General features: G+C 40.1%; 1 long non-coding RNA gene and 1 other non-coding gene across 3 annotated transcripts; both read right to left on the reverse strand.

Moving 5' to 3' along the window:
• Window positions 1-37,287: 37,287 nt before the first annotated feature.
• LOC141584483 (uncharacterized) lies at window positions 37,288-276,278 on the reverse strand. 2 transcript variants are annotated; one of them, XR_012517555.1, is made up of 11 exons: window positions 276,196-276,278; window positions 275,736-275,823; window positions 219,360-219,457; window positions 218,524-218,648; window positions 217,640-217,823; window positions 157,738-157,877; window positions 157,080-157,178; window positions 152,665-152,758; window positions 43,785-43,895; window positions 41,803-41,976; window positions 37,288-38,018 (listed from the first exon to the last, which is right to left on the reverse strand). It is a non-coding gene; the product is annotated as an uncharacterized LOC141584483 (long non-coding RNA). The 2 variants fall into 2 exon arrangements; XR_012517556.1 differs by lacking the exon at window positions 219,360-219,457.
• LOC120368285 (U6 spliceosomal RNA) lies at window positions 248,520-248,626 on the reverse strand. The gene has a single exon (XR_005582470.1). It is a non-coding gene; the product is annotated as a U6 spliceosomal RNA (small nuclear RNA).
• Window positions 276,279-576,716: the final 300,438 nt, after the last annotated feature.

The raw sequence follows: 576,716 nt of genomic DNA on the forward strand, positions 1-576,716 counted from the left end.
AACTTAAAAATAGAGAAATTGAACTGACAATTTCTGAACTATTGATAAATATTAATATCATAAAAGAGAGACAAGATAATATATGACTATTAACGCAACAATGAGTAGGCAAGTATTTTTGACGAAAGAAAAATTAAACATGAATCTCACTAAGTCTCTGTTAAGGCTCAGTGTTTACAGAGGATAGAAGAACGTGCTATATGACACCATATGGCCAAATTCAGAAAGTGAGAAACACGACAGGAAAAGGACTTAGTTTTTTCAACAAATAAATGTTCAGGGATGGTGGGAAAACAAGTGAGGGAGTGAAAAAAATATTAAAAGAGAGAGAGAGAGACTGAGAGGGAAAATTTTGTAGATTAAAAGACACTCAAGAGACGTAGCAGTCACATGTAATATGTGAACATCTGTAGATACTGATTTACAAACCAAGAAAAGTAATTGGTGGCACAATTGATGTAATTTTTCACTGTATTTTCAATGTTGACATAAATGATTGATTTTTAAGTTGAAAACCAGAATTGTGATTAATTTTTTTAAGGTTTCTTTATCTCTGTTACTAGAATGCAAAATGGCTTTTTAAAATGCAGGCTTAGAATTATTAAGTTTATTAAATTCTTCTATGTATTCTTTGGATCCCCAAACTAACTAATGGGTCATGCAGGGAAGGTATTATAAGCCCTTCTTTTTCTTTTTTTTCCTTTTTTTTTTTTTTTTTTTTTGAGATGGAGTATCACTCTGTCACACAGGCTGGAGTGCAGCAGTGCAATCTCAGCTCACCATAACCTCCATTTCCCAATTTCAAGTGATTCTCCTGTTTCAACCTCCCAAGTAGCTGGGACTACAGGCATGGGCCACCACGGTAGGCTAATTTTTATATTTTTAGTAGAGACAGGGTATTGCCATGTTGGCCAGGCTGGTCTCAAACTCCTGACCTCAGGTGATCTGCCTGCCTCGGCCTCCCAAAGTGCTGAGATTACAGGCATGAGTCTCCATGCCTGGCCTAGCCCTTATTTTGCTAAAGACAAAAAGAGACTTAAAAAACATTTAAATGTCATACCTCAATACCGTCTAGAAAGTGGAAGAGCCAAGTCCTCTAGTGATAGGTATCATGCCCCCGTGGTTTACTATTTCAGGCTACCCAGGCTTTTACATTAGCAAAAAGCAGAAGAAAATAGTCACAGCTTAGGATTCTGCAAGCTCTTTTTTTAATCAAATGTGCACAATTTCATTTAACACTTTCAGACAAAACACAGACACACACACCAAATGCACACAAACACACATACACACACATACTGGGCGATGACATAATCCCATGTCCTCCCTTTCATTTAAACTATGCTTGATATCAAAAATTATCCCTTGCACATTTTCTGGACACAATTTAAGACAAAGAGTAAACACCAAATAACTCGATTGCTTAGCTACCTTGATTTTAACATTAACAAAGAGGTATTCAGTAATTCACCCAAATAATAAAGTGTTTAACATTAAGGTACTTGATGTTTTCTATTACACAGATTACACTGTCCCTATAATCTAATAAACAAATCAAATTTTACTAGCTCATCTTTGAATTCTGTATATTTTTTTCAAGTTTGCATGGTTCACTACCCATTTTTATGCAAACATAATCTTAAGGGTTAAATACTATTCCAATACAACCTCTAAATATTCTCTCAGTTGGCAAATATTTAAGTTATTTTCTATATTTTTGTATTTTGGATAAGCTTTGATCTACATTCATGCATATGAGCTTTTATGTGAATTGTGAGCTAATTCTTCAGGATTGCTTTCCAAAGTGGAATTAATGGATCAAAGGAGTTTTAAGGCTCTTGAAAATATTGCCAAAATGCTTTCCAAAAGTGTTGTACCAAGCTGCATGCCTGCTAGCAATGCACCTCTCCACACCCTCTGCAGCAGAGACCCTAGAGATTGCTAAACCTAAGTGGACTTGACTAACATCTCTTCTGGGCTTTCATCCTGAAATGGATCTGGTCTTGCATTGTGTGTCAAGCAAGAGTGAAAGGAGGGAATAGACTTGAGATATTTTTTCCCCTTGGACTGCTTTCCACAGTCCATTTCTGTGCAGTGGAATTGCCCAGAAATGGTTTCATTCAACACTATCCCTGTTTCGATGCATGAAGTCACTGAGTTCCTCTGCTTTTTAATCCCCTTAATTCTTTTGATTTGCTGGCTGGTTGAAAACAAAGGAATAAATAGCTCACACACAGAAAGCCATGCGAGTTTCAAATGAAGTTTCCTCTTTATAAAGCTGGGCGATTACAGGCTTGGCTCACCCTACCTTCATTCCAAATGGTCCCCTGCATGGCTGCAGTGGTGTCTGGTTCAATGACCACCTTGTCTGGGCTGCTGGTCAGAATCAAGCTTAGTTCTGAGCTGCTGTGCCAGGCATTATTTAGAAATGGATAATCAGAGAATTGAAACAATGTGCAAATAAAAAACCTCTTTCCTTTAGAAAGCCAAGAGTTAATTTGCATTTTCTCTTGCCTCTCTCCTGTATCTTTTTTTTTCTCCTTTTTTATTGCATCTTAGATTTTGGGGTACATGTGAAGAACATGCAAGATAGTTGCAAAGGTACACACATGGCAGTGTGATGTGCTGCCTTCCTCCCCATCACCTATATCTGGCATTTCTCCCCATGCCATCTCTCCCCAACTCCCCACCCCCTACTGTCCCTCCCCTATTTCCCCCCTACAGACTCCAGTGTGTGATGCTCCCCTCCCTGTGTCCATGTGTTCTCATTGTTCAACACCGACCTATGAGTAAGAACATGATTTAGAAAGTTGAAACATGCTCACTGCTTTGAAAAAGAGGCATGGGACTTGAAAACATAATGTAACCTGAAAGAAATATGATAGCAATGTATTTCAATCTCCCATATCCTTTTTCTAATTACTTTTACCTTTTGCTAAGAATCTTTGGGCCGGACGCGGTGGCTCACGCCTGTAATCCCAGCACTTTGGGAGGCCGAGGCGGGTGGATCACGAGGTCAAGAGATCGAGACCATCCTGGTCAACATGGTGAAACCCTGTCTCTACTAAAAATACAAAAAAAAAAACTAGCTGGACATGGTGGCACATGCCTGTAGTCCCAGCTACTTGGGAGGCTGAGGCAGGAGAATTGCCTGAACCCAGGAGGTGGAGGTTGCGGTGAGCCGAGATCGCGCCATTGCACTCCAGCCTGGGTAACAAGAGCGAAACTCCATCTCAAAAAAAAAAAAAAAAGAAAAAAAAAGAATCTTTGAAGACGTTACTAAAAATTTAAAGCACAGATACAAGACACAGAGCTTCCATTGAGGCTAGATCTACAGTAGTAATCAATAAACTTCAAGGCTTGGGTCATTCCAAGTATTCCTGCATCCAATCATTCATTCATTCATGCAGTAGGCATCTATTTTTCATTATATGCCATCACTATGCTAGTTATTAGTGATTCAAGACTATAAACAGTACAATTAGCGTTCCCAAAAATGTCAAATTCAAGGAAAAGACCGACACATTTATAATTAACTCTACTATAGAACCTTCCAGAAGGACAAATAGCTTTGACTCCTGCCACTTGTAAAATCATAATAAAAATCCAACAACATAAAATTGTCAAGCATATTACAAGCCATGATTAGCATCTTAGTTACATATTTGCAAAGCCAATTTTTGTGTATTTCATCAAAAATGGCCTTCAACTGTTATAAGACCACCAGGTTTGATGGCTTATAGCATGATAACATACCAATTCACTGAAACAGCAACAGTTGCAGCAGATAAATTGTTTAATAATCATAGGGCAACCTAAGAAAGGAACTGAAGGGAAACTCAAATCCGCTTCCCTGTGGGGTTTTGGACTGGGATATTTAAAAACATTTTGGTTAATAGCAGGCTAAGGAATTGTGACCACTGATTGGTTAGGGCATTGGAAATGAAATTATAAAAATGGAGAAGCTGTATTCTTGTGCTGAGTCCTAGGTGGGATGTTTAGCCCTACTGGCTTCAGTGGAACCACTGGCATGCAGAATCCAGAAGATTTCTCAAATGGAAAACTTAAGGTTTCTTAATGTTAAAGATGTTATCTGTAAAAGCAATTAAGGGAAGTTAAGACCTTGTGACAGACACTACGTGACTTTTAAGCAGTAGGCAGCTATAGAAAAAAGTGGGCTCACAGGGCAAGCTAGATAATGCTTAGCTATGATCCAATCAAAGCTCATGCTTTTGTTAAAAACCTAGCAATTTCTTGTTATTAATTTTAGGAGGACTATTTCACAATACATGGTAAATAATTTTTTAAATGAGTTTTCTTTCTTTCTTTTTTAATCTTCTAAGTTATTCCCAGGAACAGACTGTTAAAATTTTCTGGTAAATGTCCCCTTTTCTGGTAAATGTCACAAAAATATCTAATACAGCTTTATTATGATGACTCTGAACATCAGGACGTCATGACTCACAGATGGTGAAAGGTGTCATACCACTTTGACTTACTCAGTTTGGGCACGGTCATATAAATGCCTTGGCCTCATTTTTCTGTGTTAGAAATTGGGTTGTCAATTGTTGGCCTTGGAAACTGAGCAGCAGGAACATCTCCAGCCATGGAGATATTTCCTTCTGTGAGGGGTAGGGCTGGTATGGCCACAGTTCTGTCCTACCTACTGTTTTAGTGGCTAACAACATTTGAATAATATGAGTACCTTGTTAGGTCTTTGCTATGGCCCAAGAACTCTAGGAATATTTATGAAAAGAAAGGAGTTTCATTATCTATCTGTCTTTCAAAAATGATCCATGGTGCAGTTTAGACAGTTGTGATTGGAATGAGCTTCATCATGACCCTGACCATTTTATTCATCACAATATGTTCAAGACTTCACGGCATCTGGCAACCGATAGATATATAATCAGTGTTTTAAGAATGAGTAATACACTCCTCCCTGGTGCACCACTATGCCCAATTAATTTTTGTATCTTTAATAGATACAATGTTGGTTTTTCACCATGTTGGCCAGGATGGTCTCGATCTTTTGACCTCGTGATCCACCTGCCTCAGCCTCCTAAAGCAAAGATTTTTTTTTTGCTCTCAGAAAGCAAAGATTTGTTTTAATATCTCACTCTCTTTGACCAAGGCACTAATAAATACTTGGAATATCTCACTCTCCTTGATCAAGGCACTAATAAATATTTGGAATAATACATTCTCTTTTCACAGTGGCCTTTTGTTTTAGATAGTCCTGGTTTTTAGTGTCTTGGTAAAGATAAATTCTTTTTCTTTTTAAATGATAAATAAAAAGCAGAGTCATCTTGGAATAAACACTTCCAGGCACATTGATCTATCCGTATTTGAAAAACCCAAGCTCTTTCTTGACCTTGAGACTTACCTTTATATTTCCTTGCATTTGGAATATGTCCCTTTTTTATTAATGTGGTTAACTCCTGCTGTTCATGTAAGTCTCTTCTCAATTGTAACATCTTCCAAGAAAGTAACTATTTAATCAGGTATCCACTCAATGTACAGCCTAATCATTTCCTAAATCCGTATTTTTAATGTAAATTATTCATATAAATCACCTCTTTAATTTACTGCAAAATTCCCAGTCCCTGGCACAGTAACTGACAAACAGCAGAAAATAATAAATATTTAACAAATCAATTAATGAATGAATAATTCATTAAGATATACATTAAGATAATTCATTAAGATATACATTAAGTTATACACGAGATGACTTTAAATATCTCTTTCCACTTTTAGATTTCTTGACAACCTGGTGTGCCAGGTACTACAATTGGACTTTTCTACTTAAAAGAAGGCTGCTGCTTCAGTGTGTGAACATCAACACTTATGGACTTATGTGAAAGCCCAAAGTAGTGGTCTGTGATACTCAAAAGGAGCTTGCTTACTTATAGGCTGCGAACCAAAGAGGGAACACGAATTCATGCCCATTTTACCAAACCTGAGAAAGATGATTGTTGAAAAATTGCCCTCATTCAGAAGACTGCTCTGATCAGCAAGATTTACTGACTGCTGTTAGGAGTCTGAAGTGGAAATTCTTACAAACAATAACAGATTGATAATGAAATATTGATCGGAGGTGCACATTGCAGAGCAATTTTGTCCATTTCCTTATGGAAGCTCAACGCTTCTCAGGCTTCAGGGAGGGCCCCGACTGGCATCTTCAGCCCTAGAGCTTCCTTCTTTAAAGCTGATTATGATGCTTATTTTGGGCTGTCCAGAAGGTATGACTATTTCTAATTTTCTTGGGGCTTTTAGGACGTCTCTTTTTCCCCTCCACTTTCTCTCATCCTCTTTCTTATCTAGGCTTTGAAAATGAAATAGCGTGATTTAGAAAAAGCCTTGTGCAAAGCAAACTTCGAAATCAATCAATCAGGCTAGCCCAGTAGCAGTGGCTTTAGTTCAGGAATGACTCTGCCAGACAGCTCAGCCATTACTTACATCTGAGATAACTTCCTCTGCTTCCTCTCCCACTCCATGCCTATCTGATCATTGGACAGATGGAGCATGTTTGCACAATGTCAGATGGTACTGCCTTTTGGCTAGAGTGCTAATCAGAAAGCCCTGGTGTTGCAAATCCTGTTTCTTTTTTTTTTTTTTCTTCTGCATAGAACAGATAATTCACAGGCATCAGAAATATATGCTATTAACAACCATTTTCTTCACTTTTTTTTCAGTCTTTTACCTCTATTGACACCTGGAAAATCTGTCATCTAAGAATAGTGAGATGCATTCTCAGAAGCCAGTGTAAGACGGAATACAGTATACTGGTCTTAGAGTCATAAGATGTGCTATTGGAACCTGATTTTGTCTCCTGTCAACTTAAAAACTTCTCCTAGAATAATAGAAAGAGCAAGGATTGCGATACTATAGTCCTGGTTTTAAATAGTGGTTCTGGAACTTATTAACTGAGATAAATTTCCTATCTCTGAGACAATTTTCTAGACTTAAAAATAAAGTTATAATTTCCACATAGAAAGATTTCTTTAAAAAATTAAATGGAATATTATTTGAGGACTTTGACTATGTGTCAATTTTCTAATCTGTGAAAGGGGGAGCAGAGGTTGACTATGACCTTCCATGTCCTACCTAAAAGCAGAAGTCACTTTCCTCCTCCACAGAACCATCTGTTAGAACACTAGCCTGTGTTATGCCCTAAGAAGGTATACTCACACAAAGGACAATAATTGTCTTCCCCAAGTGGGTTTTAAAACTGAGAAATTAGCCATGATGTTTTAAGCTATTGTTTATGTAGACAAAAAGTATCAAACTGGTGAAATGAACCAGCTGTAGAAACAAAGTTGAACACCACCTATAAATTAAACTGGAGCTCCCTCTGAATTGGGAAAATCTGAATATATGACTCCTAGGGCTGCATCTCCACAAAGCTCAGAAAGGAATGGCTTTGGAGGCAAAGTGGATAATACAGAGGGAAGGGCTGAAAGGGAGATGGAATCTGAAAAGCTTAATGGGGATGAGGCTAGCTCACCAAAAATGTGTACTGGCACCCGTCATGAAATGAAAGTAGTGTTAAAGCTAAGCTAATCTAAAGATCCTTACTTGCTCTGTTTGAAAAATGCATTCTCCTAATTCCCTGAAGTCTACGGGATCATGTTATATGCATACTGCCATAATTATTCCTTATGTTCTTCCTAAGATTCCCAATCTTTAAAATTTCTGTCTAAAAATTACATTTTTAACGTATTTCAGTAAGATGCAATAGATCGCAACAGACCAATATTTCTACTGCAGTGATGAAGGGGAAAAAAGAGAAATTACAAAACATATTTCAAAATGCATCAAAGAGCTATTGAAGCCACAGAAACTAGATCAACTAAAATTCAAGAAACGGAAGAGCTCTATTTTGATAAGCAGATCACCAAATGTTTACTTCCCTAGGGTCATTTTCTGCTTCAGGGTATAAGCCAGATGAGGATAAACAAATGCTGCTGGGAGGAAAGAAACTGGTTGGAATCATGGTGGTTGTACAGCACTGGTTTAATGGATTGAAAGCGAGAAGAGTCCCAAAACATGGTCAGTGTTTCTTATGGGTAAGTCATTGAATTTTGGTGAAATGGGAGACTGAAAATGTCATCTGTCTTCTAAAGGACAGTATGAAATTACCCACATAATCAAAAAGGCTTACAATATTATGTCTCTAAAGATGAAGACGATATTGTAAGATTATGCCTGCCTAGATAAGTTACACAAATACATGTTCTCCCCAGCAAGACATTTGCTAATTTAACAACTGTGAGATACCAATCCAAATGGAAGAGCAGGAAAATAGACTCGATTTCTTGAGAAAAGAAACTTTGAAATTGCATTCCAAAGGATCTAATGCATGGAGGAATAGAAACTTGAGGTCATGTTTGCATTCAGTCTACCACAGACGAGCTTAACATCTGACTGGATACAATAGAAGACAGCATCAATGAACATGAAGGCAGATCAATTGAAAATATTAAAAGTGTAGTAGAGATAGAAGAAAACATCATTGAAATGCTTCAGAACACTGGTCTGGAAAAATATTTTATGAATAAAGCCTCAAAAGCACAGGTAACAAAAGCAAAAATAAACAAATGGGATCATATTAAACTACAAAGCTTCTATACAGTAACGGAGATCATCAACAGAATGAAAAGCTAACCTACAAAGCAGGATAAAATATTGGCGAACTACTCATCTGACAGAATGAATATGGAGTATACAACGCAAGGAACTCAAATATCCAAGCAGCAAGAAAACAAAGAATCTGATTTAAACATAGGCAAATGATCTGAACAGAAATTTCCCATAAAAGGACATATAAATGGCCAACAAATAGATGAAAAAAATTATCAGCATTACTAATCATTAGAGAAATGCAAATTAAATCCAGAATGAGGTATCATCTCATCCCAGTTAGGATGGCTATTATAAGAAAGATAAAAAATAACAAATACTGGCAAGGATTCAGGGAAAAGGAAACTCTTATTTAAATTATAATAAGAGGGATGTAAACTGAAAACTAAAACTAGAACAGCTACTGTGAAGAACATGATAGAAGTTCCTCAATAAAGTATTAATAAAACTACCACATAATCCATTATTGAGAATTTCTCCAAAGGAAAAAAAATCAGTATACCAATGAGACATCTGCACCCCTATGTTTAATGCAGCATTATTCATAATCGTCATAATTTGGAATCAAACTAAGTATACAACAGATGAATGAACTTTAAACTGTGGTATTTAAACGCGGTGGAATACTATTCAGCCTTAAAAAGAATGAAGCCCCATCATTTGCAGCAACATGAGTGAAACTGGAGGACATTAAGTGAGATAAACCAGGGACAGAAAGTTGAACACCACATGTTCTCATTCATATATGGGAGCTGAAAAAATGTTGATTTCATACAAGTAAAAAGTAGAACAGAGGATAGCAGAGGTTCGGAAGGGTAGGGGAAAGGGTGGGATAGGGACAGATATGTTTGAACCCAAGACTTAGTTACAAAAAGAGCTATCATCTGGGGCATGCAATACTATGTAGTGAACCATAGTGTACTAAAACCATTCTGTATAAAATTAGTTATTGTGATTATAAACTCCTACTAATCTCCTGGCATTGATGAGGTATATAGAGGGGCCACTTTGCATTTCTATTTCTATGAAATTTTAAGATTTTGTCATGGGATAAATACTGCTCCAATAATTACACCTAGAAGGGAATTGCTTCTTAATTGAGGACCCTTCTGATATTTTTTTCCTGAGCTCACAATTTATTGTAGTGAGGTCTGGTCTACTGGACAGCATACTAAGTTAAAAGTTTCTAGCTCAATAATTAATTTGATGCTTGGTGAGCAGCATATGGTTCACATTTCTCACTCCTCAGTGTCCACCCCTGTAAAATAGAAATAGTGACATCTACCTATTCACCCTTCAAGATTGATACAATGAGCAAACGTGATCATATATAGTAAAAGAATTTGAAAGAAAAATAAAGTGTGGTAAGAAAAAAGGATTAAAAAATAAGGAGCATAGAAGACAAATGTATGACACATTGAAAAGGTCTGAATATGTGTATTTTAAAGTCTCAGAAGGGGAAGAAAGAGAGCAGAATAATAGTTTAAAAAGACAATTACTAACTTTTTTTTTAAATTATGAAAGTTCATTTTTCTCAAAAAAAAATCAACAAATATCAAGCACAGTAAAGGTAAAGAACATCATACCGAATAATCTTATCGTCAAACTGCTGAACACCAAAGGCAAAGAGAAAGTGCCTTTGTATACATTAGCAATGAAATAGTTAGAACATATACATATTTTTAATTTTACTTTAAATTCTGAGACACATGCGTAGAACGTGCGGGTTTGTTACATAGGTAAACATGTGCCATTTGTTACATAGGTATACGTGCGGTTTGCTGCACCTATCAACCCATCATCTAGGTTTTAAGCTCCTCATGCATTAGGTATTTGTCCTAATGCTCTCCCTCCTTTTCTCCCCACGCCGAGAGCCCCCAGTGTGCGATGTTTCCCTTACATGTGTTATCACTGCTCAACTCCCCCTTATGAGTGAGAACATGTGGTGTTTAGTTTTCTGTAGAAGTTAACTATAGCTTCAAATTTTAAGTATCTAGAAGTAAATACAACAAAATATGGGCAAGATATTTAAATTAACACCTAAAAATATTGCCGTGATAAACTAAAAAGGCAAAGAGGTAAGTCGTTTTTATGGATTGAAAGCCTTAATATTGTTAAGATTTCTATTTTTCCCAAATAGATCTCTCAAATTAATATAATTCCAATCAATATCTCAGACCACATATGCACGGACGTGTATAAATTGACAAGGTAATTCTACAGGTCTGTAAAATATAAAAGACTTAGGACCAATGGACAATTGTAAAGAAGGAAACAGCTGGCAGACTGAGACTGTCAAATACTACTGAAATACTGTAACTATTAACACAGTGATGTATCAGTGCCAGTAAAGACAAATATCCCAATGGAACACAAAGTCTCGAAACAGAATCACACATATTCAGTCACCTAATTTGCTGTAGATGTACCAGTGCAATTTTGTGAATAAATGATGGTCTTTTCAATAAACAATAAGGAGAAACTGGATACTAATATTAAAAAAAATGAAACTTGACTGCTGCATTATACAATACATAAATTTTATAATCAACTGTTTAAGATAAATTGTAAATCTAAATATTGAAGAAAACATAGGATACTCTTTGTGTCTTAAGTAGAGAAAATTTTTTAAAACATAGCAGAAAAAGTGCTAATCTTAAGTCAATAATTGATTAATTGAACTTCAATAGTATCAGAACTTCAGATTATCCAAAGACATCATTAAATATGTAAAAAGACAAGCCGTAAACTGGGAGGGGATATTTCCAGTACATATATTCCAAAAAAGACTAGAATAAAGAATATAATAAAAACACAAAATGCCCAGTTAGAAAAACGGACAACAGAACAGAGGCCTCAGAGGAAATACAACATACCCACAACCATCTGATCTTCGACAAACCTGACAAAAACAAGCAATGGGGAAAGGACTCCCTGTTTAATAAATGGTGTTGGGAAAACTGGCTAGCCACGTGCAGAAAGCAGAAACAGGACCCCTTCCTGACACCTTACACCAAAATTAACTCCAGATGGATTAAAGACTTAAACATCAGACCTAATACCATAAAAACCTTAGAAGAAAATCTAGGCAAAACCATTCAGGACATAGGTGTAGGCAAGGACTTCATGACCAAAACGCCAAAAGCAATGGCAACAAAAGCCAACATAGACAAATGGGACCTAATCAAACTCCACAGCTTCTGCACGGCAAAAGAAACAGTCAGTAGAGTGAATAGGCAACCAACAAAATGGGAAAAAATGTTTGCAGCCTACCCATCTGACAAGGGGCTGATATCCAGAATTTACAAAGAACTAAAGCAGATCTACAAGAAAAAAACAAAGAAGCCCATTCAAAAATGGGCGAAGGATATGGACAGATACTTTACAAAAGAAGACATACAGGAGGCCAACAAACATATGAAAAAATGCTCATCATCACTGGTCATCAGAGAAATGCAAATCAAAACCACATTGAGATACCATCTCACACCAATTAGAATGGCGATCATTAAAAAATCAGGAAACAACAGATGCTGGAGAGGATGTGGAGAAATAGGAACACTTTTACACTGTTGGTGGGAATGTAAATTAATTCAACCATTGTGGAAGACAGTGTGGCGATTCCTCAAGGACCTAAAAATAGAAATCCCATTTGACCCAGCAATCCCATTACTGGGTATATATCCAAAGGATTATAAATCATTCTACTACAAGGACACGTGCACACGAATGTTCATTGCAGCACTGTTTACAATAGCAAAGACCTGGAACCAACCCAAATGCCCAACGATGATAGACTGGATAGGGAAAATGTGGTACATATACACCATGGAATATTATGCAGCCATCAAAAACGATGAGTTCATGTCCTTTGTAGGGACATGGATGAACCTGGAAGCCATCATTCTCAGCAAACTGACACAAGAGCAGAAAATCAAACACCGTATATTCTCACTCATAGGCGGGTGTTGAACAATGAGAACATATGGACACAGGGAGGGGAGCACTACACACTGGGGTCCGTTGGGGGGAAATGGAAATGGGGGAGGGGTGGGGGGTGGGGAGGTGGGAAGAGATAGCATGGGGAGAAATGACAGATACAGGTGAGGGGACGGAAGGCAGCAAACCACACTGCTATGTGTGTACCTATGCAACAATCTTGCATGTTCATCACATGTACCCCAAAACCTAAAATGCAATAAAAAAAAAGGACAAAATAATTTAATGGGCAATTAACAACAGAATATATTCAAACAGTCAACAAGCATATGTAGAAGAGTTCACACCATCAGTAATTAAGGAAATACAAATCAAAACTACATTGCAAGCTAGGCTTGGTGTCTCACACCAGCACTTTGAGAGGCTATGGTGGGAGGACGACTTAAGCCCAGGAGTTCAAAACCAGCCTGGGCAACATAGTGCGACCTTGTCTTTATATTAAAAAAAAATTTACCTGGGTATGTTGGTGCCTGCTTGTACTCCCTGCTACTCAGGAGGCTGATATGGGAGGATCACTTGAGCCCAGGTTGTCAAGGCTGTGGTGAGCTATGTTTATGGTGCTGTACTCCAGTCTGGGTGACTCAGAAAAAACAAACAAACAAACAAACAAAAACATTAAGACAAAACTACAATGCAGAAAGCTGGGCACCATGGTATGTACCTCTAGTTTCAGCTACTCTGGAGGTCTGGAGGCTGAGGCACAAGGATTGCTTGAGCCCAGTCTGTAGTGCATTATCAGCACAATGATCATACCTGTGAATAACACTGGCACTCCAGCCTGGGTAATATTAATAAGACCCAGTCTCTAATTTAATTTAATTTAATTTAATTTAATTTAATTTAATTTAATTTAAAGCCCTACAATGCAAAATGAAAATACATATTGAAAACGAGTGGAGCAACTGGAACCCATACATTATAAAATGGTTAAAATACTTTGGAAAACTGTTAGGCAGTATCTATTCAAGTCAAACAGTAACTTAAACTATGACTCATTAACTTTACTTTTAGGTTTATTCCCAAGAAACAACAACTGCATAAGCCCACCAAAACATACATTCAAGAATGTTCATAACAACTTTATTTATAATAGCCCAAAACTAGAAATGACTTACATGCCCATCTACAGGAAGATGGAAAAACAAATTATGTTTTAATCATTCAGTGGAATGTTACCTATTCAGCAATAATAAAAAGAGACAGTTTATTGATACATGCAACAGCATGGATGAATTTCACAGAGATAGTGATGAATCAAAACAGACAGACACAACACAGTACACATTGCATGATTCCATTAATCTGGTAACAGGCAAAATAAATGTATGATGATAGAAATTAAAAAAAATTGGTTACATCATAGCAGAGGGCAGTTACTGACTCTGAAGCAGCACTGAAAACCTTCTGGGTGCTGGGGATGATCTTATTTTTATCTGGGTTGTTGGTTACATAATTGCATTTATATGTAAACGTTTTATTGAGCTGTACAGTAAAATCCGTGAACTTTGCTGTTTGCATATTATACCTCAATAAAAATAATAACTAAATGCAATAATAGTGGCATTTTAAATTAGTTCAAACATGCATGATCCAAATTGGTCCTCAGGGTGTTCTTTATGATATCCCAAAGCAGCCAATGAGAATAGCCTAGGTAGCAGCATCAGTCTGTCCCTTTGCCTGGGACAGAATAAATCAAAGAAGCATATACAATGTGAAAAGAATGAACAAGAGAATGATTTTGGTAGCAGATCCTCTGAAAATGAGAGGATTGAACAAATTCATTCAGCAGCAGGATGAGTCTCAATCAATTACAATCAACATACTGTATGAATTCAGGTCTTTTCTAAGAAGCCAGTTTCAATTGTTCAAGGACAGTGTCTGTAGATTTGCAGTATGACATAAACTGTCATTGTTTATGGATTCTGTAGATAGCCAATTTTAATATTTTATGGAATACTGGAAAAGATTATTTTAAATTTTAATAAGTATTTTAAATACTGAAAAATAAACTTTTTAATATGTGGAATTAGCACTGATGTGGGTATATAAAGATCTATTGTCTAAATTCACTCTCACATTCAAGTCAACCTAATACATACATTATTAAGTATTTACAGTTTGTGTGAGCCTAAAACTGCTCTCCCATAAACTGCAGAAATAACTTTGTTCCTTCGTTTTTTATTTTCTAAAGAGAATAACTACTTTTTCCAAATGATTTCCTAATAAAATATAAATTAAGATCTGTTTTGGTTGATGCTTGAGTGGCATTACGGCCTGAGCATTGCCCTTCGGCCTCCAATTTTGTCTTTTGTGGTCCCCTAAGATCCAAGAAAAACATCTGGAAAACAACTGGAAGTTGATAATGCCCAGCTCTGGTGTTGAAAGATGAAAGGGAAATCTCAAAAGCATTGCCAAGATAGGCTCACTTATCACTTTGAATTTTAGTCAGTAATTCTGTTTCAGCCACTGTGCTCAGAAGAGGCAGTATTATTCTTTTTCATGTTCAGAGAGATTCCTGGTTGCCGTGTGCTCCCACCTTAGGTTTCACAGGAGACACTGCACAGAAAAAGAAAGCCAATAATAGAAGATGGAAATGAGTCTTAGAAGTCTTCCATTTTCCCACCCTTCCACTTCCTTATACCTTCTCCTCTAAAATTTTATACACGACTTCCTCACGGTTCCCTTAATCCCTCAATCACAGCTTTCACCATTGTCCATGCTCCCTCTCAACAGCCTAATGACTTGTCTGCTAAGAGGACTTTGCTAACAATATTGACACTGACACCAGCTGTAAGAAGTATAGTGGAAGAAACTGTGGAGGCAGGCATCCTGGGTCTTGACTTTGATACCTGGTCATGGCAAAACCAATAGGTTTTTCTGAGCCACCTTTTTTCTTTTTTTCATTTTTGAGATAGAGTCTTGCTCTGTTGCTCAGGCTGAAATACAGTGGCACAATCACTGCTGGACCTAGTGATCACTTCAGCTTTGATTTCCTGGGTCCAAACAATTCTTCTGGGCTCAAGCAAACCTCCTGCTTCAGCCTCCAAAGTACTGGCATTACAGGCATAAGTCACCATCCCCAGCCTTTAGAACCATTTTCATTCATTGTAAAATATGAATAATAAACTCCTTGAAAATATTTGTAGACTGCTTCATGGACTAAAGTCAATAAATACATGACATATTTAATATCATGCCTGGTATACAGCAAACGATATCCATAATAGATAGATTCACAGGTCTCAACGGATTGCAGTTGAGAAATATTCAGTTGCGCAGTTGGTTCATCTTAACCTTTCCATGGTACTTTGATATTAGAGTAAATAGTGAAACTTCCTGGTCATAGCTTTATATTTGTATAGTAAAATCATTTCATGGGGGCTGGGGATGTGCCAATAGACCCCTTAACCCTAAGAATATCTTAGTTTTGGGGGTTTTTTTAGGGGAGGCAAACTCATCAATACCAGATTGTCACCAGGCAGCTTTACCAAAAGCTGAGTGGAAAATATGACTATGGAGGTACCTCTTACCTCTGTGATTCCCCTCAATCTTTATTTCATTTTATTTTTCTGTAAGTTATTGGGGTACAGGTGGTATCTGGTTACATGTCTAAGTTCTTTAGTGGTGATTTGTGAGATTGTTGGTGCATCCATCACCCTAGAAGCATACACTGTACCATAAAACCCTTGCCCCCTCCCATTCTTCCCCTAAAATCCCCAAACTCCACTGTATCATTCTTCTGCCTTTGTATCCTCGTAATTTAGCTCCAACATATCAGTGAAAACATACAATGTTTGATTTTCCATTCCTGAATTACTTCACTTAAAATAATAGTCTTCAGTCTCAACCAGGTCACTGCAAATGCTGTTGATGCATTCCTTTTTATGGCTGAGTAGTATTCCATGGTATATACATACCACCGTTTCTTTATTCACTCATTGATTGATGAGCATTTGGGTTAGTTCCATAATTTTGCTATTGTGAACTGTGCTGCTACAAGCGTGTATGTGCAAGTATCCTTTTAGAATAATGACTTCTTTTCCTCTGGGTAGATACCCAGTAGTGGGATTGCTGGATCAGATGGCAGTTCTACTTTTAGTTCTTTAAGGTATCTCCGCACTGTTTTCCATAGCAGCTGTATTAGTTCACATTCCCACCAGCAGGGTAGAAGTGTTCCCTGTCCACTGCAACCATGCCAACATCTACTGTTTTGTTTTTGTTTTTAATGCCCATTCTCGCAGGATTAAGGTGGTATTGCATTGCGGTTTTAATTTGCATTTCCGTGATCATTAGTGATGCTGAGCATTTTTTTTGTATGTTTACTTCCATTTCTGTATCTTCCTCTGAATATTGTCTATTCATGTTCTTAGCCCACTTTTTGATAGGATTGTTCACTTTCTTCTTACTGATTGGTTTGAGTTTGTTGTAGATTCTCCCTTGTCAGATATATAGATTGTGAGAATTTTCTCCCCCTCTGTGGGTTGTCTGTTTACTCTGCTGGCTGTTCCCTTTTCTGTGCAAAAGCTCTTTTGTTTAATTTGGTCCCAGCTATTCACCTTTGGTTTTGTTGCATTTTCTTTTGGGCTCTTAGTCATAAAATCCAGACTGGTGGAATGGAATAAAGAATCCAGAAATAAACACAAATACAGCTGGCTGATCTTCGACAAAGCAAATGAAAACATAAAGTAGGAAAATGACACCCTTTTCGACAAACGGTTCTGGGATAATTGGCTAGCCACATGTAGAATGGAACCGGATCCTCATCTCTCACCTTATATAAAAATCAACTCAAGATGGATTACAGACTTAAACCTTAGATCTGAAACTATATAACACCGGAAAAATCATTCTAGTCATTGGCTTAGGTAAGGATTTCATGACCCTCAGTCTTTCCATTATTCCCCATTTATAGCATTCTGGAAACAGAGAAGCGCAGATTCCTCTTGGCTGCTCAATTTTTCTTCAGAGAATCTTAGAATCCATTACCAATTCCTGTTTTCTTTCTTCCTTCCTTCCTTTCTTCTTTCTTTTCTTTCTTTCCTTTCTTTCTTCCTTTTCTCCTTTCTTTTCTTTCCTTCTTTCTCTTTCTCTCCTTCTTTTTCTCTTTCTCTTCCTTCCTTCCTTCCTTTCTTGTTTCCCTCCTTCCCTCCTTCCTTCCCTCCTTGCTTGACAGAGTTTTGCTCTTGTTGCCCAGGCTGAAGTGCAATGGTGCAATCTTGGCTCACCACAACCTCATCTTTTCTCAGACATTAAGGTGAACTAAAGAAAGCAACATAATTTCATGTTTAGACACAACAGACAGTCAGGCAAGTGCTCTGCAGTGAGAAACTGGACAAGTTAACCAACCACAATTAGCCTGTTTCTATATGAAGATGATAATGTTTTTTGCTTTTTCCCTAGGGTTATTGTGAAAATTAAACGAATTAGTTACTCAGCACCTGGTAATAACTCATCAAATGCTAAACCTTATGAGAAAGAGAACTGGCCTAATATCTGGATGTATGGGAAATATTCTTGATTTTTTTTTCCCTAAGCTTTCTTAGACTTTTTCTTTTTTCTTTTTGGTTCGTCTACTAAGATCCTTTTTTATGTTGTTGTTATACTTTTAAGTTCTGAGATACATGTGCAGAATGTGCAGGTTTGTTAACATAGGTATACACGTGCCATGGTGCTTTGCTGCACTCGTCAACCCATCATCTACATTAGGTATTTCTCCTAATGCTATCCCTCCCCTAGCTCCCCACCCCACAACAGGCCCCAGTGTGTAATGTTCCCCTTCCTGTGTCCATGTGTTCTCATTGTTCAACTCCCATTTATGAGTGAGAACATTAAGTGTTTGGTTTTCTGTTCCCGTGTTAGTTTGCTGAGAATGATGATTTCCAGCTTCATCCAAGTCCCTGCAAAGGACATGAAATTAACCTTTTTAATGGCTGCATAGTATTTCATAGTGTAAATGTGCCACATTTTCTTTATTCAGTCTATCACTGCTGGGCATTGGGGTTGAGTCCAAGTAAATTCTAAGAGTGTAAGAGTCCCTCAAAACCAAAGAAGTTTCCATGTTATAGAATAACATTTTTTTTCAAGTTACATTTTAATTTGATGTCGACTTTTTTCAAAAACTATATTTTATTGCATTTTAGGTATCGAGGTACATGTGAAGCACATGCAAGACTGTTGTATAGGTACATACATAGCAATGTGGTTTGCTGCCTTCCTCCCCATCACCTATATCTGGCATTTCTCCCCATGTTATCCCTCCCCAATTCCCTAACCCCCGTTGGCCCTCCCCTAGTTCCCCCACACAGACCCCAGTGTGTGATGCTCCCCTCCCTGTGCCCATGTGTTCTCATCGTTCAACACCCGCCTATGAGTGAGAACATGTGGTGATTTTCTGTTCTTGCGTCAGTTTGCTGAGAATGATGGTTTCCAGCTTCATCCATGTCCCTACAAAGGACACAAACTCATCGTTTTTTATGGCTGCATAGCATTCCATGGTGTATATGTGCCACATTTTCCCTGTCCAGTCCATCATCGATGGGCATTTGGGTTGGTTCCAAGTCTTTGCTATTGTAAACAGTGCTGCAATGAACATTTGTGTGCATGTGCCCTTATAACAGAACGATTTATAATCCTTTGGATATATACCCAGTAATGGGATTGCTGGGTCAAATGGAATTTCTATTTCTAGGTCCTTGAGGAATCACCACACTGTCTTCCACAATGGATGAACTAATTTACACTCCCACCAACAGTGTAAAAGTGTTCCTATTTCTCCACATCCTCTCCAGCATCTGTTGTCTCCAGATTTTTTAATGATTGCCATTCCAACTGGTGTGAGATGGTATCTCAATGTAGTTTTGATTTGCATTTCTCTAATGACCAGTGATGATGAGCATTTTTTCATATGTTTGTTGGCCTCATATATGTCTTCTTTGGTAAAGTGTCTGTTCATATCCTTTGCCCACTTTTGAATGGGTTTGTTTGTTTGTTTTTCTTGTAAATGAAATCTGTAAATCTGTAAATCTGTTTTAGTTCTTTGTAGATTCTGTTTTAGTTCTTTGTAGATTCTGGATATTAGCCAGAATATCCAGAATCTGTTTTAGTTCTTTGTAGATTCTGGATATTAGCCGTTTGTCAGATGGGTAGATTGCAAAAATTTTTCCCTTTCTCTTGGTTGCCGATTCACTCTAATGACTGTTTCTTTCGCTGTGCTCTGGAGTTTGAGTAGATACCATTTGTCTATTTTGGCTTCTGTTGCCATTGCTTTTGGTGTTTTCGTCATGAAGTCTTTGCCTATGCCTATCTCCTGAGTGGTTTTGGCTAGGTTTTCTTCTAGGGTTTTTATGGTGTTAGGTCTTAAGTTTAAGTCTTTAATCCATCTGGAGTTAATTTTAGTGTAAGGGGTCCAGTTTCTGCTTTCTGCACATCGCTAGCCACTTTTCCCAATACCATTTATTAAACAGGGAATCTTTTCCCCATTGATTGTTTTTGTGAGGTTTGTCAAAGATCAGATGGTTGTAGATGTGTGGCATTGCCTCCGAGGCCTCTGTTCTGTTCCATTGGTCTGTATCTCCAGTTTGGTACCAGTACCATGCTGTTTTGATTACTGTAGACTTGTGGTATAGTTTGAAGTCAGGTAGTGTGATGCCTCCAGCTTTGTTCTTTTTGCTGAGAATTGACTTGGCTATGCGGGCTCTCTTTTGGTTCCATATGAAGTTTAAGGTGTTTTTTCCAGTTCTGTGAAGAGGGTCATTGTTAGCCTGATGGGGATAGCATTGAATCTATAAATTACTTTGGGCAGTATGGCTATTTTCATGATATTGATTCTTCCTAACCATGAGCATGGAATGTTTCTCCATCTGTTTGTGTCCTCCCTTACTTCGTTGAGCAGTGGTTTGTAGTTCTTCTTGAAGAGGTCCTTTACATTCTTTGTTAGTTGTGTTCCTAGGTATTTTATTCTCTTTGTAGCAATTGTGAATGGCAGTTAGTTCTTGATTTGGCTCTCTTAAGTCTGTTATTGGTGTATAGGAATGCTTGTGATTTTTGCACATTGATGTTGTATCCTGAGACTTTGCTGAAGTTGCTTACCAGTTTCAGGAGATTTTGGGATGAGATGATGGGGTCTTCTAAATATACAATCATGTCATCTGCAAATAGAGACAATTTGACTTCCTCCTTTCCTAATTGAATATCCTTCATTTCTTTTTCTTGCCTGTTTGCTCTGGCTAGAACTTCTAATACTATATTGAATACGAGTGGTAAGAGAGGACATCCTGCTTCCAGTTTTTGCCCATTCAGTATGATATTGGCCGTGGGTTTGTCACAAATAGCTTTTATTATTTAGAGATACGTTCTGCCAATACCTAGTTTATGGAGAGTTTTTAGCATAAAGGGCTGTTGAATTTTGTCAAAGGCCTTCTCTGCATCTATTGAGATAATCACGTGGTTTTTGTCTTTGGATCTGTTTATGTGGTGAATTACGTTTATAGACTTGCATATGTTGAACCAGCCTTGCGTCCCCGGGATGAAGCCTACTTGATCGTGGTAGATAAGCTTTTTGATGTGCTGTTACAATCGGTTTGCCAGTATTTTATTGAACATTTTTCTATCTATGTTCATTATGGACATTGGCCTGAAGTTTTCTTGCCCTGTACTTCTGGGTGGCAGAAGACCCCAGAATGTCCACACATTCGGCTTTCCCTGTTAGGTGATTCTTTAGGCCACTAGCACTGACTCCTCACATCCCATTCTCACCTCTTTGTTGAGGCAGGTCCTGGATCTCTTAGGTCCTTGGATCAGTTGGATGAGCCCTGTCTCTTCTGTTGTTCCATCAAAGACCTGTGCACAGATGAAGAACTACAAAGAGTGTTCACTAAAGACAAGAGGTTCCCACGCATGCCACTAACATTACCAGAACTTCTCGTATCACATAGTTGTTTCTGTCGTCCTAAAATGACCCTGCCCATAGCAATGAAGCTGTATGAACTGAGACAGTCCCTTAGCCTCCCTGTGACTCACAGTGACATCCTCAATGTCTTGTACTCTACAAATGTTAATTAAAAGAAATTTGATGAGCAAAACAAAAGTAATCCTAATGTCTCCATTTATTCATTTACCATTTTCCTGCATGTGCTAACTAAGCACCTTCTGTGTCCTAAGCAGTATTCTGCACAGGGATGCAGCAATGAACAGAACAGACAGGTTCTATCCCAGTGGAGGACGAGGGAAACAGTAAAGAAGTATACAAACAATAAGATAATTTTAAATACTATTATGAAAAAAAAATAGAGAGAGCATCAAGGACTTAGGACATCGTTTGGGCTGCAAGGTGAAGGCAGCATCATGGAGCACCATCAGGATCAGTCTCTTCTACTACATAGTGTTTGGGAACAACCTGGAGGACCAAGAAGAAACTGGACTTGCAAAGCTCTGCAGTGACTGCAGCTAGTGTACTTACTATAGAATCATGAGTGGCCACTGGTGGTTAATAATCCCAGAAACAGGGTTGCCGTAGGTAGGCATGTTGAGGTTAATGCAACCACAAACAGCAAGCAGAAGAGCAAAAAATACCCAGTAAGTCCCCTTTTGAGCAAGCCCAAGTAGGAAGTCATGGTTTGTGGCAGTCAACCCAGGATTGCACTCTCCGAATTGCCCTGACGGCTGCCAGCCTCCTAAGGGTCTCGGCTGTCATGCAGTGACCCTCTGGACTGCCCCTTCCTTCTGCCCATGCCCCTAGTCTCCAAGGTCTCTCCTCTTCCAGGACCAGCCGGCAAAGTCATCCTCTGCTCTGGGAAATACCACAGAGCATGATCAATCGTATTTGGGCAGAAAGCACCAGATGTGTGCACTGTGACAGTAATGGTTTCAGTTTTGACAGGAGGGCAAAGTTCCCAGGCGCTCTGGTTCCATCTCCTTGTATATTGGGAGACAAGGTCGTCTTTGAGAATACAGAAGAGAACAGATACTAATGCCTTATTTATCTGCCATCACACGCAAAGGATGTTTTCTACATAGGGGACAATTCCAGGTAACAGAAGTTTATCCCTCTCCTTCCTAACTAAAAAGCAGCAACAGCAAAAGACACACTGATTTTATTTGCTTACACTCCATAAAACTCAAGAGAGTGTGTGTATTAAATACACATACACACACACAACATATTTGTTTGGGATTAGTCTTGAGCATGTAGAATTAAAACATTTCTATGATGTGTGACAATCTATCTCCCTGAATTTTCTTAATCTTAATGAACTTAAATTAAACTGCTCTTAATGGCTTGGGGTTATCTGTAAGATTGGAGAACCTAACAAGGTTCACAGAATGGAACTAGGCTACTAGGTATTTAGAGACCAACTACCTTCTTTCAGTTTTGTTTTCTTCCCAACTTAAAAAAATTCTGCCCCCTGCTGTTACTTTCCCAGCCATCACTTTTCATGGTTACCACGAAGTCACTGCCATGCTATCATCACTCTATCCACCTTTTCCTTCTCCCATCCTCCACTCAATCCTAACCTGCTCTACGTTTAGCAACTGATTCGAAATGTGCACAGAATTATTATAGTCATATTAGGAACGAGAACTTGAGATAAATGTCTATGGGAAAAAAAGTTCCATGACTTTGAATGTGAACTCTTTGACACATATTGACAGATTTTTACCTCTGAGCCCGAGGCTGAAAACGCCCCAAATAAGTAGAAGGTGAAGTTTAGAAATATATTTCTAAATAACAAAAGAGATTTTATTATTATTGTAATTATGACTTTAGTGACCTCTGGTGGGGTCCTGCATTGAAATATTTAGGCTGGTAGGTATAACTCAGATATCGGAGCAGATATTAGTCCTTTGTATCACAGAAAGAACACTGGACTATAAGCCATGATAACCGGTCCGAGTCATTGCTTTGTTACTAGAGGCTTGTGTGAGGCTGTAATGCCACTTAACTTTCTGTGCTCACTTAGCTGAACTCTAAAATGGGTCACATCACAACAGTCAGTCCGCCTCACAAAGTTGCCTTGGAAATGAACTGAAGAAATGAGGGTGAAAAATTCCTTGAAAAATAAAAATACCATAAGCATGAATGTGTATTTACTGTGAATTATTCTTTCAGTCTCTGTCCTAATTTCTTTCATGGTAATGACTAGCGGAAACCAGAATATTAAAGGAAAGAGAGCCAAGTCAAAAACATAAATGCAGAGCAGTCGAATCAACGATAACAAATAGAAATCATCAGGAAAAAGAAAAACACTTTTCTTATAAACAAAGTGATTATTTGATTGTAAATGAGTAGTATGAAAATTGGCATAATTGTGCCATTTTTTTTTTCAACAAAATTTTAGATAATTTCAACTCTGTTTAAAACGCCACTGATTAGCACACTGGTCTAGAGGCTGGGAAAACTGGGTCTTTGCATTGACTTGTGAAATAAAGTGGCTGTGCATTCCTGGGCAGACTACTACTCCCCCTCTGTGGATCTGATTTTTCTGAAGAGGGAAGGCACTGCAACACCATTCTTAAACCCCCCCCCATTCTTGCTCCTTTCAGGATGTAAAATAAGAGGGTTAGCAAGATCCTCTTTGTCTGGGACATGCGCCATCTGTTGAAGGGAGACTGAGATCCTGGGGACCAGAGTGGATCACAATTTCACCATCTCTCTGCATGTGGGACAAGGACATCATCCACAGGTGACGAGGATGATGAGCTGCTGAAGGGCAGGTATGCACTGCGTCCTGTGTTGTTCAAGCAGCAATGACTGGACATTTTATCAACGGCTATCGTTAATCAATGCAACGATACCTTTATGGCTCTTTCTTCTACACTCTGATGGTCATAGTTCAATTAGGAGCACAGCAGGTAAAGAGCGGGAGGACCTAATTTAGTGTGCCCTCCATTGGGCATCCAGAATAGCTGGCACATGTGTACCCCAAGGTATGAGGGGGGCTGCTGCTACTGGTTTGTTAACTACTTTGGGAGTCATATTGCCACACATAAGAAGCATCCATGGCTGTCTTATTTTAGATACTCTGGAAGCCATGTGCAGAGCACTGCCTTAACCAGTCTCTAGCTAAAATTCTTCATTTAACTTCAATCTTTGTGTGTGTGTTTTATAATTCTGCATTAGAAAAATGCAAACACTCAAGGTTAATGTATTTAATCAATTTAAAGTGCATAGGTGATCAAATGGATCACCCCTAATTTACTGGGTAGTGCCAAGAGGTTGCCATGCCAACAGGTGCTTACTAATTTAAAGAACCATTTGGGCCTGTTCTTTGATCTCCAAATCTCCAGTTCAGATGGAAATCTCATATGTCCAGGTTATATCAAACACAATCTTTTCTTCTAGAAAAGGACTTGCCTCAATGCTTCTCAGCTAAATGGTGCTAGAGAAAATGCCCACCCATAGAGCAAGCTATGACCTTCAAAGGCCAAGATAATCAAACCAGTAGAGAAGTGATAACCATCTCAAACCACTGTCTCTTGCGTGACCAATGATCAGATCAGGCTGCTGCAGTTGTTTAATGCTGATTCAGAGACAGGGTTGGGTACAGTATAGAAATCCAGAGTTGTTGACAATGTTAATTGAGCCTAAGCAGATCATTTCATTTAATCCTGTTGAGCATTTCATTTAATCCTATAGTGTCTCTGCATGTATAATGAGGCCATTGTTTTAAAAAAGAAAGAATTATACACTTTTCTGCTACCCTGGACTCTAACATCTATGTCAGATATTGCTAACTGATGCCAGTACACGTTCATATCTCAGATTCCTTCCCAAGACAGTGCTCCAAGAAATTGCTTATCAGCCAAACGGAATGGACCTAGGAGACCTGTAATTGAGATCTTTGCTCAAGAGGAGGAGTTGCTTAGATGCAAACAGGTGGAGGCCACCAGTGGCATCGGTGTTATGGGAAATGTTTAGCAACCAGTTTTCCCGAAAAAGAAACACCAGGCAGAGCTGGCTTGGTAGCATTTGCCAATTTCCATTGTGTCAATATTCCTACTGTGGCCATTTCAAGCTAACGACACATCATTTGTCTTGCAAAATTCTTAACAATTTTACAAATGACTCCTGCAGTCCACTATAAGTCTGCTCCACCACACTTCTGGTAGTGACATCCTGGCTGAGATGTAGTGGCATCTGTAAACTCAATGAAATTCAGTGCAAAAGTTGAATATACTCGTCTAAATTTTTCTGTGTAGCTGGTCCATAATTTTCATCAGACATATCATGAGTTCATGGTCCAAAATGGGTTAAAAAACATAAGCTAGCTGATAATCTAAGGAAGATACTACAATTAATAGCCAATTCAATTCTCCTTGTAACTTGCCCCCTTGTAGTTAAGAAGGCCATGGAACTAATTCTGGGAGGTGATCCGTGAGCACAGGTGACATCTGTCACTCCCAAGGCAAAGCTTGGCATTTTGAGTATGTTTGCCTGGGTTTCTGGGTGACTACATGGAACAGAGGCCTGCTAATCCATAATAGGTAATAACATAGTAAGAAATAAATCTTAAGTCAGAACAGATGAATAACAAGCAGACTGAAGTAGTAATTTAAAAACCTTCGAACAAAGAAACACCCAGGACCAGATGGCTTTACAGCTGAATTCTATCAAACTTTCAAAAAATGATTAATATCAATACTTCTTAAACTCTTTCAGAAAATAAAGCTGTAAGAAATACTTTCTAATACATTTTGTGAGAAACAAATCACCTTGATATTTTAGGGCCAAAGGTACCAGAAGAAAAGAAAACTACAGGCTAATATCTCTTACGAACATTGTTGCAAAAGTTCTCAATAAAAAAATTAGCAAATTAAATTCAACAACACATTAAAAAAGATTACACATCATGATCAAGTAGAATGCAGCCCTTTCATGCAAGATTGACTTATACATAAATCAGTCACATTAATAGACTGAAAGACATAAATCAAATGATGATATCAAATTGATTTAGAAAAACATGTGACAAAGCTCCACTTACTTTCTTGGTGCAAACTCTTAACACGTTGGGTATAGATAGTTTCAGCTATAGTTTGGATGTTTTTCCCCCCAAACCTCATGCCGAATTTGACTCCAATGTTGGAGGTGGGGCCCTAATGAGAGGTGTTTTGGTCATTGGGGAAGATTCCTCAAAAACAGATTTATGTCCTCCTTTGGGGAGGGGGTAAATGAGTTCTCATTCTGTAAGTTCCCCTAGAGGTGGTTATTATAATAAAGAGCCTGGCATCTCCCCCTTCTCTCATTTCCTCTGTCTCCATGTGATCTGTGCATGCACTGGCTCCCTTTCCCCTTCTACCATGATTGGGAGCAGTTTGAGGCCCTCACCAGATGCAGATGCTGGCACCATGCTTCTTGTACAGCCTGCAGACCCATTAGACAAATAAACCTTGTTCTTCACAAATTACCCAGCCTTAGGTATTCCTTTACGGTGACACTAAATGGACCAATACAGTTTTTTAACATGATATAGACCATTTATGAAAAACTCACAGCTAACATGATAATCATGAAGAAAACTGAAAGCTTGTCCTACAAGGTGTGACACAAGACAAGAAGGTCCATTCTTGAACATGTATTCCACAGAGTACTGAAATACCATCAAGAGTAATTACACAAGAAAAAGAAATAAAAGGCATCCAAAATAGAAAGAAAGAGGTAAACTTATCTTTCTCAGATAGTATGACATGGTCCTATATCTAGAAAACCCCAAAGCCTCCACCAAAACACTGTCATGTTAGATCTGATAAATGAATTCAGTAAAGTTGCAGAATATAAAGTCAACATACAAAAATCCATGGTATTTCTATATACATATGACAATGTCATCAAAAAAATCAAGAAAACAATCTCATTTACAATAGCATCCAAAAAATAAAATACTTAGGAATAAATTTAACCAAGGAAGTGACTGAAAACTAGAAAATATTGATGAAATAAATTGAAGAGGACAAACATAAATGAAAATATATTCCATGCTTCTGTATTGGAAGAATATTATTAAAATGTCTGTAGCACCTGAAATAACATATTGATTCCATGCAATACCTATCAAAATTCCAATAGTCTTCACTGAAATAGAAAAAATAATTCTAAAATTCATATGAAATCACAAAAGATGGCTAATGAAATTCTGAAGGAAAAAAGAAACAAAGCAAAGTTTAAGACATCACACTTCCTAATTAAAATTATATCACAAAGCTATGGTAATCAAAACAGTAGTAAAAATACACATATAGCCCATGGAAGAGAACAGAGATCCCAGAAGTACATTTAAACATATGTGGCCAATTAATTTTTAATAAGGGCACAAAAAGACACAATGAGGAAAACATAGTCTTTTCAGGAAATGATGCTGGAAAAACTAGATTTTTACGTGCAAAGAAGTAAATGGAACCTTTCTCTTACACTATACATAAAACTCAACTCAAATTGAATAAAAGACTTAAACATAAAACCAGAATCCGTAAAACTCCTTGAAGAAAACATAAAGGAAAATCTCTTTGACATTGGCCCTGGCAATGACTTCCTGGATAACACACCAAAAGCTCCGGCTACAAAAGCAAAAATAAATACATGGGACTACATCAAACTGAAAAGCTTCTGCACAGAAAAGTAAAGAATGAAATGAAAAGGCAACCTATCTATTGGAAAACAATATTTTCAAATCTCATACAACTCAATATTAAGAAACCATATAACCTGATTAAAAAGTGGGCAATGAACTTGAACATATATTTCTCTAAAGACGCAGTAAAAATGGCCAATGTATACATGAAAAGGTTTTCAATAGCATTATCAGAGAAATGCAAGTCAAAACCACTATGAGCTACAATATCACATCTGTTAGAATGGCTATTATCAAAAAAAGAACAGCTAATGAATTCTGGCAAGGGTGTAGAGAAAAGGGAACCCTTGCACACTGTTGGAAATGTAGCTTGGTGTGGCCAACAGAAAACAGTGTGGAGATTTCTAAAAAAAATTAAGGGTAGAACTGCCTGCGTTCCAGCAATTCCTCTTCTGGGTACATATCCAAAAGAAATGAAATCACCATCTCATAAACTTATCCATACTGCACCAAAATTCACAATAGTCAAGACATGGAAACAAGCTAGTTGTCTATCAATTAATGAATGAATAAAGAAACTATGGTACAGATACACAATAGAATATTATTCAGCCTTAAAAAGAGTGGAGATCCTGACATTTGCCCCAATATGAACAGAACTGGAGGACATTGTGTTAACTTAAATAAGCAAATCACAGAAAGAAAAATATTGTATGACCTCACTTATATGTGATATCTGAAAAAAAAAAAAAAACGGGAAAAAAAGGTCAAATATATATAGATAGAGAATATAGAGATTCAAGACCAGGGCCACAGTTAGGGGAGAAAATTTGGGGATGCAGTTCAAGGGTGAGAGACAGCAAATATCTAGAATAAAAAAGCTGAAAAATCTAACTTTTAACATGAGGACTATAGTTAACAACAGCATATTGTGTTGGATTTTTGCTAAGTGCCTAGATTATTGCTGCTTTTGACATGGAGGGCAGTGATGGGTATATGTATGAGATAATGGACATATTAATTTTTTCCACTGTAGTATATGTGTAACTTAGCATGTCATATATTTTAAATATGAACAAAAATAACTTTATTTAAAGAAAAAACAGCTTATATTATTAAGTCACTTAGATTGGAGGGTGCATGTGATACCACAACAAAGTCTAGACAATTGTAAACAATATAATTAATAATGTGCTTTCTGGATCTTAAATTACATAAACTTGAATAAATTATCTGAGGTTTACAATTGGAATCCTAAATGAATTATTAGTCTATGAATAATTCTTTCTTAGAACAGCTCTGCCCTCAGCTGTCATCTGAGGCCCAGAGTCTAACCTTAGATTATTTTACTTTCCTTACCAGTCATAACCTTCTTCAAGTTTTTTTCCAAGCAGCCAAACTGGACAATGGGAACGCTGTGCACTACAAAGGGCATGGGTTATTATTTACGGAGAGCTCATATCACATGCCCTGTATTTTATCTATTTAAGAGACATTTGCAGCATATATCAGACCATATCACTAGCACCTTTGATGAGTGCTATATACCGCATGTTCAGAGGTTGAGCGACTGAGCAGACTTGGCCTTAGGTACAGACGAGAAAGACAGTTATTTGTGACTTAATTTGAGATACTGTGTGTATGGGCCCCTGACACAAACAACTTCCCAATGAGTTTATAACCCAGCCTGAAGTTCTCCCATTGAAATTGTATGTCTTTGCCCAATTTAAATATATAACATATAAATTACCCTGGGAAGGACATGAATCAATCACCAGTCACTCCCATCACTGAAGGAAAGTGATGCTTGAGAGAATTAGTTTCTTTAAGTTGGGTGAGGGCGATGTATTAAGAAAAATTGGAGCTTTTGTGATAGAAAAGGGTGAGAAAAAAAGAAGGGTCATTTGGGAGTAAGAACATGCCTGGAAAAGCCACTTTTAAATCCCTCAGAAATACATGAATTAGTAAAAGAAGTTACAATTATCACTGACATTTCACATGTGAGAAAAAGAATGGAAGTTAGAGAAGCTAAATGTCTTATGTAAACTGCTTATAAGTGATAAAGAATTGATTTAAACTCAGGGCGAATGTGACACTACTGTCGTTGCTGTCATTGCTTATTCCAAATACAGAATATTTTCCCTTTCCTGTATATCTCTAAAATATATAAACCATCTTCTTTTTCCAGATTTCATTTTACCTAGAATTCATAGACCATAAGGACTCTCAAAGAAAAGTCCGAAGCAACATGGCTTGATATGGCAGAGATCAAACTATACTGAGGACTTGCTTCTCATTCCTGTCTGAGGAAGGGGTGGGAGGGCTCAGAATTGCACAGAGAGAAGGTGTTCAATATTGCATAATGTTTGACCTGCAGCCATCTGTTCACCCAACTTATGCATTTACTTTTGTTTAAGCAACAAATATCTCTGGCCTTCCTAGGATGCCAGACATTCTCCTACATACAGAGGTGGAGAAAATAAACTCTGCCCTCATGGAGTTAACAGTGTGAAGGGAGAGAAACAACAAAGAATAAATGAATAAATAAAATGGATTTGTGGCAAATGCTACGAAAGGGAAAATAGTACCTTGCAAAATAAGGTTCTTTCATGAAATCTTCTAATGCAAGGATGGATGGTACCGGTACATAATCCCTAAAATGTGTTTGTTGTTGTTGTTTTGTTTTGTTTTTGGTTGAGAACAATATTTCCACCCTCTGGCTCAACAACAACCCTACCATTCTGAACCTCCAAAAAACCATGTAGAAACAAAAATAGAAAGAAGGAAAAATCAAATTTGTCACTGGGATATACACAGAAGTTTCATAGCAGGAATTTAAAACCCAGTTTCTCAGGAAACTGTCTTTATGTTCATTACCAGAGCACCTGATAGAACAAAACAAAGTAGATGACAACTATCAGGGATTTAGCAAAACTGGGATAGTGGTAGAGTCTGCACGTGTCAACAGAATAGACAAGAAAACTGGGCATCATTTTGACCACAAAAAAAGCTAAGAAGGGTGAATTACAAGGGATCAGAAAAGCAGGGTAATGGTGAACAAGGGCGCGTGTATATCATGTTTTCTTATGCCCTGGCAATTGTATGACATAGCTCTGTTTCAACCACAAATATAACAGAGGACCATGGGCTTATAATAGGTCAGGTGTTTTATTATGTTTTATTATATGCCACATTAAGTCCGTATTTGCGGCCAAAAACAAAATAGCACTGCTTTTAGACACAGCAAGATTATATACTCCTACAGCAAAAGAGCTTTGGAAAGGTCATCTCACCTTCTTTGTTTTCCAATTCGAAGCAGAGATGAATAACTTGAAAGCTTTCCATGTGGATGTCAATGAGGACATTTCTCCAGGACCTTTGCCTGAAGGTCTTACCCAGGATTCCTAAAGTTTTAATTATTCATTCTTAGTAATAGAGGGAAGCCTGAATAGAGAATCTGAAAACCAGAACAAGATTGGAAGGAAGTGTCACAGTATTGTAGCTAGCACAGTTGCCACAGTCAAACATAAGGCTTCAAATCTAAGCTCAACTCATTGCTCCGTGAACTTTGGCCAATGACTCAAGCACTGTGTTATTCAGGACCTAACTGGGATTCAGATGCCACATGAAATTTAAGCAGAATGAATTGAATGCATAATTTGCACAGGTGATGAACAAAGTTAGAAGCCTAATAGAAGGTAGTCAGCAATTCAGACATTAGCATAGCAGGAGTTAACACTCCCTTAGACCAGAGGGAATAGAGGGTGGGAGTGGTGATGCTACAGCTAGAAGACTAGGATTATCTTTCAGAAGCTGGCTCTACAGCAGGTCTCATTGTGAGAAGCTGAAACCAAAGAAAAGATGTCGACAATACAAGAGACGCAGACAGAAACAAGGGGGTGGAAATATTTGCCCTCCCTTCTATTGGCTACCCCAATCACTCTTCAGCATCTGCAAATGACCACATCAAGCCAGAATTTCAGTGACACAGAAGCCTGGAGAACACAGGCTGAAGGTGTCAGCTGTCCTGTAGTACAGAGCTCAGCTCAATGTGGGCAGGCGATCTTGAGACTGTCATTATTAAAACTGTCATTGTCAAGAAATATTTAAAATGTAGTCAGTGGTATGCTGGTAAATGTTTAACAACTGACTCTCTGTGGGGAGAGCCATGACTTGTAGCTGGTTTCTATGGTGTGGATAATTTCATCATGGCTAATTTCCAACTACCGATGTGAAGGCACTGAACCCAGCACTGAGAAGATTGGCTCATACAAGTGGGTATAACAAAAACTACTAAAATTTGGACTACATCCCCTTTTGAGTCCATATATTCCTCACAGTTGGGACCACATTCACTAGACATCTGGTAATTCTTTACGAATATTTTTTAGGAGCTCTGTATCACACAGGTAGTCAGCCTTGATAGTTCCTGTGTTTGCTATCCAGAGAGGAATCCTAAACCTCCATATTGTTTTGGAGATAGCTGATAATTCGGACTTCAACAAAATTACAAACTTATATTCTTCACAAGACACTGCTAAGAAAATGAAAGATAAGTTACAGAATGAGAAAAATATTTTCTAATTATGTATTTAACAAAAAGCTGGCATCTAGAATATGTAAAGAATTCCTACAACTTAATAATAAGAAATAAACAACCTAATGAATACATGAACAAAACATTTGAAAAGGTACGTCACCAAAAAGAAATGGCAGTAAATAAGTATGTGAAATACAATTCATCGTTAGGAAAATGCAAATGAAACACACAATATGATATCAATACGCCGCTATCAGAATAGCTAACATTTTAGAAAATGATTGACTATATCAGATGTTAACTTGGCAAGGCTGTGGAGGGACTAGAAATCTCATACGCTGCTGCTCAGAGTAAAGAATGGTACAACCACGCTGGAAAACAGTTTGGCAGCTCCTTAAAACGTCAAAAACAAAAGATGAGATCACACTGGAGTAGGGTGGGTCCCTAATCCAACATGACTGGTGTCTTTATAAAAAAGAAAACAGGTGGACACACCAGAGGGAGCAAGTCATGTGAAGATGAAGGTAGAAATGGGGGTGATTCTTCTACAGGCCAAAAAATGACAACAATTGCAAGCAAACTACAAGACAGGAAAGAGGCAAGAACTGATTCTCACTCATAGCCCTCAGAAGGAATCAATCCTCCTGACACTTTGATCTTTAAACTTTTAGCCCCCCAAACTGAGTCAATACATTTGTTTTTTAAGCCAGAATAAACAGTTGAATATTAATACATATACATCTACCGTATGATCCAGTAAATCCACTCCTAGGTGTTGAGTCAAGAGAAATGAAAGCATGTGTCCACGCAGAGACATGTAAATAAATGTTCCTAAGCAGCCTCATCTGTAATTTCCAAGAAGTGAAAGCAGCTGGGGAGTAGATTAATAAATAATAGGATATCCATACAAGAGAATACTATCAGCCATAAAAATGGTTGATACACTGATACACAAAACAACACAGATGAATCCAAAACTAATTATGCTGAGTGAAAGGAGCCAGACAAAGAAGGTGTGCAGATATATGATTTATATAAAACTCTAGGAAACTCAAACTAATCTATAGTGACAAGGAGCAGACCAGTGGTTTCTCGGTGTGGGGAAGGAGGACAGGCAGGAGGCAAGAATATGGAACAGGAGGAGACTTTTCAGGATAATTGGTAATGTTCACGCTCTGTGACGGTTTCACAGGGGTATACAGATGTCAAAACTTATCAAATTGTCTGTTTTAAATATGTGTGCTTGATTATAAATTATACCTCAATAAAGCTGTTCTCAAAGAGAGACACACACAGAGAGAAAGAGGACTGGATGGACTGCAAGTCAAGCTGTTTAGCTGAACATATGCTGCAGAAGAGAAAGAGCTGAAGGGGAATTGAGGCCAGGAAGTGAAAGTCCTTGCAAGCTGTGAAGAGAAGTTTGCACTTACTGCAAAAATTGCAAAAGAAGCATTGTAGCATTTAAAAGTATGTGCAAGTGTGTTTCTGCGATGTTAATTCATGCTTTTCATTTCAGTTAATTTTCACGTATTTTTTAGCAAAATTACCAGGTCAAACCAAACAATAATAAACAACTCCTTTGAAAATACTTATATTCTAAACACTCACCATAGTCTGCCTGAGTCTTCCTCATTTCAGACCTCAGATGCCCTGGTCTCATCAGAGCACACTGATGAAGATGGACATGCTCAATGGGTTCCCCCAACGATGAGAGTTATTTCTGTGGATATTCATGGAAGATGTTCTCTTCATAATCCATTTTCTACAGAGACAGCTAAATCGGTTTTGTTTTCCCTGGCCTGTTTTTACTTACCAGTGGAAAGACCTTTAACTTGTAAGAACTCAGTAGTGGTTTTAAAATCCTGAGCTCTGTCACTTTTGCATAACCGTGGGCTAACCAAAATCTCTTTTGGAACGCAGCTTTCTCCTATGTGAAAGGGGCTAATAACACAGCCTTGTAGTGTTGTAGTGAGTATTAAGCTTCCACATATGCAAAGCCCCCAGCAGAGAAGCTCAGGTATAGTTGAGGTTAATTCCATCTCTAGTTGGCTTCCATCTCTTACTATCTTCCTCTTTCTTGGAAATATTTCCACCAGATGATGAGATCGTAATGTCTTATTTTCTTCCTCAGTTACAAATTTAGTTTGTTGTAAATACATGAGCCATTCATAAGAAGTATTGTTTAAATTTAACAAAAATGCACACAACTGAGGGTGTCATTATGAGAAAGACAGATTCAAACCTGACCTGGGTAGAAGTTTTTGGTCTGCATTTTAAACAACACAACCAGTGTTTTCAAGACAAGGCCAAATTCTTGTGACACATAATGCAAAATGTATGAACTTATTGAAACTGATTTATATACTGATAAAGGACAATATAACCAGACAGAGCTGGTTGCAAAATAACCAGGGGGTAAAATGGAAGTTTTATTAAAATGACCTCAATCATTTTATTTCATACCTATGCTGGATAGTCACTTTAGTAGGATCTGTAAGCATGGGGTGCTCCCACCCCATGTTTCTTGTGCATGACATACCAGATTTAGAAGAAAATCATGTCAGGAAATGGGGTTCTTATCAAAATGAATTCAACAGACTTTTATTAAGTGTCTTCTCCATGCCAGGCTCTAGGACATATAGACATGAAAAACACATTCCCTATTAAGAGGCCTTCAGTTTAATGAAGACGGAAAAAACGTCAACAAAGAAAGGAGCTGAGGTATAGGAAACTGAGTGAGCATGAAGGTGTGGCCAATGGAAAAAAGTTAATGCTTACACTGCAACAATAAGGAAGTGTTCTGACCTCAAGATTCATTCATTCATTCATTCACTCATTCAATAAATACTGAATTTCTGCTGTACATCAGGCATAGTTCTGACCTTAAGATTCATTCATTAAATTCAGCAAATATTGAATTTCTTCTGTATACCAGGCTTAGTTCTGACCTTAAGATGCATTCATTCATTCATTCAGCAAATATTGAATTTCTGCTGTACAACAGGCATAGTTGTAGGCACTGAACAGTAGGAGCCTATTTTTTTTTTAATCGAGTTTACTCTTTCTATTCTCCTCAATTAAACAAAGTTTCTACGGGACAGAGACTCTCCTTTCCCAGCAATAAAATACTTATTTTTTATCGTTCAGTATTTACTGAAATTATATAAGATCAATTCTTACAAACTTTTTTTTGAAGAAAAAGAGAGAGAAACCATCACTCTTCAGGTGGTGATGGAAAATATTTTTCAAATTTTGCTGCAGGTGGTCCTTGAATCTTTCTGCCATCCTCTGTATGTAAGGTGGACACAGTCATCATTGCTAGTGCTGCAAGGAATATGACTTTTGTGTATCTTAAAAATGTAAGATTCTACCCAAAGACACTTCCAAATATATTAAGAGTCTACTATTGGAAATGGGGTGGGGTTTGGGTAGGATCTAGTGGTTTATTAGCAGTTGAAGACTAAATAGTAATATTCACACATATTTTAAATTCCCAGTTCAGAAATATTTCTGACACTGTAAATCTGGTCACACCAGTATCTCTGAACACATCTTGGCATCTGTCACAATAATAAAAAAAAAATCATGGGTGAGAAAGAGATCTTTGTTAGAAATCTCATTTAGGCTATGCCTTCTACTAGTGGTTTTATGTAGGTTACCCTATTCTGCCACAATAACCATCTGATGTGTGATTTTTTTCCCATGCTTTCAGATTAGAAAGTTGAAATTTAAAAAAAGACCCAGTAAATTGCTCAGGGTTCACAGTAGAAAAATTAGGGTCTCTGGCCAAGTCTGGTTTACTTCAGAGCCCATAAGCTTCCACTACCCCATACAAGGTTCAGAAAGATCTCACCCAGTCTACTTTGTAAAGGAAATCTGGACAGTTGGCCACCCAATTTCTGCTCAATCTCTTCCCTTATCTGAGTTGTTACAGGCCAAAGAAGAGGCTCTGCGGAGACCATAATGGAATAATTCTAATTCTGAGCTTCCCAAAGTCCAAGTATTTATATTCCGCCCTCATGATTATTCATTATGTAATATTTATTTGATATTTACATTCCTTTAACATTTATTTTTACTTAAACAACTTTTTTCCAAAAAGGCATTTTATATCATTGCCAGATATAATAATAATATAATAATATATTTATAATATAGTGATATATAATAATAGTGACTAGTAGTACATACTGGGTTCAAATCTCATTTCTATTACTTACTAGCTATGTGATTTCAGATAACTTACTTTGCCTCTCTATGCCTCAGTTTTCTCATCTGTAAAAGGAATAATAATAGCACCCAACTAAAAGGATTGCCATGAAGATTAGAGCCAAACATGATAAACACATTAGTGTCCTATAAATGATGAACATTCAAGAAATGTTACTTCTTGCTATCATTAGCACATCAGTGGAAAACCAAATTGCCTTCTTTAAATGAAAGGTAATCATATAGGTCAAGACTATAAAAGTATACACTATTATTAAATTCTGACCAGAAGGTGGTGATCTCAAAGGCTGCAGATCTCAAGCTTACTCTATTTCTGTTAAAAGGTAATTATTAGTCAGTGTCTGATGACATTCATGTCCAGCACCAAATTGCTTCCCTTTGTTAGTTAGAAGGATTAAAGACAGTTGAAAGGGAAGTAGTTAATTGTACATGTTCCATAGTGTTTAATTTCTCTCCTAGGCACCAGCTGAAAACTAAAGTACTGCCAGCTAGATGTAAACCACATGTTCAAAAAGAGGTAGTAGGAAGATCTTCAGTGTCTGCAAGCAAGGGGCCTTCTGCCTTAGTTCAGGCTGCTACAGAAAAAAAAAAATACCACAGACTATGTATCTTAAATAAGAGACATTTATTTCTCACAGTTTTGGAGGCTAGGAAGTCTAAGCTCCTGTTCCAGCATGGCTGGGTTCTGGTAAGAGCCCTCTTCCTGGGTTATAGACTTTCTTGTATCCTCACATGGTGGAAAGAGAGAGAAGAAGAAAGCTCTCTCTTGGCTCTTTTCTTATTAGGGCACAAATCTGATTTATGAGGACTCCACCTCATTACCTAATTACCTTCCCAACACACCATCTCCTGACATCATCACATTAGGCACTGGTATTTCAGCATATGAATTTTGGAAGACTCACCCATTTGGTCCATAACAGCCTCTTTGTCTCTTTGCTGGTCCAACTTTGGTTCCTGAGATAAAACTGTCATTGCCATGTATTCATCCTGAGAGATCTTGACAACCACTGGATATGTACTCGGCAGTGCACAACCTGGAAGGTAGGGATCACAACTTAGACACAGATTTATTCCACACTTGACCCAGATTCACAGAGCAGGTGGCCCTTATTATAGGTAAAATGAATCATTGGTATAAGGAGGGAAGAAGCCTTGCCTAAAGTGGGCCCACTCCAAAGGAAGTCAAACTGTTGAAATACACATGCAAACAGGGTCTAGTGTCCATTTTAAGGTACAATAATGGGTGTCAGGACACTAATATTTCCTGCCAGCACATGCTTCATCCAGGAACTCATGGAAGGAAGCACCAGCTAGAACTGGAAAGGCCACAGGCTGAGCAGGTCAGCAAGTCTGGAATCAACAACAGCTGACATTCCAAGGATCCACAGAGGGCTGAGGAAGAGTATGGAAAGAAATCTTAGCAATGACTGTGGGGGAAGAAGATGACCACTTTCATCTTCTCATTCACACCTCAAAAACAAAACAAAACAAAATAAGATGGTGAGCACCTACTATGTGGATAGTTCCCTGCTAATCACGGCACTAGACAGAAATGCTTATGTCTCTGAAGTCTAATGGTTCAAATTAGATTGTACAAATAACTGTACAAATAACTCGAGTCCAATACAGGAAATAGTAAAGTTAATAAAATTATATAAATCAGCTATAAAGGATATTTGCATAATGGAAACGTCATTTCTAACCATGGCACCTATGTGTTGAAGAATGGTAACACTCAGACTATAAAAGCTGGAAGAAAGGGCAGAATAGACAGAGGGGGATATGGAAATCCACACATGCAGGAAGCCCAGGCATGTTCTGGAAATGGTTAGTAGTCCAATAAGGCTAGAATCTGGCAGAGAGCTTGACAAAGTGAATGCAGTGGGTTGGAGCCAGTTAATGGAGAGGCTCTGAATGACAAGCGTATTGGGTACCAAAGGCAAAATGTCTCTTTTCCTAAACCTTGCTGAGCAGTATGGTCTGTGGGACAACAAGGACTCTTCTGGGCTGCCTGCTGCAACATGTCATGGCTTCTGTGGTCACCACCAGCTCTAGACACAAGCTTAATTCTAGGGCATTCATTGTACTGATTCATTGCCTGCACCCTTGCCACACTCAGGCATTTGGAGATTACATGTGTTTCTGCTGGAGCATTGGAAGCCATGCAAGAGAACAATGAGTTATATTTGTTTCTGCTGGAGAACTGGGCTCAAATGGTTCGGCTGGGTGAATCAAGCCACTCTTCCTAGTAGCCAAAGGTAGGGGCTTGCTGATAGGAGTAGAGGTTGTGAGTGACTTCTGAGTGCCTCTGAGATCTCTAGCCATTGCATGGCTGAGTTTCCCTGCTCTGCAGTGAAACACTGTTGTGCACGTTGCTTCTCCTCTTCTTTGCCCAGACTCATGAAAAACACTGGATGCCAAGCAATGAGGCAGTGGCAGCAGCTGTGGCCCTCTCATCAGCAAGGTAATGAGAATTCATTTCTATTTTATCACTTCTGGCACGGCTGCTTTTTCCCCTCTGCGTTATCTTATTATTACGGCTGAAATTGATTGTCACAACAGACCAGGCGTCTAAATCCTATCCCTTTACGCTCCCTCCCTCCAGCTCCTCTGAGCCCTCTCCTTTCAACCCTGTGTCTCTTAACATCTTTCCCCTGACCCCTTCCTCCTGCTGTGGTACATTAACAGGAAAGAAAAACTCATTTGAAACAATTTATGAGGTGACTCAGTACTCCGTGTGCTCCTAACTGCTGGGCAAGGCTGGAGCAGGAAAGCAGCTCCCCGTTTGGGTGCTCTATCATGAGGCAGAGACTCCTCATCCTGCCAGTCTATTTAGCTGCTTTCTGGAGTCCTTCCTGTTCCGGGAGAGGAGGGAGTGGAGGGAGGACCCTGAGAAGGTTCCCACACAGGGTCAATTAAGAAGGTGCCTGATCGGGCAAATCCCAGGTGGTTGGGGAAGGCAGGCAGAGAAGAGGAGGAAAAGTGGCAGGTGTTGTGTGGGACATTCTCTTGCTGTGTTTCATTGTCTGCGAGCGTGTGCTGGACAAATTGGCTTCTGGAGGTGCTGTGTAGTGTAAGACTTGGGATTCCCACTGAGCCTTGAAGCCCTGCTTCTCTGAGCTCTTTACAATTTCTTGAGCCTTGCCTTCAGGGATGCACCGTGAAATAGGAAAGGTCGGGTGGGGGTGGCTGGGGGAAGGAACCTATCACATATTCTGGCCAGGTTCAGTGGTTCACACCTGTAATCCTAGTACTTTGGGAGTCTGAGGCAGGTGAATTGCTTGAACCCAGAAGTTCAAGACCAGCCTGGGCAACATGACAAAACCCAACCTCTATAAAAAATATGAAAAATTAGCCAGGCATGGTGGTGTATGCCTATAGTCCCAAATACCCTTTAGGCTGAGGTGGGAGGATCACCTGAGCTTGGGGTGGTCGAGGCTGCAGTGAGCCATGATAGTGCCACTGCACTCCAGCCTGGGCAATAGAGTGAGACCCTGTCTCAAAAACAAACAACAAACAAACACAAAAATAAACATCCTCCTGGGAGAGAAAGATGGAGTGAAGAGGAAACCCAAAAGGAGGAGGAAGTTAAAGGAGGGAGACTTAAACTTAGTGGGTACCACCGTGGATCAGACATGATGGTACATACTTAATGCTTAGTGGTCCAGAGATTATTCCAACTCAGCTATCTCTGAGCACTGGACTTGTGGTCTTTCTATGTGACCAACACTGCTGGGACTCTTGCCAGATGCAGAAGCAGCCAATGCAATTAGCCTAATCTGAAGGGAAATGTACTTGCATTTATTTATAATTTGTATTAATTAGACAGGAGCTGTAAGTTTTGTGTAATTCCTAGAATATCGACAAATGTTTATTTGTAACCCACACACAGAAATGCTCCTAAGTTTTAAACCCTGGTTAAGACGAATAGGTGAAAAGTCATTCTCTCTGGCCTGGTAAAGTTAAAAAATAAACCTTCAAGGTTGAGGTTTGCTTTTAAATCTTTATGTTTTGCCACTTGCAAAAATGGACAGTCCGATTTTGACTTTTCAAAAGACAGCTGGTCCCAATGGGAAGTGTTTGAGTTCAGGATGCGTGAGTAGGCAGGATTTTTCAGCAGGGCTTACCTTGTGCAATATAAACCTGTTAATCTTTTTGATTCCTAGTACGGATTAGGCCAGACTTCACAAAACCCTGGTGCATTTTGTGTTGTGGATGTTGTGGGATGGTGTATCTGCATTTCACCACACAAGAGAACAATGAGTTTGCACTTACAGCGCTGCTCAAACTGGCTCACTGCTCCTTTATCTTCTCTTCCCCAAGTCTTTCAGGAGACTGTGCTCGCCTTTGCCTGTGAGAGCCGGTTTACATATGTACTGAGAATTGTGTGGGTCTTGGGCCAGAAATAGGCGAAGAATCCAGCCTTTGGGCTTCAGAAAGTCTCCAGCTCAGACTCTAGCTCCTTCTTGCCTCTACACCTGAAGCCTGTTATTGGCTTCTTGGTGCCCCCGCCCCAGTCATTGTATCTTATTTGCATTCATGATTCTCCTTCACTCTCCTTCCAGCTCCTGAATCTGCCCAACTGCCTGGATGGACTTGCCTTCCTATTGCCCACCTTCCCACTTCCTCAGCCTAAGCTCACGCCTCATCTGTCTTAGGATATTAGCCCCTGACCAGCTCTATGGAACTGCCAGGCTTGCAGTAGAATGGAGACTGGCTGCTTATAGCTCTGCCTTACTAACCTGCCAAAACAAATATTGGTTGAATGAATCAATATATGATTGAATGCATGCCCCCTCCTCTGATGATTCCCTTTACCTGCGCCTGCATGTCCAATTCCAGATTTCGCTTCGGGGCCTGGGAAACGTGCCGATTCAGAGCGAGGTGGATCCTGGATGACTGCTGAGTCTGCTCTCTCCATGTGGTGAGAACTTCGAAGCTTTGCTCGTCTGTGTTTCCTATATCTTGCAAGCATGAGCTTCCAAACGCAGCCTTGGAGAAATGAGAAACCACTTTGTTTTTTTGGTTGGCAGCAAGAAGACCTGCCTTCTCCCTGAACCCCAGGAAAAGAAGGATTTAATGTTTCTTAACTTCATAAATCTGGCCTTATTCTACTTGATTCACTGAAACCTGATTCAGAGGTAATTTGTGAAACTACTAAAGACTGCTACTCAGGCTCCCAAACCACATCAAGAGAGACACTCAGGGGCCCCTTCGGCAGGCTGGAGCTCTTGGAGAAGGGAAGAAAAGACAAGGTCTCCTGAAAGAGAGCCTGATGGGGCTGAGTAAGAGAAAGATACTGGTGCCCTGAGGGGCTGGATTCTAATCCTGGATCTGCCTTCTTTTAGCTATGTGAGAGTCTGGGTAAATTACCAAATCTTTTGGATCATCCGTTGTATCATCCAAGTTGTGAGGCAAATCCCTGCTTCTAACCTTGCTGAGGAAAGATGAAATGGCCTGGAAGATGGAAACATTTCTAGAATAATACCAGACCTTCAAGACAGGTTCATTCTCTCCTGATACCTCCCAGAACTGTTATATTTAGTTCTGCAGAGACTTCAACATATGTAAACTCTCTGGTCCAACACTTCAGATTTTGAGCTTTCGTTTCCCCCAGTTCCCTACAACCCATATGTCAGAATTATAGACTCCAGCTTCTTTTCTATTCCCTGCCCTCTTGGCACTGGCATCAGCATCTTCTGCCATTTCGATTGCCATATAACTCTCCAGTTAAAGAAGTGAATTTTAAAAATCCCAATGCATCCGACAAGTTCAAGTTTATTGCTCACAAGCCTTCAAAAAATCTGGCTTCAAGGAAGAGTTAATTTATACTTCAAGCTATGCTAGACCCTTACATCAAAAATAGCCTGATCCCAAATTTCATACTGGAATATATAATGACACCATACATCAAATTTAAGATTCCAGTTTCTACTGCCAAATTCCCTGACACACTGCAAATTTTCACAATTTCTCTGTTCCTAGAGAAGATTCCACCTACTGGAGGGCTCGGAGTTGGACCACGGTATATGGAATCAGATCTCATGACATGGTTCTGGTGAGATGTCACATCCATCCCCCATTTTAAGAACAGACTAAGTGGCTGTTACTGCCAAGACAACTTGCGAGGATCACTCACTTGGCTTTTCCCTGCACTTTGATGGGAGTCATGATTCTTATTCTTAACCTTGGATACCACCCCATTCCCATCTCTCCTCGACTCTGCAGTGCATTGCACCTATTAATGTGACTTCTCTTGTCATTGGTATCACATTTTCACAACTTGTTCTAGAAATTTCACTTAGCCCCATTTGCTTCCCACTTCACCTTAACTTGCATGATCCTTGACTTTTTTCTACCAACATCCCCTTTCTCAGATATGTTCGTCTCTATGAAGCCCTCCCTATATCCTCAAAATCCGTTTAAGTGAATTCATGGTATTCTTGCCCAGTCTGGGCAAACTACTTTATAATTTAGGAGTCTATATTTGTTTTTATCTACTACCTGTCTGGGAGATCTTCCATTGTTTTCTCAGCACTGGGGTGCATGGCTGGACACACAAGCTGAATGAGTGAATCAATAAACAGTGAAACTACCTGCTAATTTTATTATAATCTGTTCTCAGTTCAGCTGCCAGGATGATAGAATATATGCTTCGCTCAGAACCCATCCTCAAGTGAAAAGACTATGACATGCTTTATTCTATTCACTAGGTCAATGATTCCCAATTTTAAAAAAAAAATTTTATTGACACATAACAATTGCACATATTTATGGGATACAGTATAATGTTCCAATACCTTCATATAGTGTGTAGTGATCAAATCAGGGTAATTAGCATATCCATCACTTCAAACAATTCTCATTTCTTCTTCATGTTGGGAACATTTAAAATCCTCTCTTCTAGCTATCTGAAAACATATAATAGATTGTTAGTAACTCTAGTCAGCCTACAGTGCTGTGTAACACCAGAATATATTCCCCTTATTTAGCTATAATTTTGTACTCCTTAACCGATCTCTGTGCCTTCCTCACCCCTGAACCCTCGGTCCTCAAATTCTACCAAGTGTCAGAATCACCTGGTGGTCTTGTTAAAGAACAGATAGCTGGGCCCCAGCCCCAGAGTTTCTGATTAGGTAGTTCTAGGGTGGAGCCAGATAATTGGCTCTTCTAGAAAGTTCTATGGGAATGCTGATGCTGCTGGTCCTGGGACTACCTTGATACCCTCTGCTCTAAAATGGTTTAATTTACCTGTTTCATTAAAGAGAGATCTCTTTAGATCTGGAGCTTTCCAATAGTAGTGCACATTTATTCATTTTGATCCATTTATCCTGTCAATCTAGGGATTTCCTGACTGTCCTTGCAAGTACAAGCATATGTTTGTGTCATCTAAACAGACTACTAAAATCTTAGAGACATTAATCTAACATATTACTGGAATAAGGCAGGGCAATCTGCAGCCATCTCCATCTGGTCTTTAGCAAAACAAGGTGTATAAAGTTGCAATCCACAGCTCCCTACTCCCGCTGCATGGAGTGTATCTTCCCTGATAATGCCTTATCCACCTTATCATGCTCTCTGGTTTCCAAGGTCTTACACATCATTGCTCCATTCCGTTGATACAGTGACTACCATTTTAATGGAAATAGGAACTTGAAGACCACTGCTAGGTATTTACCCTAAACTTGGGAAAACCTTCCACTCATGTGCTTGAAGTAGAAAGGTTAAGAAAACACATACAACATGCCCTTGAGAATGGAACACGATAAAGAAAAGAAAAAGAAAGAGAGAGAGAGGAAGGAAAGAAAAAGGAAGGAAAGAAGGAAGGAAGAAAGGAAGGAAGGAAGGAAGGAGAAGGAAAGAAGATGGCCATAAGGAAAGAAAAGGAATGAAAGGAAGAAAGAAACCCTCTATCTAGATGGCAATTATGGCACAGTGCTTTTCCCACCTTCCCTTCAAAATCAATATGACAAAAAAATAAATCACAACATCCTCAGTTGCTAAGACAGTAATCAGAAAATTTTCACACTAAAGCAGAAGTTACTCCTGTTTACAGTACCAGAGCACACACTAATTCAAAAATTCCTGCTTATGCCCAGTCCATTTAAATCCACACCGCCAGTAACCCAAGAGGCGGCCATGGTTTGCACTTACTCTTCCTGGCACCCCAGTCTCAGATAACCTGGTATTTGTGCCAGCAAACAGCAGCCCTGGAAGTCACACCCCGACCACGTCCTCATCCTCCACATAAAGTTGTCATTACCATGTCTACCTCTATGTCCACTTGGTGTGAAAGACAGGGGGCGTGCGAGGGCATAGGCAAGGGCAGGTTGCCTGTTCCCTCACACACCCCCTGTCGTTCGTACCAAGTGGAACAGAGGAAAGGAGAGCAGCGGGAGTAGGGAGCTGTGGACTGTAACTTTATACAGCTTGTTTTGCAAAAGACCAGATGGAGATGGCTGCAGACTGCCCTGCCTTATTCCAGTAAAACTGTTAGATTAACGTCTTTAAGATTTTAGTAGTCTGTTTAGGTGACACACACATATGCTTGTACTTGCAAGGACTTGCAGGAAATCCTTAGATTGACAGGAGAAATGGATCAAAATGAATAAATGCACACTACTATTGGAAAGCTCCAGATCTAAAGAGATCTCTCTTTAATGAAAACAGGTAAATTGAGCCAAAATACAGTTTAGGCAAAGATTCCGTAACCTTAAAAGGGTAAATGTCCTGAAGAATATGGAGCAAAATCATATTTATAAAAGAAAAATTACTGAAAAATTTTTTAGAATTCACTTGTTGGTGCTTTCGATAAAGGCCAAAAATTATGACTTCTGTGATAGCAGCATGAAGATGGATTTGGTTGAGAAACAATTTGCAAGAAAAAAGAAGTTCACAGGAAGGTTTTAAATAGTAAGTGAAAAATTTTAAAATATAATTAAAAGATATATTGAAGTGTAGAACTGTACAGCACAAAATTAACACAATAGAAAATTATAGTAGTAATGAAGATGATAAAGTAGAAATTTAAGAATGAAGGGGAGAATAACAAAACCTTAAAAAGCATAAAAGAAAATAAATGGCTAAAGGACTAAACAGTATACATATTTATTTTTATTTCATTAATTTATTTTTGGCTTAGATTGCATATGCCGGAAGTTAGAAATCCTTTGGGCATTGTTCACTGTTGTTTCTTGGGCACCTAGTAGTGACTTACTTTTTTTTTTTAAAGAAATGTTAAGAATGACAGGTCATAAATACTCATGTATTAATACATGACATCCTCAGGAAAGATCCACAACAACTGAGCAAAGGTCATCACCAAAAAGCTAGCAGAAGAAAATATGACTAAGCCGAATAAAGAACTACTGTTTTGTGGTCTAAGATTACTGAAAAACAAAATAAGAAAATTTAAAGCATCAGTTAAAAAATATTGCAAGGATAAAGCAGTGAAATATTATTTTCAAAAAGCAAAAATAAAACTAGCATTTGACTTTTGTTTATAGCAGTGTCAGCTGATAATAAATATCTACTAAACTTCAAGTGAGAAATTGTTTTAAGAATTCTGTTCCCAGATAACATTTTATTTTCATGTGTGATTACAAGAAGCTATTTTCAAATATGTATGGATCCAGAAAATACTTCATATATTAAAAAAAAAATGCTGTAGGCCTCCATCAGCCAGCTGTGAGATGAATCAGAAATAAAAACAATGGTGAGTTTTGATTCCATTTCTTTTTTCTTAAATAAAACATTTACTATTATTTTCTTCTTCTAAATTACCAGTTTCTACTATTATCTTTAAGAATTTCTTAACTTTTTTATTATATTTTGATTTTTTTTTTACTTCTTTATGTGTGACATTCATTTAATTTTTGTCATGATTTTTGTAGTAATGAAAATCTTCGAGGCCACGAACTTATCGCTGTCTATATCTTTCAGAGAACTCCATAAATTTTAATATGTAATGATTTCATTATTGATATACTCTTAATATGCAAGAGTTGTAGGTCTTTATTGCCTGTGGAGATTCAAGAATAAGCTAAAAATTAGTTGAGCACATGATGTTGTTTAATAGCTTTAAAAAAACAACAGACTTTGTGTTGTTTCAGGTTGACACAACATGGAGCAGAAGATGCAGAGCTTTCCCATTGCCCCTCTGCCCTTCCACTAGCACCATCTCCCTCGTGACCCACATTTCCCACCACAGGGGTACATTCGTTACAACTGATGAAACCACATTAAATTTAAAAAAAAAAAAAAAAAAAAAAAAAAAAAAAGGGAAAAAAAAGAGGTCGGGCGCAGTGGCTCATGCCTGTAATTCCAGCAGTTTGGGAGGCTGAGGTGGGTGCATCATCTGAGGTCAGGAGTTCAAGACCAGCCTGGCCATCATGGAGAAACCCCATCTTTTAAAAATAAAAAATAAAAATAATAAAAAAAGGAAACCATACTGACTTTGCATTCTCACACAAAATCTGCAGTTTACATTAGGGTTCATTCTCATCATTGTACTCTGGCTTTCTTTTTAATTACCATTTTCTTTTATTGTGGTCTTGGATGATTATATATATGTGTGTGTGTGTGTGTGTATGTGTGTGCGTTTGTGTGTGTGTGCATGTGTGTGTGTGTATATATATGTATATGTATATATATATATATATATATATATATATGTATGTATGTATATGTGTGTGTATATATATATATATTTAACTTTAAGTCATCTTTGGGGCTGGGCACAGTGGCTCACCCCTGTAATTCCAGCACTTTGGGAGGCTGATGTGGACAGATCACCTGAGGTCAGGAGTTCAAGACCGGCCTGGCCAACATGGGGAAACCCCATCTCTACTAAAAATACAAAAATTAGCTAGGTGTGGTGGCAGGTGCCTGTAATCCCAGCTACTCAAGAGGCTGAGGCAGGAGAATCGCTTCAACACAGGAGGCAGAGTTTGCAGTGAGCTAAGATCGTGCCACTGCACTCCAACTTGGGTGACAGAGCAAGGCTCTGTCTCAAAATAATAATAATAATAATACTAAAGTCATCTTTATAACGTAATCTATGAAACTTTTAATAAAATTTAAAAGTTGTGCTTGATGGTCATGGCCATTTGAGGTTCACATCCTCATACATCCATGACCAGAAAGAAAAGGGTTGATGTGTGAAGAAAGCAAAGACAGAGAGAAATGATAAAATCTTCCTTGATTGTAGTGGCTCTATTTCTCATCATTGTCCACAGGAAATTATTTAAACACCTCTCAAATCATTCTGATTAGCCTCTCTGGAGGAAAACAGATGTAAGTGACAATAAAAATGTAGTAAGGGATCTAAGTATATTATCTCAGCACAGACTGTTTCTGCCCTCAATGGTCACTACAATACACCAGTAGATGAGGTCACCTGTTTTTTACCAAGTACGCTGGCTTTCTCCTTTTTCTCAATTTTATAGGTATTCTGTTTAATCTGATATTCACAGGTAAGTCACTTTATAAACATTCTTCTTAACAACCTATTTTTTAATGACTCCTGTATATTTTCATTCAGTTTTAAGTTTTCTGTTTCTATGGAATTCACCTGTGAAAATGGCAAAAGGTGGGGAAAACAGAGGGTGGCTACAGGGTTTGCTGCCCCTCCTAAAGTCTAAACACTCCTGTCTTGGAAAAGCTATGCCTCACACATGTCCCATAGTGACCCCCAGGTGAGTCTTTGCCAGAGACAGTTTCAAGTCAGCTTCATTGAAAAATGCACTCTTCCAAGACGTGGGTTATATGAAGTTCTCAGAACTGTACCACCCACCACCACTGCTATTCCAGGCCACCCTCCCCCCGCCCAACTTTTTTTTTTTTTTTTTGGCAGAGTTTGGGATTCTCACACATCTTCCCCTTGATAGTTTGACACTATCCGCTCCTTCCTCTAGCTGGGTGAGTGTGAACTCTACTAGTGATTGAGCCTGCCATTTTGGAACACGACTGCCTTATGCTGCTGAGCTAGTTTTGCTTTCACTGGAAGAACCCTGCCAGGATAAGTGCTTCCCATTCCCGTGCTGGGAACCACATAGGGTGTGAGAAGGGCTGAGGCTGCCCAAGAGATCCTACTACTACTTATACAGTCTACTTCTGCTCTGATTTCTTCCTTGCTAGACTTTTTGGGGAACAGAGAAGCTGAATCTCTCCTCTATCTCTCACTCTCTCCAAATTCCTTTCAACTTTAACTTATTTGAATTTGCTTCGCAAAATATAGATTGTTTTAGAAACTCAAGATCTTTCTAATAAGGTAAAGCAGAGTAAGCTTGCACAAATATCTGCCCAAACAGAAGGCTGCAGCATAGAGACTAAGCATGAATGTTAACTTCCAGAATGTGCTGGCCTGCCTTTCTGGCACATCAAAGCCTACAAAGGCTCCCTCTCATATTAACCTCATATGACACCTGCTGCCAACACCAGAGGCTTGGATAAAACTGATCTAGCAAGACCACTAGTTATTGGGAGGCAGACTGCATCCCACATTTGCAGAGTTATTAGAGCTGAAATGGGAGAATCCATATGTTTTAAGGAACAGGACTATAATCTGGTATGTTCTAGCAAGATTTCTTCCATAACATACAACCATATGCAGACATAAATAAAATGCTTTGGGTTTGAAGTAAGATGAAATACTTTAGAGGTAGCATAATATATAAAAAGTATTCATTAAGTCTGAATACTGGCTCTTCTACATAGGAACTGGGTGATCTTGGGCTATTTAGGTAATCTGTTTGGGGGTCACATTTTTCACCCTTACAGTATACATAAAAATAAGTGTTTGGTGGCTGTGAAGATTGGAAATACATGCATACATTATCTAGCACCAGAGGAGACTACTGTGCCATTGGCACCTGTCAGATGCCCAATAATGGTAGCTTATGTTGTGCCCAAATGAAAGGGAAGCCCTATGCATGTCAACAATATTCATGTTCAATCCTTGGTCTTATTGTGTCCCTTCCAGATCTAGCACTTATATTTACATAAGCACAGCTATACTTTAAAATTATGATTTTAAAATCTGTTTCAGTATAGAGATAGGTCTTGCAGATAAATGTCATGCTTTTTCTTTCTTCACTTTCAGTCTTGGGCCAAGAATATACTTCTTTTTAAGGCTACCTGGGGCTTTAAGAAGGTCTTAATCAAAAATATTTTTAAAAATAAGCATGTGTGATGGAGCACTGCTGTTTTGCTAAATCAGTGTCCATTCGTTCTTCTGTTAATAACAGTTCCCTGGTTTCCTTCAGGGAATTAATTTTCTCATCTTCTTATTCCAGGATGTCCATGTAGCAGGCGAGGGGTTGGCACATGTGACACTTCTGGCCAATTAAAGCCTTTCAGGTCCCTGGCATTTGTTCATGGATAAACTCATTAACTGGTTCAAACTGATGAGATTCAACACAGGACTTTGGTCGCAAGTGTTGGAAGTACCGTGAGGATGAGAAGAGTCTGTCACTGCTGGATTGAGCATGGAACTAACATAGAAGAGGGAAACGAAAGAAAGATAAGCGATTGAAAGAGTAAGACCGAGTTCTATTAATAATAGTGTGATTTGAGACACTAGGTCTAGCTGTGCTTGATTTTTCATACTTTTTTCTTTTGTCTGTATTGAGTTGGGTTTTTATCAACTTGCAACTGGTGGATCCTGAGTCTTATACAATTTAGGATGTGATTTTTAAGAAATGAGTACAAAATTATAAAAAAATTAGACAGAAATTATGAAGATTTTGAAAATAAATAACAAATATAAATTGTAAAGGACTGACAATCGTCACAGACCTTACAAAATCTAAAAATAGAAAATACTTTTATATTAATATTTTATATAATGCTTTTTTATTGGATATTCTTCATTTGACTTTTCATGACATACTGTTTTAGTATCATTTTATTCTAAAGACAGAATAGAATTGACATATCACTCGGTGTTGATCACAATTTGTTTTTGTTTTAAATTTTTTATGTCCAGAATTTTTTATTGAGACTTACAAACCACTACTGGTAAGGACATTATTGTTAAAATGTAGATTATTGTCAAACTTGAAAAAACTTGTGTTAGGATTCTGTCACATACAGACTATAAAATTTTAGGGAATTTCAAGTTTTCTTATATAATAAATCATCTAAAATATTTTTTCAATTGCTGCAAATCACTATCCATTTTGTCCTAATTATTTCTGACATCCTAATTATAATGGTGGGAATTTTATATTATTTTGTCCATGCCAGTATTTCACGTTTTATTAACAAGAAAATTATGTTTCTTTTCCAATGTGTTCAAATGATTATTTTTATTAATTGGATTATCAAGCAATCAAAAAACCTATTTCTGATGAGTTTATACATGTATATGCTCTACTATTAAGTATGTTCTTAACAAAAGGGAACTTCTGTTTTGACTAAATATGGAAAAGGACCTCATTTCAAACATGTTTTTACATAGATGATGATTGGAAAAATTTTCCATGGACTAGTTTCTGCTTCTCTATATATCTAACTGCTTCTCTTTCTTTACCATATATTTCTGTGTTAAACACTTTGGGATTATATTTTAATATGATCCTTGGCCCCACGACTTTCTTCCACAATATTGGGTGAGTCAAAATAGTGAAGAGGAGAGGGGTTCCCAGAAGCCATTCTTATTAGAAGCTGGCCAACAGTCAGCTGACTATAGACGTAACCACAAAGCACATAAATATATCTACTTAAACTCAAGCTAAACTTAGCTCCCAGCATACCTGCAGCCACTCCAGTGCTATGCGACAAGAGAGACAGTGTTATGGAGGCTGGCATAAGAGTAGAACTCTATGACAGTTCTAATTGATTGTGGTTAGACTGCTTAATTTTGCAAATTTTATAAAAATAAATAATCCAGTTAAAGCATCACAGGCCCCCGCCTAGGGTTTCGGAAGTAACTCATGCAGGTGAGGATGCCGACATTTGTTTTTCATTAACTTCACTTAAAATTTACCTTTGCTGACACAATATATAACTTGGGCGCTCTGGGAAACTATTTTCATTTTTGAGTCATGCTGACTCATGGTGATGAGAAACCAGAAAAACCTTTTGCTCTCTTAACCGGGAAAAATCTGGAAAAGTCTGAAGCAATGACACTGAATGTAAGGCATGGTCAGTGTCTCTCATGTCCTAATGGCCTCGTGACAGTTTAAACATTGACACAATTATTTTTTCACTTTTGTGAGGTCATAATGGAGGAAATGTCATCTTACTTCAAATCAAAGACTGCTTAATGCTGTTTCTTTGACAGCAGCCCTAAGAGTCATTTTTTGGGAAAGTAAGAGAATTTCCCCCTTGGTCAACTTAAAAAGAATAGGCTTCCTTGTCTAAATATCCCTGATATCCCATTATTGTCCTTCCAGACCCTGGACTGTGTTCTTAGGGACTGAGTGACTTACATCTGCCACCCTGAAAATTAATGAAAGACCTTGGATCATATAAGATCAAGGCTAATAATAGGGGATTTGAAAGAGCTTTTTCCTAGGTCAGAGTAGGTCACATGCCAAGAGAGATTTATGCTGGTTTAACCAGTGAGGAGAAATTGAGGATTCGATTTTCAATTTGAGAAGTCAAACGAAGCCTGGGGAATTTAATCGGTGATCCGACATGTGCTTTGCTGGTTACTAGAAATCTCTAGATCGGTCTGTTATGTGGAAATATGGAGAGGGAGTGAATCTTGATAATTCCCAAGTGGCCTAATCAGATTATCATCCTTGTCTGAACGCAAACTGACACGTGGAAGACAGACCTGTAACTGGAGTGCATTTAGTCGGGGCTCCAAGTCTTTCCACTGGCTTGTTCTCCAAATGGCTCTTTGGATAAGTTAATGAGCACAGAGCTGAAAGGCTGGAGGTTTACATATGGCAGGGCCTGGCATCCGCTTGGCATGGTTCTGTGGAGGAGTCAGTGCAATCACCTGTAGCAGAGGCACAGAAATCACCATCTGCCTAAGCCTCATTCAGTTCACTTGGGAAGATTAGAAGATATGACTTCTGGAGTCCCAGATGGATCCTTCAACGCTCAGGTGCAAAGCTGCTTCCAGAGAACCTGCAGGAGACACGGAGCAGATGGGCCCTGGACCTATCACCACAGTTTCCTGGCTTCAGCATTCTAATCGTTGCCTTGTTCTGCCTTGAGCTCAGACGAAGTTGGAACAAACTTTAGCATCAGATAGACCTAAGTTCAAATTTTCTAGTGATGAGAGCTTAGGCAAGTTACTTAATCACTATCAGCTTAATTTCCTCATGTGAAAAAATGGAGGATTACAAATATGCTCTTATTTGTATTGTTCTGAGGATTAAGTACGGTAAAGTGGATGAATGTGTCCTTTACCAGACTGGGCTTAGAATGGCATTGAGAAAATGTTTCTTTCTGGAATTATATTCCTCATATGCATTAGTACCTGGAGGACAGTAGGCCTGACTCATATTCTGAGCCTATTCATGACACACATCCTATAATTCACGGTAGCACTATGCTAAATATTTAAATATTTTCTTTTTTTTTTTTAAAGGGTGGACTTTAATGTTTATTTACAGGAGGCTGAAAGATATGAAATTTGTAAAGAATGCAAAGGCAGTCTTTGTAGGGGTCTGATTCAAAGTTCCATCTCCAATCAGTTTCGTAAGATGAGAATAAGAGATATCAGAGCCTCTCTCAAACCCAGCCGTGATGCAACATTGACTGACATGTCTAAGATTAGAATCATTTACAAAACTGGTAACATAAGGTTTCCAGTAGTTGTTGCTTGGGCAACTGATTTCAGGTATTCATAGCCCTAAACATGAGTCGCTGCACAATACCAGTAGAGAAACATGGAGCCAACTCCTTGCGCTGGGCACAAAACACCAGAGGAGTCTATGTAAGAGCCATCCCTTCTAGGAGAGCCCCAAGTATTATGCTATTTAGTTAGAAAACTCATTATTTGGAATGAAAGTAGTCCCTAAAGTGGGTTAAATCTGTCAATCATTTTACCTTTTTATCCCATTCTTTTAATTGGGATGATACCTTAAGATCTATTTACTCACAAAAGTCAAACTATGTTTGTTTCTTTTTTTTAATTGAGATGGAGTCTCACTCTGTTGCCCAGGCTGGAGTACAGTGGTGCAATCTCTGCTCACCACAACCTCTGTCTCCCAGGTTCAAATGATCCTCCTGCCTCAGCCTCTTGAGTTGCTGGGATCATAGGCACATACCACCACTCCTGGCTAATTTTTGTGTTTTTAGTACAGATAGGGTTTCACCATATTGGCCAGGCTGGTATTGACCTCCTGACCTCAGGTGATCTGCCTGCCTCAGTCTCCCAAAATGCTGGGATTACAGGCATGAGCCACCGCTCCCAGCCAAAAGTCAGAGTATTCTGACTTAGACTTCATACCTTTGCTCTTTCTACCTGAGTTTAATTTAAGTCAGTTACCCTGAACAAATATTTGCTAAGCACACACTGTATTCCAGACAATGTGCTAAGAAAGAATGGTAAAATGAAAACTAAGAATTTGGCCTTTTATTCAAGGGAATACCCATTTCATATCTAGTTTGTGACAGATAGAAATAATTAAGTGTGATACAATGAAGTGCCAGAGTAGAAGTATTTTAATAATAATTAATTTGGAATATTTTTAAAATCTGAGATTATTTAATGTTTCTCCATGATAGAGTCAGATAAACTTCTGGAAGAGACGGCCTTTGTGTCTCCCTGCAGCTGGAGGTCTAGGTCTCCCCTTCCCTGCTCTGTGTCGTCTCCTCCTAGAGGCCCAGCCACTGTGGCCTTGTGACCTGCAGAAATTGGGAGATCCGCAGCTAAGACGCCAGGACCCTCTGGAAGCCTAGAAATGCAACCATTGACATTTAGGGATATGGCCATAGAATGCTCTCTGGAGGAGTGGCAATGCCTGGACCCTGCACAGCAGAATTTATATAGGAATGTGATGTTAGAGAACTATAGAAACCTGGCCTTCCTGGGCAGATAAGCAACCTCATCAAGCAGCTCCCTGACACCACAGCCAGGTAAATCCACAAAGATGGGAAAAAACCAGCACAAAAAAGATGAAACTATCATCAAAGACCAGAACACCTCTTCTCCTTCAAGGCATCACAACTCCTCAACAGCACAGAATCACAACTTGACCGAGGAGTGCGACGAATTGACAGAAAAAGGCTTCAGAAGGTGGCTAGTGAGAAACATTTCTGAGCTAAAGGAACATGTTCTAACTCAAAGCAAAGCAACCAAAAACCTTGAAAAAAAGTTAGACAAAATGCTAACTGGAATAACCAGCATAGAGAAGAACATAGACGACTTGATGGAGTTGAAAAACACAGCACAAGAACTATGTGAAGTAAACACAAGTTCTAATAGCCAGATCGATCAAGGAGAAGAAAGGATATCAGAGATTGAAGATCAACTCAATGAAATAAAAAGAGAAGGCAAGACAAGAGAAAAAAGAGTGAAAAGAAATGAACAAAGCCTCCAAGTAATATGGGATTATGTGAAAAGACCTAATCTACGCTTGATCGGTATACCTGAATATGACGGGGAGAATGAATCCAAGCTGGAAAACATGTTCCAGGATATTATCCAGGAGAACTTCCCAAGTCTAGCAAGGCAGTCCAAATTTCAAATTCAAGAAATACAGAGAACTCCCCAAAGATACTCCTCAAGAAGAGCAACCCCAAGGCACATAATCGTCAGATTCACCAGGGTTGAAATGAAGGAAAAAATGCTAAGGGCAGCCAGAGAGAAAGGCCAGGTCACCCACAGAGGGAAGCCCATCAGACTCACAGCAGATCTCTCTGCAGAAACCCTACAAGCCAGAAGAGAGTGGAGACCAATATTCAACATCCTTAAAGAAAAGAACTTTCAACTCAGAATCTCATTTCCAGCCAAACTAAGCTTCGTAAGTGAAGGAGAAATAAAATCCTTTACGGACAAGGAATTACTGAGAGATTTTGTCACCACCAGACCTGCCCTACGAGAGCTCCTGAGAGAAACACTAAGCATGGAAAGAAGCAAGTACCAGTCACTGCAAAAGTAAACCAGTTGGCAAAGACCAAAAATGCAATGAAGAAAATGAGGCAACTAATGGGAAAGAAAACCAGTCAGTAACAGAATGGCAGAATCAAATCACATATAGCAATATTAACATTGAAAGTAAATGGCCTAAATGCTCCAATCAAAAGACACAGATAGGCAAACTGGATAAAAAGTCAGAACCCATTGGTGTGCTGTATTCAGGAAACCCATCTCACATACAAAGACACACATAGACTCGAAATAAAGGGATAGAAGAAGATTTACGAAGCAAATGGAGAACAAAAAAAAAGCAGGGGTTGTAATCCTAGTCTCTGATAAAATGGACTTCAACAAAGATCAAAAGAGACAAAGAAGGACACTACATTATGGTCAAAGAATCAATCCAACAGGAAGAGTTAAGTACCCTAAATACATATGTCCCCAACACAGGAGCACCCAGATACATGAAGCAAGTTCTTAATGACCTAAAACAAGATTTAGACTCCCACACAATAATAGTGGGAGACTTCAACACTCCACTGTCAATATTAGATAAATCAGCAGAAAATTAACAAGGATATCCAGGACTTGAATGCAGAGCTGGACCAAGTGGACCTAATACACATATATTAAAACACTCCACCCCAAATCCACAGAATATACATTTTTCTCAGCACCAAATTGCACATACTCTAAAATTGACCATATCATTGGAAGCAAATCACCCCTCAGCAAACATAAAAGAACAGAAATCATAACAAACAGTCTATCAGACCACAGAGCAGTCAGAATAGGACTCAGGATCAAGAAACACACATAAACCCGCACAACCACTTGGAAACTGAATAACCTGTTTCTGAGTGTCAACTGGAAACTGTCTCTAAAAAAAAAGAAATACTAGACTTCCATAGAATCAACCCAAACGCCCATAAATGATAGATTGGACAAAGAAAATGTGGTACATGTACACCATGGAATACTACGCAGCTATAAAAAGCAAGTTTGTGTCCTTTGTAGGGACTTGGATGAATCTGGAAACCATCATTCTCAGCGAACTAATATAAGAACAGAAAGCCAAACACCGTTATGTTCTCACTCATAGGTGGGTGATGAACAATGAGAACATGTGGACTCAGGGAGAGGAGCATCACACACTGGGGGCAGTTGAGGTGGGTAGGGAGAGACAGCAGGGGATGGGGAGGGAGGGGAGGATGGGGAGGGATAACATGGGGAGAAATGCCAGATATAGTATGCATCTAAAGTTAAGTAATTTTAAAAAATAAAAAATAAATTAATTAATTAATTTTAAAAACTTCTGGAAGAGACATGTTTTCTGTTTTTTGGTTGTTTGTTTGTTTGTTTGTTTTTTTAAAGTAAATAGAAGTTGCCTGTAATCCCAGTACTTTGGGAGGCCAAGGCAGGTGGATCACTTAAGGTCAGGTGTTCAAGACCAGCCTGGCCAACACGGCAAAACCCCATCACTACTAAAAATACAAAACTTAGCTGAGCATGGTGGCAGGTACCTGGAATCCCAGGTACTCAGGAGGCTGAAGCAGGAAAATTGCTTGAGCCTAGGAAGCAGAGGTTGCACTGAGCTGAGATTGCACCACTGCACTCCAGGCTGGGCAACAGAGTGAGACTCTGTCTCAAAATAAAAGATAAACAGACGTTAGAAGTCTGCAATGCTAGTAGAGGATGGTTATTAGCATGGATGTTGTGATTGATTATGATATTGCAGCAAAAGAGAAGAAACAAACCAAGTTTTTGTAAGTTTACCTGATTGATGAGGGTATAATAGGGATGAGAGTAGGAAAGCTGGGGATGCCATAGGAAAAATGGACAGAGAATGTGGAGCTGGACCGAGTGCTGGTTGGGTTGGACGTCAGCACAGGTATCAGGGCAAAAGACAGTTTTCCATGATCTGTAGTGATGTAATATTTCAAGCCAGGTGTTTTGCTTTGGAGCCAGACCACCCTGAATTTGAATTTTGAGTCCATTTTACAGAATACCAAGCTGCTTTAAAGCTCAGGCTAACTGTGAATCACAAAACCGCCCTCATGGTTTTTCTATGAGGGTGAAATAAGGTAGCAAACGCGAAGTGTGTTGCACCTTATCTAGCACATAGCAAAAACTTGTTACATCAAAGCCATCCTTCAACATAAGCTGGCAGAAGGAGACATATTGCAGGGTTCCCTGGATGGACTGCAGGGGGATCTATGAAATGCAATGTGTATTTGCACTTGTCTGAGGAGATGGAGGACCCCTTTTATTATATTCTCCAAAGTCTGTCACTCAAAGAAAAGATAAGTAGTAATTCCAAAGAGTGCAAAGAAAAGACAGCAAAGAATGAATGTTGAAGGATCTCAACATTAAAAAGCATTAAGAGGAGCAGGAAAGCTATGAGAACACGAGACAATTATCAGCGGAGTCAGTTCGGCTTTCATGTGACAGGTGTGTTCCCACAAATCACTGTGTGCAGGGCAGAAATCTGGCCCCCTAGACCTTCACCTCTGGTGATACAACACAAGGGGAGAATAGAGAGATTCAAAGCAAAATAAGGACTTCACATGTTGTTGCTGGATTTGATCATGAAGCTGGCCTGTGAGCCAAGGCATGTGGGTGGAGCCACCAAAAAAACCACCAAGGGAACAGGGAGGACGGCCTGAAATTATCCCACATCCTGAGGGACCCTGGAAGTGGATTCTCCTCCATTACCCTCTAGATAAGAGCCCTACTTGACCAATAGCCTAATTTTGGCTTTGTTAGAACTTAAGCAGAGAACCCAGCTGAATTCAGTCAAGTCACACTGTGAACGGACATTTGACTCACAGCAACTGTGGGAGAATATATATGATATATATTTTATATATATATATAATATATATAATATATCATATATATTATGTATTATATATATTATATATATATATATATATATATATATATATATATATATATATATGAGACAGTATCTGACTCTGTGCCCAGGCTGCAGTAAAGTGGCCCAATCATGGCTCACTGCAGACTTGACCTCCTGAGCTCAAACAATCCTGTTTCAGCCTCTTGAGCAGCTGGAACTACAGGTGCATGCCACCAGGCCAGACTAATTTATTTTTATTATTTTTTAGAAATGGGGGTCTCGCTAGGTTGCCCACGTGGGTCTCGAATTCCTGGTATCAAGCAATCCTCTCACCTGGACCGCCTCGATTGCCAGGATTACAGGTGTGAGCCACCATACCTAGCCAGTTTGTGTTGTTTTAAGCAGACACTTTTGAGGTTCATCAGTAACAGAAAACTGATAAACTCCAGCATGCTAAATTGTGCAAGAAAAACTGCAGGGACTAAGAGCAAAACACTCGAAAACTTGACACTGACATGTAAACAAAGATACAGAGAGAAAGCTAATAAAAATGGTAGCACAATTTTACATATGAGAAGTGGTTAAGAAATAGATAAATACAAGGTCAGGAGTTCGAGACAAAGCCTGGCCAATATGGTGAACCCTGTCTTTACTAAAGCCGGGCATAGTGGTGCGTGCCTGTAATCCCAGGTACTGGGGAGGCTGGGGCAGGAGAATGGCTTGAACCCAGGAGGTGGAGGTTGCAGTGAGCCGAGATCATGCCACTGCACTCCAGCCTGGGAAACCGAGCAAGACTCCATCTCAAAAAAAAAAAAAAAAAAAGTAAATATTGCAATAAATACAGCATTTTAACTCAAAAAAAGTTTTGACTTTTTTTGTGGAAGAGGGTGTCAGAAGGATTTCAGCTTATGAGTTACCATGAAGTGGTGGAAGGATGGTTATCTGACGTCAGGCAACAGCAGATGTGGATGAGTGTGGCTCGTGACGTGATGAACTGAGGTCAATGGTAGATGTTTAAGGTGCACGTGTGTGCGTGACTCAGTACAGTTTTCTGTGGTCACATAGTTTAGATGTAAACAAAATCATGCCTAAGCAAATGCAATATTTGAATTAGGCTCAAATTACTCTTTGATACATCAATTATATTGGAACTAATTCCTATTTTCAAAATAAATGTTATAGCAGAACTGACTCTGCATGGGAATAATGGCAATGAAAAACTATACAACTGGGTGGCAGCCCATGACAAACATATGTCAATCTTTGTGACAACTAGACTAGCTGGACTGCTGAAGGTATGAGGCGACAATGCAACTCTAAGCAAGACCCTGGGCAGTCACAGGCAACTCAGTAAGTCTGCTGTAGCAACGGGCTTCCTGAAAGTCAACAACAGCAAAATATTTAATCAGCGTATCTCAATTTCTCAAAAGGCAGACGATATGAAACTAAACCCTTCTGGGGATGTCTGCTTCAATACTGTGAGTCAATTTCTCATTTTGCAGTGGCCTGGCTGGTATAAATCTCTTTGCAAATCTTTTAAACAGAGTCTCACTCTGGTGTGTTTTTAGTGCTCAAATAATTAGTGTTTCTCCCTGGTTGTTTTTGTGCATGATTGCCTTTGCAGAGTCTAAAGCAGGCGTCCCCAAACTTTTTACATAGGGGGCCAGTTCACTGTCCCTCAGACTGTTGGAGGGCCGCCACACACTGTGCTCCTCTCACTGACCACCAATGAAAGAGGTGCCCCTTCCTGAAGTGCGGCGGGGGGCGGGGGCAGATAAAAGGCCTCAGGGGGCCGCATGCGAACCGCGGGCTGCAGTTTGGGGACGCCTGGTCTAAAGGAAGCTTGTCTTTGGGGGAATGCACCAGCTACTGCTCCCTGGCCAGGGGCAACGACAGGGAAAACAATAGCCCAAGAATATAGGTTAATGAGAAAGATACACACTAGTCTGAAGCATAAATTACAACACTGAGCTTTATTTTATAACCTCATAACCTTTATAATTTGGAAAATTCCTGTGACTTCAGTCCAAGCCATTCATGGAGGTACCTGAAGCCCAGCAAATGGGGTGCTTTGTCCAGGATCAAGTGGCAATTTGATGTTATTCTCTTAATATCTTTCAGTGGCAGTACCCATATACAATGTGCACATTTCTTATGAAACCCCAAGACCTTTTGCACAAGACAAAACACTTTGTTTCTTCTTTTCCTAGTTCTCCTTTAGAGCGGCCAAAAGAAAGAATGAAGGTCCCACACAGCTTTCATGAGAATGGCTTATGATTCATTAATTCCACGATGTTTTAATCATTCATTATTTTCTTCCTTATTTCTACCTGAAATAAACAAGAAGCTAGATGTACCCTCACTGTGGCTGATACAAAAGAGGCACAGACAAAGAGAAACAAGACAGAGAATGAGAAACAGGACAACCAAACTCTTATTTCAATTCTCTTTATTTACAAGGAGAATTTACCATTACCTTTTAACTGGAATCAAGTCACCCCCTCAAGGAAAGAGGTCCTGAAATACTTTATTTCCTTCTACTTCTACTTTGTTTCCAAGCACTGAACTCTTGTGTCATAAAGACCATAGAGGCATTGTTTATTTGAAAGAAAAGTGAACGTGTGGGTGTTATAAAACATAAACCTAAGAGACTGCCTCCTTGTCCTTTGTTTAGAAACTCAATTCTAGGCCCTGTGCTACCTCTGCCAGAAAAAGGATCAAGTGTCCTCCCAGTCTCAAGTTCTTTCCAGAAGATGTGCCATCATCTTCCATCGTCAAAAAGTAAGAGATTTCCATGGCAACCTCCTCCTCAAACCCATCAATTTTTCTGGCAAAGCCATTTCATTCTGTCCCAGGAACCGTATTAGTGTTAAAAATAATAATAATACAGCTCTCAAAAAATGAAGTTAGGAAAATATCAACAGGAAAAAATAAGATGAATGTGAGCCCAACAACGCTCTGAGCATACTAAGATTGAGAGAACAAAATTTCCCCAGTATACTGGGTTCAGGATGTTAATGAAGATTTGATGTAAAGAATCACAGTATAAAAGGGGACAGAAGGATGGAAACAGGGAAGAGCCAGCCGCAAAGAGTGGAGAGTGCACAGTGGTTTGGGGACAGCCAGTGCCTTCTCCTTGCTACCCTTTTCTTCTCCGATAAGCATACGGTCACTGGAATTGAAACAGAATTAAACTAAAGCAGAAATGAGGTTTCCACCGGAAAAGCTGTCTCTGTACAGAGTTCAGAGCGGAGCTGGGAGCAGTGCCAACGGCTCGTGAAGCAATTTTGGAAGGTTCTGCTGGAAAGGCAGGAATCCCTGTCCTTCCATCACTCTCCACCCTTTACAACAACTGGCCTATCAGGGTGTCAGGATCTTATGGTGCAAGTCAGAACGTGAAGTGGCTTGGGCAGGATCCATCTGGCTCATTCCACATGGTTACATTTGTGTACCATCTTAACTTTAGTCGGTGTTATTTATAATAAAAGCTATTTCTTCTCTCTCTCTCCCCCGCCATCCCTCCCCCTCCGTCTCTTTAATTTTGAGGTAGGGTCTCATTCTGTCACCCAGGCAGGAGTGCAGTGATGCCATCATGGCTCACTGCATCCTCAACTTTACCACTCAGAGCTTAAGTGATCCTCCCATCTCAGCCTCCTGAATATCTGGGACTACCAGCACGTGCCACACTCAGCTAGCTTTTCTGGTATTTTTTGTAAATAAGGTGTTTCACCACATTGCCCAGGCTGATCTTTAACTCCTGAGCTCCAGCGATCTGCCTACCTCAGCCTCCAAAAGTGCTGGGATTACAGTCATGAGCCATCACACCCAGCCCCATTTCTTCTCTAAAGCCTTGTCTAAGAAAAGATTAATTGCTCATGTTCTAAATCCCAATCCTAAATTAGTCAGTACTTTACCATTTCCTAATAATGGTTTTTTTTAATACTTGTGATTGCCAGTTTTAGCATGTTATAGAAACTCGTTGGAGGGAAGGAAGGAAGGTACTCCTCATGTCACCTACAGCATGTGCCATAACAGATAATTCTGTGGATTCCTAGGGACTGAGTTTGTGTGATCTGCACACATGTGTAGGAATAGGTTCTAGTGTTCAGATGAAGTTCCTGCCTGTCTTTAATCAATCCAGCAGTCACTGGTCATGAAGAGTAGTAGCAAAGAAACATGGACACAGGCAATTTGATCTCTGCCAGAAACTTGATTCCCTTGCTCTGAACTCAGGAATTGTAAAGAAAGAGGATCAGATTCCTGGAGTAGACTGTCTTCCTGTGGCATTGCCAGTAAAGAAAAGGTTAAATATTTAAATGAGGAGCTTTCTTAAATAAATAAAACACATTTCTCTCTAAAAGAGAAGAGAAAGACACAAAGGGCTGTGGAAGGAAGAAATTGAATCTACAGGGCACAACAGAAAGCATGTGTTGAGAATTTTGATAAACTATCCCCAGGATGGGGATAGGTCAGGATAGGTTCGATTCTGCTGTGTGGTAACGAACAACTCCAAAATGTTATGGGTAAAAACAACAACATTTATTTCCTATCATGCTCCATAACCCAACTGTGTTGGCTGGGGGCTCTGCTCAGCATCACCCTAACACAAGGTCAAGGCTGACAACACAGCCACTCTCTGGAACCCTGGAGGGTCACTGGGGCAGAGGGAAAAGAAAGCCCTGGAATATTGTACACTTGCAAAGAGATGCTCCAGCCCCAAAGGGTCACACTTTCCTTCAGCACACAGCTTATTTGCTGGAACAAATCACATGATCCCATATGAATCCAGTAACTCCAGGAAGAGCTTTCTTCCTCTGTGCTTGGTGGGTAGAGAACCGGGAATTTTTGGTGAATTACAGTAATGACTATTGCAAGGGTAAACCTTCACATTCACAGGGTTTTTATAGCTGGATTTTTCTTCAGAAGTAGCAGCTATAAGAAGAAAAACACCAGGAAAAACGTAGCTTTTTTTTTTTTTCTACCTTTCTCTGGCCGATTCCCACAACAGTGTTAACTAGTCCATGAGGCACATGAGGGAGCTGGAAGTTTCAGCACTTCTTCATTCATTTTTCAACACATGGGTACCGATCTCTGTGCGAAGCTCTGTGTAACACACTGATGATACATTTTTTAAAAGTGTATGAGAAAGTTCACCAGCTCATGATCCTTCCTGATCTGTGATTATCTCATCATTATAACCTGCTCTGTATTTCCAAGTAAAAGCTACTTGGTGTCAATTCTGGCCTGGACGAATAGAATTTGTAACTGTACTACGTGAGATGTTGAGCTACTGTGCCCTGTCTGGAAGGATCCGCCATCTTTATTCTGGCTAGTTTACGTCACTTGTACACCTCATTACCCATACTACTCTTACGTTGTTCTTATTTCCTCTCTGTGGAATACGGCCTACATCTACTTGAGTCAATTCCATCTGATTCTATTGCCTGTCTGACATCACTCTCTGAGGTGGCTGACCAGTCACAGTCAGAATGGGCCATTCTTGCCTCTTGTTTAGAGACAGAGTTTCGCTCTTGTCACCCGGGCTGGAATACAACGGCATGATGTCGGCTCACTGCAACCTCCACCTCCTGGGTTCAAGCAATGCTCTTCCCTCAGCCTCCCTAGTAGCTAGGATTTCAGGTGTGCACCACCACGCTCAGCTAATGTTTTTGTATTATTAGTAGAGGTGGGGTTTCACCTTTGAAGCTCTTTTTATAAGGGTTTATCCCCTGAATTCTTCCAAATACCTGTGAACCTAGTTCCTGAATCCTGATTTATGTGACATCTTAAATATTCAGAATCATAATTATGACAATTGTTTCTCTAGCCCTAATATATGTTACAGCTAAAAATAGAATGCTAACAACTAAAATATTTAAATGTTAAACTTCAAATTAAGAGATTAATATTTATTGAAGGAATATTTATTGTTTCCTTTTTATACATATATATATATGTATATATATATTGCACTTTAGGTACTGAGGTACATGTGAAGAACATGCAGGATTGTTGCATAGGTATATACATGGCATTGTGGTTTACTGCCTCCATCCTCATCACCTGTATCTGGCATTTCTCCCCACGTTATCCCTCCCCAACTCCCTACCCCCAACTTCCCCTCCCCTAGTCCCCCCTGCACAGACCTCAGTGTGTGATGTTCCCCTCCCTGTGTCCATGTGTCCTCATTGTTCAACACCCACCTATGAGTGAGAACATGCAGTGTTTGATTTCCTGATCTTGTGTCAGTTTGCTGAGAATTATGGTTTCCAGGTTCATCCATGTCCCTACAAAGGACACAAACTTATCGTTTTTTATGACTGCATAGTATTCCATGGTGCATGTATGCTACATTTTCCCTGTCCAGTCTATCTATTCTGTTTCTTAATCAGAAGTATTTCTGTAGGAAAGGTAGAATGATTTCACTTTCGTATGTAAGAACTGAGTCTTGACAAAATCAACCCACTCTGAAATGCAAATCTAATTCATTCACTAATAGTCTCTATAGAGTACGATCGAGGCACAGTTTGTTAAGTGCACTTAATAGGGACTCCAAGTCGCCTATTACAAATCTACTTTTTCTGTCCATGTTAAAAACAAGACTCCATATTTGAGGTGGAAACAATGAACCAAGATAAAAGACCACATTTCCTAACCACTTACAGCGAGGTATACCATATTTTAGCCAAAGTGGTCAGTGCCCTGCCTGTATTCCCCTGAACTCCTCAGTGTGCCCCAGCACCCAAAGATCCACACTTCTATGCTGGCAACATCTTTTCCCAGCACAGTTGAAGGCCACTGCCTGCATGTGACAAACTAGAGATTCTAGTTGACACAGTCAAGAGCAACCCTCAATTAATGACTCCCTGGAACTGGTGTCCAAACACTCAGCTGACTCACCCCCTTGGGTGGGAGAATTTAAAGCTGTATATTTTGCTCCACTGCCCAGAATTTATTTGCCAATTATGCTCCAGTTGTCCACTTCGATTGCTGGCAGAATAGTAAAGCATTTTTTTTTTGGCTACTTTCCGTTTACTGTACAATTCGTTATTTCCCCACCAGAGCTGCCTACACCTTCCACATGAATTACTTTGAAGCACTTGAATCCCTGTCTCAGGGTCTGAATCAGGGATAAATGTGGCTAAGACAGAAACATAAGAAGTACGTGAAACTTCCAACAGTTCTCATTAAAATGAATGGCTATGCCCGTTGTCATCCTGCTCTTCATCCTATGCTCTAGAACACAGATGTAACTTTTGGAACTCTATAAACATCTTGGGTCACATCTATGTAAGGAAAGAGCTGAGAAGTAGAAGAAGCCCCAAGCCAAGACAACCGTGGAACCTCTTTACTGGGTCTTGACTTCTCACCTCCAGAACCATTCATTCCATGTGAAAGACAGCTAAAAGTCTATCTTATTCAAATCACAATTATTTTATTTCTAAAATTAACCCAAACTTATATAGAGGAAAAAAAGCAGAAAAAAAAGGCTTGCTTTTTAGAGCTGTATTTGGGGAGTCTTTTATGAGTTTCAAAATAACCACTAGCATATGAAAGAATGGTTCATCCAAGGTCAGAATTTACCTGGCTGTGATCACAAAGACAGGCTCAGGCTTTATGAACTATAAGAATCTCAAAGGAGCCCCACGCCTGGGACAGAGCTCAGCTCTCCCTGCATACCCAACCTACCTAGATTCGAATCCTGCCTATCCCAGATACATCCATGGCCCTTTCAGGTAGAGGGCAATGGTCTAGGTTTGGTCTCCCGGTGGAATCCTCCATTCTGGCCTCTCCTCTTTATTTTATCTTTTCTCTGCTTATGCCTTAGCATAAAAATCAGTTAGTATTAGAAACATAATTATGGCACAAATATTTGTATTTTTCTTTGTGTGTCTTCAGGGCTGGGCCTGTTTCTACATTGTCAGTTTCTTAGGATCAGACCCTTGGGATAGAGATTGTGCTTTGCATTCGTACTAAAAACCAGTTGTAGGAGAGCAACCCCGTGAGAACAGTGCTCTGCTGGCGCCTGCACTACCTAGATTGGGGAAGAGAATCGGGCATTTGTGCACGCATCCTCTGCATGGGAAGGAAGAACCGTGGCTCCTAATATGTCACCTAGGTCTCCCAGCATGAGGCTTACACAGCTCCAAAGCTAACGACCCATGAAAAGCTATGCACTGCTTCTCCATTGGACCAAATGCTCATCAGATTATCTATCCCAGCTCTTCACCTCAGGGTCCTGGACACATACACAGAACAGGACATTCCTTCACAGGACACGGCAGAGGGAAAGGGTGTTGTCTCCGATCCATCTTCACCAGGGCTTCAGGAGAGATTATTATTATTATACTGTAGTTTTCCAGTTCTAGAAACAGGAAACTTCTAATTCCTGAAGGGCACAGAGGTTGCCTCCAGGTCAGAGAAACCTTCTGACCAACTGTAGTTCTGGAACTTTCTGATGCTTATCCTATAGGGAGTATAAATTTGTTTTTGAGAACCGTCAGGATATTACAAAAGAATGGGAAAAAATTGTAAAAACAATTAGATAAGGTTCTTACCAGATACCTTACATATACCAAGTATTAGCCTAATTACTTTATTTGTTATTTCATCTAATGGGTTCAAAGAGAGGTATATATTATTATCCTCACTTCCTAGTCAGGATAGACCATAACTGCCAAGTGGGAAGGCTAGGATTTGAACCAAGGTTTGCATGATCCAATACAGGCAATATATTTATCCCCACTATGAATTCTGGGTCCCTGATTTGAAACTGATGGGTACTAATTCTAATAAGAAGTGTCTGATACAAGGACCCATGGAATACTTCCTCATCCATTCTGGGATTGGACAAATAAAACAAGAACCACAAACAGGTAAAAGGTACTTATCCCAAGCAGCTGACTAGGTTACAAAAAGAGATGAGTTTTAGGGGCTGGGACTGAGCAACCAACCTAAGCCTTTCAGGAAAATGTCAAGTATTCAATCAATATTAAAGGGTTTACTTGGCTTTTAGGTTACAAGGCTGTGGAAACATTTGCTTCAGTATTTCAGCCCAGTTCCTGATCTTGCCAGCCAGCTCAATTACCCAACAACTCAATTAAGCCACGAGATGCACCTGCCCACTCCTGTCCTCGTCTGGCTTCGGTGAGAACTCGGCTCCTCACGTGCCGACTTAGGTTTGTCTCGATTCCTTACCTACCAGTGACAAACGTGAGCATAAGACCATTAAAATGTGTGATTCTGGGTATATATCCAAAGGATTATAAATCGTTCTACTATAAGGACATGTGCACATGAATGTTCATTGCAGCACTGTTTACAGTAGCAAAGACCTGGAACCAACCCAAATGCCCATCGATGATACACTGGATAGGGAAAATGTGGCACACATACACCATGGAATATTACACAGCCATGAAAAACGATAGTTTGTGTACTTTGTAAGGACATGAATGAACCTGGAAGCCATGATTCTCAGCAAACTGACACAGGAGCAGAAAATCAAACACTGCACGTTCTCACTCATAGGCGGGTGTTGAGCAATGAGAACACATGGACACAGGGAGGGGAGCACTACACACTGGGGTCTGTTGGGGGGAAACAGGGGAGGGACAGTGGGGGGTGGGGAGTTTGGGGGGGATGGCATGGGGAGAAATGCCAGATATAGGTGAGGGGGAGGAAGGCAGCAAATCACACTGCCACGTGTGTACCTATGCAACAATCTTGCATGTTCTTCACATGTACCCCAAAACCTAAAATGCAATTTAAAAAAATGTGTGACTCTGGACAAGCTATTCTGACAGACTGAGATATAGTATATAGGAGGGCAGTAAGTAAATTTGTCCCATGGATGTGAGGATCTTAAGGTCAAGTAATTACAGAGCCGTGGTTATAGAACGCAGACTTATGGTCAGAGCACCTGGAAGTAACCTCTGATTTTACTACGGGCAGTTCTGTAATCTTTCACAAGTCACATAGAGTTTACGATCATCTCTTAATAGATATAAAAAATGAGGATAGGACCAAACACAATGATTTTTTTTGTGTGTGAATTAGATGAGGTGATGTCTAGGGATGAGCTTTATATAGGTTGGAGCATGATATAACTAAATAATGTTATTTGTAAAATGACTAGGCATGGGTTGTCCAGTCAGTGGCAGTCTCAGAGGCCTGCATCTAGAATCCCTTCCCACTACCCTAGTTGGGGAAGCCATGGTTCTGGTACTGTTAGAGAGTGTGCCAAAAATGAGGTCAGAAAAATATTGCTAAAAGAGGGTCATGCAGTCAGGGTGTAATCTACCACAGGACCTGAACGTGTACCTAAGTCTAGAAGATACAAGGGCACTGAGAGCCAGAGACAAGGAATTATCATGTGATTCTAGGAAGAAAGCTGATTAGCAGAAGGAAACAACTGGGTTTTTGTCATTTCAGCAGAGTATCACATGCATGTGACCAACTGAAAGCGCAAGTTGGAGTCTATGCGTGGATTATTTCTACTTTGTATTGGAAAACTAAGCCCAAATCAATGTGAAGCCAGAAGGTGTAGGTTAATGTCCAAAATTATATAAAGAACAGGAAAAAGATAATCAGATAATGGCAACTTTAAGTACCAAACACAGCCCTGAGTGCTGTATGAACAAGAGAGTATGACAAAATCCTGCTGTTTCTGGAATGTACTGTTAGGGGAATATGACAAGTCTACAAATAATCACCATGCAAAACAAAGAACAAATGTCAGAAAAAAGATGCTAAGCGCTTTAAGGAGTAGGGTGAGAAAACACACTGGTGGTTTGAAGACTGATCAAGAAAGTGTCTATAAAGGAAACCACATTTGAAATGTGTTCAAATTGGACAGACAGAGCTAAGGGCAAAGTGGTGGGCCCTCGAGGAAGAGACAATGATCAGAACTCAGTACGAAAGCTGGGGGTCTGGAAGGAAGGAGCAGCCTGGCTGGTCTGGTTTCTATGGGGGAAGTGCAAGACAAGTCGTGAAAGATTACTCAGGATCGGAACTTCGAAGACCACGTTCTGAATGTGGCCTGCGATACGGCGAATACTTAGTCACTGAATGCTGAAGAGCCGGGACATCTTAAGATCACTTGTCTGCAAAAATGTGACTATTAACATTCTTGGTAATGTTACTTCTATTATTTAGATTACTTTTATTGGTCACAGTGGATGGCAGCCAACCTCTGAGATGGTCTCTGGTGATCTCTTACTCCTGGTATTTATGCTGTTGTGTGAACTCTCCCATACTGTATTGGGGTTGTGATGCATGGACAGCAGGATATGGCAGCAGTGATGGTGTATCACTTCTGAGGCCAGGTTACAAGACTTTGTATACATCTGTACACTTGTGTACATGTGTGTCTCCCCATTCTACTGTTTCTGTGTGTGTGTGTGTGTGTGCGCGCGTGCGTGCATGTGCATGTATACATGTGTCTTTCTCATCCTTTGCTTTAAAGGAAACCCTCTAAAGCCATGTTATGAGCTGCCCTATGGTAGAGCCTCTAGGTGATAAGGAACTGACGCCTCCCGCCAACAGCCAGAGAGAAACTCAGGCCTTGTGGCCACAGCGCATGAGTGATCTTGGGAGAAGGTACTTCAGGGCAGACCAGTATTCAGATGAGGTAACCCTTCTTGACTACAATTCATGAGAGACCTTGAGCCAGAACCAGCCAGTGGAGCAACTGCTGGATTCCTTACCCTCAGAAACTGTGGCAAATAAATGATTGTTGTTTTCAGCCACTACATTTTAGAATAATTTGATACACAGCAATAGATGACTAATATACTCCATCATTCAACAAATATTACTTATTCAGTGTCTACCTCCTGTCTCAAGAATTATGTAGTTAGTTGAATAATCATTACAACTCAAGGCTTCTTGTTTTCAGATAGGACTATATGGAACTCCTTTTATTGATTGATTGATTGATTGATTGATTGAGATGGAGTTTCACTCTTTTGCCCAGGCTGGAATGCAGTGGCACGATCTCGGCTCACTGTAACCTATGCCTCCTCAGTTCAAGCTATTCTCCTGCCTCAGCCTTCTAAGTAGCTGGGACTACAGGCGCGAGCCCCCACGCCTGGCTAATTTTTGTATTTTTAGTAGAGATGGAGTTTCACCATGTTGGCCAGGCTGGTCTCAAGCTCCTGACCTCAGGTGATCCATGCACCTTGGCCTCCAGAAGTGCTGGGATTACAGGCATGAGCCACTGCACCCAACCACTCCTTTTATTTTAAAACAAATTATTTTCCCAGTTTCCAGCCTTCCCATGTTTTTAGCCGTCTCTTATCTTGGAACATTTCCTTCCGCTATCTTATCCTGTTTCTGCTGGCTAACCTCAAAGTATCCAATGCTTAAATTTAATTTCTTTTTAGAGAACTTTCCTGACATCTACATTAGAAGAGAGACTCTCTGGAATGATCCCTTTTAGCACATACTGTATCAGATTCTCTTGTCTGATTATCATCTTCCCTGCTAGTTTATAAGCTCCATGACTGTGGTTGCCCTGTCCACTGAGATATACCTAGTATCCAGCATAGTGCCTGGCACAAGGTAATAATCCTCATACACATTTAAGTATCCACACAAACACAGAGAGAGACAGAGAGAGAGAGAGAGAGAGGGAGGGGGGGAGGGGGGGAGAGAGAGAGAGAGAGAGAGAGAGAGAGAGAGAGAGAGAAAAGAAAATTCAGCAACTGTAATCAACCTTGTATGTATGGTCACAAATTATCTGCAGTGAGCCTCACCTGGCCCAACCCTTCCAGCTATGCTTTAGAATAGAACACACCTCTCATGCAGGCCTCTGACACTCTGATCCATAGAAAGCCAATGATGTCTTGGTTACATAAAGGTTCACTTTAGTAGCCTCCTTGTGACATGGACGAAGACATTGTCAAGAATAGAATTCTTGACTACGAAGTATTGAAAGTAGTTTCAGAGCAAGAGATCCAACCTTAGAGGAAACAGGCAATCCATTGATTTCATCTGGTTTGCTTTTGTTGTTTTCAAGGGCAAGAGTTTCGCAAGAACGAAACTCTAGAGGAAATTTTCATAAACTCTTAAGATGGCTTTCGCCACTCAATAGCGTTTCATGAGTTTTTCAGGATTTCAACAAAAAAGGCAGGAGCTATACCCAGAGGGTCCTAGTTGACTGCAGACACATCTTTCCATGACTCTGAAGCTGCACTAGAATTTATATACCCAAAGCAAACAAACAAACAAAACTGCTCTTAATGGATTTTTATTCCCCGTCTTTAAGTTTTATTCTCCCTTGAGTACTAAAATAAGTGTGGTATTTTAGAGCAGTTTGTCCAGAAACAGAAAATTCTGTCGTTGTGCTGAGCAAGTGACATTTGTATGCTCGGGACTGTGTAGTCTGTGGTGGTGGTAAATAAACACAGACTCATTTGTATCCACTATGGCTTTAACCTGATGCAGAGGCTGAGGTGACCTCTGATTGTACTTCTTTCTTGAGGCTATGAGAGCAATGGAGGAAAAAGGGAGACAGACCCCGTATCTCAAGCCGGCATTCAGCCCTGAGTTATGCTAATTACCGTCTAGAGCCGCTGGTTAAGAAAAACACACATATTGTCAAGTTGGGGCTTTGAAAGAGAAAACAATGAGTATTTCTTCGGTCCTCTCCTCCTTTTGCCTTGACTAATTGGTCCATTTCTCGAATACAATCACTGGGAAGATAGATTTTTCTCCCCACTTTGTAGAATAAACTGAAATCTATTTTTCTTTATGTCCAATAGAGCCAGTGACTCCCTAATTGTGCCTATAAATGAGTAGACGGTTAAAACATTACTTTGGGAAAGAAGTTTGTTTGCTGTTTTTTTTTTTTTTTTCTCACAGCATTTTGTGGGGGACTTTTTCTCTCCTCTTTTCTTTCCCTTAGGAAATGAAGCACTATTTAGAACCTTTCACATTTCAAGTGAAAGCTTTCAAAATGAAAGGAAAAAAATATTTCAAACCTCGGCATTTAAAGTCCATATGGTCTCTATTCATAGTGAACAATTAGCGTGTAGTTGGCAACTGTGATATAGAAACAGACGTGCCCAGCTTCTACAAACGTGGGTGGATGTCTGATGGCAGATCTAACATTTACGGTCTTCGGTCCATCATTGCCAGAAAGGTGACATGAACAAGAGCTGAGCGTTGAAGGTGCTTAGATATTTTTAGCCAGTAAAACAGGTGGAGGTATACCTGAAACATACAGCTATGCAGTTGATATGTAAATTATGAGTATATATTAACATGTGCTGACTTAATCCCTATAGTCATGCTTTTGACTTTTTTTGAGTAATTATCAATGCAACAAGTTAGGCTTTTATTCTGAATAAAAACAATGATATTCCAACAGTAACTCTAATTCCAAGTTAACTCATTCACTTTAACACATAAAGTGAGAGTACCAAAAGCCAGCCTAAGCTACAGAGCCCCTGGAAATTCAACCAGACCTAAGCCAGCCTGGAACGTTTGTATGTTGACTCCACCAACAGTCTATTCACAGATAGAACTGGGCACTCACATGGTCATCACAACATAAAGGAAGAAAAAAATCCAAGGTACATAATATTTGCTGCAAAATAAATGAGAGTTTACGATGCACCAGGCATTGCTGGAAGACCTGAGGATATTGAAATAACTGATATTCTCCCTGGCCACCTGGAAGTCACTTAGTGTAGAAACATGTAGTTACTCTTCAGTGTCCTAAGGTCTCTGATGCAGAAAAACATGAGGTAGAAGGTGAATCCAGTCTCGTGGCGGGTTAGGTGGGATTATGCTGGAGGTTTTAAACAGAGCCCTGAATATGAGTGGATGTGGACAAGTAAATAGTAGGGGGAAGACGTCCCCGTAAGATCTGTTGTTGCTCTAGGTTATCCAGCCGTGGCTGGGCCTCATTCTCCATATAACGAGAACTCCATCACAGGCACAGACTGAGGCTCTGTTGTGCACAGTTATATGGGCTCCTGCAGACTGCTCTTGCCACCGGAAGGAGCAAATGGAGACTTGGGATTGTTTCTTCTCAGTCCTATGCCATAGGCTAACATGCCTAATTTTGCCCTCTATAGGGTGAAGCTCTGTAAGAAAGGAGTCAGCTGACACAGGGACACTCACAGAGGAAGCATCTTTGCTCAGTGCACCGGGAACCGTGGTTTGGCTGCAGTATGGGTGGTAATGTTCACAGCATTGCTCACATGGAAACCAGCCCTGCTTTTTAATAGCTTCCTCTTTGGATTTAAACCTGGTCTAGAACTTGGTATCCATTTCCAAGTGTTCACACCTGTTTTCACTCTTAGACAATGTCTTTATTCCTCCTTTATTCTGTAACCTACAAGTGAAGCCAGCCATCCCTGCTTTATCACATGTCCCACCTGGGTCGGAGACATTGGCTCTTGTATTATGTGGCTGTCCATGGCTGTCCTAACAAACTACCACATACTTAGCGGCTTAAAACAAGATGTGTTTATTATCTCACAATTGCATACATTAGAAATCAGGAAGAGGACACTCTGGGCTAAAATCAAGGGGTCAGCAGGGCTGCATTCCACTTCCAAAGTCATTTAGGTTGTTTGCAGAATTTAGTTCCATGTTGCAGAACTAAGGTCCCTGTTTCCTTGCTAGCCGTTGGCTCAGGGTCATTCTCACCTTCTAGAGTCTGCCTAATTCCCTGGATTGTGGCCCCATTCATCTTCTAAATCGGGACCAATCCTTCTGATGTGTCAAACATTTCTGATCTTTTCTTTATGCTTTTTTTCTTTCCTGATACTCTTCTGTTGTATCTCTCTGTTTGCAGCCAAAGAAGTTTCTATGCTTTCCAAGGTCCATGTGATTAGATTAAATTTACTCAGATGATACAGGATAATCTTCCTATTTTAAAGTCAGTAATACTGATTTTATCTGCAGAGAACTCTTTCTTTGTAAAGTAACCTATTTACAAGATCAAGAGATTAGGGCATGGACATCTTTGAGAGAGATTCTTATGCCTAACACAATCTCCAGTTTTGGAAATCAGACAGCTGGAATATCCAAGCTCCTAGGTCTTGCTGGAATTACTAAAAATGTCCTGAACAAAATGTGTATGACTTTTTCTCTGGTAATATTTCAAGTTTGCAACATGCTTTGGCAAACTATTATGAAGATGAGCAAGATATGTTTGAAAAGCCGCTAGCCTAGAGCCTGGCACAGAGTCAGTTCTCAGAATACATTAATTTCCTTTTCCCATTCTTGTACTTGGCATTCCCAGAGAGAGCACCATGGTGTGACTTTGAAGTTATAACACTGATCTACAAGCTGCATTCACAAATCAGCCTCAAGATTATTATAATGTGGAACAGAGAGAAGACTAGAACAACTTTAAGCTGAGCATCAAGATTCTATCAATCCTATTAGTTACTTGCCTGAAAGTAACGTTTTTCTCCTCAAGTTCTGAAAACCCATATATTATCTACCTATAAGATAACAAAATGTAAATAGTGACTTGATGGCCTCAAGGAACAAGGAAGACCCAAGTTAACTGGCTTCTTGACAAATAATACCGCCTTGTTTCTAAGTAACCCAGAAATCAGATATATTAAGGATGAGGAATAAATGTTTTCCTCATCCCTAATATACCTGTGTAAGCCTGGAATACCCCTTTCTTTCTTTTTGTCCTTTCTAAATCAGTCACATTGTTAACTCTCGGCCTATATTTTGGAAAAATAAAACACAACCACTCATACACATACAGCCCTTTCTTTGATAGATTCTGCATTAATTACCTTTTCTATAAACGCTCCTTTCCTATAGATACTACTTTTTATAGTTTACATCTCCATATCACGTTAGAGGTTCCAGAGTGACATTCAGGACTTCTCTCCTTCTTCATAATCTCTCCCCAAACCCAGCATACAATATATGCTCAATGAATTTCAGATGAATGGGCAAGATGGCATGGTTTGTTGCTGAAATTTTAGCCATGCATCATTTGAACCTCCTAAATGTATTGTAAAATTACAAATGTACATAGTGTTTTTCCTAATTAATTTTTATCTTAAACAGCTTAGATAAAACCAACATCAGGCACTCGTGTTACCATTTCTTCTTTCATTCGAAGAGCGGACATCATTCTTGACACAAATTCTACACACTACGCATATGACGCAGACACAGAGTCATCTGCAAAACAGCCCTCAAAGCAGATCTCCAATTCAACGGAACTGGCAATGCAGTGAAGCCTACTTGCCAAACCTTACCCAGCATGAACACCTAAGACTTTACAAGAAAGGTAAATATTTGTTAAAATGAATGAGTAAACTGTCAGGGCTAGGAAGAGCCTAAGAAAGCATGACTACTAAGTAGAATATGATATTCTAGACAGGATTTTGGAAGAGAAAGAAGGACACAGATAGCTTAGGAAATCCAAATAAAGCAGACTTCAGTAAATAATGATGTATCATTATAACCATAACAAATGTACCTACTACAATGGTAAACATAATAGAACACGTTGCTAATCAGAGGAGCTAGGTGTGGCTATATGGGAACCGTCTACTGTCTTCACAGTAATTCTCTAAGTCTGAAGCTCTTCAGAAATAAAAGGGTTATTTAGACAATTTAAAAGAAAAGAAAATATATTCTGAAAAAAATAGATGACTCAGTATGTATCTACAAGCCTTAATCAACTTTGTGACTGTGAAAGAAAAGCAAAACTGAAATTTTTACTAATGGTTTTCATTTTGGTAATTGCCTGTGAGTAGTTTCTCAACCTTCTTTTTTTTTTTTTAACAACAAAAGTTAAAACAATAAAAATACATTAAAATTTATTCATTATGAGAAGGGATTTGATTAGACAGTAGTAGTCTAAAGTTAAAGTTTAATGGTGAAAAACTATATTCGTATAGTTGTTTAAATTTATTTGTGCTTTCCTATAAGTTGTATTTTTTAGTATGTATGAGCCTATAATCAATAAATGGCTAATACTGCAATACAGAAAGCAAGGAACTGTATCACATATATTTTTACCCTGTTATTCTTTTTCCATTGATTCTAGAGGACCCATCATGTGTATGCCAAATATTCCTGTTGATGGGAATTCTTGTCCTTTAATTCAAGCACAGCTATTCCCTTAGCCAACAATAACTGAATTTTAAATATACAGGAAGAAATAAGCTCAAACCACTAGCAGAAAGAACCTGTCAATTTTGAATTTGTTTTTCAAAAAGAACCTAAAATGCAAAATGAAACGTGCTTAATTGTACAACCGAAGTCCAAACTGTGGAATCTGTCTCTTAAGGACCAAAGTAAGAAAGACACAGAAAAAAGACGTCACCCCATTAGTTAACCTCACTACAGATAGTGCTATCTTTCATTATCTGTTTAGCATCTTTGTCTGATCAGGGGATTCTAGACAGAGCCTCTCAAAAGGTCCCTGAAGCTAAATTGCACAGGGGCTTGTAGAAGGCATCTTCAAAAGCGGGTGTTAAGAAATTTTGGTGGGTAAGAGCCAAAACTCTAGGAAAAGGCTGTTCTTGCATTAGTCAGAGACAGTCGGAAATGCCTGAGAGCTTATGAGGAAAGTGATTCTCTTCACTTCTCTACATGCTAGAAGCTTGGATGGTTCACAGAAGATTCTGATAAGCATCCAGTCATCTGGCTTCAGATCCAAGCTAGACTTTTCTGAAGTTTCTGAGGTCCATTCATGCACGCTCATTATATTATAAACAAGTGTGGATAAAAGGCACTTACCAGACTGTTGTAAAAACATATGTTGGTGTTTATTGCTGGTCACTAATAAATCAACAGTGGCACTGCTTTTTTTGCATAAATGAGAGTGTTGCATCTGCTAGCTCAAGCCAGGAATCTGAAGTGATCCTCATTCTTTTTATTATAGAAAGAATAAAATGAGCCAAGAAATATAGCCAAGAAATGAGGCACCCATCCTTGAATTTGGGGACCTGACCACCAGATTTGAAATTCTCTCTCCTTCACGATGCATCTGCAATAAAACCATGCATGGGATTGAACTTGGGTTTTAACTTCTCTCTCACCTATGGGAGAGTACAACCTTGCCTCATTAGCACCATAAATCAGCCACAAATCCTGTCCCCATAGTCCTAAAATTAGGTTTACATCCGGGGACACAATCAGTGTTTTGTCGGTAGTCATAACAGAATACTAAGCAGAGACCTGGGGCTCCCGTAGGCAAACAGGACAAGGGGAGAGATACTGGCCTCTCGCCTACAAACACATGTGCAAATAGCATCACATGGGAGCAGCGCTGTCCTCTGGAGCTGATCACTAATTCATCTAAGGGTGACTGTAGTTGTCACTGAGAAAGAAAATGGATTTATTTTCCTCCCTTTCCTTCAGACATGATCCGTATTTGACATTTGTGATTGCCTGTGTTTTAATTTTTATAAGCTGCTTGGCACTAGCAGAAATGTTCATCCTTTAAAAAGAAAACTTTGGGCTTTTTCTTTCCAGCAACTTGAGTGAATAGTACTAAAACACCTTCTGAGCACAGACACTCAGTCCCAGCACTCCCACCTACCCTTGATTTTGACCTTCAGGGTTCACAATGCCACCGCAAAACGCCAGGGAAAAGGAGCTGGGGCAGAAGAATGGCAGAGAGGTGAGGAGATCACTGCTTTATATTCTTCCATTGAGAAAAGAACATCTAAGACAGAATCACATTTATTTATACATCTACGTGAGGCTCTGGAAACAGAAATTAATAAAGTATCATTAGGATCATCCAGGAATTCAGTCTAGTGAAAGGAAAAACAAACATGCAAACCAATGATCTCAACCTGCTTCTCAAAGTGCTGAGATGCCAGATAAATGCTGCAGATTTGCCTGAGGATCTCAGGACAGGTTTTCTGGAAGATGGCCAGGTGAAGCAGGAAAGCAGGGGCTGGAAAAGACTCTCAAGGACAAAGAAAGGCAAGACAAATAAACGCCAATGAGAAAATCACATATTCTCACTCATATGTGAGAGCTAAAAAAAAAAAAAAAAGTGAAAGTGGAGGTAGAGAGTAGAATGCTGATGGCCAGAGGCTGGGAAAAAAAAGCAGGGAGGGACTGATGGAGAGGAGTTGGTTCATGGGTACTAAAGTACAATTAAATAGACGGGATAAATTCTAGTATTTGATAGTATGGTAGGTAAATTATAGTAAACCATAACATGTTGTATGTTTAAAAATAGCTAGAAGAAAAGAATTACAATGTTCCCAACACAAAAGATGAATATTTAAGATAAAAGATATCCCCATTAATTTTAGTTTGATCATTAAACATTGTATATACGTATCAAAATATCATAGGTACCCCCAAAGCATGTACAACCATGATATATCAATAAAAATGCTTTGTTTTGTTTTGAGGTGGAGTCTCGCTCTGCGGCCCAGGTAGGAGTGAAGTGGTATGTGATCTCGGCTCACCGCAAATTCCACCTCCCAGGTTCAAACAATTCTCGTGCCTCAATGTCCTGAGTAGCTGGAATTATAGGTGCCTGCCACCACACCCAGCTAATTTTTGTATTTTCAGCAGGGATGGGGTTTCACCATGTTGGCCAGGCTGGTCTTGAACTCCTGACCTCAAGTGATCCACCTGCCTCCACCTCCCAAAGGGCTGAGATTACAGGTGTAAGCCAACACACCCAGCCAAAAATGTTTTTTTAAAAGAACAAAGAAAGGCGCAATAAACAGTACAGGAGTATTTATCAAGGCATAAAGCATTTGGGTGGAAGGGAGATAGGTTGCTGAAGTAGACCAGCTAATAAAGGCCTGACTTTTAGGAAGGTCTCACTGAAAATGAGTGCCTCACAATCTGCTTTATGGCTATGTGGAGAGGAGACTGGAGGGAGATGTAACATGACAGGGTGGAGCAGAAAGATAAGTAGATTCACCCACTGAGAAATTAGGCGGCTTCCTAGCTTGTGACAGTAATGGTGCTCCCCTCCAGCCCTCCATACAGACGCTGGTCCAGCCTCGTAGCTGGCATTCCTATTTACAGCATTCCTGAATATTATCTGAAAACTGTTAAAATTGACAACTCCTGGAACCTACTTGATTAGTACTGGGGACCCAGGAATTCATATTTCTAAAAGTTCTCCCATGATATTTTCATACCTGTAAAATCCCAAAAACCACTTCCCACAATACTATTTAAGTTACTGAATGTGGAAATTCACATTTTATTTGGAAGCACTGAATCCATCATTAAGCCTTCAACTGGTTAGAGTTACTGGTGACCAGCAGGCCAGTGGAGCCTCTTTAGAGGAGTGAGAGCTACTGAGTAACTTCAGCCACTCAGTTTTGCAAGGGGAGTCATATGAAAGGGATCTTATTCACAGAGCACCCACAGAGCGTTAAGAAGGGGCAGCACTGTAACAAAATTAATGAAGGAAAAAGAGGTGCTCTAAGAGGACAATATTCAAAGGCAAAATCATCTTATGACATTTCACAACGTATGACAATGTTCTCATGCCTCTTATACCCATTACAACTCCTAGTACCAGTAACCCAATGGCATGGCCATTACTATCCCTGTTTTACACGTGATGATGATAAAATGGGACATTTTAAATGACTTATGCAGGCCCTGCCCACCCTACAAAGAAAATATTTGCTAGCATGTCAGAATTCAGATGAGAATCTAGATTTTATTGTTTTTCTCCAAATCATGTCTATTATTTGTAACATCAATGGCCATTCTCTCTTTTATTCATTTTTATTTATAAATGACACACAGTAATTATATGTATTTATGGTACAGTGTGAGGTTTCAATGCATATATACACTATATAATGACCAAATCAAGGTTACTGCCATATTAATCACTTTAAACCCTATCATTTCTTTGTGGTAGTAACATTCAAAATCTTCCCTTCTGCATCATTATTTGCTATAATTACCCCATTGGTAATAGAACAGAAGAAGTCATTCCACCTGTTAAACCTGTTGACCATCCTCTTCAGGTTCCCCCTTCTCCCCACCCTCCCTCATCTCTGGTAACCACTACTCCATTCTCTACTTCTAAGAAATCAATGTTTTTAGATTCCATATGTGAGTGACATTATCTGGTGTTTGTCTTCCTGTCTGTGCCTGGCTTATTTCATTTAATATAATGCCCATCAGGTTCATCCCTGTTGACACAAAAGACAGGATTTTATTCTGTTTAATGGCTGAATAAATACACAGGAATATACATACATACATACATATGTGTGTGTGTGTGTGTGTGTGTGTGTGTGTGTGTGTGTGTGTGTGTGTATTTAGGTTGAATCCATTTAGGTTGGCAATTGTGAATGATGCTCCAGTAACCTTGGGAGTGCAGATATCTTTTTGACATTTTTTTTTCTTTACATATATACTTCGTGATGGGATTTCTAGATCATATGGTAGTTCTATTTTTCATTTTTTGAGGAATCTTCATATGGTTTCCACAATGGCTGTCATAATTTACATTCCCACAAATACTGCATAAGAGTTCCCCTTTCTCCACATCCTTGCCAGTATTCATTTTTGTTGTTGTTGTTATTTTTTGTGTGTGTGATAATCATTCTAACGGGGGTGAGGTGATATCTCATTGTGGTTTTAATTTGCATTTCACTGATGATTAGTAATGTTGAGCATTTTTATATATCTGTTAGATCAGTGGAAAATTTTCAGTGGACACTTTTTACTGATTTGTTTCTTTGTCCTAGAAATAGCTCTAACCATCTCAGTTTGAAGATGTTTGCTCTTTGTGTATTTCTATAATAATAATATTCATCATCATCATCACTGTAATAACAGCTACCATATATTGAGCAATTGAAATTATTCTACCTAGTCATAAAATGTTTTAAAATGCAGTATTTAATTCTCACAATAACCTTGTGTAGTAGGTGATATCCATATCTTGAAGACAAAGAAACAGAAGCTCAGAGAGTAAAAGTAACTTGTCCTGGGTTCATGGTTCTTTCCAGAGCAGCCACCACTGGAAAATAGGTGTGCCTGACCCGAAGGCCTATACCCATGGCAACAATGACATTTTCCCTTTTCCCATGTTAGTCTCCCTTCCAGTAAATAATGTCAATGACTAGGCTGCGTTCAAGGAAACAGATTTTTTTTTCCCAGTTTAGGCTGCAAAATATAAAATATGTTGTTAATGAGAATGGAGCAGTGCAGGATATAAATCATGAATAAATTACAAGCTAGTAGCTACCCGTAACAGTGTTGCAAACGGACACTTGTTCCTAACAACACATGAATTTTATGAAGCCTAGGAACATAGAGTGGAGACAACCTTGTTGTCGACTAGGGGCTGATCTATGGAGAGAAACAGGCAGTAAACCCCTTCCTGCGTACTGGTGCATATGCCCAGTCTGAAATGCCTCCACCAGCACTCACATCCCTGTTCACACACCATAAACGAGGTCCTTCTTTTTAAACTGATTGCCTGATAAGCAGGCACTGAGAACAGGTAGGAGGGAGAGTGCGGCTATGCCAACTGGCTGGGGAGTGGCTCATCGCTCTGGTTTGCTATGCTGGTGAATGGAAGAGAGGATTCATGCTGGTGAGGATGTCAGTCCGACTTCATTGAACTTGTTCATTCTGATTCCATCAAGAGAGAGTCAGGTGCAGCTGTGACTGGGGGCATAGCAGGAGGAGGGGAGAAGCAGACTTCAGGCTAGACCAGGGCTGGAGTGAGTTAGACAACCCATGTAATAGAGGAGACCACAAAATTGCTTTCTCTGAGGCTGCACCTGTGATTTATTGAAACTCGGGTTTTGAACCCCAAACATCTTTCCAGCATGTTGGCTCTTTGTGAGTTTCCTCTAGTAGCACCTCCATTTAACATTTGAATAGCATTTTTCATCCTTTGTCATCATGCCTAACGGGACACATGAACTTGACGGTACTGTAGCTGAGCTGAACCCATAGCTTTTCCCTTCCTTCCTTCCCTTTCTATTTTCCTTTTTGTTCTTTTATCTTTTTAAAAAATATATATATTTTATTGTGTTTTAGGTTTTGGGGTACGTGTGAAGAACATGCAAGATTGCTGCATAGCTACAAACATGGCAGTGTGGTTTGCTGCCTTCCTCCCCGTCACCTGTATCTGGCATTTCTCCCCATGTTATCCCTCCCCAAATCACCACCCCCCGCTGTCCCTCCCCTAATAAACTTCGATGGATACATGAGGAAACAGAAGTTCACAGACACCAACCCGCTAGCAAGAGAATAAGGATTACAATGCAGATCTCCACTTTGTGTCCCTTGACGCTGTGGGGACAGTTGCTCTATACACTATTTTTCTTTTTGGTGCTAAGTCTATTTTTGACTGAATCCCCATTGCATTTTGAGTGCACAGCTCATGTTAGTAACAGAAATGATGGAGACATTGAGAGCTGTCCTCTCTGAAGCCAGCATTGCAACCCACAATCCAGGAAGAGCAGAAACGTGGCCTGGAGAAGCAAGTCTTTGTCTCACAGTCGCAAGCACTCCTGTCTGAACCACTGTTGTTATTTTACAACCAACATTAACACGCTTGTGGAATATTCGGTTGCCTGGACACAGAAGCCTATCATTGAATTCATTAATATTCAGCCAGTATGCTTTTATGAGCCTTATTATATGAATTTTCTCCTTTGATCCTAATTAACTGGTAAATATCATCAAATGAAACATTTTCAAGAATTTATGGAGCTGAGTTTAAATTTTCAATTTTCTCTTTCTATTCCCAACTTCCCCGTGATTAGGTTACTTTCCCTGAATTCTTACGTTGATTAGGAAAGCAAATGACACAGAATGTGTTCCTTGAGAAGGAAAAGCAGCTCAGACAATGTTCCTTAATTTAGGGTGGAGGGGGTATGAATCTCCCAATTTAAGGAAGAGTTGTTAACACTTATTTCAACTCTATAGAAAGAAAAACCTAACATTTTGGCCAGAACTGAAGCTATAGTCTTGTAACTCTGAATTAAATTTATGGAAGTCACCAATGTTTTCCTACATGAATGGTTAAGGCAAGAAAATGCATCACGTAACAGCATGTAGGTAGAGAAGGTGCTAGCAACTCTTAGACAACGGCTCCTGGACATTTGGCCTTTCAGGACCACCTCAACACACATCATTTCCCATGCAATCTGGCTCACAAACCAGCAACTTAATCACCATAAGACAATACCTCCCTCATTGTATCAAAACTGCCTAATACAGTGCATGGCACATGTTAGGTACCTAATCGATGGCAGATATGATTACTTTGCTATTAATAACTGCAAGGATCACTTGGGCTGAGGGCAGCTCACCACACTCAACCAAGAACATCACAGATTAGATGAGGATCCCAGTTTTGACTTGGCTTCCCCTATTTCATTATACACTGGGCAAGCATGGTAGGTGTAGCCTGGCATGGCAATGCCGTTGAACCTTAATGCTCTTACCCTGGGGGGATTTGGAGGGGTTTCACGTTGTCTTTCTCTGCATGCATGCAAAACACAGAGGGACATAAAGACTGGCTTCTTGCCAAGGTCAGACATATGCCCTCCCGTTCTCCTTACTGTAAGTCAAGTTCATCGGTTGGCGTCATGATTAAAATAACTAAATGCCAGAGCTGAATCTGAGAAATGACCTGATCCGGAAAGAAAACTGGAACCCTGAGAAGCAAAGGGTCACTTTTGGAACACTTATCTTCCGATTATTTTAAGTGACCTCCTCTTTGAGTCTTGCTTGAAAAACCTGCCTCACTTTGTATTTTGCCTTGAAGCATTTTGCCATATGATGGATAGAGTATGCCATATGAAAATAAATTAGATGGTATTTCCTCCTATTATCTATGATTCCTTGATCTTCCAACAGAGTTTTTAATAAACATTTGAATTATTTACAGTAATCTACAAAGGCATTTTAATAGTGCATACGGTGGAGGGAAGAGAGTGAAAAATGTCTTTGTTTCATTCTGACGGGTCCGATGAACCATGACGCAAATGATTGCTTGCCTCGTTTGTAATTATTCATGGTAAAGATCTTCATTCAGTGGCAGAAATGTTCGGCTCTGGGTCTTAGCAATCAAGAAAGCATGAGCGTTATTTGCCACAATCTTACCAGAGGACAAACTGTACTATAGGCAAAGTTAGGGGAACGGACTTCAGAAAAGCAAAGGTAGATGTTGCCAACAGCTACTGCCTGTTAAGTTACTTTTAGCCAGTCTGAGAGAGAGAGAAGCATTTAGATTTTGCTTTTTCTAGCTTATAGAGAGACCATGGTGTGGCCACTCTGATTGCATTTTTTATATTTATCTTTGATTATGTTGAGACAAATTCAGCCAGCTGCTCTTATATTATATACCTCGTGTATGCAAATGGAGTCAAGTGTAGTTTAAGTCAATGCAGATTGACTGACCAAACCAGGTGCTTTTATGCAAACCCAGACTAGACACCGACATGTCAACATATTTCAGTCTTGGCTAATATCTAAGGTCCTATGTACTTCATTTTCCAACTAGCTTCCATTCTCCTTCTACTTTGTGTTTTGTTTTGTATCTTCTGTTCTCAGCTCTGTGTCGTCACTCTGGAGAGTTCTTTTAACGGACCATTTTCCTTTTTATAGCTAGATTTTCTGTTTTCTAAGAAGTTGGAGAATCTCCCATCCAGACTCTTCCTCTAAAGACCCTAGCTTCAGTGTCTTAGGAACAAACGGCCAGCAACAGCCCTAGGAGAGGCAATTCAAGAAGACAAATAATCCACCTAGGTGCCCATCAACAGCAGCCTGGATAAGGAAAATGTGGTATATATATACACCACAGAATTCTACAAAGCCATAAAAAGGAACAAAATAATTTCCTTTACAGTAACATAGGTACAGCTGGAGGCTATTAACCTAAGCATATTAATGCAATAACAGAAAATCAAATACCACATCTTCTTACTTATAAGTGGGAGCTAAATAATTAATGCACATAGAAGCAAAGACAGGAATAGACACGGGAGCTACCAGATGCAGGAGGGAGAGAAGAGGTGTTGGCTAAAAAACTACCTATTGGGTATCTTGCTCACCACCTGGGTGAGGAGACCATCCATATTCCAGTCCCCAGCATCCGGCAATGTACCCATGCAACAACCCTGCATGTGTGACTCCCCCCCAACCAATCCAAAATTTAAAGACAGAAGAAAGAAAAAAATAAATTTTAAGCCACCAAGAGTGTAGTGGAAGATAAAAGGCAGATAAATCAATGGATCTCTACTGTGAGGTACCTTAGACTACCTGAGATTTTTAGACAAATCAGGGCCAAGGTTCTAATCCAAACTAATAGAATTAGAATTTCTAGGGCTGAAGTCTGGGCACTGGTATTTCTTCAAGTTTCAGGAAGATTTTAATACTCTACTGGGGCTGAAAACCACAGATTTAGACAATCTGGGGTATCACCTCTGATTAGCAAAGAAGATATTAGCCAGCTGCCATTGATCCGTGTCTCACCAGAATGAAAGACTTGAAAATCGACAGTCAAAAATTATCGATCAAGCATTGCCCATGCATCAAGTCTTCCCAGAAGCCAGGACTCACCCTGATACAATTAAAGTATGTGGGCCAGTATGTCTTTTTGCTCAAGCCAGCTTGGTTGGGATTTTTGCCACCTAGGAGGTCTCCTTGATATTAAAGGAAATAAGGGAATGTGTGGGTGTAAGATGTGTGAGTGTGTGTGAGGGTATGTGTGCAAGTGAATGTGGATGTGAGGTGGTATGTGCACCAGAAAGATCATCTAAATGAGGAAAACACTATCACACCATCCAGATAAAAGGGCATTGAAACTATTACCTATTTAAGGTATTTTAATATATGATAATGTAGTCCTTTTTTTGTTTTGTTTTGTTTTTGAGATGGAGTTTCGCTCTCGTTACCCAGGCTGGAGTGCAATGGCACGATCTCGGCTCACCGCAACCTCCGCCTCCTGGGTTCAGGCAATTCTCCTGCCTCAGCCTCCTGAGTAGCTGGGATTACAGGCACGAGCCACCATGCCCAGCTAATTTTTTTGTATTTTTGGTAGAGACGGGGTTTCACCATGTTGACCAGGATGGTCTTGATCTCTTGACCTCATGATCCACCCGCCTCGGCCTCCCAAATTGCTGGGATTACAGGCTTGAGCCACCGCACCCGGCCAATAATGAAATCTTTAATCAAAGTGCCAAAACTTTGTGACCATGTTTAAAATGGCTGTTTTATCATCATGTGGATAATGTGTATGTATGGTGCAGAGTGGGGAAAAGGGGGAGATCGAGAGAGAAAGATGGGGGTGTAGGTGGGGAGGATATACAATGAAGCTTTTTTGTCACAAATTTTATTCCCTCAGAAGACTTTTTATTTCAAACAGCTATTACAGTATATAACAGGCTGTTGTGATTGGCTAAAGCATTTGAAATAAACACTGCACAACATTCAAATGTGCTGTTGGAGGTTTCCACTAGAGAGGAACGAAAGAGGTGTAAAAAAAAACCTTTTTGGAGGAATTGCAGCCCTGGACACAGGCACAGGGAAGGAAGATGTGTGTTGAAGTGGTGCTGAAAAGCCAAACGTACAGGAGCAGAATAGTACTTTATCGATTGCAGCTAGACACAAACACACAGTGAAAGGACTACATGAAAACCAGGATGAAAATTCAGAGGACTTGGGTTGCCATTCAAACTTGGGTGTTTTGATGCCTTCAGATTAAATTGACGATGTTGCGTCATTGCCTTTACAATTATAGAAAATGGAATTAGAAAAGAACCACAGGTTTTTTATTAGTACATTTAGGCTGCTAAATGATTTTTAGAAAGCATCAGTGTTTAAAATTTTCCTTAATTTAACGTGTGTTTTCATATGAGAAAAAGTGTTTACTTATTTATTTTACAAATCTTCCTCCTACTGCACACAGTACCCCATGTACTTTCTGTATATTTTCAAGTAAAATAGCATGTCATGTCTTACTGGAACAGCATGAGTAAAAGCACGTGAATATAAAGAAATAAAATTCATTTTAATTGGTAAAAAAAAAAAAAATCATTCAGAATCTTCCTATATGCAAAGTGCTGTACTAGGAACAAAATACGACATATGGAATAGAACCATTCCATCGAAAAGACTTATGGAACACCTACTGTATTCTAGCCTCTGTTGCATTCTATATACACAATTTAATTTGATCTTCCTAACAAGCCAATGAGGATGGTACATTACTTATTATAGATAGATAAAAAAAATTGAAGCATTCTTTTTCAGACTGTAAAACCCATGTGTTTTCAATTATGCTACATTTTGATAAGCACCTAAGATGTGCTAAGCACATTACGCATTATACATGCTCTCTCTCAATTACGTAAAATTCTCTGAGGATTACCATTTTACCAATGAAGAAAATGAGACTCAAATAGAATAAATAACTTTGCAGCCATAGAATCGCAATTTATTTACTTATTTACTTTTTACATATGATTATCCATTTATTATGAATCTTTACCTTGCTTTTAAAGCTGAAAACTAAGTTAATCTTTTTACTTGACAAATTTTAGAAGTGTTTTGGCACCTCCAAAGAGCAATGAACTATATCATATAGCTTAGGTAATTGAAGATAATCTTAATAGAGAAGCATATGTTATCTAAAAACATATCTAACATGAAATCAAACAAAATTTCTAAGTTTTCTAACTATAATAATTACAAATAACTATTATGTAAAGTTAGTAATATTAATTAATATCATCAATTTATTCTTAATCACCTTTTAAAAACTAATTTAACCTTTTATTTTAGATTTGGTGGGTACATGTGCATGTTTGTTACCTGGGCATACTGTGTGAAGCTGAGATTTGAGGTATTACTGATCTCATAACCCAGGCACTGAGGATCACACACGATGGTTTTTCAGTGCTCCCGCAACCCTCTAACAGTCCCTGGTATCTATTGTTGCATCTTTATGTCCCTGAGTAACCATTTTTAGCTCTCACTTTTAAGTGAGAAAATGTAGTATTTGACTTTCTGTTCCTGCCTTAATTCATTTAGGTTAATAACCCCTAGCTGCATCCCCCTTCCTGCCAAAGATAGCACATTTTCCTTTTCATGGCTGCATAGTATTCCATCGGTGTGTGTGTGTGTGTGTGTGTGTGTGTGTGTGTGTGTGTGTGTGTATCTATATGTATATACACCACATTTTTTAAAATTCAATCTATTGTTGATAACACTTAGGTTGATTCTTTCTACTGTGAAGGGTGCAGAACAACAATTTAAATCCAAGTCTGTCTGTCTTCAAACTGCATGCTTTTTTAAAATCGCAGGTTGACCACTTAGAATTAGGAAGAGGGAATCAGGGTAGAAAGGGGGGAAAAAAGAAAAAGGTTATAAGACACATATTAAAAATGAGAAGTTATATATTGACATTTATATTGCAGTCTTCCAAGTAGCATCCCTGGGTGTCTTTATGAAATTACTGGTAGCTCTTATTTTGAGAACCAACCTAAAGACCAATTCTAGGAAGTACCAGTCCCCAATCAATGAAATTAAAAACAAGTAGAAAATGAGAAAATGATGCGAAACATTTGCAAACAAAAGATCACAAGTGCTCTTCCTTCTTTAACTGTGTATTTTCTAATTATTATCTTGAAATTAGTGAGCATATATGGATTTGAAAATAAAAAGAAAAATGTTACTTGAAAGAATGGTACCAGTAGATGCAAATTAATCTTATTCCTTTATATTCATATTTTGACGCTGACCAAGTAGAGCAGTGTCTGGCCTGACACCCCATATTCACTAGACTTGGATTTGGGAGAGAAAAAAATATATATAAATCTAATCCTCAATAAAATCAGAGATTAATTATTGCCACCAGTATATAGCCTAGGGAATTTGATGGTAAGCCCTCAAAATCGAGTTCCTTGGGTGAAATAAGTGACAACAGCATCGTTTTTAGAAGTGCATGCTTTCCCGGGGAATTATGTTGAAGGGGCTAAGACTATCTTGCAGCTCTTGAGTTTGTTAAACATCTGTCACAGTTCATTACAGCCTCGCCCAGTTGTCTATGGACTCAACAGGAAGAAAGAAAGAGAATTAAAAAGCAAGTGGAAAAAACTGACAGATTGGAACTTTGAAACACCTGCTCCTATTGGTTCACTGGCCACTCCCTCTGGGTCTCAGTTAATGATGTCTCTTTCCTCACCTCTCAATATTTGAACTCCTTGTGCTTAATCACTCTTTAAGTGACATCATCTCATCATATGCCTAATAGTCAATCTATATTTGGACAGTTACCACATTTAAATCTCAACCTGGATTGCCCTGATATTCAGGCTCTGATATCCAACTGTCTACTTACTATCTCCACATACGTAACTATCACAGATTTAAAACTTACTAGGTCCAAAACCAAATTCCTAATCTTTCCTCCAATGATCGTCCTATAATTTTCTTCATCTTATTTAAGGACAACTTCATATTTCTATTTACTGAGACTAAAAACATTGCAAAGTAATCCTTGATTCCTTTCTCTATTTCTCACACCACACACCAAATCCACCATCAAATGCTGTTGGTTCGACCTTCAAAACGTAACCAGGAACTTGCGTGTGCCAGTACTTTTGCCACCACACCCCCGGTCAAACTGCCACCATCTCACACCTGGATAATAATGATATCCTCCTAAGTGGTTACTCTGGTTCAAATGTTGCTCACCTAGAATCAGTTCCAACCATAGCAGAGGCGTAATCATTTCAAAATGTAAGTAAAATTGTGTTCTACCTCTGATTAAGACTCATCAGTGCCTTTCCATTTTGCACAAAGTAAAGCAAAAATCTTTACAAAGATCTAACAGGTTGCTTAAAATCTAAACCCTCATTACTTCTGTGACTTCCTTACCTATAACTCATCCTCACTCACTCTGGTCTAGCCACCTGGTCTTTTTGCTGTACCGGAGCACTGAAGTCCCATTCCTACTTCAAGACCTTTGTACTTCCTGTTCTTTGAGCTAGAAATACTTTTTTTTTTTTTAACAGTGTAAAGAGTTTTTTTTTTTTAAATTGTGTATATGTAACATTAGCCAAAATTATTTAAAGTTAATAAATTTTTTATTCAAGCAATTCCATGTTGTGAATGCTTCCACTGTCCATCAAGGTCACTTTAGATCCTCTAAAGAGCTGGATTGAAAAGATTTATCTTCACGTTGGCGCTTTTTAATGAAACTGATTCTTTTTAAAATACAGTTGTCCTGTCAGCCCATATTTCTTTTATTTTGCCTTCTGTCATCTCCTTTTAATATGGTTACACTGATGAACACTTCAAAATTCACCAAGGATCTAATTTCTTCAACCAATTGACTTTAGGATCCTTTTTACTGCAGGTGGTGGGTCTGCCTGGTTCTCAATTTGATACCCTCTCTTAACATGAATGAGTTCAAATCCTATTCCTTCCTATAGAAAGACCCTTTTCCATATAACTGATGCTAGAGTTCCCTTCCTCATTTTAGAAACAAATTTAATTTACATTTTACAAACAAAATGCTCGTAAGAACTGCAATTGCCTTTGCACCAGCCTAATAAAGTGAAATAGACTTAGTAGCTAGCTAGTGATTTATTTTCTCACGAAAAGACACGATGAGTTAGGAGTTCAGTAAGACTGATTTGACAAAGACCCCCATTAATAAAACACGATGCCGTAAAGAAGCCAGCCAAAACCCACCAAAACCAAGATGGTGACAAAAGTGAGGTCTAGTCATCCTCACTGCTCATTAAATGGTAATTATGAGACATTAACATGCTAAAGGAAACTCCCACCTGTGCCATGACAGTTTACAAATGCCATGGCAATGTCCAGAAGTTACCTTACATGGTCTGAAAGGGGAAGGAACCCTCTGTTTTGGGAAACCTCAGCTTTTTTTCCAGAAAACTCATGAATTACTTACTTCTTGTTTAGTATATAATCAAGAAATAACCATAAAAATAGCCAGCAACTCTAAGGGCTGTTCTGCTTCTGGAGAAGCCACCTTTTCATTCCTTTACTTCCTTAAAGAACTTGCTTTCACTTTACTCTGTTGGCTTGCTCTTTAATTTTTTTGCAAATCCAAGAACCCACAAAGTATCCTGAGCTGAAGCCCAATTTTGGAGTTTGCTCTGTGACAATTCCATGAAAGTAGAGGTCTCTCTCAAACTCAATCAAAACCTGGCCCCTCCAATACCAGCCAGGTACCAGAAGAATAGCACGGAAATTAGAACCTGAGATAAGTCAGTATCTTCTACACCCATGGAATTGTTCTCAGGAAGGAGAACTCATGGCCTCAAAACACCTAACCCTAGGGACTCTAGAAATTACCTGTGTGAATTTTACCAGAAGAGCCCCTGAGCTCACTCATTTTAAATGGAAGCTCCAGTTTCCTTTTTGGTGCAATTTCACTGTTGCATATCACAAACCAAGCACGTGAAGTAGCTCTATTCTCACTTTTGAATGTGTTTCTTTTTATATCTCCTACCAGTGAGCATACTCAAATAACAAGAGAAATTGGTTTTGTAGGAAAGCAGAGAAATATATGAAGAACAGTTAATGTAAGGTCAAACCCTTAAAGAGTTAAAGACATTCTACATGTAAAATTGAAGTGATAATACCTACCTTTACGTAACACATGACGGTTAGACTCATTATATGCAAAGCACTGTAGAATCACCATTGATCCCATAAAGGAAGAACACAAGACTTTGGCCTCAAGGGGTTTATAAAGGAGCCGAAGAACATATGACTCTTAAAGGTAATTAATAGGGTGGCAAGTTCTATAATTAAGCTAAAAAGAGCTTTAGGCAGAAAAGGAAGCATGAGGGCAAATTTAATTTGAATAGATGTAAGGGAAATTTCATGAAGTGACATCCTTTTATGTGGGCTTTGAAGGACAAATTGAATCTCAATAAGTAAGAATGAAGAGGAGGCAGGAAAGCTGGTTTATACAGTTACTCATTCATTCGTCACAGTAAATACTTACTGAAAACCTTCCAAGTTTCTATGAGATTTTTTGGATGCAAAAGCGGTGAATGAGGATCTATAGAGGTGCAGAAGAAGTGTGAGAAAATTTAGCAAAACAAAATCAGGTGAGGAATTGGCAAGATGAAAGATGAAAGAGTGGTTAGTTGATAAAATAAGACTGGGGGGAGTGGGAAGCAGAGAAAATGGAAGTGGAATCTTGTTTCTGAAAGTATATGATTTTGCTGGAAAGCTCTATAGAAGTGTCAGTTACTATTACTGTAATCAATAGTCTTGAATGGTGTGCCGAAATGTTTTGAATTTGTTAATAGCAAGGTTCTTCTGAGCAGGAGAATGAGTCTCAGTACCCTTCTTAGGAAAAAAAAAAATGCTAATAAGCCCCAAAGAGCACTAGGATGATGGGGTTCCTCAGACACAAATCCCACAAATGCCTCCATGAACGAGTTCATTCTGTGTGTGCTCCAGGGCATTCTTAACCCACTTAGATATAAAATAAACCAGCGAAGCACAAGACAGCAAATCCGGTTACAAGGCAACTTGCTTTAAAGTGATTTTTTTCAAAACTATTAAATGCGTCCGATGTCCCAAACGCAACTGTTTTTGGACTTGAATTATGATTTTTTTAAGCAGTTATTTTGGGCGGATTGATACAGTGCTGACTGTTGGCCATTTCTCTTTAAAAGCTCTGAGGCCCCAGCAAATCTTTCTTTGCTACGACCATCTTAAACATTTTCATTTGCCCAGCACAGCATGCCTCACATTTCCAAGCTATACAACAAGCCATTATGATTAAATATATTCCAGGCTCTCTACTTCATCTTGTTCTATAGACACATTGGTCATCGGTGTTTGTATATTTAAATACGTATATTCAATTTATGCGGACTATAGTAATGTTACATGAAAGAAGTCCACCTGAGAGTGTTTATCTTCATCTCTAACCTGCTAATCTCTCTTTAAATCTGGATAGGGGTGATTGCCTGTCTGCCAAGATTAAAAAGTAGACAACTGTCCAGGCTTCATATATGGCACTATGTGTACAGAGTTCACCAACTGAAATAGAATTAGAATTTCACTCCCCTATTTAGTCAAGTATCACCCATCCTCACAGGGTTGCTTCAGTAAACTCCCATATGGCCATAAGGAGAAATTTTGGGGTATATCATACTTTGAAATTTACCAAACAATACAGCTTCTCCAGAAGCAAATCAGGCATTTAATTTGTCTCTGCAAACCTCCTGCCAGGTAATTTTATTGCATTCAAAGCTAATTTTTCCCTAAGTGGCTTTTGCGACATACATGTAAACTTGAGGCAGACTCTAGTTAGTGGACCTAAAAAAGCGGATGGTCAGGGCAGTGACCCCAGTGAATACACGTAGGGTCCCTTGCTACCAAAAAGGTGAGTGTTGACCTCTTTACACTAAAATAATAGTAATAATAATAAGGGTGTTCAAAAGGCAGGTTATAGGACAAAAATTGAGAAGAAAATAGATAAGAAATCAACAATTCAGACAAAGCACCAATGTTCTCCTTTTCTGTTTGTTTAGGTCTATGGATTGACGATTTGTGTGGTGTTGAGGGTTTTACTGTATCCAAGGGAGTGTACAGTCAAGCTAATGCCAGAAAAGGCAGAGTAACAGAGTCCCAAAAAAGACTGAAGTGGAGGATTTACCTCGAAATATTAACCTCCCTGGGACTCAGCCTTTAGCATCCTTCACTTCTTTCCACTGGGGTTTCCCAAACTCATATTTTCAGATTCAAACTCTCCCCTGAACTTTAAACTCAGTTTTCAACTACTAACTATCCCTGGATGTGCTGCAGACCCCTGGAAGCAAATATGTCCAAAACAAAATTCCCCGCAAGACTTTATCATCAAATTAAAACGTATCACCATTTACCCAGTTGATAAGTCCAAAAGTCCAGGCATGGGCATATTTACCAACTCCTTTTCTCTCTACTATCTCTTACACAGTCCATTTAGCAAGTCTTTGTTATTGCTATGTTAGCATTGTGTTATAAACTTGATGAATTCTTACAAATTCTACTACTAATGCATAAACTCAAGCCCAATTAATTCTCCCCCCCACCAACTATCACAAAAGACCTCTAACTGGGTCCCCTACTTCTGGACTCTCCATACACTGTCCCGTGCTCTTCATGGTAGCTTCTCCAGACACAGCATCCAGAAGGATGCTTCCAAATGAGAAAAACAGATCACATCACTTACCTGCTCAAAATGTTTCCACCAGGTTTCAAGTAAAATTAAAAATCTTTAGCAAGATTCAGAAGTTTCAAAGGGCAGGATGCTTTACATCAGGTAGGTTTCTGTTAAATTTTGACCTTCTAGACCATTCTATCTAAAATAATCTCCACCCTATCTCTGCCCTCTATACACTGTCCCAACTATACCCAACTACATTTTTCTTCTTAGTACTCACATCACTTGAAATTGCATTACCTTTTTGTTTGCTTAATACCTGTGACTTTCAAGAGAAAGTAATTTCCACATGCAGGCAAGACATTTTTATTCATTGCTGTTTTCTTAAAACTTCTACCAGCATATATACAAGGGATAAATAACAAGTAGTGAATAGGCTTTGATAACTGTAATGTGCTAGAGAAATATAAGAATTATCAAGAGTATTACCAGATAGAGGGATCTTGTTAGCTCCAGGCAGACTCTAGTCTCAATGAGTAGCATGGTTTAGACAATTTCCTTTGACTCAAGCAGAGGCTAGGTGCAAACAGAGCAAACAGATCTGGGAGCCAGGAGACTCAGATCCTTGTTCCAACACTGAAGTGACCTCGTTGAGTTTTCTCAGGTCTTTCTCATTCTGTCTCCAATCTTGATTTTATTATCCACGGAAAGAATAGTTCAAAGTTGTGAACTCTTAAAGACCTGGCAGCTCTAAATTCATGACTTTTCAAGTTTTTGGCACAATCATAGTATTTTGCTGCTAAATCTGTCAAAGTAAGTAGATGCTATATGCACTGCCTGTATTTCCTTCTATGACAGTAAACTAAAGGAAATGTCTTTAGAATAGAAGCGAGCCCAGGAGCCCAGGAGACTGAGGTCAGTCTCATAGATGGCACTCCAAAAATAGCTGGACTATGGTTTTAGTGACCAGTTGTGCTAGACCACGGAGGTGGACTATTGCCTGACACACCACTTTACCCCAAGGGGCAGAAACTGCATACTAGAAGTGAAACAGTAAGATTGGCCTATGATACTGCTTTTCTCCAACTTTACTGCACCATTATCAAATCTTTTGCTTTTAAGGTGTCATTGCTTTTCGTTGTTGCTGTTGTTTTGTTTGTTTTAATAAATCAATCCAATGAAATGCAAAGATCCAGTAAGGCAATACCAGTGTTCTTCGTCTTTATCTATATTACTATCGTCCTTCTATACCCACTGCTGTCATCTTTTAAGGAAAGGCTCTTCCTATGACAGACACAGAACTAACAGAACACACACCTCTTGCTTAAAAAATAAAGATATGCTTTCAACTTCAAAGGACAGTCAGAGGAAAAGTTTAAGCTTTTGCCGCATACTTAGGTTCAGTTCTTCTTACACGTCACAGACCTCTGGCTAGGGGTGAATCTCACTGAGAACAAACATACGAAGATTATCCCATTTAGCTTGCATGGAATTACAGAAGGTGCATTTTTAGTGCATCAAGACTAATATAGCCTCTCTACTAACTCACCTGTCTTAATCCTGACTGGTATTTTTTTTTCTTCTCCCATTAATTCAGGCTGGTTCACTTAAGCATACTAGTGAACTAAGCACACTAAGAGCATATTTATGAAGGTAACTAAGATAAAAATTCAGAAGGAGTGAAGGAAAGGAAGAAGAGGAGGAAGAGGAGAGAAGAAGAGGAACAGCAACAACGTAAGAAAGGGACAAGAAGAGAAGCAGAAAGCCCCCCCACTGTTGCATGCTGTTTGAAGGATCAAATGTTCCCAATTATTCAGTATCTATGACATTAGGCAACATGATGACTTAAGTTCTCAAAGTATAAAATTGGAGCTGGGGCAAAATCTTTACGGAATTTCTAAATTTTTCTTCATGGAATGTTCAACAAATGTCTGAAAATATTAAAATAATTTTAATTTTTTATCTATTCTATGTCTAATATAGGCTGGATACCATGCAGTATGTTTTACAGAAGATCTCTTTAAATCTTTACAGAAACCTTATCTCATTTTAAAGAGGAGGAACTGAAGATGAAGGAGATGCGAAATCCCGTGCCAAGGCAGCGCTGCTATTAACTTTGGAGGCGTCATTTAGAATACGACAAGTCAGAGTCTCACCTCTGTGTCCTCAACTATAATAGCAGATGGCTAAGCTACATCACGGCAACATCAATGAGTTCAAATTGGCTGGGTTTCTAATAATAAAGCATCCGTCATGCCATAGCCAAGTTTCTTGAACAGGCTCACCTCTGATTCAAGTATCCGTTGACTAATGAATGAATAAGCACAAAGTTTTATGTACATAAAATGGAATATTATTCAGGCTTTAAAAAGGAATTCTGACACTTACTACAACATGGATGGTCTTTGAGGACATTATGCTAAGTAAAATAAGCCAGACACAGAAAGACAAACACTCTTATTCCACTTCTATGAGCTACCTAGCGTAGCCACAGTTATACAGACATAAAGTAGATTAGTGGTGTTAGGTGCTGGGAGATGGGAGAAAAAGGGGAATTACTGTTTAATTGGTATAGTTTCAGTGTTGCAAGAATAAAGGAGTTCTTAATGTGGATGGTGGTGATGGTTGCACATCAATGTGAATGTACTGAATGCCAATGAACTGTACACTTAAAAATGGTTAAGATAGTAAATATTTTGTGTTATATGTATTTTACTATAATAAAAAAATGGGAAAAAATGATACATGAGGACTTGATTACAAAAGTCTCTTATTTTTCTCTATTAAAACACTTACTGCTGCAATAGTAAATCCTGTCCCAGAAAAAGGTTGCACTAACTCATCTATGTATGAATTTGCCTCTGCAAGTAGTCCTCGAACTCAAAAGACAGACACGATATTCACTCTCTCTTGGTATCCAACATACCTACCATGGGGTTGATATTCAGAAGGTATTCAATGGCTATTTTTTGAAACTGTGGACTATATGTCTATATTGTACTGTAGCTACAGAGGTAGGACACCATCACTAACATAAAGCCTACTTTCATTTGGTCTAAATTAAGAATCCTTTATTTAAAGAATGAGGAATTAATTGCAAGTCATTCATTATTAGTGTCTGTGACTGATACCATGTAGAAGACAAAGGAATTGAGAGGTGTGTGTAGCAAGGTGGGGGTGTTGTCTCTAGATTTCAGTTTTAAAACAATGAAGGAGAAGGGTTAGAAATAGAAGGACAAGGAGAAGAAAGAGAAGGAAGAGGAGGAGAAAAGGGAGACAAGAAAGAGGAGAGGGAGGAAGAATAAGAAATGAGGTAGAGAGAGGAGAAGAGAAAGGGAGGGAGAAAAGAGAGAGGGAGAAAAGAGGGAGAAGGCACAAGGAAACAGAGGAGTGGGAGAGAAGGAGAGAGAGAGACAGAATATGAACGCGAGAGGCTTTCTCAGCTGGAGAAAGTAGAAAAGATTAATATCAGGCATGTCTTCTGCACTGTAAGAATGCTTAGGCAATAGAATATGCCTGAGGGTCTGGTTTAGAAATCTAAGCATCAAATCTAGTTGTGCAGTTCTCAAGAAACCACACACCCACTTCCTAGTGGAGCTGAGTCCTGGCTTTTAACCTTCTGACTATTCAGAAGTAGGTACCCTCAGTTTGGAGTATAGGATTACCTTCTTCAACCACAGTATTAAAAGCCAAAGTCATGGATGTTCCAAAGAGCCATTAAGCATCCCTTTCTTAACTTTGTTTCCTTCCAAAGGAAGACCGTAACAATTAGTCTGTGTGTCATAATTTTGCTCACTTACTGCCCATTTATCAGAGAAATTGCTAGCACATTTGGCCGAAGGATGGAGAGAACATCCTTGCTGGTGGGATTATGCATGATCTCACATGCACCTAAATTATTTTTCTGAAGATCACAGATTATTGGAAATAGGGGAGAAAATAAATAAGCAATTGGTGTTATGCAAAGAAGAAACCGTGAACCTCCAGTACTTTGTAATTCTGAGAAAAGTTAATAGATTATTAAGTAGTAACAAATAGCTAAGAGATTACTAAAATTTCAATCATTACCCTAATGAGCACTTTTGCTCTCGTATGTGATAATGTGCATAGAAATGTGTGACTAATTTTTGAATTAAAAACATTATTTAATCTGGTGCCAAGATCCCTGAAATCAATAAAATGACCGTAGGTTCCTTTGAAAAAAAGTAAAAAAGCATCACTGCATTATTATTATTGAGCAAAACAGAAAACTCCGAATAAGGGTTTGTGTTTGAGGAAGTGAGCAAATCTTGTTTCAGTCAAGAAGGTTTATATAATCCTAAGCAGTCTAATCTAATAAACATTGGATTACGAATTTGAATTTTATTATCAAGGCCAACAGTCTTCACAGGGTGCAAAACAACCCACTGAGATGCAAAAAGAAATAATTACACTTCTGTTTATAATGCTAAGCTAAAATGTAAAGAAAATACGCTTTAATGGTATCACCGTATAAACTGTCACCAGACCCATTATTTGAGTCACATGGAAAATGGTCCTAAGTGTCATCTGGCATGCAGGTGTCCTGGGTGAAGGCCACAAGGGCCCGAAGCAAGGGTTGACCACTCTACCCCTTCTCATTTGCTCGCTTTCAGCACATTACAACATGCTGCAGTTTCTGCAGACAATGTTGAGTGGATTTGTGTATTAAATTATCTGGTTTTAATTAAACTATCATAAATGGACAAGCGGTTTAAAAAGATTTTTTTTCTAAGAGCTGCAGGCTGAAGATAATACTAATAATGTAAATACAAGTGAGCAACTCAAAAACGGCAAAACTGACCCTCTCTCTTCACCTTGTAGTAGCAGCTTTTTATCAGTCACGTGATGAAGAAAAACATCACCAACCATGTAATCATCTCTGACAAGGCATCAGCTACAATGCTTGAAATCATCAGGAAGGTCCTCTGAAATGTCTACATGCATTATTAAGAATGAACTTTGTTCTAAGTGTGTACTTTGTTATAAGCTATTGGCTAATAATAGTATAGACTCATTATGATTAGTAAGACATCATAAAATACTATTTATTTTCATACTATTCCCATGATTTTCTATGGCACATTATGCAATACAGTAATATGCTAATTATAGTTTAAAATTGTGATTTGTGGGCATGCTTCATCGATTTTCATATAAAATACAAATGTAATATATGAGGGATTCATATCCAATAATGTTAAGTAACGAGATGCTTGAAAACGAAATTGGAAACTTCTGTTTTTAAAAAAAAGTTTCCAGATAGAAGAATACCCTGAAATCGAGTTTTAGGAAGTTAAACTAAATGATTATGTTATAGAAGGTAGATATGAGGAAAGAATCCAAGCAGAGTTACCATCTAGTGTGACATTTTGATGTTGAAGACAAGAGTCACATAGATCTCAGAAAATCAAGTAGTTTTTAGTTTTGGCACCGAAAAACAGTCCTGAGTAGACATATTTGTCCACAGGGAATATTCTCTTAAAGAACTATTATAACTCAAAGGAAATACCATAACAAGGTAAAGAAAACAAGGCCAAGGGGAGAAAAAAAGCCTGCTACCAGGAAGACAGACCACCTCTCTTTTGACTGCTCAGAGCTAAAAACTAGGAAGGAAAAAATAAAAGTTCTCTCTTCCCTAGTAAAGTAATTAGATCAATATGAAAGATACTTGATTTTCTCTTTTCTTCGAAGGATCCTGTGATTTAAATTGGAAAGGATATACAAGGCCAGCCCTTTGTTTTCCTAAAAATACACTGTGCAGAGGAATCGCCTGAGGATCTAGTGAAAATGCAGATTCTGGTTCAGTAATTCAAACAGTCTCTTAGGTGAGGCTTGTTGCTGGTAGTTGGGTGGTTTCAGTTAGAGCGGCGAGGCTTTGGAGCAGCAATCTCGGAACTTACGTGAACTTGAATTATGCTTTAAAAAATCTAAGAGCATGTACCTCTGATATATGTAAGTGTATTAATGTGTAAGTGACGTATTTGCTGTTACTTGCTGTGAATATTAGGGATGTTGTAAAATGTAACCAAAAATTAAAAAGTTGTAAATAATTTCATTAAAAATAAATATAAATAGAAGTTCTAGTATCTACTTGACACACTTCCATACAGAGGAACATATTTGGTAACCTGGGAGCATGTATCCCATTCTGGAGGCTACAGGGCTAGAGAATGAGTATTAGCTCTTAATTCTTTTGTCTGAAATTTTATTGTTCACTCCAGGTGAATAATGGTACCTTAAGGTTTGGTTACGTAAGTCAGTGTTAAAGCTCTGAAAGGGGGGATTAACGGAGACTAGTGTATATTTCTAATATGCAATTTCTGTATGTTTAATGATTGTTGAAAGTAGCATGGTTATTTGTCACTAATTGTTAGTTCTTGAAAAACAGGTACAAGTAAAAAATAAATAGCAATTTTCAACTTAATCCAGATAACCTAGAACAAATCAAGTGCTTTTCTAGAGAAGTTGAATTGATGTAATACAATTTTCTACATAGTGAAACTCTTGCATATTATTTTGGCTATCTTTCACTTATATGCTGTATAATCAGGTATCTCAGTTTGCCTACATAGCTATAAACCATGGGCAAGAGATCCATTAAAGCCGAATTATTATCCTTCCCAACCTTCCAAAATGGCTCATAAGAGACATGGAGAAAATAAGATTCAGCCTTTTTCGTAGAATAATTATAAAACTCTATAGTTTTCTTGATAAGTATTTCTCTGTTAACAATTTACCAAACTTACTGAATTAGTACAAAATCTAAGCTACTTCTCAAAATCCAGTGTGCATAAGAACTTCCTGTGGAATTTGTTTAAAATACAGATTATTGAGTCTTATGGAGATCCTTTTTCATTAATATGAATAAAGTCAAAAGAAAATTAAAGAGCCTAAAAACAGACTTATAAAGGTATGAAACTATATATAATAGAAGAACACATTTTAATCAATAGGAGAATGATATTCAACAAATGGTATTAGAAAAAATTGGTTTTCCATGTGTAAAAATTAAAAGGGATTACTCTGGTCCAGCAGGAAATAAATGGCACATGCATACTAGCATACTTTGAAGAAGGTTTCATAAAAGGGCTGTTTAGGCCGGAGACAGTGGCTCATGCCTATAATCCCAGCACTTTGGGAGGCCAAGGAGGGTGGATCACAAGGTCAAGAGATCAAGACCAGCCTGACCAACATGGTGAAACCCCGTCTCTACTAAAAATACAAAAAATTAGCTGGGCATGGTGGTGCACGCCTGTAGTCCCAGCTACTCGGGAGGCTGAGGCAGAAGAATTGCTTGAACCCAGGAGGCGGAGGTTGCAGTGAGCTGACATCGCGCCATTGCACTCCAGCCTGAGTAACAAGAGTGAAACTCCATCTCAAAAATAAATAAATAAATACAAAATAAATAAAAGGGCTGTTTATGGAGGTAAAGGCAGGGTATATAGCCAATATATAGCCAAACCACAAGGTTGTCATATACCAGGACTAGACACAGCAGAACTTTTACTACTCATGGATTCAAGGAGGAGAAGGGTGATAGAGGGTTATGATAATTAAAAGTAGAGCTGTTTTCCAGGGAGGGTTTCTTTGACATTCAATGTCCCTTTTAACCAAGATATACAGCTAGCCGCAGGCAACACTTCCAAGAAGATACCCCAATATTACTTCCCTCTCTCCTTCCAATTTCCTTCAGTTACTTACTGTCTAAAGCAAAACAGAAGACAGAGATCAAGAAATATTTTTGTTGAACACCACAGAGATGAGTATTTCTGGTCAGAGAGTAGAGTGTAGAAAGGAAAACTGGTAGAGAGGGACAACTATAAGATATTCAACAAAGTTTACTAATGCACACAATACATAAAATCCATTCCAGGTGCACTAAATTCTTAATTGTAATATTCCTAAAATGTAATTCATATTGGTATATACTTATATAAAATAGTATACCTATTTTTAAGAGAATTTTATTACTGTCATTCAGGGACAAATTTCTTACCACAGGTTAAAATAAAATCACTCTTCTGCAGTTCAAGTTCTTACCAAGATGCTGAACTAGCAAAAGTTCTTGCACTCTCCCTCCAAAAACAACTCTAAAGAAAGTATAGGAGAACATCAAGATGAAATGGTAGAATTCTCTGACCACCTTGCAGGACATTTGACAAAAGTGTGGCTTGTCTGTGTGGTTGCCACTGCTGTTGAAACTCCTTATGGGTGGGTAAGCACTCAGACAGGTGCAGGAGCTCAAGTGGGCATGTGTTACAGAGTGCTCTTTAGACTTGTCGTCCATGGATGGTTTAAGTGTCAAGCTGGTTAGCACTTAACACTGCAAGGGCAGAAGGCCAGTATTACAGCTTTCTGCATCCTGAGTGCTTATGCAGCATCTCAGAAGAAGTGGGTCTCACACACAGACTTGAAGGATGATGAATGTGTTTTTACTGGGTGGTGGAGGTGGCTGTCAGTGGGATGGATGGGGAGCTGGACAGGGGATGGAGTGGAAAGATGATCTTCCCCTGGAGTTTGGCCATCCAGCGGCCAAATCTCCGACTGTCCCCAGTCAAAGTCCTCCTGACATTCCTTCTCTTCTCTCCTCTGCTGCACTGTTCTGCTGTTTGTCTGTTCATCTCATTTGTTGCCTCATCTGCTTCTGGAGCCTGGGGTTTGGGGTTTATACGGGTACAGGATAGTGGACGTGGTGGGCCAAAAGGCAACTTTTGGGCACAAAAACAGGAATGCCTTTCCTCATTTAGGGCTGCAGGTATCAAAGCTTAAGGGTGAGGCCTTTGACAGGGAACCACCCACTTCTACCCAGTATTTCCTTCTCTCCTGTCTGTATCAAACATACACCAAAAACTGAAAATCCCTAGGGTGCACAATTATTTGTGTAGTACAGCGGTTTTACTGGAGGATTAAAAAGCAAAACTTTTTTTGATTATCTTCAATCTTTGTTTTGGGATCAACTAACAGTTCTCAAAGTTTAGCCCCAGGCTGCTGTAATCCACATCACCTGGGAACTTGTGAGAAACTCAAATTATTGGGTCTTATCCCAGGTAAACTGAGCCAGAAACTGAAATAGGACAGAGCCCATAAATCTGTTTTAACAAGCCCTCCAGGAGATTCCAATATTCACTATCATTTGAGAACCACTGGGATAAACAATGCCTGTATCTACCCTAGTGTTGTCAGATTTAGCAAATAAAAATAACAGTATAGCAGTTAAATTTGAATTTCAAATAAACAACAAATTTTTCTTCCCTGTAAGTGTGCTACTAAAATTCAAATTTAACAGGATGCCCTGTATTTTATTGGGCAACCCTGATCTGTAATTAGTCAAAGCTCTGGTCCAGGTGTCTTTCAGAGTAAACTCAGGACAGCTCTGAAGCAGTGGTTGGGCTGGGAAAACAAGGTGGGACTAATTAAGTACTTCAGTACTGACAGCTGTCAACTATTAGCATCACTTGAGAGCTTGTAAAACATGCACATTCTCAGCTCCACCTCTGCATGACTAAATCAGAAACTCTGGGGATGTGGCCCAGGACTCCAGGGTTTACTAAGACCTCCAGGTGACTCTTACGCACCCTGAAGTTTGAGAAGCACTGAACTAATCTCAGGCAATGAATCTGACTTCTTTCTCTTTTAAATGCCCAAGACTAAGCAGAGTCTCCTCCGAAGGCTACTTCTCTCAGGGGAGCATAGAGTGAAGCTTTGGCCAGAGGGATTATTTTGTTGACATACAGCATTCCTGTGGAATTGCATTCACTAGAAGTGAGTAACCAAAAACAGCCCACAGTCAAGGGAAAACAAATTAAGCTCCACCTCATGAAGAAAGAATACTAAGAATTTGAAGATAACTGTTAAAAGCTTCAGCTGAATTAAATTTAAAGGAGTTTAATATAGCAATGAACAATTCACTCATTGGGCAGTCCCCCAGAATCACAGCAGATTCAGAGAGACTCCAGGGATGCCTTGTGGTCAGAATATATCTATAGACAAAAAAAGTCAATGACATACAGAAATCAGAAGTAAGGTATAGAAACAATTGGCTATGGCTTGGTGTTTGCCTTATTTGAGCACAGTCTGAATGCTCAGCAGCGTATCAGTGGTTGAACACGAATGCCGGGATTGGCCAAGACTCAGCTATGGTTACAGGTGCATACTCCTAAGTTAGGTTTTCCATCTTGTCTACCTATCAAGTTAGGTTGCAGTTCATCCACAAGGACTCAGATATAGAAGTATAATCTTTCTCAGGCCATACTTAGTCTGCTTTAACAATAAATATTTTTAAATCATCACAGACACAAAATGTTGAAATTTTAAAAGCATAGAAAAAATTAATATCAATCAAATTCTATGATAACCAAAGAGAAGCTGGCATGACTATATTAATATGAAATAAAATTAAAACAAACACAAAGAAACAATTTATTTGAGATTGATGGAGTCACAAATAGAAAAAAAAGAGTTCAACTCAGTAACCAAAATATAACAATTTAAAAGATGTTAACATTTAATAAAATTGCTTTACAACATGTAAAGCAAAACAGCAATCGAACTACAAAGAGAAACATAATTCCCCTACTTTAATAGGAAAATTCAAAACACCTCTCTTGATTGACAGGTCAGTAAGGACAGACAACTAGTAAGGACGTAGAAGACCTGGTAAACACAACACATTCAAATTAATGACATAGAACTCACGTAGAGTTCTATGCAACAATTGGATAATGCACTTATTTTCATTCACATATTCAAATATTGGTTATGTACAAAGCTATAAAGAAAGCCTCAAAAAACTTCAAGGAAAAAGATATTCTTCAGATCACAATCTCTGGTCAAAATATAATTAGGCTAAACTTTAATAACAAAAATATTTCTAAGCATTTTCACAGTAATTTTAAAATGCATGAATGTGCTAGAGAAATTATAATAAAAATTTAAACATACTTATAATTAAATCATGATGAAAAATAATATCCCATACTAATACCCATGAGAGTTAGCAAAAATTATGTACCATGGGATATTTATGGCCTTAAGTACCTACATAAGAAAAAGAGAATACTTAAAAATTAATGCATAAAAACCTATCCTAAGAAGTTAGCAATAGAAAATGATCATCATCATCATCATAAGCAGATAATAGAAGGATAAAATTCATAAAAAAAAATAAAAAATACAATGACAAAGGTAAAACAATGAGTTGGTTCTTTAAAAAAGTTAAAATAGATGCCACTGACAGAAATAAGAGATAAAGAAGACAAAACTAAATAAGATTATTTTTAAAAAACCATGACACTCATATATTCAGTATAAACTTACAAAACTTACAAAAAATAAAATAATATATGCCATCAATTATATTGTGATTTAATTAAAAACAAAATATGTCAAGTTGATTGGGCCGTGGGGTGCCCACATGTTTGGTTAAACATTATCCTGGGTGTTTCTACAAGGATGTTTCTGGATGAACATTTAAATCAATAGACTGAGTAAAGCAGATAGGTAGACCTTATTCAATCAGTTGAAGTCCTCAATAGAATAAAAAGGCTGATGACCCCAAACAAAAGGGAATTCCTTCTACCTGATTGCTATCAAAATGGAATATCAATCAGCTTTTTCCTGCCTTTGGATTTGAAGTGCAACATCAAGTCTTTATAGGTCTCAAGAATTAGACAGGACCTACACCATGGGCTCTTCTGTTTCTCAGGCCTTCAGATGTGGACTGTAACTATACCATCACCTTTCCTGGGTCTCCAGATTTCTGTCTTTCTTTGCAAAACTTAGGCCTTGTAAGCCTTCATTAATTATCACACACACATACACACACACACACACACACACACACACACACACACACACACCCTACTGGTTCTCTGTTTATGGTGAACCCTAATAGAGTAAGGTAGACAAATTCTTAAAATATATATATATACATATATATATATATATATATATATATATATATATATATAACATCAGAACTCAGTAAAAAAGAAATAAATAGCTTCATTAGTCCTATAACTATTAAGAATTTTAACAGTTAATGAATCACTAAGCCAAGATAGTTTAAAATGAATTCTTATCAATCTTCCAAGGCAAAGAAAAGAAGACAAACATTTATATCCACATCCAAATTGGGTCTGTTCTGGATAGGCAAAGATAATTTTACTTTTAAATCTTTATAAGGGAAGTTCACTGCATTATCAAATTGAAAGAAAAACACCATATGATAATTTCATTAAATGCCAAAACAAAACACATTTGATAAAAGTCAATACTTAGGATAAAATATACTGCTAAATAGAATTTTAAATGGGAAAAAATAAGAATCATTCTTTTCATACTAGAGATTGAGACGGGGGTCAGTTATCACCACTTCTAGTTCATATTTTAGTAGAAATACTAGGCAGGATGATAAGAATTAAGAAAAGAGAAGAAAAATAACAAAACTATAAATTTTGGAATGGAAAAAAGTAAAACTGTCATCATTTGAAGATGATGTGACTGTTTACATAGAATAACTAAAATAATACATGGAAATTATTTTAGAAATAATGGAAGAGTTTAGCAAACTATGTACATTAATATATAAAATCAGTTGCCTTACTGGACAGCAGACATCAACTTGAAAAGGCAATTAAAAAAGAAGACATGATTTTTAGTAATATCAGGGAAAATCCCATATTGACAAATAAACAAAAAATTTTAAAATTTTATAGAAAAAATATAAATTTATTAGACATAGCAAAGATGATAGAAATAAGAGAACAAAATGACGTGCCAAGTTAAGGCAGGGCTATCACAGAGATATTAATTCTCTCAAAATTCACCCCTAGGTTCAATGTAATCCCCTTAAAATTGTAACAAGAAAAATTATTTAACTTGGTATTTCTAATATTTATTTAGAGGAGTAGTGGGCCAAAAATAATAGCCAGAATACTTTTAATACGAGCAGAGAGGAGAAACTTGTCTTGCCAGGTATTGATACTCATCAATACTTATCCATTACTAATAAAGATAGCATGGTGTTGGTATAACAAAGACATGTTCACCTTGGAATTAGAAGCAGATCCATGCATTTATGACACATGGGCACATGATAGATGTATGACAATAGTATAAAAGGAAGACTTTTTGATGAAAAGAATTGGTACAAAAGAAAATCACATAAAAAATAAAGGTGTTTTCTAATCTCATAAAAGATTTAATAAAAATCAATTCCAGGTAGATGTTAAAAGATATAAAGCACTTAGCAGAAAATGTAGATAAATACAGTTAAGAAACTGAGGTAGGAAAAAAGATTCTTAAGATAGAAGTGAAAAGGAATAAAAACATCAATAAACTTGGTTATACTAAAATCAAGATTTTTTTAATTCATCACAAGAGTTCTTAAAGAATATGGAAAAACAAGTTTCAAACTGGGAAAGGATACCCGTATTACATAAAATGAAAAGATTAATTTCAAGGATTTCAAAAACTCATAAAAATTGGAAAAATACAAGCAAACCAATAAAGAACAAAAAGGGGGTGGTATGGGGAGTAAGAATAGCCATCTTACAAAGAAGTAAACCTGTGGCAAAATAGCCAACAAAATTAGTGATAAGAGAAATGCCAACAGTGACCGCGAACAGCTTAGATGATTTAATAGACAAAAATTAAAAGTCTGACATTATCAAGTATTGGAGAGAAATGCATTGATTGAATGTCTTATATATTGCTGGAGGGAGTATAAATTCAAGGAGTTACTTTGGAAAACGGTTTCGTATTCCCCTTTAGAGTCAGACATTCATCCATGTTTTGGCCTGGCAATTCTATGCCTCAAAATATACCCAAGAGAAACTGTTGCATGTGAACACAGGAGACATGATCTGGAATATTTATAGCAATACTGTTCACATTATTCAAAATTTGGAAACAGACCAAAGGCTCACCAGCAGGACAGTGGGTAGCTAAAATATGGTATATGCACACGATAAAATACCACAAGCAATGAGGATGAGTAACTACAGAAATGTGCAAAAAGAGGGATGAAATTTAGCAGTATAATATTTTTTTAAAATATATTTTTTATTTCATTTTAGGTTTTGGGGTATGTGTGAAGAACATGCAAGATTGTTGCATAGCTACATACATGGCAATGTGGTTTGCTGCCTTCCTCCCCATCACCTATATCTGGCATTTCTCCCCATGTTAACCCTCCCCAACTCCCCACCCCCTGCTGTCCCTCCCATAGTTCCCCCACAACATACCCCAGTGTGTGATGCTCCCCTCCCTGTGTCCATGCGTTCTCATTGTTCAACACCTGCCTATGAGTGAGAACATGTGGTGTTTGATTTTCTCTTCTTGTGTCAGTTTGCTGAGAATGATGGTTAGCAGTATAATATTAAGTAAAAAGTATTATGGAAGGATTATATGCAGTATGATATCCATTTTTATAAAATTAAATGTAAGGAAAAATAATATATGTAATACAAAATATTAGCAATTCCTACATATAAATAAATGTGTAAAAAGGAAATCAAGAGAAGGATGAACATGGAATTCAAGATGATCACCTTCTTGAATGAGGTGAAGGCTGGTAGAGGGATGAGAAAAGATACCACCATTGTCAAGATCCTAGTTTCTGTAACAGTTGATAAACTCATGGGTGGCTACAACATTATGAAAAATAACTAAAGTAAGCCATGCATGAATCAACGATGGAATGATTTTAACGGATACGATTTTGTTTCCCTGAGGTCTAAAGGCAGCAGTGAATTCACTGTCTCCCACAGGGGACCGGAATTCTGATGGCAGACGCCATGGCTGCAGTGAAGAGGTGGGTAGACATATACCCACAAGAGCTTTTCTCTTTTGTGGATCAGGGAGGTCTCTGTCCTCAAAAGAAGGTGTTTCTTATCCTTTGTTGTCACCAGGATCTACCTGGAACTGCTCTGCCTCCTTCTTTTGCTGCAGTAAGAAAACTCTATATGGAATGGCAAAATCCACAGTCAGCTCTTAGGACAAAGACTGGTCAGGATATGCTATGTCAGAGCCCTTTGGTTTCAATCGACAGGACTGATGATTTCCACGCAGCTCGCTCCCGCAGCCCACCCCCGCAGCCCACCCCTGCTGACTCTGATCTCAGGGAAACACCCCTTTTTGGAGCCCCTCTCTTGTTGGCATGTTGACATGCTCTTTTTAAAAAAAAAAAAAAAATGATGTCAATTAGAGGAATTTGTAGCATCCATAGCATAGGTTCTTACATGTCATGGTCTGCTCATGGACAGCTTCCTATGTTCCTAATGCCTCTGTGAATTTGTGCTTTTATTTTTTCCTTTCTCTGTCACTTCACTGGGCTTTAAGCAGGGAGGAGATATAACCTCATGTACTCTGGAAGTTCTTGGAAATTCATTTAGAATGAGGACAGGGAGGTGAGGCTGGTTTGGTCTCTTTGAAAAGAGAAAATGTTGATGATTTAGAAAGATGTGTTCTAGTGGTTTGAGTCAGGATTCTTCAATTATTTATCAGATTCAGGCTGAGTTACTAGAACTGAACGAATCAAACAGAATGAATCTAAAAGAAAACTGGGTTGCCAACAATGAGCCTTTAAACAGAAAGTCTACAACCGTCAGCCCAAGTGCTATAATCCTCAGACTACAGTGACTTTCAGACATGCTAAATATATGTACATGGTAAACACATTAGGCGTTGTCGAAATGATAACAAGCTGAACTTTCAATAATTTGTTAGAATCACTTCCCTTGTTTTCTCTCATTGGAAATGGTCACTTACATTCTGCAGGAATCATCTGAATTTTTAATTTAATTTTGTTTGCAAGACATTCTAACCTACTGATACGAGAGATGCACTGAAAAAGTGCATGTATTTGTTTGTTTGTTTTCATATCCCCTTTAGGAAATCTTCTGTTAGAGCCATTAAAAAGAGTAGTTTCATTAGGTTAAATACATAATATGCACCAAAATTTCCAGGAAGATGTAGAAAATAAAACAGTGAGAAACCCTGAGGTATAATATTACACTTTGTTTACTGGGACGTCTAAGATTGATCTTCAATGCTACGCAAGACCTCTCATGAATAAACTTGACCCTTTATTTTATTTTTTGCCCATTCACTCAACTTCTTTGGCTGTACCCCTGGTTTTCCATCACATCTAAAATCCAGATACTAGCCAATTTATGAATTCCGCAGTCTTGATTATGGCTTCTAATGACCTGGCCCTGCCCTGCTGTCTCCCTGTCTTCCTGGTTTAATCACATTGCCTTTAGTTGCTGAAACATGCCAAGATCCTTGCACTTGGGTTTTTCTTTTTGCTGCCTAGAGTATTCACACCCTTTCACCTCTTCTGACTAGCATTGATTGACTCTCTAATTCTCAGCTTAAATATCCCTTGTTCATGAGACTTTTCTGACCTCCCTATAACATCCTAGCAGCTTGAAGTTTTCCCTTAGAGCTATTATCAATATTGCAGGTTATACCTGTTTTATATTTCCCTTTGGTTCCTGTTTAATATGTCTTCAGTATGGCATTAGGACAGGTATAATATCCCTTGGTTCCTTGTATAAGAGCAATAAAGGTACAGTGGTTAAAACTTAGTGGGTTTCTAATACATATTTACTGAGCTCCACAAATTGAAGGTAGAGTTTTGGATAAATTAGGGCTGAAGTACACCCTTGAGGAATAACCAAGTCCAGGTTCATTTGGTTACATATTACACTTGTTAGATCTTGATCTTTCACCCCCGATGTGATGTAATTCACTCTTGATTCTAGGATGAAGTTTTACTATCAAAATAAAATTGGAGATCTTAATATATTCCCTGACCTTAATGTCTTTAGGCAAGTCATGAAACCTTTCTGAGCCATGGTTCTTTCACTTGAAGAATGAAGGCCAAAGGTTAGTCAGGGTGATTAAGTGAGATCATTTAAACCCAAACCTCAGTACTGACCCAAGAGCACACAGCCACACACAGATACCAGCTCCTTTCCCTCACTATTATACTTGTGTGTGAGTTCAGACCAAGTTTGAGAGCACACAGCCAACACAAGACCACTCTTACTTCTGACACCATTGTAACTTGAGCATGCTGGTTCCCAAAACGACCCTGAGATGCGATAATTTGCTAAAAAGACTCACAGAATTCACTGCAAGCCATTACACTCATGGTTACACATGGTTTCACAGTGGAAGAATGCAAATTAAAATCAGCCAAGGGAGGGACACATAGAACAGAGTCCAGGAGGCATCCAAAATGTGGAGTTTCAAGCCCCAACTGTGGAAAGGACAGTGTTACCTCTTCCTAGCTACAGTGTGGGACAGCATGGATGAAGTATTGTTGACGGGGCCACAGCATCCAGGGCATTGACTGGGGCTTCATTGCTTAGACGTGATTGACTGACTGATGGATTGATTGCCCACATAGTTGATCTTCATCTCCAAGTTGACTGAGATTGTGTGATCCAAAACTCCTACCCTAAGTCACATTGTTACCACCTGGCTTGGCCTAAAGGCCTCACCCTAAATCATACTGTTAGACGATCCAGTGTGACCCAAGGCCCTCACACAAACAGATACTCCTATTAGCCATGCCATTGTAATGACTGGAGATTACCTCTCAAACGTAATCTCTAAGGCAGAGGTCAGGCCTATTTTGGGGCAAGGTTAAATGAGTTATTATGTAGCTGGATACCACATGTTCACCTGTTGGCTCCCTATACAAATGCCATTTTCATACTTATCTTCCTCATCAATTCGAAGTTCCATCTTCCATGGAACATTGATTTCTCTCGGTCTCCTCTCCTTGCTCTGTGACATAGAGTCATCTTCAAGCTGAATGTGAGTAAGCTGAATGCTTATTAATGTATTTGCCTTAATCCACTTAGACTACGCTAACAAATACTATAATCCAGGTAGTTTATAAACAATAGACATTTATTTCTCACAGTTCTGGAGGCTGGGAAGTGTAAGATCAAGGTGCCAGAAGATTCAGTGTGGTGAAGGCCACTTTCTCATATACAGCACTTTTTTGCTGTGTCTTTACATGACAGAGAGGGCAAGGCACCTCTCTGGGACCTCTTTTTTAAGGGTGATAATGCCATTTATTAGGACTTCAAAATGTTATCACCCTTAAAAAAGAGGCTAGGGGTTCAAGACTAGTCTCGGCAACAGAGCAAGACCTTGTCTCTACAAAATATGAAAAAAAAATATCTGGGCATGTGGAGGCACTCACCTGTAGTCACAGCTACTTGGGAAACTGAGTTAGGAGGATTGCTTGAGCCCAGAAGACTAAAACTTCAGTGAGCCGTGATTGTGCCACTACACTCTAGCCTGGGGGACAGAGTGAGACCCTGTCTCAAAACAGAAAAAGAAAAAGGTAATATAGATATACATACTCAAGATTTTAAGCTCCTTGAAGGAAGGCAATGCAATCTTTTTATCTCTTTTTATAAGCCCTGCAACATTTTGAGTAGTGTGAAACATGGAATCGAAGTTCAGTAACTACCTAATGGAACATTCATGGTTATTAGGAAGAAAATGAAATTCTGAAGACAATAGCAATTATTTTACTGATATTCTATGAATTATATGAATGAGGTCTTTTATTCAACTAGTAACACTACATTCTCTAAAAGGTAAGTTGAGTTGCTTAAAAGGACAGCCTGACATTGCCCATGAGAAGTTATTAATATTTTGCTTGACTCTTTTAATGATAGCTACTGTCAAACACTTAATTTCCAGGATTCTTTACCTTATCTTTGAAATATCAAATTTTTTAAATCTCCCGGTATTCCCCCAATTTCCTATAATTACATTAGTCTAATTATTTTTAAATTTCCAATGGCACATCATTTGGTCAGATCAACAAAATCATTTTCATCTACTTGAATAGTCAAGTATTCTCTACCACTTCTTACAGAAAGGATTCTTTTGAAGGAGACAAAAGCTCAAAATTACCCACTAATTATCTCTACTATATCTCTTAAATTATAAATGGGTTAAAGTTATCATTTTCACCAGATCAGTGTACTCTGACATTTCTGGTTTCTTTTTTTCCCCCTCCCAAACTGGATCCCTTAGTCCCCTGGATGAGTCCCATCATCTCATTCCATGCTTTACTGAGAATCCTATCTAGTTTGCTGTTTGGACTCACTCAGCCTGTGCCTTTTTCCTTCTTGCTTCTTTTTGTAGAAGCAGAATTTCACAACTACACAGGGATCCCTTTATTGTGCTCTTTCTTCTATTACTGATTTCCACTTGGCCTGCAGACAAAGAAGCAGACTTTCATAAAGTCATGTTAGCTGTTTCTTGAGAGTATTACCCTTCATGGGTCTAGTTAAAGAGGGTATTTCAAAAGCTGGCAGGTTACTCAATAACTCTACTCATTTTTATAGAGTGAGCTACACAGAAGTGTTTATTGTGATTTACAGATGGGCTGCAGATAAAATGTGCATCGTGACCTCCTAGTGGCCCTGCTACCCTATGTCACCTTCCTTGCTTCTGTATCTCATTGCATCCCAAGAAACAGGTGAACATAGCTCAACATGTTTAGTATACAAACTGCTATTGCCTCAAGGAACAGCCTTCTAAACAAATGTGACTTCAAAGCTAGTACATTCTAAAATCTTAACTGGTTTTATAAAAGGTAAATTAGGGGTTTTGCCTTTTTTTTTTTTTTTCAATCTGTATTGATTTTGTGTCTTGAAGCAAAATAGTATCAGTTTCCAAACACTGCTGGAGCTGGGCTCTGCCTTTTATCTTTCTCTGTTTATATTAAGTGAAAGGGGAAGTGCTGAATAGGACACAAACTTTAATGTCATATGATCGAGAGAAAACGTTCCTCTTTGTGGTCCTAGAATGTCTACATCAGCCAACATATTCAAGTCATGAACGTGAACTCCCATAATCCATATCCAGCATTCGACTCATAAGTAAGTTCTTAGACCTCATTCAGCAGTTTACAGCAGTGCTGAGGGTTACCTATAAGGACAACTCTATCATTATTTCATGAGTTCCTGATGGGCACAAGCTACAGGAAAATAAACTAGAATTCAAGAATAAACAAGAATTCCAAGCCAAGAAACCTGAAATGCAAAATCTCCACTGATCCCATATACATTCTAGAGTATCGTTTCAATCACAATAGAAAGATAAAACACAAAACACTAAAGAACAGAAGACGGGGCTGGAGAGGTCTGTGCAAATAAAATGAATTTTTTAAAAATAGACTTTCTAAAGGAAACTTAAAAAATTTTGGCCAACAAAATATATTTAAAACTTCATGGATCTCTGGTGACCCACGCTAAGGATACCCAAATGGGGAGAACACTTACTAAACTTAAACAGGCATTGCTGCCTCACCTTAAAAAATAAAACAGGGTGGGGAGGGGAATCTTTAAGGTAACACAGTTGGATTTTTAAAACAAACTGAGAATGAACTTAGGTTCCATCTCTAATGATGTCTTATCATATTATTTTAGACAATGTAACCACTTTGATAGGTTAAATGTTTCTCACTTACTTGCCTGGGATATTGTCAAATGAATCAGTGAAAGACATTCTGCGAAGTATTTGTGATGTAATCACCTTCCTGGTTATTGGTCTAAAACTTAAAGAACTCTGAAGTTTTAAGTTAGCTGAGCCTAGCAGAGCAAGAACAAGTAGAGAGGAAACATTACAGGAACCTAATCCTTCAGAAAGAAATGAGTGCAATTACATTGGAACACTTCTCTCCTTCCCTTCCTTTTAATGGGACAAGTCTCTTGGCTTACCTCTAATTGAATTCATCTTTGATGAGCAGATTGTATGATGTACAACAATGTCCTTTTTTTTTTTTTTTTTTTTTTTTAACCAAACCTAGAACAGAAAACAGCAGGTTGGGCATGGTGGCTCATGCCTGTAATCCCAGCACTTCAGGAGGCCAAAGCCAGCGGAGTCAGGAGTTCAAGACTAGCCTAGCCAACATGGTGAAACTGAGGTTAGGAGTTCAAGACTAGCCTGGCCAACATGGTGAAACTCCATCTCTACAAAAATACAAAAATTAGTCAGGCATGATGGTGAGTGACTGTAATCCCAACTACTGGGAAAGCTGGGGCAGGAGAATCATTTGAACCTGGGAGGCGGAGGTTACAGTGAGCTGAGATCATACCATTGCACTCTAGCCTGGGTGACAGAGTGAGACTCTGTCTCAAAATAAATAAATAACAGAAAACAGCAGATGTGTAACTAAGATAATACCAAATTGTGAAAATTTTTTCTTTATTTGTATGTATGTATTTATTTATAGTCTGGATCTTGCTCTGTCAGCTGGACTGGACTGCAGTGGCACAATCATAGCTCACTGCAACCTCCAACTTCTGGACTCAAGTGATCCTCTCAATTCTGTCTCCTGAGTAGCTGGGACAATAGGCACAGGCCCCAGCTAATTTTTTTTTTTTTTTTTTAATTTTCTGGCTGGTCTCAAGCTCCTAGGCTCAAGCAACCTTCCTGCCTTGGCCCCTCAAAGTGCTAGATTTACAGGTCTGAGCCACCAGGCCCAGCGTTTTTTTTTTTTTTTTTTAAACTACATATATTTGTAACTATAAGAAAAAAAACACAGGAAAAAATCAGGCATGTACATTTATTCATCATAAAACTTCTTTCCATTCAAGTTTAATTCAGTTTGAAAGCCATTTCTGTGAAACCCAGTTGATATTAATCTTAATTCAATACTATTTTGACCTGAAGATAAGAGAGGAGCTTTGGAGTTGGAAACTGCTTTTTTCGAATTGTCTAAGATGAATAAAAGCACTTGAGCGAGTGTATTCTCTTTAAGATCAATGACCCTGGTAAGGCTAATTAACCCTCTCCCTCTAAATTTAAAGACACCTTGGTAACTGGAAGGACCATGTGATTAACTGGCTAAGAAGACTGACCATGATAAAGGGGGCTGGTGCTTCCAGGTCTCCCGCTCAGCTGCCTCTTTCTCACCTGGAGAATATACTGTATGTGCCTATGAGCAGCATCTCAAAGGGCTGGGAGATTCTTTCATGAAGATTGATAGCAGTGGTGCAGGGATAGGGACAGATAATTTAAGTCTTAATGAGAATGCACTTCCGGGGAAAACGTGGAATCCCAAAACATTGGGATTCTAGGGACTCCACCGTTATGGGCCAGTCCATAAGCCAAGTCTTAATGAGAATGCACTTCCGGGGAAAACGTGGAATCCCAAAACATTGGGATTCTAGGGACTCCGCCGTTATGGGCCAGTCCATAAGCCATTGTCCTCCTTTCTTTCAAACCACAGCCCAGATTTCCTGCTCCAGTCATCTTTGTCTTCCAAGTGGCATTCTCCATCTGAGACTTTTTATTAAAATGAAAATTAATGTTGATCAAAATCATAATTTTTTTACTTCTTCTCCTTGTATTTTATCTGTACCTAATTCTATAATCAGTTCGTGAATATTTTCTCATGCTATTAACATGAACCTCTCGTCATCATACGAGTCCTAGTCACATGCTGGTTTTTCTTCCATTTCTTTAATCCAATTGTTTCCCATCTCACAAGAGTAAATTTACTTACTGCTTGTGCTATAATAACAAACATACCACATAAAACCCAAACTTAATTTGTGTTTTGTTTAAATGAAGTTACATGATGTTTAACGAAAAATTCTGCTAGTACAAATATAAATGGGAACAACACTTCAGACCCATGAGATGGTTCACATACTTTGGGTCAGGAATAGCATTCCTGGGAATTCATCCTAAAGAAATAATTAAGCAAATGTGAAAACACAGTGTTTATAAAGTAACTACTGTCAATTATTTAAAAACTATGAAAAGCTATCCAAATGTCCAACTATAGGAAAATAGCTAAGTAGATGTTACACCATTGAACGGGACAGAAGAGTTCAGCAGATATTTAAAAATACGATTATTAAGGTGATAGAGAAAACCAAAATACTTTATAGTTTACTGTTAATTTTAAAAGCCTTATATAAAATAACAGGCTATGTTTTATCATTGTGATGTATAAAATCTAACTGCAGATTAGGAATAGATGATCAGGTACAAAAGTGGTAATAAATTTCTCTGTTAAGTGATGTTAGCAAAATTTTTTCTTCAGAACTCTGTATTATTATCATCTCATTTTTTGTTTAACATTTAATTTGCTGATGTTTTTAAAGTCATAAAGTGTGTTAATTTTCATATGTTAAATCTGTTTGTCTACCCTTCAGTACTTCTGACTAAAGATGGTAAATGTTGGCTGAAATCAAATTTAAAATTAAAATTTATTTTTTTAATTTACAAGACTTGTAAGTACAGAAGAAATTTAAATAATGCTTCAAATGATGTTGTCATAAGCTTGTAGCATTTATAATTCTGAAAATTTTTTAAGTTAATTCTGCACTAAAACTTTTGGTTTACTTTTCTATAAGTATGCACATATATACAATTTTACTTCAACTATCTGAGAGTAAATTAAAGATGGTTCGCCTAATAAAAATACTAGAAATATAGTATCATCTTATATAACCACAGTGCAATAAGTCAGAAAAATTGACATTATCTATCACTATCATTGAATCCATAATTTGAATTTAAATTATATCAAATTACCCAATGATTCTACAACTAGTTTTTTCCCCCCTGGTATTTAGGATGCAATCCAGGATCACATGGTGCATTTAGCTGTCGCAGTTCCTTCATCTTCAGTTGTAATCTTTCAATTGAATGTGTCTCCTCTTTTCTCATAACTAGACTCAAGTGAAGAGTTTCAGTACACACCACAGAACTGATGTAGTAACTTTGTCTCTTTCATTGTTAATAAAAATAGAAACACAAAAATTTTCTTAAATTGTTAATTATATGGAACTGCACTCACAAAACAGTTGTCAGAGAGATAACTCACAAAGTTTTCCTTTGAGAGATTACTCTGACAAGAGAATGCAAGTGCTAAATGCAGCTTCCTGAAAGACAAAAGCAAGGCAGACTGTTCAGGTGCCCAAGATCAGCAAGCGAGGCAAATCTTTCTACCACATGAGGGGTTTGGGTGGGTTCGGTTTCTGGAAGCACCATTACAAACCCCATCTCTTGGGCTCAGAGAGCAACAGTGAGGGGTACTCACATTTGAAATATAGTTTGGACCGGAAAGCACGGCCCATCAGAATGATGCGTTCTCCTACATACAAGATCATTCCCATCCCTCTCTGACTTGTAGACCTGCCCAGCCTCAGCTCATCATTCCTTCCCAAATAACCCAACCAGAGAACAGCTGCAGGACCAGGACCTCAAAGCAAAGCTCCAGTGGATGCACAACTCCAGCCCTGCCATTACCAGGGATGGCTCCAAAGACAAGAGAGTCCCAGCTGGGTGCTCAGATCACAAGTGGGGATCCGATCCTGGCAATTACAGAACGTACTGAGGAGTTATATGCTGAGAAAACGTGTTCTGCATGTCATGAAGCATAGATAAACAGAAAAACCCAGGATCTTGTGTTTTACAGACTACTTTGTGATTGGAATCAAACTCAAAATAACCCCTTTGCTTTCTGCAGTCACTTCTTCTGGGACATGGTACTACTTGGTATGTTTATTTAGGTTTCTTTGTGCATTATTTCAAATCAAATCTCTAAAGCAAGTTACACTTGAAGAGACATGGGCTGGGCGGATCTTTAAAAGAGAGAATTCACTTAATCCTCAAGAACTACATTGACTTTTCTGCCTATGCTTTTGCTTATTTACCCCATTTCCAATGCATGTTTGCTCAACAAAAGCAGCAGACAATCATCCTTACACATCCACATCTGTGACACACAGTCTGACTACTTCTAACCTTTGGGTTATGATTTTCATAAAATCCTAAGTGAATGGATATTATCTTTCCACTGCTCTTGCCACCATGATGCTTGAAGGCTTCTTGTTTATATTTCCAGCGAGCATCACCAAACAGAAACAGGCACGGGGGATTTACCTAATGCGAACCCTCTCAGCATCTTAAAAATAAGAAGAGATAAGCATGGAAAAATCATGGGAAAATACTAAGGTATAGCAAAGCTCCTTGGCATACATCGAAATAGACTAACTCTGCTTTTAAGGCAAAGAAAAGGAGTCAGGCTTCTCTCTTCTGCAAAACCATGTAAGAAGACTGTCCTGGGAAGATGTCAAATCCTCATCAAATCTTCATCAAATAATTTGAAAGGTAAGTAGGAGAGGTAAAGGGCATCCCAGGCATGGAGACAGCAGAAACACAGACCAAGAGAAGAAAAATAGAGACATTGTATAAGTTAGCTATTGCTAACTAACAAGCCATCCCAGAACTTAATGGCTTAAATTAATGTAGCATTTCTCACCAGGTATGAGCTAGCTGGGCAGTTCTGCTGATCTGATCTGGCTCAAGAGGGGGCTAACATATGCATCTGTGGTCAGTTGCCAGTAAGATTGGTGGTGTGGCTGACCTTGGATGGGCTCTGGTACAAAGGTAGAGCCTTAGCTAGAAGAGCTCGGCTGACATGGCTCTGTGCCATGGGTATCATACCGCAACAGCCTGGCCCACACAAAGCCTCATGACAAAGGTGGAGGAGCAATAGGGAAAGCCAAATTATGCAGTTTCTTGAAGTTTAGGTTCCCAACTGTCACACCATCACTTCCATTGCATTCTATTGAGTCCAGCAAGGCACAAGATAGTTAGATTTAAGGGAAGGCCTGCAAAGTTATATTGCAAAGGGCATAGATTCAGATATAGAATTGGGATCATTTTTTGCAATCCATCTACTACAGAAATGCCTAGAGAAGAGCTAATGGTCAAATATGGGTAAATATGGTAAGAGCTATGACTATCAACGAAGGGTAGTATTTGGAAATGAGGCTGGGATTGTGATTAAAGGCATAACTACGGTCAATGCATTTTCACCTCAGATTACCAGTGGGAGAATCTAAGCATAGAACTGGTAAGATCAGGAATGTTAACCTGGAAACACTGTGTAGAATTAATTGGAATAGGAAGAAACTGGAGCTCAGCCATGAGACTGTTGGAGGGCAGGGGTGGGGACTGATGCGAATCTGAGCCCTGGTCTCAGGGGTAGGGTAAAGAGAGGTCCACCTCTGGGCGCTCTGTGGTAGTGTCTCAGTTCCTGCCAATGGCAGGATTGTGGGGTTCTCAGTGGCTGAGGAGGGCACACATTACGTATCAGAAGCACACTTCCAGCTACAAAGGAAGGAGAGGCTCAAAGGGTCAAGCTGCGTGGGATAAAGTAACTTAAGGATGATCAGAATAGTGAAAACTTTACAGTAGTCTTCTGAATCTAAAACAAGGAGGACAAGAGGCTTTAATAAGAGTTGCCTGGGTCTAACAACTTGGACTCCCTAAAATTACTGAAAGAGAAAGAGTAAAAGTTCCAATTCTGTATTTAAGCTGTGCTTAGAATTTCTCTTTCTATGACAGTATTCTGAACTGAATGCTCACTTTGTATCCTGGGCCAGTCCTAGATAGTGTGGCTTTTGAAACGCAAGTATAAGTCACATTTTTTTCTATCCCTGGTCCATCCATTCATCTGAAGTTGCACTCCCTGTATTATATCCCCTGGGATCCAATTCCCACTACATACACGACAGATATAATGAAGTCGTGTTTTCTACATAGAGAACTTCTAGGGAAATTAAAATTACTAATTTGCTATTTAAAACAAATTATTACAGAATAGTTATTTGTTCACCTGATGGTTGTCTTCAGCCTCAGTTGAACTGGTTAGCTCTCCTTCCTAATTTCCTATTTTCCTATATAGAAACATGTGTCACTGATGAAAGGCAAGACATATACTTAGTAAAAAAGTCTGGTGAGGATGCCTTGCATGTGCTTCAAACCCTACTTGCCTCCTACCACAATTTCCTTCAGCCTTCCAAGTCATCCATATAAACATACTCTTTGAACAAAAAATTGTGCTTAATATGCAAACAGGACTTTGAGCACAACCTGTCGTCCTTGTTCCTGTGAAGACGGCTTCCCCAAGCCTTTTCTCCATGGAAACTCTCCAACTGCCATCAGCTGAGGCCTCAATGATTGGCTTCAATTTATACTAACATATTTATGTGTGTATGTGACAGCTAGATAGATAAAGACAAGAGATTAAATAGAAAGGTAGATAAATAGAAAGATAAGTAGATAGCTAGCTAGACAGAGAGAGAGAGAGATAAGATGATGGATGAATAGATAGATGATGGATGGATAGATGGATAGACAGATAGATAAATTTGGTCAAAACAGTTTCTGAAGAGACAAATGCTGTCTTCTTCTTGAACCTCACAGCTCACTATGCCCCCAAATTTATCATACCATCATATCATCTAGTCTATTAAACTTATCATGATCTGCCCTGGCTCTTTGACTTTCCATCTGCTGTACCTCTGACACTCATATTTTAAAATTTTGTTTAGTCATGGTTTTCTGTAGGGTAAGTAGTGTCCTCTTATGACATATCCCAACAGACTTTCTGGAAACATCTGCCCTATTGATTGGATAGGCTCTTGCCCTCACAGCTTGAAGGTACTTGTGGCATAAGACTATAAAAAGAAGTTCTGTTGACTAATCAAATACATGAAAATATGAAGTCAGTGAACTTGACATAAAGGCTGAATATATAGTACATTTGCTGATAGGAGGCAGCTTGGCATACAAGAGAAGATCTGGGTTTTGACTCTGACTTTCCCACTTACTTGTTAAGCAGGTTATCTAATCCTCTCAAACCCCTTTGCCTTTATCTGTAAGTTGATGGATAATAATGGATACCTCATAAGGCTGCTGTGAAAATTAAATAAGATAAAGAATAAAAAGTGTTGACCAACACACCTACCACATTTTGGTTATAGAGCAAGTGAACATTTCTTTCCTCTTAATGATGTGACTGTGTTACTTCATTGAATGTAAAATACTGAAGAAAAGATGTGGAGGAAGGAAGGGGACTCTCTAACGCAAGATACTCTTCAAATAAATTGTAGCTTGCAGTTTGCAGAGGTCTCCACCATTGATTGATCAAGAGTAGCATTTTCCACTTTGTTCCAATTGCCTGTTGCTGCACAACAAATGACCCTAAAATTTAGTGATTTCAAGTAACAACATCATTTATTTTGTTAACAAATCTATAATTTGGGCTAGGATCACTGGCACAACTCTACTCTGCTTTATTGAGCATCAGCGGAGTGGCTCAAAGACAGGGTCTATCACTTAGTGAAGGCTCAATCACTGGCATATCTGGCAGCTGTAGCTGGTCACTGACTGGGACTTCACACAGCCTTTCCACGTGCAGCTGGGTTCCCAGGGTGACTGTTTTAACAGAGCCAGGTGGAAGCTGTATCATCTTTACAATTCAGCTTCGGAAATCACACAGTGGAACTTCCACCATAGCCACAGCTCCATTGAGATTTAAGGGTACACCATATAGACCTCATGCCTCAAACATCACCCTGCAAGAAGAGCATGTGGCAGGGAAAATACTGGAATAACCACCCTTTGGAAAATACAACCTGTCCGATTCTACAACAAGAAATGGGCTCTGTGAGGAAGCCTTACTGCCATGTTCCTTTCTGAGGTCACTTTATGCTTTAAGCAGCAATCATATTGGGTTGACTGCATACTTTGGGTTATGTTCTTCCTAGTGTGGTACAAGAGGTTCAAAAATCTAGGAGATATTTCTTTAATCAAAACAAAATATCTTTTTGTTTATTTTATTATCAACACAACACATTCTTTTTTAATGGAAAAAAAGGAGAAAAGGAAGAAAGGAAAGGAGGGAGGAAGGAAGGAAGAAGATGGAAGACTGGAAGTACTTATCAATCTTCTAAACAGAATCACGTTGTACATCGCCCTGAAAAGCATGTTGTTTTAAAAAAGTTTAATCTGTACATGACTTGGTGGTTTACTTTATGAATGTATTAGAATTTATTTAACCAACTTCCCGTTGATGTATACCTCCACTGTCCTGCAATTTCTTACTACTATAAAAATACAAGACAATGCTTTTTTATCCAACATATTCCTGAACACTTATCTTAGCATTTTCTTAAGCCTTAAATTAAATTGTCTATGAATTTTAAATTAGTTTTCTTTATGAAGAAAAATGTAAGATTTCTGGCCCAACTGTGTCCTCGAGGACTCCCTTGGTAACACCCCCACTCCCCTAATTATTTCATGTCTCACTTATTTCCAGAAGCCTTGGTAAAAATGACAACTTGTATTTTGTTGCTATATAGCTGTACATAAATTTATATGAATATGGTTATATATAAACCAATTTGTTTAACTCTGTCAGGCATGATACTAGTGTTCTATGCAAATTATTTTACTTAATTCTCAAAACAACTGTATAAAGCAGGTATTAATATTCTCATCTTACTGATAATAAAACAGGCTCAGAGCAGTTCACTCTGAGTTTGAGTCTTACAGCAGAGTTTTAGCCAGCTCCCTTTCTGTTATACAACACTCTATTCACACTGAAATGTGTATAAAATATCAGGCAGAAACAAAATGAAATGGCGTATTTACATACAAAGCAGTGATACTTTCATGGAACTCATTACTCTTCTAAATTTTTGCAATGGCTTTGAAACAATGTATCACCCAATCAGTTGTAGACTCTTCATGTCTGCTTTCTCTTACTGCTCAGCTTCAAGGACATAGCAGATATATCTACCCGACCTTGGCTCTGACCTTGGCCCTGCGTCTCACTCACTTTCTCCTACCTTCAACCCTGTATCTCTTCATTTCCTCTTTGTTTACATTACAGATTCTCTTGTTTCCTCTTGCCCTCAGCCTTCCAGAAGCCAGACATTTCTCTCTGCCTTTTATTTCTTTAACACACATCCTGGGAGAGCTCATCCATTCTCATGGCTTTACACATCACTTCTATGCTAATAACTCCTAAATTTACATTTCCAGCCCCATCTTCAATCAAAACAACCCTTCATTAATCACTGAGCTCCTGTTCCCTGTCTCTAGTTACCTACTGGACATATTCGGCAGGAATATCTCACTGTTACCATACCCTTAAAACCAAAAACATTATCTACTCACCAAAATGGGGTCTTCTAAACTCCTTTTCAAGCCAATGGCACCATCCTTCCACTCCTCAGGTGACTCTTGCTGTCTTTACCTTAATTCTGGGAAGGCACTATGGACATGATGCTTCTGTTATTAATTTAATTGGTGTTATTATATGAAGTTAAAGGAAAAGGCCGGGCGCGGTGGCTCAAGCCTGTAATCCCAGCACTTTGGGAGGCTGAGGCGGGTGGAATACGAGGTCAAGACATCGAGATCATCCTGGTCAACATGGTGAAACCCCATCTCTACTAAAAATACAAAAAATTAGCTGGGCATGGTGGCACATGCCTGTAATCCCAGCTACTCAGGAGGCTGAGGCAGGAGAATTGCCTGAACCCAGGAGGCGGAGGTTGCGGTGAGCGAAGATCGCACCATTGCACTCCAGACTGGGTAACAAGAGCGAAACTCCGTCTCAAAAAAAAAAAAAAAAAAAAAAAAGGAAAAATATTTGATGCACGCTTTGAGATGTTTCTCTGATCTTTAGCTGAATTCCCAGGAAAAACACTGTTGAGCTTTTCCTCCTCTGAGGATGATGATGAGGAGGATGATAGTCAACATTTACTGACCTCTCTTGATGAAAAAGGTGCAGTTTTTAGCACTTGACACATGTCAGCACATGATGAATTCTACCGAACAGCCTGATGCGATCTCCATTATGCAGACTGCGTATCTAATGCCAGATCATAGCAGCATGATTTGACTTCATCACCTTTGCTCTCCTCCCGTATTAACCTCCTCATTCACTTTTCCTTTAGTTTTCTCAGAACTGGACAAAAAAGTAATCACTTTTAATTTATCAACCACCTTCACTCCGTTTTCTCTTCCACACATTTAGTTTCTTCTTCTTGTCATTACCAACATGGATGCCCTGACGTGCCAGGCTCACCAGTCTCCTGAATAGTTGCCTGTTCTGCTTGTCAAATGCCACCATCCTGATGCGAACCTTTGTCCTCTCCCCTGACCTCATATTCCCCCAGCTTTGACCTCCTTCTTCCATTGTCCCTTAGCCATAATCCAGCCTGCATGCTGTTTACCAGACAATTCTCCATACACACCCCGTTCACCTGAGAGTCCACTTCTGCTGGGACATAACAAACAGCTAACGTTTCCCAGCTTGCCCCCAAATCTACTCTCAAAAATCATACCACTGGTTATGAAAGTTTTTACCCCATCTACTTTTAATTTTTTTTAATCTGAGGCATTTAACAATCTATACATATGATACAATTTCATAGTACTGTATATGGATCATAAAAATAAGTGTATGTAAAAACTGGTGAAATCTGAGTAATTTCTATAGTTTAACTCATAGCTGATTGTACCAATGTCAGTTTCCTGGTTTTGATGATAATATACTCCAGCTCTGTGAAACATCATCACTGAGGGAAGCTAGGTAAAGGGTATGTGGGAACTCATTATAGTATTTCAGAAACATAATAGAAGGCTTATTTATTTCAAAATAAAAGTTTAAAATACCCGGAGGTGTTTTTATAGGAAGCTATATCCCAAGTTGTTATCATTGGGATGAACTGCAATGAAAGGAAAAGAAAGGTTTTTCCTTTTCACCCTACATAGTTCTGCACTGTCTGAACATTTTGCTAAATAAATCTATCTGTGTAGAAGTTGTATACGAATAAAATCAACAATTTCAGGGAAAAAATCAAAAGCATTTTCAGTGTAAATATTATGTTTGGTTTTAAAATTTCTAATTACTTATCTGCTTACTACCATTCAACATCCTTTTGTATGACTCACAAATATGGTCCCTTTGGTCTGATCAGGTAGATCATGTTAAAATTCTAGAGTGTATATCTTGTCCACCCCTGTTGACAACCTTGTGGATTTGGATTTGTCTATGCTCTCCAAGCAGATATGTCTCCCTGGCTCGCCCTTTTTTTTTTTTTTTGAGATAGAGTCTCACTGTCACCCAGGCTGGAGTGCAATGGCATGATCTCTGCTCACTGTAACTTCTGCCTTCCAGGTTCAAGGGATTCTCTTGTCTCAGTCTCCTGAGTTAGTTGGGGTTACAGGTGCACATCCCCATACCCAGCGAATTTTTCTATTTTTAGCTGATATGGGGTTGCACCATGTTGCCCAGGCTGGTCTTGAACCCCTGACCTCAAGTGATCCACCCACCTCGGCCTTTCAAAGTGCTGGGGTTACAGGCGTGAGCCACCAGGGCACTGGACTCCCCTGGCTCCCTTACCTCCCAGAGCTCTATTCCTAAATTTCAGATTTTTTTTTCTTCTGGAATCTCAAACTTAGTTTGTTAAAATATTGAGCTTCTCCTCCCTCCCATGCTATCTCTTCCTTCGGTGCTGTGCATATCATTGATATCATCGTCTTTAGAATCAGTCTGACTCAATTCACGTTGAAGTCACCTTTTGTTATTTTTCTCTCCTCCGTTTTTTCTTCCACCCTGTTAGTATCACGTTCCCTTTCCACAGACTTGGATGTCCTTCTAGCATGGCATTTAATGTCATGTAAAATCTGACTAAATGTATTTTCTTAGGTGTCTTATTATTGAACACCACACTTTCCACATGCTCATAGAAATAAAATTCGGGCCATTTTTCTCACAGGTCTATTTTCCACCTCCCTTCCCTACATAAGTAGATAATAGTGTCCTGGAAGGAAAGGAGTTTTATCTTTCTTATCTTTATATCACTTATCTGGCATTAGAGGCTCCATAGTCACTCAAAAACTATTTGTTGAAGTGAATTGATTTTCCTAATCAGATTGTAGTGATTAGAAAATAGACTCATACAGACACAAAAAATTCTGAACACATAGTAGGAGCTTAATAAATATTCATTGATTGATTAAAATTTGTTAGCCAGGTTTCATTATTCAGGCAAAATGAAATACAGAAAATAAACTCCCATCTCAGGCTAACTTCTCCTAGAAATAAAGTGGAGATGAATGATTCCATTGAGTTATATAGATGAGTATCTGGTCTGGCATCCATAGAGAAGAGTAAATTAGATTTTTTAAATAGTTCTGGGTTAATAATGTAAGATGTTATTAGTAACACAAGTAAGGAATCATTTTTAATGTAGTCTATGACCTTTATCTTGATATACCGGAATAAGAGATTTATGCATCAGAATGGGAAGAATTGTTCATTTTCAGCAAGGATTTGGAAACAAAGGGCAGAAGCTCAAATAGGTAGCATTCAAGTTTGACTAAGAACCAACTGTGAGAACGCACTGCAATTTCCCAAGCCCCACACAAGGCCTCAGAAACTGAATCAGTCCAGAGGGAGATGGTAGTTAAGAACAAGAAAGCTACTCCTTCCACATAAATACGTAAGTCATAATCATCAATAATTTAAGAAGGATAAAGGAAATTCAAAAACAGCCTAAGTTAGTTTAATGAGATTTGGGGAAAAAATATGATCTCCTTTTAAAGTTTGCTTCAATACAACAGGGCCTCTCTAACACATCTCTCATTGGATTTAATAGAGGTGAAACAGATTTAACTAATCTTAACTCAGCTTTATTCAATATTATGTAGATTCTATAAATTCACTAGAGGTTCAATACAAGTTCTTGTGAACTTGGTAAATCTTCACTGGTTCTTATTTGTACTTTCTATAATTTAATAAGTAGGCAGGTGTAACCAACACTAAGATATAATATAGAGTTTTATTGAAAAAAATAAACAATGCAAAGATGTATTCAATATGCTTAAGACTTAACAAATATTGTCTCAACTCGGGGAAACACAAATTAAATAAAAATAGCCCTAATTGCTTACTCTGAGACAAGTGTTCAATTTACCAATCATCTTTTATATATTTAATAAACAGATTATTAAATCAAGTGCAATGCTTATTAAAGATTATACCATTTGAAGGAACTCCTCTCAGTTATGATTTATTTACTTTAATGCCCCATTGATTAAATGTTCTTCAGATTTTAAAAGTCCACTTCAGGTTTAATAGGTATCAGGTCAATTTAGAAAAGCATGCAGAAAGCCACTCAGCAGGGGGAATGATACGTATACTTCATACTATATAGGTACCACAGTGGGAGGGATGTTGGAACATCGTGTCCTTAATAGGCTACTTAAAAGCATTTCCAAGAGAAAATACTGCAACTCTCTAAGCTTCTCAAGTGCCTTTAAGTGGAATGGATAGGAGCAAATAGTATAACCCAAGGAAGGGGTGGTAAATGGGAGAAATTCTCCGGAGTAGACCTAGGAATATGACTTTTGCTGGAACTGCCTAATGCCTACAGTGCCTTCTTGGGAAGTTATGTGAATTAGGGCTGTAACCATATCTCCGGGGTTCCAATCACATGTTTTATTTTTTCATATATCATGTCTCCAAGACATCTATAAAGAGTTACAACTTTGAAATTTGGAGTACATTCTTACTTAGCTGAATTCCACAGTGATGTACTATTGTGATTCCAATAATTGATGTCTGCTTGGTTTCAGTGCTTTTGTTATTATTTGATAGATAAATAATAGATTCTATGTGAAGCAATACCTTGGATAATGCAACCCAAGTTATTTGTGTGTTTATGGAAAGAAGATAACATGGTATTTTATACTTAATCATGAAGCCAAGAGTCCCTGGATACCACAGCAGGTGACTAGTGAGCTGTAACATAAGCCTTTCACTTGCCCTTTTAACACTAAAACAATAATACACTCACTCCCATTTATTTAGCAACTACAATAAACTGTATATACTGGACATTATTTCTTTTATTTATTGTAAATATTCTAAATGAAATTCTACACATCTTCATATTATAGATTAATACACTACGATTTTGAAATTACATAACTTGTCTCAATTCAAATAGCTAGTGAGTAGCAGAACCGAGATTTGAAATCAAAATTGTATCACTGCGAAGTATATGGATTTCTTTTATTATCTTACATTGCTTCTGTGGAATATCAGGACCATCAAATTTGATTAAAATCATAAATTGAGTAACTATCTTTTTTTCCTGTCACAGTGCTGAGTAATAAAGATGCACAGATAAAAAAGACAGACCTGTTTTCAAGTAAATCATTGTCTGTTTGGGGAGAAAGTCAAGTAAAGAGAAAATTAGCAAGTCGTAAAACAAATATTTTGATAGAGCCATTCACTGTGTCCAAAGAGTGCACCGTAAGGGAAAAATTAAGGAAGGTATCTAAGAGTACTAAGCTGTACTTTGGGTAGTAAACACAAAATAAGAAAAATAGCATTTTGGGCAGAAAACAGTTTATGTGCAAAGGCACAGTGATAAACCCATAATATTTTAGGTGTGTATGAAAGACCAGCAATATAATGTTCCAATACGAAGGAGGACGTATTCAGGTGCCAAGTTAAGTGAATGAGGTAAGGATATTATTTTCAAACAACGGTGGTGGAACAAATAGATTTTCAAATAAACAATATAATTATTGACCTGTAACTCATTCCAGACACAAAAATTAAGGTGAGAGGTTGCAGGGTCTGAAATGGGAAACCTGGAACCATGAAACTTCTAGAAGAAAATATAGGAAAAATGCCTTTTTAATCTTGGATCAGACAAATAAAAATCCCTAATCTTAAAAGACAAATAGAATTGATATGACTTCATCAAAATTAAAAAGATACACTCAACAAAAAGGACCATTAACAAAATAAACTGTCAAATTACCGACAAGAAGAAAGTTTTTCAGTATATAATATTTGACAAAGAAATTATATACAGAACACATGATATATTTATATTCCTATAAAGCAATAACAAAAAAATTCAATTTTAAATGGACAAAAGACTTAAACACATAATCACCAAAAAATGGATGAATAGACAATAGGCTCAAGATAAGGCACTCCGTTATTAGGTAATTGCTAGTTTAAGCCACAATAAAACACCATTTAAAATTTTCCAAGCCGCGCGCAGTGCCTCAGGCCTATAATCCCAGCACTTTGGGAGACGAGGCGGGTGGATCATGAGGTCAAGAAATCGAGACCATCCTAGTCAACATGGTGAAACCCTGTCTCTACTAAAAAATACAAAATTTAGCTGGGCATGGTGGCGCATGCCTGTAGTCCCAGCTACTCGGGAGGCTGAGGCAGGAAAATTGCTTGAACCCAGGAGGCAGAGGTTGCAGTGAGCCAAGATTGCACCACTGCACTCCAGCCTGGGTAACAAGAGCGAAAGTCCGTCTCAAAAAAAAATTAAAAAAAAAAAAAAATTTCCAATTGAGTTAAATAAAAAGACTGATAATACCAAATGTTTTGGAGGTAACGAAGTAGCTAAAGTTCTCACACACTGCTTGTAGAGACAGCTTTCAAAAACTCTGGCAATTTTTAAAATAAACTAAGCACAGATATAGCCTGTAACCCAACATTTTCAATTCCAGCTATGCACCCAAGAGAAATGAAAACATGAATGCATCCAAGACTTATGCAAGAAGTTTATAGAAGCCTTATTTTAAATAGCCCCAAACTGAAAACAGTGATCAGGAAGTATATGAATCAACAAACTGCAGCATATTCACACAATGAAATATTCCTTCACAACAAAAATGAATAACCTGTTGATACATATGACAATATGAATACATGTAAACAATATCAGACACTAAAGAATACATACATACCATCAGAAGGAATTGCCTCTGTGGGGTCTCGGATGACACTGAATGAAAAGTGACATGAAGAATCTTTCTGGGAAGTTAGAGCTGTTCTATGACGTGTTTGGGGTAGCAGTTATATTGGTATATGAAATAGTCAAAACTTATCAAGCTTCAAACTAATATTACAATTTTGAAAAGTACACCTTACTGTGAAAAGGTCTTCAGAAGCCACTGTAGGAACCCTCCTAAAACACTTCCACTCAGTTGCAGTGAACAATTCAGGAGAATGAAGAAGAAGGCCAATTTTAATTTCTTCATTCTAGAAGAGGATCATTACTGACAGGCTTTCAAGTTGGAGTGTAAAACATGTTCTATGCCTTACTCAATTTTTTAGTCCATTAGATAGCGAAGCCATGCATTTTCCTCTCCTAAAACAACTGTTAGAAGTTAGAGATCAAAATTCTCTAATGTGAAAAATGCAGATGAAGATTTAGAAGGCTTGGACATTCAAGTTCCAAGTCAGCAATGGTACAGGTGACTTTGGCAAGTCCATGAACCACCTGGAGCTCAGTTTTCCACAGTAGGTCGTGTGTGTGATGGGGGTGAGGAGACGGGGAGCTGTACCACCTAGTGATGGACAGAGATTTGTGATGGCAATATAATGAGACAGGGAAGTGGAAAGAGGAGAGTTTGAGCTTTTAAATGCCCAGAGAGACAGAAAGTATTTTCTTTTAATTCTATGATCTAGTATGGCACTAACTGGTTAAACAGCATCTTTAGGACTCCCTGAAATGAGTTATCTGGAATTAAATTTCCCACTGAGGGCTGAATGTATGGAACTGAGATTCTAGAGGCTGAAATATCAGAAGACACCTTCCAGTGGGAAAGTAAAAATAAACAAACAACCCCTCTAAATATCATGAATAACATCACTAGATAGCTGAAAATTTGGTCAAGCTGACAGATTTTGAAATGCTCATGTGCATATTTAGTGTGCATATACTCTACATTAGTGATACATATATCCATGCACACACTTCCTAAATATGAACTCTATTTTTGTAGTCTTATGTTAAAAGTGTTTGAAAATTGGAGTCAGAACAGGGCCAGTTTAGTATCCTAGATACTCATGGCTGTGTTTGACACAACAGGTCACACATGCAAGAAAAGCTCTTAAAAACAATGTGAAGGAATATTCTAAAGTACTAATTAGTGTGATTTGAATTTCACACCTATTAAAAGTATTTTCCTGGGTCTTCATCATAATTACTAGTATGTGTCTATTAAAAGATGGATATCAATACCATCTCTTTAACTTGTTTTAAGAACCTTTAAGTCTAAATAGCATTTTACTTAGAAAACATTCTTCACTGGGAAACTCAATGTTTTATTTTGAGTTTTATTTACTCAATGTATTATTTTGGATGTATTATTAGTTTTCTCAACCAAAAGGTTTTACTATTCTGTATTATGTATTAAGGGAAGTTTCTGAAGGCTATTGTAAGACTGACTCACATTCCACTGAGGGTCACAAGTTTATGAAGATCCTATCCCCACACCAGAAAGTATTCGCAATTTATTTCAGAATATTGAATAAGGTACCATGCTCAAGTATGGCTAAAGAAAGTGTAATACAAACCTTTATGTGCATGATGTTTCACAAAGACCTGATAACTATAGGCATGTATTAGAATCTCTCAATAATTTGTCAGATGATAAGGCAGGTATTATTGCACTCATCTGACAGATAAGGAAACTGAGGCTCAGAGGTTTGGTAATTTAACCAATTAAACCCAGTACTAATAGGCATGATAAAAACTTGACCTTGGTCTTCTGATATAGATAAGGACTTTTCACAGCCCTAAATGGCCTTTCTGACTTGGACTTTATATTTAGAATTGTATATACTTTTTGCTATAAAGTCCACAGAGCTTATCTTCCACGCGAAAAGTAACAATGACTCATGTCCTTAATTTCAAGCTGCTAACCTTTAGCAGGCTAGGAAAAGGGACTTCAGAACTTAAGACAAAGAGACCTGGAGGGGAAAGTAGACTCAATTCAAATAAGCCTAGTTATCCCGGCTAATACTCTTTTAAAATAGATCGGCCAAAGGGAACTCTGGGGGAAAAAAAAGAGAAACCATCACTCAAAGAGATAATCATCTTAATTGAAATCAGAAAGCCTTCAGATCTCCTTGTGTATAAATGTGTGTGCTGTAATGGTGAACATTTAAAATCCCTATGGCATTTAAAAAATTCTGGACAGTGTTTCATCTTTATTTTTCCTTGTTTCCTAATGGGAGGTGGATAGGGAGGAGGAAGTTCAGGAAAATCAGAATCACTCAACCATTCTCTGCTTCCTGAAAGTTCTTTCTATGGTGCTGCACTGGACTGTCTGAAATCCAGAATCTTGGAATAACAACGATGGGGCATTCTAAAGGAAAAGAGAAAATAAAGAAATAAGAACTTGGTCTTCTTAAGGAAGCATGCTGTAGTGGCAGGTATTCATGGGCTTCCTTGGAAGGTGGAAATGAAGTTGATTACAATTCTGCAGCTCAACACAATACAGAGAGAGACAGTCACACGAGAATGTGGAGCAGAGATGATTCTGCTATAATTCAGCTCACAACATCTTTTGAAGGAACAATTAAAATATACAAATAGAGTAGTGACATCCTACGATATTGTGATAGAAAAAGAAATACATACTTGGTTTCTGTCCTTGGTTCCTGGGCAGAAAACCCATAAAACCCTTGGAATTTCCTGACAGGGGTGAGAGAAGCATTGTTTTGCTCTGCATCATGGGCCCTGGTCAACCATACCTGAGTTTATGCTAATGAGGTGACTCGTACAGGATGGGACTGGTTGTCTGAGGAACCAACCACGCGATTAGAGGGTTGGAACATTCAGCCCTACCTCTTGACCTCTGGGAAGGAGCAGATAGGCTGTAGATTAGGTTTAATCACCAACAGCCAATGATTCTTATGTAATGAAGCCTCTATCAAAACTGTAGTGGCAAAGATGCAGAGAGCTTCTGGGTTGGCATACACATAGAGGTGCTTGAAAGAAGATGTGCTTGGAGAGCATGTGGAAGCTCCACAGTGCCCCTGTATGTTGCACTACGCACCTTCTCCATTTGGAAAAAATGTATTCTCAGTTGTGTCTTTTTATGACAAACAGGTAAATATAAGTAAGTATTTCCCTGAGTTATGTGAGCCATTCTAGCAAATTACTGCACCCAAGAAGGGAGTCATGGATATTCCTGACTTACAGCTGGTGAGTCGGAAGTATGAGAGAGGTCCAGACTTTCTATTGGCATCTGAAGGGGTCGGAGGGGAGGGGGTGGGGGGGGTTCGTTTTGCACCACTGAGCTCTTAGCCTGTGAAGTCTATACAAACTATGTGGAGTCGATGTCAGAATTGAGTTAAATTGTCCACCAAACACTGGACAATTGGTTGCTGTGGGAAAAACCACCAAATATTTGGCATCAGAAGGGTTTTGTGTGAATGTAGAGAAAAATTTATTTATTTTACATATAATTAAATACAGCCAATCCATGAAGACTCCCATTCTCTGTGTGCTTGAGCATCTTATTAAAAAGAAGCATCTTCAGGGCAAAACCAAGTCAAGAAAAGTTATTGGTATGACCCTCCAGCCACAGGAATAGAAGGCAAGCACAGTCGAGGTGAGAAACACATTGTCTCTGATTATTTTTTTTTAATTGTAGATCATCACTCACCACTCTGAACCACTCTAGAAGAGAGGCGCAGGATGCAGGGTCCTTGGCTCTTACAAAAAACAAAACAAAAACAGGGACTTCTAATTTTGGCTCTCATATATGAAGAACCTGGAAGTCATCAATTCCATTTTACAACAAAGAAAATCATGGTAAGTTAAAAACGAATGACTTTTATTAGACTCATCAGAGAAATAAGTTTTCAAGCCTAACATCCAGCCTGAAATCTGGAAAACCATATATATTCAGAGAGTTACAGGTGAAATCTGCTTATATAGAGCAGAAACCACTGAAGATAGAAACTGATAGAAACACCTAAATAATAATTTTGATGAACTGCTGGAGAGGGAGTGTGTACTAGTTTAAATGAAGCTCATACTTCAATCTAGGGCTATAGTCTTAGGGAGGCTCCCACACTTCTGTAGGATTTAACTCCAGCAAACATCCAGGAATCTTCACATGCTGAAGATTGGAGAAAGATACTTTCCTGGCACTAGTAGGAGGAGTTACAGGGTAATCCTTGTGAAATATGCCCAAAACCTTCCCTATAATAAAGGCCTATCCTTCAGGAAATAAGAGTTTACCGGAACCTTGTCCCAGAGCAATGAGGAAAAAACATTCCTTCAACTCTGGTCCCCTCCAGCCTGTATTTCGCACCATAAGTGTGAGGTTGGAAAGGTTGGCCCTAAAAGAAGAAATACTTCTGAAGATCACAGGTCATAGAAGTAAAGCCACTTAAAGGATAAGATTAGCTATTTCAGACAGCTTATTTTATTTAGCTATGTGGAATATTCATCTGTGTCTCCTATGGCTTAATAGTTTACTTATTTTTATCACTGAATACTAGTTCATTTTGTGTATGTACTATTTATTTAGATTTTCTCATAATTATTATCTGTGTTTTGTACTTCCCAGCATATAGAGTCTGTATACATTTAGTTAGATATTTACATGTAGGTACTGGAAATGCTATTGTAAATGACATTTAAAAAAATATTCAAATTCTGATTGTTCATTGCTGATATAAAAAAAAAAGTAACTGACAGTTATATATTAACCATGGGTCCTGCAACATTGCAACACTCTTATTAGTTTCAGGAATTGTTTTGTTGATTATTTTGAATTCTCTACATAGATAATCATATAATGTGTAAACAAAGAGTTTTATTATTTTTCTTTTAAAATTGCATTTTTAATCATATTGTACCAGCTAGAACTTTCAGTACAATACTAAATAGGCTGATGAGAGAGGATATCCTTGTTTCTGATACTGAGGAGAAAGTGTTCAGTACCTCACCATTAATGACGAGCTACAGTGCTTAAGAGAGATCTGAGAGTCAAGAACTGCATGGATCACAGAATAGAAAAGCTAACGGCAGCAAAAACAGATCAAAACAGGGGCAAAAAAAAATGGAGTGTCAGGAAATGCACTGTATACAAGAGAGAACAAGTTGTCAATTCGGAAGTAAAACTTGCAACAAAAACTATGAATCGAAGCCACGTCATAAAGAGCTATGGAATGTTGATCAAGTGGCTTCACCTCTCCGTCCCTTAGTTTTTTCCTCTGCAAAATGGGAAGAATGACTATACCTCACTAATAAGGCTGCTTTGAGGTGTAAATGGAACCATGTACATAAAGTACTTAGAAGATGGTCTGGCACTCAGCACATGCATGGTACATTGTAGTTCTTATTATATTTTATAGTTGTTAATTCTGCAGACCTGCTGGTGCATGGTATGAAGAGCTAATTAAATCAGAGAAAATGAGGAATGGGAAAGGACAATTTTAGGTTGGCTGAAAGAGGAGGGTTGAAACCACATTTTAATCCATATGTGTGCATAAACACGCACGTGAGAAACAGAGCACTCCATCCCAAAGCTCCTGAATTGCTTGTAGATTGCCAGCAGAATCATCATTTCTGTCTTCCCTAAGAGACCTTCCATGCACAGACGAGCATTGCTTCATTTATAGAATCCGGCATTAAGTTAGAACATTCAGAGAGCGAGAAAAAATTGTCTTCCCTTCCAAACAAAACTGTGCTAATAAACAGGTGCAGAGAGAGTATACACACTACTTTCCTCCAAGCAGTCTTTCATCTGCTCAAACTGTCCGCCCTTTCTGTATTTGTTTATGGTGTGTTAACTGTGACTTTGCTTGTTTCTCCCCAGATGTTTGGACATCCATTAATTAGCACATCCTCTACAACATATTTGTGGATGCTTTTCACCAAGTGAAAGGAAAAGCTGGATTCCAGCTGGAAAGAAACTGCAATTAAGAAAACACACACACTACATGCACACGCATAAAACAAGACTCTCTTTAGGGTAGCTTCAGAGTGAGATGGGAAGACAAGGGAAAAAATGTGAATACTGAGAAGCAGTGATCCAATGGGGCGCATGCCTAGCTTAAACATTTTTAAACTCACATCATCAACAAACATGTAGCTAGCCTGCAAGTCCAAGGTCAAATTAATGCAGAAAAAAAAAAAAAAAAAATCTTATCAGAGTTAAAAAAAAAAAGGGCTTTCCTCTCTAAAGTAAGATGCCTCAAAATTAATTCTTTTTCTGGACCTCACTTTTGCCATTTTATTCCTGGTTAAGGAGCCATCCAGGTAACTAGCAAATTCAGTGCAAAAAAAAAGGCAATGCTGATTTCTAAATAATCAAACAGACTATTTGGTTAAAAGCCTGTTAAGCTGCCTCAATTTTCTTCACACCTGTCTGAAAGGGCACAAGGTAAAAGGAGAAAGGAGTATTGTTTTCCTTTCTGTAGTGACATGCCCAGTCTCCAAACCCATCTCTCACATCTTCCCCGGAAAACTGTTGTGATGGTGGTCACATGTAGTCCTATTAAACACGATGTCACCAATTCTTTTATGAAACAATGCTGCCAGTCTCTCTTGTTTTCTGAAATCATACACAATTTTTATTTGTCACATTCCACTCACCTCTTGGAGCCTGCATTGTTTTCCTAAATTTTTTAACGTGAAGTACCCCTTCCTCTAGCCCATGGCACTGCTCTTTTTAAAGGCAACGATGCAAGAGCATGCAGAAAGACAACCAGTAGAATCAGGGAAATCTCTCATCTAGCCCAGGTATATATCTCTCTCTGAAAAATTAATAATCTCTATAAAATATCATTCTCAAATTCCATCAAGTAATTTTGAATTTTGAAATGGTCATTTCACATTTAGCCAAAGTCACAATGTAAGACTGTGATTGGCAAACATTTACTTCCGTTTTCATAGGAATTATTCATCCTCGTTTTAACATTTTACCTCTGGTTGTATTTCTTAGAAAGAAGCCAGCCAAATGCCCACTGAATCTTAATAAAATCCACTGTGTATTGAGAATCTACAAAGAACTGTAATCAAACAAACACCAGAAAAAGCTATTTTTTGTGATTGTTTGCAAGTAAAACAGGAACATGGGAGAAATAAGGAATGGTGCTAAGTATATTATCACTTTAAATCTCTGCAAGAATAGTGCAAATTTGGCATTATTATTTCCATGAAACAATAAGGAAGCTGAGATTCAGAGAGAATAAGTAACTTCCCCGGAGTCAGAGACTCAGGAATGATATTTGCAGAATTCTTAGCAGTAGTTAAAAACATAGGCTTGTAAATCCGAAAATGCTGGGACAAGTCTTGACCCACTAAAGAGCAATGGAAGATGGGAGACTAGGGCATTAGGCTAAGATGATAGCTCCATTGCACAGCATTATATTCAGACAGCAGAGCCCAATGGAGGTGGGTACATACAGAAGGAAGACGCATGCAGATGTGGTGACTTCAGAGGACCAACCAGACCTCAGGTTCAGAATCCAAGCAGAGAAAAATAATTATACAGAATTCAACTGTATCAAGCTTCAGCCCTGAAACTTAATCAATGTGGCTCAGCTGCCCCCATTGCTATGGGTATGGGATAAATACTAACTCAACAGCTTAAGATCCCAAGTTGGGAATCTGGCAAGATTGTGATATAAACTGGGAAAACTCAAAAATTCTATTAGGTAGATCAAAATGACCAATTGTCCATTTTACACACACATACACACACACACACACACACACACACACACACACTCATCTTAACACATATGTGCATGCACACAAACCCACCTTATAATGTAGGCATTATTTTCCCCATTTTATCAGCATGAAAGCAGACAAGCGTCAGTATAATTTGCTGCAGTTACAGACCTCAGGAGGCTCATGACTCAGATTTGAAACTAGACATGGCTGACTTCAAATCCCATATCCTGTAACATGCTGTTAATTAGAGATTATGGTCAATCAGACGATGATTCACTTGAGGCAAGTGTCAAGAATCAGAAGGAATGAATAGAAGCACAAACAAAAGATATAACAAAGAAAATAAAAAGAAACCCCATGGCCAAGAAGCTACAAAAATACAGTCAACCTTACTAATCACCAGGAAAGTAAAATTAAAGCATTAGTGAGACACTATTTCTCACAAAGTTGTCTAAAATTATAGATGTTTGATAACATCAGCTTTTGGTAAGAATATGAGAATGTGGATAATCTTATACACTGCTCATAGGAGTATCAATTTACACAGCTGTTTTGGTGGGCAATTTGGCAATATCCTTTAAAAGTTAAATAATCTTAATTTATCCATTTCACTTTTGGTATATACCCAAGAAGTATTTCACAAAGATGTACACATACATAAAGCAATGTTTATAAAAAGGACGTTGGCTGTAGCCTTGCTTGTAATCATAAACACACACACACACACGCGCGCAATCAAAATGTCCAAATAGAAAAAATAAGTAAATAAAAACTATGTTTTAGTACATTGCTACAGTTTAAAACTGAGTTAGATTAATGTGTACTGATGTGGGAAACATATATTGTTAAAAAGATAGATCATCCAATTAAAAAAACAATAAGCTCTACATGACACTATAATGCTAGACACATATAATAACATATTGTCCTATCCCACAGAACATAAAACACCAATGGGGAACCCTAATATAAACTATGTACTTTGGGTGATAACGATGCATCAGTGTAGATTATCTATTGTAATAATGTATTACTCTGGTGAGGGATGTTGATTACGGGGAAGCCATGCACACCGGAAGGCAGGGGACATATGAGAACTCTGTGTCTTTCTCTCATTCCTCATAGTACTAGAAGTCCTCACTAGAGCCATCAGGCAAGATAAAGAACTAAAAGGCAACCAGACAAGACAAGAGGAAGTCAAATTGTGCCTCTCTGCAGGTGACATGCTCTTACATTCAGAAAGATTAGAAGATCCCACCAAAAAACTCGTCGAGCTGATAAATTCAGATGCACGATTGAAAAATCAACAAATGAAATCAGTAGCATTTCAATACATTAATAAAATACTTGAAAAAGAAGTCAAGGAGGTATTCCCATTTCTAATGGCTACAAAAATACTAGGAATAAATTTCACTGAGGAGGTAAAAGATCTCTTCCAGGAAAACTACACAACACTGATGAAAGAAACTAAAGAGGACACAAACAAATGGAAAGACAGTTCATGCTCCCGAACAGAAGACTCAGTATTATTAAAATGACCGTACTGCCCAAAGCAACTACTACAAGGAATCATCTGAGAACCAAGACTAAAAGACAAGGAAGACAGCTAGCAGTCCACAACACCTTTCCCCAAGCCAAAGGTGTTCCTGATACCAGGTTGGAAACCTAACTGTGACAGAATTGTGCTTTTGGAACTATTTACCCATTTCATTCCTTTCTATTGCCCTGGTAGCAGTGGTAGCAATGGGGGCAGGGTGATCTTGACCTCAAAGGATACATCAAAGTTATTCTACAAAAGTGGATCGGTATCAGCAGAAAAGAACCATACATGAAGAGTCACATCACTCTTCAGAATTACCCCAGGACCCAAGAGACCAGACAAAAGGTCAAGCAGATGGCTCCAGGTTAGTCTCCTTGTAAAAAATACTTCAGGACTGGTACTGAGAAAGTGTTTGGATTAAGGAGAGCCCACAAACCATAGCTGCACAGTCCCTTGCAGTTATATTCTTGGGCATAGGGCATAGAATGCTGCTTTCGATTCTTGTTGGCATTATGACCAAGGGTAACCTATACACTGGCTCCTCCTTGGTTCCTGAAGAACCGAGGAACAGACTATGCAAGAGACAGACAGTCCTCACAAACAGCCAGCGAAAGAGGGTTGTCCCTAGAGGAGACAAGAGAAGGCATAGACCCTGCTTTCTGTCTTGTCTACTGTGCATGGAGGGACAAGGCTGCATGGTGAGGGGAGCGGCTCTAGAAAGACTCACTAATAAAATCAGAAACAAACAGTTCTGTTTCTCAGAAAAAGAAAACCACACACAAACAGATGGGACTGTGGATTTCTCCCTCTGATGATTCTGAGATGGGGGAATCCCCAGGTTAGCACAGAGTATGCCTCTAAAGCTCTCTGTGGTTAAACGTGCCAGCTGTAACTCGCCATGGAACAGAGAGTAGCACCCCACAGCACCCCCTCATAGACAAAACCAATTACCTCAAAATGATGGAAATGATTAGGTATGTGAATTAAAAATAATTTTCATTCACACTCCTAAAAAGGTCAGACTGTCAGCTGCATGGAAAATTGAGCCTTCATGCATTTTCATTTGATTTTATATTCAAAGTCTAATTAGTCACAATTTGTTGTTAAAAGTGATTTTTTAAAATAATGTAGTTGTTTTTGATCGTGTTTGCCTTCATTATCACGGCAGCATTATCCTTAATACTGTCACAGGGTGGTGTTTTTTACTCTTCTGAGCTAATGAAATAACAAGCTGATGCCTTCTCAAGCCCTGCTGATCAAATCCAGAAAGATCACAAGATGCTTGCAGTGGAATGGAAGAGACAACTGTTTCCACGTCTGGATTACATGCTTTTCATGTTAAAAGCAAGCAATCAAGCAAGCAAATGCTTAGACTACAGGGCAGAGAAACCTGTATTCAATTTAAGTTCCATCCCTGTGTAACCGTGGGTGACTCACCTTTCCTCTCAGATCCTAAGATTCCCCAATTTAAACACGGGGATGATAACACCATCTCACGTGTTGTTGGTAAAAATACACAAGAGTCAAATGCCTAGCAGAATGCCTGGCCTTCAGGAGGCTATCAACAGATGTTAGTGAAGAGAAGCTCATTTGTGAGATAATGAGTTTCTTTTCTCTTAACTTAGGTAGCATCCAAATGATACTATCAAAAATAGCCTATACTTAGTGCTTTAAAACACAGAGGAGCTTTAAAATACATAGGATTATTTTATATATTACACTACTTTTAAAAAGAGCTTTAAAACACACAGGATTATTTTATATATTATATTACTCAAAAGGAAATTTGAGGATTATATATTACATTACTCAAATTTCCTTTTGAGTAATGTAATACATAAAATAATCCGATGTGTTTCATAGCTGATGATACATATGTCATTCTGAAGAAATGAGGTGACTTGTTCAAAATTATACAAAGAGTGAATGATCAAGCCAGGCCACATATTCTGTTTGCGCTAAACTGTTTTTGGAAGAGATGTTAGTATTCTCTGCAACACACAAAGTTCTCTACAGTGTTGGTAGCCCATGGTCATGGGCCACAGGCAAAAAGCACAACCCAGTTTAGTAGTCACTGATGTTTTCTCTGTTCTGTTGGGAGATCTGCAACCAAACCTCTTTATTTTGGATGAGGGTTTGGAGAAAAGGCCTCATTGCCAAAACCCACCCACTATAACTGAAATAATCTGTAAGTCACGTTATATATCATCCAATCCTGGTCTTCACAGTTGTAGCAGGAATTTTATTATTACCTTTTAACTCTGAACTGTTCTCATCGGGATCTGAGAGAACAGGAGAAATGAATGGAATTCTGCATCTAACGTGAACATATTGTGGTGCATATGCCTGACACACACAGATGTGATTGATTATCTTAGCAAAGTGCATACATTGCCACTTAAAGCAAACTTAAAAAAAAAAAGGCAACATGTCTTAATAGTTCCTGTCAACAGAGAAAGTTCACTCAGTGATGCCAGTCAGAGGAAAAACCACTTAGGAAAGCAACTGCCTGGTGGATTAAAAAGCCTTTTTGTCAAATGTAAAGGTCACTGAGGCAGTAAACACCTTAAAAGGAAGACAACACATTTCACGCATGAGAAGCTCAGCTTAAAACAGGACACACTGACCATATGAATGGATAATCCTATCTAAGTGGAAATGGACTCAGAGACATCATTTGGAGACTTAATGGCATTTTTTTAAAAAGCCAACGTTGGCGAGAATGGGCAAGTTCATGACGGTCCTAGATGCCACTCACAGACAAATGTCCTTGGCAATCTCAGTAAGTTCAGTAAAATCTTCTGGATGACCTGATCTGAGGTCATGAACTAAACCTCGTGGTTTCTAGCTGCACATCATTCTGGTAAAAGGTCTAGGCCAAGAGCTTCCCTCAGCCATACCCAAAACCCATTCCCTACCCTTCTTTAATTGGAAATATCAATTCTGGGACAAGTCCTCCTTCAGGACGGGCTCATCTGCCCCTGTGGACCATGACCCCATTCGTGGACTTAAGCAGAATAGATTGCTGATACTCAGGGTTAACGAACGACCATCACTGAGTGTGTGCCATGCAGGTCAACACAATAATCTTTTGGAGAAACTTGTTTTTCCATCAATTTACTCTCCCAATGCATTCCCCAGGTGGCAAGCAATCAAGACCAACTGTGTATGGTAACCTCGTAGGTGGAGAAGGGAACAGAGCTTCAGCAGGAAAATCCACCAAAACTGCCATGTTGCTGATACAGGTTCCCCAGGCTGAATTTCCGTCTCCTGTGTTGTTACAACAGGATCATCACAATCTAACCTTGGGAGCTTCCTGCTCAGAGGAGTATGCTCCAAAACTCAGCTGAATTTTCCACTTCCAACTGGACCATATATTTTAGACCTACTCCCTTTGATGCCTTCTCTGGGCTGCCCACTCCAGTATCGACATCACTGAATTGGATCAAATCCAAGCTGGCTTCAATAATGGAGAGGACTTTCCAGCTGCTACATATGGCTGTGCAGATTGTACATGGCAAAGAAATGGTTGTGTGCTGTTTCAGTTCCCCAGCAAATATCCTTGGATGAAAAGATCAAGTCTTCTAGATTAAAGCAAGCTGAATTCTAGCATTTCACTGCCCTTCTCATGTGGTGAGCAGATTTGTCTTTGCTGGGGCACTTAAAGCTGGCATCTATAAGATAGTTATGTTAGCTGTTAAGGTTATTTGGTTGTAAGCAAAGGGGACAGTCTCTGGTTATAACTCATGACAAACAGAAACTTACTGGAATAGGAACAGGTAATTCTCAGAACTGAAAGCCTACTTAACCAGAAAGTAAAAAGGGACAGGAATCAAGGCAGGTCCAGGGTCAAGACAGAAGGAGCTACTTGATAAGTATTAAAAGAACTCTATTCTTTCTAACCAGTGGTTACTCTACTGAGTGAGAGCACCCAGTTAGCCTGGCTTACATCATGTATGTCTTCCTTGACTGGAGTTGGGCAGAGAACCCTGATTTTATGTCCCACCAAGACTACACACAAGAAGGAGAGAAAGTTCCCCGAAGAGATGAGAGTGAGCTGCCACCAAGCGAGAGGAGTGAAGGCTAAGCAGCCAAAAGCAGCAAGTGTCCACCATGACCCCAGGCCATTATTTCCAAAAAAAAGCATTTAGTACGTCGTAAGCATCTGCTACACACAGCTCAGTGTGAGGAGCAACGAGGAGACAAGTTCAGAACACTGTCTCTGACTCTGCAAAATATGTGCAAGGTGTACACCTCCACAAATGTATCCTGATTTATGAGAAAGTTTTTAAAAAGCATGGCAGAGTAAATCATTTTCACACTTTGATATTGAAAGTATAATTAGTAGTAAATTACTTGTGACATATCTTGTAAGTCCATGGCTATAGAGCTTTGACCTAGAGGATTTGTGGTCTTAAAAGTTATTTTTTCAAACTCCATTCTGTGCAGTCCCTCACTGGGGAGAGTGGACTAACAGCTTCCTAAAGCACAAGAGTGCTTTTATTCACTTGTCACTTTGAGGAAAGTTTTCAGTTGAATATAATATTTTCTGGCAAAACAAATGTATGAACCATCGCTCTTGAAGTTCGGAGTTAAGGGTCTCTGCGGCCGAGAGCTTCATAGAGAAAGGGACTTAGAGAGAAATGTGTTTGATTTAAATGAGGTTAGCGCCAAGGAGAGAGCTTTAGAAATGGGACAGTGCTATGCAAAGCAGCAGAGGCGAACACATGCATGACTCGTTACAGAATAGCAAGAAGCACAGACCTGAGAAGCAGGGGAGCAGAACTACATCCTCTACACATCTGGAAAAGACGGTAGCAAAAGCTATTTGCTCATGGGGTTGCTGTGAGGATTAAATGAGATCATGTTTATAATGCTCTTAGTGTGGGAACAGAGTGAATGGCACTTTAAAGAAAGGCTTCAATGAATGTCAGCTATGCCCTGACTACTTTAGGCTCTGGAACAGATGATGAACGGAGGGTTTGGGAAATGGAGGGCTGTATCACGGGCCACTGCAGGGCCAATGCGGCAGGCACTGGCCCTGTTGTACCTGGGAAGGTTACCTGCTTGGGAAGGCGACGTGCTTGGGAAGGCTACGTGCTTGGGAAGGCGACCTGCTTGGGAAGGTAATGTGCTTAGGAAGGCTATCTGCTTGGGAAGGCTACCTGCTAAGGGAAGGGTAGGTGCTTGGGAAGGCTACGTGCTTGGGAAGGCTACCTGCTTGGGAAGGCGACGTGCTTGGGAAGGTGACGTGCTTGGGAAGGCTATCTGCTTGGGAAGGTGACGTGCTTGGGAAGGTGACGTGCTTGGGAAGGCTACCTGCTTGGGAAGGCTATCTGCTTGGGAAGGCTATCTGCTTGGGAAGGTGACGTGCTTGGGAAGGCTATCTGCTTGGGAAGGCGACGTGCTTGGGAAGGCTATCTGCTTGGGAAGGTGACGTGCTTGGGAAGGCTATCTGCTTGGGAAGGCGACGTGCTTGGGAAGGCTATCTGCTTGGGAAGGCAACGTGCTTGGGAAGGCTATCTGCTTGGGAAGGCGACGTGCTTGGGAAGGCTATCTGCTTGGGAAGGCGACGTGCTTGGGAAGGCTATCTGCTTGGGAAGGCGACGTGCTTGGGAAGGCTATCTGCTTGGGAAGGCTACCTGCTAAGGGAAGGGTAGGTGCTTGGGAAGGCTACCCGCTTGGGAAGGCTATCTGCTTGGGAAGGCTACCTGCTTGGGAAGCCTACCTGCTTGGGAACAATACCTGCCATGGGACCTGCAATAAGGATATGACAGTAAATCAGTCAAAAACGAAAGGAACTTGATGACAACACGGTAGGTCAGAGTCTAACCTCAAAATAAAAACAGAAATTTGTATTTAAATGTAAGAGAACCACATGAAAGGAAATGTGTTATGTGGGTGATAGAAATATTTTGAAGCTAACATGGGACTTGAGAAAATCTAAAATCTAGTGACAGGCAGGTAGCAAGTGTCACCCCTGGCTGAAGAAAAAGGAAGAAGTTGTATTCCACAGCCCAGCAGCTGGATTCCAAGCCTGGAGCTTGTCTGGAGGAAAGTGAAGCCCCTGAGGAGTAGGAGAAGAGGTGGCCATTGCTAGGGGTGCTTTCCCCAGAGAGCAGGAACCACAACCCCTGGCTTCCTTCTTCCCTACTACAGGCTTCCAGAAGTCCCACCCCATGGCTAACTCAGCCTGAAAGGCCAAAATATGTGTAGAAGGAAGGTCAGGAAAAATGTAAGAATGGATCTCAGGGCAAACAGGCCAAGGACAGAACAGATTCTGAAGAAAGAATCCATTGAAATAGATGACTCTCTAGAACTGTTAAAAGATAAACTCAGGCACATAAAAATTTTAATGAGTTTCTTTGAGTGTTCATAGATTTCTCAATCAGGCAGGACTCCATTGTAGGCAGTTCAGCACTCCATGGGGGAATATGGGGTGGAGGGGCAGAGAGGAAACCTTTTATAAGGTATTTACAGAAGCAAGGGCAAGGCTAGTCTTTGATTGGTTAGAGTGGAAAGTCCCTTACTTAGAAGTAAGTTAGTGGTTTCTGACTGGCTAAACATAAGTTTCATGTAACTGTTTACAATAGGTTTCTGTTTGCTTATCCAAGACATTGGAGCCTCGGAGGCCCTAGGTCCTTTTTTGCTTGTTTGGTTATTTGTTTGTTTGTTTGTTTGTTTTGAGGCAGAGTCTTACTCGGTAGCCCAGACTGGACTGAAGTGAGGCAGTCTCAGCTCATCTCAACCTCCACCTCCCAGGGTGAAGCAATTCTCCTGCCTCAGCCTCCCAAGTAGCTGGGATTAAAGGTGCATGCCACTACCGCCCGGCTCATTTTTTGTATTTTTTAGTAGAGACAAGGTTGCACCATGTCAGCCAAGTTGGTCTCAAACTCCTGACCTCAAATGATCCACCCACCTCAGCCTCCCAAAATGCTGGGATGACAGGCATGAGCCACCACACCCAACCCCAATGTCCTCAATTAAATTTTTAAACAAAACAACTAGAAAGAGAAATAGGCAAGCCCAGCCTAACTCTTGTTTCAGACAAAGATGACTCAGGCCAGGTATTTTGCTCTGATGAGGAGGTGAAGGAGTTGTGGGTCCAAGGGAGATAAAAAGCTGGGGGTAAGGGTCTTTCCCAAGGCATGTTCCTTGTCCTGGCACTGTGATACCCTCTCCTAGGATCCTGCTGGGAGGTGCATGGGATATAACCCACCATGGGTCTCTATGGAGCTGTGTGTGTGTGTTTGAGTGTGTGTGCATGTGTATGTGTGTGAGTGTATATATGTGAATTTGATTTGCCTCAGTTGGCAGATTCTTTCTTTAAACATTAATGTCACTGGCTAGGCACAGTGCCTCACGCCTGTAATCTCAGCACTTTGGGAGGCAAAGGCCGGCAGATCACTTGAGGCTAGGAGTTTGACACTAACTCCTGACCAACATGGTGAAACTTAATTTCTACTAAAATTGCAATAATTAGCCAGGCATAGGGGTGCACACCTGTGATCCCAGCTGCTCAAGTGGCTGAGTCAGGAGAATCGCTTGAGCCTGGGAGGTGGAGGTTGCAGTATGCCCAGATCATGCCATTGCACTCCAGCCTAGATGACAGAGTGAGACTCCATCTCAAAAAAGCAAACAACACCCTGATGTCACTGATTAACCTGCTGCTAAGTGTTCTGTCTCGTACTTAACCTTGATCTTTTATAAGTCAAACACTGGAAGTGAGCTTGCCTTACTATGACTCTTGAGAACTCCATGCTACCTCATCGATTCCAACAGAAAATCTGAAAAAAGTAATCACTTTAGGGCAGAAAGATAATGAAGAGAAGATGGTTAGAACCACCACAAATTAATTTATTTTTCAGGTTTTTTTTTGTTTTTTTTTTTTTAGAGTAAGTCTTTAGAGGACTAGAAAAGATCATCATCCTCAGTTAGTGTAGAAAGAGCTGGCAGCAGGAGCACCATGGGCTGTCTCATTTCTCAGGTATGATGTATCTTTTCCAGCCTTATGACTTTCACAGCTTTGGGTGAATTATACATCTGTGTTCATATATCCTGTGATCACATTTCCTAACCCTAAGGAAATGTTGGCAGAGGATCCCCATCTCCTTCACACTTGTAGCTCGAGTTTACTAAAGAAAGAGCATGAACCCAAACAATAATTTATGAATAATACAGTGAGTAATTCAGCAGGGATAAGAGAAAAGCAATGTGTATAGAGGGGTCTGATTCATATTCAGGTATGTGTGTGTTCTTTTGTGGATCTATAAGGACAATCTGGGACAAGGATATCATTTCAACCTAAGAAGTAGTTTTCTATCCCAAGGGGAAAGGGCATGTGTTTCTCTAGCTCTGAGGTTGGGCTAAACAATGTTGTATGTTCATTTTAGCCACTTGATTACCTACAAATTATGATTGAGTATCTGTCTTCAAGCTGGCCTGAGTCCATGTTAATAATGGGAAAATTCTTCTCAACCTTCTCCAAACCACAGGTCTCAAAATTAGGCTACAGGTCTTTTCAGGAATGAATCCATCTCAATGATATTTACACGCATGTTTGTGTGTGGGTATTTGTGGGTATGATTGCATATATTCTCCAAAAGTATAAAATACCTTCAGCAATAACCTTAGGTTAGCTACATCTGCTTCAGTTAAAATTAGGGAATAGTATGTTCCAGAAAAAAGAAGCAAACTCACTCTCACTGCCAGTTTAACATTTAGATCATCTCCCAAGTCACCTTCTAACATCACAATGCTCAAAAGGCTTTATTTTCTGCTGCGTGGATTGTGTTGCTTCAAGCCTCTCTTATCTTGGTTACTGACACCTCCTTCTAGTTACTTTAACTCCACTTCCGATTGCAACCTGTAGAGCAGGAGAGCATCCAGATGCCCCTTCATTTCCCCTACTCAACAACAAGAAAACAACTTGCAACTGCATTAAGGAAGCAAAACAAAACCAACTCTGGCAGCCAGTAACTGGACCAAAGCAGCTCAATATTTCATCCTCATGTTGTTTGTTTGAAGAGTTTCATGAGACTTTTGTTTATAATCCCATTGAAAATGAAGTGCTCAAAAATACAAGCTGTTTCATTTCTTTGAGCTCACTGTCCTTTGTTCATGGTACACTAATGGAACAATTTTTAAATAATGACTTAATTTTTATTTTCCCTTACGAAAGAAGCTTTCTGTAATCAAAAGCAGGTTCTTTATTTTTGAGCCTGGCACTCACATTCATTAGGACTAGTTGCATCCAAGTAGTAGAGGCTTATTTGTTCAGCTGGAAATGGGACATTAACATTTTAAGAGGATGATGCATAAGCTTTTAGAGATAATATTCTCCCTGCGCTCCTTGTTGATGCTCCCTTAGAAAATGCAACGTATTTGTTTGCCCTAAGCAATGATGAGTTCATAGCAAACAGGTTATCACAAAAGACAAAATTTTTTGCAATCCTCCGTCATTTCAAAAAATCAAAACTTGGGTTACAAATAGAAAGTTTACAAATATGAGAGAAGGCACAAACTAAGCACCCATCAAGTCCAAATCAACAATGAATATCTCTCTCTGTGTAAACATCCACCACAGTCTATCATTAACGTCACAGTGTCTTAGCAGGCAGGCAACTGGAGTGGCCAAGTCTCACCCTTTCTCATTTTCTTTTTTCCTTTTTTTTCCCCTCCACTTACTGAAGGGATTTCCCTCTCCTCTGGCCTCAAAAATTTCCTCCTTCAATTTTCCCCACTCTCTCCTGCTTCATGACTTTCTTCTGGTCTGCCTTCTGGCTTACTCTCATCAGCAAACAAACGAGCTCCACTATCTCAGTGTAACTGACCTTCGGCTTCCCCATCCAAACTATTTCCTTCTATCACTCGATTTTAATAGGCAGACTTCTCTGGTGTTGTTTATGCATGCTGTCTCCAATTCCTCCTTTCCCATGCTCTTCAATCCACTCTCATCTGACTTCTGTCCCTACCACTCCATAAAACCTTTTCTGGCCAAGCTCACCAAAGATCTCTGTTTTGGCAAATCCTACAATTATTTCTCCTTTTTAAATTTTATTCCCTCTCTTAGCAGGACCCAACAAAACCAACCATTCTTTCCTTTTGGTGAAAAGGACAAAATCCCCCTCTTCTGGAAGGCAGAAGACAAAGGACTTTCTAACGATGTCCATTGTCTTGTTTTTCATCCAACCCTACCTGCTTTCAAGATCCGGACTGTAACACAGCAAATGTAGCCCTGTCTTCATCTGCACTCATATTTTTAAAAAGATAAGGAAAGATAATCATGTGGTTTTTGTCTTTGGTTATTTATGTTATGAATTACTTTTAGAGATTTGATATGTTGAACCAGCCTTGCATGCCCAGGGTGAAGCCTACTTGATCGTGTTGGAAAAGCTTTTTGATGTGCTGTTGCATCTGGTTTGCCAGTATTTTACTGAAGATTTTTGCATCAATGTTCATCATGGATATTGGCCTGAAGTTTTCTTTTTCAGTTGTTTCTCTGCTGTGTTTTGGTATCAGGATGAGGCCTTTGACAAAATTCAACAGCCCTTTACGCTAAAAACCTTCAATAAACTAGGTATCAATGGAACGTATCTCAAAATAATAAAAGCTATTTACCACAAACCCACAGCCAATATCATACTCAATGGGCAAAAACTGGAAGCATTCCCTTTGAAGAAATAATTCATTAGAGTGAACCAGCAACCAATAGAATGGGAAAAAATTTTTGCAATCTACCCACCTGACAAAGGGCTAATATCCAAAATCCACAAATAACTAAAGCAGATTTATAAGAAAAAACAAACAAACCCATTCAAAAGGGGGCAAAGGAGATAAATGAGACTTTTCAAAAGAAGACATATATGAGACTAACATATATATGAAAAAGATGCTCATCATCACTGGTCATTAGAGAAATGCAAATCAAAACCACACTGAGATGTCATCTCATGTCAGTTAGAATGGCGATCATCAAAAAATCTGGAGACAACACATGCTGGAGAGAATGTGGAGAAATAGGAATGCTTTTACACTGTTGGTGGGAGTGTAAATTAGTTCAACCATTGTGGAAGACAGTGTGGCGCTTCCTCAAGGATCTAGACATAGAAATTCCCTTTGATCCAGCAATTTCAATACTGAGTATATACCCAAAGGATTATAAATCATTCTATTATAAAGACACATGCACATATATGTTCACTGCTGCACTGTTTACAATAGCAAGGACCTGGAACCAACCCAAATGCCCGATGATAGAATGGACAAGCAAAATGTGGCACATATACACCATGAAATACTATGCAGCCACAAAAAACAACGATTCTGTGTCCTCTGTAGGGACAATGGATGAACCTGGAAACCATCATTCTCAGCAAACTGACACAGGAACAGAAAACCAAACACTGAGTGTTCTCACTCACAGGGGAATGTTGAACAATGAGAATGCATGGGCACAGGGAGGGGAACATCACACACTGGGGTACGTTGGGGGAGGGACAGTGGGGGACGGGGAGGCTGGGGAGGAATAACACTGGGAGAAATGCTTGACGTAGGTGAGGGGGGATGGAGATAGCAAACCACCATGGCATGCGTGTAGTTATGCAACAATCCTGCAAGATCTGCACATGTACCCCAGAACTTAAAGTACAATTGAAAAAAGAAAGGTAAGGAGAAACTTACCAGAGTTTATTCTGTTAGAATTTCCATTGGTAACTGCATCTCCCAGTTTAAAGGCGCCTTTGGGCCAGCACTGCATTGGAATCCTGGTAGTTACCTTTTGAGTGTCACAAGAAGAAACAATACAATCAACTTATCTTTTCTGTACACCTGGTCTTTTACTCATATTTCACGTACTGAAAACCAAATCAAAACTCAAAGCAAATTTTAACCTTGAAAAATACCTTTGATTTTTCGGTGTTTACCCCATAGAGGCTTTTCTGGAGGCTACTTCAGGAATGAATTCTGGTCACTTATCATGAGCCAGTTGCTCTGTTTCTTTACCAATTTTATGGATTTAAGTTAATTTGTTAACAAAACAGATGGGGACATGGGAGTTTGAAAGAACTTTGCATTTAGCTCTGAAGAATAAACGAATTCATCAACTCTTAGCAGGGAACCATCTGAGGACTTAATTGAGACTTGTCTTTAGAACTCAGAGCTGTTGTTTCGCGTTTTCATGGTGTGCTAATTGTCCTCTAGGGAATCTATTCTTGGTCACTTTTTTCTTTGCTGTCTGTCAGTGTTCTCCATCAGCTCTCCTCTCACTTACAGCTCAACAGTTTAGCCTGCCTGATATTTCCAGTTGTCATCTACCTGCTCACCCACCTGTGTATTTCTGTGCAGCAGAGCACCGGGAATTGCAGGCACTTTGACAACAGAGCCAAATCAGCATCAACAGTAACCACAGTGCACTGCAACTTCCTTGGAATCAGCCATTTGCTACCCTCAGAAGGAGTCCCAAGGAGGACCATCAAGCAGTCAATGGTATTGCCATGTCTCTCGAAACTAGGGTGTGGGGAGATCCTTGGAATTCTGACCCCAGGACATATATGAAAACTAGCACTTCATTGCAAGAAGAGTTTTAATTTTCCTGTGACCACTGCCTAAGGGATTTTTTTTAAGCACTGCCTGATACTGCAGACATCTGCTTCTGATGGATTGCCAGTAGCATTTCCCTCTCTAAAGGGTCCTCAGTACTACACAGCCAGCTGTGTAATCTACTTAACCACAGTGTGAAAACTTTCAGCCTTGAAACTACCAGCACGTAGGTCACTGGGTGCACAGCTTCTTTAGTCAATGCAACTTGGCATGAATTTATTCAGTGTCCATTGATGAGCATTAAGAAGGGCCTGGATACATGCAGTACTGCCCAGGGTCCCCAGACCTCCTCAGTTCCACCCACAAAGATCAGGGAAGAGTCTGTACACTGAGAGACTCCACCCTTCCCCACCAGCGATCAAGACAGATGTGCAACCTTACAGATGAATTCCACACTTTCTCCACCCCGGCCTCATTCCTCAGAGATCTAGAGGATATCCCAGCACACAAAATTGCCTGCCCCCTTTATGTACTTTAAGTCCACTAGGAATTAATCTCATGTTGCCCCTTATTCTGATTTATATGGCAAGAAACTCCCAAATTACAGGTCATTGTCAGCCCTCTTAGAGCAATCCCCCAAAGGCTTTGCAAGTCAAAATCCTCTATTGCCTGCTTCCACCAACCCCTGGCTTCTGAAACCTTTCACTTCAACCCCTAGGATTCTCAGCCCATTGGCAAGAGAGCCTCCCATATTCTAGAACTCCTGGGCTCAAGTGATCCTCTTACCTAGGACTCCCATATTGCTGGGGTTACAGGCATGAGCCACCGTGCCCAGTCCACCTCCTATATTCCCAAATTTTCTCTGAATTTCCCCTTCGACTTCTTATGCTCAGTGAAACCAGAGTCTCTCTGAGAGTTGTTTCCCTGCAGCCGTCTCCATTGGCAGCTGCGTTCCTCCCATAGCTCGCCCAGCAGTGGAGAGGGCATCTTCCTTGGTCTTTACTTCCCCTTCAGACTTTCCTCCCTCTGCATTTCCCTTTTAGCCCTAAAACCTCCAGCTTCGAATCACTTGACATCAGATTATATTAAGAGCATCTGCCTGTTTCAGTTGTTCTTAACTCCTCTGTGCTCCCTGTATTTTTCCCTCCAGCTTGCGTCCTGCTCTCCACACAACTCTCATTCATTGATTTTTTTTTTTCCCCCTTACACATGTAAAGACATTTCCGACACTCAGAATTCAATTCCTTGAGCTTTTTTCCTCAGTGGTTTTGTTCTTCACCCTACCTCAGCCTCCACTTTTAAGGTCATAATATAGATCCCATCACTGCCAAGAGCCACCGCCCCTCCACAGTCATAGCTCTACGCACCCCAATCTCTGACCACCACTGCTGTCTTTCCAGATAGTTATCTTTTTTTTTTTTTTTTTGAAGACAGAATCTCACTCTGTTGCCCAGGCTGGAGAGCAGTGGCATGATCTCGGCTCACTGCAACCTCCGCCTCCCATGTTCAATCAATATTCCTGCCTCAGCCTCTGAGTAGCTGGGATTACAGGCATGCACCACCAAGCCTGGCTAATTTTCGTATTTTCAATAGAGACAGGGTTCCACCATGTTGACCAGGCTGATCTCGAATTCCTGACCTCAGGCCAACAGCCCACTTCGGCCTCCCAAAGTGCTGGGCTTACAGGTGTGAGGCACCATGCCCGGCCATCCAATGAAATATTGACAACACCTTGGCACTTTCTCTTCCCAGTGGACTCCTCTCTTCTTCCCAATTTAAATTCCATTGTCCTTCATTATAATCACTCTTAAATATACCCTCATTTCCCTGGATCATCTTGACCTTCACAGCACACAATTGGCAAACCCAGAACCCTAATGAAATCCCGCTCTCAGCCTACTTCCGGCTTGCATCCAGGCTGTAGAACATGGCTGGAGAAAGACGTACAAATGCACTGAGCTCCGTCATTTGATGTAATCAGGAGATTCCAGTGGGCCCTTATAGTGTCCAGCAATCTCATGCCAAATCCTTGATCCAGTCATTCTCTCACTCTCCAGGAAGACATTTTTGTACTTTTTCCCTTTCCTTCCAATTTCTAACATCTTTTCCCTAACTTTTCCTTTCAGCTTATAATTAAACAGTCATAAAAGAACTTCTTCACCATTGTATTTGTTCTCGACCACCCCATCTCTTACAGCAAAATTATATAATAAGTTTAAGTAATTTAAATAATAAATAGCCACAAAATTCTTTGGAGGATTTGCCTGTACTCAGTGTCTAATTCCTGTCTTCCAATTACTTGTTAAGTGTCTTAAATTGAGCAATGTATATGCCCTTGTCAGTCCACCAAAACCGTATTTGTCAAGATTGTCAATTACCTCAACATTATTCAAACCAAAGGTCAATTCTCAACCCATCTGACTTGACCTGTCGTCGGCATTTAGGGCAGTTGATCACTCCCTTCCAATTCAAACACGTTTTTCCCCCTTTCGCTTTGCTTTCAGGACACTATGCTTTCTTGATTTTCTTCTCATTACACTGGTCCTTCCTCAGCAGCCTTGGCTAATTTCTCCCCCTTTCTCCAGTCCCTTAAGTTCGGGATGATGTTGTAGGGCTCCATTCTTGCTCCTCTTCCTTATCCCCCGTCACTCCCTTGGTGCTCCATACAGTCTTTTTACTTTAAACATGATGCAGATGTCCAGGACCCTGAAACTTATATTTCCAGTGTGAGCCTCTTGGATTTCAGACTCCTGTGGCCACCTTTCTATGTCTCCATTAAGATTTCCAAGACACACCTCAAACCTAACATGTGCTCCCCATCTTTTCTCAGTCTAACCCTGCTGGACCCCAATCTCCTCATCTCAGTTAGCCCTCTTTAGGCTGAAGTCCTTGCAGCCCTCTTTGATTATTTCTTTTCTCTCATAGTCAACATCCATGCTATTATTCAAACATGTTCTGCAAATTTCCACAGCCAAATAATGACTCTTCTGGTTCACTCTGCTTAGAAAGCATAGAAACATTCCTCCACTGCAAAGCATCACTTGCTTAGTCCCTGCTACAGACTGAGTGGCATCCCTTCTAACACTCACTGTGTCCTTCTCTGCTTTACTTTCCTCTCGATTTATTTATCAAGCGCATATATAGAATATACTCATATAAGTGCCATTACAATGTTAACTCATTTAAGTTTCATAACAATGCTATGAGATTATTGTCACGCCTACTCTACAGAGAAAAAAATGAAGCCACAGACAGGTTAAAATCTGCCCAAGGTCATACAGTTGGCAGATGGCAGAGCAGACATGAAATCAGGGAGTCTGGCTCCAGAATCTACACTTAGCTGCTACACCAGGCTGTCTTTCCAAAGTACTTCTGATCTCTGGCATTATATTTATATATTCTATATATAATATACATATAGGTTGGATATGGTGGCTCATGCCTGTAATCCCAGCACTTTGGGAGGCCAAGGCAGGTGGATCACCTGAGGTCAGAAGTTTGAGACCAGCCTGGCCAACATGGTAAAACCTCATCTTGATTAAAAATACAGAAATTACCTGGGCATGGGGACAGATCCCTGTAGTTCCAGCTGCTTGGGAGGCTGAGGCAGGAGAATCACTTGAACCCTGAAGGCAGAATTCAAACTGCAGTCCAGCCTAGGCGACAAGAGCGAGACACCATCTCAAAATAATAATAATATACATATACATTATACATATATGTGTAACCATTATACATTATATAACCATTACATATACAATTAGATTGCTCTCTGATGGTGTAGTTATTCATTCATGGAAGAAACATCTATTACGCTGACACTAGGTACTAGATGCTGTTCTGAGTTCTGGAAGTACAGCAGTGACAAAAACATTAAGGCATTCCTGTGCTAATGGAGCTAATGTTCTAGAGGAGGGAGAGAGACAATAAACAAATGAATGAGGAGATATATATATATGTTTGTATTCATAAGTATAAAATTTATTTTATAAATATATATTATATAAAAACTTTTATAAATGTATATATTATACAAAACATATTTTATATATTTAATCATAAAATATATAAACATAAAACTGTATAAAACACTTTGATAAAATATAAATATATATGTATATCTATAACATACATATACATATTTTTATATATGAACATAAAACTATATAAAATATATTTTTATACAATAAATTTATATTAAATGTTTACATTTACCTCTTAGGTGGTGCACACCCATAGTCCCAGCTACTTCGGAGGCTGAGGCAGCAGAGTCACATGAGCCCAGGGGTTTGAGGCTACAGTGAGCCATGATCAGCCCATTGTACTGCAGTCTGGGTAACAGAGAGACTCCAACTCTATAAATAAATAAATAAATAAATAAGTAGGTGGGTTCCCCCTGCAGGATGCCAGCTTGAGGAAGTGCATGATTTGCCCTCAGTTTGAAATCAAGAATTGAAAAGAATAAAACAGTTATTAACCACCTCCTATAAGATCTCAGTTGTGTTAAATGCAGCTCAAGATTAAGATAAGAACGTATAATGTTTGGACTTTGGAGTCAGATTGTTTGGCAGTGCCAGTGGGAAGCTGAGTGACTTCCCAAACCGATCATTCACCCTTACTTCCTCTGTTTGGAATTCTTACTTTCTTTGTCTGGAACATAAACATCATTGTACCTATCACATAGATTTGAAGAAAGTGTTACTTTAGGGGATGCAATAAAGCTATCAGAACAGTACCTGGGAAGTCACAAATACCCAACAAATCTGACCCATTAATATTCTTCACACACCTGGTACTTGAGTGAGGTAGACACTATTATCTCCTTTCTTCAAGTGAGAGAACTCAGCCTCAGAGAATTCAGGTAATTTGCTCACTTGGCCTGTGAGTGAAAGAGCTGGAATTCACATCTCAGTTGACCTGACTCCTTATCTACCATATTACACAGCTGTTCCTTGGTATACTTTCTAGAGAAGAATCTTAACGATATTAATAATGAGATCTCTCAAGTGTTTGGAGATGACATGTGCTAAGGCTTGTTCTGAAGGTTTTACATGTATTAGCTCATTTAAACTTCAAAGGAACTTCACAGTGAAGTACACCCTAACAACACCCTGCTTCTACAAATGGCGAAGCATAGGCACAGAGACAGCAATGCATGGCCAAAATGGCATAGCTAACACGGGGCAAAGCTGGGGGGGAACACAGGCAGTGTATCTCCAAACCCTCATCCCACAGCCCAAGGAACTACCACAAGGTAACTCCTCGATAAAGAACAATGATTCCAACTTCAAATTTTCCTGCTCCTGAAGTGGAGCAAGAATTAGACCTTGATTTTCCCATTTTTGAGTCCAGTTGTCATATAAGCTCTTCAGCTCCACAATCAGCAGTAATGATAGTAATAACAGGACAAGCCCTGTGCTGAAAAATCTGACACTGACTAAAGCAGCAAATCTAAATAACTGATATTAATTACATGAGGTTTTAGGAATAATCTGCCTGAACCAACTCTGAAATGTGGAGATTAAAAGGCAGAGACAATTCTCCGCAGCTGCTGGAAAGGCATTCTGCCGAGGTGTGACTGACACCAGCCTGCTGGCTCTGGGGCAAAGCATGCCTTGTCTTTAATTGCTTAGTCTTTTACATTTAGTAACCCAGACAGACCATTCGTTGATCAGTTTATGACTTATTTAGCCCTCAAGTCCCCCTTCATATTTCTAAACTATGGTCTCTTCATAACCTTAATATTTCTGCTTTACCGTCCTATAGCTGACATTAGTTTTATACTTACAGAAATATGGACCAAAAGTTCCTGGTAGAATTAGCTTCCTAGGGCTACTTTTAAAAAGCACTACAGCCTGGGTGGTTTAAAATAATGTGAATTTATTTTCTCACCATTTTTGCCCTCTCACAACTTCTGGTCTCTTGGTTTGGTTTGGTTCTTCCCTGAGGCCCCTTTCCTTGGCTGGTATATGCCTATCTTCTTTCAGTGTCTTAACAGGGCCTTCCCTTCCTGACCTCCTCTTCTTATAAAGACACTAGGATTGGAACCCACCCTAATCAAACTTTGGTTTAACTTGGTTACCTCTTTAAAGGCTCTGTCTCCAAATACAACCACTTGCTGAGCACTGGAGATTAGGACTTCCACATAGAAATGTGCAACAGAGACACAGTTTGGCCCATCAACTCCACTTCAGTATCCCTTCTCCTATCCAGAGAAGCCTTTAAGGCAGTGGGAACATCTGAGCTATCATTTAGCCACCCAAATTTCTGTTCCCACAAAGCTGGAAGCATTAGGCCACAGATCTCTCCTTCCATTTTCTGCAGTGTAACTTTCAGAAATGAAGAGAAAAGAACTCACTTAAGCCAAGGAGCACTGCAAGATTATATCTATAAATATATTTCATTTAAACTCTCAACAACCTTATGAAATGGGTATTATCTCAGTTGTAGAGATAAAAAGAACAGCCTCAGAGAGTTCAAAAATCTGGCCAAAAATTCCCATAATTAACAGAACTAAGAGGTTTTGATTCAACAAAGAAAAGAAAGAAAGAAAAGGGAAACCGAAAGGGAAAGGAAAGGAGAAGAGAGGAGAAAAGGAATGAAAAAGGAAGGGAGGGAGGAGAGGAGAGAGAAAGAAAAAAGAAAGAACAGAAAGAGAAAGAGAGAGAAAAAATAAAAAGGGAGGGAGGAGAGAAATAAGAAAGGGGGAGGAATGAGAGAAAGAAAAGAAAGAAAGAAAGAAAAGAAAGAAGGAAAGAAAGAAAGAAAAGAGAAAGAAGGAAGGAAGGAAAGAAAAAGAAAAGAAAGAAAGAAAGACAGGCAGAAAGAAAGAAAGAAAAGGAAGGAAGGAAGGGAGAGAGAGGGAGAGAGGGAGGGAGGGGGGAAAAGAAGGAGGGAGGGAGAAAGAAAAAAGAAAAGAAAAAAAAGAAAAGAAAGAAAGGAAGGAAGAAAGGGAGCAAGAGAGGGAAGAAAACGAGGGAGAAAGAAAGAAGAAAGAAAGAAAAAAGAAAAGCGAGAGAGAAAGAGAGAGAGAGAAAGAGCAATGTGAGGATTGAGGGTATAAGGGTAAAGCAGAGAGAGTGACTGAACTGTGTTAAAAACCTATAGGACAGGTGTCCCCAGACTTTTTACACAGGGGGCCAGTTCACTGTCCCTCAGACCGTTGGAGGGCCGCCACATACTGTGCTCCTCTCACTGACCACCAATGAAAGAGGTGCCCCTTCCTGAAGTGCGGCGGGGGGCCAGATAAATGGCCTCAGGGGGACGCATGCGGCCTGCGGGCCGTAGTTTGGGGACGCCTGCTATAGGACAACAGAGCAGAAAAATTTAAACTCCCATTTCTCCCTAAATGAGCCATTTTATAGCACAATAAAAGACAGCAGCATGTGATACAATCTAATACCACCCTTCTGTTCAATCATGATATCCCTACAGCCTCCCCAGACACCATCGCATGGGTCCCAAGACCCTTCACAGGTGCGACTGCAGGCCTCCCTTTCACGTCACACTTCCATGCAGCCATCTGTGAGAAGAGGTGGGCTCCCAGTTCCCCCCGGGGCCGGGCTGTAGTGCTTGTGCGCCTGAGACACAGCATCAACACTTTGGACCAATTAATTACGCTTAAAAACAGAGCCATAAGAACACACTAGGAGGAAGGAACTGGCAGGAGGAGAATAACAAGCATCAAGTGGTCTTGTGGTGTACAAAAGGTATTAGGGGAAGTTTCATGTTTGAGATCACAACTCTGCCAGCCTTCAGCAGACACAATTGGCGGGAGGCAGCCAATTTGGGGATTTCAACAAGTAGGCTGATTCTGGGATTCTCTTGAGTTTAGAAGCATCCCTGGTAGGAAAATACTGATCTAGCTGGTCCCCAGGTTTTCTGCTAATTTCAAAGCGACTAATGGATCCAATTTTTCCAAAAGCCTCTGCATCCTACCTGCTTGGCACAGATGGTAATGTGGATAGGAGACAGGTACCTGAGTATGAAGGGCAGGTTAATGAACAGTTCGAGCAATTTCTAAGAGCAAAGGTTATTTAAATATCGTTTCCTAACATTATGCTGAGCTCATATTAAGGGTCAACATTCAAAGGCCCCAGAGGGTTTATAAACAGGACAGATGAGCCAAAAATTGTGTCATAATAGGGGACAGATGTGGATCCCACAGGCAGTCCATAAGGACAGGTTCCCGTTCCAGAGAACAGCACCTGTCTGCCAAGCCAACTCCCACCTCCACCCCTAAAGAAAGAAAGGAGCTCCACTCTCCTGGAGCATCCAACCCCAACCAAAACCCTGGTTACTTTGGCTCTGTTTCTTATTTCTCTTTTGAGTGAGGGAAAAATGATAGAGAACAGCATTTGAAGTCACAATCTCTGAGAACATAAACTGGGACGTGTTTTGGCTGGCCCTAACTTTAATTTACAAACATAAAAATAGACATTTTTGGAGTCTCCTCCAGGTAATTACTTGGTAACCTCTACTTTGGGATTCTGGCCGATCTGTCTGTTATAATGCTGCTATGAACTTTATTTAATACCACACCAGGGAGGAGGAGAGAAATACTGAGAAGTCAGAGTACTCAGATGTTACATGGAATAACGGGGTCATAAAAATCAACGTAAAATTTAATGCAAAAGGGCTGTGGGCACCCAACCATTCAAGTTAGGAGATAAGGCAGATGGAAAGAAGGACTGAGCTCCCAGAAAGTAATATGGTGTATTTTCCCTAACTTTATTGAGAATTATACAATGGTACTTCTGTTTGCCAATCCATCTGCGAGTTAAACATGTTTTTAGCCATGTTTTGGAACCTATTTCCTATTTGGAAGAAATAACCATCATCATTATAAACCAAAAATAGCACTTATTAACTTGTTCTATGTGGCAGGCATTGTGCCAGGCAGTTATATTATCAGTAAATTCTCATAACAGTCCTGAATATCTTCCCTGTTCCCACTGCATATATGACAGCTGACAGAGGTAAGATCCTAGCCCCTGTCACACATTGGATTCATGGTTCTTCGGCTTGAAACGCCATGATCTTTCCCAACCACATATACACATTCAGTGTTCACATTCAGGGCACTGTGGTAGGCACTTCCATTCGTTGATTTAATGAATCCTACACAAAGGAATCATGGCTTCCTCTTTAAAATTCTGGAGTAAAACTTAGAATATTCGCTGTTTTATCACTTTCAATGGTTTCTCCTGTTTAATATGAAATGACTCACTTCAAGACCTAGGCTCCTCTGCATTTGAGAGTCACAAAGTGGGAAGAAAATACAACCAAATAAATTACTTTGAAAAATGGGTGAATTCTTCATTATTTAATAGAATCGAGAGTGGTGATCAATTGGGCAAACGCTAGAGGTGAATCATCTGGCTTTACAGCTTTATTTTTATCATTTTCTGGATTAGAGACCTTGAATAAGTTTCTTAATTTACATGGGCGACTTTTTTTCATTGCTCTCTTCTTTCAATAGTACCAAACTGGGCAAGATGGTTGTGAGAATTACATGAGACAATGCATACTTTAAATAATCCATGATGCATAGTAGGTTCTCAAAATTTACTATTCTTATTATCATTATTTCTCTTCTACCCTAACTCTCCAATTCAGTTGATACTTGAAAGATATAATTAAGTGAGCTAACTCGAGGCTGGCTATGTAACACATGGCTACGGGATATAGGCAGCTTTAGGGAGACTTGGTTTAACTACTGGTTCTATGTAACAGAGTTTTGTAACCAGTAGTTTCCTAGACTCTCAAAAGTTTCTATGTTAAAAATTAGACACAGAACATACTGCATTTATGATCAAGTGATTTTTGACAAGGGTAGCCAGAAGATTCAATAGGAGATAGAGTCATCTTTTCAACAAATGGTAACTAGAATAACTGGATATCACATGCAAAATATTAAAGCTCGACTTATATCTCACAGCACAGACAAAAAAAAAAAAAAAGTTCAAAATGGATCGTAGGCACCCAGGTAAGAGCTAAAACTACAAAACTCTTAGAAGAAGATATGTGAGCAGGTCCGGACAAGATGGCTGACTAGAAGCAGCCAGGAGGAGCTTCTCCCACTGAGAAAGACCAGACCATCAAGTAGACTGCCACACTCTAAGCCAATCTACAGGAAGAATGCATTGTGAGTGGACAGAGGGAGGCTATAAACCTTGGTCTGAAAGGGAAGGAAGCCGGGAATCATGCACAGGGTTGCTGAGCACTAGGACTTGTTCCTGGCCTCAAGGGGCTCCTAGGGAAGAGGTGAGTAAAATGGGCATACGGTAGCCCACTGTCACCATGAACCTCTAGGATTCTAGCTGTGAGAGACCCCATGATCCCCATGGACATCTGAATTGGCAAGAGGATCTGCCTGGAAAGTCGGCATATACAGACCTGCAGCTTGCATGGGGGCCAGCGTGTTTGGCACAAGAATGGCTGCAGTGGAGTACAGCGTGGGCACCCATCCCCCAAGGCTTGCCAGGCTTCTCTAGGAGACTTCAGCCTTGGTTAACTGTGGGGCCTGGACAGAGCAAGACTGTCTTGCCTGTGGGATGGGGTTCATCTTGTCTCAGAATTCCCCTGTCTGCTGGGATCTGGCAACATCTGCTTACAATGCAGACACAGTTTGGTAGTAACCAGTACCATAGTTCTTTCATTTGCAGACCCTGCGTATCTGTCAGAGTAATTTAGAAAGAACCATACCAGTGTACAGCCTAGCCACAGCCTCCTCTGCTGGAGTTCATTTGTCCACAGCCTTCCCTTGCTACCCTGCCATGGTGCACATACTTGGGAAGCTGCCACTGCACTGGCATGTGCATATGTGTGGACCTGCCACCACTCCACCAGAATGTGCATGAGGATCCCCACCAAGAGGCAAGTATTCATGCACACTTGGTCCCACCAATACCACACCAGCGTGCGTTTTCTGGCAGGCCCAGTGGCAGAGTTGTTGCCAGTACACTGGCAACAACTGGAGCCTTCCAGCACAGCTGGTGCTTAATCTTGAGGAGCCAGAGATCAAAGCTGCAGGCTGGGTCTCATCCCCCAGAGTTAGAGCACACAGTCGAGGATTGCTAACCTGAGCCTTGGCCTCCTGCAAGTATCCAGAAATGACGCCAATCGACTGAACACTCAAGGGCATCAAGTAATAATTTAAAAGTGAAAAGCCTCATCCAAAAGACAGCAACTTCAAAGGTTAAAGGAACATCAGTCTGCAAAGATGAGAAATAAGCAGTACAAGAACCCTGGCAACTCTAAAAGCCAGAATGTCTTCTTAACTTCCAAACGAATATGTTAGCTTCCCATCAAAAAAAAATTTTTTTTTTTTTGAGATGGAATCTCACTCTGTCACCAGGCTGGAGTGCAGTGGCACAATCTCGGCTCACTGCAACCTCTGCCTCCTGCATTCAAGCTATTCTCTTGCCTCAGCCTCCCGAGTAGCTGGGACTACAGTAGTGCACCACCGCGCCCAGCTAATACTTGTATTTTTAGTAGAGAGAGGGTTTCACATTGTTGGCCAGATGGTCTCAATCTCTTGACCTCATGATCCTCCCACCTCAGCCTCTCAAAGTGCTGGGATTACAGGCATGAGCCACTCGCCCAGCCCCCATCAATGGTTCTTAACCATACCGAAATGGTTGAAGTAAAAGATACTGAATTCAGAATCTGGATGGCAAGGAAGCACACTGAAATACAGAAGAAGGATGAAACACAATCAAAGAAAAGCAGTGAAGTGGTCACAGTGCCGGGAAACAACATTGACATTTTATGAAAAAACAATTCTGAACTTCTGGAAATGAAAACTTCACTATAGGAATTTCAGAATGCAACTGGAAGCGTTAATAACAGAATGACTAAGCTGAGGAAAGAATCTCAGAACTCAAAAGCCACTACTTCAAATCAATGCAGGCAGACAAAAATAAAAAAGAATTTTTAAAAATGGCCCAAACCTATGACTCACTGACATTCCTGGAAGTGTAGGAGAGAGAGAGCAAGAAACTTGGATAACATATTTGAGGATATTGCGCACAAAAATTCAGAGAATCCCTGTGAGATACTATAAAATTAATCACCATCCCTAAGACACATAATCATCAGATTCTCCAGAGTCAATTTGAAAGAAAAAAGTCTTAAATGCAGCTAAAGAGAAGGGGCAGGCCAATACAAAAGAAAACCCATCAGGCTAACAATGAAGCTTTCAACAGAAATCTCACAAGTTGGGTGAGATTGAGGGCCGACATTAAGCATCCTAAGAAAAATTCCAACGAAGAATTCCACATTCAGATAAACTAAGCTTCATAAACTAAGAGAAATAAAACATTTTCAGATGAGCAAATGCTAAGGGAATTCACCAACACCAGATTGCCTTACAAAGGGTCCTTAATGGAGCGCTAAACATGGAAATGCAAGATGATTACCTGCTACCACAAAAACGCCGTTAAGTATATAGCCCTGTAACTTTATAAAGCAATACAATCAAGTGTACATAAAAATCAGTTAATAACATAATGATAAGATCAAACTGAAACAAATCAGTATCAACTTTGAATGCAAAGAGGCTAAACACCCCACTTAAAAGATACAGAGTGACAAGTTGGATAAAGAAGCAAGATCCAACTGTATGCTGTCTTCAAGAGACATATTTCACATGCAGTGACACCCATAGGCTCGGAGTAAAGGAATGGAGAAAGATCTATCAAGCAAATAGAAAACAAAAGAGAGCAGGAGTTGCTATCCTTACTTCAGACAAAATAGACATTAAACCAAGAATCATCAGAAAGGACAGGGAAGGGCATTACATAATGATAAAGGGTTCAATTCAGAAAGAAGACTTCCCTATCCTAAATATGTATGCACCCAAGACTGAAGTGTAAAGATTTATAAAATAAGTTATTAGAAGCCTATGAAGAGACTTAGATAACTATACAATAATAGTGGGTGACTTCGCATTCCACAAACAATTTTAAACAGATCACAAGGCAGAAAACTAACAAAGAAATTCAGAACCTAAATTAACACTTGACCAAATAAACCTAAGAGAGATCTACAGAATACTCCACCTGGCAACAACAGAATACATATTATTCTTATCTGCACATGGCACATACTCTAAATCAACCACATGCTTGGCCAAAAAGCAATTCTCAACTAATTTAAAAAAATAAAATCATACCAACCACATTCTGAGACCACAGAAAAATCAAAACCATATAATTTTGCATAGGAATTAAGCAACCTGTTTCTGAATGACTTTTGGGTTAAACAAATTAAGGCAGTAATTTAAAAAAAAAAAAAAAAGATATTTGAAACTGATGAAAACAAAGATACAACTTTCCAGAATCCCTGAGTCACAGTTAAAGCAATATTCAGAGGAAAGGAATTTTTTATAATTACAGTTTTAAAAAACCTCAATAGTTGTGGAGGTATAGGTGAATTTTAGTTACACGGATGAGTTTTTTAGTAGCGAATTCTGAGATTTTTAGTGCATCTATCACCTGACCAGTGTATATTATATTCAATATGTTTTCTTTTGTCCCTCACCCTCCTCCCAACCTTCCTCCTCCAAGTCCCCACAGTCCATTATATCACTCTGAATGTTTTTGCATCCTCATAGCTTAGCTTTCGCTTATAAATGAGAACATATGTTATTTGGTTTTCCGTTACTGAATTACTTCACTTAGAATAACGGCCTCCAGTTCCAAACAAGTTGTTGTAAAAAACATTATTTTGTTTCTTTTTGTGGCTGAGTAGTAGTCCATGGTCTAAAATACCACATTTTCTTTAATCACTTGTTGGTCAATGGGCACTTAGGCTGGTTCCATATTCTTGCAGCTGTGAATTGTACAGCTGCAAAAATATGGAATACACTTGCATATGCATGTGTATTTTTCATATAATGACTTCTTTTCCTTTGGGTAGATACCAAGTAGTAGAGTGAATGGTAGATATACTTCTAGAAGTAATCTCCATACTGTTTGCCACAGTGATTATACTAATTTACATTCCCATCAGCATTGTAAAAGTGTTCTTTTTCAACCATATCCATGCCAACATCTATTGTTTTTTGACTATTTTATAATTGCCATTCTTGCAGGAGTAAGGCGATATCTCACTGTGGTTTTAATTTCCCTGATGATTCATGATGTTGAGCATTTATTCATCTTTGTTGGCTGTTTGTATACCTTCTTTTGAGAAATGTCTATTCATGTCCTTTGCCCACTTTTTGATGGGATTATTGCTTTCTTTAAAGAAAATGTGCTACATATACACCATGATATACTATGCAGCCATCACAAAGAATAAAATTATACCCTCAGCAGCAATGTGGATGCAGATGAAGACCACTAGCCTAAGCTAATTAATGGAGGAAAAGAAAATAAAGTACCAAGTTTGCACTTGCAAATGAGAGCTAAATATTGAGTACAGAAGCACAGAAAGAATGCAATAATAGACACTGGGAACTACTTGAGATGGTATCCCAGGAGGAGCATGAGGGTCAAAACCCTACCTATCAAGCACTATGCTCACTACCTGGGAGAAGAAATCATTTGTACATCAAACTCCAGTGACACACAATTGATCCATGTAACAAACATGCACATGAACCCTCCAAACTTAAAATAAAAATAAAAAATAAAAATAAAAAAATTTTTTTTCCTTATAAATCTGTTTTAGTTCTTTGTAGATTCTGGATATTAGCCCTTTGTCAGATGGGTAGATTGCAAAATTTTTTTCCCATTCTGTTGGTTGCTGGTTCACTCTAATGATTGTTTCTTTTGCTATACAGAAGCTCTGGAGTTTAAACAGGTCCCATTTGTCTATTTTGGCTCAAATAAACCCACCCAAAAGTGGTGAAGGATATGAACAGACACTTTACAAAAGAAGACATATATGAGGCCAACAAACATATGAAACAGATGCTCACCATCACTGATTATTAGAGAAATGCAAATCAAAACCACATTGAGATACCACCTCACGCCAGTTAGAATGGCAATCATTAAAAAATCTGGAGACAACAGATGCTGGAGAGGATGTGGAGAAATAGGAACACTTTTACACTGTTGGTGGGAGTGTAAATTAGTTCAACCATTGTGGAAGACAGTGTGGTGATTCCTCAAGGACCTAGATATAGAAATTCTGTTTGACCCAGCAATCCCATTATTGAGTATATACCTAAAGGATTATAAATCATTCTATTATAAAGACACATGCACACATGTTCATAGCAGCACTGTTTACAATAGCAAAGACCTGAAATCAACCCAAATGCCCAGTAATGATAGATTGGACAAGGAAAATGTGGCACATATACACAATGGAATACTATGCAGCCATAAAAAAGGATGAGTTCATGTCCTTTGTAGGGACATGGATGAATCTGGAAACCATCATTCTCAGCAAACTGACACAAGAACAGAAAATCAAACACCACATATTCTCCCTCATAGGTGGGTATTGAACAATGAGAACATGTGGACATGGGGAGGGGAGCATCACACCCTGGGTTCTGTTGGGGGTGCCAAGGGAGGGACAGCAGCGGTGGGGTGAGGAGGTCAGAGAGGGATAACATGGGGAGAAATGCCAAATGCAGGTGATGAGGGGATGGAGGCAGCAAACCACATTGCCATCTGTGTACCTATGCAACAACCCTGCGTAATCTGAACATGTACCCCAGAACCTAAAGTACAATTTAGAAAAATAAAATAAAAATAAAAACAAATAAAAACACATGAGTAAATTTTTGGGCCTAGAGTTAGGCAAAGCCTTTTTAGACATGATGCCAAATGGACAAGCAATGAAAGGAAAACAAGTAAATTTGAGTTCATCAGGTTTAAAAACTTTTGTTCTTTAAAAGACACCACAAAAAATAGACATACAAAGCAGAAAATGAAAGAAAATATGTGCAAAGCATTAATTGATACCTAGAATATAATTTTAAAACCCATATAATAATACAAAGATAAATCATTTAGTTTAAAAATGGACAAAGGTTGTAAATAGATGCTTTTCCAAGGAAGATACACAAATGAACAATAAGCAGATGAAAACATACTTAACAACATTAGCCACCAGGAAAATGCAAATAATAACCACCATGAAATACCACTTCACACCCATTATAATGACTATAATAAAGAAAAACACATATAATAACGTGTTGGTGAGGGTGTGGAGAAAGTGCAGCCCGCATGCAATGCTGATGGGAATGCAAAATATTGCATCTGCTTTGGAAACAGTATGCCAGTTCCTCAAAGGTTAAAAGTAGACTTATCAGCTGGGCGCAGTAATCACAGTACTTTGGGAGGCCGAGGCAGGTGGATCACCAGGTCAAGAGATCGAGACCGTCCTGGTCAACATGGTGAAACCCCATCTCTACTAAAAATACAAAAAATTAGCTGGGCATGGTGGCATGTGCCTGTAATCCCAGCTACTCAGGAGGCTGAGCCAGGAGAATCGCCTGAACCCAGGAGGTGGAGGTTGCGGTGAGCCAAGATCGCACCATTGCACTCCAGCCCAGGTAACAAGAGCGAAACTCCGTCTCAAAAAAAAAAAAAAAAAAAAAACAAAAAAAAAAAAACAGTAGAGTTATCATATGACCCCAAAATTCCACTTCTAAGTGTATGCTCAAAATAAAATTAAAACGCATGCACACACCAAAATTTGCACATAAATTTTGATAGCAATATTATTCACAATGGTCGAAAAGGGAAAACTATCAGTCTATTGACAAGTGAATAAGTAAAAGTTATATAGCAATGCAATGCATATTATTTAGCCAGAAGAAAAAAAGGAAGTACTGATACATGCTACAACACAAATGAACCTTGAAAACATCCCAAGTCAAAGACTTGGGTCGCAAAAGGCCTCATACCGTCTGATACTATTTGTATGAAATATTCAGACTAGGCAAATTTAAAGAGAGAGATATTGGATTAGTGGTTGCCTAGGGCTATAGGCATCAGGAGCAAGTGACTGCTAATTGGTATGAGGTTTCTTTTGGAAGTGACAAAACTTTCTAAAATTAATTATGGTGATGTTTACACACCTCTGTAAATGTGCTAAAAAAAAACCAGTGAATTGTCAAAAGAAAAATTGAAAATTGTGTCTTAAAAAAAAATAGCAGAACCAATGATACAGACAAAGTTACCTCATCATGAATGAGAGTCACAAGATATTAGTGAGATATTGGTACCGATGAGGAAAAAAATGACCTCAACATTAATAACCTGAGAAATAGGTGTGGTTTAGCTCATGTTTTAAATTATAAATAATATAGTCCCTAGATCTTTATAGAGAAATCCTGCCTGAGTCCTGTTTTTCTGGGTGGTATCATGTGGTAACGCCTATGGATAAAATAAACGCACTGTCACACAATGTTCACACCTGTGTTCACAGTTTATCCACACATCCATACAATGTAACACAACGTTCACAGTTTATCCCTACAAAAATAATAATATAACTACATATGCAAGGTAATCGAGTTATTGTCATCCCAAACTCTGAAATAAATCCTTGACATAAGTTCCAGACCTAAAAGACAGCCACGTTCTGTGACTTCATCAATAGTATTTCTTACATGTGCTTATTCTTACCACTATCAGCATCTCATTAACTCATACATGCACTGCTGCCATTGCTGCCCAAATACTCCTGCTATATGTGATTTACTTGTTTCTAATCCATTCAATTTGCTGCCGTCAAATAATCTGAAAACATGGCCTACATCATTAATTCAACTGTCCAGAAATATTTACACTGTCATTGTCTCTGGGAAAATAAGCTTAAGTGGCTTATTTGGGTATCAAGGATATCCGTTTCTATATACCAAATTATTTATCCAAAATTACCTTCTAATTTTCCTCCATAAGTACTCTCTTCTAATGAGACTGTACCTAAATAAAAAATCCAATAGTGTTTACCTTTGAACCATGCCTTTATCTCAGCATATCCAAATTCTACTAATCTTTAAAAATTTGGCTATCTATTTACTGCTAAGATCAATTTATAAATTAGATAAAACTTGACATTTACCAAGAAACATTCCCTGACTATTCCAGGCTACCATGATTTCTGGTATCACTTTTTTTTTTTTTCTTTGCTATCCATTGAGAATTCATCATATCCTGCTTTGTCTATCCAAATGGATTTTAGACATTTCAATATCAGAAACTTAGACTTTTTGAAAAAGTTTCTATGGATATAGTCAGTGCTCAATAAAAATTGAGCACTTGTTTATAAATAAACCAAGAGTATTATCACCAACAGAACCAATTCATAGAGTTAAAGAACAAAACTTTTTTGGGGAAGATTTTATAGATCATCTAGTCTAATCATTTTGTTGTATAATTGGCTAAGCTGAGGTCCACATACAGAAAGAGACAGGCATAAGGTCTAACATTTGGCTGATAGCAGAGCCAAGACTAGACTGTAGTATGTTATTCCCACCCATCGGAGACCCTACCCTCAACCTAGAAAGTGTTGCCTAAATCTCAGTGCTTCCCTTAACATGATATCATCTCAGAAATGACTGAATTGTACCAGTTTGTTCACAGGTGAGCATGTGGTCATAAAAAAGGGGCAGCCCATCCCTTATCCTGAAGTCTGGAGAAGAGGTTCAGGGGAGTGGGTATATAATCTAGTCTATTTCAGTAGTAGTTATGCAAGAAGCTTGCTCTATAATGACTGGAACAGGTGTCATCTGGACTACCTCAAAGGCCGAAACATTTTCGCCCAATAGTTTTAATAAATTCTGAATTTGGAGAGTATATGAACCCTGAACACTATTCCCCATAGATATTATTGTTCTTATTTCAAATTGTTAAATGCTGAATTATAGATGGCCAAGAATATCCAGGAGCAAAGGGCCAATCATCTGCTTGGGTAGCCCTTCTCTCATACCTCTTGCCTGTGAGCAAAGTGGAGACACTGCAGACAAAGGCACTCTCAGACCCATATGACATCTTTAAATCCAGATGCCTTCAGGGAGGCACTCTTCCCTGGAGAGAAAACTAGGCTCAGTGCTTCTCAGAGTATCTTCTGAGTAGGAGAGGGAACAACTGGTATTTACCATCATGCTACAAATGAAGGGATGGGAGGACACATTATTTAGGAAGGTAACAATGTGAGCCACTGTCTTTTATTATTATTGTTCTTACCCATTACAATGATATTTTAACTCTGAATCTGCTGTCAACTAACTGTGAGATCTTTGGCATCTATCTTAAGCTCTTTGAATCTTGGCTTTGTTATTTTTAAGAATTGAAGTATTGGAAAATATTAATAAATAAGGCTCCTTCTAATTGCCTGCTTTTAATACCTACCATTTGCACAGCACCACAGAGGGTATGAATTTATAAAAGCCTTTGCAGCATCTCAGGCCATTCTTACTACTTGGGAGCAGGAAGCACAGGTATCATTAGACCCATTTTACAGAAAAAAGTATAGAGAAGTGAATATCATAAACCAAATGGTAGTGTCTTAGTCCATTTGTGTTTCTATAAGGGAATACCTGAGGCCAGGTAACTTACATAGAAAAGAGGTATATTTGGCTATTGGTTCTGCAGGCTGTACAAGAAACATGGCACCAACATCTCTTTCTTGAGAGGGCCTCAAGAAGCTTCCACTCATGACAGAAGGTGCAGGAGAGCCAGCATCAAATGGCAAGAGTGGGAAGAAGAGAGAGAGGTGGGAGGGAGGTGCCAAGCTCTTTTTAGTAATCAGTTCCCTAAGGAACTAACAGAGCAAGAACTCATTCATAATCTCAAAAATGCCATCATGCTTTTCATGAGTGAGCCACCCCCATAACTCAAGTCCCTCCCAGCAGGCCCCACTTCCAACATTGGACATCAAATTTTCACATGAGATCTGGAGGAGACTAATATCCAAATTCTATGAGGTAGCAAAGCTGGAGCCCAAATCTTCTAGGGAATTAGCAAACTACAGCCCAAAGGCCAAAGCTGATTAGCTATCTATTTTTGTAAATAAAATTTCACTGGAACACAGACAGACTTGTTAGTTTACATATTGTCTTTGGTTGCTGTCATACACACACCAGTAGAGTTGAGTAGGTGCAGCAAAAACTGTATGACCTGCAAAGTAAAAAAATATTATCTCTTTGGCACCTTCCAGAAAAAAATAAAAAAAATCTGTCAACCTCTGTTCTAGCACATAGGTGTGTGATTTTCCACTATCTAGCTCCTAGCTCTCAAAGACCACTCTAATTTTTTTTCTCGCCATGATTGTAATCAAATCTTTACCCCTATTCTGTGGCATCTACCTTCCAAGTCTATTTTGGTTCAATAATCACTTGAGGAATGGAGTGCAAACGTTAAATTCATCTGATTCAGAAATCAGCATATACATTATATGTTTTTATTTTAAATACAGTAGTGGAAAGATCAAAAAAGAAAAAAACAGGAAGAAAACCTTTAATCACTTACACAACTGCACAAGAAAAGAGACATGCTGTTGCACAAAGATACTGATTTCATAATTATTATTGGGTTGTTGAGCACTAGCAGTGGTAAAACACATAAAGCCACAATCACTAGCCTAAAGCCCTTCAGCTGAAGCAAAGCCCACAGCTTAAAAACAGAAGCAAGCACTAGAAAAACTGGTGAAATCTCTGAGGTGTGACTGAGCTCTCAGATGTAAGCACTGAATAAGGATGTTCCCTCTGTATCACAAACCCCACAGCCGCAGAAATACGCAGTGACTGAGTATTATGGGGTTTTCGGATTCGGTGCACACATATGTGTGTGATATTTCAATTGTTACAACTCCATTGCTTTTGTAACTGTTTTTAATTACTCTTGAGACCATTGCTCAGTACGAGCTGAGCATATGGGCACTTTGCATTTTTAAAATCCTACTTTTGGAGTTATCCATGAGCCGAAAACTCCCAGCACTTTTTTTTTTCAAGGATAATCAAGGTATTTCAGAAGCCTTCACACCAGCAGCATGATGGAATCAGCTTACTGGGTCCTTCATTGGATCACTACCCTGAGAGTTCTCCCTTGGAGAACTTCATACACAATGGCATGTTTCTGGTTACTGAAAGCTATTCAGACATTTTTTTGACAGAGATTAATTGAAGAAATACTGTGAACACAACCCTGGATAAGGATAATAAAATGAAAGAAGATCCTTGTTTTAATAATATCTGGGTATTATATAAGGTAGACATTGAATTATTCATTCATTTCCAAATTGTTTACTGAGGACCTACATTTTTTTTAATTGCCTTTTAGGTTTTGGGGTACATGTGAAGAACATGCAAGATTGTTGCATAGGTACACACATGGCAGTGTGGTTTGCTGCCTTCCACTGAGGACCTACATTTTTAGCACCATGTCAAACACTTCAAATAGAATGGGATGCACACGTGTGCGTGTGTGCACACACACACACACACACACACACAATTATTTCTGCACTTCTTGAGCTTAAATAACTTTGGACTGTACTAAGACTTGACAAAGTATCTAAGCAACAAAGGATTCGGACTGAGAACATATAAAAACTTCCTGTAACTGAATTTTTTTTTAAAAAGACAGAAACCTCAATAGAAAAACTTGGCAAAATATGTGAATAGACCATATATGAAACAGACTAAATATTGAACCTCTCAGCCACCAGGGACTTGCAAATTAAAACTACAATGTAATATCACTAAATGCTTACTTTATGGCTAAAATGAAGAATTCAGATAATAGCGTGGTCAAGTGTGGCACAACTGAAACTCTTATTTACTGCTGATAGGGGTATGGATTGGTAGAGCCACCTTAGAAAACTGTTTTCCATTACCAACTAAATTAGAACATACCTATGATCTTATATTTTCTATCCCAGGAAATACATTCCTACATTCACCAAAACACACAAAGTAGAATGCTCACAGGAGCACTATTTGTAACAGCTCCAAACTGGAAACTATCCAAATACCTTCCAACAGTAGAATGAAATAGATTATGAAATATTCACCCAGTGGAATATTATATAGCAAGAGTCAATTATTTACACCTCTGTGTAACAATGTAGGTGACTCTTACAAATATAAGCTTGAACCAGAAAGACAACAGGCAGCAAAAAGTAATAACTGTGGGATTCAATTTATGCAGGTTTAAAAGTGATTTGTAGTTTTAGAAGTCAAGATGGTGGTTACTCTCAGTGTGGGCCTAAAGAAGTTTCAAACAGAGGGAGGTATATGGGGCATCCTGTCTTACTCCATCTGTGTACTGGTTACCTGGGTGCCTTTACCTTTTGAAAACCTATTGAGATGTACACATATGATCTGTTTTATTAAAAGTGCATATGAGGCAGTCCACAATCCAGAGTTAAACTCCAAGGTAAGTTCATAGGAGGGGACTATCCAGGAAACGGTCTCTAGCAGTAACACTGGTACTAAGCTCTAAAGAATGGAAATGGTTTTAATCCACAGAAAGGGGATAAGGCATTCCATGATCAGCAAAATGTTCTTTGCAGGAGAGTGGACATATGAAAATATGGAGCAGTTTGTGAAACATGAGATCTGTGGAAGAAGAATAAATCAAGCTGGAAAGGTAAGCCCTAGCCAGATGTGGAGAACCTTGAGAGGGGCCCTCGGCTTTTGTGAAATAGGCAGTGGGGAGACATTCAGGGGTTCCAAGCAGGGCAGAGATGATCAGAGCTGTATTCAGGAAAGATTAACTTGGCAGTTGTATTGCAGAGCGAATTAGAAAGTGGAGAAACACGGGGAAGGGAGACCAATTTGGATGTAATTGCAATTGTCTGAGTGGTATGTAATCAGGCCTAAATTAGGGTGGTAGTATGAGTGGAAATGAGGAGCTATATGGAAGAGGTGTTAGAGAAGGCAAAGCAACTTATTGGATGTTTTGTTGTTGTTGAGGGAGATGGAAGAGCCCAAGGAAGCCAGTCTGGGCGACTGGAAGATAAATCATGCCATTAACTGGAATAGATAAATCAAGATCTCTTCCTTGAGAGCAAGGGCTGAGCACTGGTGAGTTCTTGTTTCTTATATAGCAGAGCTGCCCCTGAACATAGCAGCTCAGTGTGGGGTCTTAAGCCCCTCGGGAAAAAAGACATGGTACTTTCCCAGCCACCTGTATATAAAATAGATTCTGATTTTCTTATAGAATGGAAGTTGCCCACTTAAAGCCTACATTTTCCAGCCTACTTTGTGGATGGGAGTGGCACTATGAGTGGGTTGTAAGGAAAGGTAAATTGTGTAACTTTAAGCTTGTACCCTTAAAGGGAGACAGAATGTTCTTCTCCTCTTCCCCCCATCCTACTGGCTGAAATGCAGATGTGATGGCAGTAGCTAAAGCAGCCCTCTAGGACCATGAGTGGAAGCTGCAGAACGAAAGCAGGATAGGGGCAGCCTGAGTCATTGATGATTGTAGAACACTTCATTGGCCCAGGTAGTCTCTTTGTATCTTTCTGTGACAGAGATATAATATTTGTTTATGTCACTGACAGTTTGCCTCTCTCTCTGTTAGTGTAACTAAATTGATATCTGAAATAATTCAGATCCCAGGCTTTGATCCCTGAGAGATTTTTCCTTATATTAAGCTATCATTTTCTTAGCTAGCAATTATTAGATACTTGACACTCTACCAGCTGCCAGTGCTTAAACAAATCATTAATGCTGAGCCTACTCCCCAAACACCAATGACCGTTCCTGAAAGTGTGTGGCAATATCTCCAACATGGCTAAACCATATCAAACATTGCCATTTATGGAACACTTTCAAAATGAGAGCACTGAGCTTATATAACAAGCCTAAGTCCATTATAAACTAGGTCCCATTTTTAGCCTCATTCTACAGGTGAGAAAACAGCCACCAAAATGTTACAAAATAGCCCTTAAGGTGATATTGCTAATGGCCAGAATTTTCTCTCTCCAGTGTCCACTCTTAATGATCTGACAGTACAAATTGCCTCACTGAAACAGCATGAATATAAATCAGTCTGAATTTATATCCAGCATTGGCAAAAAGAGTCTGAAGCCAAGTCATAGAAAAGAGCAGAGATTCCTGCTTCATAGATGCAGGCTTTTGTTCTGACTTCTTATGATGAAAATGGATGGTTACGACCCCGCTCTCTCTTGCACCACTAGACACAAAACATGGTACTTTGCTTCACTGTTGGGGAGGACAAGCTTAGTGAAGCAAGGAGAAAAGGGTAGAAAGAAATGGTAGAGAAGAATGTGAGCGAGAACAGCTTCAGGTGAAAATCAAAGTCATTTTTCCCCAGTTTAGCAAACTAATTTAGAAAAAAACATGAAAATTGGGACTTTAAGATATTCCTGGAAATACTGGGTGTTGCCAGGAGAAGAGTGCAGCCCACAAAAAAGACGAACTGGAAATCATTTTTATGCACAAATGCTGAAGGGTTTGCTCAAAAGAAACTGTAATAATCGTAAATCTTCCCAATTTCTAGTCAGTGTCTTCAGACATCCTATGCACATGATGAAAGAAAAGGAAGAAGTTAAACAGCTGGTATTTTTGGTCATGATCATAAGTCAAGGAGCCTACTGTGGCTGAGATTAAAGATAATTTTGATCATGTGATTGTGCAAGAGAAGTTTTGTGTGGCTTCTTTGAAATTCGGCCACCACCAAAGTAAAAGTGTTGATGCATTTGACATGGCCACCTAACCACAGATTGAGAAACGCAAGGCTGAGAGACTGGGAGCAGGACAGGTCCCCTGCAGTCTGTGAAAGCAGAGATGATGTTAGTTGCAAAAAAGTGCATAGGAAAAGGGAGAGGGGACAAAAGGGTTATCCCAGAAGACCAGAAAAGGCAATTCAAAGAAGATAAAAGTGCAACACACTTCATGTTTACAGTTGGCTTACTGTAGGATCCTGTGGGAGAAGCTAAGGCAGGTAGCACTCAAAGAAACCTCCACGGGTCTGTTGTATCCCCCAGACCTCCTATCCCAAAAAGCCCTCAAATGAGGCTAAAACCTCCTCCCCCATTCCCTGGCAGGTAAGCTCTTTTTGAAGAAAACCTTCTGAGCCTGGGGGATGTGTCCTTTCACTCTCTTGCTTGTCATCAGAGTAAAATACAAAGATAACAAGGGCATTTTTAGTGTAATTTGAAGCATTTTATTCAACCGCATAGAAATTAAAAATAATTCCCAGGTTATTAAACAAAGTGCTGGTCCTCATTTTTCTCATAAAATAATGAAGCAGATTTGGGCATGCTGCCCACTGGCCAGGAATATTATTCCAAGCTCTTATTGTATCCATGGAAAATCAAATTCAAATTACAGCATGCTTTCTTCTAATATAATTTGCCATAAATGTCTGTGTATCTGTATCTAAGTAATATTTGCAATCTAATCTAAGAAAAAATATACAAATCAATAGGACATGTAATTTCAAAAGGCTTATTACTTTATATCAGGAGTCCCCAAACTACAGCCCGCGGGCCGCATGCGGCCCCCTGAGGCCATTTATCCGCGCCCCCTCCCCCGCCACACTTCAGGAAGGGGCACCTCTTTCACTGGCAGTCAGTGAGAGGAGCACAGTATGTGGCGGCCCTCCAACAGTCTGAGGAACAGTGAACTGGCCCCCTGTGTAAAAAGTTTGGGGACGCCTGCTTTAGATGTTCTTCCTGGACTACTGAGAAATGATCAGAGAGGACACGACAGAGCCAAATCTTGCAAAAGTAAGTAGAAACAGTGCACTAAAACTTTCCCATCCCTCTGCACAGCAATATACAACCTCAGCAGCCAAAGAAGCCTTTCTCCATATACAAATGATATGACACACATCACCTAGGCAAATCACCACCCATACAATGTAGAAAACGGGGTAGGGTTAAGTGCGGTGAAAGCTGGAATATGAGCAGCATTCGATTATTGTAAAAATAATGCTGCCTCCTGTTTATATAGTGCCTTGATCCTGCTGAGCTCATGGTACACCTATATCTTATTGTGAATTCTATTAATACATTAGGTTCAAAGTCATCTTTCATGCATAGATCATTACTGCTGTTCTTTCTCACACAGCCCCTGGATGGGGTTACCTAAAATTAATCTCATTTCAGCAGCAGAGACCCTGGATATGAAATGTGACAGTCATGCAATGCCGCTATTCACCAGAGGAATAAAGGCAAGATCTCAGTTTTGTGTCATATCACAATCCTGCAATTCTCACATTGCATGCCCAGGATGAATGACTGATGTCCCCCCACCTCCACAGCTCTGATTCAAGGCTGTTAATGATTGTACCTGTCACCAGAAAACCCGTCTCACCTATTCACCAAGTGAGGAACCAGAAGGACAGAAAGGTCAGGTGGTTTTTACACACGAGTTGGGCATGTTTCTAGGCCTTTCTGAGCCATAGTTTATTCCTTTATAAAGAGAACACAGAAATTCCCATTCACAAGGTCACAGGATGGTGAGGGTCAGGTGGCTTCACGCATATTTTAATAACACAAACGAAAGAGAGACTTTGAAGAACAGTGAGAGGTACTTAAATTCTCTTCTTGCTGTTTAGAAGGAGATAGATTTAACCAAGGAAATGGCGGTAAATGGGAAGTCTTCTATCATCACAATTCAAGTTTTCAAGGTGTCTTAGACCATCTGTGCTGCTATAAAAGAATACCTGAGGCTGGGTAACTTATAAAGTAAAGAGGTTCATTTGGCTCATAGATCTGCTAGCTGTACAAGAAGCACAGGACCACCTTCTGCTTCTGGTGAGGTCCTCAGGCAGCTTCCACTCACGATGGAAGATGAAGAAAGCAGACAGGTGCAGAAATTACATGATGGGAAAAGAAGCAAGACAGAGAGCTGGGGATCACAGACTCTTTATATCAACTAGAGTAACAACCCACTCACCCCCAGGGGATTAATCTATTCATAAGAGATTCACTTCCATAACCCAAACACCTTCCACTGAGCCCCACCTCCAACACTGAGGATCCAATTTCAATATAGGATTTGGAGGGTTCAAACAAACAAAACATGCATAACACAAGAGGAACCCTTCAGCTTTATACTATCTTCCATTATTGGTTTATCTTCTCCATCAGAAAGCATACTTTCTAATTAAAAATAAACCAAACAAACAACTCCAGACCACAAATAACTTGAAATTTGGGATCATGGGTGACCTCTTTTTCTCACAGTCTCAGCTAAAGTCCACCCCAAATTTACTGCCTGCTCAGTGTAATTCTATTGCTTGTCCTCTTACTACAAAATGCTCTCTCATGCTTCTCAAAGTTGAAATACATTGTTGCCCCTTCATGAAATGTGCCCTCAGATCCATATTTACTAGAACTACTCAAACTAATCCTTCCTGACATAGCACTGTTGGGACTCAACACTGAAAACTAAGGTGGCAGAAAAAATATTACCTCTTGGCTTTTGTTATGAAAACCAAAGAAAAATTATGGAGAGAATAATCCTAGAAGGAAATGAATGAGGAGAAAATATTAGAGGAGGGTGAGGATCAAATACAGAGAGCAGAGGGGAAAAGAGTTTTCCAGTGACTGTGCTGCAGTCCTTGAAGGTGACCAAATAGCCCAAATAGCCGATGCCTGCCTTCCTTCCCAGGGAGAAGGTGCAAGCACAGAGGCTGTGCTATTTACCTGCAGACTAGCTGGGTACTGCCAGCTTCTGCAAGCATTCCCAGGAACTGGGAGCCTGCCCACCTGTCCTGGACCACAGGCACATCAGCACTGACCAATGAGACCTGAAGACCAGAAAGCCATTCTAGAAAGTTTTGCTGTGTTTAAGGAGGAACTTAAGGCTTGAGGTAAGGAGAGGGAGCCCCTTTGGAATTCCTTCATAAGTCAAAGAAAGCAGCTTAAGTCCAGATTCAATCTGATCTTTAAAAAAAGGATTACAGCATTTAGCACTCAACTGATTTTGTATACCTCTTAAAATGTTGTATCTCTAGTGCATCCTCAATAGTAAATATTAATTTAGTAAGTAAATTGGGATTCACTTATGTACAGTGACGCCACTAACTTCTTTGAAGGCCTAAGTCAGAGCGTACTACATAAATGTTCACAGTGTCTGCATATGTGGTTGTAATTAACATGATTAATCCAAGGAGGATGACAGAGGTAGGGCCACTCTTGGTCACCTCTGAAGAAGTCAGTCCTTGGGTGAAGGCTGCTTGCCCTTTAGTCTAAGACAGAGTCCTTGATACGTTCCCCTCTCTACATCCCACCCATTTAAGAACCTGAACTCCTCTTTCTAATAATCAAGCCTAATAATACCTCTCTCCTCTACTCTCTCCCTCAGCAATGAACACTTTGTCAGGAGGAAGGGCATGAAAGAAATAGCACCAGCAAGAGTGAGACTTTATTTTTTATTTATTTATTTATTTTTATTGCATTTTAGGTTTTGGGGTACAGGTGAAGAACATGCAAGATTGTTGCATAGATACACTCGTGGCAGTGTGATTTGCTGCCTTCCTCCCCATCACCCATATCTGGCATTTCTCCCCATGCTCTCTCTCCCCAACTCCCCACCCCCCACTGTCCCTCCCCTATTTCCCCAAGACAGACCCCAGTGTGTAGTGCTCCCCTCCCTGTGTCCATGTGTTCTCATTGTTCAACACCCCCCTATGAGTGAGAACATGCGGTGTTTGATTTTCTGCTCTTGTGTCAGCTTGCTGAGAATGATGGTTTCCAGGTTCATCCATGTCCCTTCAAAAGACACGAAGAGTGAGACATTAAACCAACTTCCTGCCTCCAACCTCAACATGGTGATTTTAAAGCCCCAATCTTACCAAATCTGTTCACGCTCTCCTCTCTATGTATTCACAGCATTGTTGGGAAAATTAAGAGCAATGTTTCAAAAGGGTGTGAGATCTGTGAGTTCTTCAAGTATAAGCTACAACTATATTAAGTATTAATGGTGAACTTGTTAAAGTCATTTATATTCCTTCTCTAATTTTTTATTCTTTTTCCTTTCTGTTATATGCACATGATTTTTTTTAAGGTGAGACATTACATTATTAAAAATGAGATGAAAGAGAAATAGTCTTTTATGCAAATGCTAAGGAATGCACAAGAGTAAATGAAAACAATTTATAATATGTAAAGTTCTAAATCAGCCGGTTTTTAATAAAAAGCAAAGTTTTGACAAATGCTCTCCATAAATCACTTCTGATTTTATATAGCATTCCTTTTGTTCGCAACACAAGAGCTTCTTAAGTTAAGTTTCGGCAATGACTTAGTCAAGTGTTGACAATGACTCCCCTATGTATTACACATGTCATCTCTTCTGACTTTAGTTTTGGTTTTTTGTTTTTTTTTTTCTGGATTTTATATTACTTCAACCAACCCAGACAGGGTTTTATGCCTGCATGTGTATGCGTGTGTGCACAGAAAACTAATTTTTTATATAAATAAATCTGTATCTATACTCTTGTAAAATAATTCTAGTTATCAGCCTATTACTCAGTGGTTGAGGTCCCAATCTTCAGAGAGCCCTGATTCTTTATTATTGTCACACTCAGACTCTTGTCCATGAATAAGCATAATGAGCACTCCCTTAAAATATAACCCCAATTCAATCATTTCTCATCACCACCATCTCTCCCACCCTGGTTTCTGTCAGCAACATCTCACTGCTAGCCTATTGCAAAATGGGCTCCCTCTGTTCACTCTGTTCCCTCTAGTATCTGAACCTCATGAGGCAGACTGAGTGATACGTATAAAACACAGACTAGAGAGGATCTTTTCTGCTTGTCTCTTAGTATGCATGTAATTATTTTTGTTAAGGCCGCACATTAAATTATGAAAAATGAGATGCAGCAGAAGAGTATAAGATGTGGACAGTGACAGAATGTGTCACTCCCACCTAACATCAAGAAATGTCAGATAGGCTACAAGATTACAACTTTGTCAGAGTATTTTAGATGGCTAAGGTCAGAGGGCAATCAAACAAACTGAAATCCATGGAAGAGTATCAGTCCACTCCCCCACCCAAGGAGGATGAGATGGCAAGCACAGAGGGGAGATGGGCCTGCCCTACAAGCTGGAAGAAGACTTGAGTTAAAACAGTGAGTTGTTAAAGGCCAAGTGTGGACTAGCACGTGAGCCTAGCACTCCTGGGAGCTGCAGACACAGGTGAAGTCTGCGTCAGCTCTGAAGCTCCGTCGTAATGCACCTGGTGAGGAAGCCCCTTTTGTGTCATCTTCACCAGGTACATGAAGAAACACTGGAGGCAAGAAAGGAAACTGAAGAAAACATTCCCAAATTGTACTGACCTAGAGGACAAGGGGAGGGGATAGGCTGCTGCTGCTGTTGCTGCTGGAAAAATATAACAAGCCTGATTCATAGCTCTGCTCGGACTTGTCCATCATATGGACCAAAACACATGAGCCAAAGAGAGATGAGCAACAGCGCTGTCACCCTCAGAGTATAGGTACAGAGCCATTGTTACTGGGGAAAATATGAAGAAAAACACACATGCCTCTGCAGGAAGAACACTAAACTGTTCTCAGCCCAGAAATGTACACCAGTACAGAAGTTTCCTACCACTAGGGTAGTGAGGGGAAACTCTCTCCCACATAAGACCTATTAAATTTAGGAGACAGAGTTTCCTACCTGGCATAGAAAAAATAGGGGAGATGTTAAGAAACTGTACCTCTAAAGTTCAGGAACATAGAGCCTATCTGGATAAGGAAGGACTAGATCCAAATAGATGCCCTTCAGTTGATTATGTGAGCCTAACAAACCAAGGCAATAAGCAAAAACAGTACATAGTTGGAGAAGGATAAAGGGGATCTCCCCACTCTGTGGTTCAGGCCTACAGTTGTGGCTAAAAGCTGAGAGTAGAGGACAAGCACAGAGAAAAATCTTCTGGCACCTCAGCTTCCACTATGAGAAAAAAGCATCAGGAGAAGAATTTGAAGACTCTGGTGCACTGAACAGGAATTCTAACAAAGAAAAAACAAACCTTGCCCAACTCCTAACCAAGCTGACTATGTCCCCTACATCAACTGCCCATGAAGAGGCGTGCACACTTACAGATGAAAATACCACCCACTTCAGTCTCTGCTATTCTATATGAGATATCTGTCACTCAATGAAATAGTATGGAATACCCAAATAGTTATGGGGGTCAGGGGGTGGGGGGGTTGGAACTACTTTAAAGAGACAAAGCAGTCAATACAATCAGACTTAAAAATTATACAGGTGTTGGAACTATCGGGCAGGGTCTTAAAATAGCTATAATTAGTATGTTAAAGGATCTAGTGTAAAACATGCACAATATGCATGAACAGATGGAAAATTTCAGCAGAGAGATGGAAACTATAAAAAATCAAGTGGAAATGCTAAAAATAATAATACTTAAAAAAACAACTATCATGTCAGAGATAAATTACTTGAGTGAGTTCATCAGTAGACTAAAGTCAACCAAGAAAAGAATCAATCAACTTGAGGATAAGTCAATAGGAATTACCCAATAAAAATAAAAAGAGGAAAATACATCAGAGAGCATCTAAGAGCTATATGAAAATATCAATTCACCTAAAATATATGCAACTATATTCCCAGAATTTGAACAAAACATGAGAATTAATAAACATATGTAGAGTTAAAAACCAAGAATTATACCAAAATAATAAAGGATATAAAAACTACAGATCCAAGAAATGCAGAAAACCTCCAAGAAGGAAAAATAAATATCAAACAAATGAAAACCAAGACAGGGTGTTTATTTTGCATATAAAGCCAACTGCCAAAAACCCACAATAAAGAGAAAAACTCAAAGGAAGCCAGTGGGGGAACAAAAAGCATTACATACAGAAGAACAAACACAAGATTACAACAAATTTCTCAGTAGAAACAATTCGAGTTAGAAGAAAATATAGTGACATCTTTAAGTTTCTGGAATAGAAAAAAAGAAACTGCCAACCTACATTTTTATATCTAGCAAAAATATATTTAAAAACTTAAGATGAAATAAGTACTTTTTCAGAAAATAAACAAAAACATGAAGACTACATTGCTAGCAGATCTGTGCTACAGAAAATATTAAAGAAAAGTTTTTACTCAGGAAAAATATAAATTCCCGACAGAAAATTGAATCTGTACTAAAATAAAATGAAGTCTGGGAATGTTCAAAATAAAGGTAAATATAAAGAGACAATTTTCTAATTTGTAATGGCTCTAAAAGATAATTGACTATGTAAAGGAAAAACAGTAACTATTTTTGGGTCTACAACATACATAAAAATATAACGTATAATAGGAATACCAAAGAAGGCAGTAAAGGAAGAATTCAAAATATATTATTCCAAGGTTCATCCACCTTACTTAAGGTGATACAATATTATAACTGAGTAATTATTTGTGATAACTGAATAATGTATATTGTAAATTCTACCAAAAATATTTAAATAAAATTAGGGAAATATATGGAAAATAAAAGAATGACAGAGATAAAATGGAATCAAAAATTCAAATGGTCCTTATTTTTCATTTTTCTGATATGCACAAATTTTAGTTATCATGTTTTAAACCCTAAATTTCAGTGCAGTGATTTTGTTGACCTCTCCAAAACATACCATATTTCAGTATTGTATAATAACTTCAAATAACTGCATATAGACTTTACTGCACGCTCTTCGGTTCACAAATTACTACATAAAAGAAAAAACAGACATGCACCATGACGGGTGGCCAATCATATTATCTCTTTCAAAATCTGTCAAGGATTGGTCCCTGTACTTTGTTCTTGTTCCTGCACAGACAGTATAGTGTATAGTTTTGTTGCTTTTGGGTCACTCAGTGATAACCTTACATGTTACAAAAAAGGTAATTGAAAGAGAGAATTGGAGACAAAGATAAAAATGCAGCCAAGAAACAAAAAGTGATGATGCTCTAAGTGAAATTCAACTTGAACATAACTGATCATGTGAGAAAAAGTAGCAGACCACGACCTGTACACTGCCATAGTCCAAGAGACGCAGACATGCATTCAGAGGACCTGAGTGAAGACAAAGGCACTGATGTTAATGAGTAAAGCTAGACCTGAGTGAAAACAAATGTACTGACACTAATGAGTAAAGGGGCTTTTGAGAAAAAAGAAAAAGCAAAGCTAAAAAAAACTTCAAATTAAAGAAACCCTCAAAACTACTGCATGACATTAAACGCACAAAAGAACAAATGTCAAACACAAATCCAAACTTATAAGAGTATGACAATTTTTCAAAACACAGAAAATGGGCTTACTCCATATTGTAAATTATACTATGAGAAGAATGCAATCACTCTCCAAACTACTCCTGATAAGTATTTTACAAAAATAACAAAATAAGCCTCACAATTCTCAATGTTTCTAATTATAGTATACTAAATGTTTTTAATTGCAGTATATTACAAAATCAGTGTTTTTAGTTTTAATTTTTCTGCACATTATAACAGTGATAAATATTTAAAATTTTTGAGAAAAAAATTAAAGGTCAATATAGATTATCCTATTGATTTTTAAGATTACTTTGTATGGTTTCAGCTTGCATAATTATTTTTATAGTACCACTCTACAACGCCATACAAGGAACACGTGTAATCTAATCCATCCCAAAGGAGGCTGAAAAATAGGCAAAAGGATGAAAAAGAAAACGGAAATTAAAAAAAAAATAGCTAGGTGATAGATTTTAAACCAACTATAGCAATCATTTTACCAAATGTAAGAATTCTAAATATCTCAATTAAAGATATCAATTAAAAATAGCAAGTCATTTTGCATTAAAAATCAAGGCCCTATTATATATTGTTTCTAAAAAAAAAAATTATACACGTGGTTAAGTAACAGGATGGGGAAATACATGTCATGAAAATGCTAATCAAAAGAAGCTGGAGTGACTACACTATTAAAGTAGATTTCAGAACAACAAGTATTACCAAGGGGGAAACATGGCATTATATACTCTTCAAGAAGTTGATTCACCAAAGAAAACCAATCATAGACTCATGTGCACCTACAGCAGGGCTTCAAAATAAATGAAGCAAAATCTAATAGTATGTGAATTCAAAAATCCTGCCTTAGCAAGTCAGAGAATATTAGTATGTATAGAAGACCTACATGGCAGTATCGCTCAATGTGAACAAATTAACATTTCATCAGATAAATATTGTTTTCAAGAATGTATCAAGCATACGTATTGTTTTTAAGTGCACACAAAATGTGCACAAGGATAAATTATATTTTGTGCCATAGAGCAAGCTTCAAATAATTCAAAACAATTTAAATCATAAACTATGCCATCTGACTATAAAGTATTAAACTATAACCAACTGCATTTCCTGGGCAAAATCTCATTCATTGTCTGTTTTATAAATAAAGTTTTATTGGGACTCAGCTACATGCATTTATTTACATATTTTCTATGGCTGTTTTCCACTACAAGAGAGATGAATAGTTGAAACAGAGATCAATGACCTGAATAAGCAAAAAAAAAAAATTACCATATAGCCCATAATACAAAAATATTGCCAAATTCTGTCCTCCTCTCATTCAAATGATAAAGAAAGAAAAAGAGAAAATAAATATATTCTTTATATCAGAAACTTTGAAATCAGGGATTTCACTACAGATTCTATAGACATTACATGATAATAAAATATAAAGTTTTCAAAAAACTTTATAGCAAATTAGGGAAAATAACTGGATAAATTAGGTGAAATAAATCATTTTATAGACTGACATTAAATGACAAAGCTCTATCCAAAAGAAAGGGAAAGCCTAAATAGTCATACATCTAATAAATACATTGAAATTTTAGCTAAAATTCTTCCCACAAAAAATATTCGGACCCAGATGGTTTCCCTGGGGAATTCTACTAAACATTTAAGGAGGAAACACCACCATTTCTGTGTGAACTTTTCTAAAAAATAGGAAATGAAGAAAAACTTCCCAATATGTTTTATAATGCAAGAATTGCCCTGAGATAAAGATAAAGGTATTACAAGAAATCTATAGAGCAATATCCCTTATTATCACAGGAAGAAAAATGCTCAAAAAATTAGAAAATATGTTAGTCTAGCAAGATACAAAAAGATAGCACATCATAACCAAGGGAGTTTATCCCTGGAATAGAAGTTTAGTTTAACATAGAAAATCAATCAGTGTAATTTTCTGTATTAATAGACTAAAGAAGAAAACCATTACAATCATCTCAATAAATGCAGAAAAAGCCTTTAGCAAAATCTGACGTTCATTCATGATAAATACCCTCAGCAAACTCAAGTGGAAGGGGACTTCCTTGTGGTGACAATGTTCATCTATAAAAACCTTCAGCAAATAGCACACTAAATAATTAAAGTCTGACTGTTTTCCTTCTAGACTAAGCAAATGGCAAATACTTTTGTTGTCACCAATCCTATTTAACATTATACTGGATGTCTTATCTACTGCAATAAAGGTGGGAGTCAAGGAGAGGGCATATATATAGGTTAAAAAGGAAAAAAAATAAAGCTATCTGTAATTACAGAGCAATAATTTTCCAAGTAGAAATTCCTGTATAAATGACAAATAAGATGCAAAGATTAATAAGTGAATTCAGCAAGGTCATGGGCTAAAAGGTTAACAATAAAAACAAATTTTATTTCAATATATTAGCAATGAATAATTAGAAATTAATTTCAAAATATCTTTTTATAACAGCATTAAAACATGAAATACTTGGGCATAAATAAAAAAAAATGTCTGTAAGATAATTATGCTGAAAAACACAAAACACAGAGAAGAGGAATTAAAGAAAGCCTAAGTAAATAAAAAGATATAATGTGTTCATTAGCAGGAAGACTCAATATTGTTAAAAGGTCAATTATTTCAAAACTGATACATCGATTCAAATAATTCCAATGAAAACTTTAATGTGTTATTTTGATGAAATGTGGAAGTTAATTTAAAAATTTACATTAAAATACAAAGCAAGCATAATAGCCAAAAACAATTATGAAGATAGAAACAAAACTGGAGTGCTCACACACTTGATTTTAAGACACACTATATAGCTTCCATGATCAGGACAGTGTAGTGTGGGTGAAAGGACAGACATATAAAACAGTAAAGCAAGAGAAGGAGTCCAGAAAATGAACCCAAGCAAATTTACTGGACTGATTTTTGGCAAAGATGTTAAGGCAAATCAAAGGAGAAAGAGTAGTATTTAATCAAAGGAGAAAGAATAGTATTTTCAAGAAATGGTGCTAGAACAGGTGTCCATGGAAAAGGCAAAAGGAAAGAAGGAAAGAAGGAAAGGAGGAAGGAGGAAGAAGGGAAGGGAAGAAGGGAAGGGAAGGGGAAGGGGAAGGGGAAGGGGAGGGGGAGGGGGAGGGGGGAGGGGGAGGGGGAGGGGAGGGGAGGGAAGGGAGGGGAAGGGAAGGGAAGGGAAGGGAAAGAAAGAAAAGAAAAGCAGGAAGAGAAGCAGGCAGGGAAGGGAGAAAGGGAGGCATGCAGGAAGGCAGGAAGGGAGGGAGGGAAAGAAAGAAAAAAAAGAAACTTTACCCAAAGTGAAACTATAATTAATGTTTCTATTAAAATACATTGTAGGAATTCTTTATAACCATGGATTTTAGAAAGATTTCTTAGATGTGGCACCCAAAGAATGAGCCATAACAGAAAACATTGATAAGTTAGACTTCATAAAAACTATATACCCTGTTCTTCAAAAGACACTGTTCGGAAAATGAAAAGATAAGACTCTAGCCCGAGAGAAAATTCTCATTTGCAAAACACACATTTGATAACAGGCTTGTATCCAGAATATATAAAGAACTCCCAAACCCAATCATAAGAAAGCACAACCACCTTATTTTTAAAAGTGAGCCAAAGACTTGAATAAAACCATCACTAAAAATGATATATGGATTGGATGGCAAATAAGTACATGAAAAGATTCTTGACATATTATTTACTGAGAAAATGCAAATTAAACCCCAAATGATATACTGCTGCACACCCATTAGAATGGATTTTTTTTTTTAAATTTTAAGTGCAGTGAAAAGCCACTGGAGCATCTAAAGCAGGGAGGTTGTAAGAGCTTATCAGCACTTGTTGAAAAGATCACGTGGTTGTTGGGCAGAGCAGGGAGATGACAAGGGAAGCCAGAGATCATTGAAGTGGCTGCTGCTATGGAAATGATGGTGCCTTGGACTAGGTGTGGATGGGAAGAGCAGTCATCTTTTGCAGTTGAGGTAGACCTGTCGGTGGCACACTTACAGTGGATTAAAAGTGTAGGGAGAAGAGAGGAAGAAAACCCAGGAATAAAAGGTGAAAGATTTACATGATATTACCTTGATTGTGGATACCATCGGCATTTGCATATGTCCAAAGCCATCAAATTGAACATATTAAATATGTGCAATACTTTGTCAATTATAGCTCAATAAATCAATTTTTAAAATAGGAAGAACCAGGGGTAACTTGTAGGTTTTAAGCCTTATCAGTCAGATGGTTCGTGGTGCTATTTACTAAGATGGAAAAACCCTGGGCTGAAGAAAGTTTAGAGCAGAAAAAGCAATAATTTAAAAGGATTGTAATATTAGCATCCCTCATCTTTTTTTTTTTTTTTGAGATGGAGTCTTGCTGTGTTGCCCAGGCTGGAGCGTAGCGGCACAATTTCAGATCACTGCAACCTCCACCTCCTGGGTTCAAGAGATTCTCTTGCCTCCGTCTTCCAAGTAGCTGGGACTATAGGCGTGCACCACCACACCCAGGTTTTTTTTTTTTTTTTTTTGGTAGAAATGGGATTTCACCTTGTTGGCCAAGCTGGTCTCGAACTCCAGACCTCAAGTGATCTGCCAGCCTCAGCCTCCCAAATTGGTGGGATTACAGACATTAGTCCCTGTGCCCGACTATATCCCTCATCTTTAAACACTCAAAATATACCTAACAGCAAAAAGGATGGAGTTGGAGAGCAAGTATTTTAGCTCATCAGATGTAAGTTTGACTTTCATCTGTTACTCTGAATATCAGAACAAAGAGATATGAACATTCGTTGTCCTTAAATCATCAAATTAAAAAAATCTACTGACACCTACCATGTACTGGGTTGGCATCATGACCAATCCAAAAATCATAAACTTCAATACTCGTTCCTAAGTAACTTACCAACTAATTAAGGGCATAAGATAGAAATTTATGAGTAGTGATCCAGCACTAAAAAACAAAGCGGATAAAAATCATTCATTTAGCACACTATCAACAATGTGCTTTGGCTATGTGTGCAGATTATCAAATATGAGGGGCAGACACAGAGCTGACATTAAAGGACAGCGTGATCTCTGTGTACTGTAGTGGTCCCGGAAGGTCTCTTGATGGAAGGACGGCTTGAACTTAATGTAAAATAAGAGAGAGACCATTCTAGAGGGGGATACATAATCTACAACAAAATGCAGTTCGTCCTCCTATCTCGGGAAAGTTAACCATTTTCTTTGAGAAACAGAGATGTGAGTACAAATAACTAAAAAAAGCTTTTTGGGCCGGGCGCTGTGGCTCAAGCCTGTAATCCCAGCACTTTGGGAGGCCGAGGCGGGTGGATCACGAGGTCGAGAGATCGAGACCATCCTGGTCAACATGGTGAAACCCCGTCTCTACTAAAAATACAAAAAATTAGCTGGGCATGGTGGCGCATGCCTGTAGTCCCAGCTACTCAGGAGGCTGAGGCAGGAGAATTGCCTGAGCCCAGGAGGCGGAGGTTGCTGTGAGCCGAGATCGTGCCATTGCACTCCAGCCTGGGTAACGAGAGCGAAACTCCGTCTCAAAAAAAAAAAAAAAAAAAAAAAAAAAGCTTTTTGGAATCAGTAAAGAGAGCCTATACAACAACTACAAAGGATTTTCCAGCCATCAACTCTTATCATTAAAAGTACAAAAATGAGTATTATCCAGTCCAGGCATTCTGCTCTCCTGGAAGCCCCTTTATGGGCAGAGATGAGAATTCACCATAGCCTTTGATTTTCTGATTTGTAAAGTCTACAAAGAATACGTAGAATGAATGACTAACATTTTAACAAACCATATCTTTTGTACTGAGATACAACTTTTTTACTAAACCTTGTCCTGGATAAACAACTTTTGGCCCATAAGCCAGGGTAGACAGAGATCAAAGTTATGTTCACCATGCATCCCTTTTCATTCAAAAATATTTTGGCTTGCACTATCACTCAGCTATACAGAACTGATCATTTTAATTCCCCGAAAGCAAATGGAAAAAGCTTTTTTAGATTAAAAGTGCCTATTTTCAAACAATGGCCTGCTGTGTTTGTCTAGACTTAAATAGACACCCAAGTGACCACCTTTGGATAAAAGGTCATGAAGTGTCAGGAAGCACCAGTTTCTCCTTGGGAGGGTGGTTGAGGTCAGTGCTCACTCTGAAGGGCTCAACAAATTTGGGTAATGCTTTCCAGGGTCAAATGTGACTAAACTGAAGGACGAAGCTCAACCTATTTGTGAGAAATGAAACCAAGTCTTACTGCGTTTCAGTCACCGCAGTGATGATAATGGTAGTGAAGTGATACTCCAGTGAGTAAGAAAAAGGCTGCAGGAGTGAGAACGTGAAATAACAATAATCAGGAAACACCAGTGTGTCTAAGACTCCTTTTCCTGGGGTGGGGGAGCTCTTTCCAACTCAGATGGGACCCAGCAGTTGGTCTCCTTGCCCAAATCAGCAATGGAGTAAATATCTCACCCTCGATTCTTCCTCAGCACAGCTGAATTCCACAAGGGAAAGATGACAAAGAGAAAGAGCAGGAGGGAGAGAAGGGCAGGGAGAGGGAGAGAGAGAGCAAGCTAGAGAGTGCAACCAGCTTTAAGACTACGTAAGACAAAGGAGAAGTCACTGGTTGGACAAAAAATATCAGATGGCAACCAAAGCCTTTGGAGAAACAGAACAGATAAAGGAATCTCAACTGGGATCTTTAGAAAGTTCAATTTAGGAACATTGTAGACAGGCTACCTGTGTCTAGGACCGCTGCACACAGCTACCAGCATCCAGGATTTAAAAATTCCACATTTTTTTTTTTTTGAGACAGGATCTCATTCTGTCACCCAAACTGGAGTGCAGTGGCACAAACATAGTTCACTGCAGCCTTGACCTCCTGGGCTCAAGCAGTCCTCCTGCCTTGGCCTCCTAAGTACCTGGGGCCAGAGATGCAGGCCATCATCCCCGGCTACATTTTAATATTTTGTAGAGATAGGGGTCTTGCTATGTTGCCCAGTCTGGTCTCAAACTTCTGGGCTCAAGCCATGCTCCTGCGTTGACCTCGCAAAGTGATGGGGTTATGGGCAGGAACCATCATACCCAGCCTGAAGTCAGTTCTTAAAGAGGATTTTGAAGGTTAGTATCAGAGGTCTGTCAAGTCATTTCTAGAGCTGACCAAACCTTCTCCTTCCTCAAGGCACGTGCGGTCTCCTCTGCCTGGAATGCTCACTCCTGGGTATAAACATGGCTGACCTCTTGACATTCTTCACATCTGATACCCAAGGGAACATCCTCTGTCACTCTCTGTATCATCAGAAGCAACGTCAGGAATCACCCTACACTGCAAATAGAGGGACTGAATACAGGAAATGGATGGCAAAAGCATTAGAAATGCTGAGAAGAAAAAACGAGGCGGTGAAGTAACTGACTTATTGGTGACTGTCAGAGCTGCTGCCATCCAGAGGACTTGGAGGACAAAGACAGGAGAAGTGAGGACCACCAGAAGAGCCCCTCCCCTACAGTAGCCTGCTCTGGCACCCGGAGGAGATGCCAGACAAATCCGTGGGGGTGACAAGTGCCAAGACCAGGCTCAGCAGTGAGCTTGCATACAGTTAAAAAAAACGGCAAGGGCTCAGCCAGGAGCTTGTCTTGGATAGGCAAATGAACCCTCTAGAGCCCAAACTCCTTTGTTTGGTCCCCACACATCCGGAGGCAATATTCCTTTGCCTCAATTACCCCAGAGCAAGGTACCAAGAAAGTAGGAACCACCCTAAGTCCCAAAGCCTGCCTAGATTATTCAAACTAGTCAGTCCTAAACTGGGCACCCTGTCCTGTGCCTTCGACTGGGAATCGCAATAAAGGCTCTGGCCTAGACATTCCCCTCACTTGTGCTTTCTGCCTTCAGGCCACCCTGAGGCTTGCCCATGGGGCCCCGTGTGGGAGCCGTGCCTCCTGTGTCCAGGACCTGTAAGAATCATCCGCTTTGCTTTCCTGAGCATCTGCTGCCTCTCCTCTTGCGGCCACACCTGACTGCCCGTCACATAACAGAGCATAGGACAGGCTGCAGGAATGAGGGAAAGACACTGGAGTCTATAGCTGCTGCTGAGAGAAGGCAAGCAGGAGTCTCCTCCTGCCTCTAAACCCTGGTAGAGATTCTCCCTGGCAGAGACCCTTAGGAAGCTTTCTGGGAAAAATGTTAGGAAATGTAGTTTGCCTGGTCCCACAGTCACACCCCTGAAATATAAGAAAGAGGCGAGAGAATAAAAGAGGAAGAGGGAAGAAGGAAGGGAGGGAGGGAGGGAGGAACAAAGAAAGGAAGGAGGGAAGGAAGGAGGGAGGGAAGGAGGAAGGGAGGGAGGGAGGGAGAGAAGGAAGGAAGGAAGGAGAGAGAGAATAAAAGAGGAAGAGGGAAGAAGGAACGGAGGGACGGAGGAACAAAGGAAGGAAGGAGAGAATAAAAGAAAGGAGAATGGAAGAGGGAAGAAGGGAGGGAGGGAGGGAAAGAAGAAGGAAGGAAGGAAGGAGGGAAGGAGGGAGGGAGGGAGGGAGGGAGGGAAGGAAGGAAAAGACTACAGCCATTGTTGTATGTAATTATTACTATTCAGACCAAGCGCTAATGAACTGATAAACATGTCAAGATTTTGGTGTTCAAGGAGAGCAGACCAGTTTATCCGTCTCTAATAGAGAAGGCTTTTCTGAATTTTTCCTAATGGGTGCCCCTCCCAATAGGTGTCTTCTCCTACAAGTCAAGGTACTCCCCCCATCTCTCCAGGCTGATCGCCTAAGACACCATTCTTTGCGGACTTTTTGAGAGTTCCAGCCTTATCCCAACATCAAGCTTTTCTACATGATGATCTTTCTGAGACACCCCACCTCCCTTCTCCATGAGACAAAGCAAGAACCCCTCTTACAGGCCTGCTAAGCCTATCCTCCAAGCATGGAAATAAAGGAACATTTTCAGTTTCTTCAGTGGAAATTCCAGGCACCTAGCTAGCCCTGAGAATTAAATGAGCAACTTCATAAGCAAGGAGGTAATCACAGCTTAAGACAATAGCCAAAGAAGTTAAGAGTCCTGAAGTGTTCTTTATAGAAACTAAAGATACCATATTAACATATGTCCTTGAGTTGTTTTTCAGGAACTCAGACCCTCATGAAATGGATCTGCTGGCATGCACATCTAGATAAGGGGAAATTCAGACTAACATCGACTACCATTTTTTATTTCAACGTTCTTCCTGAGGAGGCTAGAGGAAGTCACACCAATGTGATAGAGCTAACGTCCTTTTCCAATGACCCCAAATTTTTAGATAAAACTTTTGCCTCCTTAACCAATTGCAAATCAGAACATTTTTGAATCTACCTATAACTTGTACACCCCTGCTTTGAGATACCTCAGCTTTTAGGTCAAACCAATGTATAGCCTCCATGTATCGATGCATGACTTTCCCTGCAGCCTCTGCACCTGCTGCCTTTAAAAACCCTTACTTGCAAGCCATCAGGGAGGTCTGGCCTTAAGTCTGAGCTGCCCAATTTCCCTTGCTTGGTTCTCTGTAAATAAATGCCCTCCGTTCCTCCATTCTTCCACTGCAAACCACAGTGTGGATGTTTGGCCTTACTATTCCAGGAAAGCAGAACATAGTCTGGTTCTCTAACATCCAGTTGGCGAACACTTAAAAATGCCACAAGGTTAATGAGTCTTCTCTGAACCTCCTCACTGCCCCCTCTTCACTTCTCTGGAACTGTCTTCCATCTATACTATATGATGATGATTAGCTTATCTCTCAGACTCTCCCACCAGAATGTGAACACCTTGAGTCAAGAGAGCTTGTGTTTGCATCTAGTACAATGCCTAGCACAAAAGAAACAGCATACGAACACTGAATAAAGGAAGTGAAGGAGAGGAGAGTGAGGGGAAAGAAAGGAGAGAGGATGACTTTTCATCGTATTAAGAGTCACACAATCTCCCTTTGTGGATGTTGTTATAATTAAATCAGTCCACTGCAACCAGCAGAACATCAAATCATGTCTTCTCAAGGTGGAAATTTTGTTCAACCAAGAAACAAAGGAAATGTAAATGATCTACTTTCCTAGACAAACATATACCCATGTTATAGACATCTCAAATGTTTCCCTAGACAAATACTATTACATTGCAAATCCCTATTTCTTGCAATCACTGTTGCTTTCAAATAGCCTTTCTGAAGTTTCCTAATACATGGTGCCATACTCTCCTTTCTTTTCTACGTCAAACCTTATGATAACTGTCTTCCCTACCAAACCATTGTCAGGATCCTCTGGCCCTGCTGACCACAGGGCAGTTCTTGGAGGGGGTATGTAGGCTGTTCTGAAGTACAAAAGAAAGTCTGTGGTTCTGATGTGTAATGGAACTGGTCTGGTGTGGGGCACCACTCGGCTCAGGCTGCTGAGAAATCTCTCCCTGCCTGTCAAGGCAGTGCCTACAAAGCGGTCCTTGCTTTCCATTCTGAGCCTATGGTCCTCCTTCACAGAGAGAATTGTTCATCAGGTACCCGACTGCTGTCGATTTTCACCCAAGAGCAATGTCCATTAGTCAATATCTGCAATGCTTAGGATGTGACTTTCCTATCTGATTTTAAAGCTTAGAAATTTCACTTTTGCCTATCTTTAATTTTCTGATTGCCAAGAATCCTCAAAGATTATACATAGTCAGTCTGAGATTACATTTGCAAGTTACGTTAGTATCCCGGGATGAAGTCCTCTGGTTAAAAATTTAAACTTCCTTAGATAAGCACTCACTTCCTACTTCCGCATCTGTCTTGAGTAGTCATTGCACTTTTTCATGTTTTTCTTCTGTTTTTACCCACTTAAAACCTCGCTTAGCTGCTAAAGAATTCTACAGCAAAATGAGTTAGATATACATCTCTCTTCCTCCTACCACCTCTTAAAATCACATCACCACCCAGGGAATGAGCCTAAAAGCTGTTGCTACAGACAAAACTTTAAAGGCCGTTCGTGTTGTGTTTAGAATCGTTGTTATGTTTCAACCAATTCTAAGTTTTCCTCTTTGTCATATATAAGAACAAGGGTTCTGTTTCTCACTCTTATTTCTTTCTCCTTAGTTGTAGGTCTTTCTCAAAAAATGTGTTCCTTACCAGAAAATTAAATCTGTGTGGCAAAGAATTACTCATAGAGAATCATAAAGAAAAATTTTTTGATTAAAAAAGTAAGTAAAAAGTATGGTGGTAGATAATATACCTCTGTATGTGTTGCCTTATCAAGGAGTAAAGGGGAATAATTTCAGGATCTAAGTTTTCCTCCCATCTCTGTCTTCTCCACACTTAATTCCTTTCTTTGCAGGCAACCACTGGGGTGAGTTTCTTGGGTTAGGGCTGTCCTGTAACTAATCAGGCAACTCACCCAACCAGATGCAGTGGGCTTTGAAAACTTCATTTATCTTTTCAAAGAGAGAGAATATATAAAATTGCATTCCAACAAAATTTCAAACATCAACTATGTACACACTAAGAAAATTACAGAGGCAATTTTCTTACATTTCCTAATTAACTTCCCTTAGCTTAAAGAACTGATTAAGCTCTTCTCAGAACTCTCTATTTCTTATCCATTTCTGGCTTAAAATCCTTCAGGGGCTCCCCATCACTGACAAAATAAAATCTTTCCCCTTTACCATTCACCCTTTCTAAACACACACACACACACACACACACATTTTTCAGGCTTCCGAATCGAAATTTCCCAGTTTAAGCTGTATTCTCCAGCTCCCCATTGCTACTTCTCGTGTCTACGACTTTGCACAGGCTACAATCTGATACTAGACTGCCCTTAACCCTCCTTTACTTCTTAATAAAGAATTCTTTATCCTTAAAGACACGATGAAATCTTACGTCTTCTGGGGAGATTTCTTTTTCCCTCTTTCTCTCCCCAAAGCGAATTTCCTTTTCTCCTGTCACACCCATTTCTTGGTACTTATTATTGTACTTACAGCATTCCATTTTTTTTCTCACCATCAAAGAAAGCCTAGCTTATCTCCAATGTATGTGATTCATCAAACAGTTCTGTACTGTTGGTCATTCAAATCTGATCTTAGGCAGGCTTAAGGATGAAACTACCCCTTAAGTTCTCTGCTTTCCCTCTTGGTTATGGTATCCAGGGAAAGAAACGCCCTCTATGGTTCAATACTGCACGACCTACTTTTATTATTTCCCCCATGAGAATGCAGGCTGCTTGAGGGCAGGGACCCTGGCTTGGTATTAATCCTGCCTGTCATTTTTCTCAAGCTTCATTTCCCAATTCTGTGTCCAAGGCTCCCCTTTGCCCTTCACCATGTCCTCCTCCTTCTCTCCCCCTGCCTTTGCAAGCACTGTTCCTGATATCTGAAACTGCCCTTCTATTCCACTCCTTTTTAGCAAATTTACATCTAATTTATCATGATCCAGCATAATCTAGCCTAGACTGGCTATTCTTCCTCTGGGTCCTCTCCCATCCTGTGCTGTTCTTCATCTGACCGCCCATCACAATGTATTACCATTGCTTACTGACTCTGCCCCCACTCCTCCCCCACCACCATGCTTACAGTATCTGTAAGCTCCTGGAGAACAACAGCGCTTTCATCGATAATAGCGTGAGGTCTTAGTACTGAGAATGGTACAGGGAAGCCTTGGCAGGTGCTTGCCAAACGAAGTGGTTAATGGAGTTCTGCTTCCCTCCACCTGTCTGGCTCTACCTCCAGAGCTGATTCTTGGTAAGCTGGGGTAGAAAACTCTCCTTTACTGCCCAACCTTCTTTTCCACCTCTGCACACAGCAGAGTAACTTCAGCAAGTTTCCTTGGTCACAGGGGAGCCATTCTAGGTTAAAATGAATTACGTGCTGTCTGCTTGACCTCACTGATGAAGAACCTTTAACTTTGATTTCTCTCCTCTAGCTAGACATGAGAAATTCTTTTCTTAGAAATCTTTGTTCTCATTGCAGGTAGCTCCCAGTCTTCCATTTTTCAGTCTTCTTAACCCCAGCATCACTCAGAAGCCTCTTCTGGGTTACGTCTATTCCCTTTCATGGACTCTTGGTTCAGGTGCTTCCATGTCTCTGAGTTGCTGATTATTGCAGGCAGCAGTAGCAGACAACCATCACATCTGCATTTAGCTGTGCACCGGTACCCTTGACCACAGCCAGAATGGGGCTACTCCCAGAAACTCATGCTGACTGTAAGAACTGTTGTTTTACACAAGTCATCTAGCAATTATTAGGGGATTACTCATCCAATTTGGGGACACTCTAGCCCTCTTAATACTACATCAAAAGGCCAACTGTGGAATAACAAAGCTGCTGAAATTTAAGACCAATCACTTATGTTCTTTGCTAATAGGCACCCTCTGCCCCTCTGCTTCTCCCTTACATCTCCTGAAGCCTTGGAGATCCCCAGGTTTAGACCTAAGCTCTCAGCTTTTGTGCCTCTAAATCAATACTTTTCAAATACCCTTTTATAATAAGCTTTTTTATCCAAACAAATCTGATGTTTGGATTCTGAATATATATTTGAAAAAACGTACATGTTCACTATCTATGTATTTTAAACTCTGCATTATTGCAATTACTGAGTAAGTAATAAACTAATGAGAATGAGACAAATTTTAAGAAACTATAATGTTTACCAGATGAATCTGTTTGTTCTAGGGGGGTATCCGACATAACATTAAATTTATCTCTGGATATTGCAGTTGCATAGTATGTAAATAATGCTAATTCTCATGCATAAGTTGTTGCAAACAATTACAGTTTGGGTTTTTGTATTTTTAAACTGTTTTTTTCTGAGTATTAAGTGTACTTGAACATTTTGCTTTACAGCCGAATCCTTTACAATGTCATTCAAAGGCACCAAGATGCATTAGAAGTGCTTACAACTTAATACTGCTACTATGGTTTATATGATTGTATTTGCTCGTACTGGTTTCCATGACTGGACACACAAATACCTACATTTAGAAGAGGAAAGGATGTGCCCATGACTGCTATACAAAAAGACAAAATACATATCCAGAGATGAGAAAACCTTCCATATAATATCTGCACAAAATGAGTCGCACTGGCAACATAGTAGATGCATAGACATGCTCCAGTATGTTGAAATTTAATATAATGGGGTTTTTAATTTTTAACTTGATTTTTAACATTTTTTGAAAACAGTTAACATATTAAATTGTATATTGTTTAAAATACCTATTATTTATAGAGCTCCTGTATCTGAGGTTCATACACTGTTTGAAGACTATTCTACAAATCTGATTTTCTGATTTCCATCACTTCTATGGAGGGGACAAATGTATTTCCATGTCTAGGCCTGACCTCTTCTGTCCTTGGTCCTGCTGACATTTACCACATGATATCTGTGAATACCTCATATAACATGGATAAAACTTCCCTATCTTTCCCCTAAAATGAACTCCTCAACTGTTTGACAGGGTGTGGGATCTCTTTTGGCCTTATCTCCTATAACACTTATTCTCTAGAACACGAATTTTGGCAATTAATTAATTTCTCTTATGTAGGTTCTACGAGTAATTCAAGTTTGTAAATTTTATCTCTGAAACAATTTATAAAGCTTGAGGGCAGGAATCAGAACCTATCCTTCTGTTCCCTGTAGCCACAGCAGCAACACTAAGTTCAGAAGAGGCATTCAATGCATGCTTCGAATTAACATTGAATCAAACATGATTTTACAGTTGATCCGGGATCCTTATTCCCAATATGCACTCATTATAGTTTCTAATATAAAAGGCATCACAGTAACAATAGTAATTTTTCACTGGAATCTCTTCTTTTTACTCAGCTCATAGTATTTCTCCGGTTATATCAAAAACAGAACCTCCTGATACACTTGGGGTAGGAATCCTAACAGCTGCTACCTCAGAATTGTTTGCAATCTCTGTAATAGAAAATGCCTTTCACCCTGCAATGTTAATGGAAATAAGTAAAAGATAAAGATCCCTTCTAATGCAAAAAGAATAATATTCCCAAATATTCATCCGTCCCTCCACAAAGTCCCTTTAGGCTGCCTGTGGGGACTTGGTGATAGCAAAGCTCCTTTCATGCCTTTAGATTTCCATTGTTCTCACCAGGACAGGAGTAATGCCTGACTCTGGGTGATTCAATAACTTTATGCCCTTGGGCAAAGCACTAAACCAGAGTGGCTTTCCATTTCTTATCTGTGTTTTGAAATGAAAGCTAAAATAAATGGGCCACATTTTGCCAAATGAGAGGTAGCTGGACCCGGGAAACCCCAAACAAGTAATCTGCTGAAACAATCTCTCAAGGCTATGCAAAAAATAAAAGTGAGTAACAGTCATCAATTACTGAGCTCCTACTGTGTACTAGGCTATTGCCCATGTATTTCTAGTAAATTACTCACAAACATTCTGCAATATAGGTTAATTGGTACCAATTTTTTCTGATAAAGAGAGTAAACCCCTCTCCCTCAGGGAACACTAATATAAAATGTCAGTATTGGACATGACCCTTATCTATGCAAGTTTAAAGCATGCTTTTTTCCAGCTCTCTGTGCTACTCTATGACTACTGTACAGGAGGAAAAACAGCTTTCTATCTATTCTCCTGAGTTATCAACAGAGACCACTGTAACAAAAGATAGATTAACAGAAGTTTATTAACATGAAGCCAACAGAAGTTTAATAACATGTATATTTCATGCATACATGGGAGAAAACTCAGGGAAAGAGTAATTCTCTGAGGAGTGGCATAGAACTCTGACTTAGATGGTATCGTGAACAAAGACAAATGCATTTTTAAAGAAATGACAAGACAAAGGAAAAGGAGCTGGAGTTTCCAGGGGAGGAAAATTGTGGGGAGTCAAATGTGTAGGAAACTAATGGTAGGTAACAGCTTGTTAGGGAAGTTGGTTACATAGATTCCTCTGGTGCTGTCTCTAGGCTGACAAAGAGCTAAAGTCACCTTCGTTCTTCCTGGTGGAAAAGGAAGGAGGAACACCTTTGTAAACGAATGTCCTGCTTTTAGGTAAATGGGGTGGGGGTGGGGGTAGGGAGACAGAGCTGAGAGTTTTTTCTCATATCAGCTTCTTTTCAATTGCTTTTGGCTCAAAAGAATCCCAAAGTGCCATATTTTAGGATGGCACATTCTGCAACCCTTGACTACAGAAGATCCTGTTCATGAAAACGTTCCACCCTCCAAGGATAGTAAAATATTCTAGTCGACAGACTGAATGGTTCAGTAGAGCCCAGGTTCCAAGCTTTGCTGGTCAGACTGAATGGTTTGCTGGGTCTCTCAGATCCAGGAGGAAGTAGTTTGTGGGTTAGGACGGGCTTTTGTGAGGATGACTTACTCATCTGCTTTTGAGACAAATAGCTGGGAACATCGAGTTCTAATCACAAGAGCTTCACCTAATTTTAACATAATTTTGAATCTAGCCTTCAGTTTTCTAAGTGAAGAGTAGGGGAAGAATAATGTGTGCTTATACAGCAGAGCTCTCGAAAGTTACGGAGGAGGGAGGAAGGCTATTTCCTTACTGACAGGAGACTGCTCTGGCTTTATTAACTGTTTGTTTTTCCTCACAAAGTGGTCCTGTATTTGCTGTTTTGAAATGCAGACTCTTTTAATCTTCCGCTGTTTCATTTCATATGCATTTTAATGGATGTATTTAATTTGATTCTTGCCTCCTAATGGGAATTAATCCCAGAGGGCACATACTTTATTGAATATGAAAAATAATGAAATAAAATGGCTAACTGAAAAGCTAAGCTAGTCTTCTTTTAGGCTACTTAGCAATAACTGGCTCATTGAGAAAAACCTCTTTGCCTAGCATCAGGCATGAGTGCATGAGGTCTCAGATGGAAGTCTACCCCAGATGAAAAGAATGAGACACAAGTGTGGATTGTGTACACAAGCATTTTGTGTGATTTCATGAGATTAAAAAAAAAAATTTTATAGATCGGCAAAGCCTATATGGTTTCAAATGAAGTTTAAATTCAACTGTCAGCAATCAACTTAAATAACTGATATCAAATCCTAATTCATGTCTTGAAAGGGATCTAGAGATCACAGATAATATAAACTCCTCTTTTATGTGGATGAAAATCCTTCTCTATGGTCCTAGACAATTGAGTTAACAGAGAGAATTAAAATGTTAAAATTTGAGAGATAAATCACAGGTGATAAAGAGCTACAAACAAACACATCCCAGAGTACTCGCCTAGAGAAAAGATGATTGTTATTTAGTAGGAACCAAAGTGGTGAGAACTGTTAGGGCTCATCAGATACCCAGTTGTTCCTCTCCATTTCCCAGGGGGTCCATGTGAATGGCAGTGGTATATAAGTGAAGAGCCAAGCACCCCCCAAAGGACAGCTGCACTGACACCTTAGCCAGCACTTCCTGCCACAATGATTTTAGATACCACAGATTCAGAGCAGAATCACTCCAAGGTGGAAGAAGGTCACCTGATGTACATTAAACTTTGCTTATGGCAAGAAATTAACCTTTTTCTGTATTAAACCACTGAGATTGTGGGATCTGTCTGTGGCAGCAAAGAACATCAGCTTACCTTGATTAATACTATATTATTGGAATCTTTGAACACGATGAAGTTAGAGTGTAAAAGCCAGCATGAATATTGCTTTTCTGCTGTCACCGAAGAAGAATAAGACAAGATACCAAAGGAATAATTGAGATATTAGAAAAATTAAACCGACTCTTATAATTTTAAGATATGGAAATGATCTACTAATAGCCAACTCTGGAGTATTACCTTCTAAAGGCAATTAGTAAAAGATGGATAAATCTATTATTAATAAGTATATTACACTGCATGGTGCCATACATATTCAAAGCATTTTCTCAGGGCAGTTCAAATGAAGCCCTGCCAAGGGCCTGGAGGTGACCAGATTATGTCATGAGGTCATGAGGGTTTTTTTTCTGCCTCATGATTATATAATAAAAACTTGTTCCATCTATGCCCATCCGGCATTTTACCAACAAGAGATTTCTTTCCATCCTATCTTGACAGAAGAGCAGCATCTATAGCTGAAAATGAAACACACTGAACAGTGCTTGGATAATGGCCTTGGTTTATCTCATAGCATTTTGTTTCTGCCCCTCAGGCAAGCAATTCCTCATCACAATCTCACCAATGAATCACAGGTCTCACACATTGCTGCAAACCCTGCCTTTCAGCATGCCCAGATGGAACCATTACGCTTCAACCCAGTATGAAATAATCCCTATGAAACCAGCTGACCTGTCTGAGGGTACCCAGATAACACTGAAATACATAGCACTTAAATCAGTAGGGGATCCGTCAAAAACAATGAAGATTGGTGTAAAAACAAGCCACAAGTTATTGATCTGTTCTATTACAGTTGCTTTGAAAAGAACTGAATTTCACTTTTGCCCTTTAATTTCTCCATCTTAATCACATTCTGTCAAGACCAGGGCACACGTATTATGCATAAAAAGGTCAAGAATACCCTCGTGTGCTTCCTGACCCAACACTGAGATATGTCCCAGACACTGGCACACATGCATACAAAATTGCCCATACACAAACCTCTGGGAACTAGACTAGCCAGAAAAATACAGTTTGATGCAACAGGAGTCTCTAAGGTAAATTTACAGTACAAGGCATGAAAGAAGGCATTGATAGCAATACACCCGTTTTGACAACTTCCTTTTCAGTTAAATTAAACTCTAAATCTGAACTAGAGTGGGGTGCTCTCAGGAATCTTCTGAGGCTCCTGGACCCATTCCTGGCCAATCCAATTGGGCGAGGACACATACTTTCACTACCCTGATCACCAGACATTGGCCTAATTATAAAAGTTGCTTCCATCTATATGGGGCTTGGTAATATTCAGGAGTGAGTTATTCTTGAGTCTTGCTGTGTTCAGGGCTTAATGGTCTTTATCTCTAGCCAATGGAACACTGGGGCTTTTAAACTCTAAAGCTATACCTAGGAAGCTAGTTCCTTAGCCTTTTCTGACTTTTATACTCTCATTCAGGCACACTAACAAGAATTCTCTTGGAGAAAAATCATAGTAATTACTCTCTCTTCAAGGATCCAACACTAAGATTCTGACATGACCACAAAGACTATGATTATGTTTCAAAATGGCTATTTGGTGGGTCTCATCTAAAAGACACCTCTTTGCCTTATTTTCTCTTTGAAGGTACGTGCACACGTGTGTGCATACACACACACACACACACACACACACACAAATATGATTGTTATACAAGCAATATATTCCGTTAAAATACCCTCTTCCTAAAGATTTCACAAGCTTCTCTGATTGGCCTTTCCAACTCAAGTAATATCTACTTCTTCATTTGTTCAACATCTCTTACTAATGTAGAAATAAATGAAGACCAACCAAATGGGAAAAGCAAAGTCTATTTATTCTGAGCTTACCAGGGTAAGGAAGTTAGCCAATGACACTTGTGTTTTGGCAGAGACTCAAAGGCAGACAGAGAAGTAGGAAGCTCTGTGGCGGAAAAAATGGAAAGGCTTCAGCTATGCCCCGACTGGAGGCTGTTGGCACATGGAAGCTGTCGGCTAGCTAACTGGACACAGGATGCTACGTGCTTGGTTAGGGGCATATATTTGGCTTTCTCTAGTGGATCTTAAGTTGGAAGTCGGAACAGAAATGAGGGAAGCTTTCAGGGATTAATCAAGTCCTGTTCACTTTAGGCAAATTGTTACAGAAGTTGTTTAACTTCCTAGAATGTCACTGGAAATAGCAATGTAACTTCCAGGAAGCTGACTTATAGCAGGCTGACTTCCTGGGTTGCTTATTGTAGATAAGGGGTTGATTTCCTGGAAAGGTTGCTGCAGGTTGTGGGTCAAAGTTCTGTTTTTATATCTGATAAGGCCATTGTTCATGTGTACATTGAGTCTCTCACTGAGTATCTACTATGTGCCAGACATTGTTCTAGGTACTGGATGTACAGATGAAACCAAAGAGTCTTTACCTCCATGAAGCTTATGTTCCAATGGCGGGGGGTGGGGGGAGATATTTCCAAAAAAATAAGCAAAACAATGTATAATACAAGGTCAAGCTGGGTGAATTAGGTAATGGTGAAAGATGGGGTCAATTTTATTTTAGAGAGTGTGGCCAGAAAAGGCTCTTCTGAGTAGCTGGTATTTGAGAATTTGTTCTATCTGGCTTGTTCTTTGTTCACAGGCTGTGCTTGTTCCCAAAACACACTGTTGCTGCTAGTAATTTACAGACAATGCCTCATTCCCAGTCTCAAAACTCTCCATATGTCAGAGGAGTCACATGGTACTATGGAAGATCACAGGAACATAGTCTATTTGTCCATTTCAGATGGCTGTATGCCATTATACAAATAACTTCTATTCGCTTCAGTTTCTTCCATTTCCAAAATGGAAATAAAAAGACCTACCTCATTGGTCGGTTGTAAGAATTAAAAAATAATCAGTAATTCATCTGGCATACAGTATAGCATCTTATTAATGGAATATTCCACCTGACATATCTAATAAATTCCAATGACTTCTGAGTTCCAGTAACATGGTAAAAAGACTTCAGGATCTGAGGGAGACATTTAGTTTGGGGCCCATCATGTACCCTTTTTGTTAACTGCAATGTAAATGAATGTCCACCTTCTGGTGAGGGACAGGCCACTTGAATAGAATTCACGCCTTTAGGGAGAAAAAAAAATGAGGAGGCTGGTCAGGGAACTAGCCCTTCTAGATCTCCACTGCCTTGGGCATATGTCACAGCAGTGAAAACTGCAAGAGTCATTAACCCTTCTGGGAAGACTGGTAAAGAATCTTTACCAAGCGGGCACTTCCTGCCAGGGTTCAGGCGTTTAAGAAAGTGTATAGAGTCACAGTGGTTTATGGGCCACAAAGGCCATCTCAGGACTTCTTAAATACCACTTTGCTGAAGAAGCAGGATTGTTGACAAAGCCTGTAATTACCATCTCAAATGACCTTATAAATTCTGAATTGCATTTTTGGAATCATATTGGCTGCTGGAACACCCATGCTATGTCCAAAGGTTTTGTTTGCTTGTCTGGTGCCTCAAAAATGGGTCATTATAGAATCTATGCCCTAGAGAAGTGTTTCTCATTCCATATCATGCAAAAGAACTACCTGGAGAGCCTGTTAAAATACAGAGTCCAGAGCTGGGGCTGGAGAAGCAGCACTGTTAACCTACTGCCCGGTGACACAGCTGCCAGTAGGTGGACCACACTTTGAGTAGCGCTGTCTTACAGGACACTGTGCAGAACACTCACTCTCAAACCACAATACCCCATGTTTTTTTTTTTTGTTTTTTTTTTTTAAAGGCAACATGGAAGATATAGTTGGGTCCCTGAACATTAAATTTTCAGCATGTCACAGATTCATAGAAATGTTAATAACCTATTTTTGAAACTGGCACTGTCCTAGAAAATTCAGGATGTTTGTTACCCTGAACTACATGCCACTTTCCCAAATGGACTAATTCGTTCCAATTTGCAAAGATGTTCCAGAGAAATTATTCCTTCATTTCTTTTTTTTTTTTTTTTTTTTTTTTATCAGCATAGCAAAGTCTCAAAGAGAAAGGAAAAACAATACAAAATATCAGTGCAGATCACTTTCATTAACAGATGATAACATCTTCCCCTTGCCAAGTCCCGTCCCTGGTCCTGGCAGGGACTTTACAGGATCGTGGTGTATTGAAGAGGAAAGGAGGCTCCTGGCCCCATCCTGAACAAGGCTGCAATCTAAAGGAAATAAAGCCACTGGAAAAGAGGCAAGGGAGCTTGCCTTTGGTAATATAGTGCCTGCCCCTGAGACAGGCTCATAGTTTTTTGCATTAATATTTTTAAGGAAATAGAAAGATACTAAGTAATCCACACAGTCTGGCCAAATGGGAAATTTTTAAATGGTTACAGACAGCAGTTGAGGAGCCTGGTGTGATCCTGTTAGCTACAGTGTTTCCTTTGAGGAGTCAGGATTATCCCTTCATTTCTCTTAATTACTCAACACTTATATCAATCAATGAAATTAACACTATTCAAATTAGGGAGCCACTGTTGAGAGAAAATTAATAGATATGTTCATAACTGTTCTTTCTCCTGCATAGGTCTAATAAATGCCTAAAAAAAAAAAATCTTTCATTTTTTGTTTTGTTTTGTTTTGTTTCTCATGCCATTGCTGAAGTTGTTGGCGTCCCTACCCTGCAGGCAGCGTGTTGGGGGCTGGAATGTCAGTCATCATTTCTTGCCTCTGTTTTTGCCTCCTGGACAGCAGAGGGGTAATGTTGATTTCCTCTTGTTCCCCATTTCTGCCTTGTTAAGATTTTTCTTAGTGACGATGTTCTGCTTGAAGTTGTGAAAAACGAAAAGAAAGAAAATCAGAGAAAATAAAAGAAGAAAAAGAGAGAAAAAAAAAAGAAACAGAATAAAGTCCCTTACTTTTTGTGCTAGAAAGAATGGTAAATTGGAAGGTAGAACACCTGGATTTTCATCCCAATTCTTCAACTAACTGGGGCATGACCTTATACAATGTACTTGACTTCTGAGATGTTTTTCTAATTCATAAAAAGGAATACTGGCCCAGGCATGGCGGCTCATGCCTGTAATCCCAGCACTTTGGGAGGCTGAGGTAGGTGGATTACTTGAGTTTAAGAGTTCAAGATCAACATGGCCAAAATGGTGAAACCCTGTCTCTACTAAAAATACAAATATTATCTGGGTATGGTGGTACAAGCCTGTAATCCCAGCTACTCTGGAGGCTGAGGCAGGAGAATCACTTGAACCCAGGAGAAGGAGGTTGCAGTGAGCCAAGATCATGCCACTGTACTCCAGCCTGAGCAACAGAATGAGACTTCATCTCAAAAGAAAATAAAAAAGATGCTTGTTATCCTTCCGTTCTAAAAATGTTTGTTGGACATTTTTATTCAACTGGTGGGAAAGCAGACAACATTCATTAGATTTTCAATCTTTGTAGAAACTTTCTCTAGTGATCTGTATTCTCTCTAGGTGATACCCATCATCCTTTGTGATGAAGATAACTTTTCTTGTCTCTGAAGAAACGGTCTCATAAACTGTGTGCTGTATACAATCATGCATTCCTTCATTCACCTCACAAAGTCCAAGATGTCCTTCTCCCCGTGTTAGCTGTATGCTCACCCACATCCCATTTCTGATTTCCAAATTTCTCATGACACAGCTTCTTGACCTTATGGTTGAGATGCAATTAATAAATTAAAAATATGATAGGGTTTGACATTGCCCCACTACGGCTTGGCCCATTTTGGGTGAGCTCTGTCCTTTCTGCCCCTTGCTTGCTTTCACATATCTGTGTTGCTGAGAAACACATCGCCCACCTTCAGATTCACCCACTTGTTCTGGACTTTCACCTTCTTGCATAAATGCAGTGGTGCCTCCATAAACGTCAAAGAAAGTGGTTTAACGGATGGAAAGCTGGCTGAAAGTGATGAGTTGGAGATTTATGATGAGAATATCATCAATATAAACAGGTCAATGAAAACAGCTGTTTATTAAGGACACTTTAACTTCCATCTTAGAAAATTGTTAAACCCCACAGATCATCTTAGGGGGGAGTGAGCAAAGTAGCAAAGTGCTACTGGGTGATCATAAGTTATGCGCAGCGTGAAGACGGGCAACGCGTGTCTGCAATGTGCATCAGATAATACCAGCGACAGAACATTAATCTGTTGGAAAGACAGGATCTTTCCAAGTCTCCTGTTTATGATTTATGAGTGATGATTCAATAAAACCAAGGAACTTAGCTCAAGAGTAGAAAGATTTGGAAAGAATGAGATAACCTTGATAAAATATGTAAATGGCTCTCCTAGAGTAGGAAGATTTGAAGTGAAATAGGAAGAACGAATAAAAATTGGGCTTATTTTGTCTCAATGCAAAGAAAGAAATTTTCACCAATTAGAACTGTCCTCCAAAGAAATAAGCTACCATGTGAGGTAATAACTTTCTTGTCACTGGAGATCAAGACAAGACCATGTGTCAATTTAAAAAAGAGAAACATGGATAATTACAAAAAATTTGGTCCTGGATTATTTTTTATTTCTCTGAATCTTATCTTTTTATTAATTTAAAATTCAGTGACATTTTATTTTTTGGAAACTTTTCATTTCAACTCACTCTGCTTCTTTCCTTCACAGTCCTCAAACATCTTCTCAATACAGCTTTACCATTTCTGTTCTCCTTTTCCCCCATGGGCAGCAGTAATCACCTTCTTACGACTGTATCTAAATTTCGTTCAACAAAATTTATTTCCAGGAACATTGGCTGAGGTCCTATTGTACTTAAGTTCTGTGATGGGTATCACGGAGGATGCAAAGATGAATAATTTAGAGGCTGGGCTTCAGAGAATTTGCAAAATTCTAACAAAAGAAGACGACAAGCCCAAAAATAGCTTTTACGTAATACTGAAGATAACTACTGCAACTGTAAAACGTTTGTAGAGATTACATCTACTGGAATTGCTTTAGAGGGGAGACGCCATCTGAGAAGGATTTTAAAGATTATGGAAGACGGATCTTAACATTCAAAGATACAGAAAAATGAACATTTCTGACATAGTTAACAGTTTGAGTATAGACCTAGAAGCAGAAAAAGACTGGAAATATCTGAGACCAGCTAATAACACATTTGTCAAAGACGATGTCATCGGCATGATGAAATTAGAAAGTAGCTTCTGAATATCAAGTGAAAAACTTTGAAGTTCAAGGAAAGAAAATTTTATTTATTTTAATTCAAGAGCCACAGATCCTGGACCTTTTATATACCATATTAATTGCTGTGTGTGATTTCTTTTAAATATACATTTATAGTCATTGGTGAGATATTCACAATTACTTTTCCATGTCAAGAAATTCACTGTCATATACCATGCTTGTTTGGTTTGGGTTTGGGTTTGTTTCAGACACAGGGTCTAGCTCTGTCACCTAGGCTGGCGTGCAGTGGCACAATCATGGCTTACTGCAGTCTTCTTCTCCTGGGCTCAAGTAATCCTCTTGCCTCCACATACTGGACCTGTAGTCCCAGTAATTAGGACTACAGGTGCACGGCAACATGTGTGGCTATATATTTTTTTTAACTTTTGGTAGAATATGGGTCTTACTATGTTGCCCACGCTGGTACTGAACTCCTGTCCTCAAGTGACCCTCCTGCTTTCACCTCCCGTAGCCCTAGGATTACAGGTGTAAGCTACAGATCATGGACCTTTTATATATCACGTTAATAGCTGCAGAGTAGTCTATAAATACATGTATTATAAGTTATTGAATCCCTTCTTTTTGGGGGTCTTAAGGGATTTCTAAATTTTTGTATTATAATAGTACTCTATAAACATGTGAATATTCATTTTTGAATCATTTTCTGATTACTTCCTTAAAGGAATAAAAGGAGAATAGGTCAGAGGCTGCTGCTACACTGTATCAGTTGTTGTTCCTTGTTTTTCTTTGATTATTTGATCACTGGACTTTTACTGAGCACATAGATGCCTACATAAAGGCTACATTTTTTTCCAGCCACCTTTTCAACCAGAAGCTCTAGGCACTGAGCTGGAAGTAAAAGGGCAGTAAAGTACAACTTCTGAAAAGCGTTATTTAAAGGTAAAGTCTCCTTTTGGTCTTCCTCTGGCAGAATTCTAACAGGATGGTTGGAGCCAAAGAAGCCACCAAGGACACGAGAAGAAGCCTTTGCTGAGGCCATCGAGCTGCAGGACATGAAGTCTCTGGGTCCATGACACCTTCTGTGGAGTGCCAACCCAGCCCTGGACTGCCCACCTCCAGAGAGAAGGAGAAATACACTTTTATCTTATTCGAGTAATTTTAGAAGTTGGTTTTCTATCACATGCAGCTGAACTAATCCTACCTAAAACAATGGCTTTGAAAGCGCACATGTTTAAGGCTTTCTGCACACATCACCAAATTTCAGTCCAGAAAGTCTGTGCTGATGAATATTCCCACTAGTAATGTATAAATTAGAGTCCTATTCTTCATTTATCCTAGAAAATGCTGGGTATTATAATTCTTTTTAAGTCTTCACCAATTTGGTAGTTGATAAATAGTATCTCTTTGATTTAATTTTCATTTCCAGGCTCATTCTTCTGAATCTTTTCTCCATTCCCTTCCAGTCCTCTTGAGGCAACCCTCTCCTTGACTAGTAATTCATCTACGTAAAAAACATAGACCTTAGGATAAACCAGTTGGCTCTGCTACTCTTTCAGTAGCTGTCTTGCATTTCAGAAAGCAGAGATTCTTATCTAAAGACAATGCACCAGGTTCTTCCCTGGCCTTTCACTGATGATGTTCGTTCCTCGCCCACCTGATCTGCTCCAGCACGCCACCCTCAGCTGTGCCTTAAAAGTGCTAGTGCAAGAAGAACATGAAGGTCCAAGTATCAAGGAAATTGGGCAAATTACAAGCATACAGAAGAGTTTCAGCATTCATGGCCACGTTTATTTCTCCTCCCTGCCTTCTTACCTCTCCTTTCTCTTTCTCTCACCTGCTTAACTGACCAGTCCAAGACTTCTTTTTCTATATATCTTTAATCTTTGGGGAAGAAAGTTCTTTTCTAACTGGCTTAAGTATGTCCTTCAGTGATCAGTCAAAATTGTTCTCTTTGCATCCAAAGGAAGAAATGTTATTCTATAGCTTCCCTAGATATGTCTCTTAGATCCCCATCTGTAATAAACTCCTTTCTCATCCTATAAAAATCAATCCTATAAAAACCCTGCTTAAAAGACAACAACAAAACGCCAATAACAGTTTCCACAACAAATAATATTATACATTTCTTAATTACAATGAAAGTTTCAACTCAAACTTTAAAATATTCATAATATCTGTTAATCACCTGGTCTCACTTTTTTTTCTCCAACCTAGTCTTTCCCCAATATCTATTCTTATCAATGCTGCTTTCCTCTACAGTGTCATGTTAAAGTCACCAGCCATCCAGACAAGACTCCCCAATAAGCCACTTCTAAATGCACATCTGCACACTATGGTCACTTTTTGTTCTTGTATTACTATAACTATTTACATCCAGAAAATCCAGTTGGAGTTTGAATACCATTACCCTGACCAAAACGAACCTCTCTCAAATCTAGTCATGAGTTTAAGGAAGGGGGAGTACAGATGGTGGTATATTGTTTTCTCCATTCTCACACTCATTTCAGAATTAGGCCACTTAGGAATTCCTATTCCATCATTTCTCCTGCTGACTTTGAGTATGACTCCATCTTGAAACTTACATTCTACTACTCTGTGTATTACCTGGAGTCTTTATCCATCTGTCTGGCTTTGATATCCCTTAATATAAACCTTTATTGAGTATATACTACATTTCAATAACTTTCCATGCATCTTCTGATTTAATTCTCAAGATAACCTCATGAAGCAAGTGTGGTTATTAGCCCCAATTTAAAAGGGAAAACACTAAATCTCAAAGACCCAGCTAGTAAATGGTGGAGACAGAATTTCTAAAATTGATTCTAAAATTCATCCCATCAATGATACTCTGCTGTCTCCTCGTAAATCCTCCAGCTTTTTCTCTATTAGCCCATTTTTCTGCATTTTCATACAGCTCTTTGCCACTCTGACACCTCTGCCTGAAGGTCTTTCTGCATATCAGCTTGGTTTAGACTGAACTTTTGACTTGTCATGGTCTGTAAGTTTAATAATAACAAAATGGATACACCACAGACTCTTCGTTTTCGCCCTCTCATCCCTTAAGGCTGAGAAGGCTAAATAAAATTATAAACGGTATCAGTTGTGATGAAAGTTAAACTGTAGCTATCAGGTTCTCCACAGTCTGCTTTTATAATGACAATAGCTAACAATAAGTAAAGGTAAATAATTTATCAGACATTATGCTAAGCTTTCGCATTATATCATTTGATCCTTACATCAACCCTAAGAGGATGACATGCTTATTGTTCCCATTTTATTATACAAATAAGAAAACCAAGATTTGAAGCCTTCCAGTAAAGAAAGAGTCCACTTCATCCAGTGAACACCTGGCAGATCCATATTTTGAATCCATGTTGGCCCAAATTCAGAACCTCCTTTCTTAACCACTGTATTAGTCCATTCTTGCTTTGCTATGAAGAACTGGGACTGGGTTATTTGTAAAGAGAGGAGGTTTAATTGACTCACAGTTCCATAGACCGTACAGGAAGCATGATTAGGGAGGCCTCAGGAGACTTACAATCATGGCAGAGGCAAACGAGAAGCAGGCATATCTGCACATGGTGGAGCAGGAGAGAGACAGGGTGGAGGGGGAGTGCTACACACGTGTAAACGACCAGATCTCCTGAGAACTTACTCACCATCACAAGAACAGCAAGGGGGAAGTGCGCCCACATGATTGAGTCACCTCCCATCAGGGCCCTCCTCCAACACTGGGATAACAACTGGACATGAGACTTGAGTGGGGACACAGAGCCAAACCATATCAACCACTAAAGTACGATGTTTTGTTTTTAAAATAATATTGCTGATATCATAATACCAGAAACTCATGGGAAAAATAACATCCCCAAATTCAATACTTTCATTCATATTATGTAATACGTGACCATGTACATACTCAATTTTGTACAGAAAATATAATTTAAACTAAGTAACATTATGGATAGAATTATATATTTTCTATATTTTTTAACATTTCATCCAGCATGTAACTCTCTGGCAATAAATTTGAAAACCTGAACAAAACAGATGATTTCCTAGCAACATATCAATTACCAAAATTGACCTAATAAGAAGGGAACTTTTGAATAGGCTAATTATCATAGAAGGGATAACAAAAGGCACTAGGATTAGGTGGATTTCTAGCTGAGTTTATCCAGTCTTTAAGTGGTAGATAATTCCAATGTTATTTAAACTAGCCATTGATAATAAGATGGGCATTTATCTAATTCATTTATGTGTACAGTTTAGTGCCAAAACATAATAAAGATGCAACAGAAAGGAAAAATACTACACAATCTCAGCTCAAATGGAATATTAGAAAATTGATCCTGTACAGTTATTAGAAGAATAATACATTATGACCAAGTAAGGCTTATTCCAGGAAAAGCAGGGTGGTTAATATCAAGAAAGTTACCTACATAATACATTACATCAAGAAAATAAAGAAGAATAAAACACGTACAAATAATTCAATGCTGAAGTGATGTTAGATAAAATTTATTATTCTTTTAAATAAATTTTAAGTAAAAAATGAAGCAGGTAAATGAAATAAAATGACTAAAGATAACACAAAGTATTATCCTAAATGGGCAATATTTAACACTTAAAAAGTCAGATAGATAGCCTCAATAACGCTTATAATTTAAGTTGCAGGTTCTAAAAATGCAAATACTCAAGTACATAATTTGTAAAACAAGAGCTACAATTGTTTTATAATAATAAGATGACTTGCTCAAAAATTCCAGGACTGAAAAAAAATAGAATTTATAATAAGATTTATAAGTTAGGAATAACCACCTTTATATAGAAATAAGAAGAAAATATTTGTCCCCTGTCATGTCATCTCTGCACAGCCAACTTCCCTTTGCCTTCCTCCATGAGTGGAAGTAGACAGCGGCCCTCACCCAAAGCAGATTCTGGAGCCATGCTTCCTGCACGAACTGCGGGGCCATGAGCCAAATAAACCTTTTTCAAAATAAATTACCCAGCCTTCCCCAGGTATCCTTTATAGCAACAGATATAAACTAAGACATAACCATTTGTGGGGACAATATAGGAAATGGATAGAAATGGGAAACCCTGTAAACCAAATGAATGCTTTTGTATAGGGGAACAGTTGATTACTGTGCATCCACACCATGCAGCATTTAAAAAATAATAATAAATTCATGTTAGTCCAGTTAAGTAGAATTTTTTAAATTTTATTATTTAAGGAACTAAGGATTCAGAAAAGCAAATATAAAATATTGTTTAAGATAACAAAGGCCAAAAAACTCTATATATGTATATGACATTATAATCATAGAGAAATATACACGAATATTTCTAGAATGCTTTTAACAAGCACTGAGAGAGTATGTGAAGCAGGGAGTCTTACTGACTGAGGTGCAGAAAGAAAATATGTGAAAAAGATAATTAAAGACTGTACTAAAAATGGTACGTACGCCAAGTTCAGGATTTATGCTTTTATAAAAACTATGCCTATAGGCATATGTATAAAAATTTTTTTTAAAAAAATACTAAAATGTAAAATAAAGATTATTGTTGTTCTAAATAATTTTGCTATTATTTCCATGCAGTATATGTGTCTTAATCTCATTTCCTTTCTTCTTTTTAGATTTCTCCTCCTAAAAATGTTTAAAACATTGACAGCCTTGTGTGTATCTTCTTTACTCTTCTGTAACGACTGACTGTTACTTATGATAGTAAAAGTAGAAGAAAATAAAAACAATAATTTTACAGGTTATCGTCATTTACATTATGAAATTGCTCATGTCCTTGGGCTCATGTTAATTTAGGGCTATTACTCTTCTTGGCAATAGAAATTTTTCCTACTATAATCGCAAGGGTTGTTCTCAGTTTCCAGAGACGACACTATAACGTATGTGGATGAGCAATTAAAAACGAGTTACAAATCAGTATCGGAACTCGAAATCTGCCAGTCCTTAGTCCTGAGCTGACTCCTGCCTAACTAAAGAGGAGGGTTTTGTGTGGCCCACTGGGCCAATCCTGGAGTTGTGCCAAGACCAATTCTTTACACACCATCCTCCTTCTGAGCGGAAGGACATCAGACCCACAAAACAACTGTTGACCAGTGAGATGACCTGTGACAGGCCAGTGGTGGCACTAACATCCTGTCTTCTGAAAATGAAGCAAAGAGAGAGTAAACACACTGTGCTTCCCTTGGCATCGGCAACTGGGCTAAGCCCTTTACTTACATTTTTTCATTGAGTCCTCTGTCAGGTATGGATGATTTTTATCTGCATTTACAGATGAAGCATGAAGAGATTATTTCATCCTTCCCTGGATCGTGGGAATCATACGTCGCAGAGCTGAGCTTCAAATGGTCTTAAAACTTAGGTATCACTAACACTTAACCACTAACGCTTGCCGCTCCTCAATCTAAAGAAAGAAGGAAACCAAACAATTCCAGTTAAAAAGATACTGAATTTCAGATATGTGAACTTAATATCCAGCAGCAACATCACCTTAACAGTTAAACGCTGTGATGCAGACACCCATTTGCTTACCTGAGCAGATTCAGAATGATGAGAAATTTGCTTGATTTGAGGAAATGGAGGCTTTCTACAATTTTTGTTTGTTTTTGACACTCATACATTCCAAGTCACTTTCATTGTTTTCCCCCAGTCCTATATTTGCTGTGAGACTTATTTTATCAGTTGCAGTTCTGCCTGCTGCGGTGTTTCTTAAGATTTGGCTAGAGATTCCTGCACTGAGATTTCCCCAAAGTTAACGTGACAGCACTGATAGGGAAGGAAGTAATTCACTTGGCTGATGACAAACTGTGAGGGGCTCCAGAGGGGAGTGCTGGAAACTGAAGGGAGAAGTGAAGGTATACAACCCCCATCTGGTGAGGGTCCAGGAACAGAAATAGAACATAACCTTCTCCTGGGAAGTAGCCCTTGCGGTCATCACACATGACCCTCAGAAAAGCCCTTAGCACTTTTCTTCATTAAACAAAATGAAACTGAGTTTTCACTGAGGATTTAATAAGGGACATAGGATACCTAACACACAGCATTTTGCTTGTAAATAAATCACCCCTCCAACCTGTCTCCTCATTGCCAATTTATTCTCTTACCTGTTTCTGGGTCTCTCATGTGTCTGGGAACCTTCTCCCACTAGACAGCCTCCAGCCTCTTCCATCCTTCAGAAACTTGGCTCCACTGGGCTTCTCATCACTTTCACAGGGCCAACATTTCAGCTCTGAGGAAAATAAGTCATTACACAAAGGTTGGCTTTGAGCTCAATACAAAACAAAGGATTCCCACGCTATCCAATTCCATTCTCCTTAGAAAACGGCAGAGAAAAATCCAATTTTTCCCTGCTACAAACTTATTTATTGTCACATATTTTTATATCTAAGAACTATTCATTTATATATGCTCAATTAATTGAAAAACGAATTTTGTGTACAAGTCTTCCACTGTAAGTGAAATTTCTTTTAAAAAGCCCCGAGTTTTACAAAGTATAATTATCTCAACGATGGGCTTTAATGATGCCAGGGTCTTTGTGAGGTCTAGTCCTGATTACTAAACAAAAACTGTGTCTTACAGAAGTGCATCACATTTGGCACCACCAAGATAATCATAGTACAGGCATTCACTTTCCTTTTTCCTGGGAAAATTGACCTGATCAAAGAAGAGTTCTAGGGATGTTTTAAGTAATAACTACATTACTGGAATGAGTGTACAGCCTCAGGTAAATGTCTTGGCACACACAATGCAAATTTCGATGTACAGATACATTGTGTTTTTTAATAACACAATCAGTCCTTTTAAATTATGGTCAAGACGCATACATTGCACATTCCTTATGAGCAATGAAATTAAGAAAGGGTAAAATACATAGTCATTTGCTGTTAGGAATTTATAACAGAACAGAATAAAGAGTATAAAAGCATGCATAATTACTCACAGGAACAGAAAAAAAAAAATTCACAACCAATTAGAGGTCCAAATACATGCTAATTGCTGCCTGCTAGAGGTGTCCCAACAAGAATGGCAGGTTTGTCCCTGCGAATGGAAAAAGTGTGAATGAGAGAGAATGTTGGTTCTAAAGTAAAACAAATTCTTATCTCACAGGTTCAAATTCTCCAGGCTCATGAATATGACATATTAATATTCATCAAGTGGAACACATTATCATTTCAGAAGGAGATTACTGGGGACTCACTATTTTCATTCCTTCACCTTTTCCAATTAGAAGTCCCACTTTTGCAAATCATCAGCTTTCTGTTGCCAAGGGCTTTTCAGTCTCTTTCTGGCAAGGGGGTTGGGGGCTAAGTTCAACATTCATTTAAGAAACAGGAAAAATGTGAAGTACAATTATCTTTTTTAATGACAAGTTAATCTTGCTGCCATGAACCTGATCAGAGCAGAGCCAAATTCTAAAGGGAGAAGGCACAGAGTCCTTTTTGGGGAGGGAAACTCGGACAAGAAAGTTTGAGAAAGAGTTCACGGTTTTCTTGGTTGACTGCAGTTACTGAGAAATAAATGCACCTTGCAAAAGATCTTGAAACTGAGCAAGCTGAAGTGGCCACGTTAGGGAAAACCTCAGTAATGTAGAAATGAACACAATATGAAAGTAAACACAGGGGCAAGGTAGTAGCCATCGCTGAAGGCAGAGCAGAGAGAAAAATAATGAAAATATAGCTCCATTTCCTCTAGAAAACACTTTAGTTCTAGAGTCAGACATCGTTGCTGGGTGTGGGGCTCATACTTATAATCCCAGCACTTTGGAAGGCTGAGCTACAAGGATCACTTGAAGCCAGAAGTTTGAGATCAAACTTGGGTAGGGGAGGGGAGACGAGGGGAGGAGAGGGGAGGGAAGGGAAGGGCAAGGGAGGGGAAGAGAGGGGGAGGGGGAGGGGAGGGGAGGGGAAGGGAGGGGAAGGGAGCGGAGGGGAGGGAGAGGGGAGGGGAGGGGAAGAGAGCGGGAGGGGGAGGTAGGGAAAGGGGAGAGAGGGAGGAAGGAAGACAGCTCACAAAAAGAGGCCCTGGGTTCACGGGGTTGCTCTGGTGAATTCTACCTAAATTTTTAGAAAACTTAATATCAATTTTCCAAACTCTTTAAAAAATATTAGAAGAGAAGAAACACTTTACAACTATTTCTGATGTCAGTATTATAGTGATACTAAAATCAGGCAAAGACATTATAAGAAAGCTACAGACCAATATATATTATTAACATAAACATAAACATTCTCAAGAAAATATTAGCAAACCAAATCCATCAACATTAAAAAAATATTATATAGCATGTACAAGTGCAGTGTATCCCAGGACTGCAAGATTGGTTTAAAACCCAGAAATTAATTAATATAATATACAATAGCAATATAATAAAATATTTTTAAAACACATGATTAACTCTATAGATTCTGGGAAAAAAAATTCGCAAAATCCAATAGCCTTTCATAATAAAACACTCAGTAAACTAGAATAGAAGGGAACTTCCTCAGCCTGAGAAAGCGTATCTATGAAAATCCATAAATAAGATCATGCACAATGGTAAGAGAATGAATGTTTTCATTCTAAGATTAGGAAGAAGAAAAAGATATGTACTCTCACTCTTCTATCTAACATTATAGTAAAGGTTCTAGTCAGGCAACAAAGCAAGAAGATGAAATACTAGACATCTAAATTTGAAAGGAAAAAGTAACATCATTTCTACTTACACATAACATTCACTATTCATCTATCTAGATATTTTTCATAAAAAAAGTATGTGAAAACCCAATGAATCAACTAAAATCTATTAGAACTAATAAAGGATTTTGACAAGATGGTAGAATATAAAATCAATAAATCAAAATCAATTGTTTTTAACATACAATGAACAATCCTACAATTAAAATTAATGACTCTATTTGGAATTGCATGAAAAAACCTAAATACCTAGAAATAAACTTATTAAGGAAGTCTAAAGATTATACACTGACAAAATCAAACATTAACCAAACAAATTTAAAAGATGTAAATAAATGGAAAGACATTCAGGTTCATGAATCAGAAGACTTAATATTATTTAGATAGTAATATTTCCAATTAATGTGCATATTATACCCAACTTCTTTCTCAATTCCAGTCCATTTCTGTGTAGAAATTTACAAGATGACCCTCAAATTCATACAGAAACTCAAGACCTCAGATTAATCAAAACAATCTTAACAAAGAAAAAAAATTGGAGGAATCACACTTTCTAATTTCGAAATCTACTACAAAGTGACAGTAATCAACACTGTATGGTTCTAGCATAAGGATAAACATATGGATCAATGGAATAGAATTGAGAATTCAGAAGTAACCCCATAATATTCACAGTCGATTGATTTTCAATAATGGTGCCAAACTATTTAATAAAAAATAAATAGTATGTTTAAGAAACAGCTCTGAGCCATCTGGATATGCACATGGAAAATAATTTTCATCCTTACCCCACTTTGTATACAAAAATTAACTCAAAGTAGTTCAAGAACCTAAATAGAAAGCTAAGGTTATACAATGTTAGAAGAAAGCATGGAAGTTCTCATGACCTTTAATTTAGCAACGGGTTCTTAGACATGACATCAAAGCACAAGCAAAAACAGAAAAAAAAACTAGATAAAATGGATTTCTTCAAACTTAAATAAAAAACTTTTTGCTTTAAAGGACACTATTAAGAAAGTGAATAACAACCCACAGAACAGGAAAACAGTGTTTGCAAATTAAATCATGTATCTGATAAGAATCTAGCAGTAGAACATGTAAAGAACTCCTACAAATCAGTTATTAAGAAGACCAACAACCCAAATACATTGAGCAAAAGTTCTCCATAGATACTTGTCTAAAAAAAATACAAATGACCAATAAATACATGAAAATATGCTCAACATCACCAGTCATCAAGGAAATACAAGTGAAAATCACAATGAGATTCCACTTCATACCTACTAAGATGGCTCTAATAAAATAGATGGATAATACCCAGTGTTGGCTACTACGTAGAGAAATCAGACCCCTCATTAATTGCTGGTAGAAATGTAAAATTGTTTAGTCATTCTGGAAGAGCCGGACAGTACCTCAAAAAGTTACACATAAAGCTTCCATTTGACTCAGCAATTCCACCTGCAGGTATACACTCAAGAGAAATTAAAACATACATCTACACAAAAAATTGTAAATAAATGTTTCTACCAGCATTATTTATAATAATCAGAAGGTGAAAACACTCTATAGGTCTCTCAATCCATGAATTGATAAACATAATATGGTATATCCATGAAATTAAATATTGTTCAGTCATAAAAAGTAATAAAGTCTTGATAAATACTACAACATTCATGAACGTTTAAAAATGTATACTAAGTGAAAGAAGCCAATCAGGGCAATAATTTCACACAAAGAAGCCAATATGTGAAAAAAGACCACACATGGTTTGATTCCATTTATATAAAATGTCTTTAAGAGGCAAATCTATAGGTACAAAGTGTATTCATGGTTGACTAGGACTGGGGCAGCTGGAGAAGAAGGAAGAGGAGGATAGGAACTCACTACACTTGGGTTGGGATTTTTTTGGCAAGAATGACAAAGACGTTCTAAAACTGACTAATAAGATAGTTTCAGAATTTTGTGAATATACTAAAGAAATTGAATTGTTTATTTATTTATTTATTTATTTATTTATTTATTTATTTATTTTGAGACGGAGTTTCACTCTTGTTATCCAGGCTGGAGTGCAATGGCGCGATCTTGGCTGACAGCAACCTCCGCCTCCTGGCTTCAAGCAATTCTCCTGCCTCAGCCTCCTGAGTAGCTGGGATTATAGGCCCACACCACCATGTCCAGCTAATTTTTGTATTTTTAGTAGAGACAAGGTTTCACCATGTTGACCAGGATGGTCTCGATCTCTTGACCTCGTGATCCACCCACCTCAGCCTTCCAAAGTGCTGGGATTTGAATTATTTATTTAAATGTGTTAATTGTATGGTATGTAAATTATACCTCAGTAAATATTTTATTAAAATACATACAACTTAACTTTCCACCAAAACTTTTCTTCTTTGATCTATATTTGAATTTCAAGGACAGATATAAAATTATCAATTTCTCAAAAGAGAAAAATGTTATTATTTTCAACTAGACATGGAACCAGTTGTATTTATTGCCAAAAGATTTTAAATATTTAAAACATTTCCCTGTTGATTTTTAAGTTCAATATTGTGAATACAGTTTACATTTGTGACTAAAGTATTCTCTCCACTCCCTGTGTTTTGTCACTCAGTGGGACCTACACATAAATACTAAGCCGACTGAGGAAACAATTCTAAATTAGGTAGTTGATTATTTATTTTAGGTGGAGCCTAAATGAATACAACACGAAGAAAGAATTATAACTATTTACACAGAATCTATCAAAGTTTCAATGGATAATTAAGAGTTTGTCTACACCACTGTGGGAAAAGCTGATTAACAGAATCATGGAAAATTAGAGTTTGGAGAAACTCTAGGGATTGTCTAGCCCAAATGATTAATTTTAGAAAATGAGGATAATGAAACCCAGAAAGGGGGAATTTTCTGCTCAAGGTCATGGGGGCAAAGCTATGCCACATTTTCAGACTTATTTTTTCTGAGCTAGTTACATAGCTACAGACAAGAGGACATCAAAATTATGTTGATTAAAAACCCAGCTTTTGTGAAAGGACTGTAGACTATTTCAACATGCAGAAATCTACCTTCAAATAAAAATCATTTGTACCTTTAAAGTATTGATCCAGTATTAACAGAGACTAAGTAATTAAGATATGACTACGCTCAACTTAGAATATTTCCATTAATGTCCATGCAGAAGAAATAGGAAAAGAAACCTTGTCTGAGTGACTTTGGCACAGGAGACAGCTGAAAGGAACATGGAAAGTTTATAAAAACTATGAATTCAGCAAGGAGGAGAAACTCAAAGAAGCTGACCAGAACTTGATTCTAAATGATTCTGATTATTAAAAAGGTCACTCTTACATTGATTAAAAAGCTGCTTTCCTGAAAGTTTAGACCATTAATTCTAGTCTTTTTCTCTGGATCAGTTGAGAATAAGTTTGCTGCTTCTTCCACAGAACAGCTTTTGATATCTAAAGAAAATTTTCATATATTCCTTTAATGATCTTTTCTCTGATTCAATCATCCTCAGATCTGTCAGTAAATTCTTATGTAACAATGCTCTCAGAACTTCCAAACCTCGGCCATGTTTCTGTGAGGCTCTCATCTGATATCATGATCTATAGGTGTTCAGAGCAAATTTTAGCCAAAATATTCCACCCTCTGGTTAGTTAAATTTTAGCTTCATGTTTTTTACCACTTCTGTAATATTAAGCAATTATACAGTTATTATAATAATATTTTAATTCATTTCACTTTTTCTACCAAGTAATTACATACATAAACTCAATCATGATTTTGATGGACTTATTGTGGTTTTTTTTTTTCTAGTAAACAAAGTAAAATATATAGGAAGACTAAATGTGTTGTTGATATATAATCTAAAATCAATTTATGTATCAGCAGTTTATTTCATTCTGTGCTTTTGGAAGGTCCAGCCAACTGGAAGTTCCTCTGAGATTATTCTCCATCCTTCCATTTTATATAAACTTATTGAAATGACTTAGAATAAACTACTGATATTTGTTAACTGGATTATTGGCAGTAACAATGATCCATTAAGTTGAATTATCTTGGGAATGACATAGCATGTACCTGGAGGTTGTGTGCTGGAGCCCACATGACAGAAATGACAAAAAATGGGGAAAAAGAGAATCTAGAGACAGTGAGTTCTGTCTCTAGACAGTAGTGCAGGACTTTATATCTATGATGTTATTCACAGTACCCTAAACGCTGACCATTGCTCTTGGCATATAATCCATGCCTACTTCACATTTAATTTAACCATTAACTCTCACTCCAATAAGGTAAATATCATTTTTGTAGACACTTGACTTATTTGTTCAAGGATACATAACTAACAAGTGCCAGACAAGACTCAGCATCAGCTCTGTCTGACTCCAAAGCTCTTAGTCTTGCCCCAGATACACAGAGTGTCCAAGTCCAGCCTTTGTCTACGTGGATGATAAACAGCCCTAATCCTTTTTCCTATTGGCTACGGAGAGACACCAGAGGATTCACAGTTGTAGCCTGAAGAAACCTGGAGCCCAGGCATCAGTCTGCTCATCCACCATTTCTGTTGCATGAGAAAGACTATGATTCTACTTAAAATTGTGATTCCTTGCAGTTAATGCCAAACTCAGGTTTTGATGAGAAATAGACTGGTTCAGCACAGTGAAATAGAAACATGGTTTTCATCTTCATTGAATGAACTTAAAAAAAATTCACCTCCCAACTCATCTTAACAGTGTACGTTTATAATTGGTACAAACTACTAATTAATTTAAGCAGAGTGTCATGTTGTCGTTTGAACAAATGAAAGTATGCATACCAATGAGAAGGGAAGAGAGAAAGGAAGAAATGATAGAGGGAAGGTACTGGAGGAAGGCTAAAAGCAGGACCCTAGACAGAAAACACTTGTGAAGGACCCCTCAGCAACCGAAGCCTCACTGTCTTCCTCCGGGAAGCGCTGCATGTTTACAGGGCTGCCCAGACACCGCCAGCTTCTTATTCCTGAGTTTATGATCATATTATAGTGTGACTATAATTGATGCTTGTATAGCACTTTAGGGTTTCAAGATATTTTCATAACATATGATCCTCAGGGTAATCCTGTGACACAAGAAGAACAAGAAGTACATTCTTTGCTTTTAGATGTAAAACTGGAGTCTTAGACCAAGTCTCTCTCTTTCCTCCCTCTCTCTCTCTCTCTCTCTCTCTCACACACACACACACACACACATACACACACACACACACACACAGACATAAAAGTGGTAAGTCTAGAAGAAAAATAACTCAAACAAGCTCAGACTCCAGATTCACTATTCTTAATACTTCACCATACAAACTTTTCTGCTTTAAGGAATTATTTTGGTACTAGTAATTTATTCAGACATCAACAAATATGAATAAGGAAGTACAATGTTCCAAGGTTACTGTAACAAAAAGGACAAAATTGTTGTTCCATTACATGCTAGTGTGAAAAAAGGTAAGTCAGAAGTGATTAGTATTAGGAAGCAAAAGGAAAAAACCCAGGTAAAGGTGATACGGAAAGCAGGGGCTGGAGTAAGGTGCCATTTTATATATTTAGAAATTGAATATTTTTATAGATTGATGGAATTCCACCATTTAATATCAATTGAGGAAAGAATATACAGATGTCATCTTTAAGTATTACTTGGATAGTGAAACAAATTCACACAGATTGCGTAGAATTAGGGATTGTTAAGATCCTTATGTCCTGGTATATGCAAAAGGGGTGTATATTCAGAGTGAACCGTAGTTCAGATTCTGAACAAATCCTAACTCAGTCCTCCAGAAAAACCCACTGCCTACCCTGTACTTTGTTCATCAAGCCTCAAAGAGTGTATTAAAGATGTGAGATATCCCTGGAATCTAAGACTATGTCTAGACAGAGCTTCCAGAGAAAAATAAATTGTACACAAAAGAAGTACTTGTCATAAGAACAGGAGATGTGGGATTCTAGAATACACTGAGGTTTACATTACTACCATGGCTCAATGTATCATTTGTCACTTTTCAGGGGAAGGCAGGTGTCAAGGGGGTGACAGATTAAAGGCCTGGTGAAAGCCCTCCAGCTGACCAACCTCATTACCTTCAGCCCACATGCAGCCATCCATCAGTGTTCTGAAGCAGGCACCTTGGAGCCTCTCAGATGGCTCATTCAGATCCCCTTTATTTGGTCATCCTAGGGCAAGTCACGTTGAAGTCTTCATATTCTCAAAAAAGAGGTAGAGAGGCTATTTATAAGCCCTCCTGATATATCATAAAAATTCAAGAAATTAAATAATGTGGACAAAAGAAAGGAAAAGAGCCTACTTAACTTGTAAGTCCCTACGATGTACTAAATCTTCATCTAGTTATTTTTCATGGACCTCCTCTATCTTATCTTGATTTAATACTGTGTCTTCCTCCTAAATTTGTATTAACCAGGGCAGTTTACCTTTCAGAACAGAGATGGCAAGCGAATGCGGTTATTTTTACTGTTGATGTTGGTCAATTAATCATGCCTACCTGTATAGCAATTGAAAGAACACCGGGACTCATTCTGCTCATTGGAAACTAGTGCCATGATTGATTAGCAATGTCTGCCTTGGCCTCAAGAGATAAAAACTTCAGAACTGGTTCTGTCATTTAGAAAAGCATTAGAGGAACAACCGTAACGAATTGCAGATAGGTAGTTTTTAAAGTTCTCAGAAGTATATCGGCCATCATGTGATTTTGAATCTCAAATCTGGTTAAAGATTCAGCATAGACTAAAACTTAAGTACCATGTATTTGAGGCATTAGAATAACAACTCATGAGTCTTTTGGGTCAGATAGTCATGAGCTCGCATACCAATTTTGTGACTTATCTATGGATCACTTATTCTTTGTACTACTTAATGTATTCACACACTACAACTAGTAATAATGAAAATATTCACCTTGTACTGATGTTAAGATTAAATGAGTTCATAGAAATAAAAGTGAAGTGTACAGACAGCACCAGGCGAAGGGTGGGAGGCTCAATAAATAGTACCTATGATTATGCTTGATCATAATTTAAGGCAAAATAAACCATTCTCTTTTCTTGATTTTAAAGCAATGTTTACGACTTTACTGTGGAATTACTGCACTGTATTATAGGTTTTTGTTTTTCGTTTTTTGTTTTTGTTCCATTTGTCTTTCTTTCAGTGTCAGCTCTACAGGAACAGAGACCATGTCTATTCATCACGGACTTCCAGATATAATTCAATGTCTGGTATACAGTTGGTGGGAAAAGGTGTTGCTGAAAGGATGAAAGAAGAAAACAAAAACAGGAAAAAACACTTGAACACATCTATATTCAAGTGCATGTTCCTCATTTGCTAGAAAGTTTAATTAAAAAATTGTAACTCTGAAATCTAAAGAATTTTTTTTTTAATTTTGTATAAAGATGGGGTTTCACCATGTTGGCCAGGGTGGTCTTTAACTCCTGACCTCAGGTGATCCACCTGCCTTGGCCTCCAAAGTGCTGGGATTACAGGCGTGAGCCACCGCGCCCGGCCGAAGTCTAACAGTTTTTTACTGGGTTTCTTCCTTTTCTTTGTGCCTATTCTAGCTTTGGCTAGGCAATCAAAGAATCATGCCACAGAGGAGAAACTTGAAGCAGAGAGACAAATGTTTGGTAGACCCTGTTTCTACAACCCATTTTTTTTTTTGTCACACTGAACTCTAAGCCATACCCTAATTATGGATACCATATGCTCCGTATTTTCTTTGCCAGGCCCACTTTCAGTGTTCTGTCACAATGTTTTATAAGTATATCTATAATTCCCACATTATAAGCTTCACTTTTTAATTCTGAAAACATGGTCATCATAGACATTTAGCAAAGACCACAGCCCAGGTCATCCAAATACCCTCTCAAATCTGAAACAGAGCCTGTTCTGCCTGAAGACTTTGGGTTATGGGTCCCAAATGTTTGTAAGAATCTTCTACACATTTTATGTCTATACAGGCATCATTTTCCTCTTCTGTTAAACGTTTATTTGTTTCTTTGGCTTCCAGGGTCACATTATTTGGCTGGGTCACCTTCATGATTCCTTATCAGTATAATCCTCTTTATTTTTGTAAGACATTAGTTCATCTCACTTTATTCTTTCACCTTATACTCATGTCATTATCTTGGATTATTTAAATGTCCATTGGGGTGGCCCATTCAAATCCCTGATGTCTCAATGCCTTCACCTCTTCATCTTCCATGTACTTCTTTTCCATATCCTGCCAGTTACCAATGCTCATGTGCATATCTTAGATACTGTCTATCCTTTGGAGTGCTGCCATTTCTTGATAATTAAGTTCAGACACCCAAATGTGTTCAGTCGTCTTTCACTCAGGTTCTTCCGATTATTTCTAAAACATTTTCTGTTTGTTATTTATTGGGTCTCCAGTTATTTGATTTATCCTTATTATGTAAGCCTCTTTGTATCTTCACTCTGCTTCTTATTTTGCTAACAATTCAAGGTCTGACGCTTCTCCCATTTTTGCCAGTTCCCTGAGATCGTGTGTTACTAGTGCCTTTTCAGCACAGAAGTCTGGCCAAAGCCAGTGAATGAACATAGCTGCTTTAAGTGTTGACTTTTGTATATCGGTAGCTGCATACTGCTGGATAAAATTCCACAATTAAACAGATAGGCATTTATAAATGTATGGTCCCCAGTAACAGCTGGAATGTGTCAATTTGCTCTTCCATTTCCTATAAAATTTTTTTGAAACCTCCTGTTTTCCTCAGACTTTCATTTTCTTCCCCTTCTCATGCAACATATAGCTTTGGCTTTTGTTTCAGGGAGAGTGAAAAAAAAATTCCACTGGAAGAGATAATTTACCTTCTCAACTCAACTCCTGTACCAACACTTACTTTTCCTCCTTTATTTCTCTGACAAAGAGAAGAACTAAAGCCAATAAATTCATCTGTATTCTGGATCCTGTCAACTCCAATAACCTGCAGGATTTTACTCCTTTAGTAATCCTTTCTCTTGTCTTCAATTTATCAACTATTACTGGATTTTTCTCTCATGCTGCCATCTCTTCCATCCTATAACAAAAACAGAAACACCCCAAAACCTTTTGCTATCCATCTCTTCCTTCGCATGTCACTTTACTTTTCTTCTCTCCTTTATATAATTATATTAAAAGAATTGCCAATACTTGTTGCCTATTTCTTCATCTTACACTTACTCCTTAAACAATTATATTTTAGTCCTCACCCTTACATTTCCAGTGATAATGCCTTCAACAAGATCACTGAGGACTCATGCTTAGAAAAGCCTAATTCTTGAAGTCCTAAGTGTGTTTCCTTCACAAAGCAATGTATACTTTTCATAGCTACTTACCTGTTGAAATATTCTTTATTCCTTCTCTTTAATGGTGCAAGATTTTGTTTTCTTTTTACTGTTCTGAGCATGCCTATTCTCTCTCTCTTGTGAGATCCATTTTCTCAATCAATATTGATATATTCATGTTTCTTGATGTTTTAGTCCTGATCTTCCAAAGAGCAGAAGCCAAGACAATAATAAATACATAAATACAAAATGTATTACGGGAAGGTCTCTGAATGAAACTAAGGAGAGAGTCACGGGACATACATCCCTGAATTAATCCCTGAGTAAAGAAAATAGGAAGAAAAGAAAAGAAAAAAGAAAGAAAGGTTGAGTAGAAGTGTTCTAGACTGTAATACAAGTCTAAGAAAAGTTTAAGGCCATTTGTGAGTCCTCAAATGAAAGTTCCCTATCAACAGAGCCCCACATCTCCCACAAATAGGCCTGCCTTACTATCCCTGCCACTATCAGTCATCTTCTGGAGCAGCTCAAGGGAAGTGTGGCTTTGGTGTAAATGAAGCCATAGGTATTAGAGCACACCTGCTGGGCCTCCCCACCCCTCACCCCATCTCCCTGCAGTCAGAGATCTGAGGGCTGTGTTCTCATGGCTGCCATACTCGAGGGTCATAGTCAGCCCTTGCTCATTTTTTACTTTACAGTGCAATGTAGACTATTAAAGTAGGGTAACAATTTATAAAATGTGGTGGCTACTTTACATTAGTCATAAAATCTGACGTTGGTCACATGAAAGTTGGAGAGAACAGCTTGCCAGAAAGAGTACAGAGTTGCAAAATCCATGTAACACATGGATCCTGATATAGCAAGAAAAGAGAAAGCAGCTAACTTGGTTAGATCACTGTGAGCTAGCAAAAGAGAAGTACAGGATACAGTCAGGGGAGAAGGCAGATGTCAGTTATCAATGGCTTTGTGAGCTGAAGTAAAAAGTTTGAATTTTATTCTGAATATCATATGAGAAGCTACTTAGGACTTTTAATTAGGAAGAAATATAGCTGAGATTTACATTTTTAAACTATCATTTAAGATGAGAAACAATATTTAAAACTGTGGGACTAATTGATACACACAGTAGAATAATACGCAATTGTCCAAAAAAACAGATAAGGAAGCTCTATATGCACTGATATAAAATCATCACGATACAATGCGAAGTCAAAATGCAAGATGTGGAAAGATTCAAATAATATAATATCATAAGTGTAAAATATGAAAATGGATATGCTACTCTCCAGAAAGTTGCACTAGAAACTGGTAGCAATGGCTGTCTTTGACAGGGTGCTTGGAAATTTGGGTGACAGGGGTTGAAGGAAGACTTTTTATTGTGCCAACTGTATTACATTTTGGATTTTGAAATATTATTCATGGATAGCAAATAAACTGAATTGAAATTAAACATGATAGATGAATAAATTACCATCCAATTGGAAGACCAAATCAATATCTCCAATCCAGAATGGCCACCTAAGCTCCAGATATGTTTATTCAACTGACTACTGGGTATCCACACTTGAAACGATTTCACTAAGCTTGACATGACCAAAACTGAAATCAACATCTCCCTTTCATCTTCAAATTTTGGCTTATACATTATTTGTTCTGAGACTTCTTCTCCGGCCTGCTATCTATTCCCTGTCCTCTGAGATTTCATGCTGCTGACTCTCTCTACACTGTATCAACCCTACCTGCCTGTTAACCACAGCACCCTCACTATCCAATACAGAATGTTGCTCAAGAAACATCTGTGATTTAGTAAAGACAGTCCTTCACATGAATTACCTCCTAAGATGTCTAACACATCATTAACTGAACTAAAATACTACCTAGAGGAGCACTTTTCTAGGTTTGCTATCTAGTGTGGAAAGCAGTGATATAATATTTCCTTTCATTTATTCTTAAACCGCTTCTTTCGATTTTATAACTGCTTTCTAATTCCAGTCTTCTGAGATTTTATGAACAAGCTATAATTACTGTTTCCATAATATCAATTATTTTACCATTGCAAAGTGAAAGATTAATATTTAGAAGTGATGTGATTTAAGACACAGGGGATAGATATCAATTTAATATGGCTAAGAAAAAATTTTCCTTACTGGTTTAAACCGTAAGCAATTGACTAACTAACCTATTGAATAGATAGGCAGATAGATGGATGGATAGATGGATAGATAGATACATACATAAATACATAGACCAATACATAGATACACAGATACACAGTCAGAACATAAGCAATATGCAGAATCAGCTGAACCAGCAATCAAGAAAGGAAAATTCTCAAGCACACAGTAAAAGAAACTAAGAGGAAACACAGGTGGGACAGTGAATGACAGCTGAAGCTGAGGCTCCTGATGAACTTTCTGCTAATTTGGGGAGGAAAATACTACAGATTTCTGCATAAAGGGAGCTAAAACTACTAGGCAGCACAAAGTTGGCTTTTACAAAAGATTACTCCATACCTGAAACATGACTTAAAAAAAAAAGAAACCCAAAAAACAAATCTACTTAGTCAGGGGCATCGCTAAGAGGTAAAGAAAGTTAACATCATACAGGAACTATGTGTTTACACGGAATTACCTGCAAACAACAAAGAGCTGAGGGTTACATCATGTGTTTTTGAAATCCAAATTATTACTTCCCAGGAGATATCATCCTTAAACAGATATCTTCCCTAAGCAGACAAAATGGTACAAACATTAGCCTAGGATTTGAAAATCCATGAGTTCCTCTCTGTTCTTCCTAACCTCCCACCCAAGAGATGTGAGAATACCACAAAAACACGTGAAGCTAGAACTGAGTTTACAATACAAAATGTCATAGCCATGAGTTAAACAACTGCCATGAGGAAGAGTCACCAAGAGATGAGAACATGAATGCCAAAACTAAGAGGAAAGAACAATATAAAAGGGCTTTTAAATAGGCATAATTAAAACATTCAAATTTATTTTATAAAGCAGGGACAGGAAGCAGAAAAACAAAGCAAAAACAAGCAATTAAGAGCTAAAGTGAATTTCAAGCTAAGAAATACAGAGATATTTAAAAAATAGAAAAACTTCTGTGGTCAATTTGAATGGTAGACTGGATATAGCTGAAGGGTGAACTAATGAATTGTTAAACTGATCTATGAAAATCACCTAAAACATTTTCCTTACAAAATTTACCAAAAGTAAACTCTATTTTCAATTTTAATCTCTCATTTGATAGAATTATAACCTTGAGCATATAATCTCTTATGGTTTCTTCTTTTTAAAACAAAATCTCTAAAATTAGAACAATAGACAAATCTCAGCGAATCATTTGATAAGTATCATGCTGTTTTGGTTACTATAGCCTTGCAATATAGTTTGAAGTCAGGTAGCATAATGTCTCCAGCTTTGTTCTTTTTGCTTAAGATTGTCTTGGCTATACAAGCTCTTTTTTGATTCCATATGAAATTTAAAGTAGTTTTTTCTATTTTTTCTAATTCTGTGAATAATATCAATGGTAGACTAATGGAAATAGTACTGAATCTATAAATTATGTTGGGCAGTATGGTCATTTTCACAGTATTAATTTTTCCTATCCATGAGGATGAAAGATTTTTCCATTTGTTGATGTCCTGTCTTATTTCTTTGAGCAGTGGTTTGTAGTTCTCCTTAAAGAGGTCCTTCATGTCCCTTGTTAGCTATATTCCTAGATATCTTATTGTCTCTGTAGCAATTGTGAATGAAAGTTCATTCATGATTTGGCTCTCTGCTTGTCCACTGTTTACACCCTTTGTTTTCTTTCTTGCATCCTGCTTTTTCTGAATACATCATGGAAATATTTTCAACTCAAGCAGTATAGTACTACATTGTATAATATTCTCTAACATTCAAAATATCCAGTCATTTTACTACCCATAGGAATTCACCAAGCTCCCAGTCTTTTGGCACAACACATAATGATGCAATAAATATTATTGGACATGTATCTTTACTTCCTGCTGCAAATTTTTCTCTGGGTTAGGTTCCTACAATTAAGTCTCTGGGTCAAATAATATTTTTAATTTAATAGATATTTCCAGATTGTTTTCAAAAAGAGCTATAATAAAGCACATTTTCTCCAGCAGTATATTCAAGTATCCCTTTTCCCTGCATCCCCGCCAGCAATAGGAGTTATTGCTCTGTTCAGTGCCTGCCATTATTGTGGGCATAAAGGGATATCTCATTATTTTAATTTGCATTCACTGACAATTGGTGAGGTTGAGTATCTTAATGTTTATTAGCCATTTGGAATTGCTTTTTTGTGCATTGCTTCTTTGCTAATCATTCTATTGGAATGTTTGAAAGGGTTTTTACATAAGTATTAACTCATATCATTTGTTAAAAATTTTCCCAGATTCATTATTGTTTTCTATTCTCCCTTTTTTCTGGAATCTTTTTGGATACCAAGCTTTTTAAATTTTGTATGGTTCTCATACATATTTTGCTATATGCAAATTCTAAACGATATATGAAGTGTCTTAAATATTACTTTTATAATGTTTATTGTCTAAATATTTTTTAGTCCAATCTTTAATCCTTTTAGCATTATTTTATGTTTTGAATAAAACATAAATTAACTGCATTCTCTTCTGGAGGGATAGCCAGTTATGCCAGTACCATTTGAAAATAATCTATGCTTTCTTACTGGTTCAAATATTATTGTCATTGTGCATTACATTCTCGTGTATTTCTAGATACAGTTATGGATTTTTCAATCTGTTACACTCATCTATGTGTCTGTCTATATGACAGTATGATAAGAAACTGATTTGAATGAATATTTTGAATTATCTTTTACATAAGTCATGTTCTCTTTTTCTAATCTTCTTTTACATGCTTTTCTTGGCAATTCTCTGGCTTTGTTTTCATTTATGTAAGCTCTTAGAATAATTTTATCCAGTTATAAAAAAAAGTATGTTGGGACCATAATTGGCATTGTATTAAACTATGTATCAATTTCAGAAGAACTGGCATTTTTATAAAAATGTATCAATCACTGGGTGCCTTTCTATTTGTTCAGATCTTGATGTATATCATTTAATACAAATTTGTAAATATTTAATTCATAAAATTTTCTCTTACTTTCTTATTAGGATTATTCCTAATATTATTTTTTTGCCATTATGAATGTCACTTTTGTTCTACTTTAAATCTAGAGGCTTATTGATATATCAGATAAAAGATTTCGTTTTGTAATGTTATCATATCACAAACCACCTTAGCAAATTCTTATCAACTGAAGGAGAACTTTTTGTTTTAATTATACTTTATTGAGTTTTCTAAGTATCAAATAATGTTATCTAAAAGAGATAGGTTTATCACTTTTTCCCTTATATTTGTTTCTTTATTTTCCTGCTGCATTTTTAGAACTTTCAACAAAATACTAACAATAGGCATCTTTAGTTCTTTATTCAAGAGTGAAATAACTTTACTGATTTGTGATTGAAAATATTTGATTGACTGTTGGAAATTTAATTAATAACTTTGTGGTCCCATTTTGTTTGTTTTTTTTTTTAATTGCATTTTAGGTTTGGGGGTACATGGGAGGAACACGCAAGATTGTTGCATAGGTACACACACGGCAGTGTAGTTTGCTGCCTTCCTTCCCCTCACCTGTATCTGTCATTTCTCCCCATGCTATCTCCTCCCACCTCCCCACCTCCCCGTCCCTCCCCCATTTCCCCCCAATGGACCCCAGTGTGTAGTGCTCCCCTCCCTGTGTCCATGTGTTCTCATTGCTCAACACCCGCCTATGAGTGAGAACATGCAGTGTTTGATTTTCTGCTCTTGTGTCAGTTTGCTGAGAATGATGGTTTCCAGGTTCATCCATGTCCCTACAAAGGATGCAAACTCATCATTTTTGATGGCTGCGTAATATTCCATGATTTATATGTACCACATTTTCCCTATCCAGTCTATCATCGATGGGCATTTGGGTTGGTTCCAGGTCTTTGCTATTGTAAACAGTGCTGCAATGAACATTCATGCGCATGTGTCCTTATAGTAGAATGATGTATAATCCTTTGGATATATATCCAGTAATGGGATTGCTGGGTCAAATGGGATTTTTATTTTTATGTGCAGAATGCAGAAACAGGACACCTTCCTGACACATTACACCAAAATTAACTCCAGATGGATTAAAGACTTAAACAGCAGACCTAACACCTAGAAGAAAATCTAGGCAAAACCATTCAGGACATAGGCATAGGCAAGGACTTCATGACCAAAATGCCAAAAGCAATGGCAACAAAAGTCAAAATAGACAAACGGGACCTAATCAAACTCCACAGCATCTGCACAGCAAAAGAAACAGTCAGTAGAGTGAATCGGCAACCAACAGAATGGGAAAAAATTTTTGCAGTCTACCCATCTGAAAAGGGGCTGATATCCAGAATATACAAAGAACTAAAACAGATCTACAAGAAAAAAACAAGCAAGCCCATTCAAAAATGGGCAAAGGATATGAACAGACACCTTACAAAAGAAGACATACAGGAGGCCAACAAACATATGAAAAAATGCTCATCATCACTGGTCATTAGAGAAATGCAAATCAAAACTACATTGAGATACCATCTCACACCAGTTAGAATGGCGATCATTAAAAAATCTGGAAACGACAGATGCTGGAGAGGATGTGGAGAAACAGGAACACTTTTACACTGTTGGTGGGAGTGTAAATTAATTCAACCCATTTTGTTTTATAAAGAATAGCTAATGAATTGTTTCATTTGCTTTCCTGAAAGACATGCTACGTCTTCATAGTATGACACAGCTTTCTACAATATCTTCCTAAAATCTAATAGTTTATATTTCAGACTTTTTGCATATGTATTTATAAATAATATTCTTGATTTACTTTATCTAGTATTCCTTTACTTTAAGAAGGAACTTTAGGCCGAGTGAAGTGGCTCTCACGCCTGTAAATCTCAGCACTTTGGGTGGCCAGGGAGGGCAGATCACTTGAACTCAGGGGTTCAAGAACAGTTTGGATAACATGGTGAACACCCCATCTCCACAAGAAATTTAAAAATTAGCTGGCTGTGGTGGCATGCATATATAGTCCCAGCTTCCTGGAAGGCGGAGGTGAGAGGATAACTGAAACCCATGAAGTCAAGGCTGCAGTGAGCTATGTTCATGCCATCGTACTCCAGCCTGGGTGACAGAGTGAAACCCTGTCTCCAAAAAAAAAAAAAAGAGCCTTACTGAAATGCAATTTATATACTATAAAATTCACCCATTTTATGTATACAACTGAATGACTTTTAGTAAACTTATAGTTATACAACCATCATCACAATCCAGTTTCCATCACCTTGAAAAGATGTGCCCATGTGTAGGCAATTTCTGTTCCTACCTCCAGTTCCAGGCCACCACTAATCTGTTTTCTGTGTCTACAGAAACAAGACATTTTATGTACATAAATCATACACTATGTGGTCTCTATGTCTTGCTTCTTTCACTTGACATAACGTTTATGAGATCATGCATGTTTTAGCACGTATTACTATTTAATTATTTTTATTGTTGATACTTTCTTTTAAAAAATGGATGTATTTGAATTTTGCAAGTAAAGCTAAGAAGGTTTCTTAAAATGATTTGGGAAAAATGTTCATCTTTTTGGTGGTGCCTAACAGTTGTATAATATTTTAATTGTCTTTTCCCTAAAGATGAGCTAGAATTTTGCTCTGAACCATTTTGGTGACCTTTTCAGCATGAGATACATAATTGTTTAGTCATATTTTATAGCAGCTGACCATTTTAAGTTGTCACTTCTTTCGGGATACATTTTAATAACATATTTTTCTAAAAAATAATCCATTCTATTAGGATTTCAAATATTTGTCATGTATTCTCTTATCCTTTTAATCTTTTCTCGACCAGTGTGTTTGTGATAATACTTTTTCTCAATCTTAATCATGTATTTTATTTTTCCCCTCATTCTTCCTCTTCCTTCTCCTCCTCAAACTCCTATTTCTTCTTTTAGGTATCTCATCAGGCTCAGGAGTTATTTTATAATTTTTCAAACATACCTGTTTTAATGTCTACAGCCTTTTTGTTACTTTAGCACTAATTTTGATTAATATCTACTTTTAAAAAGAAATTCTTCTAGTCTTTTGTTTTGGTTGTGTTGTTTTGGATGTTCTGTTTCTCAAATCATGAGATGAGTAATTTAGATTCTAACTTGGATTTTATTTTAAAAATTCATCAAAATGCTGTTTTATAGTTTTGTTAAATATACTTTTCATTGCTTTCTGGATAGCCTATATTGTCATTTGGATCTTCTTTTTGATTTAAAAAGTATCTATTCCAGTTATCTGTTGGAATTGTTTCTCAGTTTCCAGGTGGTTGACATCATTCTGGTAATCTGAATTTTACATTTTTAATCAGAGCATATGGCCTATCAAATTTTCTTGATAATCAGGTTCAGCTCAATTTATGTAAGTGTTTCATGAACTTACAGAAAATTATTATTTCTTTTAGGCATATATGGGCCTACATTATTGAATATAATTATTAATTTCCCTCATGTCCTTATTTTTATCTAATTTCAAAATAAGTATAGTGAAATGTTCTCCTATATTGAAGGCTTATCAAATTCTCCCTGATTTTCTAATAAATATATACATATAGCTGTTATTTAGTACATAGAGGTTTATAATAGAAGTATCGTCAACATTAGCTACATCTCCAGTCATTATATTATGCCTCTCTGTTTGATGCTTTTAATAATACATTTCACCTAGATTATATTAGGTGAAATATAATTGTCACTTCTGCAGTTAGTTTTGTTCTCATTTACCTAATATCTCTCTTTATCTCTTATGTTTTTAATTTTAAAGATGCCTTAAATACGTCTTTTTAAATAAATAGCACATTTTCATCCAATTTTTAACTCTACCAATCCCTTGTTTCTAGTGGAAGAATTTAATTCATTCCTAAATTCATATATTAATTTTATTCCTGCTATCTTTATATTTACTACCTAATATCTTTAGTGATTTCCTTTTTAATTTTTCTGGTTTTGGCTTGTTTTTCATCAATTTGCTGTAGCTAGTATTTATTTCATTTCTCGACTTTTAAATTTAGAAGCTGTAGAACATACTTTATATTCTAAATGATCACTTTCCCTTTTCAAGGACTCATAATCAGATCCTATGTATTTACTAATATGATTCCAACTCTTTCCTATACCAAATATTCTATTTACTTCATCTCCTTAGCCCTCTATGAGATGAAATCTTACAATACTTTTATCTTTTCCTTCTTCTTTCTTTCTTGCCACTGTTCAACTCTCACACAGATGACATTTTTAGAATACTTCTTCCCTTTTCCTCCCAACTACCATCCAACTCAGTTTTCACTGAGCTAATTATGTTCAGATCTAAGTCATTATAATTTCCTTGCAGATGCTCCTTTTATTTTAATAAACCATATTATTGTTCTATTTCACATTACCAGAAAGTCTGTCACCATCCATTTAGATTTATATGTGTAAACCAGGGTTCACTGCTCACCACATGTTTCTCTCTTCCTCCATTTTTCTTACCTTGAGATTTCTATTATGATGGATCTGTTTGTTGGAGTTCCGTCACTGAGTATTTTCTTGTGATGGACTGAGTGATCTATTCTTTGAATCCTAATGTCTTTGCAAGTATATTTCCTTTACTCCTGAGAGACAAATAATAACTTGACTAGGCACAGAATGGTTTACTTGTAGCCCTTCCTCTCAGTAATCTTCAAATGTTATCCAAAACTCATCTAGCTTCTAGCCTTGTAGACAATCAGAGCAACGGCAGTCTCATTACCTTTCCAGTATAAGCATTGTTATGTACTAAATTGTGTCCCACCAAATTTTATGTGTTGAAGCCCAAATTCCAATGCAATACATTTGGAGACAGGGCCTTTTGGGAGGTAACTGAGGTTAAACAAGGTCATTAAGATGTAGTCATAATGAAACAGGACTGATTAGAGAAAAAGATGGCAGATGTCTCTCTCTCTCTCTCTCTCTCTCTCTCTCTCTCTCTGTGTGTGTGTGTGTGTGTGTGTGTGTGTGTGTGTGTGTGTGTGTGTCTCCCCCTCTCTCTTTGCTTGTACACTCAGAGGAAAGGCAATGTGAGGACAGAGCTGTCTCCAAGCCAGAAAGAGGCCTCCCAGAAACCATCTCTCCTGACACTTTGATCTTGAACTCCTGGCCACCAGAACTGTGAGGAAATAAATTCATGTTGTTTAAGCCAACCACTCTGGCATTCCGTCATGGTAGCCCAGGTCAAGTAATACAAGTCCTTTTTGCTTTGTTTCTGAAAGTTTGTAAGATTTTCTCTTTATCACTGGAACTCTACAATGTTATTAGAATGAACTTAAGTGTGTGTGTCTTTTCTCACCATATCTGACTGGAACTTATGTCATTTTAATTTGCCCTACTTATATCCCTCAGGGATATTTTTATATAGGGACTTACTGCCTGTCTTTTTTTTTCTCCACCTAAAATCCTATTATTTGTACTTTTAGTCTCTGAGATTTATTCTCCAGTTCTCTTATCTGTTATCTTATGTTTTTCAAATCTCTGTGTCATTTGAGATGTTTCTTCTAAACAGTGTTCCAGGTTATAAGTTTAGGTCTCAGCAGTGACTATCTTCTCAACCAATTTATTTGTTACTTTTTATTTCAGCAATCATCATTCAGAAGATCTAGACAAGTTTTCTGAGTACTGTATTAGAACCTCTTCTATTATTTGATTTATTCAAAAAATGTGAACTCATCTGCCATTTTCCTGCTTCCATAAAAAAAGTCTACTTCCACTGAACTGACATAATAATATACACCTATGTTCTTCATTCAAAAAAATTTATGACATAACTAATAAGGCCCAGGATACCTGTATCCTAGGTTTAGGGTACTTAGTGAAGAAAACTAATATAATTATTACTCTGAGTTTATTGTTTAGTGATATAAACAGGCATCATATAAACCCATAAATGAGTATCTGCAAACAAATTTTAAGATATGCCGTAAAAGAAAATAAGAGTACAAGAGAAAATAACAGGGCAGGGAAGGGGTGTAATAACAATTACTGTAAATAACATGGCTGTGAAATCTTCCCTGAGAAGTGAAATTTAAGCCAAGAATAAAGAATGAGTTCAGTAGACTAAGATTTAAGTGGGAAAAGATTAAAGAAAAAGTTTATAAAGATAGTGATCTGCTCAAGGAATTGAAAGGAAGCCACCACGACTGAAACAAGCTGGGCTTTGAAGGTTTCTAAGGTGTAAATATGTCCCTCAAATTTCATGTGTTGGAAACTTAATCCCCAAATTCATAGGTTAATTGGTGGTAGGGGTCTCTGAGACATAAGCTTTACAAGATGAGAGAGAGAGACCAGAGCAGGCCTGCTCTTGACCCCTGACCATGTGATATTCAGTGCTGTCTCAGGACTCTGCTGAGAGTCCTCATCAGCAAGAGGGCCCTCATCAGATACAGTCCCTTGAACTGGGACTTCTTAGCCTCCAGAACTGTAAGAAGTGAATTTATTTTCTTAAAAAATTATCTAGCCTTGGGTATTCAGTTACAGCAACCAAGAGAGAGAGAGAGAGAGAGAGAGAGAGAGAGAGAGAGAGAGAGAGAGAGAGAGAGAAGGATCGTGTAAGAATGTAGTGTTCATTGTGAAAGCATGAAAAGTCATTGTCATTTTTAAGAGCAGAGTAATATTATCCTACTTTCATATAAAAAGGATGACTCTGGATGTTGTTTGAAGAATAGACTGGGGTGAATGAATCATGGAAGTTTATAGGGAAACATGAGATTTTAGTGTTATCTAAACCAAGGTCAGCAAACTTTTTCTATGAAAGACCAAACAATAAATATTTTAGGCTTTGCATTACATAAGGTCTCTGTTGCAACTAAACCACCACTGTAGCATGTAAACAGTCATAGATCATATACAAATGAATGACTACAGCTGTGTTTTGCTAAATTTTATTAACAAGAACAGGTAGAAAAGCTAAATTTGGCCTGCAAGTTGTAGTTTGCTGATTCCTGATTTAAACATTTAGAAATTCCTTTCATTCATGCCAAAAGATCATCTCTAAGATGTTAATTCTGAAGATCTGTAGTGTCTCCCATAAACGAATCAGTGACTGGCATATGGTAGCTGATCAGCAAATACTTGTTGAAACAATAATCAGTGTAGAGAAACACAATATTTAAACTTGTCTAATCAGAAAATAAATTTGGTTAGTCATTCCCTTGGCTTGGTGTCACTAAGCCAGCTTTCTGCCCATAGCAGAGCACACTGGAGAGTGACTGACAGTGAGCAAGGCTGGACAATTAGCTTAATAGGTAAGATATTTGCCTTAGCTTGTAATCCTTTTCAACATTCTATATTTTCTTACCAATGAAGAGAGTCTACATATGATAGAACTTCATCCCCACTTACCTTAGAATATTTTACCGTCTGTTTTTAATGTTAGGATACAGTTAAATAGATTCAACTTCTTCATGTATTCCCTATTTGATATATAAGATTTATGCAGTAATGCTATTAATCTTATGAAATGTGAATACTGGATAAAGTATGGGAAAATCTCCTGCATACATTACCAATGAGTAGGAGAAATGTTCTAAAAGCCAAGACCCCATAAACAGAATACATAATTACTAGATAGGACCTTGAACGTTGAGCAACTCTGAACTGGGGATGATTTTGAAATCAACAAGTCCACTGCCCCCACTTTCTTGAAAATAGTCTTCTCTGTGCTTACTATGAGATGTCAGTTGTGAAGGTGATAGGTATTTACCAGGCTGAGATGAAGATTGAGAAAGATGTTGCAATGTTTAGAAAAGCTCACTCCATGTAAACCTTCCTCAGAATTTATTCCTTCTTAGATCAGCTTAAGATGTCATATAGGAGGAACACCATGGTCAATAAAATCTCATAAGAATCTGCCAGTCAAGTTGGACTTTTTCCTCATTATAGTCCTTGAGAGACTCCAGGCATCATAGCTATAAGCACTATTATTTACCTGTAAGAAAAACATCACTACCAACTCATGGTAAGTTAGTATAATTCTAATAACTTATTTTTCAAACTTTGGGAAGTTTTAAATAATTTTTTTCAAATTACAAAATAAATGTTTTCACAGTAGACAAGTTTTAAAATGCACATGTAAAAAGAATAAAGTTACCACTATATATTTATTCAAAATCGGTATCATGGTGAAAGCATTATTTGTGACCTGTTTTTTAAAACTTTATAATACAGCATACACATGTCATTAATAGTTCTTCAAAATATCAAAATGAATTTGACCAGTCACATATCTTTGGATACAATGGATACATTGGTTGACCCTGGGTTTTTACTATTACAAATAATAGTATAAGAAATATTTTTGAATATTAATTTCCTAAGCATTTTCTTAACATAAATTTAGACTTGACGCACACCTGCAAGTTACCCTTCAGAGATTTAATGATATACTTGTCCCAGTAGTGTAAGAGATTAGCAGTTTTAGTATAATTTAACTAACACTGAATCTTCAGTTTTTTTCCCAAATAGACAATAAGTATCTAATTTTAATTTTTTTGTTTTGATTTTAATTAGTTGAATTTTTTCAAGTCTTGTCATTGATATTTCTTATTTTATAAATTACTAATCTTTTTTCTCCTTTGTGTATTTATTTTATAGTTATAATTTTATTAGCTTTTTATCTTTACATACATTTACATGTTATTTTCTCAGTTTGTCATTTGTATTTATTGCTTAAAGTTGTTTTTTTTTTTTTTGAGATGGAGTTTCGCTCTTGTTACCCAGGCTGGAGTGCAATGGCGCGATCTCGGCTCACCGCAACCTCCGCCTCCTGGGTTCAGGCAATTCTCCTGCCTCAGCCTCCTGAGTAGCTGGGATTACAGGCACGCGCCACCATGCCCAGCTAATTTTTTGTATCTTTAGTAGAGACGGGGTTTCACCATGTTGACCAGGATGGTCTCGATCTATCGACCTCGTGATCCACCCGCCTCGGCCTCCCAAAGTGCTGGGATTACAGGCTTGAGCCACCGCGCCCGGCTGCTTAAAGTTTTTAACATGCAAATTTTTAAAGTGTATTCAGTAATAGCCTACATTTATGTAGTTTAATAGATTTCAGATTGTACTAAATTTTTAACACATGCAATTTTATTTAATCTTTAAACCACCTCTAGAATGCATATGATAATTATCCTTATTTCAGTGGAGAAACTGAGGCATAGAGAGGTTCAGTGTCTTTCCCAAGTTGCATACCAATTATTATGTGATAGAGCCTGGTATTTAAAATTAGACAATCTGATTCTGGAGTTCATTTTATTGAATATTTTATTTTTTTCTTTTTTCTTGAGGCATTTGCCGAGGAAGTCCTGACTCGCTCTAATACCGGACTTTTTTTTATTTTTCACACTGCTCTCTTTAACCCTTCACTTTCCTCTTTTCCACTCTCTTTTCCTTCTTTACCCTCTTTCCTTTCCTTTTCTCTTTCTTCGACTTCTGCATTCCCTTCATTTTATCTAAAATTGATGTTGTTATGGTATAGGCTAAGAATGAAAGGTAGTTCTTCAAATAGTTAACTAACTGTATGAAGTACTTTCTAAACAATCTAACACTTTGTCAACAATATGAATGCTAACTTTATAATATGAATAATAGATATACTTGGATGTGTATTTTATCACTCTATTATTATTGTGCTAATGCCATATAGTTTAAATGTTCTATAAAATTTTATTATCAGAGAGTGCAAATACTTTATCACAATATTTTTTCAATTTTTTTTTTACTATTAATGATCATACATTTGGCCATTAACCCTTTTCTTGCTTATCAGTTTTGATGAGTTAGTTGATTTTCTAGTTCTCCAAAGCAAGCAATAGTGGCGTTTTTGTGTTTTGTTTTTTGATATTATAAACTGATGAATTTTTAAATATGGCTGTGTTTTAATATCTTTATTGACACTCAAAGTTTCCATTTTTGGACAGTGGAAGCCCCTTCAAATTTTATCTAAATCATTTTGAATCAAACTCCAACGTCTTTTGTAATTTTCATGCTTTCAATGATCCAGACTCATTTTCTACTTAAATCAGGAATCAGTCATATCTTCAGGGATCCCTGATTAATGTTGTGATTAAATTCATGATCTGAGCATTAGGGGTGCTCATTGCTATTGCTCTAGTCATAATTTCAAGTATTTTTTCCTGCCAAAAAAATACAGAATGAGTTCATACTGATATTTTCATTCAAATGTGGGATTATACTTCTTGTCATATCTTATTCCATTTTAGATTTGATCTCTTCTTTAACACTAAAAATCTTTGTTTATTCACATAATTATTTTCTGTACACACACAGAACTGATAATAAGCTTGGGTGTGTTTGTTTTTTGTTTGTTTTTGGTTTTTGGTTTTAATTATTGTTATCTTCTGCATTTACTCCATTAGGACATGCAATAAAATTACTACATTTTAAAGTTATTTGAAACAGTTTCTCTTTGTATCATGTTTCCAACAACTCAATTCAAGGTTGTTTTTCTTTTAATTATTAGCAATTCCTTTTTATGCGTTACGTAATTTTGTTTCAAAACCGTTTTCATTTACATGGTATTAAAGTCAAACCTACAAAACAAAATGTATTAGAAAAGTGTAACTTCAATCCTGTCTCTACTATTCTGTATTTTAAGAAATCACAAAATGTTTTTTCTTCCATTTTTAAGTAAAGGATTTATATGTATATATGTCCTTTGACATTACATATATAGCTACTTTAAATGATTTATGTATATATATCCTTTAATATATATTTATATGTATATATGTATTCATATGTATATATGTATGTATATGTGATATAAAATACATATTTGTCCTTTCTCAATTAAATGTTGTGCCATATTATACAAAAATGTTTCCAATAGTTTTATTGTTTATTTTTACTTAATAATACATCCCAAGGATCACGTAAGAGCAGCAGCATAAAAATATATTTTTAATTACACACTAGCATAATACTTCATTATGTATTCATAGTTTAGTTTATTTTTTTTTATACCTGGTGTTTTCTTTTATTGAATCATACAAATTTGTTTGTATGATTTATTAGCTAAATAAATCTTTTAGCTAATTTGCTTTTGACAAAACAGATTTCAAAACATTTAGCAGCTTTTCATTTGTATGCAGCATTTAAAAAATCTGTAGCATATATTTGTAAAACAATACTCTTAAACAGATGTGTTTTAGAAGTTACCTGGTAATGATTTGATCTATATCATAGCTTATTTAAGAGAACAATTAGTTTAAAAGGACAGACTAGACATGTGCTTCTTTCAAAAAAGCATGATTTTTGATCATACGAATTCAAGTTCAGATCTAAAAAACAGAAAGCATCCTAAAGGGCATCATTTTATTTATTTATAATGCCGCTTCTTGAAATTATAGTGATCTACAATGTCAACAGTAAAGCAAATAATTTCAAACTACATATTTATGTATATTTAAACCCCTCTAGGATTCTGCACCATTTTTAAGTGTGGATTGAAATCAGGGCACTTCCAACACACAGCTCATGTTTCTAAGTGATTATTTTTAAAAGCAAACTTAGAGGCATTCTTTGTCCTCCACCCCCAACTTAAACAATTTTCAGCTACAGAGGAGAGCTGCTACCTCACTCCAGCAAAGAAAAATGTTACTGTAAATTCACTTTGCCCAGCCAATTTCTCAAGATCCTTTTTTATTTTATTTTATTTATTTTTTGTAAAGACGGGATGGTCACTATGTGGCCCAGTCTGGACTCGAACTCCTGGGCTCAAGATACTCCTGACTAAGCTTAGAGTATCTGGGACTACAGTCACCCACCACCACACCCTGATCTCACATGTCACTCCCAGCTAATTTTTATTTTTTTAACTTTTTGTAGAAACAGTGTCTCACTATGTTACCCATACTGGTCTCAAACCCCTGGCCTAAAACTAGCCTCCCGTCCTGGTCTCCCAAGGTGCTGGGATTATATGTGTGGGCCATATAATCTCATCCAGACCCTGACTATCAAGACCCTTTTTTAAAGCTCATGATTCATCAGTACACTTTTGTATTCTCTTTCTTTTCTTCCTTTTACAAAAACAAAACAAAACTGTACCCTTTAAGAAAGCAGAACATATAGGAGGGCATCCCTGCTGGCCTGTTCACCCTGCAAGGTTTCTCAAAAAGGCAGAGCCTGTTGCAGAACCTTCTCTGGTTAGCCATGCTGGGTGATGAGACACCTGTGCTTGGCCTCATGAAGCACAAAGGGGGACCCAGAACCCACTGTTTCCAGAGCACACACAGAAGGTTAAAAGGTAACAACAAACCACGAAGTGACTTTAAGCATGTAAAGAAACCAATGATTTAGTGTCTTAAACACATATTCTCACTTATAAGTGGAAACTAAATAATGTGTACATATGGACATAATAGACCTTGAAGACTAGGAAAGGTGGGAGGGTCGGGGGTGCTAGGAATAAGAAATTACTTAATGGGCACAATGAATACTATTCAGCTGATGGTAACAATGCAAGTCCAGACTTAATACTATGCAATATATACATGTGGCAAAACAGCACTTGTACCCCTAAATCAATACAAATTAAATTTTTTTTTTAAATCCCTGGTTTCTTTAAACTGTCTAATAATAGACAACCGTGTGAGACATAGTCTTTGAAAAAAATATAATGATAATTGGCCACACACCATTAATTTTTTTCTTTATATACACAGTCTTGACATGGTGTGATTTAGATTCTACCTTGGGCTAAGCTCTGAGGGCTACACTTAGCTGTCTGGGAATTGTAGTGCAAGCTTACTTTTCTTTTCTTTTCTGTTTTAATTAAATTATGTTAAGTATTCAGGAGGCTGAGAACACAAGAGTCCCTCTCCCCTATGATCCTCTATACTTAGGCTTAAAATTAAACAAGACCCTTTGCATTCAGCTAGTGCCAAAACAAAACCAAGCCCTAAACAGGTTGCCATAAACATGATGGCTTTGCTTAGCGTTCAATGTTTTTAAAAAAGCATGAACACTTCACGAATTTGAGTGCCATCCTAGCGCAGGAGGCATGCTGATCTTTTCTGTATTGCTCCTGTTTTAGTATACATGCCACAGAAGTGAACACTCATAGTTTATTTAACTAGTCCCCTATAGATGGACACTTGGGTACATAGTCTTCTACTATGACAAACAGTGCTGTAATGAACATCTTTGGGAATATGTCTTTTTGTACTTTTACAATGTATAATTGTGACAATTAATAGAAGCAAAATTGCTGAGCCAATGGGTCAATATACAAGCATATATTATATGCATATATAATTTTGCTAGCTATTACCCTATTTCTTGTATAATTTAATATATCCATTGCTACTCTACAAGAATGTGTATATCTTTGAAGTTTAATAAATAATGTGTTTGTCAACTTTTTGGATTTTGGCACTCTGGGAGGAATGTAATGGCATTTCAGTGTCATTTTTCAATGTTATTTTTCTTACTATAAGTGAAGTTGAATGTCTTTTCATAAGTTAAAGACTGTTTCTTTTTTTACTTTCTGTAAATCAATGTCTATATATATCTTGCCTATTTGTCTTGTTTCTCATGTTTTTGGTTCTTTTTAAAATTACTGACTCTTCTGGTGTGTTTTGCAAGTAAGTTACAGACTTTTTTGGTACTTGCAAAAATTATACATATAAAATATCATATATATTTACATCACACTATAAATTCATAATATATCACAGTATGATAGAACATATATATGTATTAAATAGGTTATGTCACATATAATTATAAGCATTTATATATATTTATTTATCTCAAGTTTTCACACGCTGAATCTGAATTTTCCAGTCATTATTAGAAAAAGTATTCCCATTTCTAGATAATAAAAAAATTATTCCATATTTTATTTCAGTATATGGTAGTTTTTGTTTTTCACACTTAAATCTTTGACTCATTTTGAATTCTTTTTTGGAATATGGGATGAGGAATAGACCAATTTTCCTTTTTTATTTCGTTATTCATATATTCCATTACCATTCATCAAGAAGTTCATCTTTCCCCTACTAGTATGAAATGTTATGGTATTATAAATTCAATTTTTGTATGTAAGTAAGTCTATTACTAGTTCTGTTCACAGTGTTTTAATCAGAGAGATTTTAGCTATTTTTGCTTTTTGTTCTTGCAAATGTACTTTATAATTAACTTGTCTGGCTCCAGAAAATATATATATATAAATTTTTTTCCTTTTAATTTGGTCCCATGATATCTATATATTAACTTATAAATAATATATTTTAATGATGTTGAATGTTCCTTCCAGGAATATGTCATGACTTTGTGTTCATTCAACTCTGCTTCAGGAGTATTCTATAATTTTTCTCATATAAATTTTGCCTGTTTTAAACTTTTTAAATATTATTAGGGTCTTCTCTTTTTAATATATCATTCAGATTTATTTTTGAGTTAATTGTTGTCTGTTGCAAGGCAGTAGACCAACTTCATTCTTTTCCAATTGACATACAGTCATTTTAGTATCTTTAGTTGGAAAGACTATTCTTTACCCCACTCAATTGTCCTAGCACCCTTGACCAAAGTCAGTTGGCTCTAAATAAGAGTTTACTTCGAAACTCTCCATTTTATTATTTTGACCTGTGTGACTCTTATTATGCCAGTACACATTTACTACAACTGTGTAAATTTTTAAGTCAGGAAGTGGAGTCGTCTAACTCTGTTCTTCTTTTTCAAAATTGTTTGGGCTACTCTGGTTTGCTTGTATTTTCATAGCTGTTGCTTTTGAATATATAATTTGAAAACAACCAGTGTTTCAAATTCTAATGTTTGCTTTATTAGAATTTTTAATTGTTCCATTTGATTTCATCAAAGAATTAATTATGAACTTTCCCTCCTCTCTATTTCTTGTAACTCTACCTAATTTTTCCTTCTCTCATTTCCATTGCTAAAATTTGGATCAATGTTAAATACAGGTTGTGAGTGCGTGAATCCTTGTAGCATTCCTGACTTCGATGAGAATTATTTTAAAGGCTTACTGTTAATTTTGACATTGGTTATGAATTTTAGAAAACATAACAATTTAGCAAATTGTTTCTCATTAATTAAAACCTTGTAATCAGGAATGACTATGAGGATATGTCCTATTTCTGAGTCTTAATTTCCCTATCTATGAAACTAGGGAGTTGAAGCTAGATTGCATCAGTGTCCAGTCAAAGAAATGCTGGTTTTGAGGTTCAACACAAACCAGCTTCCCTAACTGGCTCTGGATATTGGTTCTGTTAATTCATATTTCCAAGTCTAAATTCCTCACTGATAAAAAATTTTGACTGGCCATACTTAACCTGCAGTGTTTTGGGGATTAAAGCTAATATAAGAAAAACAACTGGCATATAACAACCAAGACACAGCAGCTTTTACTCATTTCATGTCCTATAAGGTTTTTCCAGCTTTAAAATGCTAGAGTGCTCTCTCTGCATGTCTTTTTTCACAGCCTACACTCAAATATGTAAGAAAACTAACTGTCAAATAATTATGCCCTAACTTGGAGTGGAAGTTTAAACTTCAGATTGGTGAAAGGCAGACTGTATTATCCCCATTGGATCCTTCATAGTTTCATTATGGCAGACAGATATGCCACACAGCAATAAATGTAAGAAAACTAAACAATGAGACTGAGAGATTTTGTGTGCTATTCACATAACCCAACATCAAAATCAGTTGACTACTTGACACAGATTCAGAGAGATCTTAAGAGCTGGAAGGAACATCAGTGGACAATAAATTTCATCTCAGACACAAAGCATCACTATTCATTCTGGAAACTTTATTGTGCCATGTTTATCTTTTCATTTTTTACTCCCTCCCACCTATCCATCCCTTAAGATAATTAATAATCATTTACCATGAATGTAGTGACCTGTGTACATGTCCCATGTCTTTCACTAGACTGAGACATCCATGGGTCAAGCACCATGTGATATTCAAATAGTACTGGATTCCTGGTAAGTACAGAAGAATGAATAAATAGCTCTGCAGTTGAATGGATGAAAGAATAGATGAACCAATAATTAATTAGTTGGCTAATCAACCACCTTCCTGCTTTTTCTGTTCCATTTGCATTCACTAGCTTTAAGTGTAAAGGAAAAGATTAATACGCAATCATGTAAATAGGTATCTCAGGAATCACTTGTTTCCCAGCAAGACCTTGCTCTAATATAACTGATGTCATTTCTAAGCACCCCACTTATTAATTAAATAATCAGTTTAGCTAGGTCACTTTGATTATGCTATCTTGGAGAGGTATACAAAGATTGAATATATATATATATATATGTATGTATGTATATATATACATATATGTATGTTACACACATTTATATATGTTTATAAATACACATTTTTTAGTATAAATTATTTGTTTCCTGGAATTTGTAGGTTACTAATCCATCTTGAATAACTAGTTCATGGAAGGAACAGTGCAAGGGACTCTTTCAGTGTCACAGGAGAAAGAATCATTGGAGAACTACTGCTCATTTTCGCTTTTTCTTCCCCAGACACCTGAGTAGCCTCAAATCCCACCACATTTACTCGTAAGGCATGTTTGCCAGTGCATTTACAGAGGTTCTAATTAATTCTTTGTAATTGCATAGTGTTTTCTGCCTCCGTTTCTCACCACCGTCCCAGCCTTGGTAACAAGATGTTCCACCTCTGGAGGCTGCCCTGGTAAAAGCCTATTAATAAATAATTAAGTTTGGAGACTCCTGCAGTGGTGAGTCATGGCTGGATATCACGTGGAAGCTGTCTCCATGGCAACTCACCAACAGAACTGCACTGCTCTATTTCTTTTTGTATGTGTGGAGAGAGTGGAGGCAAAGATGTAGATTAAAACGAGATTTGTTTTACGGATGTTTCTTTTTAATTCTGTTTTGAAAAAAAAAAAATCTGCCACTGAATTTAGAATTCACGAAATGCTTTTTTTATGGCAAAAGAAATGTGACCTGCCACTGGATGCAAAACCTTCCAACACCTCTTTTCCTTATTCCAAGCTCATCTGCTCCTTCTTCTGGATCCGATACTGGCTCCACCCCAGCCCTACCTTACTGGGTGTACTATCCCTCACCACGAAATCATTGCCATGTAGTCATTACTGCACCACTGGATCCTGCAAATGCTTCTTCACTCACTTCTCTCCCTGTATCTATTCACTTGCTCTTCGGAGTAAACTAAAGTTGTATAGAATGCAAAGAACATGGATTTTGGAATAGGATGGGTCCCCAGCCTCTTCTCCTAACTAACTATGTGACTTAGGAGAGTTACTGGACCTCTCTCCATCTGTTTCCCTGCCCATAAAATGAAAATAATCATCCCTTTGCAGGATTGTAGTGAAATTACAGGAGACAGCATAAAGTAGGTGATAAAAACATAGTTTTTAAATCAGATTGTCTGGATTTCAATCTTCTCTTTGCCTTTTACCACTTGCTTTTTTAGGGCAAGCTACTTAATTTCTCTAAGTCTCAGTTCCTTATCTAAAAAGCTGATCAGACAATCACAGACAGATTTATTTGAAACATCAATTTACAGGAATGTATGTGAAAACCTTTGGCAAAGTGTGACCACTTAATATATGCCCATTACAGTTTATTAAAGGATGTAGCATTATAGTTGGTGTGTGACAAATGAAGCTATTTTTATAATGATGAGTTTATTGTGAGACAATGGTAACTTGATATAAAGGTCTGATAGGTGGGGGTCAGCAGCATGGGCACAAGAGAGCATAAATCATTAAGCCCTTCAGATAGAACCTTTGAATTTCTAACCAGATCTAAGCTCAGACTCCTTCTTTGCAGAATCATGACCCAGGTCAATCCTATCCCAGCACTGAGGTAATTTGTTCTGGATATTCTGCATTTTCCTCCCTCCTGTGGTCTGTTCTGCGGTCCAAGAGGCTGACACTTGCAGACTGTATCTCCTAAGCTTGCTTTCAGGTGGCTTCCAGATGTATAAAACCAGTAAGAGAAACCCAATGAGAAATACACAGTTGTTTAATAGGAGCACAGAGGACAAGGCCTGGAACACAGGAGATTCACTGAGCTCTCTGTTAGTACTTCAAAGTTTAATAATAAATAGAAAACTACAGCAACCTGATAAATCCTCAACAACTGAGAACTTAGATCCTTCCATCATGAAGTCATGGAACATTGCCAAGCAAAGAATCTTGAGTTGATGGCAGAGGATGAAGGTAAAGAATGGCAGCTGTCAGAGGAGAGCTACAATAATTAACATGGGTCTTGGGACTAGCCACATAAATGATAACTATAGAAACCATGCACATTTCATGTCACTTGATTTTTCCCACCTGTTCTACCTACTTTAAATTAAAAAATTACAGAAGTGTCCATTAAATTTCAGGGAAATATGTGAGTGAATTGACATCATCCTGTGAAAATATGGTAGCTGGTGAGACTTTCTCCTCTCTTTTGGGGGCAACTGCTTCTTTACTTAATAAAAAGCAAGAAAAGATGTTGAGTGGCAAAAAGGGGAGGCTGGACAGGTTCTCCTATAGTTAGTCTACCTCTCACATCCTAAGTCTCTTCTTTCTCTGCCCCGCTCTGAGGCCAAGGAAGCCGATGCCTGCATACACCTTGCTGATGGTTGGTGAATGAGATGTATCAGCAAGAGACTGAAGGGTGAAGTAAGGCACGAAGAGAAGGAAAAGTGCTGGGGCTATCCCTGCCCTGCTCCTTCTGTAGCTGAGCATCTGTGGCAGATGCCATGTCCTTCCATGACCATAGCTTTTGTCAGGCCACCTGCTGTGCTATGTCTTTGAATGCTACCCTATCTCTATTTGCTCTCTTACCCTGCCAATTCCTCTGCATGTGATCCCTGCATTGAAATCTTTCAGTTGAAGTGAATTCTGCTTCCTACTGAAGCTGTTACTCACATTGAACCTATTCCTGGAGCCCACTCATGTGTCGGTGCCTTCCATCTCTGTATTGCCTACACAAATAGGTTCTTCATAAAGGTTTGCTAAGATAAAATCCTTTGGTATTAGAATGACTTAGGGTTACCGAAAAGGAGGTCAGCCAGAGGTCCGCTAGAACACGGACATAATTTGGGATGACCATAACTCCCATCTGCTACTCCTATCTGTAGGTAAGTACTACAATCTTGGTCATTTTTGTCTGTCAATGTCACCAGTCATAACCATCTTAAGAAAAATCAAACACAGAATGGTTCATCACTGTTGAGAACTATCCAAATTTTCTTCTTCAAATTGACTTGACATCTGTGGTTATCACCACAGACAATAGTTAATGGTGCCATAGGAAGCAGACTGCAAGATAAGTCTGAAATAAGAATTAATTGCCTATTTATTCTGAAAAGTCTCTAAGCCAGAAATACTGGAAACAATGTCTCAAGATCCACTGGAATCGCTGGCCCCGTAAGCAATGAGAATTGCTAACGCAGAACTCCTCTGCTCAATTCCAGCATCAACACAGCAGGCTCCTCACAGCCTAGTTCTCTGCAGGCTGTTCTCTCTTATTCCTTCCATGAGATGTGATTTTTGTGGCCACAGTTAATTTTCTGTTCTGCCCTCTAGACACCCCGTCCATCTTATTTGTGTCATATTAGTGCCTGTGAATCCTACAGGAGAGGACAACTTAAAAAACAAAATATCAAAAACCAACTGCCATAAGATCCCTACTTTTGTTTTTTCTTTAAATCTCCAAGAACATTTCATTTCCTGCTTTGGGAAGCAACCTCTTGTCTCTTCCTGCTATCTGGACTAATTAGTTTATCACTTCCGTCATGGAAACGTATCAAGTCCCTGTGTCCTCTGCTGGGCCGAGTTTTAACCCAAGTGACCCATTTCTTTATTCCACACACGTGCAGTGCTGTCTAACGCGTTCTTCCATCTTGGGATTATCTGTGATTTCTGAGAACTCCTCTATTGGTTTTCCGTCCCTATTAGCCACTGTGTAGTTTATAAACAGCCTGACTGATGGGTTGCACTTAAAGTAATGTGGGTTCACCCCAAATAAATGCTTAGAAGCAGCAGATGAAATTTTAGTTCTCTGAAATGCAATGGATGAAGTCGGATTGTCTCACTGACTCTGGGAACAGCCGGAGATCTCATTTCCTGCCTGCGTAACTGGAGCTTTCATGTTAACTTTTGGCAGGTAATGCAGTTGGGACCAGTCATTCATCACCAATAACTGCTCTGAAAACACATCAGGTTAAAAACGTGACAGGTAGACTGAGCTTTGCTTTCCAGCAAATCGAATGCCAGTAACCCAGCCACTTTGTCCTTTTACTCTCTCCCTACCCCAGAAAGGTTTCCACATGTGAGCATGGAGTATGCAAGAGCTTCTTTCTTTTCCGCCATTACTCCAAGGCAGAAACAAGAGCAGGTACCTACAGGATTCTCTCTTAAACAATGTACTATTTCAAGAAAAGAATGTCATGCTAAGCCATCATTTTTTACTTATCTTAAGGTTTATCAAACTCACTTCAAACACAGACAGGCATTATGGTAGTTTTGTGATTAAAAACATGGAAGATAAATGTCTGTATAAACACATGTATAGTCATGTTTACAGCAGCTGTAACTAGAATAGCCAAAAACTGGAAACAGCCATGTGCCCATCAACAGGTAAATGGATAAACCAACTGTGGCTGTATTCATACAACGAACTACTACTAAACAATAAAAAAGAATATACTATGGCTATCCTATGAATGTACCCTAAAGTAATTATGCTAAATGAAAGAAATCAGATAAAAAAGGTACACACTAAATGCCTCCATTTATACAAAATTCTAGAAGATGTCAATGAATCTACAGAGTCAGAAAGTCACAAAAATTAGTGGTTTCCTGGGATAGGCAAGTAGAAGAGATGACAAAGGAGCATGGGAGTTGGTATGTTGCCATCAACTCAATTGTGGTGGTGGTCTCACAGGTATGTGCATATGTCAAATGAATGTATAAAGAAAACGTACATACAAGTATTGATCGACTTACGACCTATGCAACTACGACCATTCGACTTTACAACCACAATCGCTAGCCACGACTGCTCCGCGTCTGGCAGCGCAAATGTTGCCCAGCTGGGCGTACAACAGTGTGGACCAGCTTCCAGCAGCACTACCATCTCCGCGTGCACCATTTCAACTGTACATATAGCCTACTCAACTTACGACCAATCTGTGTTACAACGTTCCGCGATCCCGACCGTGGTCGTCAGTCGAGCACTAGCTGTATATACAATAGAGTACTATTCAGCCATAGATAAGAATGAGAGCCATCATTTGCAACAAAGTGGATGGAACTGGGGGTCATTAAGTGAAATAAGCCTGGCACAGAAAGACAAACATCACGTGTTGTCATTTACTTGTGAGACCTTGAACTCATGAACATAGAGAATAGAAGGATGGTGGCCAGAGCCTGGGAGGGGTAGTAAGAGGCTGGGGTGGTAGTGTCACAGATGCTTAATGGGTACAGAAAAAAGAAAGAATAAATAAAACCTACTATTTGATAGCACAATCAGGTGACTATAGTCAATAGTAATTACATATTTAAAATTGTATTTTTAAATTGTACATTTAGAAATAAAGTTGGACTGTTTGTAACACAAAGGATAAATGCTTGAGGTGATAGATAACTCATTCTGCAAGACATGGTTATTTCACATTGCATGCCTGTATCAAAACAGCTCATGGACCCCATAAATAGATACACCTACTACGTACCCACAAAAATAAAAGTTTAATTTTTTTTTTTTTAACAAACGGAAAACTTATCAAACTCTACACTTTTAAGAGTCAGTTTACTGAATGTCAATTATGCCTCAGTAAACAATAAAAATTAAAGAAAAACCCAGGGATCTGGAGTCAGACAGCCTGAGATCCAAGCTTGGTTCCAATACTCCTGAACTGTGTGATGCTGTCAATTCACTCAACTTCTTCATGGATCTGCTCCTCCATTGTGGAAGGGGAATATTAACCTAATTCATGGGTTTCTGTGTGTTGAATTTGTTGATCATGTGAAGCACTTAAAATAATGTCTAGCATGTAACAAGTCCACAATAGTGTTATGTTCATGTTGACAATGTGTCTGGCACAGTGTCTTGCAATTTAGAGATGTTATCTCATTTAACTCCCAAATAATCTGGATCTGTATAATGCTCATGTTCATTACACAGACCCAGAGTCTGAAGTCTCATGTCAGGTGGCGATGACAAAGCTGTAATTACTCTTCTGGCCTGTCTGACTCCAAATCCCTCTTATTGTCTTTCCAATAAACCACAAGTCCAGCCCAAGGCCCGAAATGATGTTTGTAATGCACTCTTGGCATCTTTGACATATCCTTAGGAAAATGGAGATGCTGACGGCTCTGTTCAGTATTCCCTCCTGTGGGAGCTGTACATTTCTGGGTGGTGCTGGCCTAGGACTGCCTGGCCTTGGTGGTAGGTACCCCCAACTAAACTCTCTGCAGATTTATTGAGGGAACTGAGTCCTATATGTAAGATTAATCTTCAAAGAGGTCTTTCTCTCCTTCCTTCTCCTTTCTTCCTTTCTTTTCCTTTCTTGTCCTTTCCTTTCCTTTTTTTTTTCCTTTCCAATCTCTCTTTCTCTTTTCTTCCTTTAGATAAATGAGCATACATATACAGTGTGAGGAAAGAATCTATGAGAATCAGGGAACACGGAGCCCAGATCAGGGGTATTTCACATCCAGCAGCCCGCAGTACACTGACCTTGCCCTCTGCATTTATGTCCCAGACCTGCTCGCAGGAGGAGGTACCATGATTAGAGTGGAAAGCGCACCGGACAAAGAAGGAGGGCAGCCAGAGACAGGTTCACATGACATCACTTTTTATCCTCCCAACCCTGGACAAGTTCACTACATTTCTCTGAGTCTCGGAATGTTTGTAAAAGAGAAATAACAACCCTGCTTTGAACAGCACTTTCTAGTTTCATACAGCATGTTTGCATGCCTTGTTACTTCTGTTTCTTGTAACAGGGTAGGTTTAACTGTGTTCAATAATGGAAATGGAAATTTGGAGAGGTTAAATTTTGCCCTTAAAAATGTAACCTCTGATGTTAGTGGTAAAACATCAATTAAAACTCAGCACACAAGGCCACCTACCTTACAGAACTGATGTGAGAATCAAGAAAAACATTAAATAGAGCAAACATTCTATAAGTTGTAAATCATTCATTAATATACAGATTTGGGGAGTTGCTGAGACACATCACAGAGGCTACTGGCTTTGGAGCTGGGCTTCTCAATTTCTGGGTGCAGCTCAGTCACCAGATAACTGGGTGTTTTGAAAAGCTGCTAACCTTCTATGGGACTCAATTTCCTCATTTGTAGAAGAAAATTATTTTTTTTTTTCTGGGTGATTACTAGTATCTAATGATTTTTCTAAAGAACAAAACTTTTCTTAGGGTCACTTGAACAGCCTGTGTCCCATTAAATTCAGTAGATCCCCTTCTAAAAGAAAAAGAATGTGGGGGTTGGGAGGTGAACACTCAGAGAAGGGATCTTGGAAGATATTAGGCCGACATAATAACTCACCATGTTTCAAGACTTCATTTTCTCTTTTTCATGTTGAAGAATCATAATTACTGTGAGCACTCTTCACAATTTCTTTTCACGGCTTTAATGATTCCCATTGCTTTGTTCTAGATGTTCTCAAACTTTCTAAAGTGGGCTCTTCCCATAAAAAAGAAAAAGCTGAAGATGATGATTTATCCGTCAAGGAAAATTTGTCCACTCCAGGGTTTATCTAAAAAACTCTGGGAAGTTGTTCTGAGATGACAGTCCAGTTAATACGATTACTGTAAATGGACAAACCAAAAATTTAACCAGACTGTTCGTATTCTCAATAATCTAATTTGCCATTTATATTACTTGAATAATTTACATAGTTTTCCAATTAGGCCCTTGTTCGAGTTCTTCATTCCTGGAGTCAGGGGGTGGGGAGAACCCATCACTCTTTAGATTTACTCAAAAGCACTTTAATACTTTGCAGAATATCATCATGTCAGCATTATTGTACAACTAGTATCCAGAGACTTTGGCCTACACGATAAACCAGCTCATCACCTGATTTTGTCAGTAAAATTTTATTGGAACACACACTGGTCTGTGCGTTGTCTATAGCAGCTTTTTTGCTATAATGGAAGAGTGGATAAGTTGTAACAAAGACGACACGACCCACAGGCCTATGGTATTTTCTAACTGAATCTTTATAGGAAATGATTGCCAATGCCAGCCCTACGGGATGAAGGAATCGTTCTGGTTCTCAAGCTTAAATGCAAACACTCAAGGTTTAAAGGATTGGAAAAATACAGTTTGCTTCCTTCTTACTTTTTACTCAGGACAGTTTTTGGTTTTTTTGTTTTGTTTTGTTTTGTTTTTGGTTTTTTTTTCCAGTCAACCTGGAGCAAGTGAATTCCAGGTACAAAACAAAATCACCTTGAACCTAGCAAAAACAACTGATCATCTTGAGATTTCTACTCTATGGCTCTGTATTTACCAATTGCTTTTGCCTTCATGGTCATTGAATTCTCACCAAAACTCTAACAGACATCAAACAACAAGAAGCTATTTCAAATCGAATTTGCCTTTTTGCAAATAAGATTACATGGGGGATCAGAGAAAGTGAGTGACAACTGACAGAATTATGATAGTGGGGACCTTTCTGCTCCAAGGGGCTTTAACTCATTGTTCCATTCAATCCTGACAATAACATTACATAGCAAGAATTATTGTGCCTATTAGGCAGATAAATTAAGGACTTGATAAAATCAGGAAAGTTGCTGAAAGCCCAATACTTACAAAATTAGCATATTTGTACTACGTCAGTCAGTTAAACGCTTTTTTTTTTTTTTTTTTTTTTTTTTTGAGGTGAAGTCTCACTCTGTCACCCATGCTGGAGTGCAGTGGAGGGATCTCGGCTCACTGAAACCTCTGCCTTACGGGTTTAAAGTGATTCTCTTGCCTCAGTCTCCTGAGTGCTGGAATTATAGGCGTGCACCACCATGCCCAGCTTATTCTTCTATTTTTAGTGGAGAAAGGGTTTCACCATGTTGGCCAAGCTGGTCTCGAACTCCTGAACTCAAGTGATCTGCCCGCCCGGCCTCCCAACGTGCTGGGATTACAGGAGTGAGCCACCCTGCCCAGCCAAGTGCTGATATTTTAAAAAATTTTCTTTGGTCTTAAGGGTCTCATTAATGCCCAGGCTAGAATTCAGCAGCTATTCATGGGCACAATCATAGCAAACTATATCTCAAGTTTCTGTCCTCAAGCAATCCTCCAACCTCAGCCTCCCAAGTAGCTTACAACTACAGGTTTAAGCCACTGTGCCAGGACAATCACTAACTTTATGGTTTGGTCAAGTTTGTTTTTAAATCAAAAGACTTGAGATACTTATTTTTTCCCACACATGCAGAATTTAAAGGAGACTGAGAATGCAAATGGCATATGAGGCCATACCTGATACCCCTCTAAGTACCTCTTAGGAGACTACCAGGAGGACCAAGGGTAGATGCTGGACTAAATGACAAAAACACTGCCATCGGGTAGTGCTCAAAGGCACATTCCAGGGGCTTGAAGTCCATCTTTTACCTGTTTCCAAACTTCCTCATGCATAGCTAGAGAAGGACTCTCTAAATTTAAAATGACAGGGAGGGAAGAACTCTCTTACCAGTAGACAACTGACAATGACCTACAGGACCCTAGAGAAGAGAACCTCTTAACACCAAGCAATGTATTTGTTGTGAGTGACCATCTTCATGGCCAGGAAGCATGAGTACTAGAAACTGTTGTTTTGTCAGTTGAAACCACTTACTCTACCCTATGGGTCACTCTCTTATACTCATCTTGAGGAGAAACTGGTCAGCAGAATAGAGAATCCTTCATTCCTTAAGGTCATGGTCATGTAACTAGCAAAACATAAAATGAGTATTAGAACCAAACAGTTTTTAACATCATTATGCATGTGATACAGCCAACAGACTAGGGAAGGGCTGATACAGGCTGGGCCAAAAATAGATGTATGGAATTGCAGAAGAGAACAGACTAAAAAAACAATTACATGTTTTCTAAATGCTGTGCAAAGGAAAGGAATAAATCAAAGTTCATTATGACATACATTCTCAGGATAAATAGGCTTTGAAAGACCACTTTGAGAAGCCAGGACACTCAGCACCATTAGGAAAAACAAATCCAAGCTTTTGTGTTACTTTAATATACTTGATGAAGTAGAAAATAATCGTTATCTGCAGGCAGCCCCGAACTTTAATGAAAAACCCTGACTGAACAGAGATGAAAAGGGCATCTGACCCTACAGAGATGACCTCTGTCCAAAAGGTAAGAGGAAGCTATTATACAGAAGGTTGACAAGTGATTAAACACTACAATGGTAGTGAGATATGGCTGAGACAAAGAACCATTTAAGGAAAATGTATAGAAATCATCAATTCCCAATATCTTTATCTCAGTTTAAAAAAAAAAAAAAGAAAGAAAGAAAAGTAATCTCTTTTTGAAGCCTTATCCATGGTACAGATTTTAGCCTGAGGAGATATGTAAGGAGTGATGCTGCATGCCCCACTTGGGGAAGAAACACAAGTGTAGCCTTTCCATCTCTATTTCCTTAAAGGTGCCCCAGTTCTAGTATCAGGATCCCTGAATATTTTTCTAATGGCTTAATTCTCCCAGAATTTGCATTTTCCCAAACTGTATTTTCTTCCTATTTTCCTACAGTGCTGTAAACCCTCTTGGTTCACTCTGCTAACCAAATCAGCATCCTTGTCATATTTAATTAACACTGTGTGCTCCCCTTCCACATCATTAGGAAAAATGCTGAGTAAGACAAGGTCCATGTCATCATCTTCCCCAAAGCCTGTCATTTCTAGGACCTTCCCTTTGCATGCAGCCAGCCTGTTCTCAGCTGCTGCAAATGCTCACCTCTAAGATGATTTCAATGCCCTGATGGGCTATCATTTTGTGAAGTGCTCTGTGAAATGTGTTAATCAAGTCAAGACCAGGGACATTCACTGTATTCTATTTGTCCACTCATTTGCTAATTAAAGCCAATAATGAAGTTGAAATTTGCCTGGCAAGATTTCCTTCATTATTAGTGCTACAATTAGATTTGTATTTCGTGTTCTTCTCATTTAGATGTTTACACACACACACTACACACTCACTCAGAGTTAAAAAGTTAAAACCTGAGCATTTTCTACTTTACTGTTAAGAAAATTAAGTTCAATTTTGAGCCTATCAATTATAGATTATTATTCTGAAAGAATTACTGAGCAGTCCGATGACTAACGTCTTACTCTCTTTAATTTCAAGGGCAGTAAAACAGATCCTAGACTTTTGGCCAGAGATTAGCTCTGGGTTGGGTTTTATAGGACTGGGGTTAGGAATAGAGGATTCCTGCTGAATACAACTCCAGTTGCCAATCACAATGTAGCAACCCAAAGGTCACTGAGAAAAGCTGAGGTTTAAAGAAAAGGGTGAAAAAAAAATTTATATATATATATATATATATATATATATATATATACACACACAAATACGTATATATATATATATACACACACACACACAAATACGTATATTATATATACACACAAATACGTATATATACATATATATAGTATATATACACATATATACACATACATATATACATACGTATATATATACGTATACACACACACACACACATATATATATCTCGATATATATATATATATATCAAATTCAGAAGTGAGAAGCAAGAATAAAAGAAGGTTTTACAGAGGCCAACTGGTGATTAGAAACGGAATCCAAACAAGAGATCAAGAAGGTACTGAGTGAGAATGTTAAAATAATTTCCTTGAGCACTGGAACAGCACACTAAATTATTTTGAGAGATTCTGACTTAGCAGCTGGAGCTTGCTGACGAAATTAAAGAGTGGATAGAAAGCACCAATCATTATCATCATCATCACCAACCCAGGAGGCAAGTATTTTTATTATAGAATGTGAGAATTTAGAACAGGAGGGGCTCTTGAAATAATCAACATCTCCTTTGGGTTCCAATTCTGCTGCATCTCATATGCTTCATTCTGCATTCACAGTGAAAGTACTCCAGATGGAGACGGTGACACTGGGGGATGTTCAGAGAAGCTTGGCACAGCTAGCACCCTGAAGGGAGGTCCAAACTGATGGAGCACATTGTGCAAGGACAATGTCAAAGAGCTGAGACTTGAAGAGGTTAACAAGGGCAAGAGGAGCAAGACCTTGTTCAGTGTGTGAGGAGGTTTTGACAGTATCCTAAGAACAGCTGCAAGTCACTGAGGGTTTCAAGCAAGGCAATGACATGATTTTCTCTGCAGTTTGGAAAGCTGAGTCTGGAGGCAAGCAGCACTCTGAGTGCACAGTTGTTAAGACTAGAGCTGGGAGACCCAAGAGAGATCTGTTGTAGGAGCCCTGGACAAAGTTAAACATGGCCTGAACTGAGTGATGGTAAGAAAAAACATGGTCACTTCCGACAGTGTCAGAAAGTGCACTAGACATAGAAGACAGATTAGAGGGAGATGTCAAATGCTGCCCCCAGGAGCAATCAGGGATGGTGTACTACATAGGGTAAACCTGTGGAAAGTGAGTATGGGGGAAAGATTAATAAACTGGATAACAAATATAATAATAACCACATTTATTGAGGTTTATCTCTTTGCTGTTCACTTACGTAAGTGTTTCCAAATGTTAATCTCATGGGATTTGCATGCACACTGATCCTATGAGGTAGAGGAAAAAAATTGAAGACACACGGTCAGGCATACAGCCAGATTCTAAACCAAGCAGTTTGGTCGCAGAGGCTGGAGTTGGGCTGAGTACAACGTGTCTACATGGAAGAGCCTCACAGCTCTCGATCTCAGGAGAGAGGGCTAGAGCAGTAGTTCTCCATGTTTATAGTCTGAAGGGATGCATCCAAAGAAAACTGATATTTTATTTCTGAACTTCAAGCAATATTTATTTAAATCTTCCATATGACACATATTATGCTAGAGGCACAGGAAAGAGCATTTGTTCCAATCCCTACCTCCTTAACCGTGTATTTGTCACTACAGCTCACTGCTCTTGCCCCAGTGAACAGCATCAGAAAATTGGGAAACCACATGATGATCCGCTTTTTACCTCTGAGCCTTGAAGAGGTACTCATCTTTCCTAAATCTTGGATACACATTAGATTCACTCACACAGCATCTGAAAATGCAGACACTTAGGCCCCACTCCAGACCTACTACATAGGAATCGCTGGGCTTTGATTGTTGCTGGTGCTGATGTTGTTTACAGTTTAAGAAGTATTTCAAGTGTGTAGTTGCAGTCAAGACTCACTGGCCCATAGACTCAAAGCTCCTCTAAGAGTGAAAGTACCAACGACTAAAAACCACTGGTATTTGAAAGATTTTTTTTTTTTTTTGAGGCAGAGTTTCATTTGTTGTTACCCAGGCTGGAGTGCAATGGCATGATCTCGGCTCACCGCAACCTCCGTCTCCTGGGTTCAGGCAATTCTCCTGCCTCAGCCTCCTGAGTAGCTGGGATTACAGGCACGCACCACCATGCCCAGCTAATTTTTTGTATTTTTAGTAGAGACGGGGTTTCACCATGTTGACCAGGATGGTCTCGATCTCCTGACCTCATGATCCACCCATCTTGGCCTCCCAAAGTGCCGGAATTACAGGCTTGAGCCACCTCACCCAGCCAAAAGACTCTTAGATGAAATAGAATGCTCATTATTTTATTTATTTTAGGTTTAGGGGCACATGTACAGGTTTATTATATAGGCAAACTGCATGTCACAGGGATTTGGTATACAGATGATGTCATTACCTAGGTAATAAGTATAAGACCCAATAGGTAGTTTTTCAATCCTCATCCTTCTCCCACTCTCCACCCACAAGTAGGAACCAGTGTCTGTTGTTCTTTCCCATATCTGTGTCCATGTATATTCAATCTTTAGCTCCCACTTATATGATTTAGCTGTGACCCCACCCAAATCTCATCTTGAATTGTAGTTCCCATTATCCTCATATGTCACGGGAGGGAGCTGGGGGGAGGTAACTGAATTATGGGGATGGCTACCTCCATGCTGTTCTCATGATAGTGAGTTCTTGTAAGATCTGATGGTTTCATAAGGGGTTTTCTTCCCCTTTACTCTACAATTCTCCTGGCAGCCGCCATGTGAAGAAGGACGCATTTGCTTCCCCTTCATGATGCTTCCTTTGTCATGACTGTTAAATTGCCTGAGGCCTCCCCAGCCCTGCAGAACTGTGATTCAATAAAACCTCTTTCCTTTCTAAATTACCCAGTCTCAGGTATTTCTTCACAACAGCGTGAGAACAGACTAATACAGGAATGATATGATTTGGCTGTGTCCCCATCTAAATCTCATCTTTAATTGTGGTTTCCATAATCCCCATATGTCATGGGAAAGGTCTAGTGAAAAGCAAATAAATCCATCCTGTTCTCATTACAGTGAGTGAGTTCTCATGAGAGCTGATGGTTTTATATGAGGCTTTCTTCCTCCTTTGCTCTGCAATTCTCCTTGCTGCCACCATGTGAAGAACGGTGTGTTTGCTTTCCCTTCCACCATGACTGTAAGTTTCTGAGGCCTCCCCAGTTATTCTGAACTGTGTGAGTCAATTAAACCTCTTTCCTACATAAATTACCCAGTCTTGGATAGGTCTTTATGGAGCATGTGAACAGACAAATATATTCACTTATAAGTGAGAACAAGCAGTATTTAGTTTTCTGCCCTGTTAGTTCACTTAGGATAATGGCCTCTAGCTCCATCCACGTTAAGGCAAAATATATGATCTCATTCTTTTTTATGGCTGTGTAGTACCCCATGACATATATATACCATATTTTCTTTATCTAGTCTACCACTGATGAGCATTTAGGTTGATTTCATGTCTTCACTACTGTGAATAGTGCTGCAATAAACATAAACACACATGTGTCTTTATGGTAGAATGATCTCTATCATTTTTGGCATATACCCAGCGATGGGGATGCTGGGTCAATTGGTAGTTCTGTTTTAAGTTCTTTGAGAAATCATCAAAGTGCTTTTCACAATGGCTGAACTAATTTACCTTCTCACTGGCAATGTATAAGTGTTCTCTTTTCTCCAGAGTCTCACCAGTATCTGTTATTTTTAAACTTCTGCTGCTGTTGTTCATAGTTTATGAAGTATTTGAAATGTGCAGCTACAGTTAAGACTAGTGAGTCCTGGAAGCTCAGAATACCTCTGAAAGTGCAAATACTAAAGAGAGAGAGAGTCAAACCACCAGGACTTTGAAGATTCCTAGAAGAATCTTCATTATTTAACAAAATTTATATTCCAGGCACTAAATGACATGCTTTGCATATCTTAATTAATTTCACCTTGAACAAGTAAGTACCTTCAATAATCAGCATCTTGTTAATGGGGAAACAGAGTCACAATGAGATTACAATTTGTTCCTGTGATGATATAATGGTAGAACCAGTCTACCCAGCAATTACTGCACTGTTTTACTACAGTAATTTTACAAAGATTCTCTCTCTTTCTCTCATGCACCAATATCAGCTCAAATGCTTTTTTATTCTTATCAAAATGCCCTACGGTCCAAAATAAATTCGTAGTACACTGGGAGTGAGAAGAATGAAGAAACTAAGGCAGGTCAGATGTAGAGGACAGTCTTAAAAAATTCCATTGAGAAAAGTACCAACTGAAAAATCCGTCACCCTCAAATGCATCAGCATGCACTTCTCAGGGAGAGCTATGCCTAATTCGCCCTAATCTAAAACAAAAAGCCAAATGATTGTTTCTGTGTTCAAGAGAAAGCTGTGTGTATAAGGTACAGTCTTGGGGAGCAAAGCAGAGAGCTGAGTTCATGGAGGATTGGGAGAAGTAGGGAGTTTTTGGACTGGAGGACTTCAACAAACAATTAGTGAGTAGAGATTGGCTGAACTTAAGTTGCAGAAGTTTGGGCACTAAAGTGAGGTTGGTTCTGATTGGCTGACTTTAAGAAAGGCCAACACTAGAATGAAGATGTTGCCAATTGACTGATTTCAGAAGCATGGTGTTGTCACTGATTGGCTTAGCCTTCAGAAGGTGGATGACTTGAGCTAGTTGTCACTGATCAATGAAGCATGTTTAAGATCAGCTCTTATAGTTACTTTTGCCTTGGTCACAGAACAAATTTACCATGGAGGACAGAAACTTTTATTTTCAAGAGTGGGTCAGAACATGCTGCTCCAAGATCCTCTGGTTAGGAGACATGGCAAGGCATTTAGACCCTTAATTGACATTTACTGGGACTGAGCTACAACTAAGAAGGTATTGGCAGATTGAAAGTGAACCCCAAATGATCATTTCTAATCAGTACTTCCCTTAAGAGAATTATTAGCCTATGCATTCCAGTTGAGTATTTATAAGATACTCATTCCAGTTGATTATTTATGAAAACGAAAACAAACTTTTAAAAAAATCCAGTTGAATTTTTTTGACTCGTTAACATCTTACTTTCTGTACGGATAGTTAGGGCTCTTTGCTGTTGCTGTGCTTAACTGTTTTAATAAAGTGATTAGTTTGGGTTATAAAAGGAGATTATCACGTGAGAAAGCCTGTGAATGGCAGCCAGTTAGTATACCCAGGGCGAAAGCCTAGCTGTGTGGATTATGAAGTCATAATCAAACCTCCATTAGTCACCTGATGGCTGTCTTCAGTAAACTACCTATGTGGAATTAAAACTCTCATGAGTGTGCTACTGTCATAATTAAGCTTAATGTCCATTATGACTATACCATCACAGAATCCTACTCCATTCGATAAAATTCTCCCACCCCTCACTCCGTTTCCCCCTCACGAGAGAATAACCATTTCTAAGTGATACTGATTTTTTGCACTATAGGTAGTGAAGACAAATAGCCCTGGTGTACATTTGGTTTTGGCTGCTTCTACACAGTACCTAAACAACTGGCTTTTTCTTTTAATTCAGTGAAAACTAAATATCGGACCTACTTTCATAGAACTGTGTGTATCACATCAACAGTTTAATTTTTTGCATTTTATTTTATTCTAAACTTTTCAGCTGGCTGCCTCCATGTTAATGCAAAGATGCAAAGTTTATTTTTCTTCATTTGTTCCAATCTAGTTACAGTCTGAGACTATCTGAATGACTCCAACAATCTGAATATTTTTTTAGTCAATTCAGTTACTTCTGTCATGGGGCCAGCCAGGTGCTAAGCTGTCTGATAACCATTCAGCTCCTTTCCGTCACTAAGCTGATGCCATTAAGATTGCCTTGACTGTTTGAATGAAATATCACCATTCGTTCCAAAGCATCCATTTGCAATATGGTGATAAGGTGTTGGATATCATGGTTCCCTCCCTCAGTTTCTCCTTTTACACAGACATGAATCTCAGGGCTATCGGGGCTTTTACAAATGAAATTACACAAAACACTTGTCTTAGTGTATTTGGGCTGCTATATCAAAAATACCACAGACTGGGTAATTTATAAACAACAAAGATTTATTGCTCACAGTTCTGGAAGCTGGGAAGTCCAAGAACAAGGCACCAGCAGATTCAGCATGTGCTGAGGTCTCCCTCTTTGCTGTGAACACAGTGCCTTCTAGCTGTTTCCTTACGTAGCCAAGAAAGCAAACAAGCTCACTGAAGCCTCTTTTATAAGAGCATTCATTCTTTTCATGAAGGCAGAACTCTTAGGACCTAATCGCCTCCCAAAGCCTCATCCCTTAATATCATCACACTGGGGATTAGGTTTCCACATATGAATTGTGGGGGTGGGGTTAGGGGAAGGACACAAACAATCAACCCTTAGCAGCTCTTTATAAATTTCGAATGAAAAACAGGCACTGTAAAAATTTCAAACAGCCTTCCAATGTGTCTTTATTTTGATCTTCTTGAAGGGGTGTCCCTTCTCTGTGGTGAGCAACTCCCCTGGTGCTCATAAGCCCCGTCATTCATTCTAACTTCTTTTGAGTCCCTTGTCTATCTATTAAGTCCTCTCTTTCTTCGACTTTTGTTATCACTTATCCCTGGGCTTCTTCCTCTGCCTATAATTGTCCTCAGAGTCCCGTGGTGCCATCCTCCCCTTTCATTTTCTTCCTCTGTTTGTCACTTCCTAGTTACACTCCAATACCTGGTTTCTGCAGCTATCACCTTCTGAGATCCTATCCACATTGTAAGTGCCAAATACAAAGATACTTGCCAGGCTACAACTTGGAGGACTTCATGTTAATGTTTGACCAAGCTCCCCACTCCAACATTCTTTTCTCTTAGCTTCTATAACTTTCCCTTTGGATTCTCTTACTGCCTCTCTGACCCCTCTGTCTCAGTTCCCTCTGCTTCTTTTGCTTGCATTAAATGTGCATGTCCCCAGTATCTCATGCTTAAAAGTCTTCTCTTTCCATTCCTCATCATTCTCACTGCATGCCTTGAAGTGACCCTTTATCAAGAATAATTCCCAAATCAGTGGCTCCAATCTAAACTCTTTCTTAAGCAATAGGTCTGCGTGCCCACCTGGCTGCTAACTCCTTTCAGAAGTTTCAGAAAGCACCATGACTTCAAAATATGCAGAGTCAAACCTACATCCCCACCTACCATCCAAAATCAAGCTCTCCTACGATACTCCCTCCATTCAATAATGGCACTGAAATTCACCTGGTCACTAGGTTAGAAATATTGTAGATATCGCATGTCTTCCTCTTGCTTAAATCCTGAAGTCATATTGGCCACAAAGTCCAGAGACTTTTCATCAGAATTAGCTCTCCATTCCAACAGCTATCCCCCTGATTCAGGCTCTCACCATCTTACTAGGCCCCAGTATGAATCCCCTAACTGGACACTCTAACCCCAGGGCCTCTCCTCTCAGTCCCACCACAGTGAGTTAAATCTGGTCACTGCCCTGCTTAAAATTCTTCAGTGGCATCTCATTTCTTATTTCAGGAGGTTATAAGCTATTTTTAGCAGTGTGACCTTTCTCTTCAAATATATTTTTACATAGAACTGTATTGTGTGAAGCAAAGGCACTCTGTGAGGCTCTGGGTTCCATGGATCTTGGGGGACCAGGATCACCCCCGCTCAGTCACTCTCTCGGTGCCAGATAGAGGCCCACAAGGCACCTCCATAATGAAGGACCGATTGAAAATCAATGATGGCATAAACTCCAAATGATGTGAACTGACATATCAGGGTATTAAGGGATAATAACTATGACTACTACTATCACTCTCACTGTTACCTTGGCAGCTGGAACTAGAATTCTACTTACAGAGGACACAGGCTTTGAAAAATTACCTATTAAATCCTGGTGAAAAGTTGTGTTTGTCAATGCTTAGGCCCTGGCTATTGCCAAGTTTTCTGAGAGAGGGAAGCATCTTGTCTGCTTTAAAAGTGAAGAAGGATTTCTATGTTTCTTTGAGGAGGAAAAGGGCGGAAGACAAAAGAGATTATATAAGAGAGAAAGAGGAGAGAAGGCAGAGGAGAATTTAAGGGTAGAGACAGTATAGGAAAAATATTTGAAAAGATACAATCCTGGTAGCAGTGTCTGAAAAGGGAGCTCAGGGAAGAATGATATCCAAGATGTTTTTAAAGTTTGGGAGTTGTTGTTTGTTATGTTTTGCTGTATGTTATATAACAGAAAACTTCCCTGTCACCCGCGATGTTCAGTAATATGCTTTTGAAGGACTTTGTGAGTGTATTATCTTTGGAAACTGTAAAGGGCTGACTTTTGCATCTAGACCAGTGGAGGGTAAAAGAAATAATATTTACAGATACAGAAAATGTGAGCACAATGCACCTGGGAGAATGTAGGCCCCAGATATTTGCAGAAAATGTAGGAAAGAATAAGATGATCTCTAAGCCATGGTTTCAGGAAATCCTCAAATGGACAAATGTCTAGGGCCCAGGAGGCCTTAGTGGAAAATAATTGATGGTGCAATCTTTGAATTTATTAATCACATTCAAAATAGGTCACTGATGAAACTAAGCAGTTGTACTAAAGGCTATTTCCAAAGAAGAGGATGCTGAAGGCTCTTGAAGTTGCAAAAGAGACCAAACTCATTCAGAACTAGCTCCAGAAAAACTTCATATAAAGATATGCTTATTAAAATAAAAGTGAGGAGAAAGAACCAAAATTTTACTACTACTGAAAGCTTTTCAAGTAGGAACTCTCCTAGCCACGTGGGTTCCAAACGCTGCATCTCTTTGAGCATCTCTTCTTTCTACAACTTTTAGCTTTCTCTGTTTTCTTAATAACTGATGGTATTCTCCAGCACAAAGTTTGCATGATCCTTTAATTCTGGTTACCACAACCATTAACTGATTTCCTGTCTATGTCATTTAATATAGATTTGATAGAAGGAGAATGCAATAGGTTTGACTACAGTGTGGTTCACCTCTGGGCTAGTTTGCTGTGGCCAAGATGGGGTTCACATTATGAAAAAGGTCACTTTGGTTAAAGTGAGCAAGAAAACAATGGTTTACATATAAAATGTAACTATTCCCATGCTCTCGTCTCTTAGTTTCACTGGCTTGGCAAGGTATCTGCTTGTGGATGAATACTGAGATGTTTCCAGAAGATGGCAGCTGAGATTTTCTGTTTTGCTGCACATAGACAAACTGGAGACAATCTTCAGATATAAGTGAAAGGTCTGTTTCACTTATAACAAGAACTTTGGAGAACTCAGGGATTTTATAACAGAATCTCAAATCTTAGGACAGTTTTCCCACTGAGAATTTGCATCACTGACATCATTTTCTGCATGCAAGCTTATTATCCTTTACATAATAGATATATTCCTAAAAGGTTATGTGTGAATCAAATATTTATATTTGGGAGACAGTTTTAATCTCAGTTTCTTCACCTATACAATGGGGGAAATCAAATTCGACTTCAAACTCCTCAGTGAAGCACGATTTTATTTAAGGAGCCATGCTGTGAATTTTCTCTGTGGTTGGAAAACTGGTCCACTAATTGATCTGTTTCGCAAATTTGGATTTTTATCTACCAGACTGTCTCAAATGTAACTTAAAGAGTTAAACAGTAGCTCTGAAGAAAGTCTAAGTGCTAGAAAAATAAAAGTAGTTACAAGCTGAATGTGAAACCCAGAACTCTGAGTTCCACTCAGCAATTTAAGCAAATGGCATCAATTCAGGGATGATGATCAGTGATCCAAAGTAACTGCGTTCTTTTTTTCAAGTTCTTTGCATTTTAATAGTCTCTGACTCTGTAAGTAACAAGCAAGGTTCTGTTAAGATCCCACTTCGAATTTCTGTTTAAAAGTTCTGCTCTTCACCTTTGAAGAAATGGAGCTCATGAAGTTAAGTAAACAAATTGCAGATGGCACACCACATTCACTCAGAAAACATGCTGATTACTCAGCAAAATGGCATTTAGCACCACAAAAAAAGCCAAGAGCTGAGCTGCTACATCAAATCCTCAGTGGAATCCAATATCTCCACCTGTGGGATGCCTAGAGATAACCAGCAATTGTGTCCAAAAATACAATAATCAGAATGGAAGAAAAACAGATCTATTCTCTTTTATGAGGAATGGAATCATGAAAAGGGTCTTTCATCATGGACTAAGTACACTCAAAGCATAGTTTATTCTGTCTTGATGCCTACTAATGGTCTGATCCTCCCCCATTATACACTTGCTACGTACAGTATGGATTTATTATTTGCATCTAGAATTATATCACACTCCTCTCTTATAGGCAATCACCAAACCTGTTGTACGAGCACCAAGAGGGAGCTACCATAAAAATTAATTAAAAGGGCCAATGTTTATTTTTCTAGAATGGTGAGCTTTTCGGAATCCTTCTCACAATAATTAAGATGCTGTTGTGATCATAAAAATAACCCGAGTGCATGAGAAATAGTAATCGCTCACCATCAAAACACTCTACATTTGGAGAGGGGGAGTATACAGTGATCGATAAAACTCACAACACCGACAGGGTTTAAATGACTGGGGCCCCATTGGCTCCCCAGTATTCAGGATACCAAAGGTACTGAAACTACTCTTCAGGAATTAGGTAGCAGAAATTTTCATGAAGACAAGGAGCACAATAAACTTTGAAAAATGACTGGATTCTACTGCCTGTAGCTACAAAGTAGGGGCACCTGAGGTCATCATAAGCCACTAGCTACATAGTCAGATGCCTCCTACATTCCCTTCCAAAAACACTCAAGAGAGAAGACAATGGGGATTCCGTCAATCATAGTATAGAAAGATGTCAGAAAAGACGGTGCTTCAGAAGCCGAGGAAATACTTAGCAGAATGAACAACTGAAGGAAATTCATTATATATGCATGTGTGTGTGTGTGTGTGTGTGTGTGTGTGTGTGTGTGTGTATTTCACAAAGGGCAAGGCAGCCAGTGTAAGTTAGGATGAAAAGAGACACACACAAGAGAAGTACAATCCTATTTCTCTGTCCCTAAATCTGTGTGATGTAAGGCAAACCACCTCACTGCTGTGGGACCTCATCTCTGCAACATGTAAAGCATTTTAAGAGTAAAATGCTCTTAAAGTGGAGACCACTTTAAGACCACTTGCAAGGATGCATGCATTATTTAGGTATTATGCATTGATGTGTACGTGTGTGTGAGTTTAATAAGTAATTCAGTGGCAGATAGATACGTAATTATACCCTTTAATCACCAGCAGACCTCCAGACAGGACTTAAAATTTGTATTTCTCCACTCCTTGCCTGGCAGGTCTCAGAAGGTCAAGGTTTTGTGTTGCCCTAGCAACAGCTGATAGCATCACTACCACCTGAAGCCGCCCAGGGGGCTGTAGGCTTTGCAGCACTGTAAGTGGTTACGATGTTAGCCCAGTTGCTGGGGAAACGCACAACCTTGCACCAGGCAGGTGGGTAACCGTGGAGTCCATTTCCAACCATGCTGCCTTTAACACTCTACACTAGCAAATGTATTCATCGCTGCATAAATTCTGTGAACAATTTGCGATCTGAAAGAGTTTTAGTCATGTGTTCTCTTTCTCAAAAGCTCTTAAATGGTTCACCTTTACTGCTTGAAATGTAGTGCTTCTATGAAAAAAAAATAAAAACAGGTTTATTATTGCTCTATTGTAAATGAAATTACCACCCACACTAAAATATGCCAGAGTAACTCTTCCCTAGTGTCTCTGCCCCCCACCCGCAATCAAGCCTGAAGATATTTTTAGGTTGCTCTCTGCTGTATCTATGGAGGAAAAAAGAAAAAAATATATCTTAAGATAATATTGGATCTTTAAAAGTAGACTCATAAAAGCAGAGAAGTCCTGTTCATCATTTGAGTCACCCTTGATTGGCTCTATTTTAAAATGCATCCTCTGTCTTTCTTATAACCAAGGGCTTTAAAATTCAAATGTTCATGAACACCAGCTTTATTAAAATTAGGGCTTGGGGAAATGGCTTGGAAAAGGGAGAAAAGAATATTACCCAACCATTTAAAAGATGCTAATTAATGAAGTTCTAAAGCCCAGAGAGGGCATTTGATACAGCAAGAGTTTCTCTACCAAGGAAGAATAAAATTCATCTAAAAACAAAATATTTTTTAAAAAAAAAACCCTCAGAATAAAATAAAATTGAAGTAGATTAACCCAAATCGTCCCCCTGGTTCTGGGGGCCTCGGGAGTTCTGCTGTATTCTAAGAACTTATGTTTGCCTGCCTATGAACTGAACACATTTACATTTTCTGGCCCAGCTCCATGCCAGCCTTTCAGCCACTGGGGTCCTGCCGTGAATGTGCAATGCAAGGCATTTCACCCGCTTGGTTTTTATCCACTGTTTGTCCTCAGGGGCAACCCATACTCAGCTCTGGTTAAAAGGGAATGTGGGGAGAGAGGCTACCCAGATGGATGGCTCCATTCTGCCCCACCTTTCTTAGCCAGAAGCTCCTTTCACTTTTAATCATGGAAAGGAGAACACACTCTCCTTTCTCCAGTCTCCACCTCTCTTACCTCATTCATCCATGCAGCTTAGAACTGGAGCTTGCAGCACTATTCTCCCTCCACGTGTTAAACACCAGTGGATCCTTCCAAAGCGTCTGTAGTTAAGCTTGTATCAACCTCACCAATGTTTCCCCACACTCAACGGAGGAAGATATATTTGATTTTATCTTTTTATTACTCACCATTGTGATAGTCTTGTCTTGTGTTCTACAGGAATCTCTTCTCTCTCTCTCTCACTCTCTCTGTCTCTCTCTCTCTCTCCGGATATTGCTGTGGGACAAAAATGGAAAGTCTCCATGGAGTGAAAAACAGATTCCTTGGTACAGAAATAAATAAACAATCTCAGTTCTATAACAGAAAATCATTGTCTGGGGCCTGATAATGATTTCCTAATACTGAGATATCAATCAGTTGATCCATTTATTGTCTAATCAAAGTACTGGGGCTGTAGAAAGGATTGGACTGCAGAAGAAAATGGGATGACCCACTGGGTGAAGGCTGGGGAAGGGGGGTGAAGGGGGCATAGACAGGTAGTCAATGTCAGGTCTCTGAAAACAGGGTTTGGAAGAGCCTTTGCAACACATCTGCTCTGTAAATACTCCAATACCCTCCCTCTCACCCTCCAGCTCCTCCAGGCCAGACCTTGTACATTGTAGCTCTGCATGTCTCACGGTAACATGAAAGAAAGAGATGCCGCCATGCCTCTTTGCACAGCTGTGCTGGCTTCTAGAATGTTTTTCTCTTCTTTCCCACTCGTCTGTCCCTTGGTGATAATCATAATAAACAGCCGTTAAAATTAGTAACAGCTAAGGTCACCTTGTGTCAGGCACCTTGCTAAGTGCTTTATATAGCTCATGCATGTTCACCACAATCCTATAAAGTAAGTATTCTATTTCCTGCTTTTCTGATGAGGAGTGTGGGTCTTGCAGAGCTTAGGTTACCGGCACAAGGGCATATAGGTTAGGAGCAGCAGCGGAAGAATTTATGCATCCAAAACCTATGTTCTTAACCACCATAAAAGATGCAGCTCAAAGGTTACTTCTTTTAGGAAGCCTCTTGCCTCACCAGAAAAAAAAAAGAAAAGGATCCTCTTTCCCCTCACTCGGTATTCAGATATTTTGTATAAAGTTCTCTCAGAGCACTTATCATACTGGATTGCAATTAATGGAACTATTTTAATTACTTTTTATGGCTGATACAATTCTGCAGTCTTGGCACCAAAATTACCTGGCACACGACAATTGCTCAATAATTATTTGCAGAAATGAGGAATAATGGATAGAATGAACACACAGTGACGCAAACCAGCACAGCCCCAAGGCGCTTTGGACGCAGAGACCTGGATGCCTCCTTTTCAGCCAATTGAGATGAGGATACAGCTCTTTCCTTTCATTGAACACTTCAAATATGTCAGCCCAAGAGGCTGAGTCTGGGAGAGGCCAGGTGAGCTGACCTCAGGCTTACACCCACACTCAACCTAATACCTACACGCACCTTCATCCTTAAAAGGGATGAGGTAGGCTGGATTGACCCTATGCTCCTATGCTTGGGATTCGGTCAGAAGAAAAGTGAGGTCTTACAGTTTCCATCTAAAAGGCTCAGCCTGTCAGGACCCACGCCTGCATAGGAGGGCCAAGGGCCAAAGCAGAAGAGAGCAGAAGAAAGACCATCACGCCACAGAGTGGGGACCCACCTGAGCTGTGCTGCAGGGGCCTGCTCTAGTCAGGAGAGGAAGACAGACAAATGAACCTGGAATCTTGTCCTATTTTGTTCTCAGAACTAGGTATGAGAGGCAGCAGCAGAGGGACCCTGGGTGGGTGGGGAGCAGGGCAGTCTGTAGTCTCTTGCAAAAACAAGGTGGGTGTAGAGCGGTGACCACCACTTGGGCAATTCTCCAGCTGCTAAAGATCATAGAGTCAAGCCTCTGTTGACTAAAGTGACATTTATTTATAGTTTTCTCTTAGGCACGTATTGCCTTTGCATCTCACTTTTCCTCAACATATAACACAGTGTAAATAAATGAATAAAAGGATTATGCGGTACAGGGGCTGCCATACAGGAGCTCGGGAAGGTGCTGGTAGGTCAGACGAGAAATCCCAAAATGGTTCTGCTGCAGACACTCACTCTTCTGTGACCAAAAGCTTCTTGCACATGAAGAGGGAAGCTCTGAGCATGTTGGGTTACTTCATCTGAAAGTCCACAGTGCTCACCAAAGGGTGACCTGACACTAACCCTTTAGGAGTCACTGGATTGTAAAGGTCTTCAGCACAGAAAGGTTTTGTATCCTTTGAACTCCAGATCCTGGAACCCTTGGCAAGGCTTTAGTCCTGTCCTACTATAGCATCACACCAAAGGCAGCTTCACAGCTGTGTCCTGCAAAGGCTGAGCAGGGTCACGGCAAAGTCAAAGAAGGTGAGAGTTTGGAAGGCAATTTGAAGAGATCGAGTCCAACTCTCTTATTTCATGAGGCCCAGAGAGAATGGTGATGCTGCATTTCCAGTAACTCAACAAGCGTGTACTTAGAGGACCAGCAAAGAGAGCACCACACAAATAAATTAATGATAAAAGACAGATTAGACAAATTCAGCTTCAGTGATCTTATCCAGAACCCGACAGTAAGAGAAAACGTAGAAATCGTCTATTTTAACTTTAACATCCCTGCAAGTTTTGTGTTTAGATACTTTCAATTGCACTTGAAAGACTGCTAAACACACAATATTTTGACACTTTGGATGTCTAAAGGTCTTATTTGTTCTGTGGAGGATGCTATCATGTTCCCAGAGAATTAGGCTTAAGTTGAAGAACCCAGAGAAAGGGCAGGTAATTTCTGGAAAAAGGTGACACTTCAGAGAAGTAATCCTTCTCAAGTTTATACAGGATAAAAAACAACCTGATAATAAATATGTCTCAAAGTAACAGACTGAATTCCGAGACTAAGGTGTCCACTTTGTCACTCATCACTGAGAAGCCTTGAGTAAGTTACTTAACCTCTCTGATCTCTGGTTCAATAGCTGCATACTACAAAAACAAATGTGCCTATATATCTGTTGTAAAATAAAATGAATTGGGAATTTTTAAAAAATCATCTACAGGTCATACTGTTTAATATGCTTATGCCATTATTAATCAATATGAAAACAAAGGAGCAAGAAGAAGAAAGAAAAGGGAAGTTTGAATGGATTGAGCTTCATTGGAGAGTGCATATGGTAGGTTTTTCTCCAAGGAACTAAAGGAAAATGAATTGCAGAAGCCAGGTGGCATACGTTTACAACTGTCAATGATGGATTTAATGATAAAGACTTTATTATATTTGTGCATAAAGTACAATATAACATAACTACATTGTAATCATCCTATTGGGCAATGTCAAAGCCAATCCAAAGACTGCCATTGCTTTTGATGTTTAAAACAGTGTCAGCATGCACATACGTTTATTGCAGCACTATTCACAATAGCAAAGACTTGGAACCAACCCAAATGCCCATCCATGATAAACTGGATAAAGAAAATGTGGCACATATATACCATGGAATACTATGCAGCCAAAAAAAATAATTAGTTCATCATGTCCTTTGCAGGGACATGGACGAAGCTAGAAATCATCATTCTCAGCAAACTAACACAGGAACAGAAAATCAACCACCACACATTCGCACTCCTAAGTGGGAGTTGAACAATGAGAACACATGAACACAGGGAAGGGAACATCACACACCAGGGCCTGTTGGGGGGCTAGGGGAGAGACAGCATTAGGAAAAATACCTAATGTAGATGACAGGGTGATGAATGCAGCAAACCACCATGGCACGTGTATAGCTATGTAACAAACCTGCATGTTCTACACATGTACCCCACAACTTAAAGTACAATAAAAAAAAAAACCTTTGTTGTTCTTTACCTCCCTATATATGCAGTTTACTATGTCACGTGTATTCCCATTCCAATGCCAATTTCCAAATATCATTTTCTTTTAGAGAGGAAAAAAAAAAACAGTGCCATATTTCACCCTCATAAAAATGTTTTGGGGAAAAAGATACTGAGGTCTACACTAAAATGTGATCTGGTCACCTTGATGGTTTGACCCCTTACTACGAGGCTCCATAGGTGAAGATGGGTGAATAAATGAATATGGATGAATGAATGGCTGGATAGATGGATGGTCAGACGGACGGACAGATAATGAATGTCCTCCAGTACTCCGGCAGCTTTATTTGCTTTTTAGTGCTTTTAGTAGGCGTTCACATTTTTAAAAGTGAAAGATGTTTGTGCATCCTGCCCTTCATCCTCATTACAAACCTCAGCAGAAGGTGTTATTATTTTTATTATACAGAGACCAAAAGTGACACCCAAGGATGGTTAAACAGCTTGCTTAGAGTCACAGAAGCTGTTGGCAAAGTTGAGATTTGCATATAGGTCTGTAAGATTCCAGAGTCTAAAATCTTCCACTAAAAATCATTTCTTCATAATCACCTAAAAATGAGTGAAGAGGCAGACTTTGAAAATTTAATGAGTGAAGAGGCAGACTTTTTGAAAGTTTAGTTCACGTTTTTTGAGTTCTTGTTTTCGAGTTTGTGTTCTAGTTTCCCTGTTTGGCAAGAAAAGTAGGTGTCTGGAGACGAAAAGGAAAAACAGAAATAGGATGACCATATTCCCTGGTTGTCTGAGACAGTTCCCATTTGTACTTATCAGCCTGGAAAATTATTAATAATGTCTATTTACAGTTGCAAAATATCTCCGTTTCTACCTGAAGTAGAAACCACCGTTTATCAGCTAGGTAGAGTCCAGGTAACTGTATGTGCATGTGTGTGTGTTATAGTTTATTTTGCAGTTGAGTGCTTCTCCTAAGTTACTGAAGAGGGATAACCCTAACTTTTAATGGGCAACTCCAGCAACAAAAAGTGGCTTCCTAAGAATTTGTCAGTTCACACGTCCTTCCTATGCTCACCATACCTGCTCACACTTCCTCACAAAATAGTGATGAGGGAAGAAATGAATGTGACTTGAAATAGCATCATGACAAGGAAGGCAATGAGCTAGATTGTACACTTTAGCATAGGATCCCTGTTTCCCTGGAGCTGGATTTCACTCTTATCTGTAGGCCAGGTTGCTAAGAATGGCTACGCGTATGCAGGACTTTTCTCATGTACCCTGACCCCTCCCCCAAAGCTGCCAAGCAAGCCTGCCTCGGTCTCCTCCTCTTCCTGACCATCAGAGGTAACTTTGCACAAAGCAACATTTACACAGTTTCTAATTTTTCTGTTCAAAAGCCTTGTGCATATTTTCACTGCTATAGTTGAAACTGTAACTTCTCAGCATGAGCTATACAATATTCATGATGTAATAGGAGGATGAGCATAAAGAGAGAAGAGTTATCATCCTGGTCCATACACTAAGTAACTGTGTGAGTTTGGCTATGGGGTTTAATGCCTCCACGCCCCAGTTTCCCCATGTCTAAATATGAGGTTGGAATACGTAAATTCTAAAAAGCTTTCCAATACTAAGACATTGTTTGGGACTTGCCCTATTTCTCCTTGGCTTCTCTGATCTAAGTACAAGTGATTTACTCTCTGTTCCATGGAATCTATTTTTTAAATTCCTACTATTTGCTTTCACAGGCTGTATTTCCCACTGGGAATGCCCTCTTTCCTCATGATTGCTTCTTTTATCATCGCTTTCAGCCCCACGGACCCAAATGGCATTAATCACCTAGACCCACAGTACTACTCTTATCTGATAAGGGGAACCACAAATACCCATCTCCACTGACTAAAGCTCTTGCATATCCATGTTGGCCAAACTGATGCTGAACTTCTGCCTCTAATTCAGATGGATGATAGCTAATCCAAGAGCTAGTTCTAATTCCATTCATCTCTGCCTAGCTAATTCTTGACTGATCCATTCCCAGTGGTCTTCCAGTGAGTATTATCTCCAGCCCTATACCTCCCATGAATGAATGCCACTCATAAATCTAACAGCCTATTCCAAGTTTCTTATTGAGTACCAAAAAGATATCTCAAACCACATGCCTCTTCCAACAGCCCCAAACCTGCTTCTCTTAAGACTTTCCAAACAGGTAAGTGATACTGTTACCTATCCAGTGGTACAGATCCCTGCATTCCCTTTTTCCTCACCCTTGGAATCTGTATTAGTCTGTTCTCATGATGCTAATAAAGACATACCCCAAACTGAGTAATTTAGAAAGGAAACAGGTTTAACTGACTCATAGTTCCACATGGCTGGGGAGGCCTCACAATAGTGGTGGAAGGTGAAGGGGAAGCAAGACACATTTTAAAAGGCAGCAGGCAAGGGAGCCGGTGCAGATGAACTCCCTTTATAAAACCATCACATCCTGTGAGGCTTATTTCCTATCATGAGAACAGCACAGGAAAGATCCACCCCCATGATTCAATTACCTCCCACCTGGTCCCTCCCACCACACATGGGAATTACGGGAGCTACAATTCAAGATGAGATTTGGGTGGGGACGCAGCCAAATCATATCAGAATCTAATCCAAAAGCGAATCCGTTCGGCAATATCTCAAATATATTTTGAAAGACAGTCATTTCTCACCATCTTTATTGCTACCACCTGAAACCAGAACACCAAAATCTCTTTACCCAGACTGTTGGTTACCCTGCACCTGAGTGTCTCATTACTGCCCAGTGCCCACATAGCAGCAAGGTGATCTTTTTAAACCTTTATCAGGGTCTACAAAGGTTTGATCAGCCCCATAAGGCCTATTCCTAGCTGTTTCTCCCACCTCATGCCTGGCCACTCTTTCATAAACCCCTGCTCTTCTTTCTGCTCCTGGGACACAACAAGCACATGACTGCCTCGTGGCCTTGCACTCGCTGTTTCTGCTGCTCAGATTGCTTCCCCACCGCAGTTATTTGCATCTCGAATTTGCCTCACATTCAAGTCTCCACTCAAATGTCACCTGCCTTAAGACCACCTTCCTGACGGCCTCAACTGAAGTAGACCAACCGCTTCCTGTATCTCTTGATCACATTAGCCTGTTTTATTTCCTTCCTTCATAAACTTACTGTTAACTGACGTTTCGGCTGTTGCCATTTTTTATTTAGTTATGTTCCTCTTTCCTCTAATATAAGTTATATGAAGACATGTACCTGGTCTGTCATGTTCATCCTTATATTTCCAGTGTTTAACAGGACACTTGTCACTTAGTGAGCATTTAAATATTTATTGAATGAATGACCCACAGTGGAATCTGCCTGAGCTATAACAGAATGATCAGATCACCTACAGTCCCCAGAGACCTCCCCTGACCACTGAGCCCAGAGTAGTTTTATCATTTCTAAAATCCCCTATGCAGTTTCTCCCTGTGCTTTTTCTAAGGTACTATTTTGGGTATTATTGAGCTACTGTCTCTTAACTGACCTTCTTTGACTCTGTTTTGGAAGGCTAGGGCTGGAACTTTGAAACCCACATTTCTGATTTGCCAAATATTTCTTGCTTTTCTTCTGCCCATTGGGAGCCATAGAGGAGACAGGGAGATCAGGAGATGGAAGGGTCTCTCTTCCAATTAGCTTCCTGTCCTAGCAACTTGACTCCAGCAATAGTTCCTTACTCTTAGAGAAGCATTTCATTCCATTTTCATTGACCCCTCTCCTCCAACACTCATACCCATTTGCACACTGCCAGGATTAACTTCTCTGTGTCTTCTTCTCAGAGGCTGGGGTCTCAGCTTCTTGCAAGTCCTACTCTGAATTCTGGAGCACCTATATTAGCTGGGCACTCTCCCTCTTCAGAGCTCTGTGTCCAACTCTGGAAGCCCCCTGCCCCAAGCTCCTCTGCTCTTATAGCCCTTTCTTCTTTCTTTTGCTTCCCCAGCCTGAGGGGGTGGGATTTGCTTTGTGAAGTTAGTACCTCTGTCATCTCAGTGATCACTTTTGCCTTTTCTGTCATTCAATACCTGTACCCTTAAGTGTATATATTAAATTCTGAATTTTAAAAGTACTAGTGAGGGCCAGCTGCAGTGGCTTGTGCCTGTAATCCCAGCACTTTCGGAGGCCGAGGCGGGCAGATAACTTGAGGTCAAGGGTTTGAGACCAGCCTGACCAACATAGTGAAACCCTGTCTCTACTAAAAATACAAAAATTAGCCAGGTGTGGTGGCGGGCGCCCATAATCGCAGATACTTGGAAGGCTGAGGCAGGAGAATCGCTTGAACCCCGGAGGCAGAGGTTGCAGTTAGCCGATATCGTGCCACTGAAGTCCAGCCTGGGCAATAGAGTGAGATTCCATCTTACAACAACAACAAAGCATTAGTGAAGTTTCATAGAGTAAGATTCCATCACACACACACACAAGTACTAGTGAATTTCCATTGACTTGTACCATTTCCATTTCCATTTTTTCTCAGAACATCTTTTATTGGCTCAACTCACTTGGAAGCTTATTTAAAGTAGGAATTATCCCCTCATTTAGCCCTGTATCTACTGGTTGCAGTGGCTTACATATTAAAGTCAGAACGTGCGTGAAGATGATTGACCATTTGTAGTTCTGGAAGTAAATTAGTTCATCTTCCTGCTTTCAGAGACAGCATTTTAAAACATTCTGGAGAGAAGCTATCTTAATCTTCAAGCCCTCCAGGATAGGACATTCTTCAAATATTTATTTTGATGGTTAAATGTTTGCCTTTGAACCCATGTCAGAATCTCTTTGCTGTCAAAAAGTGCTTTCCACATGGATCTGATGGTGGAGACTTGCACCAAGGGGAAATGCCTGGATCTGAGAAGAATGATGGTTTTGACAACAGATGGAACTGGATCCCCAAATAAGTTCTTGCTGTTTTCCAAATAACCCAGTTATTTGATCTCAAATTTAATCCATTCTTTCTCTTCCCCACCTGGTTTTGTGTACAGAAAACAAACAAACAAACAAACAAACAAACAATTTGTTCAGTTCCCTTGAAAACTTTATTATATTCTTGCCTGAAATCAGCTCTCCCCAGAAAAATTAAAGGTGTATCAAAATTTGTTTTCAAAGATATAATATTTTGAAACTGTGTGGCCTTCCATTTCTGCCTTCCTTAGCCATAAATGGCTAGAGTCCTTCAGGCTTGGCGCTCATGCTTAGGGATCTGTGTCTACACAGATGGGGGCAAAAGTGCCTTAGAAGTACCAGCAGGTGGAAGGGGGATTTAGTACTCTTCCGTCTATCTGGCGTCCAAAATGTCAGGAGTGCCCTCGGCACCGCGTGCCCAGTGCCACAGCTCTTCCCTGGCATGCAGGTGATCCAGCCTCAATGACTAGGTTGTCTTCTAGTTCCTGATTTTTATGCTTGATCTAGTGGAATCCCCTCCTGAAATGCAGCATGTTTGAACCCTCACTAGTTATTATAAACCCTCTATCTTGAGGCTGGACACCATTCCCTTTAGCCCCTGGCTACTCCTCCCTGCCACTACCCCTAGACTGGCCTCTATTTTCCCACAGACACTCCTGTCGCCTTGGGCACTGCAGTGTTCTATGTCACTTTCAATACTGGTATCTGAGCTATCGGCTACTTCCCTTCTATCTGGTGGCTTCCTGGGCTCTTCTCCTCTCTGGTTCTGACCTCCCTGCCTTCCTCTTCTGTTGAGGTATCTATACGTCCAATTGCCAAGCCCTAATTCATGGATCCTCACATGAATTAGAAGCCAAACAGTAAGGAACTGCCCCCAATCACCGCTCTTTGTAACATCTCATGGGGAATGTTGAGTTCAGTAGCCTCTTCTCTAAGGAATTTAGGTCTCCCACTTCCGTTTAGTGATGATGAGCTATTTTACCCTCCAAGATCTTATTTCAACCACACAGTTGCTCCATTCTGGCTTTCACATTATAGCACTGATTTTCATATGTAATGTAGGGAACTGATCTTCTTACTTCGACATTACCCCTTAGTAAATCAAAATACAACAAAAAAGCCTTCTTTTTCAGGTTGTATCATGTTGTTATAAGCCAATCATTTGTAGCTGTTATCCCGTAACACTAATAAAAGTTAACCTATTTATAACCTATGTAACTATGTGATAGTTAATTGAGTTATATGTCAAAACTATTTTTAGTACTATTCACATATGAACTCACGTAAGTCTTATAGAAATCCCATAAAATAGGTTTTATTATTGTCTTTATGTTATGCATAAGAAACTAAGAAACAAAGCTCCAGCAACTTTCCTAAGTTTGGTAGTAAAGCTGGCAATAGGACATATGTAACTGAAGTCTAGATCTCAAACTCAATCATTATTCTCTGCTACTTTTTGCAGCGAGAGCAATTTCTCTCCATTTCTTATTCTGTCTTGATTCCCAACAGGTCTTAAAGAACAGAGGGGTGAACCTCTTGCTAACAGCATTCTCACATGGTTAACTGTAAGGCTCTGGAATCTTACAGTCCTCGACTCTATTCCCAACTTCCTCATATGCAAGCTGCATGACCCACATAAATTATTAACCTCTTCTGGGTCTTCATTTTCTCAATTGCTGCTTTTTCTTTTTTCTGACACCACTTCTGACACCAAATAGTTGTCCAACTACTGAATTTAATTCTGACACAAACTATTTGAATTTAGCACAGACTTCACAAGGCAAGGGCTCAGAATCACAACAATGCTCCCAGCTGCAAATCCCAGGACCCACCAGTACTTCTGACCAACAGGCTATAAACTGGTGTTTCCCTCTACCTTCTCCTCCATTTCAACAAGTCACTAGAGCTATTCACCAGACTCAGAAAACACTTCAGTAATGTTTATTGGTTTATTATAAAGGATATAGCTCAAGAACAGTCAAATTAAAGAGATGTACAGGCTAAGGTATGGGGTGCAGGAGAGAGTTTTTATGTCCTCTCCACAAATACAACCTCCCCAGCTGCAAAGGTCAGGGTTAAGACGGAAAGTTCCACCCCGTAATCAGCAATTAGACTTTTTATCACTCAGAAGATTTCAAGGGTTTTAGGAGTTCAAGCCAGGAACCAAGAACAAAGACCAAATATGTATTTTTATTACACCACAATAACAAAAGAGGCAAAAGACTGTATCATAGATTTGCTAGGTAGACTTTGAAATAAGATCGATACAAGTGGTACACTGAGAAACCTGAAACAAATGGTTTTTTTTTTTTCCCAATTTTTTTTTCAAGTAGCCCAATGGGCTGCTCCACTTCCTCAATATCATTGTCATTTCTGCATTGCCCCATTGTAGGTCACACCAAGCACAGGACATGCATCAGCCAGTTATTTGAGAATTCCTGGCACATTTAACATCAAGTGATCAAATGCACTATTGTTCTGTGTCATGGGTGATGTGTCTCTCAAGCGTGAAAAGCAACAAAATCGATTACGAGCTTTTACTGAGCACCTACTGTATGCAGCCTGCTGTATCAGTCATTGGAGATATCATGATGTTCAAAATCAAAGTTGTCTTGCTGAGTCCTCTTTCTCCATCATCCAGTTCGTTGATCGCCGGTTTGTCCTAACGTTCCCTTTAGAACTTTTCCGCGGCATCGTCCACACACTTATTGGTGTCTGTAATATCATCTGTACCCCCCTTCATTAGTCTGTTAAAATGCCCACCACCATTTGTAAGTGCCTATCTCAATGCCACTTCCTCCAGGGTGTCCATTTCTCCAGGACAATCCTCTTAGTAGAATTACTTTTTGCTTCCTGCATGATTGTGCAGCACCTTGATTGCTTCGGGCTTTAATTATTGAGGGTGTCGTGTGCAAGCCTGATTGGGCTTTCAGTTTGAAAGTTCTTGGAGGGCAAACGTAGCATCCCACTCATCTTCCAAATAACCCGGTGTTCTGTACAGAATGGACTGGGAACGGATGTGCACTGAATTAAATAGATTCAAATCTAATCAAGCATCACCAGCAGAGATCAACTGTAGTTATGAACTACTCCTTCTGGCTTAACCCTGCCCAATTTGAGAGCTGGTGTTGCCCATGGCATTTTCGGAGAGTTTATTCCACAGATGGTTAATCTTATTTTTTATGTGTTGATTTTTCCTAGCTTTCCTCACAGAGTGTAATTTATTTCTAAGTTTCAGAAGCACTTTTATGTAACCTCTCATTTATGGACTATAATAATACCCATCGTTTATTGGATGCTTATTATGCATCAGTCACTGTGTTAAGTGCTTTATGTAAGTTCATTGATTTAATTTCCACAATAGCCCTGTGAGATGTGGAGTTTTGTGTTTTATTTATATTTTTATCATTTTCTGGCCTTATTTTACAGATAAAAGAACTGAGATTAAGAGAGATAAATGAAATTCCCATATGCTCTGGGGCAAATTTAACTCTTGTCTCTCCGCCATTATTCTCTTCAGCATATTGGGTTGGGTAGCACCTGTCTTAAAGACCAGTCCTGCAGCAAGGGCAGGTTTCCTAACCCTATTCTCATCAAAAGTTCTATCCATTCCCAGCAATTTCTCCTTCCTCATTGTCCCAGTTCAGGTAGGTGATGACACACTTCCAGATACAGCCTGCTGAAGATATAACAAGAAGTTGTACATAAAGGGAGACTTTGTGTGTGTGTGTGTGTGTGTGTGTGTGTGTGCTGCAGCTTAGATTAAATTCCCACTAAGCGATACAGACCCTACCTTCAAAAGGATTATAGAGAATTCTGAGATGATGAAAGGGTGACGTGTTCAATGCCATTGTCATGTAGGAAATGGAATCCAAGCCTTGGGGAAAGCAGAACCCTGGCAGACTAAGAAGAGTTAGAAGAGTTCCTCAAATGGGAAATATTCCAAGCCAAGATTCAGAGATAGCAATGCACCTATTGCCTCTAGGGTCACAAGAGCAGTGTTTTCATAGAGGAGTAAGAGAAAAATGTTATTTGAAGAGTGGGACAAGATTATGAAGGTGTATGGAATGGAAGATCAAAAATCTGGTGTGCAGTGTCTGTATTTGGAAGTTTATTTCTCACCAATAGGATTTTCACATGTAAGGAAACCATAAGTTAAAATACGCTTGTTTGACTATCAAGAATTAAGGAACTTCATGCCTGATACGTAGTTCTGGTAATGTCACCTAGAGGCCATTTCTATTAGGCAAAAGGAAGAGTCCTTTATCCTAAAAGTTTTCTGAGCTGCACAAATTAAAAGTCTATTATTTTATTTAAAAATACACATTAGTATTCAATTTTCTAGGCCTGAGGCTGATTTCACCAGCATATGGCTACTGCTTAAACTCTGTCATCACCATGCACTTGCCAACCGATCATCTATTATTACGTCAGCCATAATACATGAGTGGTAAAAACCTGTGGGATCGGCAAAGTTATCTTTAAATTACACTGCAAGTTACATGAAGATGAAGACCATGTCTCAAATTTTGGTACCGAGACCCGACCCCTATTGTCAAAGTTGCCATTCTAGCATGCAAGGAATTAAACATGTCCCTCTTCAATAAATCTTCCAGAGAAAGACAGAGAGAGAAAAAGAGAAAGACATATTTGTTATGAGGAATTGGGTCATGCAATTATGGAGCCTGAGAGGTCCCGTGATCTGCCATCTGCAAGCTATAGACTCAGGGAAGCTGATAATGTCATTCTATCTGGGTTTAAAGGTATAATACCAGGATAGCCAATGATGTAAACTCCAGTCTGAAGGCAACAGAAGTTGAGAAGATGTCCTTGTTCAAGCAGGCAAGCCAGAAAAAAAGGTCAATTACTCTTTTCTCTGCCTTTTGTTCTACTGAAGTCCACAACAGCGGAGGATATCCACCTATCCTGGAGAGGGAAATCTACTTTATCAAATCCACTGATTCAAATGTCAGTCTCATCCAGAGACATTGTCATAGACACATACAGAAACAATGTTCAGCCTAGGCACGCCACAGCCCACTCGAGGTGACACATAAAATTAGCCATCACATACTGCTTTCCATATCTGATCACAGTTGACCTTGAACCCAAAAGCCCAGCTATATTCACTCTTTGCAATTTCCCCATCTCTGTAGATTTGCATATATGTCATGTCTTCAGCCTGGAAATATCTTAAACACGTTTCAAAAGGATTTTTGTAATTTATTCAACATTTATTTGATTTCTTGTAATTAGTTTCAAATTGATTAAGCATTTATTTTATGCCTATTACTGAGTTTGCATAAGTCTCACAAGAGTTTGCTAAAGAAGATATTATTAGTACTCCCATTTCATAGATGATAAAATCAAGGCTCAAAGATCTTAATATATTTTCCCAAGGTCACAGTCCACAAAGTGCCAGAGCCAGAATTTGAACCCAGAAATGTGTGTGCTCTAAACTTTTGTGCAAACATGGGAGGCCCCTTGGAGGGGCAAAATAGAATCTTACTGCAGAACTCATATTTTACCACTGCCTATAATAAAGAACAACATATGCCTGAGGAAATTAATCTAGAAAAACTCTCCCCCTAAGGAATAAGCAGTTACAGTTTCTCATCTGAAAATTCCTTCCTCTGAGGTGCCAGTAGCAAATTTTTTATTTTATTTTATTTTATTTTATTTTGGTGGATTCCTGAGCATGGCTCTTGGTGCCCAATAGGTCTAGCTGAATATCTGGCACATTACCTGAGATGAAGCAAGCTCATAGATTTCCTTTCCTCCCTCCTGTCTCTTGGGAACAGCTCTATTCACACAGGAGTATGTCTCATCTCTTCCAGCCTCAGTGTTTTAAATGGGAATGTCAATAGGACTGCATAAAGGCTCACAGGTCACCAGGGAATTGGCAATCCCATCTGCAATGAGCCCTTTACACTAAGGCTGAATAGCTAGGGTATGATGTACCAGAAGAAAAAGAAATGAAACCTAGAGTAAATCACTGTTTAAAGCAGCGTGTCCTAAGTGTAGTCCTAAGACCAATTTTGTGACATGCTCTGAGAAAAAGGTTGCAATTGATGCATCGTAAATATTTTAAGTTATGTAACTACACTTCTACCTTAAATATTTACACTTGACACTAGAATATTTAAGGCTCTGAGAAGTACTGTAATATGGACTTTAATCCAAATTTCTGAATTCATTTGGGTGTAGAACATCTCTTTCCTCACCTTTGATTTTCATCATATCTATTAACAACTCACAGAATTAACATTCTATAAATCACCATTTAGGGAACACTGATTTAAAGTGGCGGCTGAATTGCCTATTTTTAGACTATCTGGTTCTGTCCAGAATCATACCACTGGGAAGAAGCAAAAGTTCAACTTGTAAGTCCTTTGTATTCATAAAATGGTTATGAGAACAGCTGGCTCTGTCTTTCCTTTCAAATGCCATCTTAAATTGCCCTCAATCCAAGCGACTACCAGCAGTCACAGCCCCGGAACAGAAAGCACTAAGAATATATCCCAAGCACAGCCCTAGATACCATCTTTCTTCCTACAAGAAAGTTTCTTCATTAATACCTCTTGCCTATGTCACTTCTTTTCACTAGTGGAGTTCAAGTTGCTTCAACAGGACTATTAGAATATTCACCTAACTGGTCTGTCTGCCGTCAGTGTCAGCCTACTCTAGTCGAAATGGAAAATGCATTAAAGACCAATTTGCTTTTCTAGAAGAATATGTTGATCAAAGATGCAAACAAGAATCAAGTTTTCCTACCATTCTACCACTTTCCGTATAGTGGCTTGGTAACTACATTTGTTTCCTCATGGTTACAATGCGGCTGCTATAGCTCCAGCCATCAGTAATATTGAAAGAAAAAGTTGCTTTCTCATTATTAGCATATGAATCGTGTTCCATTAAAATTTATATTTTAAATTCTTAACCACAAGTAGCTCAAAATGTGAACTTATTTGGATAGAGGGTTGTTAAAAAAGGAATCAGGTTAAAACAAGGTCATTAGAGTGGACCCTAATACAATACGACTGGTGTCTTCATTTAAAAAAAGGAGATTTGTGGACATAGAAACAGGCATATAGAAAAAAAGACCATGTGAACATTAAGATGGGCATCTCAAAGCTCAGAGAAACTTGGAAGAACTTCTTCCTTTGCAGCCCTCAGCAGCAGACAAACCTACTGACACACTGATTACGGACCTCTGGTCCCCAGAACTGTAATCCATTTTTGTTGCCACTCAGTTTGTGGCAGTTTAATACAATAGACCTAGAAAACTATATACTTCCTCTTCTTACGAGTTTGGAAAATTTATCCCAGAAACACCCTAGAAGCTTTCTCCATGCTTAATTAGTGAAAAGGAAAACGTAATGACAGGTTTAAAACAAATCGTTACACAATCCTGGAACTGGGAAATAAATAGTCACTTTCCTTTAGCATAGGGGACGGTGAATTCGTAAAACAAAACAAGGCAGAGCTTGGCCAACGCGACACAGGACAGAGAAATGGCTTGTGAAGAAATCACACCTAGGTATTAGGCATTGTGTAAGACACTGGACTTCAAAGACACATAAGGAAAGAATTCCTGTTCTGAGTCCTCAGGAAATGCTACTGAGAAAGCAGCACCCAAGGAAAGAGGAGAAAATCTAGGAGTGAAATGTGGCATGAAAGCCAATGAAGAGCTCCCAGAAGGAGGGAAGCTGTCCAGTTCCACAAAGCAGATGGGTGTGATGAGTACTGAGAAGAAAATACTAGATTTGGCACTGAAGGAGTCAATGTGATTTCATTGAGAATGATTTCAGCCAGGTGGGGTGGCTGATACCTCTATTTCAGCATTTTGGGAAGCCACCACAGGAGAACTGCTTGAGTCCACATCAAAGCCAGCCTTTGCACATCAAAGCCAGCCTTTGAGCAAAAGAGTGATATCCCCCCACATCTCTACAAAAAATAAAAATAGCTGGCTGTGGTAATGCATACCTGTAACCCCAGCTACTCAGAAGGGAGGCTGAAGCAGGAGGGATTGCTTAAGTCTGAAAGTTAGAGGTTACAGTAAGTCATTACTGTACCCCTGTACTCCAGCCTGGGCAACAGCAAGGTATACATTTCATGTCACAAGATTTATGGGGTAATGAAAATGATTCAGTGCAAAAGGATTGTGGAAAAGATATTTCAAGTCCCATGCCTAAAAAACAAATATTTGCTGTTAATTCTCACCATTCAGGGCAAGCACTTCTTTGTCATTCATTTCCTTCTTTATGAAAAGAGCTAAGACAGAGTCTTGCTCTGCTGCCAGGCTAGAGTGCAACGCTGTCATCTTGCTCACTGCAAACTCCAACTCCCTGGTTCAAGCGATTCTCCTGCCTCAGCCTCTGGAGTAGCTGGGATTACAGAGACACCACCACGCCCAGAGAATTTTTGTATTTTTAGTTGAGACAGGGTTTCACCATGTTGGTCAGGCCAGGCTGGTCTTGAACTCCTGACCTCGTGATCCACATGCCTTGGCCTCCCAAACTTCGGTGGGCTAGAGTGCATTATCTGAACAGTCATGCTTTCTTCATCAGCTCTTCCTTTACCTCTTGGAAACAAGACAGCACACACAAATCAAGTTTTCCAATTGCCTGTAAGTCCCTCTTACATAAAGGGCCTGCTCTGGCTTAGAACTCCACATGACTCCATGGGTACATCTTTCTGCTGTTGATGTTAACTTCACAGGTTAGCACTATTGGTAATGGAGTGATGCTTGGCCTCCATCTATCTTATGGTTTGTCTTATTTCTTAGCGGTTTTAAACATAAAGTAGGGACAAGGGGTCCTATTTAATGGTCTCTCTCAATCCCCTGACAATATACATAGCTACAGAGATTGGATATGCCGCTGGAAAGCTTCTTCTGCAAAGATTGGCTCAACCATCAGTCCAGGTATTGGAGTGACACAGCTATCATTGCTTTCCCCATCCCATAAAATAGCAAAAGTGTTGTAGAGATTCCATAGTTTGTGCAAAACACTTGATCAGACAATTTTACTAACCCTCTTCCTCCCCTCATTATTAAGCAAAAATTACAGATTTACAGTGCAGATAATTACTACAGTGCCTCTAATTAGTGGCAGTTGAATCAGTAATTCCTATAAAGTTTTATAAAGTCAATTTATTGACTCATAGGTAATGCCACTTCTACTTATTTTAATTTTTACCCAATACTTCAAATCTGAGTAGAGGCTGTCATAAAATGAGTAATAAGCAGTAAATAAGGTTGGCCAGGTGGATTGGTGACAGGATGGAAATCTGAAATACATGAATGGCTTAAGAGTTCCTGAAGAAAAGCAGCTGGACTTGAGTGTCTTCAGCTTCTTACTCATGAAATCACGAGTACATTTCTCACCAAGAACGCATCTCACTCAAGTTGAATTCTGCTGTTTAGGTACTTACAGAATTCACACACATCTCTGCATGAGCCTTTCCAAAATTCCAAGCTCACCTCCAGCTTTCCCATTCTGATTTTAGGCATTTACATTACTGGAGCAGCTGGAGGCTACACGGATTTCTAAGACAAATGGTCTTTCTAAGAAATGTAACCAAGATTAAATCAAGATTGTTCATTATAAGCCCAACACATTAAGCACATCAATGTCCCCATGAGTGCCTCTGCATCAATCAGTATTTATCACAGAAGCAGAAGCACTGTGAGTGATACAGAGTAAGAAGGTATTACAAGGATTGTACTTTAATCTACACAGAAGCTGGTGGGAGAGGCTGTGTATCTGGAGCTGAGTCTAAGCAGGTTTCTATCAGCCAAACTAACAGTTAGTAAGGAAAGATGAGTGTGGACAACAGCAAAGACAAACCATAATTCACAGAGATGAACTTAAATCTGCAAAGAAAATAAAAACCCCTGTGGAAAAAACAGGAACATACATCTTTTAGCACCTGTAACCTGGATTCTGTGTATGACATGAAGGAGAAGCTGGTACCCTTTCCTTGGGATGGCGGGCATACTTGGTTGAGGATTAAGAAAAGCTGAAAGAGGACAGTTGGTGAGAACTGGAGTCATTGGAGCTCCAGGTGCTGCTCCATGCCTAAAAGATGAGTCATCAGATCAGCCACAGCATGCATGAGCTGCCCCATGCTGAATGCCATCCACCAACCTTCTGAGAATAAAAAATACACTGCCTCGCATTTACCTCCAAATCTCTCTGGTGACAAATATTAATGAGACTGTTAAGGGAAGAGAACTATAGAGAACAGACTGTCTATTACTATTGCTGCATAATCAATCATCCAGAAATCTAGTTGCATAACTATCTCTCTCAGTTTTTATGGGCCAGGGATGCAGGAAGTGCTTGGCTGTATGTCTGTGGTTTGGGATCTCTCCCGCACTTAACTGTAAGACAGGGTCTGGCTTTGGAAGAGCAGGAAGATACCCTACTTAAATGACTTACTTTATCTTCCATCAGTTTCTTGAATCTACAATAAATAAGACCATTTTAAACACCCTCTACAAGATGAAGAACTTTTTCTTTAACAAAATGAACAAGAAAACCAGTTTTTAGGAATGACGTATTTGATTGCTTTTTCCTAGACTTGAAGTTTACATGTGAGACATTAAGAGCAATATTAAGAAATATAACTGAATCTTCTTCCAATGCTTCTGATTTTCAGACATGTACAGTGCTTTTTATCTACAGAAAAGTAAAACATTGATTCAAAGATAAACCAATTCTGAGAAATGGAGATGGATTTATAAAGTATTTGCTGTAAAAGGAAAGAAAGCTTCTATAATTCTCCTACATTTCTCTTCATTATAACCCTACAGAATGTTTGCTCATGTGAGTCACAAATGAATCTTGGGAAGAATCTAGCAGAGGGTTTTGATTAAATGGTATGTTGAAAAAACAATGCTGAGACATTTTAATGAGTCAGATGAAGAAGGCTGTGTGGAAAAGAAATACTTTTTAAAAAGCTTTGAAGCTCTTATCCTTAAATCATTTCCTGGAGAACTGGGCTCTATTTCTTCTCATTGTACCATTAACCAAAGGTTTTTAATCCTCTCACTGATTTTGCTACCATGAATGATCCATGGTGCCTTAGCACATAGATTTCCATTTCTGGGCTTCTGAAAATTATTGAGCCTTATTCTAATGGAATCAGATAAATAAACACCATGTTTAAAGCTAATGGCCTTTAGTTACTTCTTCACTTAAGTCAAAAACAAAGTTAAATAATAGGTTGTAGCTATTGATAAAACAATGCCAAAATATTGTTTCTCACCTATAATACTTGTTGATGGCCAGAGAGCCAGAGGTTTTACATAAGTCCATCTGAAGGCCTGGCGTGGTAGCTCATGCCTGTAATCACAGCACTTTGGGAGGCTGAGGCAGGCTGATCACTTGAGGCCAGGAGTCTGAGACCAGTCTCACCAACATGGCAAAACCCTGTCTCTACTAAAAATACAAAAAATACAAAAATTATCTGGTGTAGTGGGATATGCCAACAATCCCAGCTACTTGGGAGGCTGAGGCACAAGAATTGCTTCAACTCAGGGAGGCAGAGGTTGCTGCAGTGTTCCAAGCTCACACCACTGCACTCCAGCCTGGGTGACAGAGTGAGACTCTGTCTTAACCAAAAAAAGAAAGGAAAGAAGAAAGAAAGAAAAGAAAGAAAAAGAAAGAAAGGAAGGAAGGAAGGAAGGAAGGAAGGAAGGAAGGAAGGAAGGAAGGAAGGAAAAGAAAGAAAGAAGGAAAGAAAAAAAAAAGAAAAAGAAAAGTCAGTCTGAGATTTCTGAGACCAAGAAACAAAGACTTGGGAAGTTAAAGGTATGGAACAAACTCATATAACCAATTGGCAACTGAATCTGACCTTAATATAACTGGCTTGGGAATAGGATAGGGCTGACAAGAAGGAGAATGTTAGTCTCCATGAGGCATGGAAAGAAGCGAAAAAGGAGTCAGACATGACTAGAACCAGCCTGTGTGGTCAAAAAGTAGTTAAATATTGGCATTGTGGATTTAAGAGGTAGAGCAGTTAGAGGTGAACTCTAAGTCCAGGGTCAACTCATGGAAAATGGTGACGTAAGTAGAATAAAGTGAAGGATCTGAGAAAGGCAAGGGTGTGAGTTGGGTCACTGACATACACACTAAAGACCCCGGATGACAGCCCACAGTGGAGAGAAAGTCTGTGGGTGAGTTTTAAAGGTATTCAGTGATTTGGGGACTGAATAGAGACTTATTCAATGGCTGCGCCAATCAGAGGATGGGCATAGATATCCAGAAACAATGGGCCTCAGAAGCCCAAGGCCTTTTCCGGCGGGGAGACATAATGGTTTGTAACAGGCATTTTAAGGCTAGAAGTCAACCACTTTCCTCCCCAGAGATCTCCTGGTTTGAGAAAAATGAGCTACTGTGCTTATGTGGGCCACAGAGAGACAGGATTCAGTAAAGACAACAGGGTAGAGTGAATGTGTTTGGGAGAGATGAGGATGCAAAGGAGTCTGTTTACCACAGAAGATAAATCTCAGAAGGCAAGAGATAAAGATTTGAGGGGGAGGGTTGCAGTAGAGACTCGGGTCTCAGAAACAGAAACAGGAAGCTGTATGTGATGTCACTACTTTTCAGGCAGAAACACAAAAAGATGAATATATATGAGCACTATCCACAAAAGGAATACAGTCTATATGAGAAGACTGTCCCAGCAAACAGAACTATCGTCAAACGTGGAATACCATATCCATTATACACACATGTACATGCCCATATGGCAACCTCAGCTCACTGCAACCTACACCTCCCAGATCCAAGCAATTCTCCTGCCTCAGCCTCCTGAGTAGCTGAAATTACAGGCACACAGCACCACACCCAGCTAATTTTTATATTTTTAGTAGAGACAGGGTTTCACTGTGTTGATCAGGCTGGTCTTGAACTCCCGACCTTGTAATTTGCCTGCCTCAATCTCCCAAAGTGCTGGAATTACAGACATGAGCCACCATACCCAACCCTGTATATACCTTTTAAATCTGTTTGCTACTTATTCAGAGACATAGCTTGTCGTCTCATCTAGATTGTAAGCTACAAAAAAAAAGGCTTATATTGTGTATCTGCATTATTAGCATAAATTGAAGTCAAATTTAGGTAAGTCAAACCAAATTAAGATCATCCGAGAATGTTCAACCCCTTCTTTCTCTTTTTTCCTTTGCTACCATTCAAAATTAATCTTTTCTTATCTGAGGCATTTACAAATCTGTCAGTGTGACCCAGCATGTTGACGAATAAAGCTGAGGACAGCCTAGACATTGTTTAGAAATAATGCATGTCTCTTTTCTTATTTAACCCACAGAATCCTCATTTCTGATTTCAGATTGGGATCAGCTCTTACAGTTACTACTTTCACACTGCAGCTCCCAACAGCCTGTGAGAGTCCAAAGGTTGCTGCTTGCCAGCTCCATCTCCAATTCACCGTGCTAGAGCTCTGCAACTGGAAAACGCCAGAGAGTGAAACATTTGGATCAGTCCAGGAAAGGCTTGTCTTGTATTTCCAGTGGAGCTCAGAAACCAGAGAAATAACACTGTCACTAGCAATTTTGGGGGAAGCTTCCCTACAAGTAGTAAATTTAGAATTACTTTGATTCAGGTCCAAATATGTTATTAATTCTGGTAAGAATTCCAAAGTCACAGAAGTGACTTCATGATTGTCATTGGTTATAGGTTAAAATTTTGAAAGATAATTGTGAACATGTCTTTTAGAAAAGTTGAATATAATCAAGCAAGTGGATTTACTTACAATGGGTCATTGTTTCACCTTTGTTCCATAAGGCTATTATGTTAGATTAAATAGTGTTGCCCTTGAAATGTGTTGGTCTGTTCCTAGCTTCTGGCTGAATGATGCTTCTAAGCCTTTGTATTAGTCCATTTTCATGTTGCTGATAAAGACATGCCCAAGACTGGGAAATTTACAAAAGAAAGAGGTTTACTGGATTTACAGTTCCACATGGCTGAGGAGGCCTCATAATTATGGCAGAAGGCAAGAAGCAGCAAGTCATATATTATGTGGATGGTAGCAGGCAAAGAGAGAGCTTGTGCAGGGAAACTCCCCCTTATAAAACCATCAGATCTTGGGAGACTCATTAACTATCATCAGAACAGTGCAAGAAGGACCTGTCCCCATAATTCAGTCACTTCCCACCAGATTTTTCTCACAACATGTGGAAATTGTGGGAGTTAAAATTCAAGATGAGATTTGGGTGGGGACACAGCCAAACCATACCATTCTGCCCCTGGTCCCTCTCAAATCTCATGTCCTTACATTTCAAAACTAATTACGCCTTCCCAACAGTCCCCTAAAGTCTTAACTAGTCTCAGCACTAATGCAAAAGTGCACAGTCCAATGTGTCATCTGAGATAAGTCAAGTCCCTTCCGCCTATGAGCCTGTACAATCAAAAGCAAGTTAATTACTTCCTAGACACAATGAGGGTCCAAGAACTAGGGAAATGCAGCCACTACGAATGGGAGAAACTAGCCAAAACAAACGGGTTATAGGTCCCATGCAAGTCTGAAATCCTGCAAGGTAGTCAAATCTTAAAGTTCCAAACGATCTCCTTTGACTCCATGTCTTGCATCCGGGTCACGCTGATATAAGAGTTGGGTTTCCACAGTTTTGAGCAGCTCTGCCTCTGGCTTTGCAAGGTATAGCCTTCCAGCTGCTTTCATGGGCTGGGGTTGACTGTCTGCAGCTTTTCCAGGCACACAGTAGGAGCTGTTGGTGGATCTATCATTCTGGGGTCTGGAGGATGGTGACCTTCTTCTCATAGCTCCACTAGGCAGTGCCCCAGTAGGGACTCTCTGTGGAAGCCCCAACTTCATCTCCCTTCCACACTGCCCTAGCAGAGGTTCTCCATGAGGGTCCTGCTCTTGCAGCAAACTTCTACCTGGACATTCAGGCATTTCCACACATCCACTGAAATCTAGGCAGAGGTTCCTAAACCTCAATTCTTGACTTCTGTGTACCCACAGGCTCAACATCACATCAAGCTGCCAAAGTTTGGAGTTTGAATCCTCTGAAGCCATGGCCTGAGCTGTATCTGGGCCCCTTCTGGTCATGGTGGAGCAGCTGGGACACAGGGCACCAAGTCCCTAGATTGCACACAGCATGGAGAACCTGGGCCCAGCTACAAAACCACATTTTCCTCCTAGGCCTTTGGGCCTGTGATGGGAGGAACTGCAGTGAAGACCTCTAACATGCCCTGGAGATATTTTCCCCATATCTTGAGAATTAGCAGTTGGCTTCTCTGCTCCTTGCTACTTGTGTAAATTTCTGCAGCTGGCTTGAATCTCTCCTCAGAAAATGGGATTTTCTTTTCTATTGCATTGACAGTCTGCAAATTTTCCAAAGTTTTATGCTCTCTTTCCCTTTAACACTGATTGCCTTTAACAGCACCCAATTCACCTCTTGAATGCCTTGCTATCTTAGAAATTACTTCTGCCAGATACCCTAAATCATATCTCTCAAGTTCAAAGTTTCACAAATCTCAAGGGCAGGGGAAAAGGCCACCAGTCTCTTTGCTAAAATATAACAAGAGTCACCTTTGCTCCAGTTCCCAACAAGCTTCTCATCTCCATCTGAGACCACGTCAGCCTGCACTTTGCTGTTCGTATCACTATCAGCATGATTGTTCAAAGCCATTCAATAAGTCTCTAGAAAGTTCCAAACCCCACATCTTTCTGCCTTCTTCTAAGTCCTCCAAATTCTTCCAATCTCTGCCTGTTACCCAGTTCCAAAGTTAGTCACTTCCACATTTTTGGGTATGTTTTCAGCAACGCTCTGCTCTATGATTATCAATTTATGGTATAAGTTTGTTTTCACACTCCTGGTAAAGACATACCCAAGACTGGGCAGCTTTCAAAAGAAGGTTTACTGGACTTATAGTTTCACATGACTGGGAGGCCTCACAATCATGGCAGAAGGAAGGAGGGGCGAGTCACATCTTACATGGATGGCAGCAAGCAAAAAGAGAGCTTGTGCAGGGAAACTCCCATTTTTAAAACCATCAGATCTCATGAGACCCATTCACCATCATGAGAACACTGTAGGAAATACCCACCCCCATAATTCAATCACTTACCACTGGATTCCTCCCATGACATTTGGGAATTGTAGGAGTTATAATTCAAGATGAGATTTGGGTGGTGACACAGCCAAACCATATCTGCCTTCAAAGAGAAGAGAGTGAGCAGAGGAAAATCCTTTCTTTTTCCCATCCAAATCTCTAAATTTCTAAGTTGAATCTGTTCCTCATTTTTATCTTTAGTGCATGTCCCTAGTAAGGGTGGGGTCTAAGGTTTATGTATATTCCTGGACACCTAGAGATTATACTCTTTTCCATCCACCAGACAGCCATATCTAAAAAGTAGTTGCTTTATTTGTTTTTTGTTTTGCACCAAAGCACATGAAACAGGACAATGGGGTCTTTTGCTTCTGTGACTACTGTCTCATGAAATTCTCACTTCCTGGTCACACTTAGCTGAAAAACCATATGGTACCAATGTACTGGGAAGAGTCTGGGCAAGCTTTTCCAAACACAAAATATTATTCATATTTCCCTAATTTATGAAAATGAGACCATTTATTTTCCTACCTAATCCTCTCTGGAGGTGCTCCAAAGTTTAAAATGAAAGAAATTCTTCTTTCAAATATATGTAATCTACATTAATTGTTTTTGACAGCAAAGGGTAGGATTGTTAGATACTGCAGTAGTTAATACCTAAATCTTATCACCTCTGCAACACACTTAGCTAGTGCAGCTCTCCAAAGAGCACCTGTGCCAATGTGCCCTCCTCACAGAATCAAAATGCAGGCATCTCATATTTCTCAACTGCATTTTAATGTAAATGAACTTATGGGAGGTGAAGGAGAAAAGGGGATCAGAAGTGAGATGGGGGTTGGGGACAAGTCTGTTTAGTCTCCAGGATAGAAACACTGATATTGCCACTTAGTAGTTGCTGACACAATAAAGGTCAAATTCTTTAGGATGATAATGAAAGCTCTGATAAACTACCCCTTCCTTCCTCTATATCCACTCATACTCCCTACAGCCTGATCTTCTCTCGCCATTCTCCAAAGCCTGGTCTCTCCCTCCTATTGCCACCTTTGTTTTTAATAGTATTCTCTATTCACGGGTTAAAGAAAACTCAAATGATGCCAAATTCATGGAATTTTTTCTTCCTTCCCAAGTTTGAAATCGTATTTCTCTTCTCTGTGATGTTACAACTCTTTCAGTCAATACCACAGCATTTATGTAGTTAGACTCTGTAATTTAGTAACTGGTATGCATATCTTATTTTCCTGAGGTTATGTTCAGAGAAAAAGAAAAATCACACTTGACAAAAACAAAAACAAACTTAGCATAGGCACATGGCTGATACACAGTTTTTTAAATTAATGAATGCATTAATGAATAAATAAATGTCTGATCTGATGGACTATAAACTTCTTGATGGAAGAGACTGTATCTCTCATATTTAGATAGTATTTTCGATATTCTACCCCCATAAAAAACAATCTAGCAAGGGAACTTCTTTCTGACAGATCTCAGCAGAGTATGTGGGAATTGCATTGAACTAGGATGAACACACATGTGGTCTTAATGGGTCAGATGCGATAAGAAGTTGTAACCAATGGTGGATCTTAGGTGCTCAAAAACAACTGAATGTTTTCTAGCTCTCCTGAAGAAAAAAAAAAAAAAAAAAATATATATATATATATATATGTTTGACTGTGGCCAGTCCTGAGATCAAAATCCTCCCTGTTAAGTATTAAGACTTGGACTTTTTTTTTTTTTTTGAGACAGAGTCTTGCTCTGTCACCCAGACTGAAGTGCAGTGGCACAATCCCAGCTCACTACAACCTCCACACCCTGGGTTCAACTGGTTCTCCTGCCTGAGCCTCCTTGTTTCAGAATATCCAGGAGACCAGAGAGACCGGTGGATGAAACAGGAGGATTTTATTAAGGTAGCCACTGGCTCAGCAGATTAGCATCCCAAGACTGAGCTCCGGAGAAAGAAAATGAGGTACTTTTTATACATCCAGGATGATGTAGCAGCTAACAGGTTTACAGAAGCCAGAATAAAGAACAGTTAATTAATTTGTAACATGTCTTGTGATGTACGTTACATTTGAAAAATAGCATTTTTAGAAATGCATTGTACATTCTTTGGGTGTTATCTTGCCCTGTGACCTTGCAGCTGGTCAGCAAGAAAAACAGGAGTCTTGAGATGCCTGGGAACTTGGCTGAGAATGTGGCGAGAACAGAGAAGGCAAGTTTTACAGAGAGTTAGTTAATTTTAAGCAGAGCTAGGGGTTAGATTTTATATTAAACAGCACACCGCACAGCACAATTTATTATTGGCAACTACAAATTATGAGGTTTTGTTTTTACTATTATTGTTATGATTTAATCCCATTCTTCACCCTTAGTAGCTGGGACTACAGGCACGTGACACCATGACTGGCTAATTTAAGTATTTTTAAGAGAGACAGGATTTCACCGTGTTGGTCAGGCTAGTCTCAGACTCCTGAGTTTAAGTGATTCAGCCACCTTGGCCTCCGAAAGTGCTGGGATTACAGGCGTGAGCCACCACATTTGGCCAAGACATCTAAATTTTAATTGAACAGTTACTTTATTTCACGAAGTATGGAATTAATCTCCCAAGAAAATGAGTGCCAAAGATTAAAAGAAAGTAAGCAGTTATAAACTGTATTTAAACCATTCATAAATAAAAAAGTGATTACAATGCAGTTGGAGAAATGGAAGATTTTAGTTCACCAGCTAAATTCAGGCTGTTCATCTGAAATTCCTTTAAATTTCTACGAAGGAATGTGAGGCAACACGATCTTCAGGTAAACATTTAAATAGTGTAGTAAATGAATGTCCCAAACAAGGTACCAAACTGACTGCCAGTAGTATGTATTCCATACTCAGTATTTATTCCAGAACAGTGTCTTGATAAAAGCCACAATAAAAGCAGCATGGTTGATCATAAAGCAAAAGAACATTCTCAATAAATATTCCTGAAAGGACAACCTCATTGCTATGAAATATTAACTATCTTAGAATTCTATACACCCCCTTCACCATCTATACATTTTTGTGACAGCTTGGAAATCAAAGAAAAAAATAATAACTTTCAGTTACAGTGCCTACCAAAACTCCCTCCCATCTCAATGCTTAGGAATCTATTTTGTGTTTACTTAGTAATGTCAACAACTGTGGCATTCTTAATTCTACAAGTCACTATTTAATTATCAATTTGATATTTTGGTCAGTAAGGACACAGTAAGCCACTAAAGGACTTCTCTGAAGTCTTCCCTTGTGTCCATAAGAATGTGGACTCTCAGAATCTAGGGATATATGGCTGTTTCTCTGACACGTTGCCTTGACCAGTCTCTCTACCCTGCCTTCTAAGTGAGTTCAGCATCAACAGACAATGAACTGAACATGAGGGGTGAATTACAAGATTGCCTTTCTTCTCTATACTCATGAATCCCCTGAAAGACAGCTCACGAGTCCTTCCAATTCTCTGCAGAATACCAATGCCACATCCATCCACCCACTTTTGAAAGAGTTCTGGAAAGATTAATGAGACAACAATTTTAAAACAGTTAGACATGTTTGAGAGTAAAGTAACAAGAAAGTGAATACTATTATATTGTAGTTTCTTTGCATATTTTAATTTCTAGCACACAAACCAAAAAAATAAAAGTGCCATTTGTAATGACTAAATTATGAAAAACATTAGTTCTGTTACTATGGCAAGTCCCATCAACACAGTATGATGGACATTTTGGCTTTTTCCACCTCCTCAATGGTTGAAGACTAAGACAGAGGTTACATTTCTTTAGCCATTAAGATGACAAATGCTTTAAAGACTATTTAATGAATGTGTTGCTGCTTTATGCTGGCCTAGAATTAAATTCTAAACCTGCAAGCAGGTATTTTCCAAAATATTTCTCTACGCTCTGCAAATTATTATTCCTGTAGTACAGGAACTTCTTAAATTATTGTTTCCCAAACTGAAGTCATTCTCCTATCACTTTCCAATTTTCATCATGTCTACCTGTAATGTAAATTACTTAAAATATTACTTTATATCCTAGGCAACACTACCCATGAAATAAGGCTCAATATGCTAGTTATAATGTCATACATAATAAAGTAAATACATTACTATAAAAATTAAAAAGTGCTACCTGAAGTTATCTTACACAACACCAGGGTTATTTACATCAAATTCTGAGGAATATTGTTTGAATACATTACCGAAAACAAAACCATTTACACAGAAGTCAAGATTAGTGCTAGCGTTATGTTCACATTAATCCTATATTGTCTAAGAAACATTTATTCAGCACATGGCACTCAAAAATATAGGCCCAATAAATAAACAAATAAATGCATAATCATTAACTCTTATTCTTGGCTCACTATCTTTTGTGCATATTCCAAAAGATATAAGTTGATCACTGTCAAACATTTGTTAATCTCTCTTCCAAAATGGGCTCTTACATGGAATGTTTGCAACTATTGACTCAGATATCTACTGTAGCAGACACCAACTTGGGTAGGAAAAATGTTAAAAGAAATGCGGTCTCTTTATTTATTTATTTATTCTTGATAATAAAAAATTAACCAAATTAAAAACCATACATCTGGGAAGCCAGAGATTCAGCTTCTAGGTATATATGTGTCTTCATGTTCTGGTGTTTGTGTGAGTCATTCATATACCTAACTTTTCACTTTCTCAATCTGCAAAACAAGATTGTTAAACTAAATATAATCTTGGAAGTCCTAGCCAGAACAATCAGGCAAGAGAGAGAAGTAAAGGGCATCCACATTGGAAAGGAGGAAGTCAAACTATCTATGTATGCTGATGATATGATTGTATAACTAGAAAACCCTAAGCCTACGATAGACTCCTAGATCTTATAAATGAATTCAGTGAAGTCTCAGGTTACAAAATCAATGTACACAAATCAGTAGCACTTATATACACCAAGAATGACCAAGCTAAGAATTAAATTAAGAACTTAATTCCTTTTAGAATAGCTAGCCAGATTAATAAAAAAGAGAGATGAATCAAATAGATGCAATTAAAAACAATAAAGGGGATATCACCAACAATTCCACAGAAATACAAATGACCATCAGAGATTACTACAAACAACTCTAGGCACACAAACCAGTAAACCTGGAAGAAATGGATAAATTCCTAGACATATGCATATTTCCAAGCCTTAACCAGGAAGAAGTCAAAACCCTGAATAGACCAATAACAAGGGTTGAAGTTGAGGAAGCAATTAATAGCCTACCAACCAAAAAAGGCCCAGGCCCAGATGGCTTCTTAGCTGAATTCTACCAGACATACAAAGAGGAACTGGTACCACTCCTTCTGAAACTATTCTAAACAATCCCAAAAGAGGAAATCCTTCCCAAATCATTTTATGAAACCAACATCATCCTGATACCAAAACCCAGCAGAGACTCAACCAAAAAAGAAAACGTCAGGCCAATATCCATGATGAAAATTAATGCAAAAATCTTCAATAAAATACTGGCAAACTGATTGCAGCAGCACATCAAAAAGCTTATCCATCACAAACAAGTAGGCTTCATTCCAAGGATGCAGGGCTGGTTCAACATACACAAGTCTATAAACATAATCCACCACATAAACACAATCAAAGACAAAAATCACATGATTACCTCAATAGATGCAGAGAAGGCCTTGGACAAAATTCAACAGCCCTTTATGCTAAAACCTCTCAATAAACTAGGTATCGATGGAACATATCTCAAAATAATAAAAGCTATTTATGACAAACCCACAGCCAATATCATACCAAATGGGCAAAACCTGGAAGCATTCCTTTGAAATCTAGCACTAGGCAAGGATGCCCTCTCTCACCAGTCCTATTCAATATAGTATTGGAAGTTCTAGCCAGAGTAATCAGGCAAGAAAAAGAAATAAAGGGTATTCAATTAGGAAAGGAAGAAGTCAAATTGTCCCTATTTGCAGTGGACATGATTGTATATTTAGAAGACCCCATCATCTCAGCACAAAATCTCCTTAAACTGATAAACAACTTCAGCAAAGTCTCAGGATACAAAAATCAATGTGCAGAAATCACAAGCATTCCTATACACCAGTAACAGACAAACAGACAGCCAAATCAAGAGCAAACTCCCATTCACAATTGCTATGAAGAGAATAAAATACCTAGGAATAAAACTAACAAAGGATGCAAAGGACCTCTTTAAGAAAAACTACAAACCACTGCTCAAGGAAATAAGAGAGGACACCAACAGACGGAAAAACATTCCATGCTCATGGTTAGGAAGAATCAATATTGTGAAAATGGCCATATTGCCCAAAGTAATTTACAGATTCAGTGCTATCCTCATCAAACTATTATTGACCTTCTTCACGGAATGGGAAAAAACCACCCTAAACTTCATCTGAAACCAAAAGAGAGTCCACATAGCCAAGACAATCCTAAGCAAAAAGAACAAAACTGTAGGCATCATGCTACCTGACTTCAAACTATACTACAAGGTTACAGTAATCAAAACAGCACGGTACTGGGACCAAAACAGAGATAGAGACCAACGGAACAGAACAGAAGTCTCGGAGGCAATGCCAAACATCTACAACCATCTGATCTTTGACAAACCTGACAAAAACAAGCAAAGGGGAAAGGATTCCCTGTTTAATAAATGGTGTTGGGAAAATGGCTAGCCATGTGCAGAAAGCAGAAACTGGACCCCTTCCTGACACCTTACACTAAAATTAACTGCCGATGGATTAAGGACTTAAATATAAGGCCTAACACCATAAAACCCCAGAAGAAAACCTAGGCAAAACCATTCAGGACATAGGCATAGACAAGGACTTCATGACTAAAACACCAAAAGCACTGGCAAATAGACAAATGAGATCTAATTAAACTCCAGAGCTTCTGCACAGCAAAAGAAACAATCATTAGAGTGAACCAGCAACCAAGAGAATAGGAAAAAATGTTTGCAATCTACCCATCTGATAAAGGGCTAATATCTAGAATCTACAAAAAACTAAAACATATTTACAGGAAAAAAACAAACAAACCCATTCAAAAGTGGGTGAAAGATATGAACAAATACTTTTCAAAAGAAGACATGTATGAGGTCAACAAACATATGAAAAAATACTCATCATCGCTGGTCATTAGAGAAATGCAAATCAAAACCACATTGATACACCATGTCACGCCAGTTAGAACAGCAGTTGTTAAAAAATCTAGAGACAACATGCTGGAGAGGATGTAGAGAAAGAACAACACTTTTACACTGCTGGTGGGAGTGTAAATTAGTTCAACCATTGTGGAAGACAGTGTGCCAATTCCTCAAGGATCTAGAAATAGAAATTCCATTTGACCCAGCAATCCCATTACTGGGTATATACACAAATGATTATAAACAGTTGTATTACAAAGACACATGCACAGGTATGTTCACTGTGGCAGTGTTTACAATAGCAAAGACCTGGAACCAACCCAAATGCCCAACAATGATAGACGGGACAAGGAAAATGTGGCACATATACACGATGGAATACTATGCAACCGTAAAAAACGATGAGTTCATGTCCTTTGGAGGGACATGGATGAATCTGGAAACCATCATACTCAGCAAACTGACAGAAGAACAGACAATCAAACACTGCATGTTCTCACTCATAGGTGGGTGTTGAATAATGAGAACACACGGAGACAGGGAGGGGAGCATCACACACTGGGATCTGTTGGTGGGGGCTAGGGGAGGCACAGTGTGGGGTGGGCAGGTTGGGGAGGGATAACATGGTGAGAAATGCCAGATATAGGTGAGGAGGGGATGGAGGCAGCAAACCACCTTGCCATGTAACATGTAACCTGTGCAACAACCCTGCATGATCTGAACATGTACCCCAGAACCTAAAGTATAATTTTAAAAAATAAAGGAAAATAAATTAATTAATTTAAAAAGTAACTAAAAGTACTGTTTGATCCAGCAGTCCCACTATTGCATATCCACACAAAAGAAAAGAAGTCACTATATCAAAAGACACCAGCACGTTTGTTTCTCATAGCACACTTCACAATTGCAAAGATGAGGAATCAACAAAAATACCAATCAGATGTGTGTATAAAGGAAATGTGGTGCGTATCTACCAACGTATACAATTCAGACATACAAAAGAATAAAATAATGTCTTTGCAGCAACTGGGATGGGACTGGAGGCCACTATCCTAAGTGAAGTAACTCAGGAATTGAGATGGCTCACACCTGCAATCCTAGCTCTTTGGAAGGCCGAGGTGGGCAGATCACCTGAGGTCAGGAGTTCAAGACCAGCCTGGCCAGCACAGCAAAACCCCATCACTACTAAAAATACAAAAATTAGCCAGATGTGGTGGCACATTCCTGTACTCTCAGCTACTCGGGAGGCTGAGGCAGGAGAATTGCTTCTACCCTGGAGGCGCAGGTTGCAGTCAGCTGAGATCACACCACTGCATTCCAGCCTGGGCAACTGAGTGAGACTCCATCTCAAAATAATAACAACAATAAAAAACACATACTGCATGTTCTCTTTTATAAGCGTGAGCTAAGCCGCTGGTACACAAAGGCATAGGGTGGTATAATGGACACTAGAGACTCAGAGGTGAAAGGCTGGGAGGAGGGGTGAAAGATAAAAAACTATCTAATGTGTGCAATGTACACAATTTGGGTTATGGGTGTACTAAAATCCTAGACATCACCACTATACAAATTATCTATGTCACCAAAAACCACTTGCACCCCTAAAACTATTGATATTTTAAAATTTAAAATAAATAAATTTAACCTCTATGTTTTCCAGTTTTTTTGTTGGCCCATAATTAAACCGTTCTAAAGATCTAATGTAAAAGAATATTACAGGCTTGGCACCATAAAGACAATTCTCAAAGGTGTTTTCCAAGTGCTATGTAAACTGAGTTCCATTTTTTATATATGTAACATTAATATCAATACAATAATAGTAATGTGTATGCATACAACCATAGTTATACAAAGTTCTACTCAAGAGCAATCTGGAGGCTTAGCATTGAGAAAAATACCCAACTTCATTCAAAACCTGGGCAGACATATTGGGAACTTACATAAAAGGGCAATAGATATGGTGTCTGAATGTTCTCTGAGAAGGTAAACTATACTCAGGCTCCATCTGAATCCCTCCCAGAGAAATTCTACCCAAAAGCAAATAAGTAAAATAATATTAGGAACAGCCAATTTTAGGGAGACTCACATTCACTCTGTAATATTTTCTATTTGTTGTTTATCTTTTAATTTTAGTTATATATGCTTACCTACAAATATTTTAAGCCAATTCTAAACATTTTTAAAAAGAATTTAAAAGAATTTTAATTCTTTTAAAAATGTCTCTTAATTTTGGTTATATCTGCTTACCTTTTCAAATATTTGAAGCCAATTCTTTTTAAAATTTCTATTGCTTGACAACCTAGAGAATTTATTCTAGAGAACTAAAAATTAATTTTTGTTTTCCTTTTTTTTTCTAGTCAATGTCACTATAATCATTTGTTCTCAACCCAATAATATATCTTTTTATTTTTCAATGAAAATGAGCTAGAAGTTCTTATAAGGATCTTTGCATCTCTACATCTCCATAGTACTTTAATGAAAAGAGTAATGTCCATCTAGTAGCTCTCAAATCTCTGAAAGTAGAAGGATGGATTCTGATTATAGGGATAGCAAGGGCTAGTGGGCAGTCCTTTGAGAAAAGTACTTTTCCGTATACATGGTAATTAGATTCAATGCAAATAACACATCAAAGGAGATATTAGAAAAATGTGGCAAAAAATGACTCAACTGCAAACCAACTCATGAGATACTGTATCATGTAACTCTTCTTTGCAAAGATTTTTGCCTTTTGCATTTTTCAGGAGGTGGACAAAGTAAATCCTAAGTATAATCGTTTTGTACACAAATGATAATCATTTTGTGTTTTCTATAACAGTGTAATGCTTTATGTTGTTATAAGTTATTGCATTTTTAACAGCTACATAATAGTCCATTGGATAAATGAATCATAATCAACCTGACATTCCCCAATTTTGGACTTTTAACCTGTTTTCAAATATTCATACAATAAGTTGTATTGCAATTGATATATATTCCCTTAAATCTATGGGTTTGATTTCTTGTTTTCATCTTCATTTTTCTTTCTCTCTCCTTCTCCCTCTTCTTCTTTCATTACGATCACTTTCACAAGTAGGACTATCAGGTCACTAGGTATGATGTATTTTACATTTCTTGATAAACATTGACAAACTTTTTTCTATGTGACACTTATATAAATTAATCCTCTCACAAGCATATATACATTCCTTTACCTCCTTCAGAGGACCTTGTCATTTTTTAAAATTTTATGTTTTGATAATTTCATAGAAGAAAATGGAGTCTCATATTTAATTTGTATTTTTGTTTTTTTATAAGATACCTATTGACCTGTTGAATTTTCTTCTTTTATGAATTAATCGATACCATCATTTGCTTATTTAATTATAGAAGGTCTCACAGCAATTTGTATAATATTTATAAATATAAAATATTCACCCTTTGTGCAATATATTCAGTGAATATTTTCCCTAGTTTGCTTTATTTATTTCCTTTAGATTTATTTGCTCATATTTTATAGTTAAATCTGTGTGAGTTCTTTCATTGCTTGAAAGCTAAAAATTCTCCTTTGGAGAGCTCAAAAATATTAATTTCTATTTTCTTTTATTTTTCTAGTCTTTTTAATACTTGATTATTTATTCTTAAATTTCTCACTCCCCAACAAGAACAGGACTTTGGCTGAAATATCTAAAATTTCCATAGAGGATAAAGTCAGCTACTAGATAGAGGATTTAAGCGTCAATGGCTACAGTTCTCAGGTCTTCTGGAAGTCCTTGAATTGTTAAGTGTAGCCATTTTGAACATCAGTTTAAAATGCAGTATTGCTACTACAAGTTACTATTGATTATTCAAAGCTTGTACACCATGCAATGTGGGAAGAAGAAATGGATGGGGGAGATAAGAACATTACTTCATGTCATCAATCCAGGTTTTACATGCAATACTTTCTGCACAGCAATAGGAAAAAGGTTGTAACAATCCTTGCCCTGCACAAATGTAAATGACAATCACGAAACACCTCATAATAGGTCTGCTTTAAGTATCTAACAAAAGACAGACTCTAAGTTGTGGCTTTTATAAGAACAGAAGTTTTCTCTGTACCACACTATACAGTATGGCCAAATCAATTTTAGTTTAAACTCTGTGTTGCTTTTCTCTAATAGGACCAGCCATAATTAGTGCAAAAATCTATCTTCCGGATGGTCAGTTTGAATAACACCAGCATCAACACAACTGCTTATTAGATGATACAGGAGATTTGTTTAAAATTTATTTAACACACTTCCACTGAGCATATTCTTTATCCCAGACCTTTTTCCAGAGATTAAGGTTCCCAGATACAAGCAGCACATTGACCCTGCCAGCCAGGACAGTGAATCTGGAACACGATGAATGGTTTTTTCAAAATATATATTCCTGAGCGCTACCTCAGACCCTCTGGATGAAGAGGGAGCCTACTGTCATTTGTCTTTCCAACCTCACATGGTAATTTCAATGATTAACCAGAATTGAGAACCACTCTTAGAACTCAAGGAGCAGTGGATCTCTATTTCTCCCAATTTGAAAAGCTTATATTTCTTGGGTTACTAATCTAAAGCTAGGTTCTTCACATATAGAACCTTACAGTCCACATCATATATATGAAAATCAATGTTGTTGCCTCACAGATGAAGAAATTGATCTTAAGTAAAGTTTATGAAACGGCCCAGGATTAACACACTTACAGTTCATGGACCTGTGATTTTAACTCAGAGCTCTCTGATTATTAATGTCCCACTGATGAAGAATAAAAGACTACAAATGGGGTTCAGTGTACCCTGCTCGGGTGATGGGTGCCCCAAAATCTCACACACCACCACTAAAAGAACTTACTCATGTAACCAAATACCACTTGTTTCCCAAAACCTACGGAAATAAAAGATTAAATTAAGTCCAAATGAAAGAAAAACAACCATCTAGATTAACTGGGTTGAGTATTTTTGATAAATAAATCAGGAACTGAGTAATTTGGTCAAGAATATACAAATTTCAAAAACAGCCCATCTGTCAGATTGTGTTAACTGCTGAGATGTTGGTGAGTCTGTATCTCCCAAGTCTTTTGCTGAGGTTTCCGGTTTTATTTGTGTTGAAGTTCTACATAATCACATTGTTCTTGGCTGAGATTAATTTTATCTGCCTAACTATACTTACAATTTATAGAGTATATTTGCTTTCTCTATTGGTTTGACAATTGGCTCTCTTGGGAAACTTACAAGGAGAAAAGAAAATCAACCACTTTCCATTTTTGCCAGTCTCCAGGAAAACAGAATGTCTCATTCCCTTGAATGAAGAAAAAGGCACAAGAGAAACTATAGTGTATGTAGCCGTATCTCATTGTCATCAGCATGGAGCCTCATAACTTAATGCCCCCTTTAAAAAACAGAATATGTGGACCCATGCTTCCTTCAAACAAGGTACAATCACTAGTTAAGTCATTAATTTTGCATAAAATAGTTCGCATAATCAGATTTATCCTTAGCATGTATGTAATCTGCTTTTCTTGAAAACTGTTTAGAATGTTGAAGTACACAGAAAACTTAAAAGCTAAATATTAATGGATCGGTCTTATGTTACATATTAAAAAAACAGGGGTTCTGAGAGTATAAACTTTCAGAAAGAGTACATCAGAACAATTAGAATCATCCACACATTTTATTAAGCCATGATATGTCTAAGATACTCAGTTAGCTGCTTTGAGAGATATAGAAAATAGATATAATCTCTGATCTCTAAGAATGGACGTCAATGTTGAGAAAAGGATGTATTTGTATGAACAAATGACTAACATTCAAGGCTGAGCCACAATTTTTCAAAACTAAATAGCTTTGCACATCCCTTTTTAAAAAAATTTTCAAATTCCTCAGGAGTGATATGCAATCCTATGTTATAGTATAACACAAAGGGTACTTAAATATGTGCAAACCTGAAATTATGTATAAATACCTGACATTTATGGCACTTATAAAACTATAAAACCAAATCAAATTTGCTGATTAAATCCAAACAAAACTACAAAAAGTAATAACATTTCATCAACAATACTAATTTGGTGAGATGGATGGAGTCACTTTATTAAAACTCATATTATGTTTTCAATGTGAATGTCACATTGAAGGCCACTGTGTAAAACTTTTTTAATCATTCCTGCCATATCATTGAGCCATAAAGCCATTCATGTTCTCATAATTTTTTCTATAGAAAAACTACCCTTTCTATAGCATTCATTAAATCATTTGTCTTTCACTTGGAACACACCTGTTATTTATGTATTTAGCTAATTTCTGCTGTGGCATAACTGGAGGACTCCTGATGCCAATGAATGACCAACAAATAACTAACCACCCACAATTCATTGTCCAACCAAGTATACCTGTGAAATTGCCAATGAAATTACAGTGCCACGGGTAAACTTGCTTGGACAATCAGTTGTGGGTCATTCAGATGATCCAGCACATGCTTTTGTTAACTTTTTAGACAATCCTCAAGGTAAGAACATTTGAACTCTTCCCTCCTCTGCCAAACAAAAAAATATAAAACAAACAAGGTCACTTTAGAGAATACAACATCAGATACCCAGGGGCATACAGAGACATTCTAAAGAAAAACTCAGTAACAACTCAAGGCAGTATCTTTTCCAGAGAGAAGTGCAGGATAGAGGATTTCCCACAGCAGAAGGTGAGTTTTTATTTGACTCTCCAGCAATGGGTGGGATTTTGTGAGCTAATAAAGGGAGGGCTTCTTGGGTAGAGTAGCATGAGAAAAACTAGAGAAGCAGGAAATTGCCAACAAGCTTAGGGTTGGTGACTGGACCAGTTAGTTGGTATATTCCAAAGGGGACGTAATGAATTAAATCTGCCTAGAAAAGTGAGTTTGCCCCAAAGTATGGTAATTCTAACTAATATTTAGAACTATAAACAGGATTAGCGAACAGATATTTGAAGTTTCTTAATCTCTATTAGTGAAGGATTTTAGTTTAACTTATACAACTGATTGCAAAGCCTGTTGATATTACCCAATCTGCAGATCAGAGCTCTTCCTGCTAATTTGGGTACAAAATCAAAGATAGTATTTATTTTTCTCTATTCATACTCTCACTTAACTTCTTAATCTATAGCAAATGTTATGCTTCTCTTAACTTTCCTCCTTCAATTTCAGATACATAATTTTCAATGTTATATTATTTTGATTTACTATTTTCTATTTTCATAGTATGTTTTAGGCATCAGGGAATATTATGGAACCCCCCCAAAGTGCTAATGTACCATATAACTGGACCTGTGTCATCTTTTGTAAGCATTACTTTGCACTTTGGTGACCTAACACATGTAATTGGAAGCTGAGGGGGCTGTATTACTTTGGACCTGGATACAAAGCTGACATACAAGAGTCAAGTATTCTACACTCAAAAGTGAGATCTAAGTTTACAGAGGACAGACACCTCTTCCAGGCTTTAAAGTGAGTGATGGTGGCAGTGGGGGGTGTTGTTCCACTATGTCAGTATAACTGAGCCACCACGACCACTCAAGTCTGACTCTGAGTTAAGACTAGGGAGGGAGGAGGTAGGAGGGAAGAAGTGGAGATGTAACTTCAGAGATGTGACTCATTAGCCTGGGAGAGTTAGTGCGCCCATTTCCTCCCCCACCATAGGAGAAGGGACGCTTCTTTCAAGCATGCCAAGAAAGGCGAGAGGATATCCAAAAGAACAATTCATAGAAATCAGATTAGTGATACAGGAAAGGGAGAACTGCTTCTTGTTTTCGACTGGAATAGTGCTTATGTAGTGAACCTGCTGATTTTTCTCTCAACCTATTTGAACAGAAGCACAAAAGGAATACGAGAGAGGCAGCAGAATCAGGAAGTGTGGCACCAGGGATGCCTGGGCTCACACTGTTTGCCATGGCAAGGAGGCCTGAGTTTCCAATGAGCAGACCAAATGAATGTCTGTGAAGCAGCTGGACTTCAGCTAGCTTGCTGGTATACCACCCAAGAAAGCCGCCACACAGGGCAAAAGAATATAGCAACGAGGGCCAATTAGGTAGACTCCTCGGGAAGAAGCTGAGGAGACAGGGGGAGAAGATCGGTGAGCTTCAGGAGGTGAAACTAGGGCAGATCTCCCAATTAGGACATCTTAACAGTAGGGATGTCTCCATGGACCCATGGATAACCCACACAAGCACCCCATGAGAGAACCAACATTTGGATATCTGCATCATTTGACAAAGAAGCTGAAAGAGCCAAATAGTATCACCAACAGGATGCTGGTTACAGAAGCTTATTTCTTTCCTCTCTCATGCTCCCTGCTCCCAAGCTTACATCACAGGAACTGGAACCAGAAGACAGAAGAATGGAGAAAACGTCCTACAGGCCAGTCATCAACTCTCTCTTGGGCTACAAATTCTGTGTCCTGAAGCTTGGTAGATATAAGATAAAATAAAAATAATAAACATTTAAGGAGGGCATCAGGCTGGGGTTTAAAACTAGATGAAATTGGGTTAGACTGGACTTTTTAATGATAGCAAATGATAGAGACCTATCAGAACTGCCATCATTAAGAGATGGAAAAGAGAGATTTAACATGACGGCAGTAGGTAGAAAAAAACAGAAACATTTCCTACTGATATCTCACCACATTCAGACTTCAGTGAATTGGTAACCCAAGAAAAAAATAGCAATATCATTAAATTATATTTCACTGGGTTATGGATCAATAAATTCAGAAGTCAAGGGGCCTCTGTTTGAATCTTGTCTCTACCTCTTATCAGTTGAATGTCCCTGAAGAAATTATGTTTAAATGTTCTTTATATTAATTTTTGCCTGTAAAACTGGGATATTATCACCTTCACAGTCTTCCCATAACTGTATAAAAATAATTGACAGAGAATCTAGCAAGTATGTTTGTCCCTTCTCTCCAAATCCTCTTTATTTTCTTAATACACGTGCATACAGTGTTTTTAAATATTTACAGTGTATTTAGTTGACACAAAATTTTCTGTTTTGTTAATTCATTTCAAGACTTATAGCTTTACATGTATTGAAATTGAAACCTATTACCATTTTAATATGTTTAAAGGAGGCACCATTTGTGAGACAGTTGGCTTGGTTGGTTCCCTTTTGTGGAGAACTTGGATGATTTCCAAGCTATTTACCCCCCTCAACATAAACTGTGATGTTGCTAAAATTTAAAACAAAAAACACACACTTATCCCATTTCTAAGCAGAAGAGGCTTAACCAGGCACTATTACCTTGGGATAGCATTTCCCAAACGGAATTTTGAGTCTATCAATAGCTATTTTCATTGGAATCTCTTGAACGCATCCATATCCCTAGAATACTTGAACTTTTAATTGAAAAATAAAATAAAACAATACAATGAAAGAAAATAAAACAAAATAAAATAAAGGCTTCCTCTTGACTTCAGCATCTTCTCTGGAGATGACTGACTTACCTGATTTGGCCTGGCTAAGGAAAAACTCCCCAAGAGTCCTCACTGGCATTTTCCAACGCCCTTGCCAATTCAGATTCAGGATTATATAGCCTGTAATAATTTTATGCCAGAGTATAACAGAACACATTGAGTTAGTTCCATTCGCTTCTCTTTACCTACATGTCAGCTGTCTACTTCCTAGCAAGCTAGAGAGTGGTTTATTTATCCCAAGGCTGTACTGCAGAAACCTCTTCCTTCTATCTGCCATCTGCTTTAATGCCGTCTTTAGTCCCGAACCCCAGTTGCTTCTGGTTCTAATTACTGTCAACTCTGCCCATCAGGTAGCTGAAAATACTTTGAATAAATTATGCACTACAGTGTTCGCTACAGAAGCATATAGAAAATCAACTATTTTCAGTCATTTGAAGGGAATTTGTGAGCTCTGTTTGTCTCCATTTCTTTTGCCACTGAAATAAATGCAGATTTGCTGCAATCATTTATTTTTAATTGAGATATAATTCACATAGCATAAAATTTGCAGCTTTCAAGAGTATAATACAGTAGGTCTTGTATATCAACAGTGTTGTACAATCATCACTATTTAAATGTAAAACATTTTCATCACTCTAAAAAAAAAAGCCCATGCCCCTCCCTTTTTGTCTCTGTCATTTGTATATTCTGGACTTTTCATATTAAACAATCATAAAAGATGTAGACTTTTGTGTCTGGCTTCTTTCACTTAGCAGAATGTTTTCAAATTTCATTCACGCTGTAGCTTTATAAAGCTCTATAAAGGGGAATCAGTGTTTTATTGAGTCTCTCTATTGTTTTTCTATTCTGTTTCATTTATCTCCATTTTTATCTTTATTATGTCAATTATTCTGCATGTTTTAGGGTTATTCTTCTTTCCCTAGTTCTAAATATTGAATGTTTGACATTGTTTCTTCTCAAGTATAGACATTTGCATATATCAGCTTTTCCATAAGCACTGCTTTTACTGCACCGTATACTGTGGTTTTGCTTTTATTCAGCTCAAAGTGTTTCAGAAGTTCCCTGTGATTTCTCATTGACCCTCATGTTATTCAGAAGTGTGTTGTTTTATTTCCAAAAATGTATGGGTTTCATGGGTTTTTTTTGGTTATTGTTTCACTGCGGTCTAAGAATGCATGTAACAACCCTTTTACATTACTGAGACTTGTCTGATGGCTTAACATATGGTCTATCGTACAGAATGCTTTGTATGCATGTACAAGAAGAATGTGCTTTCTGTGGTTGTCAAATGGCATGTTCTACAGCGGTCTTCAGATCTAGTTTCTTTATAGCCATTTTCAATTATATTTTCTTGCTCTGTGTCTACTTTTTTTCCTAAGTATTGAAAATAGAGTGTTAAAGTCTCCAACTATACTAGTAGAATTATCTATTTCTTCCTGCCAACCAAACCAGTTGAATTATCTATTTTATAAATAATTGTGTGAGTTTTCCCTTCCTCTATTTTGGAGTCTGTTCACAAGTGCATATTTGTTTATAATTATTTTGCATTGTTACGTATTGATCCTTTTATCATTATAAACCAAATTCCTTGACTTCTAGTAACAGTTTTTCTCTAAAAGTCTATTTTGCCTGATATTAGTGCAATCACTCAAGATCACATTGGATTACTGCATCATATTGCCGTAATTTTATTCCATAATTATATTTTTCCAAAATTTCATTTTCAACCCATTTGTGATGTTGAATCTAAAATGAATCTCTTTAGGCAGCACAGCCTTGAATAAGGGTGCGTGTGTGTGCACGCGCGTGTGTGTGATTTTTTAAAATCCATTATTTCTATCTTTGTCTTTTAAGGGGATTGTTTAATCTATTTACATTTAATATAATTACTGAATAGGAAGACATTTTGTTTGCTATTTGTTTGCTGTTTGCCATGATGCTATTGTTTTCTATTTGCCCTTTTTCTTTATTATCTCTTTTTTCCCCAATGTTGTCTTCTTTTAAGTTAAATAAACATTTTCTAATATATCATTTTAATTCCTTTGTCATTTTCTTTACTCTGTTTTTGAGTTACCTTCTCAGTAGTTTCCCTGGAGATTATCATTTACATCTTAATTTATACCAATCAAATGTGGATTAATACCAACTTAATTTCAATAGTACAGCAAAACTTTGCTTCTAAATAGTGCCATTCCTCCCATCTCTTTTGTGCACCATTGTCATAGAATGTTCATCTTTATACATTGAATGATTAGCAACCAAGATCGATAATGATTGCTTTACACTGTTGTATTTAAAATTTAAAAGGAGGTTTAAAAAGGGTACAAACTTTAAATATATAGTAAAATCTATCCCTTATAATTACCTATGTAGTTACCTCTACCAGTATTCTTCTTTATATTGATTTATATTTCTTGTAGTGTAGATCTGCTAATGACAAATTCTCTCAGTTTTTTTTTTTATTTTCCCTGAAAATTTTAGAATTTTAGACCTAGCAAATCTATTCACAAAAAATTTTCCCTGAAAATTTCTTATTTTATTTTTTATGAATAGATTTGCTAGGTCTAAAATTCTTGCTTGATAGCTTTTTTCTACCACTTAGACTATGTTTTTTTTGAACTTCATAATTTGTCACTATAAATTATCTCTTCATGTTACTAAGCGTCTCTTGTATGGAATGAATCGCTTGTTTCTCTCTGGATGTTTGCAAGATTTTCTGTCTTTGACAGTTTTATTATAATGTGCCTAGGTGTAGATCTTTTAAAATATATTCTCGTCTGTTAAGATTCTTGGATACGTATTTATGTTTTTCATCAAATTTGTGATATTTCACTCATCATTTCTTCGGCTACACTGTCGATCCCTTTCCTTCTTTTTCCTCTCCTTTTAGAACACCCTTTATTTCTGTGTTGGTATACTTGATGATGTTTTTACAGTCTCAGCCTCAGTTCACTTTCTTTATTCTTTTTTATTTCTTCTCTCAGACTAAATAACTTCATATGAACTATCTTCAAGTTTGCTGATTCTTTCCTCTGCTAGGTGAAATCTTCTATTCAGCTCCTCTGATAATACTTTAATTCAGTTATTGTGCTTCTTAACTTCAGAATTTCTATTTTATAATTTTTAAATACTTTGTTTTTACTGATAGTCTGTATTTTGTAAGACATTGTACTCACAGTCTTCTTCAGGACTTTAGATACAGTTTCTTTTAGTTCTCTAGACACATTTAAAATAGCTTTGTTTAGTAAGCCCAATGGCTGGGATTGGGATTCCTCAAGGATACTTTCTTGATTTTTGTTGTTTGTTTAATGACTTTTCTGAGGTGATTCTATAAGGTCTGAAACCTTTACTACGTTTTGTCACTGACATCTCTCCTTAGTTAACTTAGAGATGAGCTAATGATTGAGCAAATATTTTCTTAAAGATCCTAAATGAATCAGCCTTCAGAGGTTGCGGGGGGTGGGGGGGAGCGGTAGAGGGGAGGGGGGAGGGGGAGTGGTGGGGTGTGTGTGTGTGTGTGTGTGTGTGTGTGTGTGTGTCAGCATGCCTTCAGCACTCTGCCAGGCAATTTACAACCCTACTCTTGACTTCATTTCCTCGTTGCTGAAAGTCTCATGGTTAGCAAGTGGCAAGAAATTAACATCATTTTAAGGCTTTTCTGAGCAGCTATCCAGTAGCGGGCATAAACACATGCCTTAAACATAAGTACTGTCTTCTAGATTCCCAGGAATATTCTGAATCTTTTCAAAAGCCCTATGAATATCTCATCCCCAGCCTTTCCTTTTTAGCTTTTTGGTTACCCTATTGTCGGTCCCACTGTGATACCTCAGGTAACCATGAGGTGAATATTTGCCTCTGACTATTTTTGATAAATGCCTTTGGGAAAAATTGTTTGCAACAAACAGATTGTGAGTTAGGGTACATAAAGTGTGTGTGATTGTGAGTGTGATCTTCCAGGCATCTATCAAATGAGTCCAATAATGACAGTTTGGGGGAATGGGGCTTTGAAGGAGCTCCAGGCCTTTTCTTCTCCCTGGCTGCTGGATTTTCTGGTTTATACTGTTTTACAGGCTCTTGGTCTTCAAGGCTACCGTGCAGCTGGGCAGAGGAGTATGAGGCAAGTGAAGCCACAGAACTTCTTTATTTTTATCTTTTTTACAAAACTTGTTCTTATAGACATTCAACCACTTTTTCTTTACCAAAGCCTCCAAAATTGCTGTAAACCTTTGGTTTAATTTTCAGAGTTTTAAAAAAGCAGATTCTGTCCATTATTGCCAGTGTTCTTGCTTTGGTGGAGGACAGGATTATTGAAGATCCTTACTCTTCCATTTTTGCTAATGTCACCCCTTCTACTCGCCTTTTAAATGTGTCCTGGCCTGCCAATTCTGTCTGTCATCAACTCATCCTGCACATGAATGGCAGATTAATCCCTCTGAAGCCCAGCTGTGACCACGTCACCACTTTAGGAACTTTTGATGGATTATACAGCGTCCTTCCTGATCTGGTATGCATGACTTCTGCAGCATAGCCGCAGCTCGCCTCTCCCTAATCTGGCTTCCACAGTTTCCCTCACACCCTTACCAATCTCTAACTCAATTGAACTAGCCATTCTAGTTCCTGCTTTCATGGTATTTTTTTTTAATATATATAATTTTTCTCCTGTTGGGAGAATGCAGGTTGCTGGATGAGACTTGTTCTAATGGACTAACAGCTCAGGTTTTGTGTGTGAAAAGGATGGTTAGCTAATGAATCAGAGTTTGAGGGGTGAGGTAGGGAATGCTCATCTGAGCTGTTGGTGAGCCAGCTGCCTTTTCCGATTTATCCTTGCTGAGTCTACAAAGTTGAGCACTGCTGATTCACCATTTGAGGGATCATGTATGATTAACATCAGCAAGACACTTCCTACCTGAATTTTATAAAATTCCAGTGTCTCTAGGAAACATCTAGTATAAAATTGCAGCATTGTTTCACGAAAATAAATATTGGATATAGTCAACATCCATCTACTTCATAAAAGGCACTATGCTTGGCCTCTGGGTAGTCTTAAAGTAGTATGCAATTTGGATTTGACCTTGAGGAGTTTACAACCATACCAGATTAATAGACCTAAAAATGTAACTAAATGCCAAAAAAGAAATTAGCAGCATGTAATATGTTAGTATTTTACCACAGCCAGAGGACAGAAATGCCAGAAAAGTCTCCTTTGGATGAGAGATTTAAATAGGGCTTTATAGAGTTTGGGAAAACAGAAAACTGGAAGGACTTTCAGAATAGGGCAAGGGACCTTCACATTTCAATATTTAACACAAAACTCTTTTTGAAAGTGTAGATTCTGGGCTGTATCTCTAGTGAGGCTGAGTCAATAAACAGTTGCCAGCACCCACGAATCTGCATTTTAACAAGCATTTATTTACTTCTAATGAGAGTGAGTTTGGCTGTGACAAAGAAACTGAGGCAGAAGTGTTCATGAGGTAATCAAAATCTGATAAGTGGACTTTTTACATTCAATTATAGTATAAGTTTCAAACCAAGTAGTTGTGATTATTAATTATAAGGTTTCTTAGCCTTGGCACTATTAACATTCACAGCCCAGTAACTCTGTGCCTTGAGGCGCTGTTCTGTGCATTACATTAGCAGGATCTTCAGCCGCCTTCCTGGCCTCCACCTACTAGAAGACAGTAGCACTATTCCCACCTAGTATGATAGCCAAAAATGTCTCCAATTTTCAAATGCCCTCCAGGGAGGAAAATCACCGTTGGTTGAGAAACACCCCCAAAGCACTGTGGCTTAAAACAACGATGTATTATTATTTCCCTTAACTCTGTGGGTTGGCTAGGCTCAGAAGGGCCTCTTCTATGCATTTCTTGGCAGAAGACTAAAGAAATTAGGTGCAGATGCCACATTTGGAAAACAGAGAGCAGAATTTATTTCAGGATTGGACAGCCAAGCACTTGAAGCCAGGGGCGGGTGGACTATTGATCAAGCAACTTATATGCAAGCAAGTGGCTGTGGAGCTGTCAGCGTAGCGATTCAGGCGAGCACCTGTGGCCACATTAAATAGACTGAGAAGTACACCAATCATATGAATAGATTTGATTTATTTAATGCTTAAGGCAGGATCAACATTATCTGCTTCTCAGAAATTAAGAGATTCAGGAAAGGATCTCAGCAACCTGACTTGTGACTTTTCAAATACAGCAGCTCTTTCCAAAAAAAAGAGCAACTTGAACATATATATATAAAACATATACAATTATATATGACATATAATTATATATCATATACAATTGCAAGATACAATTATATATGATATATACAATTATATATAAAAAAAAGAAAATTATATATGATATATAATTGTATATATCATATATAATTTTTTTTCTGAGATGGAGTTTCACTCTTCTTGCCCAGACGGGAGTGCAATGGTGCAATCTTGGCTCACCACAACCTCCGCCTCCTGGGTTCAAGCAAGCCTCCTACCTCAGTCTCCCAAGTAGCTGGGATTACAGGCATGTTTTTCTCATGCTACTCCACCCAAGAAGCCCTCCCTTCATTTTGTATTTTTAGTAGAGATGGGGTTTCTCCATGTTGGTCAGGCTGGTCTCAAACTACCAACCTCAGGTAATCTGCCTTCCTCGACATCTCGAAGTACTGGGATTACAGGCATGAGCCAACACACCTGACCAATTTTTTAATATTTTTAACTGCTGTTTTCGTTCATCTGCTTTTTCTTTAAAGTTGTTACATTTATGCCTTTTTAAAATAAATATTTATAATAAAAATGTTTTCGTTTTTCTCTTTGACATTTCTCAGGATGGACTCTCTTCATTCTCAACCATTTAGCCTAAACCACTAGGTCCATGTAAATGTAACATACTATTTATGTTCATGTAACAGTGTGTGTGTGTGTGTGTGTGTGTGTGTGTGTGTGTGTGTGTTTAATTTTTCTAGACACAAGACCTCACTTTGTTACCCAGACTGTAGCGTGGCAGTGCAATTATAACTCATTGTAACCTCAAACTGCTGGGCTCAAGTGAAGCTCCTGCTTCAGCCTCCTAAGTGGCTAGTTCTACAAGCATGCACCACCATTCCTGGCCAAGTCTTTAAAAAAATGTTGTAGGAATGGAGTCTCACTGTGCTGCCCAGGCTGGTTACAAGAGAGTCTTGTTCTCAGGAAATTTCACACACTATTTCTCCATCTCCACAAAAATTCTTTGATGTGTACATAGTATTCTCCCCATTGAGAATGTGTGTTCATAGGTGTCTTCTTTATTTATTTATTTATTTTTGTAAATCCAATGTAAAACTTGTTCAATAAATTCTCATTGTCTTGGATACCAATGGAATAAATTAGAATATGAAGCTCTGGCCAGGAACAATGGCTCATGCCTGTAATCCCAGTCCTTTTGGAGGCCAAGGCAGGCAGATTATCTGAGGTCAGGAGTTCGAGACCAGCCTGGCTAATATAGTGAAAGCCTGTTTCTACTAAAAATGCAAAAAATTAGCCAGGTATGGTGGTCCATGCCTGTAATCTCAGCTACCTAGGAGGCTGAAGCAGGAGAATCAGAGTTTGCAGTGAGCTGAGATAGCGCCATTGCACTCCAGCTTGGTCAACAAGAGCAAAACTCCATCTCAAAAAAAAAAAAAAAAAAAAAAAAAAAAAACAGAAAGATTATGAGGCTCTGAGTTCAGTGGTTCGATGGAAAACTGAAAAGAACAATGGACAGACAGTAGAGACGCAATGTATTTTCATTCCAGCTCTGGCTGCACAAAGTACATTATGTCATGCAAGATACCATACTGTCTGAAGCACATTTTTCTTGCTTATAAAAAAAGAGGCTACTTTTACGTATTAAGGGCACAGGTCCTACTTCAATCATGCTTGCATAAAAAATATTCAAAAGCTATTACTTCAAGGAATGAATCAGCAAATGATGGATTTCACCAGATGCCTGCTAATGCCCTCTTAGCACAAACATTCTAGAATCCTGTGAATTAATGATTTTCACTACCAGCCAGTGTCCTGAATTCTTCGCTTGTGATGGCAACTGTACATTCTTTCTCAAGGAATTTGCAATTAGATACTGTCTCCAGCAGCATTAATTTCTTTTTTCCCTGGAGGATCCCATAAGCAGACAAATGTGCTCTACTCTCTCCGGCCTTAAAGCAAACCAACACATTATAAAATAAAATTTTGACTTCTGATTCTTTATACCTGCAGCCCATGTTTCTTCTCTCTACTCACAGAAGAGTTTCACTGGAAGAGTTTCAAGAATACTTGGTCTTCCTTCTTTGAAACCCATGCCAATAAAACCTTTCTCACAGCCACTTTACTGAAACCAAGTACCCTTCTATTACAAAATTTAAAAGTCACTTCTCAGTCCTTTTTCTGGATGATTTTGTAGCATTTGCAAGTAGACTGCTTTGTTATTTTGAAATATCACTTCTCTGGGATTATGAAACGGTGCACACTACCCTAGTTTTCCTCCTTCCTCACTGGCTGCTGTCCTTACCTCTAGTCCTTGGCTTAAACTCTTAATATTGCAGTGCCCTCTAGCTTATTCCATAGCCATCTGGTTCTTCCCTATATGTAGTCTGTTTCAAGGTGAGTTGATCATGTCTCATCATTTTTTATTTCTTTAGAGACAGGGCCTTCTAATGTCTGAGCTTCCCAAACTTGTATCTCTAGATGTTCATTCTCTGCCTGGAGTCCTAGATCTGTATGCCCATTGCATATCTGACATCTGAACAGATGCTGAATAAGTACTCCAAGATTAATATGAACACACTGAAGCCCCTGAGTTTCTCACTGAGAGAGTTTTTCTCAAGTATTTCCCATGCAACTGCTTAATTCAGAAATCAAAACTATGTTCATGAGTCCCCCATTTGGCTCTCTCTACTGCTCATCAGCCAGAAAGACTGTTTTTGCCCATTTCTATAGAAATTAAGCAAAAAAGAAAAAAAAATGAATATAGGAAACAGTATTCTCTTTCAAAAACTTTTTTCACTCTAAGGTCAAAGACATTTACAGCGATTAAAATCTGCAGTTCACGCCGCCGAATTGAGAACTAGCATGGACCATAACCAGAATGAAAATATATTCCTCAGAGGTTTACAGTGACAACATGAAAAGCCAACACTCAGCATTGCTGAGCAGACAGTGACATATAGAAACATTGCCCCTCACTAAAGGGATGGGACGGGGGGTGGGATGGGGCAGGTAAGTGTCCATGATAATACCGAATTTACTCAGAAAGATGGTTCCAAGAAAAGAAGTTTTTATACGAAATTTAAGTATCTTGAAGAGTGTGCTACAATTCAGTTGTAACAAATGTACCTTAGGTATTACAAAGTATCAAGAGTGCTGTATTTCACCAATGCCAACAGTAGTCTCTAGTTCTATTATTCTATGAGTTTATGAGTAACACCAATATTTAATCCATTGATAACCACATAGTTAATTTGGTGATTATAATCAAGTCACAGACCATAGTTTGCATGGCAAGTTCCTGGGTGAGGGAAATGTGATCTCAATTATTTCTGAGTTCCTAGGACAAGGGCAAGATTCAATGAAAATGGGTCATGGAATTCTGCTGCACAAGCCCTATTGGGTATCTTCAGGTTTAGACTTGTTTCTTCTAGCTTCGGCTTTTTGTAAATGACAGTCATACATTTTTGCTGGCATTAACGCCTTTTTTTTAATTACAATTCTGTCTCACTAAGGGTAATCCTTACTCCTTACAACTTCCCTTGCACATAACACTCAACATAGAAGGGAAATACACAGTAAACGAAAGATGACGGTAATGACGAAAGGGAGGTGGCTTTGAATGCAGTAACAGAAGCCAGAGAAAGTGTCTTCTTTCCTGACACAGCTGTCAGATTCTGGTGATCTGCTGCTGTCACTTGGCTAGGGATAGATGTTCAATACATTTTAAACTCAGTCAGAGTCCTGCTGCTAGTAATTGGATCCCATTGATTTTTAATGAGTATAATTGTCTCAGGGGTAAGTAAAGCTACTTTTTTTCCATTCTCCACTATCTAAGTTAGCTTGGTTGTTAATAGGGAGAGCAGGAAAAGGGTTAACTAAAAGATAACACTAGTTAGCCCCAAATTGAAAGGCAATCCAGTTGGGGAAGAGTAGAGGAAAAAATCTCTGCCAGAACAATGACTAATAATGGCAAACAATTTATTTTGCTTCAAAGCTCATTGCAAAGGGCAATCATTGTTTTAAATAGAAAAGCTGTTGAATTATAATTGGGAGTAATTGAAACTCACCAAAATATTGAATAAAACATTAGATATTTTAACTGGTGTTATCTTTATAATTATCCTCAGAAGTAATAGCAGTGCAGACCACGAGCTGCTGGGAGTCTCACCCAAATCCCAGCGTCTTTGGCAGTCATTTTTGCCAATTGTTTATTAGCAAGGGCCGTGGCCAAGTGGGTACCAGGTTCAACTATGTCTCTGCATGACACATCCTAAATGCACTACTGGGAAAAATCCAGGAAAGATTCTGTCTCCAACAGAAGTGGCCTTTGTGAAAGCAACAAGGAAGTGCACCAGGCTGTGTGTCCTGCAATGGCTTCTGTGAGCTCTGAGCAGTATTTCCACAAGCCATTCTGATGTCACTCGGCATGCCATCTCCCTCAGCACAGCATGGGCAGGGGCTATTAACTGCTATTTTCCAGCTGTCACCCTTACCATGTTTGCTGTCTCATCATTTGTCCAACAGATTCTGACTCTGTGGCACATTCTCCTTCCACTTCTTGCCCTGCACCCATAGACAGGCTCTTCTTGTAGCCCATCTGCCGATGACACCAAACTGACAGCCCCGGAATGGAATGAGGGCAGGAGGCTTAGGTAGTTGAGACTGGAAGGTCCGAGTCTGGCAGAGCACGAAGGCAGGCCCACAGATGACACAAAGATGGCAATGGCAGAATGTACAAGAAAGCTTTCTGTCTCCTCAGTATCCTGTGAGAAATGATTGCAGGCATGTGACTTATTCCATGGCAGTGTCCCTAGGACCTAACCCTGTGTCTGTTTGATAGATGAATAATACCAGCTTGTTAAATAAACCTAATGAAAGAGTAATGATGTGATTGACAGCTACAGCTCAGCAGTCAGACAGGGATAGGTTCAAATCCTGTCTCCACTTGTATCAGAGATGTGCCAGATGGATTGGCTGAATAAACTTGGACAAGTACTTAACTGTTGTGCACCTCATTTTTACCATCTGTAAAATGGGAATAAAAACAGCCCCAACTCATCCATGAATTAATGTAAGAAAATCACAGAACACAAAGCCAGGCACACAGTGAGCCATCGCCAAGAACCCAGGGAGATAGCCATCATTTCACATGGCCATGGTCGGTTCCCAAAGGGCATGCAGAGTAGCCAAGTTCCTCTTTCATGGCACACTGAACACTGAGCCAAAAGCATTCCGTACAACCAGACCTGTTAATGTCTTAAGAAAACAAGCTCAGAACATTGTTCAGACTTTTGCAAAAGTTCCCTGCCTGGGGTGAGCTAGGCTAGTTACGGGAAACCCCTGAAGTCTCCCTTGCATTCTCAGCCTGAGACTTAGACTGGAGACCAGTTAAGGAGTCCATTGTGGCCTTGTCCCCAGGATGTTACTCCTCTAAAGGTAAAAAAGAAGAGAGTGAGCAAGGACAGAGGAGGAGAATAGGCTTTCTCCCCTACTGTCTGTGACCATCTGACGAGTCAGCCACCCAGGGCTTCCTGTTTGCCAGAGCCACCTTCACCCAGGAGACCTTCCTTGGCATGCCAGCTGTGTGAGACGCGCCTTGCCCCTCGTGCTGAAGAGTGCCCAAAAGGATTCAGAAAACAGGATCTATTCACAATGCCTTTACCTAACTAAAAGCCCTCAACCCCATTATCACAACATAATCACGTGATTCCCAAGGTCACCATTTTTTCTTTGACTCTTGAGAATATTTTTCCTACCAGACAAATAGGGGAAGAGAGCTCCCCCTTGATGTTAGTGAGTATATGGGATTGGGTAAGGAAGGAGCAAGGGGTTTACTGCTGTTGTAGCAAGGGAGGCTACCCAAGCTGAGCTGCTTGAGAAAACAGATTAGGAGGGAGGGCTGGATCCGATGCCTGGTCCACCATGAAAAGTGTGACACTTGATGAAAAAGGGTAAGTTATTTGGATCTGGGGGGAAAAGTCAAGGTCAAAATATTAAAGCTCGATTGGAGATATAGGCCATGCATGAAAGCTGGCATGGGGTCAGCCCAAATGTGGTCCAGATGTGGTCAGAAGCCTGATAAGTCTGGAGGCTTGTGACTCACTTCAGGCTGCATCTGAGTGGCCAAGACGTATGGCCATGGTGAAAGGCAGTTCTAGACACTGCATACCTGGACAGATAATTCACTAAAAATAACTAATGCCATCAGAAGCAGCAGCATGTCTTCAGAAATTGTCAACTATGATCTTAGAAGAGTAACAAAGGTTCATTGACTTGCTGGCTTCTCCATGGCTTATAATACAGAGCAGAAGGTAAAAAACCATGTCTCAGTCTCTCTTTTGCTCACTTATTCTCTTGCTCTTTCATTCTCCACAAAAAGATTTATGGAATCACTTTGATTCTTGGAATCCTTTCAGGATGGGTAGGCTTGATTGTAAAGAGAATTTTATTCTTTAGCAAGTGAGGGTCGGGCGATGAAGAGAATAAAATTCTCCTTTCAGCCCATTTTTTCCTCCCTGTCTAGCTTTAGGTATGGCACCTCTTGAATGAAAATTAGAGGCATTGTCTGCTGTCAGCAAGCAGACTGAGTGTGGGCAGGAGTTCTGGACCCTAGGAGAATTTCCATGCTGTGATCGGGTGGAGTAAATCCACATTTCTGGACACAGAAGATTAAGGGGAATTGGAAAGGCCCCTGAATAGGGCAGCATGTACCTTGGTTAAGGAGGAAAGCATTCACAGGGAGAACAGCAGCCGGTGTATCACCACAAGGTGAGTCAGCCCTAGAGAGCCTCAGTTTATCTTATTTACAGATAAAGTATACAACTTTTATTTATTTCTAAGTAAATTCCAGTTAATGGCTGATACTCATTCAGACTTGCAAAGAGAGGATCTCAGATCTGCCATTGGAAACAGCTTGGTCTTCTGGGCTCTGCTCATTTTCCCAAGACATTCAACACAGGCTAATACTCACAGCAGCCACCTGAAGGTTCTGCAAGGGCTGGGCCCAGCCTGGCCCATTCTAGAAGGATGAAATCAGGCTCTGTGGCATGCTCACTTCAAGCTGCTTACAATAAAAAAAATAAAATAAAAATCAAGCACCCTCTCTCCCTGAACTTCTCCAGCTAAAAGACAGCTAACACTGCTGCAAGACCACACATCATCCAGATGTGGAGTCTATCTAAGTTGCAATGGCCAGCTCAGCAAATGGCAGAAAATGAGGGAGAGTGGCAAGAAGTACCCCCAGGGAGGGGAAAGAATGTTCCACCGAGAGTGATGGAGCGTTGGGGCTGGGCACAAGGAGAGGGCTCAACGTCAGTGAGAACTGTTGAGTGGCTGGATTTTGCTTCCTCTGAGAAGTACTTCCAAGGCACATCACAGCTGCTGAGACCCTCTGGGTACTGGCTCCTTATGCTATTTGCCACTCTACAGTCTTAGCAGACTTGGAGTTCCCTACATGCATGATGCCTTCAAGTACCTGAAGTAGATTCAAGTTGAGTAAGAATCAGCCAGAAGTCAGACCAGAACCAATGGGTGAGAGCTATGGAGAGGAGGACTTCAGTTCACTTGAAGTGACTTTCTTGCCCCACAAAGGGTTAACCAGAGAGTCACGTTGGTTAAACAAACGTAGAGCAGCACTGTCTTGGAATCAGAGTGCATGAAAAAAAAAAAAAAAACTTTCTTTATGCTATCACGTCTACCTCTTGTTGACAACACTGCTTTGCAGAACTGGGTTCTGGGAGAAAGGTGAATTTATTCTCAAGCTCAGCACCTCCTTGAAGGAGAGGATCCATTAGCTCACACTGGTTCCTCGGATTTGAAGCAAGAAAGCACACTGGAGTAGACCACACAGACAACAGAAAAAGAACTCCAAAAATCCTTAACACGCTGAGAAAGAGAGTCGAGGCTAGTGATCTGGGTTCAAGACAACAAGGTGCTCAAAGTATGTGGAAAAGGCTGTTGCTAGCAGCTGTGACTGCTGTGGAAAGGTACTAGAGACCCAACTCTCAGAACCCTGCTGGGCACACCCCTGTGCTCTGGAATCAATGTTTTAACATGGGATTCCATCTGAAAAGAAGTGAAGTCGGAAGCACCCTAGACAAAGGAATGGTCTTTACAAAGACTGTGTCCTGGAGCCAAGACGTTTTTTGAAACCACGTTAATAATTTAAACTTTTCAAAATGTTAGAACAACTCTGCCAGTGTGTAAGTGCTAACACGTATTGGGTTCTTCCCAAGAATGGCAACGTAGTTTGCAGACCAGTGAAAAAAAGGAAAATGCAGGGCCCCTTGCTCAAAAATTATAAGGCATTTTAGAGACAGAGACAGCAGAGCGCTAAACCAAGCCAAATACAGAGCCTTTCTGTGTGGCTGGCCCTGATTCAGATACCATTGCAAGTGGTTCTCATGCAACAGCAAACTAAAACTACCACAAAACATCCCTAGAAGGTGAGGGCTATTATTATCTCTAATTCAGATGAAACCCTGAGGCATTTGCCAAGGGTTATCAGTCAACAGATGGTGGAGCCGACTGGCACTCCTGCAATCAACCCTCCAGAGTGGCACTCCATTCCTTAACCCCTGAACCCATGAGCCCGCAGAGAGATGAGGTGCTACCCAGTCAAAGACATCATAGGTAAGAAGAGAATGAGTCCACCCTAAAAAGAATCATCTTCCTGTCTCTGGAGGCATCCAAAGTGAAGCTGGGAAACCAGTCTCAGAAACTGAAAAGAGATGATGTATTTTCTGGGAAATAAGCAATGTAAGGAAAAATGGAGTGCACTATTTACTGAATGAACTGTAGTTACGGTTGAGACTTTACTGTGCATTAAGAGTCATGCAGTGAGTATGAAAAGTTAAGATTCTTGGTTCGGCCGGGCGCGGTGGCTCAAGCCTGTAATCCCAGCACTTTGGGAGGCCGAGGCGGGTGGATCACGAGGTCGAGAGATCGAGACCAACCTGGTCAACGTGGTGAAACCCCGTCTCTACTAAAAATACAAAAAATTAGCTGGGCATGGTGGTGCGTGCCTATAATCCCAGCTACGCAGGAGGCTGAGGCAGGAGAATTGCCTGAACTCAGGAGGCGGAGGTTGCGGTGAGCCGAGATCGCGCCATTGCACTCCAGCCTGGGTAACAAGAGCGAAACTCCGTCTCCAAAAAAAAAAAAAAAAAAAAAGATTCTTGGTTCATGGAGACCAGGGAATCTGAGTGGTTAACATCTACAGATTCTGATTTGGTTGGCTAAGAGGTCAGGCTTAGAGAAATAGTCATCTCTGTAAAAGGTAATTTTTAATTTCTCTTATAATTCTAAGGTTTTTGTTTTGCTTTATTTCTGTGAAATGCTTGCATGTTGAGAATAGCACTGCCGTTTGTCTCTCCCTGCCTCATTTCTGTTTATCTCTGTTTATTTCCATCCCCACCACCAAGCAAGGGCCTGCTTTTCTACTCTTTATCATCGCACACTCTTAGTTCCAGCTGCTGTAATAGACTACTATGCACTAGGCAACTTCCAACAACAAACATTCATGGCTCACAGTTCTGGAATCTGAGAATGGAGGTACCAGCAGATCGTTTCTGGTGGGAACACTCTTCCTGGTTTATAGATAACTATCTTCTTGCTATATCCTCACATGGCCGAGAAGGCAAGAGAGCTCTCTGGGGTCCCTTTCATAAGGGTACAAATTCTAACCATGAAAGATCTACCCTCGTATCCAATTATTTTTCAAAGGCCCCACCTCCTGAGATCATTGCATTAGTTGTTAGAATTTTAACATGTCAATTTCAGTGGCACACACACACTGAGCTTACATATTTTCATGTTGTCTTACCTAGACTTGTCTTCACTCTTTTACTTTGTATCTTTGTATCTTTCCTTCCTCAATATTTTACTCAAATATCTAGGGCCTTGTATATGTATTTCCACTTTTCAATCCATCAAATAATGGACCAGATCATCTCTGAGTGTCTTTCAGCCCTAAGGTTGTTCGTATTTAAAAAGTAATGTCTGTGAGTAATATCATTCCAGTGGTCTCCACTGTATCCCTCAATCCACAGCACTGCTGTGTGAAAAAAAAATCTTCTCTCCATAGCTGAAAGAGTGTAAGGGCTGGAACCTCACTATAACAATACTCTCTGGAGTACTAAACTCCAACTACATGGATCCACTGTTCAAGAAATGTCCTTGTACCAAGCCAATGACAAGTGTTTCCTTTTTTTTTTCCCCATTACTCTTCTGCATGAGACTTATGTAACAAGCCTCTGGTGTATTTCCATATTTCCATCACTTACAAGTTGTTTCCATATGTTTGAAGTCTCCCATTCGATTTTAACTATTCTGGAGACCAAGTATATCTTAATTCCTCAGTGAAATCCAAGGACAGTAAGATCTGCATATCATTTGCAAGCTGTTTTTCTTCAGTCCTACTAGTTTCTTTTCTCTTTGCTACTTCTTTTTATTTTCATATCTTCACCTTTGGGTGACACAATCCAAGTAAATAATTACTTAGGGAAGTAATTTTCAAATGTTACTGTTCATAAGAATCTCTCAGAGCAGTGGTTCTCAAGGTCTGAATCCCAGATCCGCAGCATAAGCAGCAGGTGGGAACTCTTACCAAAAATATAGACTCTCAGGCTTCATCTCAGACCGGAGTCAAAAACTGTGTCACGGCCCAGCACTCTAAGTTTTAGCAAACCCTCCAGGTGATGCTGATGCAAAGATTGTTTGAGTGCCACTGATCTAGGGAAACTGACGAAACATGCACATTGCTAAGCGTTTGAGTGCCACGGACCCAGGGAAACTGACCAAATATGCACACTGCTAAGCGTTTGAGCACCCAAACATGCAAACTGCTAAGCGTTTGAGCGCCAGGGACCCAGGGAAACTGACCAAACATGCACACTGCTAAGCATTTGAGCTCCAGGGACCCAGGGAAACTGACCAAACATGCACACTGCTAAGCCTTTGAGCGCCAGGGACCCAGGGAAACTGACCAAACATGCACACTGCTAAGCGTTTGAGGCCAGAGACCCAGGGAAACTGACCAAACACGCACACTGCTAAGCGTTTGAGCGCCAGGGACCCAGGGAAACTGACCAAACATGCACACTGCTAAGCGTTTGAGCGCCAGGGACCCAGGGAAACTGACTAAAAATGCACATTGCTAAGTGTCAGCTGGTGATTCCCCAGACCACTTGGGGAGTGAGGCCTGACTGCATTTTAGCCATTACTCTGTGTGGAGACATACTTTTCCTTTCGTTTACTGCTGTACCTATTACCAAATGTTTTTACAGCTTTTAAGTTCAAATTCCTCTTCATGAGAATTGGAGACAGTTTGGGGTTGCTATTTAGTTCCTGTCTCCTGGTTCACTTTTCACTCAATACTTCCCGGCTAATATTAGAGTTATGTATGTGTGCTCTGCTGCCCTGACAAAGTTGTGAGTGCCTGGAGGGTGATCTCATTTTCATCAGCTTTGTAAGAGTTTAGTTGTAGCCAGTGCTTTGAACATAAAAGAGGACCAATAGGATTTTATCCATATATATATTTGGACATTATCAGTTAACATGGGGAAGCAAGATGTGAGCCCTACATTCTAGCTTTCCCATGAATAGTCCGTTAGTATGACCTTCAGAGCAGCCACTACAGCAGTTATCTATAAACACAAAGTGAAAAGAAAGAGAGAAGAGAATTCGTTTTGCTGATAATTAAGCTCAAATATATGTGCATCAATTATTCAGTTTCCACAAGTCCTCGTTAATATAGGTTTCTCAAGTGCAGACAGAATAATGATTCAAATGAAGACTGGCCTCAAGTTTATGTTTTGCTGTTCAGTAAGAGAAAAATAAAACGGTGGGGGGTGGGGGGCCAATAGTAAGAGATTGGTTAAGCAAATTAAAAGTGAAAGTGAAGTAACTGGTTGTGTGTAACAGAGTATTTACAATTTTAGCAGAGCCCATAAAAGAAAGGTATGATCTATAAGTAACTCGTATTTGTCCTTCATATCGATCCAAAGAGAAAAACAAAGGATTTGAGATAGTTGAGACCCAGAAACCTATAATTTCTATTCATTTACCACTGGCTCAAATCACCGCAATCAAAAATAGATATTAACTTTTTCACTGATTTGTATATTTTTAAAAGACACGTCAATAAATGAGGTTTTATTGTGTTTTTGTAACACATTCTTGGGAATATGAATTACACAAGATTACTTCATCTCACGCCTTCATTTTGAGAGTTACCCATTTGAGCTTAGGTATTCCCATAAATTATTTTTAAAAAAGAATTGTCTGATTCCCTTACAAATCTGGTTGGGCAGGAGACTGCGACTGTGCTGAGTAGAAACGTGTATAGTGTGACAACGCTAAGCTTTGGTGGAGACTTCGGAAAAGGTAACTCTCACATCCTTGTGTACTAGTAAAAGCACCAAGTCAAGAAATTTGGCAATGTCTGCTCAAATCTAATTCAAAGTCTGCATAGCCTAAGCCTCAGCAATTCTTCCCCTAGGTATTTCCCAGGAGGAACCCTTGCATGGGTGCACATGTGGGATACATAAACAGCCATAGTCAGTCAACAATGCAACCATCAGTGTCGTCTTGGCCACAACACGGAGGACTTGGACAGGGCTATGCCATGCTCAGAGGAAGGAATACTCTACAGCAGCTAAAAGGAACAGACTTGACCTACATGAGGCAAACAAAGATAGACCTTAAAAATGAGATTCAGAGAAAAAAGCAAGTTGAGGAATAGCAGTTAACACAGTCAAATGACTGGGCAAGGGACACCATTAGTGTACATCAGAAAAGAAACACTTTAGAAAACAAATGATGGATTGCATATGGAGATGTATACAAGGTGTAGGAGGCGAATATGTAAAAGCATGACTAAGACGATATACTGCGCATCAGCTTCAAGGTCACGGCTGCTGCTGGGGAGCGGGAGAGGAGAATGAAAGCGGAGAGGAGGAGAAGGCCTCTGTCACACCTGCCATGCTTTATTTGAAAAATTAAGCAAATGAATAAATGAAAATTATCCTTGTCATGTGGCATACATAGTAATTCTTTTGAACTCTGAATATGGTTCAAGCTTTTTAACTTGAAGAAGACTGTAGGTAGCAGAAGTTCCCTCCACAAAGCCCATTTTTCTAAGCTTATTACTGAAGCTTGTGGTCGAGGTTGGTGACACCCTGCAGGATGTCAGAGAGCTGCTGACAGAGTACCTTTGCTTTAGGATGTTAGGGACATAACTGGGAATGAGGGCTAGGAGAGTGGTGAGAATGAGGGCAAATTGGGGTGAGAAGAGTATTTATTGAATATCTTGCCTGAAAAAAATTATAAAATTTAGGAAAATAATGCAACTGCATAATTAACACATGCCAATGCAATCGAAATGCATCCACGTGTTATACGTACGCACACACGCGACTACAAACCTGTCCAAAAGCACTAAGAAAGACATACAAAGAAGCAGAAGAAAGTTTCTCCTGCTTTTGATCCAGGCTAACTGAAGCATCCCTCAATAAATCAACCACATTTCAGCTTCCAAGACCTTCAGGTTGCTGTGCAATTGCATGGTAAACAGCCAGAGACATAAAATACTAGCCGACTGTCTTCCAGCCTCTGCTACAGGTCACTGGCTAGTGAAAACCCCAAGCCATGCCTGCAAGTTGGGAATTTAATCTAAATCTGAGGCCTATCTGCTTGACAAGCTGCCCAGTGACGCTGATGCACACTAAAGCTTGAACATGGCTGCACGTCACCATCGTGAGCCAATGCTATCAGAAAGCGCAGCATTCCAGAAAGGACCTGTGATGTCTCCTGCAATACACAGTGAAGGCAGACTGGAGCCGCAGTCACAGGATGAATTAATAATGAGCGACATTTCCTTAGTCAAGTCACCACAGGGGAGGGTGGCCCTGGAACTGTAGATGTGTTGTCACAGACATTCCTTTGGGTCTTTTCTTAACTAAACAATACTGGACTGGGAAAGGCTCTGAGGACATAAAGAGAATTATCTGGAAGATAGAAAATGAAACTCTCACTACGTCTGAAGGCCGATCGGAGGCCAGGCTGGACCACAGCATCCATGCAGGACCAGGAAGGCCACACCTCCGGCCCTTCCCACAGCCTCCTGGCATTCTCCGAAAGGTTTTCCCTGCACAGCAGTCCTTCCATTCTGAGCCCTGGGACTCAAGAAGCTACAAAGCGATAAATCAATTATGAAACGGAAACCTCGATTACAGCCTGTCTGCTTAATTGTTTGACAAGTTAATTAATCTCCCAAGCAACTGGGCTCCATTCTCCCTGTAAATTGTGAGGAAATCACAAAAGCACGTCCCGGAGGTCTTGGCAGTACAGTATCAATGAGGCTCCTGGAAAACTATGAATAATAAGCATTTAGTGGGGTCAGTGCCTCACCATAGGAATGAAGAGGTTTGCTTCAGCTCCTGCCCGGAGGCAGTTTTGTCACTAATTATTTTGCTACTAACTAATTATAATCTGTACTTGTCTGTGTATTTATTTGTTTTCATTTTCTTTTCAAGAGACACATTTCTTTCCTTTCAAATACGATCATATGATTCAAGCAGCCAATGCTTCCAGATTGTTAAAAACACCATGATGGTGTCAGTTCCTCCCTCCCAGGAGACTGGACCATTGTAGCTGCCGTAATAAATGAGGCTGAACCTTCTGAGTGATGAAAATGGATATGTGTATGGGTCTATCCGTCTGGCTGCATGTGGTGGCTACTGCTGTCTGAGACTTGTGATGATGTCACACTCTCCTGCCCTCAGTGCTCAAGCTTTAGAAATTCCAAATGATAAAGTGAAATTGAGAAACCAAAGCATGCCCATGTGGTCCAAGAATTCTGTGCATTAGACTCACTTGGAGATTTTATAAAATTGAAAGGACAAGACCATTACAGATAGATAGATAGATCACTCTCTATATACAGGTATATGTATAGACACACACACACACACACACACACACACAGATATGTATATAGAGATAGCTATCTATAGAGATATATCTATATATCTACATATAGATATATAGAGAGACATAGCTCTCTCTATCTCTCTATCTATCTATCTCTCTCCTTTCCTTCCTGCCTCTGAAAGAAAGAGAGTATGTGTAATAGATCACAACGGCATAGAGTCCATCTCAGGAATGCAAGGCTAGATCCATATTCTAGATCAATGTAATCCACCATCTTAATAGTTTAAAAAAATATAAGCCACATGATCGTATCATTTGATGCTGAAAAAACAAAACATTGCTAATAAAATTCAGTGTTCACTCATAAAAATAAACCTCTAAACAAATTAGGAATAGAAGGACAGCTGCTCAACATAGTAAAATATATTCACACAAAACTTACAACTTTTTATACTGAGACTCCTCATACTTTCTCTGTGAAATACAGTGTTAAGAGACTGACAAGCAAAACCACAGACTTGGAGAAAATATTTGCAAATTATCTACTGGACAATGAGCTTGTAACTAGAATACATAAAAACTGTAAAAACTCAGTATACATTTTTTTTAATGGATAAAAGACGAACAGGGACTGCTTCAAAGATTACTTGAGGATGACATAAGGGCATACAAATATTTTCTACATCTTTATCCACTAGGAAAATACCAATTAACATTATAAGATGTCCCTGCATACCTAGTAGAACTGCTAATATAAACAAAGTACAATGTCAACATCTGGGAAGGATGTAGAGCAACTAGAATTCTCATACCTTGCTGCTGTGAAAGAAAATGGCATAGTCATTCTGAAAATCTGTTTATGTGTTTCTTATAAAGTAAAACACACAATTACCATATGACTCTAGAGAAAAAAAACGCTTGTATTCATACACACAAAAGAATCTTGTACCAGATATCTAAGAAGCTCTATTCATAATCACCCCGAATTGGAAACCATCCAAATGCCTTTCAATGAATTAATGATTAAGCAAATGCTATGCATTCCTGCAACAGAATACGACTTAGCAATAAAAGGGAACAAATCATTCATACTTGGATGACTCTCAAAAACTGAATGTAAAAATTCACTCTCAAAAGATTATAGACATTGTGATTACATTTATATGACATCCTCGAACAAACAGAACTATAGTGATGGAGAACATAGCAATGGTTGCCTGGGGCTGGGTTTAGAGGACTGTGTGAGTACAAAGGAATAGCATAAGAAAATATTTTTTAGGTGACAGAACTATATTCTGACTGTGGAGATGGTTACCCAGATCTATACATGTATAAAAGCATTTGGAATTTACACTAAAAAAGCCGATTTTGCTGTATGATTATTTACAAACCAAATTTTTAATCTGTGTAAGAAACAGTAGAAAAAGAAAAGCCAAGTCAAAAGGAAAAAAGAAAAGGGCATGTGCCATGTCTCGGGTTCTCTCTTGGCAGCACTGGAAAATTAACAACTCTTCTTCAGTTCTCAGCGCCTGACCCGGCACCAGGATGCGGCAATCCAGCTTCTGTACTGGTTTCTCACAATGGACACAGCTGGACCAGAGACTCCAGACTATCTGGGCAAAGACTTGCTTTGGGGCTTCACCCAGCTTCACCTATAATTTGAATATATGTCCCCTCTAAAACTCACACTAAAATTTAATCCTCAATGTGTCAACATCAAGAAATAAAGCCTTTAAGAGATAATTATCAATGAAAGTTCTGCCCTCATCAACAGATTCACAGATTCATCAATTAATGGTTTATCATGGGAGTGAGGTTGGAGACTTTCTAAGAAGAGGAAGAGAGATTGGAGTCAGCTCACTCAGCTCTCTCCCCATGTGACTGCCCTGCACCACCTTGCAACTCTGCAGGGTGTCCCAGCAGCAAGGTCTCACCTAATGTGAACCTTCAGCCCTGAACTTCTCAGCCTCCAGCATGGTAAGAAATAAATGATTTTCTTTATATATGACCCAGTTTTAGATACTCTGTAATAAGCAACAGAAAACGAAGACAGCTTTTCACCCTCACTGTCCTCATTCTTCAAGGTTTGCTTTGCTGGTCTTCTCATCTATAGACTCAATCCTGAATCAAAGACCAATAGTTGTCAACTCTAGTAGAATATTAGAATGACAGATGATATTTAAAACTATCAATACCTTGGAGTCTCAACTCTTTGAATGAGCCCTTGCTGCCCTCATTTTTTAAAGACTTTCCTAGGAAAGCCTAATGGGAAAATGACTGTGAAACAATGAAGATGATCTAGGATGTTTCTCTGAGGTTTGGCAGGAACCCTCAGACTATGACCTCCAAAGTGCTGATGGGTGGTGAACAATAAGCTCACAGGAAGGCTGCAAGTCTAGTTCTGTTCTAAGCCTACCTGAGGCAAGCACCACGGATCCCGGGACCAGAGGAGGCAGAGGAGATGTGGTTTCTCAAGGTTTCATGGGTGGTGCAAGGTCCTACTCCTCTCTGATTTCAGAGGTGAAATGCCCAGCAATTCATTCCCAGGTCATGGAGTTGGAGCAGGGAAGAACATATGTGCAATAACTCAACAATTCTTTATGGTCTGAGACTCTCCACATGCTCTTTCTCACTGAATCCTTACAATATTCCTGTAGAAAAATGGCAACAATCAAATCAAGACATTGGCCCAAAGCCCTACAGTCTGCAAATGTTAAGTGATGAAACTAGGATTTTAGCAGCTAATAGTCTTAGCCACTCCTCATTCTGAATCCAGAAATGCCACTCGATAAATGATTCCTCCTCCCTCATGCTCTAAGACACAAACCTACCTGTTCACAGACCCTAACAATTCATCCTGAAGTTTCTCCATGAAATGTGGCTACATTATTCTGTAATCCCAGGTGGTGTTTTTTTTTTGCTATTACAGAAAAATCTCAGTGTGTGTGTGTGTGTGTGTGTGTGTGTGTGTGTGTGTGTATGTGTCTCTCTCTGTGTCTCTGTGCGTGTGTCTCCCTGTTTGTCTCTCTCTCTCAACCTTCTCATGTTTCTGTCTCACACACACACATTCACAGCTTTCAAAAGATACATCTGTTCTTACCTTCACTTTTTGTTTAAAACAGCATGCACACTTTACCCTGAACTATACCTAAAATGCACATGAGCTTACCGCTCCATCTGTTCATCCCACATTTGTATTCACATTCAAAGAGGCACCTTCCCCAAGACCAGTTCCCTATCCAGCCCCCACGTCTACCCCATCCCTAGTCAGAGAAAGGCCTAGTTCCCACCTGAATTTGGCTTTGTCAAATAGCCTCCTGGAAAGCTGTCATCTTCAGTTAGTAGGGATAATGGGATTATTCTATCTGTGATAATAACATGTTCAATTTAAAGAAAAAAATCTGAAGCCACTTAAAAGCTGCTGTTTGGCACCGAAATATTATTTCAGTAATGAATAATCACTAAAGATATTATTCTGGATGCAGTTACCATGCAGTGATGTGAATAAAATGCATTAGATGGAAAATTGTATTTCAAGTAAATATATGCACTGGTAGAAATGTATTACCACCCACTAATATGTATTAATTCAAAACCAAATGCCAACTGGAGTTCACCTACATGGGATTGAAAGGCAGGTGGTGATTTGGAAGTGGGAGGAAATAGGTTTGGATTTGGTCGAATAGGCTGAGAAGTGACAGTAGGAGTGGTGGGTTATGATTCAAACATGAACAGGTGAGAAGACTATGCCAGCAACAGAATAGGCATGAGGGGCTGCCCTCCCACACCTCTTCACAAGATTTTTAGCTTTGACTAAGGATTACTGGTAGTTGCTGACATTTCCGAAGCAGTGAATCTTTTTCCTCTTTCACTATCTGCATCTGCAAGTATTCTTTTCTGAAGAAAGTTAAAAGGAAGCCTGTATATTTTTTGCTAAGGTAAATGCCTTGTCATCTTATTTTATTTTTCTCATTTTTTTTTTCTTCAGTGCACAACATAAGCAACTGTCCTGCTTGTCATATTCAAGATGAGCCTGGCATATCCGAAAGCTGCAGGGATTTTCTCATTAGCACAGAGTTTCAGACCCAAACAGTGAAGATGGAGTTTTCATTCTTAATTGGCTCATCTTCAAGTTCTTGCCCTATCCTCACTTAGTATGGCCCAGAGGAAGCCAAAGATACCGACACTTTAAGACGCAGAAGGCGGCTGGGCGCGGTGGCTCACACCTGAAATCCCAGCACTTTGGGAGGCCAAGGTAGGTGAATCATGAGGTCTGGAGTTCAAGACCAGCCTGATCAACATGGTGGAACCCCATCTCCACTAAACATACAAAAATTAGCCAGGCGTAGTGGCATGCGCCTGTAATCCCAGCTACTCTGGAGGCTGAGGCAGGAGAATCACTTGAAACCAGAAGCGGAAGGTTGCACTGAGCCAAGATCATGCCACTGCACTCAAGCCTGGGTGACAGAGCAAGAGACTCAAAACAACAACAACCAAGACTCAGAGGAACTTTCTCCGGTATTCATTTTCAGATCTATTTTGAGCCATTTTATCTAAAAAAGTACAGTTTTAAACCTCTCTTTAATTAAAAGACACCAGAGTTACAATGTGATACTATTTGACAATCAAGACTAATGAAGCATGATGCATACTAGAACACGAATGAACTCTGAAACACTGTGCTAAGTGAAATAAGCCAGTTATCATTCAGGCCACAAACTGTGTAACTCCGTTTGTATAAAATGTCCAAAATAGGAAAATCTGTAGAGATCAGAATCAGATTGGTGATTTTCTGGAGCTGGGGTAGGGGGATTGTTGGAGGCAAGTGGGGAGTGACCCACAGAGAGGACCAGTTTCTTTTTGGGGTGTTAAAATCTTTTAAACTGACTGTGGTAATGATCACATGACTATGATATACAAAAAACTGTTGAATTATACACTGTCAATGGGTGAATTGTATGCCATGTGAATTATATCTCAGTAAAGTTTTTACCAAAAAAAGACACTAGAGAAAGAGTGAAAAACACAAAACACCAATTTGTAACATATATAATCAGTAAAAAACTAGCATCCAGAATACATGAAGAATCAACATAAAGACAGAAAACTAATAGAAATCTGACTAACACTACATCAGGACTCTCACAAAAAGAGAAACTGCAGTGGTCAATTAAACAGAGATTAAAAAGTGAAAACGCCACAACCAAATAGCTTTGTACATTCATTGGATGACAAAAAATAAGAATTCACTAACATTAAGTGCGATATAGTTATGGAATGAGAGAAATTCCCATACACTGCTGGTGGGAATAGAAGTGAGTCAAATCACTTTTGAAAACATGTTGCCAGTATCTCCTAGTGCTGAGGTATGGGGGCATTCCTGTGATGCAGTGATTCTCCTCTTAGGCACACAGCTAGAGAAGCACATACATATATGTGCAAAAAACAACAATAAATTATCACTAGAACTGGAGAAAGCACGGGAGAGAGCGCCCCAATCTTGGATTTTAGATTTTTTAGGAGGCATTGGACATGGGGTGCTTGTGCATCCTTAAATTTGGGGAGAGGCTCCGATGTCACTCAGGGATGACCTCTGCATTTGCAAAGGGGGCTGCAGGCACAGTCCACAATGGCCTAGTGTTGTGGACCCACAATGGATATCATGCTGTGACCCACGGCAAAGGAGACCATGTGATAAAGAAAAGGTTATGGCACGGCCCCATGGTACCCATTTTGTGGCTGGGCCATTGTGTTCCTTGGGGTATGCAGACATGGGAGTGCAGGTCAGTGACACTGGAAGCATGTAGCATTCACATGAAAAATTCCTAGCATGTGAGTTAATTATGAAAGACCCCCTTTAACATTTAAAAGTTCAACATTAGGTCTTTCTCTACCCAAGCAAGGTGACGGGAGCAAATGAAATGTCTGTTGAATGTTATTCTCATAAAGAGCCTCTCGACGAGAGGTCAGAAGGAGTCTTTTTCCTTTTATTAGCCTGAATTCCTTGACACAAATTGGATTCGCTTATTCTATCTGTCCTCAGGTATGCCTGAATCTCTAAGTATTTTACAGTTTTTATAAAGAGTACATTGGTCTTATTACTTTTAAAACCCAGTCATTTTCACAATATATGCAGATCATATCATAACACTGTATAATTACTTCAGAGCAGATATAGTAAGGAAGTCTTTCTTGGGCTGAAGCCAGGGCAAGACCACTAAGAAGATGAGATTACTGTAGCTCAAAATACCAGTTACTCTCAGAGGAAAACAAAGATTGCTTATTTGGTTAAATACTATAAATATTCTTGCGGAGGAGGAGACTTATTCTAGTGGCCTAGAGCCCAAGGGAAAAAAAAGGCAGCTGTGGTGTAGGGGCAGGTGGAACGCAGTAGTGCCTGCAGCTGAGCTAACAAGCATCCAGAATGAGTAGAAGGTGGCAGAATGCGGGCTTCAGTGCTGAGGCAGATGACCCCAATGTGGAAGAGGAAATCAACAGCAAAAGCAGCAACAGGTAACACACAGCACTGCCTATGCACCAAGCAGCAATCTAAGTTCTTTATGTGCAAGATGTTCAGTGAATTCTCACAAGCAGCATTTGATATAGATTCTATTATTGTGTCTATCTTATAGAGAAACCCAGGTCAAAAAAGGGAGATCAATTTACCCAGTACTGTGCAGCAAAGAGCGGGGAGCACCAAGCTTCAAATCAGGACACTCCAGCTTCAGAGTCCCTACCCTTAATCAAGTCTGCTGGGAATTATGAAACCAAGAAATCCAAAGGCCTCAGGGGAACTGTCACATGAGGTTAGTATGCTTGACACTTTTCTCCCCAATGTCCCAGTGCTAACTTTGTTACTTATATGTGGCCTTAGGCAACTCCTCAGTGCCCGTTTTCTCATGGGTAACTGAAGGCAGAGACAATGAGTGGACTCTGAAGAATCTACACCCCCTTCCAGTGCAGAATTGTTGCTGAGAAGTGACTTCTATGCCAGGGACTACATTTCCCAGCCTGCCTTATAGCTAGTTGACACCACGTGACTGGTTCTGGCAAGTGGAATGTAAGTAGAAGTGATCTAGGTAACTTCCAGGACAAAACGTAAGCACATCTGTAAGTGTTTCACGTACTCTCTTCTTTGGCATCCTTGGAGGCCATGTGGTATCAAAGGAGATGGTGACCTAAGATTGAAGAGGGCTGAATCCCTGAGTCACTAACTCAAAGATGCCCAGGAGTGCCACACTGGCACATATGCTTTGCACATTGCATGAGAGAACAATAAGTGTTTATTGTATTAAAGCCCTAAAATTAGAGGTGTTGATATAGCACTTAGCGTGACAAGGTTACTTTGGATTTTAAAAACTAAAACACAGTTGATACACCTATTTGATGTCTAGCACCCAGGAGATTCTCAAACAATGCAAAGAGACAGAGAAAATCTAGACAGCTATGGGAAAGGAGCAATAGGTTACCAAAAGGAAGCAGAAGCTGAAAACAGTGCATGAGCCCCGAGAATGCTACTTCTGGGAAGCAGATCATTCAGGAAGAGACACCAGCTCCTTAACAGGCTATGGCAGGACAAGATCGAGAGACAAGAAGAATCCTGCCAGAAGCTGATTAGGCCAGACAGAAGATCAGGAGATGTGGAAGCACAACAGGGAAGACTGGCTGAGGCCCGGAGGGATGCATTCAGAGAAAATGAGGCAGGCTTGATATTAGTATTATTCATGACTCATTTCAATTGTGCATTTCCCTGACCCTCCAGGTAATAAGAAAAGAAGCTGAAGTGTCTTCTCCCTACTCCTTCTGCTTTGCAAGAAAGAGAAGGCATGCAGCCTGTTCAAGTTCAATGAAGCCATGAAGGTAAAGTCAAGAACAAATTGTACCCTCTCAGACCATTTTATTTACTAAAAACTCTGTGGTCATTTCAAGACTTAGAAAGCATCTCTAAGAGAAGGAAATAGCGCTGAACAAAGGAGCCAAGAAACGAGTTCAACACTGAACCCTTTCCAACAATGGGGCCATGTGTACTTGATGCAACACCTTCCCTCACTCAGCTTGTTTCTCCATCTGTAAAACCAGGGAAGTGAACAAAGACAAGGGACTCGCATGAAAATGTTTCCAGGAATCAGGCTAGCAATGTAAATGTTCAAAGCGCACCTAATAGAGGGTGCGGAAGTGAATCCCTGGGGAAAATAAACATATCTTGTTTAGGAGAACTGCCTTACGAAAATAAATAAATAGAGGAGTAAATAAAAAAATAAATCCTCTGAGTGTTGGATAAGTATGTTTTCCAGCTTCTAGACTGCAACTTCCAGGAGAGACAGCCCCCCGAGACCCCTGTCAGTTCTCACACAGTCTTGAGGTTCTACTGATTTTGTTTGCTCCTTAAACAAATGTGAGTTTGGTATATCCCCTTGGTTTGTGGACGGGATGAATCCATTTCAATCAAAGGGACAATAAAAGAACTGCTTGGATATCTGTGTATAAAGGAGGAGACTTTAATTTTTTCCCCAAGAGTTGCGGCTGGTTCCCTTGGGAAGCAGAGCAAGGACCTCAGTGTGTCCCACTGACACGAACGCTTCGCGCTACCTTTCCCCTCCTACCGGCTCCCTGTTTCCGCCCACTGCAGCTGCCCATCTGGCACAGCTCTGTGTCCCTATCCAGTTGTTCTGCTTACCCCAGTTAATCCGGTAGAAGCAAGGGGAAAAGCAAAGGCAGGGCCAGACTTTCGAGCTTCTATGAGCGTATAAGGAAAAAGCAGGTCCTCTGGGCAGGTGCGGTACCTCATGGATATGGGGGTCTCTTTGGCTGATACCTCCACGCAGCAGAGAAACTGCATAACTAAGAGCAGCAGCCCTGGAGGGAAGGGAGGAGATGTCTGCACAGAGAACCCTGAGAAAGATGGGAAAGTGGTGAATGGAGGGCAAGTCCTTATCACTGATAACAGATTCCTGTCACTCTGGACAGGCCTGGGGAGGGAAAGCAGACTCAAGATAACCAGGCAACAGAAGCCACAGTGTCAGCTCTGCCTCCAGGAGCATCGTAGTCTCCCTACTACTGGCTCAGTGCAGTGATGGCTCTTAACGAATAATGAATATACTTTTGGGTAACACTTTTTTTTTTTTCTGGAAGACCTTGAGGTGGGTCCTATACCTCCCTGGGACAACAGCTGGCTCTGTATCCCAGTTAATATGGCAGGTGATGGGTAGCCCTCCCCCACCTGCATGTGAGCTCAGCAAAAAGACCTCCTGCAGTTTGCCCTGGAAGACAGTGAATTTGCCCTTTATCAGGTCTTACAGTCATGTGATCAGTTCTCCCTTCTCTCCCAGAATGACTCTGACTTCTGCCTTGCAATTCCTAAGTGTGTATTTTATAAAAGTGCCACTTCAACACCCCATTCCTTAGAGCTCTTCTTAAATGGGCTTTGCGCCCTCCCCACCTGCAAAAGCCCAGAAATACTAAATTCTTTGCTTTGGAACTCTCAGCAGACTCATGAATATCACAAAGACGCATCCCAGCATCTTTTCACTCCAGCCCCCAGCAAGTTGATACTCGGCGCACGTTTCCAAAGAAAAGGCCAGTAATTGGTTTTGCTGGGGGAACAACCTCAGAGATAAATGCCCTGTGTACAATCATTTACCTTCCCTGGGTGTGTGTGTGTTTCTGTCTTGGGTGCCGGTCCCTCTCATTGCTCACTCCCCGTACCCAGAATGCCACAGAGGTGACAGAGGGGCTGTCAGAGCTGTCAGCAGACAGCTTTGGGAAAAGGTGTATCATTTAGAGGAAAGAAGGCTTGCTTTCTGGACTCAGGCAGACAGGCACATGGCTCCCAAATCAATGTGCTCCTCCTGTATGCAAGCCTTCTTTGTAGTTATTATGCTAGAGTAAGAAAGCTTTAAAAAGAAAGGCTATTTGGCAATCCCTGTATTAATTTGCATCTAGTGGGAGGGGTGTGTGTGTGAGGGTAAAGAGCCATGTGAAATCTGCACCCTCCTCTCCTGTGGGAGGACATCGGGCTGCTTCTCATCAAATTCAAGGGTGCCATGTTCTGGTCCCTGTCTCTCGCTGGCCTCTCAAGGTCTCCCCTTATTTGTCATGCCCCCCGCTCTCCCGTGTGCATCTGCAGCAGCTCCATCAAGCCCTGTTGTAATTCTGCAACGTGCCAGGTGCTCTGGCACCTCAGCACAGGGCACGTGCTACCTCCTATGCCCGAGGATCCCTTCCCACCTTGGTTACCCTCCTAACCCTATGCCTCTTTCAGATCTGTATGAGTGTCACTGCTCTAGGAGACTTCTTTGACCTCTCCGTTCCAGTCTGTTTCTTCATTTCCCTGAGTTCCCCAAGTGCCGGTGGTCACTTTCACTGTAGGTCCTCCCACAGATGCGGGATGGCATGTCCAGGGTGCTTCTCTACCTCCCCATCTAGGATTGGCGAGTTCCTCAGGATAGAGTTTGTTACATTTATCTGTGGGCCCCTGCAGACCTTTGAGATAGATGGTCTCTAAACAGGATGTCAACTTATCCTCAAATCCTGCTAAGCCATGGTACTGACTTCTTAAAAATGGGAGCGAGGAAGAGGGCTTCACGCTTACCATCTGCAAGAGACCTTTACTGCTTGGCACCATTCTCAAGAGGTAAGAGGGAGAGTGTTTTGTTTAGATGTGGATACTCTTGGGTTTTCATTCCAGCTCCATCCCATTCAAGCTATGCGACTTTAATTAAAGTACTCAGCTTTTCCAGGCTGCCGTTTTCTCATCTGTGAAAGGTGGAAAATGACAGCTCCTATCACTGTATGGATTAGAGATGATGCGTGAAGTGCTGTGCCATGTGGCGGGGGCAGCAGGTGCCCGATATTAGTATCATTTTGCTCTAACATTTTGTATCTTTTCAATCTGTTGTACAGATAAAAATCCTGTTTAAACCAACTGTCGTAAGAAAAATCCCTCTGTTAAAAAATCCTGACTGCCAACCATAATTAATATATTCAAAGCAATATAGAAAACAGTAAATTTCCCCAAATACCACAGTTTGGAGAAGCTATCGGGGTTCTTTGAAAGTTCACTGTAAATAATTTTATATTTAGCATCACTCTTCGATAAAGTATATCTAGCTAAAATATTACCTGATTATTTTTGTTCCTTCCACAGATGACTTAGCTATGAGCTCTAAAACTATGAGTGATTTTCATTTGAGGTTGCTTGTTGACGGACATGTGTCCTTTGTACATAATGACATTTAGACCACGGTCTCTCAGTAAGCTTCTGAATTCCAACAGGCGCTGCTATGGGGAATTTTGCTAATGCTAATAGCTATTATAACGGTGTTACGATAATGGTCACATTCTGTACTTCTCCAGGGTCTTTCTCAGTCTTTCTCAGAACACTGAAAGGACCTTACTGTCATTTTTCCTCAGTGCCCCGAGCAGCAAGAAGGCACCTGTTACTATTTTGGAAGCAAGGAAATTATAAAAGTGCCCAAATGTTCTCCAGTGTGCAGAGACAGCAGAACCTGTAATTACCACATTTATGTGAGATCATTTTTCTGTATTAAATTCCATCCTGTTTCACTTGAATACCACCATTTTCAAGCCAACCTCCAGCTTTTCCTGGTGCCCACCTTCAACTCAGCATCTTATTGTCTTCTGTTCTGAGACTTTCATTCAAATATGGGGATGCCAGGAAAGTAATTCACCTCCTCAAATCAATTTAAGGGAACTGCACTCCTATTTTGCCCTAAGTCTTCCCACTGATGGGTTTATTCATTTAAAATGCTTACTGGACACCCCTACAGGTATCTGTGCCAAGTTCTGAGTAAAGAATGGAGGCAGAATGCAGAGATTCCTCAGATGAGGTCCCTAACTTTAGGAAGTTGGGGATTCTGGGAGATGCTAAGTGAGTACACACATAACCATACAACCAAAAGATATGGGTGGTGCCTAGAAAATCCCAGGTGGAAATACTGCCCCTGAAACATAGGAAACAAAGACTAGTCAAGTAGTATCTCCTGCCTGAGAGTCAGCATGACAGAGGAGAGTAGAATGGCCTAGACTGAAATTCCTGCTCTGATACTCAATTAGCTGTGTGATTTGGGGAAGGGTATTATCGTCTCTGAGTCTCTGTCTCCTCACGTATAAAATACTGTTAACAACGTCTATTGGCATGAATGCTATGAGATTTAAAGGTTTGGCATTTAGAATGCATAAGTAATCATGAATATGAGAAGCACCTCTCCAAAACCAGCTACCTGCTAAGAAAGATTTGTGCATATGTGGTTGTGAGTTCACGCACATGTGCACATGCATGCATCTGTTTTGTGTGCATATGATTATTCGTTTTGTGTCTTTACTGCCTCTTCTCATACTAACCCATTTCTGGCCACCTGGGTCTTGCTCCAGGCCCATGTCACAATCGTAGCATTAAGAAGAGATTAGAATAATGGTTTCCAGTTTCATCCATGTCCCTGCAAAGGACATGAACTCATCTTTTTTATGGCTGCATAGTATTCCACAGTGTATATGTTCCACATTTTGTTTATCCAGTCTATCACTGATGGGCAATTGGGTTCATTTCAGTTCTCTGCTATTGTGAATAGTGCAGCAATAAACATACGTGTGCATGTGTCTTTATAATGGGACTGGAAACCATGATTCTCAGCAAACTGACACAAGAACAGAAACCCAAACACCACATGTTCTCACTCATAAGTGGGAGTTGAACAATGAGAACACACGGACACAGGGAGGGCAACATCACACACTGGGGCCTGAGGGGTGGGGGGCTAGGGGAGGAATAGTAGGGGGTGGAGGGGATTGGGGAGGGACAGCATTAGGAGAAATACCTAAAGTAGATGATGGGGCGATGGATGCAGCAAACCACCACCATGGCATGCATATACCTATGTAACAAACCTGCACAATCTGTACATGTATTCCAGAACTTAAAGTATAATAAAAAAAAAAAAACAAGAGATTAGAATGGCATGTGCCCACCAAAGCTCACAAAGAGGAAAAATATCTCCCTCAGATACGTGTTAGAACACAAAGTATATAGAGAGCCAGTCATGTACATTCTGAAACATCAACTAAGGATTTATCGCTTACAGTTGCCAATTTTCCATCAAAGCTGGGGAAAAATACGGATCATTACCACTTCAATTGATCTATCTGGAGGAATGACCTGTATCAACCACCATCACGTGTATTCCAAATAAAAGTGTATTTACTTAGTATTCCTTCCAATGCATCATCTTCTAGATTTTACTCATGTAAAAGCATTCAACAAATACCTCCCACGTGCCCAGTATATACTGAAGTCATGCTAGTTTCTTGTCATGCAGGAGCCTGTTCTATGGGGACGTAAAGAGAAACACTCTGTGGGATTGTGCCTCTATGGGTGTGTGTATGTGCATGCATTTAAACGCATGTACCTATGTGAATGTGACTGCATATGCCCACGTTTGTCTGTATACATGTATGTGTGTGCACGTGCATGTCACATGTGTTTGTGTGTTCTATGTATGTATGCACGTGCATGCATGTATATACATATGCATTTTAAGTGTGGGAACACATGTATGTTCTACACATGTTCACATATGTGTCGATATGTGTGCATATATGTGTATGCGTGCGCACATGCTTCCGTATTTTCCCATGATTCAATGCTGCTCTTTTCACAGGGACTTCATTTTGGTGGTCAGTGTGGAAATCAGCTTACTGGGAAGATTAGTTTATCTATGAATGTTCTGCTATGTACTTCTAGAATATGGTATAGTGTTGTCATTTTCTACTTTTTCATAGAAGAAGCCAGGAAATAAACCGTGGTTCCTTTGGTTTCAGAAACTCCACTCATCTCTAACCCCTCAACCAAGTACCTAGCTCAGGACCAGGTACAGATCAGACACTCAGCAAAGACTTGTTACATTGAATGATACTGAGTCTCTGTCCGAGTCATCACAAGACACGACCCAACTTGCCAAGTATGGTCTGGGTTGCCCTGGATGGCTTTGGCCAATAAGGAGACACTATGGGGCCTGAAATATATGTCCGAGGCTTGGATAATTCACAACCCATCTCATTCCAATGTTGGCTCATTGGTTTATTCCAGAAATAACACATCCAGCTAAAATGCACTGTCCTTGACTCCCTCACAAGGCCAGGCAGACTGCTCTGACAAGACACGGGCTACTGTTCTCCCTGGTCCTCCCTACCTCCTCTCCCCCGCTGACAGGTGAGAGGAATTCAACGATCCTGGATACAAAGATGGGGGTGACTCTGTTGCAAAACCATGGAGAAGGGAGCAAAGGGACCCAGGCGATGCTTCTAACAGCACTTCTGGAGGAAAGTAAAAGAAAAACAGAGAAATTGAAGCTGGAGACAGGGACACAAGAAGGCTGAGTTGAAGCCAGAGCAACAATTCTTAGAAATTTTTTCTTGTAGGCGTCAGAGAATTGCAAAGAACTTCCAGCACGGGGGTCTTCAGGCCTGGCTTTCCCAGCAGAGCCTGGGACGAGCACTGTATATAGAGTCCAGGTGTGGCTCTGCTGTTTCTAGCAGTCTGGCCTCAGATCTGTTGTACAGTTTCACCAAATCTAGTTTTCTGTGACTGTGGTGTGGAGAAAAACTATACCTCTTCATAAAATTGTAGATTCTGTTTACCAAGATAATATATGCTAAAACAACTACAGCAAAAAGCTGGCATGTAGTGTAAGGAAGTACACTCTCTATTATTTTCTCCTATTTCATGTGAGTACTATCACAGGCATTGATCTGCTTTCCTGAGGCTCCAGAGGGGGCTGCTATCCTCGGAATGAGCCTCCCCTGAGAACATTCCCCCAGCGTCAACTCAACCATCCCTGAGCCACCCCATCTTTACCTGGAGCATCAGCGTTCTCAAATAGACGAGTACCAGAAGGGCACAATTTCAGGTTTGCCCATGGCCATCCGCTCCTCTCCAGTGTCTCTTTGTGTAAATAGCTTGAAACTTCTGAGCTTTTATTTCATCATCCATGATCTACCGTGAGGAAAAACTAAGAGACTGAATATAAAGAAATTAACCCATCAACTACGCCTTAATCAGACTGGGAAAGTAAAAAGAGAGGAGCCCAGTATCTCAAAAATAATAAGTGCTCCGTAAGCATTGCTACCCTGGTAATAAATGTCAATAAATATGCTACCACTGCTTGTTATTATGAATAATAAAGTGGGCTTCATTATTAACAGAAAGCACCTTGCTCCTCAGAAAGAGGGTGTCTCCTCTGGAGGAGAAGCTCTCCGGCTCTGGAATCACCAGCATGCAGCCAGCTGCCGTGATGCTCCTGCATTTTCATTCCACCAGAAAGTCTCAGAGGCATCCTGATGTCTGCAGGGGGCTCTCACCTCTCTTGCTTAGGAAAACCGTGAGCCACTGTGACTGTGTTTATCAAGGACATACCACAAGTTGCAGTGATGGGTGACAGGTTTTAATTTCCTCCCTCTGTCCTTCTAGAAATTCAAGCCCATCCAGCCCTATGAAAGGCAGACAACAGACAGCCACTGCAGGATGGAGATGAGACATGAGGATGAGAACAGAGCAGAGGCCAGGACTCCCCCCTCATTCATGCAGCACCCAGTGGGCCCAGCACTGGCACAGACACCGTGAGGAACACAAAACCCTGCAGACATGCATCCGCCCTTGAACGCTTTTCAATGTACATAAAATATTTAGGAAATGATCTCAAACAGCATAGAGTCACATGCTGTTTCCTGAAGTTCCGAGAACTGTGTGAAGAATGGTAAGAAGGAGTCGCCTGGGTGTGAGTTTGCAGAGAGCAGCAGAAACAGAGAAGGTAGTGGAGAGGGTGGGTGCACATGTGTCTTTTTCCAGAGCTGGGCTCAGGCACAGCATGCAGAAGCAGTAAGAGGAGGGGCTTGTTTCCTGGAGAGAAAGATACTCAGCGTTATGAGTGACAGCCCAGAGGCCCAAGGATCATCATCAAAAATAATTCGATTTATTAGTTCTTACTAATTCTAAGACAATTTGTTTTTATTACATCTGACCAGTGTCTCATCACGAGCTGAAACCAGGTCTTCCCTGGCTTCTAATGTTGCCTGTTTGATACTAATCATAGCCTCACTGATGCAAGTAGTGGTGGAGTAAATACTGTCACTCGGGTCTCACAAGTATTAGCCTGCAAGTAACTGGCCCGTGTTCCCTGAGGCCCGTCCCTGCCTAGTGTAGCAGCAGCCCCTCTGGATAGGAGGGAGGCCCCTCCTTTGGCTCACAACAGCATCTAGAATGCTCCTGGCATTCCATCAATATTTCCTACAACTAATTATATTGTAGGTTTTGATGTTTTATTCCTGGGTAGCCAAATATCTTGCATGCTGAGAAGAAAAAAAGTACCCAGAGCAGTCTAGAGAGTCTGCTGGAGACAAGATAAAATGGAAGATAAGCATCATGCATCTCTTTCCCCCTTGCTCTGTCCTGTCTTTCTGTCGTGGTCTGTCATTCTCTGCATCAGTGTCTTGGGTTCTCTCCTCTACCTCCTCTCTCCTAGTAAGGCAACCCCCTGGTGGTGTCTACTGTCAACAACTGCGACACCACAGCCAGGAGCCCCCCCATCCACAAATTGCCTTCCAGGCCCCCTGTGGCCACTGATATTAGAAGAGGCTCTAACTGTCCTCATGTGGATGATAACCAGGTGGGTTGGGTCAGGCTGTTTTGCCTGCTAAGTTAACCACACCACACCCTGAAGGACCTGGAGAACCATGTGGCAGGACTCGGTGCCCTGCAGCAGCCTGGAGCCACCTGTGGATTGTGCCGGCTTCAGGGTCCCAAGTCACATGCAAGAGGCTGCAGACCCTGTTTGCCTCCAGGAAGCACATCCACTGGGGAGCAAAGGTTAGAATCGATCTAAATTCTAGATTGGAAAAGCACATAACATGCAGTCTTCAATAGCATGGCTAAAGGAGCCTTCGTTTTTATTCATTCAAAACCACTGGCTTGGGCCTCCTCAGCACAGTGCTAGATGTGGAAAATCCAGAGATAAGTAAAACACAGGCACTGCTCTCAAGGAGGCCAGGTCGTGTAGGATGCCAGTACCGTAGACCCAGGGCAATTAGAACTGCAAGGAAATTGGACTGACAGTCTTTGCTCACATTGCTTATAGTAGGTTGCAAGTGATTTCAAGTTGTTATATTTATTTATTGTTTAGACATTAGGATGAGCACTAGTTCTGGACAAGAAGTATTTCCATGTCCCCACTTCCTCTCTCTTACAACTAGAAAACCACAGAATAAGGCAAGCTGCCTAGTGACGTCAACCTAAGGAGCAACAAGGCGGTGATTTCCCTGGGTGCCTTCGCTGCCTCCCCTATGCCCTGGAAAGCACACTGCAGAACCCTCCAAGCCAGAGCCACTCACAGACACAGACAAAAAAGCTTCAAGAAAAGTCTGTTTCCTTCAGCCAAAGGATCAGAAAAACAGCCATCTAATCACAGAAAAGCATTTTGGTAGTGCCTGCCCTGTTCAAGTCACACTCCAATTAAAAAAAATTAAAAAAAAAAACTACACTCTTACACTGTTGGTGGGAGTGTAAATTAGTTCAACCATTGTGGAAGACAGTGTGGTGATTTCTCAAGGATCTAGAAATAGAAATTCCATTTGACCCAGCAATCCCATTACTGGGTATATACCCAAAGAACTATAAATTGTTCTATTATAAAGACACATGCACACGTATGTTCATTGCAGCCCTGTGTACAACAGCAAAGACCTGGAACCAACCCAAATGCCCATCAATGATAGACCGGACAAAGAAAATGTGGCACATATACACCATGGAATACTATGCAGCCATAAAAAACGATGAGTTCATGTCCTTTGTAGGGACTTGGATGAATCTGGAAACCATCGTTCTCAGCAAACTGACACAAGAACAGAAAGCCAAACACCGTATGTTCTCACTCATAGGTGGGTGTTGAACAATGAGAACACATGGACACAGGGAGAGGAGCATCACAAACTGGGGACAGCTGGGGTGGGGAGGGGAGAGACAGCAGCGGGGAAGAGGAAGGGGAGGGTGGGGAGGGATAATATGGGGAGAAATGCCAGATATAATATGCACCTAAAGTAAAAATAAAAATTAAAAAAAAAAGAAAAAAGAAAAACTGCAATTCATCAACAGGACCACGAGGAGCTGAGCTTCTATTCCCCTCCCACCCCTGCCCCATAAAAACACACGAAGGCACACTAATTCCCACACCCGTGGGTCAGTGGGATCCACCTACCAATACCATTGAACATGACAATTCAAGTCAGGGCTCCATGCCTTTTTCCAGTGGGCATTAGTTAGTTCAGCTGTGCCCTTCATCCAGCACCAGCAGAATAAGACAAGTCCCCATTTTGCTTCCTCCAACTTTTTGGTACTGACAGGGCCCAGAGAAGACCCGAGCCTCCACTCCACTGGCAACAGTGAAAGGGAACAAGGTGGTGGGAACGGTGAAAGAGAACAGGCAGGGATAGCTGGCACTCTGCTCCTTCCTCCCCTCTCCTGCTGTCATCTGGACTTACAAGAAACTGGGCATTTCACTCCCAGCCTGCAGCAACAAAACAGAGAGGCAGTAGACAAGGAGGAAGCCGTGCGGGCAGGCACCAGAATGGGAACTTGAGCTCCTTCCAGACACTTTCAAGAAAGAGGTGAATTCTGGGACCTGCGCCTTAAACGTGTGTGCTCATCTGACCACTGAATTTAGGAATAAACTGTGAAAATGAGTTTACCGTAAGACTCACAAGCTGTGGTAGCTAAAGGACTTTTTAAATGAATATTTATTCCACTCAATTGAATGACAAACCTATTAGATGCCAGGCATGGCCAGGTGCTTGAAATATGAATAAAAGATGACTTCTATAGTATTCAGGGTTTCACAGCCCTAAGAATCAGAAAGGCAGGTAAACTAACAATCAGTAGAGTACCAGATAACAAGAACTATAATCAGGACATATATAAGGAACAGCAAGCATGTAAGAGGAGCCAGTCACCAGGAGGGACTTAGAGCAGGGCTCATATAGAAGATGTGAGATGAAAATTGTTTGCCAAATGGTTGAATGACTTGAATGAATGAGTAGAAGACAAAGGTGAAGAAAGTTTACAGACAGACCCTAAGTAGGAGGTACTATTTGTGTGTTTCCTTCATAGTGAGAAATAATCATTTTCTATAAAAAAAAAAAAAATACTTGCATGGATTCTTCTAACTGTGCTTTTCCCTGTACATGACCTCCTTCCACTGGACACATGCCAGTTTCCCCTACCTTTTAATTCCCTGCATCCAAGAGGATCTGATAAGGTGTTACCAGGTCTTGCCAGAAAACTGGAAATCCCTCTTGGCCATCTGGGCTTTGAGAGGTGGGAAAGAACATGCCTCATGCTTAGCCATCCTGAACTGCTGATCCCAAGTTATCCCCTTTCTCTAGAAGACCAAAACGCCTTCTACTGAGGGCTGGGTCCCTCCTTGCATGAGCTGTGTCCCCTGATTGTCCCTTCCTGCTCATCCTCCCTGCCTCTTTAATCCTGGGCCTTAGGGATATTTCTGCAGGGTACAGAAGAAAGAAAAAAAAAAGTCTAGAGACAAAGTCTCATTCTAGAAGTCTTCTAATCTATTCTGTTCGTCAAGTAAATCTTACCTCCTGACTGAAATCTCTCTTGCTCAAACAAAAGTCTGCACGTTTTTCACAGAGCTCCCTGTCACTTAATGAAACCCCAAGTCCATTATGTCTTGTCACTGAAAGTGAGTTCTGACAATGGCTGACAAACTTCCTGGAGAGATGACAGTGCACGTGCCTGACTCTTTAAGAGACAACTGTGTGTGGTCGCATGTTGCTTTGTGGATTGGCAGGTGACTAGGGAAAGAGGCACCTGTCACTGACTCTCTCACCTGCTGACATGACCCATATGGAAAAAATGAAATCATGAGCACAAGGCATCACCCAAGCACCGAGAGCCAACACTCTTTGTCTCCACTGGGGGTTCTCTCAAGGTTTATGGTCAGAAAACATGTGTTTTTCTGCATGTAATTTTATAAATTACATTATGTTACATTTTCTCATCTATTTTTCTTGTCTTTAAAATTGTGAGACTAACACAACCTTCTCCAAACAGTCCATGTGATAATTAAATGAGCTCTGAAATACTATAGATAATGGTGGGACATAATATATCTCAAATAAGTGTTGCCATCGTTATTAATGGTATTGCCAATTTCATGTGATGGTAATCCATTATGATTATAAAAGACTTCCAGTGTACTGAAAGCTTTTATATTCACTGATGATGAGAAAATTCTTATTGTCAACATTTACAGAAATTCAAAGAAGTTGGTTAAGTGACTTGCCTCAGGGATCAGACTAGTGATAACTGAGGTAGGAAGAACAGAATAGAGAGGTGCTAAGAGCTCAGCCTTTGCCTTCAGACCACAGAGCACCAATCTTAGCTTTACTACTCCTTACTATGCAACGCTGGGAACATTATCTAGCCCCTCTATCAATCCAGTTCTTCACAGACAAAATAGTTTCTTACTTTAGAGGTTGTTTTGCGGTTCAAATAAGATAATTGGTGAAAAGCACTTAGAGATGTGTGTGGCATACAGTGTGTTCTCAGTAAACATTAGCTACTATCACTGTGTGCAGATTTTGTGAGTTCAGCACTCTTTCCATAACTCTAAAGACAGCACACTTCAGAATCTGTTTTAAATAGAAACTAACTGAAAACTATTTAAATAAGAATATGTCTATTCTTATTTAAAAGGGAGTAATAGGTACCTAAAGAGTATGCTACAGATTAGAGATCCATGGAGAAAAGACAGAAGACCAGTAGAGAGGGCTTAGTTTTTTTTGTTGTTGTTTGTTTTTGAGATCAAGTTTTGCTCTTGTCACCCAGGCTGGGGTGCAATGGCACAATCTTGGCTCACTGCAATCTCTGCCTCCTACATTCAAGGGATTCTCCAGCCTCAGCCTCCCAAGTAGCTCGGTTACAGGCGACTGCCACCGAGGCTGGCTAATTTTTGTATTTTTAGCAGAGTCGGGGTTTTGCCATGTTGTCCCGGCTGGTCTTGAACTCCTAACCTCAGGTGATCCGCCCACCTTGGCCTCCTCAAGTGTTGGGATCACAGGCGTGAGCCACCACACCTGGCATTGGATTCTATTTTTAAATAAGGGAGAACAGATAAAATACCATGCAAGTATTCATGCTCCTGCATACTCTAAAGAAACAGCTGATTCCTTCCTAATATACATTATCAAATAGACATAAAGGAGTAAGAAGGTACTGGCACTGTCCAAGAGCTGCCAGAGGACCATTTCTGCTAAAAACGATATCTTGTAAGTAACCATTGTGGTATTTCATTACTAATTCACTTATTTTATCAGAAGAATCAATGAAATAGTGGGGATGGGAGAATGGAGAAATGACAATCCTGGGCTGACTGATGGGAAGACCTCCCTGGGAAAGTAGAAGAGACAAGATCACGGGGAAAAGCAGCCCACAAGTTTTAACTTCCTTTTTTTGTAATAGAGGGGAAATACATTCTTTAAGTGTACCACTTAATGGTCTGCATCTTGGAGCCGAGATTTGAACCCAAATTCTGATTCTACTGCTTGGTTGATACATGACCATCAATCATTTACCGACAGGCTTCACATTTCTGTTTTTCTGTTCATTTTTAAAGGAGACACAAATGATTCTGTTTGTTACCAGAACTATCCTTAGAACTAAATGAAATGGTGCATGTGACAAATCCAGCACAGTGCTCAAAACACGGGTGGCATTAAATAAGGATTTCCAATAAGAGAAACTGTGATTATACAATTATAAACAATTCTAATGAGATAAGAAATGCTGTTAAGGTAACAAGTGTCATTTCACAGAGGCTCTCTGACAAGCTCAGATTGCAGGAGGCCAAAGATAAAACCATAGGCAGAAAGAAGGATGTGTGAGCAAAGAGGTACATAAAACAGGAGCACAACTACTCCATGAGAATGGTACTTTGGGGCTGAACCACAGCAAACTGATATTGTCGAAAATGCCACAAGCAGGCAATAGAAACTTTGAAGCTTCATCTGGTGAAGGCAATTGAACAAAAGCACCACAGGCATCTGCTTGAATGGAGATGGTCTATAATTAACCTAGGAGATGACCCCTGCAAAACTCTGTATACACCTCTTCTTACCCTTTCTCAGTCAGAGAGAGTGATCTGCAAACAGGAAAGGCCAAAGCAAATACTGCCAATGAAGGATTGTAGCATCAGGTAAGGAAGGAGATGAAAGGGCACCGAGTCAATCAGAGGGTTACCAGAGGCCAGTGGGGCAGAGCAGAGCCCCTACGGGTTGGTGAGGGCTTTCACTTTTACTCCTAGTGATGTAAGCATTGTTTTGAGCAGAGAAACAAACAACAGGATCTGACCTGGGTGTGAAGGCGAATGCCAAGGCTACTGTGTTGCAGAGAGAGGCAAGGACACTGAAGAAGGACAAAGGGAGCTGGTGGGAGATAGATCAGTTAGGGGTAGGCTACAATGCTTCCACTTAGAAATCAAAGTAGATTGCACCAGAAGGTTAGCAGTAGAGGAGGTAAAGGCTTCTGGACATACTTTTAGTATTTTATAAATTACTTTTAAAATACAAAAATGACAAGAATAGAGAAGTAGAGTGAGAGTCTGTCAAAAAAATCTTCCGCTCATGGAATATATTGCTTCTTGCTTTTTCTGGACTCATTTTTTCCTACCTCTACGGGATTGGTGAAAGGTAAGTACTAATCCACACATACCCACCAAAAAAAACTTTGAGATACATTATGTTAAGAACATAAGGACATTGCCATTTTCACACCTGAAAAACTTAACAGTAATTCCTTAATGGCATCAAATATCTCATCAGCATGGAAATTTCCTTTATTGTCTCATAATTTATGTTTTTATAATTTTTTTGAAACCTGTATTCACACAAGCTCCAGGCATTGGGTTTCTTTGATCTCTCCTAAAATGTTATCACCTAGAGATTTCTCTTTTCCTTTTTGAACTTTCCTTATATTTATTTTTTTAAGAAACCAGGTTGTTATTATTGTAGATTTTCCCACATTCGAGATTTTGCTGACTAGGTCCTGTTGTTTAACATATTGCTTTGTCTTAATGTCTCATTAACTGGCAATTACATTTAAATCCTTGATTAGATTTTTGTGTTTGTTTTTCACAATAATATTTCATAGACGGTGTAGGCACTTTCCTCGGAAGGTGCTTCATGTCTAATTTGTTCTCCTTTTTGTTAAGATTGAGCAGTGGATACAGATATTGCCACATGAACTTTTTCCTCACTTTTCACTCGATGTTCTTAAAAGACATCAAGAAACACTGCATTAATCCTTTATCCTGGGTTACACACTAGTGATATTGCAATAGTATCATTTCTTTTTTGACAATTTGCTATTAAATTCTAAAAGAGAAAATGTTCGTTATCAAGTACTTGATTACTTTGAGGTAAAATTTAAACAGAAAAGGTAGATAGATGCTTATATGCCTTATTTTTACCACTTTTCAGAATCATGTTTTTCTAGCATCCTCCAAAGGTGGCCAATGTGATTTTTGTTTTTGTATTATTATGAACTCATGGATTTTAAATATTTGATGTACTTTACCGCATTATCATAATTATTCTTTTTAATCAAACTTTTGAGATGAATTTGCATGCAGTTTAAGAAATAATACCAAAAAAAAAGAAATAATACAGAGATTCCATACACCATTTACTCAGTTATCCTCAGTGAGAACATCTTGCATAACTGCAGTGAAATATCTCAACCAGCACACTGACATTGATACCCTCCTGATACAGAACATCTTCATCAACACAAGGGTCCCTGAAGTTTTCCTTGTTTAGACATATTCATTCACCTTCTGCCCTCACTCCTGCTTTCATCCTTGAAAACCACCAAGCTAGTCTTCTTTTCTATGATCTATTATCTCAATAATGTTATATGAAATGAATCAGGTAATAGATAACCACTGAGGACTGGCTTTCTTCATTTAACATAGTTTCCTGTAGATTGTTGTGTATCTCAAAAGTTTATTACTTTTTATCGCTGAATAATATCCCATGGTGTGGATGTGTCTCAGTTTATTTAAGCATTTACCTTTTGAAGGACATCTGGGTTGTTTGCAGTTTGGAGATATTATTAACAGAGTATCCTTAAATATTTGTATCTGGATTTTTGTGTGACATAGTTCTCATTTCTCTGGGATAAATTCATACACCCAGGAATACAATTGCTGGTTCATATGGTAATTACATGTTAATTTTTTAAAGAAATTGCCTATTTTCAGAATGGCTGTGCTATTTTGTAATCTCACAAATGTATGAGTGATCAAGTTTCTTCACAACCCAACAAGCATCTTTGTTTATTTTTTTTTTCTTTTCTGATTATGGGTGTGTCAATTGCCCCAGCACTGTTCGCTGAAGAAATTATCTTACTGCCATACAATTACTTGTTCACCACTGACAAAAATGAACTGGACATTTTTATGTGTTGTATTTCTAGGTTTTCTTTCTACTGCTTCATTGATTCATGTATCTGTTCCTTTTTTTTTTGGTCAAGATGGAGTCTTGCTCTGTTGCCCAGGCTGGAGAGCAAAAGTGCAATCTTGGCTTACTGCAACCTCTGCCTCCTGGGTTCAAGGGATTCTCCTGACTCAGACTCCTGAGTAGCTGGAACTATAGCCATGTACCACCATGCCCAGCTAATTTTTGTATTTTAGTAGAGATGTGCTTTCACCATGTTGGCCAAAATGGTCTCAATCTCTTGAACTCCGCATCTGCCTGCCTCCACCTACCAAAGTGCTGGAATTACAGGCCTGAGCCACTGTGCCTGCCCATGTCTGTTCTTCTATCAATGTTATGTAAAACTGTAGCTATATAACAAGTCTTGGGATAGGGTAGACTGATTCCTCTCACTTTTATTGTCTTTTGCAAAATCATCTCTATATTCTAGTCCTTTGTATTTCTGTGTAAATTTTACAATAATCTTGTCTATAGATACAAAAAAATATTCTGGAGATTGTAATGGTGATTACATTAAATTTTTATAGCAATTTACGAAGAACTGACACCATTGCCATGTTGAGTCTTCTAATCCATGAAAATAGTATGCGTCTCCATTTGATTAGATCTTCTTTGGTTTATTTCACCAGCATTTTGTATTTTTCAACATGCAATATTAGTATATATTTTCTTAGATTTATACCTAAGTGTTTCTCTTTTTTTTGAGCAACTACAAATGGAGTTGTATTTTAAATTTTGATGTCTACATGTTTACCGCTAAAACGTAGCTGAATTGCATATGTTTACCTTGTATTCTGTGACTTTGCTAAACTTGTTATTAGTTCCAAGAAGTTTTTTGTAGGTTCTTTGGGATATTCTACACAGACAATTATGTCATATGCTAACTAAAATAAAAAGTATATAATATATGTGTGTCTGTGTGTATATAATTTCTATCCAGTCTTTATGATTTTACTTCCTCTTCTTGCTACATTGAAATGACTAGAACTTCCAGTGCTAGGTTTAATAACGGTGGTGAAAGCAGGCATGGTTTCCTTGTCCCTAAACTTAGAAAGCATCCCATCTTTCTCTGTTAAATGTAATGTTAACTTCAGTTCTCATAGCGGTTCTTTATCAAGTTTAATATGATCCCCTCTCTCTCTCTCTGAGTTTCTAATCATAAATAGGCATTGGATTTTGTTGCATACTTTTGTTGCATGCTCTGCTTCAATTAATATGGTCATACAATTTTTCTTTTCTGCCAATCTCTTAATTGGTGTATTGAGACCACTTATTTTAAATGTAACTGTACGTTCTTTAGGGCTTAATTCTTTCCTTACATATTCTGTTTTGGAGATGGGAGGCTTTTTGCTTGTACTCATTGGTTTCTTCAAGGTACTGTTTCCTTGGCCTCTAACTCTAGGATATATGAGGCAAAAAGAAAACCCAAGGAACTGATGACAGTGTTGTTCCTTTGGTCCTGAGGTCATCGGTACCTTCTTCTCTCCATATTTTAGAGTATTACGGACTTTTAAATCCAGTTTCAGGGTTTTTACTTGCACTTAGCAGAAGGAATAGGGAAAAGGGCATCTATTACACATTCCTAGAAGCAGAAATCTGATTTTTTTTTAAATGTTGAAAATGCCCAATATTTGGTCAAAGGAGCATCCTCAAGTTGCATCCTGTCTCCTTTTGATATTCACTTAGCAGTCTTTGATAGCTTCCTGGCTTCCTGTATAGAATACTGCTCCAGGCTCATCACCTTACCATCTATGTAAAAGTACATACGTAAGTGTATGTGTTTCAGAACACTACCAATATCATACTAGCAACATGATGTAACGGCATCAGTAAAAAAATAAAAATAAAAATAAAAAGAAAGAAAGCAAGAAAAACTAATTTAAGGTAGTTTCTCGTATTTTTACTTTATGCTTTGAGTGTAACACAAAAATCATTTGTTTTAAATTCTTTTGAAATGATTCCATTTTGTATAGTTATGTCAAAAATACATGACATTTCGAGGTTTATTCATTTTATTTTGCTTTTAAATGTTAGAAACTGCTTTATTTCTTTTTTTATTTTGGTTTTGTCATTATGTGGGTTATTACTTAGTTTTGATCTCAAATATACAAAATAAGGCATAAAGATATCTAGCTTTCATCTCTGCTCCCTCCAACAGGTTTGCTGTCTATTACACTAATTTGAGGTGCTAGCTTCATTGTACTAAAAAATTTTACATAAAATGTGGTCTATTTCTAGATTTTCCATTCTTTTTTAAGGTCTTTTGTGCTATTCATGCATCAATCCTCATTGTTTTACTTGTAAAGGTTTTAAGAGCATGTTCTAGTATCTGGTTGAACTAACACATCTTTATTGTTCCTTTTCAGAAGAGCTTCTATTGCTTGCTGTTTGCCAAGTAAATTTATAATCAACTTAGCTAGCTTTTGAAATAAATCTAATGGTATTTGGAGAGGTATTGTACTAAATTTACAAATTAGATGATGGATATATTTTGAAGATTTATCCAACAAACTTTCCAGAGAGATCCAATGTGAGGTGTAAGAGAACAGGAACAGGTAAAAATAATCCTGAAGCATTTTGCCAGAGGAAATGAAAGGTGAGAGTAGCCAGCCACTGACACAAGGGCAGCCGTGGTAGCAGCAGGATTAGGAGCAGATCTCCTAAGCTTAATTTAAAATATGTTCGGTGTGAGAGGCCTATTATAAAACTAATTGGAAATGTGGATCAGGCAGTTGGAAACATGAGCCTGGAATTGACGGTAAAGGTCAGGACTAGAGATGTAAAGTTTGGAATCACTGTCAAGAGGTCGATATTTAAAACTATGCAACTGGTTGATGTTGCCAAGGGAAGGAGTCATGAAGGGAGACTCAATTCAGTCCAGAAGGACAGCGGTAGCACTCTTGTTCTTCAGAAAGTAAAGTAAACGATAAACAGCACAAGGAAGCCTGGAAGAAGGATGGGTCAAAGCCGAGACTGCAGTTGGCTCAAGACCACCATACACAAAGAAAGAGTAGCACGCTAGTCCAAAAGGTGGGGAACAAGAAAACAAAGCCAGAGATGGGTTAACTTGGGAATGCCAAGCCTGAGCAGAAGCAAGGCTCACAAAGGGAGCGGTCTGGGTCTATGCGCCCAGGGGGTGTGCAGGTATAGCCAGTGTTTTGTACACATAATCTCCTTCAAGAAGAGATGTTCTTGAGTGGCAGTGTCTTGGTGATGATTACATCCTGCAGTATCTACAGTGATGTTTTTCTCAGGAATCTTTGTTACAAATAGTAGTTACAACCTCCGACTACCTTAATTATAGGAGGAATCCAGAGGAAATATTGGGGAGTTTCATAACAGTGAGAAGATGAGGATGAAGGCTTAGAAAATGTCAAGACCTCTTGAAAATCAACAGGCAGCACATATAGCATCTGTGTAATAGGAGATTTTGTAAAGACACCCCCCAGCTGGAGACAGCTACAGCCACCAAGGAGAACAATCACAGCTGTCTGCCAGGGAACTCACCTCAAACATTCCTCCATCTTTGTATCATTTTTTCCAGAATCAGAACCCTGAACAGAAATATCTGACTGGCCAAGTGTAAGGAATGTGCTTCTCTAATGGCTGTGGTGCTGACAGGAGAAAGCTCTCACTTTGGCTTCTATTGTGGGAGACAGGGTACTGAAATCTACCAAGAATATGTGCAACAGGGGAACTCTTCAAAAACCAGAATGGACTGAATGATGGACGGCCAAAAATTAAATGACAAAATGTTCATCACACATGAATAAAGAATTCTGTAGACATGATAAATTTTAATCATGGAACTCCGAGGAACTGAGAAAAGTGAAAAGGAGATAAGCCTGGAGACTAAAGACATCATTTTAATTGTAATTTCTCAAAAGCAGCAAAGGTTAGATTCCAGAAAGTGCCAGCTAATAAACTAAGGGATGTTGGTAGCAAGGAAGGAATGGGCTGAATTGAGGAATCAAGGTTGAAAAGAGTTAAGATCAGGAAGGAAGTTGGTCAGGCAATTTTTTTTTTTTTTTTGAGACGGAGTTTCGCTCTTGTTACCCAGGCTGCAGTGCAATGGCACTATCTTGGCTCACCACAACCTCCGCCTCCTGGGTTCGAGCAACTATCCTGCCTCAGCCTCCCGAGTAGCTGGGACTATAGACATGCACCACCATGACCAGCAAATTTTTGTATTTTTAGTAGAGACAGGGTTTCACCATATTGACCAAGATGGTCTCGATCTCTTAACCTCGTGATCCACCCGTCTCAGCCTTCCAAAGTCCTGGGATTATAGGTGTGAGCCACCGCGCCTGGCCAGTCAGGCAATATTTTAAAAGAGCTTCTTAAATGGCTGATCTGTTACCAATGAAAAACCATGAAGCACAAGAGTCAAAGCATTCAGTTATGGGCCTGTAATTCAGAAAGATCTTAAAAGCTTGGGAACATGGGCCAAAACATACTGGAATAAATGGGACACATGTAACTGGGGCAAATGTGACATTTTGCATGTGGTTTCAAAAATGCAATTGTTCTTATGGGAGATGAAATTCAGCCTTCACTCAGAAATTTAATAATATAAGAGACTTGAAAGATCATGCATTAATAGTTCCATTCCCTTATTTAACAGGGATATTAACTTGAAGCCCAGAAAAAGGGACTTGCCCAAGGACTCACAAATAGTAGTAAAACCAGAATTAGCACTCAAGTCTAATGACTTTCTTAAAATACTTAAAAATTGCCCTAGAGTGCCTCTGATCTGACATCCATTTCCAAGAAAATAATTTGATGAAGGTTACCAGCATGCATTTAATAGGTGCCAATGGCACTTTGCAGCTGCTAAAATTTTTACCACAAACTTAGCCTGCAATAAAAAAGGCATAGTGCTCAGTGCTGGAAAAAAAGGTGCAGCATCTTCTAACCAAGTCAGCCAACCTTGGAGGACTGCCCTTGTTTCCCTCAATCACATTTAAAAAGGATTCTGGTTAACATAAACCCTAAAAGAGTGAATCCTTAAAGATGGATCCTCGGTGGTTAACTGCACCTAAATGTAAAATACAGCCAAGCAACCATTTGCTGCACAAAGGTCACAAAGGTACTCTGCATCCCAGGAAAATCCCCACACACTTCACTTTGGGACTTTCAAAGTTGTCTGTTTCTGTTTATGCTGCCTGAATCAACCAATAGACTGTGAGCTCCATCCACCAATCAGACGTCAACAAGCATCTATCAGTCAGAACTAAGCAAGCTGCATCCCTCATTTGCATAAGTGGGCCCATGTGGGAACTTTTTCTATAAAACATAGCCCTCTCTTTGTTCTCCGGAAATGCATCTTTGTTTCTCACTGAAGTCTGTATCTTTTTGGTTTGCAAACTGCACACAGAAATAAAGTCTCTCTTAACCCAATACTTCTTTCTCAGTAATCTTTTTAATATTAACTAGGGGGGATTCAGAGGAGCAATGGTGAAGTTTCTGAAGCATGACCACAGAAATGGTTGAAGAAAGATAGAAAAGCAGCAGCTAAGGAAAGACACAGTAGCCACCCTCCAATATATCAAGCATTCTTATGAGAAAAAAAAAAAGAGATGTTTTCTAAGCTACCCTGACAGCAGAACCAGGGTCACTGGGCACAAGTGATGGAGTAAACATGTGCCACTACAAGGGAGCATGAGCTCCCTGTCGGTGAAGCTGCCTAAGTACAATTTCATTTTATCCATCAGTGAGGGGTGCAGCAGCAAGTAACATTAAGTCTCTTTCAACTCCTAGCTTTTTGTGATTCTATTACTTTCCTAATTCAGACATTATTTTTTTCTATCAGATATTAAGGTCTTTGAAATTAAGCACATTATAATGTCTCAGAAAGAAGTGACCAATTTTACACTCTCTGTGGTGCCCACAGTGCCTAGAACAATGGAAGATACACAGAAAGTGTTTAATCAATACTCGGTGGCTGATAGAGCCTTTGATATTCTTTCACATCCTCCTGCCACAATCACTGATCCTGATCCATTAACTGCAGAGCAGCAAAGAGAAAACTGTCACACACACACACACACACACACACACACACATACGCATGGTATTATAAGGGCATCTTCAAGGAAAGAGAAAAAGGATTGAGAAATAGTTTTAAAATTTACATACTTGTGCAGGATAATACTTAAACATACACAGTTCTTGGAGAAAAAAGAGCTAAATTCTGGCTTCATACCTTTATACACAAGATCACACACAACAAATCCTGACATTATGACTATACTTATCTCTTTTCTCTGCCCCATGTTTTTTTCTATAGCCATTCTCTTCTCGTGTTGAGATGCATGCTATTACAGTAAGATGAAAAGAAGTGCAATTTGAAGAGCTGGGAAGAGAGTGGGTGAGGGCAGATTTATGGCAGAGCTTCTGGCTCAGATGTTGCATCTAATTCAGATTCTCTCTTGCTAGACTCTGTGTTTGGGAAAGTGACTTCAATGCTGAGCCTCAGTTTCCTCAACTGAAAACCAGAAATAACATTGCTTATCTCAATAGGTTGTAAGTAGAATTAACACAAAGTTTTAAAATAAACACAGGTACTCATGAAAACTGTTCCCTGTGGCTGGGCATGGTGGCTACACCTATAATCCCAGCACTTTGGGAAGCCGAGATGGGTGGATCACCTAAAGTCAGGAGTTCGAGACCAGCCTGGTCAACATGGTAAAACCCAGTTTCTACTAAAATTACAAAAATTACCCAAGTGCGGTGATGGGTACCTATAATCCCAGCTACTCAGCATGCTGAGGCAGGAGAATCGCTTGAACCCAGGAGGCGGAGGTTGCAGTGAGCCAAGATCAGGCTATTGCATTCCAGCCTGGGTGACAAGACCAAAACTCTGTCTAAAATAAGAATAAAAAAATTAGCTCCCTTGCATTTGCCCCTGATGCTTCTCCAACTCAGTCATCCTATGACATTTCAAAGCCTTTGCTCTGTAGGACTTCTTACTTCCAATGTCACTTGGGAAGTTCCAACCTTGGCTAGGAGTGAAAATTGTGTGTTATTTGTCATCTTTGTTCAATTGTTAGCAATTATCCAGAACAATATTACAAGTGTTTCTAAGCCATCCAAGGCACTTTAGGAAGACACAAGAGAACCAGAATAGTTACACTGTGTGCCAGAGTAGAAAGTGGCTACAAGACAGCCAGATATTTGCCATCTCTGCCTTCAGCACTGAGGAGGAAGGAAATCAATGACTAAAAAATCTGGATCAAAAGCCTGAATTTGCATTTTGATTAATTTATCCCAATTACTTCGGTCTCAGTTTTCATAACTGTACAATGATTGAGAAGATTTTAAAAGCTGGTGTTGATGATGACAGTGACACCTGCCCTGTGTGTCTCATCAGAGCACTGAGAATAACAGATGTGTTTGAGAAGCTGAAAGCCATAAGCCAATGCCAGGTACTACAGCCCATCAGCTATGCATACGCAAAGGCAGACTGATACAGCCGAACATAGGGAATCTGAGGATCTAGTGGTGTTAAAGAAAAACAAAGAGATTCAGCAAGGACAAGGAGGAGGGGACTAAATCGTTTTGCTCTCTCAAGTCGCGTAGAGGTTTCCACAGCCAACGTACCTCTTTAACCTGTGATGTTGAAGAATCGCTAGAAAATAAAATCAAGGACATTGCAAAGGAAAACAGTGTATTAGTACTGAATTAATGGGCTGCTTCTCATTCTTCTCTGCTCTCACAAAGAGGGAAGCAGGCATGTAAGGGATGAAGCTTTAGGAACAGTTTATCATCTCCAGGGACATCACTTTTCTTGCTTATAGTGGAAAAGAGGCCAAGATAACCATTCTTAGTCTCTTTGTTTCAAGACTAAGGACAATTAGGATAATTACTTCCTACCCCAACCCATCACCCTAGAAGGATCTATCTGCTAATAGTCACTTGGTATCCACAAAGTCAGACTTCATTATCCCCTAATAAAAACTCTCCTGGCATCATGCTAAGAGGTTTATGTGGGGTGCTGCTCCCATTTCCATCCTCTCTAGGAACCTGACCTTTCTGTTACACTGCTGAATCATCTGTCAAGCCTCTGACCGCTCACCTTCATTTAGCTCAGCCACAGGTAGACTCCTGAGTGAATGGAGCCCACTCCAGTGCACTCACATCACATTAAGGAATGCAAATATACATTAAGGCGGAGGGAGACAGAGAAAAAGAAAAATAATGAAAGTTGTATAGGAGATTCCAGGCATCCCACTCATTAAGGAGACAGGTACGGCCTCAGTGGCCTTAATATGGCTGATGTGAATATACTGACCCCAGCAAATCTGTATTCTTTCCTAAGTACCACTGAAAATACAGGCATCTCACCAAGCTAACAGTCCTGCTCATGTTTACAATGCCCATGTTTCATAACGTTTGCCTACTAAAGGCAAAGTACAACTTCATCTCATACTCATCTAAAGAAACCATACTAGCCCAGTACTAGAGGATAACACAGCTGGATCTGACTCACGAAGAAGTGATGTGCTGGTTCTAAAGAGATTTGCCAAGTCTAGTTTTTGTCTCACAAGCGGACTTCAGAACCTAAATTTTCCATAAGCTGTGACTCTGCAAATTTGCCTGCAAATTTGAGATTGGATCGCTGGGGAATGACCCACACCCAGTTGCAGAGATGCCAGTCCAGGGGTTATGTAGAGTTAGAGCCGCAGTCAGCACCAAGAAAAATAAAGCCCTGAAGTACTGAACCTTTAAGAGCAAAGGAGTAAGAGGAGACCAAGGAAACCAGGCTATAGACAAGAGAGTGGAGCAGGAGAAAATCATGTATTTAACATACATTTTAAAAGAGGGATCACTATCAAGCCAGAGAGAGTAATTGAAAGAGATTGGGAATGAGAGCAGAGAAGTAACAGGGGACCAAGCAAACAGAGCTATAGAGAGGCGAGTGGAACAGGAGGAAAACATATACTGAGCCAGAGAGAATGAGTGAGACAGAAAGGGATTGGTCATGAGTCTTCTTGGTGTGTGATGGGTCCTGACAGAGTGGCCCTTGTCCCAGGATCCCATGCCTCTCAGGCCCAGGCTTCCCTTCCCCTTTGGGAGGAGCATCCCCAGCGAGACACAGGAATGATCTGTGTTCTGTGTTCAGCTTCTGCTGCCCCGACTGTAGTCTAACACGCCCCAGCAAGTTTACCCTTTTTCTTACCTGCTAATGCCAAATCGACAACCTAATTACCACGCACATATGATGACTATTACCATGGGAATAGCAATAACTATGCACCCTTTCTAATTTCCAGTTCTGATCCGGAAACAGAAGTCATCCACAAGCCCTTCGTCTCAGCTTTTAAAAATGAACCCCATGCCAAAACAGTGGCTCAGCTTCTGCACACTGCAGGGATCGTGCCGGCCCTCTCCAGAACCCTTGCCCTCTCCAGCCTTTAACAAAGATAAATCCAAATGCTTATTTTAAATTCTCTTTTCAACCATCCTTGCCCTCCAATATTTTTTTTTCCTTCAGGGATGTTTCTGGCTGCTATTACCTAACATATATATCTTCCACCCTGGGTCATTCTCGCCTGCATTTGTTTTTAAATCAGCCCCCATTCAATTTCATTTTCTCATATTTGTCACCAGAGCTCTGAGACATATATGTACCTTTAACGGTCACATGAGTGGAATAGAAGGTGGTAGAAAGGTACTATGGTTCAATATTAACAGGAGGATGGGAAGGAGGCAATGCTGCTGCCAGACACAAAAGGGAAGGAGGAGGATGTGGGGAGCAGAGTTAAGTAATAAGCGCATGGGGAAATCAAGTTAAAAGTAACCAAGAGGTAACCAACCCAATGACGGCATGGCACTAATTATACACGTCTTCCCTTGTGACACCTCTTCTAATTTTCTATCTTGCATCTCCTACAACTTTGTGTAAGTTCCCTGGAGGCAAGTTCCCTTATACTCTTGTTTTGTTGTTGCTGTTTCATATGAAACATTAATTAATATTTGCTAATTAAATGATGTATTGATTGATCTTCCAACTGCCTGCACTGCAAATAAAACCATACACATTCCAAATGGTACCATTTGAGTGAGGGAGAGGAGTACTGTTAGAATTAGTGGAAACCATGTTTTTTCCCTGAAATGCTTAGAAGGAAACACCTTCTGTAACCCTTCCTAATGGCTGCAAAATAATTGGGCATTAATTTTGATTTCTCTTCTTTTAAGCATTCAAGTGCCCATAACAGTCTGACACATAGTTGGCACTCCTTAAACATTTGAAAATGACTGACTGGCACACTGAAAAATACTTGCAGTGAGAATTGAAATCTACTGTTGATTGTCCCATCAGGAGACTTAGGGACCCTGGAAGGAATATGCATGTCATGGGGTCGTCCTTTGAGCAAGGATGAATAGGGTTCATAACAGATGAATAGGGTTCATAACAGAGCTGTGTGAGAAACAAAAGGGGAAAAAAAACAAAACAAAACAAAACAAAACAAAACAAAACAAAACTGGTCCTGGAAGGTAACAGTATTGCATAGCAATTAGATAAAGAGAATCAAAGAAAATGACAATGCACATGGTGCACACATTAGCTGGCTAAGTCTGCCAAAGCAAAATGCCACCGAGTGGCTTCAACCACAGAAATTTATTTTCTCAATTCTAGAGGCTGGAAGTCCAAAATCAAGGTGCCAGAAGGTTCCTCTGAGGCCTCTCTCCTTGGCGTGCAGACGGCCGCCTGCTCACCGTGTCCCCGCACGGCCCCTCTGTGTGTATGTGTCTGCCCCTGTGTCTCTCAGTGTGCCCAACATGCCTCTTGTTAGAAGAATGCCAGTCACACTAGACAACTTCATCGCCTCTTCAAAGGCCCTGTCTCTAACTACAGTTACATGCTGAAGTACCGGGGGGTTAGGTTTCAACATAGGAATGTGAAAGAGGGCACATTTCAGACCATACAATATTGATGCCAACTCTACAAAGCATTCTCCTAGCTGCACGGTCATTCTGGGAAGTAAATAATTTTAATATCCAATGTTTACAGTTTAAGAAAGTGAATATTAAAACGGTAATTAGTCTGCCTCAGATCCAGAAGCCAGAAGTGACAGGCTTGGATTCAAACGCACAACCTGTGGCTCTAAATAGCATGCACTTCCTACTTCAGCACTCTGCTATGGAACAAGATGACAAGCAGTGAAATAATCTGGAGAAAAAACATAGATGAGAACTGTCAGGAAAACTGAAACATTTCATCCAAACGGCAGACCTCCTGTGACTCTCCAGAAAATCCACAACTCTACCTTGTTTCTAAATCTCTGAATAAGAGATCTGAAGTAACTCTTTCTGCTTCCATGTTGGCATTAAAAACGTTTAAAGCAATAACATGTTCTTTCTCTTTCCCCAGGGATTTTAAGGTCACCTGATACAGAAAGCACTTTAAAAAATCTTTGTATTATGAAAATCTGTAAATCTAGAGAAAAGCAGAGATAATATTTTAATGACTGCTCATATATTTATTAGGTAACTGACAGCTCATATTAAAAATAATGGTAAAACCGCAATCACTTTTGCACCAATCTAATACCAAGATTTAGCATTTTTAACATTTTGTCACTTTTGCTTCATCTACCTATATTCCTATGTATTATTTTTCTATTATTTATCTCTTTCCATCTACCTATCTACCTATGTTATTGATAAACCACTGTGACATTCCATTTATAAATAGCTTATGCATCTCCAAAAACAAAATGTTTCCATATGGCCACATAACCATTTTAAACACCTAACAAAATTAAGCGATTTTACAATATCTTATAACAATCAGATTACATTCAAATTTACGTACTCATTCTCAAAACTATTTTATAGTTTAGGATTTAAAAAAAAAACAAAAAACTCAAATTCTAACCAAGAAGCACACATTTCATATTATGTTAAATTTGTTAAATTTCCTTAATTAAGAATCATTACTTCATTCTGTTTTCATAATGCTACCTAGATGAAGAGTCCAAGCTATTTTATTTAGTACAAATGTCCCGTATTTTGAATTTGCCTAATTGTCTTCTTACGGTGTTCTTTAACTTGTTAACCTATTCCCCGTATTTCCTGCAATCTGGAATGCAGAGCTTAAGATTTAATTCATTTTAGATTAAATATGTTAAGCAAGCCACATTTATGAGTAGCACTGAATTTCATTTCACATCACAAGAGGAGGCAGGTAATATCTGATTAAATTGCTCATAGTGAAGGTGAGTTTCGTCACTCAGTGGCAGCTCTTCTTATTTGAAGATTAAGTTGTATACGGAGTGTTACTTAGGCACTTTGCAATCATCTATTACACATCAGCCTTTCCACACTGTTTTAGCATCTGTTGCTGGCCCTTACCCTGTGAACACCATTGAAACTACCCAGTTAGGTGAGTGCTAGTCCAGTTCGTAGATCACTGAGGGAGGAGGATCCTTGGGCACAGCTACCACCTCTCTGCCATCTCTGGGTTTCTCTTGACTCAGGCACTAAATCCGACATGCAAGATGTACTCAATAAGGTATTGTTTTTAATGATTCTAACTTTCTACTATTCGGCTGCAGAAGATAATATAGCAGGTGCCTGGAAATGCACAGGAAAAATAATAATAATAAAGAGCATGGCACATATATACATTTTAAATTGGAATCAGTCATTTGACCTCTTTCCCTTCTTTTGACTTGGTTTAACCTGAGCCCCTTTTTGCCCATTTTAAGACTGCTGATAGAATTGGTTTCAGGCCTCTGAGGGCAAGTGGTTTCTAAATTCTTTAAGAGAAAGCACATGGGCAATATTATGCACACCATTCTTTATTCTGAAAGCTGACTTGATGATAGTATAGGGGACTGAAATAAAACATCTCTCACTAATACATTGACCCCCTCACTCAATGTAAGAAGCAGCACCGAATTTTCAGGATCTCCATCCAAAAACCAAACTATTAAAAGACCTGAATACACATGTCACTAAAGAAGAAGTAACGATTACTACACACTGAAGGCAAAAGCTGCCTTTTCTGCTCCACCAGTCTGCACGCATTTTGGGAACAGGGATTCTGTCCAATGCCTCTTTGCCTCCCATCACCCATGCTAGAGGCTTTACACTCAGTAGTGTTGAAGTAAATCTTTTTTAATTGAGTTAGTAAGCAGCTCTCAATAATCAAATCAATGCAAATCGTAGCAACAAAAGATCCTTTTCAACTATCAAATTATAAAAGATTTTCAAACTGTTTAAAGACACTATACCATTAACTGTAATAAAGCAAGACTCAAAAAAGCATAAAGAATATGCATTTCTTAGAGCACAGAAGAAATATTCCAAAATATCAACAGTATTATCTCTGGGAGGTAAGATATGTAGGTACTATTTTCCTTACGCTTTGTTCAGTTCAATATTTTTCAACCGTAGTTCAACAAACACGTTCATTATCGGAGGAAGCAAAATTCACAAACAAAATGAGTCCTTGTCCTGCTTCCTCCAGGATACTACGTGTGCGGACCACAGACCCTGCAAAAGCAGTGATTATCCGATCATTCTGTACATGTGATCTCTCGGACTAAATGCCTAAATGACCTTCACATAGTGGGCATAAATACGTGTGAGTGTGTATGTGTTTTCTTTCTATTTTATTTCTTTCTTCCCCAGCAGGTGTGTTTGAATAGCAGCCCATTATTGCTGGCTTGGTGTTATAAATATTTATAAGCATGCTCCAAGGAAGCTATTGTATCATCAACTGGCCAGTGGCATGGCCAGCTGCTATTTCCGAGTGGAGGTGTGAGACAGCTTCTGGGAAGGTGGGCTCTACCCAACACGAAGCGCTGCAGTCTGTGAGGCGTGAAGGTCTAGGGGTGGACCTGATTGCTGTAGAGTAGGGTAAATCCATTAAGTCCATGCTGTACTGCATTTGCCTTAGTTTGCAGAGAGAGAGTGTTACAGTTCAGTTAGCCCTTTTAAAACACAGGGTTAAATGTATTCCCAGTGGTAGTTTTAAAGAGGTGTGTGTTTATGTTATCGTGGGTGTGTGCGTGTGTGGGGGAGAAAGAGACAGAAGGAGAGGGATAGAGAGAGAGATTGAGGTCAACATTAGTGTGATAAGGGATATTTAAAGCTTCTGGCCACTGTGTGTGTGTCAAAGCCATGGAAGTATCCTGCCTTCTCCTGGTGTGAAGGATGGAATCATGCCTGTACGGGGGACCCCAGAAATGAGGACCTTTAAACTGGGACTCAGTCCACCCTACACCAGAGAAAGGCTGAGCGCATTGTATGTGAGCAGCACGAGTGTACATGAGATGGCAGATACCCTCCACTCCAACACATGTTCCAAACATGGCTAACACCAGAATGGTCTCTGGCAGTTAACAAATGACTTCTTGCCAGCATGGTGGCTCACACCTGTAATCCCAGCACTTTGGAAGGCCAAGGAGGGTGGATCACCTGAGGTCAGGAGTTCGAGACCAGTCTGGACATCGTGGTGAAACCCCAACTCTACTAAAAATACAAAAGTTAGCCGGGCTTGGTGGAGCATGCCTGTGGTCCCAGCTACTTGGGAGGCTGAGGAAGGAGAATTACTTGAACCCAGGAGGCAGAGGTTGCAGTGAGCCCAGATCATGCCACTGCACTCCAGCCTGGGTGACAGAGCAAGACTCTGTTTCAAAAAATAATTAGTAATAAAATAAAATAAATGGACTTCTCTGCCTCCCAAAGGTTTTCAAACAATTGATGACTCACCCCTGAGTCTCAGGCAGTGGTCAGAACTCTGAATCTAGGTTCAGGCCACCTAACTAGCTTAATGCCCTAATTCTGCCCTGTGGTACTCAGAACAAGTCACTTAAACAGACTGACTTTTCTCATTTGTAAAATGCACACATTGCACTACATGTGTCAGAGCATGTGAAGTGTTCTCAACTGTGTTTGGTACATGCTAAGTGCTCAGTAAATGCTGGCTCTCATTTTCTTCATTATTACTACAGTAGCCTTTTTTTACCTGGAGCAGGAATGCCTTAGTGTGGGCTCCACTGCTCCTCCTTCCTCCAATCCACCCATCCAGAGCAAAGCTTTCTATAAATGCTTGAAGGCCTGGTGGTTTATTTGGGACATAATGCCAGGGAGGAGAAACAGGGAGTAAAAGAGGGAGAGAAAGCCCATACATGAATGTATTACCCGGTTGACCATCACCACAGGGAACTGATACTCAGTTCAGGTAGAGCTCCCAAAGGAAATGAACGAAATGGGTATCAGAACAGTCTGCCTGGAGGTGAAAGGCAGAAGTATTTGTTATTGGCTTGAGGGAAGGTGCTGTCTTCTAGCACCTGCAAGGAACTGGTTGAAATCTACTCGCAATGTTCACCACCAAGTATAACTGTAACAAGATGGATTCTAGAAGACATGTCTCAGCTCATAAAAAGTGCTCCATTTAAAAGGCTGAGACTACGACCCTTTCTGGTTCAAACGCATCCAAGTCTGTCTAAAGGGCTGATGGGTGGAAGCCACTTACAGTTCTAATTTGCAAAATCTAAGGAGTTTGATAGAAACGACAGATGACTGCACATGTCAGAGCTGACACCCAGCCTAGCGAATAAGACCCCTGATGCATCAGAAAACAAATGCTGCTCCTCAACAGCTCGAGGTACAATCAAGGGTGGAAACATGGGGTGCAAATGTTAGGTGATGTGGTGACATGGAGGTCATGGGAGGAGAATAGGACAGTTTCTTGCAGTAGGCGCTGGAATATTTGCTTTTGTCTCAATCCACATTAACCCCCCTTTGGCCCCCCTCCCTCCATTGTTTGAATGTCACAGTCAAATGGTGGGAACTCTATAACCATGCAAAGTCAGAATATTGTGTCATGGAATTTCCCAGAAGACACTGAGAGCAGGAGACACAGAAGGACTTCCTGTTAGACCAGGAAGTAGAAATGGCCATATTATCCCAAAAAGCCAGTAGAGAAGCATTTTATGCCAGATTGTCTTAGAGTCAACCAGCCTTAGATACCTGAGGTGTGGGGTATATCAAAATGGTCATCTGAGAAATCCAGGAATGTGGACACTGTATGTTTTGAGATTCCCCAGAAGGAAAGATTTCTATGGTCCATCCTCGAAGGATGATTCAGGAAATTCTATTTCGTATTATTGTTTTAATATTTTGCATCCTAAACTATTAGTTCAAACAGCAATGGTTAAAGTCACACCTATTTCATCGGATTCATTTGAGAATTACATTAGACAATATAAATGAAAAAAAAAAAAAAAACCCTAGTAATCTTAGGGATACAAGAAGATTTCTCCTCTTCCTTTATTAGCATTACTGTTATACTATTATTTCTGTAAAACAGCATTAAGACATTTAAATAATTTTTAGTGGAAACCTTCCTAAAAATCCATGATATGTATCTGGGCATTTTAAAACAAAAGATACAGAAGACTGACATTTTCCATTGGTGTTTCAGAATTTTCTTTGTGAATATCCATACTGGCCTCTACTGTCATACAGTATCGATGTGTGATGGACGATGTGTCACTACCCGGGATGGCCCTTCACTGACATGGCTTCTATGATTTTTTGACTCCTCCCTTACTATCAAGACTGTCAGCTGTCATTTTTTGGTGTCAGTCTTCCTGCCTCCTGTTCTCTGCTATGTTTCTCAACAGTACAGTGACCATATACTGTTAAGTAAACATGGAGAGACAAGATGTGGCAGAGGACATTTGTATCTTAAATGTGTGGGGTGGGCACGGTGGGGGAGTAAGCATTTGTGGATACATGTATATGAAACAATTGGGAACATGCCTCTGGAAGCCTGAATACTAAAACCTTCTGAAACGTTGTGTGAAATAATGCTGTCTCTGGGAAATCCATACATACAATTGTCATGGCAGATAAACTGAAAATAGGGACCTACTGAAGCACCATGTAAAAAGGGCAAAAAAAAAAAAAATGGCACCAAATGCATGCAGATTAAACTTATAGCAGCCCGAGGTTTGACCTAAGAATGACACTGAATTATTCCATTCTCCCAGCCATTATAGACGATGCCATTGTACACACGTTGCCTTCACACATTCTTGATAATGCACAACCATGTCCTACCTAAAGAATTTTATTATTGCATTTGCAAGCCAGGGCAGCTGGTAGGAAATTGAAAAACTCTTCCAAATCTTTAAAACTACTGACACACTTAATTTAGTGTCGGAGGATCTGGGTTCTAGCCAACTGCATGACTAAGCAAGTCACACTCCCTCTTAAAGGGATACTTTCTCATTTGCAAAATAAGGAGCCAGCTCATTTTTTTAACTTTCTTTGAGCTCTTACTTCTGGAAAACAGATTTTCAAAGGAAAGGGTCCTGAACCTTGAAAACCAGGATTTTGTCAAAAATAGTTGTTCACGCCTGGGATAGCAGCAGGAACTTGTAAGCCAGCAATATGAATATTAAAGATTAGGACAGATGTCAACTTTGGATTTAAGCATTCTCTGTTATTGAATAAACCCCATGTAGGCACAGCTAACTATAATGGTCAAAATATTTAAAAACTAGTATGGCACAGAAACCAACCAATTTGAGCAAACAAATAACCAGTTTAGTTGTACTGAGGGGTAGGAGGGGCAGTGATTATCAGTTCTGGGACTGTCGTTCTCGGGAGCAACATCTTTCACTACCTTGTTTGGTGCCTTTTTTGTGAGAACTAAAAACAAATGGATGTTGTATGAATGAATGACCCTCTGAGTGCATGAACCTAATATGTTACAAGTAGGTGATGACTGTCAAAGTTTACTCCTTTAAGAAAGAGGAGTGTGAAGAGAGAAGAATAAGGAACACCACATTTTCCGAGCAAGATGAGAAAGAGGATGCAGTTAAGGAAACAAAGAAGCGGTGATTAAAGTGTTTGAAGAAAAACAGAAGGAACAATGTCCTTCTTAGGCCAGGAAGAAAAATATTTCATAAAGAATTTGGCAATCAACAATGTCAAATTCTGCAGAGGGAACTACGTCCTGTTGCTTTTGGCCTTCTGGTCAGTGTTTTTTGTTTTGTTCTGTTTTCTTTGCTTCCCTTAGAGGATGAAGACAAAAAAGAGGCGCTATGGAAAATAACAGGTCACCACAGTTTCTTCTTTAGCAATTGGGGCAAAAGTTCAAAGGGGAAGGGCAGGCATGGCTGCAATACAAAAGCTTATCTGTGGACTTTATCTATGCATGATATGTCTTTCATTACCTCCACATGCTGAGAGAGAGAGCTTACTCACTGCAATCTACCTTATGTCACATTTCTCGAGGGTTTCTATTCTGCCTGCCTGGTTCTAGCCAGCTGCCAGATGCTTTGCCAGATGTTCTAAATGTGGACATGGTTATTTAGTTTCTAGGGACTGCAGCCTCTAACACCCAAATCTAACAATTTTCACTGAGGATTTTAGGGCATATAAATTGCAGATGATGAAGTGCACTTCTTGGAAGCCAATCAGAGTAATTGGCTAGAGTCTCTTAATGAATAAACTCAGATTAGGCCAGGAGTGGTGGTTTACGCCTGTAATTCCAGCATTTTGGGAGGCTGAGGTTGGTGGCTCATTTGAGGTCAGGAGTTCGAGACCAGCCTGGCCAACATGGTGAAACCCCATCTCTACTAAAAATATTAAAAATTAGCCAGGAGTGGTGGCACCTGCCTGTAATCCCAGCTGCTGGGGAGGCTGAGGCAGGACAATTGCTTAAACCCAGGAGGCAGAGGTTGCAGTGAGCATAGACTGTGCTGAACAGAGATTGCGCCATTGAACTCCAGCCTCCGCGACAGAGCAACACTATCTTAAAAAAAAAAAAAAAAAAAAGCTCGGAATCACTGGTTCAGACCACACATAGTCCAGTTTGTGTGACCTATGTTCTGCAGCTAGGCCTCCATCCACATCCACAGCCATCTTGCTAGCATGTGTCACAAGGGCCACAGACGCACGAAAGTGTATGTGGATCAGTATAATCATTTACTGTTACCGAAAATTCTATGAAGCAAATGTTCCACCGTATCAACAAAAACTCTCTCCTCTTCTTTATCCTTTCCTTACTTACTGAGCTGAGAACCTTATATGCAATAATCCTCAGACAAGGCGTCCCCAAACTGCAGCCCGCTGAGGCCATTTATCCGGCCCCCCGCCGCACTTCAGGAAGGGTCCCGTCTTTCACTGGTGGTCAGTGAGAGGAGTACAGTATGTGGCGGCCCTCCAATGGTCTGAGGGACAGTGAACTGGCCCCCTGTGTAAAAAGTTTGGGGATGCCTGCCTCAGACTGTCTCAATGAAGCAACAACTATTATTATCTCCAATGCAGGGATGAACACTACAGATAGAGAAGTTGAGAGATTCAGGGTCATACAGCTGGTAATTAGCAAAATCAAAACTGTTCATCCAGAAAGCCCAATTTTCTTGGCACTATGTTTATCCTTTCTCATCAAAAGGGTAGCATATTGTTGGAGTTTAGAATGATTTTCTCATTAAGCCAAGTACATGCTAGCTCTTCACCTTCCTGAGAACAGAGACCACGGAGCCTTCTTCCAGGCCTCTGTCCCTTAGCCTCAGATGACTCCCAGGCCTGTTACACTTTGTATGCCTGGTGAATCAAAGCAAGCACTGCCTGATTACACAAGGGAGAGTACTATCACTCTCTCCTGTGCAGAAATTAAATACATATAAACATGAATATATACATGTATGCATTAGCCGTATATCAACTTTAGACCGTACGTATGTTACTTTCACATTTCTATACCTGATGCCCTATTTTGAGAGGGAGAAAGGGAGAAGAAAAAGAGAACTATGACAAACGTAACTGCTCATTATTGTACAATTACAGGAGACACTTGTTCGTGGAGCTTTAAACAGTAGTTTGCTACTATCTCCACCCTTGAAATCCTGACAGTGAGTATGGGTACCCTCTCAGAATCATATGGGAAAAGTTTGATTTTCTTCTTTGAAGATTCCAAGTATCTTCCTGTCCAGTCATTAGCTAGATACTCCCTGAGGTTTGACATTGTGCTACATCATGTTGAAGTGACAAAGTAGCCCTTATAGTATCGTGTGGTCCTGGATACTTGTGTGCTAGCTTCTTCTCAGCTTGTGGCCCTCTTGGGGGAGTTTGGCCTAAGAAGCGTCCACACGTAGCACAGACATCACTGCTGCACAACTCTCTCCACTGATACGTTCTAAGTGCATCCACAGAGAAACTCCACGTATGGATTATTACTGGCTTGAGCCCCAGAGTTTTGCCTCTAACGGTATCACATGAGAAAATACGTGTAATTTTAATCAACTTGCAATTGACCTTCTTTAGATTTCTAGAGCAGGTGTATATATTTGTTGATTCAGAAATATGTATTGAGGCCCTATTATGTGTCAGGCATTGGGGAAAACATGGTGAACAGAGCAGACACTTGCCTTCATGGAGCTTACTATGCAGTGGCAGAGACAAACCAAATAATCACTCAGAAAATGTAAAACTACATCTCAGATAATTGTTTATAAAAAGAGGCAAACTTGTGGGAAAAATGGAATGAATATTTTTCACATTCTGTCTGCCAACATCACTAAAAAACTGTACCGTGTATACAAGACAAAGATTTAAAAAAAAAACACTATGGAAGTTGGAGAGAAGAAGTCAGGCTGACTAGGACCCAAAGAATGCAAAAAACAACAGGGAGATGAGTATCCCAGAGTATTTTTTTGTCTCACACATGTCAAGTTTGAGGCTGAAGAAGCTGTCAATCAAGAAACTCCATAAAATAATAAAAATCAGCAACAACAACAAACCTGGAGAGGAAAGAGAAACTAATTTCCCACATAATATTCTTCAAAATTTCCAGTTTCAACAACACAAAATACACAATACTGTTGTGTGGCAGTCTATCTCATTTCTTAAGTCTAGTAGTAATTTTTTTATAAAATTGGGAACTGCAGTGTTAGGTGTAAACATATTTAGGATTGTGATATTTTCCTGTTGGACAAGGCCTTTATCATTATATAACGTTTCTCTTTGTCTTAATTGTTGTCACTTTAAAATCTGTTTTGTCTGACGTAAGAATAGCTACTCCTGCTCACTTTTGGTGTCCATTTCCATGGAATACTTTTTCCACCCCTTTATCTTAAGTTTATAGGAGTTCTTACGTGTTAGGCAATTCTCTTTAAGATAGCAGATATTTGACTGGTAGATTTTTACATGTTCTAACATCCTGTATCTTTTAAATAGAGCACTTAGGCCATTTACATTCAACATATGGTATTGAGATGTGAGGTGGTGTTCTATTTATCATGCTAGTTATTGCCTAAATACCTTGTTTTTGGTTCATTGTGTTATTATTTTCTAGGCCCTGTGAGATTTATGCTTTAAGGAGGTTCTACTTTGGTGTATTTTGAGGTTTTAATATTCAGAACTCCTTTTAGCACTTCCTGTAGTACTGACTTGGTAGTCATGAATTCTCTCAGCATTTGTTTGTCTGAAAAAGAATTCCTCTCTTAATTTATGAAGGTTAGTTTCACTGGATACAAAATTCTTGGCTGATAAGTAGTTTGTTTAAGAAGGCTAAAGATAGGACCCCAATCCCTTGTGGCTTACAGGGTGTCTGCTGAGAAATCTGCTAATAATCTCATAGGTTACCTGATGCTTTTGTTTCACAGCTCTTAAGATTCTTTTCATCTTAACTTTATATAACCTGATGACTATGTGCCTAGGCAATGATCTTTTTGTGATGAATTTCCCAGGTGTTCTCTGAGCTTCTTATATTTGGATGTCTGTATCTCTAACAAGACCAGGGAACTTTTCCACAATTATTCCTTCAAATTAGTTTTCCAAACTTTCAGATTCCTCTTCTTCCTCAGGAACACCAATTACTGTTATGTTTGGTCATTTAACAAATTTCTTGGAGGCTTTGTTCATTTTTTAAAATTATTTTTTCTTTGCCTCTGTCAGACTAGGTTAATTCAAAAGTCTCGTCTTCGAGCTCTGAAGTTCTTTCTTCTATCTGTTCAATTCTATTGCTGAATTTATCTAGTGTATTTTGCATTTCTCTAAGTGTGTCTTTCATTTCCAAAAGTTGTGATTGTCTTTTCTTTATGGCATCTATTTCTCTGGAGAGCTTTACATCCATATCCTGTATTTTTTTTTAATCTCTTTAAATTAGTTTTCACCTTTCTCTGGTGCCTCCTCAAGTAGCTTAATAATCAATTTTCTGAATTATTTTTCTGGCATATCAGAATTCTTCTTGGTTTGGACCCACTGCTGGAATATTAGTGTGATCTTTTGTGGGTGTTACAGAAACTTGTTTTGTCATATTACCAGAATTACTTTTGCAATTCCTTCTCATTTGAATAGACTGGAAAGATCTGGAACTCAAGGGCTCCTGTTCAGATTCTTTTGTCCCATGGAGTGGTCTTTTGATATGGTACTCTCCACTTCCTCAAGTGAAAGGGCTTCCTGAGAGCCAGACTGCAGTGATCGTTATTGCCCTTCTGGGTCTAGACTCCCAGTGGGGATACTGGCCTCCGGGCTGGTGCTGGGGAATGTTGGCAAAGAGTCCTGTGATATGATCCATCTTCAGGTCTCCCAGCTACGGATACCAGCACCTGCTCCAGTGGAGGTGGCCGGGAAGTAAACCACTTCACTCTGTGGAGAGTCCTTGGTTTCAGTTTTGTTTACTGTGCAATTTTTCTCAACTGCTGATTATCCTAGCAGTGAAGTTGCCACATGGAAAGACTCAGGATCTCTGGTTAGCCCAGGGTGTTGCAGGCAGTGGAGTAGCTATTGTTTTCTCCTTCTTTAGAGCATGTTTGTTGTGAGTTGCTGTGATGACTTGAATTGGTTGGCCTCCAGTCAGGAGGTGCACTTTCAAAAGAGTATATAATGGTGCTTTCGAGGGTATATAATCTTTCAAGGTGGTGCTTTCAAGGGATATATAATCTTGCCCTATGATGGCCATGATTAGTACTCGGGTTTCTTAGGTGATGGGCAGGGCCATAGAGCTCCCAAGAGAGATTGTCTTCTGTATTAGGAGTTTTTCAGCTGTCTGGCAGCATTTGCAGCAGCAAGCTGTTTCTTTCAAAGGATCTTTGAATTATTTCAGTTTTCCTGTTATATTCCCATGGTGATTCTAGGAGCAAAAGTTTACGAAGTGAGTCTCCAGACAATGTTCTGTCTAAGCAGGAACTGCATGGTAGTCCTGTCTGCTACACACCATTTTTTTTCCAGTTTTGTTTTGTTTTTCATGTCCCAAGTCTAGAATAAAGTCTTACAAATAATCATTCTTTTTTAAGTCATTCTTAAAGGATAGGCTTTTCCCCCATTCTATGAGTAGTTATTTCAAAACCTTGAATGTAATGGTGCACAATGAAAAGATAAGGGAAAACATTAGAGAAAAAAAAAAGAAAGAAAAAGCTTGTGTGTAACCCCTCTGTCTCCTTCAACAGAAAGTATTATTTCCTATTTTATTTTAGAGGATGTCACTCTTTGGAAGTCTCCATTTTATTCCAGGTGTCTCTATTGCTAACCCCTGTCCTGTGTTGGGCCAGGCATTGCTTTGTTTTTGTTCTTTGGTATTTCTGACCCACTGAAATCCAGATTGTAAACTATCCTGGCTGGAGCCTGATCCTGCAGATTTACACTTTTATTTAATGTCTTCTAAGAAATTCTCTTACATTTTTCTCTTCCAGATCAGCCATGCAGCTTTATCCAGTTATGGTGTTCTACACTGGGGGAAGTTTTTATAATCTCTAGTTCACCACACTGCTCAGCTTCCTAAGAGATTCCCTGGTTCTGAACTGAAGAGTTTAAATTAAAATGAGATTAAGAGTAGAAATGTGAGGGTAAGTTAGAGTTACTGCAAGAGCAATAGTCTAGACAAGAAATTGTAGCTTTAACTGCTGTGCACTTGATAGAAGCGGATCAAAGTGGATGGACTTGACAGATACTTTAGTCAAATCAACATTACTTGTGGTAAACTGGGTGTGTATGTTGAAGAAGGATGTTAGGGAAAATGTAATGTTCAGGATAATGTCCAACTTGTATGACCGGATGGATGGCAGTGTTGATCACCGAAAGAAGAACCAAGTTAAGAAAGTAAAAATTATGGGTTCTGTTTTGAGCCAAAGGTGGTACCTTTGAGACCCTATGTGGCATACATGTGTCTGAAGGTCTGAGCAACAGGTCAGACTCTGAACCAAAAACAAAATCTAATTTGATCGTGTGACTGAAACTGGGCATGGATGAAGTTGCCCAGGGAGAGGACACAGAGTGGAACTAAAAAGCAAGAACAAGATCAAACCTTGAGGACCTTAACCTCTGATGGCCAGGCAGTGGAGACGGAGCCTAAGACAGAAAACGGTAGTCAACAAACTGGAAGGAAGTTTAAGGGAGGGTAGTGTTTCAATTTAATGCCTGCATTCAGCCATATTGGCATGCTCACCATTCCCGATAAGCCTTGTTCTTCCTTTCTTCTAGTCCTTCACACATGCTACTCCTTCTACCTTGAATATTCTCCATCCCCTTCTCCCATTCTGTCTTCTACTGTTACTCCTGATGAACACCCAGACATCCTTTAAGGTCCAGCTCAAATATCAGAACATCTAGGTTTTGTTTCTTTCTCAAATCCTGCCCTAAACCCATCCCAGACCGAGGTTTATACCAAGTTTCATTGTCCTTTTCTCTCTCTTCATTGCATGTTTCATATTGCATCTCAATTTTCCTTATGCTATTTAACTACAATGCCTTCTTAATTGCATGACTGATGTTTTGTTTAATACTACTGTTCTTCCAGTACCTAGCACAGCACTTGGTCACAGTTGAATCATTTTTTAATAGAAAGACTTAAAGTAGATCTCCAATAGGGTATAGGATGCATGAGGACAAAGCGAAGTCAACAAAGCACTGAACATTTGAAAGACCTAAGGTGTTCATACACACTAAATTAAGGCAATATGGGGCTGCTCACAGGTACCATGAGGTAACAATCAATAAATGCTCACACAATTACCTCTCCCTCTTCCCTTCCACTTGGAGCCATAAGGTTGTTACCTTCAGTGACATCTGTTCTTCCTATTCCCATTACAGTTTTGCCCATATATTCTCCATTATATGTTACGTAAATAAAATATTAAGGGATGAATGTTGTGGTCAGTATGGAAAAGACATCATGTGATTTGTTTTTAATCCTTTGGCTTTCAAAAAAATTCCCTGCAGAAAACAACACTGAAGAAATGAAATGAATCTATCTAAGCAAACTAAGGAAATACTTGGCATGAGGTTAATGAGTCAACAACAAGGTGAGTGTCTTTTATGAGGCAGAGAAGTGAAGGAGGCTTGGAGTACAACTGGTGCTGGGAGGTACTGTGGAAGGAATCAACTGGAGAGGAATTTGCAAAGAGGTAACAAGGTGGTGTGTAGGTGGAGGGGATGGGAATGAGGGACGTCTAACGAAACAGGTTGGCCATCAGGTAGATTCTTTGCTGCGAGCAGGAAAGTTGCTTGCAATGTTCCCAGTGATACTCAGTATGTAGCGGTTGTCCCTGGTTCAGGTTCCCTAGAAGGCTGGGATTAAGGGGCAGGTTCACAACTGTTTGGGTTTTCTTCCCAATGTTAATGCTTATTATGACTGAAAGGCGGATGGCAAATAGCTTATGCTGCTGTTAACATCAGTCCACAGAAATTGGGACAATGTCAGCAATCTGAAGCAGTTCTCTAGGGGTACATGGGAAAATGTCTAAATGAAGTCTATTGGGTCTTGAGTGACAGAACTGTAACCTTGCATGAAATTGTGACAGATGGCCATCTATCAGCACTCAACAGCCACAGCACCCACAATCTGGTCTCTTCAGCTTAGTACCCAATTCTTCCTCTTATTTAGCTGTACATTTCTCTTATTCATCATGTCCCATTATTTTTCCACACAATCCCTTTCCTGGCAAACATAAGTACATATGGTTCTACAAACATGCCATGTGCTTTCCTATTTTCAATGGTTTTTGGGTCTTTTATGTGAAAAGAGCACCTCTCTGCTGATACTCAAACACGATTTCTTCCATGGCTCCTTTCCTAGACACCCCCAAGAGACCCACCCTCTTCGTATCATACATGTACAGATGTATGTATATTAATATCTGCCTACCAAATCACCCAATTACATGCCTGGAGCTCATGACAGAGCAAAAATAACACAAACATTCAGCCTATAGACCGGCTTAGAACTTAATTCCGTCCTTTGCTGGATCTGTGATATTGGGAAATTTATTTAACCTCTCTAACTCTCAGTTTTCTTATCTGTTATATTTACATCATAAGGATTTAGAGAAGTTAAATACATTAACAAATATTAAAACACCTAGTCAAGTTGCTGTGCATAACAAATGTTAATTCTGGTTTACTATAGAAAGTACGACTTTCTATACACTGTCCTGAATGTGGTTCTCTTTCTTACTATTTGGTAAGCTCCAGATATAATGTTAGGGATTCAGCATCTTCTTTCTCTCTCTCTGAAGTGAACTTTTTAATCAACAAACCAATTAGGATGAAAAAAAATAAACAAACACATGAATGGAAGAAAATTCCATGACAATTTCAAGTGTGTCTGATCTGCTTCCTGGGCAGCAGAAATGGTGGCATTTTCAACAAAAACAAGCAAACTCAAAGGCCAATGACGCACCTGAGTTATTTTTTGCTACGTTAGTCCCAAGGACCAAATGACTTTGTAATAACCCCGAGGGGAGAGCTGTCCTTTGCAAAGGTCACAGGGAAATCCATGTGATATGTCTCTACTAACTTAGCAAAGGTAAGAGCGTGGCTTCAAATCTGGACTTATTCAAAGGTTGACCTTTGTATTATTTTATATTAAAAAATATTTCTCCCTTCTGGGTTCTGATTTTGACTCTGTCCTCCTATGGCTTCCGCAGTCACTTCTCTTCTTGTCATCACAGCTCCCTCTTTTGTAAAGGGAGCTGGGTGGCTTTGCAGGTGAGATGCCACAGTGATGCCATGGTAATTGGGAGGACAAGACGAGACCTGATTATCTCTATAGATCTCCAGCTCTGGAGCCTGCCTCTGTGCACAAGGACACACAAGCCCTTAGAGTGCAGGAGCAGTAGTGAGAATAAACTAAGGAGCCAGTGGAAGCCCTGTGGAATTGTCATGCTCTGCCCAAGACATAACTCCCCAAGCCCCAGGCCCAGCTCTATCAAGTCTGAGCCGAGTTTTCCTTACTAATTTGAAACAGGCAGCCAGGGAAGGAAAGTCATGAAATAAAGCAAGCAGAGTCTCTGCTCTCAGGAGCTGAAGAGGTGCTAATTGTTGTTAAAGATCTTATCGGATCCTAGTTAGAGACAGCACTTAACCTCTGACTCCTGGTGGCTGCTCCCCAGAGGTCTCAACACCTGCAGGGGAGAAAAGTCCTCTTCCCTCCAGACCTTTCCACACCTCTGAACTCTGCAGAGGAAAGGCCCTTCCTGGGGAAAATCCACACTTGGTAAGAGGCCAAGGAGCTAGGATCAGAGAGCCAGGGTTCCCCTCCTCAGGGCTCACGTTGCCTTGGAATCCCTCAAGTGACTATTTTTTTCTTTTATTTTTAATTGCATTTTAGGTTTTGGGGTACATGTGAAGAACATGCAAGATTATTGCATAGGTACACACATGGCAGTGTGATTTGCTGCCTTCCTCCCCATCACCTATATCTGGCATTTCTCCCCATGCTATCTCTCCCCAACTCCCCACCCCCCGCCATCCCTTCCCTACTTCCCCCCAACAGACCCCAGTGTGTAGTGCTCCCCTCCCTGTGTCCACGTGTTCTCATTGTTCAACACCCACCTATGAGTGAGAACATGCGGTGTTTGATTTTCTGTTCTGGTGTCAGTTTGCTGAGAATGATGGTTTCCAGCCTCGAGTGGCTTTTGAAAGACAGCAGGACTACCTAGGCCTGCTTCCTGCCTTCTGCACACCCCCAGGGAACAACAGTTGGAGGGTGGGGACTAAGCATTTGTAATTTTCATGTCCTTTTCTTCCTGCATTGAATAGCCTAATTTAAAGATTAGGAATGACCGGGCTGGCTGGGGAAGTTTTCTTACTTTCCATCAACAAGCATCAAACACATAATTTAATCTTCGTGGGCTTGTTTCCTCATTTGAAAAATAGTGATAGAAGCTATATCGTGAAACTGTTATGAAAATTAAATCAGTATTTGTAAAACGCTTAGAACAGTGTCTAGCACATAGGGGAATGACATGTAACTTTGTTAAATAAAACTAAATAAATGTCACTGCTTTAGGCTTTTATCTAATCCAGTGGCTCTCAAAGTATACATGTCAAGACCAGATGCCCCCAGCATCACCTAGAAACTTTTCCAAAATGCAAACTCCTGAAGCAATACTCCAGACTTATTAAATCCAAAGTTCTAAAGGTGGGACCTGGTAGTCTGTGTTTTCACAAACCTCCCAGACATATACTGGAGTTGGAGACCTGAGGATCTCCGCCATTCATTTCTCTCCTTCAACAAACATCCCCTTTGTTCTTCCCCGAGACATGCAAGTTATTCTAAAACACCAGATTCTCCTTAAAAATACATTTTTTTTTTTTGAGACGGAGTTTCATTCTTGTTACCCAAGCTGGAGTGCAATGGTGCGATCTCAGCTCACCGCAACCTCCGCCTCCTGGGTTCAAGCAATTCTCCTGCCTCAGCCTCCCGAGTAGCTGGGACTACAGGCGTGCATCACAAAATATATTTTTATTTATGAGGATTCTTTTGGTAACAAGTGACAGGTACTCCATTCAAGCCAATTTAAGCCCCAAAGAGGATTTTTTTTTTTTTTGCCTCATATGGTAGAAATGCCCAGTGGTCATAACATCCAGTATTTATTGCCCACTACTGTTCTATGCACCTTACGTATACAAACTCACTTAATTTTCACAACGGCTCTATGAAGGAGATGCTATTACTTTTTCCATTGTAAAGCCAAGGGAACAAGGAACAGAGAGGCGCAGGAACTCATGCAGACTTGCACAGGGAGCATGTGATAGACTCGAAGTTCTGGTGCACAAGGCCACAGCACAGTAGTGCTCTCAGTCACCTGCACGGAAAGGCAGGGTCCCGGCACTCACACCAGGCAAGCTAGCTTAGTCCATTTGTGCTGTCATAACCAAATACTACAAACTAGGTAATTTAAGTCATGGAAATGTCTTTCTCATAGCCCTTGGAAGCCTGGGAATTTCAAGATCAAGGTACTGCCAAATTCAGGGTAAGTGTCGGTTGGCTCTTTTTGCTTTCATGATGGTGCCTTGTTGCTACATTTTCACACGGTGGAAGGAGAGAGGGCAAAAGAGACAAAGGCTGTGTCTTCACAGGGCAGAAAAGGTGGAGGGGCTGTATTTGTCCCCGCAAGCCCTTTGATAAGGCAGTAATCTCATCTACAAGGGGTAGAGCCCTTAAGACCTAATCACTTCCTAAAGGGCCTACCTCTTAATATTGTTGCATTAGGGATGAAGTTTCGACATAAATTTGAGAGGAGACACAAACATTCATACCATGACAATGGCTGGCATCATTTTTCTCCATTCTCAGGTCTTGCTTTATGTTGGAACATCCCCACCTCCCAGGCAGGCAGCCCTAGTGCAGGGCCCTGGGTAGTCCAGCATAATGCCTTTGCACATGACTGCACACAGAGGCAAAGGGCTTCTCTCCCTCAGTTGTCCTAACAAGAGCTGAGGAATCGAGTCTGTGTGCACTGACCTGTGCTTCAGGTTCTCCCTGGACCAATCACTGGAATGCACTCTAGAGCACTGAAACCGCCTAGGTAGAATTATGACTGAAACAGTGAAACAGATCTAACCTAACTAACTCCGTCTGGCTTCTAGCCTTTCAGCTGTCTTTGTTCATTCCTAGGTATAGGCTAAACTAACTTTGGGAGGAACTTCTAGTTTAAAATGAAGACAATAATAGCCTTTTCCCAAAATAAACCTCCGGCTTGCCTGGGGATCAGATTGCCTTTGTAGGACTAACATTATCATCTTTGTAGGACAAAGATTACAAATTATGGTTTAGGACTCATGTAGCAGGAGGTTACAAGATTCTGACCCTCCCTAAACCGCTCCTAAGGTCAGTGCTTGAGACATTTTGCAGACCCAGCACTGGATTGATCAGCTGGTACCACCCAGATTGTTAAACTGGCTCATCTCATCTTGTGGCCCCCACTCAGGAACTGACTCAGCACAAGTGGACAGCTTCAACTTCCCACGATTTCATCTCCTACCTAACCAATCAGCACTCCTGGCTCACTGGCTTACCCCCTTCCACCATGCTGTCCTTAAAAACTCTGATCTCCCAGTGCTCAGGGAGACTGATACTAGTCATAATAAAACTGGTCTCCCACACATCAGGCTCTGCCTGAATTACTCTTTCTGTATCGCAATCCCCCTGCCTAGGCGGTGGGCAAGGTGAACTCATTGGGCAGTTGCAGATTAACCATGTAATTTGGCCAGGCTGTGGTACATGGCCACAGGGGGCCACTGGGCCCAAGGGTGTGGAGGGGGCTTTCTCCTCATCTAAGCCAAAGGAGGAGGAAGGCTAGCTAGGCAAAAAGATAGCCACGCTACATGCTAGGCCCTGAAGCTCTCTGGATATCCAACCACTGACATAGATACTGTCTATACCCAATTTTTCAAACAAGGAAATGGAAGCAGCAGAAGACGAAGTAACTTGTCCACATAGGTAGTGAATAGCAGAACCTGCAATGGACCCTGGGCTGCCTGGCTGTGGAATCTACGCACTGAGCAGCTAGACCAACCTGCCACCAATGCTTCTGGCATTTCTGAGTTGGAGATGCTCCTCGCCGTATTGGCCAGGTTCAGCTTTCTTCAAACATGAGAAGACAAAGAGACTTACCCAATCTATCCCATCTGGGAATTTCTGCAAATAACAGGTGCCTTCTTTCTTTACTGGCAACAATATTGCAAATACCTCAGAGGAGGGTGGCCAGATTTAGCAACTGAAAACACCGGGCACTCGATTAAGTTTCAATTTCAGATAAACGATTTTTTGTTCGTTTAGTATAAGTATAATCCATGCAATATTTTACCTGGCAACTCGACCTTAGTGAGATTTGTACCTCAGGTGCCTAACTGTACCAGTTTGCACAGAACTGAGTAAGTTCCCAGCACATGAGAGTTTCAGCCAAACCAGGACCAGGTGATCACTCTGCACCAATTCTCACGTTCTACTCAGAGATTTCAAATCGGCAGCACTCTGACTTTGTCTAAAGCCAGCCTCTCTCGTGGTCAGCTATTTTCTGTGATCACACTCTCATCTCTAGGGATCATCCACACCTACAATTCACATGGGTCTCTGCCTCATAGTTCCTCTGCTCAAAGTCTTACTCTGATGCCCCCCTTCAAAGCAGGCTGACGATATGCTGACCATGCAAGAATGACAGCCTCTTCCCTATCCTCCTTAGAACTTCCAACAGCCTCTTCTTTCTCCAACAAGAGCTCAGTATGTAAGGGCTTCTGGGAGCCTACCCGTAAGCATAAGCCACCATGAGAGTCTTCTAGCCCTTCTAATGCATAGAACCTCAAGAAACAAAGGAGGGCTAGGGAGCCTGCCCAGGAAGCGTGAGGGTTGAGGCTCTAGTTTTGATTTGTTTTCCATTATACATCTGTGCTGCCACACCCCAGGGCATTCTAATGTTAAAGCTTCTTGCTTAGTCTTCTTTATCATGGCTGGCTTTCTTTTTGGAGCTGAGAGACCACGGAACAATCAAGGTTGGAAAAGAAGATGTCTCTGCCAGTAGGGAAATGGCTCCATTTAATAAGAGTTGAGCTGAAGGTACCATGGCTATCACTTATCATTACATCCCCACTCAGACACATAAAGCAGCTCTTACTCCGTGGGCAGTCTCTATTCCAGTGTGCAGGACAGAACTGTGATCTCTCTCTGTCAGTCAACAGTTAAATAGTGAACCAAACATTGATTAACTTACACTGGTCCTTTCTGAGCTAAGCTGGCTCCTGCCTTGAGTGAACATGGTCCACTATGAACCAGACTTGGGGCTCTAGAATCCTTTTACAGCTGTCCTTCTGCCTTTGAACTTTTATTCTTTTGAGACAATGTCTTGCTCTGTCACCCAGGCTGGAGTGCAGTGGTGCGATCTCGGCTCACTGCAACTTCTGCCTCCCGGATTCAAGTAATTCTCCTGCCTCAGCCTCCTGAGCAGCTGGCATTACAGGTGTGTGCCACCACACCTGGCTAACTTTTGTATTTTTAGCAGAGAGAGGGTTTCATCAAGTTGGCCAGGCTGGTCTCAAACTCCTGACCTCAGGTGATCTGCCTGCCTCAGCCTCCCAAAGTACTAGGATTACAAGCATGAGCCACTGCACCCGGCCCCCTGAACCTTTTTAATTCCTCTCTCTACTCCCAGAACTGCTCCTTTTCCTAAACTTGGCTCCTGTAAGCCACAATACAATAAGCAGGTGTGTCCCTTCACACGTATTTTCCTATTCTGGCATTTCCCCGACTCTCCATGACAGCAGTGCTGTGGTTTGAATGTCTATCTCCTCCAAAACTCAAGTTGAAATTGAATTGCCAATAACAGTATTAAGAGGTGGGACCGTTAAGAGGTGATCAGGCTATAAGGGCTCTACCTTCATGGATGAAACTGATGCTCTTATAAAACGGTGAGTTCATTCCCTCTTCCGCTCTCTCTCACCATCTTGCCTTCTGCTGGCTGATAAAGCAGCAAGACTGCCCTCCCAAGGTGCCAGCACCTTGATATTGGACTTCTCAGCCTCCAACTGTGAGCCAATAAATTTTGGTTTGTCATAAATTATCCAGTCTAAGATATTCCCATGATATCATCACAAAATGGGCTAAGACAAGCAGAAAGCTTGTCTGTCTTCTCATCACCATTCTCTCCAAAGCTTAGAACTGTCTCTGCCATGGAATAATAGCAGTGTGTTAACAGACTAAAAACACAGACTCTGTTCCAATAACCAGAATTGTTTGGGCTCAAATCCCAGCTCCTCCTCTTACTAGCTGCATAACTCAGGACAATAACTTCTCCTTCTGTGGCTGAGTTTACCCATTTGTAAATTATAAACAAGAGTACCTCTCTCATAGGGCTGTTGTAAGAACAGACTCCATCTGCATAAAACATTTACAGTCAGCCATTTGATTAAACTTAGATAAATAAAATACCTTTCTCAGTTCTTCCTGTATGCCAGGTAATGCAGGTGTCGAGAATAAAAATATATAATCCTTGTCCCCAGGAAACTGAGACTGATGGGGACTGAGGAGAGGAAAAAAATAAATTACACCACAGACTAACTGCCTTAAAGGAATTATGTACTTTGTTCTAGGGTAAGGCACAAGTATTACCCATATTTGTCTAGAAGAGTGAAAGAAGGCTTCAGAGTGTAGGTTAGGTGAGAGATGAGCCGCAAAGGGATAGAAGGAACTTACAAGGATTTCTCAGACCAAATACCGGCTCTACACCAGACCAAACAGTTCAAGGGCAGGTGTCAGCTCAGTTCCGGGAAACTGTGAGACTAGGGAAACGGGTATAGGTAAGCATATTCAAGGAAATGAGGAGTGATCCAGTTCAGTTGGGGTGCCACCTCTCTGCTACCTTGGTAACTGGCATTTGCTCCCTCCTTTAGACTCTCTATGTAAGCAAAAGTGACAACATACATGGATTGAGCCATGAGTTTGGACAACCAGGCAGCAATGATGTGGCAGAACCTAGGAGTGACAAGTTCCAATGGATAGACCCTGTCCTGGGAGAAGTTCAGTAGAGATGTGCAAGGAATCTGAAATCAGACAAACTCAGGTCTTGTTGCATGAGGCAAATTACTTCTCTGATCCTCTGAAGCTTCATCTCTAAGATGGTTTTTCATATGGATTGCTGACTTTGAGACTTACCAAATACCAGGCACTGAATAAGCACTTAATAAAGTTATCACAATCCATAATTAATTTCTCATCTCTTCTTCCTGATGTCACTTAACAATATGTTCTAAAGATATAAAGATTGAGAGCTGCTTTTTATATTGTAAATGAATCCAGTTCTACTGATTACTATCTGCCTTCTCTGCATCTTTTCGCCCCTTTGTAAAATGGGGAAAATAAGGGTGCCATTCCCATAAGATTATTTTGTAAATTAATGATGAATATACATGTAGCACATGAAGTGATAAGTGATCAACATATATAAGCTGCTTGAAAATATGATGATGATTGATATTAACATTGTAGAGACTTAAGATTGCCAAGAAGTCATTGAAGATGGAACAAAGGTATACACAGGCAGCGGAGGGAAAAAGCTAGGGATGCCTATCAATGGCACAGCTTGCCTTCTCAGAGAAGGTAATATCCACAGACAACCTTGGACCAGCTTTCAGCAAGCCTTTCACAGAAGCTGTGGACCAGGATTGGCGTCCACTGCTCTCCTCACGAACCCCAAAACCTCCAAGAGAGACTAGGCTGTCTGCTGTCTCTTGATGGCAAGGGAATCAGGGTGATGTGCTGCAAGTCCTTAGCACTGACATGTAGACATCGGGGAATTATAACCCTAGAGGATGTTGTCAAATAGACTCATCAATTCCACCCCAGCTGGGAATACACTGAGTTCACAACAGAGGCAGCTGCAAACACCAAAACACCAGGATTGATATGATCATTCTATTTCTTGCTTTTTTTTTTTTTTTTTTTTTTTTGCTTTTTGCTAAGAGGAAAGGGAATTGTTTTCAGAGCCTGAATCGGGCCTCTCCATTCTTTAAATTGTTGGCTTCTCTTATCCTACTCCATCCAGCGTTTCTAATAAGAACCCAGCAATCTTCAGGATTCTCCACAGTGACTAACTCTTACCCTCTCCTTCCCCGCTCCTCCCTGCCCTTCTGGGATCCATCTAGTTAGCAGAGCAACAGTTCTCATCCCTCCAATGAGCAGGAAAATGTAGCATACTCTAAAGAGCATAGAATTTCCAGCCAGGAAGCCGTCAGTGTGAATTTCAAATTTGCCGATGACTACCTGTGTGATTCTACGAAACGGTTATCCTCTTCAGGCCTCTATTTTCTTGTCTGCAAAATGTGAACAATAATAATTCTGATCCCAGTAACTACTGCTGTGTAACAAGCCACCTCCACCTTAGTGACATTATACAACCATTTGATTATACTCATGGATTTTGTAGATCAGTAATCCGGAAAGGGCAGAGTAAGCAGCTGGTTTCTGTCTTTGGTATCTGGGGCCTTACCTGGGAAGATGAGAGTTTAAACACAGCTTGATAAGCCAAGTCTGGAATGACCTAAAGCCTAGCCCTAGACTAAGAGGACTCAGAGTTTAAGGCTACTAATGAGAGCACCAAGACATTGCTTCTCCAGGCTGATAGCATCATCACAGCATTGTGACTCAGAGTAGCTCAGCATCTTACACAGAGGCCCAGAGCTCAAAGGTGACTATTCTCATTGCTGAGATAGGAGCTGCCACACAGTGAAGTCATGCTTCGTCACCTCTGATGTGTATGTTGGTTGTAAAGAGCCACAAGCTTGCCCAGATTCAAGGGGAGGGAAATTAAGTCTTTACTTCTTGATGAAGGAATGCAAAGTTCTCAAACACGTGGGAAGGAAAATATTGTTTCAGCCTTGTGAAAATAAACTTTACATATTCCCTTATAGCATTTCCATGAAGTAGAAGTGAGATATTACATGTAGACAACCTTGGCAAGTGACAGATGTTCATTAACCTGCTCCCTGCTCCTCAAATTAAGTTGAAGTGCCAAGTACTTTCTTGGTGATTTTGGACAGCAGCCCTTTTGTAAGCTTTTATAGTCAAGTTTCCCCTCTCCCTACAAATCGGAAATCCATAGGTCATTCAGCATATCTGGAACTGAACTGGATCTACAATACATTTGCTTTCAAATAACAATAATCAATTGGTAACAACAGCCTGCTAAATGTCAGGCCCTATTCTAATATAACACTTGATCTCATTTTCTTTTACCCACAACATTTAAATTTAAGTAGTATGACCTCCCTTTTATAGAAGAGTAAACTACAGTTCAGAAAGCATAAGTGACTGCTCAATGTTGCACAACTCAGACCCAGAACACATGTGCTAGGCTAGTCTTGTGGACCTAATCCCAGCACACATGCTCTGTCATTCTACCACGCTGGTGTGCTTAGTAGTCACCTCTTTGGTTGCGTGCCAACAAATATTTAACAATCGTGTAAGTATGTATGTGTATGGTATATGAGTGTATCTATGTATGTACATGCATTCACTATAAATTTTACATATATAAAAGATAAAGAGCAGGCCGAGTGTGGTGGCTCACGCCTGTAATCCCAGCACTTAGGGAGGCCAGGAGGATGGATCACCTGAGATCAGGAGTTCGAGACCAGCCTGATCAACATGGTGAAACCTCATCTCTACTCAGAATACAAAAATTAGCCAGGTATGGTGGTGCGTGCCTGTAATCCCAGCTACTCAGGAGGCTGAGACAAAAGAATCTCTTGAACCCAGGAGGCAGAGGCTGCAGGGGGTCAAGATGGTGCCATTGTGCTCAAGCCTGGGCGACAGAGCTACACTGTCTCAGAAAGAATAATTATAAAAATTGCAATAAAAATATAGAGCACCTCATTTACAAATAATCAATTTCACTATTCCTCATTGAAATATGCACTAGTATATATTTACATTTCTACATAGCCAACTGATTCTTACAGAATGCTTTTCAACTCTGATATTCATAGCTAACCTGTGGTTTGCCTTGATAAATGAGTGTCATTCCAGTATAAATTTTGTAAGATATTTTCTGTTTATTTCAAAGAGTAAGATGAAAATGAAACAACAATGACATGTGTTGGGACATCATGCACTCATTGTGGATGTGACTGACTTCTTGGCTAAATGAAATAATAGTTTTCACGTAATGAAAAAATAGTTCTTCAATTTGTGTGTGTGCTATTAACAATGTAACATCTACAGGTATGACACACATTTGAGTTCAATCTGCACTATCAAGATTTTTTCCAATACTTTCATAAATTTAAATATACAATCTACGAAACAATAAGTGAAGCCCTGACTTGTAGCATTTGCTGATTTGCCTGGTGTAAATACTCTCACGATGGACAAGTTCAAGCTACCAATGTGACGTTACTGAGTTATCTGTCTGCCTTACAGATAAATAAATAATCTTGAGAGAATAACGGTAAAATGTAGTAAATTAGGAAGCGATGAGTTTTGAGTATTTATGATGTTGCTTTACAATATGATGATTTAATTATGATTATATAAGTATTAATGGCCGTACTTAGCAAACACCTTGAAATAATCCTGAAAATTTAACATCAGCCTTCACAAACTGGTATGAGCCAAATCCAGCACATTATTAGTCTCTTCCATCTCCATCTGGCCTCCACTCACAATTAACTATGTCCCCATAATAAATCCCTTCTCTCTTACTGTCTACCTTTACTCTCAGCCTTTCTCCCATCTGGGGTAGATGCCAATGTTGTGTATTCCAAAGTCACATAAATACTGCCATGTCTATGACTTAGAGCTACAGGTATTGATCGACTTAACGACCTATGCAACTTACGACCATTCGACTTTACGAACACAATCGCTAGCCACGACTGCTCCACATCTGGCAGCACAAACATTGCCCAGCTGGGCGTACGACAGTGCGGACCAGCTTCTGGCAGCACTACCATCTCCACGTGCACCATTTCAACTGTACATATCGCCTACTCAACTTACGACCAAATCGTGTTACGACAGTCCGGCAGTCCCGACCATGGTCGTAAGTCGAGCACTAGTTGCACTTACTCTACTTCTCAGACTAACAGTGAATTTTCCTTCTTTCCAATTTAAATTTGAGGGGATTTCCCAGCTCTGTACTTTTATCATTTATCAGTTGCGGCACCATTTACGGTGAAGCCTGTTTGGTTTCTCCCAGTTTTGCCAATGATGGAAGCCACATCCAAGTGGCTTGCTCTACTGATGTAAATGTATGCACTGGTCTTAGCTATACTTTGAGGTGCTCTCAGATGCAAGTTGTTCCATTTTATTTCTGTGCTGTAACTCATTAAAACTGTGTTTCGCTCCAGCGTTCTGCTCATTACAATGGACAGAGAGAGCTTTGCTTCTGGGAAGCACAGTTATAATGAGAGCAGAGTGTTCAGCACAAAAACAACTCCTAATAGCTCATTAGGAAAATTGACTAGTTAGGCAGAACTGTTGTTCCTTTATTTTGACTAAAGATCTAAAAGGCTTTCCTTCTTCAGGGGCCAAGGACACTGACGATCCAAACGAGTGCCTGGCTAGGGCTGGCTGGGCTGGGAAGTAGCTCTAGCTTCAACCTAGAAATGCCTTGGAGTTCCCTGATTGTCAGACGGTGAGTAGATCCTCAATGTGATTTCCCATTTGTCCTGAGAATAGGCCAGGGCTTCCTGTGTGGGGGCACTGGTGCGTTTGCTTGTACAGGAATGGAGAAAAGAGATTAAAAGCAAGGGGAGAGTCAGAGAGAGTGACTGCCTTTGCTCTGCTGCTTGGAACAAGATATTATTAGTTGGCTGGGGATCTTGATCTGTCCAGTCCTTTTCTTGGAAGTTCCTTCAATCTTTGCTTTATAAGCATTTCCTCAGATCCTGATTAAAGATAGTTTAATTTTTGGCCTCTTATCTCAATGAAAAACATCATCATTGTTTCAATAATTAAGACTATCATTTCCCCAAGTTACTGGAAAATCAACAACCTACCAGTTCAGGAACACACAGATTGAAGCAAGTATGCATTCTGTCAGCCAACTTGTGTCGCCAAGTTGCAATCATTTGTCACATGACTTTACCTATGTTTTTCAAGCACTATCCTCATATTTTCAAAGCAGTAAATTATTTCTTCAAACAACATCTCACATAGAGCCCAGTTTATCAAACTGATCAAACTGGAGCTACTTGGATTGAGACAAGGTGTAGGGCCTGGGGTTTTGATCACTCTGACTTTTCAGGTGAGGTCCCCTGGAGCAGTTTCCAGGCACCCCCATTGAAGTTCTGTGGGTCAGATTGAAAGCACTGCCATATCAGAGACCTGAATAATGCACCTACTCTGTGATTCAGCAATCCTGTTTCTAGGGGTATAACCTAATGCAATAACCAAACAATAGCCAAACAGGTTTTCCCAAGGATGTTCCTTGGGAAATACGATCTCATATTAATCTATTTAAATGTTTTGAACATTTTGTAAGAATAACTGTTTCATAAGACTAGAATTGGTTAAACAAATTATAGTATGTATATATAAACAGAATAATAAGCTTCCATTCAAAATGATGTAGATTTATATTGACGACAACTGGAAAATCTCCTTTCATACTGGAGAGTGGGGGAAAAAAACAAATTACAGATTGTGCAGCATCATGACATCATTTGTGTAAAATATTACATGTACTTACATATGCATGAAAGGATGTGCATCAAAATGTCATTTTCTTGATTTAGGATGATGTTTTATTGATTTAATTTTTCAATTTCTGTATTTTTAAATTATAAGCCTGCATTATTTCACCAAAAATAAACAAGAAAAGAGAAAAATTTACATACAAGAAAGAAAAAGAACGGCTGCTTTGTATTACCATTAGAGCAGCATTTGACCTGCTCTTCCTCGTCCTGTTTAGAGATTACCAACATTTTTTCAAACCAAATATAATCAAGTGACATTTTTTCCTTCCTAAAAGTTAGGATATTGCTGTTTGTGGCATCTGGCAGCAAAGACCTGTTTACCTCACAGGACCTGGAAAGTCAGCACCTGTAGATCACCTTTCCCTCATGTCTCTGGGCTATTCGCCATCAGAATACATGTTGCTTGTATGTGTGTGCTGGGGTGGGGACTTGAGGGAGGAGTGGCAGGGGTCTGCCTGGGCCTTATTTATCCTTCTGTAGGGTAGTGATCTGACTTTACCTGCTCATTATCTGCTTTGGGGATCAAATTAAGCCATAATAACAAAAATCGTAATCTATTGGCACTCAACATGCTGGAAAGTTCTCAAGTAACCCAAGGTGTGTATGACATCTTCCTGTGCGTGCACAGCAGCTGCCTATGTCTGCTTCCGCCAGTAGGACCGCTGTTCCGCAGTTCTCTGAGATGTCTGACTTTCACATCAGGCTCCACATCTACCTGAAACTGGCAGCTCTTCCTGGAGTTTTAAAAATATCAGAGGTACACAATGTTTGGCTCTGAACTAAAGTGAAACGGCTTGTTGTATTTTGTCCGTCACGTCAGGCACAGTTAAAGTGTCCCTGAGCAATGGAGCTCATGACCCATGTTCTCCTAATTTATAGGGCCTCATCAAAACCATTTCCTTTGCTTCTACCTGCACCAGTTCCAGCAGGGCACAGACACCAGTGTGGACCCAGGCTGGGAGCAGATGACAGGCATCCTCCGAGATCCCCTCCAGGAGCCTGCTCACCATCTTCCCCCAACATGGCTCCTCTCCTGCGGGCAAATAAATTCCCAAATGAAGCCAAACACAGATAAGTAGGGTGTCAAGACTGTCTTCACGGTCTCTTCTGCTCCCTTCAGGATCTTTTCAGGTTACAGAGAACCGAAGTTAAATAATAACATAGCCTAGACATATAGAATAGTATAATAAGCCCAAGTATAACAGTAATATAGATGCTATATTGAATGTCTTCATGTGATTTTTGGAGCCCTTCCTCTTACGTTTCTGTTTACCAGTGGCCCTGCCTGAAGAGACAGCAATGAGGGAGAGGGAGACTTCAACATACATTAAGGGTCGACCATGACTCAGCATTGCACCAGATGTGAGCTATCTCATTTTTCACCCTGCAGCTTCCTCATCATTTAATGGATGAGCAAGCGAGCTTGGAGATTACTATGTGACAAAACAGACCTGAACTTTGCCTGTTAGACCCTGCGATGGGAGCATACCCTAGTGTGTCTGCCAGGAGACTAGGAGCTGGAGTCCCCATGGCCTAGCCCATCGCCTCAGTAAAGCCTCCCTAACCGGCACAACAGCATTCAAGCAGCTCTCCCCGTCCCAAATATCTCCGAATATCAATCAGTTCAGTGAGTTCCCTTGAGACATCTCATCTAGGCCAGCCTTGAACTATCACTCAAATCATTTACAATTATTTTTCTCTTCAAGAGCTTAAAACTGAGGCTCCTCGCAGGCACTGACTCTGATGGCTTGTTCATCTTCATATTTCCCATCAGCACCAAAGAGGTCCCCAAGGTATGTTTGTCAGTTTCACTTAGTTTTCTGGGTATAAATTGAAAAATATCAAATGGATTAATTGTTAAAGGCTGTTACTTTTTCTATTATAAAATAGATTCGTCTTACTGTAAAATCAGCCCAAGAGATCCTTTTGGAAACTTTTTTTAAAAACTGTCTTTGGGGCGTAAAATAGCTCTGTCTATATCCAGTAAATCATATGAAGATAATATAGGTGAACTTACTTTTTAAATTATAGAACATTATAGAAATTCTGCCATTATTTTTACTATTTTGGTCATATTTTCTTACATATTTAATATCATTATTCAGTATGTATTTAGCATTTTAGTATTTAAAATAGTTTAGTATTATTTTTATTGCATGTCAATAATAATTATTACTAGTTTATTTACTACCACGATAACCAACAGCAGTAATAGTCAAACAAGCAGTGTGTCTCTGCTTTTCATCCTTCCCCATGGCTTCTGTGATGTACTACAAACCAACACAGTTTTTATCTGTTAGTATATGAGTGGCAAGATAAAGGCTCTGACAACAGCAGAGGAATGAGGTAATACGTTGCACCCAACCTTGGGAGAAACTAACCCTGAACTGATGTAGGGGTGAAAGCCCGGGAACAGATAAGGTGCAAAAAGAAGAGCTTATTGTTGAGTTAGCAATAAAGCAAGAACCAAGAGGAATACTGTTTTGAAAGGCATGAATGCATAAAGAAAGAAAATAAGGTTTTAATCAGATAATAAAACAAGGAGAATAAAATAAAAATCAGGGTGACGTCTAAGATCCTCCATTTCTGTTTATAATTCTTTATGACTGGATTATTTTCACGTCTTACCAAAAGGACTCCGTTCTGCAGACTCTGGGAGTCTTCTGTCTCTTCTCACACCAGAGCAGTATGATCCGGAAGCCTCCAGGACAGGAGGCAAGATTGACCTCATTACTGGCTCAGTTATTCCTAGTGTGAATCTGAGAATGATGCTCGAAAAAAACAACAAGCCTCAGTCTCCTTTTCTGAATAATACCAATGTTATTCACTAAGAGATAGCATTACTGGGGACTGAGCGAAATATTTGCAAGAAATACCTAACATATTTTAGCTATTCAATAAGTTGATTCTGCCTCATGTCTTCCATTAGAAAACCAAACCAGCTTCCATCGTTATTACACTATACATGTTTTCTTGAATTGTTAAAAATAATGCTAGTAAATGACAAACTCAGTTATATGAATGAATCTGGATACTTCCTCTCCTCTAATGCTGAGCCATTACATTGCTTCCCACTTATTAGACACCTATTGCTGTGATGAGCATCATCTATAAAATGGGTAATTTATAAAGGAAAGAATTAAACTTTCCAGTTCCACGTGGCTGGAGAGGTCTCACAATCATGACGAAAGATGAGGAAGGAGCAAAGGGACGTCTTACATGCAGCAGGAAAGAGAGCTTGTGCATGGGAACTCCCACTTACAAAACCATCAGATCTTATGAGACTTATTCACTACCACAAGAACGGCATGGGAAAAACCCACCCCATGGTATCTCTCACCGGATCCCTCCAACAACACGTGGGGATTATGAGAACTACCATTCAAGATGAGATTTGGATGGGGACACAGCCAAAACATATCAACACTCTGTTGGCATAGCCTATAATTGTAACTGGGATGGGGCAGTTTATTCAATATGCCTAAACTTTCCATCCAACCTCTTTACATTTGTGACACTAATAATGGCTCCAAGTTATACGTGTAGGTTTGTTGACCACTGACCTATGGCCAGGTGGCTTAATTGCTGAGAAGAGGATGTTTGTTAGTGAGGCCACAAACCCCTGACATAAGCAATCTCCTCTCTCCTCCATATATGCTCACATATCCCTTAGATTTCCTGCTGTATTTGGCTCACTTGTCATCTCACCTTTGGATTCATACTGTTTATTATCAAACAGCACAGCAGAGTACAAACAGTAGGACATGTGGCAGCGGACAGACTTCAAGCCTCTCTCCAGCTCTGTCTCTAATTCATGGTGTCCTATGAACAATTACATAATCTGTGTTCTCTTTGAAAATAGAGTTAAAGTCTGTCTCGCAGGGGTTTTGTAATGAACACGTGGGATCATAAACACAGCTCTGAGCAGAGATTCCTGGCCGATGGTAGCAGTTCCTCCTCTTCACTCCCATGCTAAGTGAAGCTTGACACAGGAAAGGTTAAAGACATTGCCCCCATCCTTACCTACAATCCCCTCTGGATACTCTTTAGTCTTGTGGTCCAGGTTTCCCTTATGGAAAACTAGCCCTGATTATGGGATTCTATGGCTAATATCAGGCTTGGCATTTCCCCCTCTGTGAGAGTATTTTTCTCTCAGGTCCTATCACTACCCCCTTACTTCATCCAGGTCCAGAGCCCCAAGACCCTTCCCCGGTGCAATGCAGTTTCGAGTCATTAGTTCAATAGCCTGTTTCATGCAATAATTTCTCATCTACCTTATTCATGTGTCTCTCCCTCCCCAGCCTTCACGAACCTCCTTTAAAATCCCAGCTTTGTCATAAGCTATCACAAGTGGACAGACCAGCTGCTCATTTTGCCTGTCTTCCAGAACTTCAAAGTCTCTACCACCCTGAATCCCTGTTACTACTCTACCCACCCGAGAAGCAGCCATTTACCCAAACCTGCTTGCTGCACTCCAGGACACAGTGATGGGTCACATTATAAAACAGGATGCAAAAACATCACCCATGTCCCCCTGCAGCACAGAACTTCAGAGGACTGCCATGCCCATGGACTCAGTGGGGTCTCTGGCTAGCTGCCATGCAGCTGTCACAGTTCTGGGTGTCAGAAGTGCCTCGAGGAAAAGGATTATGCCTTGTTCCCTGTTGTTTAACCATTGCGCAGGGATAGAATTAATTCATGAATGGTCACCTGAAGACAGCAGGCTGTGCGTTCCCCAGGAGTGGGAGCAGATGTACATCCACGACTCCTAGGAACAGCATGACAAATCCTACTTGTATTCAGGCTGGCCTAGCCCTGGTTCTCTGCCCTCATTTGGCTCTCTGCCTCTGTCTCACTGTGCGATGTTGAACTACTGATACAACCTTTCTGAGTCTTGGTTACCTCATCCTCACTATAGGGATCTCGCCAGCCGCCCTGACCCAAGACTATCTCCGGTGACTGACTAAGTTAACATGTGCTGAAAAGATGCAAACTGTGAAGTGTGAGGGTGACAGCACACTTCACCCTTTCACAGCGTCACTGCCTCCCAGCTCACATTCATGTTGATGATCCTCTCTCTTCCTTCAAGGGGATCAAAGTATCCAGCCTCAGACAAAGAAAGCACAGCAAAAACAGACAACAAAGATACTACTTTTAGTCTGTCCTTCTTAACATCCCTCGTTTCATGATGATGCATGCTTTGTCCCTTCTTTGCCCCTGCAAACAATTTCGTTGTTTTAATATATGATCATCTCTGTAGAATCGTTTTTCTTGCATATTTTCCAAGTGAATCAGTTCAATTAGGGTCGACAGAGTCTCAGTGGAAAAAGTTCACTTCTCCCTCTGTCTCTGCTCCCCTCTCCTTCTTGCACACACACGGGTACCTCTAAATATTCTGTAAATAGATTGATCCACTTGATACAGTTCTAATGATTTACATTGTAGAGTAAATATAAAAACAATAAAAATGTGCATCTATGTAAAGGGGACTGACTATTTTTCTACAGTTTCCAATTACTCTTTGCACCTAGTTAGGCCTTTCAGTCATAATCAAAAACTTCAGTTCTAGGGGAAAAAAATAGCCCTTAGAGTTTACTGTCATGTTCACACCTCCCTCTGCCTCAGCTGGTAATCCCCTCCATCCTTTGCTGCACCACATGACAGGAAATGTTTAGCATCCACTTTTAAAAGCATGAGGAGAGGGCCTATTTACATGATTCCTCCACACTATATTTTATATAGCAAGAATATAAAATGTAGCTTGTGGGAAATGATGCAGAAGAGAGAGACCAGCCCACAAAGAGGGGTGGATTACAACCACACTGAAATCTCCCCATCTGTAGTGCCTGAAGGACTTGCTGTTGGGGCCTCACTCCCAGCCCCTCTACACTGAGGTTTTCGGAGCTCATTCCATGGCTTCCTACTGCACACACTGGTCACTGTGCCTCAGTGATTTCTCTGGCCACTAAAATTAGAGATGTGAGCCACTGTACCCAGCTTTGAATCTTGTCTAAAACAAGCCCCTGGGGGGTGGGATTTTGAATCTGGACCATGTTAGGGCCAAGATTACAGTGCCAGGGGGTGAATGCCCCTGGGAGCTGCTCTCAAGTGCCGACCAGCTGGGGTCCTTAGATGACAAATCCCTGCTTCTTCACCATCAGGCTGGGGCAGGCCTGGGGCATGCTCTACACAGTCACGTTATTGGGACCAAGCTCCAGCTGCTCACTGCAGTCTCCTTGCTCATATCTCCTCTACTGGGTCCCTCCCCTTTCCTGTCTCACTTCTCCTACCAGCGTTTCCTGGGAACACAAACTAAGTAAAACACTTGCACTCAAATCTCAGGGACTTCTTTTGGGGAAACCCGGTCTAAGATGGCCATTTTAACAGAAATTTCATACTGTTTGTCAGCATCCTCCACACAGGCCCCAACACTCCAGTGCCTTGGAGAGTTCATTCCCTCTGTGGGAGCTGCTCAGAGCCTGTCCTCCTGCCCCCACTGCCCTGGTTCCCTCACTTAAGGGCTACACTCCACATCACTGCTATTGAGAACCACGACAGGCCAACAAATAGCATGGCTGAGTCCCATGTTCTCTGAAAAAAGGGTATTGTCTCATCCAAAGTGCTTATTCTCCTGGGAGAGATTTGAAACAAGGTTATAGGCCAATGGAAGAGAGAATGAGGGTTTGGAAAGCTTTCTGGACTCTTTCAAGTTATTTCAAGTGGTCAGGCACCAATCAAAGTCAATCCTAACAGAATACATGAATTTCTGAAGGAAAATCTGTATTTTTGTTTGGTATTTTGTTCCAGATTCAAAATCCCATCCCTCAAGGTCTTGTTTAAGACAAGATTCAAGGCTAGATGCAGTGGCTCACACCTCTAATCCCAGCACTTTGGGAGGCCAAGGCAGGAGGATCACCTGAGGTGAGGAGTTCAAGACCAGCCTGACCAACATGGTGAAACCCTGTCTCTACTAAAAATATAAAAATTAGCTGAGTGTGGTAGTGGTCACCTGTAATCCTAGCTACTCAGGAGGCTGAGGCAGGAGAATTGCTTGAACCTGGGAAGTGGAAGTTGCAGTGAGCCAAGATCGTGCCACTGCACTCCAGCCTGGGTGACAGAGGAAGATTCCATCTCAAAAAAAAAAGGAGAAGACCCATTGTTGAATCCATCTTCTCCATCTCAGGTCAGAATGGGTCTTTCTTGCATTCCTAATACTACCAGCTCTGCTATTATCTGGAAGTGTTAACAGCAGAAATAATTTTAGTAACAATTATTAATAGCTAACTTCTGTTGAGTATTTGTAATATGCCAACTACTGCTAAGCCCGTTACCTACCTTATATGCATTTGACTTATATGAATGTTATTTTACTTAATCTTTATAATGACCCCATTCGGCAAGTCCTGTAAGGATCCTGTGATATGTTGATGACACTAATGGCCACAATTTCTTATCCCTCCGGGTGTCTACACCCTTTGCCCTGTAACCCTACCTCTACTGCGGGCAAGGGGGCATCTTTTGGCCTGTGGCTCATCCTTGCAACTGGTTGTGACTAATGTAATGCTAGCAAACAGGATACAAGAAGAGGCTTACAAAGCATTTCAGTATTTCTGCTTACCCCTCTGCGATGTCCATGAGAATGTGCCCAGGCTAGCCTGCTGAAGAGGAACATGGTTGCAGCAGAGCTTCCTTGTCACTATAATCAGAGCTGCGATGACCCTAGATAAGCCCACAGCCGGCCAACCCCCAGATACATAAGTGAATCCAGAGAAGAACAAAAGAACTGTCCAGCCAAATCCAACTTAAATTCCTCAACTGCAAACTTGTTAGCTGAATAAATGTTTGTGTTTTCAAGGCACTGAGTCATGGATGGTTTGCTATGGAGCATTATCACAGCAATAGATAATTGATACATGGCCTCATTTTAGATATGAGGAAGATGGGACTTGGAACCATCAAGCTAAATGACAATAATCATACAACCAGTAGGAGTTGCAGGTAGGACCAAGTTCTGTTGGACGGTAAAGACAGTTCTCCAACCAAGATCTACCTTTCTATCTAGTTTTTAACTGTGGAGTTGAGGACAAGAATAGGAGATTATTAATATTTGTTTTCTAATTACCTAGAGTTCCAAGTCACAGTAGAAATCCAATCAATGTATGTTGAAATATATTAAGTTCATCTAAAAGAAACTATAAATTCATCTTAAAATGACATAAGCCATACTAACTTTTTTTTAAGTGGACACTGCTTCATTTGCCACTTCCCTGAAGGAGAGGGGAAGTATCATAGAGTGGACATCTTCCAAAATACACTAGTCTCTAAAGTATTTGTAGGAGAAATAATATGGCATTTAATATTTGCTACAGATTAATCCAGGGGAAAAGAAGCACTGACAAAATGTGAATAACTGTTTCTGGATACAAGGGGCTTCAATGTACTAATATTCCTACTTTCACATAATTTTGGAATTTTTTTCCCAAACAAAATGTTACGAGAAGTAAAATTCCTTTACACAGGGGCATCCATTTTTGGTCTTATCTAAGATACTAACTTGGTTGAGTCACTTTACCCTTCCAAGCTTCTATTTGCCCTCTGATAAAGCAAAGATAATAAGCTTACTGAGCTTTCCCCCAAGGGTGTAGTTTTTAAAGCGCAGTAATAAGTCTGGTTTCTCTTCCCATCCAGGGCTTGATTAACATAGTAGGACCCTTCAGCCCCTAGAAATAGGCCACTCACGTAGGTTTATGTCAATGCATTGGAGTAGAATGTGTCTACTGTGCCAGTAAATGACCCCTGGTTATTTTATTTCACTTTTGGGCATGAACACTTATTTTTATTCTCTGCATACATTCTGTGGAGTCTTGTGCTTAGCTGTACAGCAATATCAATAGACTCTACTGTTTTATTAAGTTTATCAAGTACCAGAGTATCTTGTAAGCAGCACAGAATTATAAAATCTGTTCTGGCACATCGTAGGGCAGTTATTTGTGAGCTCATTTGGGTTGATACTTATAATTTTACTTAAATTCATTTATTGGCTCGCGCTTGGAGCCTCACTGGGCGTGTGCAAGCATGTCATCACTCTTGTGCTTTAATCTTGGGCAGCCAGGGTAGCAGCTCTGCTAATGACAAGGGTACCTCCTGACAGTGCCTGCGTACCTTGTAAGTTACTCTTCACAAATGATCCACTATTCTTCATAAGTTACGATTCACGTTACTGAGAAAAAAGCTAATCTCCTCAGCCCAGCACACAAGAACCTCTGTGACCTTTCCTCGTGTATCTTTCTGTCTTCATCTCTTGCTTCATCCTCTAACCCCTCCATACACACATAACCATATGCGCGCGTGCGCGCGCGCACACACACACACACACACACACACACACACACACTGACCCAACAATATGTGATGGCTTGAAATCCCTCAACAGACTATACTTTTTCACATCTATTTGCTTTTGTCTACCTTTGCTTTCTTCTTAAATTTTCCTACTCTCCCTACACATACTTTATAGCCACATAACAAATTCCTATTCATCCTTCAATCCCTAATTAGGGGTCACCTTCTGGATGTGAATTTATTTACCTGACTTCTCTCACCATGGCAACTGTCACCCCTAGACCAGTGGTTTTCAACTAGGGGTGGTTTCTTCCCCTAGGGACATTTGGCAATCTCTGGGAATATTTTTCATCATCACAGCCTGGGTTGGGAGGTCGCTATTAGCAGCTAGTTAGCAAAGGTTAGGGGTGCACTCAACATCTTCCAGTGCACAGGGCAGTCTTTCACAGCAAAAGTTATCTGGCCTACAACGTCAGTGTGCCAAGAATGACGTACCCTGTTGTATACTAAAGGAGCATATTTTCTCTAAGTCTTCTCCACACTGCTTTTATTCCTCTTGTATATCTATCTCTGTTATTACACACATTATAACTGTTTGCTTACATGTTTATGTCTCCCAATAAAGCAGGGATCAGCAAACGACAGCCCGATTGGGCCAGTGCCTATTGGCACAGCCATGAATACAGCCATTTTCCTTCATGGCTGCAGAATTAGTTGAAACAGAGACTATACATTGCCTCACAGCCTATAAAATCTACTACATAGTCCTTTAGAGAAGTTTTGCTGGTCTGTGCACTCAATTATAAACTTCCGGAGAACAAGGTAATTTCATACCTATCTTACACCCAAGTATCAGTACATCTGCCTGTACAAAGTAGATGTTGATTAAGCATTTGTAAAACAAAACGAAAATCAGAGTGGTGGGATTTACTTGTGTCAGGCACAGCCTTTCCCTGTTGGAGACTAGCGGTGCACATCTGTCGGAGAGCTTGCTGATGTTACAGGCAGAGTCCCTGACCTAATCATGAAACAGCAATGCATACCTGCTCAAACAAGCACGATTATCATGCTGCTGGCTCCACTAATACCATGTCCCAAGTAAAGTGACCAACCACAGGTTTCCTGCCACAAACACCACAATCCATGGTCCATTCTCTTATCTTTGTGTCACTATAATGCAGTATTTTGTGTTCATGGTAATGTAAGTGTGGTCATCTTGTTCTATAAGGTAGAAATCGTGTAAGGCCAGTTAGTTGTGTGGTACACCTTGGTATTTCAACAACATGGCTGGTGAGAACAGGGAGAAATCTATGACTGGGAAAGAGAGAGCCTAGAGAAAATAACTCAAATACACTGAGGACTCTTTGAAATGGCAGTTGGATAATCCAGAGGGCAGTGACTAAAGAATATAATAAACTTCTGCATTTTTCAGAAAAGGTATCAGATTAGAAGAATCCACTTCACCCAAGAAGAGAAAGGGGAGCTATGATTTAGGGTCATCGTGAAGTTGAATGTGATCATTTGCAAAAGACAGATTCTGGCACATAATAGATGCTTAGTAAATTCTAGTGGCAAGTATTACTTTATTCCCATTTCACGCATAAGGAAACTGAGATGAAGATAAATTGAGTTGCATGGTTTCACAGATAGTAAAACAACTGTGCCACTTTTTAAAGGCCAGGCTGATCAGTTTCTGTGATGCGATAGAGTTGCTACAGTGGAACAGGCACCGGAGTTCGAGTGGAGGGCAGCCACAGTTAGGCAGACAACAGCAGGCTGGTCTGGGGCCATCACTGTGTTCCCTGAAAATCTTCCACCAGACGAATGGCAGGTGTGAACAGGATTCACCTGGGGTTTAGGCAGCTCTCTACACACACAGGTTTTAATAAAGTAAAATATGGAATTCTTATCATGCAAGATAGATGAGTACAGAGGGATGGATGCAGCTCAGTACATACGTGGGTGCCAAGGACCCAATATACACATGAGGGAATCCAGGTCTAAAGAAAGCCAAGGTGACCGAACATGATGGCTCACACCTATAATCCCAGTACTTTGGGAGGCTGAGGCAGGTGAATCTCCTGAGGTCAGGAGTTTGAGACCAGCCTGGCCAACATGGTAACTGTCTCTATTAAAAATACAAAAATTAGCTAGGCATAGTGGCCCATGCCTGTAACCCCAGCTACTCGGGAGGCTCAGGCAGCAGAATCACTGGAACCCGGGAGGTGGAGGTTGCACTGAGGTGAGATTGTGCCACTGCATTCTAGCCTGGGCAACAGAGCCAGACTCCATCTCAAAAAAAAAAAAAAAAAAAAAAAAAAAAAGACAAGTTAATTCAAAACCTGAACTTTTGATGCAATGAGGCTGTTGGTGTTCTTTCTCCCATCAAGAGTGATAAGGCAACTCAGGGTCATTCTGAGAGTCACAGATCTTAGTAAGTCATATCAAGGAGAGGCCAAGGGGCCTACAAGACCTGACAGGCATCATTTTATCTATGAAATGTGAGTTATATCTTGCATTGCCCCAATCACACTTCCAATCATACTCTCTTCAGAAGGTAAATGCAATCATTTTCTGCTGTACTAACAGACTGGTTTGCAGAGAGACAGAATGCTCCATGGTACAAACCCAGAATTTGAGCCCAAATAAATCTGGGTTCAAAACCCAGGGCTGCCACTGTTACTGGGATATAACTAACCTCTTTGATGTGATGCTAAGATTACTGTCTTGCATAGCTGACTGAAGAAAAAATAAATGCCAAGCACAAAGTGAGTAAGTGCTCAATAAATAGGGCTTATTACTGTTACTATTATTCATCTTCTGGTCTGATTTCTAGTTGTCTTGAAGCCTCATATCTCATGTGATATATTTCAGATACAGTTTGCAGGAATGTGCTGATACAGTGGCTCACGTCTCCCCTCAACCATGTTGCTCTGTTAGGCAGGCTGTCCATTCAGAATATTCAACTACAACACAGAGACAAGTTGCTACTCAATGGACTGTTGTTTCAGCTTTTAATTTTGTGGTTTCAAAATAACTATGCTTTCTACTCTTATCAGCTTCTCCCTCCCATTTTATGTGCTATTCTGGGCCATCAGCTGATGGCTGACTGACTTCTACCAGCCTAAATACTTTGAGCAGTTACAGCTCATTGGGCCTGGATGCTCCTTAAATTTCTTGTGTTTCCAGGCCATTGGCTAATAGTGTTCCCTTCACTTTATTATATTGATGGTAATATTATTACGCTTTCTTCTCAACTACAATTCTGCCAATGTCATTCCATCCTAATCTACACCACCAACACAGAAACAGCGTGCCCCAAACACCAGCCTGTCAGCATCAGGGCTTTCTATACAGGAAACAGAATTGACACTGGCACAGGTCAGCTCCTCTTCAGAAACACGTCCAGAGAGGCAGGCTTGTCCTTCTTTTTGGCTTTACATCTCATCCTTTGTCAACCTTAAAGAGACCAGATGCAGTGGCTCACACCTCTAATTCCAGCACTTTTGGAGGCCGAGGCAGCCAGATCACTTGAACCCAGGAGTTCAAGACCAGCCTCAGCAACATAAAGAAACCCTGTATCTACAAAGAAATGTAAAAATTAGCCTAGTGTGTTGGTATGTGCCTGTAGTCCCAGCGGCTCAGGAGGCTGAGGTGGGAGGATTGCTTGAGCCTGGGAGATTGAGGAGCAATGAGCTGTGATTGCACCACCACACTCCAGCCTGGTGACCGAGTGAGGTACTGTTTAAAAGCAAACAAAAAAACAGTGGGACCAAGAAAAAATTGGTACAGAAAACCTGGGTTGTAAGAAGCTCAGAGTCCATGGCTTCCACCCAGATCCTATTCATGCATGATTCCATTCTTCCTACTTATGGGCTAGCAAATAGCCTAAGGAGAAAGCACCATCTTTCCGTATTTCTGGAAACAACAGCCTCCACTTTCATAAACCCCTATATGATGACAACGTGCTTTACTAATCTGTTGCATTGACCTCTTTGGATCTTCGACTGTTTTTAATCTTTCAAATTTACTTCTTCTGTGGCATACTCATTCTTACTGCAGCCCGTTTGATGAGTTAAAATAGATATCGGGCCCAGCGTGGTGGCTCCGCCTGTAATCCAAGCACTTTGGAGGCCAAGGTGGGAGGATCACCTGAGGTCAAGAGTTTAAGACCAGCCTGACCAACACGGTGAAACGCCGTCTTTAAAAATAAATAAATAAATAAATAAACAAACAAAAATAATAATAAAATAAAATAAAATAGATATCAGCACAACTGGGAAGCTGCCTTCTGTCTTAGAAAGCCCATCTGTCTGGTAAGCACTGAGCTCTACCACTTAATAAAAGCATTATCCCCATATTCCACCGGAACTCACACTTCCTTCATCTTGCCCAACCATAGGCTTGCACTGATTCTGTTTTCCGCCCACTCGGTCTCCTTTATCTGATCCCTGCTGCCAAGCCCCATGCTACTGCCTTCCAATCAGACACCTTTGTTCACCAGCAGAAGCCAAAATATTGGACTCCACAAATTAGCAAGAAACAGCAATATCATCAGGATGCCGCTAAACCATTCCTAGGCCTCCCCTCTCCTTGTACCTGAGGATCCCTGAGTCTGCATTTTGCCTTCTCATCTCTGCTCCTGGTGCTTATGGTCTCTCACTGGCCTGTCCTCATAGAGAAACAAGAAAGGAGTGTTATGGGAGGGGCAAATTCACCTCAATGAAAAATAAGCGGAACTCATTTCTCTTTGGAAGGAATTAAATTGTCAATCATGCTAAATGGCCAGCTCAATGTTGACCAAAGTCTAAATCTACTATGTTATTATACAAACTGAAAGTTTTCAGATCCACTCATGGTTCAAAAATCAAATGGCCTGTAGATAATCACCATGGCCTTTGATGCCTGGCCACCGTCCTGAACTTGAGGAATACACAAGGTTAAATTGTATCCTGGGGCAGAATTTACAGTGTCACAGTGGTGTGCAGCCTGTGGGGAGGGAGTCAAGATTAGAATACAGTGGTTCTCCATAGGCGAGACTGGTAGACAGGCCTCTCACCAAGAGGAGCCCAGCATTATATTAAATCCAGCAAATGTATCCCTCACTCCTAACTGAGAATCAGGCTTTAGAAATTGCAGGAATCACTGGTGTCGTGATCAATTACTACCCATGACGAAAATGCAGTTTGCAGACCAAGAGTCTCTTGGCTTTAGAAAGAAATACCACTGGAATTTTAACTGTGACAATCCCACCACTTTTTTCTTCCATATTTGGAATTAATAGAGGAAGACAAACAAGGACTTAGGCAAGGACCAAATAATATTTTCCATCTTATTACCAGAAAAAATAAGAAAATACTTCAGATTTAGCCTTGAGCCACTTTGACTCAGAAGCGTTACAGGAACTCCTTTCCTGGCCCCCTTTCCGGGCCCCTTCTTGACCCAGTCCAGAACTAGGGGCCCATCTGGGGAAAAACTGGGTCTACAGAGGAAACTCTGAGCACACAGCTCCTGAAAGCGTTACAGAGCTCTCAGCCTAGCTCACACCCCGTGGAGCAAGGAAAAGCATGTTGGAGAGAGCTTTCGGTCCTGCCACAGAGTGACTGAGCATGGAGTGCAGGCACAGAGTGAGAGCTGGCTCCCAAAGCAGGCAGGCTGATAGGCAAGGAAAGCGTCAAGAACCCAGGCTGCCCCCAAGCAGGGGCCAGTCTGCTGCTCCGTCACTGGTGAAGCCACGTTCCCTTTCCCAAACACCACCACCACGACGACGTTCTCTCTTGCCTCTAGCTCCAATGCAGTGTCCATGATGTTTATTTCCACTTATTTATTGAGGCCTTAAGAAACTCTTAACCGCCTTCATTCCTTCCTATTATTGAAAATAACTGTTACTATTTAACAACTAAATTTATTGAACAGGGTTCAGAAACTATGTTGAGTACTTCACCTGAAATGTTTTCTTAAAACGTCACAACAACAACAAAGTATACAGCACAATTATGCCATTTCTCAGACTGGAAAATGAGGCTCAAAGATAGTAAAATACTTGCCCCAAGTCATGCAGCTACGAGTGGTGGGACAGAGATTCCAACTCAAATCTGTCTGATCACAAAGTACAGAATGTAGGCCACCGTTCTAGTGTCTTCCAAACTGTATCCCAGAAAATGCTAGTATCCTGCTTAACAGAAGTATGTATAGATAGGAACGCATAAGGAAAGCTGTACTGTGTATTACCTCTATATTTGAAGAAGCCCCATTACAACATCACAAGGCCCCATTACAAGGCTAGCAGTCATGGAACATAGTTTGGAATACTCTGCTCTTAGAAATACAGATTCTTTTGTAGCTAAGCTACTGGGAATAGGGGGATAGGCAATGTCTGAGTTCATTCCAAATATTCAGCAAGTAATGGGGGTGAGTGTGGTGGTGATAAGAGCAATTACCATTACTGCATCTCTGATTTTGTGTTGGTGACACTTTGTAAATAGTAACATACACAATGTTCATAATACTACGGTTTGAACATAACTATTCCCATTTTATACATGAGAAACCTAAGGATGGCTCAAATAATTTAAGTAACTTGCTAAGGGCATCAGAGTCACTAATTGTAGAGTTTACACATCAGCTGACACTTTGCGGCCCGGAGATTGGAACAGCAGGAAACTATTCCCACTACCATGAAGGCTGAGGAGAGATGGAGGCTTTACAGAGTTCAGGGGCTGAGTCAACAAGTAGAAGCTGGAACTTTGCCAATCTACAAAGAAGAAGCTGAAGCAAAGTTAATTAATATAAGCAAAGAGTTTACTTGGCCTAAGCTTAAGGATTGCAACCCAGAAGCATAGATTCAAGTTGCCCTGAATATACATGCCAATTAGCAGCATTTACAAGTGTATTTTTTGTTTGTTTGTTTTTTCAAGAGATGGGTCTCGCTATGTTGCCCAGGCTGGAGTACGGTGGCTATTCACAGGTGATCTCACTACTGATCAGCATGGGAGTTCTGCCCTGCTCTGTTTCAGACCTGTGCAGGTTCACCCCTCCTTACGCAACCTGGTGGTCCCCCGCTCCCAGGAAGTCAGCACATTCATGCCGAACTTAGTGCGGACACCCGATCGGCATAGCACACTACAGCCCAGAACTCCTCGACTCAAGAGATCCTCCAGCCTCTGATTTTGTGTTGGTGGCACTCCCAAGTAGCTGGGACTACAGGCACCCGCCACTGCGCAGAGCTACAAGTGGATTTTTAAAGGAAAAGAAGCAACAGTTCCTAAGTGGTTTACCACAAATTTACATTAAAATAACAAGCTATTGACTGGCTGTACATTGTAACCACAGATTCCAGGAAAAGGAAGATAATGGGTGAGGCAGCTGATCAGGAACAAAATGACTTTGAACAATGACCCCCAGGCATAAGTGCCCATGTGGAGGTGTGGTGTGACTGAAGGCCCATGCTCATAGCTCTCTGGACCTGCAAACCTTACATAGCTCAGACTGCACTGAACTATCTTTTCTCATTCCCCCAAATGTTGATCAAAAATCTTCCCACGGAAGCACTGATAACCAATCTCTGCTTAGACCTTCAAACCTCAGTGCTAAGAAAGTTTATTCCTGGGTAGTCGTCAGTCAAGTCTCTGATTTATATAACTGCCATTGCTTGTTGAATCATCTCCAGTCTTCAGAATTCCATGCTTTTGGTTTTCTCAGAAGAAGTGAAACAAGGAGAGACGCACAGGAAAACGTCATCCAATGGAGGTTCATTCCAACTTCTATGAAAACAATAAAAACTCAAAAACAAAGATCTGGGCTGGAGTCTAATAATAGATCTACTATAATTTTCTTCTAAAACATATTTTTTTTTTCTCCTTCAGTCCCCATTTTTACCAAACATAAACCTTTATAGGATAAACATAGTTGCAAAATAAGTTTTAGTATCATACTTAGCTGTATTATTTGCATAAAGTACAACAAGAACCGTTATTGGCCAAAGAGGTTCTTTTAAGATGGCTGTGCTGCAACTTTAACAAGGAATTTTGGATTAGACTTTTAAAAATCTTGAGGCTCAGAAGCCAAGGCAAAGATCCACTATCAGAATATGCTATGCCTGTAATACCTGTACAAATAGGGTGAATTCGACTCCTCTCAAGTCTCCAAAATACCTTCAGCTTCCCAGACCTGTCAAAAAGTGATATTCTTTACTTACTTCAAGGTCAGAAACCTTGAAAGAAAATTGTGCAGACAAGCTACCAGGCAAGTCTTTTCAAGGGGATTCCTATTGGCTCTATAAAGTTAACCTCAATTTTTCAAAGCAGTCTGGTCATATCTGAAAATATGCCATTCTAGTCAATTCCTTAACAACCGGAGTCTCCAATTGCGTCCTGTTAAAAAAAAAGATTCTTACTATATTTATGCAACTAACCAGATTGCCATAAAATAAGAATACTCAAGAATTGTTTCCAAATCTAAGGGAAATTAGGTAGAAAGAAAAGCAAATGTTTTAATTATGCTCACAAAGGTGTATTTTACCTAATTGCCGTAAACTATAAATAGCACAACAGAGTTCTTGACTCTGAAAAACAAAATATAAAAAGAATCAACATTGTTTCAGAAAAAGTCATAAAAGTCATCTCACGCTTCTATCGGTTTAGTCCTATGTAATTAATTTTTGTTCTACATGAGGCTGTGTTAGCAACCTTTATGAATGCATCAGTTTATTAGAGTTCTGAAAGTTTTAATCTAGTCTAATGATAATTATACAATACCTAAAGTTATCAGAAACCTGTATTCAAGAGTATTTTTAGGATGCTTTTCCATTAATTTTCTTGAAGAAAAAGCAAAATTTGGACTGTGGCCAATTGTGAACTGATTTGAAGAAGTACTAAAGTAAAACAATAATTTTCTATGGATTACAAAGGACTTCAAGCTCCATGGTTAAAGACAAAGCCCACAAGGAAATGTGGCTATTTCTGTGGCTACAACAAGTTAATATCATAACCATAATTATGTCTGACAACATATATCAAGACATATCAGAATTTTAGGAATCTCATGTAATTATAGAACACATATTAACATATCCATGCAAATATAACTCAAAAAAAGTTAAGCTCCCTTTCTCATTTGACACAGCTTCCTGTATGGTTTTAGCATACAAAATAAGCCTAATATGTCTCTCTGGGACTTACAGGGGTTCCACTAGGAAAAAACTTAGTTTTAAAATTTGAATCTTGATTTTGGGAAGTATGTTAAATATTAAATGTTTAAAACACTTGCCCAAAATAAGATTACAGGCCACTTTAAAATAATACTTAGTCATTTAGCCAAAATGTTAATTCAAGATTTCAACAAGTAAAAACCTTTCCTTTTTGATAGGAGACTCAGCTTTCCAAATCATCAAAAGACCTAATAAAGATCCCGTAAGATAAACAGGATTTGTCTTTTTTTTTTTCTTTTGTGAAGTTTACTCAAAAGATGAACAAGCCTTTTATTAATATGATGTAAAAATCTTTTTCAAACCAAATTCTACCTTTGCATCAGTATATTATTAAAGCTAAAGCTAATTTTAGTGGAAACTTAAAAACAAATTCATCCAATCTCAATCAGCTTTGACTGTGGTCAAACCAAGATGTGGTTTCCAGAAACCTTTCATAACCTCTTACAATTTTCTATTAAAGAGCAGATCAATGTTTCAAGAAAACCCTGCTATTCTAACATAGGGACCTTGCATTAATTTGTTCTTGATATTAATGCTCACATTTTACAAAAACTAAGAAATTCCCTTCTAATTTTAGCCAACTTGATCACACACAAAATTCCTTTTATAAGATAAATCTTCTACAACTTGCTTAAACTTTCCATTTTTTCCGGTATTTCCAGTTTTATATTGGCATTTCTGCCTAAGGAAAAAAAAATTTACTTTCCTTTTCCTCATTTTAACCAAAGTTATGTCTCATACAAAAGAAAAAAAATTACTTTTTTCTTTTTAGATATTACTTTCTTTACATGCCCTGTATATAAAATAGTTTTCCTTATACCTAGCGGTTTTAATTATATACACATAGATCTATCTATATATATACACTATCATTTTAACTCTTAGGAACCCCTTCTGTAAAAAACTCAGGAAGTAATTTTGAACTGTTTTATACCAGTATTTGCAGATGAAACAATTTCATAATTTCTAGAAAGGTGTTTTCTCAACTTTACTAGTAGATCTAAATATATTTAGCTTTTCTAGGCCATATAAATGGCTGAAATATTTTTTGATTATTATTTAATATGACTTAAGTTTCTGAAAAAGACTTTTGAAACTATAAAAGTTTATTTATAAACTTTTATTCCATTTACAGTCATTTAATTTATTCATTCCTAACAATTATGCTTTAATAGTTCATTGAACAAAATTTACCATCTAGTTATTTCTTTGTTAATCATTTACATAGGCTGTGAAACTCTAAATTTACAAATACGTAGGTATTTTGCTGACCAGAAGACTCCATGGGGTTGGGTGCAGTGGCTCAAAACTGTAATCCCACGGGGTCGGGTGCAGTGGCTCACACCTGTAATCCCAGGGGGTCGGGTGCAGTGGCTCACACCTGTAATCCCATGGGGTCGGGTGCAGTGGCTCACACCTGTAATCCCACGGGGTCGGGTGCAGTGGCTCACACCTGTAATCCCACGGGGTCGGGTGCAGTGGCTCACACCTGTAATCCCACGGGGTCGGGTGCAGTGGCTCACACCTGTAATCCCACGGGGTCGGGTGCAGTGGCTCACACCTGTAATCCCACGGGGTCGGGTGTAGTGGCTCATACCTGTAATCCCACGGGGTCAGGTGCAGTGGCTCACATCTGTAATCCCACGGGGTTGGGCGCAGTAGTTCACACCTGTAATCCCAGCACTTTGGGAGCCAAGGGAGGTGGAACACTTGAGGCCAGGAGTCCGAGACCAGCCTGGCCAACATGGTGAAATCCCATCTCTACTAAAAATAAAAAAATTAGCCAGGCGTTGTGGTACGCACCTGTAATCTCAGCTACTCAGGAAGCTGAAACATGGGAATTGCTTGAACCCAGGAGACAGAGGTTGCCATGAGAGAAAGTGGAAGGATCAAGTCTTAGGGGAGCAAATTTGGAGAGATTTTAACCTTTCTAAAAGTCCAATGGAGTTTAACATTTTTCTCAGCAAAAAGTCATGCCCACAAGCTAAGAAGCAAATGGGGTTTTAGTTGACTGAAACAAAACAATCCCAGAAACAGGATCCAAAAGAGGAAAAAGCAGAAAGCGTTTCTAAAAGAACTGTAGCCTAAATATCAGCTTTTAATTGGGCTGACTTCTGACCACAAAAAAAAAAAAAAAAAAAAAAAAAAAAAAGAAAGAAAGAAAGAAATTCTGTATTATATTTCAGCCAGGAAAAACACAAATGAGATCTCTCATTCAGTTTTTCTGGTTCTAAAACCAGTGTTTTCCCCAATTCGGCACGCAGATGAATTACTTTAGACATTTCAGAGGCTCACTATTTTGACGTATGCTGCTTATGACTGTCCTGGGTTAGGTGGGTCCACTTCTCTAAATATTTACAAGAGGATATGCTATAAGCGTTATATATAAATACAGCTGGTGTTTCTAAAAAGAGTGGTTAGATTTTGAAGCTTGATTTCCCATAATTTAAAAACTTTTCCAAAGTGATCAAGGCTGGGAATGTGTTTAGGGTTGAAGTATAACATGTCTCAAACTGCCTCTAACTGCTAGGTGACAGCAGATTGTTCAAGATATGGGGATTAGACCCTCATATACTCACCTGAAACAGCAAAAGAGGGTACACTTTCCAGTTAGGAACTAACATGAATTGCTCAAAATGAAAGGCTAAGTTTGAATTTTCAAGCAACAGAAAACAGTTGCAATCTTAAAGCCATGCTATATAAAATGAAACCACCAGTACCTAACTACCAATCCTTTAACTCAAACCTCTGCTGTGAGACAGAGGCAGAAAAACATTATCTCTAAACTCTGGTGCTGAGACAGAGGCAGAGAAACCTTGACCTGAACCTCTATGGTGAGACAGAGGTCGAAAAAACGAGATTCTTTGCAGAAGCTCTTCGCCCAAATCTCTCGTCCAAATAGAGATCAAAGCCCCTTCTCTTAAAAAACAGAAAAAGGTTTGAAAAATAGCCTAGATAAAGTCTAGGCCTTGAACCAAAGAGTATGAAGTCCGAACTCAGAATTCATCCAAAATACCTAGTGAACCTTCTGAAGACAGAGAGTTTGTGCTTGTACCCAATGCAGTTTTCAAAGAGAAAGAGTGAGTGGTTGGTGGCGTCGCTGAGTTCTGCCGACTATGCCAAATGTGTTGACCTAAAATGAAAAAACTAAGGTAACATAAATGTAAATAAAGAGTTTATTTGGTCCAGGTTTGAGGACCACATACAACCCAGGAGCGTAGATTCAATTTCCCTGAATATGTACTTCCATAAACAGCAGTTACAGTGAATTTATTTAGGAAAAGAAGAGAGAGATCCTAACTTGTTTACCAAGAATCTATGAAATAGCATAAGCTATTGATATAAAAGGCTGTTTGCCTGTTGCTTTCATTAACAGCAGTTATAAGTGAATTTTTGATGTTTGATTGGTTTTACATTGTTCTTTAGATCATTAATTCCAGGGCAGGAAGATAATGGGTGAGGCAGTTAGTGAGAAATTCCTCTAAGTAACTGTCCCAGGCACGGGTAGAGGTAGGCATGACACAAGTCCTATACTCGGGTCTCTCTGGGCCTTCATACCGGGCAAAGCTCAGACCACTCCTCTGCACTCTGTTTCCTTGGCCTCTTCTTTCCTCCCACCTCCAACTTCTTCCAGGGCCTCCCATTGGCTGAAACCAGCAAAATGCCAATTGGCATGGGACCTGGACAATGCAGCCTACATTTTGTTATCCATTTTTTAAATCTCCTCTTCTATATTCTGAGACTGTCTTGCTGGAAAACAGAGTTTTCTAGCACTAACACTTTCGTTTAAACAATTTCCCCTTGGATGAAAGCAAACCATGGGGATAAAATGTTTTATTTAAACTCGGGGGCTTAGCAAAGAGGATGAAGGTCGTGCACAGAATGACTGCTGCACATGGGGCTCAGCTTGGTGGTTCTGAGTCTGAAGAATGAGGGACTTCTTCCGTTCAGACCACAGCTGTGAGTGACTAAAACTTTCCTGTTTGCTTTTTCTGCTTGCTGTCTGACCACCCATGGTGCAGATACAATGGAAAAACAGAACTCAGTAGGCTCAAGTTCTGGCTCCAGATCTATTATATACTATTGTATTTTGGTCATTACTTTCAATGGGAAAAAAAACACAATTACTTTTTGCACCAACCTAACACTATTATTCCTCTTGGTAATGCTAATAGTGAAACTACCTTTGCAAAATTATGACTGACACAGTGAAAGAGATGTAACTTAATTGACTCCACCTTGCTTTTAACCTCCAAGCTGTCCTTGTTCATTCCTGGGCTTTGGCTGAACTAATTTAGGGAGAAACTTAGCTCATAGTTTATAGTTTAAACAAAGATAGTAACAGCTCTTTCCCAAAGCAGACCTCCTTTTTGCCTGGGGACTAGATTGCCTTTGTAGAAGTAACATTAGCCAGAAGATTAGAGCTACAAGAGTCCGACCCACCCTACTTAAACTGCTCCTAAGATCAGTGCTTGAGGTATTTTGCAGACCCTGCACTTATGGATCAGCAGGCATCACCCAGATCAATAAACTGACTCATCTGATCTTGTGACCCCCACCCAGGATCTGACCCAGCACAAAACGACAGCTTTGACTCCTTATGATTTATTCTCTGACCAATCAGCACTCCAGACTCACTGGATTCCCTCACCCACCGAGTTATCCTTAAAAACTTTGTTCCCTGAATGCTCAGGGAGACTGATTTGAGTAATAATAAAAATGTGGTTTCCCGCAGTTGGCTCTGCATAAATTATTCTTTCTCTACTGGGACTCCCCTGTCTTGATGAATCAGATCTGTCTAGGCAGCGGGCAAGGCAAACGCCTCGAGCGCTTACAAATTTGGAGCTCGTCTGGAATTGCCCTTGCCACTACCTGCCCATAGCTCAGTGGCCTCTATCCAGTGATAGATCCAGAAGCCAGCCTAAGCGGCTTCCTAGTTCTCTTGAACTGCAGGCTGGCTCTGGTACTCTTTCTACTGGGGGGGGCACTGCTGACTCACTGCGCTTGGCTTTAATGGCAATGGAGAAACAGTCATGGGGAGACATCCCTTAGCTACAGCCCTGTCACAGGGTGTCTGTCTGCAGCCCCACTGCAGAGCGTCCGGATTGGTGAGTATCCAAGGTGCTGCCACCACCTCCTTCCTTCTCCCAACTGGTTCTATAGCCCTATGGCGTGGTGTCTGTAGCCCCATTGTGGAGTGTCTGTAGCCACATCATGGGGTGTCCGCATCTGTAGCCCCATTGCTGGGTGTCTGTTCAGCTCCTGGGGATTCTTGGTTGGCTCTAACTAGCAAGAAAGGTCTTGGTTTGTGAAACTTCTCCTAAATCAGGAAAATTTTTGAGGAGGTTTCTCAAATGGAAAATAGGATAGTTTGGAAGAGGTATTCTTGGAGGTCTTGGATAGCAGTCTGATTTAGAAGGCCTCCTGTCCATCTAATCTTTGTGTGTGTTTGTTTATGCGGAAGGGATCTCATATATACATGGCAAAGAGGGGGTTGCTCATAGAAGTCCAGCAGGCCTAACTCAGAGAACTCTCCCTATGTGTCTCCGTCACATTCGATGTGCCCTAAAGGAGGCTCAACAGGCCCATCTGTTGGGGTGACTATCTGCTCTTCCCCTTGCCCAGAGATCCCATTGTGAATTACCGTTCGGAGGTCATCCTGTCCCCACCTGGAGTGGATCAAACTCAACAGGGAACAACGAGAAAAAGTTTGAGCCTTGCCAGGCTGATATTGGGTGTTGAAGGAAGTAACTAATGTCTGTTTTGTTATGTGTATTTTGCTGGGATGGAAAATGATAATTTAGTTCCCTATGCAGCCCACAGGGCAGCATCTTACAAACTGAGAATCTTGTCTATGATTTCATAAAACAGTAAAGAGTAATGTTCTCTTCTGAAATGGCTTGAACCCCAAAGTCATGGAACGAGCAAGCAGGGTCATCAGAATTTGCTTCGTTCTACTGGAAGCTGCAAGAAACGGAACCCAGAAACCTGGTATGCCAGCAAAAAGGTAAGGAATTCTTACTGGCCAAGTGCGTGGTCTCTTTCTCTGTGCAAATAACCAGTCAACTATTTGTCTCCTCTGCAAGGGTTTGATTAATAGGAAAAAGAATTTATTTAAAACCATCAGATCTTTAAGAAAAAAAAAATACCAAAAAAAAAGAAAAAAGGATTTATGAATCTAGCCTTAAGCTATAGCAAGTCTGGTGTACTTTGTGCTAAGAATTTGTCTTTCTGTGTTCTGCAATGGAAAGAGGGACATCACAGGTTAGAACGTGGGTTTAGGACCCCTATAAGCTTGCTTTTCAAGTCGGCTTGGCAGGCTGGTCAATTACAAACTGTGTTTTGGAACCAATACCAATACTGTATAAAAATTTTCTGTCTCACTGTGTGTCCTTAAAAGCTTACCCTTGTGACCATGTGGGGATAGTTTCTTTTGGTTCCCACCATCCAGAGGCCAGGAATTTTGGGGTGCCTGTCAAAGTACTAAAATATTTTTCTGAACAGTTAAAAGCCTTGAAAACTTGAAGTTGGCTTATCTAGGTTCCTTCTGGGAATAGTAATAGAAACTGCTCAATGCTGTATAGCTCAGTAGCTAAGGCTTTATCTTTTGACAGTGGTGGCCTGGGTTCAATTGCTGGCTTCTGGAATGATTCCCTTCTGGTTTGTTATTTGTGCAACTTTGCCATTTACTGAAGACTTTTTTCCTTATAGGTAACTTCTGATTTCCTCTCTTGAATTTTCCTGTCTCTGAACTACCTTGTGGAGATTCTAAATTTTGATTTTTTTAAAAAAAACAAAAAACTGCTTACCACGTCTTTGAAGCATCTAGAAGGTTACCTGTGGTAAAGTGCAGAAACTAGAAATATTAGCAGCGTGGCATGGCTTAAGTCTGGTAATAAGAAATTTAAAAGGATTTTTTTTTAAAGCTGTATGGTTAAAAGTCAGCTTAATTAAAAGTGGATAAACTAGCTGTAGATGTATTCAAAAGATGTTTATGTTTTTCTCTTCTTGGAACTTTTTTTTTTTCTGGGAAAATGGTTTTTCTTCTCAGTCGACTGAATTATTTTTCTCCATTTTTTTGTCCTGTCATTCTTAATGCACACATTAGAGGCCCTAAGATAACTTTTGGTAGCCTGGGACTCATTGTGAAATACAGAGGGGGCACCGCAGACTCTGTTTGGCCGGGGCGGGGAGGGGGGAGACAAAAAACCTGTTTTCCTCATGAAACTCTAGGAATTAAAAGCAGATAGATCACGCTAAAAATCTAAGGCTCTATTCTGTTTTGCATTGTGTAATCTGATGGTTCTGTGTTTTAGGGGTATCAGAAATTACTCCTCATTATAAGAGAGTTTTGGGCTGGGCATGGTGGCTTATCCCTGTAATCCCAGCACTTTGGGAGGCCGAGCAGGGTGGATCACGAGGTCAGGCGATTGAGACCGTGGTGAAACCCCATCTCTACTAAAAAAAAAATACAAAAATTAGCTGGGCATGGTGGCATGTACCTGTGGTCCCAGCTATTCAGGAGGCTGAGGCAGGAGAACTGCTTGAACCGGGAGGTGGAGGCTGCAGTGAGCAGAGATCGCATCACTGCCTGGCGCCTGGAAACAGAGCAAGACTCTGGCTAAAAAAAAAAAAAAAAAAAAAAAAAAGACTTTTGTTGCATAATAACTAGGTAGGAAATATACTTTTGGGAATGGCTAATAGTAGTTACGGAGGAATACTTGACTCTTTGAACACCTGCATCAGAGAGGCATGCTCTTGGCCATCTGGAAGATACGAAACATCCCCATGCTCCACTGGGAACTAAGACTGTCATGGGGGATGGCCTAATTATAATATGGCTGATTGGCTTTGGGTTGCCTTGCAATGAAATGCACAGTTGGTAAAAGCACAGCTGTCTTCTCCTGAAGTATTTCCCTCCTTTTGGGGATCCAGGATCCAGTATAAAATGGCCCCTCAATTCTGGGTATCCGTCTTTGCCTTCAGCTACTTATTTGCTGCTTATTTGGCCCTAGAAATGCTTGCTTTCCTGGTCCTGTTCCTCCAAGGGCTCCAGCCCGAAGCCAGTAATCCAATTAAGAAACTGCCGAATAAAAAATCTTACGAGGCTGAATATTCCATGTATTTATATGTATTTTATGTGTATGATGTTCGTATATAAAAGAGCTCTGTCTAATTCTCTTAGAAAAGTAAGCACAAATTCAGTTAGCCTCATACTATCTTTATTGGATCTTGTTTGGAAGCTGTTTCCTCTATCAGAGAAAAGGTTTAAACAATTTTTAAAGCTATCATTTTGGCCAAATGAATGGCTGATGGTGACCTGGGATTTTATTGTATTATATCCAGTGTTTTAAACCTTTAATATTTTGACAAACTTTCCAAAGCAAATGATAAATTATGTCTCTTTCTAGCCTACATCTTTAAATATTAGGTCCTTTAAAGTTCAAAAATTACATTTGGCTTATTTTGTATCAAAATCATACAGGAAACATTATCAAATATGAAATGGTAGTTGGCTTTCTTTGGACTATATTTATATAAATGTATTATTGGCATATGTTCCAAAATTATATAAAACCCCTATAATTCTAATATGACTTACTATATCTCATCAGTAATAATTATGTTCAATGGCTGTGCACCACAGAGGTAACAAATTTCCTTGTCAATTGTGTCTTCAACTGTGGCTGCCCTAAAATGTTTTTGTCATCCACAGACTTTTGTCTCATTTTGGTCCTCTTAAAAAAATGGTTTTAAAATCAGTTGTAAAATATAACAGGTGTTCTTAAGTGCAAAATTCTGATTAATAACTCTGGAGATTGTGACATTAGAATACAGGAAAAACTTACAAATAGAAAAGTAAATGGTGTTTGGTTTTCATTAGACTGTATTTGTATAAATATGTTAATGTGTTCAAAAAATTATGGGAAACTTCTATAATTCTAAAATGATTTTGTATACATTGATGATTATAATTGTTATGTAAAATTGTTGTATACTACAGAAGTAATCAACATTCCTAGTCAATTGTAGCTTTAATAGTGGCTGTAGACTTTTGTCATCCATAGAAATTTTGTCTTGCTTTGATCCTTTTCAAAAGGCAGTTTTTAATCAGATATAGGACTCTAAGTACAAGTCTCAGATAACTTTAAAAGTTGTGCTATTGGAATAGAGAAGAAACAAAACTTCTATGACTCTCATGGAGAGCTGATGTGTTAAACATGGCTAGTCCTTTTGTTTTCAGAGTCAAGGTAACTTACCTCTTTAGAGCTATTTGCAACTTTTAACAAGTGAGTAAACTATTACTGTAAAAAATTTTTCTCTAAACTGATTGAAAAACATTCCATGCTCATGGGTAGGAAGAATCAATATTGCGAAAATGGCCATACTGCCCAAAGTAATTTATAGATTCAATGCTATCCCCATCAAGCTACCAATGACCTTCTTCACAGACCTGGGAAAAAACACCTTAAACTTCATATGGAACCAAAAGAGAGCCCACATAGCCAAGTCAATTCTAAGCAAAAAGAACAAAGCTGGAGGCATCATGCTACCTGACTTCAAACTATACTACAAGGCTACAGTAATTAAAACAGCATGGGGTACCAAAACAGAGATATAGACCAATGAAACAGAACAGAGTCCTCAGAGGCAAAGCCACACATCTACAACTATCTGATCTTTGACAAACCTAACCAAAAAAAGCAATGAGGAAATAAATGGTGTTGGGAAAACTGGCTAGTTTTCCACCTGTTTAATAAATACTGTTGGGAAAACTGGCTAGCCATGTGCAGAAAGTAGAAACTGGACCCCTTGTTGATACTTTACACAAAAATTAACTCCAGATGAATTGAAGACTTAAATTTAAGACTTAACACCATAAAAACCCAGAAGAAAACCTTGGTAAAATCATTCAGGACATAGGCATAGGCAAGGACTTCATGACTAGAACACCAAAAGCATTGGCAACAAAAGCCAAAATAGACAAATGAGAGCTAATTAAACTCCAGAGCTTCTGCACAGCAAAAGAAACAATCATTAGAGTGAACTGGCAACCAACAGAATGAGAAAAAATTTTTGCAATCTACTCATCTGACGAAGGACTTACATCCAAAATCTACAAAGAACTAAAACATATTTACAAGAAAAAAAAAAAAAAACCCATTCATAAGTGGGCAAAGGATATGAACAGACACTTTTCAAAAGAAGACATGTATGAGGCCAACAAACATGAAAAAATGCTCATCATCACTGGTCATTAGAGAAATGCAAATCAAAACTACATTGAGATACCATTTGATGCCAGTTAGAATGGCAATCATTAAAAAATCTGGAGACAACAGATGCTGGAGAGGATCTGGAGAAATAGGAACACTTTTACACTGTAAGTGGGAGTGTATAAATTAGTTCAACCATTGTGGAAGACAGTGTGGCGATTCCTCAAGGACCTAGAAATAGAAATTCCATTTGACCCAGCAATCCCATTACTGGGTATATATACAAAGGATTATAAGTCATTCTGTTATAAGGACACATGCACACATATGTTCACTGCAGCACTGTTTACAACAGCAAAGACTTGGAACCAACCCAAATGTCCATCAGTGTGGCGATTCCTCAAGGACCTAGAAACAGAAATTCCATTTGACCCAGCAATCCCATTACTGAGTATATATCCAAAGGATTATAAATCATTCTATTACAAGGACACATGCATATGTATGTTCACTGCAGCACTGTTTACAACAGCAAAGACTTGGAACCACCCCAAATGCCCATCGATGACAGACCAGATGGGGAAAATGTGGCACATATATACCATGAAATACTATGCAGCCATAAAAAAGGATGAGTTCGTGTCCTTTGTGGGGACATGGATGAACCTGGAAACCTTCATTCTCAGCAAACTGACACAAGAACAGAAAATCAAACACCACATGTTCTCACCCATAGGTGGGTACTGAACAATGAGAACACATGGACACAGGGAAGGGAACATCACAAACTGAAGTCTGTGGGGCAGGACTAGGGGAGGGACAGTGTGGGGTAGGGAGTTGAGGAGGAATAACATGGGGAGAAATGCCAGATATAGGTGATGGGGATGGAGGCAGCAAACCACATTGCCATGTATGTACCTATGCAACAATCCTGCATGTTCTTCACATGTACCCCAGAACCTAAAATGCAATAAAGTGTTTATATTTAAAAAAAAAAATTTTTTTTGAAGCCTATTTGTTTCTCTCTACCTAATTTCTCCAGAATTTGGAAACTATTTGTGAGTATTCTCATTTTATAGCAGTATAGTTAATTGCATATAGCAGTGCAGTTAATTGCGTAAGTGCAGTAAGAATCTGTTTTCTTTTGTATCAGGACACAATTAGAAAAATTGGTTATTTTATCAAGTCTTTGACTGGAATGCCATCCTTCATTTAAAGAAGTAAAGTTGACTTATAGACCCAATTGAAGCCTCAGGAAATCTGGCCTCATATCTTGTCCACACAGTCTCTGTACAAGGTTCCTGACCTGTGGTATGCCAAGAATGTCACTTTCTAACAAGTCCAGGTGCTCCAGGTTATACTGGGACCTCAAAAGGAGATAAATTTACCCCATCCAGAGGTATTTAAGGGTGCAGACCCATGGTTGGGCTTGGCTTTTAAAAAGTCTAGTCTGAGATTCCTTGTGGAATACAGTTCCATCAAAGCCAATTAAATATGAGAAATAATTATTCCTCCTGTACTTTATGCAAATAATCAGGCAAGTACGGTAAGATTAAAGTTTATTTTGTAAACAAATCAGTTCTATCATGATTTGTTTTTTCAAAAAAATAGAAGCTGGAGAGAAAAACATTATGCTTAAAAAAACAAACAACAACAACAAAAAAACCTATAGTACAGTGTTGTTAGTTGTTCCTAAGGTTTTTCCACAGTTTAAATTCTTTGTATTAGAAGTCCCTAAACTAATGCTTTCAAATCTTTGCTTTTAAAATTAAGAACTGTACTCCTAATCCTAGGACTCATTACTTACCTTATAGTATGCTGTTCACTTAAATACTGTACTAAAACTATAGATCAAAGTACTAATGTGTTTAACACGCAAGCCTTGAAAGCCCAGCCAGGCCAGCACAAACATGTTCAGACAGTTGCAAAACGGTTCCACTCTTCTCACCTTGGGGTTCATTCCCATTCCCACCATGTCCCCTGTCAGCAGGAAGAAGCCAGAGTGATCAATGGCCTTTTCCCATCTTCACAGCCTACACCTTAAGATTAAGGTCTTACAAACCCCAAAGGGAGGGACTGAAACCACCTTTGCAAAATTATAACTGAGACAGTGAAAAAGATCTAACTTAACTGACCATCTTGCTTCTAACCTCCAAGCTTTCCTTGTTCATTCCAGGGTATAGCGTGAACTAATTTTTCAGAAAAACTTACAGTTTAAACAAATACTGTAACAGGCCTTTCCCAAAGCAGATCTCCCTCCTGTCTGGGGACTAGATTATCACTGTAGGACTAACATTAGCCACAAGATTAGAAATGATGGTTTAGGAGTCATGCAGCTAGAGGCTACAAGATTCTGACTCTCCTTAAACTGCTCCTGAGATCAGTGTTTGAGATATTTTGCAGGATCAGCTGGCACCACCCAAACAGATAAACTGACTCATCTGATCTTGTGGCCACCACCCAGGAACTGACTCAGCACAAGAAGACAGCTTGGACTCCCTATGATTTCATCTCTGACCAATCAGCACTCCTGACTCACTGGTGTCCCCCTACCCACCAAGTTACCCTTAAAAACTGTTCCCTGAATGCTCGGGGAGACCGATTTGAGTGATAACAAAACTCAAGTCTCCCGCATAGCTGGCTCTGCGTGAATTACTCTTTCTCTATTGCAATTTCCCTGTCTTGATGAATCCGCTCTGTCTATGCAGTGGGCAAAGTAAACCTCTTGGGTGGTTATAATAGCTACCAATTATTGAGAATTTTCTGTGTAAATTTCACTCTCTGAAAAACATTCTACTATTATCTTCAAATTATGAATGAGGAAACTGAAGATCTGGGAAATTAAGTTACTTTCCCAGTCCACAGAGCTAGTAAATGGTGGAACCATGCTGTATTTGAACTCATTTCCCCCCCGGCTCCAAAGCAAAGCTACTACACTCTGCTGCCTCACATCCACTGTATTATTTGAAGCAAATCACTGAAAACGTCTCCATTTTCATAAAATGAGGCTGATCCACATTGACCTTGTCTACTTTCACAAAGTGGCTGAGATTCTCAAAGTAGATAGTATGAGTGAAAATGTTTTGAAAACTCTTCAGACTCTCTCGCTTTATACGGTATTATTTCCACTTCTGCTTCTAGCAGGCACTGTCTGGTTCCTAAGTCTCTCCATGTGGAGCTGAGCTACTATTTTTGGCCTTCCAAGCTGTTTTCATTTTTCACCAGAATGCATGCTCCATTTGGGTAATGGTAACAGATGTGACAATGGGAACAAAACTCCTACCAGTCACATTCTAACCCAAACATCCCAGGAGCCACTTCCAGCACTCATCTCCTCACTTCTGCTCCGAGACAGGGAAACGTGAGAACACAAGGCTCTGCTTCACTGTCTTTTACTAGCCTTGATCATTTCTGATCAGTGTTCCTGGTCATCACTTTTCCTTTCTACAGCTTTGAGTCCTGATGCGTCATCCCTATTATATAAATAAAAGTCCACAGGGGAAGAGTGGTTTGACGAAGGTTAAGAAACAATTGCAAGAAAATGTTTTGACATTATGTTAATGCCTGTCAGGGTATTATCCCCAATTTAAAGTTAATCACCAAAATTACATTGCAATTCCAAAAATGTAATGAAATAAGATTTGTTGAGGTGTGAATAATAAAGAATCACAGGGCTGAGAGCTAAAAGAGAAATAAACTTGTTTAACCCTTTTCTCGTCTCCTGCCAAAGGGCAAAGAAATAGACTGTGATTTGGGCCCTGTGGACCTTGGCAAAATTAATGAGTTCATAATCTGGAGAAAAACGAGGTCTTTGTCGGCACTAAAACACAACCAAATACTGAGATTAAAAGTTGACATTTAAATCCATGTCAAAAGGGTTCTCAAAATCTGGATGTTTGTCATTACACAGGCAAGATATTTAGACACTTGATGAATTGCTCAATTTTCCTCTAGAATTTGGGTGTCTTGCCGAGGTCTGGCTTCATGCTTCCAATGGCTTGTCAAAGTTTTCTGCCTAAATACTCAGCCATCGTCTCAAAATCAAACCAAGCCTATCATATTCCCTTCAAAACCAATTTCCCCCTTTCTGTCACTGGAAGCAGCACCTTCTCAGGCTCTGACACTTGGAGTTCTAGAGTCATCTTTGACCCTTTAAGTTTCACGCCACCCAGTCACATCCAGGCGGTTTTTTAAAGTAAAGATGTGATAGGAGTGCCCGTTTTGCAGGTTTTCTACAAGACAAGCTCTTGCTGTCGGGTGCTTGTCACATGTTATCTTTAACCCTCAGAACAACTTCGAAGGACAGATCCTATTAGCCCATTTAAAAGAGGACAAAACTGGCATTTGGGGTGGTAACTGGCCCAGTCACTCCTGCAGGAAGCCCTCATAACTGGAGTAGGGATTCAAGTCCAGGTTAAGCCAGACAAAGCATCAGCATGCCCGCCCCATGGTACAGCAAATCCATTGCTACCCATAGGGGTGGTAGAGCAAATCCATTGAGCGACTGGAAGAGGGTCCAGCATACAACAATACTTTGTCATGGCTGTCACCTGATCTCGCTTTTAGGCCACAGTTCCCCATGCCTGCTTTGATTCCTCCTGCCACTACCCTTATCCTGCCACACAAATTTACAGCCCAGGCAGTGGCCATGCCTGGCTCTCTGACAGCACCAGATTCTCTTCCCTCTACCCTGAACACAGCTGCTGCGTTTCTTCTGAAACGTATCTTGGTAGTGCTGGGAAAACTGTGCTGCACTCTAGTTCACAACCCTTTGATGGCTCCTCACTTTCCCTGGGAAACATTTTAAACTGAGCCTGCCTTTCACAGCCCTTTGGAATTACCATCTTGGATCCTCACCATCACCTTGTTGGAACTCTCTACCTCCGTAAGGCAGATGTATTTCCTAGATCAAGCTGGCCTCTCTGAAGGTCATGCAGAGATTCTTCTGCTGTCAATGTCCCTTAACCTGCACTTTAGTCTTCCATTTTACTAAGACCCTATTCAAATGACCCTTTCCCCAGGAAGTTCTCAAGGACCACCCTAGCCCATCCTAGTGAGCATTTCCCCTCCCTGACCTCTCATGGTGCTTCTTATCTGCCTTACACATATGGCATTAATCAAACCCTGCCTTAGACTCCAAGCAGCTTTTGCCCTCAACTAAAAATCAATGTGATCCATTGGGGAAAAAACACATACTTTGCATGATGATGGGTATGCATTTGAACCTTGAATTACCACACCACTGGACTGATTTGTCAAATCACTTATGGGTATATGCCAATCTTTTTAATAGTAGCTTCAATAACAGATTTAATTTACCAAACATTACTTGTACGACTAAGTGCCTTAATGCATAACCTATGAAAGAGGCAATCATACTACACCCACTTTAAAGAGAAAGAAACTGAGGTTTAAAGAAGATAAGAAATTTGGTGATTTTCTTAAGTCAAAGAAACCAGTAAGTGTGAGATGGGATTACCCTGGGACTTAAAAGGATGCTTTCATTTATCTAAGAGAGCCTTTCATTTACATCTTGAAATAGCCTATTTCATCAGCCTCCCAGGCTTCTGCAATCCAATGCTATGAAAGCCTCAGAAACCTCTGTGTTTCTGCTATGCCATTTCCCAGCCTGCCTTCCTTTCCTCCCATTAGGGAAAGCAGAGAAGGGATGAAAGTGATTCCAGGGAGAAGCAGAGAATCAGAAATCTTCAGATTTGGAAGGGCCTGAAAAAATATCGCCCTGCCCCTCCATGCTATACACGCAGATTCTTAGGCTTGGATAGGAGAAGCAAGCAGGCCAAACACATCCACCTCACCAGAGACAGTGCTTCCTCCCTCCCAGCCTCAACTCTGTAGCATGCTCCTCAGTAGGCCAGGCAGCCTCGCAGGCATGCAATTGAAAATCAGGCACCTTATGCATTGAGAGAGATGTCCTTTCATCCATTTCAAATCTGTTGCCATTTAATTTCATGAGGCAGAATAAATAGGAACACCCACTTGGCCTTTGGGGAGCCCTTTATTACTTCATTTACCTCTACCTGGTCTCTCACCACTCCACATGACTTTGTAATATAGAGCTCTCATCATCGGCGTTTTCTCTCCCAGCAAAATTCACCCTTGTCGCCTCCTGCCCCCACCTCATCACCGATGACTCTAATCAGCTCCACTGCCCTTCACTGGCCTTTCACCCTTTCATTTATATCCTCGTTGAGATAAGACAGCTGGCCCTGACTGCTGTATTCAAAGTGAGGATGTACCACAGATTTATAGGATGGCATGATAATATTTCCGCATCTCATTCTCCATCCCTTTCACACAGTCATGTGTCTTATCTGTAGCTCTGCCTGCCACTGGGCATGGAGCAGATGTCTTCATTGAGCTGCCATAATGACACTGGCTGTAGATCTTTTTTTTTTTTTCCTCTTTCTCTCCTTTTAACACAGACATTGCAGTTAATTCGGAGGCCACTGGTGTGTGCATAGAGTTTAAATAGCTGCCTTCCAGTGAGTATTGCCTAGCCCTGTTGTGCAATGCAGATAATTGCCTGTTGGAGATATTCCTTAAAGCAGCTCTGGTCCCCACAGCACTTGAACCTCAGTACAAGGGTAAATGTTTAATATGAGAGGCCACTGTGCCACCTAAGATGCTCCTGGGTGTCTAGGGCAATAAGTCAGCTTTCCAAGATGAGCATGCATTGATTTGCTGAGCAATCGAGATTAGGGCATGGGAAAACTCACTCTTCTCTTTCAAGGGTGTAATTGATGCCACCAAGATCAGGTCAAGTTGGTGGTGGCATTTGGTCCTCTCTGAATATTTGTAACTGAGTCCCAATGCTATCAGCTATATTCTCTGGTGTTTTAGCAAAGAGCTCAAGTGTATCATTGGAATGGTAATTTGTCTGTGCTCCCTGTGTCCCTCAGAGCACAGACTCTGTACCAGTCCGGGCTCTACAGAGAATCAGAGCCAATAAAAGGTATATGGATAAATAAATAAGTTCAAGAAGCTGACTTACACAGTTGTGGGGACTAATAAGCCCCAAATCTGTACGACAGGCTAGCAGGCTGGAAAATTTCAGGCAGGATCTGATGCAGCAGCCATGAGGCAAAATTTCTCATTCTTTCATCACAGAAAACTATTTTGCACCTAAGGTCTTTCAATTGATTGGATGAGGCTGTGCACATTATTGAGGATAATCATCTTTACATAACATCAACTGAGAATTGATGTTAACCACATCGACAAAGTATCTTCGCAGCAACACCTAGATTAGGTGTGGATGAACTGTTACGATAGCCTAGCCAAGTTTACACATAAAACTAATCATCACAGAGTCAAAGGCAACAAGCTATAGCATGAGGATCTCCTTTTAAATCTCCTCCAGCCCAAGGGAGATCCCATGCAGCACAGCAAAAGCCAGTCCCAGCCCGAAGATTTCAAATACTTACGGGCCAGCCCTGAGCTATACTTCATCCTGCCTAAAAAAGGCAGTCACAATGCCAATCCCAAGATCACTCCAAGACAACCCCAGATTTGTTCCTTACTCTCTGCACTTGGAGTCTCAGATTCACTAAATGTGGTCACAACTTTAAATACTTATAGTCTGGTGACATATTCAGGCTCTTCTCCCTAGATCTGGGGACTTGTTTTCCCACATGACCCTCAGTTTCACATGTTCCCTCCCCTACTGAAGCGTCCTCCACTTTATTTCACATTCTCTATTAGCACCAACCAGGTAGACTAGCTCTACTGATTTGTCATAGCTCCTCTGGGAGAGTAGCAGATGCAGAAAAAGAGAAGCAATTTATGAATGTCCACGGAAGCCTAGGAATTGGGGCAGGGCTCTAGCCACTTGGATGAATGAAGTCTACAAGGAAGGAAATGGAGGAAAGCATTCAGCTTTATTCTTTTTTTTTTTTTTTTTTACATTTTTGAGACATACTCTCATTCTATCACCTAGGCTGGAGTGCAATGACATGATGATGGCTCACTGCAGCCTTGACCTCCCAGGCTCAAGAGATCCTCCCACCCTAGCCCCTCCAATAGCTGGGATCACAGGTGCTCACCACCACATCAAGCTCATTTTTATATTTTCTGTAGAGATGGGGTCTCACTATGTTGTCCAGGCTGGTCTCAAACTCCTGGGCTCAACTGATCTTTCTGCCTCTGCCTCCCAAAGTACAGGGATTACAAGTGTGAGCCACCATGCCTGGCCAAGAGTTCAGGCTTGAAGATAAGAGAAAGTTAGAGTCAAAATCTTGACACCTTCTACTTACTTGCCATGGCCTTGGCATATTATTTAACCTCTGAGTCTTAGTTTCCCAGAATGTCCAATATGGATATAAATGTACATTATAAGTGGAAGAGATAATAGTATATGCCCAGCAAATCCACACTTTCATCTGTGAAAGCATGCCATTACACGACATTCCCCAACCGACTTTCAACACATGGGCCAAATGATGAGCTCTTGCCTGTTAAGAGTGGGTGTTCCCGGTACCTACTGATGTGTAACAAACCACCTCAAAACTTAGCAACTTAAAACAGTAACAGCCATTTACTCTGCTCATGAATCTGCAATTCAGGCAGGGCTTAAAGGGACAGCTTGTCTCTTTTCCATGTGGCATCTGCTGGGACAGCTTGACTAGGGCTAGACGATCCACTTCGAAGATCGCTCGCTCACATGGCTGGTAAGTTGGTACTGGTTGTCAACTAGGATTTAGCTGGAGCTGTCAGCCAGGCCTCTGTTTTTCTCCACATCAGATTCTCCACAGAGTGATGGGCTTTCTTGTGCCCTCATGGCAGGGTCCCAAGAGAAAGTGTTCTACAAGGCAGGAAAAGGAGGCTGACAGTCTCTTAAAGTCTGGGAAACTAACATAGTGCTAATTCTGTTGTATTCTGTTGGTCAAAGCAGTCTCAGAGCCTGTCTGAACACAAGAGAAGGAGACATAGATGATCTTTCCAATGGGAAGAGTGTCAAAGAATTTCGGGCCCTGATTAATCCATCACAGTGTTTCAGTCAAAATGGAGAAAGAGGACCAGATCAACCTCTCACTGAAAAAAACTAAAAACCAGACAAAATATATAAACCAACATTATTCAAGACAGTTAATATTAGTCAACAAAGGTCACTGGTCCCTGAGATAGGAAGCAAGGGGGCGAGGGCTACAATTGCCCCAGTTTACTTCCTGGAAGAAGTTTCCAGGCCACAACACAAGGAGGGAAAACACAGGTTTTCCAGCCTTCTCTCAGTGGAGGAGAAAGAACAAGGGAGCCAGGTATCTGCAAAAGCTAATGAGGTTGGAGACCGCAGGGAAGAATACAGGAAAAGAGAGAGGTAAAGAAAGATAAAACTCCAGATATCTGCAGAAAGTTCCCATCAACCATTCAGCTGAAAACTGATCAGGGCTTACATGTGAACAACATTGCCTGAGCCCAGGGAAAGAACCACCTGAAAGGATCAGCAGGAATGAAGCTGTATCTCACAGAGGGTGAGGACAGTGCCTGTCCCCAAGAGTTAAACCGAAAAATCCGTTAATTCAAACGGCATCAGAATACTAAGAAATAACTCCCTTATTTATTGGTGAAAATTATGCTTTTCTGGCATAAATGTTGTTCTGGTTCCACCGAATACAGCTTAAAATAAAGACCTGAAAGGATAGAAGTCTTTCTAAGTAACTTCACCGTATCCTTGAATAAAAACCTCAAAAATACCTATAGAAATACAAAAATATGGAGTACTCAACAAGCCAATGATACCCAACAATGTGTAGCATCCATCAAAAATTACGAGCCATGCAAAGAAGCAGGAAAATGCAATCACAATGAAGAGAAAATTCAAAGTTCAATCAAGAGAAATGATCTAAAAATGACACAGATCATAGAATTAGACAAGGACATTAAAATAGATATAATGACTATATTTCATGTGCTTAAGAATCCTCAGGAAAGACTGAACATGTAAAATAGAGACATGAAAAGTACAAAATACTAAAATTGAACTTCTAGAGATGAGAATTATAATGTCTGAGATAAAAAAAAATACACTGGATGGGATTAATGGCAAATTAGTAATGAGACTGAAGAAACAATCATCAAAACTATTCAATATGAAACACAGAGAAAAAAAGACCAAAAAGTAAAAACAATAAGAGCATCAGTAAACCACGGGACAACTTTAAACAGCCAAATTTGGTGAAAATTATAAACCCACATATCTAAGAACCTCAATAAATTTCAACCACAAGAAACATTAAAAAACACATTAAGCCATGTTATAATCAAATAGCCTACAGCCAGTGATAAAAAGGACATCTTAAAGCAACCAGAAAACACACACATTATGTACAAAAGTACAAAACTAGGAATGACAGCAGATTTCTTTGGAATCAAACAGAAGGCAGTGGTGCAACATCTTTCAGGTGTGAAAGAATTTAGTGATGAAGCCTTCTTCCCACTCTCCTTTTTTGTATTAACTTCCCAGGGCTGTCACTGACAGTTACTACAAACCAGGTGGTAAAACGGACATTTATTCTCTCACAGCTATGGAGGCTCCATGTTTGAAATCAAGGTGTCAACAGAGTTGGCTCTTCCTGGAGACTCAGAGGGAGAATCCCCCTCTTAGCTTTCAGTGGCTTCCAGCAATCCTGGTGTTTCCTGATTGTAGCTGCGGCACTCCAGTCTCTGTTTCCATCATCACATAGCCTTCCGCCCTGTGTCTCCTCTGCGTCTCCGAATCTCTCCCATGTAAGGGTGCAGTTAGTGAATAGAGGAACTATCCTAATTCATATGACCTCATTTTAATCCGTATCCTTATTACATTTGCAAGAACCCTATTTTCATGAAAGGCATCATTCACAGGTACGGAGGGTTAGGACCTAAATATATCTTTTGGGGAGACACAATTTGTATTAGTTTGTTCTCACACTGCTATAAAGACATGCCTGAGACTGGGTAATTTAGAAAGAAAAGAGGTTTAGGTCAGGTGCAGTGGCTCATGCCTGTAATCCCAGTACTTTAGGAGGCAAAGATGGGTAGATCACTTGAGGTCAGGAGTTCAAGACCAGCCTGGCCAACATAGAGAAACCCCATGTCTACTAAAATATACAAGAATTGGCTGGGTGTGGTGGTACAGGCCTGTAGTCCCAGCTACTCAGGAGGCTGAGGCAGAAGAATTGCTTGAACCCAGGAGGCAGAGGTTGCAATGAGTTAAAATCATGCCACTGTACTCCAGCCTGGTCAACACAGTAAGACTTCATCTCAAAACAAACAAACAAATAAAACAAGAGAGAGAGACGTTTAATCTGCTCATGGTTCTGTGGGCTGCACAGGCTTCTGCTTCTAGGGAGGCCTCAGTCAACTTACAATCATGGTGGAAGGCAAAGGGGAAGCAGGCATATATTCACATGGCCAGCAGGAAAGAGAGAGAACAAAGGGGAAAGTGCCACACACTTTTAAACAACCAGATCTCATGAGAACTCTATCACAAGACAGCACTAGGGTAATGGTTCTAAACCATTAGAAACCACTCCCATGATTCAATCACCTCTCCCACAGGCCCCACCTCCAACACTGGGGATCACAGTTTAAGTGAGATTTGGGTGGGGACACAGAACCAAATCATATCACAGTTCATTCCATTATACTCTTCTCTAGTTTTCCAGTGAATGAGGAGGATTTGGTGGAGCATTCTGATGTCCTAAAGGAGGGCAGAGCCACTTCATGGAAGGAGCCTGGATCTCGGAATTGCTATGTGGAAGGCCACCCTCAAAACATGTGACTGAACTGTTACACATGGGAGAACATAAAGCATTAATGTGAAAAGCCACAGAGACTAACATTAGTACAATTAATATTATGTGCCACTGTTATGGGAACTAAGTGAAACCATGCACATAAGGGATCTGACACATGATAGGTGCCAAATAACTGGTAGCATGATTAGATGATTAGTAAAGGGAAGAGGAGCCAATAAGTCTATATTAGGTCTCATATTGGATTCTGTGTGTCTTGGGGAAGAGTCAGGCCCTTCTCAAGACTTGGAACAGTGACAGGCTTATACTCTATTATCAGAAGACTTTGATTCCAGTAGGGATAAATTACCACATAAACAGAAGAGAGAGCTCCTAGGTCCTTGCAAAGTGTAGCACCACCCTCATCATGCCAAAATTCTCCTCCCATTGCAAAACAGTACAATTGACTTAGTTTACTCATGCACATTTATTCACAGGAGAAGCCTTCCAAGAATCCCAGGGGATGCCTGAAGCTGTGCATAGTACCAAACTCTACACATATGATGTTTTTTTCCTATACATACATACCTATATTCAAGTTTAATCTATAAATAAGGCACAGCAAGAGGTTAACAAGTAAAATAAAATTATAACAATATACTGCAATATGTTATATAGATGTGTTCTCATTTTCTTCCGTCTCTCTTTCTCAAGATATCTTACTGTACTGTACTCAGCTATTTTCAAATCACCATTGACCACAGGTAACTGAAATTGTGGAAAGCAAAACAAACCATGGATGAGGAGGGACTACTGTAATCATTAGGCAGAGTGAAGACGATTTACTCTACATGTTTGACCCAGTTAACTGACAAATTCCATCACAATAAACCCCATTACAAAAAAATCCTGGTTTCTGGTGGAGCCAGGGAAGAAATCTGATCCTTTGCTGTTCTCAAGCAAAATCATTTTACAAAATTATTTTCTGTTTCCCATACATCTTCTGAAATGACTATACACCAAATAACCAATTGATTTGGAGCCATTTTTTTACTCCCATCTAGAACAGAGATATTTTTCACGCCTATCCAAAAGGGAAAAAGTTAAATCACATGCGAATTGCAGATATAAGCATTTAAAGACTGTTTCCCTGTTTTGTTTGTGAATAATCTTTCATTTTATGAAGGAGTCAAATATTTCAGTAGGTAAAATCAATAGCAGCCCCCAGAGTAGATGGAAATTCTCCAGGCTTTATATGGTTTCACGCATGGCTATTCAAGCTGAATCTCTTAAGGGAGCAAATAGCGAATTCCCTGCCTTAGAGGAGATGTAAGGATTAGACTCTTTCCTTTGTAAAACTAATCTGTTGTATAATGGTTCATTTATTCAACAAGTATTTATTAAGCACTTACTATATGCTACATATTACATCAAATGCTTGAAATACACAAAAAATAAAATCGAGAACCTACCCCAGAGGGAAGGGCCTGGTGAAACAATTAATTTTTAAGACTGCCTGCTGAATTTTAAGCGATGTTCTAAACACTTTGCAAATATTAATTCATTTATTCTTCATAACAACCTGTGAGGTGTTATTAATGTGCCTATTTTACAGATAAGGAGAGTGAGGTACATAGAATTTCAAAAGTGTTCCCAGTCCCAAAGAGAGTTAATTGCAGAGCCTCAGGCTGACCTCAGGCTGCCCGAGTCTAGAGGCCATGCTCCTTGTATGCACAGGACAAATACGTAAGTTCAGTCTCACCAGCAGGATCAGAGACACATTCAAAGAATCTTGACCACAGGTCTCTGTCATTATTGCTTTTTTCAGTTCTTAGCAGAGTTCCTGACATGCCGTAATTATTTTTAAAATTATTTAATTAAGCACTAAAAGAGTAACTGAGAAAGTAATCTGGTAGAATCCAACAGGCAGATTCTATCTTGGCTGGGCGAAATCATGGAACGCTTCACAAAGAAAGTGATTTTGAGGTGGGTGTGGAAAGATGAGTCAGGCATTTGCTAGGTCATCCCTCGGAAGAAAAGCATTTTAGGAAGCAGAGTAGCCAGTCCAAAATCACAGAGGCAGGCAAACCATGGCCACTTACGGGGGTTATATACAATTCACAAATACACAGAAGGATAATTGATGATTCATGTAATGTCAGTCTGACTCCTGAGCAAGCAGTGCTTCTCAGACAATTTCTGAGGTTCTAAAAAAAGGATTGCTTGGTGCTTTTCCTGTTCATTCTTGAAGAAAACTCAAGTTTTGTAGATATAGTTTCCTGAAGATGCTGCTTCTAAGGTAAACCTTGAAATGAATGCTTCCCAACATGCCCCTGGAGAACAGCCCAGGGGCTCCAGTCTCCCCTAGAACCAAGGAAACCAGAATTTTGGTGCACCAGGAATTCTGAGCCGAGGCCCATCCCTTAAAAAGCTCTTTCTTAGGTGGAAAACCTCACCCAAGCTTTGGCAACCATTGCTCTACATGTGAAATTCCATACACTGCAATATAAGGAAAGAAATCAAGGGTAGGCCATTGGTATATTCATGCTCTCTGAAGTCTAAGCATGTGGCTCATGAGGGTGGAGCTAAAAGGAGCAGGAAACAGGTGGCAATTATGGAAAGCCCTGGCAGCAGGAAGAGGAAGCAGTAAAGAACAAACCACACTCAAACAGAAGGAACTGCACCATCCCCCAACGTATGCACAGAGTAAAGCTAAGGGAAAAGAGAGACCCTTCCTGATTCAGAAAATGCCTTTTCACAAATAACTGTCCTCTGAGGAAATTATTTTTCTTCTAGCTTCCTTGGCTGACCATCTTGTTGCTTCCCAGAAAGTCTGTGTGTCACCTGATGAATTCTGTGCTCTGTTTAATCAAGCCACGCTATGCTCAACCCCCTTCAATGCCCTTGCTGTTTTAACCTATTAAGACCATATTTGGGTCCCAGAACCCGACTTCTGCCACATGTCTGTCTGTTTGCTTGCTTGCTTTTCCTTATGGTATCCACCATTCCCTAAGCTTCAGTTAAAAAAAAATATATATATATATATATATAAAAGGTTAAGAACACGTTATCTGAGATGGAATCTTATGATCATCAAATGGTTGCACCCACAAAATGGACCTTAATATGGTGTTTTTAAAATAACCAAGGAGCCCAAAGCATTGCTAATATTTGATGTTTAAGTTTCAAGAGTGACAATGATAAAGAAATGTTCCTATTCATATTCTCCATGAACATTCCAGGCAATCATTAACTCAGAAAATATTTACTGAGCACCTAGTTACAAGGGTTAAGACATCAGGCTAAATACTGTGGTGATATAATTCATTATGGCATATTAGCAATCCCTTCTAAGGACTTACATTCAATTTGGGGGTGACTGATTAAGAGAAAAATGAGAGGGAGGGAAGGAGGGAGGGAAGAGGGAATAGGGTAGAAAGGAAAAGAATAAAGAAAGGCATGTAATAGGTGTGTTCCTATTGCCAACTTAGAGTTATCATCAGGGTACTCATTTCTTTCAGGACAATTGTTTGGTACCTCAGCCCCTCCCAACAGTTCTTTCTCCTGAATAAACAAAGGAAAATAATCTTGTAATGTTTCTTTCTGTCCTATATGGTGTCTCATTCCCAGATCACTGTGATGTCACTGTATTGTTGATTATCTCTTGGTTCCTGAAGAATTTTTTGGCCTCATGGAAACACCCCTACCCCGTTCTCATTATCTTCCAGTAGCTTAAAAAATTCTCTCCTCTGCTCCTTCCAGACTGCACCTGTGCCCTGTGTGTAGTATATCATTCTCAGACCTCCCTACCTTGGCATAATGTGCATAGGCAGGACCTGGAAGAAGCTAGTAACTTCCCGTGTCACCAGCAGGAAGAGGTCCCAACACCGCTTGTGGCCATTTGCTCAGCTGCTGCCACCTTCAGTGCCTACAGAAGTCTGTTCTGGACCTTCTCACTCCTCTTTCCTTTCTCCCTCTGTGTCTGTGACCCTACACCCCAGGGGGCCAGTAAGAAACTGTTCACTCTGTTCTGGTCTGGGGAGAAGTGTTTTCTCAATTTCTCATCTTTAGCTGAACCCGGTTCTTGAACTCAGTCCCTTATTCCTCCCTCTGCCAGTCATTCCAGGGTTACTGGCTTCCAGTCTATGTTACTCCAGCCAAACCTTTCTGATTCTCACCAGAAGATTTACTTTTTCCTGGATCCAAGGGAAGATGCTACAAACGGAGAGAAAACTAGAAGGCACCATATGGTAAGCGGCAAGCTAGTTAAGTAGGTTTTAAGGTCCACAGGAGTTGAAATATGCAGGAATCACCATGAATGGGAGAGACCTGAACTCCGGGGTGCAACCTGGGTCATGAGAGATGAATTACATCGAGATAAACGCATAAGAGGAGGAAGAACACTCTAGAAGATGTCAACACTGCAAGGAAAGGCAGAATAACAGGGCAGGAGAAAATGTCAGCATGAACGAAGGCAGGATTGCTTCAGGTTCTTTTGGGAAAAGTAAAAAAAACTTCAGTTGTTGGAAGCAGTCTATTCTTCATTCTTTACGGCTCTTCTCCAGTGTCACATTCTCCCTGAAGCTTTTTTAGAGCTCACAAACACACGGACACTGTCATATGCAGCCTCATTTACTCACCTAGTGATGCTTCAATGCGTTTTAATTTGTGAGCATTTTTCTCATGTCTCTTAACTCATTACAAGCTTCATCAGGTGGTATCATATTTTGGACTTTGTGGAAACATTAATAACTTGATAGCTATAATGTATGTATATCACTTAGCACACAACTAAGGTGGCCATATAATTTATCTTCCAAACTAGGATTCTGAGGAATAAATGGGGATTAAATAATAATTACTCTAAGACAAAAGGCATTAACCAGTGCTATCCCAGGCTAGCAGAATATACAATTACCCTCTTCATAACAAATGTCTGTTCATGCAATCAAAGGCTGATGATCAATTAAAGGATGTCAAAAGGTCTTATGTTGAAGTTGGTTGAGGGGACTGCCTGGTGGTGGCACTTGTACTGCCTCCATGTTTCTGCCCAAAGTAGCTACCAATCACTGAATGTCTAGCCTTCGCTACTACCAATGTGAAGGTGTGCTCCTTTAATGGCATATGTATTCTCTAAACAAGCAGTAACTACATTCTTCGTAATTGCCAGACGTGGTATAAGATGTTGGTAATAAACAAGTAAAAAAGCATAGACTGGGAGGAATGCTGGGAAGATGGCCGCCTAAGAACAGCTCAGGACTTCAGCTCCCAGTGAAAGTGCAGAGGGTGAGTGGACGCCGCATTTCCAGACGAACTCTTATTGCCCACAGACCAGGAGATACCCAGGCAGAGGGGTCGCCAGCGTCGCAGTCCCAGCCGGTGCGGCTGTTTTGGCCCCCGTGGGGCTGATTCCGCCCGTGCGGCTGCTGTGACCACGCCCTGTTGCTGCGGTTCTCCGTACAAAAGCCACTGGTCTGGGAGCCCTCTTAGCTGGCGAGCAGAGCCCCGAGATGGCAGAGTTGCCCATTCATCTGAAATAGCGAGTCAGGCCAGGAGATTCCTAGGCAAAAAATCCGCCAGGAGCCGGCACCGCAGTTCGAGCCGACTCCGTGAGTCGCAGCACGGGAGATCCCGGCGCCTTTTCAACAAGCGACCGGAACGCAGGGTCGTTCAACTTAAAAGAAAAGACTCTGAGTCAGGGAGCCAGGTGATCAGGCTCCCTTGGTCCCACCCCTCCACCCCCAACAACAACGAAAACAAAAACAGTAATTGGAAAGCCTCTGGGTTGAGCCCTCCAAACCAAGCACAGCTGAACCGGGACCCGTCCGGCTCCGTGGGGGAGGGGCTTCCGCCATTACTGAGACTCTCCACCACTACAGAGGCAGGCTGCCGTTGCCGAGGCAACCCGCCGTTGCCGAGGCAACCTGCCACAACAGAGAGTCCGCCATAACAGAGGCGGGGCCACCATTGCCGAGACAGTTCTAACTACGTCCATATAAAAAGGACTACAGGGAAGAGCTCAGGGCAGCTGGGCGGAGCCCACAGCAGCTCAGCAAAGCCCCTGTGGGCAGGCAGTGGCAAGGTGTGCTGCTAGCTGGGCGGGTCAGACCTGAAAGAAAAATCAAAAAAGGCAGTAGTGCAACGGAAACTCATAAAGCTTCATCTCCCTGGGACAGAGACAGACAACAGGTGGATAAACCCACAAAAATGGGAAGAAACCAGCGCAAAAAGGATGAAAACGCCCGAAACCAGAACACCTCTCCTCCTAAAAGGGATCACAACTCCTCACCAGCAAGGGAACCAGACCGGATGGAGAAGGAGGGTGATGAAATGACAGAATCAGACTTCAGAAGGTGGGTAGTAAGAAACTACAATGAGCTAAAAGAACATGTTCTAACCCAACGCAAAGAAAATAGGAACCTTGAAAAAAGATTGGACGAACTGCTGACGAGAATGGACAGCATAGAGAGGAGTATAAGTGAATTGATGGAGCTGAAAAACGCAACACAAGAACTTCGTGAAGCAGGCACAAGCTTCAACAGCCGAATTGACCAAGCAGAAGAAAGGATATCAGAGGTCGAAGATCAACTCAATGAAATAAAAAGAGAAGGCAAGAACAGAGAAAAAAGCGCAAAAAGGAATGAACAAAATCTTCAAGAAATGTGGGACTATGTGAAAAGACCTAATCTACGTCTGATAGGTGTACCTGAATGTGATGAAGAGAATGAATCCAAGCTGGAAAATACTCTTCAGGATATTATCCAGGAAAACTTCCCCAACCTAGCAAGGCAGACCAATATTCAAATCCAGGAAATACAGAGAACACCACAAAGATATTCCTCAAGAAGAGCAACCCCAAGGCACATAATCGTCAGATTCACCAGGGTTGAAATGAAAGAGAAAATGCTAAGGGCAGCCAGAGAGAAAGGTCGGGTTACCCACAAAGGGAAGCCCATTAGACTCACAGCAGATCTCTCAGCAGAAACCCTACAAGCCAGAAGAGATTGGGGGCCAATATTCAACATCCTTAAAGAAAAGAACTTTCAACCCAGAATCTCCTATCCAGCCAAACTCAGCTTCATAAGTGAAGGAAAAATAAAATCCTTTGTGAACAAGCAAGCACTCAGAGATTTCATCACCACCAAACCTGCTCTACAAGAACTCCTGAAAGAGGCCCTACACATATAAAGGAACAACCGGTACCAGCCACTCCAAAAACACACCAAATGGTAAAAGAGCATCAACACAATCAAGAATCTGCATCAACTAACCAACAAAACAGCCAGGTAGCATCAAAATGACAGTATCAAATTCACACATAACAATACTATCCCTAAATGTCAATGGACTAAATGCCCCAATCAAAAGAAACAGACTGGCAAATTGGATAAAAAGCCAAAACCCATCAGTGTGCTGTATCCAGGAAACCCATCTTACATGCAAGGATACACAAAGGCTCAAAATAAAGGGATGGAGGAAGATCTACCAAGCAAATGGAGAGCAAAAAAAGGCAGGAGTTGCAATTCTCATCTCTGATAAAATAGACTTTAAAGCAACAAAGATCAAAAGAGACAAAGAAGGACATTACATAATGGTAAAAGGATCACTGCAACAAGAAGAGCTAACGATCCTAAATATATATGCACCCAATACAGGAGCACCCAGATACATAAGGCAAGTTCTTAATGACTTACAAAGAGACTTAGACTCCCACACAATAATAGTGGGAGACTTTAACACCCCATGGTCAATATTAGACAGATCATCCAGACAGAAAATCAACAAGGATATCCAGGACCTGAATACAGACCTGGAACAAGCAAACCTAATAGACATTTACAGAACTCTCCACCCTAAATCCACAGAATATACATTCTTCTCAGCACCACATACCACCTACTCTAAAACTGACCACATAATTGGCAATAAATCACTCCTCAGGAAATGCAAAAGAACAGAAATCATAACAAACAGTCTCTCAGACCACAGTGCAATCGAGTTAGAACTCAGAATGCAGAAACTAACTCAGAACCGCACAGCTTCATGGAAACTGAACAACTTGCTCTTGAATGTTGACTGGATAAACAATGAAATGAAGGCAGAAATAAAGATGTTCTTCGAAACCAATGAGAACGAAGACACAACATACCAGAATCTCTGGGACACATTTAAAGCAGTCTCTAGAGGAAAATATATAGCAATGAGTGCCCACATGAGAAGAAAGGAGAGATCTAAAATTGACACCCTATCATCAAAATTGAAAGAGCTAGAGGAGCAAGATCAAAAAAACTCAAAACCTAGAAGACAGGAAATAACTAAGATCAGAGCAGAACTGAAGGAAATAGAGACACAAAAAACTCTTCAAAAAAATCAATAAATCCAGGAGCTGGTTTTTTGAAAAGATCAACAAAATAGACAGACCACTAGCCAGATTAATAAAAAAGAAAAGAGAGAATAACCAAATTGATGCAATAAAAAACGATAAAGGTGATATCACCACAGATTCCACAGAAATCCAAACCATCATCAGAGATTATTACAAACAACTCTATGCACATAAACTAGTAAACCTGGAAGAAATGGATAAATTCCTGGACACCTGCATCCTCCCAAGCCTAAACCTGGAAGAAGCTGAAACCCTGAATAGACCAATAACATGGTCTGAAGTTGAGGCAGCAATAAAGAGCCTACCACCCAAAAAAAGCCCAGGTCCAGATGGGTTCACAGCTGAATTCTACCAGACATACAAAGAGGAGCTGATACCATTCCTTCTGAAACTATTCCAGACAATCCAAAAAGAGGGAATTCTTCCCAAATCATTTTACGACACAAACATCATCCTGATACCAAAACCCGGCAGAGACTCAACAAGAAAAGAAAATTTCAGGCCAATATCCATGATGAACATAGATGCAAAAATCTTCAATAAAATACTGGCAAACCGATTGCAACAGCATATCAAAAAGCTCATCCACCATGATCAAGTAGGATTCATCCCGGGGATGCAAGGCTGGTTCAACATACGCAAGTCCATAAACGTAATTCACCACATAAACAGAACCAAAGACAAAAACCACATGATTATCTCAATTGATGCAGAGAAGGCTTTTGACAAAATTCAACAACCCTTTATGCTAAAAACCCTCAATAAACTAGGTATTGACGGAACGCATCTCAAAACAATAAAAGCTATTTACGACAAACCAACAGCCAATATCATACTGAATGGGCAAAAACTGGAAGCATTCCCTTTGAAATCTGGCACTAGACAAGGGTGCCCTCTCTCATCACTCCTATTCAATATAGTACTGGAAGTTCTAGCCAGAGCAATCAGGCAAGAAAAGGAAATAAAGGGTATCCAAATTGGAAAGGAGGAAATCAAATTGTCTCTATTTGCAGATGACATGATTGTATATCTGGAGGACCCCATCATCTCAGCCCAAAATCTCCTGAAACTGATAAACAACTTCAGCAAAGTCTCAGGATACAAAATCAACGTGCAAAAATCACAAGCATTCCTATATACCAGTAATAGACTTCAAGAGAGCCAAATCAAGAACGAACTGCCATTCACAATTGCTACGAAGAGAATAAAGTACCTAGGAATACAACTAACAAGGAATGTAAAGGATCTCTTCAAGGAGAACTACAAGCCATTGCTCAACGAAATAAGAGAGGATACAAACAGATGGAGAAACATTCCATGTTCATGGTTAGGAAGAATCAACATCGTGAAAATGGCCATACTGCCCAAAGTAATTTACAGATTCAACGCTATTCCCATCAAGCTACCAATGACCTTCTTCACAGAACTGGAAAAGAACACCTTAAACTTCATATGGAACCAAAAGAAAGCCCGCATAGCCAAGTCAATTCTAAGCAAAAAGAACAAAGCTGGAGGCATCACGCTACTGGACTTCAAACTATACTACAAGGCTACAGTAATCAAAACAGCATGGTACTGGTACCAAAACAGAGATATAGACCAATGGAACAGAACAGAGGCCTCACAGGAAATACAACATACCCACAACCATCTGATCTTTGACAAACCTGACAAAAACAAGCAATGGGGAAAGGACTCCCTGTTTAATAAATGGTGTTGGGAAAACTGGCTAGCCATGTGCAGAAAGCAGAAACAGGACCCATTCCTGACACCTTACACCAAAATTAACTCCAGATGGATTAAAGACTTAAACATCAGACCTAATACCATAAAAACCTTAGAAGAAAATCTAGGCAAAATCATTCAAGACATAGGTGTAGGCAAGGACTTCATGACCAAAACGCCAAAAGCAATGGCAACAAAAGCCAAAATAGACAAATGGGACCTAATCAAACTCCACAGCTTCTGCACGGCAAAAGAAACAGTCAGTAGAGTGAATCGGCAACCAACAGAATGGGAAAAAATGTTTGCAGCCTACCCATCTGACAAGGGGCTGATATCCAGAATTTACAAAGAACTAAAGCAGATCTACAAGAAAAAAACAAACAAGCCTATTCAAAAATGGGCGAAGGATATAAACAGATACTTTACAAAAGAAGACATACGGGAGGCCAACAAACATATGAAAAAATGCTCATCATCACTGGTCATCAGAGAAATGCAAATCAAAACCACACTGAGATACCATCTCACACCAGTTAGAATGGCGATCATTAAAAAATCGGGAAACAACAGATGCTGGAGAGGATGTGGAGAAATAGGAACACTTTTACACTGTTGGTGGGAATGTAAATTAATTCAGCCATTGTGGAAGACAGTGTGGCGATTCCTCAAGGACCTAAAAATAGAAATCCCATTTGACCCAGCAATCCCATTACTGGGTATATATCCAAAGGATTATAAATCATTCTACTACAAGGACACGTGCACACGAATGTTCATTGCAGCACTGTTTACAATAGCAAAGACCTGGAACCAACCCAAATGCCCAACGATGATAGACTGGATAGGGAAAATGTGGTACATATACACCATGGAATATTACACAGCCATCAAAAACGATGAGTTCACGTCCTTTGTAGGGACATGGACCTGGAAGCCATCATTCTCAGCAAACTGACACAAGAGCAGAAAATCAAACACCGTATATTCTCACTCATAGGTGGGTGTTGAACAATGAGAACATATGGACACAGGGAGAGGAGCACTACACACTGGGGTCCGTTGGGGGGAATGGGGGAGGGGTGGGGGGTGGGGAGGTGGGAAGAGATAGCATGGGGAGAAATGACAGATACAGGTGAGGGGACGGAAGGCAGCAAACCACACTGCCAAGTGTGTACCTATGCAACAATCTTGCATGTTCATCACATGTACCCCAAAACCTAAAATGCAATTAAAAATAAATAAATAAATAAAATAAAAAAAAAAGCATAGACCTCTGTCCTCTGAGAGCTCACAGTCTGACAGGAATGTATTCACTCATTCATTCATTCACTCACTCAACAAATATTTATTAAAAGCCTATCATGCATCAACCCAGGTGGTGGGACCAACTTCCCTGGTCCTTGCCCTGATGAAGCTCCTGGATTTCAATCCTGGTGGCAGAGTGAAAAGGGCTACTAATAACGGTATTTTTGAGATACAATGTTGACCCAAATGAGGGAGGTAGCAGTTGTGCTTAGAGGGGTTAGTGGGACTTTGGAGGAGAAAAAATGGAGAAGTTATTACTAAGCAAAAGAGGAGGAGCTCTTGTAAGGCAGGCCTGGTACTGATGAAATCTCTCAGCAATTGCTTGTCCATAAAGGATCTTCTCTCCTTCGCTTATGAAGCTTAGTATGGCTGTATATGAAATTCTAGGTTGAAAGTTCTTTTCTTTAAGGATATTGAATATTGGCCCCCACTCTATTCTGGCTTCTAGAGTTTCTGTGGAGAGATCTGCTGTGAGTCTGATGGGCTTCCCTTTGCGGGTAACTCGACCTTTTCCTCTGGCTGCCCTTAGCATTTTTTCCTTCATTTCAACCCTGGTGAATCTGACAATTATGTGCCTTGGGGTTGCTCTTCTTGAGGAATGTCTTTGTGGTGTTCTCTGTATTTCCTACACTAGAATGATAGCTCGGCTCGCTATGTTGGGGAAGTTCTCCTGGATAATATCCTGAAGAGTATTTTCCAGCTTGGATTCATTATCTCCATCACATTCAGGTACCCCTATCAAACTTAGATTAGGTCTTTTCACATCATCCCATATTTCTTGGAGATTTTGTTAATTTCTTTTCACTCTTTTTTCTCTGTTTTTGCCTTCTCATTCTATTTCATTGAGTTGATCTTCAATCTCTAATATCCTTTCTTCTGCTTGTTTGATTCAGCTTTTGAAACTGGTATATGCTTCATGAAGTTCTCGTGCTGTGTTTCTCAGCTTCATCAAGATGTTTATATTCTTATCTAAGCTGTTTATTCTAGTTAGCATCTCATCTAACCTTTTTTCTAGGTTCTTAGTTTCTTTGCATTGGGTCAACACATGTTCTTTTAGCTGTGAGAAGTTTGTTATTACCCATATTCTGAAGCCTGTTTCTGTCAATTCATCAGATTGATTCTCCCTCCATCTTTGATCCCTAGCTGGTGAGCAGTTGTGATCCTTGGGAGAAGGAGAGGCATGCTGGTTTTGCTGAGGGCAATGGAGGCCATCACCTGCCCTACTCCTGAAAGAAGCACTAAACAAAGAAAGGAACAACCAGTACCAGCCACTCCAAAAACGTACCAAATGGTAAAAACCATAGATACAATGAAAAAAATGTGTCAACTAATGGGCAAAACAACCAGCTAGCAACAAAATGGTAGGATCGAATTCACACATAACAATATTAACCTTAAATGTAAATGGACTAAATGGCTGGATTAAAAGACACAGACTGGAAAATTGGATAAAAAGTCAAGACCCGTTGGTGTGCTGTATTCAGGAAACCCATCTCATGAGCAAGGACGTACATAGGCTAAAAATAAAGGGATGGAGGAAGATTTATCAAGCAAATGGAGAGCAAAAAAAAAGCAGGAGTTGCAATCCTAGTCTCTGATAAAATAAACTTTAAACCAACAAAGATCAAAAAAGACAAAGAAGGGCATTACATAATGGTAAAAGAATCAATGCAACAAGAAGAACTAACGATCTTAAATATATATACACCTAATACAGGAACACCCAGGTACATAAAACAAGTTCTTAACCACCTACAAAGAGACTTAGACTCCCACACAATAATAGTGGGAGACATTAACACTCCACTGTCAATATTAGACAGATCAACAAGACAGAAAATTAACAAGGATATCCAGGACTTGAACTCAGATCTGGACCAAGCGGACCTAATAGACATCCACAAAAATCCCCACCCTAAATCCACCGAATATACATTCTTCTTAGCACCACATCTCACCTACTCTAAAATTGACCACATAATTGGAAGTAAATCACTCCTCAGCAAAAAATGGAAATCATAACAATCTCTCAGACCACATTGCAATCAAACTAGAACTCAAGATTAAGAAACTAACTCAGAACCAACAACTTCATGGCAACTGAACAACTGGCTCCTGAATGTGAACTGGCTAAATCATGAAATGAAGGCAGAAATAAACATGTTCTTTGACACCAATGATAATGAAGACACAACATACCAGAATCTCTGGGACACATCTAAAGCAGTGTCTAGAGGGACATTTATAGCAATAAATGCCCACATGAGAAGCAAGAGAAGATCTAAAATTGATTCCCTATCATCAAAATTGAATGAGTTAGAGAAGCAAGATCAAAAAAACTCAAAATCTAGCAGGAGACAAGAAATAACTAAGATCAGAGCAGAAGTGAAGGAGATAGAGACACAAAAAACCCTTCAGAAAATCAACAAATCCAGGAGCTGGTTTTTTGAAAAGATCAACAAAATAGACCACTAGCCAGATTAATAAAAAAGAAAAGGGAGAAGAAACAAATAGATGCAATAAAAAAGATAAAGGGGAAATCAACACTGACTCCACAGAAATACAAACTACAATCAGAGAAAAGGACCTCTAAGAATGAATGCTATGTGACTATACAGATCATGAGTCCACAAGCAGGCCTTTCATACTATCATGACATTGGGATCTGTTTTATACTGGCATCAGCTAAGAAGGCCACAGTCCCTCCAGAACTCAGGTCAGTGGTCCAAGCTGGTCTCTGAGAGAACATCCCCATTCCAACCTCAAGACCATTCCAGGTGTATGTCAAGGCTGAGCTGCTTTTAGATGCATGATGATGCACTGAGCCTTGGCCCTTGACACATTGGCACAAGTTTTTTAAGGATGACTAGTCTTTTTGTTTTTCTTTTCTTTTTTTTTTTTTTTTTGAGACACCATCTGGCTCAATCGCCAGGCTGGAATGCACTGGCGCGATCCCAGCTCACTGCAACTTCCATTTTTCGGTTTCAAGCAATTCTCCTGCCTCAGCCTCCCAAGTAGCTGGGACTACAAGCACACTCCACCATGCCCCCACTAAGTTTTTGTATTTTTAGTAGAGATGGGGTTTCACCATGTTGGCCAGGATGGTCTCTATCTCTTTACCTCATGATCCTCCTGCCTCGGCCTCCCAAAGTGCTGGGATTATAGGCGTGAGCCACCACGCCCAGCCTATGACTAGTCTTTCTGCCACACCATCCAATTAGTCATCTCTGTTTCTCTTTTGCTATGTTCAGCATTTCCCCTGCTCCCCAAGCCTAAATAAGATGAAGACGTCTCCTTTATTCTTAGATCCTCAAAGGTCTCTGCAGGTTCTGTCAACTAAAACCTTCAGCTATTGGCCATGCTCAGCCCAGAAGGAACAGGGGACAAGTCCCCTTTACAGAGATTCACATCAGTATTACTGTCTGGCTCTATTTCCCCACTACTTACGTGTCTTTTTTGAAATTCACCTTTTAAAGAGTCAAGACAGGACATGGTAGCAGAGATATCACATTGTCTTAAGCACATGGGATCTCAGTTTTAAAAACTCATAATTTACTAACATTGCTACCTAAGTTATCTTGTGGCCACCATTCCCTGGGGTAATGAATTCACTCACTGATTCATTTGTTCAATCACAAATAAATCAACTAAACACTCTAGTTGCTAAGCACTGATTTTTAGTGCTAAAAATACTGTAGGAGACAAGACAGACAATGTTCTCAAGAGACTTATTTTCTAGAGAGGGGTCAGCAAATGATGACCTGCAGACCAAGTCTGACCCTCTGCCTGTTTTTGTAAATACAGCTTTAGTGGAACCCAGCCACGCCCATTTATTTCCATATCGTTATGACTGCTACAACAGCAGGGCTAAGTAGTTGCAACAGAGACCATATGGCCAGCAAAGACTAAAATATTTATCTTGCCCTTTCAGAGCAAGTTTGCAAACTATTGTTCTGGTAAATGGGTGACACAGCAAGTAAACATATTTTTAAAATACATAATGTATAAGATTAAGTAGTCACGAACTCTAATAAAGAAAATGAGGTTGGAGGATTGAGAATTACGGGTGGCTGGTAGGGGAAAGCTATTTCAGATAGGCTAGTCAGAAATGTGTTTTCTGAAGTAAAGTTTTCCATCAGAGCTCAGATGGAAAGGTGAAGGAAGGAACCACAGGAGTACCTGAGAGAATAAAGGATGTGAATGCCCTGAAGAACAGAGTTAGCTTATCGTACTTGGAAATCCCACTTAGCAAAGCCCAGTTGGAATGGAGTAGGGCCAAGGTGTAAAAGAAAGCATATATTGTGTAATATATCAAAATATTATTTCATTATATGCCTTTCCTTTTACTGGCCTTGATAATGGTAAACTTCAGAGGATGGTGACAGCCAGGAAAACAATTCACAGTCATTTTGAACTGCTTCCTTTTCCATAGCTTCCATTTATAGATCATTTCTTAGTTTTTTTAATCTGTAAACTAAAAATGTTGGAAAATATTAAAAAGAAACACAGCATGAGCAACACTACCATCCAGGCCATGATAAACTGACCATAAATGTGGGGCACAGCATCCCAGTGCCCCTACCCACCGTCAACATGATTTAAAATAGAAGACACTCTTTAGTTTGCTGTAATGGAAAAACGGTGGATTTGGGTGTCACGCAGATGCTTTCTTGGCTGACAAGTGATTTACCTTCTCTGAGCCACAGCTTTCTAATCTAGAAAATGAGGTTAATAACACCAGCCTTGGGGATTTTTATAAAGAAGAAATGTCACAGTGCATGGGAAAGTCACTGGCTGGATTCCTGGGTACTAACTGGATGCGATTTCCCCAGGCTCACTCTTCCTCCCTGCCTGGTTCGCCAGGAGCACAGCACAGCTTGTGTGATTCATGACCTAACTCTCACTCCTTCTGATCCTTCATCAGTCTGTCTAGCGTCCCTGGAGGCAGTGTCGCCTGCCCTTGCTGTACGGGGAGTGTTGACATGAGAGACGAGCAGTGCCCACTCATACTATTGTTGATGCCTTGGAGTGGGCAATGGATTAGCCTTTGAGTACTAACATTTACTTCTCCCTCCAGAGGCTTCTCTGCCTGAGCTTGCCCAGACTGCTTTTAGATCACACTAGAATCACTGGCCAATTTGGTTAGGTTAGGGAAAAAAAAATAGCCTTTTGACTGAAATTGATGAATGATTTCAGATTATCCAGGCCTGAGGGGATCTGCGTCTAGCAGTATCGGCATCATGTAGGAGCTTATTACACGTGCAGACTCTCAGGTCACAACCCAGGCCCACAGACTCCAAATTTACATTTTAACAAAAGCCTTCTGTGACCCACATGCACATTAAAGTTTGAGGACAACTGGGATAGACTAGAGGTTCTTAATCCAGCTTTTATAAAGGTGTCTTGGTCCCATCCCAGAGTGTTTCCCTAATGATACATTAAAAAATTAGTCTGCTAGTTTTTGAATGTATCATGGATAGCTCTCATATGCAGCCCGGGTTGAGAACCACTGGTTTGTGTCAACTTCTCATAAGGCTCAGCAGTGTTATAGGTTGGGCTCGGAATCACACAGTGGATGTCTAACAGAATTGGGATTCCAACTATAACCTCCAAATGCTCAGTCTCACATTCATTACTTTGTGTCTCATTGCCCCTCCCTGGGCAGATGGGTAAGGATATATGTTCACTTTTATAACGTCTTTAAATTGATCATGGCAAACAGTTTCAGAATTGACACTTCCAAATCATCAAATCTATCTAAATCAAACTCTAAAAACGCTGTCTGGCAAAACTTTTACTCAAGTTTATAAATGAGAACAGGAGATTTTCTGAAATATCTCCATCACATCTTTTCTCTGAAGTTTTATGGCCTGTTCTTTTTCCTAGAATACTGTGTGTATTAAACTAACATTCTCCTTTCTTCTACAATCACCTTCCTCTGGTTGTTTAACTTTTAAACTTAGTACATCTTCTAAGTCACCTACTGTGACTGCAGTAGGCCCCACTTCCCACTACAGCCATGTGGTCACGAAGCCTACCAGCAGAAACACGGGGACTGAGAAATGGTCTCTGCCAGACAGCCCAGGCTGAACAGAGGGGCATGACAAGATGCAAGTCAACCACAGCAATTTGATGAAGATTTCTGTGGGTTATTATGCAAAAATATCCTACTTATATCTAAATAGAGTAGCCATGTGACTTGCCAGGGAAGGCCTAAATAATTATGTCTTTATGCTATAATTACACAGTACCACCAAATTACAGAAATTAGGGATGGAAAATAATAATGAAAACTTGTTTCCAATTTGAGGTCTTCCTTACACATAGGTCAGAGTGCTTTAGACTATTTCATAACAGTCTTCTCCCAGAGGGAAGAAGTTCAACTCCCAGTTACCAGAAAGGAAAACTGAGCTACAGCGTTAGCACAGCTCCTTTCAGACTACATTATGTTTTTGATTGAGCAGTCAGGAAGAAAACCCCAGGCAATAGTTCCATCCACCTTGCCACTCCTCCTTGGGAAATCTGGGTTGCCCTAACCTTTGAAGTCTTCCGCAAAGAAGTTTCAGGCTTTGAACACCACCCTATGATGTACATTTAATTAATCCTTTATAGAAGAAGTAATCCATTGATAAAGCTTATAGCTTACTAATGTGATTCTTTCATCATCCTTGATATTGTAAGTGTGGATTATATATGGAATTGCATATATTTGGGGTATGAAAATGTCGTGTCTATCTGTAAATCTCCAAACACATCCCATGGAAAGAAGTTTGGGTGATGCCAGAGGCTCCTCCACTCCACAGATAACTCTGTCCACACAACCCCTCACAATCTTTCTACCTGCTCCAGACATGCTGGAGATGCTTTTCTGAAACAAGAGATGAAAATAACAATTATTGAGCAGGTATATGGTCCAGGTTCTATGCTAAATGCTTCTAAGTATATCCCTTGTTTAGCATTTCTCAGACAGTATTGTTATCCTTGTCTGTAGGAAGTAGAGATGTTAAAATTTAGGAAGGTTCAAAAACTTGTCCAATGTCACACACTTGGATAGTAGCAGAATGATGAATCACACAGAGGTGTCTTTTATTCTAGAACACTACAATCATCTTGAATTCTTGGTTAAGAGCAGAAATGATTCCCAAGTAAATCACTGTCTTAGGAAAAGCCAGCTGTAACTCTGAAAACCACATAAATACCAGGGTAATTTTTGAATGATATCATCATAATTCTTACATATTTGATTTTTAAACAGCTTCAGCGAGATAACTCACATATCATAGTTCTTCTATTTAAAGTATACAAGTCAATGGTTTTTAGTATATTCACACTTGTGCAACCATGATGACAATTTGAGCTTAGGGAATGTTCAGCACCCAAAAGAAATCCCATTAGCAATCATTCTCATATTCTTCACAACCACTCCAGCCCCAGGGCATCAATAATCTGTCTGTACCAGGTTTTCCCGTTCTGACCATTTCCTGTAAATGGAATTATACAATATATGGTCTTTTATGACTGGCTTGACTTGGCATGATGTTTTCCAGGTTTATTCACAGTGTAGCATGTATCAGAATTTAATTACCTTCTATTGCCAAATAGTAATTCATTGTATGGATATACCACATTTTGTTCATCCATTTTTGAGTAAATGGACATTTGGGTATTAGGGCATAACGAATAATGCTGCTACGAACATTCATAGATACTTACATGTATGTACAGAACTATGTTTTCATTTCTCTAAAATATCTTTAATTACTTGAATTGAATTACTGGGTCATATCATAGATCTCTTTCACTTTTTGAAAAACTGCCAAACTGTTTTCCAAACAGTCTGCACCACATTCCCACGAGCAACGTATGAGAGTTTCAATTTCTCCATATCTTCACCAGCACTTACTGTGGTCCCATCTTATTACAGCCATTCTAATGAATGTGAAGTAGAATTCACTAATGTGAAAAGAATCATGTTAGTAAGATATGAGGTTTATCATTGTGGTTTTGATTTGCATTTTACTAGTGACTTAGGATACCAAGCATCTTTTAATGTTCTTACTGGCCAATTGTGTGTCTTCTTTTGAGAAATGTCTATTTAAACCCTTTTCCTATTTTTTATAAGATTATCTTTTAATTATTGAGTTGTATCATTATATATATTTTCTGGATATGTCTGTTTTCATATAGGTAGTTTGCAAGTGTTTTATCCCATTCTTTGGACTGTCTTTTTAGTTTTATTAGTGTTTTATTTTGAGACACAAAAGTTTTAAAATTGGATGAAGTCCAATTTATTTACTTTTTCTTTTGCTGCTTGTACTTTTACTGATACCACTAAGAAACCATTTGCTAACCCAAAGTCATTAAGATTTACTGTTTTACCCTAAGAGATATAGTTTTAGATCTTTTCTTAGCCATTTGGAGTTAATTTTTGTGTATTATTTAAGGTAATGAGTCCAAGTTCATCCTTTTTACATGTGGTTATCTAGTTGTCTCAATGCCATCTTTTGATAAGACTACTCCTTCTCCATTAAGTTCTTTTTGGCAGCCTTGTAAAAAAAAAATCAATGGCCATAGATTTATGGGTATATTTCTGGACTGTAACTTCTTTTCCATTGGTATATATAGCTATCTTTATGCCACTATCACACTGTTTTGATTATTGAATTAGTTCTGAAATGAAAAAGTGAGTTTTCTAACTTTGTTCTTTTTCAAGATTATTTTGGCAAATCTGGGTCTCAAGCAATTTCATATGAATTACAGAATCACCTTGTCAATTGCTGCAAAAGAAAGTCCAGTTGGTATTTTGATAGGGATTGTATTGAATTTTAGATCAATTTAGGCAATAGTGCCATTGTAACAACACTAAACTTCTCATCCATGAGTACAGAATGTCTCATTTATTTATGTCTTCATTTTCACAATGCTTTGTAGTTTTCAGAGTAGAAGTCTCGCACTTTTTATTAAACTTATTTTTAAGTATTTTATCTCTTTTGGTGCTGTTGTACATTGAATTGCTTTCTTAATTTTATTTTTGGTTTTTTGTTAGTATATAGAAATACAATTGATTTTTCTATATTGATCTTGATTCCACAACCTTGCTGAACTTATTCATGAGGTCCCATACTTTCATATTGATCTTTGTTTAAAAATTACTTTAACATTCATCTCATTTAAAGTTGAAGCTGTAAAAAGCATATCAACTACTCGATATGCTTATATCTTAAATAAAGAATCTGGGACCAAAAGAGGGTCAATAACTGAACCAAAGTCACACAGTGATGGAGCAGTGATTGAAGTCCATCACGGTGGCAGTGATTGAAGCCATGGGAACTGATGAGCCTGTCCAGAAAGAATGGTCTAAGGACAAAATCTGGGAAGAATAAAAGATCTGGCCAATGGAGACAGAGAAGTCACCACAGAGAAACAGAAGAACAGAACAGAGCAATCACTGTAGAGGAACAAGAAACGGGAAGGAGAGTAAGACTTGGGATCAAAGGAGCTGAGCTGATGGTGGTACCTGAGCACCATGTCACTTAGTCTTTCACAGCACCCACTTCTTCATCAACATGAAAGATTTATACTATTTGTATTAAGAGGAGTTCATGAGACCATATATGTAAAAGCACTACGGGAAAAGCAAAGGGTTCAATAAATTCAAATAATTATTTGAGTTATTGAGGTATTAACAACCAAAAATGCTACCTGTGGAATAGCCACTGGATGTGAATATCATGACTGTGCCATGCGGCGGTCCCCAGGGAAGCTTGTTTAGAGCAGCAGTGGGGCAGCAGGTAGGAGGGGGCTGATGAGCAAGTGGGTAACGCTGGCATGGGAGCCTGAACTCACTCCTCTTCTGAGATGTTTGAGTGTAAAGGAAATAGGAGCAGCCAAACAGAAGCATAAGAAGTGTCTCTGGTTGAGGGATATTGGCTCTATTTCTTTTTAGATTTGAGTTGGGGAGACACGAGCCGGTTTGGAAGCAAAATGAAGGCAAGAAAGAGGGGAGACATGGGTGGGAGGAAAAAAACCAAGAGTTTAAGAGGAAGGTTAAGTTTAGGCAAGGAGGAGAGACCCCACTTCCTGAGAAGCAAGCCTGGTAATATGGTTTGGATCTGTGTCCCACACAAGTCTCATGTTCAGTTGTAATCCCAGTGTTGGAGGTGAGGCCTGTGGGAGGTAATTGGATCATGGGGGCAGTTCCTAATGGTTTAGCACTGTCCCCCTTAGTCACAGTAGTGAGAGTTCCCCTGAGAAGTGGTTGTTTACAGGTGTACTTCTCCCCTCCCTCCCTTCCTTCCACTCTGGCCTGGACAGAAGTGCCTACTTCCTCTTCACCTTTTGTCATTATTGGAAGCTTCCTGCGGCCTCCCCAGGAACTGCTGTGTATGCTTCCTCTAAAGCCTGAAGAACCATGCGTCAATTAAACCTCTTTCTTTATAAATTACTTGGTCTCAGGTGTTTCTTAATAGCAATGCAAGAACAGACTAATCCACTGGGTAAAGAGGAAAGATGAACAGATGGAGAAATGCTGATGTGAATAAAAAACAAACACATTTATCAAATCATGCCAGGCACTCTGTTGAGATGCTTCATTTTCATTTATGTATCACAAAACATGCACGGCACCCAGCACAGGGACGGAAAGCAGCCAAGACCTGGGGGAATGAAGGTCTGGCAACCTGATCTGTGAATTAAGCTGGTTTACCCACATACTGCCTAGCTTTAGCGAATGGAAACCCTTCACAGACCAAACCCTGCCCATCCCCCTAGACCCACGCTGCTAGGCCCAACCTAGCTCACTCACTCCTGTGTCTGGTCGGGTTTTGCCCTTTTCATTGTCTCTCATCTGCAGCCCAACATCCTCCCTTGAGCTTGAACTTGGCCTCTGTGCTTTTCATCCTTGGAGCCGTTACTTATACCTACCCCTGGCCTTTCCCTCTCGCCACTGTTCCAGAAAGCCATCCCATTCAGGACCTTATTTCAGCACCATCAGCCGCTCCCTGGCCTTGCTATGGGAGTTTTAGCAGTAGAAAAGCACTAAGAGAAAAATATAAGAATAGCTGAGGGCCTACCTGGAGTTGGGATTTAATGCTTATCTGCAAAATAAGTGTCCTCATCTGCTACTTTGTATGCTTCGACCACATGGTCCCATTTCCTTCTCTCCCTCCCCCACCCTTGGTAACCACTGTTTTATTCTCTACCTCTGCATATTTCACTTCTATTTTTTTAAATTCTTCATGGATATGTTAATTTGTTTTACTATAGTAACCATTTTACTATCTACATGTATCTCATGGCATCATGTCATCTACCTTAAATATACATAACAACATTTATTTTTAAAATCTAAGTATCCTTAAAACATGAGTCACAAACTCCAACATCAGGTAAGCTGAATGCAGGTCACATGGAGCTTGCAGTAAATGGCAGTACTCAGGCCCTGCCTGCCTAACGCAGACAGCCCCCACTCAGCGCCAGCCAATGATTGCCATGGGGAAATGTGAGGGAATCCCCCCACAAGAGAAGATCTTCCAGTTTTTCATGAGATGCAGAAATTTCAAATGTGTTTAATGTGCCTTCTCCCAATCTTTAAATGTAAGCAGCTAATTTGAAAAATCTTAAACATAGTATAAACCAAACAAATCATGTCTGCAAACCATACTTGGCTCTTCAGCTATCAGTTTGCACTCTGAGTCTCAAATCTCACACTAACATTATCTTGAAGGACCTCATTTTCAGGAAAAATTGCTCCTCAATGCCCTGCTTGTAGGCATCTATCTTAAGCTGGCCTTTGCTCTGAAGCTGGGACAGCAAAGTACAACCTGTGAGTCACATCAGACCCCTGGACCAAATCCAGCCTACAGCCCTGATTTTAGAAATAAAGTTTTATCAGAATACAGCCACACGTTCACTTCCCTATTGTCTATGGCTACTTTTCCACTGTAACAGCAGAGTTGAGCAGCTGCCAAAGAGACTAGAAGGCCCCCAAAGGCTAAAATATTTAACACTCAGCCCTTTACAGAAAAAGTTGGCTAATCCCTGCTCTAGGGCAAAGAAAGTTCACAACAGGTTGAAGAATTGTGCATTGTTAATCCATGAGGAAGCCTCCTGGAGTTGTGTGATCTGATGGCCCTAGTTAAAACTGATGCCTGCTGCTTTTCTCTCATTATCTGGAGCTCTGCAAGAGATGAGAAAGAAGGGCTTAGGAAACTGAATTCTTGTAGGAGAATCGACAGGTGTTTGGAAATAGCAGACTTTATTAGCAACTCCTGAGTGACTCACTTAGTCTTCCTAAACTCCTAGATGAGAATCAGTACAACTGAGAAGTAATTTCAATCTTCAAGGCTGTCCTAAGGATTACACTGGATTTGTATATGAAAAGGCTGACACACAGTTCCTGGCCTATGTTAGGTGCTCAATTAATGTTAGTCACATTTAAAAGCATTTTGCATGTGGCAAAATCAAGATTTGTCAAGAATCCAGTCGTGCTTGATATCGTTTTGAACGATGTAAAATTTAGGATTTGATCAAGAATCCTGATGCTTCCCACAGAAATTAATCATAGGAAGGTACTGGAGGTCCAACATAAATCTGGACTTGGCAGTCCCACTCTTTTCCAAGTCTGTTCTTTACCCAGCCCATCTTTGCCATCATACAAAGAGTCTATCTTAAACTTCTCTTTCTCGTCTTACTTTCCCTCTCCTTCTCTGCCTACCCCCCTCCCACCTAAAATCATGAAAATTAGCCAAATTTGTAATTTCAAAAATGAGCTTTTGGTCATCCATCATTTGTCCTGTCACAGCCAAGGGATGTCCCACACATTCTCTGAAACTTAACTGGCCAAGGTGCTAGGGAAGACATGTTTCCCATCTAGGCCAGCTCTGATTGTGAGCTGTGCAAGGTGCTGAGATAATCACGGGAAGGGTGATAAACCCAGCAGTGGACGAATGAAGTCCACTGCCAGGTCAGTCTAGCTGCTCAGAACTCAGCCTTCAGCCTCAACTGAGTGTGGCCCACTTCCTCTGCGGCTGAATCCCTGCCCTTAAACCGAAGGGCAGCCAGTAATAAAGCCAGGAAGACATTATCTTCGGCCCTGGGCTTGGTGTGTTAGTCTGTTTTCACGCTGCTGATAAAGACATGCTCAAATCTCAGAACGACAACAACAAAAAAATGTTAAATTGGACTTACAGTTCCACATGGCTGGGGAGGTCTCGGAATCAAGGCAGGAAGCAAGGGACTCTTCTTTTTTCGGAGATGGAGTCTCCTTCTGCTGCCCCGGCTGGAGTGCAGTGGCGCCATCCCAGCTCACCACAACCTCGGTCCCCAGGTTCAAGCAATTCTGCCTCAGCCTCCCCAGTAGCTGGGATTCCAGGCGCCCGCTACTACGCTCAGCTAACGTTCTGTATTTCTACTAGAAACAGAGTTTCACCATGTTGGCCACGCTGGTCCAAGAGACCCTTCCCACCTGAAGGCAGCAAGAGACTAAGCGGAAGAACTGGACGTGGAAACCCGGAAGAAACCCGTCAGATCTCGCGACACTGACTCACTATCAGACGTCGCGAGACTTACTCACTATCGCGTGAATAGCGCTGGAAAAACTGGCCCCCGTGATCCCGTTATCTACCTGCCCCGCCCCCACTCCCGACCACAACACGTGGACATTCCGGGAGCTACAATTCAGGTTGAGAGTTCAGGGAGGATATAGCCAAACCATTTCCCTTGGTGAGAGTCTACTACCGCAGAGTTCTCCGAGAAATGATTTCCATTTGAAAGGGACTCTGAACCAGAGGACACGCTGCGAAAGAAGTCACTGGGCTACCCTGAGGCCTCAGTGACCCTCCCTTCATTTTTCACTGATTTCCTCCCATACCAATTGTATGGCCCACATGCAAATAATTTGCTGTCTCTCACATCTGATCTTACCTAAGAACTCAAGGGGCTCGCACCCTAATTAAAATCCGTAATTATTTGTGCAGCCTCTTCAATGGTCCTCATTCTCAGCTCAGACCCCTTTCACGGTGCCCACTGTTGGCATTCATGCGGAGCTAAGAGGCTCCTGAACACTGCAGAGGCACAGAGCCCTCCAACGTTGGCCTCCTCCACATTCCCCCCTCCTCAGCCCAGCTCGGACCATGACACTGCGCTGTGCAGACCTGAGCTTTGGCTCCCCGCTGCCTACAGAAAAGTGCGCATGCTTTATTTAGTGTGATCTTCAAAATCCTCCCCTGCCTGGCCCTCCTTTGCAAATTTTTCTCTCATGTACATTACCTGATCCCCCAACAAAGCCAGCATTCCCCACCTTTATGCCGCCTGGAATCCCCAGTACTGTTCTCTTCCGTTTTTTTTTTTTTTTTTTTTTTTTTTTTTTTTTTTTTTTTTTGAGACTGAGTTTCGCTCTTGTTACCCAGGCTGGAGTGCAATGGCGCGATCTCGGCTCATCACAACCTCTGCCTCCTGGGTTCAGGCAATTCTCCTGCCTCAGTCTCCTGAGTAGCTGGGATTACAGGCACGTGCCACCATGCCCAGCTAATTTTTGTATTTTTAGTAGAGACGGGGTTTCACCATGTTGGCCAGAATGGCCTCGATCTCTTGACCTCCTGATCCACCCGCCTCAGCCTCCCAAAGTGCTGGGATTACAGGCTTGAGCCACCGCGCCCGGCCTGTTCAATCTTCTTAATTACCCGAGTTGGGTCAACCACCAAAGCAGTTCAAATGCCATGTCCTCCATAACAATCTCCCTGTATCCTCTGGGTGAAAATTTCTTCTCCTCCCCTGCTCCGAGTTTACTCAGCCCTTTGTACCTTCCTTAAGGCTCTCCTCCAGGCTGGTCATTTTTATTGAATATTCGAGTGTCCGTGTGTGTTACCCTTCCCAGTTCAACAACCTACCCCAATATGAGGGCTAGATCTTGGCCATCTCTGTGGAGCCAAGTGTGGTGATGGTGACCAGCAGATGAATGTTGTTAGGCTTTGGGATCCAACAGATGAGGATTTGAATCCTACTTCCACCAATCACTTGTTCTGGAAATTTTGAGAGGTTGTTTACCTCTCTGAGCCTATTCCCTTATCAGCAAAACGGGAATACTTATATCTAATTCCCTGTGTCATTTTTTGATAAAAAGCAATGCTGGGCATAAAGTTAATCATTGCCCTTTCCCCCCTTCTTCTCTGATACTTTCTACTTAGCATGTATTCTTTAAGTGTTCTTTTTGTTCTGATCAACTGCTCCTATCCAGGCACCCTGCTTCCCCTGACACCAAGGGTATTATTCTCTGTACCCTCCTGAAGATTTCCCCTCCCATCTTGAATCTCTTTGACTTTCTCCAGACAATGAATGAGCTTATCAGGGGTTTGATGAATGGGCATTAGTAGGAGAATGTCCCTCTGGAGGAAATCTTTATTTTTAAAAATTTGGTATACAGAACTCAGATGATAATTTTACTTTTAGAAAAAAATGAAAGAGCAACATTGAGGACAGTGCTTGTGATTACACACCCCTCCTGCAGCCCATATCTTTCCCGGCTCACCTTTGCTGACCTACACGCAAATTCTTCAGCCTGGCAGTTAAGGCTGTCCTCAGTGGGGCCTCTATACACCCACCTTTCCACCATGATCTCTATAGTTACCGTACACTTAAGCCAGACTGGTCTAAGTGTTTCCACTACAAATGACCTGTTAGTTTCGGCTGGTAACATTTCAATAAGCCAAGAAGAAAAATAAGGTATATACTAAGGATAGCAACATGAACAAAGACATGGGGCTGGGTATTCGCTCTCTGACTTCCTTTCCTCTTTCTGCTAAGCACAGCCATCTGCTGGACTCAGAAAGGTCAGCCAGCTACCTAGTAGGAGAATAAACTAGAAAGACCTGCTTGTTCTTGTATTCGGCAGACGGGTCAGGAAGGAGCAGGTGCTACATCCACACTGGGGCTTCAGAGAGAAAGAACGACTTTACTTAGAACTTGGCCCCTATTTCTGAAAGCAACCAGTGTAGTGGAGAAGACCGACACAAAAGCCATCCTGAGTAGATGATGGATGAACAATGGGTGCTGCAGCCAGGCTCTGTAGAGCCAGAAACAGAACCTCCCCAGCCTGTGCTCCGTGACTTTCCAGGCAAAAGAGGTTCAGGAAACATTCTCCAGTGGCTCCCTGGGAGAGCACATATACTATTGCTGCTGGGCAGGTGAGAATTTCCTGCTCTGTTCATCTTGTCCGTATCTTCCTATTTAATGGGTGATGAGTCCATAATTTCCTTTTTTAACATATTCTAGGGTTGAGTCCATCTTCTAGGTCAGTGGTTGCTGGACCAGAAGCATCAGAATCACCTGGGAACTCGTTAAAAATGTAAATACTAGGGCTGACTGCAGACCTACCGAATCAGAAATTCTCAGCCTTCTGGGAAGGCCCTGCAATCTGGTGTTTAACGAGCCCTCCAGGTCAGGCTGATGCATGCTAGAGTTTGAGAGTGACCGTTCTAGATAGACAGTAACCCCCCAGAGGGGCACTGGTGTCAGAGATGTAGGCTGATGGCTTTCGTTGCCTTTAACTCGTTTCTGTGGGGACTCTCAAAAGAGGTCCTAGAGGTCCTGACATGTTTTGACTCTCCATGTAGATTCCATAACACCATCTCCTCATCAGTAAACTGCAACATTGGATTAGGCACAATGTCTTAGATTTCTCAGTGTGTTTGACAACTTTATTGTTTGTGTGTGTGTGTGTATGCACATGTGTGTGGGTGGACTCAGGCAGGGCAAAAGGGGTAGGGAGGTTTATAGAGGTGACAGGAAGAGGATTCTCCTCCCCACGGGAACACTCCAGCAAGTTCTTAGACATGTTACAGGCTGAAGTGCCAGAGGACAACAGCATGGAGCCATCCGTAAGCAAGAATTGCCAAAGGTGTGACATCCAGCCATCTGTGAGTCTGTTTAGAGCCCTCGTTATCCTCCTGTGCACAGGAAGGGATAGGGATTAGCTTGCTCTGAGAACAAGTCTAGGATCAATTTATTGCCGCACAGGAGTCAGTTTCAAAATTGATCCCTGCCAGCCCCCTAGCCATTACCAGGATCTAGCCTGGCAGCCTTTCCATGGCTCCTGCCCAAAGGGCATTTATATAACCATATAGCACATAGGAGCACCATGTTGGGATAGGGATGGGTTGATAACATCTCCCTCTGGGCAGTGCAGGGGAAATGACATCTGACAAGGCTTAACTGAGAAAGCCTGGCTTAGAATATTGTATGCCAGATTCTGTTTGTGCAGAACACAGCAACTTGACTTTCCTTCGAGGGAGCAGAGAGACTAGAGAGGTGTAAATGAGGCTGTAATGAAACAGCTTCCTTCCTACCTTTTAGCAGCTTACAGGGAGAGAAACAGGAGACGCGTGAATTGAAGGCTGAGTGAGCAGTCTGCTCTGCTCAGTCCCCACTTGCTGACAAGAGGCAAATGGAATACTAAATACTCTGTGTCTGAATGCCTGGGAGCCTCCGGAAGCTGCCTCACTGCCTGGGTGGCAGTGCTAAAGCCTCGGTCCAGAAAACACGTGCTTGGGAGAAGGGGATAAAGATAGAAAAAATGATGATGATGATGATGATGAAGACAGTGACCACAATGTAGTTGGATGCTTGCCCTAAGTATTATATGCTAAAAGCTTCAAAAGCATTCACTCATTTAATATTTGTGAAAGCCCCCAAGAGTAATAATTACTACTCTTATTTCTATTCGACAGGCAAGCAAACTAAGACTCACAGAGCTTGAGTAACTTGTCCAACATTTGTGTTAAAGGTGGGATTTGAACTTACGTAGTGCCCAGTTTCTCAATAAATACATATTTAATAAGAAAATGAATGAATGAATGAACACGTCATCAGCTGTATCTGACAACTAGAAACTATTTTAACCCTGACACTGATTTGTGTTGTGGCCTTAGGCAAATCATCTGCCTCCTTCATTTTTCCATCCATAGTATTTTCTCACCTTACTCACCTTGAAGACTGTTCTATCCTGAAAGGCTAGGCGTTGGGCAGCCAGCCCGTCCTATGTTAGCTGCCTGCAATGGTTAATTTTATGTGTCAACTTGACTGGCTTAAAGGGTCCCCAGATAGCTGGTAAAGCATTATGCCTGAGTGTGTTTATGTGGTTGTTTCTGGAAGAGATGAGCAATTGTATCGGTAGACCGGATAAAGAAGACCCACCGAAATCACCAAGATGGGTGGGACTCATGCAATTCACTGACGGCGCCAATAGAACAAAAAAGCAGAGGAAGGGAGAATTTGCTCTCTCTATGGAACTAGGATATCCAACTTATCTTGCCCTGGGACATGAGAACTTGAGGTTCTTGAACCTTCAGATTCTAGACTTACACAAGCTGCAAGCACCTCTGCTCCCAGTCCTCTGGGTCTCAGGCATTCAGACTCAGACTAGATGATATCACTGGCTTTCCTGGTTCCCCAACTCATTGGTGGTCTATAGTAGAACTTCTCAGCCTCCATAAGCCTGTGAGCCAACTCTCATAGTAAATCCCCTTCAGGTATCTGTATATATCCTATGGGATCTGTTTCTCTGGAGAAGGCTGATTGCAATACTGTCCTTTCATAGCCCATGCTCTCCCATGACTGCTTTAGCTTTTTGCCCTATTACACTGAACCGTCGCTAAGACTTGACTCAGGGCCGGGCGCGGTGGCTCACGCCTGTAATCCTAGCACTTTGGGAGGCCGAGGTGGGTGGATCATGAGGTCAAGAGATCGAGACCATCCTGGTCAACATGGTGAAACCCCATCTCTACTAAAAATACAAAAAATTAGCTGGGCATGGTGGCATGTGCCTGTAATCCCAGCTACTAGGGAGGCTGAGGCAGGAGAATTGCCTGAACCCAGGAGGCGGAGGTTGAGGTGAGCCGAGACCGCGCCATTGCACTCCAGCCTGGGTAACAAGAGCGAAACTCTGTCTCAAAAAAAAAAGACTTGGCTTAGATTTTGCTTTTTGTAGGAAGCACTCCCTGGGTTTCACTCTGACAACAGTGCTCCTCCTCTTGCCTGTCCACTCTGTCGTATCTCATTGTACAACAATCTTTAGATGACTTGCTGGCCCCTGCACTAGTTAGTCTCTTTGGTGGCAGAGACTGCGGTGATCACTTTTGTATACCCAGAGCCTGGTCCTCCTCTTAGTACAGGTAGGTTCTCTCAAAATGTTTGCTGGAATCATGTATGTATTCCATAAGTGCCAGGGAAATTCCTCAGTACAATGTAAAGGCCTTACTGAGGGAATGGAGTGCAAGGTGAGCGAAGGGACCTCTCAGTGCAGACTGTTGGCACCTGGAGACTTACCATGCACTAATGTTCAGTGGAATAAATAGAAAATAAAGTCAGTTGAGCCTGAGGGGGAAAAAAATCCTTTCTGTTGAGCTGTGTATCTATTACTTTCGCCTGATTTTCCTGTAGGTCAGGGTTTCTCAACTGCAACACTACTGAGATTACAGATGATTTGTTGTTGTGGGGTCCATCCAGTGCACTATGGGCTGGTTATTGGCATCTATCTCTGGTCTTTATTTACTAGATGTCACTAGTACTTTACCAAATTTACTAGCAGTTCCAAAAACCAAAACCAGAAATGTCCAGACTCAGCCAAATGTCTCAGCGGGGGTGTGGGCAGGCAGGAGGGTGGCAAAATTGTCCTTACTTGATAGTTTTTTCTTTAGGCATTACTGATGAATTTGCATCATACTTGAGTCATTCCATCTTTGCATTGTGAGCTTTGGGGTGATAGGGACAGGATTTAGAGGTGATATGCAAGCCATCAGACAGCAGGCCTCTCCCTAAGATCTAGGCTGACCCAGAAGACTGGATAAATGTTACAGACCCTGAATACTAGGCTTGTAATGGCTTAATTGAGGGACAACAAATTCAAGATTTAACATGAGAAGAGGCCCCATCAGAAATGATCCTAGGCCAGACGACCAAACATGGACCAAGGATCAAAGATTTGCCCGGGGAATCTTTGGGAAGGTGATGCAGCATAGAAGCCCAACCTTAAAAATTAGGCTCCAGAGGGGATTGAATGAGATTCAAAGGCAGAAATCAAGCCCAAGAAGACACAGGGGCCTCAGGCAAGGATTTAATTGGGAAAAAGAAGGGAGAACCCGTGTGGCTGGGAAATGGGACCCAGGGCCTCCACCACTGGCTGCCAACATAACCATCGACTCCTGTTCCTCAGCCCAAGACACAGAGCTCCGTCCCCAGAGGTGAAAAAGTGGCCCCAGGTTGGAAAAGCTATCGGACCGTCTCCAACAGACCTCTCAACATGAGACATCACATCTTCCTTGAATAACTCTTTCTTGAAATTGTAGCCCTGACTTTCGCAGAAATTAAGGATGTTTTATTTTTGTCATTTTTATTTGCAACCATGTAAAACAAATCATCTGGCAACTGTCCCGCCCTGGAAACAAGGGTTTGTTTCATAACATGGTCTGGGGTTCATCCAACAACTCTCCACCGAGGTCCCTGACGTTGTTGCCAGGCGAACTTCAGTAACGCATCTGAAGCACAAGGCTCAGTTTACAAGAGGAACCACCAAGGTGATGTCTACTCTGATGCCAAGCACAAGGACAAAAACCAGAAAGAAGAAAAGCAGTGCAAGGATCCAGGCGTTGTTCACCAACTTCAAACCTCCAGATGTTGAGAACTTTCTGCTTGGATTGGCCAAAATGATTGCTGATTTCATGCAGATGTGAGTAACAGGTAGCATCAGTATGAGTTACCAGTTACACACACACACACACACACACACACAACACACACACAAACATACACACTCAGAATGAAGGCAAATATTTCCAGAGATACCTGATTACCAGATGGAGAAAATGCCTCAATCTACTACAACATAAACACCTCTGAACAGAGAAAGGGATTTTAGGTGTTCCTGGAACTAAAAAATCAACCTAAATCTAAGAAAGCATTTCTGGCTAGGCATGGTGGCTCACGCTTGGAATCGCAGCACTTTGGGAGGCTGAGGCGGGTGGATCACAAGGTCAAGAGATCGAGACCATCCTGGCCAATATGGTGAAACCCCGTCTCTCCTAAAAAAATACAAAAATTAGCTGGGCATGGTGGCACACACCTGTAGTCCCAGCTACTCAGGAGGCTAAGGCAGGAGAATTGCTTGAACCCGGGAGGCGGAGGTTGCAGTGAGCCAAGATCGCGCCACTGCACTCCAGCCTGGTGACAGAGCAAGACTCTGTCTCAAAAAGAAAAGAAAAGAAAAGAAAAAAAAATGAAAAAGAAAGCATTTCTTTACCTCCTCCATTTTTGAGATTCTGTTCTGCAAAGTAAAGGAGGATAGAGCTTGAAGGCTCACTTTCAGTAAAATAAAAGAAAAAAAAAACTGTAGGGTTAAAAGCAAGGTTACTTTGGAAGCTAGTTTCAAAAGATTTGTAGCGCATTTGGACTTTAGCTTTCTCTTATCAGCTCTGACGCTGAACATTAAACTGATGCAGGAATAGAGGGAAAGGGTCTGCAAGCAGCTTGCAGCAGAAATATATGAGAGGATGAAAAGTTTTTAAAAATGTGCTTTTCTGTCCTGAACTCTTTAGCAAAAATAAGTCTACAAGTCAGAACCAAGCTTTCTCTGCCTCCAAAAGGAAACGAGTGAGTGAATTAGCTCTCCAAGAAACCTCAGCTCAGGTAGTAAAGAAGGAAGGAAGGAAGGAACAGAGGATGAAGGGCAGGATTAAAGCTGCTGAGATAGGGAACTCATTTTCTAAATTTGTCTTTAATGAGAGGAAATAAGGAAAAGAAATCAGAGCAATTAGGAAGTAATGAAATTCTTACCCAAATTGCTATTGTCAAAACATAGATAAGAAAAGACCTAGGAAATATGAATGTATACAAATCAGTAGATTCTGATGACATGGCCTCTGGAATATTAAGGAAATTGCCTAACATTCTAAACCACTTTGAGTAATCTAAGTTACAAATTACTTTTTAAAAAAACATGGAAAATTGGGCAGCTAGCTGGAGGGAGAGGTAGAGGGGTGACAGAGAATAAAAGTGCTAAAAACAAACCCGCCAAGATGTTAAAGGGGCCATTGCTGAAATCACTTGCCAAGGCTGCTCTCAGCCATATTTCAGTCCAATGTCATCATTTTGTGCAAAGAGAATTCAGCCTAAAGTCACTAGGAAAATGAGATGCAAATATATATTATCATGGAAATTTTAACAAACAATCGCAGGAGATTCTATTTTTTTCCAACTATATACTTTTGGGAACTTTAAAAATAGGCCAGCAAGAATTTTATTTGGAACTTTACGGGCAATTGCTACAAGTTTACAAAACGGGTATGTCTGCCAAAGATTTGGAGAAAAATGTACCGGTGGGCATGAAATGACAAAACATAATCTTGAGAACACAGCTTCTCAGAACATACTTCTAGAATGTGAGCTCCGGACAGGCCACCTCACTCCCTAAAAGACAGAGAGGTTTTACCGCAGTCACAATTCAAATAAGACAAGTACAGGAAGATTTGGCCAATATCCAGAGACAGTAAAGTGCTTAAAAAAAGTGCTCAGGTTTCATCGGAATGCAAAAAACATTGCAAGGTCAGCCTTCGAGTGGCGGTGCGGGCCCCCAGGGCACTTGGCTGACAGCTCACTAACAGCCTGTCTGTGTGGCACACTCTGTGTGGCTTTAGTGGTGACAGGACCACTGCATTGCTCTGCTCCAGGGCTGTGCATTGCAGAATTTCATCAGGGATATTATGGAGCACTCAGAGAAACAGGATGGTTACATGCACTTTGGAGCAAAATCCATTTATGATGAAATCCTGGCTCCTCCTCATAAGCTAACTTCTCTGTGCCTCAAACTTTTCACAGTGAAATGGCATGGCAAACTCCTATCCTGCAGGAGAGTTGGAAGAATTGGAGATGATATAGTGAATGCAGTTAATAGGTAACCAATAAACATGTGGTTTTCTGAATTACCTTACTGACTTACTAGAAGTTTGATTTGGTGAATGATGACTCCTCACAGCTCTCTGTAAAGATCTAGGGTGAGGTAACATTAGTACTGATTTGTGATATTGATCTGCTTGGGGTAGTACAATGATTCTGGATAAGCAGATAAATAGAAATAAACCCTTCATAGTCTTCTTGCAGACAGACATTCAAAAATCTCTCATTTGATCGAGACCATCTTGGTCAACATGGTGAAACCCCGTCTCTACTAAAAATACAAAAAATTAGCTGGGCATGGTGGCGCATGCCTGTAATCCCAGCTATTCAGGAGGCTGAGGCAGGAGAATTGCCTGAACCCAGGAGGCAGAGGTTGCGGTGAGCCGAGATTGTGCCATTGCACTCCAGCCTGGGTAACAAGAGCGACACTCCGTCTCAAAAAAAAAAAAAAAAAAAAAAAAATCTCTCATTTGCCGTCAATGGTTCTTAACCAGAGGAGGTTCTTAACCAAACTAAATTTGTTCTTAACCTATCACAAATGTCACCTTGTGATAGGTTCTGTTCCCCTATCACAAGGTGACATTTGGCAATTTCTGGAGACATTTTTGTTTGCCACAATTAGGAGGAGGTTGCTACTGGCATCTAGTGGATAGAGGCCAGGGGTGATATTGAAAGCACATAGACCTTTTTCATTCTAAGGATTCCCCATGCTCAACAGGCAACCAAATATAAGTCTCAGAACCTGGTAGAAGAAAGGAGTGGAGGGGTCCCCATCATGGGGAGTCCTAATACTCGAGACTTCTGAAAGTCTAGGATGGGCTCAAGTCCCTCATGAGAAATGGGAGAAGGCAGTACATTCCAAGACTTTTGAGGCTGAGATCATTTCTAGATAGACGTGTTACAAAGAGAAGGAACCTTTTGTCCACCGGTCTGACATTAATTACCCGGCCACCATTCTTCCTATCCACCATTCTTCTTTCCAAGACTCGACTAAAAGCACTGAAACGTTTGAGGTGTGATATCCAGGAAGGAGGCAAACTCAGACGCCTGCACTCTACTGACTCTACTGTCCTTCTGTGCCTGTGCTGTAGCCAGTGACAGAAATGATGGCTTCAGGTCTCCGTGTCAACACTGTTTCCCATGGTTAATGCACAGGAGTGACGAGTCCTTTGGTCCTAGAGACTAAAATCTATAGAGAGCAGAATTCTGCAGGCTATCCTGTCTTCTCTCATTGGAGTAGGAACGTAAAAGGTAATGCTTTCTTCCCTGAGAACCATTTCCAACCCCTGCCTTTGGTGTTTGCTTGAGAAGGCCATGTAGACAGATTTTGAGCTTTTGATCCATGCCCAGGTCATACCATCAGGGGCGGCTAATTTTAGCTCTGATACATGTTCTGGTTTTTGTTTTAGTGTTTTCTTTGAAGAGATGGTGTCCTCTAGTACAATGATGCTTCGTGTCAGCAGGCTCAACGTCAACTGAATTAGAAACCCGTCTGCAATGAAATTCTCAGAGTTTACTCCACCTTAAATAATCTATAAACCCTATGGTTTGCAGAGTGAGGTTTTGCTGCAAAATTTGGATCTATCCATTTGTCCAGAGGAGGGATCCTCCTGATCTGGGACAGCTCCATTGTTCTCCAGGAATGGAAAGAGTTGGAGACAATTTCAAGGGAATTGGAGGTTGGGGTGCTATTAGGCAGTATCTGCCGGGAAAAGACACTGAATATTTACATTTCATTCTTTTATTCCTGACATGCTAAAATATGTAGAGACATAAAACTAAGTATATAGTCTTTATGCTTATAACTCTTATACCACTATAAAATCAAAACAAAGTCACAAATCAAATACAAACAAAACCAATAACATTTAAATTAACAACATTAATTTAATGCGATGGATATGGTTCTTTTGCTAAAACTAAATATCAGCTCCCAATGTGAATACGATACTGACTGCTGGAATAAATTATTTTAAATGTAGCATGCTAATACTAATGTGGGCTCTGCGATGATTCAATTTTTTCATTACTTTTTTTCTTTGTAAACTACTACAAAGCTATCCCTGGTGCAAGATGAAGTGACATCACTTAGACAGAAAACATATTTTATGCTTTAATCTACCTCTATTATTTCCTCTTTAGCTCAGGTAATTAGAATAGTACTAGTTGGCTTTGATGTGAACATAAACAAACTATAAATGTGGTCACCGAAATGGTGGCAGGATTTTCTTAAATGATGGTCTTGCTAAGGCTTTTGAAAATGCCTATAAGATCATATAATTGGTATGGATATAAAATCAAAAATTTTAAAAATCATCATGGAAAAGTAATAGAACTCTCAAAAACTTGCCATGAACCACAACGTCATCACATCAACGTTCTTAAACATCTATTTGTAAAACAACAACGCAGGTCATGCAAGAAGATAGAAACCATGGTATGTTAATATAAAACCACCTGTTGGTTTTGTATTTCAATGGTTCTTGTCTCAGGTTCCTGGTTTAAAAAAAGACCCTGAAAGATTATCACAGCAAAGCGTGGGTTATAGGGGACAGAATGGGTCAAGATAGGGATGTCTAGGGTCTAGAAGCTCAGAAGTGCTTAATTAGATGGTCCAGATCGAGATGGAATTAAGATCAGATAGTCACTTCATTGATGCAAAAGCAAACTATAGATCCAATGGGAAAGGACAAATCTAGGCTCTCAGCATCTGCCAAAACTGAGGAGTGGTGACTGGGGAAAGACAGTCACCTGATAAATATGTTTAAAAATGATACACACACAAATGATTGATGAATAATATAACTCATCCATTCATCTATTCATTTATTTCTGCATATGTGTATATGGAATACTTACTAACTCCTGTACTAGCTGGATAGTCAGTAAACAAAACACATTTCTTTTGACTAACAGAAACACTAACCAAATTTTTTTTTTACCACCAAGCTAAGGACAGAGGCAGTATGCTTCCTGCATAAGGCTCTATTTGGAGCCTTCTTCTTTGACACTGTTTCTTCAGCTGAGTGCTTCTGGGGAGACTGGAACTTCAGGCAGATGCTTTCTTCCTGCTTCCCCACCAGGGACCTGACAGGAACACATAATCCCTATCAGCTTTTGGTCAGAGACTTCTGCTATGGACTATTGCTTTATTTATAATCCTGTGTTCTCATTAACCCCCAAAAGGTAAAAGTATTCTGGTCTTGTTATAGATGGACATGTTTGCATTTTCCAAAATCAGAAATATCATTAACAAAATACAGCCATGATTTTATTTAAAGCCATTCTTTATATATAAATGAAGCCAAGTTTCTGCAGCAGCCTCTAGCTGCAAGTACATTGGGGGCTCTCATAGTTCTCCTAGTCCGTGATGGAAGGCATCCTGAAGGCAGGATGGAGGAGAGGGAGGTAGGGGAGAAAGAGAGGCAGACAAGCTGCTCATGAGCCTACTCAGCTATGGGCATCTTCTGAAGACCTTAGACAATAGTCAAAAATGCAACGCAGGCTGCACTGACCTTTAAGAAATCCATTATGATGGGCATTTGCAAAGTTCAGGCATTTCTAGATGCTAGTCTTAAAATTCCAGGTATCTTCTGAATTAAAACAGGATCAAATCTAATAACCAGAAGATAGCGTCTGGTCTACCAAGGGAGATGGCTCTCTATTTACCCAGCACAGTCTGGCAATGGTACATGAAGAGGAATGAACAGATGAATGTATGGAATCTTAGACATAGTCATCTGAGGCATGGGAGTTTCCAGGTTTAAGAAGGGAAGATTATTTCAGGCTCAACCTACTGGCAAAGTGGGCTCCTGACAGCAGGTGCTAGCAGGCTTGATCTTTCTAGATGTTAGTCCCTGTCTGATCTTTTACACAGGTTTTGACTTTTCTTCCTGTATGTTCAACTGTCTTCACAAACTGCCAGGACTCTTATTGCAAGCACCAGCCTCGTAATCAGAACCTAGAGAAGCCCTTCCCCACCATTTCCTTTCCCACCATTTCCTTCCCCACCATTCCCTTCCCCACCGTTTCCTTCCCCACCATTCCCTTCCCCACCGTTCAGCTCTGGTCCTGACATTGATTCTGCTTCTTTTGCACAGTATCTGCAGACTTTTATACTTTTATGCCTCCTTGTCCTTCTGCCCAGACCTCCCAGATGCAACCTCCTTCCCCAAGACAATATAGTTCATCAAGTCCTGGATCTTCCTGAATGATCCTGGCACTGATATATATATGAATATAAAGTCAAGAACTGGACACTTCAGCTTATTACACCTGCAGACCACTGAGAATACTCCAATAAGCCAAACCCCAGACTCCAGTTCCAATTTGATTCAATTTCCTTATCTTCATAATTGATCCCCATGAAAAAGAGAGGCAAAAAATAAAATAATAAAAGTGACTGAAAATCCCATAAACCTGACACTGAGAAACTTCAAGAAGAGCCACATAGTATCAGGAAAAGAGCAATTTAGAGGGAGGCGAACCTGAGGAACTTAGATTTTTAGCCAAATTGGTCAGGAGCGGTAACTCTTCAGATCTGGGACCCCAAGTGCCTGGAGCACCATAGAGTATACAGTGGGTGCTTGATAAACGTAGACTTGAACAAAGTGAGTCCATCAGGTAACAAGTCCTCTCTTAGTCCAAGTTCTTTATCTGTGAAATGAGGCTGGTAATCCCTAGATTGTAGGGCCGCCACGATAATGTGCAAGGAGCTAAGATGGGGGCATGCTCATGGTAAGTGCATCATGTCAAGTTACCAGTAGAAAAATAGCAGCTATTTTATTACAGGGAACTGAACACCGCCATCAATTGAAATTTAAGTCTGTCCAATGCAAAGATACTGTAACCACAAGTGTGAGCCACCTGTGTAATTTAAAATTTTCCAGTAGCCACATTATAAAGGTAAAAGGAAACAGATGCTAATTTTAATATGTATTTAGTTTAATACACTATGTCCAAAGTATTGTTTCAATGTATAATCAATATAACAATTATTAATGAAATATTTTATATTCTTTTTATATATGAAGGCATTGAGACACAGTGTGTATTTTAAACTCATAGGACACCTCAATTCAGACCAGACACATTTCAACGGGCTACCATATTGGTCAGTTCAGGTCTACAAAGTGAATTACCAACAAGCCAGTGAATTGGATGAAGTGGTCAGCTGGGGTATTAATAGCTATACCAATCTCTGTTCAAGATAGGCACCATGAAGTGGAAGTAAAGAATAGATGATTAGGCTGAGCGTGGTGGCTCACACCTGTATCCCAGCACTTTGGAAAGCTGAGGTGGAAGGATCGCCTGAGGTCAGGAGTTCAAGATCAGCCTGGGAAAAATGGCGAAACCCCCATCTCTACTAAAAATACAAAAATCAGCCAGGTGGGAGGGCAGGTGCCTCTAATTCCAGCTACTTGGGAGGCTGAGGCACAAGAATCTCTTGAACTTGGGAGGCACAGGTTGCAGTGAGCCGAGATTGTGCCTTTGTAGTCCCCAGCCTGGGCAACAGAGTAAAACTCTGTAAAAAAAAAAAAAAAAAAAAAAAAAAAAAAAAAAAAAAAAGAAAGAAAGAAAGAAAGAAAAGAAAAAAATAATACATGGTTGCAAGCCATAAAAAAGTTAACTTTGGCGGATGGACAGACTTGTGGTAGTGACAGTTCCCAAACATTTAGAGCACCTACCCCTCTTTATCACCAAAAAGATAAATGGTGCCCAAGCCAGAGTAGCCTGTGGTTAAAGAAGAGGATCTTAATTCCGGTTCCTTCCTTCTTTGATAAGATACAAGCATGAAATCATTCTGGCACTCACCCTCTTCTATGCTAAGGAGAGTGGAGAGGCAAGCCCACCGATTAGATCTCTGTACTCACTCTGCAGAAACGCTCCTTCTCCTAAGTTCTTTCCAGCACGTCTTCATTCTCTTCAACAGAAAGGCAGGCTGCGGGCTCTTTTTCCGCCCTCCATGCCTCCTGCTTCTCCCTGCATCAGCCAACCAGAGTTCTTTTAAGGTGGACAAAGGTGATGGGAAAGCACTGCTGCCTGCAAGGAACAGAGATGCAAGAAGGGACACCTTGGTGGAGTGCCGTTTGAGTGAATATTAATTAGCTCAGCAGCTAGTTCTGGACGATTGATTTCAAACTCCAGATGTTCCCATTCCAACTAAGAATCAAGTGGAAAAAGAAAATGAATCGATTAGTATCTTGTTCATTTTTGGTGTCATGTAGTGAAATAATCCAGGACTGCTGAGTTGATGGGATTTTGCTTTGTGCCTCTCTACTTTCAATAATATTTTAATGCCCTTGCTCATTCCGTCTCTCCTTTGCCTTGGGGGTGTATTTTTCCTTCTGTGTCCTTCAGATGCAACTGTGCTCTATCTTCTTCAGCATAAGGCCCATCCTCATAGAGGAAAAGGTGGAAAATATGGTACAATGAAAGGGCGTCATGTGTGTGTTTCCCTTCGTGAGGTGAGAAAAGGAGGGGCTCTTCATTTGGATCATTTATGGGATTTTTCTGAAGTTAAGTTTTCTGCAAAGAGCAGAGAACAAAGCCCAGGCCTACGCTTAGAGTTTCCCAGGATGGAGAAACTGTCTATTATCTGTGTAGTATTTGACACTTTCCAAGGGATTGACAATCATTATCATTGATTCAATTATGGCAGGTAGCAACAATTATTCACAGACAAAAATGGAAAGAGACGATATAGAAATGGTTCTCACAGGTCATCCAGAAAACATACCATCCTTCAATTTGACAATAGCTTCATGATTGGAGTTTCATAACTCTTCCCTGATTTTAATGCAGTAAGCCTTGGAATGGCCAGGAATTTGACCCAAAGAGCAAGAAGGGTAAGAAGCCAAAAATTGAAGTAGATAGAAAACTTGGATCTTTCAGAGTTTTTATATGCACATAGGTTATAGCTGGGGGTCCAGCCACACCTAATGCACAAGCCAAGAGTCACAGTGAGCTCAGCACATCCCACACAAAAGATGCTGGGAAGTCAGGACTAGTTACACTCCTGGGAAAAGAACAAAAAAGAGCCAGGAGAGAGTCACAGCTGGATTGCTCAGCAGGGGTTGCAGATATTCATTGGGGTGGTACAGAAAGATCCAGCAGAAGAGGAAAAAGCAAGGAAGTTGTCTGTTCTGAGTACAAACGATCACAGGTCTCACATCAGGAAATTCAGAAGCGTAGGAAGTAACAGTATCAGAGACAGTGGGACCCAATACTTTTGCATGAGGCCCATCTTATATTCCCAAGAAAGGACCAATGAGGACAGCAATAACACACCAGTGAGAACTCTAACTGGTACAGCCAAGTTAGCCAAGTTAGAAAATTTGGTGTCTGCAGGGAGCAACACGTCATCGCACAACTCAGTATAACTTAAACAAAACTCTTCCTCCTTACTGCAATCCTTCCTCCTCCAGAGCTTCTCATATCAGTAAAGATCACTTCCGTCCACGCTGAGTTCATTGTGGAAACCTTCAGCCAGTGAGTCATGGAGTTCTGTCTGTTGTTCCTCTCACACTGGAATTGACTTTTTTCCACCGTCACCACCACCACCCTACTCTAAAATGCTGCCAGTTGGGCTGAAATATATTTACCCTCTGAACTATCCCCACTGGAAGCAATCTGCTTCAATCGCTACATGGCAGTCAAAGACATTTTTGAAAAATGGAATTCCAGTCATATCACACTCCCAAATAAAACTCCTCAATGGCTTCCAATTGTTCTGTGCTTGAACATCCGTGTTTTTCACCCTGGGTCAAAAGGCCCCTGTGCCTCTCCAGTCTCAGTTTACCTTCTTACTCTTCAACACACTCAACTCCAGACCCCTGGCTTCTTTCCAATTTCTAAGTGCAGGATGCTCCTGCCTGCTCTGACCCTTCACCATTCACTGTCCTCCCTTCACTTCTTTCCCTGCTTCAACTACGTCTTGCTCATTCATCCTTCTGCTCGCAGCTCAAGTGTCACTTCCTTGGCAAGCCTTTCCTTGACGTTTCTCACAAATAGTGAGTGTCTTACTGCTGTCCTTGGTTGAAAGACTTGAAGCTTCTCTGTGGTTCTTTTTTTTTTTTTTTTTGACAGAGAGTTTCAGTCTGTTGCCCTGTTGCCCAGGCTGAAGTGCAATGGCACAATCTCAGCTCACTGTAATCTCTGCCTCCCAGGCTCAAGTGATTCTCCTGCCTTAGCCTCCCCAGTAGCTGGGATTATAGGAATCCGCTATTGCACTGGCTAATGTTGGTATTTTTAGTAGAGATGGCGTTTCACCATGTTGGCCAGGCTGGTCTTGAACTCCTGACCTCAGGTGATCCACCCGCCTTGGCCTCCCAAAGTGCAGGGATGACAGGGCATGAGCCACCGCAGTTGGCTTGTGGTTCTTATTTTTAAAAGTGCAGTTAAATAATTAATTGTGTGAGCATATAATGTACTCTCTACAGACTGTAAGCTCCTGTTGCCTTGCTTGCTTTGAACAGTACCCTATGTAGTGCTGAACACATAGTAGGTGCTAGATAAATGTTGATGAAATAAATTATTATGTGAATAAATGGATGGATGGATGGGTGGGTGGATGAAGGCACTGAAGTAGAAGCCATAGCTCTTAAGAGTGCCGGGCCTTTAGAAAGCTCTGAAATGAGCTAAACATACACCTTCAGTTTCCGAGGTAAGATTTCAAATGGGAGGCTTCTTCCCAATAAATTGGGTGTCCCATGAACTTAGAGTTTATGCTAATGATGTATGACCTCTGGCTCTAGAAAGGGGTTATTCCAACTGAATAAATAAAAATTAAAAGATGAAAATTAAAAATTAAATGCAGAGGTTTTTTTTTTTAACTTTTTAATTTAACTTATTTGAAGTTCAGTGGTACATGTGAAGTTTTGTTATATAGGTAAACTTAGGTCATGAGGACTTGTTGTACAAATTATTTTGTCACCCAGGAATTGAGCCTAGTATTCGTTAGTTATTTTTGCTTCTCCTCTCCCTCCTCCACCCTCTAATAGGCCCCCAGTGTGATGTTCCCCTCTGTGTGTCCATGTGTTCTCATCATTTAGCTCCCTCTTATAAGTGAGAGCATGCAGCATTTGGCTTTCTGTTCCGTCATTCGTTTGCTAAGGATAATGGCCTCCAGCTCCATGCATGTCCCTGCAAAGGACATGATCTCATTCTTCTTATGGATGCATGATATTCCATGGTATAAGTGTACCAGTCTTTTAAAAATTTAACTTTTGTTTTAAGTTCTGGGGTACATGTCCAGGTTTGTTTTATAGGTAACTGTGTGTCATGGGGATTTGTTATGCAGATTACTTTATCACTCAGGTATTAAGCCTAATATCCATTTGTTGTTTCTCCTGATCCTCTCCCTCCTCCCACCTTCCGCCCTCTGATAGGCCCCAGTATGTATTGTTCTCCTCTGTGTGTCCATGTGTTCTCGCCATTTACCTCCCACTTACAAGTGGGAACACGTGGTATTTAGTTTTCTTCTCCTGCCTTAGTTTGCTAAGGATAATAGCCTCCAGTTCTATCCATGTTTTTGCAAAGGATATAATCTCATTCTTTTTTATGACTGCATCAGATTTTGTGGTGTATATGTATCGCATATCCTACATCCAGTCTATCCTTGATGGACATTTAGGTTGATTCCATGTCTTCGTATTGTGAACAGTGCTGCAAGAAACATACGCATGTATGTGTCTTTATGACAGAATGATTTGTATTCCTTCGGGTATATAGCCAGTAATGGGATTGCTGGGTCGAATGGTACTTCTGTGTTTAGGTATTTTAGAAATCACCACAGTGCTTGCCACAGTGGTCAAACTAATTTACACTCCCACCAGCAGTGTACATACATTCCTTTTTCTCTACAGCCTTGCCAGCATCTGCTATTTTCTGACTTCTAATGTTAGTCCTCTGATGGCGTCAGATGCTATCTTATTGTGGTTTTGATTTTTAAATTCAGAGTTTTAACTTTGGTGTTTCATTCAGATATTTGCTTGCAAGTAACAGAAGGTGTTTCTGTCTAACCTAAGCATGAAGTAAGTGCATTGGAAAGAGATTTACAGAGAAATAGTGGAAAGGCTCAGTCTCAGACAAGGGGCAGAAAGCAAGAGAGAATGGATGCAAGACCCAGGCAAAGGAAGAGTCTGGTTAGGATCTGCTGCTGGCCCTGTCCCCAATCTATTCCCACTGTATCCCCACTGGAGCCTCACTGACACTGGTTCCATGAATAATTCTTCTGACGTCCCTCTCTGTGCCTTTGCATTATTTTCAAGATTCGCAGTCTGTAGTGACAGTGTCAAAGTTTCTTAATTTGAGGTGCCTCCCAGAGTCTTAGCTGTTGATATTGAGCTTGCCTTCTATCAAAGTGCAGACCTAGAGAGGGTCTGCAGCTGCAGGCAAAGATATGAGACTGGTCGTCAGAAAGTTATGGTACAAGTCTTTCATATACATAAATTAAATAGAGCCATGAAAAAACTTTATGGATACAATTGGTTATTTTGTTTTAATTTCCAGAAACAGAATGTAGACACAGGCTTTTTCTCATTCATATCACTCTTGGAACCCCTGTTTTCCCCATGAGGCACATGTGAGCCTCCAAAAGTTCATCAAAGCTACACACCATGGAATATTATGCAGCCATCAAAAACGATGAGTTCGTGTCCTTTGTAGGGACATGGATGAACCTGGAAACCATCATTCTCAGCAAACTGACACAAGAGCAGAAAATCAAACACCGCATGTTCTCACTCACAGGTGGGTGTTGAACAATGAGAACACATGGACACAGGGAGGGGAGCACTACACACTGGGGTCTGTTGGGGGGAAATGGGGGAGGGACGGGGGGTAGGGAGGTGGGGAGAGATAGCATGCCAGATATAGGTGAAGGGGAGGAAGGCAGCAAACCACACTGCCATGTGTGTACCTATGCAACAATCTTGCATGTTCTTCACATGTACCCCAAAACCTAAAATACAATTTAAAAAAAAGAAAAAAAAATAAGAATTATGATAATAATGGTGGTGAGGGTATGTGCATGCTGAAAAGAGACTTAAAGAGCTTCTGGTATAAACCCTCACGTTTTTCTTGAGGAAACCAAGGCTGAGATAAGTGGCTTTCTTAGGGCCTCACTCTAGGTCAATGAACCAGAAAGAGAATGCAGTTTCCCAGACAACAAGTGATGTGCCTTTTGCTCATGAAAATGTGCTGGGTCTAGTCTTCCCTCCATGACCAAACGCTGCCAAAAGGTCAGGCTTGTTTTTAAGATCACGCTTGATATAAAAGCTTGCCAAAGGTTTAGATCGGGGGATTGGCAAACTATGGCCCACGGGTCATGCCCAGCTTGCCACCTGCTTTTTGTAAGTTAAGTTTTACCCGAACCCAGCTACACTCATTTGTTTGTTTTGTATTGTGTATGCTGAATTTTGTGCTACAAAGGCAGAGCTGAGGAGCTTCAACAGAGACCTTCTGGCCTGCAAAGCTGAAAATATTTATTATCTGAGTCTTTACAGAAAAAGTTTGCTGTCTTCTAGGTTAAAGCCTAAGATAATTATGTTCTGGACTCACCCTGTAATTTTTAATATGTCATCAAAGGACTTGAGCACAGAGGAGAACATCTGTATGACTGTGGGTACGTGTGTTATCATAAGACAGCAATTCTCGTTCACTCACGTGGCTGTCCTGATGACGCTCCTGCCACGTTCAGGTGACCATCCCGCCTTTGGAGGTGGCTTTGTGTACTGTGAACACATCAAACGTTACTTCATACAATGTAAGCACAAATCTATATTCCAGTGTCATATAGAAACAAACTATATATGATGCTCAAAACAAGGGTTTTATCATTTTCTTAAATTGTCTTTTTTTTCCCCATCCATTGGCAATCAAAATAGAGTGGTGTGCGATTGTATACACTGCCCTGGGTTTCACATGTAATAAATGATGTACATTCCAGATCTTCTTCCTTTTCACTGGCCAAAATCTGTGCATTTTCCCATCCTTAGGTGACTTACAGTGGCAATTTTCCAAGTCTATTCTTCCCTCCTTCCCCTGCTTCCCACCCAGCACCACACACACATACCTCAGAGTTATGCTCCATGAGCGAAGACACTGGCGTGAGACTTCACTGACTGCGAGGGGAGAGAAAGCCAGGCAGGTACCAGGTAGCGTTCTTAATGCTTAGTTTCTCAAAAAGCAGGCAGTGGGGTCAGAAGTTAAAAATAAGATCTCGGCCGGGCGCGGTGGCTCACACCTGTAATCCCAGCACTTTGGGAGGCCGAGGCGGGTGGATCACGAAGTCAAGAGATCGAGACCATCCTGGTCAACATGGTGAAACCCTGTCTCTACTAATAATACAAAACATTAGCTGGGCATGGTGGCGTGTGCCTGTAATCCCAGCTACTCAGGAGGCTGAGGCAGGAGAATTGCCTGAACCCAGGAGGCAGAGGTTGCGGTGAGCCGAGATCGCGCCATTGCACTCCAGCCTGGGTAACAAGAGCGAAACTCTGTCTCAAAAAAAAAAAAAAAAAATAATAATAATAATAATAATAAGTTCTCATCTCCCACTTTCCACTCACATTACCTCCTACCTATGCTATCCCTTTGGATAGAAGCTTATCACAACCCTTTGCTTTGGCAGGCTGTCCCAGGAAAAGGGGGAGAAATCCTCTGCTCCTGCAATACCCAGGCAGGCCAGAGACCGAAAGCATTTGGTCTCAATGCACTTTTTCCTTCCCATGCAGTTTTCTCGTTTGACAGGTAATGGAATCCAAACTCCAGTGGCAGATTCCATTTGTGGGGAAAGTTAATGAGGTAGGGGCATCAGGTGAGTTCCGCTGAGACACGGTGAGGAGGATGGAAATGTCTACAGCCTGAGAGAGGCCCAGGGCGCCAGCACGATGGTGCCTTTCTCCATGAGGAGCACAAACCAGTACGGTGGCCATGGTGGCTCTGAGCAGGAAAGTGGGGGATGGTGTTTCTCCTGCCGCGCACAGAAAATTGACCCTTTCTTTGCCCTTGGCAGACCCCATATAATAAGATTACTGTGTAATCCTTGTTGCTTGTCCTAGGAACGGCCTTATCAGAAGGACAGGGAGGCATTTTACATTTGGATCTACTGTATGTATTATCTCCCGGATGCTCCTTTTAATTTCATTTTCAGAGACAGGGATTTGTGGCTGCCTGAGAGAACAGAAACACAGGGCTAGCCCCTGCCAGCCCCCCTACCCCCCAGGGCTTCTGAGCACCCATATTTATGCATAGGACATGCCAAACACTGAGACACTCCCTCCCCCAACCCTCACCTGTTGTCACAGCCTCTGCAGAGCATTGAGGCCCCCAGACGCAGAGGACAAGGAGGCCGCTGCTCCTGCTGTCTGCCAGTCTTCTCTCAGGCTGCTGGGAGGCAGTGCTGGTCATTCCTGACACCATTTGATGTGCCTCTGAGGCACGAATGCTGGAAGAACAAGGCCAGGGCTTAGCCACTATCCCGGCTTTGCGGGGCTAATGTCAGGTTACCCTTTTCAGGCTAGATGCCCTCATCAGTAAGTGGGCAACGAAAGGCAGTGAGACTGACTGAGTTCTGGGTTGCCAGGCACCCCATATCACATGAGCTCACCTCTCTTAACCACAATTATGCAAAACGCTGAGAATATGACACCAGCCTATATAACAGAGACAATGGAAAGAGAGAAGAGAAGAGATGATAAAAAGAGGGGATCTCTCTCACAACATGCAACTGGAAGGCAAGGATTATCCCTGGGCCTGTTTCTCTCGTGCTGGCCATCTGGAGAGAGGGCCAGGTGAAACCCTGAAGTCCAACCCTATACAACGGCTATCCCAGCCGGATCCCAAAACTCAGGAGGGTTGATGGCCAGAGAAGAAAGACACCAAACCCTGCAGAGGGTTCAGTGTCAGTGCCAGGGTGCGTGCCATATAGATGGGCTACCGTCAACAGGTTTGGCTTCCATGAAGCGAGCTCGGACCTAGAAACCGTGGGTCCAAATCCCACCCGGGGCACTTGTGCTTTTGGTGTCATTGGCAGAGTCACTTCTCAGATTTCCAAAGAGTTTTAGATTAGAAATTGCAAATTTGCAGCCTCAGTGGTTCGCACCTCTAATCCCAGCACTTTAGGAGGCTGAGGTGGGCAGATCGCCTGAGGTCAGGAGTTTGAGACTAGCCTGGCCAACACGGCAAAACCCAATCTCTACTAAAAGTACAAAGAAATAAAAATTAACCAGGCATGGTGGTGGTGCCTATAGTCTCAGCTACTCAGGAGGCAGAGGCAGGAGAATAGGTTGAACCTGAATGACAGTCTTGGCAGGGAACCAAGATCGCACCACTGCACTGCAGCTTGGTCAACAAAGCAAGACTAATCTTTATTTAAACAAACAACAACAAAAAAAGTTGCAAATTCAAATGTTAGTTGGGGCCATGCACATAAGAAAATGAGTGAAAGGGGTTGAGTATAACACAATAGGATGTGGTGAGGACTGTGGTGGGTGGAGACTCAGGCACAGTGCCAAGGGGAGGCCAGTCTCCTGTCCATCCAATTTCTGATGTGCTGTTGCAAGCAAGCGTAGCCAGATTGATGACTTTGCAAGGGAAACTGGGCATCCAGAAAGGTCTCCCAGGTTTTCAATGTTGGCATATCATTTATTTTATTTTATTTTATTTTTAAGACAGAGTTTCATTCTTATCACCCAGACTGGAGTGCAGTGGCACCATCTCGGTTCACTGCAGCCTCCGCCTCCCGGGTTAAAGCGATTCTCCTGCCTCAGCCTCCAGAGTAGCTGGGATTACAGAGGCACACCACCACGCTCAGCTCTTTTTTGTATTTTTAGTAGAGACAGGTTTTACTATGTTGGCCAGGCTGGTCTCGAACTGCTGACCACATGTGATCCACCTGCTTCGACCTCCCAAAGTGCTGGGATTGCAGGCATGAGCCACCACACCTGGCCACATTTTAAAAAAAGAAACGTCTGTATGAAAAAAAAAATGTGCCTGTGGGTCAGATTTGCCATGGGCTGCAATTCTGTAATCTCTAGAAATGATTGCCCAGGTTGCCTTTCTGCCCTGACAGTCTGTGATTGGTTCATTCACTCATTCTGTTACAAGAAACTCTTGGAAAATAAAAGAATCCTAACACCATCTAAAAGAAAAGATGAGATGGATCTGAGAGGGTGCAAAGTGAAGGCACTTGGAGCCTTCAGGAGCCAGGGCAGCTGAGGGCAGTGCCAGGCAGAGCTCCTGGGTTCATCCTGCCAAAGACACTGGATACCTCCACAGTTTATTTATTTATTTTACTACATGAGGTGCAAATTTGTTTGTTGGCTTGAGAAGGCACACAGCATGCCAAGAATAAGTCCAGGGGGCAGCAGAGAGAATAACTTCGGGCTCCCTACTTAAGCAGGCAGCACCCACAGAAAGGCCTGTTGACAGATTCTGCAGAGACTCTGCACAGGCTTTCATCCTGTTCAGCTCCTTCCCGCCTCTCTCTCTCCCAGTCCTGGGGCCCCTTACAGCAGGAGTTAACTTCTGGACCATTCACACTCTACCTAAAGGGGAACGGATGGACTGGAAACCTCAGATCTTAGAGGAATCCCACCTTCTTTCACCAGCCCTCACCCCCCAACCTCAACCCTCGGGTGGCTACTCTGAGAACCCACTATGCAAGGCTAGAACAGTTACAACCCCTCTACCATGTGCTGAGTCAGTTACTCCACAGGCATTATGTCAATAGCAACTCTCTGAGGAAGGCGCTGTCTTTCCACTTTCACAGTCGAGAAAACTGTAGTTGAGAGATGCTAAATAACCTGGCAAGAGTTCACAGCCAGAAGCAAAAGAACAAGCTTCTGAGCCGAGGTTGGAAGCCACAGTTCTTGGACTCTTGAGCACTGAGCTTGTCCCAGGCTGAGAGTGGGGCAGAGGCTTGGGACTGGAACCCTGTTCCCACCTGCACCCACTCACAGACATATACGTTCTCAGTTGCTACACTCCTTATCTGGAACTTGAGCAGGGAGATGTGGAGGGCATGCCATGAATGGAGAAACATTGAGAGGGGCATTCCTGCCATGGAGTGAGGTCAGAGGTGAAGGTTGCCAGGTGAAAATTCAGACAGCCAGCCGGGCGTGGTGGCTCACGCCTATAATCCCAGCACTTTGGGAGGCCGAGGCGGGTGGATCATGAGGTCGAGAGATCGAGACCATCCTGGTCAACGTGGTGAAACCCCGTCTCTACTAAAAACACAAAAAATTAGCTGGGCATGGTGGCGCGTGCCTGTAATCCCAGCTACTCGGGAGGCTGAGGCAGGAGAATTGCCTGAACCCAGGAGGCGGAGGTTGCGGTGAGCCGAGATCGCGCCATTGCACTCCAGCCTGGGTAACAAGAGCGAAACTCCGTCTCAAAAAAAAAAAAAAAAAAAAGAAAATTCAGACAGCCTCCTCATCCAGAAAACTGTCATGGGTCTGGGGTACACAGCCTTTTCCAACAGACAGCATAGCTCAAAGGCAAGAGTTTCAGCCAAGGTTCTGGCTTAGGGTGAGGCCACCCTTCATTCTAAGTAATTAGATAAAATAATTTTCAGGGGCTTAAAGCAACGTGTTTGTTTGAATGTTATTGGTTTGTTTCACTCTGCTAGGCACAAAAGTTCCATGCCAAGAGCCTGCATTTATTGACGGACTACTCTGTACCAGTCCCTTACAGATTTTCATCTCATTCCGCCTCACAGCAATCCTACAGACAAATGGCATTGTTATCCTTATTGCACTGATAAGGAAACTGACCTTAGAGAGCAGACGTGACTTTGAAAATGGCCTAACCATTAAGTGGCAGAGCAGGGGGATTCAAACTCAGGCAGTCTGCTCCCAGAAGACGTGACCTTACCTACAACACCTTTCTGTCTCACTAAAAACAAAGCTAATATTAGATGCTTATTATATGCAAACACGGTGCTGAGTTCTTTACTTTGAGCGTGTTATTTAACCTACCCTGTAACCTTTGAGATAGAGGCAACTATTAGCCTTAGTTCACAGGAGGGCTTCAAAGGCTAAAGTGACTTGCCCAGAGGCACACGTTTGGAAAGGGGCAGAGCACAGAAGAGAAAGCAGACAACTTGATTTCAAGTGTCCCCTTCCTCTGATCCTGTCTACTGCACTGAATGCGACACTCCCAAAACCAGGTGAGTCACAGCAGGGAAGATGGAGAGACAGTTTGATGAAAAGGGCAGAAAAGTGGGGAACAGAAGAGAGGGGAGTGGAGGGGAGGGGAGTGGAGGGGAGAGGAAGGGAGGGGAGGGGAGGGGAAGAGAAGGTATCAGTGAAAAATGGATGTGGGAGGGGAATATTACATCTGGTAACTAACAGATGAGCCAAAGGAATGTGCAGGGTGACTGGGGAACAGTTTCCACATGCCTGTATTCTTCCCATGACCCAGATTAAGACCTGTCAATCCCAAAGGCAGTGCCCCCACCACTGTGGGGAGTGAAATTCAATGAGGACTACGCTGGGAGGGCAGAGGGATGAGTGCCTGCCTAGAACATCTTCTGAATCCCTTTGCATTTTTTAATAAGAGTCAAAACCATAAATTATGTAAAGCCAGAAAGCTAAAAGGGCAGACCCTTTCTGGAGTTCATTTCAAGTCTGAAGTTCAGAACACTTTTAATGACATAATTGCAAAAGGCAAAAATCTATTCTAGTGAAAATTTCTCTTTGAAAAAGGAATGCATTCTCAGGCAGTGGCGCAGTGTTCCTCTCTCTGTCTCCGGGGCCTGGGGAGCTGAGGGGAGAGGAGGAGAAAAAGAAAACAAGACTTGAGAGAGGATAAGGTTTTTGCAGAGACCCTTGCGGCTCCTTTTGCCATCCTAAAAATAAGTCGATCTGATTTTTCCTTTGGATGGGAGCCAACTGATGCTGAAGACTAAAGCCATGGTGTTAAAATTAAGATAATCTGCTAATATATTTGCTCTTTTAAAAATGATCTATTTATGTTTTGAAATACATGGCATCTACACGTGGTTAAAAAAGAAAATTAGAAAGTACTAAAGGGCATATGTTGAAATTAAAATCTTCTTCCCAGCCCCCATCCCCAGCTTTTCAGTTCTCTTGCCCAAAGACACCTATTCATTCCAGACTCCCGTGTTCCCCCCCACAGAAATTCTCTGCTTAGATAAGCTTTCCCATTGATGGACTATCTTGAGTTACTAAAGGTGTAAGCCCTAAAGCCTGAAGCCTGGCTTTGGCAACTTCCTGTGTCTTCTTTGGATTGGTGATGAAGTAGGGGTAATGCTGGGCATACCTTACAGGGCTGTTCTGAAGACTGAGTTAATAACTGTAAATCTTTAAAATACCAAATGGCATTGGCATTAACCCAACATGTGTGAGCTGCTGTTACGTAAGTTTACCCTTTTCACATACAAATGGCTAAATGCTATGCATACTCTACTGAGTATACCTAACTGTATACTTCACAGAGCTCCCTCAGAATCACAGAATCATACTCACCTTGTGAATGTGCTGCACCTAATGGAACCAGCTTACAGTGAGGGGACACGTAAGCAGTTTCCCATCTCTTGCTGTCCAAATGTTATGGCAATGTTAGTAGGAACAGAAAGAAGAAAAGTCAAGTCATATTAAGGTTATCTGCAAGACCTCTGCGTTCAAAGACATTTAAACACTTATTCTATGGTTGTTTGGGAGAGTTTAGCATGGCATTTCCACACTACAGAGAGGAAACCAAATAGACACACCTGTTTCATGTGTCCAAGGAACATTCAAACAAGATGAACAGTCAAGCATAGAACCCATGCTGTAAACCTCCAGCCTCCAGATCAGTTTCCCCGAGAGGAGATGGAAAGATCATTTTCGCCTGAGAAACGAAATGGAGATGTGGTAGGAAGTGTCATACCTTGGGTGCATGAGCCTTATTCCAATAATCAATCACCCAAATTGAATCACTTATTTGTACAGCTGATTGTCTTTGCATTATTTAGAAGGTATTTAATGGCAGGCAGCCTGACAGCATGCATTTAACACATGCCAGATAGATTTAGGAGACTTGGAAATATCTCTTTCTAATTGTTTGGACAGGCATATTGATTGCTATTTCCTTTTTCAGGGTTCTCTAAAGCACTTCATGTTCTTCGCATGCTGGACACACATACACACACATGCACACACGTAGAGAATTAGCAATGCTCTATGCAAAGGAGGAGCCTGCAGGAGGCCTCTCTCCTGAATGGGGAATGCTATATCTAAAGCCAAGAAGTCAGGTGACAAGGTCCTGATTTCTACATAGCTGGTATGCCCAGAGCCCATGCAGGAGGTGAAGAGAACTGAACTCCCCAGGGTGGGTGAAAAGTCTGACATTATTTTTTGTGTTCTCCAGGACAGCATGGCAGCCTTCACAGTGAGGCTATGTTCCACTGTTCACGCTCCCCAGGACACGGAGGGAAACGGCCCAGATTTAGGGCAGGGGGTGAGACTGGTTCTTGCTTTTTTCATTTCTGTAGAACAGCCCCCAGGGCCTGAAGAGACACTGTGCTTTGGAGTGTGTCTATGACTGGGAGGTAGAGCTCGGCAGACTCTGTGACTCGGACGCCCTGCCCCTCCCTGTCCTTGCCTCGCACTGGCGTTTCCGTAGCGTGGCTTTATTACACAGCCGGGTTTCCTTGGATATTAAATATAAGAAATGAAAAAGTAACGACATTAATATCCTGGTAGATGACAGCTTTTTGAGCTTATGTCTGTCTCTTGGGGGAAAAAAAAAACCCTCTGATGGGTTGTGTATCGTCTGCATAAGAGGGATTCTTTTTTCTTCTCTCTCTCCGTCAAAGTTTATTCTGCAGTCCTCTTTCCTCTCCCAGCCTGAGCTTAAGGGGAATTTGTGTGACAAGTGGGTGCCTTAATGGCAGCACTTCTAGAAGCCCAGGCTTCGGGGAGCTCCCTCTGCCTCCAGGATTCTGAGCCCCCAACACAGACCCCACTACCTGAGAATCCCTGGGTGTTGATGTTTGGCAGAGGGCGACCTCGTGCTCAGAGCAAGGGAACTTGAGAGACTTGCAGCTAGCAAATAGCTTTTGCAGAATGACATCTTGATGAGTAAATTAATCTAAAAGGCACAGACTCTATTCTCTTAATGTTTCCAAGGTAAAGCTCAGGATGGGAGGGTGACAGCCATTTTTCAAGCCAGGAAGTCCTTTGTCAACGGTCACTGACACTTTGATGAACTCACAGGGCTCTTTGGTTTCAGGCCACCCATGGCTAAACCAATGTGCAGACCTGATTCGACGCAGATGCTTCCCACCTCACCCCCAGAGAAACCTGCTGGTTTCTCTGCCTCTGGCTCAGCACTGGAGTTCCTCTCAGGAGCAAGGCCTGAGTGCCGAGCCGAGCAAGGTGAGGGGCCACGCGGCTTAGCAGGGAGATGAACAGGAAGCCAAAGCACCCAACAGTGAGAGTGGGGACTGATGTAGCGGAGGACAGTAGATCCACTTTGCCTTGGGAGTGGATGAAGAGGGATGGAGGAAGTAACATCGGCGTAGGGTTTTGAAGGAGGAAGAGGACCCCTGCAGTGGGAGAGCAGCCTGTGCTGTGAAGGTGTGAGACAGCAGAGCATGAACTCTGATGGACAGGAAAGCCGTTCTGTAGCCTCCACATTTCACCTGGATGCACCTGGCTGAGTGACTCTTCAAAGGCATCCACATGTCTTTTACCAGTTGACCCTACGCAGGGGACATTTCAGCTCCTCAGAGGAGGGGAATGGGTGTCCTGATGGTGCGGGGTCTGGAGTATACTGGGAGAATTAGGAGCTATCGAGCATTACGCCTGCGGGACGGCTGCCTGCCCCTTGGCCCTATGCATAGGTTTTCTGTTTAGAGTCTAGTCTGCTCTTAGAGGAAGAGAACGGAGAGTGGGTGCTGGATGAGAGGTTGAGGAGGAAATCGAAGATCTACACTCCTCACCATGAACAAAAGACTCGTCTTCCTATAGGCTTCTGCAAACCCAAAGAGGGAACAGTCCCCTCACCCTCAAAGTGGGATTGTTTGTTATCATAGAAACCTCCCCGAGCCCCCAGGAGACGTCAGCTGTTCTCTGAGATCTTTCACAATGTAAAAGGTCTTTAAATATCAGCCCGGCATCCAAGGAGTCAAAGCCCCAAGTCCCTCTTGGCCCCGCCATCTCCCGGCTCCCCTCTCTTCCATCCTGTCTTCTCCTGCCCTGTTTATTTTCAGTGGCGATAAACCCAGCTCTTAATCTGGAGAGCTGATCTTTTTGAGTAAATTTAATTAACTACATTTTTAACTCCACGCTCCTCGGCCTTGGCAGGCACGAGCCATTTGTCTTACAGATGACTGGCCTGATGGGAAGGGGAAGGGAAGAGAGCAGAGACGATGCCATAGCCAGCAGCACCCTCTTTCCTCTCTTCGTCGAAAGACATCAGCTAATGATATCATTCTGGACCATCGAAGTCACTGAAGATGCTGGACTGGGGACTGAGGGAGGCGGGGAGGGAAGGGAGGAAGAGGTCCCAAGCCTGACGTTGGCCACGTGATGAATGAAGTGCCACTCCAGGAGCAGGCGTGTGTGTGTGTGTGGGTGGGTGCGAGTGTATGCGTATGTGTGTGGGTGCGAGTGTATGCATATGTGTGTGGGTGCAAGTGTATGCGTGTGTGTGCACATGCCTCTGTGTCCCTGCCATGGAGCTAACCACTCCGCTGTTACTGCTGCTATTGGCACTGTCCGGGGCCTCCTGCCAAGGTGATAAATGACAACAGGGCAAAGCAGTCTGTTTTTTTCTGCCTGTATTTTCCCCCTTTGTTTTTATTAAATGCTGATTATTAATATTAGAAATGGAACACTGCCACGAGAAGCCATTTTCAGTTAGTTAGGCTGTCGCTGCTGCCTGGGGAGCTAATAGAAGGTCAGGGAAACCATGTGAGAACTGTTTAATAGCCGCATTAACGAAGTGGGTCAGAAGTGTGAGATGCAGCCGGCCCAGGCGAGGATGGCCAGTTCCAGTTGGGGTGCGCTGGCCAGGCTTTCCCCACGCCTCACAGGGACTGGGGTCATGCCTGGGTGTGCACAGCTGCTGGGTCGCAGGCCAACTGTGTGCAAGGAGCTCAGGGAGCAGCCCTCCCAGCCCACAGCTGTGAAAACATTGGCTGGGCCTCCAGGCAGGCCGGGCAAGTCTGTCCCAGAACAGGGAGGCTACGGCCCCCAGACGAGGCCTCACCACTTTCCTGCAGATGGTGAGGATCGGGGCGTTGTTTCTCTACCTCACCCTGGGTCGTGACCAGCTTCGGGATGGGAAGCTTGGCAAGAGGAAAATTACTGGGGGCAGGTCTTTGAAATTGTGGAGCTGCTTGATGTTTAGAGAAAGAAAAAATTAGATGGCCAGTTCCTGGTAGGTTCACGTCCTTACTTCAGAAGGGTGAGAACTAGGAGGTGAGGTGAGTAACCCCCTGCTGTGGGTCCTGGTCAAAGTGGGTCCCTCCTGCCATAAAGGAAAGACAGAGGGAGACCGAGCCCTGGGTGTCTGTTTGTCCTCTGGGGTGGGGTTTGTGTCACTGAGAAACAACACCTCCCATTCCCACAGGAATCCTGATGCCTGAATGAGATGTACTTTTTCTTCTAAAACAGGAACAGCAAAAACTCACCACAAAATACTAATAATAAGCAGCCACCTTCTTCTCAACCTTAAGAATATTGGAAGACACAATGAATGAGAGCAGTCGGGTGCAGATGACATATTGCAAAAATGTGTTTGTGTGCGATTGGCTGTGGGTGTAATGCACATGTATGTCCACGTATGTGTCATCCTAGGGGTCTGGGGTTTATTTGTTTGACTTTGCTTGTGTTTAGATAGTGTGCCTGTGTCCGTGCAGATCTCCACGCGTGCGCATGAGCACATCTGGGTATTGGTGTGAGTGTGCTGTGATGGAGAGGAAGGAACATCATCTTCACCCTTTTCCCAGTTCACTCCCCCACTCCCTTGGATAAAAACGCAGACTGAAACCTTCTGCGGTGGAATCCATTGAGAATACTGCATAGCTCAAGAGCTATGCAGGGTCAGGGGAAAAAAAGAGAATCAGATCTGAGGAATGCGAATGAAATAATCATCATCCTGACAACAACAGCACTTTGAAAGCGCCAGGAAAAGCAAGTTCTAGGATTTTTTTTTATCCCATTTGAGCCCTAGTTTGCCCATCCTGGGGCATACAGGTGGGTTCACCTTAACCCCTAAAGAGGATCAAGCTCTGTCCGCCCCATATATCATTAGGAATCCACAAAACACCTGTTATTTGCAAACGCTTCAGATGTCCCAAGGAAGTGGTTGCGTGTAAAAGACCCTGCCCTTAGAAATGTGGCAGCACTTTGTAGGGTACAGGCGTATCTGTTGAATGACAGGATGAAGCGACTGCATGAACAGACTAGTAAGTATATCCAGCCTTCGTCTTTCTGCCCAGTGAGACGGCACTTAACTATTTAACACACAGAGCTCAGAACCCATCCCTACCATTCTCTAGATCCCAGCCTTTGCACATGGCCATCTGGTCAATCCCCTATGACACTGTCCCTCTGTGAAATGGCAACAGTCATAGAGAACAGGGCATTTTAGAAGATACTTTGAAACCTTACATGTTAAGAAACAAAGGGGGTGATATTAACTTAGGTTTCCTTTCTTGTTCTGTCACTAGAAAACGAAACCAAGGGCAACCTTGGAAGATAGAGCGAGTTTGTATGGTAGTTCCAAGAATGGGCTCAAGGATCCAGGATTCAAATCTGCCACTGCTAAGCTCTGTGGCCTTTGGAAAGTGAGTCTATCACTCTGTAGCTCCGTTTCTTCACTCATAAAATAGAGATTTCTGATAGCTGCTATGAGGGTCCCACAAAAGAATGCATATTAACAGAACCTGGCACACACTGAATTATTGATAAAGAACAGCTATTGTTGTGACTATCTCTGGTTAAGGTAGAAGGTTTCTGGAGAGGAATAACCAAGGTTCCTTTGAATGTCTTAAGCAAGTGGAGTCCGAGTGGATAGAGTTGTTTTCCTATGGAGAATCTATGCCTTTTGTAATGAGCAGAAATAGATCACCCTGCGTTGATGTGAAAGCTACTCTGCAGTTCAGACTCAGGGGAAAGACTGGCCCTGCCACTGTCAGGATGAATGGCTCTAGATCTTCTCTGTGCGATCTCAGCTGCGGAGCCCCCAACACTCTCAGAACCCACTCACGCCAGCATTTGCTGAGGGACATCAGGATGGGAAAGCTTTGAGGAGGACCTTCCGGAGGGAAACGATAGGTGACCACTGACCTTCAGAATTCAAAGATCTTTTCAAATGATCCATTCTACAGGCACAATTTGGATACTTGAAAGGGAGTCCTTAGCCATGTTACAACCTGAAGAGTACCATTTGAGAGATGGCAGCCTAAAGCTTTAATAGCAGGTGCCAGTAGCTGACCAGTTTAATATCTCCAGTGTCCCACCCACAAATCAAAATGTGTTACCGTGGGCCAAGAAAAAATGAGAAGCGTTGTCCACACTTGTCCAAATAGAGTATTTGACTCATGTTTTACTTTTCTTCCCGAATTGACATTCTTTGTTTCATGCACAAATCTTGGCCTTCCCAGAAAGATGTTGACCATGTACTGCCTATTGGTAATGCAATTTGGAGAAGACATTAAAAGGTTTGATAGAAGCAGACTTTCCTCCTCTGGGGAGGGCGAACTGGAGGCTCAGGTCACCCAAGCAGAGCATTGTGTCCTGGAAGCCAGCCAAAGTCTATGGGCAAGCTCAGCAACTTATCTTCTAAGGCAGAAAAATAAATCAAGATTGCAAGAAATAATGGTTCTCAGCATAAGCACACAAATTTCTTGAACAACCAGAAGAGAAAGCCATGTTCTCCAGTTTTGTAACCCATGTTCCCAGTTAGCATCCAGGGCTTGGGAAGCAAGTCATCATAGATACTTGGATTAAAAGACCATGAATGACAGGAATTAGAGAATTCTCCTAAATCTGTACTTCTAGGGTTTAGGACTCTAAATTCCTAGACCATGAAGGATAGCTCCGTAGGCTAATTGCTACATTCCTCAATACAGTGGTGGAATATGAGACAGAGCATCTGCATTACCTCAGAGTTGGGCAGGGTTGATCTTGGAGGTAAGTGCCCTCTTTATATCCACCTGTGACCTGGCTAGGGCTGGCAATCGTCTTCACTCGGGGCCTCTCGTAACTTCTGTAACCAGAAAAGTCACAGTGACTGAATGCAATTAGTAACCTCTGCTTCTGAGACATGATGAGTACCTTGTCCTCCCAACCCTAGCCCCAGCCTAAAAAGGCAAGGCTGGAGATTGTCCACTCTCAAGAAGAAGAGAGTACTTGGAAGAATTTCCCACACTCACGCTGGTTCAAAGCTCATCTGAGCATGGCCTCTGCTTTCCAAAAGCAAACAATCCCGGGAAATGATTCTCAAGCATATTCAACTGCAAAGCACCTGGAAAGTGCTTTTTGGAACATTTTTAAACACGAATGTATTAAACTTGTAATAGCTAAATATATCTATTTGCGGTAAATTAAATTATAACCTTTTCATACCAGCTACCAGTTTAAACCAATGGTAAAGGTAGATATCAAAGTTTTAAGACAAAATGTAGGTACTCAAAATTCAAAAAGGATTCTTCCCAATCAACTCCATTTTTTCTCTCCTAATTGGAAAGCGTGTATGATCACTTGGTTTCAGTTGCGGAACTCCTCAGCTTCGCTCCCAGCATGTCAATTCACACGGCTGTGGTGTGAGACTTACTACCCTAAGATAACTCACATAAATGGCAAGAACTCGATCACTGTCAAGGGCAGGATCAGGGGGAAGCAGAGCGAGAAGACGAGCCCTCTGGGGTGTCGGGGAAGGATCAGAAGCCGGAACTCAGAGGACATCTTGGAGACACTGCAGGACTCATTCTTCTCCAGTAAGGCTACAAAAATGGACCCCAAAAAAATCTGTTTTAAGAAATGAGGATTTACAATTATAAATGATAGATCATAGGAGGAGAGTGATAGAAGGGGGCATCAGTGATTCAGCCAAGAGTTGGAAAACTAGTTTCAACTTGTGCCAGGTCTATTGGTTGGTAGTGGCTTCCTGGTGTTCTGGGATGTGAAAGATTCTAAGACCAATTGGGGCAGAGCAGAAAAGCAAGCAGTGACCCATTACTTTTACTCAGGCCAACTTTGATCTAACTTCAGCCCCGCCGTGGAGGAGGTGAACTCCAGAAATAAATCGGACCATTTAGATGGAGGGCAGCACTGCAATGCTGGCTTTTTGAATCCCAATTTCCATATTAGAATTCAGTTCAAATCAATGTATATCATGTTTCATATTACCAAGTGTCCTGGAATATGCTAGGCTCTGTACGTGCAAAAATCTCATCTTACTTAGGTCACTTATATCCTGGGCTAACCATTTTTCTTTGGTTAGAATAAGTTCTTCAACTGTTTTTCCATTTCTGATTATCATTTTAAACCTGGGCAACTACAAGTGGAAATAAGGAAATTCCAACTGTCTTGCCCAAGTATTGCAATCTCTGTCAGGAATCTGGTGTGACCCAGGCTACTTTCATAAGATTTCGGTGTGATTCTCTTTATATTGCACCCTGGAGTCACTGCATTATATACAACACACTTACCCCTCAAATTCACATGGGATCCTCATTTATAAACAGAATTTGCTATCAAAGATCCGATGGACATCAAAAGAGTCCCATTCAATACATTAGTGGAATATTTTCTGGACATAGAGAGAGATGTTTGGATTTTGATAAATAAGGATACCTGCATTCTCTACCTGACTGCAGACAGTGTGGTACTGTGCCTAACATCACCCACAGCTCTGCCACAGAATTCTAGAAATATCATCACCAAATCTCACAGTGGACCTGGGAAGGCTTAGCCATAATTTCTCAGCTGACAATGCTGTTTTTCTTCCCCATTTACGCTAGAAAAAGCATGCCTAATTCACAAAGTGGCTTATTAATGACAAATCTGAAAATGAAAATTCTTAACAAAAATGAATATGTTATAAAGAACATTCATTCTGAGAAAACGCAGAAAGAATGCCTGTGTAGAATGGGCTTGGATGGGAATAGAAACTTATCTTGGAAACCATTAGAGTTCCTGAAAGCCCTATTGGTCTCTTTGAGGCCAGATTGAATGAAAATGAAGCCTTGTTATCTGTAATAACTTTTCAGCATGTCATGAGTGCAGCTGAGGAGGCTTGCAGAGAGCGCTGCCCCTGGGAACCGCACTGAGGGTGGGTCAAAGAGGCAGGATCATCCTTAAAGGCAGACAGCTCTTCCAAACCCAACACCAGAACTCTGTCAAATTCATGCATCAGCATCATCAAATCCTGAGCTTGACGGCTGGAACTGCATCAAGGGGCTGGAATAAGCTAGGGCACAGCCATACTGTAAAATACTATGCAGCCATTCAAAATGGATTTTTCAAAAATATTTCAAGATACCAAAAATTCTCATGGCATACTGCACTGCTATATGAAAAAAAAAAAAATGGAATTACACAAATCAATACATGCTATGAGATCCTGTATAGAAAAGTTTGTATATTGGCTAAAAGAAAAAGTCTATTGGGGTAGACTTTCATTTGTTCTGTTCAAATTCTCTACATTTTTCCAAATTTTAAGTAAACATGGAAATTTTATAACTGAAAGAAATTTAAACAGATTGTTGTCTAGTCTATCCTTAAACAATCAGGGATCTGAAATGTTAAGATTCCTATTTATAGATTCTATAAGATTTTTATTTAATTATACTTTAAGCTCTGAGGTACATGTGCAGAACGTGCAGGTTTGTTACATAGGTATACATGTGCCATGGTGGTTTGCTGCATCCATCACCCCATCATTTACCTTAGGTATTTCTCCTAATATTAGCCCTCTCCAATCTCTCCACCCTCTGCTGTCTCTTCCCTGGCCCTTCCTCCCCCAACAAATTTCCAGTTAGAGATCCTAGATGGTACATTCTTGCACTGAATGTAATGATTCAGAAGTTCATTTGTTGGCCTAATTGAACTCTCTGTTGCTGCAATTTAAATTATACATTATTCTATCTCTGTTTCGGTGAAACACAAGCCTTGCAGGAATCCCTAAACCTGTCCCTGAGTCTTCTCTTCTTCAGCACAGTCAACTCTTTTTGGTTTCCATTTATAAGGAGCCTCATTTTTCATATCAAATTATTCCTGCTGTTCTTCCAGAATTGCTTTTCTTTGCTGCTTTTTTTTTTTTTTTCCATTTTCATTTACAGAAAACCTAGGCCAGACTTGAAGGCAGGTTCTTAAAAAGCAGTTATTTACAAACACACACACATGCACACCTGCACAAACCACACACTTTCCATTCATGTACAGATAAATCACTGGGCAGTTTTCTTAACAGGAAGTACACAGACCTTAGCAATGTTTCTTTATCTACTTAGTGTCTACTCATTTCCATGATTACCAAACTTGCTCTCCTGTCGCGAATTCTTATTATGCGGAATTCCAGTATGTGTGATTTTAATTCTATGTACTTTTTACACATTAATGAGAATTGCGGTTTGAGTACATAAAAGTCACAAGTCATTCTGAGTTACGAAATTGAAATGCACTGGAATATATATAGGAAAATCACATCTAATAACATGGGAAGATGTCACAATGTGTTATTGAGTTAGGTTAAATAACAGACTACCAAATCATATATAAAACAAACAAGTTTTGATAAAACTGTGAATATGCCTACAAGGAAAAAACAGAAGGGCGTGAATCAAACTGAATAACATCAGGTATCTCTAAATGGTGGCAATATAAACTGGCTTATTATTTTTAAATGTTTGTAGTTTATATTGATCTCCATGGAGTATGTATTACAATATCTATAAGAATAAAATAAATTTTAAGCAAAAAAAATATTTTGAAAGTTTGGGTATAGGTCAAACACATGAAATAATGTTCCTTACTCTGCATAATATCTAAAAATTGTTTTTAAAAATGATAAGCACCTCATTACATTTGCAAAGAATGGAGGTGCTATGATCCGAATATCTGTGCCTCCCCAAAATTCATATGTTGAAACGTAATTGCATATGAGGAGGTGGGCCTTTGGGAGAGGTGATTAGATTATGAGGGTGGAACCCTTTTGGATGGGGTTAATGGTCTTTTAAAAGAGGCTCCAGAGAGCTGTCTTGCCCCTTCCACCATGTGAGGACACAGCAAGAAGTCACAGTCTGTGTGCCAAAAATCAGACTCCGACCAGAAACGGAATTCGCCAGCACTTTGATCTTGGACTTCCCAGCCTCTGGAACTGTTTCTGTTCCAAGTAAATTTCTGTTGCTTTTAAGCCATCCTGTTTACGATATTTCACGTTAGCAGCAGGAATGGACTAAGACAGGAGATTTTGAAGAGTTTCTGAACAGCAAAAGAGAATACAAGAAAATTGCCTGTTTTCTATTACCTGTGAATAGCGCAAACTGTTACCCATTATTTACTTAGTGCATTGACTTTATTACTTTGTTTTCATGAAATGCTATCTGTTCCCTATTAATAGTTCATTCAGGATTATTTCCTTGAAGAGGCCTTAAAGTCCTTAAACACAAATCATCATATCACAAATTCTCCTTATATGTACAAGATTTTGCTGTGAATATGGCATTCATGATCAAGCAAACTGTAATATAAAAATTCTAATTTGTTTTACATTTGTCCTTATTTATTGTCAACAATTTTTTAAGTAAAATAAAATTAGATTTATGTCCTATATCAACATTAGTTTTAAATAAATATAAGATTTAATTGTAATAAAACTACAATAATTTTAGGAAAATTGCATAGGTCATTATTTATATAATATTGAAAGTAGGTTATTAAAAGCTACCATCAAAAATGAAATGAGGTCGAGCATGGTGGCTCATGCCTGTAATTTCAGCACTTTAGGAAGCTGAGGTCCATGGATAACCTGAGATCAGGAGTTTAAGACCAGCCTGGCCAACAGGGTGAAACTCCTTCCCTACTAAAAATACAAACAAACAAACAAACAAAAATTAGCTAGGTATGCTGGTGGGCATCTGTAATCCCAGCTACTTGGGAGGCTGAGGCAGGAGAATGGCTTGAACACGGGAGGTGAAATTTCCAGTGAGCCAAGATCACGCCATTGCACTCCAGCCTGGTTGACAGACTCTGTCTCCAAAAAAAACAACAAAAAAATTTGTTGGTAATAAACACAACTGACCAAATTAGTATGAAGTGCTCTTTGAAATTAATATGGACAAGAAAGGCTGTGGGGAGCAAGTCTAAAGTTAGAGCATTTCAGCAGATGACCCAAATGCATAGCCACTTCCCCAAGTGGCTTGTGCTGTGTGAATCCTCAAACTCCTGTAGAAACCAGCAGATAAGAGTAAATCCAAGGACAATGAGTAGAACTGTATTTCTTTTCAAACTTGGAATATGGAGAAAGAACCTGTTATATTTACTTTTTAAAAGGAATGAAATGTGACATTTCTTATACCTAAATATCTTTCAGCAGTATATGTATTCCCTTGTCTACCTTTTCTGAAAAGCAAAGATTGCACCTTAAGGAAAAATGTAATTTGATGTTCTTTCTAAGGGTACCTTGCTAAAGCATATTGCACATTTTGAAAAATAAACAAAAACAAAATAAAACAAAAGTGGGGAAAGGTGACCGTGTTATTAAAAGATATACGAAGTGCTTGGGTGGCTCCAGAATGGCTCACTGTGGGGCCGTGGACTTGCTCTTCCCTGGCATGGGACACACTTCTTCCATACTGCCTTGGACTTGTTCCTTCAACTTACTCGAATTTCAGCCCAAACATCGCCTCACCAGAGAGGCCTTCCTTGATCACTTACCTAAATAGCCCTACGTTCTTCTCTGTCATTCTCTGAGCTATGTCCTATTTCATCTGCGGCTGAAGCTATAGTACGCCTTTCCTCATTTAACTATTTTCAGTCCTCTACACTGGTTTCCCCAACTCCACAAGGTCAGGGACTTTGTTTAATCATTATTTACCCTCAGGGCCCAGAGGGTATGCCTGGTACAGAGTAAGTGCCCAATAAAACATTTGCTGATTGAATATGCAGTAAATATTAAGTGGTACTCACTACAGCTAGAGGACTAGCAATCTGTCTTTCTACTCATGGTTCGAATCTTCAGAGTGGACCTTGTGCAGCTTAGAGTAGAGGTGAAGAAGTAGAGCAGAGGAGTCATCCAGATGGAGGTATTTTCCACCAACTTTTCAACTGTGAAAAAAAACAAACATACTGAAAGGTTGCAGGAATAGTACAGAAAACACATATATCTTTCAACAAAATTCATCAATTATTAAAATTTCTTCTCTCACCACACAAATATACATATAGACACATATAGACACACCCACATGCCCCCCCCTCCCCCCCCACACACACACTTTTCTTTTTTTAACTAAACCATTGGAGAGGTAGTTACAGGCATCATCACATTCAACTCCTAAATACTTCAGCAGGCTATCTTTAAAGAACAAGGACATTCCCTTATAAAATCACAATACAGCTACTGCATTCAGAGAAACATAACACTAACACAATGCAATTGTCTAAAAAATTATTAGTATTCAAATCTCCCCAATTGCCCTAATAGTGTCCTTTGTAGATGAAGTATCTTAATACACAAAGTACAAAATCAACATTGTGACTGATGCATATCTCCAGTCTCTTTAATTCCCCAGCTCTGCTTGCCTTTCACAACATTGATGCTGTTGAGTCCAGTCCAGTCATTTTGCTTAACATCACTCAGTAAGGACCGGTTTGATTGTCTCCTCATACTTGGATTTAAGTTATGTATTTCGGGCCAAAATACAACAGAAGTGACAGTGCGGTGTCTTCCGTGTACCACATTAGGGGGAAACACGGTGTAGTTTTGACTCCTGGATCTTATTTGCCATGTGACCTCAAGTAATTTGCATGACATCTCTGAACTTTGATTTCTGAGTGTATAAAATGAGGATATTGATACCATCCTTCTGATGTGATATTTAAATAAGAGAATGTACAAAATGCTTTTACACTGAGTCTGATTCTGGCTCTGTCATTTATCAGCTTGTAACCTTGGACAAGTTTCTTAACTTCTCTGCTCCTCAGTTTCTTTACCTGTAAAATGGAATAATAGTAAGTAACTCCCAGCAATTTTGTGAAGATTCACAGAGTCTACATGTCCAAAGTCCTGGAAGTAATGGCTGGCATAGAATAAGCATCCGATAAATGTTAACTAGCCTCATTGCTATTAATAAATGACATGTGAAGTCATAAAATGATGTCATCACAGCTTTTGAAGTCTAAAACTCCTTGCTTCGTCTCCATGTCCCTGGGGTACTATGTAGAAACATGTGTCTTCCTTTTACAGCTTTTCTCTCTTCTCTGTCAAAGTAGCAGTATTCACTCTTGCTATGACCACAGGACAACCCAGCCTCAATTTTCAAATTTGTGGCTAAGAACCATCCCTTGGTAGTGGAATCTAAGTGATTATGTTTGATAAAACTCAGCACAAATAGGTAAAAACTGATTCTACATTACTTTCTTCTTGCCTCCTTTTATTTTTCTCATTTAATTTAATGTTAAGCAGCTGAGTAAACACTCATCAAAGTGCAGTGAACTGAAGTACCTGTCATCTGGTTTAAATAGCATAATGCCCCATGGAGTGTGTCTATAGGGTCAATGTGATTTAATATCTTCATTAAGGGCCTGGTGAAGAATTAAGAACATTTCCATCAATCTGCCCAGGCACCAGGTAGTATCTTTCTATCCAAAGCGTGACTTCGCCTATGATCATCAAGAGGAAGTTGGGGGCCCTAGGATCAGTCACAGGAGAAGCCCTGGTCCCTTGTGGGTCACCTGTGCCACGCTCCTCAGCCCAACTCTATTCCTGATCTGTCCCCTGGATGTTGGCTGCAGATTTGATTCTCTGGTTTAGCCCTCAGTGGTCCTCTGTGGGCCCCTGTGGTCCTCGGTGATTCTGTACTTGGCCTCTGCAGTTCATCTGCATTTGGTCACCTCATGTTGCAGCCTGGCCCCTTCCATCTCTCATGGCAGTAGCTGAGCCAGCGAGCAACCTCTCCAGCCAATCTGGCCTTCTAAGAGAGAGAATTAACCAACATCAGCTTCAAGCCAGCTTCCTCTGATGGAACTCCGTAACAGATGTCAGGCTCAATCCAATATTCTGCCCAACTGTTCCTTGGCACTAGATAAAGATGAAAATCATTTAATTTATCTATTTTAAGCCAACCTGCAGTATTGTATCTCAACACACCTCTAATGCCAACAATCATCTTAAAGTGTGGATAGTGCTAAGACTCCATTTAGCAAAAAGGTGAAATCTCCATTTTCCCCAAAGCCTGCAGATGTGATAATGCAGTATTTAAAGCAGGCGTCCCCAAACTACAGCCCGTAGGCCGCATGCGGCTCCCTGAGGCCATTTATACGCCCCCTCCGTCACACTTCAGGAAGGGGCACCTCTTTGATTGGTGGTCAGTGAGAGGAGCACAGTATGTGGCGGCCCTCCAACGGTCTGAGGGACAGTGAACTGGCCCCCTGTGTAAAAAGTTTGGGGACGCCTGATTTAAAGTGATTGTGTCAAGAGTAGCTGATTAGAAAATTTCCTAATTAAGAAATTCTCAATAAATTATCTTCTTTTATGTCACATGTAGTCTTTCACTTCTATAACTTGAACAAAGTTGAACTCCTTCAAAAAAGCAAAAGTTAAAAAACAAGCAAACAAAAGTTTTCCTAGGAGAATATAACCAGTTGCCCTCCCTGCTGGGGGCAGACATTTTCTTAAATTTTCCTATCTGGCTTTTCTACTGCATGAATTTGGTCTCTCGCTTGCTAGAAAAATAATAAAAAATGTTCTGGCTCATTCTTCCTTATGGGCTAGAACAAATAGTTTGGAAGCCAACATGAAAAAAGCAAAGAACAATGCTAAAGACAACATGAATCAGATAGGAAGTCTATAGAAGAACAACAGAACATGGCAAAACATGGTAGGTTTCACTCAGGATAACTAAACCTAGGAAGGAAATATCACATGCATATAATAGGCAACTGGGGGCCAGGTATGGTTGCTCACACCTGTAATCCCAGCCCTTTGGGAGGCTGAGACGGGCAGATCACCTGAGGTCAGGAGTTCAAGACCAGCCTGGCCAACATGGTGAAACCCCCTCTCACTAAAAAATATAAAAATTAGCTGGGCATCATGATGAGCACCTTTAATCCCAACTACTTGGGAGCCTGAGGTAGGAGAACGCTTGAACCTGGGAGGTGGAGGTTGCAGTGAGCCAAAATCACACCACTACACACCAGCCTGGGTGACAAGAGCAAGACACCATCTCAAATAATAATAAAATAATAATAGGCGACTGGAATATTCTTCTCAATTGTAAACGCTTAAATTCAATTTCTGTCTGCCTTGAATATGCCAATTGGCTAGAGGCTGAAGTTAGATAAGAAAGACTCTGTTTTTGCACCCTGGTTAGAATGGGAGAGAAACACGTTCACTTCATAGAAAACTGTGTTGCTACACTACTAATCATTGCTTCGTTTAGCATTGGGGGCCTGGAAAACTACTGAGCAGCACATTGAAGGGCGGGTGGGAGTTTGCAGCATGAATGTGAGCAGGAAAGACAAGGAACGGCAAAAGGCACGGTGTCACCGGGTCACAGACGGTCTGCTGAGAAACGGTGGGAGAAGGGAGCGGAGTGACAAGAGCAGGCAACCTAGAGGACAGCATGTACCACGCAACCGGATTTGATTCAGACATCCTACATCCGGCCACGCCAAGTGACTTCCAAGCCCCTCACCGTATCTGCCGTTTTTCATGCTTTTGCGTTTTCGTACATTTCTTCCATCTGTAATGAACGCAGGCTGTTCATCTCAGCAATATTTTAACCTTCTTTCAAGACTTATTTATAGGCTTTCCTACTAGGTGAGGGCTTCATCAAAGATCCTTTCTCAGGCCCCACTCCCCACTACTGTAGGGTAACATAAAAGAAATTCAGATATACAGTTCAGGAGTAATTGATAAAAATGTAACAGGTTAAATGATAGTCAGATTTGAAATCTAATTATATCCCAGCAATCACTAGAGAATCAATTTAAAAGCTCTTATAATTTATTAGAGTTCAGTAAATGGTCATATGCAATGTTAAAAAAAATGTGAAAATGTGAAAAAAATTAGATTTACTACATGCCAGCAATAATCATTTAAAAGACAAAGTAGAAGTAAAATTACATTTACAGAAATAAGGAGAAAATATCAACTACCTACAAAAAAAACCCCTAAAATTATATGCAAGGACTCTCTATAAGGTACACTACAAAACTGAAGATAAAAAGATTTGAGTAATAATATTCCCAGTTAGGAAGACTAAATTTTTCCAACACGTTAGCATTTTATAAAAGTAAGGCATAAAAATAATACAATCTAGATAAAAATTCTATTTAAATATTTTGAATATTAGCCAAAATATTCTAAAGTTCTTCTAGAAATAAACATTCAAGAAATGTAGCTATATTTAGGAGACAAGATGAATGAAGCATTCACTTACCTTTACAGAGACTAAGTTATCTTACAAAGCTGCGATCATTTAATAAATATCATATTGGCCAAAGAAACAAAAAGTAGCCTAGTGAAACTGAATGGATATTCCACAAATAAGCAATAAATTACTAATTATTAGAGGGGATACCACAAGGCAATGTGGAAGACTTTTATTAGTAAACAAAAGATGCTGCAAAAACATTAAACCATTTGTAAAACAAATGAAAACGTTAGTATACATGCATATCAGAATAAATTCCGACTGGAAATCCAAAGTGGCCAAATAGGAGCAGCTCTGGAGTGCAGTTCCCAGGGACAATGCAGAGGCTGAGTGATCACCGCATTTCCAAACGAGTTTTGACTGCCCACAGACCAGGAGATTCCCTGGCCGAAAAGCGCCACAAGATTCCAGCATGGCTGTTTCAGCTAGTGCCGTGGGTTTCCACACAAAAACTCACACAAATCTGGGTGGCCACTTCAACTGGCGCCTGCAATGCCTGGGAGACACAGCCGCCCATTCAACTGAAAAGAGGGTGCTGAAACAGGAAGCCAGGTGGTCTGGCTCAGTGGGTCCAACCCCCACAAAGACCAGCAATCTGAAATGCTTTGGATTCAGAGTTACACAGCAAGCACAGCTGGACCCGAGAAGGTCCAGCTCAGTGGGGGGAAGGGTGTTCACCATTACTGTGGCAGCCCACCACTACCAAGGCAGTAGCCATTACCGAGGAGGTCCGCCATTACCGAGGCAGTCCGTCATTACCGAGGCAGTCCGCAATTACCGAGGCAGACCGCCATTACCCTGGCAGTTCTAACTGTACTTTGGTAAACAAAACCACAAGGAAGTTTACACAGCTCAGCAATGCCTCTGCTGGCAGACTGTGACTGGACTACGTCCTTGCTGGGCAGGACCTCTCTGAAAAAAGGCAACAGCATGTCAGGAACTTATAAATAAAGCCCCACCTTCCCAGGACAGAGCACCTGGGAAAAGAGGTGGTTATGCGTTCCCCTGCAGTAGACTTAAACGTACCTGCCCAGCAGCTCTGAACAGAACAGCAGAGCTCCCAGCACAGCACTTGAGCTCTGATAAGGGACAGACTATCTCCTCAAGCAGCTTCCTGACCCCAGTATATCCAAAGAAACACCTCATAAAGGAGAGCTCAGGCTGACATCTGGTGGGTACCCTTCTGGGACAAAGATAACAGAAGAAGAAACCAGCAGCAACCCTTACTGTTCTGCAGCCTCTGCGGGTGATCTCCAGGCAAGCAGGGTCTGGAGGGGACTCCAGCAGTCCTGCAGCAAATGGGCCTGCCTGTTAGAAGGAAAATTAAAAACAGAAAATTAAAAGACAGAAAGAAATAGCTTCAACATCAACAAAAACGACATCCACTCAGAGACCCCATCCAAAAGTCACCAACTGCAAAGACCACAGTTAGATAAATCCACAAAGATGGGCAGAAACCAGCACATAAAGGATGAAAATACCAAAGACCAGAACACCAAAGACCAGATGGTGGGGGCTAGGGGAGGGATAGTGTAGGGTAGGGAGGTTGGGGAGGGATAACATGGGGAGAAATGCCAGATATAGGTGACTGGGTGCATAATCTGCACATGTACCCCAGAACCTAAAGCACAATTAAAAAATAAACTAAATAAAAAATAAATTCCAGTTAAATTAAAGAATTAAATGTAAACCCAATTTGCAGAAAATACAGATAAATATTTAAAGCTCTCTGAGTGTGAAAAACATTTTCTACAAAAAAGCAATAGAGGAAATCACAATGGAAACACTAATAAAGGTAACTATATAAAAATGCAAATCTGCATACACCAAAAATGATAATGGATCAAATAAAAACATATGCGAACAACTAGAGAGAAATATTTGTAACAAATTGAATAAGAAAAAGGCTAATGACATTAACACATAATAGCTCTTGAAAACCAATAAGAAAATATTAAAGATAAAAAGGAACGTTTAAATAAATGATGAATAGTTCCTGACCTGGCGATACTGTCATCATCTACTCTATAAAAGGCTGTGGTAGGCAAGAACAGGAGAATGGATTTTGGCTAGAAAACTTTCAGGTTTGCTTCAGATGTCATCAAATAATACAGAAATATTAAGAATCCAAAGTGCAATGCATAAACATTATTTTAAAATAATGTTTATTTTATTTTAAAATAATGCTCTGTCACCCAAGCTAGAGTGCAGTGGCACAATCTCAACTCACTGTAACCTCTGCCTCCCAGGTTTCAGCCTTAGCCTCCTGAGTAGCTGGAATTACAGGCACATGCCGCCCCAGCTAATTTTTGTGTTTTTAATAGAGATGGGATTTCGCCATGTTGGCCAGGCTAGTCTTGAACTCCTGGCCTCAAGTGATACACCCGCCTTGGTCCCCAGAATGTTGGAATTTCAGGTGTAAGCCACCACTGCCAGCCCTCATTTTATATTGTAGGCATGATCAAAGAGATCATGACGAATGCAAAATTGCTCAATTAAAAACCCAATTAAAAGGCAAATTAAAAGAATGAGATACTGCTTTCACTCATCAGTTTATAAAATAGTAAAATAATCTTCATAGCAAACATTGGCTCAGGTGTACAGAAACAGGTTTTTAAATACTGCTGATGGGAGTGTAAACTGGTACATTTTTAGAGATACGTTTGGCAGTTTCTATTAAAATCTAAAATATGCATATCCTTCAACCCAGAAATTTCACTTCTAGGTACCTAGCCTAGAAAACTACTTGTCACAGATGCAAAATGACACATTCAAGGATTTTCATTGTGTGATTATAATAGGAAATAGTTTAAAGCATCATAGGTGTCCACCAATAAGAAAAAGACTTAGTACACTATGGTACATTTATACCATGGAACCCAATATAGTGTTTCTCAAAAAGGATATGTTTTGTCATGGAATTATTTCTTACAATTATATCACTAAGTGAAAAAATTAAGTTGTAGAATAGGTATAGGTGAAAAAACAACACATACACACACAACAGATTTACTATTTATAAGTCTGTTAAGAAGTTTGGATGGGTCTGGCGTAGTGGCTCAAGCCTGTAGTCCCAGCACTTTGGGAAACCAAGGCAGGCAGATCACTTGAGTCCAGGAGTTCAAGACTAGCCTGAGCAATATGGCCAAACCCTATATCTACCAAAAATGGAAAAAAAAAAAAAAAAGCTGGGTATGGTTGCAGGCACCTGTAGTCCCAGCTACTTGAGTGGCTGAGATGGGAGGATCACTTTAGCCTGGGAGATCATGGCGGCAGTGAGCTGTGATCACACCACTGCACAGCAGCCTGGGTGACAGAGGGCGACCCTGTTGCAAGAAAAGGAAAAAAAGTATGAATGGATAGGCTTTCAATTGAATGTGATAGTTATCTTTATTGAAAGGAATTTCATTGGAGAAAAAGAGAAGGCATAGAAATAAGGTACATTAGAGGCTCAATCTACTAGTACAAATTTATTCTTAAAATATTTTTAATTTATGAACATATTGCAAGCAAGAATAACATCAGAGACACTGTCTTTTAAAAATTAAAATGTCTCTAGTATTGAATCATCTATGGACCAAAGAGCCACGGATGGAGTCCAACTTATCTGTGCTTCTTCTGATTCTGGGATATCTTTTATGACTTGGAAAGAGTAAGTTTGTTTAAAGGAGGTCACCAGCATTATTCACAGAAACAATCTATCATAGTAATACAAACAATTTATGTTTTACTTTACCTATTTTTGAAATGCAAGTTTTAATTGGGTGATTAGCCAGTTTGGTCAAAGATGTGGTTACAGACACAAATATCTTTTGAAAGCACTCCTTGAGAAACAGTACAAATGTAAACAAAACCAAACATAAAAAACAGTTCAAATCTAACTGTGCAATTATTTTAAGAACAAGATGCATTCGGCCAACTGGAAGCACAGCTAAGCCTTTATTTAGCTGGATTCTACTTCTCTATTTTCCCAGACCTGTTGGAACTTGACCTTAGAAATGGAAACTGCTCATACCTGGACAAGCTGCATTGCGGACATGTTCACTGAGTCCTGATTCCCAGCCTGTGTTTCAGGCAGGCAAGTCTGCTTTCATGTCACCAGGGTGTTGTCGATTTCCTACAATGCAATTTGTTAAGTTCAAAGCCCCCTTAGCATCAGACATAGCAGATGTCTTAAATCCTCACACAATACAGAAGACTGACATCGTTAGGGCAGAAAGCAGCCACTTTAGCCAGGGGTAGGTGAACAAAATGAGAAGTCTCTTTCCATACAGCACAAGGCCTCCAGTCAGAAGGGAAGCATAGCATTATCCCTGCAAAATGCAGGGGTAGGGTAAATTTCAGGAGGTCAGAATATAATTATGTGGTCAGGAATTTCCCTCCTCCAAGCCCTGGGGGAATAACCCCCTCCCACACTCATATTATGTCATATGAAATATTTGAAATATCTTGGTTGTGTTCCAGAAGCCAGTTCAGGATGTTCTTTATTCTCTGTTTCCGAGCTGGGAAGGCAATTTCATGAGATGAGCTTAATGCGTACAGAATTCTAGAGTGCGGTATCTGCAGCGTTTGCACATCAAACTGGAGCTACTTTTTTGCTACCTATGCAGAGTTTGCGGATGAGATAAAAGTCATAGCTTCCTTTTTTAAATAAAATGTTCATCCTTGTAAATTGCCCCCAAAACATCACAAGAGGAAAAAATAACTACCTCTCCATTTGTATTGTCCTCGGCAAGAAGTTCAACTGCTCAAAATTAATTTTGCCAATAATTTTACCTTCTAAAGGATTCTTCTGTAAGTCAAGAGATCTAACTTCCAGCATACAGCAAAGAAAACTCCTAAGTGAGCAAGAAAGACAACCCCTGGATACCTTCCCAATAATAACAGAGCCCAGCTTCACTGCTGGTTCGGGTCATTCTATGAGAGTTTCTTACATCCTTGTTTTTGATCCTGTCAATTAAAATCAAAAGAAGTTTTTTTTTTTTTCCTTTTTATTCCTCGACCTCCAATAAAGAATCTACAGAATACAAGAGAGGGAAGTAACATTTCATGCAACATTTTAAAATGTGTGTTTGTGTTTTCTCTAATTTAACCATTACAACGAATGCTGTGCCATATTTGTGGCAGAAAGGGAAACCAAGGCTCAGGGTCAGCCATCTGCAAAAGAGAGAAGCAGCATACAAAACCCAGATCTTGGGGACCCAGTTGGAATCCCATTTACAAGGGTCGGGCTTGCAACGCCCTAATTGTCTCAAGGTAGTAAGAGTGTCCATCAGGTGTGAATCCTAGATAGGAGGAATAGGGAGGAGCTGCCACCAATATGAAAGGCAGAGATCCCAGAAACGGTGCTTCCCTTCTTCCAGCAGCCCAGGAAGATGCCAAGCTGAACGTTCACAATAAAGACGCACTTTTCCTGCCCCCTGGTTGTGATACCTACACTTCCCACTTCCAGCAATTCCTTTTTTTCCCACAACCTCCGCCTCCCGGGTTCAAGTGGTTCTCTTGCCTCAGTCTCCCTAGTATCTGGGATTACAGATTCGAGCCACTACGCCTGGATTTTTGGTATTTTGTTAGTAGAGACGGGGTTTCGCCAAGCTGGCCAGGCTGGTCTTGAACTCCTGACCTCAGGTGATCCACCCGCCTCAGCCTCCCAAAGTGCTGGGATTACACCCACTTCTAGCAATTCTTTACAACAAGCCCAGTGCTTCTCACCCAACTTTCAAAGCTAGTTCAAAGCCGGTTTCAATGCTATCCATTACGCGTTTTCTCATCCCACTAGTTGGGATTCAGCTCTTTCTCAACTCTCGTTGCTTTTTGTCTGTCACTATTATGTCACCGGCCACCCAGGATGATGATTAGCTGTGACTGTATCCATATCTCTCCCCCTCGCCAACAAATGTTAAGCATCTTACAGAGAGGACCTGGTTTTTCTCAACAGGTGTTTCACTTAAGTAAACACAATGATCTGCTCACATAGTGCCCTTAATAAATGTTGAAGCTTCCTACATAAAACTGCATTCAACAAGATTTCTATTTGAAAAAGGAGCTGGAGCACCAGAGGATACCTCCCACCAAAACGGCAGGTGCTTTGCTGCTGCTGCTGCTGCTGACGACTTAGTGGAAAAAAAGCTTAAATAATAGCACAGTTTTATGTTTACAATATTTATAAAATATGTAAGCTATGTATGCAGTCTGAGAGAAATGTTGCATAACATGTATTATTTAATCCTCACAATTCCCTTATAACATAGATATGAATACTGAATCATGTTGCAGTGTAAATGAATAAACCAGGACTCAAAGCTCAGGACTAGGTATTCAGTGAGTTAGTGAGTCAGACTCGATCCCAGGTCTCCTAACTCGTAATCCAAGGCTGGCTCTTTTTAGCTGCCCTTAGTGTTTTCAAGGAAGTCGACAATGTGTCTTCAACATTCCCTCCACCCTGTCCCCTTCCACTTCTCTTCGTGCATGGCCTCTCAAGGGCACACCCAGAGGTAGCAGGGAGGGTTCTCCCACTCCATCCCCACCTTCCTGCGCTTCCCTGTGTATTTCCCTAGAAATGCCATGAGCCAGCTCATTCAAGACCCGTTTCGTCTTGCTCATCTTCCTGCTGTTATTGACTCATTCTGGGGGGGAAATGATATATAGATATCGGTATAAAAAATGTGGAGAATATCTTCTCTCCTTCATATCACAGGCTCAATATCTAAATACTGCCTTGTCTTGAGGGTTTCTGGGCTTTCCCATCTTGCCAATTCCTCTGGAACATACATGTTACCCCTTCCTCAAACTTTCCTGCCTTTCACAGTCTCTATTTCTGTCTCTCTCTCCTTCCAGTCAGGCAGGAAGGTGACAATTCTGGAAAATGACTAAAGAAAGCCTGACTCACCACCTAAGTTCCAGGGCCTTCAGGGTGGAGGCCTCCTTGCCCATTCTGTCCAGCTGAGGTCCAGCAGAGCCAGCGTGTGCCAAGATGCCAGGTGCCAGCAGCAGCAGCAGCAGCGGCAGGTGCCACCAACACACCTGTTGTTTTGGTGGGAGGCACTTCTTGTACTCCAGCTTCTTTTTCAAATAGAAAACTTGTTCTTGATGTAATTACAGTGATAGCTCTGTGTAGCATGACAGATAACCCAAACCCGCTGCTGCTATTGCTGCTGCTGCTGGTGAATCCACTACCGTTTGCTGCTCCAATGATCACCCATGGCCGGAGGGCATGTATTGTAGCTTTTCTTTTCTTTTTCTTTTTTCTTTTTTTCTGACAGAATCTCACTCTGTCCCCCAGGCTGGGGTTCAATGGCACGAACTTGGCCCACTGCAACCTCTGCCTCCCAGGTTCAAGCAATTCAGTCTCAGCCTCCCGAGTAGCTGGGACTATAGATGCCCACCACCACACTCGGCTGATTTTTGTATTTTTAGTAGAGATGGGCTTTCACCATACTGGTCAGGCTGGTCTCGAACTCCAGCCCACCTCGGCTTCCCAAAGTGCTGGGATTACAGGTGTGAGCCATCGTGCCCGGCTATATCGTAGCTTTTCTATCCTGTTGCAGGGTGAAGAAAAGCAGGGCTGGTGGGTCAGCTGGACATCTGTAGCTGCTTCTCTACCAGACCTCAAATTCTGCTGGACGCCAGAAATTCTCCATTTACTTGAAACACTTTCCTCAAAGGCTCGGGATGGGACAGCAGGTCAGAAAAGAAGGTCCACCGTTTCTCTGACCTGACTGTCTCAATAGGAGCCTATCGGCCCCTTCCTCCAACTCCTCGGTAATGAACTTGGAGATACCACGTGACACAGGACCAACGAATGATTCAGCCCTGACCTTGGCACCAATCATAGAGTGAAATGGGGCAAATGGTCTGTTTTCCTGGGTCTCAGTGTCCTCGTCTGTAAAATGAGAGATTTGTAATAACTGAGATCTTTCGATTCCAAACAGCCCCACTCTGCAATGTGTAGTGACCATCTTTCTGATTCCTGATTACCCCGCTTGCTAAACTGGAATCTTATTACCTGTCTCACTTTATCCTCCAGGATATTTAACAGGATGATCTGTAATAACAGTCATCTGGTCAGGGGACTGTTGTCTCACAGAGCTGGAAAATCTTACCAGCATGACTCCCAGCAGCCAGGGGTATCGCCGTTGTTAGCTTTGCCTCTTGTGAGAGCTCTGGGCTGCTTTTAAAGAGAGAATTGGTCCCTCTTTGTGACCCTGGTGCCCTCCTTGCCTGGATCATTTCTTACCATCTAGGTGTATCCTTACTGAGAACTGAGTCACATTTGAGTAGAGCTGAAAAAAACAGTCACTGTAAGTTTGGGTTATGAGAGGCTCCCAGACCATCCAGTACAACCCAGTACTATAGAGAGCCATCTCTTCTAAACTATCCAGCCTCAGTTTGAACACCTCTGATGGTGGGGTACTCACTACTTTACAATGTAGCCCATCTAATGTTTGGATAACTCAAATTATTAATAAGTCTTCCTTTGCTGCTGAAACATGCCTGAAATATGCCTTTCTGAAATATCTGAACATCAGTCCTAATATTGCCCTGTGTAGCTTCACAGGTGGCTTCATCCTGTCAATCTCCCCCCTCTGGCCCATGTCTACCACACGAGGTCCTTCATGCCCTTTGTCCCTTTGCCCCCAGTTGTACCTAGTCCTTCCACTGCATGGAGGGCAGCCCTTCACACATCCTCTCACTTGCCCACAACTCCTGTGAAAGAGGGGAAAGCAACAGTTTCAAAGCTGTTGGTACCAGAAATCAAAATGGCATTTCTTATAGAACAGGAGCTCTGCCTGACTCGGTCTTGCCTCTATTTGAGAAAGAGCTTGAAAGTCAGAGAACTCTCTGAGTTCTATCCACTCCGACTAGCATGGGACAGTATTTTACCACCTCCCACCCTGAACCTTTAAAAGAAGCAATTTTAGGGCATGTGATAGACATACCAGAAATAATCCTTGCATAGTTTTTATCAATCAGCAAAGATCTATCATGTCAGTTACCTCACTTGATCTTCACCTCTGCCATATGCAATAAGAACTATTATTAACGCCTTTAGTCAATTAAAAAAAGAATCTGAGGCTCAGGAAGATGGGTGACCTGCTAATGGGGATCCTACTTGTCTTCATTCACTTTGTGTTGCTATATGAGAATACTACAGACAGAGTAATATACAAAGAAAATAAATTGAATTGGATTGGTGTCGTGGTTTAGAGTTGTAATCCCAGCACCTTAGGACGCCAAGGTAGGTGGATCGCTTGAGCTCAGAAGTTCAAGACCAGACTGGGCAACATGGCAAAACCCTGTCTCTATTATAAGAAATACAAAAACAGCCACGTGTAATGATGTGCACCTACAATCCCAGCTACCTGGAATGCTGAGTCAGGAGGATGACATGAGCCTGGGCTGTGATCACACCACTGTACTCCAGCTTGGGCAACAGAGTGAGACACTGTCTTAAAAGATGAAGGAAAGGAGAAAGGAAAGAAGGAAGGATGGAAGGAAGGAAAGAAGGGAAGTAGGGAGGGAAGGAGGGAGACATGGAGGGAGGGAGGAAAGAAGGAAGAAAGGAAGGAAGGAAGGAGGGAGGGAGGGAAGAAGGAAGGAAGGAAGGAAGGAAGGAAGGAAGGAAGGAAGGAAGGAAGGAAAGAAGGAAGGAAGGAAGAAAGGAAGGAAGGAAGGAAGAAAAATGTGTTTCTTTCAGTTCTATAGGCTGGAAAGCCCAGTATCAAGATGTCCCCATCTGGCAAGGGCCTTCGTGCTATGTCAACCCATGGTGGAGAATGGAAGGGCAAGAGAGTATGAGAGAGAGAGAAAGAGAGAGATGTGGCCAAACTCATTTTCCTAACCAGCCATTTTCCCAATGACCAACCCACCGCTGAGATAAGAACACTGATCCACATCTGAGGGCAGGGCCCTCTTGAGCTAATCACCTCTTCTTAGGCCCCATGTTCCAGTGCTGTGGCATTTGGGATTAAAGTTCCAATACTTGAACTTTGAGGGACACATTCAAACCATAGCACCAAGTGTTGAATCCTGTTCGAATTCCTGGTTGCTTCCTACGCACCCCTGCATATTCCTGGATGCTTGCTCCATGTCCACACTAGTATATAATCCCTAAGGCCTCATCCCAACAACGTTTTCTTTCAGTGGGAAGGGTACGTGGGCCATGTGCCCTGGGTGCTCTGCATTCCAGACAGCTGCCCTCTTGCTTCTTGCATTTATTTTCCAAGACCATCCGCTACGGGAACTCACCTGCTTGTTTTGTGTCGCTCAGCGTTTTTCCATCCCCATCCCGTCTTTCCCTACCTTCACCTTCTCCCGCCTGCGCTGCAGCTTTTCACTGTCATTGCCACCGGCCTTCCTTCTCTTCAGAGGGTGAAAAACAATCCACTTATCTCCCCAGCTCATTTTTACTCTTGGCTCTAATGGCCTTACTCAGCAATTTCTTCCAAATAGCATCTGTATTATCCTATTTTCCCCAAGCGCATTCACCAGCCGAGTGTGATTCTGTAAATAAAGAAATCTGGTTATAGGGGCCAAGAAGCACATGATCCCAACTAGCTGCCAGGAAGACTAAGAAGCCGGAAGCCCCCCGAATGGGAGGGGCGGGCAGGGAGGGGTCCCTTCCCCAGACCGACGCTTCTCGGGAGATTTGAGGCCTGGCGGTTACCCCCCCCCAAGTGTTTGCTGTTGCTGCTGCTTCCTGGCATTTCAAAGCAGTTGCTTCCAGAAATCGAAATGCTGTTCCTTATAGAATGGTGAGTTCTGACTGACTTGGCCTTGCCTCCATTTGAGAAAGAGCTTTAAAGTCAAAACTCCCCGAGTTGAGTTCCATCCAGCCCCTACACAGCCAGCTGTGGCCCCTTGGGCACAATGCTCCGTCTTACTTACCTTACTTTCTTCATCTTTGACATACAGGTCCTTGTATCTTCCAAGGAGGGTAGCCAGAGGATGGAAGAGCTATTGCATACAAACTACTTCGCACATAGCAGGTGTTCCGGAACTACAGTTACTAATTGGAAATCTCACACTTCCAGACTTCTTTGTTTGGCCCTATGACCAGATTCGTTACAACGGAGAACCTGGAAGCTGCTGACCACATCAATCCAAATGTTAGGTGATAGAGGGTGGAAAGGTCTAAGACACATCTTTCCACATCCGAGTCCCCTTGCTAGGAAAGCCGTGTGAGGATGGGGCTGCTAAAGGCTTGAGAGGGTATTTCCCAGCCTGCGTGGGCTAGCCAGCTGCTTGCTTGACCTCACATCCTTCCCTGCTCCTCCCTCACCTGCTTTGTATTGCAGGCGGTGACTGCTGCAGACAGCAGATCCCAGACACCCTCGCCCTCTGGCTGCCTTTAGTTTCTGAGATTATTTGGAAAAACAGGGGCAAAAGCGAGGCAAGCTGTTTCTGCCCTGTGCTCGCTCGCTCGCTCTCTTTCTGCTGAGAGCGACACTACTGGAAGGAGCGGTGGTTCCAGCCGTCATTAGCATGTTCCCTCCCTCCCTTGTCCCATCTCCCCCTAGGAGCCCTGGATTTGGGGTTTTGTGCTTTGACAAAATGATCTCCTCCTTTATCCCTACAACCGAAGGAGGATACTGGCTTCCGGCCACTGCTAGTCTCTGAGTTTCTCACCTGTCCCGTTTGGCTTCACTTTGCTTCCAACATGTTGCATGTTCCTTGTATGAAACCATCCCTGCTGAGCTAGCCAGCGTGGGTTTCCTCACTCAACCTTGACAGAGATACAACCCAGACCCAGGAGCATTCTGTTCTTCTGCATGCAATTGTAATTTTATAAAAAGATTCTGTAAGACCAGATTTTGAGTAAAAACTATGCATTAAATGACAGTCAAATATCAAAAACTTCTGTATCCTAGCAGTTGGCCTACCCTCAAAGATCATCTGGTCTAAGGCCCTCCTTTTGTTCTGATGAGGAAATTGAGGCTCTGAGAGTTTGAGGGACTCACTCTAGGTCGTTTCTTGAGAGCCTCATTTTCCCAGTGGGTGTGATTCTGACATGATTTGAATATGTGTATCTCCTTAGCACAAAGACTAACACCGTATATTTTTATTTCCCTTGAAGGGATTGGCCTATATTTACATATATATTTCTTGAAGGCCATGATGCAACTTAGCATTTTTGCATTGGAAATCATTGTCAAAATCTACTAAGTCAAACATAAATAATGGACAAAGCTCTACCAGACTACTAAATTCACATGATTGTATCTCTATATATTCAAATAGAGTTGTAGATATACATATTTAGATAGAGAAAGAGACACAGGTACAGAGAAAGGAGTAGGTACAGATACAGACGTACTGTTCTTCCCCAGATCATTACTAAGTTTTAAAAGGAATAAAACAGTATGCTTTTCTACTCACCATGCATAAATCATCACTCAAAAGGAGCCCAGAGGCATCTCTGCAAACTTGTCTTAGATATTAGAAATACACAGAAGGTCTATTTCTTGATGACCTAAGCAAAAAAGTTCAAGGGTGAACTTGGCTTTGGACAGGGCTGGCAGCGGGTATGGTCTGGCTCACAAAGGTATGTAGGCACCCAGGAGTGACTAATTAGAAAAATGAAGTGGTGGGGGAGGGATAACATGGGGAAAAATGCCAGATATGGTATACACCCAAAGTTAAATAATTTAAGAAAAGAAAAGAAAAGAAAAGAAAAATGCTCTAAATAAAGGGGTTACAACTGGACTGGGGCAGGGCGACTGTCTGTGGTCAAGGATACTCCTTTCCAAAATACAAAGTCTGAGGCTGAGGTCATCATCTGGGGTCAGGAGCTGAAGTGCCACAAGAAAATAGGGCCAGAGGATCACAGAAGGGCTCTTGTCATCAGGGGACCAACTCAACTGTGGGGTAAAGAGAGGCTGGTTTGAGAAATCAAACAGAAACCCAAGTGACAAAGGTAAAAATTAAAGCAAAAGTGAAAATGAGCTGAGTAGACATCAGAAGAACTGGCGGGCCACGCTGGAGGCCCACGGAGGCTGCGTGAGGGCAGCATCAGCGAATGTGGTTTCCACCCAGATCAGAATTACTGGGTCACCTCTTCCTGTCCTTGAAGGAGCAAGTCGCATTCTGTAGTTAGGGCTGCACTGCCTGAGCACATCCCCAGGGGTGTCAAGACTTGGCATTTTAACTCCACTGATGCCAGATGATGTGACCACAGTCAGGCCACCTTTCAAATGTGGAGAGCTTGTGCATAATTACACATCCTGGATATGAGGCAGGCCAGGTACACCGGGTGTGGGAATCACAGCAAACGGGTATCGGTTTTCCCACCAACAGTGGGAGCCCAGGGAACGCAGACCTGGGCACTGAATTGCCCTTGAAGGGCCTTCTGATCTGGCCTTATTTCTGAGTTGTTTGTCACACTCCCGCCTTCCAGGAAATAACAGTATTTTCTCTTTCATTTTCCTTGTCCTCTCCCTGTCTTTTAATCTTTGAGGACTACATCTCTGCCCATGGTGTTTACTAAATATGTGTTGGGTTTGAATTTGGAATTCTAAGATGCATATAACGCTGGCCTCACCGTATCAGCTTTAAGCATTATATGGAGTATGCTTCATCATACACAAGCCCCAGTCTCAAGTCCTGGCTGTCCCCTATTCAACTGGCTTCCCAGCTGACACCAGGGAGTCTGGCAAAAAGGGGAGGTGATCGTGGGCCTCATTTGGACTACAGAAGCAGGGAAGGCATTCAATCAGGGTGAAGGCGCAGACAGTGGAAATGTGGTTGTCTCTGTTTGTCAAAGACAAGCTAGAGTATCTTGTGCAATGTAGTGAACACAGAGCAAGACATGTCTGCCCATTGCCCTCCACAAGTGTAAAATCTTCAAGTGATATAAGATGTGAGTCAACCAAGAGCATTCTAGAGGAAGGATCCAGGATGGGAGGACAGCGGAGAGGAGGAAAGGAAACAGCATGGCTTGGTGAACGTGAGAGGGGGTGGAGCCCAACAGGCCTGAGCATCATTCTGGACCACCTCTTAGCATCTCTGGTTGCTTTGGTAAGTTTCTTAACCTGCCTGTGCCTAAATCCGCTGCTGGAAAAAGAAGATAATGATAGTACTTTTCTCCTTGGATTATCTTAAAAAATAAATTAGATATTTTCCAAAAAAGTCTAGCTCATTTCCTCCTCCTTGCCTCCATTGAAATATATGATGTCTCATAAATGCCTCATTACTAACTAAAATAAAATATTATTGCAGCCAAGGAGTGGGAGATCTCTTTTGGTTGCAAGATCGAGGGAGATAACTTAGAGAAAAAGCTAAAGGAGCTTTAAAGTACTGGATGGATTTGGTAGGCAGAGAAGAGCAGGGACGAAGACAACAGGACAGCAGACCCAGGGACAGCTGTGCTCTTGACATCTGCCTTTTCTCTGCATGCTCTGTGATCCCAAACCTTCTCTTTTTCCTGAATACTACTTGTCCTCATTATTGTTCACATTCAAATAACAACATTTTTTTTTAACATTATGCATTCATCAAGCCACTGGACATATAAATCACAAACAAGATCGGCATGATCCCTGCCTTCTGAGGTTATCCTTGGACTCAGTGACATTATCTTTCTCAAAAGCTACTCGGGAGGCTGAGACGGGGAGAATTTCTTGAACCTGGGAGGCAGAGGTTGCAGGGAACTGAGATCACACCACTGCACTCCGGCCTGAGTGACAGAGTGAGACTTCATCTCAAAAAAAAAAAGGCAATTGGAGGCAAGAACCCTGGTTCATGCTCCTTTTATATCCCCATGGTGCTGTGCACAAAACAAGTGCTTAATAAAACACCGCTGATGAATTAGCTGACTTTGTTCCTCCTACTCTGCCATCACCTGGGTTCAGATTCCATTTATAGCCTCACTCATTTGTCTTAAGAAATACCCACCTTTGATCTTGGGCCATGGTGGGCAAAGCAGAGTGTGGTCCACTCTCAAGACAAGGCAAGAGAAATCCAAAGTGTGAACCAGGTAATAATAAATAAGAAAGAATATATATATATATATGTATGTATATGAGGTCCATTTGAAAAAAACATCATATCTTCAAATGAGCAGATTGGCTCTTGCTAGACACACAAGCAGCTTGATTGAGGCTAAAAAATAAGTTTGTTTTGTTAAACCAAGCTTGTTTTTTTAAACCAAGTTGATATACGCAACATTCAAATTGGTGATTAATAAGATAGCCTCTTTGTGTTTCTTTAATTGAATGAAACTTTGACAAAATATTGTTTTCATTCACGCATTATGACTCGATGAATACATTTTCAGATTAGCTTTATTGCCTTTAAAGCGCTGACTTAAGGCATTCTGGCGCACTGAGCATGGGCCCTTTCGCAGAATATATTCTTAATTAATAGTTTGCTACTGATCTGACATGGGTCTCACCTGCCTTTGTGAGGATGGAATTTAATTTTTTTCTTCTTGATTGGCCTTGCCATTCACAGAACGCGTCGCTGTAGAAGGAATTCCATTTAACATTCAGATCGGGTCCTCCTGCATGTCAGCCAGCATTCCCTCTCCAAACGTAAGTAAAGGAGGGAAGGCCTGCTACTCAGAGGGGTGCTTTGCACTAGGGACACGCTTTATACACCCCCTTTCCCACATGGCAGCACTTTCCACAGTGAACACCACAGAGACTCTGCACCGTGAACATGCATGACTAGAGTCACAAGACCCAGGAGCAGCCCAGGCTCCAGCATGCAGAATCTCTCTTGGAGACTCCCTGGGTCAAGTCTGTAGTCTTTTCCCTGCTAACTCATGCAATCAATAACCTAAAATAATGGAGACAGGAGGAGACCCAGGAGGAAGGATGACCAGAAGAAATCAGGCCCTTACTGTACTGTCCTTGAGAAATTGTTTAGTTCAATATACCCTTTCACGAAAGTCCAGAGAGGCGTAAAGACTCAGAACTAGTTGAAGACAATGCTGGAAGAGGATCCCAGATGTCCTCGGCTTGAGCAGCCACAGATACTGTGAGCTAGAGATATGGGCAGTTGAGGGAGTGCAAAACAATATGGGAAACATGTCTTCTGTGTCCTTCTGTGCTTTCTTTAAGTACGTATTATAATGCAGAGCCTAAAAGCTGCCAGTCTCCCTTAAGCGCAGCCTATAATCCTATTAAAATGGATTAGTCCATTGCCCTGGGCTATCAGATCTTGATAAGAACTCATTGAGGTCAACCTCTCAGGAAATTTACACACATGGAAAAAAATAATGTTAAATAAGCCACTTGCCAGGTTTCTCAAGAAGAGCTGGGCTGGGCAGGCTTGACTTCGCATATAGTCCTGTGTCTTTTTCACGGTCTCCTTAAAGCCTCGTGCAAGTTTGGGCTTTGTTGGCCCCTTTGATTCCTCCGCTCTAGCAGCAGATGCAGGGACCTGGCACAAAAGTCAGAGCCTAGTAATTTCCATGGAAATGACTGGATTGTTAAACCCACTTTAACCACCTCTGCTTGCTGGGAACCTCACTCCGATTTCCTTTAGTCAGTGTAAGCTCAGAGGCACAGAGAGGACTACAAGAGAACAGAGCGGGGTGACTGTGGATGCCCAGTCAGAAGTCAAGAGTTCCTTTCGACTGGGCTTCTGAGTAGCCAGGAGCCCAGAATGACTCACACTCAGTTTGACGTTTAATGTTTCAAAGCTTAACCCACTTCCCCAGTCTCCTCACTCTGCCTTGCTCATTTCAAATAATGGCATCAGCAATCATCCTTGCCCAAACTAAAGCTCTGGAGGTATTGTCTAATCCTTGTTTATCCCCAGAATCCTCAGTCTTGTTCCTGTGAGTTCAGGTTTTTCCGCCTCTTCCAGATGCACCTGTAGTAGGCAGCTTCTGACGTGGCTCCCATGGGTCCCTCTCCTGCTGTCTGCACCCTAGTGTAGTCCCCTTGTGTAAGGTCCTGAGCAGGGGCTGGACGTTGAGACTTCAGGCAATGGACCATGGAAAACACCATGGGATGCCACTTCTGTTATCAAGTTACAAAATTTCGAGACATCCGTCTTGCTCCCATTCTCTTTCTGACTCTGTTTTTTCTGAAAGAGAGAGCTACAACTGAGACTGACCTCCAGCCAACAGCCAGCCAGCAAGGGACTGAGTCCTGCCAACAACCCCCGAGAGTCTTTGAAAAAGGATTCTGACCCAGTTGCACGTCCAGATAGCAGGAGCTCTGGTCATCACCTTAACTATAGCTGGCAAGAAACCCTGAATCAGAGGACCAGCTGAGCCATGCCCACATTCCTGACCCACAGAACCTGAGATACTAAATGTAAAGTGACTAATTTGGGGGTAATTGTTATGCAGCTACAGATAACCTATATACCTTCCTATCCCACCCTCTAGCCCAGCCGTCAGTTTTATTCTCCTTCATCTAACAAATTCTAAAAAGTTGTTTAACTGGTCTTTCTCCCCTGTACTTCCCTCCCCAGTCTATCATCTCTAATGTTATATGATCTTCCTAAAAAGACAAAGCTCATGTTGTCTCTAAGGGGTGAAGGTTTAGGTTATCATTGCAACCTAAATGCCCATCAATGATAGACTGGATAAAGAAAATATGGTACATAGACACCATGGAATTCTATGCAGTCATAAACAGAAATGAGATCATGTCCTTTGCAGGGACATGGATGAATCTGGAAGCCATCATTCTTGACAAACTAACACAGGAATAGAAAGCCAAGCACCACATGTTTTCAATCATAAGTGGAAACAGAACAACGAGAACACATGGACTCAGGGAGGAGAACAACATACACCATGGCCAATCAGAAGGTGGGGGGAAAAGGGGACGGAGAATATTAGGACAAACAGCTAATGCATGCAGAATCCAAAACCTAGATGGGTTGACAGGTGCAGCAAACCATCATGGAACGCATTTACCTATGAAACAAACCTACACATTCTGCACTTATATCCTGGAACTTAAAGTAAAAAAAAAAAAAAAAAAACTTTTTAAAAAGGATATTCATAGTCCAGCTGGTTGAGAAGTCCTGAAGTAGAGCGGGCAACATGACAAAGGTGTATGCAAACTTGTGTCCCCTGCATATTTCTCTTTTCCGTGGAAAGGTACCAGGGCGTTCTTCAGATTCTTGAATGATTCTGTGACCCAGATGAGATCCAAAACCACTCTTCTGGAAATAAGAGAAAGTCAACAATTTCCAGAGGCTCTGTTAACCCCATACCCACCTCTTCACAAAGGTGGAATGATCTATTTTTTGCACTCCTACTACGCAACCCAGAAAATCCCAAATATTTTGCATAGGCATCACAGTCCCTGAAGGAGATGAGAGGAGAAAACGAAACCATAAAGGAATGATGTCAGTTACCCCTAAGCCCATAGTGGGCAGAGCCAGCCTCAAACTTAGGTCCATGTGACTGGTGCCTCCATTCTTTCCACTATGCCCTGTTGCCCACTAAACCCACTGCCAGTAGAAGGCCAAAACCAAGTGTCTGCTTCAAACTATGAAATTTTTTTTTTGAAAAGTCTTTTTAAAAAATTATTATTATACTTTCAGTTCTGGGGTACATGTGCAGATCGTGCAGGTTTGTTACATATGTATACACGTGCCATGGCAGTGATTTGCTTCATCCATCACCCCATCATCTACATTAGGTATTTCTCCTAGTGCTATCCCTCCCCAATACCCTCACCCCCTGCTATTCCTCCCCTACCCTGCCACCTCCCAAGCCCCAGTGTGTGATGTTCCCCTCCCTGTGGCTGTGTGTTCTCATTGTTCAACACCCACTTAGCAGTGAGAACATGTGGTGTTTGGTTTTCTGTTCTTGGGTCAGTCTGCTGATCATTATTTATTTATTTATTTATTTATTTATTTATTTTCAAAACAACAACAACAAAAAAGCAGGCCTGAGGAGGCAGCATGGAGTAGAGGGAGACAGGAATGAGGACAATGTCTTTAAAAGTGCCACGTCCAATCCAAGCACAGGAGGAAGAGCACAGTCCTCCTCCTCAGCCGGAGAAATGAGCAGCCGCTATGAGACAGAATCCCACTTCCCTTTCAGAGACAGAGATTAAAACAAACTAGATAAATGGGAGAGAGTCTTCATTCGAATTTTTAAAACTATCCTTAAAAATTTTTAGAAATAAAATTAGCTGCTGAGTTAAATCTTTCTCCTATTTTTCACTTAAACTGGAATTAAAGGGAAATGTTCTTTACTATCAGGTGAACGCAAAAGTAATCACGGTTTTTGCATTGTTGGGATTTGCCATTTGATATCGGAATACATTCTTAAACAAATGCGGTTATGTTATACATCATTTTAATGGGCATTTCTTGCTTTATGTTTTTTGGCTAATGGCATTATTTGCTGGCTAACAGCATTATTTGCTACTTATTTTATGTTTATTTTAGACTATGGAAATTACATTACACCAAAAGCAAATTTGAGTGATTTTCTTATTCGATCTGAAAATGGGTCTTAAAGCAGCAGAGATAATTTACAACATCAACAATGCATTTGGCCCAGGAACTGCTAAGGAACATACCGTGCATTGGTAGTTCAAAAACATTGGCAAGGGAGACGAGAGCCTTGGTGATGAGCTGGTGGCTGGCCATCAGAAGTTGACAGGGACCAATTGGGAGCCATCATCAAGGCTGATCCTCTTACAACTATATGAGAAGTTGCCAAAGAACTCAACATCGACCATCCTCAAGTCGTGCAGCATTTGAAGCAAATTGAGGAGGCAAAAAAGCTCAGTAAGTGGTTGCCTCATGAGCTGAGTGAAAATTTCTTTTAAATGTGATTTTGAACTGTCTGCTCTTATTCTGTTCAACAACAATGAACCGTTTCTCGATCGGATTGTGGTGTGCCATGAAAAGCGGATTTTATACAACAATGGGTGACACCCAGCTCGGCGGTTCGGCTGAGAAGCTCCCAAGCACCTCCCAAAGCCAAACTCGTACCAAAGATGGTCACAGTCACTGTCCAGTGGTCTGCTGCCGGTCTGATCCGCTATAGCTTCTGAATCCCAATGAAACCATTACATCTGAGAAGTATGCTCAGCAAATAGCAGATCGATGAGATGCACTGAAAACAGCAATGCCTGAAGCTGGCATTAGTCAGCAGAAAGGGACCGATTCTTCTCCATGACAACGTCTGACCACAAGTCACACAACCAACTCTTCAAAAGTTGAATGAATTAGGCTACAGAGTTCTGACTCATTCACCACATCACCTGACGTCTCGCCAACCAACTACCACTTCTTCGAGCATCTCAACAACTTTTTCAGGGAAAACTCTAACACAACTTGCAGGATGCAAAAATGCTTTCCAAGAGTTTGTCAAATCTCGAAGTACGGATTTTACACTACGGGAATAAACTTATTTCTCATTAGCAAAACTGTGTTGATTATCATGATTTTTATTTTGATTAATAAATATGTGTTTGAGCCTAGGTATGATGATTTAAAATTCATGGTCCAAAACCACAATTACTTTTGCACAAACTTAATACTTTTCTGCCTTCACATCTTCTACAGCAAGAGCCACAATACTTTAAGGCCATGTGTAAAGGAAACCTTCAGGAAAGGAAACACAGCCCTTTCCTCTGAATTCCAGGGCACTGGGCCATGGGGTTTAGAGAGATGACATGGGTTTCATAATTGATGTCATGCAATTCTAGGTGTATTCAAGGGGCTTGTGGGATAGGGGTTAGGCCGCAGGAGCTGAAGAATCTGTGGTTCTCTAAACCTCCTCCACAATTTCTTTCCTTTCTTAGTCACCAGTTAGAAAATCTTCTCCTAGTGTTCCCTTGTATTCCCTGGCCACAGCAGGGTCACAGCAGGGCCACAGCAGGACCACAGCAGGGCCACAGCAGAGTCACAGCAGGACCACAGCAGGGCCACAGCAGGGCCACAGCAGGGCCACAGAAGGGCTACAGCAGGGTCACAGCAGGGCGACAGCAGGGCCACAGCAGGGCCACAGCAGGACCACAGCAGGGCCACAGCAGGGTCACAGCAGGGTCACAGCAGGACCACAGCAGGGTCACAGCAGGGTCACAGCAGGACCACAGCAGGGTCACAGCAGGGCCACAGCAGGGTCACAGCAGGACCACAGCAGGGCCACAGCAGGGCCACAGCAGGGTCACAGCAGGGTCACAGCAGGACCACAGCAGGGTCACAGTAGGGCCACAGCAGGGTCACAGCAGGACCACAGCAGGGTCACAGCAGGGCCACAGCAGGGCCACAGCAGGACCACAGCAGGGTCACAGCAGGGCCACAGCAGGGTCACAGCAGGGCCACAGCAGGGCCACAGCAGGACCACAGCAGGGTCACAGCAGGGCCACAGCAGGGTCACAGCAGGGCCACAGCAGGACCACAGCAGGGCCACAGCAGGGTCACAGCAGGGTCACAGCAGGGCCACAGCAGGACCACAGCAGGACCACAGCAGGGCCACAGCAGGGCCACAGCAGGGTCACAGCAGGGCCACAACAGGACCACAGCAGGGCCACAGCAGGGCCACAGCAGGACCACAGCAGGGTCACAGCAGGGCCACAGCAGGGTCACAGCAGGGCCACAGCAGGACCACAGCAGGGTCACAGCAGGGCCACAGCAGGGTTACAGCAGGGCCACAGCAGGGTCACAGCAGGGCCACAGCAGGACCACAGCAGGGTCACAGCAGGGCCACAGCAGGGTCACAGCAGGGCCACAGCAGGACCACAGCAGGACCACAGCAGGGTCACAGCAGGGCCACAGCAGGGTCACAGCAGGACCACAGCAGGGCCACAGCAGGGCCACAGCAGTTCCCCCATCCACCCATCCCCAGTCTCTCCAAACTACTCCTCGCTCCGATGCTCTCCCTGAACACCTCACCCTCCCATCCTACAGTTCCTGCCTCCTCTCTCACTTCAAGTTCTGACAGCTACCTGGTGTTTCAAGACATAACCTCCTGGGACTACAAAAGCAGATAGTAAATTTGCTTAAAAAATTAGCCTGTACCCCATTTCACCACAGTGCTCCAATCTCAGCTCTACGGATTTGGAGGCTTAAGGGATTGAGTTGACCTGTCTTTTGGGTGATCAGAAGGATAAAGTAGGGGTACCAGTGGTCACCTTTCCTCGGCATATTTGGATTCATTCAGTATAATATCTTTAACCTTGTGTCTTGCCTCACGCTAAAGATTCTGTTGGCCTTAAAATACTTATGCCAAGAAGCACTCTCATCACATGAAAATTTTGGCATTTTAGAGAACAGCTTCTGTTTCCTTTTTCCTCATCTTCCAAAATATCCTATGAGGCAGACAGAAGTAATGCTCACTGAATAGTCATGTATTCCTCTGTGGTTCCCTGGGGAAGGGTGGTTCACAACCTGTGGGGCAAATGAAACAGGAACTCTAGCGACATGTGACACTTCAGTGTGACCCTTCTGAGCCACTGCGGTGAACAGCTGATGCATTTCCTCCACCTCTCTTGCCCTGCTGAAGCAATTTTGAACACTCGTTCCAGCTGGCATGTCCACCCAATGGACCCTCAAAACTCAAGTCACTGCTTAGAGGAGATCAGCTCTACAGAGCCACCCAACCATCACGTACCAGGTAAGCAAGAATAACTTCCAGTCTTGTCTGTTAGTGAAGCATGGTTCACTCTAACACAGTATCTCCACCGTTTAGTGGAGCGTAGCAGGAGTGCTTTCCCCTCTGCCAGTCCAGCACATGAGCCTACAGCTGCAGCAGCTGCTGCAGCAGCAGGAATTTACAGTGAACCTTCCTTGTCCAGTGCTGTCACTGGGATGGCTCAGCTCCACTCTGATTCTCTCTTCCAAGTTTCATGGTGCCCAGGTAGAGAGGATCTGATTGGCCCCATCAGAGCAGTCAGCTGTGGTATGGAACAGGGTCATGGAATATGGCCATGGCCATGAGCGGCCAGTCCCTAAGTACCCGGGCTTTCCAAGAGAAGAGCAAAAGACTGTGACATGGGCAGCTGCCCCATCCTTGTTGACAGCAGTTCTACAAAACCATAACCCACTCTCCTTACGTGCCCTGAAAGCCAGCTGGGACAACAAACCAAACCCAAACAGAACAGTGTTGGTGTGCCTAGAGGGGAAGGAAGAAGGGGATGTGCAGAAGAGTGAGGAAAAGGAGAAATAAGAGGGGGAAGAAAGGGATGTTTCAGAAAAGGGAGTTGAGGCTGGGATGGAAGAGCAGCCACTTAACAGAATCATTCAAGAAGAACATGCAAAATGTAAGCAAACCAGACTAGAGCACAACAAAAGAAGTGTGTTTTTCTGGCCGGGCATGGTGGCTCATGCCTGTAATCCCAGCACTTTGGGAGGCCGAGGCAGGCAGATCATCTGAGGTCAGGAGTTCAAGACCAGCCTGGTCAACATGGTGAAACCCCATCTCTACCAAAAATACAAAACTTAGCCGGGTGTGCTGGCCAGTACCTGTAATTCCAGCTACTCGGAGGCTGAGGCAAGAGAATGAATCACTTGAGTCTGAGAGGCAGAGGTTACAGTGAGCCAGGATCTCACCACTGCACTCTAGCCTGGGCGACAGAGCGAGACGCCATCTCAAAAACAAAAATAAGAGTATGTTTTTCTGTGAAAACCGTTTTTCATCTCCTGTCTTAGGTTTGAGACACCTAAGAATGAAATTATGAAAATTTGCAACACTTAAAAAATAATGCTGTCTGCGTGCACGCACACACACACATGCGCACACATACTCTGCAGTGACCTCCTTCAGGAAGAACTGTCCCAGGCCCAGTCCCTTGGCACTGAACCCTTCTGGCTGCCCTTGAAAGCTGCCCATGCAGGGTAGACAGCGGCACCTCAGTTGCAGCAGTGACTCCTGCGGGTAAAACCACCCACAAACGTCACCTCTGCTTCCTCCCTGACCCAGGCACCACGTCGCTTTGGGACTCCAGCTTTTCTGGTTTGGGTCATTACATATGTCAGGAATGTCCAGTCTCTGGCCAGCTTATCACGTCACGGTGGGAGATGCATTTGCATTAGTGCTCAAACTCCAGTGGTCCCAAGTCCTCATCTTCCTGTCTGAACAGGGACTTGCCTCCCATCACAGTATCTTCTGTCCCCAAAACGTTCCACACATGTCCACAAAGGCATCTGTAACTATTGTGACTGCAGACCTATTTTCTTTTCTTTTTCTTTCTTTTTTTTTTTTTTTTTTTTTTTAAGATGGGGTTTCACCATGTTGGTCAGGCTGGTCTTGAACTCCTGACTTCAGGTGATTCGCCCACCTTGGCCTCCAAAGTGCTTGGATTACAGGCGTGAGCCACCACGCCCGACCAACTGCAGAACTACTCTCCTGTTCTTCTCCCTCTTTATCTCCCACTTGTCAATTTCCACTGCCTAAAAATTACACGTGGACCAGCTTCTCTGCCAAGGAGAACCCCAAAGTCCCTGTTTTTCCCAAATTAAGAATCCTCAAAGAGTCAGGACTGGCCTGATTTTCAGTTCCCTGCAGAGAAATTGCAGCCTCCGCCCAAACCAACCCAGCCATCCTGAAGACTCTCAGCTCTACAGAATCTACTGGGGCCCAGATCCTTGCACGGCTCCTCCAGACCGAGTCTATCAAGTCTGACTTACATGCCTTCAACACAGGGGTCCAAACCAAGCCCAAGGGGCAGATAGGAAAGACAGTCCCTCAATCCCAATCTCTCTTCCCCATCTTCTTGCCCTTTAACTCTCAATCAAAATACACTTTGGGAGGCTGAGGCTGGTAGATCACTTGAGGTCAGGAGTTCAAGATCAGCCTGGCCAACATAGTAAAACCCCGTCTGTACTAAAAATATAAAAAGCAGCTAAGTGTCATGGCATGAGCCTATAATGCCAGCTAATTGAGGAACTGAAGCAGGAGAATTTCTTGAACCTAAGAAGCAGAGTTTACAATGAGCTGATTACCACTGCACTCCAGCCTGGGCAACAGAGACTCCGTCTCAAAAAAAAGTCTTTCTGTTTTGTTGTTTTGCTCCCAATTACCTCCTTGTCCATCAGTAGGCCATGAGTAGGCTGGGGTAAAGGGAGCACTGTCAGCCTGAGAGTCCCAGTTCAGTCAAACTAAAATATTGGGATGGAAATACCCAGAGCCCCAGAAAGGACCTTGAAGCTACACTAGGTGAAGCTGGCCCAAGCGGACGGCGAAAGACTTAGGGATTCTGCAAAGTTCATTAACACCAATAAGAAGCGGAAAGCACGTGACAGACTTGTGCCCACACTCTCCTAAAAGGAAGGACTCCACTCTTGGAAAAAGAGTCAGTAACAGTCTCAACCTAGGAGCAGTACGATCAGAGGGATTTCGGAAGCTCATTTAACTCTGGCTTCTTCCACTCCCACCTCCGAGGGCAATTCTGCTGGTACCTGTGAGCTACCATTCTGTGAACTTAAATAAAGGGACTGTTCACAGTTCTGGTGGCATGTACAGATCTCCCCCTAGTCCACCCCAATCTGTAGGAGAGAGAAAACAAGGGACAGAAAGCTTACTCACTTAATAGAGGTGACTGGCCATCTCCCCATCCCAAAAAGATGTGCGACTCTCAGCTTGGGGTAGAGTGAGGGGATAGAAAAGGCAGGAGTCGGATCCGTGACCTGGGGCCTCAGTGCTCCTCATTCAGAAGCTCTTTTGACTCCTCACCTCACACACATACACGTGTACACCCACATATACACACGTGTAAACATACATATACACACATGCACACAGCAGCCAAGGGTGCATGGGCAGCCACTAAAGAATAGCCCAATGCGGCCGGGCGCGGTGGCCTGTGCCTGAAATCCCAGCACTTTGGGAGCCTGAGGCAGGCGGATCACGAGGTCAAGAGATCGAGACCAGTTAGCTGAGCGTGGTGGTGCACGCCTGTAATCCCAGCTACTCGGGAGGCTGAGGCAGGAGAATCGCTTGAACCCGGGAGGCAGAGGTTGCAGTGAGCCAAGATTGCGCCACTGCACTCCAGCCTGGCGCCTGGTGACAGAGCGAGGCTCTGTCTCAAAAAAAAAAAAAAGAAAAATTATCTAACACACTAGATAATTATGAAGAGGCCATGAGCATCTTCCTTTCTTCAAGTGGACCACACTTTCGGGTCCTTAGCTCACCCTAACCTGAAAGGCCTAGAAAAGAGTAAGTACCACAGAGCAGGAGGGGAGAGGCGGCAGTGGATCTGTTTCTTGCTGCCTGATTTTTTGATTTTTTTTTTTTTTTTAGAAAAGAGGCAGAGAGAGCAACAGGCTATGAAGACTTCATTCACCCATGACCTTCAAGGTCTCCAGGAGCTCAACCCCCCTCTTCAGCGTTGTAGGTGTAAGAGAGGTTCTGTCACAGACCAGGAGCAGGGAAGGTCCCCAGTTCACAAGGAGCCTAGAAGAGAGCCCTGCCCCACACACCTGCCCTGAGATTTGTCACATAAATACAATTTCAGTCACCTCCACATTCTTCCAACTTCCCTGCATGGCCCGTCATTTCAGAGCTTCTGAATAGTCCCCACACTTACTTTTTCCAAGAAAAAAAGACAAGAACATACCTAATGGGCTCCAAGTGAGTAAAAATCAATGGCTGAGAAAAGCAGCAAAGACATTGTTGGTGGGGTGTTTGCAGCCAGACTGAAATGAAAGCAAATTTTTTTTGTATCCCAAGAGCAGTTGGTCCTTCTTAATAAGGAGCTGCAACCTTCTGGGTTGGCCCTCAAGCTGATGCTAAGCACTCTACCTTTGAACCTCTGGATGGTTCCCCTCCTTTTTCACTGATTGCGTAATGACAGCTTCTCTCCCAAGGACTGCAATTTTGCTTCTTAACTGCTTTGTGTATTTTTCTGGAACACAAATGATGAGTGTCCAGAGTGCTTGCTGAAATAAGAAGCAGTTCTCACTTAGCTCAACAGCACTAAAACACGTTAGTGAGGACAGCAGAACAGCAGAGGCCACGCCTTTTCTGGACCCAGGGTAACTCCTGAGCCATGGGGCCTTGCATTGGATGGAGATGGAGCCAATTCCCGGTGTCAGGGGTGGAGAACAGACACCCCTGCTGGTAAATCCCAGATGCAAAGCCCCTCTGGCCAGGGGGCCTGACTAAGCAGCCTTTCCAGGTGCAGATGAGCCCTGCCCCATTCTGGAACACTCCTGACCAGTCTCCTGTCTACCTTGGCTAAAGGGACACCTGCTTGCAAAACATTAAAGTCATCTGTTGATTTAGATTCAAAGTGAGGGCTAAGCCAGGGTGCTCCAGCCAAGTGAGATGATGTGGCGATTTATGGTGCTAGAAACAGAGTTGCTTCCTAGCTCAGCATGACGCAAGCAAGGCTCCAAAGTGATCCTCAGGACTCTTCATACAACCCCAAGAGATGAGTGCGGAAGGCTCTCTCCCGCACCGCCCAGCAGGAGTCTGTTTCGAAAGCAATTTAAAGGGCGAAAGTAATTAATTGACTGTCTATTAGCTTCCTTGAGGGACTGTTTCATTCCATCGACCTTCAGTCACATGCAGATGTAACGTCTAACTCAGCAAGGCAAGAACAATCAGCAAGGTCTCGAAGTATGTTTCTCCTGTGCTGTCTATTATAGTGACCCATGTTAGAAGCTAGGACAACTGCTTTACAAGAGCTGTTAACAAGGGCCTGAACTTTATAACCTTCAATCACCCAAGGAGACAAGCTCTGCAAACACACTTTTGGATGCTAACAACTCTAATTAAGAAGGCGTCACCTTCTTGAATGGACTTCTGAAAGGGAGGTCATCTGAAAATATAAATCAGGATTCTTAACAATTCTAGACAACGTTTCAGCCCTGTTGGGTGGTGCAGTGGTGGAATCAAAGATACATTAGACAATATCCATGACTCTAGAGTTCTTACTCTGTGGACAAAAGAGAGGAGGCACATGGTTACAATATATGGTAGATTACAGGAGCCGTCATTACAGCAAAAATCAGAGCCCTCTGACCTTGTGGCTAAGATGATTTCAAGAGAGGTCACCTGGACTAGGCCTCAGAAAAGTCAATGTGGAGCCGATAGATCAGCAGGAAATACAGGCCAAGCAAGTTCTCAGGTGAATTGATCTGAGGACCTCACTTTGAGGATCACCGTATTACAGAATACTTTGCAAGTGAAACTCACCACAAACTTACTTAGGAAAAGAAACATGTGAGCAAGTCATTGGCTCAGTGTAACTGAAAATTTCAGATGGTTGGCTTCAGGCACAGCTGGAACCAGGTGTGTCAACAATGTTATCAGCCCTTAGTCACTTCCTCCACTTCCAAGCTTTTCTTCTCAGTTGTTGTAACCTCAGTAGAGTTGTTTGTATCTAGTGTCCCTGGCATTTCAAATAAGTGTTAGTATAACCAGTAATCCCAGGAAAAAAAGGGGAGATTTGCTGTCTTAACAGTTTCAAAGGAATTCCAGAACTGTTTTTCTAATGATGTGACATCAACCAAATGCCTCTATCTGGCTGAGCTGAGAAGACTGAATTGGTCAATACATATTCGGCCTGCCATCTACAGAACCTCCTCCAAATACCAGGGTGTGAGTGGGTTTCCCACTAAAGCAGTAAAAGACAGAATGGATTTATGGCAGGTAAAAACAGCGGAGGTACCTCAAGTAGATAACAATAGTCCCTACAGATGGCAAACAAAGAAATTTGGACATCATCAACAGGATCAAGAAACATTTTTAAAGACTTCTCTTCTTTTAGATACTATTCAAAGACCCAAGGATACAGACATAGAAGGCACTCAGAGAGATGAGTTTCTCTCTGATTCACCATTGAGCAGCTACATTCTGCCAGACACTCTTTAAGGAGGGGAGTTTTTGATGAATAAAATGGACAAAGATCCCTGTCCTTAAGAAACTTACATCCTAAAAGTTATAAAAACAACAATCAATAGTAAAACTTCTACCAAGTACTTACTAAGCATTAGGAAATGTTATTATTTCATTATACCCTTTACAGCAATCTTCAAGTGTATTTTTTTTTTTTCATTAGTTTTACGCATAGAGAAACTGAGATTTAGAAGAGGTAAGAGTCCTACTGCGACCCGAGATTCAACTCACAGCCAGGACTGTCAGTCTAAAGCCTGGGTACCTAACCAATATACAATATGTTCTCATTCAGAGATCTGGTTGGGTAATTAAAAGGGAAAAGCCAGAACAACACATTACACATAGAAAGAACATAAGACAATGAAGAAAAGATGCAATCTTCAGACACTGGGGCCATCAAGGAATTTCTCGCATAGGAGATGGCACTTAAGCTGTCTAGGAAGAAAAAGTATTATTCAGAAGAAAATCAACAGAGAAGAAAGCAATTCACATGGAGGAGTAACACGAGAAGAAGCAGGGAAGATTTCTGCAATGGTGTTTAGTAGGGAGACAGAGGAAGAAATACAGACTGGGGTTTTGCATGTGGGGTCACAGCCAAGACAAAGTTCAACATTTCTTTTATATGTCAATGGTTCTAAACCAGATGTCTATCAAAATCACCTTGGGAGATTTTCTAAATCTGTAAGTGATGGGCCCTAATCGTCAACTCTGAGGGCATAGGTCTGAGATGGAGCTCGGCTATGGGTATTTTAAAATAAGGCTCTCCAGGTAATCTGACATATGTCCAAAACTGGCAGCCACTATGGCAGAAAACCGGGCTCACTGATGGTCTCAGCCAAGAGATGATGTGATCGTTTATAATATTGTTTTCCAGATCCATTCCCAAGAACATTAAAATTACAGTTTCAAGGCATTTGTATAACGAAGACGGGGCAGATCGCCGGGCTCTAGCATTGTTACTGCAGAATATGAAGGCGAGACTGCTCAAGGGCCTTTTCAATTGCTAACGAGCATTGTAAATATGTAAGAGCTGGAATATGGTTTGCAGCATTTCCTAACAGAAGCCGCACCCCCTCTTTCATTTCAAGAATTCAGTGTTAGGATTTATGTTTTACAGAACATACTTTGGAAAAGCTGCTATTAGGTTGAGTCATCTGGTGATGAAAAAGGGGCTTGGATTAGAAGAATTGGAAAAGAAAGGACTCTGTGCCCTGGTTTTCCTGGGCTCTTGCTTTGCAGGGTCAGCATGCACCCCACAAACCCTGTTCCCCTCTCTCCAACATATAAACACACACAGGTTTCCTGAGCCCAAAGCGACCAGGACAGGACCAACAGCAGCAGCTTTGACAGCAGCTCCGGGAGTCCCACTTCCCTCCCACGGCCACAGGTTGGTCCAGCATTCCCATTGAGGTGCTCTCTCCGTTTCCCTGCCTGGCACTCCAGGTTCCTGACGCTGTGTCCTGCCAGCTGAGAACTGCAGCGTGCTGAGCTGGGGCCCTATTTCCAGGTGAAGATGCCACCAGTCCTATCCCAGGGGGGTGGGTTCTACAGCTTGTGTTCCCACCCACAAGGGTATACATTTGTTTCTCATCCTAGGCTACCTTGACAGAAAGGAGAACGTGACCCAGGATCAGCAGAGACAGAACCTGGGGAAAGTGACTGCAAGCCCACGGGGGTGGGGAATGAGTGGGGAAAACTGCACGAGCTTTGGGACTAGGCAGACCTGGTGCTTCACATTCCTGACTCCCTTTGTGTATGGCTGGTCATACAAGAGAACTTTTTTTTTTTTTTTTTTAAGAAAATAGTTTTTCTGGATCCCACATGAGACCTCCTGAATTAGAACCCCTGGGAGAGGACGTGTGTGAGGGGATGGGCACATGCTGACCGATGCCTCTCAGAAGGGCAAACCGTAGCTTCAGGCTTCCCAAACTTGCCTGATCAATCATAAGGGTATTTTAAGCACTTGATAAAAATTCTAATATTGTAGAGTCTTAGAAGTTTTGACTTTGTGGATCTGGGATAAGACCTGGGAAGCTGCATTTTTAACAGCCTCTGGTAATTCTTCTCATCAGGTAGAATTTAGGAAACATATTTATAAACTATGTCAGGGATTCTTACACCTAGCTTCCTATTCAAATTACTGGAGGTGCTTTAAAAATTTCCAATGCCCAGGTTTCAGCAGAATAATCTGTAAGAATGGGGTCCAGGTATTAGTCGTTCTCAAAGATCTCCAGGTGGTTTGAATGAGCTGCTAGCCTATCTCATAATGTTGGATGGAGGCTCACATGAGATTATATAAATAAAATAATTAGTGCTGTGCCTGCCAAATACTAAACACCCAATAAATGTGATCACTATTCCAGGTGAAGAAAAATGAAATGAAAGCATCTTAAATTCTTTAAGTTTAAAAGCTTTGGGTTTTCTTTAATAACTCAAATATACAGTAAAGTAGGGAGAGTAATGTAACCAGTATCTGTATATCCAGTAGTCAGAATTTTAAATTATCAAAGTTGTGTTATATTTCCTTCAGGTATTTCTTGCTTAAAACAATTGAGATGTCTTACACCTCTCTTCCTCATCCCAGAGGCAATCGCTTTATTGAAATTTGTTTCCGTTATTACTGTCCTTGCAAATATACTCTATACTCTTCCATAATCCACGCAGAGTATTGTTTTATATGTTTTGTAAATGTGCATAAATGACATGTCCTCGGTATCCTATTCAAATTCCTTTTGAGTCAGTATTTTTGTGATATTCATACATATTGAGGCTTATGAATCAATTTCATATACTATGATTACTGTTAAATCCAGTAACTGCGTATACCACCCTTGATTTAGCCATTGGTGAAAATTATTTCTAATTGTCACTACTGAAAACACCACTACAATAGAAATCCTTATACACATTCAGCTATGCATACGAGCAAGAAATTCTATCCACTATGAGTCTAGAAGTAAAAAGTTGGAGTCCTAAGACATGTATATTTTCATCTTCACATGTATTAATGAGTTGCTTTTAAAAGAGTCTGTGAAAAATGTCCTAGCCCCTCTAGAGTGTACACAAGAGATCCCATTATCTTGAAATATTCTAGTTTGGCTATAATGAATATATTTTAAATAGTTTTGTTAATTTCATTTCTCTTGAGTTATGTTGTCCTCTCTGAGTTATGTAGGACATTTTGTTTTGAGAATTTGTAGTCTAAGACATCTCGCATTTTTGTTAACTCATTTTTTAAGAAACAGGGCCCACTGGCCCTGTATATTTTCTTTTGTAACTGTGTTACTACTGTTTGTTCTATGTTGTGAGTCAAATATAACAATCTCATATCCTCACCAACATTTGGTGTCACTGGATGTTACATTCAATAGAAACAAACTCTGATTGATTCAAGAGGAAAAAATAAGTAAAGGACTCTGGAAGATGTATAGAACCATTTACCAGGGAGATTGAGGCACCAGATTCAGCGCTAGATAGCAGGGTATAACAACCAAAATCCAGTCCAGTGAGGACACCATTACTAGCCTTCCATCAACTCCAAGCAAAGCTCACTGCAGCTATACGACCAACACTCTCAACAGCGCATGTCCCTTTTGTGGCCCTGCTGTGGGTCCAGCAGCATCATTGCCCTTGGAAGAGTTATTCACATTCAGCAGCCTCTGACTAGTACAGCCCAGGTCATCTGCAATGCCCTAGCTTCAAGAGAACTGGAACCATTAGCATCCAGCATTTCAGCTTCTTAGAAGAAGTCCTGTTTTATCTCAAAGTGAGGGAATTCCCCCATCATAGGAAGTGGGTTTAGATGCTACATGGACACGTTTGACAAATAACCACTACAATGACACTCTGATGAGCATGAAAAAAAATATGCTGCTCTTGGTTTAGTTTTCATTTTTCTTATTATTATGGAGGTTAAACATCTTTTTCAGATTTTACTGGCCATTTGGGTTTCTTCTTCTAGATATCATTTCTCATATATTTTGTCTGTATTTTTGAGTTGTTTGCTATTTCATATTGACTTGTAGTTATTTATATATTCTGGGTAACTATCTTTCGTCAGTTATATAGGTAGCAATTACATTCTTTTGTTGTGTGGCTTGTATTCTTACTCTATTTTATAGCATCTTCTGTTGCGCAGAAGATTTGAATTTTAATATTGCTGAATTCATCAATTCACACCTTTAAGATTTGCACTGTTTGGTCCTGCTCAAGAAGCTTTTTCACACATCAAAATTAGGAAGGTATTCTCTTATATTGTCTCTAAAAATTTTACATGTTTTAATTTTGAAATTTAGATCTTTAATTCATCTAGAATTTATTTGTGCAGAAGGGATAAGATGGGGATTTAAATTTTTACACATATTTTTCCCCACATACAGCCAATTTCTTTTCCCCTAATGATGTGGAAAACTTCCGTTGTCACTGTGCTACTAAATTTCTTTTTGTCACCTTGTAGAGCCTCTACTGTAGAGCTATGTTACCAGATCCGGTAGGTAGCCATGAGTCACATGTGGCTATTTAATCTTAAATTAATTAACATTAAATAATATCAAACATTTTATTTTTTAGTCACACAAGCCACATTTCAAATTTTTAGTAGCCTCACGTGGACAGTGGTTTTCATACTAGACAGCTTTACATGGGAGATTGAGAATCCTCATAACTGCAAAAAGTTCTATTCAATGATTCTACAGAATTAGTCACTTTGTTCAATATGGTCTTATTGTACACTTAAAAATATTGCCATGCCTTTGTAAGTATTGATACTAGATAGGGAAAAATCCTTTTTATAAATTCCCCCTTCCTTATTATACTTCAAAATCAGCTTAGTTATCCTGAAACATACATATGTCAAAATGAATTTTACCATCAATTTGTAATGTTCTGTGAAAAGTACTATATAAATATTTTAAACAATTTTGTCAAATTCCTAGATTGTGATCTGATGGAGTCACATATATATGATATTCTGCCTTCCCATTCATGAGCATGGTATATTTCTGGCTTTACCCAGGCTTTTATGTCCTTTTAATAAAGTTTTATGATTTCCTCCATATTTTTCTCTGCATGTATTTTATGATGTTTATTCCTTGTTATCTTACAGTTCTTGTGGTTGTTGTGAATATATTTTTAAGCAAAATACATTATATGATTATATAGAATCATTATTTGATCTTATATCCATCACTTTTATACCTATTCTAATTTTTCAGTAGATTCTCCTATTTTCATATAATCATTTGAGTATCTGTAAATAATAAAATTTTTCTTTCTTTCTTTCTTTCTTTTTTTTTTTTTTTTTTTTTTTTGAGATGGAGTTTCGCTCTTGTTGCCCAGGCTGGAGTGCAATGGCGCGATCTCGGCTCACCGCAACCTCCGCCTCCTGGGTTCAGGCAATTCTCCTGCCTCAGCCTCCTGAGTAGCTGGGATTACAGGCACACGCCACCATGCCCAGCTAATTTTTAGTATTTTTAGTAGAGACGGGGTTTCACCATGTTGACCAGGATGGTCTCGATCTCTTGACCTCGTGATCCACCCGCCTCGGCCTCCCAAAGTGCTGGGATTACAGGCTTGAGCCACCGCGCCTGGCAATTTTTCTTTCTTTCTAACCTTATATCTCATTTCTTTATTTTTGTCTTTGAGTATTGGCTATGGCCTTCAGGATATATTGAATAGTCTTAATACGGAAAGAACATCATGGAATTTATCTCTGAGTTTAAAGGGTTCACTTCTAAGTACCATTAGTAAATATATTTTAGACAGACACTCTCTATCATGTTAAAAAGATTCCTTTCTTTCTTAGTGTGCTATGATATATTTTAGTCATCAATAGATTTTCAAATTTCTTAAAAGCTCTATTTCAGCATCCCTTAGACAATCGTATGATATTTTAAATTCAATACTATAATATGGTTAATTAGATTATTAGTTTCCATTGCTAAGCCAACTTTGGACTCTTAGGAAAAATCTGATTTTTATTTCTTTTTTTATATTTTTAAATTTATTTGTGACTTTAAGACTTTTGCATCTGGGTTCTTGAATGAGATTAGGTAATAACTTTCTTATACTATTGCTGTCAGATTTTCACTCTCTAAAAACTTAAAAAATGATGTAGGAGCTTTCCTCCTTTTTTTCACTCAAAGATATTTGCATGATATAAGAATTGTCTCTGCCTTGATAATCTTCAATGATTATTGTTCAGTTCAGATTTTCCTTTGTCCTCAAGAGACTAAATTTTGAAAAATCAAATCAGTTTTTCAAAGATGAGGTAGTTTGTTCATAACTTTGTAGGCCAAGGAGACAGAGTTTGTATTACTTGTGTCTAAAAAGACATAGAAACACTAAACAGAAGGAACTAAGCAAAGGAGCAAGGTCAGAGTAAAATTTGGGAACCAAATCCACTAGCCAAAAGATTGGCCTTTGCAGAGAGGATGTCTCTTTGGGCAAAAAGAAGGATATCAGCTGACCCTGCCCCCAGCCAGCTCGGTGAAGTCTTCTTTGAAGTATGGGAAAGAGAATAGGGAATAATCAGAGAAAGAAGGATCTAGGATTTGCAGATACATAAAGGGTTTACAGTAAATTCTAAACAGAAAAAGCAGCAAAGCCCAATTTAGTTCAAACAGCTACACTTGTGAAAGTCCCAAATCGCTCTTTCCTAGACATGGCTGTATTCTGTGATTTCAGAACCAAATGACAGAAGCTTTGAAAATTGCATTAAAGGACAAAAATTTGAGATTTTTACCTTACATATAAAAAGTAGAAACTACTCTGATATATCAGCTTGATGTAGGGCCAAATAAGACGTACAGCCTCTCAAGTGAGACAGAAATGAGTACAAACCCCAACTTTGTCACTTCCTAGCTGGGCAACCTTGGATTAATCAATTAACCTCTTTGGAATTTAGTTTCTTCATACATGAAGTATAGTAACCATTTCATCAGGCTGTAGGGAGGACTAAATGAGTGAACACATGCAAGTTATTTAGCTGTTGTCGAGTACAAGGTAAGCACTGAATAAAAGGCATTGATTATTATTATAAGTCACGGTTTAAGCCATCTGTATTTTCCCTCCGAGTCCTATTTTATATATGAGACAGGTGTTCTGACAAGGTTCAGGAGGAACAGTGAGTAATTCAATGTTTTTGTTGTTTTCCCCATTGAGTAAAACTTGGAAAGCTTCATCCCCCAGGAGACTCCCGGGAGCCTGCTGGGTCTTATCAAAGGTTGAAGGGCTATCACAAGAAGGAAAGAGAACCTTGATTCTCAGTGCCTCGAATGGCTGGGTAACAGTTCAGGGAAGCAGACAGAGAGCCACACATCCTTCTGCTATGTGGGCCAGTTTCCTGGACTCCCATCCCTGCTTTTGCATTGTCTCCAGGGTCACAGTGGACTCTTCTGAGGCTTCTCAGCCTGACCTTGGGGCTGGCCACAGAATGGGACGAGGTAGCTTCAGTTCTCTACTTCCTGATTTTTCTTAAAGACAAGGCCATGAATCCTTTCTTTTTTAAAGAGTTTTATAAATAATTTTAGAAATTGACAGGGGATGGGAATAAGTTCCTGGAATTGTATAAATGGGGTACAGACCTGGCCTTTTATCTTTGAGGTCCTGACTTCCTATGAAAGATGGTAACTAGTGGCCCCGTTGGCTTCCTGTTCGCTACTTTAATTCCTGAGAATAGATTGGATGAGATCATCTGCTCCTTCCTCCATGAAAATCTATCTTCCTAGGTAGTAAGTTTTAAAAAGCCATCAGAGAAGAGCAATGCATGCCCTCTTGTGTTTAGGTGGGTAATTTCCCTTGCTGAGCCCCCCGAGCTGAATCACCACTTGTCTCTGGGGCCTCTACACGTTTTGAGCATTTTCTCAGACCTCCCTGGCATGTTAAAGAGTCCTCCTTGCCAGTTCTCCTGAAAAATGAAGAGCAATGAGCCATCCATATGGATTTAGATGGAAATGTTTTCCAGCGTTGAAATAAAGGGAAGTCAAATGAGGAAAGACTGCTGACTGCTCATGTTCCTAAGCTGCAGGAATCCATCCCAGCCCTCTAGCCAATAAGGTATAGAGGAGCTAGACCCTAAAAACACATAGCAGCCACCCAGTTTCAGCAAGGGCCCTGCACAGACGTGTCTCCAAATAATTAAGCCTTGCTTCTCTGCATAAAATTTTATTCTTGACAAGAAAGTGTTGGGGTCTCCAGTGCTAAAGTCTCATCCTCTAGGCTTTGTCACTATGGATCTGTGACTGCTCTGGCGGGAATGTGGCCTCGCACCAAATTGCCTTCCCAAAGTGTAAACTGGACCCAGTCATGGGCCTTGGGCTCTTGCGTCTCCAAGGATAGTTTGAGTTTGTCCTAAAGCTCGGAACATCTTGGTTTTAAACTAAACTTGATTTGGATCTCGACTCTCCATTCCTCAATGCCTAGGAATACTATTTTCTAGATTCTTTGGATCTGACCTCAAAAGATCAGGAATGTCTGCCTTTTGGCATATTCACTTGGGCAGCTCCCTCAGGAGCACAGGGTCTGAGGCAAATCTAGTCTTTCTTATAAAAGAGAAATAAACACGTGTACATTATTTCTGGTGGAAAAGCCAGCCTTGTTCCCTTCAGGGTTACTTTTGAAGGAGGCATAAATCACTCATCTATAGAAAATGTGCTACCATTCTGAAAATCCTTAGCTGGCCCTTAGTTAACAGAAACAACCTCAATTGTCCCTTAGGAGATGTAGCTTCTTGACTAATGGGCAATGAATGAGATAGTCCTTGCATATGGTGTCTGGTAAACTTATCTAAACGATAAGCCCCCCATTTGGAAAACACCCATCCACAATGAAGTGAGAAATAAAAATCAAGGGCATCTTATAAAATCATTACCTTGTCATTTAAGTCAAGAGCGGCGATGCCAAGATAGAAACCAGCCGTTGTCCCTCATTGTCTTATCACTCTAATTACGTCAAGAACACAGTAACTGTCTGGTAGAGATAAGATGAAGGGAAGCAGAGCCCTTATGAAATTTCCAATAGACAGCACCTGGATTTATGGACTGGTTTTGTGTTTGGACATTAAGTTCAATTACTTTTCTTTAGTACTGAAGAGTTCTGTCGCCAGAGAAATATCAGCTGGTTGATCCTTCATCACCCAGCCCAGCCCCCACCCTCTCATCAGGCTGGCGCTGATCAGCCCAGACAAGGCAGCATCTCCCTCCAGGGAACAGAGGCTGTTTGTTTTCCTTTCCTCTGCCTCCTCCTCCTTTTTCCCCCCATCTTCCCAGAGTCTGAGTAGAAGAGTCATAGCCCTTCTGGCTGACTGAGAGGCTCAGGATCAAAGGATAATGAAATCATAGAATGTCAGTGGTAAAAGGGCCCTTTGAGATCATCTAATCTGGCCTCTTCATTCTACGCTGGTAGAAACAAAGGTTCATAGGTGATTGCCCAAATCCCACAGCCGGAACTGCAACCAGAACTTAGGTTTCCAGGCTCCGGAAGAAATACTAAATTCACTTTTGCCTCCCACACCAAACCTCTGCCCTTCCCTGGCTCACCCCCATGGGGGTTCAGCCACCCCCGCCCCAGAATCTGTGACTACCTTTAAAAGCTCAAAACGAAAGATGCGAAGGGAAGTACGGGTCCTGAGCTTCCGTTCTCTGCTTCCTTTTCCTCCTCCAGGTGGCTTCAGCAGCGCCTCTCTTCTCTTTTTGCTTCCTCTGAAATGAAGGGAAGGATGGCAGATTTGGGCTGCCGTGGCTCCTTCCTCCCTCCTTCCCTTTATTCCTTTCTTCTGAAGCTGGAGAGACCAAAAGGAATTTGGGAAGAGCCCAGGTAGCCCAAGACAGACCTTCTCCAACCAGTGGGCGCAGCTGAATCACCTTGAGAACATTTAAAATCACGGATTCCTGGGTCCCTCCTGGGCCTACTAATAAGAAATCACGTTAATCAGAAATTAACGTTTATTTACTTTGCCTCCTATGGGCCTCTTGTGTGGCCAACTCAGCACCAATTAATAGATCACAGTTTGGAAACTGTAGAGACTGGAGTGTATAAAATAGAAGTTTGCAATTAAAAAAAAAAAAAAAAACTCCCAGCGCCAGCTCATGTACTTCATTGTGCCCGTGGACAAGTTACTTAACCTTCCTGAGACTTAGTTACTCTATGGGAAAAATGGGCTTTTGGGCAAGGATACATCACAGTACGTACGTATACATAGTCATGTACACGTAATTGTTACTTAATGTATATACAATAGATTTACCTGTGCTATACCCACACATAGCAATACATGGTCAACAAATGGCAGCTGTTTGTATCCAGGACACTCTAGGTCTTCTGGTTAACACCTGTGGCTCCCCTGATGTCCAGGGTCCCTCCCAGGATGTCTCCTTGCCATCCTCTTTGTGTGGGCTCTGGGTAATGAGGGACCATCTTCCTGTGTCTGTTGTCAGTGAAAATCATAAATCAGTAAAATAACAGTGTTTCTGACCTTGAAAGCAGAATCTCTGTGACTCGCCTGTGAAGTATGTATAATTCCTCTTCTAACAAGACCCTGGACATTGTGTCTAGATTCTACCTCGACCTGACCCTGGACTTGGGTACCCCCAAAAAGGGTTTTGTTCACTTGGAGAGCCAGACAAATAGAAAAGGGAACTAAAAGGAAGAAAAATCCTTAGTTCCAGCATTAAGAGCGCTACAATTCCTTTCCCTCCCAGCCATTCAATGTGGAATATATAAAAGGGGCCTCTATTGTTTATGAGTCATTCCTTCTTAACTCATTGCAATTTGCCTCTGCATGCATTAAGGTCACCAATGACCTTCTAGTCACAAATCCAATGGCTTTACTATGATTTCATGGATATAAATTTGTTTCCTAAGAGATAGCACATTTTTCCCCAAATTAATTTAACAAACACTTATACAGGCCTTGCAATGTGTCAGGCAATGTTCTGAGTACTTTTCAAATATTAATTTATTTGTTTTATACCACAGCTCTATGAGATAGTCTTATTTTATGGAGGACACCGAAGTGCAGAGAGATTAGGTAACTTGCCCAAGGTTACATAGCTAGTAAAGCGGTCGAGCTGGAATTTAATCTGACATTATATAGTGTCATACTGACTCTCAGAGCAAAGCCAACTCTGAATTCCCACTTGACAGGCCTGGGGAGACTAGCCAGCTGACTATAAAGTTGTTGAACTTTTTCTTCCTGAGCTCAGGGACCTCTAAGAAATGCGAAGGAAGCCCAATTCTTGGTCCATGGTGGGTCACTGCCATTATCTTTGCTTCCTCTGCTGCACAATGCCACTGTCAACACTACTCCTCCCCCATATATGAGAATGTCAGTCAGTCCTATTTTGAGCAGGTTTCAAAGGTGACCTTCACAACTCTCTTCTCTACTGACCACAAAGGAATCCCTCTGCAGGATTTAAAGCTACAGCATGTGGTACAGTATGCACAAGCATCTCAGAAGCATACCCCATCTCTAGTGCTATAGATAAGCAGGGATCGGGTAACTGCCACTCACAGAATCTCCTCCTCCTCTCTCCCTTCAATCATAAGGAATCAAAATCTTTCAAGTAAGCCGGGCGTGGTGGCACGAGCCTGTAATCCCAACACTTTGGGAGGCTGATGGGGGTGGGTTGCTTGAGGTCAGGAGTTTGGGACCAGCCTGGCCAACATGGAGAAACTCCATCTCTACTAAAAATACAAAAGTTAGTCAGGTGTGGTGGCACAGGCCTGTAATCCCAGCTACTTGGGAGGCTGAGGCAGGAGAATTACTTGAACCCAAGAAGTGCAGGTTGCAGTGAGCCCAGATCGTACCACTGCATTCCAGCCTGGGCAAGAGAGAGAAACTTTGTCTCAAACACACACACACAAACACACACACACACACACACACACACACACACAAAGTAGAGTAATCAACTCGTCCCAGTTTGCCCAGTACTTTCCTGCTTTAATCCTGACAGTCTTCATTTTAGGAAACCCTTCAGTTCTGGGGAAACTGGGGCAGTTCGTCTCTCAAATCTCAGGCACTAATTAAAAATGCAAATTCAGAACTCAACCCCAGGCCCCCTAAATATAAAGTCTGGTAATTATTATTGTGGTGGAGTTTTAGGGGTTTAGCCTGACATATCCAGATTCTAATTCAAACTACCAGTGACCATCTGTATGACTTAGAGCCTATTAATCTCTTTAAGCTTTAGTCTCCTATCTGAAAGATAATAAAACAAAATGTCACAGTATTGTCATGAGGATTAATATTATGACATGGAAAAAGAGCTTACACATAGTACTTGAAAAATTATAGGGAATCAATAAATATTACTCACATATCCATATAACCCATAGACACATTTCTCCTTCACCTGAGGCGGTATCAAGTTTCCATATAGTTATGTACTAAATGAGATTTAAACACTTTTCTCCTGGGATCACCAAGGCCCAGGTGGTCTCCAAAGAGCTTTCTGAAACACCTCACCCAAAAGCAATTCATTACAACAGCACACTATGTGCATTTTTTGCTGGCTTTTTTTCAGCAGTCCTATAGTGCTATGCACTCTTTAAAGAAAAAAACTAACTAGAATTGAAACTCCTGGTCAATAGGAATCACCAAAGAGGAAGAATCTGTACTTCAAATACTAAACAATTATAGACATAGAGAATGAGAATACTCAGCTATTAGTATGTCAGTTCTGTCATCAAAAGAATGTTAAAAAGAACAAGTTAAACACAGAATAACCTGAGAGATCAATCAATGACTGAGAAAGAAACAAGGGAAAGAAGAAAGAAGAGGATGAATAGTAGGGTGAGGAGGATTTAGGTGAGAATCAGAAAACATGGTCCTGGGTAAAGGCTTCCTCACTGAGGTAGTAAGAACGATATCTGAAATTAACACCAGAGCAACATTTGTTTTGTTTTGTTTTTTGTTTGAGGCAGGGTCTAGCTCCGTTGCCCAGGCTGGAGTGCAATGAAGTGATCATGGCTTGCTGACGCCTTGAACTTCTAGGCTGAAGCGATCTTCCTGTCTTGCGATGTTGCCCAAGTTGGTCTCAAATTCCCGACCTCAAGAGATCTCCCCTCCCCGACTTCCCAAAGCACTAGGATTACTGACAGGAGCCACTGTGCCAGCCCCAGAGATATATTTTAAGGATATTTGTCCATTGCACATTGTTTTCTGGCTATATTTCTTGCATATAACTATTACTGTTAACTGTTAATACATTTTTCTGATTCATACCGTAGCATAGAGATGATCTCAATTGATCTTTACATTGTTATAAAGACCATAGTTAAAACAATTGCTTTCTAAAAAAAAAAAAAAAAATCACATGCATGTTTCCATTTATTCGCTGTTCTCACACTGTTATTTTTATACAGAGCTATGCCCAACTTGGGAAAATCCTTGAAGGCAAGTTTTCATTCATTTTTGTGCTTCCTGAATTCATCACAGGTTTTGGCACGCAGTGGGTACTCGATATTGCTATTGTAAACTATTTACTTGAGTTGAAAAAGATGTCTGAACATTCTTATCTAGTACCCAGAGTGGACAGATGGGGGGCGATCTCATTTGCAATAGAGGAGCTGAGCAGTCATCCCTTTCGGAAGATGCCAGAAAGGCTAAAGAGATTGACAACACTGACTAAAGATAAATGTAAGACCTCTGTGTAATTCTAACTGTGTGATTCAGGCACTCTTAGAACGTACATCCTCACACTAAAACAAACAAACAAACAAACAAAAAACACAAATTAGATGACCTTTAGTAGAGTAAGTTTCTAGTGTGCAGCCTTCCTGTCAATTAATTTCTTGAACGGAGCATCTCCATCCATTATTTTAAAAGTCACAGAACTACAATTCCCATGAACCTCAGAGAAAAGCCTCTTACTAGTTTTACAACTGTAGGCAAATTTGGTGGTGTTTCCGAGCCTCAGTTTTCTCATCAGCAGAAAGAGGATTAACCTACTCATGGGGTTATTGTGAAAATCAAGCAATATAAAGAACGTGAAGATTTTAGCAAATAGCCTGGCCCACGGTGAGTGTTAAATCAATTGAAGAAGGAGGAGGAGGAGGCTAGAGAGGAGAGGAGGAGAGGAGGAGGAGGAGGAACTGGTGGCTAAGAAGATTAGATGAGGCAGTTATATCACCCTGCTTGGATCTGGCACATAGTAGGTCCTCAATAAATGGTAATTTCCTTCCACACCCTGTGGGTGTTTAGTGAAGCATTGCTGAATTGCTGAATAGTGATCCCTCAATCAATCAATAGCTGAATTAATGAATATTTGACTTGGAATTAAGCAGTTCTATTTTAGACAGTTTTCTGAGTAAGCAAGTTTTTTGGTGATTTTTTTGACCTTACTACGTGAAACCTCATCCAGACTGAAGGTGTCCAATGTTCTTTCTTCAAACTTCCCTGAAAGTTCTTCTGTGTGACACTTTGGGTCATAAAGAAAGTCATCTGGGAGGCTGAGGCAGGAGAATGAGTTGAACCCAGGAGGGGTTATAAATTTAGTAAGTGGTGCTGATATCTTGCATTGCCAGGTGATTAGAAAATTCTCTGAACAGACGGTACCAGCCCGTTTTCAGTGTTGCAGAGTGGGTCAAATATTCAGGGGCAGGGCCAGGCACATGACGAAGCTCCAGGTGAGTCAAGGCCAAAAAGAATGGACAATCTTGAGGCTGGATATAATCCATGCGAGCGATGCTCAGAAAGCAGGCCTGGAGATGGAGGTGGCCACGTTCTGCCAACAGGCAGCCTAAAAGGGAAAGTCCTTTCCGAATCCCTGCCCACCTTTTTCCTTCCCTGTGTTCTATTCAGTGAATACTTATTCACTATGTGCAAGGCCCTCAGGATATAACGGTGATAAGATACAGTTCCTGTCCTCAAGCAGACTCTAGTTAAGCTTTGCCTACATCCTCAAACCAAGTGTATCTGCCACTGACTCTAACCTCAGCTCTGAGCAGATGCTGTTCAGCTCACTTTCTTGTCTTTTGAAAAGATCTTTTTATTTTGAAATAATTTAAGATTGGCAGAAGCACTACAAAAACACTACAAATAATTGATGTATATGCTTCACTCAAATTCCCGCAATTTCAAAATTTTACTACAGTGGATTTATCATCTTCTCTGTTATCTATCTACAGACAACATATTCTAAAGCCTTTCGGAGTAATTTGCAGACAGGAGGCCCCTTTACGTCTAAGTACTTCTGTATGTATTTTATCAACGCAAAGGCATTCTCTTGTATAACTATAGTACCATTCTCAAAACCAGAAAACTAATGTTAATGGAATGTTATCTAACTTACAGACTTTAGTCAAATTTTGTCAATTATCCCACTAGTGTCCTTTGTAGCAAAAGAAACAAAAATGGATCCAGAATCCAGAATCTAGGGACCCACATTGTTTTTAGTTATGTCTTTTTAGTCTTCCTCAATCTGAAAGAGCTCCTTAATCTTTGTCCGCCATCACCTTCATAACTTTTAAGAGCACAGGCCAGTTGTTTGCTGGGTAGTCCCTCAAAGTAGGGTTGTCTAATGTGTCTTTGTGATTTGGTTAAAGCTGTGCATTTTTGGAAAAGTAGCACAGAAATGATGTTGTGTTCTCAGGGCATCATATCAGAAGGCACATGATAGACGGTTGTCCCAGGATTGTGATGTTAACTTTGATCACTTGGCTAAGGTGGGATCTCTTAGCTTTCTCTATTGCAAAGGTACGATTTTTCTTCTTGTAATTTTTTTTTTTTTTTTTTTTTTTTTAGACAGAGTCTTGCTCTGTTGCCAGGTGCCAGGCTGGAGTACAGAGGTGCAATCTCATCTCACTGCAATCTCCGCCTCTTGGGTTCAAGCAATTCCCCTGCCTCAGCTTCCCTAGTAGCTGGGATTACAGGCGTGCGCCACCACACCCAGCTAATTTTTTTTTTTTTTTTTTTGAGACAGAGTTTCACTCTCATTACCCAGGCTGGAGTGCAATGGCGCGATCTCGGCTCACTGCAACCTCCACCTCCTGGGTTCAGGCAATTCTCTTGTCTCAGCCTCCTGAGTAGCTGGGATTACAGGCACGCGCCACCATGCCCAGCTAATTTTTTGTATTTTTAGTAGAGACGGGGTTTCACCATGTTGACCATGTTGGTCTCGATCTCTTGACCTCGTGATCCACCTGCCTCAGCCTCCCAAAGTGCTGGGATTACAGGCTTGAGCCACCGCGCCCGGCCTCTTCTTGTAATTTTTAAATGCTTGGTAAAGAAGTTCTCTGAGACTATGTAGACATTCTATTTCCCATCAAAATTTCATGAATTAAATTTAGCATCCACTGATGAGTCTTGCCTGAAAAAATTATTACTTCTAGGTTGTTGCCAAATGGTCATTTTCTAATTCCATCGTTCTCTATTTATTACCTGGAATTCTACTGTAAAAAAGAGCTTTATGTTCTCCATTATTTATGTATACCACAGGTCCTCTAATAGCATTGTTTTGTTCAACATTGTTTTATGGTAACATTGATGAGAAAAAAAAGATCGCTTCCCAGGGGGGCCACTGTGTGTGTGGAGTTTGCATTTTGCTCCCATGCCTGCGTGGGTTTTCTCTGGGTACTCCGGTTTCCTCCCACCTCCTGAAGATGTACACATGAAGGTAGGTGGTGTGTGTACATCATTCCAGTCTGAGAGCACCTGGGTGTAGGTGTGAGCGTACCCTATGATGGGCCAGGATGCCACCCCATCGTGGCGTGCGCTGACACCCACACCCAGTCTCCGTGTTCCCGCCTTGTGCTCTGAGCTGCTGGGATAGACTCTGGTCATTCACAATCCTGAACTAGAATAATTAGGTAAATAATTTTCTTACTTTTAAAATTAATTCTTTCTTAAATGTATGTATGGCTCACATTTATTTTGATACTTAATATTAGATGTGTTTTGGGTCTTTATTTAGAATTTTGACAATGTTTCTATGACTAGAAATACACCATAGGAAATTAACTCTTGTTTATATTAATGAGCCTACGGTAAAATTGGTTTCATTACCTGTCGTTTTACTTAAGGTCACAATATCCAAGAACCTGTTGATGGCGTTAAATGAGGGCTTAACGTACGGATGTGTGCGTGTCTCATATATACTGATACATGTAAAAAAATGCATGCACACACATCACCGCAAATCACCAAAAACATTGTGATTAAAACAACACAAATGGATTCTCTTAAAGTTCTAGAAGTAAAAATTATAAAGTGGGTCTTCTTGGACTAAACTCAAGGCGTCAGCAGGCCTGCATACCTTCTGCAAGTCCTAGGGGGGAAACCATTTCTTGCCTTTTTCAGCTCCCGGGGGCTGTCTACATTCCTTGGCTCGTGGCTCCTTTCTGGAAGTCACATCTCTCCAGCCTTTGTCTTGATCATCAAGTCTCCTTCCCTGACTCTCCTCCCTCCCTCTCACTTTACAAGGACCCTGTGATTACGTTGTTCCTGCCTGGATAAACCATACAATCTCTTACTCAAAATCTTTAACTTGACCGTGTCTGTGAAGTCCCTTTCACCATGTAACATACTAAGGTCAACACATTCACAGGTTCTAGGGATTAGGACATGGACCATTTGGAGGACCGTTATTCTGTCTACTACAGTCAGTATGGACTCATGAATTCATTTTTTACTCTATGAGTTCTAATCGGTTGCACTATTTTTGTTGCCTCTCAAATTGACTGCAATGTGGTCCATGGCAACTCCAATCTGGCCCTCTGCTCCTTTGCTCTTTTGACCTGCCCCGTCTTTCTTTGAGCATTTCCATGCTTCTTGGCACAAGATGTTCTAGAGTCCACTTAGACCTTCCCTGCCCAGACCTGGAATGAGCCATTTCCTGAGAAACTCTGCCTTCTTTTATCAGAGAATAATACTTAGATGCAAAGATCTGGACATTTGGTATGTTCATTGCTACAGGGATCTCTCATCGGACAAGGCTAGGAAGTGTGTGTATATATGTGCATGTTTTGTGAATACCTATGTATGTATACACACATGTATATGTATATGTACATGTAAATATCCATATATATAAACACACACACACATATGCCCCCTCTGTTTATCTATCTACTTACTTCTAAGTCTAGCTCTGTATATAAAAAGTTATGAGTTCATGCTCACACTGCCAATTCCAATCCAACACCGCAGGATTTATTCTAGCCCTCTCCATTTCCGCATTTGTAACTGCCTTCTCTGACATTAAGAACTCCTGCTCTCATTATCCACAATATATTTTACACCCTTGTTTTAAAAACATTTGCAGTAGTTTTGGAATTGCTAGCCCGTATTCCTGTATAAACAGATCTATTAAACTACATTTCAGTATTTGTTTATGGTTCTTTATGTCATTAGCTGGAAGGTATACAGCAAAATATGAAATTCAAAGTTTCCTTGGGTTAATCCTCCATCTCCGCATTTAGTGCCATCAGCTCCTTTGATCTTGTTTTCCACAATACGAACGACCATTTCACTTAGCCAAGCAAATGTTGATCAAAAACTACAAATCAATTGGAAAGCCTTTCTGTTGGAGTCAGCCTGGGTGATAGCTTCCTTACAGCTATTTCTATTTTACCTTAAATTGTTTTCTTTTCTCTGGGTCCTTCCAATCAGAATAAATGTAATGTAAGTATATGAGGGTGACCGCTCACCATTCTAATCTTCCATGGAGCCTTCCAGATAAAGCCTATAAATCTTAGTAGAATCAATGAAAACAACCCCTTGGTTATAGAAAAGTGACAAAGACCATGAAGGGATGAGCAAAAAGAAGCTGAAGCCATGCAGTCCTGTTCCTTGCAATCTACCATTCTGGGTTCTCCCAATAGCAGTAATCTTTTATTTATGTATTTATAATGTCTAGGATCTCTGCTTGATCTTCACAATATCCATTAAGTATAAGGAGGTGGGTATTACTTTTCCCATCTTATCAAAGAGAAAATTGAGGTTCAGATAGATAAAATAACTGATTGGAGCACCCAGCTTACTCTGTGGTCAGGACCAGAACAGAAATCTCCTGTGGAGAAATGTGTTTTTAATTTTATAAGTTCTATTACAAAGATACAGTTTTACTGTAACAAATTAAATAATTCAGATACACATAAATAAATGTTAACCATCGTTCCCTCCTCTCCCCACATGTCGCCAATATTAACCATGTAGGGTGAGGCCTTCTACACTTTTAACTTCCAAAAATGTACGAAGCCTTGAGACCCTCACAAACTCGAAGACTCCAAGAGTATCTGGTCCCTGTGAGATGAGGGAACTGAAACAAAAGGATGCCAGTCTAATGCTCTGATACACTGACTGTCTTCTGACCTGATAGGGATAGCCACTCAAATTCTCACTGTTGCAGAGAGAGAAGGTTCTACCCCCTGGAGTCCCCAAGGCCCTTGGAGGCCATGATTGTTAACTTTATGTGTTAACTAGAGTGGGCTATGGGGGTGCCTTGATTAAACAATGTGTATGGGTGTGCATGTGGGTGAGGTTGTTTTTAGCATTTAAACTATTGAACTTCCCACCCCAGTGGGGGTGGGTATCATGCGGTCGGCTAGGGGCCTGAATACAACAAAAGGTAGAGGTGGAGGAAGAAGCAATTGGCCTCCTTTTCCTGCCTCGCTGCTTGAGCTGGGACATGCTATCTCATCTTCTCTGGCTCTTGGACTGGAACTTACGTCATCAGCTCTTCTTGTTTTCAGACCTTTGGACTCAGACTGAATTACACCAGGTTTCCTGGATCTCCAGATCATGTCATGGGACTTCTCAGCCTCCATAATCGTGTGCTTGTTCACTCTCTCTCTCTTTCTTCCTCTGGAGAACACAGACTAACTTAGAAACATACAAATGGCTTCGCAGTTACTTCTGAGTCTCATTTTTACTGTCTCTAAAATGGGAATCATGACCCAGTTGCACTCTAAATTCTCATTAGCTGGATAAACCCATGATAAATAACCCACTTGCTATGTACTTCTCAGGAAATTTTTACATTGTTAATATATCCCCATGCTGGAGAAGTCATGAATCTTTAGCAGTGCACATGAAGACGTGAAAGTCTTTCTCTTCCTTTTGGGGAGTCTTCACCTTATTTGAGGAGCTGAACAGCATCGCCAACAGCATCGGACTCTCAGCTCACCGTCCTTCCCTAGGAATCCTTATCTTGTTTTCTATCTGCACCTGCTCTAGCAGCCAAGACTCTCTTGGAGGGCTGGTGATATCCAGTTCTGGCCTAGGGTAACTCTGCTGGACTGCTCTGTCTCCAGAGAAGGTCCAGGCTCTTTCAGGTTCCTGTATTTAACAGAAGCATGAATCAAGCACCATATTTGCAGAAACTGTGACATGTGTAATTCAATGTAGAGAATGAAGAACTGTCCAGGGACTTTTCTTCAGAAATTCATACAAAGCCTTGCAGTGGATATCAAATTCCTGTCCCCATCTCCCCTCAGTGGGTGTTTCCCAAGTCAAGGAATCCATAGATTTAGTCAAGGAATCCGTAGATTTGGGTTCTAGCCATCTCTGGCGCAATTCCTTGGACAATTTGCTTCAGTCTCTGAGTCTCACTTGACCCTTCCATGAGAGGGATTGTTTTGACTGGATGAGCTTTTCTTGTCTTCTAGTCCACACATGCTAGACTTCCAAACAGACTCAGCCACTATTCAGATTTCACACAGCCTTTGCTTTCCCCACCTGCCTGACTAGAGCTCAGATCTTGAGCTCAGACCCCAACCTGTAACTCGTTAATGGTAGGATTTCTCTTTGCTAAGATCCAGCCAGACTCTGGACCACCTTTCTTTGCTCATAAGAGATGATGTAATCTATTCTCTTTCTCTAATTAGAATGGGGCAAAGTTCACAAACTCGGTGTATTATAGTAGCGCCTGGTGAATAAATCCCCATTCACTGCGGAGGCATTACAATTTGCAAGAAAAATCCAGCACAGATTTTCAGCCAGCTTACCTACCTCCCAGAAGGCCATAGATTCTAAAATTAATCACACCCTTTTATTTTCCCCCTATTTCTAGTCTAATTTTACATTGTTACTCACCCCAGCAAGCTGGTCAAAGGTTTAGTTCGGTGGTTTCCAACCTGTGGTCTCCAAATCTGTGGGGAATCTATGAAGGGAACCATGGAAGTCTTTGAACTATTTTCAACATACCCAAAATTGTATATTATTCTAGATAAGGCTGCATAGGCTAGCTAAAATGTCAAGTTGCTTAGCTTTTTGGCCAAATCCTATCCATTCATTGTGTAGCTTTAGCTATCAGGCATTGATCTAAAATTGAAATTGGAGGGCATTGTGTCTTTGATGAATAAGAAAGGAGAAACACCGTTAGTTACACATGCAGGTGGCTCATTCGACAAAACATGTTAAGCTATGGAGTCTATGTGGGAAAAATCATATAAGGGGCCCCGACAGTAAAGAAATTAGAATCCCAGCCTAGCTGCCCACAGGCTTAACTCACAGATTGTCTTCACATTACCATTGCAGTCTTGCTTATGCAGAGGCTTGAATGAAGTTGTCAACAGCAATGATTCTTTTGCCTTGGCGTATATGGATCTGCTGTGGAGGAAAGTGACAAACATTTTCCAAATTGGGAAACTTTTAAAGGAATTCTGAGGGAGTCGTGGAAATAAGAGCTACAGCAGGGAGAAATGATGGGTTTCTAAAATTTGCTGATGTGCCAGGGCTGGTATGTGTGTTTTGGAGTATATGTGAGCATGTGTGTGTGTGTGTGTGTGTGTGTGTGTGTGTGTGTGTGTACGTGTGTGTATTGAGGGCAGATAGGTTGGAAAGAATCTAGACATATATTTGTATGATTGATGAATGGGTGTAGAATGCAAGTGAGTGACAATTTGCGTGAGTGAGTCTATAGTTGTGTGTGGATGGCTGGTAAAAAATGTGTCTATGAAGTTATATGCTCTGTGTGTGTGTGTGTGTGTGTGTGTGTGTTCATGGGTGAGGAGCTGGATATGGGTGGGTGGGGAAGCACACGGACACTCAGGGCTATGTGCACACTCATGTGTGGATATGCCAGGAGTAAAGTAGCGGACTGGAGTCTCTTGATATAAACATTTGAGAGAATCTCTCTCCTAGGCATCTGCACAGTGCAAATACAATAGACAGAGTTTATGATTTCATAGATTCTAAATAAATGGAGGGTTAAATCAAGTTCACCTGAAACAAAACAGCCTGTAATAAAGCGGCTGGTGAGACAGAATCTGGCAGGAGCTGCTGATCATATCTTCCCAACCCATCCGCAAAGACTGGCTGCTTTCTCTCCCCAGCTCTGCAGCCCTGTCTGTTTGGGAGCAAGAGAATCTGGGTGAAAACTGATAGGAAGAAAAAATAAATTCTGGCCTGAGCAGACAGACAAGGGGTCTGGGGATCCTTTCTATGGATATGAGTGGACGGACTCCCCTCTCAGAAGCCTCTGGGGAGTTCAGCTGTGAGGCTCCCAGCTGGCTGGAATCTTGAGAGCTTGTGGTTCTGGAGATTATGAGAGGAAGAAGGGGAGGAACACTGTGAACTCTGTTTGATGATGAAAGTCTAAATGACACCTGGCTTTTATCGCACAGGCCTGAACCTGCTGTTTGCCCTCAGCGGTCATCCCTATCTGTCTTATCCAGACTTTAGCAGAGACTTTCAAGGACATGGGTTTCCTGGTCCCCAAGATGTGGCTTCACGACAGAGCTCCCATTCTCAGCAGAGGAAGGTTTTCTGTTGGTAGCTGTTTTGTGCTGCTTTTCCCCTGATCGATTCATTCTACAACATACAGGGAATTCTTTTTGCTGGTACTTCTACATCCAATCAGTAGTCTCTCAGTGCATATTGATAGGCCTCACAATGGCTAAAGCCAGAATGTCCAAAGCCAGCCAGTATGTGAGGGACAGGGGCTTTGATGTGCAACTGTTGCATCATGTGTGAGTCCGACAGGCCAGGCTCAGGTCCCTGGAGACTTGGGTGCCCCATACATCTCTCTTCCCTCTTTGTCCCCATCTTAAGGTAGGTTGCCCACTTCAGGCCGTGTTCCCTTCAATCAAATGCTCTTTCAAAAGCCAAGATCTGATCGTCTTACTCTGGCTCAAAATTTTTTCTCTGCAACAAAAACTCCAAAATCCTTTACTTGACATTTCAAGTCTTGATTGGGCCTTTAAAATAATATTCTGTTGCTGTCATCATCATTGTTGTTTTTGTTTTATTTTTTTTCATTTCCTTAGGTTATTTGGGAACAGGTAGTGCTTGGTTACATGAGTAAGTTCTTTCGTGGTGATTTGTGAGATTTTGGTGCACCCATCATCAGAGTAGTATAGACTACCCCCCACCTTTTTTTTTTTTTTTTTTTTTTGAGATGGAGTTCCGCTCTTGTTACCCAGGCTGGAGTGCAATGGCGCGATCTCGGCTCATCGCAACCTCCGCCTCCTGGGTTCAGGCAATTCTCCTGCCTCAGCCTCCTGAGTAGCTGGAATTACAGGCACGTGCCACCACGCCCAGCTAATTTTTTTGTATTTTTAGTAGAGACGGGGTTTCACCGTGTTGACCAGAATGGTCTCGATCTCTTGACCTCGTGATCCACCTGTCTCGGCCTCCCAAAGTGCCGGGATTACAGGCTTGAGCCACCGCACCCGGCTTCTGCCGCCTATTTGAAGTCTTTTATCCCTCACTCCCTTCCCATTCTTACCCCGAGTACCCAACGTCCATTGTGTCATTCTTACAACTTTGCATCCTCATAGCTTAGCTCTGACATATCAGTGAGAACATACAATGTTTGCTTTTCCATTCATGAATTACTTCATTTAGAATAGTACTCTCCAGTCTCATCCAGGTCACTTCAAATGCCATTACTTTATTCCTTTTTATGGCTGAGTAGCATTCATTCATATATAAATATGCCACAGTTTATCCACTTATCGATTGATGGGCATTTGGGTTGGTTCCATGTTTTTGCAACTGCAAACTTTGCTGCTATAAACATGCATGTGTAAGTATCTTTTCTGTATAGTGACTTCTTTATTTTTCTGGGTAGACACCCAGTAGTGGGATTGCTGGATTAAATTGTAGTTCTAATTTTAGTTCTTTAAGGAATCTCCACACTGTTTTCCTTGGTGGTTGTACTAGTTTACAATCCCACCAGCAGTGTAAAAGTGTCCCTGTTCACTGCATCCACACCAACATCTACTAGTTTTTGATCTTTTGATTATGGCCATTCTTGCAGGAGTAAGATAGTATCGCATTGTGGTTTTAATTTGCATTTTCCTGACCACTAGTGATGTTGAGCATTTTTTCATATGTTTGTTGGCCATTTGTATATCTTCTTTTGAGAATTGTCTATTCATATTCTTAGCCTACTTGTTGAAGGAATTGTTTGTTTTTTCCTTGTTGTTTTGTTTGAATTCATTGTACATTCTGGATATTAGTCCTTTGTCAGATGCATACATTATGAAGATTTTTTTTTTCCATTCTGTGGGTTGTTTACCGACCGTTCCTTTTTCCACCCAAAAGCTCTTTAATTTAGTCCTAGAAATTTATCTTTGTTTTTTATTGCATTTGCGTTTGGGTTCTTGGTCATTAAATCCTTGCCTAAGCCAATGTCTGGAAGGGTTTTTCCAATGTTATCTTCTAGAATTTTTATAGTTTCAGGTCTTAGATTTAAGTCCTTAATCCATCTTGAGTTGATTTTTGTATAAGATGAGAGATGAGGATCGAGTTTCATTCTCCTACATATGACCAGTCAGCCATCCGAGCACCGTTTGTTGAAAATGGTGCCCTTTCCTCACTTCCTGTTTTTGTTTGCTTTGTTGAAGATCAGTTGGCTGTAAGTATTTGGGTTTATTACTGGGTTCTCTATTCTGTTCCATTGGTTTACATGGAAACCAAGTAAAAACTATAAAACTATAAAACTATAAAACTATTTTTATACCAGAACCATGCTGTTTTGATGACTATGACTTTAGAGCATAGTATGAAATCAGGTAATGTGATGCCTCCAGATTTCCTATTTGTGCTTAGTCTTGCTTTGGCTATGTGTGCTCTTTTTTTGGTTCCATATGAATTTTAGAATTGTTTTTACTAATTCTGTGAAGAATGTTGAATTGTTTTTACTAATTCTGTGAAGAATGTTAGTGGCATTTTGATGAGAATTGCTTTGAATTTGTAGATTGTTCTTGACAGTATGGTCATTTTCACAATATTGATTCTACCCATCCATGAGCATGGGATGTGTTTCCATTTGTTTGTGTCATCTGTGATTTCTTTCAGCAGTGTTTTGTGGTTTTCTTTGTAGAAGTCTTTCACCTCCTTGGTTAGGTTTATTCCTAAGGTGTTTTTTTGTTTGTTTGTTTGTTTGTTTTGTTTTGTTTTGTTTGGCAGCTATCCTAAAAAGGGTTGAGTTCTTGATTGGAGTCTCAGCTTAGTCACTGTTAGTGTATAGAAGATCCTTATTGTTTTTAACTATATTTACAGCATCTCTTTTTGCACTGTTCAAACAAGTTTTTGCCTAAGGCTGTTGAGCACAGGCTAAGGAAAGAGGAAAAAAAATTACACAGTAAAGGGACGAATCTGTCTACCTACATTTCCTGCTAATATTTTTAAAACTGTGTTGTTAAATTTTTAATCAATCTGAAATTTACCTTTATCAATAATTTTTGTTTCAATATGGATAGCCAAATCTTTCTATCCTATTACAGTATTCATCCTTTTCCCATTGATTGAAAAATCTAAATCTATAATTAAAAAAAAATCCATACATTTTTTTTTTACAGAAATTATCATTTTACTCTTCTGATATATTTATCTGTGCAAGTGGTCAGCAAATTACAGTCCATTGGTCAAATTTGGCCCACTACCCATTTTTGTACAGCCGATGAGCTAAGAATGATTTTACATTTTTTAATTGTTTAAAGAAATCAAAAGAAAATTTCCTGACACACAAAAACATATGAAATTAAAATTTCAGTATTCATAAATAAAGCTTTACTGAAACACAGAAACTTCATTTGTTACATATTGTGTTTGCAAGTGTTTACACAGCTGAGCTGAGCAGTTGTAACAGAAACCATGTGACCCATAAAGTTGAAAATATTTACCCTTCTTACAGAAAAAGTTTGCTCATCCCTGATCTATTCCAAAACCAATATAGCATTGTTTAAATTACTCTAATTGATAAATGGTTCAATACCTACTAGACCACAGAGGACTCAAGTTTCATGGGACCTAGAGCTGATATAATTTGCAGGTCAGCTTAAAAAAAGAATACCAAATTACAGTTACAAAATTAACTATAAAAGTAAATGCTTATTAAGAATGAGAAAAAGATCACAATAAATTACACATTTTTTTAAAGTTTTAAAAATTAACTTTTTGATTTTTTTAAAGTTTTAAAAATCTTTTTAAACATTTTTGTTTAAAATACTACAAACATCATAAAATTCAGAAAAAAATAATATATTATCCATATTAACTATTAACTGCTTGACATACTTCTGTGATACTATTTTGTTCTTCAATGTTTAGGCTCAACAGGACTTATTGCTTTTCTCAACATGATAAAGATTTTGTAATATCTTCTACAGGGAGAATGAAAAGTTGGTCTAAGTTTCCTTCAACACAGTTAATTAAAATGTAGGTTTTTGTTTTACTATAGGTAGCTTCATAAAGTTTCTTTTAGCATCATACATAGTTATCGGTATTGTCAGTTAATATTTTAAGATTTTTGTCAAACTTGGAAAAACTTCTAGTCAATAGCTTAACAATGTGTTTAGGTTCTGGTCAAGGGAAGTTGAGTTTGGGATAGATGCACAGAGTTTCCATCATTTCTGTGTACAGCTTGGTTAATGCTAAGCCATTCAATGTAATCACAGCCCCCAGCAAGCGCCACGGTGCTGCCACCCGTCCTGAGACCATTCTGCTAATACGCCAACATGGAAAACAAGTTCAAGTGTGACTGCATGGAAGGCAGAGCCAAAAGAAAAAATGTGTTTGGGAAATCTGATTTTGGCAACTTTTACAAAAACGTAAGACCACATCAGCACGTAGCTACATGCCTCCCAAGACCTAGAGAGAGGCCCAACAAGTGAATAGTCCTGATATTCAAGCTCCACGAGAAATCCATCTCTGCCAATGGGGCACCTTTCCCTTTATTGTCCATTCTTAAAGTTGCTTTGGCTCTACATTTTTCCCCTTTCCTATGTACTTGATTGTCAATGTGTCAAACTCCGTAAAAAACCATTAGGATTTTTTTGGGGGGGTTGCATTGACATTGTGGACAGATTTGGCTTCTCTTCTCATCCTTCCAATATCTTCTCATCAAGAATGAGTTGTATCTGTTCACTCCTTCAGGCCCTTTTTACGTCCTTCAGTGAAGTTTTGCACTTCTCACAATACATGATTTTCACTTTCTTGCTCTCTAAACCAACTATTTTTGTTTGTTGATCTTAAATTATATTACTAAGTTTATTTTAAGTTCTAATATTTTCCAGTAGCCTAGGCAGAGGATTATATTTTCTGCTTGTAATAAGGATATTTTTGTTTCTGCTTCTCTGATATTTATAACGTTTCTTCTTTCTTGTCTTCATCATATAGGGCTACAAGTACAGTGCTAATGTTTCCAGCAGATTTTTTAATCTTGTAAAGGGAGGTGCTCTCTATTTCTGGTTTTCTAAGAGGCTTCTTTTGATTGGTGAGTTTTTTATTTGTTTGAAATGGATGTTGAACTGGAACACATATTTGTTTTTTATGTGCATTGGCTTAAGCAAATAACATTTCCCTTTGTCTACTGGGGCGGTTATTTACATGAGTGATTTTTCTAATACTTCCTTATCTTTTAATTTTTTTCTTAGTAAAGGTAGATTGTCCTTTTAACATATCAGTGGAATAAATTTGATGATATATTATCTAATATATTTGTGTCTATTTTTACAAATAAGACTGAACTATTTTTCCCTACATGCTATCATGATCAAGTTTTGGTATGGGAGTGAAGTGAGCCTTTTAAATGAGCTATCTGGCTTTCCGTATCTTTCTATTCCCTAGAAAAGTTTATGTAATATGGGAATCACCGATCTTTTACATGTTTTCTAGGACTAATTTGCAAAGTTGGCTAGGTGTGGCATCATTTTTAGAGATAAATCTCTGAGTATCTTTAAACTTTCTTCTGTATTTATTCTCTACATGGATTTCCTAGTTAATAAGCCAATGTGGTAAAGAATGTTTTCTTGAAAAATCATATGCAGTGCATCTATATTTGCTACACGATCAGTATTTGCTTGTAACTTTCACTTCATCTGTAGCTTTGCCTCCTTTTTAAATGCAATTGTTTATTTAGTTCATAGCTCATCTTTCATTAAGTAAATGCCAAAAATTTGTCTATGTCATTGGTCCTTTTAAGAAACAACTTTAGGTTTTTTGACCAAATTTTCTTATTGTATTGCTTGTCTTTCTTTTAATTAACTTATTATTCCATGGATGAGGTAAAGTACTTCTTAGTACTCTTTTCTTAGCTTCTTGAGTGAGAAACTTTGTTCACTAACATTTGATTTCTTGCTAACTTATAAATGCACTTACAGCTACAGATTTTCCTCTGGAACTAATTTGGCCATATCTCACAGATTTTCTGCATAATATTCTGGTTGTGGCCTTATTCTAGTCTTGACAATTCAAAAATGTTTTCTTAACATGATACAAATCATGTAGGCCATAAGAAGAAAGATTTATAAATTTCACTACATCTGGCCAGGCTTGGTGGCTCATGCCTGTAATCTCAGCACTATGGGAGGCCAAGGCAGGTGGATCACCTGAGATCAGGAGTTCAATATCAGACTGGGCAACATGGGGAAACCCCATGTTTACTAAAAATGCAAAAATTAGCCAGGCATGGTGGTGTGCCCCTGTAATCCCAGCTACTCAAAAGGCTGATGCAGACGAATTGCTTGAACCTGGGAAGTGGAGGCTGCAATGAGCTTGAGATCACACCACTGCACTCCAGCATGGGTGACAGAGCGAGACTCCATATAAAAAAAAAAAAAAAAAAAAAAATTAACTAAAAAATTTTCACTACATCAATATTAAAATATTCTAAAGTTTAAGATTAAAAGACAGAAACAGACTTGAAAATAATATTTTCTTCATATAGAATAATTAAATATCTATATTAATAATTTATATAAAAATAGTTATTTATATAAATCAGTAAAAATCAAACCAATACAATGCTGGACAGAATTTTAAAGAAAAGGAGATAAATGAAGTATTTAGTAACTGTAAGAGAAATGTATTAAATATCCCAAGTAACCAGCTAATTGGAAGAAAAAAAAAAACAAACGAAATGAAAGCCTTTCTCATTCAATAGATTTGCAAAGGGGGAATCCCAGAAGGGAGAGTGCAAGAGAGGTTGAGCCTGAGTCTGTGTGTAAAGAAAATTCAACAGCCGCTCAGTATAAAAACTCAGCAATCTTGGACTAAAAGTGAACTTTTTCATCTGAGAAGGGGCATTACAAAACAACCAAAAATTAACATCATATTGACAATGAAATAGTGAATGCTTTCACCTTAAGATCACGAGAAAAGGCCCATTCAGATTATCTCTAGTCAACATTATACTAGATGTTTTAGCCTTAGAACTAAAGTAAGAAAAATAAACTAAAAGCATAAAAGCAAAAAATAAGTAAAAGTGCCTCTATTTCTACATGACAATACATATAAAACCTCAAGGGATCTATAAACTAACTAGTTAAACTGAATGAATTTAGTAAGATCACAAAATAAAAGGTAATATACAAAAGCCAATTCTACATTTATATTCCAGCTGCAAACAGTTAGAATACAAAATACAAAACTTTCAATTACAAATGCAGCAAACTGTGTAAAACACTTAATAGATTTTAAGAAGATGTGCAAGACATGTGCATTAAAAACTAAATAACAGAAAAATTAAAGAAGCTTTAAACAGATAAAAAGGTATAGTATGTTTATGTATTAGAAGACTCAATATTTTTAAGATGTCAGTTTTTCATAAATTAATCTATAAATATAATTCTCAATCAAAAATCCCAGCAGGCTATTTTTGTAAGAATTAACAAACTGTCTTTAAAATTTAAATGGAAATGCAAAAGACATAGAGCATCCAAAGCAATCTTAAAAAACACAAACTTTGAAATATTTATACTACTGATTTCAAGACTTACTATAAAGCTTCAGTAATCAAGACAGTGCGGAATTAGTGAAAGTTGGACATATAGATCATTGATCAGAATAGGAAGTCCAGAAATGGACCCAAACATACATGGTCAATTGATTTTTGACCTTATATATTAGGAGAATTCAATGGAGAAAGGATAGTCTTTATCTCAAACAGTGCTAGAACATTTGGATACATATATACCAAACAAAAATGAATCTCAGTCTTAATCAATGGAAGAAAACAGAAAGCCCAGAAATAAATTCATATTCTATAGTCATTTAATTTTTGACAAGGGAATCAAAGAAATTAAATAGCAAGAGAAATGTCTTTTTGACAAATGATACCAGAATAACTGGATGTCTATATAGGAAAAAATGAATCTCAACCCCTGCCTCACAACAAACACAAAAATTAATCCAAGACTTACCATAGACACAAATGTAACAGGTAAAATCATAAATATTTTTGAGGAAAACATAAAAGAAAAGATTTAATAATAGGCTAAAGTTCCTTAATTCACAGAAAACAATTGCCATTAAAAATTGATTTCATCAAAATTAAAAAGTTCCGCTTATCATAAGACACTATTAAGGAAATGCTTTGACAAGCTGCAGATTGGGAGTAATATTTCTAAATCATTTCTCTGACAAAGAACTGGTATCCTGAATAAACTCTACAACCAATCATAAAAAGACAGGTCATTAAATATGTAGAAAATATTTTAATATGTCACAAAATAAGATATATGAACAACCAAAAAGCAGATGAAAACTGATTAACATCATTAACCATCAGAAAAATGTGAATTAAAATCATAATCAGACACCTGTACATATTTATCAGAATGATTACAATTAAAAATGACTGACAACACCAAATGTTGGCAAGATTGTGGAACAAATAAAACTCTTACACAATGTTAGTGAAAATATAAAATGGTACAATAACTAACTTTGGAAAGGTCTTTTAGTTTCTTATAAGCATGCACCTACTTTATGACCCAGTACTAGGTATTTAATTCCACTACTAGGTATTTACGTAAGAGATGTTAAAATAATGTACAGAACAAGACTTGTACAATGATAGTCATAAAAGCTTTATTCATAATAATCCCAAACTAGAAGCAGCCCAAGTGTCCATCAATGGGAGCATGGATAAATACATGGGGATATATTCATACATTGGTGCAATACCCCACAGTAAGAAGGAGTAGTTTACTGATGCTCACAACGTCATAGCTAAATCTCCAAGACATTGTTCTGAGTGGCAGAAGTCTCTGACAAGAGTCCATACTGTGAGATTTTATTGATGTGAAGTCCAAGAACAGGCAAAATTTATCCATGGTGGAAAGTAGCTAAAACAGTCATTAACTCTGGAGGACAGTAGCAATGGCAGACTGACAAGGGAAACTTCTGAGGTGACAGCAAAGTTCAGAACCTTGATAGAAATTTTGGCATCATAAAGTAGATACAGATTTATAAAAAACTGACAGAACTTGTTCCAAATATGTTGTACCATTTTTACTTCCACTAGTATTGTATGTGAATTTCAGTCATTCCAAAATCTTGCCAAGTTTGCTGTTTGTTTTCAGTCATTTTTAATTATAACCACTCTGCCCAGTATGTGCAAGTATCTAATTTTAGTTTTGTATAAGCTTTAGTCAAAATTCATGTACCCTCAAGATTCATACCTTTCATTGTATGTAAATTTTATTTCAAAGGAAGAATATACTGTAAAGAAATGTTGAATCAGAGTTAATATGAAGGCTGAAATATTGATGGGGGAGTATACTGATATTGTACTTGACTTTGAAATGTACCAGAAATGAGATGAATTCATAGATGGATAGAGGGATGGATAAGTAGGCAGAGATCTGACAAAGTGAATATACAAATTGTAATGGTAGAAGGTGAATGGTAGGTATAAGGGTAGTCTGTCCATTTTGAAATTCTTTCAACTTTGCTAAGCATTTGAAATTTTTTGCAGTAAAATACTAGAAAAAATCAAGAGGAAACTTCCAACTCTTTAAACTTCTTAAGCTTGAGTCTTACAGGAGCCCTGGCTGCACCAACACTGTCAGGACTCTCCCTACAAATGAGGGAGTAGAGCTCCAGGTGGCTCCCAAAGCTGTTATAAATTCAGACAAGAGGGTTTCTTTCTTTCCGTGGCCCTATTTCTTTTTAGAATCACTCAGAGTACAATGCTTTCTTTTAATGCTTAAGTGTTCATTGATGCCTTTCAATCCATAAGGATAGAAGAGAAAAGCTGAGAAACAAACATATTTGGAATTTGACAAATACCTTTCTGTCAACAAAAAGGGAGAAGCTAGAGCCTGAGATATTACGTGCTTTGACAGACTAGTCAATTACAGTTTTCAGAAGTAATAACCTGCAGTCGTTAAAAAATATATCAGATGTACATGAAGTGCCAGAGTTTACCTCCAATCCATCTATTAATGCTCTCAGGCTGAACGACCTGCTTCTGGGAGATAAAAGTCTTTGTAAAGGGATTCTCTGTAGTTGAGATCTGGAGATGGCTGACGGAGAGCTGCAGGTAGGAGGCTGAGTCAGAGAGAAGCACAATGCTGAGAGAGGAGTTGAGAGCCACCGTGATTAAGGTCACCACAAAGTTGGCTTCAAAGCCTCTCTAACGTGATCTTTTGTTGGCCTGCTTTGGAGTCTACATGCCCCAGATTTTTCCGTTCAGTGCCAATGTCAAGCATTTGTCCCGTTTGGCTAAAGGCACCGCAAAAATGCATAACTAAACATGAGTTCCTCTGGATGTGTTTGCTAAAAGTCTTTCACGGTGAGAAATTACTACATCAGGAAAAAAAAGAGTTGTTGAACCAATGTCATACCAACTTTCTCATTTCAAAGGCAATCATTGGAATAGCAATAATGGTATTAGGAAGTGCTATGTATTAGGTCCCGTTGTGTGGGACATGCTGCATCACATGCTTTGCCTACACTGCCCCCAAAGCCTCAAAACAACCCTGCACGTCAGCTACACACACTGGAAAACCAAAACTCAAAGTGGGTTAGCACCCCACATCACCCAGCAGGTAAGCACTGGGGCCAGTTTGAATCAAATCTGTCTATCTCCAAAATCCATGTTCTTTCTATTGCACCTGCTTTGTGTATCCTGTGACCATTCTACTTCCATACTAGATTTGTGTCCACTCCACAGAAGACAGGGGATTTAGGGGGTCTCTATTTAAATAGCACTGCCAGCCATGTCATTCACAGCTGTCTTGAAGGTGACCTCAGGCCTCAAATATACCAGGCTTATACCCAGAAAACCAAGTTGAGACAGGGCCTCCCCGGACTGCAGTGCAGAATTTAGCTCTCCTACCTCTAGAAAATGCAAAATATGTCTTTTACCTTGAAGACCTGGGGCAAGAGCTGGCATAGGAGCTTCCTGGGTATAATGGGCATGTTACAGGAATTTCATACCAGTGAACTGAATCACTCTGTGAAGCACCACACACTCGCACTGCCTACAGTTCCATGAATTAGACACAGAGTGAGATGCAGATCAAAGCCATGGTCATCTACCACGGCTAGATATGACTCCCAAGTCCGTCAGTCATTGGATTAAGGAATTCCCCACGTCCTGTAACCTACCTTAACTTGATTTAACCAACTAAATTTTCTTGGATTTTTCCTCCATCAGTGAGACTCTATGAGATTTGGAGTCTTCAGTTTCACTTTGAAATAATAGTCTTTAGCAATCGGTTCTTCCTAATTATGTTAGCAAATTTCTAGCAACATGCAGTCTTTAAACAAGCTTTATCGAGCACATATTGAGGACAAGGATGGTAACGAGCAAAACACCGAGTGGGATGAATCCAGTTCTGAATTCAGTTTTCACTGGGCGCCTGCTGTGTGTGAGGCATAGTGCTACATGCTTTACCTCGAGCATTTTAATCTTCTAACAGCCATGCAAGGTGAATATATTACCCACATTTCACAGTAGAGATCGCAACTAGGAGAATTTCACTTCTGTAGATAACATATGGCAGAATCTAGATTCAAGTCCAGGTTTTACTTACTCCAAGTGCAATGCTTTTTCCAACTTACACTTTGTTTTTAGATCAGCTAACCCTGAAAATTAATAAGTCTCATTTAAAGGGTTTAGTTTTTATGGCTTACATCAAGCAAGTGATTACAGAAGCCCAATCCACTATGGCAGTGTTTCTTAACTGGGGGAAATTTTGCTTCCAGGGGACTTTTAGCAAGGTCTTGAAACATTTTTGATTGTCACCACTGCGAAGGTACCACTGGCATCTAGTGGGAGAGCCCAGGGATCCTGCTAAACAGCCTATAATGCACGGGATGGCACCCACTGCTCCAACAACAGAGAATTACGTGACCTAAAATGCAAAAAATATCAAAATCGAGGAACCCGGACTAAGGTATAAAGAGATAAGACACGAGGGAGAGGAGAGCTGGAGAGAATTAGGACTGCATCTGAATTAACACTTACAAATACTCACTGCAGCGTGAGAGAAGATGTTAGCTGTATCTGTTCTTCTAACACTGTTTCTTATCCCAATTCAGAAGTATTGAGAAGAATCCAAGTTTGAGAACAATCACATATCGTTAATGTTACAAAGCATAAACAACACAAATCAATCACTTAACTTTTTAGGTTCCCACAACTCACTTTCTGTCTGGGGAAGGGAAGAGACGCAGGTCTTCAGAGCTGAAACCCACCACGGAATTCTCAACCTACAGGCTGCGAGGCCTGAGGGTGAACAATGAAGGGAGACAGGGAGGACCTACTGCCGAAAATCTGCACACCTGTACTTGTGTGTACACGCGCTGCAGTCTTCCGAAGGTGTGTGGTTGATGTCCTGATCGGTAAAAGACAGACTCATTTGAAAACGCTACTGAATATGTTTGCATGACTTATCTTTGTATAATAAATGTATTAAAGAGTTAAATTACTATTCTAGTGAATGGGCAGCCTTATGGCTATGGACCTAAAAGCTTTTTTTTTTTTTTTTTTTTTGAGACGGAGTCTCACTCTTGTTACCCAGGCTGGAGTGCAATGGCGCGATCTCGGCTCACTGCAACCTCCG

This window comes from Saimiri boliviensis, chromosome 5, assembly GCF_048565385.1.
Source record: "Saimiri boliviensis isolate mSaiBol1 chromosome 5, mSaiBol1.pri, whole genome shotgun sequence".
In the NCBI taxonomy this organism is placed as follows: Eukaryota; Metazoa; Chordata; class Mammalia; order Primates; family Cebidae; genus Saimiri; species Saimiri boliviensis.